Source organism: Acanthaster planci, linkage group LG16, assembly GCF_054643075.1.
Source record: "Acanthaster planci isolate LZ-2023a linkage group LG16, COTS_SCS, whole genome shotgun sequence".
In the NCBI taxonomy this organism is placed as follows: domain Eukaryota; kingdom Metazoa; phylum Echinodermata; class Asteroidea; order Valvatida; family Acanthasteridae; genus Acanthaster; species Acanthaster planci.
In genome coordinates this window covers 11,073,733-11,598,465 of record NC_141792.1, presented here as the reverse complement: position 1 = coordinate 11,598,465, position 524,733 = coordinate 11,073,733, and the positions used below count along the sequence as shown (strand labels likewise).

The 524,733-nt window shown below is 43.2% G+C and overlaps 32 protein-coding genes, 1 long non-coding RNA gene and 7 other non-coding genes across 78 annotated transcripts; 24 read left to right on the top strand and 16 right to left on the bottom strand.

Annotated features, from left to right (window-relative positions):
* Nucleotides 1-702: 702 nt before the first annotated feature.
* Nucleotides 703-11,695, top strand: LOC110979042 (solute carrier family 25 member 36-A-like). The gene is made up of 7 exons (XM_022234504.2): nt 703-935; nt 4,994-5,185; nt 5,791-5,868; nt 6,224-6,324; nt 6,911-6,977; nt 8,123-8,391; nt 8,771-11,695. The coding sequence occupies exons 1-7, from the start codon at nt 844-846 to the stop codon at nt 8,965-8,967; spliced, it is 996 nt and encodes a 331-aa protein (XP_022090196.1). The 5' UTR covers nt 703-843; the 3' UTR covers nt 8,968-11,695.
* Nucleotides 11,696-14,225: 2,530 nt separating this feature from the next.
* LOC110979040 (EF-hand domain-containing protein D2-like) lies at nt 14,226-25,828 on the bottom strand. The gene is made up of 4 exons (XM_022234503.2): nt 25,560-25,828; nt 19,030-19,177; nt 18,392-18,526; nt 14,226-16,698 (listed from the first exon to the last, which is right to left on the bottom strand). The coding sequence occupies exons 1-4, from the start codon at nt 25,721-25,723 to the stop codon at nt 16,561-16,563; spliced, it is 585 nt and encodes a 194-aa protein (XP_022090195.1). The 5' UTR covers nt 25,724-25,828; the 3' UTR covers nt 14,226-16,560.
* Nucleotides 25,829-25,845: 17 nt separating this feature from the next.
* On the bottom strand, nt 25,846-28,984 carry LOC110979039 (EF-hand domain-containing protein D2-like). Its single transcript, XM_022234502.2, has 4 exons — nt 28,617-28,984; nt 27,803-27,950; nt 27,510-27,605; nt 25,846-26,942 (listed from the first exon to the last, which is right to left on the bottom strand). The coding sequence occupies exons 1-4, from the start codon at nt 28,841-28,843 to the stop codon at nt 26,796-26,798; spliced, it is 618 nt and encodes a 205-aa protein (XP_022090194.2). The 5' UTR covers nt 28,844-28,984; the 3' UTR covers nt 25,846-26,795.
* A 1,479-nt stretch (nt 28,985-30,463) lies between these two features.
* LOC110979105 (forkhead-associated domain-containing protein 1-like) lies at nt 30,464-51,812 on the bottom strand. 3 transcript variants are annotated; one of them, XM_022234643.2, is made up of 26 exons: nt 51,454-51,812; nt 49,945-50,151; nt 49,052-49,436; nt 48,697-48,815; nt 47,858-48,121; nt 47,093-47,365; nt 45,950-46,027; nt 42,857-42,961; nt 42,501-42,608; nt 42,002-42,247; nt 40,989-41,187; nt 40,446-40,634; nt 39,972-40,099; nt 39,171-39,260; nt 38,588-38,825; nt 37,453-37,591; nt 36,483-36,749; nt 35,852-35,984; nt 35,317-35,455; nt 34,495-34,736; nt 33,879-34,151; nt 33,609-33,722; nt 33,326-33,412; nt 32,920-32,991; nt 32,434-32,502; nt 30,464-31,873 (listed from the first exon to the last, which is right to left on the bottom strand). In XM_022234643.2, the coding sequence occupies exons 1-26, from the start codon at nt 51,547-51,549 to the stop codon at nt 31,862-31,864; spliced, it is 4,272 nt and encodes a 1,423-aa protein (XP_022090335.2). In that variant the 5' UTR covers nt 51,550-51,812; the 3' UTR covers nt 30,464-31,861. The 3 variants fall into 3 exon arrangements, with proteins under 3 accessions (XP_022090335.2, XP_022090334.2, XP_022090336.2); XM_022234642.2 differs by lacking the exon at nt 45,950-46,027 and adding an exon at nt 45,794-45,874; XM_022234644.2 differs by lacking the exon at nt 45,950-46,027.
* A 338-nt stretch (nt 51,813-52,150) lies between these two features.
* Nucleotides 52,151-59,606, top strand: park7 (Parkinsonism associated deglycase). The gene is made up of 6 exons (XM_022234695.2): nt 52,151-52,443; nt 54,152-54,253; nt 54,396-54,455; nt 54,950-55,019; nt 55,790-55,876; nt 56,390-59,606. Exons 1-6 carry the CDS (start codon nt 52,240-52,242, stop codon nt 56,548-56,550), a joined length of 684 nt encoding a protein of 227 aa, XP_022090387.1. The 5' UTR covers nt 52,151-52,239; the 3' UTR covers nt 56,551-59,606.
* A 9,491-nt stretch (nt 59,607-69,097) lies between these two features.
* Nucleotides 69,098-94,200, bottom strand: LOC110979035 (protein gustavus-like). 3 transcript variants are annotated; one of them, XM_022234494.2, is made up of 3 exons: nt 94,042-94,200; nt 74,585-75,606; nt 69,098-72,614 (listed from the first exon to the last, which is right to left on the bottom strand). In XM_022234494.2, exons 2-3 carry the CDS (start codon nt 75,291-75,293, stop codon nt 72,487-72,489), a joined length of 837 nt encoding a protein of 278 aa, XP_022090186.1. In that variant the 5' UTR covers nt 75,294-75,606; nt 94,042-94,200; the 3' UTR covers nt 69,098-72,486. The 3 variants fall into 3 exon arrangements, with proteins under 3 accessions (XP_022090186.1, XP_022090185.1, XP_022090188.1); XM_022234493.2 differs by lacking the exon at nt 94,042-94,200 and adding an exon at nt 81,096-81,299; XM_022234496.2 differs by lacking the exon at nt 94,042-94,200 and adding an exon at nt 75,969-76,893.
* A 2,213-nt stretch (nt 94,201-96,413) lies between these two features.
* On the top strand, nt 96,414-114,427 carry LOC110979123 (uncharacterized). Its single transcript, XM_022234673.2, has 17 exons — nt 96,414-96,575; nt 97,523-97,674; nt 98,154-98,442; nt 98,597-98,709; nt 99,082-99,249; nt 99,380-99,596; nt 99,719-99,934; nt 100,161-100,270; nt 100,855-100,962; nt 106,649-106,795; nt 107,164-107,449; nt 108,064-108,170; nt 108,772-108,939; nt 109,058-109,274; nt 111,102-111,302; nt 111,686-111,795; nt 112,283-114,427. The coding sequence occupies exons 2-17, from the start codon at nt 97,543-97,545 to the stop codon at nt 112,427-112,429; spliced, it is 2,736 nt and encodes a 911-aa protein (XP_022090365.2). The 5' UTR covers nt 96,414-96,575; nt 97,523-97,542; the 3' UTR covers nt 112,430-114,427.
* Nucleotides 114,428-116,598: 2,171 nt separating this feature from the next.
* Nucleotides 116,599-156,665, top strand: LOC110979052 (polyamine-transporting ATPase 13A3-like). 3 transcript variants are annotated; one of them, XM_087147267.1, is made up of 32 exons: nt 116,599-117,097; nt 129,923-129,980; nt 131,072-131,239; nt 131,627-131,685; nt 131,915-131,981; nt 132,141-132,220; nt 132,476-132,553; nt 133,209-133,278; nt 134,818-134,955; nt 135,614-135,680; nt 137,507-137,638; nt 141,260-141,436; nt 143,388-143,498; nt 143,736-143,782; nt 144,402-144,590; nt 145,167-145,228; nt 145,318-145,459; nt 145,761-145,844; nt 146,094-146,244; nt 146,651-146,771; nt 146,969-147,093; nt 147,351-147,541; nt 148,016-148,144; nt 148,562-148,641; nt 149,038-149,190; nt 149,498-149,594; nt 149,834-149,906; nt 150,349-150,499; nt 151,185-151,336; nt 152,124-152,212; nt 152,334-152,414; nt 153,166-156,665. In XM_087147267.1, the coding sequence occupies exons 1-32, from the start codon at nt 116,991-116,993 to the stop codon at nt 153,370-153,372; spliced, it is 3,636 nt and encodes a 1,211-aa protein (XP_087003393.1). In that variant the 5' UTR covers nt 116,599-116,990; the 3' UTR covers nt 153,373-156,665. The 3 variants fall into 3 exon arrangements, with proteins under 3 accessions (XP_087003393.1, XP_087003394.1, XP_087003395.1); XM_087147268.1 differs by lacking the exon at nt 116,599-117,097 and adding an exon at nt 124,515-125,160; XM_087147269.1 differs by lacking the exon at nt 116,599-117,097 and adding an exon at nt 128,350-128,481.
* Nucleotides 120,130-120,202, bottom strand: Trnak-cuu (transfer RNA lysine (anticodon CUU)). Its single transcript has one exon. It is a non-coding gene; the product is annotated as a tRNA-Lys (tRNA).
* Nucleotides 120,287-120,359, bottom strand: Trnak-cuu (transfer RNA lysine (anticodon CUU)). The gene has a single exon. It is a non-coding gene; the product is annotated as a tRNA-Lys (tRNA).
* On the bottom strand, nt 123,716-123,788 carry Trnak-cuu (transfer RNA lysine (anticodon CUU)). The gene has a single exon. It is a non-coding gene; the product is annotated as a tRNA-Lys (tRNA).
* Trnak-cuu (transfer RNA lysine (anticodon CUU)) lies at nt 123,874-123,946 on the bottom strand. Its single transcript has one exon. It is a non-coding gene; the product is annotated as a tRNA-Lys (tRNA).
* On the bottom strand, nt 141,825-143,314 carry LOC147796495 (uncharacterized). The gene is made up of 2 exons (XR_015427996.1): nt 143,125-143,314; nt 141,825-141,876 (listed from the first exon to the last, which is right to left on the bottom strand). It is a non-coding gene; the product is annotated as an uncharacterized LOC147796495 (long non-coding RNA).
* Nucleotides 156,666-156,981: 316 nt separating the features above from the next.
* On the top strand, nt 156,982-177,744 carry LOC110979151 (cationic amino acid transporter 2-like). Its single transcript, XM_022234713.2, has 4 exons — nt 156,982-157,576; nt 173,225-173,670; nt 174,208-175,342; nt 176,011-177,744. The coding sequence occupies exons 1-4, from the start codon at nt 157,339-157,341 to the stop codon at nt 176,160-176,162; spliced, it is 1,971 nt and encodes a 656-aa protein (XP_022090405.2). The 5' UTR covers nt 156,982-157,338; the 3' UTR covers nt 176,163-177,744.
* Nucleotides 177,745-180,906: 3,162 nt separating this feature from the next.
* On the top strand, nt 180,907-192,059 carry LOC110979133 (uncharacterized). 12 transcript variants are annotated; one of them, XM_022234690.2, is made up of 6 exons: nt 180,908-181,195; nt 184,049-184,350; nt 185,538-185,661; nt 187,966-188,256; nt 188,904-189,188; nt 189,871-190,010. In XM_022234690.2, exons 2-5 carry the CDS (start codon nt 184,348-184,350, stop codon nt 189,143-189,145), a joined length of 660 nt encoding a protein of 219 aa, XP_022090382.2. In that variant the 5' UTR covers nt 180,908-181,195; nt 184,049-184,347; the 3' UTR covers nt 189,146-189,188; nt 189,871-190,010. The 12 variants fall into 12 exon arrangements, with proteins under 12 accessions (XP_087003598.1, XP_022090382.2, XP_087003601.1 ...); XM_087147475.1 differs by having other exon boundaries at nt 180,908-181,199; XM_087147473.1 differs by having other exon boundaries at nt 180,908-181,205.
* On the top strand, nt 190,785-190,867 carry Trnal-cag (transfer RNA leucine (anticodon CAG)). Its single transcript has one exon. It is a non-coding gene; the product is annotated as a tRNA-Leu (tRNA).
* Nucleotides 192,060-192,950: 891 nt separating the features above from the next.
* LOC110979184 (uncharacterized) lies at nt 192,951-204,219 on the top strand. Its single transcript, XM_022234776.2, has 12 exons — nt 192,951-193,466; nt 194,627-197,730; nt 197,932-198,163; nt 198,533-198,828; nt 199,150-199,381; nt 199,556-199,699; nt 199,985-200,158; nt 200,419-200,539; nt 201,041-201,228; nt 201,434-201,570; nt 202,076-202,150; nt 202,547-204,219. The coding sequence occupies exons 1-12, from the start codon at nt 193,358-193,360 to the stop codon at nt 202,571-202,573; spliced, it is 4,839 nt and encodes a 1,612-aa protein (XP_022090468.2). The 5' UTR covers nt 192,951-193,357; the 3' UTR covers nt 202,574-204,219.
* On the top strand, nt 193,673-193,755 carry Trnal-cag (transfer RNA leucine (anticodon CAG)). Its single transcript has one exon. It is a non-coding gene; the product is annotated as a tRNA-Leu (tRNA).
* On the top strand, nt 193,994-194,076 carry Trnal-cag (transfer RNA leucine (anticodon CAG)). The gene has a single exon. It is a non-coding gene; the product is annotated as a tRNA-Leu (tRNA).
* A 525-nt stretch (nt 204,220-204,744) lies between the features above and the next one.
* Nucleotides 204,745-217,082, top strand: LOC110979127 (DIS3-like exonuclease 2). Its single transcript, XM_022234679.2, has 19 exons — nt 204,745-204,894; nt 205,039-205,317; nt 205,761-206,717; nt 207,043-207,162; nt 207,687-207,788; nt 208,261-208,836; nt 209,213-209,379; nt 209,505-209,604; nt 210,144-210,297; nt 210,575-210,687; nt 210,855-210,962; nt 211,435-211,611; nt 211,821-211,957; nt 212,183-212,459; nt 212,934-213,081; nt 213,454-213,584; nt 213,748-213,852; nt 213,975-214,142; nt 214,572-217,082. Exons 2-19 carry the CDS (start codon nt 205,066-205,068, stop codon nt 214,599-214,601), a joined length of 3,822 nt encoding a protein of 1,273 aa, XP_022090371.2. The 5' UTR covers nt 204,745-204,894; nt 205,039-205,065; the 3' UTR covers nt 214,602-217,082.
* A 292-nt stretch (nt 217,083-217,374) lies between these two features.
* Nucleotides 217,375-224,164, top strand: LOC110978941 (uncharacterized). Of its 4 annotated transcripts, none has more exons than XM_022234301.2 (7): nt 217,375-217,763; nt 219,591-219,774; nt 220,351-220,539; nt 220,863-221,054; nt 221,677-222,048; nt 222,312-223,524; nt 223,642-224,164. In XM_022234301.2, exons 2-7 carry the CDS (start codon nt 219,628-219,630, stop codon nt 223,782-223,784), a joined length of 2,256 nt encoding a protein of 751 aa, XP_022089993.2. In that variant the 5' UTR covers nt 217,375-217,763; nt 219,591-219,627; the 3' UTR covers nt 223,785-224,164. The 4 variants fall into 4 exon arrangements, with proteins under 4 accessions (XP_022089993.2, XP_087003695.1, XP_022089992.2 ...); XM_087147569.1 differs by having other exon boundaries at nt 217,375-217,859; XM_022234300.2 differs by having other exon boundaries at nt 217,375-217,882.
* Nucleotides 224,165-225,890: 1,726 nt separating this feature from the next.
* LOC110979015 (uncharacterized) lies at nt 225,891-234,881 on the top strand. Of its 2 annotated transcripts, none has more exons than XM_087147244.1 (7): nt 225,891-225,979; nt 229,426-229,595; nt 229,942-230,127; nt 230,485-230,676; nt 231,220-231,591; nt 232,000-233,212; nt 233,698-234,881. In XM_087147244.1, exons 2-7 carry the CDS (start codon nt 229,434-229,436, stop codon nt 233,817-233,819), a joined length of 2,247 nt encoding a protein of 748 aa, XP_087003370.1. In that variant the 5' UTR covers nt 225,891-225,979; nt 229,426-229,433; the 3' UTR covers nt 233,820-234,881. The 2 variants fall into 2 exon arrangements, with proteins under 2 accessions (XP_087003370.1, XP_087003369.1); XM_087147243.1 differs by having other exon boundaries at nt 225,970-226,109; nt 233,698-234,879.
* Nucleotides 234,882-235,240: 359 nt separating this feature from the next.
* Nucleotides 235,241-250,352, top strand: LOC110979147 (methylenetetrahydrofolate reductase (NADPH)-like). Of its 2 annotated transcripts, none has more exons than XM_022234709.2 (12): nt 235,241-235,482; nt 236,875-237,125; nt 237,602-237,840; nt 239,098-239,217; nt 239,388-239,581; nt 239,941-240,095; nt 241,452-241,652; nt 242,010-242,226; nt 243,007-243,189; nt 243,644-243,742; nt 244,184-244,306; nt 247,999-250,352. In XM_022234709.2, the coding sequence occupies exons 2-12, from the start codon at nt 236,896-236,898 to the stop codon at nt 248,305-248,307; spliced, it is 2,070 nt and encodes a 689-aa protein (XP_022090401.2). In that variant the 5' UTR covers nt 235,241-235,482; nt 236,875-236,895; the 3' UTR covers nt 248,308-250,352. The 2 variants fall into 2 exon arrangements, with proteins under 2 accessions (XP_022090401.2, XP_022090400.2); XM_022234708.2 differs by having other exon boundaries at nt 236,842-237,125.
* sco1 (synthesis of cytochrome C oxidase 1) lies at nt 249,989-255,000 on the bottom strand. Its single transcript, XM_022234732.2, has 7 exons — nt 254,788-255,000; nt 254,099-254,275; nt 253,637-253,727; nt 252,787-252,984; nt 252,179-252,271; nt 251,190-251,305; nt 249,989-250,760 (listed from the first exon to the last, which is right to left on the bottom strand). Exons 1-7 carry the CDS (start codon nt 254,860-254,862, stop codon nt 250,623-250,625), a joined length of 888 nt encoding a protein of 295 aa, XP_022090424.1. The 5' UTR covers nt 254,863-255,000; the 3' UTR covers nt 249,989-250,622.
* Nucleotides 255,001-255,266: 266 nt separating this feature from the next.
* srprb (SRP receptor subunit beta) lies at nt 255,267-260,768 on the top strand. The gene is made up of 5 exons (XM_022234786.2): nt 255,267-255,471; nt 256,201-256,295; nt 256,696-256,856; nt 257,686-257,877; nt 259,000-260,768. Exons 1-5 carry the CDS (start codon nt 255,342-255,344, stop codon nt 259,214-259,216), a joined length of 795 nt encoding a protein of 264 aa, XP_022090478.1. The 5' UTR covers nt 255,267-255,341; the 3' UTR covers nt 259,217-260,768.
* Nucleotides 260,769-262,499: 1,731 nt separating this feature from the next.
* Nucleotides 262,500-270,034, top strand: LOC110978999 (uncharacterized). 3 transcript variants are annotated; one of them, XM_022234428.2, is made up of 8 exons: nt 262,500-262,679; nt 264,122-264,391; nt 264,654-264,724; nt 264,894-265,002; nt 265,935-266,062; nt 266,508-266,731; nt 267,854-268,064; nt 268,453-270,034. In XM_022234428.2, exons 2-8 carry the CDS (start codon nt 264,153-264,155, stop codon nt 268,569-268,571), a joined length of 1,101 nt encoding a protein of 366 aa, XP_022090120.2. In that variant the 5' UTR covers nt 262,500-262,679; nt 264,122-264,152; the 3' UTR covers nt 268,572-270,034. The 3 variants fall into 3 exon arrangements, with proteins under 3 accessions (XP_022090120.2, XP_087003257.1, XP_087003256.1); XM_087147131.1 differs by having other exon boundaries at nt 262,500-262,691; nt 267,854-268,022; XM_087147130.1 differs by having other exon boundaries at nt 262,500-262,691.
* A 517-nt stretch (nt 270,035-270,551) lies between these two features.
* LOC110979000 (uncharacterized) lies at nt 270,552-281,130 on the top strand. The gene is made up of 7 exons (XM_022234430.2): nt 270,552-270,993; nt 275,072-275,142; nt 275,582-275,690; nt 276,009-276,136; nt 277,117-277,340; nt 277,695-277,866; nt 278,411-281,130. The coding sequence occupies exons 1-7, from the start codon at nt 270,749-270,751 to the stop codon at nt 278,527-278,529; spliced, it is 1,068 nt and encodes a 355-aa protein (XP_022090122.1). The 5' UTR covers nt 270,552-270,748; the 3' UTR covers nt 278,530-281,130.
* Nucleotides 281,131-281,530: 400 nt separating this feature from the next.
* Nucleotides 281,531-287,152, top strand: cda (cytidine deaminase). The gene is made up of 5 exons (XM_022234442.2): nt 281,531-281,794; nt 282,214-282,330; nt 284,003-284,114; nt 284,730-284,787; nt 285,298-287,152. Exons 1-5 carry the CDS (start codon nt 281,776-281,778, stop codon nt 285,427-285,429), a joined length of 438 nt encoding a protein of 145 aa, XP_022090134.2. The 5' UTR covers nt 281,531-281,775; the 3' UTR covers nt 285,430-287,152.
* A 699-nt stretch (nt 287,153-287,851) lies between these two features.
* LOC110979004 (cytidine deaminase-like) lies at nt 287,852-292,436 on the top strand. The gene is made up of 5 exons (XM_022234444.2): nt 287,852-288,016; nt 288,838-288,954; nt 291,151-291,262; nt 291,479-291,536; nt 291,902-292,436. Exons 1-5 carry the CDS (start codon nt 287,995-287,997, stop codon nt 292,016-292,018), a joined length of 426 nt encoding a protein of 141 aa, XP_022090136.1. The 5' UTR covers nt 287,852-287,994; the 3' UTR covers nt 292,019-292,436.
* Nucleotides 292,437-294,453: 2,017 nt separating this feature from the next.
* On the bottom strand, nt 294,454-300,695 carry LOC147796494 (15-hydroxyprostaglandin dehydrogenase [NAD(+)]-like). Its single transcript, XM_087147132.1, has 7 exons — nt 300,561-300,695; nt 297,533-297,659; nt 297,185-297,291; nt 296,911-297,007; nt 296,217-296,293; nt 295,588-295,739; nt 294,454-295,188 (listed from the first exon to the last, which is right to left on the bottom strand). The coding sequence occupies exons 1-7, from the start codon at nt 300,693-300,695 to the stop codon at nt 295,086-295,088; spliced, it is 798 nt and encodes a 265-aa protein (XP_087003258.1). The 3' UTR covers nt 294,454-295,085.
* LOC110979001 (15-hydroxyprostaglandin dehydrogenase [NAD(+)]-like) lies at nt 300,568-310,060 on the bottom strand. 5 transcript variants are annotated; one of them, XM_022234441.2, is made up of 8 exons: nt 308,336-310,060; nt 307,836-308,001; nt 307,052-307,178; nt 306,735-306,841; nt 306,447-306,543; nt 305,883-305,959; nt 304,899-305,044; nt 303,823-304,332 (listed from the first exon to the last, which is right to left on the bottom strand). In XM_022234441.2, the coding sequence occupies exons 2-8, from the start codon at nt 307,965-307,967 to the stop codon at nt 304,227-304,229; spliced, it is 792 nt and encodes a 263-aa protein (XP_022090133.2). In that variant the 5' UTR covers nt 307,968-308,001; nt 308,336-310,060; the 3' UTR covers nt 303,823-304,226. The 5 variants fall into 5 exon arrangements, with proteins under 5 accessions (XP_087003260.1, XP_022090133.2, XP_087003259.1 ...); XM_087147133.1 differs by having other exon boundaries at nt 307,836-307,992; XM_022234439.2 differs by having other exon boundaries at nt 309,431-310,060.
* A 153-nt stretch (nt 310,061-310,213) lies between these two features.
* On the bottom strand, nt 310,214-317,130 carry LOC110979102 (phospholipid scramblase 2-like). Its single transcript, XM_022234639.2, has 9 exons — nt 316,680-317,130; nt 314,810-314,978; nt 314,276-314,353; nt 313,742-313,818; nt 313,399-313,529; nt 312,872-312,992; nt 312,259-312,361; nt 311,647-311,705; nt 310,214-311,213 (listed from the first exon to the last, which is right to left on the bottom strand). The coding sequence occupies exons 1-9, from the start codon at nt 316,878-316,880 to the stop codon at nt 311,157-311,159; spliced, it is 996 nt and encodes a 331-aa protein (XP_022090331.1). The 5' UTR covers nt 316,881-317,130; the 3' UTR covers nt 310,214-311,156.
* Nucleotides 317,131-317,821: 691 nt separating this feature from the next.
* LOC110979103 (phospholipid scramblase 2-like) lies at nt 317,822-333,315 on the bottom strand. The gene is made up of 10 exons (XM_022234640.2): nt 333,115-333,315; nt 323,225-323,468; nt 322,818-322,977; nt 322,413-322,490; nt 322,024-322,100; nt 321,409-321,539; nt 320,811-320,931; nt 320,420-320,522; nt 320,008-320,066; nt 317,822-319,531 (listed from the first exon to the last, which is right to left on the bottom strand). Exons 2-10 carry the CDS (start codon nt 323,438-323,440, stop codon nt 319,487-319,489), a joined length of 990 nt encoding a protein of 329 aa, XP_022090332.1. The 5' UTR covers nt 323,441-323,468; nt 333,115-333,315; the 3' UTR covers nt 317,822-319,486.
* Nucleotides 333,316-334,512: 1,197 nt separating this feature from the next.
* Nucleotides 334,513-341,027, top strand: pink1 (PTEN induced kinase 1). The gene is made up of 8 exons (XM_022234638.2): nt 334,513-335,232; nt 335,583-336,020; nt 336,328-336,452; nt 336,752-336,946; nt 337,291-337,457; nt 337,750-337,874; nt 338,840-339,079; nt 339,559-341,027. Exons 1-8 carry the CDS (start codon nt 334,771-334,773, stop codon nt 339,889-339,891), a joined length of 2,085 nt encoding a protein of 694 aa, XP_022090330.2. The 5' UTR covers nt 334,513-334,770; the 3' UTR covers nt 339,892-341,027.
* On the bottom strand, nt 340,362-366,823 carry ube4b (ubiquitination factor E4B). Of its 2 annotated transcripts, none has more exons than XM_022234635.2 (28): nt 366,664-366,823; nt 362,409-362,649; nt 361,440-361,563; nt 358,607-358,697; nt 358,167-358,296; nt 357,673-357,820; nt 355,652-355,793; nt 355,061-355,161; nt 353,949-354,057; nt 353,748-353,831; nt 353,038-353,094; nt 352,405-352,521; nt 351,755-351,853; nt 350,982-351,095; nt 350,404-350,493; nt 350,155-350,260; nt 349,170-349,408; nt 348,257-348,384; nt 347,881-347,982; nt 347,400-347,517; nt 346,708-346,825; nt 346,212-346,338; nt 345,559-345,703; nt 344,949-345,083; nt 344,139-344,330; nt 343,272-343,440; nt 342,913-343,059; nt 340,362-342,186 (listed from the first exon to the last, which is right to left on the bottom strand). In XM_022234635.2, the coding sequence occupies exons 1-28, from the start codon at nt 366,685-366,687 to the stop codon at nt 342,128-342,130; spliced, it is 3,456 nt and encodes a 1,151-aa protein (XP_022090327.2). In that variant the 5' UTR covers nt 366,688-366,823; the 3' UTR covers nt 340,362-342,127. The 2 variants fall into 2 exon arrangements, with proteins under 2 accessions (XP_022090327.2, XP_022090328.2); XM_022234636.2 differs by having other exon boundaries at nt 347,881-347,979.
* A 37-nt stretch (nt 366,824-366,860) lies between these two features.
* On the top strand, nt 366,861-378,249 carry manba (mannosidase beta). 2 transcript variants are annotated; one of them, XM_022234720.2, is made up of 17 exons: nt 366,861-367,015; nt 367,772-367,922; nt 368,530-368,676; nt 368,815-368,963; nt 370,119-370,321; nt 370,818-370,891; nt 371,294-371,472; nt 371,910-372,069; nt 372,581-372,885; nt 373,692-373,771; nt 374,097-374,287; nt 374,830-375,009; nt 375,419-375,516; nt 375,644-375,788; nt 376,173-376,381; nt 376,872-377,063; nt 377,170-378,249. In XM_022234720.2, the coding sequence occupies exons 2-17, from the start codon at nt 367,808-367,810 to the stop codon at nt 377,401-377,403; spliced, it is 2,661 nt and encodes an 886-aa protein (XP_022090412.2). In that variant the 5' UTR covers nt 366,861-367,015; nt 367,772-367,807; the 3' UTR covers nt 377,404-378,249. The 2 variants fall into 2 exon arrangements, with proteins under 2 accessions (XP_022090412.2, XP_022090413.2); XM_022234721.2 differs by having other exon boundaries at nt 366,889-367,246.
* Nucleotides 378,250-379,410: 1,161 nt separating this feature from the next.
* On the top strand, nt 379,411-404,119 carry LOC110979084 (lipoma-preferred partner homolog). Of its 6 annotated transcripts, none has more exons than XM_022234602.2 (10): nt 379,411-379,861; nt 389,633-389,872; nt 393,985-394,032; nt 394,682-394,738; nt 397,763-398,197; nt 398,858-399,027; nt 399,240-399,287; nt 399,507-399,637; nt 400,455-400,575; nt 401,508-404,119. In XM_022234602.2, the coding sequence occupies exons 2-10, from the start codon at nt 389,650-389,652 to the stop codon at nt 401,622-401,624; spliced, it is 1,350 nt and encodes a 449-aa protein (XP_022090294.2). In that variant the 5' UTR covers nt 379,411-379,861; nt 389,633-389,649; the 3' UTR covers nt 401,625-404,119. The 6 variants fall into 6 exon arrangements, with proteins under 6 accessions (XP_022090294.2, XP_022090292.2, XP_022090291.2 ...); XM_022234600.2 differs by lacking the exon at nt 379,411-379,861 and adding an exon at nt 387,869-388,438; XM_022234599.2 differs by lacking the exon at nt 379,411-379,861 and adding an exon at nt 388,511-389,074.
* A 1,531-nt stretch (nt 404,120-405,650) lies between these two features.
* On the top strand, nt 405,651-410,868 carry LOC110979083 (proton-associated sugar transporter A-like). The gene is made up of 7 exons (XM_022234598.2): nt 405,651-406,129; nt 406,686-407,206; nt 407,417-407,569; nt 407,694-408,302; nt 408,934-409,044; nt 409,288-409,496; nt 409,871-410,868. Exons 1-7 carry the CDS (start codon nt 406,125-406,127, stop codon nt 410,129-410,131), a joined length of 1,869 nt encoding a protein of 622 aa, XP_022090290.2. The 5' UTR covers nt 405,651-406,124; the 3' UTR covers nt 410,132-410,868.
* A 1,200-nt stretch (nt 410,869-412,068) lies between these two features.
* LOC110979085 (peroxisome biogenesis factor 10-like) lies at nt 412,069-416,676 on the bottom strand. Its single transcript, XM_022234605.2, has 7 exons — nt 416,424-416,676; nt 415,782-415,862; nt 415,243-415,319; nt 414,857-415,108; nt 414,123-414,292; nt 413,404-413,539; nt 412,069-412,964 (listed from the first exon to the last, which is right to left on the bottom strand). Exons 1-7 carry the CDS (start codon nt 416,533-416,535, stop codon nt 412,890-412,892), a joined length of 903 nt encoding a protein of 300 aa, XP_022090297.2. The 5' UTR covers nt 416,536-416,676; the 3' UTR covers nt 412,069-412,889.
* Nucleotides 416,677-416,996: 320 nt separating this feature from the next.
* Nucleotides 416,997-489,102, top strand: opa1 (OPA1 mitochondrial dynamin like GTPase). 4 transcript variants are annotated; one of them, XM_087147406.1, is made up of 30 exons: nt 416,997-417,233; nt 417,952-418,273; nt 418,991-419,189; nt 420,346-420,420; nt 421,419-421,510; nt 421,865-421,918; nt 422,693-422,797; nt 423,233-423,319; nt 423,415-423,491; nt 423,883-424,000; nt 424,470-424,544; nt 424,692-424,763; nt 425,032-425,131; nt 425,321-425,451; nt 425,717-425,789; nt 426,143-426,215; nt 426,583-426,698; nt 426,868-426,932; nt 427,107-427,183; nt 427,428-427,520; nt 428,023-428,095; nt 428,747-428,902; nt 429,321-429,429; nt 429,727-429,806; nt 430,059-430,112; nt 430,513-430,599; nt 431,199-431,315; nt 431,597-431,690; nt 431,919-432,029; nt 489,008-489,102. In XM_087147406.1, exons 1-30 carry the CDS (start codon nt 417,205-417,207, stop codon nt 489,085-489,087), a joined length of 2,994 nt encoding a protein of 997 aa, XP_087003532.1. In that variant the 5' UTR covers nt 416,997-417,204; the 3' UTR covers nt 489,088-489,102. The 4 variants fall into 4 exon arrangements, with proteins under 4 accessions (XP_087003532.1, XP_087003533.1, XP_087003534.1 ...); XM_087147407.1 differs by lacking the exon at nt 489,008-489,102 and adding an exon at nt 466,000-466,052; XM_022234595.2 differs by lacking the exon at nt 489,008-489,102 and adding an exon at nt 479,916-482,307 and having other exon boundaries at nt 417,000-417,233.
* The last annotated feature ends 35,631 nt before the right edge of the window (nt 489,103-524,733 follow it).

Below are 524,733 nucleotides of genomic sequence, written 5' to 3'. Positions count from 1 at the left end.
TCGTAATTCCTGTGGTCGGTCGACCCATCAGGATACAAAACAGGGATTTCAGCACGCTGCCGGGGAATGGACAACAATGTTTCTTTTTAGAAGTCTTACCGATGTATTCATACAGTTAATTTGAACTGAAAATTGAAAAATGAGAACCGATCACAAGTTTTAGACAACTGAAAACCGATGATTTTTAATCCATAAAACAACTCGAAGTGAATTTTCAGTCTGTAGAAAAATTCTACTTCTTTCCACAAAATGGGCAAAATTTAATAATTTAGGGCAAATTTTTTCAGAAAGCATAAGGCCTAGTAAAGTCTGATTTTGACAGATCTGAAACACCAAGCAAAAGATTTTAATTAAAATGCGTGAAATTCGTGCTCTCTATTGTTCTCATTGCAAATCACATCCTTGCTTACTTAGCTATGAGCTTTGCAAAGAGTTTTGTTCGGTTCTGCACACCATACAGAGGGAAGCCCGCGGTTTCGGGATGATTTATTCAAGACTAATGAATATTCAGTTTCTTAACCCTTGGCCTTATCATGCCATTTCAATAAGAGCTAAAAATAGAGACCAATCAGACGGATCGCTTCACGTGAGGGGTCGTCCATGAACTTTTCGGTCAAATGTCTGACCAATCAGGATCGAATGGAAGGCTGTGTGTAATGTTTTCATCATGTGGTAGACGCGTGACTAAGGTTTGGGGATTCCGTGAACACGGGGACTATGAAAAACTGTTCATGTTCGTAGCGTATGCAATGGAATTACACTTTGGTGGTGTAAACATTATGTGGGGAACGTGTAATCCGTGCGCGTGGTGAATAGATCTGAGTGGGAAAGGAATGGATACGTATGGCAATTTTACGTGCAACTTCTGGATTTGAAGACAGCAAGATGCACAATCAAGTGATTTCAGCTCATATGACCCATGTAATTGCAGGAGGGTAAGTAAAACAATGGAGATAAACTGCGTGATCTAGCGCTTTCTTGACATGAGAAATTTCTCTGAAACGGGCTGGGCATGCTGGCTGTGCATTGCACGCCCGTTACGTCTTCTGTAGGCACGTTGGGGGGAGTGTGGCCTTGTCAACATTGACTTGATGGTTTCGATGATTATGTAACGTTCTCAGCTTCAAAGGAATGGAGGATGTGTTACATAAATACTTCTGAAGGCCAACCAGAGTTTTACATAAGCAATCAATTATTAGGCCTAAATCTCTTTGTGATTCCATGGTTTTGGCTACACTATCACGCTCATATCCACGTGAGCTAAGCCTTAACTCCGAGATGTGTCGTTTTTGTGACCTGAGAAGGCCATCTGGGCCTACGTTTACTAGCTAGATAGTAGCTTCCGTGATTTTAATTTTTTATTCAATATGGACAAACCATAGGCCTAAGCCTACATCATCTGTAACTGAAAGGTTTCGGTGAGATAAATGCAGTATAGGCCCTAGGCCTACGTCAGGAACTCAATTTCATCCCTCCGACATACTCCATGTGACTTTGATCTTAGCTAAGTGGAGGGTTAGTATTCTTTTTTGGATTTTGGACGGGATTGACGTACTAACGCTCCATGCCTGTACATATAGTAAGGTTGAAATGGTTCTCAAAAATTTCAGACTCACTAAAAGTACCTCTATCACCACCTACTGGCGTCTGTCAATGCCAACGTCAAACAGTTGGGGCTTCGGTGATATTTCTGACTTAAAATGAGACCGTGTTTGCTTGACACACGCACAGCACTTGAACTTTGCTGCCTTTACCTTTCAAATGCACGTATCAAGATTTAGAATACGCAATAACTCTATGGGCGAAACATAGTCCTCCCAGAAACACCCATGGGTGGCCTATACATAGGCTGGGCACAAGACTCAAACGTGATGGTTGGGAGTGCTACCAACGACTGTTTCCTGGTCAATACGTGTTGTGCCCCAACTACATTTGGGCCTCTCCTGCGATTTCGTTAGAGGACCATGTTCGCCCATAGAGGAAACAGTTCAGATTTGCGAGACTTAAAAATCCCCCCCCATAGCATTACGACACCATGTAAACCATGTTGGCTCAAAGTCACACAGTGTATGACGGAGTAGTGATTTTGAGTTTTCTAAGTAAATGCAACAGTGCAAAGCCTGTCAAAATGGGAGTATCCATCCATTAGATAGAACTCGTCAAAGGTTCAGCTTACCTGGAACTTTTCTTCTACAACTTTGGTGAATTTTAAACATCCACTTTATTTCAAATTAATAGGCCCTACCCATCATTTTCAAATTTTATTCAGAAATTAGGCCTATAGGCCAACATCAAATTGAAACTTTTTGAATGTGAGAAATGCAGTGGTGGAAACAATGGTGCAGATATTTCCTACTTGAAGTTAGGCCAGTGCGAAGACACCCCTACTTTACCCCATGAAAAAAATGTAAAACAAGCCAGTACTTAGAGTTTCAATACTAATGTACCGGTAGGTTTAGCTAATTGCTAATTCATGTATAATAAAAGCAATGCAAAATACATTAATTAATGAAATGTAAATGTGCTCACTTGCACATCATCTACCATGAACATTTCATAATTTGAATTCCAATTTTTGCATCTAAGATCTAGTTCTGGGCTACTTTTTCCCAGTTGAGCCGGTTCGCCTACTGAACATGCACATTGAATGCATACACATCACACGTGAATTATTTGGCAGTATTAGTGAACTTTATTCTGGTTTCATTGTAAATTACACCATGCGCTGTTGAAGGTTGTTGGCACAAATTGTTTGCACAAATTCTGACAGTATTGTTTTTTTTGGTTTTTTTTGACAGCACTGAACAATGCAGGAAATATCTAAGCCTCCCTCCCCCAGTTGAGCATTCATCAGATTATCAGAATGCCTGCTACTTATATTTGTTATCAGGGACAGCCCTCATTAACATATAAAAGCAAGGGCTGTTTTATCAGGTGAAATGACTGGCTTAAACTGGATTGGCCTGCCGCTGGCACATGTACATGCTGGAATGATGACTCCTGTTCCTGATACATAATTGGGCTTGGCATGACATCTTTTGTGGCTGGTACTAGCAGATTCTCCAAAGTTTGCCAGCTGTGAAATGTATTCCGGACGTGCGCAATGACGTACCCACCCTCTCTCTTTGGAAGTATTAATTCTGCAGATCTGTTAAAAAAAAAAAGGACTGGTCCATGGATTCCCAGAGATCTATTTTCATTACTTGGAGGGTACTGCTCCCTCGCCACCGAGTGTCTTTAACTTAACCTTGGAGCCAATCCTGGAATGTTAACATAAAGGGCAGATATCTGCCTTGCTGTGTCTTTACCTTAATACACATCTCTTGGGGGCAGTGAATTACCGCTGTTGTGACATGAGCATGTGTGAGCCATAAAGTCATGAACAAAAATGTGCATGCTAGTTGTATACTGCTGAGTTTGGCTGGTTGGGGATTGTTAGGGTTGAAGGCCACAAGAGGTTCTCATTCTTATGCTCAGGTGATGCAGGTCAAAATGTTAGTGGGATATTGGCTTTTAGAGCATGGCAGTGCTCTAAATGTATGTATGTAATGTATGATTTGTATGTGAATAGGGTCCAAAGACCCCTTGATGCTATTGTCTGGCTTGTAAGCAGAGATTAACAACTGATAAGACCATAATAATTGATCAACATTTGAAGATAAATTCTGTGCAGGAAATTCTTTGTCTGACAGAAAAGGGAAATAATGTCTTTTAATGGGAAAGGTGTCTGTTCAACGTACTGGGATTGAATTCAGAGGAAACGTACCTAGTTCTTTTGCCTCCTCATGTGCATGTTTCTTCTGTTTATTTTTTCAATCAGTCAAATCTTGAAATTACAAAAAGTCAACCGTTTATTGTGTACCTAGGAAGTTCAGTAGAGAACAAGGCCAAACCAGTTTGCATAAGACACTTCAGGCTCTCCTAAACTCAGTAAGATATGAACAGACAAGTTAGACAACAAAAAAGTTCCAAAGTCACTTTTCTCAAGCCGTGATGTCCATCCTCCCCCAGGAAACCTTGTGGCAAAAGTTGTGTACACGTGTGCTGAATTATTGTGAAGGGGTATTTTTAAAGAACAAGTAAAACCAATTTGAGCAAGGCTTCGTGGTAGTTGTTAATTCAAGGGGGGTTAAGGGAGGTCTGATGAGATATGGAAAATCAACTTCCTAAGTTCTCCACTGTTATTTTGATGTCCACTGCCTCATCTTCAACTTCAAGTTGATTCATTTTGTTCCAGTTTGAAGAAGACTGTATGTACTACATGTGACTGTCAAACAATAGCTGTTACCTGTTTTGTGTGTACTGGCTTCCCATAGCTTCACAGGGTTGAGTGACTCCTTTTTTCACTGGTCTGGCATTGATTTTTTTGCCCAAGAATTTCCACGGTGTGCGTTGTGTGGATTGGGGGGGGAGTCCTCAAACCTTTGTTGTCACTTGTGTCTCATCGATTAGTCTATAGTGAGGGGGGGCTTTTTCCCCAAATATTCCCAGTAATTCTGTGTTGCATCACCTATGTACAATGGGTAGGCATGTTAAAGGATCTGCGTGGGTGATTGCAGGGGGGAAAAAAACCATATTAAGCCATTCAAAGAGAGCTGATATGCAAGGTAGTTGAAAATGTACTTGAGAGTGTGAAAAAAATCCTTTCTTCATTTCCTCTCTGTAAAAAGATGGCCGACAAACTGAAGTAAATCAGTGTGTTCTTGCCACTTCCATTTGGTGGATTATATCCTGAGGTAAACATTTTTTCTTGAAAGCAATACAAAAAAAAAGTGCCCCCATAATGTCCACCGTTGTGAAGTACTTCACCACCTTCAGCGCCGCTGATACTGTTCAGTATGGGAAAACACTTGCTTGACTGTTGAATGACTTTTTATTGGATTTAACTCGATGCCATTAAAATACTTGTAGCAATGTTAGAGTTCGTGCGTAAGACGTATGTTACATGTAGGGTCTACATGTCTGATGGGATTCTGTCTTTTTTCATTTGCAGGGCTGGAGGTACACTTGGTGCAATAATAACATGTCCGCTTGAAGTCGTCAAAACAAGGTTACAGTCGTCCAACACATCACTGCGCAAAGTGTATGTACCCAGTGTGAATGCTGGGTTGTCAACCACGGAAGGAGGGGTCACGCAGGTCAAAGGTTACAGCAGGCAGTCCCTTGGAGTCATCAGATGCCTCAGGTAAATAGATTAGGATGATTTTTTTTTTTTTTTTTTTTGGGGTGGAAGAGCTCAAGGAAGGTGTGCATAGAAAAAGACCAGTTTATTGGGGGTGGGGTTGGGGTAAGGGAGGGGGATGGTCTTCTGTAGAACTTGGGAGTATGCACAATTTTGCACGTTCACATAAAAATCAGTCGAACAATTTTGTTTGCAAACGCATGCCTGATGCATTGATCAATATTACAATCATGCATTGTCTGTGCTGCTCTTGCACTCTGCCGTTGGCTCCAGAACACTGTGGAGAGGCTTTTTCATCTGCAAGTCATTTATATTAAAAACAAAAACCTTTGGTGAAGGCCAAAGCTTGACGTAAAATTTTAAATTGATGCAGTTGTTAAAGTTATTTACATTAATTGCTCAATGTTGGTTGACGGTAGTGGAGGATTGCAACACCATGAAATTGGGTTAAAGCCACATTTACCTTACACACAGTGCTCTTGATTTGATTGAGTTGAAAATGGAATCTTAAGTTGCTGAAATTGGTGCAGATGTTTATAGTGTAAAATAGGGAGAGGACCCCAAATGCTGGAACATCATTGAGATGAAGTCTGTGTTTTTGTTACCAGGTACATCTTGGAGCATGAGGGTCCAAGTGCTCTCTTCCGGGGATTAGGCCCGAATCTCATCGGTGTTGCCCCATCCAGGTAAGGCGCAGCACAAGCCAACTGTCTCTTGGAGCCTCTGATTGAGTGTTGTTTTGGGGAAGATCCCTATTTAATAATGTCAAGGCATTAATAGGAGGAAGTAGAGAAGACAGAGGAGCCTAAAGTTCCACAGGCAAAGGTGTGTGCTGAAGAAATTGTCCCCAAGAAATGTGAACAGTTGGGCATGTTGGTTGGGTTTACTTAGTTACACTGACGTTGGGTTGGGTAACCGTTTGTCACGGTTAATTTACACTGAACGGTTTATTTAGTGCGTAAAACTTGTTTGCAATTCCATTGTGTTAAGCATGCAGCTGAGGCTTTGAGTAAAGTCCGAGTCTGACGGTTTCTCTTGCAGGGCAATCTATTTTGGAGCGTACGCACAGATGAAGAGCTTCCTCAACGACAGAATAGAGCCTGAGTCATCACTAGTCCACTTGCTGTCAGCTGGCTTTGCAGGTGAGGAACTCTTGCCGTTCCCTCCTTCCTGAGGCTTTATTTTATTTTCTTGGAGTACAAATGGGTCATTTATGACACACAAGATACTCAACATGCACTCCGACTTCAAGACGCTACATCGTGGGTTGCATTAAGATGCCTTTTAACATTTCTCCCTAAAAGCCCCTCTAGAGACACGTGCTGTTTGAGGTTTATCAACCCATGGGGGTGATAATCTCCTTACTTGTCCTTTATTATTAAACAGTGGTTAAGTTTGTTAGCCTGACAATGAGGTCGATGCCTAAGAGAGTGTATCTTCAATTAAAACAAAAACCCATGTACTACTTAAAGACTAGAAGGACAGTGGGTTGTTCAAGGAAGAATCAATTTAAGGCAACACTGTTTTTCACCAAAGGAAAGAAAAATTCAACCATTAGACTAGACTGAACCAAACTTTTGTGATTTTAAATTTCCCGATCAGAATCGGAGCTCTCCAGATATTCTGTATGCTACAGTAACCTGTAATACTGATCATTGAGCTTTTGTTGGCCCTCCATATGTCTGGTGAAATACTTACTCTGAGGGTCTCTTGTGTGTTTGAATGCAGGGTTCACAGCGTGTACGCTCACAAATCCCATATGGCTGGTCAAGACCAGACTCCAACTGGAACATGTGTAAGTGAAGTGGATGTCCACATATGCAAACTTGGTGGTAACCCACATCCCGTCTCCTCAGATTTCTGAAATCTGTCACCCTGTTATCAAGGTCACCCTGAAATGTGGAATTCGAATTTCAGCCACAAGTGTAAAATTCAGTGGCAGTGCGGGTTGTGGATTTGTAAACCGTTTATGTGGGTCTTCTTAGGTAACCGCCCATACAACATATTGTTTCGAACTTACGGGTTTGGCTCTGAAAATCAGATAGACTGACCGTGAAATTGAACAGCAAGGAGAGGGGCTCATTCAAAGAATGCCCACAATAACCTACATATTGCACCGCACAGCATGGGCCAACGGCGTGGTAGAGGAAATTGAAGGGAAATGGCAGGCACATTTGTAGAATGCTGCATGTATGGTTTGAGGTTATTGTCCCTTGGCAGAGCAGGAAATGAGTGCCTGAGGCATTCAACTTTCCTTAGGTCAGCTGATTTCTTTTTTTAAGTTCCCCATGCATGCAATTACAAATTGAAAACCAGTATGAAAGCTTGTGAGACTTGTTTCTCCTTTTTTTTTTTTTTTTTTGGAATCACTTATTTATACCTGGGGCCAATTTCATAGAGCTGCTTTAGCACAAAATTTGCTTAAGCGCAAAAAACCCTTGCTTAAAAACAAAGGTTACCTGCTCAAAATTTATGTGATTGTCATGCTAACAGGTGAGTATCATGCCAAAACATTATACATCACATGGAATTTTGGTCGGTAACCTTATTTATCAAGTAAGTTTTTTCCACTTAAGCACATTTTGTGCTTAAGCAGCTCTATGAAATAGGCCCTTGGTTGTAGTGAAACCTCACAAAATTACAAAGCCCACAAACAAAAAAACTGTGTTCAGATGGGCCTAATTACAAAGTCAAATGTAGAGGGAGCCTTGTCGTTAAACTAATAGCTTGTTAATTTTTGTATTTTTACTGGAAATTCTTCAAATGGGAGGATTAATACAAGAATAGAAAAGCTAGCGTTTATTCCTCTGTAGAGTCTGGCATGTTTATGGCAAGCTGTGATCCGATATCATGCAAACTTGTAGTCGAAAGTGGGGACATTTTTGTCTTCATTGCGTGCAAGGGCTCATTTGGTGTTCTGTGTTTCTGACAACTTACCAGCAATGGCAAGAAGCACGCCAACATGTTCCGTTGTGCCCAGTACGTCCATCGCAAGGAGGGACTGCGGGGTTTCTACCGTGGCATCTCGGCCTCCTACATGGGCATCACGGAGACGGCCATCCACTTCGTCCTATACGAGCACATCAAGGCGCTGCTGACGGAGCAGAACGGCCACATCACGGACCAGCGCAGGAAGCTGGACTTTCTGATGTTCATGGGTGCGGCCGCCACGTCCAAGACGATAGCAGCCACACTAGCCTACCCACACGGTCAGTCAGAGCAAAAGAGACGCCACTGGGCTGAGCCAACATAGACAGTCCTGTGAACACACTTGGAACACTATGCCTTTGTGCAGTATTTGCACTGAGTAGGAATGCCCCCTCGAAGAAGAGACAGGCCGATACGAAAGATTTTAATTGGGCACACGTGTGAAGACTCATCATTTCAGTAGAAATATATTCAGTGCGTCCCTTGCCCAACACCCTTGTACCTGTGCGCACATGGCAAGTTGTATTACAAACCTACGTTCTTTTGTTCTCAGTGGGCAAAAGCACTGCTTTGAATTGTAACTCTGCACACGAGCTCAGGCGCTGCACGACGTTGAAGTCTTATTCAGAATATTTCTGTTTTTTCCTAATCCCTCTGCAGAGGTCGCCCGGACGAGGTTACGGGAAGAAGGCAAGAAGTACCGCTCTTTCTTCCAGACGCTGGTCACTGTCGCTCGGGAAGAGGGCTACCGGGGAATGTACGGCGGCCTCACCACGCATCTCGTGCGGCAGATCCCCAACACAGCCATCATGATGTGCACCTACGAGTTCATTGTGTACCTCTTCAATCGGGTGTAGGGTGAGGACTTGCTGAGGGACGTACTGCCGAATTGTTAAGTGTGCTGTGAGGAAGGACTCGCTGCTACTGCTTTCTCTGCCCAAGAATTGGTCGTCCAGGGTTGTGCATCCTGCGAAGAATCTCTAGCACGGTTCCGACTCCCTTCCCCAAGAGCCTCTCTGATCCTATCAGCTGTTTGATCGTGATCCTTCCTTGCCATGCAAATCTGAGAAATATAAACTGGTAGAATAATGAGGTATGGGTGTGTAGCTCCACACGTGTGCTTGTCCGAAGATTAAACAAGCCAACCACTAGGAGGCATCTTGCTGACAAAGATTTCTACCTGCCACTGATGAGTGATCTTCTCTCAGGATTACAAAAATATTCCACTTCATCTCTTGACGTAACCTGTGTTTGCCGATGGCACGGTGGGTCGTTTGCACCAAAATTTGCATCAAAGAGAAGCCACCCAGCTGCACTTATGTCGTGATTTGTGAAAGGGGCAGTCGTGCTTACCAGTGAGACATCGTATGTACGTGGCTGTGTGGCTACAACATTAAGATCCTGACACTTGACAGCGCTGGGGTTATTTACTGCTTTATTGAGGGTTGTTTTTATTTCAATTGGACCAGGCATCAGTGTGCAAGACCACAGAATGAAGTGTGCCACATGGCCACTGCCCGAAGTCTCCCCTGCAGTGGTTTGAGCAGCGTGACAGATATTGTCCATTTGACAGTCCTGGGTCCGAATGCTAGGATACTAGAAAAAAGAACTGGTCAAATGGAGGCTGTCGAAATAAATGAGAGAACTGATTATGCCAAAATTAGTGTGTAAATATGAACAAAGAACTGATTTATTTTGATGCCCATGTGTTGGGTTGATTTTTTTTTTTGTAAATTGTTAAATGTAAAGATACCAAAAACATGTGTATATTAAGAAAAGACTTCGTTTACTCTGCCTATAATGCCCACAGGGGACACAAATGATGGAAGGGGTTTAGAAAACCATCATCTGCATCATACAGATATGGCAACCACAGTAAATGCTTCGGTAGTGCACAGCGGCAAGTTTAACCACTTTGTTCAGGCGTGCAAGTTGCAGGGAAAATAACCATCATGGATTAAAAATACAGCAAGGTAATCATTAAGCACAAATGAATTGACACAGATATCCCACAGTTAGATTACTTTGAGATTTAAAAGATAAACGATGACAATTTAAAAGATAAGCAACCTTTTTGTTTGTTTTTTAAGCAATGCATGTACTTCTCAGCTATGTAATTGTCCAGAATCTGTCATTCTTGCATTTAAACCATCCTTTTTAGAAGTTTTTTGGCTGAGGGACACATTTTCCACAATTTTTGCTGCAATTTTTTAAGAACCTTTTCCACTTTTTTTTTTCTTGGCTGCAGTTAACACAAAACTTTTATTTTTTTTTTAGTTGCTTGCCCATTTTGTAACCTGATCTCTCCAGGCGGAGTGTTCACTTTCAGAAATCCAAGTATGAGAATTTTTGGTTATCCCTAAATGGATCAAAATGACTTGGAACAATATACAACTCGGGTAGTGTCACATGAATACAAGTACAGGTGACTGGAAATCTTGTACATTGTGTGTAATAGCAAAAGCTTCGACATGGCTAACCAGGATGCTTACAAGGAGTACCAGGAGTGTACCTGGTTTAGACACGTCTACTGGTACTAAGTTTTATGATCTAAGGCAGTCATGTTCCCTCTAAAGCTGTTTTGAAATTCTAACAGCACCAAGTCAGTGAATTTCTTCATTGTGCAACACCAGCATTTATTTTATCATTGATTTCAACCATTTGCACTCTCCAAAAAAAAAGGTTTACTGGTTGCAAGAGTAATATGGCCACTTTGTTGTGCTTTACTTTTGCAGCCATCTTCGCTCTGCAGTGCATGTACATGCTGCGTGTTGCCTGTTTAAAAAATGGCAACCTCGCATGTGAAAGAAGCTCTCACCAAAACGAATATCCCCCAAGTTTTTGCCATGGAAGATGTGTATTCTTTAAGAATTTAAGAATGTTTCTGTACGTCCCCTGAATGGTAACATTTCAAGGGTAAGAAATTGGCCAGTATTGAAGGATTTGGTACCAACTTCGTTTAATTGCGTTGCATTGTGTAGCTTTATTGGCGGGTTAAACGGTTGGACTTGGTATGATCTCGTATTTTACAGATTTAAACTCCATAATTTAAAATAAATTTTATATAGTAAAGGTGTTTTGGAAAGAATTGATAACAAAATTAAATGCAGTTACGTCCGCAAATTATTATGATTTTTGTTTATTAATTAACCCTAATACATGTACATGTAATTAAGTCTCAGTGGTCGCATGCTAAGACCATTCATACTACTAGTCTGAAATGAAAGTTCTACATGTACATACATAAAAGTAGGTATTGGACATACTTCTATCCCATACAACCTCAAATTCTCTACTACTCACGTGCTCTCCCCGGTAAGTTATTCTGATCGCTTGCATATAACAGATTGGACTGATGGAAACTCTTTCAGGAACTCTTAAATCGTGCACTAGTATACATGTAAACAGTACATCATATCATACAACTTTTAAGGAGCTTACAATGCAGGAAGATTTTATGCAAGGCATTAACTGTTAACACAGGCTTTGTTAAGGGGTAAACAAAGCTGAAACTGTAGTTGTATATTCAGCGCGGAGGGGTTTTTACACTTCCTTGATGAATAAAGTATAATTATGGTGAAAATACTTTAAAGGGATTGTGTAATTTTTTTTCGTTGTCAGTTATTTACGACTCACGATGACGCGGAATTTTGTCCGGGAAAAATCTGTCAAATATTCGATGTGAATAGTGACGTTAACGGATGAGATTAAGCAAAAATTGGGATGCTAATTGGAACAAAAGAAAAAGCAAACAATGTCTGATATTTCCTCCAGCATGCAATGAGAAGCCAAAGTTTGGCCAATTCGGCGTTAGTTCACTCAGAATGATTCGTAGGATGGTTGATTTTTTTTTCTAAATGTGATGACAAGATGAGGGAGAAAGAAATAATCTTGGAATTTTCTTGGAAAAGCAAAAACCTTACCAAACTGGGCTGTTTTCGACGGATTTATGCAAATGGAACTATTCATGCGTGTATATAAAAGCAAAGAAAAAACTCAAGTAAACATGAACTAAAAACACCCTGGGGCGTTGCACCATAATAACTAACCAGTGACCATTATTGCACGAAATTATATTTTAAAAAAACTGAAGAGGAGGAGAAAAGGAATATAAAACCGATGGCATTGAACGTGGAATAAAATCTACATATATAAAAACCTGCACAATTTCTCTTTTATCGACGATAATCACAGGTTAGTAACTATTCTTACCCGACGAGCTCTAGTGTTGCTTTGAGGCGAGATTGGTTTCGGCCTCCGGCTAAGTGTTTCAACTCCTCAAATTAAATTTCCTTAGGATTTTTTTCTCAGGTTTTCAGTAATTTCCTTAAATTTTTCATTTCCTTATAAATTTCCTTAGGACGTGAAAATTTCCTTAAAAATAAGGAAATTTCCTTAAAAGTGGAAACACTGTTCCGGGTTCAGCTTCGCTTTTTCTGGACCTGTCTTGTCGTATTTTGGCGATCGCTGCCACAGATCCTTTAAAAAAATCGTGGATGACCAACAGAGGGCGCCAGATCGTATAATGCAGGAAAACAACCCATGGTGTAGTCCACTAATTCAACCCCTATTGAAAGCAGTGTAAACTCATTAATGTTCGGGGTCCAATAACATTCGTACCAACATCCCTGAGGTATCTGAAACACGTTGAACTATTGTATGGTACCTAATCTTTCATTTTCTGTGGGTTAACCGATTACATTTTGAGTTATTCCTACACAAAAATTACCCCCCAAAAGTGATTTTTCCGGTCTGCTTGCAGCCATTTTTCAAGTGACAACCCTAAACTTTCTCGGGCACTTAAGACCATTTTCAACCGTATTTTTAGCCATTCTGCTCTCATATGAAAGCTCAAAGACCCAGGGAGTTGATTCTGGCAAAGATTTGATTTATACAATCTCACCATTTTGGGGGCCATATGTTCTCCTTTTTCAAAAGATACAGCGGGGGGGGGGCTGTTAATGCTAATGAGCTGGCCACTGGGAAATTCTCACTTGAATTAGTGGACTGCACCCTACATAACTCCCTCCTGTCACCAATGTTTGGAGCGCACCCCCCCCGAAGTAATTTTTGGCAGATACTACAGTCTGAAGCCCCATTAACGGTCAATGGTTATTTTAGTCAGTGGTCGAAAAGGCGCTAGTGATTTAAAAGGAGCTTGTGATCAGTTACTGGTGGTCTAAAAGAAGTCGCACATGGGAGAGGGTATGCAGAAAAAAAAATCAGTAATCACATCCTTTTAAATTTCATGAGAAAATCGCAAATCAACTCTTTGTAATTCAATGAGAGCGCCATTAAATGAGACCCTATGGTCGAATTTGTACCCAGTTTCCAAATATTGAACTTTTGACTTCACATTTGCTTTTAAATTTTACATACGACATGATCCGACATCTGTGTTTTGTCATCATATCTTTTAAGATAGCAAGCGAAGTATTTAAAGCAAGGAGTTTTACGCTCAACAATAGGAATGTTCGATAAGAAGCTTAAAAAATTCAAAGTGCAAATTCAATTAATTCATCGCCCCCTGTAGTTGGTTTCTATGACAACTGAGGACATCTTCTGGAAGAGACGTTTAGGAACATATAAATCCATTACGGTTTGTTTACGTAATGGTCAACTGATTTTACCCCTCTCCAATCCTGGCGCTAGGATGTACAAATGATTGCATTTCAGGGAGATTTCAAAAAGTGGCCTCCTGAGAGTGCAACACAAAATTTCTTGCCTGTTCGGAGAATGTGAAGTTAAAATATACCACTGCCAATTGGTTCTGGGTGAGGGTGCACTGACACCCCCCCCCACGCCCGCCTGTGCACTGTGAAGGAACGATGCTGAAAAATCAATGTTCAAAGCATTTCATGGACCAAAACCAAAGTTATGGCAGATCACAAGATTAGTTATTAACAATAAAAGGCGAGTCCAGAGAAAAGCCAAAATGTAGACGTATTCCTTGGGTTCAGTAAAATTTGGAGAGGGCATAAACACATTTTACCGAATTTCAGAATATGAGGCATCGATCGGTCCACGTAAGTTATTTTCATGTCTTGAAAATGAAATTATTTGGGGATATGCAAAGGGTCAATGGCAAATCAAATGCCGCCATGAATGAGTCGTCTAAAATAACCATTTTTTTAATGACACATAACCCAGTACACATGTATAAATTGTAAATAAAATTGCAAATTCCAGGATTAAATTCAAAAGCATGTACACAAATGAAAAAAAAACATAGAAATAAAATCATAAAATATAAAAATGCATAGTTAAAAAGTAACAAAATGAATTTTCATTTCAAAGAACTATGAAGCTCTGAACCGACACAATACAAAATGGCATACACATTCCACATTACAAAAGAAATTTAAAAAATATGCAATTTAAAAAATAACAGAGAAACATACCATGTGTTTGGATACATCCACTTGTTCAAGTAAGCATGCATATGTAACTTGATATTAAAAATATGTACACAAGTTCTATTTTATGTAACAATGGTTATGAAATTCATAATGGTTTACATCTTTGTTGGCATTTTATTTGAAATTCCTTTATACCCCTCTCAGCTTTAATGCACTCTAAAATAACGGAAAGTCGACCCCAAGGTATGTCTGTATCGGGAGATTTGGGCAAGACAGTACGGAAGAGGTGAAAATTCAAGAAGTGACCGAGTCTACTGTGTGATCTACACAAAGTAGACAATGTCCAATCGGGCCACTGGTCCAATCTGGCCTTTACCCCTTGCAGCCACTGTCCACTGTAACCACAAACATGACCTTTTGAGGTCACCCTTTTCCTGTGGCTGTCAAACGGTGGCTCCTGCACCACAAATTTACTGTTTACTCTGCCAACTAATCATGCCTCGCAAAGTCCATTAAAGGGTGTAACTAAAAATGCAAGTGCAATATACAAGGTTACTAAAGTATTAGTCCAATCTTATCCTACTTCTGTCAAGGGGCGGCTACAGGCAAGGCGCGCAGGTGAGAGTCCCCTCCACTTTTCTTTTCCCCTTTTTCCTGGACCAACTAATGGCAAGACTTTTACAATAAACTAACAAATCAGAAAGCTACTTCGGCAATACAGCAAGGTGCACTGTTCCGTGTCACAGCAAATACAAATCAAGGTACGTATTCCAGTTTCGGTGAGATAATATAATGCTTTCGGTGAGTATACACTGTAAATTTGGAAACGTGGAACATCGTTGGATGTGAAACTGGATTGCAAGTGGTATAAAAAGTGTGCCTGATTTTGTGTTGTTTTCAAACCCAGCCCTGCATGGAATGTTAGCCACATGTAAGATTAGTAAAACTACCTGCTCCGTTTATTCCCCACTTCGGTGGAACAAGACATAGACGGTTCGTGTACATCTAACCCCCATCGGACGTTTGAGTGGCTGGTCTCGCTGCCCTAGCAAGACAAGGGAGCAATTCTTACATGCCCCGCAATGGAGGCTGCGCGATGACTTGCGAGGGACTGGTGAAGACTCAACTCCAGCCTCGCCGAACGGCTTACTAGCAAGACTTGGAAAAAAGTTTGTTTTTTTTTCAAAAAGATTCGTCTGCTCCAGTGGGAAACGGTGACAAACGTCTGTCTGCAAACTTACTCAAACCTACCTTGATCCGGGTCCTACAATTACACAAACCTTTCTTGATTAACACAATACAAAAGAAAATAAACCATTTGTGTGGTTACCATTTACAAAAAGCCAATGTTCACCATGGATTACACAATAACAGGTGCAATTATTCACTGTGATTACACACCAAGGATAACAACTCTAACTAGTCAGAGTATTTCAACTGAAACTCACTGGCATCAGGTTGTTCTGGAGAGCCCATCAAATCAGAGTCCCGGAATACTGCAGTCTACATTTTAGTCAAGAAATGCTGTCGATAATAAGATACTGTTGGAATAATGCAAGAAAATCTTCGAGAACTTGCAAGTGCTAACATGGCTAATGCTGTGAAATACATGTACACAACGGTTTGCCCAAGCGGAATTTGCTATGGGCTGTGTACCGACAACTGTAGACAGGTGGATTACATGACGGACCTTGAACAATGTGCCCAGCTGCTCATAATCATATCAAATGCTAGATACATGTAGCACCATCACAGTGAGACAAGTGGCTTGGCCAATTTGTTAATGTTGGCGACAGGACTGCAGTCCTTCGACAACGAGACATCTTTTTTTTTAACGTCTATAACGAGCGTCCCTTTTAGTGGTTTACCTCTGAGCTGCTCACTGGAGTTTGCTTGCACTGATGCCTTGACGGGGAATGTTAACACTTTTAGATGCTTCCTTGGGCAAAGCACCATTAATGAGGAAAATTCAAGGATTGGAAGAGTTTAATGCTTTTTGATGAGACCAATGGTAAGTGTGGTTTCGAAGCCTTGGAGGCATACTGGTCACAGTGAATGACTTTCAGGGCCGTTCTCATTCAGCCGGCAAGTCTACGCAACTTTGAACGCCTCCTGCTTGGCTTTAAACTCCGCCCTCCTCTTTTTCTTCTCCTCCTCCTGGATTTTCTTCTCTTCCTGTTCCTGCTTGATCTCTTCTTCAAACTTCTTTAGTTTCGTCTGCTCGTTGATCTGTTCGTTGTAAATATAAAAATGAAGGAGACACAACGGCTAGAACGAGAGGTAACATCAACACAAGTAACCTTCCCCGGTGGCCCGGTCTAGCACAGACATGCAGGTTTTAACAGCAACTGTGTCAGGTTTTGTACTGTGTCGCTGAAACACTGAATCCTTTTGCACCACAGAAAGCTGGCGCCCCGCTTTTGAACTACAACGTCAAATTCAGTCCACAAAACAAGGTTGTGGTAGACATGTAATGTGTATATTGATGCTACTTCCTTCCCACTCAAAATCTTCTACCAGCAAGAAACAGTGTGGTGTAAGTTCATTTCACAACCCCCCCCCCAAGTTTGCGGGATCGGGGTTTGTCGTTGCTTGCTCTTTATTCTAACACCGGTTATACATAATTTGGAATGCAACTTTTAGTAATAAAAGGTGGCATATCATGAAGGCCTAACGGCACACGTACAAGACATTTTTTCCAGTTCCGACAAACCAATAATATTGCCAATGAATAAAACAAAGCCCATATTGGCAACAAATCCACTAATCCATGTTGGTAGCACTGCCAAATCAATTGAAGCCTATTGCCTTCTTTGTTAAAATCAGTTTCGCGAAAATGCAAATTTTCATGAATTTCACCCTCGGGTGCACAACCAGGTTTCTCGTTTAAAAAGTTCAATGCATGTGAAACACACCGGCAATGCACCAGTACTTTGATGAATAATGAATCAAACAACGGCAACTGTTCCATTCATAAACATCTTCTACAGTACACCTAAGTACAAGTCATGGCGGCTGTGGATTAGCTATGGAAGTTATTAATAGCCTCCAAAGTACAGAGGTCATCTGTGATGACACTGTCTTGCCAGGAAGTCAAGTTTGCATGTGTACAGCAGTAGACTGGATTCAAGCCTGATGTTTCCGAGCGGTCTGCAGCTCTCTGACACACAACATTACAAGGTCCCGCTTGGACGTTTGAGGCCATGAAACTGGAAAGTACCACTAGCCTTGTATAAAATTTTTTGACATAGTAGTGGTGGCAATGTGCAGCATATTTGCTCAAGCATGCTCCAACTCAGGGTGAACAATTCCAGCCTTGAATAAAGGCCAGTCTTCTGTTTCCTTCGCTCAACTGGCAGAGGAAGCAGGTGGAAAGCTTAAGAACAGGAAGGTGAGGATTTTAAGGACAAGGGATAAGGGGAGCTATTAGGATAGAGATCATTGGAAAGATGGTCAGGAAAACACAAGGAAAGAAGAAAAAAAACCAGATGACTCTAGGATTCCAAAATACAGGCCAAGCCACTTAAATACTGTACATGTAGATACGGGTGAAAACTGACGAGCACATGTGGCGCCGACTACAAGTAAGCTTTGTGGGGGGGGGATGTTGAGAGCTATATCTAAATTTCTAACTGAACTCCAAATTAATTGCGATTACCTGATGTTTTTCTTAGCAACTTATGAGACTTTTTCCTGCTTCTCTAGTTTGCTTTTAAAAATCTCACTCTTGTCACTTCACGTCTACAGTAATTTCAACCGCATGTACATTCCTCAAAAACTGTCCAAAGGTAAATCAACGGAATTTAACACCCTTCCAAAGACTAGGGGGAAACCAGAAGCACCAAATCCCCCCCAAAAAGAGCCTTTCAATTTCTCACTTTCTGAGATGTACCCTGTACAAACACGAGCGACATATACGTACCTTTGCTTCAAAGAAGTTCTTGGCTCCGCCTACCCCCTCTTTGTCCACATCGATTTCAGTTAGTCTGGCCAAGTCGCTCAGCCCACTGTCCGTTTCCAACTCTCCAGCTGCTGCCTTGCGGAAGATCAGCAGAAACTGAGAAACGGGGAGACGAAACAAAATCTGCAACATCACTGTCAGTGACTTCAACAATTGATATTGACGCCCCCCAAAATTTCAAGGGGCATGAACTCGAGCGGTCTCAAGCTTCAATGTGAAGGCCACCTGCCAAACTTCAAATTCTCCGTTTGTGGCCCTGCGTGCTCTGCATGCTCTGAGTTACACGGTGAAAAGGCTGATTGTTCGGTGGCATGCGGCTCTACTCAACCTTCCACATTCCCGTTGCCTCTTTTCAAAGTAGGGACTATTGTGAAGCTGGTGATTATGATGCAAAGTTGGTCTTTTCATTTCTGGGCTACGCACAAAGACCAATTACCATATATACAAGAGCCAGGGTCTGCCTTCTTTCACCATGTTCGCTCGAGCGTGGGCTGAGAATAATAGCTGAAAAGCGGGCTGAGGATCTCAATTTTTACGGCGGCTCTATCAGCTTCCCGACGCGAAGGGGTTAATGAAGAGGGACAAAACTGAAAACTGACCTCCCGGAATGATATTCTTCCATCGTGGTCCTCATCTACTTCTTTGATCATGTCCTTGAGGGCGCAATGCGTCTGCGGGGCTCCCAACTTTTCCATCATAAACTTCAACTCCAGAAGTTCTATGAAGTGATTCTTGTCGGTATCATAACTGGAACAAAACAAGTAACAAACAGGGAAGGATTGCCAATTTAAGTCTAGCCTACTAACCAAAATCGGGAACAAGGACATTCTTGTTTTGTCTTTACATTTTTTTTTCGCTCTCCTAGCTCATGTCATTAGAAACATGCAGTCTACGATATAACATCGTTTATCTGCACAAAATGAAATCTTAAAGTGTAGCTGCAATGAATTTTTCTTTGACTCAATTTTTCTGCATCTTTGTACTTTTCTTCCCAAGTATGAAAACTCTTACACACTCCTATTTGGTTAAATGCACTGAAAAGTTCACACTTTAAACAATCAAAATTATCAAATTATGTTTTCCAGGACAACTGAGGGCGCTGTTGCTGTGAAGTCATCTAGGGAAGACATGTGTCAGTGCATACATGTACTGTAGGTATTTTTATTCAAACTGTAAACCCAGAATTTACTATTGAAAACATTCCTGAAATAGGGTTTGATGGTTTCTTTTGCAAAAAAACAGCAAAGAACAGAAAACTCAGTCCAGATAATTCCACAAAAATGCAATACTTTTTTGTGCACAACCAATGTAACATTGAGGCTTCTTCCTGAGATGACATCACAGTCTTGCTCACGAATATGGAAATACTCATTAGCATAAAAACCAAAAAGGCACTAAAATACCATTTGAAATAGTGAAACCAAAGTTGAAAATAAGGTTTACTGAGGCACAAAGATGCATTTTACAGGCTTGTAATAAAAAAAATATCGATTGCAGCTACCCTAAATGAGCAAAACTTGTAGGGTTAATACCTGGTATATAGGTAAATTCATCCTTCGCCTCAATTGTAATTTCATTCCTCAATTTTTAACCTCATTTTCTCAGCTGTTACAACAAAACTCTCCAGGAAAGAAACCCTCACAATTTTTCGTTGTCTCTAAGTTCTGTAAAGTACAAAACCTCTCATGTACCGAACATTACAATGCAGGTTTTTCAGGGCTGTTGGGATCCACACTTCCCAGACTGGTGACCACACCGTACACATGCGAAGAAATGTACACCGAAGTAAAACCACAAGATAGCTGTGTTCTGAGTAAGAGGTCTGTGGCTCACCTCCGCAAGAAGATCAATAGGATTGCCCTTTCTCTGGCCCTGAAATATGGAGGTACATGTACATGTAGGGGGTACACTATTGCATGGCGGGAGAGGGGACTCTGAAGGCAACATCCTAAATGACTGATGACTCACTTTGAGCCAGAGACAGAAATATCTGCTCAGCGGGAACCTTTCTCCGTAGATGTAAAACTGCCTTCTAGCGCTACATGTACATGTACGTCATCAGTGAGTGTGGACTACTCTTGTAACGTTGCATTCACTTACAAGCACCGGTACTTGAAAGCACATGTACAATTTTATAAATGTAAATCCTACCCATAAATTGATTCACCTGCCCGTAAATTGGAAAATTATTGGCTCATAATCTCAGGGACACCGACATGTATGGCAAGCATCGGTAATCATGCAAAAATGCCCACCAGACGGCATAGGTAAACTTCTGCAACTTCTTGATTTTTTTTTTAAAGGAAGCTTGTAACATGACACATTCTTTGTTCATGTGTGTTAGGGTCCCGATCCTTCACTTACAATTTCTTGAGAATTACACCCCTGCAGGCCTATCACATGCTACAGGCACTTCAAGTTCGTGTTCATACTGCACATGCACACAAAACAGTATTGCACTGCATTTATTACATATGCAAATGGTTGTTAAAATGCATTAAAAACTGGAAGGTAATCCTTCCACATTTTTATTTTCCACTCTGGTTGATAATTAAAAGCCACTGACCATCTGGGACAAATGACTCATCCATCACTCTTCCCACTGGGCAAGACAGTTCTTAAAGGGGCAGTTATGACGTTTAATTTTCATTCGTCTTAAAGGGCAGGCACAAGGATTACAAGCAAATTTCCCATGGACAGGGTGGAGGTGACTTTCAAGAGAGGAAGCAAAAGGCCTGATTTCATGCAAGTCTTCAAAGTGGAAGAGGAAAAGATAATTTTTTTCACTGAAAGTTCCAAAATACATTTTAACAAAGGAAGAGGAAGTTACCAAGCTTGAAATATTTTCATGGATAACGCGGTGTAAATTTCACATTATCACACCCCATAGGCCCAACAGCTTTGTACAAATAGCTGGATTTTCCTGTCAACATGATCTACTGGAGTGTTGAGTTTCAAAAACTGGTCTCCTGCTATCTGACAGATGGACAGTTTTCCGGGATCATGTGCCAAAGGTCTGTGGCGTATATTTATTCAGGGCATAATAAGCCACTGGATAACAATCGCTTCTCGTTTCCTGCTTGGAGCTTCATACATGTATGTTTATGTCAGATCTGACCAGACAACAATGATCCCCGGCTTCTGAACTAGGGCATTGATAGCAAACAGACAAAGTGTAAGGAATCCATACTGTTAGTTTCTAGAACTGACGATAATCTTGTGTGCACAATATATGTAGAGTCACCTGACTCTAACCAATCAACAACCAAGGTCATCTTACCACTTGCTCTGAGTCCAATTGGCTGGCTAATACATGTACATGGGCCTCATAAAATGTGCATAGTACCAGAATAAATTCATGCAAATTATCCATATCAACATAATTAGTTACGCTAGGGAATATTTCTTTTTCACAATGGGTGCATTCGATTAGCTTCCCTGAATACACCAGTCTTACACGCAAGGGAAGCCTCGAAATGAGGCTTATCGAATGCTGCAGTGTGTTTTCAAAGGCATTCTGGGAAAAAGGTCAAGTCCCCGCCTCATTCCATCATGTACGTCCATACTCGAACAGTCCATCCGTGACGTCATTACACTCGGGCAGCCTCCAGAGACCCGTTCGCCAGCTGGGGTAGTAGTGGCTGACACCAGGGCAGGCACGAGGATCACGCGATGGCCAAACGAACGCTCTCGTGTAAGTTTGACTTACACGTGTAAGCTAATCGAATGCACCCAATGGGTTTTGCCCTAACACCTATGTATACTCATAACATGATATACTCGGTGTTGGTCCGACACTCGACAGCTTATGAAAAAATTTACAAACTTAGTCAGGTGGGACTCGAACCCACAACCTCCTGCTTACCAGTGCAGACATCTTACCCACTCACCCACCAAGCTTACCCAGGGCCCCTGACCGATCAGAGTCACATGCAGCAACGGATACCGAAAAGTATAGTGGACTAGGGAATTGAGGGTAAACCAATACAATGAAACGCTTTTGGGTTAAAAGCCAAGCATGGATGGATACACTGGACACTTCATGTCGGTACCGCACCGAGATAACACTTGCGCCATGGCAACCACCAAAAGGGGGCATTGAAATGGAATGAATTGGGGCTGATCTCACGGAGATGTTGAGTGTACTGACTCACTCAGCAGGTACGGAGTAGCAGTTACCCACTAGTTGGTTCAGAAGTCAAAAGCAAGCTACTTTCCTCTTCTTGGGGACTGATTCTCAGCTAACCTCTGCTTAGTTTAAGTTTTTCATGCAGTTAGCACAAATTTAGAAGTATGTATGTACATGTACGTGTAACAGCAAACAGCTTCTGAAAAGCAGCTTATTTTTTCAGTGCAAATTTGCCCTGAACAAGGCTCAAGAGCCACTCCGGGTACAGAACTTCAAAAGAAAGAAGAGCAGGCGCTCAGACAGACTGAAAGTAGGTGTCAATATCCCACTTGGAAACAGGATAGATTGTCAGTTAAGGGAAAGCAGGAACCAGACAGCTCCACAGAAACTCAAGTTCAGAGTGTACATGTAAATCAATGTAACCATGGTACCAGAGAACATAATTCAGATGCCTTGAATGCACCGAACAAACCACTTTCTCAACAAACGTTTCTAACCAGGTCATAGAAAAATCTCAAGTCTCCTTGTTACTTGATCACTGTTGGTTACGCCACACGCTATGCAAATGGTCAGGTTGAGAACCTTTCCACAGACAAGTTAAAGTCAACGAACTGGTCCTTGTAGCCATTCTACCTTTCAACACCTACACAGGAGTACTGGGGCATGTTTCCTGTGTGGAGTGCATGTACATGTACACTGCAAAGCAAAATAGAGCACACAATATGCCAATGAATGTTCAAAATTGCTCCAACCAGGAAGTGGAAGCATGGAGGTGGTTGAAGAAACGAAATAGTGGCTGTACTTTGTTTGCCGAGATTGGCAGCCCCTTTGATAAGGGTTTTTTGTGATTAAAATTTGGCAACACAGATGCATAAAAAAAAGCTCGGCTGACCTCGACACGATGCACATTTTGACACAGTAACTTCCTCCATAGACTTTGTTATCATTCCATTCAGAGACACAAGGGTGTTGATAAATTATAAAATACTGGCTATTTCCTTGGCAGAGCCTCAAATTCCTCTGAGCAGTCTTGCAGTATGATTTCAGATAACAGACCACTCTCACACTGTTTGTTACTGGCATGGCTGCCCAAACCTTGCAGAAATATCATCCTGCCTTGGAGTCACAGTTAACCCTAACCTTCCCCAACCACACAGAACTAAACAGTAGTAAAGCGTTTAATTCTGTGGGGATAGGTCTGGTAGGCCCACACAGCTGGCTTTTGCATTGGGTTTGGCATACCTCAGAAAAACTAAGTCCAACAGCCTCTGCGCACAAAGTAACTTTGTGTGAATGGGGAAGTTTAGGTCCAGCAACCCTTGGGCAGTTAGGGTTAACCTCAAAACTTTATGTACGTTTGCTGCATTTTCAATACTTTTTATTACAGAGGGTGACACATGGGTATGAATTTGTACAGAAGCAGCGTTTACTATTATTCGGTATTTTGACATCCGAGAGACATCATTAAAACTCTGTGGCTTTTGCTATTGTGATAACAGCCAGCAAGAGTTTTACCACCTCCACTAGGCAATATAACTGCGACACATAAAACAGCAGACCCTATAAGAGAATAATTTACCCTCAGTAGCCATGGTCAGTGTTAAACAAAGGAATGCAGAATTCTGACCACTGACAATTTAAATGAATAAGAGAACAACTTGATTCATGGATAAATTAAATTTCCCATCATCGCTTACAGAACTGCAAGTCACTAATACAGGAACCCCACAACTGCGGGGTTTGTCGTCCACTGTATTCCCATGAATGCAGACAAACCCCAGAGCCATGAGAGTTCTGGGGGCATTCTCCGCAGTCATGGCAATGGTCACTTGGGAAAGAGTTCCATACAACACTAATTACGGACAAGACTAAATTTCCCTAAAAATGTTATACCCATCATAACATGACATCGTAAAAGTGAAATTTAGCTAGGAAAGTTTTGAAGCATGCCAAGCATTTACTAAGAATAGAAAACACCTACATTATGACTTAAGCCATAGAGGAAGGACACAGAAGAAGTTTGAACTGTCCGGGCTGTAACATCTGCCCAATTACCGCTTTCTGGCATGCCTGGTATAGCCAGAGCCCAGCAAACGCTTGCTACGCACCATCTGTTTCACTACCACAAAACCCATCATTCATAAAACTTTGTGCACTGAGGTACAGGAAATTGAATATTCATGCCTATGTTGGTGCTTGGTATGATCTCATGACAACATCAAATTTAAGCTTGCACAGTTGGTTGCATTACGGTCTGCCCTAAATCTATATGTGCAGTCGCTGCCCTTAACGAGCTCTTTCTTCTGGAGTTATTATGGGAATAAACAGCCCGGTTGTTCACAAGATCTTGTTTTTTTAATCATTTTTATTATGACATTTGTACAAAAGCGCATTTTATGAGATTTCACGATCACTCCCTGTGATAAAATAGTGCATTTTGTTCCTAATGAACTAAGCTGTCAAGCAGTAGTGAACATTTTGTTGGCCAGTCTTTACCAAATTCGTACCAAGTCTTTGAACACTGATGTATTGGAGGGAGGAGAATAAAATTACAAACATTGCATGTATAATGGAACAGTGTATCAAAATTTAAAAAGTTTATTTACCATGGAAAAGTAGGTCTAATATCAGAAATTTTTCTCTATTTCTTGGTCACATCGATAATTTGTATTTAATTACAAGCAAAAAACTACTAGTGTTGCTAGGATATTAATGTCTCTATTATTCGTCTGACTCGGCAGCAACCATCATCGAACACTAAAGTGCCCGAGTTGCAAGCCCTGTGTCCTTCCTCTAAATGCTTAGGCCTACTTTTTTTTCAGACAAAACAAGATACGGTGTGTGCACAGGGGCATCAAGTGTTGTCCGTACATGGAACTCTTTCTCAACGCTTAAGAAATTAATCCATATCATGAATTAATTCCTGGTTCAGCCAGACAAGACTACTTGCAATTGCAAAGCCACAGGCCTACACGTCGTGTACAGCCAGACGATACTCACGTTTTAAACATCGTCTCGTACTGTTTGATTTCCTTACGGCTGAATTCCTTGAACTCTGTAAACGGATTGAAAACCAATGTTTTCTTGTCCGTGTTCGGCTCCTCAGTGCCCTCGTTTAATGCTTCTCTTCTCGCCAACTTGGACGCCAACTCGTCGGTAGCCATGATGATTTTTTGGCCAATTTTACCTCACGTCTGCCAAGGGAACCCGAGCTAACTCACCTTGGCCTAGCTCTCCGCACGCGGAATTGGAAAAGGAAATAAAATGTTTTTCACATTTTCGCTGGTTTGCGTAAGAAGAGTATTCCTTTTATTGCTGTCTGTAGAGAGTACCAGTGTCTTAAAGGTCAAAGGTTACAGAGCTCTACTTTATAAAGCACGACGGGGGGGGGGGTTGAGGTAGATTTGTTCCCTGTGTAGTCAATTTTTACTGTACATGTTCATTGAGTACTCTTTCTAGATGATTCTTCCAAAATTGACATTCGATAAAATAGATGAAAATATCTCAACGCAAGAAAGACGTGAAATAGAAGCTTTAGAACATTAAGTTCGAAACTTCCTAGACTACAAGCATCCCAGACGTCTGATATTGACTGGATGCCACGTGCGGCTACTCAACGAAAAAACAAATCACTATTGCCCCCGTTTTTGTCGTAGTTTCTTCCTTTATGATAAAAATAAAATCTATGGTTCACTTATCTTTCTAGCCTGGGGGGTCGATGGGTAAATAAAACACTTGTCCAAATAATATATGGGTGAATTCACATGGCTAAATAAAACTGTGGAAAGTGTTTAGATTGTCTTGTTCTGATGTTTTTAGATAAGCGAAAAGGATAAATCCATAAGGTATAAAAGTTACACGAAATGAACAAGATATGAACCCCGCCTACATCATATAAACGTTAGCTATTCAAATGTGTAACCCAAATAGCCCTGTATTGTCCATTGTTTTACTGGTCAACTTTTACAGCGGCGTCTTTTACCACATAAACTCTTTTTCTGTTGAAACATCTTTGATATTATAGGTCGAATGATAATTTTTACGACATAACCTCATCTGAGCAGGCCACTGTGGACACCACATCACGACGCATTAACACCCATCAGATAGTTTGAGTCGTTTCAATTCACCGAATTATAGCATGTGGATTTGTGTTCATCGTGCTATAAAATCCTAATCAAGTTCAGTCAATTCCAATCAAGTCTTTAACAGTGACGACAGACAATAGAGTTTTATTTATGAGAATTTGGGTGCTTGGGCCTTGAACTTCTCTCTTCTGTTTTTCGCCTCCTCGGCTGCCTTGGCTTTTTGAAGAAGTTGTTCCTGGATTATTTCCTTCTCAAACCCATTACTTGCAGGTCCTTTCTCTTTCGCCTCAAAGAACTGTCGAGTTAAGGGGATGACAAAGCATTGAAAACTGCTTGGGATACAGTCAGAAAAATAATAATTATGTAAAGAACATGCACCAGTACAATCTCAAGGAGAGTTGCTTGGATCAATAATTGGGATGGCCTCTAATAGTGCGGTTCTGATTCGAAATTTGAGATCGTTTGCTGACGAAAATGGGCCCGGGGCCCGCAACATATTAACTCCAAACTTTGAATACGATCGCTCAAAATTACGTCAGATAATAATTTGCACAAAACTCCAGTCACAAAATCTCTTTTTTTTGGGGGGGGGTGTTTAAATTTTGATTACCAGGTTTTGCTTTTGCCACAGTTTAAATCTCTACACATGCAGGAGGGAACTTGAACCCTGTTATTGTATGGTACCGCATGCATTCTCTGTCAGCTACTTGAAGAGTCGGTGGTCAATATAAATACAGTGCCAGTCAGTAGCTAGCACTTGAACTTGGATCTAAAGTTCGAGGAACTACTGTTAGGCCTATGCCTTGAATACGGATTTTGCCAATGTATCGAGCGGGAGGGTGACATCAATTCTTCAACCAACCGAATTGGGCATGTCGATGGTGACAAACCCAGCAATGAACAGCAAGCCCTCGGTCGACAATACCCCCTTCAAAGCTTTCGAGAAGATCAGCATAAACTGAAAAGAAGGCAATAAACAATCGGAAAAACAAAGTTCAAAGATCTACTAAACTTGGTGTTGAAAGCAGTGTATTGCGATTCACAAACAAACAGCCTGTTTACACATTATCGGAAAACGATGAGCTCATCTCAGAATGAAGATTCCACAACACGTTTTAAGAAAAGGCTAACGTCGAACAAAGTGAACATGTTTACCTCCCTAAAGGATATCTGACCGTCGTTGTCTTCGTCCACTTCTTTAATCATAGCCTTGAGGCCCAAATGAGTCTGGGGCATTCCCACTTTCTCCATCATTAGCTTCAATTCCATGTGATCAATGAAATTGCTCCTGTCTACATCGTACCTGCGTAAAACAGCAATTAAGCAAATTGAGCAGTTAAGTAATAACCCGGGACATTTAGTTGATTCAAAGTAGGTAATTGTCGCAAATTCTACGGGACTCTCCCTGAAGCCAACACCCTGAGGTACCACAATTGCGAAGGTGGTGATGCATTCCGATTGCAAATGTATGTAGGCCTGCCTATTCACGTCATGAGTTTTTCTTTCGAATTAACAAGATGTGAAAATGTATCAGTTTCTCACGTTTTCTAAACCGAAATCTGACTACAATCAAATTTGCCTTACTCGAATATTTAAGGATAAAATTTAAACTACTCGGGGAGAAGGTCCTTTGTTGCTTTCAGGCACCCCTCCCAAAAATAAAACGCGTACAGCTTATGCATAGATCACATTATTTATTAATATGCTTTCGGTTCCACCTAGGAAACAAATGTGTGCATCCAAGGGTGCCCCAAAACCCTTTGTAGTCACGCCACTCGGATCGCTCAAAAGCAGGCCTCTAACTCATAAAAGCCATCCTGCATCATTACGTGTATGTTATTTGAAATGAGGTAGATACAATGTACAAGACAAGATGATGTACATGTAGATTCACTGCAGAAACCTGTACATGAATCAAAGGCCAGTAATTTCAGCGAGCGCACTCACGGACTCGGTAGGTTCTACTTACTTTTGGAACATTTTCCGGTATTCCTTGATGTCTTGTATGCTGAACTCTTTGAACTCCGCATAAACACTCTGAGATACCTTGGCGGGCTGTCCTTCGTTGATTCGCTGCTGGCTGTTCAAGTTCAACTTCTGCGCCAGTTCGCTGTCCCGCGCCACCGATTCCGTGGCGCATCGCGACACGCAGACAACCGATGCAAGAAAAAGTAGGAACTTTCCTGGGCACCACATGGTGTTATTTATGCCACAGCTTGACGGGACCGGTGTAATGATACGCCCCTATCCTCTGCGAAAACAAAAATGAAAATGGCGCAGGAAGTCGAGGCAAAGCCGACTCCCGCATTCGCTGCATGGCTCAGATCATTAAAAACCTATTCAAACGAGTTCTAATCCCTGGATCACTGCATCACTGCATAAGAATCAGTCACATGCTGATAATTGTGAATTCCCAGGGCCATTTTAAGCACAATCGGTGCGCCTTTTAAATACCAGCTTTAAAGCTAAGTTCACCACTTGGACATTATTACAAAAGCGGGATAAAAGTTTTTTTTCACGTTCTAACTTGTGCCAGACAGTAGTTCAGACAGCTTCGAAAACTTTTGCCGATATTCAATCTCATGAGATCACAGATGACCGGGTTTTCTTGTCTGACAGCGTGATTGAACAGAACAAGAGCTTCTGCTGTTTTCGTGACCTGAAAAGGTACACTGCATGGCAGTGGTATCCTTACTGCGGGACACGAATTATTGACATGGCCTTCATTTTTCATTTGTGAAACTAATAAAGCCCAGGAAGGAAAGGACACATGCTCCGACTGATCGGCCAATTTTACCGTTTGCTTATCTCGAGAGAAACTCCCGTTCGATATGTTGTGCAGTATGCGCGTCAAACCGTATCTCACATTAGTTTCTATAACGCATAATGCATAATGTATTTCGGGATTAAATGTTAACCTGATAAGTTCAGAACTGGATACATTTCTATTAAAACGAGTTATCCCAAACTTAACAGACAACACATGTTGTTTTAGTATGGGCCAACTTGAGCAAGGCCTTGGCTGTAGGTGGGGCTGAATGGCTGTTGAACCTATACCAACCGGGGGATGTTCCGTTGTCACGGTGCGACCTTTGTAGGGAGGTCGATCGTAGACACGTAAAATTAGGCATCACTTGGTGTCTTTTAACATCTACACCGTTTGGGCATATTTTGATCAGCTTTTGGCCTAAACTGGTGTAAATATCCACTTTGCCAAATAAATTTACCAAACTTCTTTGCCCAACGTCTTTACAGTGTGAACCTTCTCCAGTATTTGTGGATATTGATAGGTCCAAACTTTGGGTTCCAGCTCTGAAATGGACTGTTTGCTTGCAACTCAGATATTTTAATGGGATGAGACCCGATTACAAAAAAAAAGGAACCGTCGAACTCCAAACCCAGATCAATGTCAGCATTTTTATTGACATCGCGAATAGGCGGTGTATACATGTAAACACTAATCTCACATTTTCGTACAAATTGCACTATTTAAAATAGATCTGAAAGCTGATATACAACGACTTTATTTTGTCCAGTCCGGCCTTGGGGAACACGTGCACATTTGCGGCAGCGATAAATCGCTTCAAAAAATTCAAGCCTCGCAGAGTGTCCGTCAGCCTTTACAGTCAATCGTCTGGTCGGGTTGTCGAAGTCGACCCATGATGACGTCCTCAGTAGAACGTTATTTCCATCTATGGGACAGCCAAGTTGCAACACAATGAAAATGAACAATTAATGCCCTCCTACCAAATGCCAAACAGCGAAAATAGCGATGCTTTTTTGTGGAAGGCCACGAGTTTTATGTTTCGGATTACAGATTCTTCATTCCAGGATGCAACGTTGCAGGATGGAATAAAAATCAAAATGAAATTTACTTCCAAATCAAGGTCAGCTACTGCCGTAAGCAACGGCTGGCAAACTACGACATTGGCTTCTGGGCCAAACTTGAAAGAGACCGACACTTTCTGGCTGTTTGGTAATTATGAGGGCATATTTCAAAGCTTTTTAATCATTAAATAACACTATAATAATCATGTTTGCGCCCTGGATCGCCCACGAATTTTTTGGCGAATCCGTAATCCAAAAGAGAAAAATAATACAGCCTAACATTGTTGGTCTATCATAGTTGAATGACTGGACTTTTTCACCGACACTGGCCAAAGGAGGGCCCTACAAAAATTGTGACGGCATAAACAGCTTAGATTTTTGCTCCATAACACAAAGCAATGTGTTAAAAATTCCAACTTCATTAAAATAAACTTTACAATTTGGGGAATTACATCACGTCTCTTAAGGTATTATTTACAAAGGAAAATTCAAGATTATGTTACAACACTTCAGCCTGTCGAAAGAAAACGTCGAAACCAATGGTTGCTATAAAGTATAGCGTATTTCAATGTCTCTACTTATTGCATCAAATCCACGGCTGCACGCCAAATTGATTTCTTTTTAGGTGACAACTTTTCAAGCTCAATGCCAGTTATTCGTTTTAACAGAATTCTACGTTGATTTCTTTGCGTAGGGTTTTGTCCACAAGAGATCACGTCTGTAACCAACATGATTTAGACAGATTCAGACAAAAAAGAAAATTACCTCGGGAACCTTATGAATTCTGATGCAATTATAGGATTTTTACACCTCACATAACTGACATTACTGTCTTTTCAATCAACCAAATACAGTCCAAGGAATACTAGAAATACTTTTTTGGCTTTTTGAAATTTGAGGTTTACATAAAAAATCACATACATCATTAAAATTTGATTTTCTGCACAAATAATTTTACCTATCTGATTCATACTTATTTACATATTTGCGCAAACGCAAGGCATGCAATTATTTATTCTATTAGAATTTCATTCAAAACATTCAGCAACTACTTTAAACACCCCATGCAACTCCTTAGAAAAAACCTTAACATTTCCCCAGGTATCCCAGCCTACGATAATATTGAACTCCAGCATTTGTCACTTCTAATGAACATTCGCAGGACGTAAAAAGAGGTGGCTGATTTTTTAAGACCAGAAAATAACTTTACGACGCAGAACATGTCACACAATTTCTTATATTGCTCACTAAAAATTTGAGATATTTACAAATTATTGAAGCTTTGTGCATTTGCTGATAATACTCGTTAGTCCCTGCTTTGGTATTCCTATCATTTCCCCCTATTTCATGAAGTGGAATGGTCCAAACTTGGTTTAGCCCTATGGCTCAGCTTATGGCCTGCAGAGGAAAGAGAAAAAATTTTTTTTTTTAACATCTAGCTGGCCGGCAGCCTAAAATAGACCTTTTTCCCCAAGGAAGCCATCTAAACAATCTCATTAAATTTTCCCAAGGCAACAAAGTTCCCTGAGGTGCTTTATCAGGTCATAAGCCTCAACTGTGGGCACCAGCAAGACCGGCAATCAATATGAGAAGGCTCCTGAGTGAAGACATCTCTTTCCAAAGTGCCAATCAGATTCTGGACTACTTGGGGAGAGATCATCTTCACAGGAAAAGCTAGCCTCAAAGTCACTGGGTCACTCCAAAATGTGGACAAGGAATGTGGTGAGTGGCAGCCCAAGCCACAATTGGATGTCTGTCTTGTGGATCTTGAAGAATTCTGGGCATTTTCCCTGATTTTCTCAGGCCAGCAAACTGATTTGTGATTACTGCATATGGCAGTTTTGGGGTCTGGGACCAACCAAATAAATAGTCTTGTTGCATGAATATGAGAGGGGTGGGGGCCAGACATGATCTGTTGAATATTCATAAGGGTTTGTAACTCCCCCCACTCCACTCACCACAGCATGCTCCAAATTGATGAGCTTGGCCGTAGTCTCGCACAGCTGCTGGTCCTTCTCGCTCAACTCCTGGCAAACGGAAAAAAAAGTACATGATATTCAGTTTAAGCCCACTCACTGCACTGTTTTGTCAGTTGATGTGAATGGATAATCGCCTTTCCCTGCACAATGACTTACTACATATGAAAAAAGAATCTCTCCAAATGTGCTTATCTTCAGTGGTACAACACAGGGGGAGGGGGTAACCATGGGGGAGGGGCACTCAGCAACCCCCCCCCGGAAATGGAGCTTTCCTCTCGACAGATAAAGCCACTAGGTGAAGAAATGAGGCCCCTTAGATTTTTCCTCTACATTTGATCCTAGCTCTACTTATACATATTAGGAAAAAGTTTGAGATCATGAGATACGCTGCTTTCACATCGTAACAGGTGCATTGGGTAATGAACCAAACTAATGCACTTTAACAAACATAATCTTTAGACTTACAGCTTTGAGACTCTCTAGTTCGTAGTTCTTCCGAAGTATCTTCTCTTTCTGTGTCTTCTTCTTGGCATCTTTCTGGAAATGGAAACAGAAAAAGCCACAGGTGATCCATTTTAATCTGAGAACTTTCAATAGCATCGTAGCAACTTGGGTGCATCTCTCCACAATGCACATGCGGTTTCATTTGTCGGATTTTTAAGCACAAAGCAAAATGGAGGGGGGGCGCAGATCTTTTTGCCAGGCGACAAGAGTGAAGCAGACTGGTTTCCTGCCCAGGCTAATATTTATTGTTAGAAGGAAGCAGGGCAGAACCAGTTTTCGTTACGATTCGCTAGGCAGGTTTTTCTGGTCATTGTAAACGAGCTTATGGACCTCATCGTGGCTTGACTCAGATGTTGAATCCACCTACCTTCATCTTAGCTCCTTCGTCCACGTAGCAATTATGCTTTGGCCATGACTGCTTGTTGTTTTTGTCGTCGTTCTCCAAGTGGAATGTCTGTCAATGAAAAAACATGCTCACCTACATCAACTCCACCTATGCCACTTATAAAGGCGATAATTTCCCTTTGAATTCCAAAAAAGTTGGCACGAGTTTTTAATTTAAGTTAAAAGCCTTCCTGTCTTCTTGCAAAGAATGAATGACAATCCACCCTTTTCTTTTCAGTATTTTGGGCGTTTGGTCTTGGCCTTACCTTTTTGCTCTTGATGGCTCGATTTAGCCTCTTCTCTTGGTCAAGCCCCTCTCTCGTTCGCCGCAATGTCTCTCGGAGGTAGTGCGCCTCTTCTGTTCTGCCCCGAAGATCATTCTGTATCCACAAAAAAATGAACCCAAAATATTCAATTTTCAATTCTTGGGTGAAAATCTTGCCTATTTTGTTGACAAAGTATCCTTAAATTTTCAAATGACACGGGCATACAGACGTCATGAGTAGATACTGGTAGAGGTGAATTTGTCAACTTACAGCGAGTGCTTCCACCTGCGCCGCCTTCTCATTGGCCAGCCGCTCGGCCAATCGCAGCTTCTCCAGGTCCTTCTCGTAGTCGCGCAGCAGCTCGTCCTTGCGTTCCAGCCGCTGGTTGAGCGTACGCAGCCGGCTGGTGATCAACTCCAGGGTGTCGCTTCGCTCATCGGCCAGACGGTCCCGCTCGTCCCTCGGCAGGTGGCCCATGGTGTCCTGGCCAGCCACCTCACCTAGGCTCAGGAGGTTGGCCACCGACTGGGCCAGCTTGAGGTACTGAGTGGGGAGTCAACAAGGGAGGCAGTCACAAGGTTAGCTTGAGACAACAAAATTATTCCATATGAGGCGAACAAAAACTGAACAATGGTTATTCTGGGTCATTCTGGAGTCACAAACATAAAACCCTACAACCCGGTCAAAACTTTTAACAAATGAAATTTTTCCCTTGGTGTTTACTGGCAAGGGTACATCCTGAATATTTATGTATGTCTACTGCACATGGACAAGTGTCAAAAATGGCAACGATGCTTCATTTCTTCGTCGCTCTTCTTTTTCTTCAATTTTTTTCAACATCATCCTATTTCCATCACCAAGCAACTGAGATTGTGCGACAACTCACCGACTGCTCGCTGACCTCCAGGCCCTGCTGCATCTCGATGCGGGCACTCCGCTCGATGGCCGCGTCTGAGGAGGCCGTGGAGATCTGGCCCCGGGCCTTGGCCACCTCCCGCTCCAGCACTGCCTCCGGGTTAGCCCCGGCCCCCTGGCTCTGGTCCATGATCTGGGCCTGCTTGGCTCGCATCTCGGCCAGCTCCTTCTTGAGGAGGATGACCTGCTGCAGGGCCTGGTCCTGGGTGGGCACTGGAGACAAGATCACAGCCAGTCAGGTCAATTCAACATACATCAGCTCATTAGGTAGGTGGATAAAACCAGCACTGGTGATCAAGGCACTATGACACTATTATCCCTGCTCAATGAGATGTAATTAAACAAATCTTCAAGCTGGTAAAATCCGATGAATACGACGTGTTGTCAAGTAACAGACAGGTCGAGGCAATTGGCAAAATATAGACACAGCTTTTAATTTTTGAAAAAAAAAGCATCCTTGGCAATCAATAGAAAATGAAAACAGAGAAATTGCCTGCTCCAGTATTTGGTTGTACATTGTGCTTTGAATAATTTGTCAAGCGCCACAAAACCCTTTGAGACAATGATGGACTGAAATGTTTACAATCCAGTTCCGACATTTCGGGTCACAAAAACAGAAAAAAAAATGAGCATCCGACAGCAAAAAAAAATGTACATTTCATTTGGCATAATCCGAGTTCCAGGCCTTTCCTAAACATTTCTGGATTGGACAGGACAAATTACGACAGGAAATTATTTGTACAACGTCCCCGTTAGTTTCAGCATGTTAAGCACAAAAGGAAACTGAACATACACGGCGGTCGGTTGGACTCCATGCCTTTGATGCGCGATCGTAGTTCTGCCAGTGCCTCTCGCTGCCTTGCGATCACCTGCTCATGTCTCTCACCCCGGCACTGGGCTCCAATGGCCGACATCTCGCTGGTTATCATGCCCTACAAGAGACAGAACAAACACTGACAAAAGTGCCTCGTCGTTATGCAAAAGAGACATTGTATGGCTATCAATTTCCAATCACGGGCTGCGAAAATGGCCCATCGCGCGCTGAACTCTTGGTGGCACACTACATTACAAATTGCTCTTTCCACCTGACCTTGATGCATTCCCTCATCGGCGCAGATGAGACGGACCGGTGGGAGTATTTTCAATCAAGCTCATTCACATGCACGGTGTACATGCGAAGACAGTACATTCCAAAAGAAACTACTCGAGTGTGTTCAGCGCATCCCATGCCAGACGTGAATAAACCTGTGCGCATACCCAGCGATAATTGTTGCTGTGCCAAGCAGATTGAGGCGTCGAGGCCAGCCCCCGAGTCACAGCCCACTCACCTCTTGCTGCACCTGCTCCAGGGCACGCTTACTGTTCTCCTGCTCGTGGCCCAGCTGGACCTGCAGCTTGGCCAGCTCGTCTCCCTTCATCAGAGAGTCCTGCTTGTGTTTGGAGACCAACTCTTTCTGGGCGCTGGAGGATGGGAGACCATACAGTTAGTAGTGAAGACTTAAATAATTCTGTGTTACAAAGGAAAGTTGCTTGAATTGCTGGGGAAAATAAAGCAGAGGTTCCGTCAGATATGATAAACGCTGGCAAAAGTTTGCCTTGAAGACAGAGAAGCAATATTACTCAATGATCTCACTAAAAAGCCTCATGAGACACTTGGTACTTGATACATGAGAAACTTGATTACTCAGACTCTCTGGTGGTCAAGTGTAAGGTACTGGTCACAGAAGCTGTGAGTTGACATCAAGCTTTTGGACGTGGCCACAAATACCTGAGAACTGACTGCGAAGACTTTGAACTGGACCACGGGGAATAGAGACAGGGAAGAAGGGTTTGGAACTTGAGAAACGTTTACTGAGAAGATTTAGAACATGGGGTTTGACCAAAACGATTCAAGACTTTCACCACAAAGACCACAAAACTTAACAACACAATCCCCCGAAAATGGGAAGCCCGACTCACGCCAGGTCCTTGACCAATCGCTCCATCTCGGCCGTCTTCTTGTCCACCAGCTCCGACAGCTTGACCAGCTGCTGGCGCTGGGTGGTCAGCTCCGCCTCCTGCTCTCGCACCTGCAGGCGACTGTCCTCCAGCTCTTCCTTCTGCCGCTCGTTCAGCTCGCCCGTCATGTCCGACAGCCGGGCGGCGGCACCGGCCAGGTCCCGCCGCAGGCCCAGGATCACATCCTGCTGGTCCTGCAGCTCCTTCTTCATATTGGCATTCTCTTTCCTTCAACAGGAACAAAATATAGGAAGAGGACGATGAGGTTGTGTCCACAAGTGGTCTTCCAGAGCTACGGCTTGATTGTCAGCATGTGCTTTATACCGGCAATCGGTGAAGAGCTGTAGGGCTAGGGCCGCGCCTAGCTCTAGACACAGGGTTCGGATGCTGACTAAGATGCTGAATTTGTTTGTTATAATGTCTTTGTTTTCAAAAAGGCAAATATAAACAAAGGTAATTATTTTAGGGACACAATCATCCCTATATAATCCCATATGACAAGACCAACAAGGCGGAGGAAACAAAACTATAACAAACACCAATGAAATTTATTATTTGGCCGACAAACCCCTCATTTTAAAATTACTTTTTTGCTTTATACAATCTTGACCTAAAACAGAACAAATCTGAAGTACTAATATGTTACCAAGGTCTTTTTTACCAACCATTTCATCAATGACACAGTTATTGGCGGGTCTTTCTCTGTGGGTCCACACAGTGACAGTCCTGTATCTAGTCGCACCAGTCTGTTTAATAGCGACATGAATTTCTACATGGGTCCACACAGTGACGGTCCTGGATCTGGTCACACACCCACTACACTGACATACATATCTTTCTGTGTCTTTTGTACCGACCATTTCATTAATGAATAATTATCCACTCGGTTTGAATATTCATGACAAAGGGCAGTGCCTGAGACTTGACCTACTTGAGTAAGGCGATCAGCTGCTCCATGCCCTGGATGTCAGCTGCAGGCTGCTGCACAATGACCGGTTTGGGAGGTAGCTCCGGCTTGCTGGCCTGCTGCTGGTACTTCAACATCATCTCCTGGGCCTTCTTGGTTTGTTCTGGGCAGGGCAGATAAAAAAACTTTGTCAACTTTATACTTGAATGGTTATAAGTCTAGAAATAGTAAGATATGAATAGACACGGCATTAGTCATTCACAATCAAGGAGATTAGAACCATGGACCAGCTCCAAGGGAGCATTCGGTAAATGCAAAGCTGACTGAAGGCACTGTGCTCCCTAGAAGTGACAGCTATCTGCAGGCCCGTACAATACACTCTTAACTTTTCTTGTCACAGATAGAAAAACCTCTTAAGACCATCCCAAGACCAAGACAACACCTCCAATCTCAATTCAAGTCATGAACTATTCAAATCAACTGTGACTATCAACCCATCACCTCGGACTAGGCGCAAATTTCATAGAGCTGCTTCAGCACAAAATTTGCTTAAGCGCGAGAAAACCTTGCTTAATAAATCAGGTAACCAGCCAAAACTCCATATGATGTTTATTGTTTTGGGATTGTATTTAGCTGTTTTTTGGTTTGCATGACAATCAGATAGAGTTTTAGCTGGTACCCTTGTTTACTAAGGAAATTTTTTTCCCCCTTAAGCAAATTTTGCACTTAAGCAGCTCTATGAAATTAGCCCCAGTTTTGTGACAGGTGTTGTGTCTGGTCTTGTGACAGTCTCAACAACAACAACACTAGTCAACATAGTCAAGGACTGAGGGTACACTGGTACACTGCTACTTCTCTTTAACCCTAACCCCCCAAGGGTCGTTGGCCCTAACCTTCCCCATTCACACAAACACCCATATGAGACTTTGTGCACAGAGGCTGTTGGACTTTGCTTTTCTGAGGTATGCCAAACCAAATGCAAAAGCCAGCTGTTATGGGCCTACCAGACCTATCCCCACAGAATTAAACACTTTACTACTGTTTAATTCTGTGTGGTTGGGGAAGGTTAGGGTTAACGTATTTACATTTTTTTAATTCCAACCAATATGCACTACTATATAATTTTCAGAAATTTCCTCCATTTAACTGTATTCCTCACCGGCCAACTTCTGCTGCAGTTCCAGCACCTTGGCCTGTCCCGTGGCCAGGTCCTTGCCTGACCGGACCACCCGCTCCTCCAGGCTGCTGATGGTCAGCGCGTGCTGCTTGACCTGTTCCCGCAAGGCTGCTGTCTCCTTCCTGTGCTGGTCCTCCGAGGCCGCCATCTTGTCACGTAAGGAGCCAACCTCCGATTGGTGCTTATCGCGCAACATGGCCAGGTCTGCCTTGAGCTTCTCCTGTAGGATTAGAGGATTTTTTAAAAGACAGATACAAAAAGCAGCCCTGCCAGGAGTAGAACCCAAGACCAACAGAATGGCTTTATGGCCCTCTATCAACATAGCGATCAAGTCGTGCTTTACTTTCTCCACAGCGAAAAATGATCATGATGCTCTACACTGACTCGTAAAGGATTGTGGATTAAATGCGCATATCAAGCAGCATGCCAGATTTCTTACATTAAAGTCGTGCAATAGTCTCACGTCTTATCAATACAATTGAAAAATGCCCATTATGAACTGTGTAAATGGTTCCATTGTAACAAACCCTTTTGTAAGCTGTGGCTACCAATAGAATTGACTTACTTCTGTCACGGCAAACTCCTTTTCTTTCGTCTGAAGCTGCTTCTGCAGGGTTTGCAACCTTTCTGCGTTGGAATTCTTCTGTGTCAGGGCCTGTCAAATAAAGCATTAATACTACAGCTTCACAGAGATACAACGCGAATGCAGTGAAAGTTCTGGAACAAGAAATGACTCACTGAGCATGCAGTGAAAGTTCTGGAACAAGAAATGACTCACTGAGCATGCAGTGAAAGTTCTGGAACAATGCAGTGAAAGTTCTGGAACAAGAAATGACTCACTGAACATGCAGTGAAAGTTCTGGAACAAGAAATGAGTTGAGGACGTGATGGCTACCTAAAAACCTTTGCCTCAATCTTCGCAAGTAGTTATCACATTTATCAAAGAACTGGAGATGTGTGGGAGGAAACATCATCGAGTAATTCTGGAGAATATACTTGACTTTATTATGTTAGAAAGCCAAGTTCCCCAAACTGTTTTGTTGAAGAAGAAATCCTTATTGTCATTTCAAACAGAGAGGAAAAAAACAACTAAGGTGTTATTTTACTGAAGCCAAAGAAGACATCTGAACTTCATCTGATTTTACCCTGTCTGTTTTTAAAACTCTGCCTTTCCCAATCAGCAACAGACTCCCCAAGCTCATTCCAAGGGTTGGCAGCTTCAGCCCTGTCTCTCTCTAAGGTCATGTACGCATTACTAGGCTGCGGCTAGAAATTACACACAAATCTGAGGTTGTGGCCATAGCTGTTTCCCATTGAGTCTTGTGTTATTTCAAGCTGCAGCTAAGTAATTCGGACGCAGCCCTACCTGTCTGAGCTCTTCTAAGCTGGCCTCCTGCTGTCGGACCCTCTCCTGCTCAGCTTTGACTGCGTTCTCTCTCTTGCCAGCCTCCTCCTGACGGAGCTCCTCCAGGGACGTCTGTAGTTTCTTCTCGGCTGTGGAGTGAAACGAGAAAGAGTTCCAAAGCTCATTCTGTGCCCAGAGAGTAAGGGGCAGAGGTCCTGTCGGACTAAGGAATTTTTTCCCTGAAATTCCCTGCCTGTTGGAGATTCAAAAGGAACAGGGAGCGGTTTGTGGATTTCTTTCAACACCAACGGAATGAGAAAAAAGGTTCAAATTTGTGGAGCTCACAGAGACAAAACAATTTTGCCAACAAGAAGCATTTCTGCCAATAAGTACAAAGATGATCTTGGAGTACGAAGAGTGGAGAGGTTCATCTTAGATTCCGGTCTTTACGATGACCCAGTCCAGCTGCTCGAACACTAGGAATTCCACCCTCACCTTCCAGTCTGGTTATCTCCAATGCATCGGCCAGCTTGGTCTCGTACTCCGTCTTGAGCCGGCTGACCTCCTGCCCAGTCTCGCTCTTCAGCGTCTTCTCCAGCTGGTCAAACTTGGCCTGAATGCTGGCCGCCACCTTCTGTGCACTGTCCTTCTTGGATTTGAGGTCGTCGATGAAAGCTGCCAGGCCTAAAGAGGAGGGAGATGAAATTTGTTTTTCAATCAGTCTTGTCATCAGCACCACACGCAGACATCTTTTATGTTTGTGCGAAAAGGGTTTAAAAGTTTGTGGTTTGTTTCTGTCTGATGTTGGAATTTAAGTGATAGCTACAAATGGGCTTAAGTTCCTTATGCACTGTGTTTGAACTGCTGAGAGCACTGTGCCAGAGCTACATGACTCATGTGCATCAAATGAACTCTTGCTTGCTACTGGCACACAGCCATTTTGCAACTGAATGGGTACAAATTAGCAGATGCAACTTTTTATCGTTTTGGAATACCAACCCCAAATGCTTGAGGTTGAGAATTTACAGTCAACATCACCTTTTCCGGGTGTACCAGTGTCAATGCCGCACTTCTCTAGTGTGCTCTCGTACTCCTGTTGCCATGACAACTCATCCTGCAGCATCATGGCGACTGTATCCTTGATGCCTTGAAGGCTCTCGTCCACGGTGACCGAAGACAGGAGCTTGATTTCATTGCGCAGGTGGGCACAGGTCCGTCCTCCCTCTTGCAAACGTTTCTGACGAGGGAAAAGATTTCACCGTCGTAAACTCTGAGATGACATATGATGGACTTGAGACTAGCCTTACGGCTGACCTGTAATTGACTTATGATGACATGTGACTGACATGCCCTGAATTATGATTATATTATGATTGACGTGCAACTGACTTACAATGACTTGTGATGCCATGTGATTTCCTTGTGACTGACTTGTAATTAACTTGTGACTGACTTGTAATTAACTTGTGAGTGACTTGCGATTAACTTGTGACTGACTTGTAATTAACTTGTGAGTGACTTGTGATTAACTTGTGACTGACTTGTAATTAACTTGTGACTGACTTGTAATTAACTTGTGACTGACTTGTAATTAACTTGTGACTGACTTGTAATTAACTTGCGAGTGACTTGTGATTTCCTTGTGACTGACATGTAATTAACTTGTGACTGACTAGTAATTAACTTGTGACTGACTTGTAATTAACTTGTGAGTGACTTGTGATTAACTTTTGACTGATTTGCAGCGACTTTTGACTGATTTGCAGCGACTTTTGACTGATTTGCAGCGACTTTTGACTGATTTGCAGCGACGTTTGACTGATTTGCAGCGACTTTTGACTGATTTGCAGCGACTTTTGACTGATTTGCAGTGACTTTTGACTGATTTGCAGCGACTTTTGACTGATTTGCAGCGACTTTTGACTGATTTGCAGCGACTTTTGACTGATTTGCAGCGATGTTTGACTGATTTGCAGTGACTTTTGACTGTGATGACGACTTGAGTCGCCTCTTTGTTTACCCCCTTTATTTGTCTCAAATTGTTATCCCACCTCCAAGGCCACCATCTGTTGCTTCAGTGTCTTGGAGTTGGTCTTAGAGTCCTTCTTGAAGACCTCCAGGCTCTTGTTGGTCTCCTTCAGCTCCCGGAGCTTGTTCTTGCCGTCCGTCCGGTCCTCGATCAGCTTCTTCATTGTCTCCACGATGGTGTCGTCGCTGATTTCCGTGTCTGGGTCGGGCATCTTGAAGCCGGGGGCCGAGAAGGTGGTCTGCATGATGCGGGTGCGGAAACGCTCCAGCTGAGGGGAGAGAAGTTCAGAAACCAGACCTCAATTCCAAGTCAAATTGATCCAAGCTCAAAGAGTCGAACAGTTCACTTGATATGTCAACAGCAGGAGACTTTTTGACCGTCAGGTGTTTCTTCAACATTTTGACCGAACCAAAATTTCTAGTCTTCGCCATCCTCGGTCTGCAGCTGCTATTTCTGGGTGTGTCAGTTCATTATCCAAGAGAAGTCGTGACGATTCTACGACCGAATCTCGGGGTTCTTACCCTTTTCTGACTTTGCTCGACGTCAGCCTTGGCTGTCTTCTCCAGACGCTGCATCTCGGCAAACTGGACCTTGGCATGGTCTCGCTCAGACTTGTACTTCTCCTCCATCTACAGGAAGAAATTGTTTTAAAAAATCAAACGTTTATACAACTGCTGACATTATGGGTTAGTTTGTATTGTAAAGTTGCTTTTAGCTCAGTGAATAATGTTCCTTGCTCAGCAAATATACCACTATTACAGTCAACTTCTTTCATGTAACTTCAAAACTGAACGGAAATAATTTGAAAGACTTAACTTTTTTCCAGTTCAAAGCAATAATTTTTTTTTTAGGAGTACATTTTTAAAACACTAGATACCTCTTTTTCTTCCTCGATATGTTTCTTTAACTTCTCAATGTCCTGCTTGTACGATTCCACCTCGTGCGTCAGCTCACCCACTCGAGTTTCAGACGATCGCAGTTTCTGGAAATGAACAGACGAAAAAATAAAATTGAGATAACTGATGCAATATGCTCCCAATCTTAATTGATGACTCGAAAGATACACATTATAAGAGGTCTGTGAAACTCTATGGCACACCACAAAAATGCAAATATTAGCCCCAAGCAACATAATATCAAAGTTGCATCAAAGACATGAGGCCTTTCAAACCAAAGTTTCGACGCCGAAATCTTGAGCAAGAGACTCAGTTATTGAAGTTGTGTTGCTCCTACATGAAACAAGTGAGTTGTGCCACATCACAGACTGCTGTTTTATATGATTAGCTGAGCTCTCTTTGGACCCACACCAACCCGGATCTTGGGAGCGGCACATCGCATCAGGTCGTGCACTTTTGACCTTCAAAGGCACCTGCAAATGTTAACAATGCACCTGTCTGCCCTTGGGTCTTGTAATATGTTACCCCAGCATGTCGGGAGTTATCATCCCAAGTGTGCCCTGTGGCAGGGTTCAGCTGAACCCACAAGTCTTATAGACACCAGAGTAGAACTTGCCATGAGCTCGAGTTACAGAAATGTACATGCATTATGTACAATGAACTGCCAGACAAACTACCCTGAATGCAAAATAGTCTGTGTCAAACTCTGAGTTGCACAGCCCAAATGCACACAGCTTGAATGAGGAATTTCAGTTGAACAATCTTATGCCAACTGAAATTTATTCAACATTCTACAATCTAAACGCTCACATGTGACCACAGGTGTCCATGAGACGGTAAGTTGTATTTTAAATGGATAAACAGATTAAGCGAAAGCGGTCAATCTCAAAAGGCTATCAAATTCCACAATAACATTTACAAATTTATATATCAACCTGAAATAAAGCTAAGCAACAAACACGGCGATTAAAAATGACTGAGAAAGCCACTGGGCAGAAAAACCACATAAACACCAAACACTCTGGTTCTATAGATGAAAACACCAAGAAGCGATTCTGCACATTAAGCCTGGATACATGTATGCCAAAGATGGATCAATGCAACGGAAAATAATACTAAATGACACCCACACGCACATTACTAATGGAACTACGTGTAACCACGGCTAAATGGGGCGGGGGGGAAATCGGGGGGGGGTAGAAATCTGTTCCTTACATTCAAGTCTGTATAACTTGTATTTTTTTAACCCTCTGTTGATTGAACTATGTCATATTTTGAAATACTCGGCAATGCCTATACTTTTGTTGCACTGTAACACTTTCACTGACATACTTACATGTACATACAGAAACCTACCACTGACTATAGCTCCCTTGACATGTGAACAAATACACTTGATTTTTATTTGGATACATGTAGATGTGAATTGGAAACCTTAGTACGTGTAATCTTGTTATCAAAAAGCGCTAGCTCAGTATTTTTAGGGAGCTAGAGGTAAAAACTGCACGGATTTCAAAACTGCACAGAGAATTTCTCAGTGTTTTAGCTTAGGTAAGTTTTTTTATTTCCATATCTTCAATGCAATATTTACATGAATTTAATGTCAAAATAACAGAAATGATATGAGGATTCTAGATAAGCAAATGCTTATACAAGACCTGGAAGCTGTTTCTAATTATAAAAATACTAAAAACAGAATAAATTATCTGTGTTTGCATCAATAATTTCGTGCATATATACTGAAATTGAAGGACAGGGTACTGTTTGGGTGAACCACATCACTCTTGATGCAGAACATCCAAAGCCATGCACAAACTGTTTCAATCGACATGAAACAAGAGAGTATCCCCTCCGCAGGTCATGCATAGAAGCATTAAAAAATATGATCTTCCACTTTCAGCGAGTCTTGTAGCAATGGCTGATGGCTGGATATATAACGCATGGGATGAGATGGGACATAATACAGACCAACAATGCAACAAGCTGTTGTAATGTCAAAATGCTTTCAAGCTTGGTGATTTAATTTGGAAAAAAAAGAAAAGATTTACAGCTGGAGAGTTTTTCAAGTAAATGCCTTCTCTCAGCAGGGATGCACAGAAGCACTCAGCAAATGGTGTTTACATGATGGGGTAGGTGTAAATCACTTGATTGAAAGAAACACAGTGACCATTGGCATATCATTTTCGGTGATTCAGGGACCAACAACCCTCAAACTTATAATGGAGGAAGATGGAATAATGGACTTGAAGTTTCAACCTAGAGGATGGTTTTAAAAAGAGCAATGTCTACTTTTTCACTTGTTTGAAAACCACACAAATTTGGGGACAAGTTCAAGATTGAACTAACTTTGCAGCAAGGTTGAAGAAAATTCTATCTATCCACAACCTTCCATTCTTGAAGTTGCCCAGACTGAATCTGATTTGATTGGACGACTTGGTAAAGCTTACCTTTTGGCAAATGTCACGTCTCCTAAGCAACCGTCACCAGGGAAACGCTTTTTATATTTCAGACTTACTATTTTGTAGTGTCTTCCAAAATGTAGGTCTGAAAGCATCATTTCACAGCATGTTTTGCTCTTGTCATGTGAACTCCACAATGTTTGTTTGTTCTCTTTTGGTTAGTTTATTAATTTCCTGGGTAAAAAGCCTTCTGCCAATGATCCTTTCAACACTTAATTGTAAACTTTCTGAATGTTCCATTGTCTAACACTGCTCAGTGCTTCAGCTCTCTGTTTACCCAACCATTTTTTTTTCCTGAAGAAAGCCAGTGCTTCAATCGAGAATGACAACAGAGTCTGGATTGCAGAGTTGGTCTACAGAGATCTACAGATCTACAGAGCTCTAAGCGTGGTACGTCACAAGACAATGTACTGGGCTGCAGGCTCAGGTCTGGTGACCTTCTACAATGTTCAAACTTACATCCGTGCTCCTAAGAACCTCACGGTCCTTGTGTGAGAGCTCATCTCGGAGTCGACTATTATCAACCTCCGAATCCATCAACTACGTGAACAAGAAAATAATGCGCGTTAATGATAACTCATCACGGTTGGAAACACGGCACTCTGAGAAACTTACGTGCTTGAGGCTCATGAGCTCCTTGTTGCGAACAGCCATTTCTTCCTCATGCTTTTTGTTTTCTCTGAACCTCGAGAACTGGGAAACGGTGATGATAGGGGAAACGTTTAAACTGAGACGAGAAGGACGGGGGGATATTGATGCAGCCCGAGCGAGAGGGATGCCGTCTTGGCAGAACGGTCGATTGTGAGGAAAGGGTTCTGGAGAACCACTGCAGTTGGCAGTGCTGCTGCAGCAGTGAATGCAACAAAAGCAATGGCGCCAGCGGCGTCAACTAGTCGCAGCAGTGAGTGGAACAGCAACAAAAGCAGGAGCAGCGATTATTAACACAGTGCTGGCAGCAGCGAACAGCAGAAGATAGCGGCACCGATGGCAACAGTTGCAACAGCTCTTCCAGTAACAGATGCTGCAGTTTACGGCAATCGCTGCTGCTACCAGCTGAGGCAGCAATGTCGACAGCAACCGCAGAAGCTGCCAAAGATTAGTTGTGGCAACAGCAGCAGTGAATGCAGCACCTTCAGTAACCATGGTAACTGTTAGTAGCACCAGCGGCAGCTGTGGCAGTGGCAACGATGCCAAGCAACAGCAGCAGCAAGATCAACAGAATGAACAGTGACAAGAAAGGTGATTCCGATACCATCGCCAGCATTTATATGACAAACCAATGGTGATAAAAATTACATCAGAAATAAATAACTGACCTTTTAAAATGCATTTTAATTTGAGTTTATTGGTGCATAAAACATTAAATGCTGTTTTGAAGATTACTAAGTAGTTAAAATTGTTGGCTCAGACACTTCAAACCATTTGTTTTTTTATTTCTTTTGCATTTCTGTTCATAATATTTTCAAGCCACCCCTGCAAAATTAAACTTTAAATCCTGGGTTGTTCCCCTTATTTCTGAAGCCTTGGCAAAGATGGAATTGAAAGGCAAGAGGCACACCTGCATGAGGACCATTCTTTCTCTGACTGTAGTGATCATAATGTTAAATCATTTTTATTTGAATTTTTTGTTGTTGTAATTTTGATGTTTGATCTAACCTGGGGACCCTAAGGGAGAATAGCTTCTTGTTAATTGATGAGGCTACCATTGCTAAACTAGACTAAAATAAAATAAGAAAATAACAGATTTCGGAAACTCACCTTGGCCGTCATCGCCGACAGCGACACCTCCTTCTCCCGCAGCTCTCGCTTGACGATCTCCAGCTCCCCCCTCATCCGGCAAATGGTATTGTCCCGATTGGCCATGTCCCGCTGCAGCGTGGTCACCAACCCGTTGGCCGTGGCCTTCTCCTTCTTGACCCGTTCCATTTCCTGCTTGAGGGAGGTTTGCTCCCGTTCCTTCTGGAGCAGTGTGCTCCGCAGGTGGGCCACGTTGTCCATCGGATCAGAGCTCTCTGGGCGCATCTTGGTCATCTTCAAGAAAAATTTACAAGATCTCAATACTTTCTCGTGCAACTGACATATGTGAGACAGGGGAGTTTAAGATTGTCCTCATTTTCATTGTCAAGACTGCGTAGTATCTGGCAATCTTCATTCAGTAACACCTCTTTGTTACGTTTGCATGCATTTGCATAACTTTTAATGAAAAGTGGAAACACAGGTCGACTGTAAGCCTACGTCCTATGTCTGTCTTAATTGCATTTGATGACATCAAGATCACTTCAATGAACTGATGCGAGTTTCTCCCTTCGGAAAGTCACTTTCACCGGTATTTCAACGAGGCAAGGTCATTTGGGATAAAAACACCAGAATTCACATCAGCTCTGACGTGTTTAGAATGTATGTGAGTTGATGTACGAACTTCGCTGAGAGGGCCAATTTGTGCACACGTACTGATTATCCAGATCGACAGATGATGTGCTTCTTTTTGGGCAGCAGCTGTTTTAACTGGCTCTGTCTGCCTACCTGTTCTTTGAGGGCGTTGATCTCCAGCTGTTTCCCGTGGATGTCAGCCTCCAACTCCTTGACCCGGGTCTGCAGGGCTGCCGCGTGGCTGTCGGTATCCCTCCCTCCCGTGGTTACTGCCGCCCGGCTGCGCTGCCGCAGCTCAGACGCCATGGCCTCCATCTCATCCCGCAGCTGGGCGATGACGCCATCCTTGCGCAGGGACTCCGCCTCGAAGACGGCGAGCCGATTGATCTCGTCGCCCATGCGGAGAAGACGTTGCTCCTAACGTGAGGAAAACAAAATACGTATCATTCTAGCCAGAGGTGACTCATCAAATGAAAACAGCAAGCCTGCTTGGAAGAATTTGTAAAACTGACAATCGCTTATAAGGCCAGGCAATGCAAGTATGGAAGGCATTTGAAGCAAGATGTGGGCTGGAGAGAACCCCCCAACCTTTGTGTTGGTCATTGTTTGATTGGAATCTCAGGAATTCTTTACAGACTTCTAGGGGGGATGTGTTAGGTAACAATAGTCTACAGCATGTATGGGGATTGGACAGGTAAGGGGGGGGTACCCCTCCGTCCCATATCTTGCCTGGTATAATGGAAGGTGCAAACCACAGGAAGAAGCCTTTCAAAGAAGGTCAAAGTTGAAATAAATATTAAATTTGTCCTGTGACAATGTTTAATGACAGCTACAGGTTGTATCAAGAATGGAATATGAAGAACTTAATAGGAATCTTCAACACTGTCACAACCGAGGGCGCTATTCTGGACTGTCACACTTGGTAAGTATGTAGAACTTTTTTTTTTAAAACAAGAAAAAGGAATAGACTGGTCATTTCTTCCCCCCCTTACCTTTTCGTGAAGTGCCAACATCTCATTGACTGGGGATCCCCGAGTGACCGGGCTGCCTGGCCCCTGCTGTGAAGTGACCACTGTCCTGGCTCCGGCCGTACTCACCCAGCCACTGGTTACTACACAACGAGCAAAATAAAGAAGGGCATAATAAGTTAAAACTTGTCATCACTTTGAAAAGAAATATGCACTTGTCAACCGAGTTGTCCTGCAATGAAAACTGATCCATTGGAGTTTCCTTGCAAATGACAGTATGTGTGAGTGTAGCCTGAATGTACAACGTATGTGCTATTTTTTTACAAAAAAAGGAAAAACATTGTGTCTGAATAGTTTGAGATTATTTCTGACAACAAACCTCTTCTTGGGGGCAGAGGGCTGTTGGTCGGGCTGCCGCCAATGACTGGACTACCTCCACTGCCCCGCCGTGTCCCCGCACTGCTGGGCCTGGGCCTGGGCGGTCTTGGGACGACCACGTTCGCCGTAGTAGAGGGGGTAGCCACAGAGGGCGTGGCCCACGCTGACTGAGGCAGGGTGGAAGCGGGCGGAGCCGCAGAGATCAAGGGCAGCTGCGATGGGTTGCCGCTGCCTCCAGCCGGGTAGGCGGAGTCAGTGACACTGGCAAGGTGGGGGAGTTGCTGCTGTTGCTGCTGCTGTGTGGGGCCTGAGATGGGAATGTGGGTGTTGATGACCTGCAGTGGTGCACTCCAGGCTGGTCGCTGCTGAACAGGTGGGTAGGTGACCTACAGATGTATTCAGATAATACAGTTTACAGCTGTGTTTATACAGCTGCTTTGGAAATTGTTGTGCTAAGCAAAAACAGGCAAAAACGTACCAAGTAATACAATTTGCATGGCACTTGGCGGATAACCTGTCTTTGCTAAGCAAATATTTCCTGTGCTCAGCAGATTCTTTCCAGAGTACAATAGCACCAGAATACGCATCACATCACACAGCTTAGTGAAATATGAAATTGAATATTCAGTAGGTAACTGACTGGCTTGTTTGTAGCTTGCTTGTAATTAATGGAATAGACATATCCTGGTTGGTCTTAAATGTTCATTAGGAAGGGCTCAGTCCATCTCTCAATTTGTATCTTGTACACTGAGCAGAAGGACACTTGTGATCAACAGTTTCAACTCAGAAAAAATATGGCAAGTGCGAAAAAGAAATATGAGACTTAACTGATAGAGCTAAGGCAAAGGAGACATATAATGGTGTGGTCCCAATGTCAGGGGAAACGGGGTTTACCTGAGGTGCATCCTCAACATCTAGCTCCATCGGCACTCCTGAGTAGGAAAAGCGGACGATGTCCCCCGGAGCCAATCGCACGGCAGCATTCTGTACCCGGCAGTCGTTGACGTACGTCCCGTGTGCCGTGTTTAGGTCTTGCAGTACAAAGCAGGACTCGCTGTCACTGTATTCAACGATGGCATGTTGGACTTCTACGGTGGGTGACTGCATCGAAAAAACACTTTTTGTAACTGCAGTCACCAATACCATTTTTTTTCAAAAGCGGTTTCTAAGAACATGTTTACTTAAGGATGAGAGGTTGGCACTTACACATTGATGCTGCCTGAACTAAATGAATAGATTTAATTTTATGCATTGGAATAAAACCGAATTTCATTTAGAATCCTGCTCCTGTCACATAAAAAGGGTAGTACCAAAGAAATAAACATGAAGATGTTTTTATTAATACAACAATGACGGAAACTTTCATCACTCAAAAATTTCTACATGTATTTAGGAAAATTCTTGTTTTGAAACAATTTCACCCGGGTTTCAGAAAATGTCATCACTGACCACTGTGCAGCTCTGACTCAGGTAGTTACTTGAAAAGTCATCTAGTAATACTATTTTGATGTTCAGTACCTTTAGCACCCTCTTCCTATAAGGAAACAATGTCTACCATTTCAAAACAACTTACCCCAGTACCGAGGTAAGTTGGTGGTGATGTCCCCCTTATATCACAAAGAAAGAGGGCAGGGCTTTGGTTTTTGAGGGAAATTATAGGGTAAAATGACCAAGAGCTGTGAACGAAGACGAATTAGCAAGTGTAGTCTCGTTCCTTGACCTGGATGAAGGTTTTTTAACGAAATTTTGTATATCCACAATGGCTGGGTTGGGTAACCAGACATGAAACAAAATGGCATGATGCAGTTGTCTTTGCCGAAATTGCGTAAGAAAATTCTTGTTTTCTTGCTTAAATATTGTCAAAAGTTACCTGAACTAAAGACACTAGGGAGTAATTACCCTGCCACTCTAAAAAAAGACCCCTGGAATGACTGGTTACGTGGGTACAAGGTGAAAATCCCTTGAGAAGAGTGTGACATTTTGACTTGTACCTGGCTATGAGGTTGATCATGGGGGTGGTGGGGTATACTGCAATTGAGCCATTTAATATGGGGAGTAATTAATTATAGGCACAGGGTGGTAATGGTAATGTCTAATGAACACAGATTTCACATTTTCTGCAAAGTCACGAAAAGTAAAATTTCTAAAATAACGAAAAGCAATAATTAAGCAATTTTAAACAACAGTGGACCATCAAAATTTATAAGGGCCTTTTTGCCTGGCTATTGCCTATCATGAGAACATTAATACATATCGAGATCTGAGCACAAATTGTGATGCTCAGTAAATGAAATTTTGCAATTGAAGTCAAACAGTTTAAAAAGTGATGGCTGGTGCTCAATTTTATCATATTTCACAGTTCAGTCACGTCAGTGACATGAATGAAAACATTGCAAAACTTACCTCAATCACTAAGTCACAGTTTTCTCTTCCGATAACAGTAACACCTGGGGAAAGTTGGAAAATACCCTCGGTACTTTTCAGGAACCCTTTGACCATTTTTGTAGGCAGTCGGCTTTTTTTCACGGAGGAGGAAGAGAGCGCGGAGACAGATTGCACAAAAACCTCAATTCTTCAGCAAAAACCTGACTACCACAAGCACAGTCGACCTTTGAGACGAAAGAATGGAAATATGCAGAGCCAATTATCCATCTGGAACATTCTTTCTTTTCAGAACCCGAGTAAAAACTCTCAATCCGGGAGTGAGAAGTGTAATCCGTTAATTCACATTCACCTGTTCACCAAAATTAATTGATTGGTATTTATTCATTGTAAAAGTGCGCTTGCGCGTGGTTTCTAGGGAACGCAAAAACGAACAACAACAGTCGCGCGCCCTCTGTCGGCAAATGAATTATTAATAACCAAAAATATTGTTGGATGGAAAAAACCAATAAACAGAGGTTTCGGTCTGTTCCTTGGTCCATGTTTCAGAGCACAACCGTCACCCGAATCAGACAGCCAAGAAGTCATCGATTATGTAGCATCTTTTTCTTGGGGGTTAATATGTGCCAATATCAATTAGAAGAATTACAACAACATGAATATTCATACTAATGATGTTTCAAAACAAACATAACCTTTGACCGGAGGAAAAGTGCACGTGTCAAGTGTCAGCCCACCGGAAGTGGGTAATACGTGCATCAATCGTGCAGTAAATCATGTACACGTACTGAAGTGGCAGTCTGTGTCATGAGGGCTGCAGTGGCGTTATCGGGACGATTCCAAAGTGTGACATCGCTTTACGGCAGTCCAAACGCAGGAACCGGCGCTTCAACGACTACAAGGCGAAGATCGGGGTCACTGACGAGCAGAATGTCTGCACTTTTGATTTTGGCGGCGGGGGCAGAGGAAATGGAGACAGTTATTCCCGTTGACGTGTTGCGACGGGCGCAAGTCAGTCTTTGTTTTCTCCCAACTCCCCTGGGGCCCCGCTCAAAGCGCTAAGCAAACGTAAATTTTACTGCCCAACATTCTGAGCATCGCCCGTTATGTCCGTGCAATGGATAACTCGCCCAGGCCAACCCGTCACCAGCCTGTGATGCACACAAACTAATTTCACAATGTATCACTTCAGTCTCGAGTTGAGAAAGAAGCTTTTAAAAAATTTCAGTGCATTGGATTTGGACTATATTGGACCACGGAGGAAGGAACAATCTATTCCTTCCTCCTTGATTGGACAACTTAAGTTGTATCCCACACTATGCCCACCCTATCTGCCAGTGTTGATCCCTTACACAGTATGGCAATGTCCGGCCAGTGCCAAAGGCTCATGTACCATCATGACCATGGAGCTTGAACACAAGCCATAAAAAATGGCAGTTTCCTAGATGTAGTTTGGGCCAGTACCACCTGATCACTTAATGTGTTCCCTTTCTGTCAGGTTCAAGACCTCTTTTCCTTCCTCCACAAGTTAGCACTCTCCAGTTCTGTGGGACAAACATTCATGACTGAAGCAAATACTCTAGCTGAGGTGTACATGTAAATGTGATACAGCTGAACCAGAAAAAAAAAGAAGAGGCAACTCGGGTGATGCACTGCCGGTCAATTTGTCAAGCCTTCTAACATAAATAAACAGGATGGATAGAAAGAGTTCCATGAACAGACAACACTCGATGCCTCTGTGCACAAATCTATGAGACTTGTCTGAAAACAAATTAAGTGTTTTCTAAGTGAATGCTTCAGAATTTCTTTGCTGAATTTCACTTTTTAGAACATGTTAATCACTTTCTAACGGCCGTTATAACATTTGTAAGGGAAAATTAATGCTATCCATATATAGAACTCTTTACAAATTCCAAACTTCCTGGCCCTTTTCCCACGAGTGTACTGTATTTGTTTATAGACTAACATATAAAATATTTACCCATAAATCATATGAAATTGTAAGGTACCGGGTAGTTGAATGCACGCTGTCTTTTATGATAAATGCTTGCGATCCACAAGTGTGCGCCTCCAAGAGCTTACAACATGTTGGCCAATTACAACGCAGGAAGCCTGTCGACCCTTTCTTAATGCACATTGGGTCGACAGATTTTACACACTGTGATTAGCCAACGTGTGCCAAACTCTTGGAGGCGCACTGTTGTGAAACACCCCTGTTGAGGATGATTTCAAGCACTATTCTATATGATAAACTACAGGTTGGAGGTTGCCATGATGATAAAAATGGTATTATGGAAAAAAAGTTGCACTTTTTTTGCATGAAATAAGAAGGGGTGCCATCTTTTAAACCTGTTCTCCTAAGTAACTAAATCCCCTTTCATGTCTCTAGCCACTCCCCCCCCCAAAAAAAACTGTTGCCCCTGTTCTGTTTTCAAATCATTGGGGGTAAAAAAATATCAAAAGAGTGGCCAATGAGTATGGAATTTTTCCTGCCAAGATGCCACTGAACTCTTGTATCTTTGGCTCCAGACTCACATCTGCAAACTGCTGGCAAGCCATTTAACGGTAGTCACGATGGCAGCCTTTTTTCCGTGGAAGCACACTGTTTCTTCCTCTGGCTGTTTCTCAAGTCACAGACCCTCTCAGTTTCTGTAGAGTTCAGGGAAGATTTCTGCTCATTTTCACACGTGGTCCTTTGTTGGACTTTTGTTTCCTGTAGATTTGTGTGACGGTTGCTGGGCTCTCTGGCACGGAGCCAATAAATTGTAGTCGCAACGTTGTCATCGTGCCAGACAAAAGCTTGGAGGAGGCAGCCAAGCAGGTATACAGCACACTGCACTATATGACATCCTTTGTTAGTTGAAAGTAACTTGAGGCTTAACTGCAGGGTGTATAAACTCTCCCAGAAACTTTGTTGTCGGGAACTTTCACGTTGTTCTCTGTTTTGCTCGGTTTGGTTCCAGGGACTCTATGATGTTGTCATCATGCCTGGAGGCAATGGAGGCTCCCAAAATCTTGCTGGAGTAAGAGATTTGTCGTGGATAATTTATAATGTGCCAAATCCATCACAAGTGACGCTTGAAGGGCAAAGCACTTTTACAAAACAGAATACACATCAAATACATTATAACAGTTACTGAAAAGGTCCTGACGAATATAGATACATGTATATGAAAAAATATTTACCGCAGGTCTGAAGTGATTAACCAGGAAGCAAGCATGCTTTCAAGGCTGCTTTAAATTCTAAGAGATTCTAAGATAAATTGGGAATATCAGGAGGGAGTTCATTCCAAAGAAAAGGGCCAGCAAGAGCGAAAGAGTTATGAGTATAAATTAAAAATTGTGTTTGAAGTCATTCTTCAGACAGAGTATGTGTTGGATGTTTACTTAGAAGTTAGGCTCTGTCAGTTAACCCTAACATTTCCTAATAATGTCTCAACTTTTTATATGATGTTACAGTTAGGAAAAAATGCCAAATATCTGACAAGTTGATTGTTTGTAAACACATTTTTTGCAGTCAGACAAAGTTGGCGAAATATTGAAGGCTCATGAAAGTGGAGGGAAAATAGTTGCCGCGATCTGTGCAGGTATGTGGACCTCAAAAACTTGAGATTTCCTGTCTGCTGGGTGGACATGAGGGCCCTGTAATGGGTGGGTGCATTCAGGGGAAAAAAGCACCATCGTCAAGCAATGGCACATAGTGAACTTTGTTCCTTTGCCTCCACTCTGACTGGTTGTAGTCAAAGACTATTCTGAGCAGATGACAGCATTGTGACGGCATCAAACTCACCTGTGGGTCTGAAACTTCAGGTGTGTGCATTTGCACATGCACAGATGACCTTCACTCGAATGTGGCATCACCACAGTAATGTGGGATTGGTCTCTAGTAATGTACAATGTAGGCTTGTTACATTGCGTCTCTGCATTCAGAAGAAACGTCAGAGGCCGTACAGACCTTTTCCCTGTGATGTCACTATTGTGCTGGACCGTGATGTTTAGCCGCGTTCCTGCGTACGCTTGTACGTGGTTGAAGCTGCCCGTAGGAATAGATGCGATCACCTTGGCCAAGGCGGTCCACACCTGGTGGTATTGCTTACATTTAGCGCAATCCAGTCTTGTGGGTGAAAAAGGTCTATATATGACATTGGCTCGTAGCTTGTCTGCACAGGAAAGTTTAGTTAGGCCTTTAGAAGCATTCATCCTCGGTAGACTTGGTCATCTATTTGAAAGTGAGTTTGTCTCATTTCAGTGTCGTAATTCCAAACAAGTATTTCTTAAGCTACCTGTCTCTGAATCCTGGATAAACGTGTCTCTCTGTGATGAACGATTCCTTTCATGCTGTGTTTCCTTCTCTCAGCTCCTATTGCTCTACTTAGCCACGGCATCGCCAAGGGCAAGACACTCACCTCGCATCCGGCAGTCAAAGACAAGATGGTGGCACAGGGTGAGCAGTCCCTTTTTTTTTTTTCAGAAGCCACGTTGGCCGTCTAGGAATCACTCATTGTCATCGGCAAGGTTGGTTCGGATTTCTGAAGTGTATTTTATCGCTTTTTCTGGTGCTTCTCAGTCAAAGTATTCTGCCTTTGTGTCTGGCTGAGATCATAGGTTCACCACTTAATGCCAGAGGACATGTAAACACGATCTGATTAGCTGTATGTGCGTGCAGCTTGCAAGTGTGTAAAACCTCCAAATGATTTGTAATGCGTACACACTAAGTTTGAGAAGTCTGTGAAGGCAGACAGCATGATGAAGTCGGAGGCAGCTGCTGAATACGACCTGCTGTGGCAGTAAATATCACTCTGTAGATGCGCGCCCCTGAATGTTTAACATTTGAGGATGCAGACGTTGGCTGCTGCAGCTTGTTTTTTTTTTTTTGCAAATTAAAATTTTTTTGGTCAGAAGCGACACAGTCTGCAATTTACATACCTGTGAGCACCTTTCGTCAATTCCCTGGCAGGGATCTACAAGTATTCTGAGAACCGCGTCGTCCAGGACGGTAACCTGATTACCAGCCGCGGACCGGGTACCGCTTTTGAATTTGCTCTGGCTCTGGTGGAGGCATTGAAGGGCAAGGAGGTGGCCGACAGCCTCATTCCCCCCATGCTGCTCAAAGTTTAAGGTGAAGTGGCAAAATGTGGGCTGAAGTGATGGGACCTGCTAAGCAGGAGAAAGAAACCTGCGCTCAGCAAATGTACGTTCTCAACCCAAAAAAATGGCAGAGGACCAGTTAATCACAAGTGCAACATGTCATACTTCATCTGGTCATCTGTAGTGTGAAGCAAACTTTGGTGCTTCTTAAATATTAATTTATATTAATATTAATGGAGCTTTGTAAACTTTGGCTTAGAATTCCATTTATTTCGTTAGGTCCGCTTCTCATGGCTCTGTTTTCCGTTTGTAAGCACAGAGTTTTCCTCAAGTACTGGACAGAAATTCGGTGCTGACAGTTAGCAGATTTCATGGTTAAGCAAGGAATTTGGGCTTACAGGCATGCGTTCGTGTGGTTAAGATTATGCGCTTACTAGTGGAGTGCAGAATTAACGGGTAAGTGAGCCCAAAATTGGGTCTCATGCCCAGGCCCGGTCACATTTGGTTCAGTCCTCATAGAACAATGGTTGGTATTCTATTTTTGCTCAGCAAAGATTTCTTGAATTTAAAATCTCTAGGCTTAGCAGCCCTTTTAGTTTTTCTTATTTCAAAGTAATATTTATCAAATTAAAATTATTATATTTAACTCTATGCATAATTCAGCCAGTATCCTACTGTCTGTTGATAAACATCTTCTGGATGTGAAAACATTTTAACACATTGTGATGGGCTAAAATGAAAAACAAAGAAAGTGGAAGGGAAACATTGTGACCCCTTGTTATCAGTTTACAACTGAATGTGTACAATGCATGCTAAAAACCATCACAAAAAATTTCTTTGAGTCTCTGAGTAACTGTTGACACATTCATTTTGTACATGAAGCTGTTGCTCTGTGACAGGAATATGTTTGGTCAGTGATCAGTGAGAGCCATCAGAAATCGATTTAACTTGATATATTTGTTCTAATCTCAGCTTTTAAAATCCATCAGAAACATGGTGCTTTGGATCTCCATGTATCCAGAAGAAAGATATCATTTTATAGATTTTGTTTTGTTTCCCTTTTTTTTCCAAAATAACTTAAAATTGAACTTAAAAGTTTTCAAATTTCTTATTCGTTTTTGGAAGATGGGATGGAAAAATATGGAGTGGACTATGTGATACAAATGAAATGTGACAGCTTTGGTGAAATAATTCTGTCTTCAGTTGAAACCTGTGCATCAGTCCTTTTGCTGTTAAAAGATGTACGCATCCTATTTAATGAACACTGTTTGCTGCCCTCTATAATCTCAAAATTTCTTGGCAGCACAAGCGCAGTTGCATCTGTGAAGTTTACCGTCTGAACAAAATGTCACAACTGTCTTTAAATAGCTCTTTCAATGGCTCTAGAATAAACAGCGCCCTCTGCTGTTGATTGTTAGTGTCTTTCCCTGGCCAGTTCATGTCAGAGTTTTGTACTTGAAAATAATGAAGAGTTTCTTGATCAATTTCTCGTGTTTGAAGACTATTCTTGCAACTTAATCTGTATTGATTCTCGTGAAGACTTAAGATCATGCCAATGGGCATTTGGTTACTAATTTCCAGTATTTTTCCTCTGAAAGCATGGCTCAGTACTAATAATTAATTACAGTTGGAGTTTTATGTACTAAAGAAACTTGTCCAAACTTAATGTAAACTATCGTCTAAAAAGTGTCGGAAATGAGTTTAAATTGTTACACGTGTCACAATATCAATCCTGTACTGTAAGCTGCAGTTTTTCTTTCCAGTTTTAATCACTCAAAGTAGACTGGATTTTTCTCTTTAAAATCATGACAAAGTCTTTTCATTGCTTCTCTAAATCATGGCTTTCTATATGTATATGTCATTCTCTGTATGTAACGATTTGGCCGTTCCTTTCTAGAGGACTTGTACTGTGATGTTTGTAAAGGAGCTTGCACTAATGGAACTGTCCGCTAGAAACTCCAAAAGAGGGTTTGCATGGCTGCCATCTTGCAGGCCAGTGCTTTTGTTCCACTGGGTATGCACAAATGAAGTTTCCTTGTGAACCAAAAGAACTGCCCTGCAAGATGGCTACCACGCAAAGCCTCTATTGCCCTCATCGGGAAAGTCTAGAAATACTGTGCATTGCCATTTAAAACTTTTAGCAGTATTCAAAACAGTGTGTATGTAAGGCTGTGTCAGAATGTTAAGGCTGCGGCTGAAAGTAATACATGCACCTATGGGAGCCACTGGCTAATGGCTACAGCCACTTCCCATTGACGCATGTGTAACTCCAAGCCGCAGCAAGTTGACAGGGTACTTCATCTGATTGGATAGAAATTGTCAGTCCTGCCATACAAACTTTTCCAGAGATGTTCTTGAAGTGAAAGATAAAAGTATAGAGAGGAACTTGGAATCAAGTCTGAGACTTTGGCCACTTTTACCACATGTTTTTCTCTGAAATGGAGATTTCTTGTCTATAATCAGAGGCTCCAGGACTCAGATTGCACCTCTAGTCTGTCGGAGTTATGGATGATTTCTAAAGAACTGGATTTAATAATATTATTATCCAACTCTATGGTGATTTTGACTGTGCCCGAGCAGCAGATCCGAGGCAGGGAGCAACGGGGGCCTTCCCCCACCCCCCCAAGGAGGCAAAATGAAAATGGTCAAATTCAGTTCTCTTCCTTCTAAAAGCACACCCACATTGTAACCCCACACCTTAGAAAGTCCATAAAGGGTTACTTGAAAACATTTCTATTGTTTGTCCAGTCCCTAAGTAGGCTAAAAAAAAATAAGTCGGCCTCCCCCCAAAAATTGAGTTTTGGATCTGCCCTTGACACATTTCAGTACTTTTTGTTTAGATTGGTAAAGGGCCTCGTGCAGTGTATTAATCATGGAGATTGAAGCAGAAAGACTGCTTGTTTGGGCCTAGACCACTCCGTGGTTTTGAATCTGAAATGTTCCTAGTATTCTTTCTAAATGTTCCCCAAACAAAATATTTCTATGATCGTAGATTAGTCTACATAAGAGACAAACAGTTCAATGTTTTTGGATTATAACAATAAAAAGAGACTGTTTGCAGGAAAGCAGTTGCCGAGTGTTCTAAAGTGGAGTCATGTGTAAACCATCCTTATTAACAAGTGAGAATTGAAGTGAGCGCTCCATCTCTGTTTCCTAGGAGAATTTGTGGGTTGAACTTGTGCCCTGTGTGCCGTCTGCATTGTCACAAACCGTGACCCTTGCGAAACCTCTACCGTGGAATGCACGGCTTCATGATTTTGTAGCGCTGTTTATTAATTTTGCCCCCAAAATGCCAGACAGGTGTCAGATGAAGTTAAAATCCTGCCGGCAATTTTTCAAAGTCTCATTTGCCCATGCTGTGCGTAGAGAGTCGCGAAAATTGCAACAGTTCAAAAAAGTAGCCAGCTCATTGTGCATAATTACCAGCGCATCGTCACATGACACAACTTTGTCTTGGCCAAAATTACTGCCTGTGTCAAATCAATGGGATTTTGTTTCATACACGCGTAATGGCCCATTCACCCCCAAAGGTTCAGTGCATATCTGGGGTATCAGCACAGTGTAATGATTCAAATGTGAATCCCTTGTCTTCTCTAGCCACTTGTAACTCATACAAGACCAAGAAGAAGCACAAAAATAGTCGTCACCAAGAAATACTTAATTTACCATTTCTCAGTACACCGCATTGTTACCTTTGCTAAAATGCCCGTTTCGGCAACTTCACAGATTTTAACAATAGAGTACATGTCCACAGTGCCAAGCGAACCCACGGGGTCTTGAATCATCTACTTTGAATACAACAGTTTTTTTTCTACTGTATGTCATCAATTTTTAGCAGAGTGCTGCACACAAGCTTATTTCTTCGTATGGGATGAGTAATACAATATATAAAACCAACCATTGTTCAAGTTCCTTTTTAAAAAAAAAGTCTGATGTGAACATTCCAAAACTAGACATGTACCAGTCCCTTGTTCACTAGAGTACGCCAGCCTTCATTTTTATGTGCAAAAGCTACCCAAGTACTAGGTAAAGCCGCACAGATTAGTGACCACTTTTCTAGTCTGCATTTTTAGGCGATACCTGACGCTGTGGCAGAGATCTTTGGTGTCATAAAGGTTTCAACCGCAGACAGTTCCTCCCCCCCCCGAAAAGGGGTCAGCTCCTACATCACAGAAAGACATGTAGGATTCCAGTTAAGTGATTGATTTGACAAGAATTGGCCCCCAACCACATATCCACCAGTGCAATGGACCCCCAAAGCAAATCAAAGCAAGGCATTGTTGTTGCTTGAACTCAGAAGTCCAAATATAGAACGTCGATCTACCCCCCTGAGTTGCTCATCAAGTCACACTAAGATTCCTTGATGTGAAACCTTAAAAATGGACGCAGAGGCTAGGGATACGGAACAATTCTCTCGAAACATTTCAAATCAGCTGCAAGCGAAGCTGTTAAAAGGACAAATTTAATAAGACAAGTCTCATGGCTTGTCTCTGACGTAGTCAGAATAAAAAGTGATTGAAAAACAGTAGTATTAATGGTTAAGGTTTCTGAAATGCTGACGTTATGAGCGGCCTTGCCTGGCATTGAAATGTTTCCTATATTATTTTCTGTGATTTCCTGGATTGTTGGTTTATATTTACAAATGAACATGTCAAGCAAAACTGAGAGTCTTGCCTTAATGATAGTGCACAGTGAACAGTCATCCAAACTAGAAGTTTCAAAATGACGGAGTATTCTGCAGGTTCCAATGTGGCTACGTGCACCCAGGACGATCTAAATTATGTTAAGATAAGAGGTGTCATGTAGGGCCTACGCGTGCAGTGTCTCTGCGTGACTTTATACAATTTGCAGGCACGACAGAACTCCTGCATCAAAACATGATTAAAGACAACAATTGAAACAGCTGTTTGTGCCAGGAATTACATCCAGAATTTTTTAACTGCTTGGAAAATACTTTCGAGGTCATTATGGTGGCATTTTATAAGGATAAGGAGAGGAATAAAGAGTTTCAAACACTTTAATTTGTATCAGTCGATTTATCCATGGTTAAAACGCTAAACTGTTGAGAATAATTCAAAACATCGAGTTGTGCAGTTCAATCAATTAAAACTAGTTCACTTCAGTAAACAAGCAAACAATTTGAAGGCATGTGCATGTATTGGTCAGTATCTTTCCAAATATTTCTCCATCTTTTCTCTTGCAAGATTTGACCGGAAGACACCTGTTACGTTTGCTGTGGAATAGGGCTTCTGTTTTCACCCCCACGGTGACCAAATTGAGACCGAAAAGTACACCATGCTAACGATGCCGCCACCTGTGTTATGAAAATTAAATTATGACGGCAGGGCCCACCTCTTGACACTTGTATTTTAGCATTATACCCTGACGTCTTTGTAAGAAGGTAGTCTTGTATAAACACGTCGATTTAAAGTTGGACAAAAGTGGACAAAGGACTGTTTGTGGTTGGAGGAAATTTACGTCGATGAAAATCTGGTTTTGTTAGACAGGGCTGGATACTGCTAATTTATAATTGAGAAAGCAGGTTGTAGGCTGTAAATGGGACAATTTTTGTTAGGAGTGCATTTCAACTTAAAAGCGACGGGGGCATATCGGGGAAACTTATCTGGCAGATGGTGTGTTATTGTATTGTTTAGCTGTTAAACTGAACGTTACGGTATTCATTTCATTTTAACCTCGGGGAGAGAAGCTTCCTGGCGCTGTCTCCAAACCCATCCGGCCTCCATGCCGATTCACTATTCGCCAACTTTTCGTTTATTTACTTAATTTCTTTTATTTATTTCTCTCATCCTTCTTTGTGGATTGTTTGGTATACATGCACTTTTTGTGTGTGCTGGGAGAGAAATTGTACACCTGATAATAATTAATTCACTGTACGCAATTTTCAGCAGGAATTTTTCAGTATTTTGAACTGTTGACGCCTTGTCAGGTTTAGCAGGCTTAGGCTGTATTGAAGACAGTTTGGTGCATGATTTTACAAATTCCTACTATAAGTGGAAATTGGAATTCCAACTTAACTAGAAAAGAAATGTGCATAGCGATACTACGGTACTGATGAGTTGAACTGTTTCCACGATCTCAACCAAACGCGCTTTTTGTAGCCGGGCGAGCTGATTTTTGTGTTGAAACTGACCATGTCGTGTGGCATCACGCTCTTCAAGACGCAGAAATTTGGCCTAACTCAATAAGGAAGTATTCCGTTTCACCACCGCAACCTAGTCGCTGTTCTAAATATGTGTATGTCGTCTAATTTGTCTTCCGTCCGGTTCTGTAGCAGGGGTTGGTGGTATAGCTTGCTCCTGGGAAGGAGAGCGCCTTTCAGCATCAGGGACTAAAAAGTTGGGCCGTGCTTTTAACGTGTCATGTTTGAGACATCCTAATTTGAAATATCCCCGTTGTTCTGCACCTGTAATGCATAATATCCTTTCGCAAAGGATTCAGGGCAAGTTCAGGTGCGTGCGATATGAATGCCTCATTTGCTCTTCATGTTTTTTTTTTCAGGAAGAGACATCTGTGAGGCAGTGAAAATATCGGCCAGTGGTCTTCTGAGTTCTTCAAAGACATGATGATTTGGCATTATTAGGACACAAAAACTCTCTTTTTTTTAGAAACATTTCTGCCAAAACAAATCCCGACAATTCTTGCAAGAGTCTTTGGCTGACTTTGCGTAGCTAGCGGTCCCCTCGGTGTTTACTCCTTGTTATGTCCCGTTCCATTCCTTTTTTTGTCATTGCTTCATTAGAGGCTAGAGATACCTTTCTTCGTTCGCCTCGCCTCCACAGGTCTTGTCGTTAGTGTCTTTCACAAAGTGGCGTCTTCTTACAAGGTGAACGTTTGACATATAAACTTACCTTTTCTAAGTTCAATTTGCATCAACAATTGCGAAAGAACTTAGATTAACTTCAAAATGTTCGTGACTTATACCCACAAGAAAAAAAATTAAAAGTACAAAGAGCTTGAAACTCTGGCCACAGTAGATCAATTTCCACGGCGATATTTTATAAACGACTCAGTAAGTTGGTGTGTCAGTTTGCAGTTGAGCTCAGTGAGGGTGTGGCAATCCCTAACATTATCATGATTAAACCGTCACTTATCAAATTATCGCTGTGAAGTGAAATGTTTCGCCGTGATCACACCACTTCCAGAGAGAAATCGTCAGGTTTGGCAAAGGGGGATGTCTTCCATTAGACTTAAGATCGCATGATATTGATAAGGAGGACTGTAATTGATCGGTTGTCGCATAGTCTGCAGGCGACGGAGAGGGCGCGAGATTAGGTTTGATAAGACTTATTTTGGGCGAGTGGAAGTTATACTGGCTTGCAGAAATTATATTTAGAAGGATTTTGGTTGAGATTGAGGGTGTCGACAGGATGGTACTCAACAGCGATTTGCCGAAGGGTAAATCGTTAAGGAGATCAGGCGTTTGTTGTCAGTACATAATGAGAAGCGGCACTGAGATTTTTATGTAACCAATTTGAATGCGTCTACAGGAAATTTCGCTGAGCCTTCTTTAATCCATATTAAAATAATCCTCATTGAAATTGAAACCAAAACGAAGTGAATTCGGGTGTAATTGTTAACCCAGAAGTAAACTGTTCCAGTGTATTACATGTGCATTAGTCGTTTTCCAATTATACTGAATTTTGGACAACAAATGAATGGCTTTCAACACATCGGATTGCTGAGTTTTACGGCCAAGACGGGAAACAATCAGACAGTAAGGTCAGGTAGAATGACCTGAGTTTGTTTTCTCCAGCCAATCACGACCCGGAACGCGCGCTGTAGCGCGATGTTCAGCAAACACATGACCAATCAGAGCAGTGGACTGAATAATTAGCGGTACTGCTTTACACCAAACATTGTAATACTGACATCACGCTTTGTTTAGAGATGTTGGACGCGATCCATCTAGTCCCCAGGAAAGCGCACATGTTACTAGCTAAGCAAGACGTCATCATGTCTCAGGTCTGTTAGGATTGTGACAAAGAATTCCACCTTCTGCACAAACCTCCGTCAGTTCAATACCGGTGTCTGACTTGGCCACCATGAAATGCTGTTAATGTTGTCGCTACTTCTGAAACACTGAACATAAACTGTAAAACATTAAACGAGGACCCTCACACTAAGGCCACGAGGCAATCTTCAACAGTTCCCACCACCGGCACATGGAAATGAAATAAAAACATGACCAGTGAGTCATACCAAATGTTAACTTACTTTTCATGCCACTCGGCACGAATTTACAAAAGGAAGGAAGCAATATTAAAGGTAGTTGGACCGGCTATTTCCTTCATACTTTGATATGCTCGTGATATCGCGCGCCACACTGCGCTTGGAAAACTTCCCCAGTCGACGTAGATCAGTGTTGATTCAACTGAACCAGGATATGCCGGATCTACGACAAACAACCCCGTGTAGTTCTTCCTACTTCCGAGAGTTTTCATGTTGAACATTACACCGCTCACGTCGTTGCTTTTCAAGGAAAGAAAAGGGAAAGAAAATCTGGCATTGGGTTGAGATCATTTGGTATTTTAAGTCCATTAACAAGGGGACTTCAGGATTTTCTTTTGAAGAACGGGGGAGGAAGGAGGGTTATAGAGTGGGGCTTTTGTAAAGAAAATTGCCTTAACTTATTCATCTGTAGTCATAAGGATTAATTTCTAAGGGAAACAGTTTGGGGATATGTTCACATGCATTCTAAGTCAACAAGCCAGCAATAGGACCCAATTTCATCTGTGCCGTTACCGGTGGCGTAGCCCCCGGGGGCCTGGGGAGCATGTGCCCTCCAAATTCCCAGTGCCCCAGGTCCACTGAATGGATATTGAACAAGGCTAACAAAAGCGTGCCCCCCATAAGATGCTGGTGCCCCTCGTGCCCCCCTGGTAAAATCCTAGCTACGCCACTGGCCGTTACTCTGCCGGTTGTTTTGTTGTGTTGACCGGTTTTCTGATACCTGTGGGCATAAATGTATTTATGACTCTAACCATAGAACCAGCCCAATGCCATCCCTCTAGGATTCAACCCGACGAAGCACATTCGAGCAGCTGACGAAACTGGAACGCCAACCGCGACGTAAAATGGTTGGGCTATGCGTCGCTACGTATTATGATACAGTCAAAACTTTCTTTAACATTGCAAAATCAAATGTTTGATTTGCGGGTCACTGTGGTGTTATCCGGTGAAGAAAAAACGCTGTTTGCTAAAGCTTTTTTAGTCCACTTCACGAGGTCACCCAATCACCGTGCAAACTCAAGCCAGTCTTACTAACCTCCTGTGCAGTGATTGTTCAGTAGTTTTTAGGGAGTCATACTTCGCACCTGCGCAACCCTGACCCGAGACCTATGTTTTCATATCCCTGGTTTATTTTTAGCCTATTTGAGACAAAAAAAATATATGGCCTCAGCATGCATAGCAGTGGTGGGTGAAATTGAGGTCAGCAAAAATGGAAGGCAGTAAGCCTGTTGTGTGACATTGACATTTATGGCCCAGTGGTTGGTAAGTTTAACAACGAGAATGTTTATGCCAAAACTTCACATCAGTTGATGTACCAGCAATATGTGAAATACTTGATCAGGATCATTCTTGTAAAAAGAGCTGGAGCATAAATGGAGGAACATTTAAATGTTCTTTCCATTTTTGGGGGTGTTTTTCTCTTGTTTCGGTTAGCTTTTCCACCAATTGCCAGCGATAAAAGATAAAAACATGATTTTTTTTGGGGGGGGGATACGAGTGAATAGTGAACTTCGTCTGTCTGCCAGCCTTACCTAGGGATCCCGGCTACCACTCCCAGTAATTCATATTTCAGGGGCTAGGCAAGTACAGCTCAATTAGTTGGAACAGTCAGCCGGTGTTCTAGCTTGTGGTTTGCATCCATCTCTTGTTCAATCCCACCCACATATTTCCACGTTTACTACTGAGGTTTGGGAAGGGGTGTGTTAATCCTGTATTTATTTAGACTTCAAATGTTGGATTGTCAATAACGAAAGCAATTATGGACAACTCAAAAAATTATGTATAGCCAATTGGAAAACATGCAACATAATACCCATAGTTTGAAACCGAAACTGTGACTAATGAATTACGCCTTTTGAAACCCCACTTCGAAGTTCAATACAAGCAGATGATGAACCTGGTTTTCAAATGAAATAGCAATAGTCTATATGGAGAAGATTATCTGCTGTCATTCCTCTTGATACAAATTTAACCCATAGGCAGTGGACTTCATTTACTCGGGCAGGCAAGGGTCATGGACGCGCTAACATGACATGTCAGGGTCGACCAATGATTGCCAATACTTGACCGTCATTGTTGGCAGTCTCAAACTGACCTCTGCTCCATGGTCATGTAGAGCTGGAGCCAGGGATGAATGCATCCATGTCTGTTTAATATGGCCTGTTGCAAGTCTCAACGGTCATTTGGAGATTGGCGTTAGCCCTATCAGCAGGAGGAGAATATAATTGAGAAGGGCTTATACTCCAGTATGTGACTCAAGATTCAAGACTGAACAGTTGAAAACTCCCTTCCGCACATTCTTTCGATTGCTGAGTTCGAGACCCTTAAAGACCATCACAAGACTGACACAAGACCTCCTGTCTAAATTTAAGGAATGCAAGCTAGTCAAATGAAATAAGTCTTGAAATCTTGAAATGATGTACGACAAAAGCATTCCTCAATCTTTGTTCACCCCACTACGTTCGGCTGGTCTTGTAACTCATCTTGTGGCTGGTCTTTCGATCTACTATGCCTGGTCAGCGATCAACAGAAACTGTCTGGTCTTGTCACGTCACGGGCTGATATTACATATATGCAACACTGAATATTCAAATCTTGTGAACATATTCTGACGCCTGTTCTATGAAGTTCTGATATCTTGCTAAATGCCAAGTTTTAACTGAACACGGGTTTATGTAGACATAAATGTTTTCAATGTTCTGCATGAGTACAAAAGAACAGCCTTCACTTTCTTACTTGTATGAATTGCAAATTGACAGAAGTAACAAAACAGTATGTTTGATGGAAGCGGACTTCCTGAGCACTTGCCAAAAAAAAACTTCCAGTACGCACCTTTGCTTAATTGCAGCAAAAGACAAAGAGCGCATACGGCATGGCGTCGTTTGACCATGAAGAAAGGGCTCCTTTCTCCATGGTTTGACTAACGCCAGCGGCTTTTACGAGACTGAGTAACGGTGACTACATTATCGGGGGCTTTGCATCAGCATTATCGGTTCATAATAGAGTTTGGTTCTCTTTTCCAAGAAATTCATTCTATTTTCCACTGACCTCAGGTTGGCATATCCCTTATCGAAGGAGCAAGTCCACAGATCGCAGGGAATATAATGGCTCCTTTAAGAGTATATATTTTGCCACTCAGCCGTTTGGATGGTTTCAACCTTTTCAAACTATAAAGTGGAATCGCTGAATTCACTACACTTGGATTACTTCGAAAACTAATTTCAAGATCAATTGTTTCCAAGCTTTAGGAAGTGGGTTGGCGGTTTTGGATAGTTTATTATTGGACTTTCACAGAAGCTTAATCTGTGAAAGTGATCAAATTTTCACAGAAGTGATGGAAGTAGCTCTGCACAGGTAATGCCTCAAGTATTAGCTAGAAGGTGATTTGTGTTAGAATCTAAGCTTTCTATTTACAGAATGTTACACAGATTCAAAGATTTGACAAGGTAGAAAGAGTATTTCACATTTTAAAACAAGACAGATTATGGCATTGTGGTGCCAGGAAACAGTCTAAAATTGGGCCTGAAAACTATCAAGCGTGTTCCATAAACGATTTTTTAAAACATTGCAATGAAGTTTGTTTCAAACCAGACTATTTCTAGTGTGTGATCAAAATCACCACCACAGGCTCATTTTTGACGACACTTGTGGATAAAACTTGAGACATAAGATGATCACAGGTTTATTTTGGACATGAAATAAGTGCTACGAATGTTACCCTTGTGACTGCGCTACCCAACGGTATCTTCCCAGGACTGACGAAGCAAAAATTTAACAAATGGGTGCTGCACTTGACTAAAAATGATTTCATCGTTTGCTCACGCGTCCGTAAGGTATAGTGGTAACCTTCTCAAGGTCAAATCTGGCACTCGGAAAGGGGGCCTCTTCAGGGACAAGGAAATTTAAATTTTCATCCTTATTATGAGTGGCATTTTACAGAGGCTGTGGACTGTTTTGTAGAGTAACATCTGACTGGAAACTTTGCCGAGGGGGCAGGCAGCCAGAGCCACGGATGCACGCAATTTTTTTCAAGGACGTGCAGTGAAGGCAAATGAACTGCAGCGTTGACGCGGTTTGGGTGTACGTTTTAACAGAACTTTTCAAAAACGAGGGCACGGGAGGGGGCAATTCCGTTGAAGCAAGTGCTTAATCAGTAAGCTAACGAGTTTTTGCGGGGCAGAGTTTGGAAGTACATATGTAGTCAGTTTGAAGCAGGGAGGAAGGGCTGGATCATTTCAATTCGTAGACGTGGCTGGTTTGCTGGGAAATGGGGAAGCGAAAAAAAAAACCAAACCCAGAAGAAATTCCACAACAAGGAAGCCGCAAATTGAGTCTCAAAAATTTGCAAAAAACGGTGTTTAATATTAAAGTGAGACAAAAAAATGGTTTGGCATACAGTTTGATACAATAACACAATTTTAAACAAATATTTTATCCTTTTTAAAAAAATGGACACAACAGTTGAGCACTTAATTGTCAACACGTAAAAAACAGCAACAATGCAATCTGACAACAGAGACATCCACCGACATGTCGATATGTTGACATGCGTCACATAAATGGTTAACATACTCCTCCAATGTGCCAATGACGAGTTTCAAAATGAAAAACAGAACGTTCTCTACATGTACAACAGTTTTTAGTCTTCCAAACACATGATTTCAAGTTGGTAATGTACAAAATTGAACAGTTCAATGCGATCATTACAATATTGCCTTCAGAAATGTTGATTCAGAAAAATGACAGACCATGTCCAATGTTTTAAAAAATTCGAATTGAAAATAAAATGTTATGCTTGCCAAAATTGCCCCGAAAATTAAAAACAGAGAATGCAATTGCTTACTTCACATTTATAAATAGTCTACTAGAAACTGTCTCGTACATGAAGGCAAATTTTTAAAAACCTGAAATGTCAAGGCTTACTCTGCTTTTGTTGTTACCTGGAAAAAGTGAAGAATGTGACAAATGATACTATGAAAACCAACAGAACATTAAAAAACAGTTTGAAATACGTAATAAAGTACACACTTTTGACCTATGAAAATCTTGTCGACCAAAAATGTGTCAATTACTTTAGCAGAGTTTTGGAGATGTTTATCTCCCAATCTCCATGATTGCACGTTACAGTGTCACACACGATGCATTGGAAATAATACTTGCATCACCAGCAGTTGGCTTCTTTTTTTTTTTGGCTTTCAAAAAGAGCAAGAAGTTTAAAACAAAAAGAGTCTACGATAATTTAGTTCCTTTGATTACACTGACAATATTAATGAGTTGCAGACAAAGACCGTTAGCACCTTGGAAACTGCTGGTTGGAATAAACAGACATTAAAACAGTTTTCTTTTTTTTACTTTTAATTTTTTGTGTGATATGCAGTGCAAATTCTAGTATGTGAATTTCAGGTTTTTTTTCCCTTACTCTCACAATATTTGTGACAGTAAGTTCGGCAGCACTTTCTCCTATTGTGTCCGTTGCTTCTGAGTTCATTTGAATAAATACAGCGAAAAATAAATAGTCATTCATTAATTATTGTTATCATCGTGTACACAGCACTGGCGTGGTCAACTTCTTCCGTTTTTGACCCTCCTTCTGTACAATACCCGAATACAGATTAAATTATTACATAACTCATTCATTTGTACAAAGAATCGTTCCTTTTTTGGACAGAATACGCACGTATATGCCAGGGCTGTACCCATATAATATTACCGACAGGAATGGTGCCCGCCCAGTTCAGTTGGACGCCCCACTTTCCGCCCAACAGCATTGTGTACGGTATAACTTTGATGATAACCATGTCACAAAGGTCTGGTACCCATCTTCAACTTTCACTGGTGCCTGTAGGCACAACTTTTTTCCCCCCCTTTAACTTCAACTTGGGCTATTTCCTTTCACTTTGGTGGGGGCCTTGTTTTTTTTTCTGAGGGGCCTAACTAGTGCTCAAAACTGATTCAGGATGAAACCATTTAAACAGAAAACTACACTAACACAAATTGCATTGATCAATGCTTCAAAAAAAAAAAACCTCATCCCCACGGAAACAGTTCACCCTGACATGCAACTGGTCAGCTAAATGAGTTTTTGTGTTTGACACAGACCAGTAAACGCACATTAAAAAACACATTAAAACACGTCGTGTAAAATAAACAAATAAGCAGTTACAGTATAAGGGAATAGTTTTCTGTGGAAATTAATGGCTGATGGGAAATACTATGTGCAGGTAGACATGGGTGGTTCCCTCTTTGGAAAAAAAACATGCTTAATATGGAGTCACATTACTGTAAGTATTAAAATCATTCCAATGCTGGAGAAACGTAACAGACATCTCGAGGCTACGGTATTTTCCAGTTTTAAATGTACAGATGTTAAGCAGTACTGATCTCATTACATGTATATGGTGGTCTGTAGGTTCTATCCTGCTGTAATATAAAGGGTTTCATGTGATTTTTACGGAAGTCTTTTCACTGTTGCAGTGGATCAAGGGATTTCTTTTTATTGGTTGGGTAAAAGTCGTTAGAAGGCAACGTCTTGGTCTGCAAAAGGATGGCTTGATTCTGGGAAGTGTGGGGCAAATGGTCAAGTTGGTAAAAAAAGTCTTTTTAGTGTGGCTTCTGCAAGTCACCCTCACGCCAATGTTTGTTCACAAAATTAGAAATTGGTCAAAAAATCTCACACCCTGTCTGTCTACAAAGGCAAACGTGTAAAAAACGTACCTCAAGGTTTGACAAATGCACTTTTGGTGGAAGCAGAATGGTTAAGAAATGGGTTTTACATGTATCTCGGCTGTCGTCCCATACATCAGTAAATGTTTAAGTGCCACAAGTCAAATAGCAGCATTTACAGACCCGATCAGGAATCATAGATCAATGGTTCTTGGACCCACCCAGCGGAAAAAAAAAATTCCCCGTCAAATCCCCAATCAGCATTTCCAAATTGCTCATTCTTTAATTTGAACGATGGGAGAAGATCTTCTTTTCATGGGAAACACTGTACTCCCCCCAGATGCAAAAATGCACCTGTCCATTCCCTGAGGAAGGTAGAAGCAAGTGTTCAGGGAAACAGTTTTATTGGCATGATCCATTCTTGGGGGGGGGGGGTTCAGAAAAGGGACGACATCCCACAAGAGGCTGGCTGAGGGCTTCATCCCTCCTGGAGGGACCACATCTCTTGAGGCCCTCACCATGACAATGGTGCCCCAAGAACAGCACTTAATGCAAAAATCTCCTGGACCCACAAGCACTCCCCATGTCCAGGAGGAATCAACTCTCTTCTCAAAAAAGCAGAACTCAAGATTCTCAAGGCTCAAGACCTCAAACCCATCATCCTTTCCTCCCCCGCAACAGAACTGCACTTATTCATGCTTGCAACATGGCCCCTCAGCTTTTTATCAGTTCCTTGCCACGTCCCAAATTATGTTGCTCAGCTGGGAAACTTTCTGGCACGGCAGCATCATTATCATCACTTGCCCATCTCTTTTCGCCGAGTTCATCTTTGAAAAATAAAAACAAATTGACTCCAGCCCGTAGCAGCAGGCTCATTGTTACGCATCTCCAGGCAAGGCAGGCAGGAATCTTCCCTACTCTCGTCTTACTTCTCTTTGTCTCGCCGACGATGAAAAAGAAAAACCTCTCAGTGGGAGCTCAGATGATATGTGACCACGTCGTTCCTCTGTTGGTGGTGGTGTTGGGGGTGGGGGGGCTCTTTGGAAACTGAGTTCATTGGTAGAGGATGTACCGTTTCATCATCGTGGGCAATGGTAGCTGGTAGATGTCTTCTAGATGTTCCTTGCCAACAGAAACGCGGATTCCTCGCCTGCACAGGTCTTGGAGAGGAAGAGGAGAGGCTGGAGAAAAGAACGAGGGAAAACCAAAAATTAGACTGGGGGGTACATTTTTTTCTCCCAACTTTCTTCTAAAACAAATTTGAAAAATAGCCCAACCGATTTGCAATCAACTTTTAAAGGCAGATGGGTCTTGTTGAAAAGCGGGCCTGGCATATTTCTGTGATGTGATTTCCTCCAACGGGCCCCAAGAAGGCATGTCCGTGCCGGGCAGCTACTCGCCAATCTTGGATTGGAGCTGTGAAATTAAAGGTCCGGAATACGAGCCAGCCACGGAGATCCATGACCATGGAAAAATCTATCTGCACGCCGCACGTTTCAAATTTACACGCCACAATTTTCTTTTGCGGCTTCCTTTTGCATTTCACCCCCGGCAGAGGGGCTGCTCTTGAATGTCGGTATATACCGGCTGCCACATACATTTACTGCACACAGGCACTGTTCATGTGGAAATGAGAGCCCTGAACAGGAAATTGGCCGGGGATGATACACAAGCTCAAATCAAGTTCCCTCCCGGGGAGAAAGTTAAGGAAGAACTTGTAGGCCTGCCTTCATGAAAAACAGTTACCAGACTTGGGGAGAATTTCTGCCCCCCACCTATTTCTTGCTGATGAGGCGCTCTTGTTGGCACCAGCTGGGTTCAAAACTGCCCTTAATTAACTGAATCAAATGGGGGGGGAGGGGGAATGGGCACTGTACCCTTATGTTTACATCTAACACTTAGCTGGGGATCTTTTTATTTTCATTTTTTTTTTCAAAAATCACATCCTGCTTTTGCGGTGTTGAGAAAAGGAATATTGAAAGCAAAACACACACACACAAAATGGGTTGACTGCTCTGTTTTTTTAGGCATTGTGAGAACAATAGCATGTCCAGTGCCTTGGAAGGGATGAAAATACATTTTGTCAGGGGACACGGCACTTATTTTTGGACAGAGCCCCGAAGCAGCCAAACTGTAACATTCACCGGAGATTTTGTTCCCTGCGAAAGGGCAGCAAGCTGGCCAAAATTAGGGAAGGGAGGGGTGCCTCCAGACCAGACCGAATCTCAAAGCTGCATTCATATGCAAACATTACTCTTGTTTTGCTCCAACATTTGATATGTACCTGATATGTAGCTGTACATGTACATGATATGTACCTGATATGTACCTGTACATGCAGTGAGGTACTGTACATGTAGGCCCTACAACTTTATTCCCACTGGGCCAGGTTTTTTTTCTTCTTTTCAAAACGGCTTTTGAAAGGATTCCAAGCAGACATCCTGAGCAACTTCCCATCTGTCCCTGTATACAAGGGCTCCCTCTGACAGCCACGAAGGACACTCCCCCAACCATTGCTATGCACACAAAACAGCCTCCTCTTTTCACAGAAAAGCAGACCAGAACCTGGAAGAGTCTGGACATCCTATTGTGTGGATAAGGACAAGGCCAGCGCAGCAGTACTGACAATGCCCCATTATACCAGACAGTGTCAACACAGGCCCTGACGTAATGCTGCCGCGGCTTATAGGATCTCGTGCACGTTCACTCTGATCTATGACAAAGGGCACTGTGAGTGTAACACTGGAGCTGGGTAACTGGGGCGGCTGCTTGATAAATGTGTGTACCATCAGATTTGGTTCTGAGAAATCGCCACTTCAATGCAGAGGCTAATGTCCAATGTACATACGTGTACATGTACATGCATATTCCCAGCAATTTGTGTACTCCAGACACACAATTCCCTCAACACCTCGCTGAAAATCACAATCGAAAGGTCTTCCTTGCGATCAATGGACAGTAATATTTTGACGTGGGCCCATAATGCCTACGAGGCACTGTGTCGGACAATTCTGCACGTGTGCAGTGAGCAAAGGATCACCGTCGTTTCCTGTATCTGTTTGTGTGTGATTCAGAAATTGGTTTCTTTCAAAATGGATCTACACTGTACCAATAGTTTGTGAAGAAAAAAAAAAAAGTTCATGATACTTACGTTCAAGGCCCCCGAGATATTTGACTGAAATTTCACAGTGTCCCCACACGGCACTGACGATGGGAAAAAGTCTCTTGCCTTTGAGGCCGCGGAATGCCACACCGAGAAACTGTCCGTCGGCAATGAAACTTAACGTGCCCTCGTCCATGTCCAATACCATGAGAAACTTGTCCGGGACGGGGTAATTGTCTGCGTTGGGCAGCAGCGGGTAGGGCGTGCCCGATTTGTGCTTGGCGTCGTGGAACGCCTTCTTCCGGCAGATGTCCCAGCCCCACGACTCGGCGTTGCTGCCCACCAGCGACTGGTACCCGACACAGTGGAGCGGGGCGCTGGCTGTGGCAACACCCACCACGGCATGGGTGCCACGCTGCCTTGAGTTCCAGAATACTTCAAAGACGTGGAGTCCCCGGTTGAAACCAACCTTCCCCCGTATACAGTCCGTGCTTTGGGCCACCGGGTGGCGGTGGAAAGTGAAAGGGTCGTCCTCCTTGACAAAGATGTTGAGCGACCGGTCCTCCTCATTCCAAGCGTACTTATACTGCATCTCCTTGTCGGCTGGAGGCATGTCCAGCAGTGTGTCCAGGCGATTGGGCTTGACCAGATCGCCACTGTAGACCAGTTCTCGCTGTGTGATCTTGTGCGAGGGCTCCCGGGCGATCTGCTTCATGCCGCCGGACAGTTTCTGCCCCATGACCAGCGATCGACTCATGCAATTGCCCGCCGTGTTGGCTCTGAGAGAGGCACCGCGACTCCGAAGATCCAGGACGCTCGGCCAATCCGGCGATCCACAAAGAAAACTAGAATCTCCTCCCTCGTGTGTTTCTTTTTTATCTTGGCCACTTATCCAGTGGCATCAGGTTTATTTTCCAAGATCCTCTGCGTTCAACGTCCAACAAGCATATGACAGCTACCAGAAAAGGATGATCCTACTTATCAGCTGTTGGCTTCTGTTGTCTTCCCTCCAGTCCTTGTACTCTGCTGTCCGTGAAGGGCCACTACTGCTGACGTCACTGGTGCGAGGCCTGTACCAAGGATGATTAACAAGAGAACACAGCCTGTCAGTTCACTGGTCATTCAAGCGTTACGAACAGTGCATGGCCATCAGGGCCAGCCCAGGGAATGAGTCAGAAAATCCCCTCATCACCGCAAAACAATGAAATCACTGGCCGGGTCATTGGCTAAAGGCCGCAGGATAAGCCAGTGGTAAACAACTTTGTTAAAGCCCGTGTGTCAATACGCACGGAGCAAACGTGATCAAAAAGAGTGGGGGGGCCTGAAAGGACAAAAAAAAAAGATACAGTAATAAACGGACTAGTTCCTCCCACAGCTGTTTCAAACTGATAATCTGAAATGATCCAAGTGTAAGAAAAGACTTTCAACTGACCTAACGCAACTCACAAAAGGATCTCAAACACAGAGTCAAACTGACGTGATCTGCCAACAAAACAGGGAGAGGATTGGATTCAGCCCAGTAACAAAGACACCCACTCAGTCTCTGATTCCCACCAGACTGCCCAAGCATGTTCTTATCGCCAGCGATCAAGGAAGTGGCACTATTGACTTCATTCCCTTAAAATTCTCTCATTCAGTCACACACCTACTACATCCTGCAGTGCCAGCTGAAGTCATGCTTGAAAAAAAATAGACCGGCAGGGGAAAGAAATGTAGAATGGGGAAGTCCTTCTTTCCGTGAAAAAAAAAACAACAACAACCCTTGGTTGAGTCAGTTTTTGAAAACTAAATTTTACCCCTCCGGACCGCATCCCAAGTTTCTTGCAACAATTTATCAGGTGACAGATTATCTGGAGTGAGAATACATACACAGGCGATTATTATGCCGAGCGCTGGATGGACATTTATGGTCCTGCAAGTCGGGGGGGGGACAGAACTGAGGAAGCGAGGCGGCAGGATTCATTGAATTCTCTTCTGTTCATTTCAAAGGGCAGTTATTATGCATTCGTGTCCCCTAGAGGGTTGGCATGCCGGTGGGATAGTATGAAACAAAAATAAATAAAAATATGGATCCGCCGCTTTGCGAAAGCTGAATAGTTAGTGTACATATAGACATTTTTAAATCAATATCTGTTTCAATGTGGGAATCTTTGGAAGAGTCTTTCTCAGTGGAAGAATTAAAGTGAAAGGTACGTTTGGAATAATTTATCAGCATACAGCAAAAGCTAAACAAGAGGTTTCACAAAATGTTAAATTTAGGACTTCCCTTTCTGTATATTACTACGTAACAATATGTACGTTTCCATAAAATGACTGATCAATGGTCACATGCGATTGAAAAAAACCTCATTGTAATTTGAGTCCTCGTGTTGCTGGGACAGGAATTAGTGGAAAATAAAGTAAAAATATTGACGCACACAGGAAACCCGGCACCTCAGATAACAAGGGAATTCCTGACTGACATCTGAGTTTTACTTCTCTTCCAAAGCTTATGAGAAGTTCGTTCACGCTCCGACTGAATACTCTTTCGGCGCCGCCAGATTATGCAAAGCTGCCCCTTCAGTTCATTAGGGGACTCAACCGTGAGCACACCTCATCTGCTCCCTCACGCAGGCTGACACGTGCCCTTCTCGTTGCCTGACTCTGTACAAGGTTCACCTGCCTGCTGCGCTCGGAAAAAAATTTCCACAAACCAATTGAGCAAACAGTGGAAAAGAACAGGGCAGACATGCGGGCGTTATCAGGAAACACATGATAAAGCCTTAGGTGTGCAACACCGGGCACGTTCCCAATTTCATCACAAATTTGATTTGCTGTAAATGAGGCTTGTCCTTCCGACAGTGGAAATCTGCACGTCTCACAACGTCGCCGTCTGATTCTGAAAACTCAGAAGCATATGACAAATCTACGGCATAAACTGTCCAAAATAAAATCAATGTGCATACTTCCAAGAAAACTGAAGAATTTTCAAGAATTCAATACAAAAAACATTTAAAATAAAAATCAAAGATGTCTTCCCTGTTCACAGACACAGTGTTCATGTATACATTTCAGTGTCATTGAATAAAGTTTTGAAGTGTTCCCTAAAACAAAAAGATCCTTTGGGATTGTACATGTACATAAACTTTTGTTATACAATATTGCAAGTCATTTGTATCAGGAAACCACGATTGCCATCAGGTGTCCTAAATTTAGAATTATTTTGGCATGAGGGATGAATGACTCAAGACAAGACAATGTGTGTCATTCCAAAACACCACCATCTCTATTGTTCTGAGGAATCTGAGCCTACTCGAAAAGGGGGGGGGGGAATCACTGGCCGATGAATCGGCACGCCCCCTTCATCAACAACACACGAAGGTTGAGCACCGCCATCCGAGTCGTGTGGAGAAATGAACGGAACAAATCACCCCCTCACTATGCACACAAAGACCAGCTTCAGTGGCAATTCCAGTAACACTGAACAATGCTCTCTGCTCACTCCAGGTTATCGGTGTGGGGCCACGTACAAGTACATGTCTAAAGCGAAAGGCTGTGAACAGGCATTTTTTTTTCCAAGCCTCCCACCCGCGGCTGCCATGGCAACGGAAGAATAGCATTTTGACGACAAGCACTCCGGTTAGCACGGCATACATGCAGATGGCCCCAGGGGACTGCATCTATTGTCCGCCTTTTTTTTTCCCTTTAGACACACCCAACCTGTGTATGTACGTCACACGTACCCGTTAAAAAGGACAGATGCTGAAATGAATGGTTATGCATCGCTAAACCCATGGGCAAGATTTTCCGATATTTCAAGGCATTGTTCGGGCTCTGTTACAATGGTTACCATGTGAGCCTTCAAAAGAGAAGGAAGTGACAAAGGAAACGTACGTACACAGCTGTGAGGCAAATACTACAAATTCTTAGAGATTTTAGAATTTCTGAAGCACTCTAGAAACTAAATGTACTGGTACCTATAAATAGAATTAAAGTTTACCAGTGAAGGAAACTGGTTTGGTAAGATTATGAACTTGTCCCATGTACATGTATAACCCAGGCAAAAGTTACAATATTACTCTATCAATAATTGAACATGAAAAGTACCCATACATGACAAATCAAGAGTGTTTTACAGTGAACATTTACTGGTTTATAGTCAGTTGATTAAAACAGGTCTGTGTATATAATTTTGTATTCAGGTAATTTCCCCCAAACCTATAAACAAGCTCATGAAAACTTGCACTGGGATCAAGGGATCTAATTATAGTGCAAACATGACAGAGCATCAAAAAGACGGTGATCAATACAGTGAATGAGTCAATCCCAGGAATGGTCATTTAGGCTGGTGATACACCCTATATAATCTGCATATGTCATGTCGGGTTGGTAGGGAATTCCACATGCCAGGTATAGAACAAGCTGCCTGCAGAGGTGAGTCAGAGCCTCTGGTTATGATTCACGGCACAGGTATGACTGGTAGCATTTTCACAGTCACCGAGTGGGGGGTTTCGGGGAACCACACAGATTACATGGGCAGATCTCCTTGTCCCACTGCATGTGATTGTCTTTTGTACCCACAGCTAGGCTCCAGCTCCACCAACACGCCTGCCTGGCATACCATATGGTCGGTGTCTAGCCCAGTTTGTTTTGGCAAGCCGCACGCTAATGGGGTGATTCACAGCACAGATCAAACACAGCTCTGTAATTTTTTTCTTTAATCTTCCTGATAAAAAGGATTTCATTGGGGGGCCTGGTCGACAAGTCTTGGATGAAGAAGATATCTATACGACTGTCATTGATGTCACACCACAAAAATAAACTCCTCATTCTAATTTCTAGTTCTAATATTATATCCTAACAAATACATGTATAATTTCCTTAAAGCATGTTGGCAATTCTATAAAAACACTTTCAAAACATAGCTTGATGCAACGATTCATTCAAATACTGGTCTTTTTCCCTGTCAAATCATAAATCTTGTATTTGCTGGTACACGACCAACTGACAAACTAGCAAAAATAACTGCAGTCTTCTGACAAAAGAAGGCACAGGATGTGTCAGTGTGGTACGCATTAAAAGTGGAGGGGGGGGGCATTTTCATTCATATGTAGATGAAGAGTTTTCTTAAGTACCAGCAAATTTTTGCAGAAAGGCATTTTCCCTCGGAAAAAATTCAGGCTAGACCTGGCCGCATGATGGATCCAGACTTCAATCCACGCCATGCATGTTGTTCCTCCAAAGAACACAGCAAACTGTTTGCATCGTTAAAAGCTGCAGGGTCCTACAGTTATCCCAGTTAGAAATGCAGCCCAAGTGGGTTATTTCAAGCTTACATGTGTCGCTGTACGACAGACCTGGTCCAATGTTAGTTCAGTTCAAATTTCATTGAAACTTCAAATGTCGAGACAAAAACATTTTTTCAAATACAAATTTCTGAAGTTGCAACATATGGCAATCAAATTTGGCTTTCAATATTTGGGATTCGGACAGCTGTTTACGGGATAAGGTTCGTGCACTTATTTGATCAGAAAAACCACAGATCGGTCAACCAACTTTTTGTACTGTCACGGAACTGTTAGTTTTACCACAAGAGAGCAGGGGCCCATGGCCAACCCAGAGAGCGAGTAGCAGCCGTCCGTTATGCGGGTCCCCACTGCCTTGTGAGGGACATACCAAACATGGTCATTCCATGTATTATCAGCACTCAAGGGGGGATGTGAAACCACCCTGGGTGAAACAAAGGGTGGTGGGTGAGCAACAGGCACAGGAAGCGCCATGGGGCAGTCCAGGAAATTTGAGGATGGGGGGAGGTCGATTAATGACATTCTAAATATTCCTGCTGATGGGTTTTCCACTCTTGAAGCTACTCATTTACATGTAGGAACATTTCCTTTTCAATTTCTGAGCCCAAATGTAACTTGTGCCACCAATCCTTTCGGAGGAATTTTCTAAATGTATTTTGACATGTATTTCATAAATACAGTTTATTTCTTTTGTTTCCTTCAAAATGGCATTCATCAAACGCCATCATCAGTGATCATCAAAAAGGGTCATCTTTTCCAAATTCTAAGGAAACCCAATGTTTCAAATCGCCACTTTTCAGCATTCAGTTTAATTAGAATCATAAATAGAGTGGTTCAATTAATGAAAATGGGTTGGGGAAACTTAGTTAAAGACAATCCAAAAAAAACAAGGAAAAAAAATTTACAAAAATATGTCAAGTATGCCAATGTACGGGAAAATTGTAATTACATTCCAAAATATGAACAAAGGAATGGACCAACCCTTTAACAAATTCAGACAAATTCCCAAACATGTGGCATTGTTCCCATAAGCTTTCAATAGTCTACCCACATCCTGCCCGCAACAAATGCTAAAGGTACAGTCACAGGGAACCCACTGTGTAGACACAACCATATGGGGTAAACAAGCAACACAGCGCAATCTATGGTACCGTACACAACCCCATGACAACAAAGGCCTGCCCATAGACTTGTGCAGTGAGCGGGCGGCTATCGCAAGCGGTGGATTTTTCTCGGATTCAGAACAAAGAAAAAAGAATGGAAATTTTACTCACGGCGTTATAAATCCAACCGAAGACGAGGACTTCCCGAAAAACTGGTTAAAATATCCCAGGCAGTTGGTACATGTATCACGACAGCGACGAAGAAGAGAGATTATATGCACAGGCTACCGTGGTGTACCATGTACATGACGGTGGAGCTCTCGGACAAAGACTCAGCGTTTTGATATACTAGGCTAGTGACTCAGACTGAGGGACACCCTCTGAGCACGACCCCTTTTTATGCTACCAACATGGTATGGACCGATGACCTCTACCCACTGGTGAACTCACATCCTGTGGCACACGCATGTGGCCTATTGATTTTCCACTCCATGAGGGTATTGTTCCTCCACCGGACACAGATGTGATGTCATAGACGGCCCAAGGGAACAGAGCTACCCAGTGAAGGACACCTTCCTCCCCCCCCCAAACAGTGGACTGTGATTGGCCAGGCTTTGATCAGACAAAAGCAGTTGGCAGGGCATGCACTCTACTGCAATGTGCTGGTCTATATGCTGGTATGCAATCTCATTCATAAATCCTACTGTTTATGCTCATTGGCATACGGACTGTTCCACTGCTCGCGCCGGCGGGGGTGAGATGATGCTGAGGCATTTTTACGTAGGTGATTCTCATTCTCAGAAATGTGATGTCATAATCTGCTCAGTGGGGTTAGGCATACCAGTACTTCACAGGCCTAGTGAGAAAAACAGAGACTTGTGGGCACGACATCACAGACAAAATTTGTAAGGAATTCAGAGTACATGAGTTTGCCCTCTTTATGAAAGTTCATTCTCCCTCAGGGGCAGTAACTTTACAAGGCTTTTTGAGCCTGAAATGAAAATTGACTAATAGGATGACAAACTATGACCCACTTCATGGGTAAACAGCAGTAAATTTGTACTACTAGAGTAGTCATTCCCATATCAATATGAGATATATTGGTCATGCTGCTAATTAAATACGAGTCGAGTCCTACATGGACTGGTACATGGATGTACATGCGAGTAAAACCCACTTGTTTGAAACTGTGAAAAACTAGTGTTAGTTGCCACATTCGAATTGTAAGTCATTGTCAAAATAACATGTGAACAAGTGACCATTATTTTTCTTGTGAAATAGAAGCGATTCTTGCAACTGCGTGTTCGTGTACAACCAACATGCACATGTATTAAGTACATTTATTTCCACAGTGACAGTCTGCCATTCCTTGCATAATGAGGCCTTCATTTTTCAATTACCACAGAGATCCCTATTCCAAATGTTTCACACAGATGGCCAACAATTTACATGTCAATGTTTCCTGTCACATTTCCAAGACAGGCCTTGACTGTGGTTTGCTAGCAACAGGCTCACCAGTGGGGAACACATCTGCTCGACCCTCTCTAACCTTTCTCAGAAATGGAACAGGCCCACACTGGACAACCCAACATACATGTATCTGCATACAGTGGCTAGAAAACACAGAGAATGAATAAAATCATGACACAAGGCACCGGCACCGGGTAATCAATACTTTGAAGGATACTTCAGAGGTTACTGGTCATGTGGCTGGAGCTCTGTGGCTTGGGTCATCAGGGTATGAACTGTGGACAAAGAACTGTCCTTTGAGAAGAAAAAATTAACAACACACAACTCAAGGACTGGGTTGCAACATGAGGAGGCAGAGATTTGAACCCAAGGACTTTTTCAACTGAACTCTAAACCGGTTCCCACCCGTACCATGGTCTCCCACCCCAGTGTGAAGAATGCTGACAGTACATGTACAAAGTGTTTTAATAGCTCGCTCTGTTGGCAGTGTACCGGTACAATGGTGTACTGTGTTCCACACATGAACACAAGACTGGGAAACAATTTACATTGTAGAGTGTACACCAAGTTTGTTTCTGCATTCAATTGGGGACCCTGAACATTAGAGGACAATAAGGTCCCCGGTTGACAGGGGGTCCCTGATTGACAACTGTGTACAAAACATATGGGTGGTCTTCTGAAAAAGTTAGAGTATAAACAAAAGAGGAACAATAGGGGGTCCCCAGTTACAAGTACAGGCAAATACACACTTGTGTGTGCCTATAAACATTTGTACAAGTACACCACATGTGCATGTAGTAAATTACAACCTTGAGTCTCTTGAGTCTAAGTCTCTTGTATGTTGTAATCACACCCAGTGCCTACAGGTGTACATGCAAGGTACCAATTTACTGTTACATGTACATGTTCCCACACATTCGCTACTACGGCTGGTGTGAACATCCCTGTGTAACAGTACTTGTTCTCTCGCACTGGGGACATACCTTGAAGCTGGAGTTCTGAGGCTGGTTTCATTTTTTTCCCCTCTTCCTTTTGCTACAGATAATCTATCCCCAAAAGGCCTTTACAACTGTTTTCCAGAAAGGGGGGGGTTTAACCCATAATGTGGACCTCTGTTGTTCATTGGCCCCACCCAAGGTACATGTCAATTGGCACAAGTATAGGCCAACATGTTCTGTAACCAAAAGATCCTCACCAACATTCACAAACCCATCGCAATTAGTCATGATTTCTGGAGGAAGTCAGGTAGGACTTTGCGTTCCTTTCCCCACCATCCATCCGAGGATGGATGGTGTACTCGCATCTGAGGTCCTGGGTCGGACCTCAACCTGGCCAGATTGATTTCAGATTCCCAGTTTCCACACCATGCAATATCCAGGTCTGGGGACGAAAAATGTTTTCACTTCCTACTTCTCGGTAAAGTTCTTCCCAGCTTCCAGTTTCACTAACTAGAAAGACTACAATACCCAGCCTATATGATTTCTCTGAGAAAAAAGACCAGTTTAAGGCTCAGAGAGAACTGATCTAACTCTTTCCAATTTCCATTTTTAAACTTCACATGATGTACACAAAATCAATTTGAATAGCTCACAAATGAGTTGAAACAACCACCCTCCAGTGCCATTTCTGACATCAGCACCCTTTTAAAAAGTATTTTATTTCCATTAAAAATAAGCATAATCTGGATCTGCCAATGCCCGTTTAAAGGGTTAAATTACACCATGACGCAGATGCTATAACTATTATGACTATAAACAATGTTACAAAAATAACAACTTTCATTCTTTATGTATGTGTTACACCCCAACTATAGCATCAGTCCCAACTACGGTGCTACAGTTGGGCCGGCCCAACTACAGCAGAGAGGTCCTGTGTGCATGATGTGCCCAGCATGTGCCAAAGTCATGTTGTTTACAAATGTCATGTCACTGGTTATGGGGCGAGATGAACAGATGAAGTGCAACATTTTAGAGGAATTGTGTCAATTTGGACAATGTTGAGGCATTTCCCACAGACATTGGTAAACAATAGTTGGGCCAGCCCAACTGCAGAACTGCATTTGGGACTGTCCCAACTATACAATGTAGTTGGGACTGATGCTATAATTGGGGCGTAACATATGCACTTCCACCTGCCAAATTTCACAGACCAGCAGAAACAAGAAGTTTGTTATTTTCCCCTGAGTACTGAGCGAGTGTGGTGTTAGGAATGCTTAGTGAATGAAACAATTAAAAAAAATGAAAGTATTCCACTTCGGGCTCAGGTCATCGGCTCATTTCAACCTGCCAGAGATGATCTCATCACAAAAGCAGGAAAACAAATATTAAATGCTCGCTACAGGAAGCTTTGTTACAATCAGGGGAAAGAATGCGCCATTAAAAAGAAGTGTAAAGGAAATATCCAACACCGACTGGGGTTAATTTCAAAAGTTCACAGGAAATGTTGGGATCTACCGGTATACTGTTTTCAAACTTCTCTCTCTCGTTAAAGACTCCTCAATAATTTAACCCGAAGCTACTCGAGGTGAAAACAAGAAACTCTCACATGAAGAAATGTCTGATTCTCGCACTCTACAATTTCAGGAAGCCTCAATGTACATGTGCAAGTGAGATTTGGCACTGTATGGTCCAGACGGTTTAAAGAAATACCGGCAAGTGCAGCAAGCTCCAGTACAAATAAACAGTCTCATGAATTCCAGCTTAATCAGTTGCCTGTCTGTGCTCCTAAAATATCCTAGATCAGATGTGTCGGACTATAATGACAGATGGTAAATGAAGTGACAAGAAATCATAGGTCATGTCCAAATTGCCCTACTGGGCTACGACTGGAAATAGCACATAGACCTATGGGGACTATAATTATGAGGCCGTTAGCCAGATTCCATCTGTGTTTATGACACCGAGCCACATGGCCCAATAATTTAGGCATGGCATTACCCTGGCAACAAGAGACAATCATCAAGTGAAATAATCAAATTCTGAGCAATGCAAATTTCAAATTGTCACGAGAGAAAAAAGAAAGTCTCCAATTTTTGACCTCAAATTGAGACAATTTCACCTCTCAGCATGTCCAGTGGGAAGGGGGGATTGAAACACTACAAAGTGCGGGTCTGGCCATGACACCAACTGACTGCACTACCAGGGCAGGATCACTGTGGCAGTAAATCAAAACGGAAGAGATTAGCCTCAGCTCTACACCATCCAAACCATCCATTATCTCAAAAGCGTACAGTGTTTATGACAAGTCCTCAATATGCACACCGGCCTTAGCACCCAGTACACCAGTGTAGTATTCCCGAGTTGAAAAGTTGGAGGCCAACCAATCAATAGTACTGTTGGATCACAGGTGCACATTGGGTACGCTGGTGGACATGGCCGGACAGCCTTGACCAATCGGCAATAACTGGCCTGAGTTAACAAGTCATGACCGGATGCTGACCGTTCACAATGCCACGGACAGATTACATAGGACATTACATGGTATGGACATTGGGGGGGGGAAGGAAACAAATGGGACAATACATCCCGGTTGGTCACTCCTCGGTCAAAGTTTTTTTGTTCAAGGCACAAAAGCACTTGATGAGTTCCGTTGTTGTAATGGTTTCCCAATCACGGGCACAAAAGGGATTTGGAGGATTTTCTCTTGACGGTGGAAACCTCAGTTAAATTTAGACCGATGACAATACTGGGGAAATCAATAGGCTTTTTACATTGTAGGTGGGCCGTAATTTAATTGATGGAGACTTGATTAGGTCAGGGATGGTGCTGAGGCGAGTGATTAACTTTTGGTTTCCGGCATAATTCCTGGTGACACCCAGTTACAAGCACAAATTCATACAATTTACAATAGTTTCTTTTTCTATCTTTTCTGTGTTCTTACCGAAAAACGAGTGACGTAAAAGGAACAGCAGGCTGACGTACTGTATTCTATCGTGCCACTGATAAAGTAAAATTGCACTCTCATTGACTGACGCAGATTTGGGGTTTGTCACACCGGAGTGCCAATTTTTTTGAGAACAAAGAGCAATGGAATGGGGCCGAGGTACTTCAAAGTTAATCCCTGAGGACCATTTTTAAACAATGAATCAAGATTTGCCATGTGTAGCATCATTTCAGGAAAATTTGGGCCTTTTACAGAGGACAACAATCTTCAGTAATATTTCGGTCAGGCAAACCGGGGGAGGGGGGCAACGGCTAGCTGTCTCCTATCCCTAAACACCCCCCAAATACTTCATCCTTTGCCCCACATGACATCACAATGACATCACTGCAAGATGTGCGACGTCAAAGAGGTGATAAGATGAGACCAAGACTAAGAGTCAAGGATGATTTTGAAAAGGCAGAGAGGGGAAATTTATTTTTAGGGCACATGCACATCTCATTTTTGTGAGCTGCAATTCTCATCCGGCTTTAGCAGAGGGTCTTTTCAAGCTGTCATCTTGGAGTTCCGGTGCAGTTGTAGGTAGATCTATTTTAAGTATGCTTCCTTAGAAACAAATGATTAACCCTAACTCCCTAGGTCCTTTCTGCCAGGGACCCTCCTCAATCCTCCAGAATCCTCCAATTTGGGAGGTGAAAAAATTGGATTCTCCCTCAATCCTCCGAAATCCTCAAAAATTTCTTGAAAATGTTACTTGGAGGTGTGGCTACTGTCCCAAACCTTCAAAATCCTCTGGCAATTCCTGTCATTATGTTGAGGCAGTGCGAATGGCATTCTTGAGCAGTGCGGTTGACTCAAAAGAAATATCGGGCTGAATTTATGCATAAGTGGGCAAGAACAACGCAAGGTCTAACCCACGGCCTTCACTCATGGCATCCTTAGCAATCAGCCATGCAGTTTTGCCATTCACTCTCAATCCTCCAATATCCTCCAAAACCGCCCGAAGGATTTTGGAGGATGGAGGAGGGTTAGGGTTAAATGTGGCACCGTACATGTACATACAGACTTTACAGTACATACATGAATGCGCTTACTGGAATAACCATTGTACATGTACCGGTATTTCTGCACATAATTTACAGGTGCATTTACATGTACAATACATGTACTAAAGCTGAACAATGAACATCCCACGGCACATGTGCATGTACACATGCGTACATGTACACATACTGTACATGCTGTTGTTACAGTGTTGTACCCAAAAGAGTTCAACTGAAGTTCAAACGAAAGTCGGAAAATGAGGGAGTGAGTTGTGGGTGAATGACTAAGAATTGGACACAGGATGTTCTCTTTTCTGAACCAATAAGCCAAATCGGCTCAACTTGTGACACACTACCAGGGGGGCTGGATTTTCTTGACAAAAGCCGTTCACTGGGGCAAACCGACAGAGTGGCTGCTTACTTTGTGACTGTGGATGTGAAAGTTGCTTATTTGTACGAAAATATAATTTAGTGTTTAAATTTCAGTCTGCCTAAAAACCTGTGAGAAATAAATCAAAAGTGGATCCAGTCCACAACCACATTTTTAAAATTTTATTTAAACTAAGGGCTCAAAATATTAAAAGGACTGACTCTGTTACAGGCTTTCTCAAGTGTCGGGCTTAATTGTAGAGAGGTTTTTGGCATGCTTACGACAAGTTCAGGGAGGAAGGGTTGATGAGGGTTTTTTGGGGAAGGAGTGGTGCCATTTACCTCCCCCCCCTGGCAGGTTTGCATCACGTGTACAACTACAATCTAATCATGCCAACCAACTACCATGGCAAATGCTGGGCTGATTTCTATGACCTGGACAAATATTGCAATTCCAACTGGGTGACACTGACAGGGAAGCAAACATTCGACTGTGCAGGTTTACTCTTGTGCAGAGAGGCATTCTGGACAAAGTTGTCCTGTCAGTCAAAATCAGTCAAATCACCCCCAGTGTGTACTGTGGCAAATCAAGTGGAAGGATTATTTGACAGTCTGTTGTGACTGTTACAGAAACGTCACAAGAACACACAAAAAACAACCCAGTCCCCCCCCCACCCCAGGTTTACCAGACAAAAGCCCCAGGGCCAATTCAAGCTGACCCAAAATGGCCAAACAAGAACATGTGACCTTCACCCAAGTAAAACACCATGCAGACACGAGCCCCGAACAGGAAGGCGCGATTTTCCTGGCAACAGAGGCTTCCTTGGTGGGAACTTCACTTCGCTGGTTTATGAACGAGTATGACAAATGCACAAGTCACGGTCGCATCGCTACCAACAAGACACACATTCCCCACCACCGAGGCTCTTTTCAACCGGTGAGGGGGTGGTTCTGCTGGAGGCGGATATGAATTTTTATACTCCAGTGCCTACATTGAATTGCATCTTGTACATAATACCACAATATCGCATGCTGCTGTATGGCTGTCTGGATGGGCGACCAGGTCGCACAAAAAGGTCACAAGGATTACTGTGCAATTTGAAATTGCGATATTTCGCAATTCATTATGACTGCACTGAACCTTTGCTATCAGGAGTGCACTGACTTGTAATTAAACCACTAACGGCCATTATAGAGAATCCACCTGTTTACTATATACAACCATGTATGTACTGGTACAACACACCGTCCTTGCATCAACCATTAGAAACTAACTGCATGTAAACGTATGTATAATACATTGTACATTGTACGATTACATATACATGTACAGTTACTGTTAAATCAAAGCTGTGTACATGTACATCCCATGAAATTAATTTCGTTTTAAATTAATTTTTTAAAAATATTTTATTTCTCCCCATTAAACAACTTGAAATCAAAAACAGCTCTGTGGTGGTTGCCGTAACAACCACTACCTCTAGTTTTACTGAAAAGCATACACTGAAGATATCCCTGCCTAAATAGGCTCCGATACCAAAAATAAAAGGACTGTTTCATTAGGAGTTGTGATGTTACTTTTTAAAATAATTTTGCTTTTTTTGTATAAATTCCCTGCCACTAATATTTCCAGACACATCAGGTCTCCATTGGACACCAAATGAAGCTTCATCTTCACTTCCAAAACTCATGAAGATGGAATTCAGCCTGAGAATAAAATCCAAGAAACTGACAAAGACCAGAAAAATCACAAAACCTCAACCACAGGGGCAGGTACGGTACATTGTACATATCCACTCCAGGGCTGAACCCTACATGTACATGTACCTCCATGGCTGAACTCAACTCCTCCAGTGATCTGTTTGTTGATGTCAAGTTGGTCAGCAAGTTGTTTACAAGTATATTGACTGTTTGCTGATTACCCTTGGGATTTTATAATCAACTCTCAAACATCCAATGATTCCATCTAGGGCTAAACAAACAACATAACCCTTCAGGTAAAGAACTCAGCCTCCCTAATCCCGTTATCACTTCAGCAAACTCTCTCAAACAACAGCAGGGGGTGACTCCAACCTGCATCATATTAAACCTGTCTCATCCATCACCTCACAGTCACAGGGGAAGGCACAGGGCCTATTGTTCAAACCAATCCACATGGTACATCATGGACTTTTTCTTATTTGGCAGACTGCCAAGCTGTAAACAAGATGTCACCTGTAAACAAGATGTCACTTGTAAAAAAGATATTCATGTATGAGACCGTCTTCCTCTTCAGCCCAGTTTCTAATTGCGATATATTATTACCTAACACAGGGATGAGCACTGCACTGCTCCAATGTATGCCAGGGGATGTACCATTGGCCTATAGGATAGTACTATACTTACATCGCATGAGTTCCATGCACACAAGCAGACTAAAAATGTAAAAAAAATAAATAAAAAAATTACTGTAGCTCTAAACTTGATCTCTTATAACTTACATATACAAGTAACGAAGTGCAATAAGATATGTGTAGGCCTGCCTACAGGTGCCATAGATCATGCCGTAGCTTTGAGGTTGTGTTCTTGTGCAACAACGGGAACATTTTCAGAGTGTGCACAGCCATTTGGATTGCTGCACTTGAACATTTCCCTCATTACACCGATAAAACAAACATTCAAACCGTGATGTGTCTAGAGTTTCTAGTTCCTCAACCTGCGTGACAACACTTTCGCTGTGTGGTCCTCAGGAGTGTGTAAATCATTCACGAGTCATTGACCACAGCGTTTGACCCTGTTGTGATAACTTATGTCGATAAGGTGACAGTTGATACCAAAACTGGGGGAAAAAAGTTGTTGGACTTCCTGGGTTCGAGGTTTGTCCCATTTTGGTTACTGGTACCTTTAGAGAGTATTATTCCAATGCTGAACTTTCATTCAAAAGAAAACTGTAACTAGATCCGGCTTGTTTGGTTGTGCATTACAACTGCGCCCAGATTCATTGTCTGGGACACACTTTCTTGCATAGCGGTATATGTGCAATGTTGCACATTGAACTGATGTATAGCAACCTCACATGCATCGTGTCAATGGTCAATGCCCGTGCCCACTTTGCCCGACGTGAAAATGAACTACTGATGGCAATTTCCAATGAACTACTGATGGCAACTCGGCGTTGGTTATGACCTTCCTTTGTTGCCTTCTTCCACTGTATGCCTGCACCAAATTAAAGGACAGACACATCATTGGCCCAGAACAACAAATCAGTCCACACACACTACAGGATAACTAAGTGTTCCCATTAACCCTAACAGTCCCAAATCCTCCAATTTTAATAGATTTTACATACACCCTAGGGGGTTAGGGTTAATTATGTGTACAACTGCGCCCACCTGTCAGTGCCTAACAACAGGTACAGTGCTAACATTCATCAAATGTGCATAAGGTACATGTACAGGACCAGCAAAGACTGTAGTCTGCGTCTAGGGGTTGATGACCGGTCAAAGTGGGTCGATGAATCACGGGACACCCCACACATATACATACACACTTGCATTGAACTAGTGAAACAATCTGGTTTAACTGGAACTGGGTGCAGCGGGTTCCTTGGCCTGAGATTAAGGGGGTGGTTGCAGGTGCCAACCTGTTATCATGAAATTCATCAGTGGTTACTAGTGACCCTTGCTGAGTGGAGATTGACAATGTCCCCCTCTGCACACCCCACGTGGGTGTGCGTGCATGTAGGTCTGCTTAAGAACTTGGTCAGTTCTGCCACGGTTCTGAGAACTTGATTTGGTTGCTTACAAAAAAATTAGCTGGAAGGACAACCATTGTGAAACAACTGGTCAAAGTACATTACATGTATATAACCTACATCTACATGTACATGTGTGGTAACTCAATGTACCGGAAGAAAAGTAGAATAACCTTGGCTCTGTCAAGCTACCACAGGTTATTCACACAGTCCTTTGAAAATTGAAGATAATGTACAAATTGGCACACAACAATCTCTCAACGAAACAATAATGTAATAAGTCACAACTTAAAATGTAGAGAATCACATTATTCATAAGAATAAGGACATTGTTTACTGAAGCCTTCTGTTAGACTAAACCCTGAATTAGTATTGTTTTTTTGCAAAGGTCTTTAAAAAAATATGGAAATTAAAATGGAAAGATTTGGAACTACAGTATAGGAAAATGGCATCTTTGCCAACTGATAGTGATATGATTATGCAATAAACACCTATCTTCTGACCCATGCTGACCTCAGACTAGACAAGGTCACACGTCACAAGGTCACCTCGAACCTTCCCAAGGCTGATAATCTCAGGAGCTAAACCAGGGCCAGAGAGGGCCAAGGTAGTGGTCAAACACTGAGGGGTGAGTTTTGTAATGGTGACTTGGTTATGGTTCAAGCATGGAGCCAGTTCATGGCAGCAACCTTGACACCAATGTGGGCTGGACAACTGGAGTGACTGGTCTCCGTGTTGTCACACAGGACTGTATCAGTGACAATGACAGCTGCCCTCACAGGGGTCCATTTTTTGTGTGTCCCTGTTACATCTGACATATGATTTTGAAAGTTCAGAACACATTTTCTAATTTCCAAGAGTGATGAATTAATGCAAATTACCTGCCAAAACAAATAGTAACAGTTTGAAAACAATTCCGGTGATGTTTCCATGTCAAACAACAAAGGTCAGATGTAACAGGGACATAAAAATGTCACCCTTCGGGACCCTAATTTCTGGAGTTACCCTCCTTTCTTTGGGGACAGACAGGCAAAGTGTACCGCCATTTTACCACGAAGGAATAAAAATGTACAAGACATGCAGTGTTCTCCAAGGACACATTCTTTGGCAGGGCGGCCTGAAATTTCACTGGGGCGGCCCACCCTGCCAAATCCGTTAGTGGAGAACACTGACATTCCTTAATAAATGTACAGTTACCCAGTATCTATTTAATCGCATCCTGCTAGGGCTTCCATCATGGCATATAAACTCCTCCAAAGAGGAAATGAAAACAAAATGTTCCATGTTTGTTTTCAACAGAATGTAACCTACATGTATGTAGGTCTCTTCCGCATTTCTGACGTTCTGAGAAAAATGCACATTTCCCATTCATGCGTGTACTACAAAACATGTAAAATGAAAAACGTGTACAAATCAATGGGATTTGGACACAAATGTAACAAAATTTACAAATTCCCAGGATGTCGCTGCAAGGGACGTGGTTTACATCATGGCATAACATGATATTAAGTCTGCGCCGAAGAAGGAACAAAAAATGAAAACCAAGTCTCATTAAATTAAGAGAGCCTTCTATGCGATTGACAGTGTTCCCAAGTGTGTGTTACACAACCATTAACGTTCACATGTGGATGTCAAACAAAGGCATTTAAGCAGCTGTTTACATGGGCCTTTCAAATCTAATGATTTTCGGGGGGGAGGGAGGGAACATCCAAGTGACTGTTTCACTAATAGCTAAATGCGTCAGAGTTGTCGATGCATAAAGCAAAACACTGCAATTAAGACCACAGTCAGCGTGACGTAACCTGCCCGAAGGCCGCGCACACACGCAAGCACCCATCGCAGTGGAGCAGAGACCGATCAATGTCAGACGTGTACAGGAGCAGAGCATGTGTCAAAGCTTAATAAGCAATCTTCCATATGTGCTGTCTGCTTGATTGAGAGGACACTCATCACTTGTGTGGTTAAATGCCCTGGAAGTGTCTGACACATTGGCAATTATAATTGTAAATATTCTGAGCATGAATGAATCATTCTCAATTTTTGTATTTACTTTTTTGAAGATGAATTTTCAAGAATGAGGCTTTGAAGGATAGACAATGATACCCTTGGTCAATAAAAGAGGACAAAAGAGAGTAGAAATTAGTTTTAAGTAAATGGAAAAATATTTTGAAGAGGGGCCTACAACCATGACAACTGACATCTTAAAAATGTGTATGTCATATCACTTTAAGATGAATACGTGCAAATGCATACAATGCCAGCAATGTATGAATCCACAACCACGATAATATTGTTAATTAGAGACAGCGTTTGATACATTGAAAAAAAATGTTTTGCTGTGAATTCCAACCTGTCCAACAGGGCAGGCTATTGCTTTGGGCTTAAAACTGCAAGGGTAACATGTACATGAAAATCTTCAACTATCACTGAGCTTCATGTTTTGTTCACGTACAGAGGAGAAAATGAAACAACCAACTCAGAACTTTGGTAGTGATGATGTAGGCCAACATTTCAGCAGCCTACAGCAAATAAATAGAACTTGGAGTCGACAATTTCGTCGGGCACAAAGACGGAATCTTGGCTTGTATGAAACGAAAAATAAAGAGAAACTCGCCACTCTTACCTGCAAAATACGCACAACAAGCTCAGTCGTCTCCATAAGAACTCGTCTCTCTGCTTTACGGGGCCTGCTGAGGTCAAAAATGGGCAGAAATGTCCTCTGAAAATGACTCAGCCCTGGTGGCAAAGCGTGACTCACTGCACAGTTCAAAGCCACAAGAATTCCCTCGTGAGAGAGTGAACTGGTTCTCGTCATGTCGAGACACGAGCTTGTAATGTCTGGAGCATGCATGGATACCAACCAACTAAATTGTTGACAGGGAAGGGGCGAGGCATCATGAGGGCTGGGGTGGGTGTACCGGGTGAAGGGTGGGCGTGGCCTGATTCGACCCTTGCACCGCCTCGCATGCGAAGCAGCTGGAAACAGTGGGATTTTGGGTGGGTGTAGAGAATTTTTTTTGGGGGGGGGGAAGTCACCACTGCTTATTACATTTGGCATGTTGCTCTTGGATGGAGATTTGATGGTTAAATAATGTTAATGTTCATGCGAATTTGGCACGGCTATCCCCTTATAAAAAATGCCACTGACAGATTCTATTGAGATTGTAGCCTGGTTGTATAGTGTTCGTGCCAAATTGTGGAGGTATTCGGGGGTTGACGGACATCCTGCTTCAGCTGTGAGCTTTAAATTTGAAAAAAAAAAAACCTGGCAAAAGTTCTACAAACTACTGTCGTCTCAAGCTTCAAGATGATTAGGAAAACAGGCTATGTCGTTTTCCAATGATTTTCTCTCTCGGAAAAAATTACTCACTTGGAAAATGTTTATCGTGGCATTTAGCAAATGGTCTTGAAAACCGTAAGCACTGTTTCGTTGTTTGATCGATGTCCGAAAATGGGGGCGCTCTTCTTGTTGCCAAACATTGATCTCCATTGACTGGATAGGACATCGGGTCCAAAACGCGTCCCGCGTATGGGTATTTTCAGGAGGGTAAATAACAAGCGTTGCGAATTTCAAATGGAGTTTTTCAAAAACCAGTTGAGGTTTTTGTGCTTCAATCGTCAGATTTCGAAGAAACACTGAATTCTTCACTTGGAATGGATAAATTTGGAAAGAATAATGGCTGAGGTGTACGCAGCAGTGAATTACCGGAGACCAACGTCAAGTTTGGAAGAAGGAACAGAAGGAATCATGATGAGAGTCGCACTTTTTTAGTTTCAGAAAGTTTCTCAATTTGTACTTTATAATGCTTAACTTTAAGCCTATATAGGCCTAGGTCTAGTAAGAAATTTATGACAGTCTATCTAGCCCATCAGGCTTTGTATATGAAACTTCACTATCTGGAAGTCTGACCGTCTGAAATGTTACTTATTGGCAAAAGCGGTTTCAAAAACTGAATGACTGATTTGTCGTTTAGTTTTCCCAGATTTCACCGGAAAAATCTCCAAGACAACTATGATTTGTGTTTGTCGGATCTAAAGACGCACTGAACCCAAATTGTGTGACGGACAGAATTCTTCTTCGGGGCAGAGATGAAACCAAAGTGAGAAGCAGAGTGTTGACGTTTCTGTTGAATGAAGTTACAAACAAAGGAATTCAACCATTGACAATAGGTATTAAAAATGAATTAAAAACGAACACACACAAAAACAGGTTAATACTATTGCTTTCGAGTGGGTTAGTTAATAAGAAAATTGTTTTCGGGAAGGAGACCGAGGGCTCAGCCATCTTCCCATGAGAAAAAGGTTATGTTGACCAGAAATGCATGGCATACAGCATCACTTAACCTTCCTGAAGCGCCGCTATCCAGTCTATGTAATATAATGGAGATCAATGTTGTCAACCGGCGCACCTATACACAAAAAATCATGACAGTCAACTCTTTCACGCACTGCTGCAACATAAAAAAACACCTTGATATCCAACTACATTTTACACAACTGCCTTCCGAAAAAAGCTGGGCTCTTACATTTATTGACCATGCGGCCACTAGGCCCGTCTGCTCTCAAGAGAGATATCATAGTTGATCATTATAATTTAAAGGACCATTTTTCAGAAGGCTTAGAATGTTTATCGTCATTAATTTAACCAGATTGATCGGAAAGATCGGAAATAGCCTCATACTGCAATCTTTATCTTTATTTCCCCCCTCCTTTTTATAAAAAAATACTTGATATCTGTATCATTTGGAGACTGTGAGTATGCCTGTTTCTATCACACTCGCAGACAATGAAGCAAGCATTTTTCCCCTGTGGTCAACGCGTAAACGTACTTAAGTTTGCGCAGGGCGCGGGTAGAAATTAATCCCCACTAAGTTGAAATAGCGCCACCAAACGAGAGCAAATATCAAGGCGTGTTCTTTTGTAGTGTGGTACCTTCCCTCTATACCAAATTATAACATACATTTTCCTGTACACAAGTCAGGGTACAAAACGCGTCACCTCCACTGATGGGAACTGCGCCGCAATCACTGTCATTCTGTGCACGTAACGATAGACTTCGGAAGTTTGGGGAATTCCAGACAATTTGTGTGTAGGCCTACATGACTGAGACTGTGAACTTACATTGAAAGGTTTGGTATCCGTCGCAACTATTTTGAGGTAGGCCTAATCCAATGTATTTTATTGTTCAGTTTGCTGAGAAGGTTTGGATCGGAGTTAAACCTAACCTGTAAAAATCAGACGTCGACCAAATGCAATAGGGCCGGGGCCTAGAATGCGCCTTCATGTTTTGTCTCTTTCGAAAACAAAATTACCTAGGCCTGAGGCTTTTAAAGCCTGCCATGATTATCTTCTGACTTAATACCAAGGGAAGCATTCGCTGCTGGGTTAGATGTCTTGGCTGCCCTTCACAACCGAGATATTTGGAGAATAATTTCCCTGCCCTGTCTTTTACGTCAGTTGATATGGTTGACCATTGATTGTCTAATATTTCAGAACTTCAGCCACACCTTCATGTGGCTGCTTTCCTCTGTTTATCATCAGGATCATGTTTATATCTTAATGTGTTATGTTTTGTATTATTTATTTGTAATGTATATTTGGGGTTGGTGCTTGTTTTCTTTTTGATTGTATTGTGTCTTTCACGTTTTTACCATTCATGCCACTCATTGTGTATGCTGTATTTGGGTCCTTTCATGAGTTTGGGGCACAATTTGTGATGGTGTCCTTGTTACATCAAAAACTTTTACCACCTATCGTGACCTGTAGAGTAGGTCATTTGCTCTATAAAAATAACACATACTTCTGTATTCATCCTTGCAAGATGGGGAAATAGCTATTCATTTTTATACAAACCCATGTAACATTTGACATCGTCACAAATTGTGGCCCAACCTCAGGGAATGACCAATTTACATATAGGGCACTTATTTTGCACTTTACAAATAGGCCTAAAAAAGTTAATTGTGGCTGGAAATAACATGTAAGCCTATGGAAGTCACTGCCCAGCGGCTGCACTTGCATGCCATAGAATGGTGTGTTGCCCCCAGCCAAGGCCCTTCAATTTGGATGCAGCCTGCAGCTGAGCTTACTTTTGCTTTCTGTAGTATCAGATTTGGGAGTTGCCATGGAGAAGCATCATAAGGAAGCGCTTCGTAAAAACCGCGTGGCCCTGGTGCAGGATATGAATTTGACTTATGTCTTCGATGCACTTGTTGAGAGGAACATCTTTGAACCTGCTGACTATGAAGACTTCAAGGTAGATGTCACAGTTTTTTCCATTTTTGAACTTTGGCTGATTTTTAGACTTAACACTGAGTATTTGGCTAGAGGTGGAAATTCTCCAAGAAAGATTTTGGGGAAATCACCAAATTATTGCAGTTTCCCAAGACGTCATTAATCTGAATGAGGCTCTCTAGTCAGGGGTGTGAGAATTCAGCCTTTTAGCTGATTACAGCTTTTTTTGGTTCAGATGTTGACCCTGAATTTCAGCTTTTTGTACACCTGGTCCGTACAAACGCACGGGAACCTATCACATTTTAGCTTTTTGCTAGCTGGCCACTCACACCCCTGAGTGACTCACTCAAAATGTATGCAGCCATTTGGACTATTCTATTTGTTTTGTGGTGGTAGTGACCTGAGCATTTTGACCGTTGCCTGTAAGACTGTGCACCAACTACTCAGTATGCAAAATGGCATGAGCTCTGCTCAGCTCTGGTTTGATTTGACACTCACTAGGAGGAGGGAAAGACGAGTCGCAAGATCAACCAGGTTTTCCTAAATGCCTTGGAGAGGCGCGGACCCCGTGCCTTCGACGCTTTTGTGGATTCGCTAAGGGAACACAAGCAAGGTATTCTGGCTGACATACTGGACCCAGCCTCGGCGCCCAAGTATCCGGCCCAGATGAAGTCCAGGCCGGGGAGGGTGGTGGACAACCCCACGGACTCCCTCACGGGACCCCAGGGGGACTCCAAGCTCGAGCCCATGGATACTCAACCTGCCAAATCAATCATCACTTCTCCGACAGGTGAGCTCCTGCTTCTAAGCAGAGAAAGTCTTCGATCTTTCCACTCTTCACTCTGCGAATCTCCAAATCCCTTTGCTGTTACCCTCATAAAATTTCTTTCTCGGACTTGTAAATGGATGTGGTTTCCTGTCTTCTTGTTTGCTTCTCTGAGCAGACGATCAACCGAAGGTCATTTGGCCAGGCAACAGCCCTGCATTAGTAACCGGTATGGAGATGCCAGCATCCCCTATACCCCCTGCCAATCAAGATGCCTCCGATATCGACAACGTAAGTCTTTCATCAGCCGGCAGGATTTTCAAATTAATATGTTGGTGCATTCCTCTCAGTCTGTAAAGTAGTGTAACTTGTTTAGAAGGGGAAACAGAGACCGAAAGGGACATGTGCCCCCAACCCTCCCCGGAACTTTCACCCCAGCCATCAAATCTCTGTCCAAGATTTTATGAGCTATCAGGTTCCAGTAGACACTCTGATCGTCCTTGTTGATGTAAATTGAACATATCACAGCCCCATGGCGACACCGTACTCAGGACAAACCATTAACGTACCACAATACGCAGAAAAAGAACAAGAAAATGACAAGCGAAATTGATGTTACTTTTTGAATATCCATAGCAAATGCGGATATTTATTGATATTTAGGTCTATCAGATGAAGTCGAAACCACGAGGGATTGCTATCATCATCAACAACAAACACTTCAGGACGATGAACACCAGGAAGGGAACTGACATTGACGGCAAGAACCTGAACTACGTGTTTGAAAAGCTTGGATTCACAACTCTTGTCAAGAATGACCAAACTGGGGAGGTAAGATGTGAAATTTGACCCCCCCCCACCCTCACTCCTCTCGGCCTCCTTCGTTGATATTAAACAAGTCCGTAGAGGCGTCATTATCGAGTTCATTTTTTGGGTTTCTTTTTAAACTGCCTTTTCTCAGCAAATGCAACAGATCTTTCGGGATACTGCCTCCCACAACCACTCCACCTTTGACTGCTTCATCCTAGCCATCTTGACCCACGGTGTAGAGGGTGCTATATACGGCACTGACGAGCGAATCGTCAAGATCGAGCACATCACGTCGTACTTTGAAGGTGGCCGGTGCCCCACGTTGGCGGGAAAACCCAAGCTTTTCTTCCTTCAGGCTTGCAGAGGGGGTAAGCTTAGTTTTTTTGACAGCTGAAAAGAAAGTGCTTATTTTTTGAAATTCCTAGTACCCTTGTCAACTAAGCGTAATTTCTGGAGCCAAGATTCGACATGCGATTTTTCTTTTGTGCAGAACGATTTGATAGTGGCCATGAAGCCACAGATTCCAAGGCGGTTGCCCCGAGTGACGCCGATGCCACGCAAGACTCCATAGCGCCCTTGAGTGACGAGGAACTGGCCCAGAGGATGCTGCAGCGCGAGTTAGAAGATGACACAGATGCATCCAACGCCATCCGATCCAAGCTGCCCAGCCAGAGCGACATGCTGCTGGCCTACGCAACGGTGCCAGGTAAACAGGGCCACGCTCACAGTACCGCAAACTTGCAGCGTATCAGTGGAAGTTTGTACTGCATTATGGGAAAAAATCACGCCATCTGTCTTTGTTGCTTAACAATGACTCGTAGCGTTCCATCATCATACCTCATTCGTCCTTTCACAGCCACATCCTAGGTCAGTTCTTACCACTTTACCACGAAGTGAAGCGATAAATAATGGGACGATCTTTTATTTGGCAGGGTTTGTGTCATGGCGTAACTCAGAGCGCGGGAGTTGGTTTGTGCAAGCTATGTCGGAAGTCTTTATGGAGCATGCTCCCAAAGAGGACCTGCTGTCGATGATGACGATAGTGAGTTGACCGGAATCAGTAGAGGAGACAGTATCGTGGCATGGTTCTGTTTTTCAAAAGCCAAGATCGTTATCATGAGGAAGCTTTTTTGATCTTATTCCCACAATCTGTCTTTTACATTGTAAACCATTGATTTTGATAGAAGCAGACAGTTTTATGTGATTTCGTCCCTTTCAAAATCTGGCTTTAAACACTGAGATATGTTTGATCACAAATTTGAAATACTTCATCAGAGGGGATGGGTCCTAATTTTTCATGAAATTTCACCGTTTTTCTTTCTCTCATTCGTACTCTCAATTTCCAAGAATGAAAAGTTAACCTTGCTTTCAATTTCATTGGGACTGATCCATGAATGAAGTCTGTTGCCCACGAAGTAATCAAAGGCTACGTCTGAAGTACTTGGCTGCGGCTTCTCATAGAGTCGTGCAGTTTCAAGCTGCAGCCGAGTAATTTCGACACAGTCTGAGCCGCTTTCGGTGGCTTTGCAGTCAGAATTGGAGGTGACATGATTCACTCTCTCTGGCCTGAGAAGTTGTCTAAGCAGAGATCGAAATATGTCTCTCTCGTTTTCTTGAAAATCACAGGTTAATAACAAAGTTGCTCTGGCCTTTGAGTCGTCTTCCGGACGCAACAAGCAAATCCCAGCTCCCGTGACGATGCTGCGGAAGAAGCTCTACTTCAACCCGGGACATTAAGGGCAGTACAACACCACACTAAAAACACAATAAAAAGTCCAAGTTTTTTCTGGGGTGAAACTTAAGTTGTTCCCACATTTTGCCATGACCTTACAACCTCGGGCCAATTTGAAGAAGACACTGTGGAATTTGCTAAGCCTTGAAAATATTTACTTAGCCAAAATGGGTTACCAATCACAATGACGCAGGATTTATATTGTCCGTGACTGGTTCCCAGCGCAGTGTTTTTCAGTTGAGCAGCTTCCTCATATTGGGCCCAGGTGGTAAGTCCTACCAGAGGGTGAAGCTTACAATTAACTGGGGAGGGGGGTGTCAATGCAAAAAAGTCTGCACTTTCAAAAGTATCCAACAGAATGTGAGTATGTTTATTAAGCTTTCACGTCTAACCAGTAGTCTATTCCTATGGCTGTTCCGGTTCCAAAGTTATAAAATTTAGGAGATTGATGACTGCCTACCCTCGTCTCCCGAAGACCCTCAACACTAACCTCTGTAGTTTGGCCATTGCCAGGTTATTTCAAGTGTGTCATCACAATCATATTTGTTTTCTGATTAGCGACTCTGGTTTTTTTCAGACGAAATAAGAGAATTGTTCCCATGACAACTAAAAAATACTCCCTGGCCTGGCCATTGTTATTATTTGTCAGGAATTGCATGACCAAAAGATCCTGAGTGACACAAGAATTTCACATAACGACAGAAGTTTGTGTTTAGGATCTCGTCTCCTTAGAGCGAGAATGCTGTTTTTTCTTTGTTTAACAGTAGCACAATTAACCTGAGTGAGCAGATACATACACGTAGTGTCAGTATCTTGTATATTGTAGAGTTGAAGCGTTATTCAGCAATGTTATTGCATTTATCTGTGACCCAGGTTTGCAAGAGCATGAGATGCAGGCTTAAGCAGTTGAAACATTTCTCTCTTGGGTTATCACTGGGGGAAAGGCAATATGAACCAATGCTAGATCTGTCTAAAAAAGTCTAGCCTAGCAAGTTTTTTTTTCTTTTGCTCAAACGGAGGACTGCCGCTTGAAGGCGTGGCTGAGGATTTGAAACTGAACATCTCATCTCCTGCTCTCTTTAGTTTACTGCACAGATTTAGGGAAAGTTATTTTCGTCAAGAATGGACCTCCCCATACCCCACAACTGGTTAGTTTTGCCTGTAACAATGCAGAATAATGAGGGGCACGGACGATTTGAATAGCAAACTTTTTCGAGGCAAACTCCAACCGTTCACAGTCCCCTTCACGTCCAGTTTATAGTTTGGAAGGTATTTTCAGGTCATTCAAAGGTGACCGTTTGGTTATTTGCTGAATAAAAGTGAGACTTCAGAAACTGATTTATGGTTTTTTTAACTGTTGCATATTTGCTTTGCAAACTTTGGACTGACGAACAGTTGCAGAGGTTGAAAAACACAATTTTGTGAAATTTTGGTGATGTTGAAATTATTTAATTTTAAACAGTGGGAAAAGATTTCCTAAAATTGCCATATCACAACTGAAGTTAGAGGCCTTCACACAACCCTACGACATTGATTTTAAATTGTGGAGAAAGAAACAGTTTTGTGATGTTTTCAGCCTCGAATCTGAGCTCTGGCGGAAAGCGTAGGGCCGAGTGTTCGGTCTCATTTTTCATGTCTGGGAGAATTTGTTTGTTTGGCTTGGAAAGGCTCTTGGCTCCTTGTTACTGCAGAAACGCACGTATGCCATAACCAGTAATTTACAGCCACGGTTGCCACTCTGACAGGTTCGTTGTCTTCCGGTTAGCCCGACCTGTAACTCAAGTGCAGGTCAAGTAAAGGTCACAGGTAAAAGGTCACATGTATGTCGACGTGTTCGGCTGAGGGTACCTGCGGGTGGGACATGTTGAACCCTCGTTCTGTTATAGCAGGTCATTAATTTAAATGCAAATGTTAAAGTGTCATGGAAGTGGAAGCAGAGAAAGAGATGAAAACTGTACATTAGTAAAAGTGCAAGGAAGTAAGTTTTGAGAGTGGCGACAGTGACAAAGACAAGATTATTTCTGTTATTTACTTCAGAAGGAAAGCAATTCTGGTGTGTGGGAGAAGGATGGTTTATGAATTCATGTGTGTCAGATCGAGGCAAAAGAATGTTCCACCATCGACCGAATTTCCTTTCATTTTATCAGCGAACAAAAGATTCATTATATATGTGAAATGTAATCTAAATCTAATAATTATATACATGTTATTTCCACGTGAAGTGTTTTGGTTGTCTGAAGTATTGTAAAAACCTGAGACCGAGATCTGACGGTGGAGGTCGAGACCAAGTCCTTAGGGTCCAAAGGTGGGACTTGGACCTCATGGGGGCGAGAACCGAGACCATGGCCCCAGACAAATCGGACAGTGGTGAAAAATAAAACATTGCAAAAACAATGTAAACAGACTCGTTGATAACTTGTCATCAAAAGGGAACAGACCGTATATTCCTGTACATTTATAACTTCTCCGGCTGCAGCCACCTTCAGGTACATGTAACTCACGGCCTAGACATTATTACGAATAGTGCCATCCAAATATTCACATCACCGTCATATAATTACAAAGCACCATTTGGTGGTTGTCAAATTGTGTGGTGCTCGAAAGACAGTGAGTGGCGGGGGCTGGACAAGAAACTATATATCAGACTCGTAAAATAATGTAGTCTCGGGCCGTGTCCGAAACGGGCTTCCAGAGCTACGGCTAGGTCTATTATCTATGCGTCTCCACGCATTTCCAATGGAGCGAAGACCTAGACCTAGCTCTAGACAACAGATTCGGATGCAGCCTCAGCTTGAGTCTTGTCGAGCAGTGGCGTAATACAATGAGGGGGATTCCCCCGTTTGAAGTGTTGGAACGTGTACATGTACAAACGTAGAAGTCTCCTCAGAACTAGCCACAGTTAATTTGCGTTCAGTGCTCCTTGAAAATGGGAGCACCCTGTGGTTACACCACTGATGCATGGTTATACTTTATGTATCCAGGGGAGGTGTGCAAGTTTATTAAAACCCTCCTATGCAAAGACACATTTTTGACACAGTTGTCCTGTCAGTCAAAACCAGTCAAATTTCCCGTATGCGTCTGTGTACTGGGGGAAATCAAGTGGAAGCAATTTTGACTGTTTTTGACAGTTACAGCAAAAGGAGGGTTTTAAAGAACTGGGATTTTCAAAACGTAAAGTAATTAATATTGTACTGTAAGTGATCAAGAGGCAGAAAAAAAACCCCGCATGGATTATTTAAGTTCAGTTCTTTTTCTGTCTGGCATTTTTTCAAATTGACCGTAAGCAGATCAGGCTTTAATTTAAAGTTTCAAAGAAAGGATTCGTCCACTCACTGGCTAGCGTAGGTGCATTTTGGTGGTCATTAAAATTGCCAAAGAAAGGATTCGTCCACTCACTGGCTAGCGTAGGTGCATTTTGGTGGTCATTAAAATTGCCAAAGAAAATGTCGGACGAATTACAACCGTGGAGGAATGAATACCGAAATAATGTCTTGGATGTGACCACCAAAAAGGACTCTTGCTTCAATGGCCCAATACTTAATTACTTCAGTCAGAAGTTGAGGTACTGCCTGGTAGCCGGTCCCATTTTCGCGGTTGTCTCCGAGTCTTGGATCAGAGAACGCGAATCGTAACCACTTACAGAAGCCACAAAGAAAGAAAGAACACAGCGTAATTAATCCTTTTATATATACTTCAAAAACTCAGCTAAAATGTTTATTCCATTCACATTCGCGAAATGCAACATCTTCCCGTAAGACTATTTTTTGCGGGGAAGTGAACAGCCCTTTGTAATCGGTACCGCTTGCTGGCCTGTACCTCTATCGTTTTGTTAAAAATAAAACGCGCATGCGTGTAGGTAGCTGGGAATTTCCCCGAAGATTCCCTGAATAAAGCGTCCATAGTGAACAGTACTCATGCATGCAAGGCGATGTCGGGGTACATGAATGTACCCCAGCTAGCGGTTGGATCACCGGCATCACCTCAGGGTAACATTAATGGTCACCGGGCTTCCACGTAGGCCTACGGTGTACATTTACGTATATCGACGTAGGTGAAGTTGATCGCAGATTAAACTACCTTTAAGTGATTCGTACGGAAGCGTGTATAGGACTTTCAGTCTTGTCCTATACATTTGCTATGACGAGTACGATTCCAGAAGTCATTCGAATGGTTACAAATTAATGAAATCACCGAACAGAAGGACGAATTTGCCGAGTGGAATGATTGCAAACTGTTGAAGGTAATAATGTACGAAGTTCCTGGCATGTTTGTCTTTTGAAATTTGTCAGGGGCAAGACATCTCGTAACCGGGACAATTTGTATCCAGCGGTGGGACAACTGCATGGTACCCGGGACGAGTACTCGGGACAACCCGTAACCCAAGAGAAAATTGCATATTATCATAGCTTGTGGCAACGTTACATTAGACCAGCTCTCGCAGGTGTATGTTTCAGTGGTTGCAGTGTGGGCGTGGGGCGGATAGGATAAAAGGGGGTGCAGCATCTTTAGAACCACTGGTCAGCAGGCACTCAAAAGGGCTTTACTGGGCTTGATCGTGATTGACACACCTGTCTAAAAAATAAACGCTTCAGGCTAAACCCTCTGATTAGCAAGCATTGTTTGGGTAAATATGGTTCCAGTTTACACTTGTTTTATGTCTCCCTATTATTTCTACCCTCCCGAGGCTCAACTACAGTCTCCAGGTAGAGATAAATCACGCAGAAACACACCCTCGAAAGCACCCAAAGTTTGTTCATAAAATCAGTCTATAAAGAGGTACCATCTCTGAATGGGAAAGAGCCATCACTTCTCGTCCATTATCTGGAACTAAGAAGCATTTTTTCCGGGTACGAAGTGTCCGGGTTATGATATGTCTCGGGTAGGAATTGTCCCAGGTACGAGTTGTCCCACGTGTGAAATTTTGGGTACAAGTTGTGCTCGGTATGAGTTGTCCTGATACTGAGAAAATATACTTCAGAAATGACACATGCCTTCTAGTTCTAGAAGATGGATATCATAGGCCTGCATATATGCAGGGAAAATGAGTGTTGGGTTGGTAAAGATAGGGTTGGTTTTTGTCCATCTCTTAGGGAGGAGGTTACCCAAGTAGACTGTATTTATGGATCGGCATGAACTGAAAGTGCAGCAAACTCTTTGTTTTTGAAATTTTAGTGTAGAATTGAAAGCAATAAAATGACATTTTATGACAAATTAGAATACCTCTAGTCTGATGAATAATTTCAAATTTGGACTTGATGTTTTAAGCCTAATTAGGAACAATATTGAAAAGGTGTCCTGGAATGCATGTCAGTCATAAACAGTCTGGTACCATCCCAATCAACAGTTCACAATTTATAAAACAGTTTCAAGGGAAAAAATCAAAAATGGCGTCCAAGTGAATAGTGTCTGTTCTTTCTCATGTGGACTATTTCTGGACACTTTTGTCAGTGCTTTTGTGTCTAACGTAACAGCTTTCAACCCATCTAGTAGGTTTAAACTTAGGTCTGCATCTAGTTATACTGTCTTATGTCCTTTTTTCATGTTAGAAACAAGTCAAAATAGCATTAAAAAATTGAAAAAAATAAAAATTAAGCAACTTGACTGAGGCCGAGAAACTATTTTTTTTACTTGGTGATAAAGTTAGCGTTAGCATGTTAATTGTTTCATTCATCTTATTATTTCCTGCAGTTACGAGTTTCTGTCATGGAGAAGCATCACAAAGAAGCGCTTCGTAAAAACCGTGTGGCCCTGGTGCAGGATATGGATCTGACGTACGTCTTTGATGGACTCGTGAAGAGGAACATCTTTGAACCTGCTGCCTACGAAGACTTTAAGGTAGATGCCTCGGCTTTCAACAGCTGTCTTCTAATTTTTAGACTCGCATGCTGAGCATTTGACAAGATATAGATGGAAAGGTAGATGTGTGGCAAAATGTAACAAAAATTATTCATGTGAGCGCTGTAAGAAATGAGAATTCTGGGGAGGGGATCACCAAAATGTTGCAGTTTGTTGTTACTTCATCGTTCATCAGTCTCAGGGGACCCTTGAGTCATTTGAACTACTCCATTTTTGCAGTAGTGGTGACCAGAATGTCATTGACTGCAATTACCTGTAATGCTGTGTTACGTAATATGCTGCATATTGTAGGTAATGAGCTTAAAGCATTCGAAATGGCTTGAATTCTCTCGCAATTTCAAACTCAGGCAGAGGGAAAAACGAGACGCAAGATCAACCAGCTTTTCCTCAATGCCTTGGAGAGGCGCGGACCCCGTGCCTTTGGTGCCTTTGTAGAATCGCTGAGGGAACACAAGCACGGCATCCTGGCCAACAAGCTGGACCCTGCCTCGGCGCCCAGGTACCCGGCAGAGATGGAGCCCAGGCCGGGAAGGGAGGTTAACAACCCCATGGACTCCCTCTTGGTACCCCAGGTGGATGCCAAGCCTGAGCCCATGAATACTTACCCCACCCAACCCTTCAATTCACCTCCAGGTGAGTTCCGGATTGTAATCGAAGAAAAGCGGCATAACTTTTGTACACCACTTCACTTGCAAAAACACCTCCTCACTTCAGTCTTTGCCGCGATCAGTTCAGGCACTGAATTTCCTGAGGTTCTGCTGATATATTTTTGAACAAGTAATCCGGCTGTGAAGTGGTTTAGACAGTGCCGTACATGTATGCTTCGTAGCACAACCGGGGTCTCAGTTTGCATGGGGGTCACTTTTTTGGGTGCAGCTCCATCATTTGAATTTTTAGTCTAATTTTAGAGGTAGGGAAGAGTAGAGGGGTGGGGCTTGGGCCATTCAAGGGGAAGAGGCAAACAAGATTGGGGCCGCATTAGACCCATCTTTTGGAAATTGTCAATTTTATGTTTATTTTAAAGCAGAAACCGACATGGAAGTAATGTGGTCATATGTACGCAATATTCATTGTCCCACAAATTGTTGCTTGTAGAAAAGTTTTCCTGGTTGACAAATCAGTCCTTTTTTCTGGAAGTGCCCTTCAGAAAAATCATCAGATTCCAATTTGGGCTACATCAATAGATGGATTTTGTTCTTTTTTGTTTGTTAATTTGTTATGGGGGGGCTTTTTATATCTCTAAGCAGAGGATCTGCAAGAACCCCTTTGGCCAGGAAGCGGCCCAGCAGCAGTACCCATTACTGGGATGACCGCACCGACCCCTACTGGTCAAGATGACTCTGATGTAGAAAATGTAAATCAGTCAGTCTGTCTAAATTGTCTTTCTATATGTGGGTATATATTTCTTTCATTCCCTTCCACAGATTTCACGAACTAGCCTTGAGGATTTTGTCGGCCGGTGAATTTGTCATTTATAGATGGCACAGATTTGACCACACCTTGCAGCTTTGCACCAAGGGGATAAATCCCAACCCATAATGTTCTTTAACACAGGATGTCCAAAAACACAAAAACAAAACCCAAGAACAGAAGATTTTGGCGTGAATTGCTCAGTAATTAATGAACATGCGTTTCAATTAACCTGGAAATGCTCAGCACCATTGTTGGCATCGATTCCCTTTCCTGAACAGAGCCAGCTTTGATATCCCCATTTCAAATTTGATATCATGAATGAATGACAGAGCATCCTCCTTTTTCACCAGATGAAAAAGGGGTCAAAAGAAGCAAGCACTCAGGGAAAATGCTTTCTATAAGTTACTGAGCAATTCAACCTAAAACTCTGGTTTTCTTTGGTTTCACACCCTGAAAGTAGAAAAACGTGCCCCAAAACTCTAAACAGGTCGTCATTACTGAGAAATTTTTAAAAATGTACTGACTTTTTACAAAAATTTCAGATATATCAGATGAATTCAGCACCACGAGGGATTGCCATTATCATCAACAACAAAATTTTTGTGGATTTGGAGCCAAGGGAAGGATCTGACATTGATCGTAATGAACTGAGGAATCTGTTTGAAATGCTAGGTTTCAGAACAGTGGTCAAAGATAATCAAACTAAACAGGTGAGATGTAAAATCCTGCTCTCATCATTCCACTGTCTTCTTAAAAACTATAAGGTTCAAGATTGTGCTTTGCAGTTGAGCTCTATGTCGATTTCTTTCTCAAATATTCTGTTCTCAGGAAATGCAGGCAACTTTTTATGAGTTTTCAAAGCATGACCACGGGACCCTGGACTGCTTTGTCCTGGCCATCCTGAGTCATGGCAAGGAGGGCGCTATATACGGTGTAGACGGCGACACCATCCAAACTGAGCACATCATGGGATACTTTGAAGGTGGCAGGTGCCCAACATTGGCGGGCAAGCCTAAGCTCTTCTTCCTCCAAGCTTGCAGAGGAAGTGAGTGCCGTTTAAAATCACGCTGAACCAATTATAGGTGTAGAAATGAATTGATTCCTCTCACCCGTATTTTTGGGGCCTCTCCTGGAACCCTAGCTGTTGGTATCAGCAGGCCAACTTTGTCCTCAAGCTATCCTTGGCCACTGTCACAGAGCTGGTCACTGACTGGACGAGGACACTGGTGTTTTCCAACCCGTCAGGGGTACTAGCACCATGGGTGGTGGATGTGACACAATGCACCAAGTCTAGACCTGTTAGTCCATTTGAAGTATGGCAGACACAATGGGAAGATGCTATTTCGTGCGGATAAAATCTTTGCGTTTTCTCCAAATTTCTCACTTTAAATAGTGCCCCCCTATTGCGCTCACCTCAGGTGGAACTTCAGTGGTTTATTCATGTATACCTGGCTCAGTTTTTCTGTTCCTGTTGGATGAAATACATCATGTGACCGTGTATTAACATTTGATAATGCCCGCTGAGAAGTGATAATGCCCGCTGCGTAAATCACGCGCTGGCACCTGGATATGACACAGTTTAATCGGGTCTGATTGATCAGGAGTCTGTGTGCGTTCAACAAACATGCCAAGTTCATTGAAGGGGATTCTGTTGGACAGCTTTCAATAGGAATATAGGCCTACCATAAAATGGACGCGGGTGTTTGGGGAAATGAAAGTAAAACTTTTGAAGAATATTATTATTATTATTATTATCTTTATTTTACCAGGGATACCCATTCACATTTCTGTGGTCTTCCATGGGGCCCTGGGGAAATATCATTGGAAATCCATGATATGACGACTTCTTTTGACTTGCTGAACATTTATGAATGGGAATAAATATGTGCTCGGCCAGTCTTAAATGTGCGTTTAAGACTGGCTTAGGAGAATGGAGGCCATTAATGCGTGAGCCTGCGGCTCGGGCATTTATCAGTGCTCATTCTTCTGAGCAAGGTCTTAAACATTTGCTAGTTATTGATTCAGTGTGTTCCGTGCAAATACATGTACCGGTGTTCAGTGTTATAGTTGAGACCAACACAAGGCGAGTCACAAGGCCAGATACAAGACGAGTCACAAGGCCAGATACAAGACGAGTCACAAGTCCAGATACAAGACGAGTTACAAGGCCAGATACAAGACGAGTCACAAGGCCAGATACAAGACTAGTCACAAGGCCAGATACAAGACGAGTCACAAGGCCAGATACAAGGCCAGACACAAGGCCAGATACAAGACGAGTCACAAGGCCAGATACAAGACGAGTCACAAGGCCAGATACAAGGCGAGTCACAAGGCCAGATACAAGGCGAGTCACAAGGCCAGATACAAGACGAGTCACAAGGCCATATACAAGACGAGTCACAAGGCCAGATACAAGACCAGTCACAAGGCTAGATACATGACCAGATACAAGGCCAGATACAAGACAAGTCACAAGGCCAGATACAAGATGAGTCACAAGGCCAGATACAAGACGAGTCACAAGGCCAGATACAAGACCAGTCACAAGGCCAGATACAAGGCCAGACACAAGGCCAGATACAAGATGAGTCACAAGGCCAGATACAAGACGAGTCACAAGGCCAGATACAAGACGAGTCACAAGGCCAGATACAAGACCAGACACAAAACAGCTCACAAGATCAGTCACAAGTAACAGGGTGAACAATGACAAATGACTGGCATTGTAGCAATTCCTTTGAATAGCTTGTAACTTGAATTCAGACTGTAAATCTTGCGCTGGTCTTGTGGGGTCTTGTGAGGGTTTTTCTAGGTCCCAACTACAACACTGGCTACTGTTGACTCTGTTTTTAATACTATTGTTATGCAGGACGATATGATTACGGCTTTGACGCACCAGATGCCAATGCAGTTGCCCCAAGTAGTGCCTCAGGTTCCACAGCACCCACAAGCCACTGTGAAAGATCCCAGAGGATGTTGGAGCATGAGGACAGAACAGACATCCTCAGTGCCATCCGATCCAAGCTGCCCTGTCAAAGTGACATGCTGCTGGCCTACTCAACAGTACCTGGTAATTTAAGTTGTGCTTTCCGTTGCACTGTAAAGAAATCCAGTTCCTGATAGGGACCATACGGGCTCCTTGGGGTGACTGATCTTTCAAGACTTTAAACTCCACAGTGGTTGAGGTCTGGCCAATGGGAGTTTACAGGCTTGTGGCGTATGCCTGGGGTGAGGATTACATTTGAAAAAAAGTTATGACCATATTTGGTGGTATGTGTCAGTCTCAATCACCGCGTCGTTGACACCAGGGTGTTAAATCCCCTGCACGTGAAATGTTGAGTTTAATTGTTTGAGTTGTACTGCACCTCTCTGTTACTCAGCTGCCATTGCCATAATGTTGCATTCTGGAGTACTAACAATTAACTTTACATGCACTGATTTTTATTTTTATAGACTTTGTGTCATGGCGTACGCCAGGGCAGGGAAGCTGGTTTGTGCAGTCTCTGTGTGAGGTCTTTAGAAAGTATTACCAAAAAGAAGATCTAGTCTCCATGCTGGTGAAGGTGAGTTGATAGGACTCGGCAGCGGTGGCCGAATCCAATACTGGCTTCTTTTTTAAGACCAAAGTGACTACGAAGAAATGGAAAGAACTTCTGTACCTGGGAAGTCATTGGGACTATCCAATGCAGTGGCTTAATTACTTTATACTTGTCTGCAAGGGATGTCACTTTGGCTGTTCACAGTGGCTCACCATCCGCATTTAAAGTCACTAGGGCTTAATCAGTGGCTTACCCTCTGCTGGGAAGTCACTGAGGCTTATTACTATGGCTTACCTTTTTGCATGGAAGTCACTTGAAGTGCTGCTAGTGGCTTATCAACTTTCTCCATGGGAAGCCATTTGAGCTAGTTACAGTGGCTTAATTTCCTTCTGCATGAGAAGTCACACTGACTTCTCCCAGTGGCTTACTGTCTAGAATCGAATTCACTTCGGCCGAAAACAGGCCGAAAAATCCCAAAATCTCTCAAGCGAAAACCATCCTCTCTTCACAGGTCAATAAAAAAGTTGCCCGGGCTTATGAGTCTTCTTGTGGACGCCGGTGCAAGCAAATGCCAGCCCCTGTGGTGATGCTCTGCAAAAAGCTCTTCTTCCCCCCAGTTCGTGCCGAGCGAGGCCAAGAGAGGGTGCAATTTTCCTAGCAATGGCCAGAGGCTGCTTTGGCAAGAACTGCACTTCGCTGGTTTAAGAACAGCTATGAAAAGCAAAATAAAAAAGCTATGAAAAAGTAAGCAGTGCAGTTGCGACGCTACCGACAAAATGAACGCTCCCGGCTAGCGTGGCATTTTTCAACCAATCACTTCTGCTCAAGGCAAATACATTAAAGTGAAAATAATTCCATGAAACACAATTGTTTTCCTTTAATGAACCTTGTGTTGTTCCTGCACTCCCCAAAGATCGTCTTTGTACTTTTCTCGTGGTAGCAATTGCATCGCAGGGGCACCAATATGAATCACAAGCCACATAGGGAAGATCGTTAAGCCTAGAAATAGGTTACCAGTCATAAAGGTGTCACATCAGTTATATAGCCATTGACTGGTTCCCTGCAGCTGGATAAATATTGTTTTGTAAATGCTAAAACATGTACTAGTTCTGTTCTCGAAGTAAAATGTGTTATATTTACAATATACTTTGTGCATGCCACTATGGGTGTCACAAGGGGTGGGGCTGGGGCATTTTCCCCCCACCACTCACACACAAAATGTGAGAAAAAAAGAACAGAAAGTGAAAAGGAAAAACAAAACAAATGGAAAAAAAGCACCAAATATGAATGTGCTTGAAAACACTTCGGAATCGACCCTTTCCACCTCTAATGGCTTGTCAGTGTGCCGCTGCTAAGTACTCCCGCCCCCCACAACGAAAAATCGTGGCGACGCCCGCGCATGCAGCTTGTCTATGGTACTGCTTTGGGACTGTAATAAGCTTAAGATTATAACCAGATTAAGAAGTGTACAAAAAGCAGCTTTGAGCCGTCAGACCCTCTATACTAAAGTTATCAAAACGTTGAATGGAACGTGCACAAGCGTTTGGTCTTTCGTTGAAATTATCATGCCCTGGACGGACTTTTTTACCACTGAATCATCAAACTTTTCTTAATTGCTTTTCAGTGGCCTGGCTCTTATATCTGATCTTCCCTCTTTATTTGCAGAGCATTTCTGAAATTATGCCACTCCCAACACATGGCACTCTTAGAAAAGCACCCTAGTTCCTGTCTTTTTGGAACTAGCCACGTGAGAAAGTTTTTCATTCAGTGGAATATATAAATAATGTAATATTCAGTGGAGAATAACAGAATGCTGCATATCTTTTTGTAAGCCGTTTTGTTGTTACGCTATAGGCAATCACTGAGGTCTTCAGGGATGAATATTTTCAGTTTGGATCTTTTGTAAATTTGTAGCGATGTTGAATGACTTTTCACTTCACAGTCGGAGACATTGTAACTCTTAACTTGGGATACCTCATGCTATGCCCCAACCATATTGGCAAATGAGATCGAGAATTTTCCTCAGTTCAGCCCACAACCTGAGCTCAGCAATTGTGGAATACATGTACAGGGTATGTCGTTGGTGCAGAAGATCTGACAAGTTCTGCTGCAATCGTCATTTGGTTGGCCCGACCTGTAACTCGAGCAGAGGCCCTCACGTGTGACAGGTCACATGTCTGTTGATGTATGTGGCGGGAAATTAAATAGGGTTGACAAACTTTCTTTAAATGGGCGTAGTCGTAGTTCCCATGCAGAGATACATGTAGGTTTACGTGCTTCCAGGAGAGTACGAAGATGCAATTGGCTCTCGTTAATCGGAAGAGCTTTTAATATGTTGAAGCAAACATTCTCTGAATGCAATATCATGTTTAACATGCATACCACATGTATCTCATTACACGTGTATCCCACATGATTTTTAAAGAATTTATAACTATTTTTGTACGCACAGCAGGTCTATGTCACAGATGCAGTTCATTATTTTAATGAATCGATATTTTTAAAAACAGACTGCAATCTGAGTTTGGCTCAGCTTGTGACCTGGAGCAGGGTTAAATTGATGTCTTTTGTCAGAAACCAGCCTTGGCCGAAGGTAAACGTGGATGTGGGATGAATAAATAGACTTGCGTTTAGCTTGGTTTTTATTTTGAGAACAGATCTAGACTCCCCGGTCCTTCATTCCCTTGAGTTTCAGTGGTGTCCACGAGCGAAATAAGTTGAAATAACAAGTCTGTAAACAGAATTCTGGTCTACGGTGCCACATTTGGATTGGCAAGCCGCCCCATCGCCTGTGTACCGTATGCATCAATTTTAAGGCATTTCTACTCAGCCTGCAGTGAGAAACTATTCAATCTGACGTTAAGGTTAAGACGTATGACCCAATCTTCAAAATGCCTCAGAAGAAAGAGGGGAAAAAAATCAGAAAGCTGAGGGGCTACGGAATACCCACAAAAACGTGTGCCGACCTCATACATCCAGGCTGTTACCACAATTACCGTTGGTTTTGTGTTGGTTGGTGCTACATTTCTGGTATTTCCATCAGTTAGGTAGAACCAAAGTTATCAGGTCATTTTGACCTAAAACCAATTTAACAACCCAATTAGCGGCTGTAAAGAGGAAATGTTTGCATACCGTTGACCTACCAGCCCCGCAGGAAAAACTACTGCTCCAATGAGGCCCTGTATCAATCATCTCAACCTCTTGGATGAACCCCGATTGAGAAATTGAAAGTAAGTTTTAACCTGTTGATAGCCTGGAGCGTGTATCAACGCATTAATCTTCTGCGACACTGGCAGCGACCCGAGGCATACGACTCTTCTGCTGGGGTTGGCGAGTGATATATCGATGGCCTCTTTGGCTCCTCGCCCGCCGAGTAAACGGTTTAAGAAGGTAAACAGGCGACGATGTTCCCCGCGTCCCAAGAAGTTAAGAAACACCTCGGATAGTTTGAGCGCCTACAACAACAGCGGAGAATCCTTCAATCTAGCGGGCTTAGTACAGAGATCATTGGCAGTTACGGTCTTACAACGGTCAGAAAACGCCTTGAACACTGACCTTTGGATTAGCCCTTGACCAATGAATATTATAATTGATTTGATACTTTGTGAAGACAAAAATACCCCCCTCGTACCCGCTGTCCCACCACCTAATGTTTCCTTGTGTCGCTGTCTTGACAACCGAGCTTGCAGAAAGCAGATGGCAGGTTGGAAACTTCGAATCTCACCGTGTCTCTTGTTTGGTGATTCGGTAACGATGCGCTGTCTAAAACCAATTTGAAATTATACGCGAACTTTTCTGCCCGACAGCTCTGCATGATTTGCCCTTGCTGCAACCACACCAAGCTTCATTCCTTGAAGATTGACATAAATTGCTTTGACATTCGATGAGTTTTCCCATTTTACCCCGACTTGCTCTCGACTAAGCTGTGCCCCATTTTCTGCCGTCTTCGAGTTTGAATTAATGATGCCCTCACCTATCTTTCATTTGCCATTGCCTGTATTTTCCGCAGGTTTAGAAAACGACAGAGAGAAAATGTTATTATAAGAATACGTAAATTTGGCAGAAATACATGTATATTTCAGCTGAGGTGAAAATTTTCGAGGAGTTCATAATTATTTAGGAGATTGTCACCGGTGGCACGCCGTAATTTCCAAATATGATTTTCCTCTCTGATACATTTTATACAAACGAATGCATTGATCCCAGCTCTCGCATATTCCGTTTCGACAGTTAATTTCATTGTTATTTATGCGACGTTTTTGTTCACACCTTGACTTTGATAACAATTCCTTGACATAATGGACGATCCCAAAAGTTTACTCTAAGAAATTTGCATATGAATAAGGAGAGCACCTGTTGAAACTGGGCCACAAAGACAAGAAGAATTTTGGTGAGCAGTGCTGACGACGCAGACGACGTGAGGATGCTTGCCAACGGTTCAAAATGGCGGACCTGTGCAGAGTGGTGGTCCAGTACAGAATTCGCGGTATTTGAGTGAGTGGCCTTTCATTTCCAATTTGATGAAGTTGCGTTGATTTCTCATTAGGCTTTTGTTTATGGCAGCTTGTACATGTACTTTGCCGTGGCGAGATGAGGCATTGACTCTGGATGATAACGCAGAAGTCGAGGCCTGGCCCTGTGCGCGTCACAACATGAGCAAAAAAAATTGACTGAATCCTGGCCTTATGCGCCGAAAAATATTCATTATTTTTTATTCGAAAGGCCCAGACGCGGCTGAGTTCAACGTGTGGGGTTGGACAATAGAAACACTCACGTGACAGCTTCAGTATGTTTACCCTAGATAAATCCGCAAACTGCTGACGCAGTCGGGGGTCAGACCCGAACTTGTTGGTTGCTTGGAATTAAGCAAATCGTCTGCGTGTGGTACATTCATTCTCTGCCTCACTGAAAAGATTGGAAGTTGAGGAAATTGGTTGTGGAAATTGACCGCTTTGATTTTGGTGCTGTCCTTGCATGAGCGCAAAAAATCTCCAGCCTTGGAGAAGGCTGTTTCTCTCACTCACAGACTGCTTAACTATGTACATGTACTTAACGACAAGGCTGACTTCAGAAGTCTGAGGAAGATTTGTTCAGCTGTGAGAGCAGGGAGCCCAGGTGTTGCCAACTTTCCAAAGTGAAAGAAGGAGTGAATGGAACAGGAGAAAGCTGAAGCTGTTTATTAACCATTGAGCGGGTTGTGGAGTTGAATTCCGTTCGCCATGGCCAAGCTGTTGCTATTCAGGTCGGTGGACCAGGAAGCCCTTGCACCGGGACCATCGACGGTAGACACCGCAGCTCAGGAGGGGGACAAGCCGGAAATCTCTGGGTAAGGATTAGTGCATGGTTGGCAGTCCTTTGTACTTCTAGGACATTCAACTTCGTTGTTTGTCTCATTTTTAGAAGAACGACTAACAGGTAATTAATGCATCAGTCCGAAAATATCTTTGAAGCGTGGTTATCCATCGTTTCTCGTCGGCACTGGTTTTAATCAATTTGTGGAGGACATGGAAATAAATTTTGACCTGCGGTTCAGAGTCTAGTTGTGCCAAATGAATGGTTTTGTAGTAGCGACTTCAGTCGATCCACTAAAATATAGATTTGGGATTTAGCATGCACCTTAGCACTAAAGAAAACAGAGAAATCAGCCTTAATTCGTTATGAGAGGGGCATTTCCTAAAATAGTCGCACACCAGGCTGAAGCCATTTATTGTGATACACTAAACAATGCCAAAGAATGGAATGGTATGGCCGCTAGACTAGGAAAATTGAGATTAGAGACGGTTGATATTTCTCATCTGGAGTTTTATGAGTTTCTATGAGTATGCCATTTACAAAAGACGAGGAAATTTTGCAGGTCATTCAACAATGGAGTTTACTTTTTGATGCATCGCGATGGCAGTGCATTACTTGATGGCCTGACGTTGCCAGTAGCTATTACGTGCCAGTTTTTCCTCGCCGTGAACCGAACATTTAACTGGCTGTCAGCAACCTTCAACATGTACATTGCCATCGGCGCGCAAATACACCAGGGCCCCAAAACGTTGGGGATAAAATAAACACCCGTACAGTAATAGCCCGTCGTTTTATGCAGGCGAGTTCGACGGTCACAGTGTTTACTTGCTTCTGTCTAGCACTACAGTCTAGAATTCGAACTTCATGAAATAATTTGCCTCGTGTACTTGGCAGAACGTAGTATTTCAGTAACGAGCATAAATTATCTGATTAAACTGTCCTTGCTGAGGTTTAAGTAAGGAAGTAGGCCTACTTTTTATCGAATCACCTAGGGTGCAGTGGTTGCAACTTAATTGTCAGAAGGTGACAAGAAGGGCAGGTCTGAAGTTTGAAGAACATTTGGTTTTGACATTGGAATTTCTTTTCTCATGGGAATTTCTCTTTTGAGCGAAATCTCCCCAGTTGGCCGTGTGAAGACTTTATGAAGTTGTAATCGGTGGTGGTGATGGCGGAGGAGCCGGCGTTTTTGTGCAGAAACAAGTGGTAGGCCCACCTCAAACCACAGCTTTCTGCACAGGCAATTAACTTGACACACCTTACAACAAAAGCAGATTGCAAGTTTGCGTCTATGTAAACATAAACTCTAACCATCATTTAATTACTTTGTGTACGTTCCCTGGAGGTGCGAATTGAGCTGTCAGGTCAGTAGAGGGCGCTATATCGTGTGTGCAAGAAACCAACGGAAGGATGAATTACGGGTCCGCGCGCACACGGCCCGGCGAAAGCGGCCGAAGTTTTATGTCGAGAAACGTTTCGCTGGGCACAAAATGTGATATAGCGAGGGTTGCTGCTTGAAATGCGACTGGACAGGAGGTCCTTTAAAAAGGTTTTAGAGGTGTTTCAGTTTGAGTATATCAGGTTAAAGGGTAGAAGTGACCTCAAAGAAGGATAAAATCGTTACTGTCGAACCCTCCATGGTCAAACAGATAACCAAGAAGTTTAATAACCCTCATAATTTCACCCTCTAGTACTTCTCCTTCAATCTGTCCCTATACTGACAGATCTCCCCTTCGTGGTGGGTGACTTGACCTGAATTTTTTATAACCAAAGCAGAGGTAAAGTATCCCATTTTTATTGGTACATGTATATATAGGGCCAATGTACAGTATACTGGACAAAAATGTCGAGAGCACTGCACTTAAACCTGAGGCGGTTAAAGAGTTTAGCAATCATCACCAGTTAACAAGCAGGTGGGTTGAAAAAAAAAGAGAAACTGTGACAGGATTTGATCTCTTTCTCAGCTGTGGTGTAATTGTAGCCTATTAAAGCAATTTGCCTCCCCTGGGGTCGAATGAGGTCAGAGGTCGGGACGAAGCTCCCGGAGATCGGCTGAGCGGAGAGGGAAATCTTGAGTGTTCTTGTGAATCTTGTTGGCTTGGGTGAAGGTATTTTGGGGCGGGTCCACTGGGACAGACCCGGACTGTAAGTGGTAGACGTGCAAGTGTGTAAGCTGTGTTTCAAACAAATTGTTGTTGAACGAGCTGATTTTATTTCGAAGATGTAATCTTTTCCACCTTCGGGGGTGCCCGTGAGAGCCGAGGGTGGATCCGGAAGGGGGGGGGGACGGGGCCACGTCCCCAGGGACAGGTGTGCTTTCAGTTTGTGACACGTGATGAGAGCTAGAGAAAGGTGATTTGGGGTCATTTCATTTTAGTTTTTCCCAAATGCGTGTAGAAAGCCCCGACAATCATGTAGCCTCATCCCTCAGAAAGTTCATAGAGGGTTAGATAGGCATTCCCACATTTTGGGGGCCCTCCTAAAAAAAGCTGGTACCCCCAAAAATCAGTTCCGGGATCTACCAATGCTGAGGGCGTGAACGTGCTTTCTGGGCAGGCTAATATTCCCATCCAAGCATATGCAGCAAGGTATGAGACGGAGAGAATTCCTTTCAGATATCTTGGGGGGATGTGTTAAGTAACAATAGTCTGGAATGTGTATAGGGATTGGACATGTTGGGGGGTACCCCTCGGTCTCATTTCTTGCTGGGTATACGTCCAAGTGAAATACAGACTTCAGCTCGGTTCGAGATCAAGCGACTTATCTGAAGGTCTGCACCCTTCGTCCCGCTACTTTTTGCAGTTTTACGCAAATAGTCACTCAGGCCTAATACTTAATTTTGAACATCGCGCCACCAATGCCGAATATCTGTATTATAGATTTCGTCAATATTTAAATTTTCATTATTTTATTTGGGCCGCGATGTCAGACCGTTGAATAAAGAGATCTTACCCATACTTTGCTTTGATATTTAATTAAAAAAAACAACGAATTTGATTTTGTAGGAGGCCACAATCAGCTAAAAGCAAATTAAAAACCGTATCCTATGAAGATATTAATTATAACAGTCGCCCGATGTGGGGCTCGAACCCACGACCCTGGGATTAAGAGTCCCATGCTCTACCGACTGAGCTAACCGGGCAGATATTTTCTGAAAAGTAGATGAACAAATTTGTTTTAACATTATTGAAGACGCAAAAAACTGTTGCATAAAAATACTTGCGGTCGCCCAATGTGGGGCTCGAACCCACGACCCTGGGATTAAGAGTCCCATGCTCTACCGTCTGAGCTAACCGGGCTGGCGTTGTTTTGTTTAATCGATGAACCAAACTGTTCCTGTCGAAAATTGTGTTTGCTGAAGAAAAAAATCCCGCAACATGCCCATCGCCTGATTGTTTGAGAAGCACTGTGTAATACAATTCTCGCAAAATTGTTACAGCTGGTGCTGGCAGGTATTAATTTAACTTGCTGTATCCTTTGTAGGGTTGGAAAAGTATACGTAGTGTGCAAGAGTCGTACAGAATGAGTGTCTTCCCCTTTTTTCGAGACGACAAAATCAGACGTGGTTTACACAACCTCACACTGAGCTTCCGTCTCGTCTTCGACGCGTAGAAGGGAAAAACTTTCTCATGTTCCTCCCGTCTGAGACGGACCCCCAATTGCAACTCGTGATCGAAACTCAGGAAATGAATATGTCCCGCGCACGGGCCCGCCGGCGGGAGCTTCGGGCATACGCGGTTGGGGGCACGAGCTCCGTAGTCCCCCCCCCCTACCTCTCCCAGCGTGCGCGCCCCTGTAAATAAGTCGCTATACCGTTGCGCGGGCCCACTCTATCGCTTTACCCCTTGTGCTTCTCTTGCTTGGCGCGCTCCCTGTCTCCTGGGCTCGTCAATAAGTGAATTTCCGGTGCCTCGGCGAGGACCACCTGCCGTCTCCCGCTCATCCTTACCCTCATCCTGATCGTCTCGTCTTCATTATCTCCATCAGCCGAACCGGTTCGTCTCTCCAGCCCCGTGTCTATTCTTCACTGCGTCATCGCGTCTTTGTCGGGAACATTGTATCCAGCTAAATAATTCACATCCAAAACATCACCAGCGTTTCCTTCGTAACACTTGGCTACCCGTCTGAACAAAATCCTTGTGGTGACTAGGGTCAACATTGGGGCAGTATAAGATATTTTGCTGTTTAAAATATTCTTTTATTGTCGTCATTGGGCCAGAAATTCTTCAATTGAAAATACTTATTTTCAAATGATTTATTTGCCTAAAACCTCAACGATTGAAATAAAAAAATCTCCAAATAATTTCCGTCAGTGGACTACTTGTTATTATTAAAAGAAATTGTGTGGTGAAGATTATATTTACAAATAGGTTATTTGGGAGACATTTTGTACTAAATTTTTCAGCATTAGGGAGACATTGGCTTTTAGGGAGACATTTCAATGTCTCCCTGTTTCCAAACTACCAGGAGGCTGAATTTCACTATCCAAATTTTGAGAGATGATAGATTAGGGTCTAAAATGAAAACAGACAAAGTTTGGTTCGGATCAGGGAATATTGAATTATGGGACAGTAAAGTTGGAAAAATTTTGTGCACGTTCCTATGGGAATGTCTCCTAATAATTAGTACATGTGTTATCATTATTATTTATTCGACCTCAACACAAAACAACAAAATGTATGACAAGCACGTACAGTACAAAAGAAGTAAAATATTACAAATAGCAATTAGGGACCTACAGCAAAAAACAAAATGAAAACGACAAGAGAGTGAAAAACCAAGCGGGGGACACCATATACCCGTCTATAAACACGACAACGGAGGGGTGACTAGGCGAACATAGGCCGTGTCCGAAACGGGCTTCCAGTGCTACGGCTAGGTCTATTGTCTTCGCGTCTCCACGTACTTTCAATGGAGTGAAGACCAAGACCTAGCTCTAGACATCAGATTCGGATGCAGCCATAGACTACCAAATGTATGCAAGGGAGATGCATTTGGGTGTGTCGGGACCGAGAGCATGTGAACAGAGGTTAATCATAAAAAGGAATACACAGGCCGTGTCCGAAACGGGCTTCTAGATAGAACTACGTCTAGGTCTTTTGTTTGCGCGTTTCCACGCATTTCCAATGGAGCGAAGTCCTAGACCTAGCACTAGACAAGATATTCGGATGCAGCCACACATAACAAGAAAATACCACGGACGTACATAAAAAACATGGACTTGCAACGCCTTTGTATGAAGAAGAAGCCACCAGCGGCCATATTACCGAGCCGAATACAAATGCGTGGGTTGGCTCCCCTCTATTGACGTCAGGAAGAACAAAGGCGGGCATTGCCAGGAAAGCTTTGTATTCGGTTCGGTAAAATGGCAGCGAGTGGATTCAATGATGTCTATAAGCTGATTAAGGACATTGCGAGTCCAGATTTTATTATACACGTCCGTGGAAAATACCCACAAGAGAGTGGGAAAACCAAATCAAAACAAGACAATACTAGTGGATCGGGGACAACAAAAGTAAACTAAACTACTGTTGCTCGGAAGCATGTTGTCCCACACGTAGCAGGCAAGAAGACAACAAAAACATTCACGATACAAATGCAAGGGGAGAGGGAACTGATCAAGTTCCCTTATTCGCCTGCTCCAAGATCAGTAAAGGAATTTATGTCTTTAAGTTGCCGGAGAAATGTTGACAGAAGACAAACAGGGGCAGCATCCCAAAACCTTGAGAATCGTCGGGAAGGACAGTGGAATAACATGAACAGGTCTGTACGGGTGGGGAAGTGACGAACTGTAAGGCAAACTGGATAACGCGGGTTGACAGTGTGCGATGCCGTATAAGACCATGACCACAGACGAAAAGAAATGTTTTGGTCAAGCGCATAGTGTGTTTAAGAAGGAGTAACTTAACCTTAAAACATGCCAGCCGGAGGTGGAATTCGCACCCCCCCTCCCCAATTTTTAAACAAAATGGAAGAGTATATCGCACTCCGATTTTGCCTGAACCTATTTTCATGAAATCCCTGTTCTGTTGAAAATTAAGCAACCCATCCCTCTGATTTGACACGCGTTGACAATTTATGTCCACAAAAAACACGAAAAAGGGGCCACTTGTCAACAGACCTTATCGACAAAATTTGAAGTTGAAGTAATAACGGTCATACGTGTGATATTTTCACCTGTTCGGACTGAAATCAAAATGAGGTCTTGTGCTTCACAGAATGCGCTTGGATGGATACGAGATATTGACGACAATCTCGATCTCACCATGCGCACTTCTAGTTCCTTGAATTCACAGCAGCGGTGTTGTGTTAGTATTAGGAAGGTGCGAAACAGATGCATTTGTGCCGGTATTAATAACAATGTAGGCTCTTGCGTATGATGCAAGATATGCGGCAAAGGGGTACCCCCCTCTATTGTGTCTTCTTTTGTGTGGATGGAATCTTTTGAATTCCTTTCAGATTTCGGGGGGGGGGGTGCAGTAGGCACAATGGCCTTAGGGTATACAGCCTGTGCGTCACATTAGGGGGTCCCCCTGTACCCCAAGTTGCTTCCAGGCTTCCGAGCTTGGAGACTTGGGCTATTTCTTCTGAGAAAGGGACGTCCCTTGGTAAAAAAAGGAAGACTGAGTGAGAAGAACAAGAAATAAAATAAAGTCGCCCGATGTGGGGCTCGAACCCACGACCCTGGGATTAAGAGTCCCATGCTCTACCGACTGAGCTAACCGGGCAGATGTTTTCTAAAAAATAGATGAGCAAATTTGTTTTAACATTATTGAAGACGCAAAAAACTGTTGCATAAAAAATACTCGCGGTCGCCCGATGTGGGGCTCGAACCCACGACCCTGGGATTAAGAGTCCCATGCTCTACCGACTGAGCTAACCGGGCGGTTGTCTTCGGGAAATTTGATGAAAAACTCTTTTCCAAATTTATTGAATTTGCAAAATTGAGAAGACATCGGGATAACGGCTTCTCAGTTTAAATGAGACATTAGAGTTCTTGATGAGCCCAGCCATCGAGGGCGCATCGAGAACACATATTTGCTCTTAGGAAGGGGCGGGGGAAAAACTGTGAAACTGTTTCCATGTATTTCTTTTATGTCCGACGTCAGGGGTGCAGCTCCATTTCGGGTCCTTTGACACACTTTTGGAAGGAAGATAAATGAAATGAACCCAAAAATTTTCTATAGCTCATTATTAAAAAAAATAGATCCTTTCTGGGGAGGGGGTGGCCCCCGTTGCCCCTCCCGATCCCACTCTTTGCTCGCAATTAGTAAATTGCAAGGAGTGGGTATAAGCGATTTCAGGGAGTATGCACTTGGACTTGCCTTTTTTATTACTTGCGCCCACCCCTTCGCACTGCAGTAGAATCACCCATATGCAGGATGAATCTGTGACGGTGTATGACATCACAGCGCTCAAAACATCACCGGCTTTGATTACAAATTGTGGGTTGATAGTTGTTACCCTGACAGTCACCGACAAGCAACGCCGGCTTCCTTTTGACTCTCCCAGAAACAACACCGGCACAAAAGGAGGTCCCAAACGCCAACGAAGCGGAGAGGCACTCTTCTCTTGTTCCGGACGGATTGGGCGAATCGTCCCACGGCCTCTCCTCTAGACGCTAAGCTAGCTGGAGCGGCTCGTCCGTGTAACTCCTCCGGCAGTTGCCTATCTGACGCCCGTTGGCGAGGGCTTGGTGTTGTCAGGTAGTTACCGCCGCACATCTACTCGTCACTTCATGTTCCTCTCCGTTATGAGATACTTGCAGTGCAATCAAGGAGGATCGACCCTTCCAGACTTCGAGACATAAGCAGTGCGAATCCGACGTCACCCCACCTCCGGTTGGCCCTCCACTCATTGGCAAATTAAGCCCCTGTTCAAACAGTGCGGAACGAAACAATTTCTGCATCTGAGTACCAGACTTTGCAGATAGCACACGTCTTTGAATACAGGACAATAAGCCACTGGAGAGAGGCATTTCTGAGAGGTTTCCCTTGGGTGAACTGGAAAAGTTGGTCTCTGCCTCTAAGTCAACGTCACGTGCTGTACTGAAAAACGGGGTTTATTTCAGGTCTGAGGTCTGAAGCCTTTTAGCTACAGGTAGGATTATAAACTTTCTCTGTTTCGCTTGCAACCGTGAAGTTTCTTTCTATTCTGCGATTTTATACACGGGCTATTACCAATATCTGTACAACTTGTTCTAGAATGTGCTTTTAATATAAAAATGCCGTTAGCAGTAAAGAGCATAAATATTATATTTAGAACAAATTCTTAAATACGTGTTTTGTAGGTTTATTGTGGACGTGTCATAATTTGATTGATTCATTGCCACTGTCCCGTTGGTTCACGCGCGGGTTCACGCGCTAATGCCTTTTACAAACTAATTGTGCGCGTGACGTATTCACGTCGGTACTCAGCTTAATAGAGTACCGAAGTGTGACGTCACTGTGAACCAGAAAGTGCAGTGCAAACGAATGGAGTACGCGCGCGTGTTGGTTCACGCGCTAGTTCTCGCGCTAATGCCTTTTACACACTAATTCTGCGCGTGATGTATTCACTTCGGTACTCTATGCAGTCATGCGCGTTCGGATTTGAATATAATGTGTGGTGCAAAACGGAATTGTTCCAAATGTCAGACTGAAAATTCCAGCTTAACACCCCGAAATACGAATGCGACAAAATTCACTTAAAAATCCAAAACTCACGGGCGCCTCCCCATAAACCTTGGTCAGTGCTACTAAAACCATATTTAAACTTGCTGGTGAACACAGTGTATAATGAATGTGCAGCTCAAGTGTGTTTGGTGTTTTGGGGCGGTTTATATCAGCCCTGCATTTTCAGGCAGCCATTTCATTAATAAGTTCAACGATTCTATCTGCTTAGATTTCGTTGTCGTTAAAAGGTCAATAGTTTGAACTGGAGCATGCTGACATGCTGGAAATAAGTGACACAGTGAGTTGACAGCAAAGTGGCGTCTTGCCAAAAAAATTTATCCACGGAATGTTTGTAGTAACAATGAAGCTTCGTTGAATTTGGCTAAATTAATGAGGACAGACGACGAGTCACAGACACGCAGAGTTATCTCTGGGAAAAAGTATAAAAGTTGAGGATCAAATCATAGTTATGGGCTGACTTCACGTCATGCCCTGTCCTGCATGTTTTTATCATTTAACTGACAATTTTGAGTCTCAAGCGTGATATACATGGATCTTTAAAATTCTGCTGAGGACTGCTGGGCGTGTTTCTGTTTTAACCCTTGCATGACGTGACACGCTTGACCGACTTTTTAAATGTGACCTCTTTCCACACACCAGTGAGTGTAAACTTAACACTGAGTACAGTTAAACTTAGGGGTACAAAGCCAGTGGCCAGAGACCTTGCCCAAACGAGCAAAACTTAGAAATAATAACAAAGTCATACAGGATGATTAATGTGAAATTCCAGGTTCCACACCAAAAGTTCTTTTGCTTCTCCTTGCTTTCCCTATTTACACCTCAAATCGACCTCCGGTTTCCTCCTTTTTTCAGTGGTAGCCTTTGTCCTTCGGCTGTGAGGAAACCCTGTTTTCTACCCGCCAACCCGCAGTCAACGATATTTGTTCCATTTTGTCAAAATCGTTGTTCCCCAAGCGATGCTCACATCAACAAAACCCCCAGTAATATCCAGCAGATGCTACAACATTTCATTAATTTCCACGTATACGACCCACAAGACATTGCAACTGCATCTATTTGGGGCATCTCTCTAGCCTGTCATCCCCCAAGTCGATGTTTCGACACCTCTGGCAGGCAAGCCTTCGGTTGTCCTCCCCTCGCTTAACAATGTCGGCTCGCGTCAATTCCAGATATTAATTACAAACCTCCCTCCCTCCTCATTCACCGATGCATTCCAAGGGTGCTGTCACTCGCGCGAGGGACAGCTGATTTCTCCTGCGCGTCCCTGTTTTCTTGCCGAGTGGCGTATTCTTCCGTTGACCCCGTTTATACAGGGAGTGCTGTAGTGTTTTTTTTACAGGGCCGTTCGTCCGTCGAGCTCGTCTTCACTGGCTGTAGTTGGCCGGTCAATGAACACTCCGAAACTCTACAGGATCCTCTCGGTGCAGGTGTTGATGAGATTTTTTTTTTACCCTGCCAGTTCACCAGTTACAACTAGTGTAAGCGAATCGAAACGTTGTTAAAACCTTTTTGAATCCCCGTGGATCTGTAAGTCTTCTTAGTTGCATGGTCCATACACTGCAAACTGGTAGCTATACTTCCATGGGCACAGGAATTTGGTGACTGTAAAAATCCACTCTGATTCTCGGTTTGGCTTTGAGAATGTGTTTGGCGCAGTTCATGCTTGACGTCCCTAGTGTCGTCCTTGATCGACGTGTTTTGATAATTTGTGGATTTGTTCGTGTTTCACCACATGGTATCTGGGCATTCTACGTTTGACAATGTACGTTTTCCCTTCTCATCGTTCCATTGCTGTCCCTGTTTAAAAGTCTGTAAAAACTTTTCGAAATCCTATGTACAACAATAATTTCGGTAGTAGCAAAGTGTGGGATTCATTTCAAGAAGGGAGACAGATAATAAACTACTGAATCTTCTTTTTCAGTGTAAGTTTCTAACTTGGTGTATTTTTCCAGTGTTCTAATCGATTACTTTGCGTATCTATTTGTAGATGCATTTTGTGAAGCTGTGACTATTGAATTGATCAATGATCGATTAATTTGTACGAATGTGCGTAGTTGGTTTTTGAGGAGTTAGCGTGTTTTTAAGTGGGGTGAAAGGTCAGACTTGGGTGACCTCGCAGTGGGTCTGGCATTTAGACTGGTTAATTTTGTTGAAGTTGCTGGTCACTTTTCAAGTTGCAATTTCGATCGATGTCGAGCGGTTAAAAAACCCAGCCGTACCGTCAACAACACAGTGCTTCAGTGGAGTTGACACATGGAACAGAACATTGCAGCTGGTGACGTCAAAGGGTCAGTAGTCTTGCAAGCATCGACGGCTGCTGCGTGTCGCTACTGACATAAACATACATGTACATCCACCCACCCACCCACACTCTAATTTCCTACATGAAATTGATTGGACTGAGTCTGTGCAGTCATTCAGTTTTAGTCCGTAAATACATTGCCCGTTCTTCAACGAATCCATAACATCAATTGCACAATGCATACGGCAGTTTCAATGAACTTTGACTCTGCCAACTCGAAAAAATAACAAATACAGCCATTGATAATATTGTTTGCCCTCTGTCCTAAGTTGTTCGAGCATATCTGCTGTTTAAAGAAATATATAAGTGTAGGCTACACAGTAGGACAAATAGACCCCTCTTTAGAAACGTGTACTTGGAGGTGTACCACCTGGAAATCGTGTTCTGCACTGTAATTCTATCAGTTACAACTTTTCTCTTCTGTGTGGGCCCATCGTATGGGAAGTAAGTAAATATTATACAAAAGTTGATTCGTCAACTTTGCACGTCAACAATCAAATAACAAATCTTGAGAATCTCGTCGAAGGCTTCATGAAGGGGGGGGGGTAGCATGTATTTTGTTCATATATCCGAACCATACACTTTTGTAGCGCCCGGTGTCACATTGGCTACTCAAAGGGACTGAAACAAAATAGCGACAACTTCAGTGCTTGCGAAGGTTTGTTGGTGCGTTCTATAATGCCTGGACAGGCATTCAGTCGCTCTTTTGATCCGATCCGTGGATATAAGCCCTGTTAAATCCACATACTAGATCAGCTTCTCGTCCGTAAGTTGTGACGATTCGTGATCCATTAGAGCTTCTAGAGTGTGTTTAGGGATTGGACATATGGGGGGAGGGTACCCATCAGCCCCGTACCGTGCACGGTATCCCTTTCAATGGCACTAAGAACGCGTATTCCTAGTGCAGTTGAAAATGATACCGTGCACGATATGGGGCTGATGTGCCCCCATGTCCTATCTCTATACAAACTCTAGACTATTGTTACCTAACACCCCCCCCCGAAGTCTGTAAAGAATTCCTGAGATTCCGATCAAATAATGACCAACACAAAGGCGGGGGGGGGTTCTCTCCGCCCCATATCTGGCATCCCATGTTGAAAGGGACTGTTGTACCCCAAAGCCCCACATGGGGCAAACTATTCTCTGTTATCTAACGGAAAAGCGTCGAAGCTTGGGCATTAATTAAAAGGAGGCTTGCGTTCATAGGTCCCTAAGAAGGTGAAGAACGCCACCATTTTCAGCATAAGTAGTGTCGTAAGGAATGTCGAGCCATTTTCAATTTGAAAAAAAAACACAAACATGCAAATTCCCTCCGATCACACGGCAGACATATTTCACCTGTTTCAACCCCATTCCCGTTTCTACAAGTCTAATTTAGAGCAAACCTAAAGAAGGCAGTATTGTCGCATTGCCGGCGTTGTTTCATTGAAATGCACAATACTATAACCTCGAGGAAGGTTGGAGTACCTTGCCAAACGCGCTACAAGGGCAGAGGGCCGGCCAGGTTCTTGAAATTCAGACGTTTTTTGATCGATTCAATTCGGTGGGTTTTGAGGTCATCAAAGTTGGTAGCACCTATTGAACTCAGTGACAGAAAGCTTCTTTCTCTAACAACAAACGGTTACAGTGGCCCGTGGTATCGGACAACTCACTGAAGGCAGACTGAATTTCGTTGGCAAAAGTTGTCTTTGTGTAGAAAGTTTTTCGACTGTAAACTGATTGGGGTTCACTACGCTTGATAAAAACGAGAGCTCCATTAGTCTTTAGCGTGCCAGATTCACAATTAAAACCAGCCATTCAAATATCATTGAAGATTTTATGAAATCTTTAATTAAAGACACTCTGATTCCAATTCTGACCTAATTTTCTTTTCCTTTTTTTACAGCATGCATACTCCGTTACCAGAGCGAACTATTCTCAACGAGGGGAGCGAGGATGAAGTGGTAAGTGTGGGACTAAAAACGACCAGAACAAAGTTTCCCAAAATATGGTTACCAGTTTGGTGGAGAAGCTCACGATAGTTTCCCAATCCCAGAAATATAATCAGCTGCTTTAAAAAGGGTTCCCAGGATATTCGACTCCGCATTCTCCTTCTTTGGCCCACTTCTCTTTAATTTTTCGCATTCTTGAGGATGGGAAAACAGTTTAATGAATCCCAGATTGAGACGTCAATGATGGTAGAAACTTTTGCTGTAGGTGCAGGGCTTTGAATTCAGTAACCGTGGCCTAGGCAATCTTAATTTGCGGTCTATACGGAGACAATCCGAAATGATCATTTGATGTGACCTTCTGATAATAATGGCGTGGCCTTCTGATAATAATGGCCTCTGGATCCGTGGCAAAGGATCGCGGTCCCATCTGGGCCCACATCGTTACCCTGTTATTAGGCCTTTTGACCGTTCGCATATGAAGGTGTAAGAACCATAATTACTCTCATTGGAATCTCACCTCTGAATGGCGTGTCCACGTGCCAAACAATGCAAATATAATGGCTTATTAAAGAAGACTGGCTATCATGAACAAGTGGGAGTTGAACCGTTAATTATCCTCACGTACCCGGTTAGCGTGAATTTCTTTCTGATTAATTACTTAAGTGTGAATTTCCCCCAGGTGTCTCTACTTTTCCAATAAGCATGATTTTCAAGTCAAACAACCAAATATGAAAAACCGCTAGCCAGTCTGATGGAAGCAAACTATGTTAAAACGCAATTAGCCTACCACCCTTCAACTGCTTCATTTTACTTGGAAATGATTTTACACCTACAAATATCAGTATTGTTGAAAGGTATTACATTTTACAGTTTGTAATAGCTGCTTTAGACTTCCAAATCCGTGAATTTATTTAATACGACTGTTATTCCTAGCTGTACACCTATGCACTTTGGACACGGTCTGATACTTTGCACGACAGCCATCTTGAGGGTTTGCATTCGATCCCTTCAGGCCATGTGCATCCGTCGTCACGTAAAGCACCAACAGTGTGCAGAGCGCTCAACTGACCACTTGCTTGTATCCTTCTGTCCCCGGACTGTAGGAGTGTTACGGTCTCAGGCGAGACACGCCGCGGACTGTCCTCTGCTACATCCTGGGGGTCTTCACCGCTGGTCTGTTCTTGGCAGCCATGTATTGGAAGCCCAACTGGGCGGCCAGATTCATGTACCGGCAGTCGCGATTGGACCATGCGGATACGGTTCTCCTCAAAGTAAGCGCGTCTTGGATTGGTAGGAAGTCGGCTGACGTCAGCGTAGAAATGTTTAGGTGCATGTAGTGGCCGGCATGATTGGTTACTCGCTTTTTCACCCCTACTCCCAAATACTAAATGTTGTCCTCGTCATATTAAAGCAAAGGAGAGACTGATGAGGTGCACGCATTCAACCATTAGAAATTATGGCCAGCTAATCACAAAACAATTATAAAAAGGGGCCAATAACCCAACAATGCCAAAATTTAAACCTGAAATTTACTTTTCATGCCATTACAATTATAGGGAGAAAAATTACAACTAAGCCCCCCAATTAATTCCAAATCCTTCTCGCCATCTGAAAGTCGACATATTTTCGGTGATTTCCTGACTCTGTATGTTTTTCAGGACATGTACAAGCAGTGGTTTCTTGTTCGAGTGAGGTTTTCAAAGGACAGGCTTCCAAAGTAAGTCTGCCACTTTGTAACTTAAATTATTGATTTCACATTGCATTGATCTCTGCTAAGGCAAGTTATTTTCTTTCAGTAATTTTGGAAATTAAATTCAAATTTTAGGAAGACGACCACACGTCTTAACACAAAGCACAACAAGAACTTTCTACAACCTGACAAGCTATCCATTTATGAATAAATGAAACAGTTTAAAGTATTTCCGTGGAGTTCGCTTTTTCTCCAGGGAAAAAAGAAAGAAGAAAGGCCACCGAAATCAAAAGGAGGACTTGAACGGAAGCATGACGAACGAGGTAAAACTTGAATGCAAACAACTTCAGCGTTCATCCTTTTCCTCTCATCTGAGAATCTGCTATAGTAGCAACCTTTTGAAACATCTCAAAGGAGATCTATTGCGATTTGCAGTTTGAGTAGTTTTCGCCTAATAAAATTCAACTTTTCTACCTGTGCAGACCCCTGGAATGCGATACATACGATTTCAGAAGTTGAAGTACATTTGGGATACAGAAGGATTCAACTTTTATAAACTAAGGTAATATTACAGTCTCGTTTCCACTGACCTTTTCTTTTTTGCTTAGAAGTATTGTCATCGATTACGTGATTTCGTCAGCCTCCTTCTCCTTTGTTTTCATGTTGTCTTAATGTAGTTGTCAACTCTGCCGTTATCTAAAATGGTTTGCGATGTGTACGAGAAGTCATGCTTAATTATTGGCTGCATGGAATAAATGGATTCTCCACTGTTGTAATGCAGAAGTGTAATTGTTTTTTTTCTGATGTTGCCATCCAGGGGTCTTGAATCTGGTGTGACCTGCAATGAAATCTTTGAGACATTCAAGGGATTCACGGCCGACGAACAGAAATCCCGGTGTGTATTTCAAAGTTCCCCTGATATCGAGCAAAGTTGCTGTCGTAACATCTGACATCAAAGTCTCCATTATTTTTTTTTTGGAGGTTGAAATTTGGTTGTTAAAGTTGTCAGAAGAATTGTGTTTATCTGAAGTTGTATGGAGTATACATAAGAATTCTATTGTCTAAAAATCAAAGTATGCACCAGGTGAACCAGACCTCGGTGGTGGCGGTGCAAGTGTGCTTGGGGCAGGGCAGAATTGCGTGCATGCAAATGATCCTTTATTTTTCCTGGGTTATGGTCCGGGTCTTAACACGAAAAGGTTGGTCGCCCTGTCGTAATATGGGACAAAATTTACGCGGGTGCCAGCGGCTTTTCAGTTGGTGCATTTACGCCCACATGGCACCATCTAGCGCCGCCACTGCTGATGGGCATTGGTAGAAAGAAGAATAACCCAGGCACAATATTGATAGATATCAATAGATATTACAGATACATTTTGGTAACTGCACAAATCTAGTTCAAATACATGTATATTTATTCTGTCATATTACTGTAAAAACGTACCTTGTCGAATTGTACAACAATTGTAAATGTGTACCAGAGAAAAGCCGCTGCGAGGGTAAGATGATACCTTCCGATGAACTTCAGGAAGTTTTTGTTTTTCCGTCAGGAGGGACATTTACGGTGCCAACGAGATCGACATAGCGCTAAGGCCGCTGATTGTTCTGTTTTTCCAGGAGGTAAGCTGAAGAACAAGGCTTCATTGAGGAGCTGATCAGAGGCAAATATTGCTGAAACTCGGAGCCACTTAGGTATTCCATGATATAAATGAGGTCATTCGGACGCGCGTGTGGAGGTCTGCCCATTCAGCGCGGCCCTTCGCGGACTCGCACGCGCGTGCCTTTTTAAAAAAATAAGGAATTGGTTCATTCGAGTTCAAAAATGAGCTGGGAACCACTTACAAATCCACATAATCTGCAAAATCAGTTCTGCTGCATGTTACCCAGTTTTTCTGCGTAAAAATTTCCGCGCTCGACAAATTGTGTTGTCGTAGAATTTCTTTTGCTTCCAATTTATCGATTTTATGTTGAGCTAAAGCTGCAGGAATCGTTCTAGGATATGTTAATGTTTCAAAAGTGATTTTAAGTTCACATCTGAAAGATTAGACATACCATTGCCAGGTGCTGATCCAGGAATTCGTGTTAAAAGATGGGGCATTTAAAAAAATATTTATTTGGACAAAAATTGTAATGAGTGAGGGGGGTTGACCCCCCCTACCCCCGGATCCGCGCCTGATTGCCCTCCTTGGAGGAATTCTGGTATTGAAGGGGAAATCTATTATGATTACCGAGTGTGTAGTGGTCACAGACCTCTCTTAGCTCAGCTCTGACTTGAAGTTACCTCAATGAACTCGCGGAGTCCCTTTCTAACACTTCCGCTTAATTACACACGGCGAAAGCAGCGTGCCCCGAGCGCTCCATTTCAGGATCGATTTGAGATTGTTCATTTTTTTCGGCTTCTGCCCAGGAGTATGATGGGGATCCCTGGGTTGGTCTTCAAGTAGGCTGAAACGGGGTCTGTCCAGGGAGGGGTAAAGAGGCAGAAATGATACGAGTCGGAACCTCGGTAGGCGGACTACCCTGGGATGTGAAACCAATGCAAGACCTAGCTAAACTTGATGTCACAACTGTATATCGCGCCATCTGTTGATAACTGAATGCGACCCTACGAAATGACTTTCAGGGCGTATAACATAATTGTAACTATTACTGGCATTTGAGACTTTGCTCATGACGTCACTATCTTACCCTTGTTTCTGATATATCGACGTGTTAACAAATTTTCTTTTAGTGTTGGTTGGTATGGGCCGAAAAAAGAAAACGACTTCTTTGAGCCAATCATAAAAAAGGAAAACGAGGCCTGAGTTTCATGGTAGCACATACAACATATAAGTCAGGCGTCTGTACATTATGTGACGTCATGTCGTCCACTCAAAGTCAAAACGGGCAAGGGATGTGGTTAGTAGGTTCGGCTGTTTTGAACACAGCACACGCTCGTCTTTGTGGATTCAAGTGTAGCTTTAGAATTGAGCATAATCTTGATGGAACCCACCGTTCAACGGGGGAAAAAATGAACGTACAATGAAGAAGATTGCAAGGAAACCCATACCCTTTGGTGGACTAAGAGGTGCGCCATATCGATTTTTTAAAATTAAAATTCGATGTACAAGTATGCATTATATGTGATGGACTATTTCTGGGTTGTCCTTTCTTTTTCAGGCTTTGAACCCGTTCTACGTATTCCAAATCTACAGCGTGTGCCTCTGGATCTTTGGGTACCACTATGTGTACTTCTCCCTGGCCATAGTGCTGATGTCTCTCATCTCCATCGCGCTGACGGTGTACAGTACCCGTCAGGTAAGAGGGACACTACAGAGTGGTGCTGTGGCCCTAGAAAGAAACTTATATCAACCTTTTCCTGCTTTCCACGTGGGAGCTTTTTTCTGCTATCGCTCCCAAGTTATGGGAACAAACTTGATGTGTGCCTGAGGGAGACGGGGAGTATTGATGTTTTTAAATCTGGGCTCAAAACGTTTTTATTCCGAGAGGTATTTTTATGATTTGTAATGTGATTATCATTATAAGTGTTTGAGTGGGTTTTGTGATTTTAATTTTTGAATTGGTATTTTTATTGTATAAATATTTAATTAGGTTCTGAGATTCTAATAATCCTAGTTAATATTTGTTTTAACTGTGTATTGTAAGCGCCCAGGAGCATCGATCTTAGATGGAAGGGGCGCTACATAAATGCATCAATGTTATTAATATTTTTCCGTCAAACTTAACAAGGAAATTCCTGCTCTTGCAAAAGAGTTCCACATCCAGTTTGTTCGTCTGCATTATACCAGTTCTTGCATCGAGATTTAATTGATTGACTTTTGCCTGCCTTGGAAAGGTGGTTTGATGAGAGGACCTTTACAGACCACCATCTTAAGAGGTCCCCGATAGCGAAACACTGCATCTCTGCATCTGCCTCTTCACCTCAGCACTGCACTGTTAATTGTTTTGTTTTCAGCAAAGCGTGACCCTGCGGCGTATGGTCAAAACCACAGGTACAGTCACCATTTGGAGGGGAAACCAACGTAAGTACAAGTTAAAAAGAAATAATGCTTACTTTTCAGAGAACTGTCGTTCACCTGGGAAAAATCGTAAACAGCATAATGGCATCAATATGATTTCCTCGAAGCAGCCTCGATAGTGAAATAGATTTTCCATACATTCATTGCATCTGACCGAAATGTTATGTAACTCATCAGCTTATTTTATCAATTCTAAGAAATTACTAGCAGCAGAGGTGTATTTTGCATCCATTGTTCAGATCCCCGAAATGACACCAATTATACCCTTCAAACGTGGCATGCGTAAGTCAGCCGCCGGCGCAGATTCATAAGGCAGATTTCCTGAAATCACACAATGATCTGCTCCAAATCCTCCCCATCCATGTCTTGGCACCCTCCCTAATCTTTGCATCAACCCGATACCCGAGGCAAGAGAAATCATGAGGCACGGTGTGTGCGGTGACACCATGACATACTTCAAGAGATCAAGGTGTTACCTTTTTCAACGAGCGAAAGCGAATTCGCCGAAGCAATATATTAAAATCCTACATGAGTCATAAGATAATGCAGTCACCTTGTATATTTATCCAGCTCTTAATAATTTTAGGTGGTGACAGAGTTTTACAGTGAAATATGATACCAATGGGTCGTGCTTCGGAGAACCAATCTCTTTTAAACATCTTTTTCATGCTTTGTAATAAGTCTCCATTTGGCCATTTTTGGATAGGCAGAGTATTTAAGTGACCAAATTATGTCTTGCGTGAATTGGTGTACTGAGCAGTAAAACATGTAAGGAGGAACGTTGCAGGCACTTGCGACTTAACTTTCCTGTCGCGCAGGGAAGGTGTGCTGTGCAGGCGTGAGTGATCAAAGTAGTCTACTTTAAAGATCGTAGAGCGCCGCGTAGCGTCGCTGTACAGTCTTAGGTCTACGTATACTGTGCCGCGCATACTGGAGTCCTGCGCATGTGCACTACGGTCAAAATTTAAATGACCATGCACTCTCAATCTTTCCATAACATTAATTCTCCAACCATTCATGATTTTTTTCGCTCCCTCTTGTTTACACCATAGCAGAGTGATTTGCATGCAAATTCCAGAGGTTTTGCCGTCTGGTGAAACTGCAGGTGTGAATTCTGGCTGCGGTTATAATGAATTTCCTGCTCGGGGTGGAGCTTTGCCCGCGGAGGCCTCGTTTTTAATATCCCCGCGATCATAGAATTTATCTACTTTGTTCCAACAGACATCCGTAACTTATTAATACAGCGAGTTAATTGCATCTTCCCAATTTGAAGTGTATTAATACTATACTACACTGATTTAAAACACACAATGCACCTGTTTTGGCATTCCTTAACTTTGCAGATAAGAAGATCTTTGGATATTCCTGTTATCCGCCAATGGGTCCATTTTGTGTTATTTGGTGGATCAGTTCGATAAAGTTTACTTTGAAAAAAAAAAATTAAAAATAAGGCTATCGTCTCAAAGGTCTTTAAAAAAAACTGCAAACAAAGCTGCGATGGCACGGCTTCTTCCGAATTTGGGGGGGGTCCAGGGTTTTGGGCTTGTATGGGGCTTGCACCTGTTTCGAGGTTGTCTTAGTGCAAGTTTTCCCCGGATGTTGCCTATTTCGTTTCAGTCTGAAACTCCGAAACATTCAAGCTAAATACTGAAACTACTAAAAGTATTGAAAAATTAAAAAAAAAACTCTTTCCTTATTTTCCTTGACTTGTCCTGTCATAATGACCCCCAGCAGGGTTTCATACCGAGTTAGTATCACCCAATACACTCACAAATAATACGTTTAGATTTGATATGCACAGGTGATTGTGTGCGCAATTCTTTCTCCAGAGTTGGAGGAGATCTCTATTAAGGATCTGGTTCCAGGCGATTTGATCGAGCTCCCGACTCGAGGATGTATGATGAGCTGCGATGCCGTTCTCATCAGCGGAAACTGCATTGTCAACGAGAGCATGTTGACCGGTGGGTGCTGTATTTTACTGTATTTATTCAATTTATTTTATTACACTTTCCACTTGTCGATATAGACAGAACATAATTATAAACGGTGTCCAAAAATTCTAAATACACTTAAGATTACAACCTGTAAGATAAGACACTACAAACAGAATCGCCATCTCTTAGGTGCCCTCGTATCCTGCTATTTCCTCATGAAAAGCATTCCGGGTCAGGCTGTCTGGCTAGCACAGAGTGAAATCTAGTTGGTAAAGTCCTCTTAGCTTTCCTGAGAACATCTGTACTGCGAATTCCTAGGAAGCTGTTCTTGCAATATTCTTGGATCTGCCTCATGCTGGTGAAAGTGGGTCATAAGTTCGCACTTCATTTCGCGCCGTCACATTGGCGGCAGTCTACTCGTCCGCTGCACTTCATTTCCAAAAATATCTCCCATCACCCTTTCATAAAAATCTGCTCAATATTCCTGCAACTTTTTTTCTTATAATGAAAAACCGATCCGGACTGACGATTCCGTGTAAGGTCTTGAATCAAAGCCGCATCAAATCCACCGTCGTTGGTCGATGGTGTTCGCACCTTTGAAGCCACGTGCTGGTCGATTCCTCATAAATTGCGCAGCCGATGTAGGGGCGACTGACCTTCCCTGACGTCATCAGCGCCCTGCCAGCGTTTAGGACTATACCAACGGCAATTGCTCAGAGGAACGGGACGTAAAGTGATGTGGGAACCAGCAAGAATGGCGGGAAATGATGAATGGAGGTGCTGCACCCCAAGGTCAGATTTCGCAACCGTCCAAGCAGCACTTTCTGGGACTGAAACTGATGGCGGCAGCAAGGCTTTTTGGAAAATCTGTTAAGACTCGTCTGGGTCTCTCTGTGACATAGATTCACTGCCTTGTGCGTCATGATCCCATCATTACTAGGCTCTTGTAAGTTTTTAAAGGAACGGGCATATTTGTTCTCACAACTGTTCCAAAGCAACGTGAATTCAAAGAAACAAAAAGGAACTTCCAAGTTTTAGGCCATCTTTTGCTGTACCTGTACCAAGACTTATGCGTCTGACATACAAATCCGTGCTCTGGAAAATAAAATATAAATTATAAAAAAAAAAAACTCTTGTGAAAAGATTCTTTGTATGCAGCCACCGGCTGGTGCACGTGTCTGGTTTTGTTTCCCCGGAGATTTTGGAAATCATTGACGGGAATGCGGTCCGTCGTAACGTTGGGAGAACGGCGCGTCATAGCGTGGACCAGGTATCAGCACTGGAAGCAACGTCATTTCTACTCCGGTCCCCTCCTGCCTGACACGGCGCGCTGGCTTACTGGCTCGCCGTTCCCGTAAACCGCACGCTTGACTAGGCCGTTACTATACCGCCGGGGGGAGGCGTGAGTAGGATTTTTGTCGTCCTCCAAGGTTGCAAACCAAGGGGGATATCAGAGGAGCAGGGGGCAGGTGTTTTTCGGATCAAGAGTAGAAAACCTTCATCACCAGTACAGCAAAGAAAACCGGTGATTACTATCAAGGGAGATCGATACGGGAGTCCGATGCCTCTTTGTAGGACCCGTGAGCCTCCCAGAGCTGCCCCGTTGGCTTTGCAATCACGACATGCCGGGGCTTTAGAATGGGAGTGAGAGAAGGGGGGGGGTAATTCGGGTCGAACTAAGTACAGTCGAATGTAATTATTCCTCCCCTTTTGGCAGCAATGGAAGCTTTATTTCTGTCGGCATTGCGTCTTTATTTAACAGTATCGATCTTCGATGGGATCTCAGCACGTTACGAGAGCTACTGTAATAGATGTGGTTTTTCGATCCAGAAGTCTCTTAGCGTTTTGTTTTTGGAGCAGTTGCATTGCCGATATGTATCAACGTCAAGTAGGACGGAGGGTCTCAGTATGTTGGCTGTCTGGCCCGCTGCCAAGCCGGAATTAGATTGGCAGAGTGCCTGATATCTGAGGCTGGTTTGAAACAACGACCATTTACATTCATCCTGCCTCTGTATGCACTGTAAAAATTTTGGGAAATGCTACCTTGACGGTCAGTCGGTATGAATTACCCACAGTTTCTAAAATGTTGATCACTTCGGGCAGAATTTGACCAACGTTTTGGAGGAACAAATTCTGATATTTTGATATTTTTTTTATCAACTCAGGGAACAGTGTCAACTTGCAACCCATCTCCGTCTGTACAGAGTGCATGGCAACTGACATAATTGCTTCTCCCCTTACGGAGAAGGCCCATTATCAAAATTACGCCAAAAATATCGTCCTCGGTGCTTAGTCGGCCAACGCCCTTGTCATGGCTGCCTTGTTTCTCACGAATGTCACGTGCTTCGCTGACGATCTTCGAAAAAACAAAGTCATCGCATCACTCTTTGTGCTGTCTCAATTACAAAATCTGCAAGAGTTTGTTGGACTCTAATGGCCCAATAAACGCATCAGGCCCCAAAAAGTGCAGCTCCGATCACGCGAGCCAGTCCCTGAAGGCCAGGACATCACTCCGCACTGATTATTCAGCCGTTGCATAATTAGTTTCGCGCCATTTTTTTCATCGAAGGCGGGAAAAGTTCGTGGGTATTTAAAGTGCAAAAGGATATTAGGGCATTCTCTTGGCACCTTGAAACAGACGCAAGCAATTTCCGAAACCGTTTTCCCTGTTCCCCCGCCCCCGAGCGAGCGAATGCAGAGATCACGGAGTATTCAGCGCGAAATCGACAAAATGTCTTTTCACCGGAAAGACCTTCAGGCATCGAAATAATTACTACAGAGCAATATATAGCATTCATTTACATGCGAGGGAAATCGGGGGTACCTATGCCATGCATAGCACCCGTGGAGTGAATAGCCTTTCCATAAGACCTCGCCTTCCCTTTTTGTCTCCGATTGAATGACACTCAAAAGCTTCACCGTTTTACCACCTGTCAAAGCAAAAAATCCTTCTAAGAAATCAGGAAAGTTCTTGTAAACTCCAAAACTGACAATAGGCATAACGGAATTGTAACTTGTATTACTGAAATCCTTTGACTAAAATTCGGTGTCAACGCATATTTTTGCACAATGCTATATAGCAGGTATGTCCATCCAAGAGCTACACGCAAGGTTTACTCTACCTCCATCTGTAACAGTGCTTTATTTTTTACATCTTCAGTATTCGTGCTGAAAAGATTTCATGTAGGTCTGATCTCATTTGAGTTATGTCCTGGTTGTTAATCTCGGCTATAGATTGCAAAAACTACTCGGACTTTCTGGCATTTACAGTGAACTCTGTGTGTTAAAAGTGGTTCAAAATTGAACAATTTGTTGCTCATCATTTTGGTACTTTAATCTATAACTTTGGCCAAACACTACTGCCCGTATACTCGTTGGCAAATTTACACTCCCCGAATTGGCCGAAGTTTACCACAATTTTACCAACGGTTTAGACAATTGCTGAGATAATTTAACACCACACGAAGTTGGAGTACTCTGCAACAATTTCCACAGTGTTACAAGACTACCTGTAGTTTTGCATGCATTGATTAGACAACTGAGAATAGTCAATGTAATGGAATTTGATGATCTTGTTTACCATTCTGCCCAACCACACATGTTTCTGAAATGAAAGGCCACTTTTTTGTTCATGTGGTTTTACTGCAGGTGAGTCAGTGCCAATCACCAAGACACCGCTGCCGTGTCCTCCGCTGGGAGAGGACGAGCAGTCCCCTATGTACTCACCAGACACCCACAAGAGACATACGCTGTTCTGCGGTACTGAAATACTGCAAGGGCGGTCGGCTGAGAATCAGCCTATACTGGCGGTGGTTGTCAGAACAGGTAGGGCTTGTCGCTCCGGATGGGCAGGTCTGTCACCATGTTTTGGCCTCGCTTTGCCCGTTTTGCCGTCTTCTTTAAAGCCACAAAAATTGTATCGAAATAATATGCCCAATAACTCTCAAGTTAGTATTATGAGTAACCGCAGTGAAATACGTCTATTGCTGAGTGGTATTTCCATCCTGTGAAATATTTGCCGTACGGATAATTTTCTTTCAAATTTCGCCACTAGTCTTGTTACAAGTCTACACTGCAAAACAACGATGTACAGATACCACACTGCGTCCTTTAACATAATGCATAGTAAACATATCATTAACTTAATGTGGTTGGAATTTTACGATTGACGAATCACTAGTGTGACACAAGAAAATGCACGACAAGGATGGTGTACATTTACTGGTTCTTTTAATGGTGTTGCTGCATTGCAGGAAAAGAAGACCCTGAAAGATATAAAACAAAAGAAATTAAAAATGTGCCCTGAAATAACAACGCACAATATGGAGAAACTAGCAGTTCACATAATTATGTCAAAGCAAACTGCTTGGGCAAATTGTGCTTAAACATAAATACAAATATAAACTCTGGCAAAACTGCAACATAAATCTGGTCTGCTTTCTGTACACCTCTGCATTGGAATTTACCCATTTACAGCAAGAAGCTTACATTAAAAGACACAAGATATCAATTCCTATTACACAACTATTATACACAAGGGAAAGCAAGGCACATGAGTGTCTAAACTTGCTAGCCCAGGCAGTCATCTACTTAATCTAAAAGGTAAACAACACTCAGCACTGGCCTGTGGGCTAAGAGATGCAATACATAGACTTGACCTAGTCCATCAACTATTACATTCCAAAGATTTTACATGAAATTACCAACTATAGAATGCTATCAGTAACCAAAAACAAATACACACAAGGAATAAGCCAATCTTAAACTAATAAGAAACTGATACAGCTAAAAGTAATAGTGGTAACTAGAATTAGAGGCCTCTACATGTAATAATAGTAGTGGGGCTGGTGCAAGTCTAATGTTAACATGTGTCCAATAAACAATGGGCATACTTAAAGGGCAATGAACTATTCACTCCAGCCCTTCTAGCAGTGTGACCAGTAGGCTCAGTTCCTGGAATGTGGCTCTCATTAGTTATGCACCTACTAGCCTATATAACACACCAGTACAGTGTACATGTACATGCATGGAAGAGAGCTGCCCTAGACCTCAAAGCAAAGAGACACATGTCTAGAGAAAATAAGACACTCCAACTTCATATAAAACCTAACAAAATGAGATACATGTACACTCTAATCACTACATAAAGCACAAAGAGAAGGAAAAGGGTAAAGTTGTACTAGAAACAAGCTAAAATAATCTTAATTTAAATCCTCAATAAAAGGGGAACTTAACTCCACAATCAAATCAAAATAATGAATAAAATAAATGATTGAATGGGATGATATTTAATTGACACAAGCACGATTAGAGTCTGAATAGTATGTGCAAGAGGAATCTCAACAATTCAGTCAAACCTGGAAGTTATCTCCAGTGGGTATAGTTGGTCTACACCGCACACAACCCAAGAATTGATACATTTATAAGGTCAACCTACTGAAGAAAAGTACATTCCTTAAATAGCTCTTCCTCCAATGACAAATCTTTATACATGTACAATATAATAAACTTACCCCAGCCTTGGCTATCCCAAACTTCTGAAGAACTTGATGATTGATGTAGTTTTTAGCAGGGTGAGCTCTTAGTGTTTACTGGCTGAAGACTCAGTGTGCAAATGAAACAAAGGACAATGTGCTACACAGGTTAACAGCTGACTTGGCACAGCCAACTGAGGGCGCTAGGCAAATAACATAAAAAGTGACCTGTCACACTAGGAAACCTTTATCCTCATGTTCCATTTGCATTAGAGGCATTGTATATGGTTATTTTGGTGCAGGTTTTTCCACAGCAAAGGGTTCGTTGGTCAGGTCGATTCTCTTCCCCAAACCAATCGACTTCAAACTGCACAGAGACGCCATCAGGTTCATCTGCATTCTGGCCAGCATTGGTAAGATAGCGTTCAACTCGTTTCCATAAGCCTCTTTCATATTTTGGTCGATGAGTGATGACCAAACTTTATCTTGCATTAGGATGCGTATTCCTTAGGGTGCATAAGGGCAGGCATGCCCTCTTCCGACAAACACCATGCTCGAAACCCTCTCGAAAGTCATAGCGTATCAAGGTTACTTAAAAATGGAGCCGTTTCGTGAAACTATTTCATGTAATCCTTTCCTCCATCTTTTAGCGTTCATTGGGGCGACCTACGTTATCACAATCAAGATTCTCCACCATGTGAGTTATTGCTTCAGTTGTCTTTGTTATCGCGAGCAGTGGAGCATCATGGGAAGTGGTCAGCTGCGCTTGGAACGTAGAGCCTTTGCGTGGTAGCCATCTTGCAGGGCAGTTCTTTTGTTCCATAGGGATCCTTTGTGCATACCCTGTGGAACAAAAGCACTGGCCTGCAAGATGGCAACCATGCAAACTCTCTATACTAGAAAATTTAACCCTGCATTTGGTTTCTGACCTGTCAAGTTGCGAAGACACAGATTATATATCAAGTGGCATCTAGAAAATGATGTTTGTTGCAGTCGATATGAAATATACTGCGAATGAAAGTGGTCACTTGCATAATCGGACTTCATGTTTTCAGGTATTTTCCTTCACGCGGCAGAAGGGTTTCGTTAATGACGTATGCCCAAACCAAGGTACTTCTTAAGCCACCGTTGCTGGAATCATGCATCCTGTCAATGGTTTTTTTCTAAACAGAGAGCGAACATTAACACTCAGTCCTTAAGTCCGATGCTTCGCAAACCTCACCGATTAAGGCTTGAACCGTTTACGGAGGAAAATAAGTTTAGAGTTGCCGGAGAAACGTGGCGATGAACTGTGATTTGTTTCCACCACCCGCCAGGCCAAGACGCATGACATTATTCTGAAAGCTTTAGACGTCTTCACGATTGCCGTGCCCCCAGCCTTGCCAGCAGCGTTGACCATCGGTATGGTTTACGCCCAGAGGCGGTTGAAGAACCTCAGGATTTTCTGCATCAGCCCCCAGAGGATTAATTTAGCAGGCATGCTCGACGTCATCTGTTTCGATAAGGTAATTTCCTCATCCCTGCAGCAAACAATAACTGCCATGGTCGAAAAGACAGTCTATTACATGGACTTGAGGTGTAGCATTAAATTTGTATTAGCGAGAGAGGTGTCTGATGTCCAAACCACAGAATTTTTGCTATTTGCACTCCCTTTCGAGTCTTCACCTGCACTCTCACCGCGGGGTTAAACATTTTCCCCGACTTTATTAGACTGGAAACTACTCTTGACCCAAGGCTCTGTACTCGATCCATTCACCTTTACAAAATCAACTTTGTGAGTCAAGACATAATTATCTGCTGAAACAGCGGCCTTACTGAGATTTTTCACTTGTTCTTCTTCTATGTGTTTACGACGCTGCTTTGAATACTGCAGATAACGTTTGCACAGTGTCGTTTAAATTTCCAATTTACAAATTGTGCAACATAACACTGTGAAACACACTTTTTTCATAAAATATTGAGAATTGAAACCTGAATGTTGAGATAAAACCTTCAGAGAGACTCTGATTGAAATGAAAAGTACTTTCACATGCCTCTCAGTAAAAGTGATCATATCTTTTGTTGTTTCTCTTTTTTTCCAGACAGGTACCCTGACTGAAGATCACCTTGAACTGCTGGCCGTGTCGCATGTCAAGAAGGATAGGTACAATTTCAAGATTGGTACGAGGGACGTAAGGCTTGGCTTGTAAATTGCAAACCCGTTTTTGAACTCGTTTTTGATTTGTCCCACAGTTTCGTCATGGTGTCGGATCCTTCCAAACTTCCCTTTGGGCCGTTTGTGGCCGCCATGGCAACCTGTCATTCCTTGACAATGATTGATGGAGAACTTAAAGGTGATCCGCTGGACCTGCAGATGTTCCAGTCCATCAAGTGGGTGAGCAAAATTGTTCAGATGGAAGAGAAGATGATTTACATGGAGTTCCAGCTTTCTGTGAACCTGCCTCCTGTTGGTAAAGTTCAATCAGCCATTAGATAAGTACACCACTTAGCAATACGTATACCTCCGAGATGCAGTGATTCAGTGCACGTGTGTGTGCGCGGCCTGACACAGAAAGACGCCACACTTGCGAACTGCACACAATGTTTAGCAGTTGTCTTTTGGGGACTGAGAGATTATCAGGTACTTCACGGCAACGAACAAATCCTTTGACCCATGGATTTTTGTCTACTCACAGAACTTAATCGAACCGAAGGAAGGAGAACTGGGAAACTTCGATTACTACATGCCAACCGTTGTCCACTCGTCTGAAGGCGAAGAGGTATTGAGCCCAAAATATAAAGTGCGTTTACTGGATTTGTTTTTACAAGCCGGCATTTTGTTGGCGTAACAATTTTCAAATAGGGCACAGTTCCAATTCTGTGCAACCATGCTTGAATACCTGGTACGGAAATGTTACTACGAAATCAAATATTATTTTCTTTTTGTGCCTTACTTGCCGTGGTGCTCAGAGTCATTTGTCTCTCTTTTTCAACCTTTAATGTGCATATATTTCATCTTTTTATTTCAGAAAGTGGAGATTGGAATAGTTAAGCAGTTTCCTTTCTCGTCAGGCCTCCAACGAATGAGCGTCATCACCAAGACGGCCAATGCACTCAACTACAGTATTTTTGTCAAGGGCGCTCCTGAGACGGTGGCCCTGATGTGTGACCCTTCGTCAGGTAGTTCATCCAGTACTCGCTGCTATCTGGTATAGCTTTAGAATGCGAGCCATTTAAATTGCAGCTTAGAATAAATTGGAAGAGGGTATATTTTGGAAAGTTTGTTGGATTTCCAACTTTAGATGTCTTGATAGGTCATGACTTTAAAGCGCCGAGCGATGAATGACGGATTTGGTAAATTTTGGAATCAGTTTACCTCAGTAATATAAAATTTTCAACAAGTGGAAACTTAGAACAAGCTCACTTTTACTTTTTCCAATTACAAGACAGCAATCTTTGAATAACCTGATTGGTTTTACACCCTTCTCTTCATACACCCATTTTCGTCCTTATGCTGTCAACTGCGGAAACTTCTAAAGTTTTTTTCACCAGGAAATGACACCTTAATTCATTTTGCCTGCCACAGTTCCTCCAGACTTTGAAGAAGTTTTGAGGGATTACACTCAGCAAGGATTGCGGGTTCTTGCTATCGCAAATCGCGAACTGGGCAAAAAACTCAGCTACAAAGCAGTTCAACAGTTGCAGAGGTACAGTTTGTTATTTAGTCACAAAATTTGGTACATTTTCAGACTGGATAGCATGTTTACCTATCGGTGTCGAATTTTAGTTAACCCGCGACAGTTGACCCGCGGCATGTAGCTATAATCTGTGCACTTGCAAATGTGAAATAGAATTTCACCTTGTGGTTGTCGATCCAGTAACTTTTGACCTTTGACTCGCACAGGCACGAGGTCGAGTGCGACCTCCAGATGCTTGGACTGATAATATTGCAGAACACGCTGAAGCCTCAGACAGCTCCCGTTATCGCTCAGCTCAAAAAGGCCGACCTCAGAGTTGTCATGGTAACAGGTGAAGTATTGCCTGAGTATAAAATTGTATTGTTTGTAATGTAACTCTCAAAAATTAAGGTTGTTCGCTATGAACAGGAACTTTATGAGCATTGGGAGCAGAAGAATTAAAACTTGCTTCCCTGATCGAAGTACCGCGTGGTAAATATGTAACCCACTTTTGTGGACACTCATACATCTGTATGTTTGGTTTAAGGGGGCTCTGTTGAAATGCTAATGACGTAAGAGGAAATTTAATACGCATTTTTACGTTATGAGGTGACAACAAACTTACCGCCATTCACATGGCGCGAAAGTGTGGCATGATCGGGCCAACGGAGGCCGTTATCGAAGTGGAGGCTACGCCCCCTGTCGGCAACCAGCAGCCAACCGTGAAGTGGACGCCGGTTGAAGCTCATATGCACTACGGTAACAACAGCATTAAGAACTGTCGGCGGGAGAATGGACAGGTAAACCCGTATTTCAATGGAGCCCTGACCTTTTCGCTCTACAAGGTCAAAAACTCTTTGGGGTAATTTCGTTGTAGTGTGTTTTCTATGTTGGGGGGTGTCACAAGAATATGATGTCTTCGTGTTCTCGTTATGTTGTATATGTTTTTGGCTTTTCACAATTATATGAAATTATTGTTCATAATTTGTTTCATATTTACTTGTGAGGCAGGGTGAATACAAATTTCGCAGCTAGAGTTAGGTTTAGTCTGATAAAATGGAACTTAAAACGGTCACAATCTGAAATTGGTGTCCTTCGGTTGCGTGGACTTGCGTAGATCTGCCGTGCAAAAGCTGCAGGTATCGGTAGAACAATTTCGACATGTGATGGAGCTGTCCGGGCGGCATAACATACTTACTTGTGATTTTTTTGCCTATTTTTTTGAGACCGATAAGTATTATTGGCAGTCGTGCTCAAAAATCTCTCTGCTCCAGATACCGGACGAAGTTCAGTTGACGTTTTCAGGTGCCGAGGCAGCCATTGACATTAACTCATACCACTTTGCCATGGACGGCAAGACGTACGCTGTCATGGTTGAACACTTTCCGGAACTCATGCCCAAGGTCAGTCAGCTTGATCTAGAAATGATGGTTTCGTCAAGAGTATCAAGTGGCCTGGAAACAGGTATTTGACAACGTGAAAACAAATACTTTTGTCTTATTTTTGGTGGATGATTTAGAATTTCTCGCCGCAAAAACAACTGTTAATGACACCTTTCCTGTTTCAGTTTTACTGTTCGTCATGAATACATGAAAAGTGTTTTTCTAACTTTAAAGCATCTACATACAGATATGACAAAAATCCATTTAAAATCACACTAAAACAAATTAAGTAAATATTGAGACAACAGTTACATTTAAAAGGAGCAAACAAGTTTTTGGACAGGTAAGATTTCTGGCAACAATCCAGAACGACATCCCAGATTTTAGAAGTACATTAACACAGTAAAGCTGTGTAGTGGCTTCCTGATAATATTTCAGATAGCAGCTAGGGGGACAGTGTTCGCCCGCATGTCTCCAGACCAGAAGGCTCAGCTCATCGAAGCAATTCAAGATCTTGAGTAAGTTTTTGAGAGAGTGGAACTTCTCAAGATTTCCAGTTTGAACCGAAGTGACTACGTCACGCGCACAATTAGTGTGTAAAAGGCATTAGCGCGAGAACCAGCGCGTGAACCAACACGTGCGCGTACTCCATTCGTTTGCATTGCATTTTCTGGTTCACAGTGACGTCACACTTCGGTACTCTATTGTTGATAGACATGAGCTTTTCAATAAGACATTCGGGATTATTTTACTGGAAATATAGTTTTGATGTTTGGCACAACGAGCCTCATTAAACGCACACGAGGAACAAGGGTTCAATATCTGGATTGTACTGTTGGGTAACTATATTTCTGGATTACACTTGTCAACTTTTCACGGTTGGTGAGGTGTTTTTGCCGCTTTCTGTTCACCAGCCTACATGTTGGTATGTGCGGCGACGGGGCAAATGACTGCGGCGCTCTCAAGACGGCTCACACCGGCATTTCACTGTCCGAGGCCGAGGCGTCTGTGGCCTCGCCGTTCACCTCTCAGATTCAGAACATCGAATGCGTACCCATCCTCATCAAGTAAGTCAGGGAACAAGTCTGGCGGCTCACGCGTAAGTTGGATCGTAACGTGTATTCTCTAATTTGCGACTGAACGCTAATGACCAAACGCTACTCAGTTTTCTAGATGAAAAGGTCCTTCGGAGATGAACGAAAAGAATATGCTGGTTTGTATTGTTTATGTGCCTGTCCCGCTTGAAAATGCTGACGAATCATCCGCTTTGTAGGCAATCGCTTATCTCTTTTATGTAAGTTCTTATCGTCATACACCTGTTAGTAACACTGTCTAGAAATATTTCTTCTTTCACCAATCTATTCTTTCCGTCAGGGAGGGGCGTGCCGCTCTTGTGACGTCATTCGGTGTCTTCAAGTACATGGCCATCTACAGTATGATCCAGTTCACTTCCGTCATCATTTTGAATTCCGTTAGTTCTTTTCAATAATTGTTAAAGAATGTGCTTTCTTCTGATGTAGTTTCTCTAGTGCTTTGTCAGGCGCTGAACATCGTTCGAAGCAGTGTGGGCAGCCGCACAGACGCTCAGAACTGTTCACGATGCAAAATATATGTGGTTTTCATTTATATTTACATGTAGTTATCTCCCAGGGTTCATTTGAATATCAAAATTTGTCTCATTTGTTTCCTTCGGAAAATATATTGACACAGGTGGATGGTTTTCCTAGCGATGCCATGTTCATGTATTGGGATATCGCCATCACTACGACAGTTGCACTGTTGAGTGAGTTGCTTCCGTTTGTTCCTTTGACTTGGATAGGGTCCCGTTAATTTATCTCACCTTACCCGTTGATTGCAAACATGTTTCGAAAAACCAGTGTCTTTGATAATCATCGATGTATAGTCGGTTGAAACCATGAAGCGAGTGTGTTTCTTATAATATAAGAAACATTTTTTTATCCTAACAAAGGAGACGTCTTTTACTGATGATTTTGAATTTGGACGAGATGGTGTCAGTTACGACGTTTAGAGGTTGGTAAAGCTGGATCCACCTCGGCGGTCGCGGTTGGTTCACACGCCAACATACAAGGGAACGGAGATTAGATGAAGTGACTGCCTTACAAAAATATTTGACCAGTACTCTAAAGCTCCCAAACGACCCGCATTAAGTCTGCTTAAGTTCTGTAAAAAATTGGTTCCCTTTTTTCCATTCTGTCCTTCGACAGTCGCACGCAACGAGGCGTACCACACCATCGTCAAGCGCAAGCCGCAGGCCAACCTGACCGATCCCTCCATCCTCTTCTCTGTCTTCGGTCACATTCTGTTGCAGCTCCTCGTCCAGGTCGTGGCGTACATCATGCTCACCGTTCAACCCTGGTAAGCAGGGTAAAAGGAATCACGGCCCCAGTTTTAGGTCACGGCGCTGCTGAGCACAGTAAATATAATTGCTAAGCAAGACCAGGTCTCCAGCCAAAGATTTATGCATGTTCCTTTTGGTGAGTTTTTGGTTGATTCGAATAATGATCAGTGCATAAATTTACCATTAAGCAATAATATGACCCTTGAGCCAAATTGTTTTGGATTGAAAAAGTGATACAAAACAGAGGAAATGGGGCTAGTCACGTTAGAAGTATTTTTCTTTGTCTATAAATTTTTGCAAGTGTCTCAGCGCCCAAAGACATTTGATACTTGTGGATAGGCACGCGGGCCGCAGTTCAGTGGAGCATTTTACGTTTTTACAACGTTGTTATTCCCTCATTTCAAAACGGAATTTACCCTTTGGCCTCAATCCAGCTACAACCTCCATCCTGATGCACATGAAGAAAAGGGTTTTGAAATACTCAAGGCATGGCAAAATGTCATACCATTAGGGAAACATGACTAAAGGTGACTATTACTCACTAGCCTCCTCATTGTGTTTTGTGTGAAGTGTAGCACATTTCTCGACAAAAACAGCTTACTGGCTAAAAACGTCACGCAACGTTTTGAACCCTTTCCTGGACACTAGTCATTGTACCGTTTGGGTGAACGTCTGTCGCATCGTTGAATGTTTCCTTCTTAGGTTTACACCGCTAGTTCCTGACAAGTCCGGCATCGTCAATGCCTTCAACTTCGAGGCTACCACAATGTTCTTCATCTCATCATTCCTATACATTGTGGTCTCCTTCCTTTTCTCAAGGGGACCGCCCTACCGAAAACCGATTTACACCAACAGTAAGTTTTAAAAAAGACGTCGGTGACGGAAGTGGTTGTAAGGGCGGACTTTAAGGTCAGTGCATGGAGATGGAAGTCGTCAGGTGGTGGACTCAAAGGTGGTGATGTGATGATTCAAAGATATTGCGATAAGGATAATGATGATGGTAACCTGGTACGTGATGTTAGTTATGGATGTGGACATGGTGTCGTTCAAGACAGTGATCGAGGTTATAGTGGTGATAAGATAGCTATAGATTGTCAAGGTCGCGATGGTGATAACAGCACAGCTGGTTAATATGATATGAGAAAACTGCACTGAGGTGAAGTTTGACGTTTAACGAGATAAGAACTGTATTGATGGTGACGACGGTTGTGCAAGAGTAAATTGAAACCATAGTGATTGTGATTGCCACGACAAATTTTGAAGTTGATGGTGAAAACAAAAAAGCTAAGCTCAGGTTAATCCGGTTCGTAGGTGACTTCGTCACAAAGGCGGGCGCGCCACGATTTGCAGGTTCCCATTGGACGATCACTGAAGTAGCGCGTTAACTTCCGGTTCCATTGTTCCAAGTAAAAGGCGATAAACGCATGTCACTCTATGTGCAGTGCAAGTGCAGTGGGCGTGGTTTAAACTGAAGTGACGTCACACTTACGAACCGGATTGGGAGAAAACTACCCACTGCTTGTTAATTGTTTACAAACTCTAATGTCTTTCGAGTGAATACTTAACAATGTATCGATTATTAATAATATTTTAAAATTTTGATCAAGTGAAAACGATTATTTTCTTCGGATTTTTTTCCAGTTTTGTTTACCATCGATCTGATCGTGCTGCTTTTGTTCACCACTTTCGTGCTTATGGTGTATGTTCGACCAATATACGACTTCATTTTGGTGAGTATTTTTTGGTATAAAAATTGAGACCTGTGGTAGGTGGCAATGCTATGCAACAATCGAATTATTTTGTAGTTTGATTCAATTTCATGTCGATGTTTATTTGATCTTTTGTCGACAGTTGAAGAATGTCCCTCTTAATTTTCGATGTATGATCCTTGGGCTGGCCGTAGCCTATCTCGTAGCCGCCTTTCTGCTCGAAGTAAGTTACCTGAGTTCAGATAGACTTAAGTTTTTCACGTGGTGTAATTCGACAACCGTAATTAAAAGCCGTTACTGAGGTGGCACAACGCGTGTGGGCAGTTGTTACGCGCGCGTTACATTCCTCTTTGACCAATCCGGTTCGTAAGTGTGACGTCATTCAGTTTAAACCACGCACACTGCACATTTGCACTGCACATAGGGTTACATGCGTTGATCGCCGTTTACATGGAACCGGAAGTTAACGCGCACCTTCAGAGATTGGCCAATGAGAGCCTGCAAATCGTGGCACGTTTGCCTTTGTGACGAAGTCACTCACGAACCGGATAGGGTGTCAGGATTTGCCAAATGCACGCGCGCGTCAAGCTGGAGAGTGTGCATTATTTTGAGTGCGGTGCCACCGCAGTTATGGCATCTCCTCGGATTAGTCTGTATGAAGCCCATGGCACTTGGTTCCTCCTTCATCAATGCGCTGTGTATTGCTTTCCACTGTGTGTTGTATTGTCCTGCTGTTGGCTCGTTCTGCTTAAAACAGAAACAGCTGTCGTTTCTGAAATAGTTGCGAGGGACAGTAACTGAGAAAACCTTTAATATAGTAAAAATAGTTAAATGTTCCAATATTTTTGGATGTGTGCACTTAAAATGTGTGGGGCCCAGATGGTACTGATCCGAATTTATACCGTTGTACCGTATAGATGCCATTCTATCTCTTGGTTCCTTGACCAAGCCTACCTTTTTCATCCACTTGGTAGAATTTCATCGCTGAGAGCGGCTGGCTGAAGCGTCTAATCACTTGCCGCAGGTGCCGAGGTGAAACCTTGACCAAGCACGACCAGGTCGAGCGGGAGCTGCTTGCCGACCCTTCTTGGCCTCCTCTCTCCAGCCGTCTCCCGGCCGCAGTGGCTTCACGGTCTGCCGGAAAGACGGCTGATGAAGAGAGTATGGAGACCCCAGTCTGATAGAGGCCCACGTGGTCTTCTAACGACATCAGTTTGGCGGTTGGGGCAAATCGCTATGCGACTAGCCTTATTTGCAGCCGCGACTTTATACCAAGAGTCCGTGTGAACCAGCCTTCGTACGTTTTGTTACTTTTGTACTAAACTCCCGTCCGCAACACAACGCTGGGAGACTTGCACATTGTACCGTGTACGACTGCAGGATATTGTTTTGTTTGTTTTAAGAAGTTGAATTAGCACAGTTTCGCAGGTTTTAAAAACAAATCACAGTATTTCAACACGGGTTGTTCAAAACTTCAGTTCTGTCCATTGAAACATACCCCAAGCTAGCAGGGTTCATAGATACCTTTCAAATGTTTAGGTATCGCAAAGTCTGGAGACGAAGATGGTGACGCAGAACGCTGCCCGAAATTATTTGAAGCAACCTGAACCACATTGACACGTCACTATATTATCCCACTATGGCATAATAATTTCGTCTCTTGGAGCCAGCTAGCAGCCTTTCCGTCTTTCAGTTAAGTTGGAACGAGGCAGAAAATAATGTGATTTAGAACTTCCCCGATCACCCAATGATTGACTTAAAAGAGATGAGTTGTTTTTCGTCAGTATTTGGGCATCTGTTTGTTATGTAAGACTGCTTAATACCCAAGTTGTGAATAAGCTGAAAGTCAACTACTGTCACCCAACGGGCTAAACGATTTTCACGTGAAAGATATAAAGCCTTTCGAAGTCTTCGGTGATTCAAACTGAAAAGAGAATAAAAAGCAAGCAAATGGAAAAATTATGTATTTTCTGGCATCCTGCCAAGAAAGCCCAACATTGAAACTAGCCAGTGACTCTATGGTGTTAGTTTTGGGCGGACTAATGCTTCGTCTTGATTGGATGAATTGATCTTTGTTACGATACTAGTTTAAAAGCGTCTTTTAAAAGTGGTTTTGTCTTCTTTTCATTTTTTGCTTTACTGCAAACAATTAAATATCTGTAGTGTTTGATTAATCTTTGTGATGTTATCGTTGTTGGCAGTAGTAACACCTAGACTAATTGTCCAGTTCGGTATGCAGATTATTGCAGTTATGAAACGAAGTTAGCAGGAGCGTCGGTCGGATTGAACTACACCTTGGTTTAAGATATCATGCCTTCCATTTATGGTATGTGCTGAAATGAGATCGTAGGCCTACATGTTCCTTTTCAAATAAGGAAGTAGTTGATTTCACAGGGTCAGAACATTTTGCTTAGCCTAGTTTCTTCCATGATTACAGTACCCACATACCACTGTAAAGGTGATATTATAAATGGAGTAGCAAAATGTATAAAATACGTAACCCGCTTTGAATGATTGTCAAGGCATTTCCTGATCGCATTCCGTCTTTAAGAAAGTATGTAGGATATCACAATAATAGTGAACTGCAACGCTGGCTTACAAAGTTTTGGGGAAATTGGATGGCTTAAATTTGTCAGGATTGCTTGATATTGGAGTCCGTTTCATCAAATTTGCCTAGCTTTACTGACTTAATTAAACTTGGAAAAGTTTAGTTCCCTGCGACTTTTGCAGATACATCCAGAATAAGTAATCTTTGTTGGCACAGTACTCTCATCCCACAACAGTTTACTGCGAAATGCGTTCTGCACAACACGAACTCCTTAACTGCACAGAGCGTGCGCTAGAACGGTATTTGTCACACACATGCTACATGAGCGACGCCAGGATTCTACACAGGTCTCAATTGTAAATGGCATCGACCACGCCTTTTTAAAAAGTTTCGTTTTGGTCCCAACAAAAAGAAGAAAAAGGGTTATGACTGCCTTTGTATACTGAACTTGCGTACGTCCTACGCACCTTGCGCTTCAAAACAAATATAGATATGTGTATATTAAAGTAACATAGTCTTTTTACTTTATAAATATAAAGAAAACAATTTGTCATCCATTCTTTACAACTCAGTGTAGATTTGTCACCGTTAATAGCACTTCCATAAAATTCATGTTATGAATAAGTGTAAAATCAGGATCATGTATAGAGGTGTGCGAATGTATCGTGGTGTGTGATATCCATGGTTCAGGGCCAACAGATAGTAATAATCGTTTATCATATAACTATAGATTCCTGTAAATAACTATAAATGTGTGATAATATATAGCCTATGTACTATGCAATTTATATAGCATAGCTCAAGTATAATGTAATTTTTATGTAAAATGTATCTCAATATGCTGTCATGACTATATTCAGTCGCAATTGTGTGACAATGTGTGAACCTTTTGTAATTTTGGTACCTCCATCTACACGTCGTAAATGTACTTCAGTGGGTGATATCGTCATAGCAATAATTTGAGGTTGGAAAGTGATAAAACTAAAACCTGTCAAAGAGGGGACGGCCAAATATAACGGAACCCATAACGTACACGTGTGCTTCATTTCAGTAAGGAGTCAAACTGAAAAATAGAAAGCAGCCAGAGAAAATGTACCTCCTAGAAGATTTCTCAGAGTTTATGACCAGAGCTGGCGCGGTTATTCAACATAAGTTTAAGCGCACCCTGCCATGGGCACACACCATTGCTACGTTGTATTTTACCACCATCATTTTGGGTTCACACTGATAAATGACACAATATTCGACCAGAAACCCACAAAGAAGAGCCAGACTAATATTGTTCAGCGGGAGACTTTGAGACGCTAGGTGGCGGCAAACACTTCATTCCTCTTCAGTTCTGAGCATGCGCGCGTTGTTCTGATATAACTTCTGTTAGCACACAAACGAGTTCCAATTCCTGACCATGCATATCTTATATAAAACACACAGGCACAACCGTCTGCATATTTTGCGAAATAGCTTGAGTTAAAATGAAATGAAAACAGGATTGCAGAGGTGCATTTGATTTCGCGCAACAAATGAAGGTCGACAAACTAAACTAGTGCACTATCGGGAAATTCAATGCTGACTTAATACGACTGAACACACCTTCATTGGAATAGAATTTGTATTTGTTAAAAAGAAACGGGGATTTAAATGTTCTTTCTATTTCGCTCGAAAACGAATGCAGCTATTACAAATTCATACACACATTTTCTGAAATTGGCAGGGAAAGCCTATGGTGGAAAGGGACCAGTTTTTCAGCCGCCATCAGCGTGTCAAAGTCTCTTATATCCTTTTGTATTTGTAAGAAAGCAGAAGTAGGACGTTGGTAGTTCAGGTGAGCAAACGTTGTGAATTGATGTTGGGTTATTTGTGTTTATGCAGCCTGGACTGATAATGGCCTTTTACGCACCGAATAAAACGGGAGTTGTCAAAGAAAAACACTTGTTTGTCATTATCCTTTTTAGCCACTTTTATCACAGCGTGTTTCAATTTAATCTTTTTGAAGCAGTGGCACATCCAGAGAAGAGGGGGGGTAAGCGAGCAACTTGACGTCATTTTAATTATGGACATCAATCCTTATTACGCGGGGGATATTTTGTCATTGGTTTATACGCCCAGTCTGGCGCATCACCGTCAATTAGTCCGTTTTTCGTAGAATGAAAAGTTCACGCCGCACCAACCAAACCCATCAATGATTTAGTATCTTCTGCTGTAGCATAGCGCCCTCGCTGAATTTGAGAGGCTCATTGACGATGGCGGAAGTTGCAGGCAGCATGCAGGCACCGTCTACACAACTTCCCGTGTTCAAACGTCGAGCACACTCTTTGCAATGAAGGGGGAGATATGCTTCAATGCGCAGCATCCGGGATGAAAGCTGGCACAAGTGAGATGGATGACCCACATCTCAGGCGTGCACATGCTCTTATGCTTTCATTCTTGTAGAGTGCAGACAGCACCATCACCACAGACACTGATTCACATACGAGGTCTCTGCGCCGCGAGTCAACAGGCCTGTACGACGAGGCGTGGAACGTACGACGCACCGTGCTCGCACTCCCGGCACTTACAGGAAATTCGACGCTTTCGACGGGGTTGACTACGAGGGGCCGCGATGCGGCTGCCGCTGAAGTGGTTGCGAGGCCTCGCCCGCACCAAGACTCTAGACCACGAGGGCCTGGTGACAACGGAGCTGTCGAGGTGCCTAGGCGTGGCCGACCTAACGGCGATCGGTGTAGGTGGCACCTTGGGGGCGGGTATCTACGTGCTGGCTGGGGAAGTGGCGAGAGAGGAGGCGGGACCAGCCATTGTGCTATCGTTTCTGATAGCAGCAGTGGTGTCAATGCTGTCAGGTAAATATTCATCACATTTTTGCCTTTCATAAAAGGGAAATAGTAGATATTATTGACAAACAATTGAAACCGATAAGATATGGTAGGATTTGAAGGTCATATGGATATACTGCATTGTCCATATATTTTCTACTCTGTACTTCTCGGGTGGCATTCCCGAGCAAAAGGTGTGGGTGGTGTTCCCCAACTCCCATATTTTCTCCACTACGATTAAAAGATTTCTATGGGCTATGCATATTAAAAAAAATCGCGGCAACAGCAAAACCACGTTTCCATCTGCTAAATGTATTCTGGGGGGCCTTGGGCTACATTGAAAGTAAATTACATGTAGCCGTGGATGGTACTTTGGTCTGTACAGTGACCACCTTTGCAACCGATCCGACTACCCGTCGCTGTTATACTGAACGAGGCTTTGAAAGCAAAATACCATACTCGAAGGATGCTAGTTACATATTATAATAGGCACATGGATTACGTAATAGCTTCAGCATCTTTATGTGGGGTTATAGGCACAAAAAGAAGGAAGAAGGGATTTCGGTCGAGCTGGCTTGCATGGTGTAGTGGCAAAGGAAAAGGATAAAGATGCTCGTTGTTCAAATCACAGAGGGGACTTTCTTGAAAAGGTTATTGAACCAATGCTCAAAGTTTTAGCCTTAAAGTTTGTCTTACCGGGGGAAAATGCTCCCTTCAAAGCTTTATCGATTTGAGCCTCATTCATTAGTATGGCAGCCATATCACATTATACAATTATATATTACCGACATGATTCGAACGTGGTGTTTTTCTTACAGAAGCCTCGTTTGATAACAGACAGAGGTGGGCAGTCGGATCGGGTGGCGTTTGGAAAATACAATTTGCAAAGACTTCTGGCTTCGGGGCATGGCCATTGCGATATCGGTTGTGGCTAGGGTGGCCTTTGTGGCTTCTGATGCGAGCTTCAGACAGCCATTTATTGCTTTCAAATTCTGAAGAAAATTTTTTTCTGGATGATTCTATGGTCAGTAGGCTAAGTTTAGTGCTGCACGTACAGTTTGGTAGAAGCACATCGTTCAGATATCAGCGCTAGCACAGAATAATCAACAAGCGTGAAACCACGACTGAAGACAAATTATCCAGACGTGTGGGGAAAATGCAAGTAGGCATGGAAATCGGTAGATGGTGTAATAAGTAATAAATTATACCTTCATTTTACCACTAAAACTTTTAAAATATTCTTTTCCCCAATTGATTAGTGGATGTTTCTAAGATACAGCAGCGAAGCTTTCTCGACACCGCTACTGTTAAACATTACTTTAAAGCACGTGAGAAGTCAGGATGCATTCGGAAAATAATACTACATGTAATGCCTTTTCAAAAGCGCTTTACATTGTTAAAAAATCTCAAGGCCCCTTACCATTGGATAAAAAAGAAGTCACCCACTTACAAAGCGGTCTCGATAACAGAGTTACTCAAGAAGCCCATATTTAAATACATGTATGGTTAGCAGAAGCGGAAATGGCAAAAGAAGGCAGCACACGCCCACCCACACACGAAATATTTCACAGAGTGTGTTACGATGACGGAACATTATTGTTTTACACCAGAGAATTGTTCTTTACTTTCTCATGTGAATTGCCTCTGCCGGGTTTTGGGATACGAGTCGTTGTAATCGAACTGGCAAAACACTGCGGTACCTGCTTTTGAGACGGATCAAGTTGCTTCATATGAGAGTCACGGTTGAGGAGGTCACCCAGGGCTTCTGACCTCACGATGTAAGACACTTCATTGGTGGTCGTAAGTTGGGAAACTCAATGATGAATAGCCTTGTTTAGTCACGGTTTTTTTTTTACCATAATAGAGTGTCATAGGGCATCAGTTAATGGTTAGGAAACAGAGACGGTTGACGATCAAATCAGTCAGATCTCCAGACGGTCGCGACTCATACTTAACAGTTCGGTTCTCCATTATTATAAAAAGCTGTGTTTTAGATTTTGTTTCCCTTGCAAGTTCTTCAGACTTCATGCATGGTTTGTACTTTGTATCGTTTTCGTGTCCTTGGTTTTACTTATGCGCCATTCATGTAGTTTTAAAAAACATTACCAGCTGGCTCTGCCCTGTCTAGCCTAAGTTTCATCGTGCAGCTCCTATTCTTTACTCAGTTCCAATTTTTGTCGGTCATTCTAGCCTTGATTTCTTTTCCTTACTGGTCTGTACTTCAACAAAAGTGTCGTGGCAGTTGCTAAAATGTAGCAATTTCACCAAGGAAGCCTGCTTTCAGTGCATGCCGCCGTTTTCCTGGACTTTTTTTTCATAGGCACCTAATTGGGCCAGAGGCCGCCCTAAGTTTTTTGCTTGACAACTCCGGAAGTTGCCCCTCGACTCAAGACGCGTCGGCGACTGAGCTCTTCATAGGAAGTCTGTGTGATTGGCCATATTTGATTACCCCGTGGCGGAAAAACAAAATGACAAGGTGTTTTTAAGAGAGTCGCGGCTTCCTTTCGAGAAACTGTTGACAGGTGAAAATTGGAGAGATCTCTGAGGCTATAACTGCTTGAGATCGAATATTTTCACGAGGCACTGGTTTGGGAATAAATAATGATCATTTAATCCATCCACTGCTCCTGAGAAAAGAGAATGATAATATGTTCGTTTAAATAACATGCCATTAGTATACTAAAATTGTAATAGGAAATTGAAACGCATATAAAAGGGACATGATTTTTTTCACTCTTATTTTGTATCTCAGATTTATGTTCTTGATATTTTTTAAATGATTGGTAAAGTCTTTCTGAAGTTTTGACACTGTTTTAGCGCTTACTTCCTCGAGATTTGTTCGACTGTCATCTGTTCTGAAAAAAAATGCCATTGTCGCCCAACTTGCTTTCTTTCTGTCACCTTCCAAAGCCTCTGTATAAACCATTATGTCATCAATTCGTACCCTGTATGAATATACGCATGAATGTTGCAATGGCGTCCACCGGGTAAACCGTATACACAAAATTTTCAACGGTCTTAAGCGCTCAGTAATTGATAATCTCTCGGCTACTGGTAAAGGCAAGCCGGCAACCCCCCCCCCTCAAAAAAATCTGATATTAATCTCGTCACATGCACTGTAATGCATTCCGCACCACCTGAACCTCTCCGGTTGCAGTTATTATATTCCGTCCAGGACCAGGGGACAGTCCCCCCCTCTCTCTCTGAGTAGAAGCCTCCAGTCCCCCGCGGTCAGGAATCCAATCTAGCCTTCCCCAGCGGCTAATCTCTGCATAATACCCCGTCCGTCGCTCGAGTTCTCGTCCCTCTTCTAATCAACCCTGAGATGTTAGATGACACGCGGAAAGGCAACGCATTTCTCCGGATAAAAAAAATAAGAATTACCTGTCATTCCCCCGGAAAAAAACACGCGGAGGGAATAAACACGGGCGTTTCTCAACAGTGCATTTCGTGCATTGTGATTGGCCAACGCGTTGCAAACTCTTGGAGGCGCACTTCTGTGAATCGCCCGTATCGTTGAATGGAAAAACTAAGATTGGCTCTAATGTAACAAAACTGGACCTATGTGAAACATGATACAATTATTGTGATAATTTGTGACAATTAAATCATAGAAACGGGCAGACGGAGATAGGCATTATACAGTTAGCAGCTCGGACAAAAGACCACCAACATAGTTACGCTTGTTTGTGGCTCAGCGGCGGAAACAGTGTATCCATGGGCGTTGCCGGAAGGGGTTACCCTAAGGGTAAAAAAACAAGAAAAAAATGCAATCCAAAAACTGAAGACATTTTTGACCATTCAAATGAAATCTTTTTTTCCATTTAAAAAAAAACACAAGTTCATACACAAAGAAATATGAACAAAAACTATTTACAAAATTAAAATAAAGGATTTGTAAACTGAAATAAACGAGAGTGAATGAATTGAATCTATTAAACTTAATTAAAAAAATCGAGTGGAAAATATACATGCAATCGATTAAATCGAAACAAGAAGGTAAATTCTAATTAAGAAAAGTGGATTTGGAATCTCAACCGGAAGCAATGGTTAAATGCCGATCTTCCACTGAGTGAGCGTCGACCCAAGGGGAAGACCATAATAATGATAATCATTCAGAAATACAAATAAGTATAATGCAACAAGGTTGAAAAAAAACCCAAGAAATCAAGTGTAAAAAATGTCAGAAACACCTACACAAAAATAGGTGTGATGAAAATCATCAATTCGCATGATTCGAAAAAAAAAACTCAACCCCCCTTCACCGTCAACCGTTTGCAGCTGATAAGTGCTCTGACCTCCCCCCGCCCGGAAATAATTCTGGCGACGCCCATGAGTCCATCACTGATATCACCTCCTCTTGCTTCCCGCCACGGCAGGAAAAGCTGAAAGCACAGATTGTGCAGTGTGTGCGTGAGTCTGAATGATGTAGGCTGGTGTTCTGTTTATTCCATATTTGCAATTTTCATGAGGCTGTGTTAAATCAGGGCTGGACAAAAATACGATGAACTCCAATATGGATAGGATAAAGCGATGCATTTTAATGTATAACATATTACGCTGTTGATAATTAGGATTTCGCTACCATACACGCCCCTGTTTTTAAAACCTTACAAACTGACGGCGCTAGTAAATCCAGTTTTTAGGGTGTACTCTTGTTAAATATTCAGTCCAGATTTTTCCCCAAAGCCTTCAGAAGCAAACTGAAATGAGTAGCTTAAGAACCCATTTCTTGAAATACAGTACATTAAAACCTTTTTTAGAAAATTCTGTTGTGCATAAAAAAGTACAATTATTTTTTAATAAACAGGATCAATTCAAAGCGAATTATCATAAATATCTGCTATGTACGTACTGGAGACATGCCATAACATTACTGTGATACGGTTTAATCGACACGTTCTTTTGATAAAATGCAGGTATATCAAATTTCTGGCGATGCGAGTTTAATCGTAGAATATTGCGCTGTGGACAAAAGAAATACCATAATGCGGCAGAATTTCTTGGCCGAGACTATCCCCGTATCCCCGGGTCGAATATTTTGACATTTGGAACCAAATTTGGGAATGCAAGATACCTTTTAAACGCTTCATTTTCCTCTAGATCTCCTGAAACACCCGTGTGTGTATAAGAAATGCCAACCTTGAAATTGTAAAGGTTTGATGCTTAAAGCACAGCGCGATACACTGTAAAATACCGACATAACATGAAATTTGCAAAACGTCTGGTCGTGACGGATGAGTAATGTCTGGATGATGTGTCTCACTGCTTTGACTTGTAATGGGAAAAGATTAATTGACCTCGGGATATTATTGGGAAGATGACAAGGATAGAATGTTCCATTTTATTATTTTTGACTGCATTGTGCTTGGGTGTGTGTAATTGGATTTCCTACTCGAGCGTCAATATAGATGTCACGGTCAGTCGCAATTGAGGGTCTTCATCTTTTCAGTCGTGAGGGAATTTTGCTTTTCTCAGTAAAATCTGCTCGTAATAAACAAACGCTAAATGACGTAACTTGACAAAAAATGGTAATATGCTATTTTGAAGCGGTTTCCTAGCGTTGGGAAAAAGTGCCTCAGGGAAATACAAGAATGAATGAGGAAAAGTTGTTCTTGCAAAGGCAGAAAAAAAAAACATGGAGGACATTTTAGCGGTCACTTCGCAAATACGCAGCAGCAACGAGTGTTTTTCCAGCTTTGAGTTTAAGGAAGAGGGTATAATTGTCTGTTTCCCGCCAGAGCGCTATTATACGGCCTCGCCTGGCAAATACGTCTTGAATTTCCTGCGGAGAGCATCGTGCGGGACCTCCAAGGCTCAGGTGCAATCGTCTCGAGGTGGTAATAGCTCAAATTACCGGCTGATTCTGAGTGGCTTGATGGCATCGCGTGACATTTCACGAGATCCTGCGGGATTTGGCGACCGGGAGACGGAAACGAGCACACTGCGCTTGCGTTTAAGTTGCGCTAAAAGAGTATATTGATCGGAATCTAAGCTGATTTATAATGTTGGGTTTCAACTTTCAACTGTGTTTATTTTTATTATTAACATCTCCCCGAAGCATCCAGATGGTTCATACCCAGTGTTACCCATTTCGTCCCATTCTGTGGTGGAGAGGGGCTGTATGTCGGAGCAATCGACATCCTATTTCTGCGGCAGAGCCCGAAACTTGGAAAATAAAGAGGAAATAAATTTGAGTGTTGGATTAAAAGAATTAAAAATGAAATCACCCGAGTGCAAGTTCAGTCTGTTCAGTGAACACTTTCCTCTGAGTCTGCAAGTCTTGCATTTCTGACAGATTTTTTAGCGAAATTTTTACTCCATATGCGCTGCTTATTTTGTAAGTTTTACCAAGCGCGCTTCGCCAGCCAAGCTTTCAAGCCGTATTTGCCAATCAAGGCCCTGCCGTCTGCACCGACATTAATTACATTTTCGGTGCATGCCGATCCCTGCAGCGCATCTATAAGACCCGTGTGAGTGCTTTGCCCATTAACTAATGTCGTCCGTGAGGAATGGACTTTACACTGACTGACGAATTGGTCGGAAGACTTGAACATATGGTTACCTTTCCTTCCATTAGAGTCTGAGAAGCATCATTTTGTCCAGTCACAAATTTTACTGCCGTTTCTGGTTCCACACTGGCGTGACTCGAGTAGGCCTATGCAAGAAATGTAGCTAATATTGAAATAAGTGAGGCGTGCTTTTTACTTACAAGTATGACTGAAAGATATCTTAAGATGCAAAGAGCTACATGTATGGGCCTTACATGAAAAAAATACTTTTGGTAAATCAGTTACGTTATTTTTGTACCTGTGAGCTTTTACAGAGTTTATTAAGAATTAGATGGACAAAATCAACGACGTCAAGTCTTAATCTGGAAGGTTTTTATTATCATGCGTGAATTATCGTTAATTATGCGTTTGTTTAAATTTTCTACGCAAAGATGTCCCACAAAGGTAATCCATATGGGCCCATTTCGTGGCTGTCGATGCATAGGCCTACCGTAAATTGTGTTCCCTTGACCGGACGCTATGCTAAGTAGGATACCCTGTGATGGCTTGATTAGTCGACTGAGAATATCTGGTGACATAGCGAGTCCGTGCACAGCGTTGTATCTTCAGCGTCTGCGAGTGTTGTTTTTGTCGAGGAGTCGTTATAAAGACTCCTTTGCGGCTCAATCTTGCCTATAACCCACCAGCTTTAGTGTGGTGGAGACAGGTGTAGAGCACTCAAGAGTGTTTGCCTTGCATGTCAGGCTTGATTTGTATACCAGCCGGAGAGCACTAGAAGCACTATAGACATTGGTCTTTTCGCCATTTTGTTCTTCGATTTCCACTCCAAGATCTGTGCGACTCAGGATACGAAACTTGAACGGCGTTTACACCATCGTCGTTTCCGACTCCACGTAACTTCCTTTCAATTGAGCTGCCTGGGTAGGCTCCCGAATTTATATCTGTGTCAAATGTCACACTGTAGATTCAACGTGATTGTCGATCAACACCCTGATTATACTCCAGTCCACACCACCCTCAACATATTAATCACTTATCCACGCATCAAATTCCACTGATCCACAGACGGATCGCCCTTGTCTACATGCAGGAGTCACATTGATCGATATATAATTTAGACTGATCATCAACTGATCCACATACGGGTCACTCTGATCCATAAATGCCTGATCCACATGTTGGTCCTTCCCTCTCTGAAGAGGGGGCCACTCTTGCCATCGAGTAACCCTGACTCGCAGTTGATTAAGCGTGAGGTTGAGTGGCTGCAGTCACTCACCAATTAAAGTGACCTATGAAGATAAGCTTATGTACACACCTATGAGCGCGGAGCTGGACCAAGAGAGGGCGCAATTTTCATAGCAACGGAGGATCCTTTGGTCAGAACTGCACTTCGCTGGTTCACAAACGACTTATGAGATACACGCGTTACGGTCGCACCGCTAGTCTACAAGCAAAAATGAACCCTCCCGACCAGCATGGCTCTTCTTAACCGATGAGGTTGTACCTCTGCTCAAGAATGTCACAACTGTAACGTCCCAGGCATAAAAGGGGTCCGATTTGGGCATCCTTTATTTGTTTGCACGGACTTCATGGAAGTCAGTTTAGAGTCAACTTCAGACAAGAACGTCAGAAACCGCAATGCATATTCTTCGTAATCCGCGCAAATTCGATACAGTTTCATCTCATTGCTTGCTTTCCTTTCACCATTCCCATTTTCATCCGCTCACCTGTTTGTTCATCTTACTCGTTGATTTTCATTCGCCAGTCTTGGGCTCTGAATGTGCACAGCGTGTGAATCGACAAACTTGTTAGATATTCCTGCCCATTCCTCTTGTGTGTTCAATCTAGGCCAGGTCTGTTTTGACGGCGCAAACCCCGGCCGGAACTCATCCAAACCTCCCTCGATTCTCGGTTCCGATCGGAAAGGCGTTTTTGCTGGCGCCGAATCTTGTCCAAGGTTGTTTGCATTACTGCGTCTTTCCCTCAGCAACGGCAGACGTTCGAGAGCAACTTTCGCGTCGTGTTCTTTGTTTTTTTTTTGGAGGCATCATTTCGCCGTCGTTTATTTCACGGCTTTGTCAGGTTTTCTAACTGTCCATGCGTGCAGTCCGCGTCTGCCCAACACTCTTGTGGGCTTCAGGATATTATTGACGAATTGTGTGATTTAAATGACAAATTAGGCAGACCAAATTGACGTCAATCGAATTTAGTACGTGCTGCCATAGACAATCTTCAAACAAGATTGTCTGAAAGCAGCTTGTTTTCGGTGAATTTAATTTTGGCAACTTCGGTTCGTAGGTTCGAAAGGTTCGAAACCTTTATTTTTGTGAACCGACAGTTTGTGCGTTTTCCTTATTAAATAGGAGTATTTTTTTATTATGCAATTTTGGTTCGTGTTTATTACAACTACTTTTAAACCTTAGGAGTTTTGCAACTGTATTAAACCTTTAACCTAAAATGTTATATTTTTATATCTACCCCTTCTGTGTGTGAAAACCGTTCTCATATGCCTAATCCATTAATAGATTCACATAATTAAGTGTCTAAACGTGATTCAGCTGACGCACAAATCATATCTTCCATGAATCGACAAGACACAGGACAGAGCTTGCGCACAGCAAAGGACTGAATCACGTGTACACTGTAGTCCAATCAGAATCGCTTATGAAAAACCTTTAAGGTTAATGCAGTCTGGCGCGGTCGTGACTGTGCCCCGACGCCCCCGCGAAGAGGTATTCGTGGATTTCACTGTGACAGGAAAACTAACGCTGTAGCATGGCATCTTCGTATATTGACACAGGTCTAACGATTGAAAGGGGACCTTTGCACCCGGTAGGCCTATATTAAGCTGGATTTGCCGTTTGATGTCCCACCAGCGTGCCCAACACCATCCCATTTTGTCTGTTTCCTATTGCCTTTTCTCTCACGAGTGGATGCATTTTCGACCGGGCTCATTAATTTGCAAGCACGTTCTGCGGATATCTGAAAGAGAGGCATTGACGTCATATTGACGGCATATGCATCCAATTTCTTTCAGATGTGGTCAATTTTTAAGCAAATAACTGATATATTCATGACTGTTTCTTGGGAGATAATCTGTTTTTTATGTTTCCTTGGCACAGTATAGGTTGATGCATGCTATGAATTTAGCGGGATTTTAAAAAGTTGTACGGTCTAATAAAGAATTCAGCCAAAAAGACATATTACTGTTGAAACAATGAATTAATTTTCTTCCTTAACTTGGGCCCTCTTGCCAGATTGGGAATTATTCCAGTCACTCGCTGATAACATCTTACCTCGATCGGAACCAAATTATCTCCACCGTGTCCCTCCTCAGTCACTTGTGCAGGAGTTCCTGAGGAACAGCGTGTCTTGACGGGTCCTTCACCAGAATCCCCGAAGGGGATGACGATTCAGACGGGTCTCTCGAGGCAGACGAGGCATCAGCCCCGCCGATTAAGACACAACGTGCATTCTGCACCTCCACAATTCCAACCTGCTGCTTCGCCCATCTGAATAGGCCTACTATTCCGGAGATTTGGGCATTTCCTGTCGAAGCAGCAGGTTGGAATTGTGGAGGTGCAAAATCTGCCAAAAGAGAGAGAGAGAAAAAAAAAACCACCGATCGTTAGGGAGAAACACCTTCAAGCCACTTTGCTGTCTGGTTTTTGGAGGCTCAACCACCCAAGAGCATGATTTCAAAAGACAGAAGCAAAGTAAATAGTAAATAGGATGCAAAGAGGGGGCTGGCTTCTATTATTGTGCATCTTCTAATGAGACATAGAGCACCGGTATATTTAGATCCACAACTATAGCACCAACCTTTGAAGATTGCCAACCAAACAATCCCTAAAAATGTGACTGTAGTATAGGAATTATAGGCGTGACGTGTGCAGGGCAGCCAAAGGCTGGTAGGCACGTCATTGGAAATCAGCAAATGATGCCCGAAGCATACTTTCCTTTTAAAGATGCATTAGACTTCTAGCTGTTTTTGCCTCATTTTATTCTTCAAAGTATGTACCTCTTCAGTTTAACCGCCTAGTGCAAGACAGGGTCGCTTGTCTTCAGGTTTTTCAGTGATGGAGTCTTAACCAGCGCTTTGGAGAGCATTCATGAGGTCAGGTATAGCCATATTTCATCACAGCTCGAAGTCATGTTGATTGTCAGTTATGATAATTATTGACTGAAACTCAACTGTTTCAAAACATGCTGTAATAAGCAGCTATGGCTATTGCTGGCATGTGTCTACCTCATGTCAACTAACGAAGACATAGACCTAGCTCTAGTCTCATGGTTTGGAGGGAGCTGAGTTCTTCAGTTGAAAACAACACAGTCTTACCATTCTGAAGAAAATAAGGTGTTCTTGTTCCTTCGCGGTCTCACGCAAGGATGAAGCATCATATTTTGGTCGGTGAACGCATTTTTGTACGGGTCGACACTTGCGTTGCGTGTACGTGACTTCTGTTATTGTATTCCGCCTGAAGGTTCATCTTAAAGAAGATGAACAAATAGATAGTTGGCAACACTCATTGCGTTTGTGCTATCCATTATCCTGTTTGGGTAGATGAGTCCTGGCCCTGGCCTTTCAGTTTCAAAAGAATACATCAAAAACCTTACATTCCTTTTCTTTTAATTAATTTTGTTAGGATAAAATGCGTATTGCTATGGTTACCTGTCCTCCTTACTGTTTTACGTATTTTGATCATATTCTGACGCATGTCACGCGGACTCGTGGAAAGCGGAGTATGGTTCTTTTCCATTTTTTGGATCCGTAGGCGCCAAGTTGGCAATAAAGTGAATGCTAGTCGCTGGTTAGGGTAAATATTTTCACTCATAAGGAACGGTTTTTATACTGTGAACATTTTGACAGGATGGAGAATATCTTGCGGCAAACAGAATGAGATTCATTGAAATGGAAACGTGTTTGTCTCCAGTAAAACGCAAAAACAATAAATTCACGTGGTGCACTTTAGAGTGGAAAACATTCTTGACATTTAAAGATCGTGTCGGGCTTTTGAGTGCTTCTTTTATTTCTTTTGTTCTGCAATTTTAGATTGCAACTATTAAATACGGGCGATTCACAAAAGTGCCCCTCCAAGAGTTTGCAGCGCGTCGACCAATTACAATACGCGAAAACTGTCGACCCAATGTGCTTGAGCCCCAAGGATGATGCAGTGCCAGCAAGCTTAATTTGTCTCATAGAACAGCCAGCAGTAAATGCGCTCTTTTGGTAGTCGACTGGTGCCAGTCTACGATCGAACGATCGCACTGACCATATGGTTGCATATTTTTGTAGCGGACGACTGCAGTGCGCGAGGCATGAATGTATGAGGGTAATCTCCACCACGTACAAAACTGATTACAATTCGGCATCCGTCGTCGCTTGATGATGACCTTGATGTTTCCTCTAATTACTGTTCATTTTATTCGATTAGTAGTGCGGTAATGGAGCAAAAACATTGTGTATACTGTATAGTCTAGTCGGTATTTTCCTCTAGAATTTTTTCAAATTTGATATTATATTCGAATTCAGATTACAGTGGTGTGACCAACGGGGCATGGAGACACGGCTCAAGGTTTTTGTTTTTAGGCCTATGCCCCCTGTATGCCCCTCCCCTCCCGCAGAAATTATATCATAGGGTAAAATCTGTCGATGGGCCACCCTAGCCAGTGTTTACACTGTGGTCGAACCTACTGTGTTGCCCCTTGCAGACACTGAGGGCTCCCAAAACCCCCTGCAAAATGATGCCCGGGTTCGCCACTATCATTTTCCGATTTGATGTCTATAAACAGTGAAAATTGCATTGCCAAGCTGTAGTTTTCCATTTTATATGGCTATATGGTTCATTAGTCATGTTTATCCCTATCCGGAATGCTAGCGTGTTTCCTGACAGAAGCAGGAAATTCAGCCAACTTGGTCCACTATAGCATGGAAGAATAAGAACACGTAGGCCTACTCTATGATGTTTTTTATAGCAAGCGGCAGCAGGTAAAACATTCCCTTCACCCGTACCCTTATTTGATTTTCAACAGCGTGTTTGCGTTTACGCAGATGAGTACATTGGCAAACATATACATGTACATGCAAATGTAATTGCTGCTTACACTGAAAGGGGCTAGTGTGGGTTGTGGTCAACGAGCGTAACTAATTCCGCGAGATGTTTAGAGGTATACCAACACCTGATGGTGGAAACAACAGCGCATAGACGGTATATAGGTACGGTGCTGACGAGGGCTCCAAAGATTTACAGCACACCGGCGCATTCTCCTTTGATCACAGACTGGCCTTTCCTCGTTTATTTTAAGCGCCTTTCTTTTCACACTGAGGCAGCAGAGTCATTACCCAGAAGTGGACAAATAAACATTCCATTAAAAATAACCGTGTCCGAATCAAATGGCTCCGGCTTAGCTTAATACACGAGTCTATACAGAACATGACCTCAGCCGCTCAACAGCGACTTCCATAGGGTGCGTGTGTTATTTCCAGCCGAATCGGTTCCTTTGGGACAATCGCCAAAGACGTTTGTATGCCAATTACCTGAAAATCAAGTTCCACTGGGAATGCAAGCTCCGCCCCCAATATCACTCTAAGCAAAACAATGCGAAAGATATGTTATAATAAGGTGAAAAACAGCGTTGATGCACCTCTACATGTACTGCAAGTATCAATCTTTTTCTCTGATGGAATACCGGTGCATTTTACAGCCCGCTTAGGTTTTCACCCGATGGCTAATATGTCAGAAAATGATTTATAATCGGACTGTTGTGAGACGCACCGATATAATGAATAGGTTCCAGGTCAATACGGAAAATAACTCGCGTGGAAATTGAGAAAATGCCCGGGTAATATTTGTCACCGACTTATATTCCTCTCCAGAGGTAATGATGGCATTTCTTTCATTCAGAAAGATTTATGTACATCACCAATGGGAGCTGCATGAATTATGAATGAGAACCAGATGAATGAGTTAAATGTATCAGACAGTGAAGACTTTTCCAATAATGTGCAAACTCTAAATTTGGGCTATGCTTGAACTTAACCCTCGCGCTACATCTGCATATACAGGTCACGTTGGGGCACCATTGTTATTTTCAGCACTGTACGAAGGACCGATATAAATAGAAAGTTTCTTCAGGGAGTTGTGCCCGATTTTGGGTCGATGAAATGATGTCCTGTGCCGAAGCAGACGTGGGAAAGCATTTCGTTTGCCAACTGTGAGGGGTAAATTCTGTCTGTGCTGCCTTTTTGGCGCGTTTTTCTTTCATCTCAAGAACTGACGGCATGTCGTCTGCGCTCTGACGCAGTTGTCGCACTGTCAGACTGCGTAATTTTATTACTCACCCCTGGACGGTGCTGTAAATGAAATTATCTTGTCGTTTGGGACCCAGCCACAATTTTAGTAATCACTGTACTGCCTTTGTGTTTGGTAATGGAACGGAACCCCCGCCAATTCGCATTTGTGCGGAGATAAAAGCGAGCGGTAGGAATTCGTGATGTTTGTGCCGTCCATGTTTGGAGCCAAATTACGTCAACATGCTACACTGCAAAAACTGGGGTGTTAAATGTAACAACCCCACTGTTATCAGAGGACTACACCAACACTTTTCACTGGTGTTAAAAATTTTTGTGTCATTCAGTGTTACTTTCAACACCCTCCAGTGCACTGTAACACTTATAGGTGTGCAAAGTAACACCAGCGGTGTTAAAATAACACCGTTCTTCAAGGTCACCTTAACCTGCGTTTGGTTTGAACATTCAGAAGAGGAGTATTTTCAGTCTAATTTGAATAAAGTTGACAGTTGGGCCAGTGTTGGGATGTTGATAACGAATACTGTTCTCTGGGGGAAAAATCTGCTATATGATCTAGGCGTTGAATAGTCCAACTTTCTGGTGGACTCAGAAAATTTGTTTGCAACTTTTTCTCTAAATGTTGTTTCCCAGTTTTGATGTGAAACTGACATGTAAAGGAAACGTAGTTTTGCTGTGAAGAGCGTAGGATGACTGCTTTTGTTCAGGGTCATTTTTCTTTCAATTAATATGCTTTTGTGGGAATATATCACAAGTGGCTCATGATGGGTGACAAACCAACAGGGGAAAAAATTGCCCACCGACGATCGAATCGATACAAGTCCACATTTCTTCAGTGATTACAGAGTTTGCATAAAAGCCTTTTTAGTGGTGTATGCTGGAGAGTAAAGTAGTCCGCGCGGAAAAACCAACGATAAGGCCGTAGATTACTGTAGAAGACAGTCGGATGACCTCGTTTTTGGCGGGAATAACCGTCTGCCCTGGTTTGGCTCAAAATACACTTCCATACGCCGCAGCTCAATTACTAGCCAAACATGGTCCTTCCGGACAGCTTTCTACCGTTAATATTACCCTGGTGCCTCATCATGATTCCTTGGAGCCGAGCTGTAGAAGTACTTAAAGCTCGAAGTATCGGTTTTGGCGTGTAAAGGGTAGTTGACATGGATGGCATGTCGACCCATTGACGTACAAGAGTGTCACGGTTGACGTACTGTAAACGTCACAGTGTCGCAAATGGCCTGTGCGGGTACGAAGGAAATGGTTAGGTTGACTTTGCAGGCTTTCGCCAAAACTACTACTTGTCAGTTTGCTCAAGACGAATTTATTTTCGTTGGCCAAATTGGTGTGTGTCTTTAGCACCGTTGAGAATTCAATTTTTACTTTTCAAATGCGGCAACAAAATGTTCAATTAGACCCGCTGTTGTTGCAGCTTGTTGACTGAATCTATTAGCACAGACACTGGCCTCTCTGGAGGGCGCTGTGCGGTTTTTGATTAAATTCCTGGAGCAGTCAGAGCATTGTCTGCTTCGCAGTCATAGACCCCCTCCATTACGTCATTAATTTCATGACATCTTATCGGAATACCGGGTTGGTTTGGTGTGATTGGGTACTTATTAGGAAAGAAATTAAAAGAGTAGATATTAACGGAAACTCCCTCAGACAATGGCAAAGAGAAAAAAGAGGCTCTTTGTTATGTAACACACCATCACTGAACCTGTGTAGTGCCCACCCTCCACGAAAATGAGCCCCGTTCGTCTCCTTCAAATACGGCCCCATTCAGTTTCGTATACAGATACAGCCTGTTCGCGTTAGAGGTAGCCGAAGTGTTGACTATTCTTTTTGTCCTTCTTCCAGGTTTGTGTTATGCTGAGTTTGGGGCCCGCGTACCCAAGGCAGGCTCCGCCTACATCTACTCCTACGTCACCGTCGGGGAGTTCCTGGCCTTCGTAATTGGCTGGAGCATGATCATGGATAACATCATCGCCGCGGCAACGGTCGGTAAGGCGTGGTCTCAGTACCTGGACTCCATAGTCAACGGGACCATCAGCACCTCCATCAAGACGCACATGGGCAGCTTCGACTCCCCCTGGTTCGGAGACTACCCAGACGTCCTGGCCTTCGCGCTGCTGATCGTGTTGACCTTCATCGTGGCCGTGGGCGCCAAAATGTCCACCGTGGTCATGATGGCGTTGACGGGAGTCAATCTCCTGGTCATCTTGTTCGTCATCGTGGCTGGCGCCTTCTACGTGGAGGGAGAGAATTGGACCGGCAAGGGCTTCTTCCCCTACGGTGCCTCAGGGGTGGGTACTGTCCGGAGAACTTTGGGCTTTACATCACTTATAAAACCTGTTAATATCACTTGGCGAAAACACAGAAGTTATCGTGAGTTTCGCCTCTCGGGTTTCCAATCGTAATATTGGCGTTCGCGTTTGCTGTACAATGAGCATGAATCTGCCAGTACAAGAGACCAAGCACGTGTGTATTAAAGCGCATCGTGCCAATCGTTTACTGTATTATACACAATAGTGACTATTTTTAAAGGTAGCTTCCTTAGTGTGACACCACCTATATAGTCAAAAATTCGGCGTCCCTTGAATGTGTTATGATCAGGATTCATATCTGTGTGCAGGGGTCGCATCTTATGTTGGAACCCATAACATCAAGTGGGTGATTTTGTTAACAGATCTTTTATAATCGTGTTGGGGGTACGTCTTCAGGTTTATGCATGGAGGAAGGAACACATGTTTCTATGTAGTGATTCTAACATGTACTGATGTGGACAGCGTGGATACCGTTTGAGTTCGATAAACATTTTGTTTTGATATCCTTTTGGACAGGTGTTTGCTGGAGCCGCCACCTGTTTCTACGCCTATGTTGGGTTTGACGCCATCGCGACGTCTGGAGAGGAGGCCAAGAATCCCAGCCGTGCCATTCCCATAGCGATCACACTCACACTCCTGATCTGCATGGTGTGCTATATCAGCGTGTCTGCCATCTTGACCCTGATGATGCCCTATGATCTCCTGTCCCCTTTCGCTCCATTGGCCGAGGTGTTCCAGCAACGAGGAATGCCAGCCGGTCGGTACATTGTGGCGATTGGGTCCCTGCTTGGCCTGTCCTCCGCCATGCTGGGCTCCATCTTCCCGCTACCGAGGATTATCTACGCCATGGCCAAGGACGGCCTGCTATTCAGGTTCCTGGCCCGCGTCAACGCCAAGACGGACGTGCCCGTTCTCGCTGCGATAGTGTCTGGTATCGTGACCTCCGTCATGGCCCTGATATTCAACCTGGAGCAGCTCGTGGAGATGATGTCCATAGGTACCTTGCTATCCTACAGTCTGGTAGCCGCCAGCGTGCTGCTGCTGAGGTACCACCCGAAGACGGTTGGTCTGAGCAAAGACGAGGTGAAGGAGATTACCAAGTTGTCGAAGAAGGGCGCGACCGAGGAGTCTATATCACTTGTGGAGAAATCCGTGGGAAAGTACATCAAATACACAGATGCTGCTGCTCCTGACGACAGCGTAATCGCCCCAGACGACCCTACAGCCGGTAAGCCCGACGAACCCTCAACCAGATCGGGATACAACGTACTCCAAAATGAGGCCAGGGATCTGGGCGAGGCCGAGAAGAGAAAGTCCAAGGCGCCTCCAACGCTCAAGACTTATATGGTTGTGGCGATAGCCTTCGCCATCTTGGTGGTCCTGTTTTGTAGCCTGAGCGCCCTCTTGGCCTTCGGTCTGGACAGTATATCCCGCATTGAGTGGTGGTCGATCACCCTCCTCTGCCTGTTCCTTGCCGCCATTGTGTGCCTGGCCGTTGTTATAGAAACCCAGCCTCAGAATCAAATGGAGCTCTACTTCAAGACGCCCTTCGTGCCCTTCCTTCCATTGGTAGCTCTTTTGTGCAACACCTACCTGATGTTTAAGCTGTCTGGTGCAACGTGGGTTCGTCTAGTCGTGTGGCTTGTTGTAGGTAGGTACAAGTTGGCTGGGTATCCTCCCCGAGTTGAAGTGCACCCCCAAGCGGCAAAAGAAAGACAGATTGTAGTAAGTTTTCCAAGCGGGTTCTTGCACGCATTCTGCGTGTACGCAGAGACCATACATTAAGGAATAAATTCGTTATGCGTACTCAGCGTATTCCGCGTCTAACGCACCATTGATCTCCATTATAAACGCGCGCCTGTGCGATGAGTACCAAGGAAACCCGCCCTCTTCTGTTACGCTCGGAGCGGATACTACATCTCCAAAAGACGCCGACTTGGATGCTCTATGTAATAAGCATGCACAGTGTCCTCTGTTGGCAATCCAAAACTCATGTTTAATTAAATATAAAGTAACAATTACAAGTGTATCCGAATTGCATGAGTACTGATAACAGTAATTTCTGACTGCATAATACATGTATGTATTTTTCTCTTATGACTACTTCTAAGCTTATTTTTTAGTGTTACTTCGTAGGCAGATTTGCTGAGGAGTATTTTCTCAGGTTACTCACATCGTTGCAGAAGGTGTCATTGTGGATACAAACAAAACAAAATGTCCATTAATGTAAACTATGGTTAGCGTCTACGTAAAGACTGACTTTCATCAACATACTGTTCAAAACGTTAACTCTGGATTTTTTTTCAAATTTTCCATCAGGACTCAGCATTTACTTTGCATACGGAATACGCCACAGCGTTGAGAATGAGAAAAGGAAAGAAGAAGCGCCCTCTACGACCATGTCCGAAGACGCAAATGATGAGGGCGCCGTTGTCGACAGTCAGGCAGATGAACCGGCCAAAGAACAGTAGTGTAGTTTAATTAACATTATTGGTGTAGGCGTGAAAATATCTATAACTTACAGGCTCATTGCAAATTTAACCTTTGTTTCAATAACAGACTAGCTGCAAGCTTTCAAACAGAAAAAAATTGTTATTAGCAAAAATTAGGACAGAAAAACTACTCCAGCTGTTAGAAGAAATCCGCTGAATTCGTTTGCTTGACTGTGTTTTAAGACGTGAACCATTTCCAATCTCTGTGTGACGCTACTATAGTTTGCATGATATTAACACTCTCGTGAATTATGACCTGGAATTTACAACAGAGGAAAAATGTAAAGACGGGATATTGTTTTTGTCCGAAAAAATCTTATCACACTTAAAACTGTATCTCTCTCTTGAAAAAAAATTGCAGATAGCAAAAAATAATGCCAAGTGGAAAATGACTTTGAATGTCCTGTTTAATTCGAGACTAAACAGTGCGCTCTAGAACATTGAAAGTTTGAGCCCAGTACAAAAATCAACATGCGGGTGACTCTAGAGGACATGCTGCTTTTAGCCCATGACTAGTGTCACGAGGACTGCCTTCAATAGGGAATGACTTTATCAGTAATCCCTTCAAAATTAAGCATTTAGTATGCCGTACCACACGCAACTCCTCAAATGTCAAGTTGAGTAGGGTGGGTGCAGGAGTCAGTGGATCAATAACAGACCATTAGTGGATGTCTGCGTCTCGTCTGATTATGCGTAAAGGTATTGATGTGATATTTTTGTCTCTTGCTGTGGTTAGGCCTACATGTCGTACTTTGGTAGCTTACAGTGTGCAAAGATTGTACCGGTGCGATCTTTGTCTGATCACGGTACTGCTCACGCGTCGAGCCACGCACCGGGTGTTGCTGATTGTGAGCAGAATGAGCACGCTGAAAGTAAAGATTCCATCAGCCTTCCAGACGCCAGTAAATTCTCATGCCGGATTTGGCTGTTGTTTGTCGTTTGGAATGAAATATCCTTCAGTGTGCAACAGTGTGTTACTATAAAGACATGCTGATAAAGTATTGTCGTGATTCGAGTTAAAAGGAGTTTGCTTCTAATTCGAACGATTCAAACGACAGCACGTTACCAAGAGTTATTAGGGAGGCCTGGCTGCACGTTCTACGTGCTCTTTTCAAGCAAACGTGAGTAAATGATTCGATTTTTTTAGGTGTAGTTTTGTGGCATTACAGAATGTTTACGGTATGAAAACTCTTGGTGGCGCAGTGTGTTAAAAATTCTAGTGTGGTTTTAGCTTGTAGAAAAATCTGTTCTTCGTTCTGAGAATATCAGCGTTTAATCGTACTTATAGTGGCTGTACATAAAGGTATAAATGGTGACATCAGAAGATGGGATATATTTATGTAAGTATTACTGTGTTTCATTGAGAAAGTGATATATTTTTATTGTTTGAAACCTGTGTGTGTGTGTGTGTAACGGCTTTTCTGTCAACATGTTACTTTAGTCCAAAACGGGAAGGATAAAAAAATATGTCAAGTGTTACATTGAGCTCGTACGTTTTAAGAATGTATAACTACTACCAGTCATTCATTTAAAGAAATAAAACAGTCGTTGTACGTGGGAATGAGTTGCAGTCTTGTGAACCGATAGGCCTGAAACGGCGACGAGGATCCCCGAGGGCGCCCTTCATTAAAACAGTTGGACCCCATGCCATACATTACCGCCTCTTTCTTTCCCAGAGGAGCTCCTGCCCGATAGTGATTCCCGGGGCTTTTCTTACGGTTCACATTTCTGATTTGCAAGTTCCTGCTCCCCAGGGGTCATGTGCAGATTCGCCACTCGGAAAGGCACAGTCCACTCGGTGTCCCGGGCCGCCGAGGCAGGCTAGCTTCCCGGAGGATGTTGCGGGAGCACGAGGCTCGTATGATAAGAAGCCGGTTCCGGGGCTCGTAGAACCTTAGTTTTGATTTATTCATGCAGCAAGTTCGATTTAATCAAACAGTGTGAGGATCATGAACAAATTTTTGATTCTCGGTCGAGATTCGTGGAGAATGTACGGAGACCTCTTGTATGGTCTCGGGAAAGCCGTGGTCATTTCCTGAGGTGATTAATCTGTTATTAGCAGAGTAGGGGGCGTAAATTGACCTTCGTTTTTGGAGGAAGATCAAGATCAAACGGGGATTACATTTAGGATTAGATTGATGATATCAGAGGACAATCTACGGGGTGACGTCACAGGTCAAGGGTCGAAAGATAAATCGAGGATGAGGCCCCGGCTATCCTCTTTATTTAAGTTCTGTAACCTGCTGTCATTTTGGTCAACAGCTCATGCGGTAGCCCATCTTGTCCCAAGAAGTGTAACTCAAAAAAGGGAGATCTGTTGTTCATATCTGCCAATGCCCGTCTCTTGCAAGATTTTTTTTCCCATAGAACAGCTTCTCCAAACTAGAACAGCGCCCTCTATTTTTTCCATTTCCGAACGAGGGATGGGCCTTCCTTTCTTTTATGAGCTCGCTGGAACGAACTGAAACATAATTTAGACAATCTGCCTGCTTTTAAAACGTGGTGCATTTAAAGCCTCTATTATTTACGATTTTAGAGCAATTATAAGAACCTGCCACTCCTCAGTGAAAATGGCGGAATGGTGCTGCCTCCAACAGCTCTGTGAACAAATACATATCACACTTTTCTACATTCTTTGATGAGTAGGTTCCACTGTTTATTGTTTCTGGTGTTATGAAGCTCGTTTGGACATCAACAGTAGTAATGGACACCATTTCTTCAAAACTTTGTTACGGGTAATTGTGTGAGGGGCGAAATTTTCCCTTTACTGATTTCTTGTTCTTTTTTTGGTCACAATGAAGTAGTGCCTTGCAGGACAAAATTGTCTTGACGAAAGGATTTTCTAAGAATAGAAAAAAATTTCGACTTGTCACTTTTAACGAAAAAAAAGTACTTATCTTATTTGGATTGAACATAATAATACATATTAATATGAATGAAAACAAGCTGAGCTTAATGTTCACGGTACGTCGGAAACTGCATTTGGTAATACGCAATTTGCATTGAAATGAGTACATTATACCTCAGCAGGGTCGAACCAACCAAACTGCAGAGTCATAAACATAAAAGCTTGGACCAGACTCGGCAGACAGAGCATTTTACCGCGCGCGTGGCACAATGCATAATCACAACCTTAACCGGCGTTTTCATTTGTGCCCGACTAATGGCTCTACAGGCCGGGTTGAGCCGCAGTCTCCAGGGAGCAGACGTAGGAGGCGCGCTCGATGAGCCGTAGCCTCGACGAGGCCGTACTTGATCGCTTGGAACCTGCGCAAGTCACAGTCAACTCGTCCCTATCACTCACTTGACCTCCCGTTGATGCGTGCCTGGGCAAAAGATTCACCAATTTTGTGACTGTCGGCTCGAGAAAACTAAAGCCCCAAATGGCGATCCACTTTCCAATATGAACGGGAAATAGAGGCATACTACGGGCGAATTCGAAAGCGTAGCGAATATGACGTCACGAAAGATTTTGTGGCGAAATTCCGCTCGAGTTGAAATAATTATGTACAACTTTTGCGAAATCGCAATGCGAATATTTGATCTGCAAATTCACGTTCGTGTTCTTTCGCACCAATATATGAACCAGCCTAAACTCAGATGATTCTTAGGGTCACTAGGTGAAGGACGTACACGGACAGAGTACTTAATGAGTTTAGCCTTTAAAGCCTCCGTAAATGCCTCACTTAACCAGGCTGTGCATTAGCAAAGAGCATTTTTACTGATCCCTTAAATTAAAGGCACAGCCTCGACGTCAGACTGTTTATGCTAATTAAGGAAGAACGCCCTCTATTTAAAGTACGAGTCATCTTCTTTTCCTATGTACGAGCGACAACAAACAGGACATTCACATCTCCAATGACGGCAACAATCAGACCTCGTCTAGATCGAAAAGCTATTTCCTGTGTATCAGATAGCGGTTTAACACACAGTAAAAAAGTAAACTCTTAAGTGACAATTTTTTTAAGCTAAGGCGACTTAAAATATACAACAGCGACCGTGTACTTAATCTTTTGAAAGCATGATCCTTCCGGGGGGGGGTGGCTGTCATGATTGAAGTAATCCTAGGATATTGTTTTCACGCTTGGGGAATTCCTTTGGAGTTCTGACCCGAATCCTGTCTGCACGCCACAGGTCATCTCTGCCTACTATTTCGGGATTCTCAACGGTACACGGAACGCCAAAATGTCAAGCCGACGTGAACACCGCGGCGTGCTCCCTCAGCTAATTAGGGCTTGGTATTTGAATGTCAAACAGACTTGAATGTGTTTGAATGATTCAAGCCTATGGAGCATTTTTGTTCTAAAGAATGCGTTCGTACCAGACATGGTTGCGTGGGGAGGGGATCGGTGAAGCAGTAATGATGCAAATTAAAGGAATTAAATTAAATTTCTGGAAGGTAAAGAGTACGTTTTTAAACAGCCTCGAGATAACGGTAGTCAAAACATATCCATATCCTTCGAGAAAATGTTATGGTGAGTGATATATGACTGTATTAAATTCATCACATGGTGTGATGTTCTGAGGAAGGGGAAATTTAGATAGGCCTACACCTCTGCGTACGCATTTATTCAACAAAACAGTGCGTGTGAGAATGCCATGCAAATTAAAACGGAGCAGACTAACATTCAAAATGTCTCCGCCATACATCCTTTCACGATTCACTGACAGCAAGCGACTGTTACAAGTTTAATTGCCCAGTCAACTCGAAAGTCATTTTCATTTTTATTACAAGGCACACCATCGAGTCCCAAGCCCCGCGCAGTGCTCAGAATGCCAACCGGTAACATGCTGGCGCGGAGCGCACACGCAATCTACGATTACACATCGCGGTCTGACGGGTTGACTGACAAAAGGCCTCGATTTCCACTGCGGGTCTCGCTAAATAAGATTCAGGTCTTGAAGAACACCGACAACTGAACGGGCTTATGGTTTGTAGGCATCGGCGTTCCCTTGCCGTCTACTCTCTGCAAACCCTTGCCGCCGTTGTCAAACGAACTGGGCCGACTGCGGTGCGTAAGTGTACGGTAAATACCAACGTATTTGTGTAGTGGCAAGATAGTGTACCGAGATGCAACAATGTGTGTTTGATGTTGTGCCCAGGAACGTAGGGAGGTTGCTTTACATTTTTTCGTTCAGATGTTTGTTTTAGAGTCTGGAGAAGACGTAATTACAATTACAATAGGTAAACCCGGTCCATTGTTCTTTGTTTCTTGCCGAGCATGTGTATTAAAATACAGATGAGTGATAGACAACATTTTCTCTTTTTTTAAATTTCTTCAGCTGGTATACCATAGACAATAACACCGGGTGGATGATTATTGGAAAGCAAGGGAGTTGTATCAGATGTTTATTCAAAATAAGTACTTGTAATGGCTACCTGCAGCGACAACAGAAGTGCTGCTGTAAATTTAGATAAAGATGTTGAAAGCAAATATTGGCGGAATTGGCGTGGACGTTCTGCGTCTCACAGAACCGACGATTTCGCCAACCTTGGTTGCAAGAAGTAAAACGTGTACATATTATGAAGATAACAAAACCCTGGCATGTGACACAGAACGGTTGTCATAGCTGCGGGGCACTATTATCATAGAGGGAGGGATGCTCGTGTCTGATGTCATCTGCAGCCGCGCCATTTACATACCTGGCGACGCGTGCCATTTTGTATCGTATAAAATACTGATTCAGTTCACGTTTGTTGGAGATTTATGCGGGGAAAGGTTGCTCAGTTAAACGCTCTCCGTGCCCATGGTATACATGTATACAGTCCTCCTACCAGTACAAAAACAGACTGGGTGGTAACATGTATCAGTCATCCTTGAATAGACAAGGTTTGGTTATGGTCATACATAATTGGAGGAGTGCAATATTCAGTCTGGTGAATAGTATTCAGAATTTATGGTTGATTGGGTTCCTGGTATTGTCATTATAGATAAACAGGGATCTCTTTCGTGTGTGACTGAAGACTCGGAGGTCTGCTTCGTCTCATTAATGAAGAATGAGGATAAATTAGCACTGAATTCGATCATTCCTGTAGCCGAACAATGACGTTGGGTAATTTCGTGATTTAACCAATTTCGCTTGGGGGGCGAAAGACTACTTCCCACCATGGAGCTTACAAGACACGTCACGAGGCGAGCTTCCGGAACAATCACACGGCCCGCCATGTGCACATTTTGCGTGGGGCCACCCTTTCACGTTTTATAAAAAAAAAAGTTTTCGTTGCTTTGTATCTATTTCGGAGTAAATCGAATTGCACTGGTTATTGTTTATTTTAAATTTCCAGAAGTGAGAGGTCAGAGTTTGGCACAATATTTCTCTTTTAGGTCAGGCAGTTTTTCAGTTGCTAGAAATTACTATGCTTATTACCAAAAGCCTCTCTCGGAGTAGATTTGTTGAAGAAGTATTTAAAATGGACGGGGAAAGGCAAATTCTGGAACTTTTTCACGTTTATTTTTCTATTCAAGTGTTCTTGGAGCGTGTCATCAGGGGTCAATTTTCAGCCTCTGTTGTAGGTTGTTTTTTAAGACGAATCAGGTAAACGTGAAGAAACATGTGGTCTCTGGCTTAAAGCCCAGTGTGTGGGCCATCGGTGTGCTTGGTGTCTCCATTTTGTCCATTATGAATGATTTGAGTTCGACGACCTACAACCAATCGTTTTTTCTTGCACAGCTGAGAAAGAAAGAGTCAAATCGGAATGGCCTTTACATGAGCAACTAAATGCATTTAAAGGTGAGATGGATTGGAGAGCGTGTCGTCGGTGAAACCCTTCGTCAGAGTCTTATTTGGTGTTTCCTTCATTCACCGTGATCTGCATTTACGTGCGCCCTGTAGAAAATCCGTAAAAGGGTGTTTACACACTCTGTCAAAATGACATACGAGCGAAGATCTCGCACAACAGCACTGCGTAAAACCAGCTTGGTAACAATATTTTGAACCTCTTTGCAGCTGACCTACTTCTGCATGACTACTGCGTCAGTACCATACCGGCTGGCTGTCTCATCAATTAAATTAGTGGTTTTTTTTCTCTCGTGTGGCTTCGACTGCGAGAGTTTCTAATCTAATTGATTTCGATTGGGGGTTGATTTTTGTGGCAAAGACCTCCTCCATGAATTTAATATCACATCTTGCGATGAAAACTGAGAGGATGAGGGTTCCGGTAGACTGACAAGCATCAAAATCATTCAGAGCAATACATGAACTATTCACATCGAACTAACTGATTGAAACAGGGAACAGTGATCATAATCGTGGAGTATGCAATCATGGTGGCATGTTTATTTCCAAATTGCAGTCATGGAGACTCAAATATGTTGAAACAAGTCAACGTAAGAGCGTGTCAGGAGGTTACCATGGAAACAGCTGAATGTGACTTACAAGAAGGTAGTATATTTTGCCGACTGAGGGAATTGTCGTCTTTGGCATTTTCATGGAATGATCGTCGTCTTTAACCTGTACGTGTAGTTGCTATCAGCGCAGGGAGGCGTCGTCTGTGACCAAACCAAGTGACCAGGTCAAAAGGTCCGACGTGGACATCGGACTGTACGGTGGTTGCACGGTTCCCATCAACCAGTCTCTTGATCGACGAGCATTTGCCCTCTCTCCATCGGCCGTGTAGGAGGCTTTTCACTAGGGCGGGTCTACACCGTCTAAGGTGATGCAGCACTTTAGCATCCATCATCACACACAGACATTCTATACTCTTTGCGCTTGTCAAGGGGGTTGAAACCAAAGCTTGAAATATCGAAACGCAACCCCCCCCCCAAATTGAAATCTGACACTGAGGAACACACGTCTTGTATTTTTCTTGTATTTTTAAAATATTTTATAACTATTATTTATTTATTTCTGGTAATGACACTCAGGATTCCTCAGGAGCTTTTTAAGCACTGTAGTCGCAAGCCTGAAGAAACCTGTACATAGAGAGGAGACAGTGAGAAGCAGTTACAGTTTAGAGGTGGGCGGAAAAATCCAGAAGAATATTCCGGGTAAAACCCACCAAATCAGGTATAGGGACTGAAAACCCAATCCACTTAGACCAAGCCAGGAATCGAACTCGGACCGCAGAGGTGGAAGGCCAGGAAAGTAGAAACTGCACCAACCTGACTCCCTGGTTGTCCATCTTATTGAGAACCCACGAAACCCAGGTTTGTCAAGGTTTTATATGGTACGTTGGATTTATTACCGGTGTGGCCTATAGCTATCAGAACTAAGCCAAGCTATATGTAAATAAGGGAAAATATTGAAACGGGCGTTGTAAAGAGTGACAGTAATTACTGAACGCAATAATATTATTTCAGATTACAAGTTACAGTTGACAAATTAATTTCCCTTTTCGGAGGAGCCTGTGCGTCCCTTGTTTGATTACTGGCGGCTGACGGTATTTCATCACCGTTCTCACCCTACTGACCTCTTTATACAGTCCTTTTATAACTGGTACATGTATCGATCGTTTGATTTTCCCCGTAAAATTGCTTGTAATGGTATTGTGGTGTGTGTTGATGGAAATATGGCCGGCCGTTTAAAAGCCACTTTTTCCAATGAGTATTTTTTTTTTAGATTCGGCTTATGCAAATAATCCTACCTCCAGGGATTGACTCGGAGATGCGCCCTTCCAAACTGCGCACCTACATCGAAAATAGCTACGGCGCACAAAAATGCGTGTCGACATCTGCGCTGCGTTCAGTTCTGTCTCCATCCAGGGATGACGGACTTTTTGACTCGAACTTGTTTATATCTAGGGGTAGAAGCTTTATCCTGGAAATAGAATCGCTGGGAGTATATAAACCGCTACTCTGGCTAATTAGATATTCTATTTTGCGTGAGTGGTTGCACCGCAATAACCGCAGTGACAGTGTGCTTGTAATTTTCTGTAATAGCAGTACTACATTCCGCATCTCTGGTCTTGTACGTTGAACAATTTAGGGATAACGTGGGATACTGCATTGAATATTGCCAGAAAAATGGACGAAATGAAGTTGCATTATTTGTATCCAGTATGATATAATATGCACCCTAGTATATATTTTGATACATGTATAATTATGGAAATTATAATTAGCTAAAATGGGTCACTTGGAAGACATTCCCATAGGAGCGTGCACAAAATATTTCAAACTTTACCGTCCCATACTTCAATATTCCCTAATCCGATCTTAACCAAACTTTGCATGTTTTCCTTTTAGATCCTAATCTATCATCTCTCAAAATTTGGACGGTAAATATTTTCCTCCTTTTGGTAGCTGGAGCATTAGGGAGACATTGAAATGTCTATCTAATGACCGATGTCTCCTAATGTTGAAAAATTACCATAAAATGTCTCCCAAGTGACCTATTTGGAAATATTGTTTGCAGGTAATCATGTGTTCTACTCTTGCATCCGTTTGCGGACTGCTCTCACAAGTCACCCGACAATTTTCTAACACACTGATGCTGGTGTTTACGCTAGTGCTCTGCCTCGCTAGTGTAATAGAAGGAGGTGAGTTTTCCTTGAAAAGTTCAGTTATCAAGGGTCAGACAGGAGGAAACGTTACCTGCCGTGCACCTTTTACTTTGGGATTTTTTACCCAGCAGAAATCATCTAGCTTTAATTGATTACATTGTCTGTGATGACCCCTTCTGGCTCTGCGTTTCAGTTGATTTTTTGAGTGACATACAGGTTTGGGACTCACGATTTTACATGCGTCCAGTTTATTAAGTGAATTGTCTAGCCTGGAGGGGAGTGAGGCTCGGCAATGCGTATCCGAGAGATGATCTTGGCTTCAGAAGAGAAAAATATGACCTCTTCAGAATGAAAGCCATTTTGGTTACAAGGTCTGCCGCAATAGCATACCTCGTGGGCATTTCAGAGTCTATTTAGGGATATAGCCTGCCCCATGAACATAATTATGATTACGATACAATTTCTCTACCCTCGGTTAGGAAGTCGTTTTCATGTTAACAAAAAGAGCACTTCCCTAAATATTTATTGACGTATCACCAAGAGAAACTAATGACGTCAAGACTCTGAAATAAAGACAGCATGTGACATGCGCGCGGGTCTTGGGTCAAGCTCACTTTAACGTCATTAATTTTGAGAGCATTACGCGATGCTGGTTCAGCTCCTTCGGCTGACATTTGCTTGCGGCTGTTTCGGCGAATTTAATGCCAACACGAGGGGCATAAAATAGGTTACGGATGGTGTAATGCTGTAATATAAGCGTCCGTATAATTAGGTCTGCAAATGGAAAATGAAACAATCGATTTCTGAAAAAAAAATCTTATCATAATTATCAGTCTCCAGAATCTCCAGAACTATTTTGTCCTCATGACTATGATGAGCAATTATGTCGACATGCCAACGCGCATTGACGGGCAGCGATGTCACCTCAGCGAATGGCTTAATAATAATAAATATTCCAACCAAATGAATGTTTCGCGCATACATTGAAAATAAACACAGGAGCAGATGTGGGTCTTGAGTCAACAGCTGCGACACTCAAAGCATATGTTGAGCGGCCACAGCGGGCCCACGATGAAAGGGTTTTTTTTCACCAACGATTCACAGTACACGATGGTGGAATATTGTCCCTTATGTAGACATAGACGACGGATCGTGCTCGAACGCGGAGCCGGTTGAGGGCTTCAGCGCTTGAGTGGCACTCTTGCACTACATTGTATAACTGCGTGCATTTTTATGGCGCCAATTTCGTGCCGCGGGGTGAATGTGACCATTATGTTCTGCCTCCAGTATGTGATGTTTATGATGTATTATACTCTAAATGGAGTAGGGGCTTACACCGTATGTTTGTTGTTTACAGTAACTCTACAGCAAATGACACGGAGTGGCCGAAGTTCATTACGCACTGCGATTTTTTTTATCAAGTTTTGACACCCAGTTTTATCGAAATTGTTCTTGCGGAATACCAAATTTTCAAACACACGGACAATGTTTATTTCTGTAACCCGTGTGCTCTTTGAAAATAGTGCGCTTACAGGAAATGTAGTATCCTTACGCTCCGACTGTGAAAATAAAGAAAAAAGTTACCTTTGAAACATGCTATCCCGCAACCATTAATTCTGCGTGGACTTTGTAGGCGTGTTTCCGACTAACAATTTACGATAACATGCATGTTACCGCAACTGCACGGTTACCTGCAGTTGGCCAGGTCACAACGATGCAATCAAACTGATGCATTTTGTTAATTACGTACGTTGGCAATGGGAAATTGAAACTCGCCACCTGCGCTCGCCGTTTGGCTACGTGACTGGCTTCTCTATACGACATCTGTAGGCTATCAATTAACGGAAATTGTAAAACTAATTGGAACTGAATAAAGAAGTTCATTACGTGTTCTACACGTTTCGTTACATGTTCTTTACGTTGACCATTTTCCATTTACACTTATTTGCTGAAGTTTTTTATTCGACTGCGTACGTTTTTCGTGTTTTTGTTTTGATGCTTTATTTATAGCTTATTACCTAAGCTGAAAAAATGGCTTCTCATCAATTCTTACCATGCTCCATCGTCTTGAAATAACTGTTGTTTGTACTATAGCGAAAAGTTGGTTATAGCGCCCTCTTGTGGTCGTGCATAAGCGCAGTTCAAACCTATTGTTGATAGAATCGTTTGTAATTGTGGCGGCCAAGCCAAGTTCACCTGTTTCGTATTACCACTCACTGGTTTTGACTTCAGCACATTGCCATTACTTTACTTTTAGTTTAATGGTTGAATTTATTTGATGAACTTAAACACGATTGAGGCAATTCAAAATCCTTCCTCCCGCTGATTTGGTCTTTGCAGGGATGCCCGCAGCGCCCAGAAACCTGACCCTGGTTGGGCAGGTTTTGTCCAAGCAGGTAAAGATCAGCTGGGTCCCTGGCAACCCGCGAGACAACCTGACGGACTACGTCATCGTCAACCGGGCACAAGGGAGCGACACCATGACAGTCTCCCGCATCGACCCGGAGTACACTTTCTATACGCTAAAAGATCTGAAAGAAGAAACTTCGTATATCGTGTACGTGAAAGCCGCAGTAGGCAACGTGCGTAGCTTGAGCAGCGTCACGCTGGAATTTCGAACACCTAGAACAGGTATTTAAATCAACTTTACCTTCCACCAACTTTATATGATCCATAATAAGTTTCATTTTTTTAATAAAATAAGGCAAGGTCATTTGGGACAAAACTTCTGACGTCACACGTCTTCAAACACGTTCAGTCCGTGTGAAGTCGATGCTTGACGCGCTCCGCGTTTTGATTATGCTGACTGACAAACGGCCCATTTCAAAGTTCTTGTGCGAGAAAAACAATTGCAAGCTTGCTCTAGTGAGGGGAAAAGACTCAGTTCTCTGGAGTTCTGCTTTCACAGAATTGAATTTAGTTTTTGCTACTGTAGGAATCTTCTTTAAACGGTGTTCCATTTTATGATTGCTGCAAGACAGTTTTCAGCACTTTGTCTTGATCTTTTTTTTAAATTTTGACAGCATACTATACATTACGTCTGGGACTTCAACACTCGAAACATTCTTTTGGTGTGGGTTATGAGTCGGTAACACTTTTTTATCACCGTTGATTTCATCAGTTTTGAAAAAGTTCATTTGCAGACTTGTACACCTTTGTTTGTCTGGTTGACAGGTTGTCTCTTTTTAGTTCAATCTTAACACTCTCATGGGTACACATTTTTTCTCTCTGAATGCACGCTTTTGTCTCTTTCCTTCAACACCAATTTGCACCGCTAGAGGGCCTGCATCGCACTTTCACCACCAGCGCAGCCGACCTCGTCATCGTTGTCATGGTATTGGCTCTCTGGCTTGCCGCCCTCTCTCTATTCGTTCGCACCTGGCGGAAAAAGATGAGCGGTGCCGCAACCTCAACCGGCGGCACTGGCACGCCCTTAGCCATGCGCCTGCGCAGCCGGTACCGAAAGCCCTGGATGTGGTCCCAGAAGTACCGGCCGGGCCGTGCCTACCCAGCCACGTGACCTGATGACTAAAGCAACCATTTACTTCTTGAGATTAGGCAAGGTAGATGTAGGAGTCCGGCATATAGGAGTTACGCAATGGACCTCATTCACAAGTCGGCCATATTAAATTGAAAGCGAGGTTAACGTTTTCATTTTGGGAATCAAAGAATGAAAATGAAAGCAATGAAATAAAAGTTCATCACAGGTTAAATTCAGTTACAATGACAACTAATTAAAAATCTGTGATTTACTTTATCCCAGGTTTAAAACGAGGTTGAAAAAACTGTGAGTGAGGCGAGCACCCCAAATGGTCTGGCACCACCCCGTTTGACAGATTGCATTGAATTCAGGAACATGATAAAAACGGCCTTCTTGTGAAAAAGCTCTATTGATTGGTAAATTTTTATTGGGCCAAAAAAGATCAACATAATCAGTTTCCTCGCATATTTTTGTCTATTCATTTTACCCAATCACTACTATGTCATCACAGATGGTACATATCATGGTGGCACACCATTGTCAGCACTTCTGATTTCGTAACCATTTAGACCAGAAGGGGGCGTTTTTTTTTTATTGAGCTGCTGCTTTATTCTCTCTGTAATTTTCTAGACGTTTATGAATCGTGTAAGCATTGGAAGAGTTGAAGAAACACTCCTTATCTTTCCTGCTATGTTGAAAATTTAATACTTGTTCAATGAGTTTTGTTTTGCGCTCTTATTTGATATAATTGATGCTTGTTACAGACGACCAGGGTCTGCTGGACGTTGAAGACATCGCGCAGTTGGACGCTCGGAAACGCGTCTATTCGCTGGTCACTGTCCTTGTCCTGTGGGTGTTCTTGGTGGCACTGTGTGTGAAATACGGGGGCTTGGTGAGACAGCTTAGGGTGCACGTCTTCAGGGGGCAGGTCACTCCGATGGAGGTCGACAGTGAAGGCTCCCTTGTCGAGAAAGAACTATGACTCAGCGATCGAAGGAAACAACAGCTTTGGTGTGTTATCGGTGGCTCCTCAACCCTTTTGTAGCTTCTATTCTGAACTAAATCGAACAACTGTCCGGCTTCCCCCATTTTACCCTTTGTCAACTTACAACCTCCTTAAAGTTGCAATGCCGAAGTGCATGTGAAAGCAGGCAACCTTTGTGAATACAGTAGATCTATGAATAAGGACGTCACGCTTTGTTTACACATGCTTTTTCCTATGGCATTGACTTGGGACGCAATCCGTCGAGTCCCCATAGGAAAACGTCACATGCAAACAAAGCGTGACGTCGTTATATTTAAGGTATAATTTTTTTACGGCTACTTTCTCTCTTGCTTCTTTAAATAATTCAGACAATCCAACATATTAGATATTTTCTGTATCGAAACGTATTTCATCACTCTTTGAAAGGTGAACCATCACGATGTAGTCAAAGTATGTACTCTTCAGCCTTTCCACTGTGAGGAAAACCCTCCATTTTCAACAAATTTAACTGAAATTCTGAAATTCCTGTTCATGCGCCATTAAGGATTTGTAACGAATATTTCCTACCGTTTACACGCTTTTATTACTGGTCATTATGGTTGCGTTGTACTCGGTAGACACCCGTCTGTGGTTTGAAACTGTCGAAGGGCGCATAAATGTGTCCTGAGTATTGAATTTTGGAGACAGGTGCAAGTCAGGATGGCCGAGCGGTCTAAGGCGCTACGTTCAGGTCGTAGTCTACTCTGTAGGCGTGGGTTCGAATCCCACTCCTGACAAGTTGTTTTTGAAAATCTTTTGAACAACGCAAGACCACACTTTAGTGGCTTGGTGTGGGAGCCGTCTAACAGGGTAGTTCATTTGTTCACAGTGAACCTCCTTTGGGCATACCATTTTGGATGAAAGAAATGTCCTGTAAGATGGCTGCTGGGCAAGGGCCCCGATGCTTACATGAAAAAAAAATGGACTTGTATCGTATTCGTTAATTGTCAGAACAAGTGAAAATGTCGTATACATTCTTAAGGATATTTGTCCGCCCACGCATCTTTTGCAATTGTTACAAGCCTTGAAAGTGTTTTCCTTACTTCAAAATCGTCGTCGAAGAAAGCAAAACTTTGAAATCTGCCGCTGACAGTTGTGCTTGAAGTCAACACCGTGTTTTTACATTCAGTTGTGGTAAATTGATGGACAGAGTTTGCTGGCTCAAAGCACAAATGCAAAGTCCATTTTTAAGGTCTGTTATATTTTACATTTTGATTGTATTTTATTTTTTTTAAATGTTGTACAATGAAAAGTTAGGTTGCCTTGAGATATACCTTCATTTAGCGTTTAGAATTGTTTGATGTAGAACCAAATATTTGGTATTTGATAGCAATGTCAATACGTCACTACGCCGAAGCACTATTGCACCGCTGATGGTGCTATGATGAAAGGCCGTATACCCCGATTATGAATAGTAAGTACCTATTAACTTGATCCTTATTCGTGTTGCCTGGATGGCTGAGCGGTCTAAGGCCCTACGCTCAGGTGGGCGTGGGCTCGAACCCCACTTTCGACAAAACATTAATTTTTATGTCATTAGAAAATTGTCCATTAAATGAACTATCGTCTTGTACTGATTATTTAGTTAGATTAGTTATCATTTCTGATATCTCGCTGTTGCAATTTTGTAATTGCGGAATGTATTGACATTATTGTTACTAAATTTCTTTATTTCGATGGAATTAACCAACTTCCCCTTTTATAAAATGTTGTGACATCAACAAATGCCAATTATGTATGGAATGCAATCAAAAAACGCTGTGATTATTTCTTTGTGGTACTTTTGTAAAAGTTAACTCTAGAACATCGGAATTTAGTATCGAACATTAGTTTGGGGGTCATGATGGTTTTGGTACAGGTTTTGCCTCCAGGCATTTCTCTTTGAACTCTGTTGATGATTAAAAACAGTGACTGATACATTTAAATTTACAGCTATCGTCAAAGAGCATTTGTCTAGTCAGGATGGCCGAGTGGTCTAAGGTGCTACGTTCAGGTCGTAGTCTGTGGACGCGGGTTTGAATCCCAATCCTGACAAAAGATTGGAATCGGACTTTCTATTTTTTAATCTGAGTGAAATCATGCTGTTTGTGAATATTAGTCTGAGTGAAACAGTTCAGGCGTAATCATTCTCAAGACATTAGTCTGATCGTTTCTGATGATCATTTCAAGTTGCTAAGCCTTGAAATTAGCATATTGCTGAACCATCTTCTTCGTGAGTAACAATAAAAATACTTTTGCATCTCAAAGACATAATAATATATAAACTGTCTTAAGACTGTTGGTTCGCCATTTTATTCTCTTGAGGTCTAAGATGCTGCGTCCAGGTCATAGTCTGCTCTTTGGGTGTGGGTTCCACTTTGACGCATCAATTCATGAGGCTTCGTCCAAATATCCTCTCTGTGATTTTATTCAACATCTGTGGCTCATCATTTGCCCTTTGTTTTCAAACACAGATATTCAATCATTCCTTTGGTTTTCATTTCTTGATTAGTTTGTGTGCGATTGTCTCCACTTTTATCGACCAACGTCAAATCATTTTAATACGAACATAAAATAACAACAACTAAGAAAACAGTTCTATAAATCATCGGTTAAAACAATGTCATGATACAAATTAATCAATGTGACGCATTTGAACCGATTTTCTGGTCTTTTTCACATCTGTTAATCCAAAGAATAAAAATGGGTGGAAAATCCATCAGCCTATTGTTCGTAGCCCAAATATCAAGCCAGGTGCATCGGTCAGGATAAATGACATGCATCGATTATCTTCAATGCCGTTTACGCATGTATCATTTCAAAGAAGGGTAGATGCGAATGTTTGAATGACACGAATAGACGCGTGGTCGGGGATCGAACATAAAATATAGCGACTGGTGATAATTACACAATCGCCTTGTGATGCACGACATGGATTATTGAGAAGTTGGTCTAAGAGCTCAGTGGAGCAGGTATTTTCAAAATTGCTCAACGACAAGCGAGGAATTCGCAGCACCTGGGTCGAATTCGCTGCTCTACGGACACCACCATGTACGTGTGCCATCTTTAACTCTGTATGATTGGGAGAAGTGGGCAGTTTTAGGCGTTCAGGAACAAGAGCTGTAGGCACAGGGCCCTAGCCCCCCGCGTGTGACAGGATACGATGGACCACGGCTGCAGTGGAGCTTTGCCGTCCTCTCCAGCTGACCCTCCCAATAGCTGCCCATCTGAGAACAGTCGCGGTCATCATGGCGCTGGGTGCTGAAGACTGGCCGGAATCTGCCATCATGAAGGCCCACTTTCTGCTCATGGCCATGCTGGTGATGGCCTCCACTTCCCCGTTTGCTACACAGACAGGTAAGTAAGCACTGAGGACCATTTGGCAAAGTTTACATCAAAGTCCAGATGAGCATAAAGTGACAAGTTGACGCAAATGGCTTCCCCTGCATAAACTGTTGTGAAACTCCTGTATATACTTGCAGAGATCCATTAGGTCATTTCAGTAAACTTTTGACTATTTTGTAGTGGAAGGATAAAATTCAGCTTTTCAATTCTCTATCCAAGTCAGGATGGCCGAGCGGTCTAAGGCGCTACGTTCAGGTCGTAGTCTACTCTGTAGGCGTGGGTTCGAATCCCACTCCTGACAAAACTTTTATTATTAGAAAAATTGACCTTTGAGTAAACTATGGTCCTGTAGTGATTATTCAGCTAGGCCAGTATGATATGTCGCTTTTGTTATTGCTGAATATATTGTCTTCACTGTTACTAAATTTCTTTATGGAATACGTCGCTCTAATTAATGAGTACTGTTGTGCCATTGTGATTTAAGGCCGCATACCCCGAGTACGAATATTAAGCAATAACTAATGGGGATTTCGCAAGTAGTCAGGATGGCCGAGCGGTCTAAGGCGCTACGTTCAGGTCGTAGTCTACTCTGTAGGCGTGGGTTCGAATCCCACTCCTGACAAAATATTTTATATTATGCGATATTGAATTGAATAAATCATTGTCTTGTAGTGATTATACAGTTAGGTTAATTAAAATCTCTGATATCTCGCTGTTGCAATTTTGTCACCATTATTTACTAATTTTCCTTATTTTGATAAAAAATTAACCAACCGTCCCTTTTATTAAATGTTGTGATATAAAAAAATGCCAAATATGTATGAAATCCGATTTTAAAAAGAGATCCCATTATTTCTTTGTGGTACTGTTTGTAAAAATTAACTCAAAAACTTCGGGATTTGGTATCGAAAAATAATTTTACGGGCCACAATGGTTTTGTAGCAGGTTTTGCTTCAGAGCGTTTCTCTCTGAGCTCTGGAATAACATCAACAGAGTTCATATCATTTCAGTAAACTTTAAAATTAAATTTGTAGTTGAAGAATAAAATTCCGCTTGGGTTCGAACTCCTGACAAAAAAGCAATGTTCGTTTTTTATATTGAAAGAGATTACATTGAATAGCAGTTTTTATGTATGTAACAACCTGAGACGAAAATATATCCTTTTGTTACAGATTCTTCTACAAAGGATACAACTCTGGAAGTTGGAAAATTAACATCTATGCCATCCCTAGCAACAGTCAACACATCCACACCAAATTACCCTAATCGACAAACACAAAATGATGATCCGACAAGTCCATCAAAGTCCACCACTAATGTTTTAAAGAACCAAACTACAACATTTTCAACTCCCACGGCAGAGGACGTGAACGGAACTCAAATACAGTCAACTTGGAAAACATCTGCTGTCGATGATCAGCTGACGCAATCAGATTCTCTGACAAATATACCATCTGATCAAAACGTGACAGCTTCGGCGTCCTCGACAGAAAACACCCTCACTTCAACTTCATTTTCGACACCTATGAGTGGTCAGACGACAGTGGGCTCAAACCTGACGAATTTGGTGCCGACTAGGACACAGAGTCAAATGCCGAGTACTCCATATCACGTCACAGATGATGTGAATGCAACGTCCTCCCAGTCCAGTCCAACATCCATCGGTCCAACTCCGGCTGAAGAAACAGTAAGCCAACAAGACTCAACTTTGTTCCACGTTGCTGGAAACATCATAGAAGAGAACTCGACAGTTCCATCGACAAACGTTCTAGAAAGGAATTTGACGTCAACCTCTTTTGTGTCATCGCCACATGTTGACAGTCAGATGCGGGCCGAGTCAAACTCGACCATTTCTGTGGGAGTCATTTCAGCAAACCAACCTGTTACTTCTCTGTCTCCTCACACGGATGAGACACCAAACGCAACGCTGCCCCGTTCCACTATAGCAACAGTGAAAGAAGGAAGCACGTTATCTTTCGGAATAGAGAGTGATATTCTCACTTCAGATGTTCCAACTTCAAAGTCATTGCTTGCTGACGTTCAGATGACAACGGACACAAACATGACAGCTTTGTCTGGAGCTCCTTCAGAAATCGAAAATGTGACAACGATCAACTCCCCTTCACCTTTCCTTTCAACCCTTGCCAATGCTCGGACGTCATTGGATACAAACCCCACAGTGTCGATCCCAAACAATTCAAACGGACCTCACACATTCGTTTCTCAACCCTCCACTCCAGAAAATAACTCGACGCCACCCTCATCCACTAAGCTTCCTACCAATAGTCAATCAGTAATCGTCATAAAACCGACAACCTTGGGGCCAAATGTGTCGGAGAGTCAGACTGTAACTACGTTGTTATTTTCGACAGCGGGAAGCAACACAACCTCATCCCTGTCGACTTCACAATCTCCCCTCATCAACACTCAAACAACAAGAAAGATCACATTGTCCCTTTCGACGCCAGACACTTCTCCTGGGCAAAATGTAACCGCTTCATCATTCCAAACAGCAGCAAATATTTCGGCATCGGCTTTGCCGGTATCAAATTCAACACCTAGCAACATCAGTCTGACCACAGCTGAGACCAACTTGGTGACTTCGGCGTCAAATGTAAGTGCTTCCACACTCTTCAAAACTGACAGCAAGTCCTCGTCATCCCAACCAACTTCATTCTCTCCAGTCAAAAGTCAGCCGACAGACGACAAAAAGCCGCCCACTTTGGTGCCAAACGAAAACAGGACTGCCCAAATCAATTTGACAACATCACTCTCTCAACTCAGTAATGGTCAGTCGACAGTTGCTACCGTATCAACATTTTCGGTTACGGTTGAGGAAAACATCTCAGCACCATCCCCGTCCATGTCGTCCACTCAACCAATCTACAATCAGTCAACAGTTGAGACGACATCAACAATTTCGGGGTGGAATGATACTTCTAATTCGCCACACACGACATCAGAAAACAGCTCCATTTCAAATCAGCCTCTCTCAAAACTCAGTAGCAGTCAGACGACGCTAATTTCAAAATCAACATTTTGGGGCAATGTTTCAACGCCACGCTCACAACCAACCACAGAGAGCGACAGTAGTCAGCAGCTGACAACAGAGGGAATGGTTTTGAAACGTACCACACCCATGGCCAATATTTCTGACATGACATTACCACCTTCAAATTTCAATACTTCAACAACCGTGTGGACATCGACAAATGACTCTGGTTCGACATCACCTTTTCTCGGATTCAGTGCATCAACACCCGTGTGGACATCGACTAGCAATCCTGATCTGACGTCGCCAGTCTCGAGATTTAATGAATCGACACCAACATTGGAAAAGACCGACAACTCGGCATCGACACCACCAGTCACTGAAGTCAGTGCATCAACTCACCTGGGGTCATCTACTAACAATCTCGGTCTGACGTCGTCAGTCTCAAGATCCATTCAATCAACACCGATAGAGGCATCGACTGACAATTCTGACTTGACATCCCCTGTTCCATTCCAAAATGCATCAACACCTGTTCGGCCATCAAATAATTATTCTCATTTCACTTCACCAGTTCCGGACTACAATGAATCAACGCCCGTTTGGACGTTAACCGACAGCTCTAACGTGACTTCACCAATCCAAAAAGAGACAGAATCGACACCTAATGGGAAACCCTTGTCATCAGTAATTCCAGGACACAATGCGTCAACATCTCCATGGGTATCATCTTATAACGCCAACAACAGTCAGCAATATCTTTCTGATCCAACGATGAACAGCACTTCAACCATTCAAACAATGTCATCTAACCTCCCGGCGTACGATTCAACAACAATGTCGACGCAAAGTAGTAGCCATGGCAGTCTGCATCAAACAACGATAGACATGCCAGTTACGGCAGGGGATATGACGAACTTAACATCGCTTACAACCACACCAACGTCAGCACAGGAGAACAACGCCACAGTGAGCGTGTTTACAAGTACTTTCGACAATACTTCACTAAAAGTAACAAGGGATACATTAACCACTGTCACCTACACCACTCTGAACGATTCTTTATCGACAGTACGAGGAGACAATGAATCGGCCGCAATGTCCACACAAGTCACTACATCCGCTACAATCGACACCAACACCACAATCTTGCTGCAGGAAAGATCATTTGAGGGGGTCCTCCGGGTAGTCTCGTTTAAAGGCGTGAGCGCCATTTACAACTCATCCTTGGAGGATCCAACCAGTTTCTTCTACCAGGAGCTTAAAAGCAGCGTCGAAAAGTTTGTAAGTTTTCGATCTTCGAACTCTTACCACATGAGTTTAGCCTCATCACTGTAGCTTTCTATCTTGGGACAAAGTTATATTAATGTTGAAGATCTAAATGCGTCATCCAATTTGGATGTTTCTCCTTTAGCTTTTGGTAAACAATCACTACATATTTTGAGACACGGTAAACAGTGCAGTATGTTTTTACTGCGTCAATAGGTTAACAGCATTTTTACAAGATCTAGTCTGACGAGGGATGACTACCTCGAGTGCATAGTGCGCAATTTCAGCAACGGGAGCGTCGTTGTCAATTTTGGCGCTCTTTTGCGACCCACGTCGACGGTCACAGAAGGTGATCTGGAGGCTGTGGCGACAACCATATTGGATGTTACTCAAGGAACTTTTCCTGGAAGCGATATCACCGTTGACCCAGCGGCAACTTCTTTCAGAAGTAAGTTCTTGATTCAATGTTTCCAGAATCTCTGTGCCTTTCCAAAAATTCTTTGCATGTGGTATGGATACACAACCTAAGTTGTTGTAACCCAGAGCGTATCATTTACTGTCACTTTTCTTCTTATGTTAACCCCCCCCCAAAAAAAAAATTAATATGTTAGGCCCCTTGCAAGACCTTCATGTGGGGGTTAAGGTAAAATTTGACAAACGCTTGAGAAGACTTTGTTCAAAATTGTTCGCATACAGTTGACATTTCACACAATAGCGGGTAAAAAGTATGAGCTCGTGTGGATTTTGCCTACCTTAAGGTACCTTCATATTAAACTTATAGACTAATTTTATCTGTAAAACCTTTTTCCCGTGACAGCGACAACAGGCACCCCACAGGCCGGGCCGACTCCCACCATCTCACAATCAGCCTTTTCAGTGACTCCACCGACTACCGAAGACACAAAGTACGACAATTCTTCGGATGCAGTGTCGACACTGGCAGTTGCTCCTGCAACCAACATATCTGGCCCCACACTCCAGCTGGAAGAAAGGTCTTTTGAGGGCATGTTCCGCATCGTCTCTTGGAGGGGCGCGGACGCAGTTTACAACTCTTCTTTGGCTGATCCAAACAGTTTGTTCTACAAGCAGCTTGAAGGCAGTATCGAGAAGCTTGTAAGGGTCTTTCTCAATTCTCTTGAGAAGGAACCAGTTGTTGCTGTCGCTCCTCAGATAATGGGGACCATGAAAATTTCTTATAAAACCCTTTAGATTGTCGTATAAAAATGGTATTCCGTTTAGGAAATCGCAGCTTTTAACGATTAATTAACCAACTTTTGTATTACATTTTGACAGCAATATGTTTATTTTTCTGACGTCATTTTCAAAAAGACTCAACTCCGAGTATTCAAATACTCAAAATGAGAGCCAAACAATGGACCAATAAAGTGCCTTTATAAAAATGTGTAATTCTGCTCGTCTGGCGATTTGGCACAGGTCGATGGCATCTACAAATTATCCTTGGTGACGAGGGACGACTACCTAGGCTCCACCGTGCGCCGTTTTAACAATGGGAGTGTCCTGGTGAATTTCGGTCTGCTGTTTCGACCCACGTCGACAGTAACGATAGCTAACTTAAAGTCTCTGGCAACGACTATTTTGGAGGCTACCCAAGGCACTCTGCCGGGTACAGACATTACTGTTGATCCAGCGGTAACCACTTTCACTCGTAAGTTTTAGCTGGCTTGTGACATCACGTTTAATTTAAAGTGTTGATAGGGCCTAAAGGTAACTGTAGTGACCGCTTTCGGGAGAGGGTTTTTTTTTCTTTAAAAAGTGACCAAAATGATTTCATCAAGAACTGAAAAATGTGACCCAGTGATAAACTTTTTGATGCGTTTAGTCACAAACGAGTGTGAACTGGAAATCGACGACTGTTCCATGTACGCCCTGTGCCGGGATCTAGGTGCGGACGGCTTCACTTGTCAGTGCTTGCCAGGAACAGTGGACACAATGGCGGACCGACCAGGAAGACTCTGCCTTTATCGTAAGTACAAAAATGAAAGGATGAGAATGGACATAGTAGCGAAAGCTGCGAAAACATATTGCCCGACAATATTTGGTTCAAGAATGCTTAGATTTTCTCCTTCCAAACTAGAAAACTTTACAATCTCAGCCCTGGACTCTGTCAAGCCCCCTCAAGGGGTCTTAAGTTAAAAGACATTCCTGCATAACATTTATCACTTAGGAACAGGCCTGGAAACCCTCAGGGGAAAAATAAGTAACCTTTGCCGAAATAACATTCATAGCTCAATCTCTCTTCATTTGAAAGCGACAACATTGGGGCCAGGTGAACAAATAACGACTGCGGGGCTGGCAGTACCGACAGAGGGGATGCAACCAACGACACCGGGGGTACTATCAACAGGTTCATCTTCTCCCGTGCCAAAGTCATCTGTTACCATGACTACGGAGAGTGCCACAGCGGGGAAGAAAGATGAATGGGGTGAGTACAGCAACATGGCAAATAGCTTCAAAAACACCAATCAACACGGTTTTAATATTTTTTCAGCATCTAAAAATTGTTTTTGAAATGGAGAAAGTAAAGCTAGCTGCTGCCCGAAAAATGCCAGCTTTGGACGTGGCTTCAGAAAGTTGACGAGCATGCCACCAGGCTAGTATCGGGACGGCTCCTCTTTGCAAAAGCCACTCTTGTTATGAAATTTTCACCTTGAAGTCATTAAGACACCCTTTCTCCATCCACAGAGGGTTGGCAGATCGGGCTCTTTGTCCTGGGAGTCACCGTTGGGATCCTGCTATTGGCCGCCGTCATCTATCGCCTGGCCGTGCTGCGCCGACACTGCCGGTACGCGGTGGACCCAGAGAGGTGCGCACGTCACTCTTATCAATCAAGGACTCGAACTGGATTGTTTGATTTAGGGAGGGAACTCGAATGATTGACTTTAATGTATGTGTGATGAGCGAGCCGTCACCAGCACATGAAACACGATTTGTCTGTGCTTGCGTACTTGTTTTCACGCGTATTTTTACACCGTCTGTTTATAACTGCATTTGTTAAAAGCTAGATTAAAGCATTCTGCACTCTCCTGTTATACTGATCACAAACTCAACACTCATATCGATAAAACGTGTGTGTCCCGTTTCCGTTCAACTCTTTGTTCAGGCACTAAGATAGATCAAGACAGATTGATTAGCTGTTTGAAAATTGATTTCCAGTAGCTTATCACACTCCCTTTGTTAGTTCATGTCTTTTTTAAGGTCAAGGAACGTCAGAAATCAAACTGAAACGGACAAATGTAAAGTGAGATTTTTGATTATACATGCATACGGATCAAATCTTTCACCCCCCTCGTTTCGATCGAATCAGACGTGACGAACAAGCCCGTGCGGAGCGGGCGGCACGCCGCGACCGCAGTTGGAGCTTCATGTACCGGCGTCCAGATGGCGATGGGACCCCTGACCCGGCCGAGTACACCGACGGTGGGTTTGGCGGGAGTCTCCTTCCCGCGGACGGCCGAGCGGTGACCCCGACAGCTCCCCCTCTGGAAACAGCCGGTGAGCATTTCGTGAATTTCTTGACACTATAGCGGCCATATGGTGTTGAACCCTGGACGATGGCCGTCGATTAATCGACCATGATTATACGGTATGTTAATCAGAGGTTGAGGGTCATAATAATCGCATTTTGCCAACACTGGGAATTTCTTGTTTAAAATGCTGCCAACAACTGTTTTCTGTGTTCGTTGGTGTTCATTTGCAGTAAACGAAATGAACGAAACAGGGGTGCAGACGGACCCTGTCCCAGGGGAAAGCTCGTCGCACAGGGTCGGGGGAGATGGCATGGACCGAGAGGATGATGAATCGGTGGCTCACGGTCAGCCGACATCCACAGCGCAGGTGGATTGAAAACCATTTTTTTTTTACTTTACAAAATGATATCTCTTCATATGCACGACATTTTTCTTCTGATTCTGCTCCAATACTGAACTTATTCCTCCATCGTAAAAAGAAAATCCTGACCACTTCCATTCAAAACTCCCTGTGGGCCCGGGCTGGACTGAGAGAGGGCCGATTTTCCTAGCAACTGTCCTTCCGTAGTAACTGCGCATCGTTGGTTCACGAACGACTATGAAACACAAACGTTGCAGTCGCATCGCTACCAACAAAATGAGCACTCCCGACCAACATGGCCCTGTTTAATCGATGAGGGGGTGCTAATTCGTCATTCAAGAGCTGCCACAAATCTGATTTGTTCAGAGGGAAAAATCTTTGGAAAGATAATGAAATTGTAATCTCAGCTGACCAGTACCCTCATGAGGTATGATTTTATTTTTCAAGTATTTTCATCTTCACATTTCAAAGAGTATTAAAACATTATGTAAAGATCTGTTATATCTTGCAGCAACTTGAAGAGTCGACATCAGTCAATATAGAAGGAAATGGCGATCAAGAGAAGACGAAGGATGAGGGTGAATCGGTCAGTGTCCATCAGATCTTGTCCATCGACAAAGACAACATGAAAATCTCATGTAATAAGAGTTAACAGCATCTAAAAGGAGACGATTAATCCTCGAGATAAGGCTTACACTTCACCAAAAGAACAAAAATTATTCTGATGGCGTCAGGCATGCGTTGCACTACCAATACGGCCGTTTCACAATAGTGCGCCACCAAGAGTTTGCAAAATTTGTCGACCCAATGCGCGTTTGGAAAGGGTCAACAACTTTTCGCGCGTTATGATTGGCCAATGTGTTGGAAACTCTTGGTGGCGCACTATTGTGAATCGCCCGTATTAAAAGTCGCTCTCGCTGGAAAATTTCCCTTTTCAGTCAATGTTTTCCTTATTCAAAGTCATTTTCTCTTTTCTCTCCAGACGTCAGATGGCTGCATTGTGATGTAGCAGCAAACAAGAGGAATCGCAGCGGCGGATGTTTGAAGTATGACGAACAAGAACAATCATGCACATTCTCACTGTCCGACCTGCAGGTCATTTTGGTCGCGCTACACGGAAAAAATTGATGCCAAAATGTATGTGCATAAAAGTAGTAGAACAACACGCAACATACAGCTTCCTATATTCTGATTATATTTTACGGATAGGAACAAGGAATTTTTTTCACACAATATAAAAATATGCGTACTAGTTTTAAGGCTTTGTATAATATTTTGAAGTACTAACAAATAGGGGCAATTCACAACAGTGCGCCACCATGAGTTTGCAACGCGTTGGCCAATCACAGTGCGCGAAATTTGTCAACCCTTTCCGAACGCACATTGGGTCGACAAATTTCATGCATCGTGATGGGTGCAATCTCTTGGTGGCGCACTATTGTGAAACGGCGTATTGAGAAGTGTAGTCAAACATGCATTTCAAAACAGCTTTGTATTTTAAATATACATTTTACTTTAAGAATAGGGTGAAATTCTGTAGGGGTGTGACCAGGCCATCGGTGACGGTGCAAAATGAAAATTTCAGACGGTACTCTACTTTGAAAGTGTCTGTGTTGCCAGGTTTTAAAAAAATGCGGTTTGAACGGGCATGAGTTTTACATGCCGCTTGCTGCATCGGCTACAAGACTGTTCGATAAGAATGAACCAGTACGGTATGAGAACAGCGCACTACTCCGGAGGTAATTCGGGAGCGGCGACACGCGCGCGCAACGGTGTGTCCTATAACGATTGTCCCAATTATATAGTATAATATATTATAATATAATATATAATATATATATAATTTAAAAGCATTTGCATACGAATAGAATGCCTAAATACTGTGATATTATATTATATCATGTTGATATGTTATAAATGTGTATGTAAAGCGAAAATGAAGAATTTCCGATGCTTTTCTTGTCAATAAAGATTTCAATTGAATTGAACTAAAGCGCTACTTGTACGCCAACTCTGCGCGTTCTCTTTATTCCCGAATGACCGTACATTTTTGAAATACCGAACGGGCTCATTCTCGGAACAATCTTCTAATGTAAGCACCGTCAGACAAAAATGGTTCGCCCCAGAATTATGCAAGTCACTGTTCATCACCCAAATTAGTTTGTTTTTAATTTTTTTTTTATAAAACGACCAAATTTTTCAATCATCTTGTCATGATGTGAGTTTCACTTAGCATTATGCTTCAGTGCATGCCATCTGTGCTTATGTTTCCACTTAATAGACGGTATTCGTAGGGGACCCAATTTCAGTCGGATTCCTCAACGTAGTGTATTCATTTGAAAAGTTCAAATTAAAAAAAAACAGCCTTTATTCTTTCATTAATCCTCCCTCAAATTAAACCTGGTACCATCTCATTAATGGTTTCAAATGTAAACAATACGTTCAGGAATACGACTGAAATTGGGTTTCCCGCGAATACGGTCTATTGTTCCATTTCAAAGTTGCCTCTTTCGATTTATTTAAAATTGAATAGCTTGTTTATTTCTTGTAGAGTTAGGTAAATTAAGTCCGCAGTGTAGCATTTTAGATACATAATTTCATTTGATTTGTCTGTACTAAAAATAAATTGGTTGAAAAAAATTTCCAGCTGTTAAAGGTGCATTTAAATTTTGATTCTAATTTGATGGTTGTGATTTATGTGAAAATAAAAAACATTACCACTAGGTCTCCCTTCTTTGGAAAGAGCCACTGAAAACTCAAAGTTTCTCCTCACTTTGTTAATTAATTGGCACCGATGACATCAAACTAAGGGCAAATCTAGAAGGGCAATTCCAGAAATTAGGGATCCATTTTTTTTTTCGTGTCCCTGTCACATCTGACATAAGTTCAGAACACATTTTCTAATTTCTAAGAGTGATGAATTAATGCAAATTACCTGCCAAACAAATAGTAACACTTTGAAATCATTTTCGGTGATATTTCCATGTCGAATAACAAAGGTCAGGTGTAACAGGGACACAGACATGTCACACTTTTGGACCCTTAATTTCTGGAATTACCCAGAACCAAATTTTCTGGTCGGGGTAACTTTATTTGGGGGGGGGGCAAATTGGCCTGGCAGCCAACTGATCGAAAAGCAATTCACTTGGAGCTTTACGGACCCTTGAGGGCGCTGTCTCAAGATTGCACAACGCATCATCATTCTGCACAAACATATTGCCCACTCAAGCAAGAACGAACAACAACGACACCCACAATACCGTCGGTTTCAAGCTGATACACGTGCACGCCGGTCGATTGGAGAGAAAATTATCACCGAGGTTGTTTCAGGTTGGTGTAGATTAATTCATGCCTGGACTTGCTCAACGTGCTCTTGTTTTCATAAGTCATGGTTCTTCAGTTCTAGCCGTCCAATGTCATGCGTTTTAATTTGAGCAGATTACAAGTTCAACCTTATTCAATTATGATCCGCAGACGGGCATATTGTAACCCCAGAGCAAGATGGGAGATACGGCAGAAGCAAATCCAACAACAACATCAACAAATGACAGTCGTCCTCCAGCCCTAGACATGCCAGACATGAACTGCGAGGCAGTGATGGTGATGCAGACATGCATGAGTGATAATATTAAAGAGAGTGGAAGTTTACAGCAAGAAGAGAATAATAAAGCTGAACTTGTAGATGAAGAGGGATCAGGGACAGGAGAGGATGAAGAAATCATGGAAAATGAGGAAAACAGAAAAAAGACAAAGGTTAGCATTCGCTTAATGTTGTTTTTTTTTTTTCAGCCCGTGTCAAAACTTAATGTTATTCATGTTATGTAGTTGTGTTAACATGGTTAAAATTAAGTGTTTTCACCAAAAGTTTTAAAAAGTGGTGCCTCGTTAATTTGGGGGAGTGTTTAGAGAGAAAATGAGGTTCTGTAGCTAGGGCTAGGACCAAATTTAAAAAGTAGGGTAAACTTGGTCACATATGTGTCACCAAAATATGGAATTCTTCCCATTGTGAGTATTGTGGATACAGGTGAGATGTACATGAGCTCATAAATCTCTTGAAATATGTTATCTGCAAGCTTTAAGAAGAAACATGGGCTTTGTATATCAGGAATTTTGAATTCTTCCTGAATCGTGTTAAGGTAGTCTAGATGCTTATATAGTTAGTTAAAAACAAAAATCCTTGCGTGCTCTTTACTTAGCGGAAAAGAAGACGTAGACATAGACATAGGCACTCGTCAAAGGGAAGTGCGGCCAGCCAGCCTGAGGTTTTAGATGCATTCGCAGGACTTCTTGATGAATCTCAGTACTTCTCTGATGAGCCAGCAGCATCTCAGCAGGAAGATCCAGTGCCTCAGCAGCAGACTAAAAGAGAACGGCCCCAGTCGGCCAAGGGCAGGACCCAGACGCAGTACCTGTGTGGACAGCAAACTGGCGACAGAGAAGGGAGGCAGAAAACAGGGGGGAGGCCACCTCGTGACAACCAGCCTACGTCGTCCAAGGGGCAGGGTCATGAGGCACAGCAGATGGGACCACAGAACCCCGGCCGCACACCCAAGGGCAAACCCACACCCCACACTCCAGATAACGGACCTAAGCAAGAAAGACCAAACTCAGCCAAGGGCAGGGTCCAGACGCAGTCCCCACGTAGACAGCAGACGGAAGGGGGATCGCTTGGTGAAATCCAGTCTGTGCCATCCAAGAGGCTCGGTCACAAGGCAGAGCAGAAAGGACCACAAAACCCTGTCCAGACATCTAAGGGCAAACCCACAGCCCAGACCCTGAATAGTGGCCCCAGACGGGAAAGACCGAACTCAGCTAAAGGGAGGCTAAACAGCCATTCGAGTCCGCCAGTCCAACGAGAAACTCCTCAAACGCCCACAGACAATAAGTCCAAAGGTTTTGGTTCTCCAAGTTCCTCCAAGAGGAACAAAAAACAAACTGAGTCTCCCAGGAACCAGAACTTCTCACATGGTAAAAACAGGGCTGAACCTCAAACACCCCAAAATGTGCCGAACGGAAATGTCCAAACGCCCACCAAGGCTCACCTTGGGGGTCAAAGCACACCAGGGTCCGGGGTGGGAGGGAAGAAACCCAAGACTCCCAGATCAAAAAAGAAGAATGCCGCTGGAACTCCGACTGGAAAGAAGGACTTCAAGGTGAGCCTTCATCTGAACTTTTTAAAACAAAACCAACTTCTTCATCGTCGTCAGTTTTTGTAGTATGCTTATTGTAGAGTTTATTTTAGTAAGCCAAGACATTGTTTCAGAGTGAAGTTGAATCCAACATTCTTTCCGTCTTGAAACTTTTGTCCAAGTTGCATATCCTAAAACATACCCGACCAGTTTGAGCAAATTCATTTCCAGTAAAGAGCCTGCACCAACGTGCTTGCTAAGTACTCATCCCCGTGGCAGCCTCAAGATTTAAGCAATCACTCATTTTTGTTTGGTACATTCTGGTTTGGAATGTATTTTATCTTCCCAGCCATTTGAGGACTATCTCTCACCGGAGGAGGTCTCTGCCGGGCTGAAGAGGAAGCATCTTCTGCAGGGAACCCTACGGATCAACCCCAAGAACTTTGAGGAAAGCTACATCGATTCCGAGGTAGGTATCTTACGATTTTTCTGAATGAGCTACGATGAGCCAAGGGACGTTTCGTTAGCTGATTGTTTATTATATATTTAAAAAAAAAAAAAAAATACATCTTGAAAATGATTGTTTATTCTTTGGTAGGAAAGACTTCCGCTTCAGGTCAAAACCAAGGACCCAGACATTGGACTTCAATTTTCTCAAATTTTTTTTCTGTTATTTATCTCAAATAACATTTTCCATTTTAAATGCAAAGTGGAGGGTTTCTAACCCTGAGCGCAACGCAGTGTTCCCATGTTTCCCATAAATACAGGGCAGTAATTCCCCCATCCGATTTGCTTTAAACATTCCCACCTGACATGCAACAAAAATTTGCCAGCATTTCTAAAACACCTGCAAGTTCCCAAGTCAGTATCCCAATCTGTTGAACCCTCAATGTGAATGCCAACCATCCATCGTGCAACATGCGACTCTTTCCCTTGGTACATTTTTGTAGTGCAACGTGTGACTTTTTCCCTTGTTGCATTTTCTTCTCCCAGGATGGTGGGGCAGATATCATGATATGTGGCATATCAGCCCGCAACAGAGCCCTGGAGGGAGATGTGGTCGCAGTGGAGTTACTAGAGAAGTCAACTTGGAAGGTGAGCGAAGCAGCTCTTATCCCGTACCAGAAACAGTGGAAAAGAAGACCCGAAATTAATGTCTACCCAACCCAGCCCCACCTAATTTTGGTCAGAGACCTGGCTCAGTGCAGGCAAATTCTGTTCAACGGTTGTCAGAGTGAGAAACCTGCTCGGTGCACAAGAGATCAAGTAAAGACCCAACTTGCCAGCCACTGCGGGATCCAACAATGGCATGTATTCAAAGGGACTCTTTCCCCTTGTCTCAGAATTGCTACATGTACAGTTGTAGCTCATGTTGCTTCCACGCACCTGTACAGCATTATACACCTGTGCACATATTCACTTTCTGCCAAATGACGGATAAATTCATAACCCAAAGTACGTTTTAATTTTAGACTTGCCCTGTAGTGATTGTGAGAGTAGAATTTTAAGATCTGAACGTTATCCACATTGTTAGATTAATTTGCATTAATCTGTGTCGTGCTTTCAGCTTCTGGAAGAAGATTATGCCTCACACAGGAGGAAACAGCGACAGAAGGCCCAACTTGCCGCGGCTTCAAAAGCGGAGACAGGAATTGCCAACACGACCACGGAAGCTGAAAAGGGGCTAGTGGATCAATTCCAAACCCTCGGCATCAGTGAGAGGTCGGGTAGTAGGCCTTCCGACGGTGCAATAGACCGAGATGCTGCTGACACCACCACCACAGCTGCAAAATCTGGCCACGACAATGCAATCTTTCGCGTGAGGGGCAAACCCAGGCCCTCGGCTGCCCCCGACACGACTAGCAGTGTCTCCGACCACACCATCGTCATCAACAATTCCAGTCTCCAAGACCCCGAGCCTGGTTGCCTGGGGGAGGAGATAGACCAAGTCGTGAAGAGACTCTTCCCAGACGGCAGCGACGAGGATCGTGCAGGCGAAGCGAGCAGCGAAAATAAAGAGACGGAAAAAGGGAGAGAGGCGATACCCCGGAAGTTCTTCCAGAAGCACGGCAAGGTCGTCTACATTCTCGAGAGGCGGCACTCAAGGGCTTGTAGTGGTGTTCTGAAACCACGCAGCCACAGCGTGAGTCCAGAGACACCGGCAATAAACTTGACCCTTCCCCTATCAGAACATTTGATTAACAGGGTCTGAGGAGTACAAGTAAACTTGATAATCTTAATCGACATGTAGTGCCTAGGTCATTGGATTTTGTACTCGGAGAATGACCCATCAGACACTGAACGAAACCTCACTTAAAGACTACTCCAGTTTGTGAAATCAATTGTCTGGAAATGTCATGTGGCAATCAGATTTTCAACAAATGTCACTGTTAAATTTGTGGTGTTTGTTCTGAAGGTAAACTTGCTCTAATTCCAGATTTTTAGAAAGCAATCCCACACTCTGGCATGCATGCTTTGCACGTTACAAATTCATTAACCTTTTTTTTTTCAAATTTCAGAATGCAACGGATACCCTCTTTTCTCCCACTGACCATCGGATGCCCAGGATCTACATACCTCTGGCCGAATGCCCCCAGGGTTTTCTGGAGCGGCCGGGCGACTTCCGGACGACTCTGTTTATCGCAAGGCTCGAGGAGTGGCCCAAGACATCAGCCATTGCCAGAGGGTACGATGAAGTCATTCAGTGTTCAAACCACGTTAAACATCTGCACTTTTCCGTTGAAATAGTGATGTACTCATGTTTACACTTGTTCACATCATCATTGTCCCCCCCCCCCACTGTCTTTACAGTCACCTCTACCGCAGTCTAGGTGAGGCGGGGGAGATCGAACCAGAGACAGAAGGCATGCTGATAGAGCATGGGGTGGACTACTCGGACTTCTCCTATGAGGTAAAGGCACCCTGTCGGCTTCGACAAAGGACTAGAGCAAGGCTGGTCTTTCAAACCCTTGCCCGACGTTTTCGGAAAATCAAGCCAAAAAAATCTGGAAAATGGGGCTTAAAATCATAGCGCTGCTTAACCGTCAGGATGGAAGGTTTGACAGCTCTTGCAGACAATGTTGGTGCCGCTTCGGCAGCCTTGTCTCTCTATTTGTGTGCTAACAAGTTGTGTGCGCATAAAGTGGTTTTTTTATGTTGCTGTAAACTTCAGCAACTTTTTTTGTCTGAGGTTAAACATGTTGAGGACCTCAGTGAGACAGAGGCACGCTCTGTTATCACGGAATTGGCTGTTAAGTAGTGATCCAAAAATTTAGGCTGAGATTTATGAACCGAGGGCCACACATTTTCTTTGAACTTGTACCCTGGTGATGAGTATTTAGAGGCTACAAGATTTCTTGGAGACTAGAGTGATCACAATTGAATGTGCCGGATGCTAGGAAGAAGGAAAATACCTCGAAATCTTTGAACTTTATGTATGGACTTTCTCAGGTTATCAAATGCCTTCCCAAGAGCCTGCCCTGGACAATTCCCCAGGAGGAAATAGAACAACGCAGGGACTTCCGCCCCAAGTGTGTCTTCACCATCGACCCTGCCACGGCGCGAGACCTCGACGATGCCCTGTCATGCGAACCCCTCGGAGATGGTAAAAAAACACCTGTTGCCCAATGTTACTCCAGCCATTTGAAATTTGTAGTTCTTGTATCAGTGGCAAAGAAATTTTGCTTATTGGAAACAAGTTGAAACCGTGAGCAGTTTCCCTAAGTCGTGTTAGCCAAACTGAAATATATATGTTTGTGCCAAAATGAAGGGATTGGAATGTTCTTTCTGTGATCTTTCCAAATCAAAATCGAGAGGAAAAATCAACTGATGTCTTGGGATCCGATAATTGATTTTTTTTTTCTTACTGTTGAACGTTTCAGGGTTGTATGAAGTGGGCGTGCACATAGCCGATGTCAGCTTCTTTGTGGACGAAGGCAATGCACTCGACGAAGTCGCCGGTTTGCGGGCTACTAGTGTTTACTTGGTGCAAAAGGTGAACATTACAAGCAAGCACTGATTGCCAAACAAATTGGTCACAGACGCTTGACAGTTATTTTTAAAAATTTCGAAGAATGTCTTGATTACAACCATATTTTATGACAAGTCTAAATTGGCGTTCATTTATGGAAACTTATTGTGTCCATCATTGCAAAATTGAAGGTGATTCCAATGTTGCCACGGTTACTGTGTGAGCACCTGTGCAGCCTGAACCCAAACGAGGACAAGTTGACCTTTTCGTTTCTATGGAGACTCACTGAGCAGGGAGAGGTGAGGAACAGATGTCAATTCTAATTTTTTCAACCATCCTTCCTTGAGTATGGGATGTTTTCAGTGCGTTTAAGTCTTGGATCTCTCATCGCACAGAGCAAAGGGAGATCCAGCTTAATAACACTTTAGCCACGGTGAAACTAGGATGCATGTGGGCAAAGCGCCCTCGCTGACCTCTTGTGGGCAAGCCAAACAGCGCCCCCTATAGTGTGTGGACACACCCAACTCATGCTTTCATTGCATTTTTTCTTACTGGATTTGTACTTACGAAATTTTAAAAACTTTGCGTTCAGCACTTTTGAAATCTACAAGTCCATAAATTTCACATTTCCAGGATGGAGTAATTCTGGTCTGGTCATCCCCAATCCCCCGCCTCACTTGTTGACGTACATTTTCTGCTTGACGTCACACCTTTTGATATGCCCAGATGACTGATGTCTATCCAAACATTTCCTCTGTCCTCTCCTTGCAGATTCTGGATGAGTGGTGCGGCCGTTCTGTCATCCGCTCCTGCGTCAAGATGAGTTACGACCACGCCCAGGGCATCATCGCCGAGCCGGAGCAAGAGAGGGGGGAGGAGGAGATGCCGCCCATCGCCAACGGCTTCAGCATCTCAGACGTTGCCCAAGGAGTCCTCCGCTTGAATAAGGTACTCTTTAGAATTGGAAACACATTTGGTTAGCGGGTACTGTTTTGCGGGCCATCTGTTTTTGAGGTCGAAGCACACGATCAGAGGTGTAGTGGTTATCATTTGTTCCAGACAGGGGAAGTCGTTCAGTCCTTGTTACTCTCCGTTAGGCTAAGCCTTTCACAACCTCTGCCACAAATCTGTCAGTATGTCCCTGAAATTGCCCATAGATTGCACAGAATTTGCGTCAGAAGCGATTAGATGACGGCGCCCTGCGACTGGACCAGGTGAAACTCCAGTTTGCCCTAGACAAGGAGTCGGGATTGCCATCTGGCTACTCCGTCTACGAACGGCGAGATAGCAACAAGTACGTAGTGGAATTTTTTTTCTGCACATTTCTTCCGTGTGTCCAGCCTCGTAGGCTGGTCCCAAACAGTCAACTACCACTAATCCAGAGACTAATAGTTGAAACTGTGGTCTATGAAAGTTCTTTGTCAAAGGTGGGTTCCTAGTTACTCTTGTAAATAATGCACAGGCTTATTGAAGCTGTCAGACTTGTGGGGTAACACTCAAACTTGTCAAATCCCAACAGACTGGTAGAAGAGTTCATGCTCCTGGCCAACATGGCGGCTGCCCACCGCGTCCACGACTACTGCAAGGACACCGCCCTCTTGAGGCGTCACCCGCCGCCCAAGGCCAAGATGATGGATGACCTGGCCGACACGTGCTCGGCGCTGGGGCTGGAGGTGGACGGCAGCAACTCCAAGACCATACAGGAGTCGCTGGGCCGCTATCTGGGACCTCGGGAGGACAAGCGGGCCTGGGGGATGGGGCAGATCCTGACGGTGCTCTACTCCAAGCCAATGCAGGTGGGTGGGGTCGGTAGTGAGCCAGCTGGGTATTCCAACAGGTCATGCCCATAGTGAAGCGCGTCAGAGGTCTGTCCTATCAGCGCGGCCCTTTGCAGGCTCAAACACGCGCTTTGATAGTGCCTTTTCGAAATACGGAATTGGCTTGTTACAAAAATTTCCCCCTTAAGAATGGTTCAACCTTGCTCAGTATCAGGGCAGTCTGTGAATTACGTCCCATTACACTGCCGACATTGGCCCTGCTTTGTTTGGTGGAACACAGTCTTCATGTATGTGTACTTGGAGATTTATTGTTGAGCAAATTGTGCTACACCGTTTCTCCATTCTCTATCACCCCTTCCCCCACCCTGTCTCTTGCCATCCTGTCCCTCACCCTGTCCCTAATTGATATCAATCTCTTCCAGTGATTCCTCCTTACCAATCAAACTCTGTCACCAAGCAGGTGATCTAAGGTCTCCCTCTCTTCTTCCGCAGAGAGCCAAATATTTCTGCGCAGGCACCTTGGAAGATGAGACCTTGTATCGCCACTATGCCCTCAATGTACCGTTGTATACCCATTTCACGTCTCCGATCAGACGATACGCTGACATCTTGGTCCACAGGCAACTTGCTGCGTCTCTCAGTGAGTCGATCTTGGCTAGCGTGTGTACAGTATTACTTAACAAGTTTTTAAGGGTTTAGCAGATTTTGGGCATAAAATCGATTATGTAGTAAGTGCCATTATGATACTCCTTTTGGTCTGAGGTGACAACTTTGCATTGTTAAAATGATTCACTAACGTTTAGGTTCAGGCTGAATTATGTGGATATCTTGGCATTTTTGTATCCCACCGCTGCCACCATTAAATACCAAGACTTCTGGATGTGAGGTTCCCTCTCATGTCTCAGTCTCAAACTGGATTGTACAAGGCTCCTTCAGATAAGAGTCGGACAGTAATCCTGATAGTGTGCTCTGCATTTACTCCTACCTCGTCCTGTTTTTGTTTCGTCCCAAGACATTGGCCCCGTCTCTGAGAGGACCACGAGGGCCATCCAGGACCAGGCGATGATATGCAACAAGCGCAAGGATGCAGCCAAGAGAGTGTCGGACTTGAGCAGCGACATGTTCTTCGCCATATTTGTCCGGGTAAATCGAAATTGTCTCGAAATGCATCTTGCCGTAATTTTCTCTGGAGCTTGTTAGATACTCAGAGGTGGTCACTATTAGATGTCATCTGAACAGATTTTGGCGCAAAATTTCTGCATGAAGATGCTTTTTATGGTATCATTGACCCCCCCTTTTTTTGCAGGAGTGTGGCCCCCTGGAAGAGGATGCCATGGTGATGCAAGTTATGGACAGAGCTTTTGATGTCCTGGTGATAAATTTAGGAGTGACAAAGAGAGTGTACTGCAATGTAAGTCATTTTTTTTCTGAGTCACGCACATTTCCGTCAAACTGCGGGGCTATTTGGTCTTGATAGTATTATTTTGTTGAAAAAGTGGCAAAATGGTAAAGGAAAAGGCTCTTCTCTTTCAGGCACTACCCCTCAAAAGTTTCAAATGTCAGAAACAAGGGAAGACAGGCAAGTTGACTATCACTTGGGAAGCAGATGAGCATCACCCCACCGAACAGACACAGATCTTAGAGCTCTTCTCATTGGTCAGAGTGGAGCTCAAGGCAGGCAATGAGCCACTCAAGTTCACTGTAAGTGAATATACGTTCTTGGATTTTGCACCGTCGAAGATATTATTACTGTGTTCTGATGTTCCTTTAAATTGTCAGGACTCCGGCGAAAGTATTGTTTTCATCTTCTCAGTTTGTACACAGTTATTTTACTTGCATTAAAGTAATTTGAAGTAAGATTTGATTTGCTGAAATCTCAAACCACAGATCCGTTAGCAAACATTTAGGGGCTCGATCAATTCCAAACTTTCACTGTGCATAAATTGGACTTTACCAGGATTTCAATGTATTACATTTGGCTTGTCATCAAATTATTTCTCATCACCAACTTCAGTCTGTCATGACTCGACATTTTTAAAGAGTAAAGAATATCGATCTCCCAGGGATTTGAACCAGTTGGGTGTCTGTCCTGAGAGAGTAATGCTGCTCCTTCTTTTCTCGTTGCCGCAGGCCACAGTGAAACGACCGGAGGTGGACTGATGCACATCTAATCTTTCCTTAAGATGTGCAGTCTGGTACCTTCAGGCCAACCAGTTGGTCTACCTAGCTAGAGACACGCATCTCGCTCATACAGGCCTTAAGCCTTGAGCCCATAGCCTGAATATAAAACAAAAGCCTCAGGAGCTGAAGAGGACTCGTCACTGTGTGGCGCCTCCGTACAATTACACTTCAGCCATTTGCCCCGTTCTCGCCCCACCCATCCCTGTCACCCAAATGTACCCTCACTGAAGCTTTTGGCATAAGTCAACTCTTACGTCATGTCAGGTACGCCTTTTAAAATCCCAAAGACAATCAGTTTGGTTTTTTTTAATCAGTACCTGTCACCAAGTGCAACACCTTTGTTTAAAACTATTCAGTATTACCTGATCAGCAGCCAGGTTTCTGAGTCAATGCAAGATATGTTTACCTAAGATGGGTTATTACTTTTTTCATCTTGCCTGATATTTTACTGGGGTTGTGTATAAAACTTATTTGTTTGTCATATTTGAAAGGATAAAGTTAGTTAAGGAATGCAGCTACAGCAGTGTTTCAAAGAATGTAATCCCCCCGTCAAAAAATGAAAGTCCCAGTTTATGTCACACTATGTTTCGATTTCTAATGCTCACAGAAAGTTGTGGTTTTAAGGAATTTTTTATGGAGAATAGGAGAATTTTTTTTCTCACTTCTGCTGTGCAGAGGGTTTTTAAGATATTTTAGAAATAGATTGGAAATATGTACATTTTGATTTGTTTCATAAGATTCTGTTTCGAAATTGGGGCTCTGAGAAATGACAGGGCTTTTAAGGCATGTCCTTGTTTATGTGGGGAAGGTTGGGGTTTTTTTTACCCCGGAGTCTGGAAATGTTGATTCGATGCAAGTGTCTCAATTCAGAAACTGTGGCGAACTCCAGATTCTTCGATTCAAGTAGGGGGAAAATATCTGGCGCACCAGAAAATTCCTCCTGCAATCAGTGAGATATCCAGGTTTTGGATCTGGACGGGGAAGAGGTGGGGGGAAGTGGATTTTTGGAAAATGGTAGTCCACTTTTTCCTCATTCTGGAAAGGATCCTTACCCCCACCCTTAAAACAAAAATTTGGTTGTACGGTTTCAAAAGTTTAAGCACTTTGAATTCCTTTTGAAAACATTTAATGCCAGCGTGTTGAGGTGGGGACAATATTGCCCCGCCCCCCCCCCTCCACGCGATACCCCACTGCCTGCAGTTTATGAAGCTAAAAAGGTCAGCGAGAAAGTTTAGCAAGGTGTATGAATTCGGGTTGAGCATTCAGAGAACCATTTTCACGACAGAACCGGACGATCTAGATCAGTGGTTGTATGGTCAAAATTTCCTAGTTCGGAAATGTGAACCTGTCTTTGTAGTGTTAATGGTATAAAGGAACTCGATGAATGCGGATGACAGGTTTGGTTTTAGTTTTTCCTCGTTTTTAATTGATAACAGTAAGTAAAAAAAAATCAGACACATTGATGGTCTAAACTGAACTTTGATTTGTTAGTTGATCACTGTCGAACCGAATGAATTTTCTTATGAAGTTCTGCCACATGTACACAAATAACGCTTTGTTAAAAATATATTATATGGTCAAGATGTTTTAAACATGGTTTTAGCAATGAATGACTGACATTCTATCCAAGCGTAATTCCGACTTATCCGACCGAAGGCCTTGCTGTTATGTTAATTACATGATGTTTCATTGGGTTTTTTTTAGTCGTGGCGAAAGACATGTTATTTCCAATGAATTGAAACTTCAATATTTTTTAGGCTTTCCACGGAGAAGAGAAAGCGGCTGACATTCGAATGAAATTCTGATCAGCTCTTCACAGATGTCAGTTCAAAGACCATGTCCGACTAACCAATTGGGAGTCAATTTCATGAAGCTGATTAGCGCAGGAACTTCCGCGTTTGTAAGCAAAGACATTTTTGCTTATCCGAAGCAGGCAATTCAGAATTTCCTGTGACTTGATTTTACAGCTCCTTGAAATGAACCAATTCGGTATTCCAAAAACGTATGCGCCGCCTCGCATGAGTGTGTTGTTCTCGAGTGACTTTGCCTATTTGTGGAAATACCGAACTGGCTGATTTGGCCCAAGATTTTGAGCTTGACAAAAATGTCGTTTATAGACCCTCAAAAACTATCAGGGTGCGGTTTTCACCGAAGTTTTTTTGTGCGACGAGAATTTTCCCCCATGAGCTTAATTCACCAAATCATGTCCACTCTGTATTAAAAGGGATATTCAGGGATATTCTGTACACTAGCGACATTTAAACTTGGTCCTTTTTTCTCGAAATAAACTCCCCCAGTCTTGAAACTTATCTGTGAGCCGCCCTGAATGTTTTCTTTATTTGGAAAAAAAATTGGTAAGGACAACCATTCTTGACATCACATGCACATTAGGCCTACTGTGGCAAAATAATATTAATTTACTGGAATAATAAAAGCATACTGCTGTAGATCTACCCCGAATCTCGAAATGTGAGAATGTTTCATGTGTAGAGATTTATGAGGACGTGCAGGGAAGATTGGTTGAAGCAGAACCACAAAAATAAAACTTGACACAGTTACGCCCGAATTATAGCATCACTGAGTCCAAACTATTGTTGGCTGGCGCTGTATGTTACGTAACCCCTACACTCAATACATGTAGACCTTTTTCCCTGCGATGTCTGGACCACCGTGTGTTGTGATGGTAAACTACTTATTCAAAATAGTCAGCAGGCAGCGTTCGCACGTATATAATTATGTACAAATGTAACGTACATACATGTACATGTAAATGTACGTGCGCTAGCGCTTGGACGTGGTTGAAGCTGCCTGTAGGAATATATGCGATCACCGTGGCGACGGCGGTTCACAAGTGGTGGTATTGTTTACATTTAGCGCAATCCAGTCACGTGGCTGCCAGATCAGGTGGACGGTACTCTGCCACTCCTTTGCCGTTCACATGCAGGGCTACGAGGTATCGATTGGACATACATGTAGTACATGTACAGCGGTCTTCGTCAGCCGTCAAACATGTTGTGTTACAGGACTATGACCAGGCGCGAGGATAGGAGCTCACAAGGCAGTGCGTGACTTTTCCCGTCGTCGAAGGGCATATGTACATTACCGGGAAGACAGCTTGCGCGGACTCTGTTGTTATCAGTGGTAATACAATCCAAACCTCTTGAGCCTTCGGTCCACAATCGGTTACCTCCGTGTACATATTAACGCTACGGAGGACTGCTACTACCGCATCGTTGTGTGAGCATAAGTCATGCAGCAAGGTATGAGACGGAGGGAACCCCCCTGCTTTGTGTTGGTCATTGTCTCGCAGGAATCTGGGGAATTCCTTTCAGACATCTTGGAGGGGATCTGTTAAGTAACAATAGTATGGAATGTTACAGGGATTGGACATGTTGGGAGGTACCCCTCGGTCTCGTTTCTTGCTGGGTATAGCATTAGTGCTTACCACATACACAGTCTATTCACCATGCAGCTGCTGGTTCAATGGGGCCTGCTGCTGGACAAAGCCCTTCATTCAGGGCATACCACAGCCCAGCAGTCGCGGTCAAAAGAATCCCGCTGTGAAGGGGTTGACAGTTACAAACTTGGGGTGATCGGGCGATTTGTGGATTTGATGACATCACAGAATTCTGATACTTGTCATCGGAAAATCTGGTTGGTCTCGTCATCTTGTTCACGATAACATCTCCGGAGCATGTGCATCGAATTTCGACCCTCATTCTGGGATGATGGCGTCATTGTTTTGAAAATTCACAAAGTAATTTGTTGGTGTCTAACGAATGGTTTTCACCGGCTTTCGTGCAACTACAGTGTATGACAAACACTCTCAAATGTGAACAGGTTTACTATCTGTGCCTCTTGCCCATAGCTAATGCTATGACGTCAGCTCTCTGTGTATGCCCCAAGATGTCATGAAAAAAACTGGCAAATTTATAGTGAAGGTGGACGAAAACCACTTGCTTGAAAAATTAGAAGTTTCAATTGATGACGTTCTCCTGCATGGAAACCATTGAAGGCACCGTTCAAGATGGTCAATTTCTGCTTTGACTTTAACATTTAATATACAAGTACTTCAGGGATGAGATCAAGTAAATGACGCGATGACATGCATCGAAATTCATGTGACTTTAAACAAAAATCTATATCGCCCAATCACCTTGTATTTTTCAGCTAAAACACGTTTCGTTTTGATTTTGTTTTTTGAATCATCTTCTGACCAACTTCCTTACCACATGAACATACCCACATTTTATTATAAGTAGGTTGGGAAGTTTTGCTTTTAATATATGCTTTTCCCAGCTATACTTTTTTTTCAATTAAATTCACAGATTTGTATTTTCAAATTGGTGCAGGGAAATCGAATCAGTTCACTTGCAATGTCTAATCATTTTCGTTAATGTCATCAGTTCAAATATTGGTCAATTGAATTCATACCACGAGCGTACTTCTGTTGGCAAGGAGTATTCGGTTTCATTTCGTTTACGCCAACCAATGTTATTCAGATAAATGAATTCTTTTGCCACACATTTTTCAAGGACATCTTTATTCAATTTCGTCGGACTTCAGTGTGACATGTAGAAGAAGTTGATAGTCCCATATAACTCTGCACTGTGTCTCATTTTAATTCTCCTTGTGGTTCAAGAGTATTTTCTTTGTTTTGAAATTGATTTCCTCGAGAACATACCCGACTTGTTCAGGATATAAAGAAACAGGAAGAAAATAAGGGTCATCAATATACATTGATATGTTTTCACTCGATCTTTCGTTTCTTCTTAAACTTGAAGGACGTTACAAGGGGAGGTCTTGTTGATTTTTCAACTTTGTTGTTAATTTACCACGGAAACGAGTGAGGGCCACACTTGCAAAAAAGGTTCCGCGGTGAGAAGCCGAGAAAACACTTATTTTTGCTAGTGGCCTTTATAGGCCTCTGTACATTTTGATCGTCCTTTTTTTGTTATTTCATTATAGCCATTTCGAGGACGAACATTTCTCTCATGCCGTAGCTATGAAGCCGGGTAGCACTGTGGGGACTTGTTTGGCTCTGGTCACTGCGATGCTCTGCTTCTCCAGGAAGGGAGTCCAAGGAAAGTTCAGCTTCCAGCTGGACGTTCATGGTGCGGGCAGTTTGGGGGTGTACGTGGACGGAGTGGAGGTATGGCGCAACATATATCATGCATGTACCAATATATTATTACTGAGTAGACTGAGAGCTGGGTAACTTTTCATTAACAATTTAAGCACCAAAGCTTTGATGGTGCCATGTCATTGCTTGCTGTGGGGTTGTGCTAGAATGGCCATTCATAAGTTCCCCTGGGTTGGATGTGGCTCACATATTTTGAGCATCCAGGGGTCAATCATGAAACTTTTATCCTAAAAATGCACTTGTGCATCAGATATTTTGAATTTTTGACGAGGTCATGTGACCCACACATAATTTTGGAACTGGGCTGAATTCTGTTCTATTCAAAAAGGAATATTTATTTTTGTATTAGGTTAAATTATTAATGTTACTTTTGCAAAACTTCCCAAAGAACATGTGTCAGATGGACGCACTGATGCCAATTAATGGCATACACCTGTACAGTACAAAGTCAAATGTCATGGTCCTGAATTCTCGTTTGGCTTGTGATTGGTTTATGCATATCCAGCTCAGAATATTTTTCCCTTAATTTTGTCAGCTCCTTGAAATTATTGGACTTTGTGCTTCCGTTGTGTTCTTTAACAATAGGTCATCAGACATACACCGGGATCGCCGTTTGTGTTTGTTGGGAACGGGCTATTCTCGTTCCAGGGGAACCTTGGTAACTTCGTCATCGAAGACTACATCCAGGAGCGCATTGCGCTGCGGGATTTCATTGTCGCAGAGGAGTCGGACGAACTAACTCGAATTATCTTCCATCGAGATGGACTCATGAAGGTAATAATCCAAGGGTCCCTGAGATGAATTCAACACTGAAATATGATGTGTGCCAATATACATTTCTGAGAGTTGTACGTCTGAAGAAAGTTTTGGGTACTAGAGAAAGCTTTTTAACGCTAAAGCCGTGGTTTTTGGTTTTTGTTTCATGTTTGGTTTTTCCTTCTCATTAACTGGCAGCAGATTCTGCGAGCGAAGTCTGGAAATAAGTCAACAGAAATGCCAAAGAAATACCTCGTCACTGATGTAGTATTATGACTATTAAGTGGCATACTTGATTATCATAAATTGTATATATGTATTATACTGATCTGGTTTACCAGACAACAGTAACTTTTACCACGGAGGACTACAGCCTAGGTGACGTCATTACTTTTGAGGCTCTTCCTGCTGACGTTAATCACGTCTGGGCTCGGCTCTTCGCCGAGGCCTGTGAGCACGTGTACGGAGGCGGGGAACAGTTCTCTTACTTTGACCTCCGAGGTCACACCTTCCCGCTGTGGATCCAGGAACAGGTGGGAGGATCTATCTTTTCACGCGAGGGCGCTGTATCAACTTCCATTACCACTATAGGAGTGTAGTCCACTAATTCAGGCCCCATTGAAAACAGTGTAAAAACAACATTGTTTGGGGCTCAATAATATGCGTACCAACATCCCTGAGGCATTTCCGCCAGCCATGGGAAATTCGAAAGACGTTGGGGCCTATTGAAGCAAGCAAAAACAATGCTCGTTATGTGCTCTTGTGTAAAGAGTGGCGTTTAAAAATCTCCACTTGTTCCTACTTTCTCCTGACATTTGCATTGATGTTTACTTTCTGGTCTTGGATTCCATGTTCCTCTCTATTTGTCCCTTCTCATTTCGGAGGGTACTTTGAATCAACAAACCCCACGCCACTGCCTCTCGAATTAAGTGTATATTGTGTAAATTCTGGTTATTGATATGTCTAATACAGCATTTTAAATTAGCTACATTTGAAACACTGACAGTTTTACCGATCTGTTCAGATCTCCTCGTTGTATTAGAAATAAGATAGGAAGTAGCATGTTGCTCTCTAAAGGTGAAGTTCTGCTACCTCACTCTATCCGAAAGCAGTTTTAGATCTTGACTCTGAAATTTCCCTTTGAAAAATCTAAAGGGCGTCGGTCGAAACAAAAGTACTGAAGTGACGTTCAAGGCAGACCGGAGGAATGGAGGGGGCGGGGACTACTACACCACCTACTGGGCCCAGCCCACCTTCACGTCTTCGCGCAAGTACAGCTGCCACTTTGACACCACCAGCTACTCCGAGTTCGATTTCCGCCACCCGGACTTCCACGAGGTGCAGATCTGGAACAATCGGCCCGGCAAGATCTACTTCGGCGTCGACGACACTTTCATCGGGCTGGTGGGCAAAGTGACGGCTTTCTTGGGGCGACAACCGCTGATGCCGCTGTGGACGCAGGGCGGCGCCATTTTGGGCGTTCAAGGAGGGACGACTGCTATGCTGGAGTACCTTAAAGGGGCGCAGGTATAAGCTATGCTATTATCCACCCTTTTACCAACCGTTGGAAACTCTAGATTATTAAGAATTCTGACTAGCAAAATGAGGCCCATGCTCGCTGACTGGTTTGACATTCAAAATTATGTATTTTCAGTGTTTTTATTTTAAAAGTCCATTGGCCTCGGAGGATGACCGAATTTGCTCTGTCACAAATACTGGCGTACTAAACAGAATAATGTTGTAGTCTCCAAACCTTGTCAACCTTGGGCTCTTTTCATCTTCTCTGTTAGGGAAATTCAACGCTCGTTAGCGGTCTTTGGATTCAAGACTGGGTGGGTCGAATCAAGACTTCGTTCGGTCGAAGGCTGTTCTGGAACTGGGAATGGAACCGGGAACAATATCCCAACTTGGACACTGAAATCGTGCGCCTCCGGGAGCAAGGGGTGCGAGTCTTCGCCTACATCAATCCAAACCTCAACCGTGAGGGAAGTTTGTTTAAGGAAGCTGAGGAACAGAACCTCCTGGTCAAGAACTCGTCCGGACAGACCTATTTGGTGGACTTTGGCGAGTTCTTCTGCGGCATTGTGGACATGACCAATCCCGCGGCCTTTGCGTGGTATAAGGGAATCATCCGGAAGAACATGATCGACTTGGGCTTTGCAGGATGGATGGCTGATTTCGGTGAATACCTGCCCACTGACGCCGTGTTCCACAGCGGGCAGCCCGGTGAAGAGCTACACAATCACTGGCCTGTACTGTGGGCCAAATTGAACCGGGAGGCTGCAGAAGATGCCGGCTTGGTGGAAGAGTTGCTGATCTGGATGCGTGCAGGGTTTAGCGGCTCACAGCGGTACTGCACCATGTCCTGGGCCGGGGATCAGTTCGTAGACTTCAGCCTGGCGGACGGCTTGGCCTCGGTCATACCCGCTGCGCTCTCGCTCGGCATGTCAGGGTTCGGGCTGAGCCACTTCGACATCGGTGGGTACACTTCGATGTTTGGCATCGGCCGGACCAAAGAGCTGTTGCTTCGGTATGCCGAGTTTGCAGCCTTCACTCCGGTCATGAGGACGCACGAGGGCAACCGACCTTCTGCCAACTGGCAGTTCTACTCCAGCACGGACACGAATCTCGCTTTTGCACGTCACACCAAGATCTTCAACGCTCTCGCCAACTACACCCAAGCTGTGGTCCGCGAAAATACGGAGAGTGGAATCCCGGTACAGCGCCCTCTGTTCATGCATTATGAAAATGACCAGAAGTCGTACAACATTAAGTATGAATATTTATACGGCAGGGATCTCTTGGTGGCCCCCGTGTACAACGAAGGGGTGGACACGTGGTCGGTCTACTTACCCCCTGATAACTGGGTCTTCTTGTGGGATGGCCAGGAGTATGACGGTGGAAGTACAGTTACTGTTCCGGCACCCTTGGGGAAGATTCCGGTTTTCTACAGAAAGGGCTCCCCCTGGACGACGGTCTTTATAAAATTACGCAAGAGTGCAGGTAATTAATCTTCTGATATTTCGATAATCCATGCTGCGTACCTCCTCCCCTTGTACAGGACGCTGGTGCGACCGTAACATACTGTCTCATTTCTAAATTTCTGACCCGAACTTTCAGTGCCAAGTGTCTCACCTGCGACCAGCACCAAGGAACCGACGAGGAGTGGGCCAGCAGAGGGCGGGCTTCTCCATACTCTTGCCTTGGCAGTGATGATGGCGCTGTTGCTTGCGTTGACAAGATGGTACTGTGGAAGACGCTGAACTGACATAAAAAGTCTAATGTCCCTAAACATTGCTTACTTTGGTAACGACTTGATTACAATGTGCATTGTATTAGACCTTTCAAATCTTAGAGTCTAATACGTGCGTTAAGCTATGACAACTTGGATTCAGGATAGAACTATTTGAAGTAATAGTTTAAAAAGGACTTGGAGTTTTGTAAACAAGAAAACTTACATTTTTATCAATATATATCATCGTTGCAAATATATTGCTACCATGCATTAAGTGCCTAAATTGCAATATAGATTGTAATTGGAATCGCTTGGACCAAGAATCTGTTTTAATTTTTTAAGTAATCTGTATTTGACAGATGATGTGACCTTTAAGATGATGGAATAAAACGGGTTAACTGTTTGGAAGTTCTCAGTCTTCTCTGTTAAACTATTTTGATTGCTAAAAATAGTTGCTCCCTTTATAATATACGCAATTTAGGTCAACTCAGGTTTGGCCCATCTGTGCTTGTGGTTCAACACGCTTGCCTATTTTATGGAAGTCGCTGTGGCAGCCGCTAGCCCATTGGCTTGCCAAGGTTCACCTGTTAAAAGCCGGTGCAGTGTGGAATTTGTACTGGTTTAAAAACGGGTCCGTCGACTGTACTGCGCCGTCGCTTGCCTCAACGGACAAACGACTAGACTTTACTGGAGTACAAATTTCGTATCACACCGATAGCAATCAAAGACTCAACCCATTTGCCAAGGTTTACTTTAAAGAACTTCATATCTACTCACATAATTCTACAAATAATATCTCTCCAGGGTTTTGAAGTGCCAGCACGTTCCGCAGTCGATGTCGTAAAGTAAGGCTTCTCTATAAGACGATTACTTCCGCCAAATCCTCCAAAGCTATGCCGCCCTGGGTTTGGAACAAAGCTTGGTTTAGGTCGAAAAAGATGTAACGACGAATCGCACAGTTTGTGTCATAACAGACCTGTCTATATCAATTCCTTGGCGCTCATTTTCAACGCGCCGCTGACTGAACCACGTAGCTTGTCCACACACGGTGAAAAATCGGTGCTCACCGTGACTACTACCATAGCCTAGAAACGCGTCAAACATTTGCTTCCTCAATTGAGTATTATGAACTTCAGATACAATCCTTTTGAAAAATCTTTATAAGTTGGTAAAATTCATCAATTTAACTCCGACATTTTTTGGTTCAGCATTGGAGTTTCGTCTTGTTTTGGTGTAATTTTGCGTGTAAATTCACCGTTTACGCTCTCTTTCAGCTCAACTTCAACCTGCCGTAACTCAGGCTAGCGCCACCCTTTGACCTCCACAATCGCTAGGTAGTTTCTTCTTCTATTCATTAGCTAACTGACCATGTTAAAATTATTTTGATTGGCCACTATTTCACCCCGTCTTTAAAGGAACAAAGAAATAACAGTTAAGATTGCGCATTCAGCCACCGGCTTCAACGTGTACGACGCACGGTGTACGAATGCCGCTTGTGCGTGCATGTGGTGGCGCTGGCCACGTTGCGTCGCGGGACAGTTAGAATTTCGCAGGTGCATGGGAAAAACTGTCTTAGTAAGTCCTCTTTTTATATGATTGAAATCATTGTGCTTTTTCAACTACCATATATTCCCAAGGGTCACTGCTTTTACAGCGAAGTTGACGTAAAATGAACATGGGGTTCGAAGTCTTGTACCTGTTGTTGCATGTAAAACATTGCACAAAACTGTATGTGCCTGCCCTATATAATAATTAAGTGGTATCGTCCGTTTTGCCCAAACTGGGTTTGGGCAGTTCTGTTTACACAAGGCTCAAGGCCGAAGATCAAAAGATAGGCATGTGTGCACAGTAGTTTTTGGAGGAGCGCTTTATCTCGGTATTGGCAGGAATTGATATGATAAACGGTTTACGCTTTTACACGTTGTACGAATATCCTAATGGGCAGTGACTGTCTAAACCACCTATATTTGAGCCCTTCTTCACAGTTTTAACAGTTAATGAATAAACATTCTAAACAGCCTTATTTATTTATGATTGGGTGTGTACTGATTAATAAGTCCAACCTAACTCGGACGACCAGCAGGCGTAATAAAAGTGACTCTTCCTAACCAAGATCAGTAATCTCGGAAAACCAACAGCAGACGGACTTTGGTATAAATCAGTGCCTGTTGGTTTAAGGCTATCTGTGCTTGTCATGTCTTATTGATTCAACTTTTCGCTAAGGTCAGTCCTAATAATCTCTTAGTTTTAAAATAAGTAAGCATTCGCCCTCCCGGAATTCTCACAGTGGGAACAGTGTTCGTAATACTTAATAGAGAGTGGATTTGCATGACCTGAAGGACCGTACTTACAGGTGAGACCATACCATATAGAATATGAACTTCAATATTCGTTAAACCGAATCTTTGAGATGATATAGGTTTTCCCGGCCGATTTCGGAAAATGTGTACTTGAATTTGTAATAGCAGCATTCGTTTTCGGGCGAAATATAATGAAAATTCAAAGGGTGCATTCAGTCGTATAAAGTCAGCTTTCAACTTCCTGATATTGCACTGGTTGAGGCCTAGTATGTTTACATTCATTTTTTTTTTCGAATGCACATCTGTAATATCCTGTATACATCTTAATTCGAACTCGTAGAATATCTAGGCGATTTCGCACGAAGTGTTAATTAACATATGCCTGGTAACGAACTGGAATTCGTTTGTGTGCTAACAAAAGTTACATTCCTAGAAGTGTTTATAGTTCAGTGGTTAATGTTTGAATATTCATGACTAAAACAAACCATTCATGTTGCCTTTGGAAACATAGGCCTACCGACTATTGTAAGAATCTTATATAAACACCGCTCGACGCTGAGGGACCCTTCCTTCCTCTGCCTCAATCGCATCATCATACAGCGAAGTAAGAGGTTGCAATGCTTTCTTGGAATGGCTGAACTAAGGAGATACAGACAAACCTTAGAACTTGACCGGAATCGCCTTATTGATGCCTTTGAGGATGTCGACGCTGACTATCCCCAGGTAGCAGAGACGTTGGTCATCAAACACTCAACAGCCAGATCAGTTTTTGCTGTATATCTTAGAGATGGTCGTCGTAATAAGCTGCCAAAAGGAGGACCCCAAAACGAGAAGATTGACGAAGGCACGAAAGATGCCCTTCTGCGTTATGTAGATGATAACCCCCTCCTAACTGTACGACAACTCAATGATCACCTGCGAACCAATCTTCCCGATAAGCCAGTTCGCGACCACCATGCAGTACCATCGCTGGAACTCCAGAGGGTATGTTTGTAACTCGTAAGCTAAGGGAAGATGTTCCCGAACAGAGAAATTCACCGCGGGTATTAGATGAACGGGTTAGATTTGCAAACTGGTTTCTAGAGGTCGGTGTGCTTGGACACAGTGTGTTCATAGATGAGACTGGGTATAGTATATGGACCCGTCGGTCTCATGGCCGTGCTCCTCGTGGAGAGCCAGCAAGACAAGTCGTTCATGCCCAGAGAGGCAAGCAAGTCAATATCACGTTTGCTATTTTTGGTGAATTTGGACTTGTGGCTCACAGACTATCATTAGATACTGTGACGAGAGAAACGTTTGAGGAGTTCCAAGCGACAAGAATGCGATATGCTATTCCCTGCTGGTGAACAGATATGATAACACTCGGCCTCATATCCGAGCCGAACTACCCCCTCACGCCGACAACTTCACCATCAAGCTAGCTGTTACCCCCATATTCACCATTTTTGGATCCGACAGAAATGGCACACTCAGCTTTCAAGGCGGGAATGAAGCGCACACTGGGCCTACCTGAATGGCACGACAGATTTGGAGACGAAGCCGCCAGAGTCCAAACTGGTGTAAACTTGCAAGTATGGAGATCTCTCATCCGTCTCAAGGAAGAGGCTGCACTCAACATTGGAGAGGTGACACCTGGAAAGTGCACAGCGTGGTACAACCAGGCTCAGACGTATCTCGATGCCTTGCCAGACAGATCATTGATGAATGAAGAGGATGAAATGAGAGACGACTTCATAAGAAATAAAAAAGAACCCCAAAAGTCCCAATCTCCCTTTGCAAGAACCACGACAAGTTACATTTCCCTAACATCCTCCAAAAATCTCTTCAATTTGATTAGATTTTTTGTAACATTTCATTTGTGAACACTGTAATAAGACCTTGGTTTATATGCAGTTTGATAACAAACACTCTACAATCCTTCATGAGTAACATTACATTCATTATCAAAGTGGTGTCTTGATTTGTTTAACCCTGTAAATTCTAATCAAATCGGACACATAGTTTGCGAATTTGAATTACGGCAAATGAAAATAAATACTCAATACCGACTGTTTACGGTAAAAGACAGATTTTCGGTGAATAAGATTGCACATTGGTTACAATTGACAACAAATACGTCAAATCGAGATCTCAAAAACTTATTTGTAACCTCCTAAATGAAACGTAATGCAAATTTCATTTTCAACTTTTGTTTTACTTTCCGAAGGGTGTTTTACTGTTTTTTGTTTTTTTTTTTATACTAATGAGATTTCCACATTCGCGAGCAAAACTGTGAGCCATCCCAAGGAGAAAGCCCAACTGTTACATTGGTTTGTGCACAGACATAAAGTCATGCATATTAACCTATTTTGCTGGACTTATTTTTCTCATACTGACTCAGTGTTGCTTATGTGCATACCAATAAGCAAGCGTCAATCCCTTTCTCATAAATGTTTTCACTAAATGAATTCTGGGTTCACAATTTTAACAGAAAAACCTATATATATATGCAGTGGAATACCTCCCTGCATGACGTCACAGCAACCCAGCGTCCCGAGTTGTCCAGGAAAGCATAGATAATTTTAGGAGTTAAAATTTTAAGTTTTAAGTGTTTAAATTTCAATGTATTCAACCACATAGGAATGTAAAAGATTTGTCATACCTTGAAGAAGAGTACAAAATTGCCGAAAATTGTGTCTAAGAAAATGCATTATGGCTACACTTTAAAGCTATAAGCTCGCGTCTCCATCAGTCCTGTTCTTTTTTGAGGGTACGTAAACAAATATTGACCGGTGCAAGCGGTAAAGAAAAACTGCTGGGAGCGTTATCTTTGGAAGTCTCAACGGGTCCTTGGGAGATAAAGAAGTCAATAATTATTGAAGATATCACTGTTCGAATTCAGCACAGATTTAAAGGCACGATGCTTTTTTCTTTTAGCAAACCTGCTATTGGTATGACTGATCCATGACAACAGACCTAGCGCTAGCGAGTGTCTCTGCAGTGTGGTGATATCTGTAATCTGATATGATATGACAAATCATATACATGTGGAATGGTTGGTCCATAGGTATTTGCATAAATTATTCTCACCACTAAATTATCCAGCGTGCATTCTCCGAACACGAGTTAGTAAAGGTGTTCGCAGTTGCCAGTCTCTTTTCAAGTATATAGTGCGGCTGTTGCCTCTCGATGTGATGGCCTTGACTGAAGGCTACTTCGGCCACTCAGCCTGTATGTCTCGCAGTAAAGTTTTGGTAATCAGGTCAATTGCTATAATCGTGTAGCAATGTTGTGAAAATCCTGCTGCGAAGAAATAGTTGACTCTTTTTCTTTGGTTGTAACCCATTTCACTCTAATTAGTTTTGTTTTGTTTCGGTTTTTTTTTGGAAGACATAACAATGGCCGCATTTTCAGGCCTGGAAGCGAAATGGAGTGGCCTTCGGAGGACGAGCCTCGTCTTACCTCTGCTGATACTGTCCTTCACGCTAGGAATTCAAGGAGAATTCATTTTCCAGCAGGATGGTGCGGGGAATTTGAGAGTGACTGTTGACGGGGTGGAGGTATGGCAAAATGTACTTTTCTGACTCTGTCACTAAATCAGTTGTGCTTATGGTGAGGTCGATCTCACTGGCGTAGGCGGGGGTGGAGGGGCGCCCCCGAAGAACTCCCTCCCCTAAGAGCCTGCTACCCCACTGGTAGGCCTACGCCAGGATCACCGGCTTAGCTTTAGTACAAACGCAATCAAGAAATTATTTGGGGTAGTTAAATAGCCGAAAGTGCGACGACGACATTTCCACAGCATCTACCAGTTTCAAAAAAGTGAAGCGTTTTTTGAGTGGTCTAAATCGCTTCACGCAAAAGTCGACTGATGGTGTTTTACTGGATGCTTCCTTTGTGTCTTTACAGGTTATCAGGCATTCTCCGGAGTCGCCATTTCTTTTCGTGGGGAACGGAATTTTCTCGTTCCAGGGGGAGTTTGGTAACTTCGAAGTTCAAGACTACGTCCAGGAGCGTGTCGCCCTCCGGGATTTCATTCTCACAGAGGCGGGAAATGAGACTCAAATCGTGTTCCACCGAGATGGACTCATGAAGGTAATAAATGAAGGTTGCATCCTGGATCGTTGCACATGTAAAATGTACTTTACGGTAAATTGAAGCTTTGCATGGCAGCCACCTTGGAGGTCAGTTAACTTGTTCCAGCGAGGATATGCACGAATAGGCTGTGTGTGCATGTTTGTGTGGAACAAAAGTACTGACTGACCGGCAAGATGACTGCCACACCAAGATGGCTGCCATGCAAAGCCTCGTCCAATCAGTGATAGTACGAATATTAAGTGTAAAGGGGGAAAAAAGGGAACACAGGGTAAATTGCAAAGGTTTGTAACTTTTAAAGGACATTTTCCCCATCACGAAATCGTGCAAATGCATCAGAATTATTCTTCTTTTCAGACCAACGTAACTTTCTCCAAGGAGGACCACAGCTTGGATGACGTCATCTCTTTTGAGGCTCTTCCTGCTGGCGTCAACCACGTCTGGGTTCGGCTCTTCGCCGAGGCCAGCGAGCACGTGTACGGAGGCGGGGAGCAGTTCTCGTACTTTGACCTCCGAGGTCACACCTTCCCGCTGTGGATCCAGGAACAGGTATAAAAGTCTGGTTTTTGCATGGGGGAGGGGCTTCTCTTGACGGTATCCGTTATTTTTATCTATTTTGTTCGTTTTTTTTCCTAATGAAAATTTGTGGTTTTATACGACGGCACTGGTAACGCTTAATTTTTCTTTTCCCGATTTCGACACTTTTTCGAGTCCTCATTGGACAAAATAATTTTGAAGAATGACACACATCATCATTAACCCTAACCCTCCTCAATCCTCCAACAGGTGAAGGATTCAGGAGGGTTAGGGTTAAGCAGAGAGGGCCACGGCGATAAAGGTACCCACAATGCTTTGCGACGCCGGCACTTCATTAAGATTAGTCCTGTTGTCAGCGCCCTCCTCAGAAATAAGACGCTGGCACCACAAAAATTCTCCTTTTTAACGGGTTACTTTTTGCCCACGCTTTCATGTTTTTCCATCTCTACCTCAGTTCTAAAACAGCTCAAAGATTGCATTTATCCGGATCCTGCCACTCTGAGCTATGGAAGCAATGTTTTGTCAGATCTTAGACTGTCTTTAAATGTCATACAGGGCGTTGGTCGCAACAAAAGTACAGAGGTGACCTTTAAAGCCGACCAGAGGGACGGAGGGGGGCGGGACTACTTCAACACCTATTGGGCACAGCCCACCTTCACTTCCTCGCGCAAGTACAGCTGCCACTTTGACACCACCAGCTACTCTGAGTTCGATTTCCGCCACCCGGACTTCCACGAGGTGCAGATCTGGAACAATCGGCCCGGCAAGATCTACTTCGGCGTCGACGACACTTTCATCGGGCTGGTGGGCAAAGTGACGGCTTTCTTGGGGCGGCAACCGCTGATGCCGCTGTGGACTCAGGATGGCGCCATTTTGGGCATTCAAGGAGGGACGACTGCTATGCTGGAGTACCTTAAAGGGGCACAGGTATATGAGCTTTTAGACGATGGTGTCATATGAAATTTGGACCGGTCTACCTTGAGTACGTGGCCGCTTGTCCTCACGATGGACAGGTTTTCTGAACTTACAGCCATCTCCTCAGTTCGAACCGTCTGAGGCATTCGTGGTTCATCAAACGATGACAAATTTTACAGATTTCAAATTTCACACTTTACCAAAGCTCTAGAAGTTTAAAGGTGTATAAATTGATAACCTGGTAATATTTTCGGAGCATTGTTACTATGGGTGATACCACTAAATGCTACTTGACGCTCTATCCGCGAAAAAAGAAACTTGCTCAAGGAGCCGGTTTCAAGGAAGTATAACATAAGCATGGTGAAATTGGCGTGGTAAACTATATCAGCATCGTTAAGTTTTGTTCGTTGTTTGTATTAGGGAAATTCGACTCTCGTTAGCGGTCTTTGGATTCAAGATTGGGTGGGCCGAATCACAACCTCGTTTGGTCGAAGGCTGTTCTGGAACTGGGAATGGAACCAGGAACAATATCCAAACTTGGACACGGAAATCGTGCGCCTCCGGGAGCAAGGGGTGCGAGTCTTCGCCTACATCAATCCAAACCTCAACCGTGAGGGGACTTTGTACAAGGAGGCTGAGGGTCAGAACTTCCTGGTCAAGAACTCGTCCGGTCAGACCTATGTGGTGGACTATGGCGAGTTTTTCTGCGGCATCGTGGACATGACCAATCCCGCGGCCTTTGCGTGGTATAAGGGGATCATCCGGAAGAACATGATTGACTTGGGCTTTGCAGGATGGATGGCTGATTTCGGTGAATACCTGCCCACGGACGCCGTATTCCACAGCGGGCAGCCCGGTGAAGAGCTGCACAATCACTGGCCTGTACTGTGGGCCAAATTGAACCGGGAGGCTGCAGAAGATGCCGGCTTGGTGGAAGACTTGCTGATCTGGATGCGTGCAGGGTTTAGCGGCTCACAGCGGTACTGCACCATGTCCTGGGCCGGGGATCAGTTCGTAGACTTCAGCCTGGCGGACGGCTTGGCCTCAGTCATACCCGCTGCGCTCTCGCTCGGCATGTCAGGATACGGGTTGAGCCACTTCGACATCGGTGGCTACACGTCGCTGTTTGACATCGGCCGGACCAAGGAGCTGTTGCTTCGGTATGCCGAGTTTGCAGCCTTCACTCCGGTCATGAGGACGCACGAGGGCAACCGGCCTTCCGCCAACTGGCAGTTCTACTCCGGCACGGACACGAATCTCGCTTTTGCACGTCACACCATGATCTTCAATACTCTCGCCAACTACACCCAAGCTGTGGTCCGCGAAAATACGGAGAGCGGAATCCCGGTACAGCGCCCTCTGTTCATGCATTATGAAAATGACCAGAAGTCGTACAACATTAAGTACGAATATTTATACGGCAGGGATCTCTTGGTTGCCCCCGTGTACAACGAAGGCGTGGACACGTGGTCGGTCTACTTACCCCCGGATAACTGGGTCTTCTTGTGGGATGGCCAGGAGTATGACGGTGGAAGTACAGTTACTGTTCCGGCGCCCTTGGGAAAGATTCCAGTATTCTACAGAAAGGGCTCCACCTGGACAGCAGTATTTGAAAAACTGCCCAAGATTGAAGGTAAAGTTGTGCTTAGATTTTAAATCAGTCAAAAAGTAGCAACCTGTCCAAAAAGTATCTGCTTGTCAAAAAGTAATTGCCTGAGTGTCAAAAAGTAGCTGTCTGTCAAAAAAGTTTCTGCCTGTCAAAAAGTAACTGCCTGTCAAAAAGACGCCTTCTGTCAAAAAGCAGCTGCCGGTTTCAGACTGAGCATAAAGCAGCTATGGACCGAGCAGCTGTTGGCCTGAGACTGATTAGCATGATATCGGTTTAAAAGTGCCTTTCTCACCATGAGTAGCCGCACGGTCTCAGGCGTTGCTATAGTGCTGGTCAAAATCTAGCTGCTGAACTATTGGTCACTGAGCGTAACTGCAGTGTCTTTGCTCTTTGCAATGATATAACACCCACCCACCAGCAGACAGAACAGAGAAAATGATTTCGACTCGCGCACTGTTTGTATGCAGTTTCCACTTACATGTATTTTCCCTATACTCTGATTTTGGCAGTTCCTGAGGACACGTCGGGTGGAGGCCTAGGGCTGAGAGAGGGCGGGCTCCTCCACACTTCCCTCGGCATTGCTGTGATGCTGGCAATTCCATTTCTGTTTACAAAATGCTTTTCCATGTAATTATATTAGGCTTTGACACATAGGTACCACCCAAATTGAACAACAGACGAAAGCAATTACTATATTACCGGTACGTTTGTGGCCCCATTTAGATGTCAAGCACTGGACTTGGAGTTTGGCTTTTCCAGCTATGTACTTTAGCAATATGTATTACACATCACCCCAACCGTTATAATTTTACGAATAACTGTGACTGTCTGTCTACGCTGCAAAACACAAAATATATAAATAGTCCACAAACTCGCAAATAGGCACCACTGTAAAGGCTCTTGCAGGAACAAATCATTCAGAAGGTTTAACTTTTGATCCAAAACATCATAGGAATTTTCAGTTCGTTTTCACTGTAATATTGTCAAACATCAATTTGGGAAATGTAGGCAAAAGTCTTTTGTACCCATTTCATTTTCTATTCAACGATTATTATGATTACAATTGCAGTTTTGTATCTTTACTTTCTCGTGGAATAATTGCCCAGTGGCATTGCCCAATATATTACATCAAGTGAAAGTATCAATTTAAATTGTATCAAATTTTAATTTTGCAATAACTTGCACCTGTTAAATATCTAAACTGGGACCAAAAGACTGAACTCAGTATTTTTCTTAATATATAAAATTGTAAGAACTTCGTGCCCTGTAAATATTTAATTTGTAATCAAAGACTGAAACTTGATTTTTATCAAATAATACAAATTATAACTCAGCACCTGCATATATTCAGATTAAGTTTGTATTTCTAGTCAGTAATAAAAGGACCTTTTGAAAGGTTTTTATTCTTGGATATTTCTCTTGATTTTTCAAAAATATTGGCTGATAACTTTGCCACCGCGTTGTCAAGTTAAGTTAGCAGTATGATGGCCATTGATGTTGACGTAATCAACAATATCGTGATGGAAACAGAAGCGTCCCTCAGATAACTTTGACTTGGAGAGGCAGTTCAAGAAGCGACTGAACTGCATCACTTATAATGTTTGCATATCCAAGCAATTGATATTATAATAGTTCGGCAAACGTCTCACACACATTAGCCCAAGAAACTTGATCTTTTCCCCAAATCAGGCCAAAATCTGATCCCCAATGTCTCTCAAAGCTACATCCAGCCGGCCCAGGTACAAGTAATTGCAAACTGGGCTTTATTTGAATTCACCCTGATCTGGACTACATGTATGTACATGTACATGTACAGTACATGTACATGTACATGTACATGATCGGTCATTGACACGGCCGGCAGGCACCGCGCTAGCCGCTCGTTGTTTACAACCGAGTCATAAAGCCCCGCCCTATTTCCCCCCAGCATGCATTGATTGGCTTCAAATCAAGTAATCGCATATTCATTTCTCGCGTCCCACAGTCTGCGTTCTGCCATTGGTCACTTACTTATAAATATTCATCATTTAAAAGCTACTAATGCAGCCAGCACCCTTTCCCGAGCCTCTTTCGTTGATAAACCGCCATGCGGAGCGGACGAAGCAGACGAATTCACGCGTGAATGCTGTAAACATGGCACTTGGTCTTTACACATTCTGCTGACTACGGACATAGTGACAGCGCTGTGGCCGTTGTTTAGTGCCGGCAGCCAACACTGTTGTGTACGTTAGCAGACGATATTTCTGGAGCTTTTGTGTCAGCCTTGACTGTGAATTTCATCGATTATCTGCAGTGTAAGTCAATAAAATCTGTGGGATAAAAATGCTCAAAATAGAAGGCTCTGTTATTAATACATGTACATTATGTAGGCGGAGCAGGCTGTTTGAATTTGTTGACGTGATTGACATAGTTTGAGCATGAAAGTGTAGGAATTGCTACGAATTTTCACTTCTTCAGAAATTCGGAAGCAGCTTTCTTTTTGGTTAAAAAAAAAATCGGCCTACATGTAGTTATTTATCAAAAAATTATCCTAGAAATACAATCAGAACACGAGCCTCAGTCGTTTAGCTAAAGGCGTGTTGAACAAACGCACTTGTCATGCTTGTGTCATTAACTGTCAATAACTACTTCAACTATTGCCTTTTCTCATTTAGTAGTGGTTACGTAACTAGTATTATTAGGGGAAACATGGAAAAGGATTTAATTTCTGATCAGCAGTGTGACTACTGCACACCTGCATGTCTAGAAAAAAAGGTGTAAAACTTGGAAGTTGGGCTGATGCAAGAAATCGAATGAGAAGCTGTGAAAAGTTCTTTTGTGCTGTAAGAAACACATTTTGCACAAAATGCTTAACAAAAAAATTGAATCATTTTAAATAGATATGATAACTGGCAATCATTCTGAGTGGAAGATTACATGCACATAGTATGAATGGCGCACAAGAATATTTCACCTTTTTTGTGTCAAAACGTGTGGAAAAAATGTGCCCATTTGGTATCCTTTTTTCCCCCGACACATGTCAGCCCTTTTTTCTGGCCTTCAAACTAAAGTTTTTGAAAAACAACAAGATTATTTGAAGTTTACTCTGTCGATATTGATAACCAAAAGTCTTTGGAGACTTGTGCCAGCCCTGTTCTTTTATTATTAACATCACACTTGTGGGAAAATTGTATGGAATGTGTCCAGCCTGGAATTGTTTTGGAAATACATATAGATGGCTGCATTGTTGCAATAGTTCTCCTAGCAAACAAGTCGCCGGAATTAAATGTCAAATGGTGAGGTCTGTTCTCCACAATTCATTTGATGAAGGCTTGTATTTTCCTGCTCAAAGAAGTTGCTTTTTTCGCATTGTTGTAATTGAGACCTCGAAAAACCATCGCAAGACCCTAACAAGAATAACACCAGACCTCCACTTTGAATTCAAGTCGCAAGCTATTCAGATAAACTGGAGCAAAAGCATTCCTTTGTCAGGTTCGTTACAGTTACCAGTGACTGGTCCCAAGAATGGTGGTGGGCGTGGCTTTGTGTTTGGTCTTGAAAATGGTGTTGTGATGATCTCACTACGGTTTTGGCCAAATACATACATAAGCATGATAAGTATTGGATTCAGCACTGTAACACCTGGATTGATCTTGTAAGCTGTATCCTTACAGATTCATTACCTGTTTCCGCCCACCACGAATCAGTCACACCCACCCACCGGCACAATGAGCTCTGCAGTGAACGGGTCGGCCAGGCCCAAGAAGAGACACTCGGACAGCAGCAGCAGTGGGAGCGAGTCGTCCACCACCCCCCTGTCTGTGTCCAGGAGCCCCTCCCCCAGTAACACCCCGCTCATCGACCGGATCGCCCAGCGGATCGCCTGCAAGGACAAATGGTTCTCGCTGGAGTTTTTTCCACCGAGGACAGCTAATGGAGCTGTGAACTTGCTGGCAAGGTAGGTTACATAACCTCTTACCTGAAGCACCTGTTTGGAAACACTGCAGACATATCATATGATTCTCAGCAGTGTGGTATGGTATAGATATACCGACTAATGTATACTTGACTCAATGGATATTTTTGTATACTTGTAATAAGGGATGCTGTTGTTCTTTTGTGCTTCAGTTGAAAAAGTGGGATAATTTCTCTTTCAGCAACCAACGTAATTGTAATTTAGCAGCATTTTCAAACTTTCCTAAATTTTTATTTGTACCCAGAAAAAAAACACTACATTTTCCAGAGACATAAATAACAAAAGTCGTGAAAGTTATGTCTTCATACATAAATGAGTTCCAAGACTTCTGGAGGCCCCCTTACAGTCTGTTCCTTGTCCACTTTTCCATAATTTCGTTGATAGCGGGTATTTTCAAGTGAAATGTTTGAAATGCGTGAAGCATCTTGTTGGTAATGTGCTGCGGATTGTATCGCCAGATTGGAACGCATGCACGTGGGCGGTCCCCTCTTCTGCGACATCACCTGGCACCCAGCCGGCAACCCGGGGGGCGAGACGGAGACCAGCTCCATCACCATAGCGACCAGCGCCATCAACTACTGTGGCATCGAGACCATGCTGCACATGACCTGCGTCAACCAGACCCGAATCGACATCACCAAATACCTGAACCGTGCCAAGGACTGCGGAATCCGGAATATTCTGGCACTCCGTGGAGGTACTTTTGTCATGTATCAAAAACGTCAGGCCAACTTAGACGCAGATATTTGAATGAAATAAGACATGCAACCATAACGTTCTAATAGACTTTTCACCTGTCCCATTGTGCTCTACACGTGAGTGCTCAAAATAGCCCAGTCATTTTTTGTTTCAGTTGTCAAGTTCAAGCCTTTTATGTCGTGTCAAAATATTGCCAGAATTCACAATATTTGAAATGTCCGTCCGCTCTGATTTCAAAACACATCCAGACCAGTTTTTTGTACTGAATTTTGAGCCGATTCAATGCCATCTTTTATCTGTGCTTGAGTGTTAGAGATAAGTTTTGACCCATAAAGTCCTCTGAAGTTTGAATGCCAATGGCACTGTTGTTGCCACATGTGCCAGATTTTGTGTGATATTCCATACTATTTTACCCTTTGAGGTGATGTTTGTCGATACTTTGTCAAATATTTACCTCTGGTGGCCAATTTGTGACCTTCAGAGACAAAAACCAAGTCTAGTAGCGTGAAAACAACCTCCAGTGTGTTTGTGTACATGGTCCATTGTCCAAAGGTATTTTGTAGCCCGTCAGGAAAGATATGGTTCCCCCTTGATGTGAATCCAAATGCCCCATTTGTTGGTTCAAGGAGACATAGGCCTAGATAACAAAATATTGTAAAAAGTAAATATCATGACCAGCAGTGCCAGGCATGATGGAATTTTTATCGACAATTGTTATAAACATTAAATGCTAATTATGAATAAACTGTCGTGACAGACTAGAATCTTTTGACAAAAACTACAAAGGGAGTCTTTTAGGCATTGTTTTAATACTCTGGGAAGTCATGTAAGTGAGGGAAATTTTTCCCCAGGGGACAAATAACAGGTTTGGGGAATGTAGGAAAGTGTGTATATTACTTGATTGCAGCAAAATCACAGGACAATTCATTTGCAGAAGCGCAGACAATTGGCTGACAAAAGTTTCGAGAAAGTTTCCTGTGGGCCACGAAAATCACTGCGCAAATTGGAGTTTATTATCAAGTTGTGATATTGTGTGCCAGTTTTTTGCCTGATTTCTCATTGGAAAACTCACAACAAATACAAATCCTAGAAAATTATCAACTTCATTGAAAAAGCCATTCTTGGAGGAGCCCCATCCAAAACCACAGATAATACTTACATGGAGTTAAAATTAATTGAAATTTAAATAAGTTAATAAAAAAAAGGAACAAGAAAAGGTAAACCGCGATGGTACTTGCTCATTCTCAATTCACAGATGTTCCTGGAGATTTGGAATGGCAGAAGTCGGATTCAGAGGACACCTTCAACTATGCCTTGGATCTAGTCCGATACATCAAGAAGATGTTTGGCGACCACTTCTCCATCTGTGTGGCTGGTACGTGCTCTTTGCAACAGCGGACAACAGCACAGTTGTACTTATAAACCAAAGAGTCACACGTCTTGACTCACTGTGGCCATGGTAACCCTTTCGTTTTCAAAGAGTAAAAGATAAGCTCTTGTTAAAACATTGTGTGCTTCTGCTTCTTTTCTGGTTGGTGTTGCTAGGTTATCCCGGAGGCCATCCTGAGGCGGAGAGCTACGAGGAGGACCTGAAATACCTCAAGAGGAAGGTTGACGCGGGGGCTGACTTCATCATCACCCAGCTGTTCTTCAAGGCCAAGGAGTTCCTCCAGTTTTACAAGGACTGCCGAGCCATCGGGATCACAGTGCCCATCATTCCCGGGGTCATGCCCATCCAGGTAAGGGTTGGGCCCAGTCTCTCTGGTGAAATATACCTTGTCATTCAAATCGTGACAATCCTTTTCTGACAGCACTTTCCCTCTGTGGTCCTGTATAGAAGAATTTGTCTTTGAAGCCGACACCAGCAAGCTGGGTAATACATCTGCACTTGTAAAGTAGTAGGTCATGGGTTCGAATCCCACTGGAGTAAGCATTTGCAGTATTTTCAAGCCCCTCCAGTACTGAGTGTCTAGTGTTTCAAAAGAGACATTGGTGAAGGGTGATACACCTTCCTCCCCAAAAAGCCGAGTGCTGTGTTGTAAATACTCGCCCAAAGCCAATGTGATGGAGTTATTTGTCTTCGTTTCACGGGCCACAGGGGTACAGCTCCCTGCGCAACCTGGTCAAGCTGTCCAAGCTGGACATACCCGAGGACATCCTGAAGGTGATCGAGCCCATCAAGGACAACGACGCAGCCATCAGGAACTACGGCATCCACCAGGCGGTCACCATGTGCAAGGAGATGTTTGACAGGTGGGTCCCAATGAGCGTTGTGCCCAGATACCGGTTCTTAGGTCGGACGGGTTGTAAATACATGCGGGCGCACTTGTTGAAAATTGATGCAGCCGTAGCTCCGAATGTTGGTTCCAGACACAGCTTAATCTGATCAACAGTAGCAGATGCCTCCCACTGGCCAGTACAGTCGAACCTCATTTATATGAGGTCCTCCAGAATTTGCAGATTACTTTGTTCTAACAGGAACCTTGTATTTCCAAGAAAGCGAAAGGATGAAGAGCAAAGGGTTAGAATGTCCTTGTTGTAAGCAGAATGTTGTGTATGTATTAACCACTTGCCGCCGGGGTTTCCGGTACCGGACACGGAGGCTTTATACATGTGGCCGGGGTCTCCGAAATTGGACAAAGAGAACTGCGCCTTGTAACAAAAGACCGTACTCGGAACAAAAGACCAGGGTCCTGGGCATTACCAACATTTTTTCACTCTCAATAGTGGAGATAATCGAGCCTTGTTTTGAAACAGTATACCACAGTTTTGGCCATTACCACCGGGGACAAAAGCGCTCCACCACCGCAGTGATGAGCCACACAGCACCGCTGCATGCTAATCTGGCCCCTATTGCAAAGAGGTCAGCAGCGCACTGTGCCAGGTTCGTGAACAAAAGAAAGTTACATAACACCGCACAATCTGGTCTCTTTTTACAAGGCTGCAGGCCTGGCTGGAATACGCGGGCATCAATAGATTTGCCTGTCAGACTAGAGTAGCCACCAGACAGTCATTCGTGTGGGTGTAACCGTCCATTTATTGAAATGATGAATTTTTGAAAAATTTTGAAAACTGAAAATCTTGAAAATGTCCCAATGATGTGCACTGCATTTTTCAAATCACCCAGCAGCAAGTGGTTAATAGTGCTCTTGTGATTTGCTTACACATGAGTGGCCACTTTATAGCAAGGAAAGTAACAGTATTGCCTTAATGTTTGGAGCTTCCTGACAAATTGAACAAATTTTTACGTCACTTGCTTCATGTACCAGAGCTCAGCTGCCTTTGATCTTAGAATTACACTACAATTTTATAGAATCAATTTGTTTGTGTTTCACATCAGTCGATTCCTTGATCTTTGCTAGGTTTTTCTTAATGAAGCAATTCAGTGGTTCTGTGAGGCAAGGTTATTTGGGATAAGCAGCTAATGTCGTACCAGCTCGGACAAAAATGAATATGGCCGCCTTGATGGGTCCGGTCTTGAGCATTTATACTGATTATCCGGAATTAACCACACCTTGCTTCATTTTCGGTATTGGCTGTCGGAATACCAAACGGGTTCACTGGCTGGGTAAGTTCACAGTTGGTAGCCTTGTCTGTTATCGTTTTCAGCGGTGATGTTCACGGCCTGCACATCTACACGCTTAACCGTGAGGTGGCCACCATTGAGATCTTGAAGCGGCTTGGCCTGTGGAATGAGGACCCCATACGGCCTCGCCCTCTACCCTGGAAGACCACCGCCAACCACATGAGAACCAAAGAGGATGTGAGACCAATTTTCTGGGCCGCCCGACCCAAGAGTTATATTCACAGGTGTGTGGCCACAACCTCCAACCCCCCCATAAAGATTTTGATGTATTGAAATGCTATGGTTGCAGTGATAATTTTGTAATATTTGCCCAATTTTTTAAACCTTCCAAGTAAAACAGATCAAGGAAACTTTTGTGTTGAGCAAAAGGGAGCAGAGAACCAGCCTGGAGTAATATACTTCACATGGCACTTTAGCCGGTAACCTCCTTTACTAACCATGTATGATTTTACACTTAGCAAACTGACACATCCACAGCTCTGATCCTACATGTACTGCACGCGGTAGGCCCAGTACTGTGACTTATGATTATGAATAAGCTCCGACAAAAGTTGACCATTTTTTTCCCGGCCCCAATCCAGAACCAAGGATTGGGACGACTTCCCCAACGGTCGCTGGGGCGACTCCTCCTCCCCGGCCTTCGGCGACCTCAAGGACTACCATCTGTTCTACCTCAAGAGCAAGTCCTCCAAGGAGGAGCTGCAGCAGATGTGGGGGGAGGAGCTGGCGTGCGAAGAGGACGTCTTTGAGGTCTTCAAGTGCTACCTGGACGGGGAGCCCAATCGCTATGGCCACAAGGTAGAATGTTGGGCAGATGAAAACTCTTTGACTTCTGTAGAAAAGTGCCAAGTTCTTTGTAATGTGTATGGTTTGTTAGAACATGATACAGAATCTTAAACCTCAAAGATTTAGGTCTCTGTCGTTCAAAGCTAGCCAGTAAGAACAGGTGAATTTGGGGACACAACTCCATTTATTACACAGATTTTCAACACTGGTGAAGGAATCTCAAGATTACCCACTTCGTGCCGGGGAGCTCGGTTTCCAGCACAGAGGCTTTATACACGAAACCGGGGAGCCCGAAACCGAAACCGAACGAAAGAGCTGGGCCTTGTAACAAAAGACTGTACTCGGAGCAAAAGACCAAGCTACTGGGAATTGCTAACATTTTTTCAGTTGTCAATAGCAGAGGAAATCCATCATTGTTTTGAGAGATTATATCACTGTTTGTGGCATTCAGCATGAGTGGATTACCGCCAGGGACAAAAGTGCTCCAGTGATGAGCGATACAATACCGCTGCGCGCTAATCTGGCCCCAGACAGTCATCCGTGTGGGTGTAAACATCCAGTAAATGAAGCTATGATTTTTTAAGAATTTTGAAAATGGAAAATCTTGAAAACCCCCCGGGTTTTACGTCATGCTACACCGGGCAGCAAGTGGTTACCACTCAGAGCACTGGGTGCGTTTCTCGGATAGTACCAAGGGGAATCAGTGATCAATTTGTCTGAGAGTAGACTGGACGTTTTTAACCCTGGTTCGTCTCGTGTCCAATATCTTTTCTCTCCATCACACACTTGTAGGTGAAGCGCATGCCCTGGAACGACGACGAACTTGCCTCCGAGACCTCCCGTCTGCGCGACAGGCTGATCAGCATCAACAAGCGGGGCATACTGACCATCAACTCACAGCCTGCGGTCAACGGGGCTCCGTCCACGGACCCGGTGGTGGGATGGGGAGCCCCCAACGGCTACGTTTACCAGAAGGTACTTTGACCCCAGTTGTCTTAGATTTGAAAAAAAAAACCTGGCCCGAACGTCTTAGCTCAGAGATAACTCTGGTCATTGGTCAGTGCAAATCTAGCAAAAAGGAGACGACTGGGGTGGTTTGGTCATGTGACCCGGTCCGCAGCAACCTGTGCCAGCATAATCCTTCAGGGTTCAGTGGTGGGTTCACAGGAGCTGTGACTCTGTGAGGTCTACCTCAGCTGTGGTGGTTGAGTGATGCTTAAAGAGTGGAGAGGCCCTACCACCGTGCAGCTTATTTGGGCTGTAGACGCTAGGGTAAAATGGAGAGGTATAGTCATAGATGCCAGGCTGCCCCCACGGCCATCCGGCCGTTGGACATGCTGATATTTTCTATGGTAGTAATTAGAACCTTTAGCAAGCTGCGTGACAGGCAATCTGAGACTGTGGAATCTTTGGAATCGCTTCTTGACAGGCCTACCTGGAGTTCTTCACGTCTCGAGAGAACGCAGCGGCCCTACTGGACGTGCTCAGGGACTATCCCAGCGTGACGTACCACGTGGTGAATCATAACGTAAGTCGGCCCTCACTCCCGAGCTTCAAAACAGTCCCATACATTGAATGTCTAGATGGCTACATCAGGTAGACTCTGACCTGAAAATCTGTCATTTTGACAGCAAATCTAACGAGGTCGTAGCGAGTATAGTCCTTGTCTATCTTTTACAAAAAGAGCAGTCATCTGCTGCACCAATAACGTGTTGACTGAAAAACGGCACGAAGCACACAGAGGCACAGCGAAGGTCACCACAGTTTCTCATTTGAATAGTAACCATCGTGCAGTCCAGAATTCGGTTGAAATAGATGGACCTGTGAAGCAGAAAAATACACCTGCTTTCACCGGTTAATGCAGACAAGTACAATTTTTTATTTAATGCTGATCCCTGATGTGAGTTTGGCCGCAGAACTAATCTTTTCACCAACTTTCAAAATACAAAACCAAACCAACTTTGCACAGGGCAAGGAGGATATCACCAACACCGACAGACAGCAGCCGATTGCCGTCACCTGGGGCGCGTTCCCCGGAGCGGAGATTATCCAGCCGACCGTCGTCGATCCCATCAGCTTCATGGTGTGGAAGGTGGGTTCTTACGAACAAACAAAACTACCTTTGCTTTTAATTAGGTGATTAAGCCAGGCCTTATGTCAACCTCCCTTCCTCCAGCATGCACTTCACACTCTGTGGCCAGAATGTTTCTTCAGTTGCAACTGTTTTCTGTAACCCGGGGGGGGGAACATTGTTTTCTGACATTCCAGAAACTGGAACAAACGTTTTTGGTTTAGTCCGCATGTTTGCATGGCATGCGTTACACAAGCTTTCACTTTTTAGGTTTTGCCGCTTTTTTCTTGACTTGACTTTCTTGTGTTCTTTTATATTTTTGTGTAATTGAGCTAACCATGAAAAGGGACATTTTTATTTCGGTAATGAAAATAATTGATCAGAAATTTGGATCAGCAGGACAAAAGGCGGGTGGTGGTTTTGCGCCAAGACGCTCAACTTTTGTTTTTTGTGGACATTAGCCGCGATGCCACGAACTGGCATTTTGATTTGCAGTTGCTCCTATCATTTACTGACCTTTTAGGGTTAGGGGGCTTGTCCGTTCACATGGCAAATGGGAAAGAGTGACGTTGACCTTGATTCCCCTGCTTTGGAGTGGTTTTTATGAATTAACGTGGATAAACTTGATATTTGGCAGCTGTTAAATAATGCAGCGTATAAAATAGATGATTCGGTTTTAGAATCATTTTATTTTAATATTTCCAAGGCAGGTTTTGCTTACATTTTTCTGTCGCTTGATTTTTAGGGACTTGTATCTAATTTTTGCATGTTCTCAAGGGATTTTCTCCACCAAAGCAATGTAGTTGGGATATTTAAGTGGCATGTTAAAATCACGGGGGAAAAGCCCTTTTATTATAAAAATTGGCTTGGATGGCAAAAACAGTTTGGTTTATTTTGGTGTGTAAAAATGACAATTTTTGTACTTCAGTAATACAGGCATTTCACAATAGAGCGCTACCAAGAGTTTGCAACACGTTGGCCAATGACATTGTGCAAAATCTGTCGACCCAGTGCACGTTTGGAAAGGGTGGATAGATTTTGCATGTTGTGATTGGCCAAAGAGTTGCAAACTCTTGGTGGCGCACTATCGTGAATCGCCGTATTGCTGGATTAAGACTGTATTGCATGGCTGTTTAATGTATACTTTCACATCAGCACTGACCCTTACAATCTTCAGCCTCGATTGTACATCAACATGAAGGTGGTGCAGGGAGATACAAGAGGCTGGCTATTACCTTTCCAGAGGAGGGGGTGAGACTTGGGCGGTAGTTGGTAGTTACTGCCCACTGGCAAATGAACAGCCAAACTAGTTTTTCTCACAGCAGGTTCCATTTTTAGCTTCCTTTGCCCTGTAGTTTGTATTCATGGTCTTGTATCGTGGGTTGTAAAGTTCTATGAACTTCATTGAAATTGCTTTATTTTAGTCACGGTAATGGGTGTAGCGTTTCATGGATGATGACATTTCCCCAACCTTTTTTACTCAGTTCCCCTGAATCTTCATTCAAACAAGCATCCACTTATGTGAGAATGCACAGTTCTCCTCTTCGTCTGCCCATCTCGTCTCATTCCAACCCCAAGCAAATGTGGCATTGTCTGGGTTTCACATCGCAAAATGTCATCAAATGATCTAATTGTCTCATAAATGAAGTGCTGTGCATTCTTCTTTTGTTGAAGTTGTCACCAAAGGTGCCTTGACGCAGATTTTCGCCCAAACCAGGTCTTAATTTTTTGCAAGTTGCACAGACAGGATGAACATTTCAGTTCCATTTGTGTGGAAACAAAGGCTTGAAAATTCAATGTCTTGGAATTAGGCTTGGCCTGCAACTTCAAGATTCCTGGGTTGTGAAAAAACGATAAAAATGCCATTTGTCAGATTATATGGACACCTGAAGGTCCTTAAGAGCCTGAGCGACTTTATTCTTCTCGCACCTGTTTTTCAATGCTCACAAGTTTATTTTCCTATTTGGCATTTCCTTTTCCGTCTACATATGGCTCCTTATTTCCTCTGTATACATGTCATTTTCCCCCCACTATGTGGACCTCCCAACCCTCACCTTTCCGATCCGTTCACCCACCTCAACTTCTGACTCATGTACACCCCTGACCACAGACACTGTCCTCTTTTCTGCAACTCACTAACCTCTCTCCCGCCAATCTGATCCCGGTTGCATATGGTAGAAGGGACATTAGCTCAGCTTGGTCAGAGCGTGCGTTCCCCAGAGTTCGCACAGGCCGTGGGTTCGAATCCCGCATGCCCCTCTATAGCCATATCAAGATGGGATCATCTGCCACCCTTCCTGATAACTGCCTCTGCTTCATTCCTCCAACTCCTTTTCATCTCTTACCCTTATTTCCCATTGTCCAATACGTATCTGATGTAACATCGATGTGATTAGTGTTTCATTGTTCATTACGCACTGGCTTGGATTTCAATCCTTAGAAGTCTTTGATGTTGGGAGTCACAAAAGAGACGACTGATCAAAACTATTTAGTCAGGGACAAGTACATGTATGTTACTGTCTTTCAGCTGAAGAAAATTCTTGCTATATGTGAATAATCATAGTCAAATTTGGACTGGTGTGCAACATCGGTCTGTGTTTGTATAATTACCCTGGTGGCTTATTTCTTAATTTCATTTTCTGTGCAGAAAGTGTATTTAAGAATGATCACCGTTTAGCGGAATTTCAGCGATGAAAACTTACCCAAGTCACTCTGATATTTATTGGAGGAACCTAGGTATAGTTTCAAAGACCAGAAATAATTTTGAGCATGTTCATGACTTATAATTTGTGGGGATTATTTGTGACGTGATCTGCAAAAACCCTTCACATGGTGAGCTTTGTCATTTTGTTGTATATCAACTTCAAATTTATCTGGAAACTGTCCAGTTTTTTTTAAACTGTTTAATTAGTGATTCCAGAAAACTTAGATTCGTGTTGTAGACAACCTGGAGTCACAAATGTACTCTGTCTGAAAACAAGAGCATGTCAATATTAATTGGAAGTTTATATGCACCCAAATGACAAAGCTCACCATGTGAAAGGGTTTTGCAGATCGCATCATGATTGGGTGAGACCTGAAATTAATTTTTTTTCTTTCCGTATTCCGTATTAAGGGATTTTGACCTGTTTACAAGTGTGCTTTTACAAGTGTGCTTAGGTATCGCAATGCTTAAGTGACGCAGTTTCCATTGTATGGAGGAAAATTGTACACGTTGAGGTAAAACCTGACACCAACAGAGGGCGATATTTCTGCAAAATTTGGAATTGATTGTTGCATCCACATGTTTTTTCCACTTAGAAATTCAGCACACAGGACCAGTGCGTAAAGGAACCCCTTTCCAAGGCTAAATAAATCGGGTTATTTCGGAACAATCTGTGTTGTTCTCTTGTGACGGTGCAAATTCACTTAGTATGTAGAATTCTCACACAGCTGTCAAAATACCAAAATACCGAATGAAAATGTGACCCTCTTTGTTAAGTATTTAGGCAAATTGTACAAGTTGAGATAAAATCTGTCACCAACAGAGGGCGATGTTTCTGCAGAATTTGGAATTCCATTGGAATAGTATGTAAGGTGCCAGGGGTCTGTTAAGCTGCTTGGAATTATTTTTCCCCTTTGTTCCCAGTTTTTGATTGCATGCCTCTTCAAGCTTGGCTCCCCAGTTTTGAGAAAGTTCCCCACTCCTTTTTTTCACTTCCCTGCCCCACCAGGACGAAGCCTTTGGGCTCTGGAAGCACCAGTGGGGCCACATCTATTCCGAGGGCTCGCCCTCCCGCCAGATCATCAACCACATCCACGACACCTTCTACCTGGTCAACCTGGTCAACAATGACTACGTCCAGGATGACTACCGCCTCTTCGAGGTCTTGGAGAAGATGCTGGCTCGCAAGGAGGAGCGGCGGCGGGAGGAGATTGAAGGGCCGGACCTGGATGAGGAGATCTGCTCCAAGAAGCTCAAGATTGACTCCCAGGGTGCCGCCTCGACAGAAGGCATCCCATCCTCTGTGGTCATTCCGTAGGATGGATCGTTCTCCCTCATCTGCACGGAAAATTCCGGAAATCTCCCACTCGCCCGTGACTTGTACAGATAAAATGACCCTGAAATTTTGTTGTTCCTTGTTTAAAGCCTAGCTTTGGTCATTCTTGGGAAGGATCAGGTATTGCATGGATCTAGTTTATGCTGTTTAATGTTGTAAATGTTGCAAGTGTGCGAAAACCCTGCAAGGTGAAAGCTCCCATTTCTAAACTGGTTCCCCACCATCCTTTCCATCAAAATACAGGAGTGTAACAGTGACGGCCCAACTGCCACAGAATCACAGAGCCTTACCAGTGGTGTATTCAAGTCCATCCCGAGTCGTTTCGCAAGTTCAGTCACAAGGCCAGTCGTAAGTAAGAGGGTGAACAATGATTGATGACTGCATTGTATCTCAGTTCATTTGAATAGCTTGTGAATTGGCTTAAGACTGAATGACTTGTGATGGACTTACAGGGACTTGTGATGGACTCAAATACGGAAGCGACTTAATACTAGCCCGTGAAACCTGGTGCGCTACTTTTTTCAGTAGCTGGGGTGACCAATGATTCATGAAGAGGGGACAATGCAATACACCATTTAAGACATTTCAAAAACGCGAACCATTACGTCGCTTCGGTAGCTTAGTTGGTAGTGATTTGAACTACAGATCTATAGACCCTGGTTCGAATCCGACCCATTTATGCTATTCATTTACCAATTTTATCATTGTGTTTGGGATTTCCTTTTTCAATTGATGCAGAAACAGAGTCCAAGCATGAACCCTCTAAGAGTCTTGAGAAAAAATAGCAGACCAGGTTTCACGGGTTAGTATCTAGTCACTTCCCTCAAATACAACACTAAAAGCGAACAGTATTTTTTGTTTTGTTTCATGTTTTGTTAGTTGTTTTTTTTCTGTTGTTAATGCTCAGAAGCGATGCTAAATGTAACCTTCCCTCCTTCCCCATCAAGCAGTTGTCTGCTCTTGGCACCACTGAAATCATCCCATTCCCCCCCCCCAAATTATACTTTGGAGTTCAGAGGTCAAACCCCAATCGTGGCTCTTGTCAACCCTTTATGAATACCACATTTGATGTTTTTACTTCTTAAAACTTATTACTATGCCCACCCCTTTTAAGTTCAGCTATGTATTCCTGTAGATTTGAAGGAGTTTGATAACACGTTGTGCATGTGATGCCTTATATTTTTAAAGTAATCTATCACGCAGAGTGGGGCATTGGTAAACTGAAATATCAGTACACGTCAGAACATTATAACCAGACTTCTGTTTCTCTTTGATTAGTTAAAGCCCCACAGTTAATTAAAGGGCATTAACTTTAAATGGTTATTAAAGTTGCAGCAGTATGCATGTGATAGTTGATATCTGGTGGGGGGCGGCGGGAAGATAACCGATCGTTTGCTGTGGCAAAATTTGCTAGTGTCTAAAGTGTGTTCAACTTTTGCGAATCCGCAGCGCGATTATTTGGTCTTACATCACACATTCGTGTTCGCTTTTACACCAAGTAATAAAATCTGTACGATTTTAACCTTGAAAGAATTTTGTGTATAACTTCGTAAGCACCTACTGCACATTAATTGATCTATTAATTGATTCATATTAATGAAATATTGAGGAGGTTTAATGATTTTGCATATCTTGTACATTCACTGTAATATGACACCTGATGCTTACTCCAACATCCTTTTTTTTATTTTTCTTGGAAAACAGACTAACAGTGGTGGACATGATTCCTGGTTAAATTTAAAGAGAGAAAAAAAAGGCCACATTGAAGGAACTTACATGAATTTGAGAAAAAATAAGACATGTAAATGAAATTTCACATTTTTGCTTTGTACATGAACTTGCCTGAAAAGAACTAACAGTTCAATCTTTTTTTTATTTGTGAATCCTTTAATTTGATTGTTCCTTTTAGGGTTGATACTTTATTTGGGCACAACAGATATAATGTAGTACTTATTATTTCCAAATGCATGTGTTGTCAATAAATATTACCCTTGCCTTGTAAACAAAAGCAAGAAGTTATACCATCATTCGATTTGTGGATGTTAAAAAAATATTTCTTGGAATGTTGTAACAAAACCCCTGAACAATTTCTTGACGTTCACTTCCTTAAGAAAACAAAAATTCCCATCAGCAGTGCAGCCATACATGTCTATTATTTAAAACACACGTTCAAACTATTCAATATTGGAAAGGAAATCAGGGCATCTCTAAACATGCATTTTTAGAATTGCATCTTCCTAACAATGACCGTTGCACACTCGCTTGGAGCCCAGTGTGCATTGACGGAGCAGGGCAGTTTATCCCTGTAGTTGCTGGTATTTCCTCATGTGGTGAGCGATCCCGCCGGCCACTTGCTCGTCCGTCTTGTTTTGGCCAAAGTAATCCACAAACTGACCATCGGGATTCAGCAGGTACATGATAATTGAGTGGTCGACCTGAAAAAGACCCAAATCAAAAATTCATCTGGAGCACTGCCTCCTTTGAAAGACACCAGGTTTGTTTGTAGTGCGCGAGTACACAAGGGATCTTGTGATAGCAGTCGACTAAAAACCTGCTCCGTTTGCTAAGGCAACAATATTTGGAGCTGTGTCTCTAGTCGTCGGTACAAATTTTTGAAAAATTACCAGCTCAATGTACATTGCACCAACTCAGCTACAGAGGGTTTGCATGGCTGCCATCTTGCTGGGCATGCACAAAGGAGGTTTCCCTGTGGAACAAAAGAACTGCCCTATAAGATGGCTACCACGCAAAGCCCCTATTCAGCTGAGGTGTCACAATTAATCAGATATCCTACTGAAAAACAAAACGATTTAAATCACAAGGCTTGGGTGTGCCGATTCGAGGTCAATCAGCCATCAACTTACAATGTAATCATTATCCTCATCCTTGGGTCCTTGGCTGAAATAAATGCGGAAGTTTCTGGCTATTTCTTCCACCTGTTCCTTTGTTCCCGTCAGGCCAATCAAACCTGGATAGAATTCTGTGGTTAAAAAAAACCTTAAATTTGTCAACCCTGCCCTGAATATTCATGCCAGGCATCTGTCCAAATGCTCCAAAATCTTTCACTGTGTCGGAAACCAACAGAACACATTCTCTTAAACTTCTAAGCTCAACAATCTAAAAAGACCCCTAGGTACAGCAGCGATGACTGGGCTCTACCCTCCTCAATCCTTCAAATTCTCCAAACTTCCAAATGGATTCTGAGGGATCTAGGTGCATATTGCCATTCATACATGAGTGTCACGGGGCTGCTTTCCCCCAACCCCAAAGGAAACAAATTAAATTTTAAAAAAAAGAAATCAAGAAAAGGAGATGAAAGAGATGCAAATAACCAATTGATGTTTTATCAGTTCACACCTGACAAGTGCTCTCCTGTCCTTGGATATCCTCCTATTGAAAACAATAGTCCCCTCCCCCCCTAAAAAATCCTGGCGACACCAATGCCATCGTAAACCAGGGGTGTGAGTGGCCACTCAAGATTTAAGCTGAAAACAGCTAGCAAAAAGCTGAAATGTAAAAAGTCCCCATACTTTTGTACAGACCAGGTGTACAAACAAGCTGAAATTCAGGGTCAACATCTACACACAAAAAAACCGAAATCACCTAAAAAGCTGAATTCTCACAACCCTGATAAACTGTGGCTCAAACACAATTCGAGAACCACGTGTAATTTGTTTAGATATAGGACCTAATTCAAAGGAGCTTTATTTCCACGCTAGACCTGAAACAGCAGAGAACCAGTCAACGGCAGTAATACACATGTACATTAATCATTAGCTGGTAATCATTTTCTTTTCAACAATCAGATATGTTCCCTGCTTTAGATTCATGAAATCAGCTTCCTGGTCCTCACCTTTGACGTAAGCCCCCATGACTTCAACCGTGTCTCTCTCGGGATCGATGGAGATAAAAAGTGGCGTGATGTTTGGGAGGTTGGGACTGTTATCTAGCAGAGACCAGAAAAACCAGAAAATTTCACTGCATCATCGAACGGAAACGTTTTTTTAGATGGGCTGGCACCTTGTGCCGATTTCACATGGCAGACGAGTTATCCCCGGCATTTGTTAGCAATTTTACTCATCTGTCCCACGGTTTTTATTACATGTTAGAGGCTTTCATTGTAGCTTCTCATCATTGCATAAAAATCCAACAAACTTCACTGATGCCGACTGTGCTGAATCAATCAATTTCCAACAGAAAGAATATAAAGGGTATTTTCTTTTCTGCACAAAGCCTCATATTAAAGAACTTGACGCTGCCTTTGTGGGTATACGCTCAAAGTTATGTTTATTTTCTCTGTATTTTATTGATTGGCAAAAGCAATATACAATGGATAAGCAAAACAGAAATCACAAACTATGAAGGTACTTTAACTGGGGAATGAAGTTACGCTTATTTGCTGGATACAGTCAACAATTCAAAGGACAAAATCTGGCAAGTATCTTTTTCAAAGTAACTCACTTATTTTCTCCACTGCCGACACCATCTTTTCCAGCTCGTCCGGGCAGATGTCTGGACAGTGTGTGAACCCAAAGTACAGCAGCAGCCATTGGCCCAGGTAATCTTTGTTTGTTTTGGGCTTGCCATTGTGGTCGACCAATGAAAACGGGCCTCCGATGGCAGCTTTGCCCAGGGCCTTACTCCTCTCCTTTTCGATTTCTGAAAAGACCAAAGAAGGAGATATCCACGTAGGTTTATCTTGACTGAATATGTTGCACCCCAATTATAGCATAAGTCCAGTCCCAACTGCAGTTGGGCTGGCCCAACTATTGTTAACCAACGTCTGTGAGGAATGTCTCAACATTATCCAAGTCAATGTGTCTCACACTTGACACAATTCATCTAAAATGTGGCACTTCATCTGTTCATCTAGCCCTATGACCGATGACATGACATTTGTAAACAACATGACTTTGGCACATGCTGGGCACACCACGCACACAGGACTTCTCTGCTGTAGTTGGGTAGGCCCAAGTGTACCACTCTAGTTGGGACGGCCCAACTATAATCGAGACTGATGCTAAAGCTGGGGCGTAACAATGACACCAAAACCCAAAAGCAAATCCCTACTTTTGCATGTATGACTGGCCGGCATTACATTCGTAAAAATTGGGGTCTTTCTTGTCCAATGCATATTACTGGGGTGCAACTATGCCAAACGCAGTGTACACTCATGCATGTGCCATTCTCAGCGGTAACCACATGCATGCACATTGCAATGTGGACGTAGCCATTCACTACCATGCCACAACATGCAGCAATGACTGAACCCAACGACGTAATCGCTTCACAGTCGGTTGCACACTCTTACCAAGTCTCTTCTTGCGCTGGGCGATCTTGAACCCGACCAGCAAGGAGCCGCCCAGCACGAACGTCACCAAGACTGTCTTCCAGGTAACAGGCTGGAAGGAGTGATAACCAGAAACGTTCCTTAGCCATAAACCAGCGGCAAGTTTAAGGTCTTCTGTCATGATTAATTTACCACAGTATATCCATGAAGGTTCAGATAAACGACTGTAGCCTAAAAGCCATGTTCTTGTAAACATTGCTTCTTGAAATGCAGAAGTGGGACATGCTTTTTTTCACACATAAAAGAGATGCAAATATGACGCAGCATTTTTTGACTTTTCACTGATGTCATAATAAAGCCCTTGTTCAGGGCACTTAGCCCTTCTGTGCTTCACGTGTCAGAGATGAAGTTTTGTAAAATATCACACAGCCACAGTTACTTAAATGAGAAAATCCCCCGGGCCCCAAGAGTGGTTCCACTCACCGATTTTCTGTCACCTCCTTTATTGGCACTTTCCGCCCCTTGTGAAGCAAAGGGTCGCCGAGTGAGGACCACTCCCTGAGTACTTCTGGTGGTTGGGAGTTGCATGAGTCTCTGTGACTCACTGTTGCAGAGGTGATGTCCATTGCCAATGCAGCTCAGGTGACGGCATAGGTAACACTATACAGAAGCGGAAGAGTGCAGGAGAGACAGGCAATTATGAGTACCAAGTAGACTTCCATGAAATTTTAAAAAACAAATTATAAATGCAAATCTAAAACACATCAAGGAGTGTCAGAAAGATAGCTCTGGGGAACTTGTGCTAGGCTACTGTAACAATCTGTGCCTTTGAATTTTGAACTTCATCAAACATGTCAAATTAAGCAGCGGACTGGAAGTTGAACAGTGTTTGCCTCCCTTCACCATCACGATCATGTCCATGTCCTTGACATGATGCTTGAATCATCAGGTGATAGGTGGGTCTACTCATTTATTAGGCTCACTTCCAAAAAGCCTAAATGGGATGTCATGCAAAAGCTTGAAAATTAAATGACTCTGTGATTATTGTTTGAACAATAAAAAAAAATCTACAAGTACAACTACAAGTAAGTATGCCTGACATGTCCGACGTTAAAGTTTCCGTCATCATGGTCATCAACAATTACATGTAAGTGGTACGACTGACGACGAACCTTTTCGCAATTAGCTGAACTCCTCGAAAATGCACCGCCCGCCAGACGCAAGCAGAGTCTTGATGTAGGAAGCATAATTACCGATGCAATATAAACAGAAAACTGGTGAACGTTTTTGTCAGACTGATTAATTTTAAAAATGAAGAGGGTAAAAAAATGCTCGCGTTACTCAATTTATGTAAGTCGCCATTGTGGACTGCGCAGGTTATTTAAAATAAAGGTAAACTTAAAGGTCGATCTCACACGAATTTTATGCATTTATTTTCAATTAAATCTTAATTTTATGAGACAAAATATATCTGTTAACTTTTAAACTTTTTTTCAGATTATTATGAAGTATTTATGAGATAATATAAGAGAAATAATTGGCCTACATTTTGTCGGATTATAATAATTTTAATACTAAGCTAGAGGGTTCATGCATAGAGCTCTGTGGTTCATGTAATAGGGGGCGCTACTTTCATGATATGCTGATACAACGAAATAGCGCGGCATTGCGCTACGTACGTACTCTGCACATGCTCTAGCTCTGCCAAATACCTGTAACTGTTAAAATGGAAGTCGAACGGAGACGTGTAGACACTTTCGAGGGCACATTTCAAGCCCTAAAAAATGAAATTGCAAAGCAAGATCCGACGGTGCTTGGTGTTGTGGTAGCTGTTGTGGTTGTTTTGATAACTGTTGGTAAGAATTTGACAGTTGTGCAATCGAAAACGTCGGTGCATGTTTACAACAACCATATGTTAACATGGTTGATTGGTTGACTGGTTAACGGTTTTCCTTCTTCAACAATTAACCAGTCATGTCACTTTCCATGACTAACTTCGAGACAGTTACTTAGGCCTAGCGCTAGCGCTCTTTCGACTGCAATCTGCAAAGCTTACTATGCTGGCATGGTTTGGCATGTCGGGGTGGGAGTGACATGTTAGAGACCTGTCAAAAAGCATGTAACCACTTCCCAGCCTGGTTGGGAAAGATTGCATTGTGCTGTGCTATTTAATTTGTTGAACAAGCATCAGACATCACAACAGAATAACACAGCTGTATAGCAACATTAATTTAACTAGTACTTTTAGGAGTAGGTCATAGTTTGCCTAATGAGTATTTTTCTATTAAACGTACTCGCATTTGTTTACTAGCATAGGCCTTTTGAAATTAATTGTAGCTTTGGTTTCAATCAAATTTTGCATGCTGAAGACATTTGTATTGGGATTCATGGCTCTAGATGCTCGAAATACATGTAATGTGTGAGAAGTTAAGAACAATTCATCGGCATTAGAGCTTGTACAGTGATCAGTGTTAATTGACAGTAACTTGTTACTCCGTTATTGTAGTCAGGGCTGTTAGCTTGTGATCAACACTTGTGCAGTTTAACACTTTTGTTTTAGGAAGTCAACTTCTTTGTTTACACAGCTTTCCTTTACCTCCTGGCGAGACGGAAAAACAACAAGCGCTCTGTACTCCTCATGGGCATCTGTGACGCTGGCAAGACATTGCTCTTTAGCAGGGTAAGGCCCCAGTTGAAATGATAGCTTAATTTCAGATAGATTAGAACCCTCCTTTTGCTGTAACCGTCAAAAACAGTCAAAAATTCCTTCCACTTGATTTCCCCCAGTACACAGACCCATATGGGAAATTTGACTGATTTTGACTGATATGACAACTGTATCAAGAATGCGTCTTTGCATAGGTGGGTTCTAATTAGTTGAAAAAGGCAAGCCATTGTGAAAGTGAAGGTTACCTTTCTCAGGGTGTAGCCATATTTATATACGAACAAAAAATTCTCTGTCAAAACAACGCCAAAATTCCATGACAGAGAGACTTTCAACAAGAAGTTGGTGCAAAAGTTTAGAATTGGGAAATGACAAGTTTGATAATCATACTGTGGAATTTGGCTGTTTTTTTCAGTTGGTTCACAACAAGTTCATCAACAGCTTCACCTCCATTAAGGAAAACTCCGGTGTCTACCAGCTGACGGGGAGGAAATCGGGAACCCTTGAGGTCGTCGATCTTCCTGGGAATGACCGGCAACGTATGATATTCTGGGAGCGTTTTAAAAACCAAGCAAGGTACGCATGTGCACGTGTTGGGATACTCAACCTGCCAGTAGTAATGTTGCTTTTAAACTAATGAGAGCTGGATCGTTTTTATCCCAGGAAATGTGCCTTGTGCACAAATCATGCCACAAGTGAAACAGCGGTTCCCTATCGCACTGAGGCTGCGTCACACTTGCTTGGGCACTGCTTTGCAATATCCTTCAGGTCTACGGAAAACGGCTGCAGCCACTGGTTAGTGGCCATCATCCAAGTATAAGGGATGTCACACGTGTCTGTAAGTAGACCGGTGTGTGGCAACAGCGCCACCATGTGTCAGAGTGGGCATTCCTCTTGTTGCTGTCGCCTCCGCTGTTGGACTATTTGCTTCGCACAACTCTTCAGCTATAATAACACCAATAGAGATCAGAGCCGTGGTGTTTCTGTGTCCTTATTTTGAAATCAGGCGCACCCCCACCGAAATAGGGCCCCTGCCACATAAGCATGCGTTACAGTCGAACCTCCTTAATAAGAGCGCTGACGATACATCATTCTACTTATACCAAGGATATTCTTGGGTCCCAATCCTTTCTTCTTCATTGTTTCATTCCTGATAATGCAAGGTTTCTGTTGTAACAAGGTGATCCGTGAAGTCTGAGCGACCTCTCGTTAATGAGGTTTGACTGTATTTCCAACCTCAGCGAAGTTATTCACACAAGGCTTGTCATTTGGAAGTGGCAGACAGGTGCCCCCGGTAGCGTGCGGGCAGAGCGTATGATTGTGTGGACTGGCGGTGCGATGCCTAGACCATTTCTCATATAAAAGGTTGGATGTTGTTTTTTTTTCACACCCTGAAAATCTCCAGGGGGCTGATTTTCGTCGTGGACAGTGCCGCCTTTCAGAACGAGTTGAAAGAGGTGGCGGAGTTTCTCTACACCCTGCTGAGCGACTGCATGGCCAGCCGCACCAAGCTGTCTGTGCTCATCACCTGCAACAAACAGGATGCGGCCATGGCTAAATCCAGCAAGGTCATCCGGGACAAGCTGGAGAAGGAAATGTAGGGCTCTTATTCCAGTAGGACACATCTTATTTTTGTCCAGAGAGGACAGTTCTGAAGGTTGCATTTTAACAAGTGTTGACGGTAGCAGGAATGTTGTATGCAGTCCTAATGCTTTGCAGCAAAAAGTCCCTTGAACTAAAGCTTTCCGTTAGCTGGGGAAAAAATCTTATGTCAGCAGGGCCATAATCTAGTAAGTCTTTAGTCAATCGCAAATCAGGTTACACGCAGGTGTAAGTATTGAAGCAACAGGGAATGGACGATGACAAATAGAAGCCTGTGTTTCAGTTCCCTGCTTGAATGGTTTGTGAGTTCGCTTGTTATAGTTGAGCTCTGAAAACAAACGACTGTGCGTTGGATTTGGATGTGTCCAATTTATTTGAACAGATAAAAATCAGAGAAAACAAGTTTTCCTTAGAGTTGCTCTTTAATTTACGTTGGATAACGTGCAATGACTTGCAGTGTGGTAATCGAGCCCAGAACAAGTCCTCACTCAAGTCCAGTCACAAGGCTAGTCACACGGCCATTCCCCATTCGCAAATAACGGGGTGAGCAGCGACTGAGGAATGCTTTTGTGACAGTTCATCGGAATAGCAATTTGACATGTGATGGACTTGAGGGGACTTCTTGATGTTGGTTGGTGGCACCTTTGGTTTGGGTAGTCCAGAGCTGTTTGTGGAGAGGGCTGTGACATGAGTGTCTGAATTGTTGGAAATAAAATGGTGGATTATGCATCGGTGCACATGGACAATTAGCACACAATATAGCTGTATGCTGTACGGCACATATAATGAAGAGCCATTTTGGTTCCAAAGTTGGCATGACTCTGTATACAGCGCCGGGAAATTTAGGGTGTCCTACCTGCCAGTCGCTGCAAAACTAGGCGTCTTGCAACTACGTAGATTGGCTAATTCAGTGGTCAGTGAATATGGGAGGCCATTGGGGCAAAAAAGACAAACAAAAATTATAAAGAAATGCAAGAAATATACATATACATACAAAAATATAATACAAACGGAAAATATAAACCACGAACGAAAAATTGTAGCGCTTATGATAAATATAAATACAAGTGAATCGTATAAATACGACAGACAATTCTTAGTTCTATTTATTTACCAGCAACACCCTACGGGTGACCAGATCAGCATCCCTGGGCAGCACTGACGGTTCGGCCGGCTCCGAGGCCTTCCTAGGAGCCCGGGGGAAGGACTTCGGCTTCGCTCAGCTCTCCCCGGTCAGCGTGGAGTTCGCCGAGTGCAGTGCCAAGGGCAATAACGAAGAGGATGGACAGGCGGACCTCAACGCAGTGGAGGAGTGGATACACAGTATTGCATGAGTGGATTCACCATGTGGATCCACCTAATTGATTAGGTCAACAGGTGTTTAGAGATGGATGGATGCACCTCTTGCGATAACTGGCCTACTACAGTCCACACGAACATTCGGAGAGGATGTCTGCTTGGTGTATTTGTACAAGGTTTCTGTGCCTGTCAGGTCTATGAAACCAGCCCTCCCAGAAATGCACATTGCTCATGATGTTTTTAGTGACGGACACCTTTCCATAAGCACATTCTCAGTCTGGTCTGCGTCTGGTTACGTGTTCTGCTCTTTTCTTCTGCAGTGTCTCCCTAAATTTATGAAGACGGACATAAGGCTCACTGCTTCACTGGAAAGGTGTCCTTATTGTGAATGTGTACAGGATTCTTGACTCATTGTCCCTGTTTTGGAAAAAATAATCCTTGTGATGTACTCCTCAGAATGGGATTAGCCACTGAAAAACTTGTACAGTATGCTAACTTCATCTAGCTAAATACATGGAGGACGATTTGTTTAAAGAGCCCTCGTTATCTGTATTTATGTAAAGCGCGACAGTTTTAATTGGCTGATATCTACCATAGCAGCCCCAGAAGCTCACATCCCTTTTACGTTATCTGAGGTTACACAATGTTTAATTGTCCAAGTTTGCTAAGAATTAAAAAACTTGCCAGTACAGGAAGCACTTTCTGATGGGTGGAGTTCCCCATTTCATTCTTGCCAAGATTGACCTTTGACACGAACCAACATGTTCTCCCTCACACCTCCATCTTGTCCAGATGCGTAGGGTCCCTAGCCATATGTGTTCTTAAGCCTGTGTTAATAAGGCTTGGCTACGGCTGGCAATGACATATGCACCAATAAGCCACTTGCAAGTTAAATTTGAATAAAATGTGGTATACTGTGTTTTCTGATTGCACAGAAATGTAACAATTTGAATTCCCCAGACTAAAGACACTGTTGCTATACCTCGTGATTAGGGGCAAGCTTTTGCATAGCGACCACCGTCTCTGGAATGAACTGGCTCCTTTGTGCCGTTCTTATCCATTGAGAACAGTGTATTGTTGCAAGGCGTCTCTTAAGTAACTAAGCAAAAGCTTGCCCCGAATCACGAGGCATAGTAACAGTGTTTTTAGTATGGAGAATTCAAGTTGTTATGTACACGTGAATTTAAAGAACTCAGAGATTTTATTCAAACTTAACTCACAAATGGCTTATTGAAGGCACTGGCCAGCGGCTTCATCCGTTTTCCATGATTGCATGCGCTATGGCTAGCCGCAGTAGAGACGCTCAGATAGAGACCAGCTCATTACAGTCAGGACCCAGTGCAGACTTTACACTCTCCTAAATATGCCATGCTGTGGAACACCCAGTCAGTCGCGAGACCTGTGGAGGACGTGATAGATGGCCGGACAACCATGAGCCCTTTATTATAAAAGATTGACCGAATGCCAGTTTTGTTAAGCAGGGGGTTTGTTTCTAGCACACTTATACGCTCAGCAGCAATTAATGGCATAACCGGGGAGGCATGTCCCCAGTTTGAAATCTTGAAATGAATAAAACTTTAAATGCAAGCCCCAGTTTTGTACGTTTCAGTGTCTGTCTTATAAAAAAGTGCGCCCCAGATGCCCCCCTCTGTAAAGAGATTCACTTCAAGTTAGGCTACTCCTGTCCAGCCTCACACCTGTTGTGCGGGATTAACTGCACTGGCACGAAAAAGACACGCCCACCGGTGAAATCTGCCGACGGTTAGTTTCATGTGAGTGTAATGGTTGTCTGATTTCCCGACCTGACACGTGACCTTCCCCTTCCTTTTTCCATTCCCCCAACCTGACTTATTGGGGGACGACACCCCCATTAGCAACGGTCGTGCGCACGGTGCTGAACAGAATTGCAAAATTCTATGGTTGCAGAGCTACGGGATAGGCCCCCCCCACATCACGTTCCCCTTATAAGTAAGCCCCGCCCACTGCGCAAGAGGCGCTTGGGACGTGCTCTTCTCCAATGATGTGTTCCAGCCGCGCGTATCATACGCGCGTGTATTCATGTCAGACTTTAGTGAGCACATGTTGGACATAAATCACGGCTGTGATTGGTCGGAAAACAATAGGGCGGGGCTTAATGGGATCCGTCTGTTCCGTGCTTCCTTGCCAAAGCTCTACATCACACAGGCTTTGCCGCGGTCACGCGCAGTGAGCATCATCAGGATACTGAAAATCTCGTTCTTGTAGATGAGTCTCGGGACGGGTGGTTGTTTGATATTCCTAAGGGTGAGGATTACCTTTAAGCCCCCCGCCCCCGTCGGTGCGGCAATAGTTCTGTGCCGACAACATTATGTAAGAATATGCGGAAACTACAAGTTGCAGATACATGTTCGACCTGCGCTGCTGTAACCCCCTTTTTCTTCTGAGTAAGGTCCATCCCTGAACTGACTTGCTCATGTCCCGCCGTATTCAGACATCTTTTTGTAATTTGTTAAGCACTGGCTTTTCCAAGGTAATAACGTACGCATGCACATGGTATCGACAGTGAGAAAACGAAGCTACAAAAAAGGTTGACAAAAATTCATAATGTCAGAAAGTTTACTCAATTATAGTCACATGTACACTGACAGTGCGACATCCATGCTTCAAGAAATACCTATGATCAGCGGCTGAATACTAGCAGTTGGGATATATACATGTACATATGTACAAACACACACGCGTGTGCGAGGTGAAGCTTATATGGTGCCCGCTTCTCATTTTTCAACAGGCGTCGCACTTGATTTTTCAACCCGGTGTTGCATTTTTCAACCGGTGTCGCATTTTGATGTGAATAAACCGCGCAGCCATTACATATGTTTAACACGTACACCTGTTTAAAGATTATGAAATTGGCTACATTAATGAACTCGGTCAAGTTCCTATGATTGTCATGTTGATGCAAACAACATACAATCATTTGTGGAAGTTTACATCGCTCAGTTTGATTTCTCACTTCTGCAAGCTTGTTGAGTAAAAAATGCCCCCGTATTCATGATTGCTATAATTATTTGTTGCTGTGGCTGTTTTGGGTTGTAACTGCTGCCATTACGCTAAGTTACGTTAAAACCCAAACCAGTTTGGTTGCGACGCCTGTTGAAGAAAAATGCGACGTCAAACCAAAAATGCGACTCCGGCTGAAAAATTTGACCGGAGGCACACATGGAACACCATAAATTTGACCCGACACGGAGCTAGCTGATTTGGCCTAGAATGATTCCCCGCACACGTGGCAATTTAACTTCGAACTGTGGTGTTATTTTGATCACCATAAAAGGTGCAGTGATGACCTGTGTTCTGTCGGGTCGAAGGCCAAGGGCATTAGTCGGTCAAACAGGCTTCTACAAACGGATTCTATGGTCGTAGGGTCGACGTGAAGGCTAGGAGAACACGAAAAAGCGTTATTAATGTGGACGCAGTGGCAAGCTTTGACGGGACCATAAGTATCACCTAAATTCCAAGGTTAAAATTAAGGTACATGTAGGCCTAGGCGTAATACTATTACTAATAGTAAATGTGTCTGCTCTTGACTTGTTTGAATTCCCCAAAGTTGTCTCTACCTCTAACATGTGTGAATAGGCGGTTGTGTGCTTCACTCAGGCTGGTCTTGGTCCGGTAACTCGTACGGGTAAGCACTCCCAGGAAGAAGGAGGGACGTGCGACGTGCTCCGCCCTAGCGACCGCGTACAGGACCAGCCACCTTGAAATTTTATTTTCTAAGTACGCAATTGCACGCAAGCAGTCTGCAAACGCAGTAGCCTACATGTATATGTACATGTATGTTCTTGCTCATGCATTCGTGGTGCTCAGCTTTGCAAATCAGGGTAAGAAAAACTATCACAAATTTCCCCTTGCATTAGTTTGTTAGCCATCAGAAAGTGATATAACATGCCCTAGCCTATAGGGTCAAACTTAGCTGTGAAAATATTGAAGCACTTACTTTTTTCAGACTAGTGCCCAGACCAGGGTCTAGGGTGTCAAGCGATGTCCGGATATCTTCCAAATTGTGATCGACGATCAAAGTAGATAATTTCAGTCAGGTCAACTCGTGCAACCTTTGTAGGCGTATTATGAGGTCTCACTGACTCGGGCTGAATTTTGTCCACTGAATAAAAAAATTCAGATTGTGTAAATTGTTGTCTGGGTAGGAGTCAGGAGGATATTAATCCTAACCCCCAAGCGTGTGACAGTTTTAGCATTTCTGGACAACTGGGAGTTATTGCTGTAATGCAATCAGGGAAGACACGGTTCCGTTTACAGTCACGTTTCCATGCCATCACATTTTGATTTTGATCCCCGTGTTTTGAAACATTTCTGAGAAATGTTTGCTTGTTGGTCTAGGCCTATTGCCACATCACTTGGTTTTGTGACCAAAATGGAAATTTAAGAGAGCAAAATACATGTAGTTTTAAAAATGCAGCATTATTTTTCTGCACAAATCAATGCATTACTGGGGTTTAGTGCTGGGGAAAACACCACAGTGAGTTTTGCTCATTAGCATGAAACCAAGAGGTCTGTCTCTCTGCCTGTCCCAGGGACAGGCAAAAATAAATTTGGACAGGCGTTTCTGCTTGTTCGAAATTTACGAGCCCCTATTAATTTATCCATTTTAAAAAAAAACATAAATCAAGTCCTTACATTTCTTTCCCAAATACTGAATGCAGTGGAAATACTGCCTTAGAACACAAGAGGTGTCAGTTTCACACACCCCCGAGAAGACAGGTAGTTTTAACGCCATGACCGGGAAGGGACAGAAAGATACATCAGTCTCAGACAGAATCTATGTAAAAAATTAGAACGACTACACCTGAAGAAACATTCTGATTTCAAAGAGTCAAGTGGGGATTTTACAAGCAGCCATCCAAAATCCAGTAAAAGTGGGCATTCTTCCCGTCATGATCTAGGTATCCGCGGACTTGACGCGTAGATGGACACATGGCTATGGACGGTTTCCTACCCCAGCCCTTGAGGCGCGCTCCCGTGGCCATATACGGCCTGGGCCGGGCTGGCTCGATCCACTTCGGCAACCTGGTCCGCAACCCCAGGGCCGAGATCCGGTACATCGTGGAAGAGTGTCGGGAGAAAGCTGAGCAGGCAATCCGGGACTGGAGCCTGGAGAAAACCTGCGAAGCGATCGGTGCGGAGGATGAGCAGACTGTGTATGCCGATCCGAGGTAGGTGATTACGTGCTATATTGCATAGGAAACTAAGGTTGACGCCTTTACCATTCGCCCCAAAAGGCGATGGAAAGAAGTTTAATAGGGCTGCTTGCAACCTCTGTCGAAAAAGACATCCGTTTCAACCCCGTAAGGCCAAGGCAGACTTGAACCCCTTCATATTCCCTGGTAACTGGGTATTCTCCATCGGGGGGGGGGTTAAGTTATTTAATAATAATTTGTCCACTAACAGGTTGTTTTTTTTTTACTCGTGGAGCAGTATTTTGGCAATTATTGTTTGCACTCCCACCGACGCCCACGAGAGGATTGTCAGAGCATCTCTGAAGGCAGGTATGTCTCTGTTTTGGGAACTTTTGGTATGCCGTTTTAATTCACTTTTGCCACATTTTCCGCAGCATTATAATTTTTTTGCTATGCACGTTTTTTCATTCTCATTCTGTTGAGGCTGGAGCTTGCCTTGCAGTTTGATTTTCTTCTTTGTTTTGATCGCCCATTGAAGCAAAATCCGTATTTTGTGAAAAACCGGTTGCCACCAGCATCGCAGCCGTCAACTCGTGCTATGAAGAAGCCGAGAAAAACGGATGTTTCCTCTTCTGTGCCTTCAACAGGTAAAACAATACTTACAATACAACACCTACGTGAACGTGTGTTTTGTCAATGCACCTTTGTCTTAAATTTTCCTTCACTTTCAGTCTTGTAATGAAATTCCTTAGGTTGTTTTGGTCCATTTCTGTTCCTATGCAAATACATGTTTCCATATTCATAAGGAATATAGAGATTTCATGTTGGGTTGATCAGATCCCATGCCAGGCTGATTTCGTTTCTTCTTTGGTCATTTTGTTTTTGCTTGTGTGTTTTGGAATGGTTGGACAAATTTTATGTGTATATACCATAGAGATTGTAGATGATAATTCAAACAATAAATCAGCTAGAAGTCTGTGAAGTGGGTGGCTTCAGTGGTCAGAGCACATATTGGGATGGATGACATCGATTTCATTGGCTCCTTACAGGATTATAACTTTTGAAAATCAGCCCCATACATGTCAGCTTCTGCACGTATTGCACATTTCGTTTCTACAGATGGCGGGTTAATTTCTGCTTTCAAAAGGCCAAAACACTCATTTTCATTTTACTCATGACATGAGCACTGAGTATTTTGGCGTTTCCTTCGATTTCCTCCATGTACGTGAGTTGGAAGTACACGAACTGAATCTTGAATGACTCATCTGTCGCGATACTTGGTCAGTGTTGAAATATATGCAATGGTTACTCCTGAGCTTTCTTACCATTAAGGTGACGCACGTAGATATGATCTGTTCTTTGTATAATTTTCATGCAGTTTCCTTTTTATGCAATAAAAGTTGGTATTGCTGTTGGGGAAACCTTGCTGAAATTAAAGAATTCGCTTGTGGCAACGAGGTAATTTCATCAAATTTCGGAAAGAGGGAAAGGTTTGCGCTAGCCATTCCCAAAGGAATAATGCTGTGGCCATACTTTTCTTCTGTTAAACGTTTTAGCACTTTCTGAATTACTTTCCCAGGCGACATGACCCTTCTATACGTTTATTACGGCAACGAGTGCAAGAGGGCACCCTCGGCCAGGTGCACTGTATTAAGACGTGCTCCCGCGACTTCCAGATGGCAACGGTCGAGTATCTCAGTATATCAGGTAAACCGTCTTTTTAAACTATTACGTGGAGCTGGTTTCATGGTATAATGCATTTTGGTGCATGGTTGCACAACAAACTATCACGTGGTTTAAATATTACGTCGGTGATACTACTGCGCATGTTTCCAGTTTTGGCGTCCGAGAAGTTATCCGATGTCACGTGCGAGATTTGAAAGTTTGCAGGATGGATCGAGGCTTGACTGAAAGTGGTTTGAGCATTGATCCTTTCTAGAAACGATGTGTTTATGAGAACTGGCGATACACTTGGTTACAGGGAGAGAAATGTCTGCTAGGTGACAGTGTACCATTCTGTTTGTAAGTGCCCGAATTGTAAAGTTTTCGACCGGTACGTTCGTTAACGTACCTTGGTGAAACGTGACAACAGTCAAATAGTGTCTTCTATATGCATAAAGCAAGGCCTAATCACACTCTGTACAAACCCCAGGTGGGATTTTTCACGACACCGCGGTCCATGACATCGACGTGATCTGCTGGATCCTGGGTGAGTTTCCGGACGAGGTATTCGCCCTCGGCCACGCCTTCCACAACGAGGTGGCGGACTGCGGGGACGTGGACCAGGTGGCCATCACCATGAAGTTCCCCAGTGGAACCATTGCCACCATCGACCTGAACCGCGAGGCCTGCTACGGATACGACCAGCGCATTGAGGTACCATCGGGTGCCCAGTGTTCTCTCAAGAAGAAGAACCATTGAGTTGTGATGGGCTCTTCTTCCAAGGCCACTAGAATTGTAGATTTGCGTCCACCGCCGCCAAAAATCACCGTTTACAAAAATTTCATTATTTGCAAGAAAACGACACAAAAATCACCAAAATCAGAGTTCTGAATCGTCTTGCAGCTGTATAAAACACCAAAGCGTTTCCTCTATTCATAGCTCAGTTTAGATGGCTTTCGTACGTCCAGAAGTCCACTTGAGCTATATTGGCCGACCCACATGCGTCAGATCGGCTTGCACGTTTTGTGTATAGGTTTTACTGTGGGTCTTGTTTTTCGTGATGATTCCTATTTGACCTGATCCATGAACTGATGTAGAGCTTACATCTAGCTCAACCCTCAGCAAGGATTTTGGTTGTGGTTTGGCCATATTATACTTGACAAATGTCTGTACTTGGAGGTTGAACTAAAATAATGAGTAATGAAAACCTTTGCAAAAATTGTTAGGACACAAATACTTTTATTCTCATGGCCTAAAGGGGACACTGCATTTAAGCCGGTTCCACGTCCTGGCAGAATTCTGAGCCATTTGCCAGTGGTTTGGCTTAAGTCTAACTACCTGCCCAAGGTCAGGCCAACATAAGACGGCTCTTAAGCTGCCTTTCATTTATGTACAATTTTGGATGCGTTGCGTGCACAATGCGTTCATGCGTTTCATTTTCGTGGACACAAAAATCGACCTCCTTAACATAACATTCGTGTTCGTCAACATCGCCCCGGGAGTGATTTTGACAGATACGCAACACTTGGCGCAAGTGTTGATGCGCATGGAAAGGCGTCTTTATTCTGTAAAAGTAACCGCTCACAAGTTGAGTCATTAGTCCGATGTGTGCCATATCGTCGTGTTAAAGATTTTCAGCCATTTTGGCATCAACTTTGACATGTCAAAGCATCACAATTCTGGCAGATTCACCCGTGTAAGTGGCTGCATGTCCACGGGGTAAAGGGCCAGGTTGCTGTCACGGGAAAAAAGGATTTCTGTGAACTTGAAAATGCTTTGCCGATTTGATCCTTCTGTGAAATAACTGAAACAATCTTGGCACAAACTTTTGGACAGGTTTTTGGAACCAAGGGGATGTTGGAGACCAAAAACACCAGCTCGACTACCGTGACAAGCCACAAAGACACCGAAGGTTGCACCCAGTCACCCATCGAGACCCTTTTTGCTAGGCGATATGCCCAATCCTACACGTCTGAAATGGAGTACTTCATCAAGCATATCTTAGGTCCGTTGAATCAGATGGCTGCAGGTCCAGGAAAGTCAGATTGTAAGAATCTTGTTTGAACTGAGCCTGGCCCACATGAAGTTCCCAAGTTTTAGAGGAATTTTGGATGCAGCATTAGTACCGCAAAGTCAAGAGCCTCATAGTCGAAGAAATCAAAATTGAAAATCCAGCTTAAAAGTGGGCTCACTGCTGCGAGAAAAATGAATTCTTTTAATTGTACGAAAAAAACAGATTCCACATGAGGTGTAACATGCGGCTTTGGGGTTTTTTTTCTACACTTTTTATGATCACCATGCCTTTTTAATGGGACAGATGTTAAATATATCCCTTTGCTATGCTCCTGACCCTTTTCATTTGGGGGTGGGGGGTGGGGCAGGGTAGGGGGTGGCAATTTTTATTCTGTGCGCTTCCCATTTTCCCCCTCATGCAGGTCTTGATGTGAACGTGGAAGTAACCAGAAAGGAAGCAGTCATGGCGTCTGTGATTGCCGAAGCCTGCCACCAATCATGCAAGCGAGGGATACCGATTCAGGTCAACAAAGATCTGTGACCAGCGCAGGGCCTGGCATGCGCTGGACGTTGGGCTAAGTGTTCCCGTGATGCCAACAAGAAATCGTGATATTGCGAGGTTCTCTCTCCATTTAATTTAATATTCATAAACTACTTTAATATGATACTTGAAATACTTCAATTAAATATCTTCTCAAAATGATTGTTCGTGGAAAAATATTATATGAGTTTTGTTATTTTCCGTTGCATATAGCCAGCTATATGTTAGTGCAGGACAATTTAGTAATGGCGAATGGAGGCAGCGAAGTGACAAGAGTCTCGCGGGTCAAGGCCAGGGGTCCAGGGGTCCGCTTAATTAAGGGAACTCTATATCTTTGTTCAGTGAGATTTTGTTTCAAAATTGATCAAGAGTTAAAATTGGTTAAATTCTTCTGGGTAAAAATATGAAAGCTTCATAGTGACTCATGTTTTTCTGGAATTTTTAAGGACTATTGTGCAAGTCTTTGGCATCAAGCTCAGTGCCGGACGGTAGAACGCTATGGTGGCCCGAGATCCCCAACCGGCATAGCTAGGCCTATATTTGAATTCAGATGACATCGCCCCACTCAAGGATCAACCCCAGAATTTTGCTTAAAAACAAAAGAAAAAGAAAAATCAGCTCTGAAGTTCTCAGCAAAGTCTCTTTGTATATGAGCGGTAATTTGCAACAATATACCACTGATGTCAAAAGTCTGCAGCATTCATCACAACTCCAACACTCGATTTCCTGATTAAGCCTTAGGAAATGAAGAATATCTCCGGCCATATCACAGGCTCGTGTCAGCAAAAAATGTCTTGATTATAGCTTGTGGCCTCCTATTTTATACATGATCATCCGTTAAGCTTGTCTGGACTTTACATAATGCACGCTTTTGATAATCTTCATGACCAAACATTGCAACTAATGAAAAATTGCAGAAAGATTTCATTCTGATGGCGGCTGAATTTTCAAAGAAAATGGGATGATTCGAGTTGATATGTCATCTGGAGAAAAGGCATGCCTACTTTCGACCAAGGGCCCAATAAAAGGCTTCGGTTATTGTGATTAATTAACTATAGCCCGAGTGAAACTGAAGAAAACGTAAGTCTTGTAGGAAAACAGTTATTTCCAAAACAAAATACCTAAACTAAAAAAACGAATCCAACAATTTAGCCATAAAATGAAAAGCAGCGAAGCCAAAGAACTTAAACCAAGAAAAATTAAAGCCACAGTTAAAGTGTTTGAATCGTCGAACAAATTGTACTGTCCGGCCCAAACAGTCTATCTAAAATGTTGGCCCACAAACTGACTCGGCGAGCCAATGGGGAGGCATTATAGTCTCCCAGTCACTGCTGATTGGCCAACCACGAGTGACTTAAAGGAACTTTGGCTGGTATGGGGGGGGTTATGCATGTACAGCTTATTTCTCTGGAAGTAAAAACAGCAGCTCAGATGCTGAAAAATGCTGATGAGGGGAAATACAGGGAGCTAACTGGAATGAATAAGAAGTAATGAAAAAACTTATAAATACAATAAGCTGAAATATTTTCTGCTCTTACCTGCGGTAGAAATTTCTTGTGCACTGTTGATTCCTCACCTTGTTATCTCTACAGGATTATCTATTAGGCAAGCCTACTTTATTGCGCCACGGGTCTTCGAAAAAATCGGGTCGTATAAAATTTGCAATGTAAATACTTGTGTCACTTGCGATAAACAATCACCGACAAGTAGCTTCAATTTTATTCCAGGGGAATTTTTTTTGCGGCTTTGAGCGTGAGGAACATACACTGTGGGTTACAGCTCCGTGGGTATACCAATTTCGTCATATATATGAACTCTCCGAAATTGAGTAAAAGGTCAACAGCTGTTTAACAAAACATTGAAATTGGTGCCTGTTCCTGTGATGGACTGGTGTCGCGCTTTTATCCAGCCCGCGGCACGCCCCCGCCCCATGCCTCCCCCATTAACAGGTGCACAATTACCTGCCGTGTACACAGACAGTCACACACGTACGGACATGCATATGTATGTTAGGCAGGCCTACATATAAATAGTGTGTTTACTTCATACTGAGGCTTGGCATGACTTTTCAAACTTCCAGTTCTACCAAAGTGAAGCCAAACTGAGCGTGCATGTCCTTGGACCGATCTAAAGCCACGTTGGTACGCACATGTAACTAGCTCTATAAAACTAAAGATATGGCCTCCCAGACTGACGTGAAGAAGAACAAACTGTCGTTTGCCATCTTCGGCTTGGGCCGCGCCGGTACCATCCACATCGGCAACCTGGCCCTGAATCCCCGCGCCGTGATCCGGTACGTGGTCGAGGAGAGCCGAGAGCGGGCCGAGCAGGTCTTGAGCCAGGGACACCTGCAAGTGGCCATCGACGAGTGCTGCGAGGTGATCACCGCCGCCGAATCCGAGAGGGTCTACCAGGACAAGAGGTGAAAAGTACCCCCAGTAGATTTACGTTACCCCTAGAACTGTGTCATTTTCACTGAGGTTAGACCCGAAATTCTTGCCAATTACAAGAGTTCCGTATCCAGTCAACATACCACTATGAGTACCAAGTAGACTCTCAGTACGTGTAATTCCAGATCTGTTAAGTTTATCGTGGAATCATACATTTACATGTACATACATGTATGGAGGCCACAGTCCTTGTTTGCTGAAAAAAAAAATAAGTTGTACTTCGCCTTGCATTTCATTGGAGTACTGTAAAGTCCATTCAGCTTGTAACAGACTGTCCCAGTGACATGAGGACAAGTTTTTAAGTTTAGATTTTTAAAACTTGTTAGTTTTTTATGTACCAATATATGTGTATAACTAAAGTACAGTCAAACCTTGTTAACTGAGACATTCTTCAGACTTTGCAGATAACTTTGTTGTAATAGGAACCGTGTATTTTCCGGAATGAGAACACTGAAGGACAAAGAATGGGGACCTAAAAATGTCCTTGTTATAAGCAGAATGTGGTTTTAATTAAGCTGTTCAACTTTATCAGTTTAAAACAATTTTGACCCACTCTGAAAATGAGTCTCAAGTTGCCACAGCCACTTTGGAGCAAAAAGTCCTTTAGAATAATTGTGGACAGTGTAAAACAATAGGAACCCACAGCATTTTTCACCATGGAGCAGTGGTGTAGCTAGGATTTTACTAGTGGGGGGCGGGGCACAACTTGGGGGCACCAGCATCTTGGGGGGGACACCAGCTTTTACTCAAGTTTTAGTGGTATGGTGTGGGAGTAAGTTTTTGTTAGCTTTTTTCAATATCAATTTATCCATTTTGTTTTAGTGGTGGGGGGGGACTTGCCGGGGCACAAGAAATTTGTGGAGGGGGCACGTGTCCCCCAGGCCACCTGTCGCTACGCCACTGCCATGGAGTATCCACTTCCATCAGGATGCCAAACTGAGTGATACATTAAAACAAAAAACTCAACTTGATCTTTCCAATCAAATGAAAACTCAAAAAGTGGCTCTGGTGACTTGTGACTCATTTTCACTGAGCGGGTCACAGTTGGAGTCAGTGGCGGAAGGGAAAACTCCACGATTGGATAACTTAGGTGATTTATAAAGTCCCACCTAGTCTGATGCATAGAGATTGTGGTTATTGTTAACTTACGTGTATGTATGTACACGTAAAACGTGTAAAGTTACAAGATCTGACACAGAAGACTGGCCAAGCATCTCGTTTATACTCATTGTACCTGCACCTGCTCTCTTCCCAGACCGACGAACATGATAGTGAGTTATAATGGATCCCATGAGGAATTGGAAACTTTTTCAATAATTTTGGCCATCATCAGCCAAGATAAAGAGGTTTGCTGCACATTTTGGGGAATGGAATCAGTTGGGACCCATTTAGTTCTTATTACAAACCAGAAACAAAAATATAAATGTGTATACCTCTATCTGAGTATCACGATGCCAAATCTGAGTGTAAACATCAAGCCACCATTGTGCGACCTTGCCATCCTTCCTTCAATAATTGTCAACTGGACGTGAGCGGATCAAAGTACACAGTTCTGGTTTTATCCTACCCAAATCCGACAGCACAGTTTCACCTGGCGCTTCGAATTCTTTCATCAGTCTATTGCCCTTGTTATGTGCACAGTAACTGTATAGATCAACCTAACAACAGCACAGTCTGACTTTTGTTCTTTGGGGTGGTGCATTTGTGAGGGGACAGGTAGGGGTGCGGCAGAAGGGGTATGAGTGTACCTGACCAACACCTTCCGAGCGTGGTCCACATTTTGAAAAGAGGTGTCTCAAAATCTGTGTTACAAGCTCAAGTTTTGTCAGGTCTGTTCATGCAAGCCAGTCTAGTTTTATATGTATTCCTGATGTTGATATCAGATGCTGATCCAGCGTGAATGTTGAAATGAGGAATTTGCTTCATGGTGTTGCCCAATCATGTGCTTAGTGTAGCTCTTCTTCATTGAAACCCCTGGAAAAGACTGGCACAGAGAACTGTCTTGTGGGTGTCCTCGTAGCCAAAGCACGGTACACGTACATTCCAACTGATAAAGTTTCACTGGGTATCCCCAGCCCGTCAAAGTCTCCCACCGACCATCAGTTGACAATATCTCTCCACTTTTGGTGGTAAGCTTAAAAGTGAAAACTGCTGTCTGATTTCAAGCATTCTGAATCTGTTGAATCTCAACCGATTTTATGCTTTCTTGTTAAAAAAAAGGCACCACTGGTGATGCAAAATTCAACCCCATTCCATCACTTGGGCTCTTGTCAGTCCCACCATTAAGCACTGCACCCAAGCTTCAGATTTAGGGTTGAAATTTACATGCTGTACTGAGGTTCCAGGCTACAATTAGGTCAAAATTTAACAAGACACAAAATTATTTCTACTGGAGCCGAGCCGAATGAAGTAATGAAAAGTGTGTGTATCTGTAGTTTAACAGTGGAAATATGTTTGCTCATTTGAAAAACTCAAAGTGGAGTGGTATAGCACGAATGTCGTTTATCGTTTTCCTTAACCACAAAGCAGGAAAAAATACAATAGAGATAAACTCGTCGTTACGATGTTCATTGTACACTCAAATAAAGAAACCCCATTTTGTTTTTCAAATTACAGGAAAGCACTATAGGCTGATCATTAAATCACCTGAGCTGAATCTAATTCTTTGAGCCCCGGGCTTAGGATATGATCACAACCAGAATTTTCAGTCGGCATTATGTTAAGCCCACGGGGTAATAAGTGTGCAAATCAATCTCATTTTGCATTTATGCATTCAAGCTTTTAATATCTTACAGAAAATTGTTAATTAAAAAAATAACTACATGTACATACATGTACATGTGTACTATACAGTGTACCTGTGTTAACCTTACACAGCTAGCACGGACCTGTGAACAAAATAGGTCAACATGTATGCGATGCAGGTTGTGTGGACTAAACCAAGTCCACACAAGGTTATCTGCATTCAGGAAAATCATTTTAGAGGCATTTGAGAATTAAAGTTATGCAAAAGGAAGAGGAGCAGTCAAGGAAACCGTCAACAAAAGGCTGGCCTAAGATAATGTTCACAGCACAAGAAAAACAAGTATTTAAGTTCACCAAGTTTTCTGAACTGCTAGTACATGTACATACACGTAAGAAGAATAAATACATGTACACATACGTAAACCTATTTGCACATGTGTACAATATGTTCTAGCCTCATCAACATGTACATACACGTAAGAAGAATAAATACATGTACACATACGTAAACCTATTTGCACATGTGTACAATATGTTCTAGCCTCATCAACATGTACATACACGTAAGAAGAATAAATACATGTACAAATACGTAAACCTATTTGCACATGTGTACAATATGTTCTAGCCTCATCAACATGTACATACACGTAAGAAGAATAAATACATGTACACATACGTAAACCTATTTGCACATGTGTACAATATGTTCTAGCCTCATCAACATGTACATACACGTAAGAAGAATAAATACATGTACACATACGTAAACCTATTTGCACATGTGTACAATATGTTCTAGCCTCATCAAAATTCAACCCACAATTTCGTGAACTTCTTGTTTTTTTTAATAACACAGGAAAGTCACAGGTTCTTGTTTAACCTTCCTGTGGTTGAAAAACAATTGGGCAAAATGCTCCTTCTCCCCACTAGGATAACTCCTTCGAGCTGGATTTTTGACGATGATTTCTTGAACTGTTTCCACCGGAAACCCTGCATGACCCCTCTGAAGCTGTCTTTCGGAGAGGGGAAAACTCTTTGTGGACGTGGTGTGCAAGCCCCCACAACGTCTTCCAACCCCTAGGTACTTCTTTTCTTCAGAGGTCCACACTGTGCCTGGCACGCTTGTGCATACATCCCAGCTTGAGCGCGAGTCATCATCTGAAGTTGAAAACATTTGCAGGGTACTAAGATCAAACGCATGCTCCTGCTTGCACCGAATGACCTCGGGTGATTTGTTTGGGGTTTTCAAAGTTGATTGTTATTTCTGATCACCCCTCTATTCTTTTTGGCTTTAAATACCAGTGTCGATGCCGTCATCGTATGCACCTTCACACACACGCATGAAGACATTGTCAAGAAAGCGCTGTTGGCAGGTAAAAAGTCATGTTGCCAAGGCAACTTTACCACATCAGACCCAAAGTTCATCAGTTTAGTGCTTTATTTACAAACTTTTCATCCGGTCATCATTTTAGTTTATCTCATTTTAAATTGCAATTTGCAAGAGAGTTTGTTTCATTTTATTACCACCGGCAAAATCCCTGATTAGGTATTTAATTATTATGCCATATCATTTTCAATATTATCAGAATATAGATCTAACCATTATTTAATCTACCCATATTTTATACATCTGTATCTTTTATGCTAATGATTTTATTTATCATACGTATAATTTTATGTGTCTTTTATTTATGCATTTATTCATTGGCTGCAGCAGTGAAATGCAAATAAATTAACTATTCTTAATTGACTACTTCCTGATTTGCAATGGTTGTTTATCTATTGCAACAACACCCCTACCCCCTACCCCAGGTAAATCTGTGTTTTGTGAGAAGCCCATCGCAAGAGAGCTCAGTGCCACCAAGTCATGCTATGATCTAGCCGAGGAACGTGGCAAGATGCTCTACTGTGCTTTCAACAGGTGAGTGTTTGCAGTTTTTTGTTTAGCTTTGAATGGCAAGAAATCAGCTAGCAATGCACGTCATTTGTTACCTTTTTTTGTCGATTGCGCTGTAAACTTGGACCTCACATGGGTAACATACGTGGCTAGCTGAGCGTTCACCTCTCACGCTAAGTTTAGACACCGTTGTCTCCACGCATTTCCAATGGAGCGAAGACCTAGACCTAGCTCTAGACAAGAGATTCGGATGCCTCCTCAGCTCAGTTGTCAGTCATAAATAGGTCATTGTTTTGCCATCTTAGACGTCAAGCTTCTCTCTCTTTTGCCCATTTTCAACAGGCGCTACGATCCTTCAATTCGACACTTGCAGCAGCGCATCCGAAATGGTGAAGTAGGGCAAGTCCAGTGCATCAAGACGTGCTCGAGAGACAGTCCATTCCCAAGTCTAGCCTACTTTAAGATGTCAGGTAAAATGAAGCAGACAGATACGGTTCCCGGTGCAGAGTGTTGTGGGGATGAACCTCCCAGCCAAGTGGCCACATGCAAAGCTGTTTATAGAGAGTTGCGACATGACTGTCACCTTTGTTGGAACCAAATGCACCAGAGCGCTTGGACAGATACATTAGCCATGTGCCCTGCAGTATGATGAACAGCCATTTTGTTTCCAAAATCTGAAGCCAGCATACGTGATTCTCTCCATAGAAAGCTGTGGCTACATGTTGTATGATATATCTGTCCGTTTGTCTTGTCTTCTGGATCGCAGGGTATACCTTGAAGGATGAAGCAGGGGCATAGCCATGGGAGGGGGGGTGGGGCGGCAGACGTTTGCCCCACAAATTCCCAATGGCCCCTCCCCCCTTAAACGGATGAATAGATATTGAACAAGGCTAACAAAAACTTGCCCCCAAAAAAACAAACCCTACTGAAAGCTGGTGCCCCCCATAAGATGCTAGTGCCACCCCCCCTTGTGCCCCCTGCCACTTGTAAAATCCTAGCTTCATCACCGGGATAAAGTGATGTTCATAAATGCCACATACGGGGGTTGCTATGGTGAGAAGCAAAGAATAAGGAACAGTGCATTGTGTTCCAGCTTAACTGTTGAAGCCTGTTCTGGATGCAATCTAATTGACCTACAGGGAAGCCATGTTTTATCATTTTTCCCCAAATCTATTGTATCCAATGTAAAATCCTGTTAAATGGAGCGCCAGACTTTTTTGGGTTCCAAACCACACTTTCATTTGTGTTTCAATGTGGCTTAAAACATTTACATGCCGATATAATTGTCACAGATTTCAAATTATTCTAATTGAAAGCTGGTGTGAATTTGTATGGAACGTTTATTTTGTTCCTGTTATTTCAACTCTGGGGTTCCCAAAATCAAACTTTTACCTCACTTTCAATTCAAGAGTCTATTCTACATCTCCCCTCCCTCTCTTCCTTCCACCAGGTGGTATTTTCCACGATTGCGGCGTTCACGACATTGATGTTGTCTGCTGGATCCTGGGCCAGTACCCAGACGTGGTGTACACCCAGGCACATCTTTTCCACCAAGAGCTGGCCGAGATGGACGACGTGGATCAGGTGGCCATCACCATGAAGTTCCCCAGCGGAACCATCGCCACCATCGACCTGAACCGGGAATCCAGCTATGGATACGACCAACGCATTGAGGTACCTCGGTTCCCGCTTCCACTGCCTTGTAATGTGTTTCACTAGAAAACAGAGGGGACGTTATTTTATCAAAGACTATCAAGAATTCAATCCACTTCCACTGTATGTAGACTGCGGAGAAACGACACACATGTGATTTTGAAAGGACAGCTTTATCCAGGATGTACGTTTGATTGTAGAAGGCTTAAGCTAGTTCTCTTGTTAAGAAAATAAGAATTCAGAATTGACCTTTTGTTGGCACATTATCTCTACTCCATACAGCTCCCATTGCCGTATCAGATTCAAAGTAGCCAGTGCTGGGATGCAGCTTGTTATCATTCCGTCCTTCATCGTTTATCCTTTCCTTTCTTGAAGGTTTTTGGTTCCGCTGGAATGTTGCAGACTCGCAACGTCAGCCATCAATTCAACTTAGTTGGCCATCTTGGCAAACAGGGCTCCTCTACGGAGCCAATCGCTCACTCCTTCCCCCAGCGCTACGCTGAGGCCTACGCCAACGAGCTGGACTACTTCATCGATTATGAACTAGGTATTGAATCTGTTGTCACTTTGTAGGTGAATGAGAGCACTAGATATCCCAACTTACCTGTACCTTAGCACCTCGAAATATGAATAATAGTCTCCTGAGAAAAATTTTTCCACCTAAAGTCAACTTCCAATTTGTCAAAGTTGCTGGGACTAAGCCAAATAAACTCATTATAACACAGAACCCTGGTATTAACAGACTGACAAAAAAACAAACAAACAAACAAACAAAAAGAGCAGAAGAGTTATTAGAAAAGACTTAAGATCCAAGAATTTGCTTTTCATAGCAGCATTTTGTTGTAGATCTATTGCCATTTGAAGTGAGAGTGGACTTGTCTAGTAATTGGACAAACAAGTGTGCAAACGATACCAGTAAGTTGGAGTTGGAGTTCAGTAACTGTTATTAGTTTGATATATGGATATAAACTTAACTCCAACTCCAGTCAGAGACCGTGGTTAACCACTGCCCTTAATCAGACTTGCTCGTACTGATCAGTGCATGTCGGTGCTATAGCAATCCACCACTTTGTTCTCCCTTCCCTTTTCAGGTCTGGACACCCATGTCGAAGTCTCTCGGACAGAAACCGTCATGGCAACGATCATTGCTGAGGCCTGCGAACAGTCCTACCGCAAGGGGGTCCCTATTCATATAAAAGACGTGATGTAAATAGCCTTGGTGTACTCAGACGTTGTGTCCGAGATGCTAGCGAGTGCACAGCTGACCTGTCTCAAATTTGTCATGTCTCTTCATGAAAACGAGAACATTCAGATAGGTGTTGCAGTCAGTATAGCTTCACAGCAACTGAACCAGGTTGTAAAAACCAACTACATATTTCCTATGTAAAATTGGATGATTTTTCACTTGAGAACGAACATAGCAGATATATGTACGTGAACCGCAGCAGTACAAGGGTGATTTGAATCAAACTTGCAATGTCAATATTTGTTTGCAGACAGAAATAAGATAAGGTTTTAGAACTTAAGTACGTGGTACTTGGGAATTTGTACTGGTTCGCAGAGGGTTGGTGCTGGCAAATTTTAAAAAGTAGGCAGAGTTTTTACTAAACTACTGTGCATTTTTCCCGGCACTTGCCTTTTGTTATGCAGTGCCAAATACAACTATTGTCTATTACTCAGGGTTATGACCGAGGTTTGTAAATATTCACCATTGTGGTGACAAATGGCTGGAACCTTGTTCCTGGTTTTGGGAATTTTAATGCTCACTTGACATCAAACCAAGAGCATCTCTTCTGTTTGTTTGGTCAATCTGTGACTTTTTTGCACTTAATTGTGCCTTAACCAATGGGAGACTTTGAGACGCTTGGTGGCGACAAACAGACCGGTCTTTATTACTAGTTCCGAGGATGCGTGCGTAGTTCTGAGCATGTGCAGTACCTTGAAAAAGGACCAGTGTGTTGGCTGCTGCCATCATCTCAAAAGTCTCCCGTTGGTAGACTGGTTTAGCAAGCAGTAACAAGTGCACTGTTCTTCAATACCAGAAAGCTCATTTCAGGAATTTTATGCCTTCGTGCAATGGAACTTTGGGCACTCTTCAGTTTAACAGAATTTTAATGAAGTTTTTAAAAATCTGGATTACCTCTAGTCTGGGGTAATGAGTGTGTGATATCAGTATTTTATGTGGCGTTGCACTGCAAACCTCGGGGCTATTGGTGTGCTAACTGCAGAGACTAGTCATCCGTAACTATTCAGGAGAAAATTCAAGTTGACTCCCATTAAATCCCATTGGATTTTTCAATGGGACCCAATAGGACTCAACTGGATACAATAGGACCGAATGGGATCCCATTGGTTTCAATGGGGCATATTATAAGTTTCATTTAAATATATATTTGATTGTTTAAAAATGTAGTATTGAAATAAGCATTTTTTGCATGTAATGCATAATGCTTAGAAGATAATTATAAAAAAGGAATTCACCATTAATTTTCTAATAGCTGATATTACCTAATTATGTGGACATAATTACATCCATTTTGAACAGAAACCATATTTACATATGTTTATTGTACGCTGACTCAATATAACATTAGGAGTTTTCGTATATATTTACTAGATGGACATGAGCTAAATGTTTCTTACTTGTTCCAGAGAGGTATACAATAGTTAAATAAATACACGCATTATATGTCAATTGTTGTTCTTGAGAGAAGGAAAGAAATTCATGTAGATTTTGATCATATCTTTTAACCCTATCCCCTAGGGTGTGTATGTAAAATCGGAGGATTTGAAACTGTTAGTGCTATCGAAGGGTCAATTACATTTTGGTAAATGTTAAAATTCATTTCTTGGCAAATATTTCCCAGTCATTGTTGCAACCTCTTATTAATGGCAAGTTGGTGTGATGTTTCCTGATTGAAGCTTTGCCGACTATCTGATTCAGCATGTCCTTCAAGATCAATTTTTCCCCAAACTTTGCCATTCTCGCTTCACAGATTAGGTTATTTTCTAACTGCTCTCCAGCTTTCAAATTGGGGACATTATTTTGGTGGTGTTTTTATTAAATTTTGGTAACATTCTGAACATCCCGATATTCTCAAGCTGTTAAATGCATTTGTAGATAATGGCAAGCAGAATGCATGAGAAAGTCTGGTTTTGTAATTAAGAATGCTGTGAATTAGTTACAAATCCACACTTGAACTGACTTGAACCATTGCGTCAAAGAAAGGAACTGCGTCGATTCCTCCATGCTTGAATGGAGATGGAAGGCATGAACTTTCTAAGGGGTGTCTTTAATTTGTGGAGCTGAGTTTATAAGATGAATCACCGTGGATTCATTGTTGTTTCTGTAAGGATGTACGCGTGTCGCACCCATTTCAGTTCCCCCGCACTGCCATTTCGTGCAGACAAAATGACTTCAACATGGATAGTTTAGACGATTTTTTCCCTTAATCGGACTAGTTTCCGCAGCATCAAAGGAGAATTGTAAACAAATTTTCGTTTTAAATAACTCTCTGAAGAAAGTTGAGTCCCAATAAGACACACCCATGAATGTTCCTTACTAGTACTACGGAGTGCAGTTCTCCAGACAAATCGATATCACCTGTGCCATGGCAGCATAAAATATGTCAACATATAACTTGTTAAACTACATTTAAAGTGCAGATTCCTAATTCCCAAACTTTATTAAAGATTCATAGTTCCAAAGCAACACATTTCATCAGGCTTACGAATACGATCTTTCTCTGCACTTTCTTACACTAAGTGCGACCTCAATAAAGACAAGTGGCCCCGTTGTTAATATCTTTAATCTCGCCTCCAATACACAAATTTGCCATTGCTTTATTTCCATGTTTTAACTTTGTACCAGTTATTTTTTATACCATGTGAAATAGCAAGAACCTAACAGGATTTCCAGACGTGCGCCTTTATCGGTAAACTTATCGTCTGCACTGTTTAGTGGAAAGAGACAGCTACAGGTAGTTCACGTGTCGCATGGAAGCGAGCAAAGTTGGCAAATGTGGCATACAATGCTGCAGTTTGGTACTGTAAACACGACTTTATTTTAAAGCAGCCCATCTAAACCAATCAGAGGCCGGATCGTGGAAAACGCCCCCCGTCTACCCCTGGTACCCCGCGCTTGGGTTTGAAATCCGCGAGGCTTTTCCCTGGTTGCGTGCCTTAATTTTAAGCACAGTCAGCGGATAATGGTCGGGATGGTCTACATGTGCTCATGTAAAGCGTAAATAAACACTGCCTGACCAGAGGTACGCTGTACTTCGGATGCTACGTGGCGTGGGAATAGTAATTAATCAATACATTTTCATTGTGTTAAGGATTGGACTCGGCGGTTGACGGGATTTATGTGGAAACTTAACTTGGCCTATTTACATGGGATGATCGATCATTTGCAGACGGAATAGTTTAGGCCGTCTTTCTAGAATTTCTTTTTACAATGGCGGACACATTGCCAGGTAGGTAGGCCTACATGTTTCCCTTTGAATTTGATCAGAACACGGTACATTAGCAGATCTTATGATCGGGAAATCGTATGGAGCTTAAAACACAGCTAGGAATGAAAGTGACTCAGTTAATTCACGTATAAACTCACAGACATGACGGAGAAAGCTTAGGGTTTACTGTTTACTAGTCGCCAGCATTGTAATGTTGAAACTGAAATTTGCTGTACATACATACATCATTATTGCTGATTTCCTGGACATACAATACATGCGTGACGAGTTTAGCCCTGCCAGCAGATGGTACCTTGATTCAGTGTTGTAGTCGAGACCATCACAAGACCAGACCCAAGACCAGACCCAAGACCATGGAAATTTTAATCACGATGTTTTTTGGTTGAAAATGTTTTTTGAGCATCTCTCTGTCTCTGTAGCCGAGATCCAGAACCTCATTGAACTGTGCCAGACTGCGAAGAAGAATGCGCACTGCCCATACAGCAAGTTCAGAGTGGGGGCTTCGCTGCTCACAAAGGACGGCAAAGTTTTCAGCGGTAAGATACGCACACATTCGCGCAGTCGTGTTAGTCTACCACTGAGGAGAAGGGTCTGTTTTTTCTCTCGTTCCCACATGTATGACATGGAGGTAACACTCCTCCGTAGACTAACTTCTAGCATGTACTACCAAGGACGATAGACTTACCACTGAGGACAGGGAAACACCCTATGTTCCTTTCTGTCCTCCAACAAACAACCCTTACATAAACAACCCTTAACACCAACAAACACACCCTTACATATGTATACTTGTGGGGTATTTCCTTTGTTCTCGTATACAAAACTTCCACACAACACAGAAAAAATTTCAAATCAGTGACTGCCATTTCAACCAAATTCAGTTTCGTGGGTTGAAATTTGGACCGTATGTCCCTTATATAAAACACTTCAATTTGCGATGGATGAATGGCACTTGAAAATTCCTCCTTTTTGAGTAAATTTGAAATATCTATTTCGTGAAATTCTTGTGGGGTACCACTTTAGTACCCCACAAGGATCAAAACTGGCCTTGTGGGGGTACCTTCCATTGTTCCGGTACCCCACAAGGCACCATGTACAAGCGCAGAGTACCATACTCGGTGTTTATCGTTTCTGCCTACAGATCAGGTGACCTTGTAAAAGCCACGAATATATCCATTTTTCCTTGCTTTGGAACAAGTATGTGTCTCTTCCTCTTGTCCTTAGTCATACAGTGTCAACCGACATGGCAATATTTCAGTTTCTATCAAAAGCACAGAATTTTGATGTTAACGAGAGTCCTTTTAAAAGATTGTTGCTTATTTTGTCTGAGAATCAACCAAGATGGATGATGACTTTTTTCCTGGAGTTTTCTTATTTGCTGTATATCCTATTGATGTACACGTGTAGTGATGTGTACATGTACACGTGTAAGTGTGTTCTTGTAAATGCAGACAGTTTTCTCAGCAAATCAAGCATATTGAGCTAGTGGAAATAAGTTTTGAAAATCACATTTATAATTGTGGAATGATAATTGAAAATTGAGATAAATGATTACATGGATTGTTGGGGAAATTCTCTAAGATTTTCCATCCTGCATCTGCACACAGAAACTTTACAAGATGCGCAGCCTCAAACATTCCTTTATTTGTCAAAGTGTCGTTGACATAAGGAAGGCACCCTGTTGAAATGCCCTTTGACCCGCCGACAGCAAAATATTGCAGGCAACATCGGCTAAAAACACTTCCCCAACAGAAAAAGAAAATTCAAGGTCCCGACAAACATCTGAAATATTGTATTAGATTTAAGGTTTGACTTCCGGTAGCCAGCAAAATAAAAAAGTGTTGTTGCCTTCTTGATGTAAAATTTATGCATTGTGGGCATGTTTTTGAGGGGGGGGGTGTGGCTGGACAGATATGCAAGTTATCTAAGCAATACAAAGAGACACACTGAACTCTTAATTATCACAATGTCCTTTTGAAGCTGGTTAAAAATGAAAAGAAAAATAATAATGTATGCTGCCAACAGCTGACTGACAGTGTCTCACAGAATGTGCCTGTCTGTCTCTCCTGGTCCACTGAAAGGGAAAAGATTACATTTCCCCACAACGAAGACGAATTGGGGACCTAGGTTTTGCTGAACTGATGTCAACAGTGATCTTGTATTGCCATCAAACTGTTTTGTACATGTTTGCATGGACTTGTCTGTCAGGTTGCAATGTCGAAAATGCATCATACACCCTAGGACTATGTGCTGAAAGATGTGCAATCTTCAAGGCTGTGTCAGAAGGCTATAAAGAATTCCGGGCCATGGCTGTCGGCAGGTGAGCACAAAATGTTCATTTAACTTCTTTTTTTCCTTAACATCCAGGGCCAGCGGTATTTATCCCCACACCCTTTTTGACCCTACAGTTTTGGCCATAGAATCCTAACCCCTGCCCCCCAGAAGTTTGTACCAAAACAAGCGAAAATGCTAATTAAACAATTTTGTTCACTTCACCAATATTGCTCGTGACACGTAATACATGCCTGCTATTGACTGTGACTGTGACTTTTTTGACAATCAACTTAGCTATTCCTTCATTGCCTCTGGAGACCCAGGTCTACTCATGTGCCCAATGAGACAAAAATGACATGTAGAAATTGTCACACCTTCTCTTGCCCACTTCCTATTTAGTCTTTGGGGTTGTTTATAACCTTAGTTTTCAGAATGGCTTTAATGACTCTAAGACATGGTGAGAAGCCAAACTTCAATCCTTGCATAAATGTACTTCCGAAAGTGCAGAGCTGATTTATTTTCTGGCTTTCCCGACATAAAGAGAACCCTGCTTTCCTTAAAAAAAATCTTCCCAACTATTCTGTAACTGGAAAAAAAAGTCCAACAAGATAATGCAACTTGTTCTTCCCTTCTTTTTCCAATCTGGCATTATTGCATTCAGCGATGTAAAAGACCATTTCCTTGCACCATGCGGAGCCTGCCGACAAGTCATGTATGAGGTAAAGTTGGCTTTGGTTATTTCATGTGTTTCACTCTTCCCTTGTCGAGTTCCCATTACACAGGTATTACCCCGTAGTGTTCTGATTTTCCTTTCAAAAGTTGGCTTTCCAAGGCCTAACCTTTTTTTTTTGGAGTGTGGACGTCGACTTACGTTTCATGCAATGCATGGTATACAGTGGTCCTACAATGTACACTGTATCCAGATCGGTCCCGAGATTTCTATTGGTACAGGTCCTCGCATAACAATAATTTCACGAGATACCATTTGCCTGATAAAGAAATGGAACTAGACTCAAGATCTTCAACTTGACATCTGTCGTATTGTTCTATATATTCAGGGCGAGAGCCAGAATGGGCATTGTTATCTATGACGTAGCCCCAGACAAGCCACACATAAAATAGAACACCCGGATATTAGTCCCCGCATTCAGTGGGAAAAGTTACAAACACAGCCTAGTGTCTGTAAGGCTTTGCTATGAAGGTCTCCACCTTGACTTCTTTTGGTGTAGTTCGGAGGGAAGAACCTGGAGGTGTACATGACAAAGCCGGATCTCTCCTTCCAGCGGATTGCCATGCATGAACTATTGCCTTATGGTTTCGACGCCGAAGCCTTGTCGCACAAGAGGATTGAGGCAGAATAAGGCAGTGTGGTTTCCATGCAAACTGAACAGTGCCTACAGATCATCCATTGAGCCTCCCTGTTAGTTTCACCTTTCCATGCTGGAACTTTTGTAAAAAAAATTGTTATTTTTTTAAGCGTCTGTGCGGTGGAATTATAGGTCATACGAACGAATTACTTCCCGTATGCCTTCCAAAATGTCACTCCTATACACCACTTATATATAAACAGCACTTTGGATTTACCTTTAACCCAGAAATGAGTGAAAAAAGATTCATCTTGTCCATAATTCATGTTTGCAACATCAAATAAGACCTGCTAGGAGTTTTTAAAGATGAGGTGGGTGTTGGAGGTGCTGTTGGTGTTGCATGTTCTGCATCTTTATAGCTGTGCCAACTACCTACCTACCTGCGTAGCTCAGACTAACACTAACACTGGGCATTGTTATCTATGGCACACCTAGACAGACAACTTTCCACTGCACAAGATCATATCGCTACAGCGGTTTCGACTGAAGACTTCACCAAGATCAAGAGATCAAAAGAGATACGTCCATGGTGCTACCGCAAACCTACTTTCTATCAGACTAACACTGTGTTATTCTGCACAGTGTAAAGTGTAATCGTTGTCTAATAAACCTCTTTGCATCAACCATGGCGCGGTCTCTATTTCAAGCATGGAAGTGCTCTTACCACTTTTGCTGTGTTTTTGACGGACGTGTATCTCTCTTTATCAAAAGCTACCATTCCAGCTAGATGTGTATTAAAGGCCAAGTCTCCGTTGATATTTATTTACGAAATCTCATTCCAGAATGACGCATATTGTAATATGTATTTAAAAATACATGCGCCCAAAGGGAATGCGTGTGTTGGAGTATACGCGCAGTTGGCCATATCGAAAAAAATATATATCATTGGATTATAACTGTGCCAAAGGCGTCAGTAATGCCCCTAGCAGGGGATGACTTTTTGTATTCGCCATGGCATTGTCAATCACTATATAGCGGCCTTGACTAGTCTTGTATATCGCTACAGAAAATGTCAGTCCATCGCACTGTATGCCCCAATTACAACCATGATGGACTTTTGTAGATACAAAAAATCACTTCACTCTGGTGGCAGCGTACCGTAGCCGTTTGCCCTTTCCAGATTTCCTGCCCTAAATATTCATGCACCAAAGCTATATCACGTTGACGACGCGATCATACTGCCGTAATATCTGATGTGTGTTGTATATTAAGCCAGATAGGGTCGGACCACATGGGACGACCTTTTAAGGTAATCTATTACCAGTTCATAGAGTAACATTTATTTTTGCTACGTAATGTAGGTTTCAACATTGAAACATTAACATTTACAACGTTGAAAGAACTATCGGCAAGGCACTTTCTCGCATGTTAATACTAAAATGATTTCAAACGTAACCAGTCGACGAGTCTTAAAGGCTCTATTTTCTTTGTTATTCCAAGGATATCTTCCAAAACATTTTTCCATTTCGGTACAACGTTAAAATAGTTCGTTTATCCATTGCGGAAAAAAGAGCAACAAAAATATGAAACGTGTCTTTCTTAAACGGCCTCGAAAAATCAAGATTTTATGGTGTTAAATTTAGGACGGGATTATAGGTGGACCATTTCAATGAACTTGCTCTGAAAATCATACCCTGTAAAGTGAAAATTATAACGAAATAAAATTAGAAAGTATGTGACCAAAAGCTGGCGAAAATAAAATGTACGTCTCCCACAATCTCAAGCTGTAATCGTCGGCGTAACTATCCAGTGCGTGTTGTGGTGGTGTCACTGCGGCGAATCGAGTCAGATTGGATCGGGCGCCATTTGTGGCTCAGACAGGCCCGTAGTGAACACGTTGCACACCATGGCCGTTTTCCAATACCGGTATTCAACTTCGTCTCCGTCTCAGTCATCGTCCCCGAAACCAATCCCCGATTGTGGGCCTGAAGCATTTAAATCAAATTGGATTACTGTACGTTTTTGCTCTCTTGCATCTTATTTGATGTTTTGTGGCACTATTAGACTAATTAGTGCACTTACAGCTTCAAAGTCAGGTAGTAAAAAAAACCAGTTGAAGCCTGAGACGGAGCCGAAGTTGATTATTGGAAAACGGCCCAGGCTACACTTCTTCTACCGACTCAGCCTTGGACCATTTTGCAGCAAATCATCTGTAGCAGTGAACACAACCGCCAGATACATAAAACAAAACAATACGCATCTACTCGAGGTGAACGTAGCGACCAATTTTAATATACCAGACCTTCTGTGCTTATAGATAAAAGCTTAGGATGGGCATGGTGGACAACGCGTTGGTCGTCGACCTGCGAAGGTCATACACAAATTGTACTATTTGCCTTATGCAAACTTGTTTGCCAACTCACCAGGAACGGCGGCGGACAATATACATGTACCGCTACCACGACAATAGTCACACAGGCCAGGTTTGACCAGGGGAAGTACCATTCGAAAGCAGAAAAAAACGGGGTGACAAGGGCTTTCTTCTACGGTCGCTCTACAAGCAGACCTCCTCTAAACCGTAAGGGGGCGGAAGCATCTTCCTTGCATCAAGTTGAAATCATGGATTGCTCGTCATTACCAGGTGGGTTGACGACACACGGCACTAAAGATTGACCACAGGTTCAGTAAACTCAGGGCCAGAGTCGGTAGATGAGATTATTATGAGATAACCGGGTCCACATTTGCCATGTATAGACATACACTGCAAAGTATTCAGGGGTGACAATTTTTTGGTGTTATTCAGTGTTACCTTTAACAACCTCCAGTGTATTGTAACACAGGTGCGCAAAGAGACACCGGTGGTGTTAAAGTAACACCATATGGTGTGGTCATCTGATAACACCAAATAAGTGTTGATTTTTAACACCTCGGTTTTGCAGTCTGCTATAGGCCCTGCAAAGCATGAAAAGGGGGTGGCGCCTGAAGTTGTTTCAGATGGGCACCCATGTGAATAATTCTTAAATGGCCAATGGATACTGATTTTGAGTATATTTATATACCAGTATGTTTTAAAGTTACTTTAGATTTCCATTTGAACATCTTCACAAAATAATGAGTAGCTGGATCAATATGAAGGCATATTATTATTAAAGGTAATGTGCACACTGTGACCTCTCCAGATTTCATCAGGAAGTCGTGCCAAACTTGTCTTGGCGAGCATCCAATCCATGTTACGAAGCCTACTGGAACATCCCCCCCCCCTTTGTGCCTAGCCTGTGAGAAATGTTGTCATGTGAACGGTGAGGGGCCGTGGGTCATGGTGTTAAGCCAGAAAAAGCCACATCCACGGTGTTCTGTGCGCTCAGGCATACGTTTAATGTCCGACACTGACACAAGTCCAGGGATTTAAGAGTATCTAAATTTCATACAGCTACGGTCCTCTTTCCCTCGGTATATGGACAGCTGAGATTTGGGAACTGATCAAGCAGAGCCAACAAGCCAAGAAACATTCGCACTGTCCCCAAAGCAAGTTCCGAGTAGGCGCCTCCCTGCTGACGAAAGATGGCAAGGTTTTCAATGGTAAGACACCTTAAAGGATCCAGGAAATGATTTTTTCTTAGAATCACCTTCATATGTATCTCTGTACTCTTCTTCCACGTATGAAGACTGTTTGACATCTTTTTTGAGTTACGTGAACTGAAACATTAGAGATTGGTCAAGCATTTCTGGACAAGTGGGGGCGCTTTTGCTTGATGTAAATCTAGGAAGACATGGTTCAGGTTGCATGTTTTCGTGTTCGAATTGCGAACCCCAAATCTGCTATTTCGGAACATTTCTGTGAAACGGATTTTTGCTGGATTATTGCCATATTATTACACGGCAATAAATTGCCCCCAAAAATGAGCAGTGGTTAAAAAAGTCTAGAAATTTTCTGTGCACAAATCAGTGCAACATCGAGATTCAGTGCCTTGGATGACATCATCGTTCTGCTTGTGAATATACAAATAGGGATTAGCATAAAAAAATTAAAATATGGGTTAAAATTGCAACACAAAAATTTAAAATCAGGTTAACTGAAACCCAAAAGTGCAATTTCAAGGGTTTTTAGTAAAATTTATAAAAATATTTCTATTTCCTGGTTCCTTTAATTTTCCTACCCTCATGACACACAACGCTGTGATAGTCACGACTGTCTGTTGTCAACATTTGTTTAGAGCAATGATATTTTTGACAAGCGGGCTGCTTAATGCACCTTGACCCCAGGGTCTACAAAAGTAACGCATACAGACTGTATAGGCTGATAAGTCCCTGAAAGAACCTGGGTTAGAAGATTTGGGGAAATTAACCTTTGCATGGTGTTGGCATCAGCTCAGAAATAGAAAACAAAACAAACCTGACAAAACAGAACCTGGAGCTAAAATTGGCGTTTAATCCAACACTGAAATGAATGATAAAAAGGAAGCATATTTGTTCACAGAGATGAAGGGCTGATAAAATGAATGCGTTAGGTTTAAAACTGTCTTGGTGCAAAATGTTTGTTCTTCAGGTAGTCACTTTAAAGTTTTCTCCCAATCCTTGCCTAATAACCTCTCGCTGAAAGATTTATGCACGTGACTATATAAGGGTGGACACGTTTAAAATGTTTGGACGACAAAGTTCCAAATCCGTTTACAGATTTTCCCAAAGTTTAAACGGAACCGCCCCTTTGAGAGGTTTGACATTATTGTAAACGATGCTTGGTACGTGCTGTTTTTTCCCTTCGGCATCCATGTACTTTTTGAGAAAAAAGTGGATTCTTTAACAATAAACACTGCCTGTTTAAATGCTCTAACATCAATCTACATTGTTGCATTGATCGGCTGGACCATGTGATTGTTGAATTGTATAATTATGCATATACAGTATATGAAAACATCGAGGTAGGCTCGGCAGCCTCTGTGAAGTGTTCGCTAAACTTTTAAACGGTATGGGAATGCTTTGTAAACGTTTTTCAAATACGGCCGTTTCACAATAGGGCGCCTCCAAGAGTTTGCAACGCGTTGGCCAATCACAATGCTTGAAATTTGTCGACCCTTCCTAAACGCGCTTTGGGTCTTGGTGGCGCACTATAGTGAAACAGCCGTATTAAACGTAAATTCCCACCCTTCGTAGTAACATGTAACCCTGATTGAACGTAATTGTTAGTCGTTCTACATATGAAGCAAGATATGGGACGGAGAGCACCCCCCCAACATACACCTTTGTGTTGCGGGTCATTGTTTGATCGGAATCTCAGGAATTCTTTACAGACATCTAAGGGGGGTGTTAGGTAACAATAGCCTAGAGTGTATATAGGAATTAGACATGTAGGGGGTACCCCTCCGTTCCAGATCTTGCTGGGTATATCGTTCTGACAGGTTCGTTGTGTCAGTAGTCGTGCGCATGCTCAGATCTCTACAAATGCCTTCTGTTACCACGTTAACTATGCCCTTATAGGCCTTTCTTAGTATTTATGAAAAAATACTGGCCTCTCACCTCGTTTGATCTTAACAATCAACTTTTTCCGCCGGATCTTGTTTGTAATTGCTGCAACACGGCACTGACCAATGCTTCGCCGTGTTCGCCGACAGCGCGGAGCCCTATACAGCCTCGTTTTCAGATCCAGTGCATAAAACGTTTCTCAAAATATTGAGAAAGGCCAAAACTGTGCGCTGCATAGGACAAACTGTATTAGCTTGGAATTTCTTCAAATCGGCGATATTTAGCACACAGTAATTTCTTATTGGTTTTCTACAGGTTGCAATATCGAAAATGTTTCATTTTCGCTAACGGTTTGCGCTGAGAGATGCGCCATATTCAAAGCTATATCCGAGGGCTATAAAGAATTCAAAGCCATTGCTGTGGCCAGGCAAGTACAACTGTTTGTTTCAGCAATACATTTATTGCCTTGATTAAAAATTTAGTCCAACAAATTTTGTGATTGCCGTCTATGAGTCATTTAATCTCGCAAGAGCCTGAGTATTTTCTGCCAATAAACCACGTCCCGTTTTACAATTACGGTCTCGACTTTCAACAATCCATAGTGAATGTGCAGTGTCTAATTGCAAATTTGTTTTTAATCTAGTGACCAGAAAGACAAGTTTATTTCACCATGTGGCGCTTGCCGACAAGTCATGCATGAGGTCAGTTAATATTGATATCAACCCCTGACTTTTCATCACACTTCAAAAAAAGTTGAATATCTCTTCTCAAGCTCTGATTTGATTAAATTCTTTGAGGAGAGTTTTCGGAGTTGCGTCGTTTGTTTTCCAGACACACTAGAAAGACAACGTACTGCGGCAGGAATCTTGATTTCATGAGTGCGTGGGCCTCACATCCAGAACCCCAATGAAAATTCGTTAGATGGCATCTGAATCCATAGGTGTTACTTTGTCTGACCAGTCGGAGACTCAAGATAGATTATTGTACTGTGATTTCTAATATTGTATTATGTTTTTTCAATAAGGAGTGATCTTATTCTCGTCAAGTCAGTTTCTTTTTGTCACAGTTCGGCGGGAAGGACATGGAGGTGTACCTTACTAAGCCAGACCTAACTTGGAAGCGGACATCCAATGAGGAGCTACTACCCTTTGCCTTCGATGATATCAGAATATCGGTTGAATGAGACCCTGCCATGGAAACAGCCAGTACCCTAAGGAGCATGGACCTTCGAAAACTGCAATGATTTAAAGTGATGTAGAGCAATACTCCAGACAGTGTTTACCTAATGCGCCTTTGGTGTTCCGAGATAACTGCCTATACATAGCCCAAGTTTCATACAGACACAGATTACTACCACCGAGACTGCACAAAGAGGGCGGGGTTAAAGGTTAAAACAAGTCACAATACTCGCATTAACGCAGCGTCTCTAGTGATGAGTCCCCTTGCATGCGGTTATGCGGTCATTTTGTTTCATGCGCTCCTTCCATTTGAGTTTTATTTCATCATTTTTTTCTTATTCAGATTTATTAGTTAATCGCACCGTATAAGTTTTTCTTTATTTGACTTATTTTGAATGTTAATTATAACGTTTATATTAGGTACTTGTTATTTTTCTTCGTGTTTTTCTTTTTAGCTTCGCATTTAATCAATAAACCGCAATTTTACTCTTCCTCTGTTATTAAGCAATTTTTAAAAATGGCCTTGACGATAATTCATGTGTACATTCCAGAACAGATTAATCGTTTAGAAACTTACCTGTGTATTTTCCAAACGAAATAATCTCCAACGGTGACCGAGGGATTTCCGATGAGTAAGGATGCATTTCCAAGACTGTAAACGTGGTCTTCATCTGAAGAGACAGTGAACTGTGGATCCCAAAGTAACCGCTCCTCTCGATAAACTTGCTTGTTGGTGTTGTGGAAGGCTCTAACTCCGCACAGTCATATCGATAGCATGATAATATGAATTTAGCACATTTCAGCAGCTGACCTAAACATAGAACACATCTATTTGGACTCGTGAGGAAAGGACGGCCGTGTGTGCACCCTATACGGTCCACTGATGGTGCCAACTGCATGTCTCAGTGTGTGATTTCGTAGGTAGGCACTGTGCATGCATGTGAATAAAAATAGAAATGCACCCAGCCGATAAGTTACTCAATTGACGGCCTGGACTGGGGCTAAAGCTCTTATGTACATGCAAAGGTGCATATATATCCAGATGTCCAGCCAACGCTGGACAAATAATGGAATCAATCCCATGGCTCTAATCACTGGCAAAGATGTTTTGTTCTCTTGTGCAATATGGACAATAGTGGAGGAAGGGACTGGTTTCAGTCGGAGACACAACTCAATAGGTGAGATTCGAGTCAAAGAATCTCCACTTTCTTGTCGTTTCTCCTTGACCTTAATACCCGTGACTGAAGCATAGTCCCAGTTTAACCATTCTTAAATGTTAAGCCTATTTGTAGCCGTAATTCCTTAGGGGGATATGATAGGTTCGCTGGTTCAGGAGTCGTGCGCATGCCCAGGTTTCCTTGCCTTCTGCTAGCAAGTATCGAAATGACCCTGTGTGCAATTGGAGAAAGCCAAAAATCGCATTTCGCATGGTATTATCTCGGAATTTCTTCTCATGCCACATGCCTTAGTTACTTGCACTCAGCAATATTCAAAATGCATATTTCGAATCTTTAGGCACCAATGATTGCACAGTGTTAGATAAGCACCTAAGGTTCTTGCAGTGTAGTGTAAATTTTACACTTACTTCATCATGCCGTATTTTGCCTCCTGATCCTGTGACTCTTCTGATCTTCCTCCATATATCGGAGACCTCATTTGTCATCGAGTCTGGTATCCACAAAACCTGGGCACAAAAGTTATCCCCTTCCCCTTCAAACGTGGACCAGCCTGATACGAAAGGTAGTTGCCAGACACAGGCATTTTTTTTTTACAATGAATCGACGAAACACTGCTACTGTGTTCGTGTCACGTGACAATACTTACTGTCCGGCATCAGCGGTATTGGGCCGCTCCGTTTATCTGGTTTTTAAATGTAACAACTGCTTTGTTCAAGTTTATGCAAAGGCAACTTTTAACCACGAGGGCCCTCTAATTTGAAGCCACAGGAATGCAATAATATCAATCTTTTGGAACCCAAATGGTGCAATGACCCTTGAGTATAAAGGCTATTCCGCACAGGTGTATGTAAATATACCTGTGCCCGTAAATGACAAGTGCGCAGGCTCGATACACGCATCCTACCCGTATTAATTTAAGAGGAGACACCGTGCGAAGGCACCCTAAATGAGATTTGAGTAGTTCGTAAGAAAACTATGAGCTATGGCAGACGCCATGATGTCATCTCTCCTCCTTTGCCGCCATCCTGTGATTAAGATGATTCACGGGCGTGTACGGGTTTGAGTCTTGTCCCGTTTTCAGTGGCGTAAATCCGTGCTAGCGATCCTTTTCTAGGGATGGGAGCCTTACCAAAGTCTTGGAATTGCCAAGTCTTGCAAATTCAATCCGATGGTTTACACCACATTACATTGGGGGCTTCATTACGTAAGCATTTTCCACGGTAGTTTTATCATTATCTAATTCACTAGGTATGAATTCCCAATTGCAATGTTCTTGTAAGTTTTATTTTCGACTTGTTTCTATAATACTCAAAGTTTGGGTTTGGACTGCAAAGAAACCTTTGAACCATAAAAAATAAGACATTAACCACACTATAAAACGAACCAATTCTAAAACTCTACAAATGATGAATGCTTTACAATTGCAGTGTTAATATTGCGCATTATGACGGATAGAATGTTCTATTCTGTGAGGTAGAGCCGTATGGAGTGGATAACTTCGTACGCATGAATGTGTCATAATCATTATTCGTTTTATGCAATTCTTGTAAACGTTTACAGTAAAATTGTCACAGTGTAGACTGAAGTTACTAACGACGGGTTTGAGCAAGAGGTAACTTGTTCCTTTACTCTGTATGTGAACTAAACATTAAACTCTTCATACGTCAATCTTCAGATATCTGATATCTAGACCTACTGGGCATACAAAAAATAATTGCTTAGCAGAAACAGCTAGGTTATTAGTCAAAGTGCCATACAAAGTGTACTGCTTGAGACTAAGCTATTACTTGGGACACACGAAAATTGTTACGAATTGTTCTGCGCTCGAGGAGACTGACCAACTGATATTCGTAGGCTGTTTGTGGGCTCGATGCCTACTCCCTTCGGACTATTACTAGACACTTTTTATACCCTCCCGTTTGGTGGCAAGCATGGCTTTTCCAGACCACGAGTCGTCCAGAAGCAGTCGCAAGAAGGCGTCCTGCACCTCACTGATCCTACGAAAAAGATACAATATATGGAAATAATCACTAGGGCATATTCCAAATTTCAAAAGTTGAAATGTTCAAGGTGTGGTAACCTCTAACATACTAGAACCCCGCAGGTTGTATATTGTTTACGGTCAACAATTGCAGTCTCATGAGGACGAGGTAGACCATTGGTCTGACCATTGGTCTTGTATATCATGGCAAAGGTGCAAGGGGTATTTTGGGCGCCACGCCTTCTGGAGAGGGATAATCATTAGGTTAGGCCATCGCTTCCAAATCATACGACGTTTCTTTGTTGTCTTTTCCAACTTTTGGGTAAGTGGTGGGGTGGGTTACAGACGGCCGCACTCTTGAGAACAGTCAAAGACATCCGCTACGGGTTCAGTTTCTCTGTGACAAGATACTCACTCCATGACGCCAAATGTCGCCTTGAGCTCTCTCGCCTGCTTCACGCCTGACTCTTGGTCGCGATACAGGGCTTTCTCTAGGATATGCGTGTTGGCAAGGCCGGGGCACAAGACGCCAAAAGTTATGCCTTGCTCAGCGAATTGAGGATCGGCCTGCGAGTAACAAAAGTACGTGGAACTGTCTAAGAAGCATTTTTTTTGGTAGTGCATTGAGTGTACACGCTAGATTCGAACCTAATTGCCACTGCGCATGATACGGAACCAGCCGGATACCCGACCAAAGTAACTGGCCATGTTCGATCAGCGACCAGTCGTACACCACCGATGGATTTTATCTGGCACCCACGATGCATTTCATGCATGGGTTACCAACCAAAATCGAGCAGTGTCAAGAAAATGGTCACTGATCGAAGTAATAATATTGCTGGTTGAATGGTAGACGGCTTTAACTGTTGAGGTCCGGAATCTTCCCATTTCCTCTGAATTTCTCACTCTGCTAAGGGGTTTACTGTTAAATAAAACAACTCTACCTGTACTCCGTAGCCATTTCTATAGCACTTCAAGTAGTTCTTTAAAAGGACGTTACATTTCCATGAGGAGTACCATGTTGGGTATTCCAATTTGACTTACTGCTAGGGACTTGGTGAATCCCACGACGGCTAATTTTGAAGCGCAATAAACTGGTATATGAGAAATGGGCATCAGACCTAACGAGGGAGAAAACAAGAACGAAACCTATAAAGCAGAAAGGCAGAAACATCAGCAGAGGCCTTCTCTTGTAGTCAGTGGTACTTCTTGCGTGTCGCTATACAGATGACAGAAAGGTCAAACACAAATCAATTCCAGGGTCAAGTTGACAGGTCTGTGCGTTCGGATCTACGGGTCTCAATACGAGCCGTCATGAACCCGGACCCTAAACTGGAAACGAAGAAAGGGTAGGTGGTGTCTATCATTCGGATGGGCTAGTTCTGTAAGATGCATTACCTAGCTGCTTTAAGACTTCACTGGATAGAATTTGATGGGGGTGACCACGAGGTGACCACGTGCAGACTGAACTGTGTACCTGCGTTGATCAAGCAACCCACCATGCTTATAGCCACGCCCTCATAACTGCCCCACAAAATTACGTGAACTTGGAAATCAGTCTGTCCCGCTATACTTAAGAACAACGGGGATGAACGAACCGGAGTGGAGACGCTCTTACAGAGGCCAGATTGGTTTGGTTTTGCGTTTTGTGCAAATACAGTATATAGTCACGAGAGTGACACATCATGGCGACGCGCGAGGGATAAGAGCAGGCGAGAGAGGGCGTTTCATCACTGACCTGCCTCAGACGCTATGTTGATGATTTTGCCTCCGTTCCCGCCGTTTGCTGGGTTCATGTACTTGATGGCCGTGTAGGTGCCTCTTGTTGATCCCACCTATATAGAAAGAGAATATTTAAAAGACATTCACTAAACTGGCCATCAAAACACATTCGATGAAAGTAACGGCATCTGGACACACATTAGGCGATTCGCAAGATTGGAACTGCACAGAATACACGAAATACACGCATCCTTCAATACTGGGGCATACCCGAAGTCAAACATACTCACAGTATTGACACTGTAGCAAATTTCCGGCTGTCTTTCATTGACCAGGCCAGCATTATTCACCATCACATTGACGTGGCCGAATTTCTCGATCGTCTTGGAGAATGCAGCTGCAAAGGAATAAATTAAACTTAATGCTCTAAAGGGAAATAATGGAAGCTGTGGTAAGTCCAATGCTGTGAGCATGCATACCCAGTCAGGGATAAGAAACTGATTTCCTTAGGGAAGGCGTGACCTTAGAATGGTAACCTAGCGTTACCTTTCTAGCATAATGAACATTATGCGCAATTATATTCGAATTAAAGTACAAAATAGACCCATATGCGGTTTAACACCTGAATTCCATTGTACCTTCCACGTCAGAGTCCGAGGTGACGTCACCTTTAACGAACATGACCCGATCTTCTCCGAACTTGGCCGCCAATTCCCGAAGCGTCTCCTCTCCTTTGCGGTCATTGATATCCACCAAGCAAACACCCTTCAAAGATAAACACCTTCGAGTTAAGGCAATCTTTAATAGTATTCTTTGATGTTTTCACTTGTAACCCCCCTTACCCCTTCGTGTACGTTGTATGTTACTGTTTGGAAACTTTAAAAAACCTATTGGATTGATGTAGATTATTAGCCAATTCAACAAAGGGCTTGTGGAAACTCGAGACCAGAACTGAAGTAAGTTTCGATAGTATAAATATTGTATACGAAGTGTAAAGTTAGGCACCAGTACGTGGTACGTTCCTGACCTACTCCATGGCCACAGGCTACTTTCGTAGGTGTAAGCCTATTTGAAAGGGGTACACAGAACTGCAAACATTAAAGCAAACCACGAAAGGAGACTCCTATCATCTCAATCATGTTAACTTTCTGTATCCTGTAGATGCGTTTACCGGCGACACCAGTCCTGCCATTGCAAATCGCACTGTGCACGGAAGTTTTGGTGCGGCGCGTGTGACGGATCTGTATGCCAATATCTTCCTATAGAGGGCGCTAATCATCATATAGGTTCTCGGAATAACCGTTTTAAACAAATTATTTCGAGGGCAAGCAATTTTGGGTCAAGGCTGGGCCTTTCATGTTTCGAGTAAAACAATACTTGCAGACAGTCTTCTAGGTCGACTGGTTTTACCTTCGAAGCTGGGGGCGGGAAGCCCCCACCCCCGACTTTTTTTTTCTGATATCGCTGCAGCGTAGGCCTGTATTTTCAGGAGCTGAGCCTTCAGGAGTTTTTAGAATAGCTCCTCGGAGGCACTTTGACACCATTTTTGTGACAATCAACAAACGTACCGTTCTTGAGCAATGCGCATTTTCCCCAGGCTGTTAAGTTTTTTTCACGGTGGTGCTTAATGTACGCGGGTTACGTTTGTACACGTCACGTAACCTTGAACTTCAAATGCGACTGGCTCTGCAACAGTGGCCCTTGCGCTTATGTGTGACGAATTGATTTGGAGTGATGCCCACAGCATTTTAATAAGGATTAAATTTGTGCAATTTTGATCTCCGCTGTACAATCTATTCCTGAGATACTGTAAAATTTAGAATTGATCTCTGGCAGATGTTTGGAATGGTCGGTTACATACAGAGGCGGCGTAGCATGACTTAAGGGCCTTCTTTGCAGCGGGTCACAATAACCGTAACAAAACCGTTTGCGGAGTTCGGGGGGGGGGCGGAATCCGCCCACCGGCTGTAATTGGATGGGCCAAAATAACCCGGCTCTTCAAGGGTAATAGGTAATCATGGTAGATAAGCAAATCTATTCCTGCTGTCATGTCAAGGCAAGATCGTATAGTACAAGTCTATACCTTTTGTCAAAGCCTGAGTTAGACAAGTCGTCGCGTTTTCTCACACCAAGGCAAGGTCTGGTCATGGTCTGGTTAAACGGCCAGTCTATATCCCTGTCATCAATGCACGGTCGGGTTCAACAAGTCTGTCTCTGTCACCAATTAGGCACAGTCGGGCTAAGTAAGTCTATATCCCTGCCATCAAGGTGTGATTGGGATTTTCATGTCTATCCCTAAGCCCTGCCCAGTGACGGTCATGGTTCAACAAGTTAACCCGATTTATGTCACAAGGTCGGGTTAAACAAATCTCTCCCGTGGACCGTTGCTCGTCTCCCTGTCTCTGGGTAAACTTGTACATGTATGTACATGCCAAGCCCTGGTGTCAGCAGGGTGAATTTAATTATTATTTCCCTGCCAGATATGCATTTGCAGATGTATTCAAATTATTTAATGGTTTGGGTACGAGGGGGAACAAACTTAGAAAGCAAGAATGTAAAATTCTTGGTAATGTGACCTAACACGTCTCTTTTTCGAATCGTTGCTGTTGTGCGTTTCATTTTTGAAAACCTGTGTTGACGAGGAAGAACAGCTATTTGGAGGTGCGAATAAAATCAATTTTTATTGAGAAATTCTGTGACTGTCTCGCCATTGTAGTTGTAGTTGGGGGAAAAATAAATATGTATCTGAATTTTTAAAAAGTCAACGGAAGAGAAAAATCCAAGCTAATATATAACGCATCTTCGAATAATTTCAAAATTGAATTTAATCAAGCAGCATCAAACCAGCATATTTTCTGACATTTTAGGAATGGGGGTTTGAATTATAATTTACGTGTAGTTCGTTTTAAACTTTTCGTACTTTTAAAGATAAATTTGTATGTTTAAGTATTAATTCGACAGAAAATCAAGATCAGAAAAATTAAATCAAATGTGAAGATGTTAATGACTAAAAATCCCAAAATTCTGTACTCAGTGTGCTAAAAACAGTGATAGAAACCTTCAAAATCCACGATATAAAAAGGTTGAGAAAGAAGGACAAAAAGAAAGCAAAAGAAAATTAATCACTAACAACTTCCAATCACAGAAACAGAAATCACAGAAAGACTGTGAACACAGCCTTGATCAATTGTATATATCGTTGAATTCTTGAATTAAAATGAAAGGGTTGGACCAGAATTTAATGGTCGGACAAACCTCCGTCTATCTGCAAGTATGAATTCACAAATGTTTGCAAATTTATATCAGGTGATTTAATTGGATGAGTGGAGACCTGCAGGATAACTATAGGTTTTTCTGTACTTTCCCCCCATCAAAGGTACAGCGAAAACCTCTTATAATCACACCGTCATAACTCTCTTCGTCAGCTATACCATACAGAAATACAAATGTAGTCATGCTCTGGTACAACTCAGGTGACTTTTTTGAGTATATCAAATTATTTGAACTTTTGGCCGCCGATTTACTTCTATTAATGACTAATTTTAGAGTTTTCATTCCTCTTTCGGTATTTACATTACAAACTGAAATCTTGACACATGGAATTAAAACAGGATATTTTACTTGAAAAGAAAAGCAGGAAATTCGTTACAAAGTTAACATCTTCACCTTTGCGCCTTTCTTGAGTAGGCATTCCACGAATCCCTTGCCAAGTCCTTCGGCAGCGCCAGTGACGATCGCTACCGTGCCAGGCCCCAACTGCGCCTCGGAGAGCTGGAAGTTTTCCCCTGGTACCGACGACATGACCGATCAGGAACTTTGAAACAAATACACAGTGCGTAAATATTGAAGATCTGACCAAAAGAAAGCGTGATCAAAGGCTCAATCGAATGAGATACCAAGCCCTAGGTTTGTAGTTTTTAAATGAGTCAAATGTGAAGACAGGTTGTTCGTTCAACATGTACGTACAAGGGCTGATGGTTATGTTATGGACGCGGTAAAAGTGGGTAAAAGGGTAAAAGGGGCGCAGTCTGCCGCACAAACTGTCGATAGCGACTGTTTGATTTCACTTCAGTCGACATTTGCATAATGTACTTTGCCCTTGAACATAAGACTTGCCAGCCAAGTAATCTATACACCATCGCCTGCGGTGTTCTAGCCACAAAGAGGAACTCGGGTTACGATCATAAAGGCTTCAGGTGCTGCCATTGTAAGCAAAGTGCGTCCCAATTCTTCATCTCAGCGTTCACTGAAGCGGGAACAACAGATTGTTCCACGGTCAATTGCGAACGGCGAGAGCGTGTTGAGCGCGCTGTGTTGGTGCAAAGTCACACGGGTTTCAAACTATCGCAACTTTCCATATTCACGAGCAAAATTGTGAAGTCACTCCTGGGAGACAGTCTCAAGGTTTATATTAATTTATACCCAAAACGTGTTGGTATTTTTGACATTTGCTGCCCAGAATGTTTTTTCATTTGTCATTCATTCTTAAACATCCTTTTCTTGAAAATGTTTTTAGTTTTCAGTTTGAAAACATAAATACCTCAACAGAACAGTGTCATTCCTGATTGGCGTTACACCAACAGCGCCCTCAGTTGTCCAGAAAACCGAGGACAATATGAAGGCACCCTTTCAGTACATTGAACCTAAAAGGGGTGTCAAATATTTTCTCACATTGATGAAGAATATAAAGTTGTGCAGCAAGTTCGTGTAAGAGAAATTCATTGCAGGGACCCTTTAAATAAATCAGTCAACGAAATCCACAAAGAGCAAAACTCTCTGTGAAAAAAAGTTAGATTAAGTGTGTGTAGCCCAAAAATGCCGACGTTAAAGATTAAGTATGTGCTTAACGTCAACTTTTGTAAAATACCCAATGAAGTGGTATTACATTTAACACAATTCTAAAGGCGCCAACAGTTCTATAGAAAGCTTTAAAAGCTGCTTATACAACAATACCCTCCAGGAAGCCAAGACTATCGTTCCATTATGCACTAAATATGCCACGGTTAGTTTCAGTAAGCAGACCGATACATGAAGCCCAGCGCGACTGATTCGACCAATCACAATCATGGTTAGGGCCTAATGTCCGACATGCGTGCATGCGCGTATGATGCTTACGCCAGGCTGAAACGCGGTGTGGGACTGCAAAAGAACACGTGTTAAGTGCCAACATGCGCAGTGGGCAGGGATTACCAGACCGGTCTATTAGCAACTATTTAATGGCAATGAGAGATTCCATTCAATACCTTAGCCAATATTTTACAACAAAATGCTCATACATCCTAGAAGCACGTGAGATATAGCATTTTATTTGAATCAATTCATGAATATGAACGTAGCCTTCTCTCAATTTGAGAGGTGCCAGCGAGTTGCCAGATGCGTGCAGATCTATCTGAGACAAATTCTCTACAGCCTCATGACCAACGCATCGAATATGCCTCTGCTCTTGTCGACTCCCGTGACTTTGCCGCGCCAGAACTCATCGAGGACGAGCTGCAGGAAGGCTTCACGTACCCCAGAGACGCTGTGAACCGAGTGATCAATAAAATAAAGGCATTGGGAGGGAAGGGAGCCAGACTAGGAGTGCAATGGGCATAAAGTGAATTAAATAACTTAGATATAACTAAGCAAAACCTAATACGTGTACACATATTTTGAAAATTTAGGCACCAACGATTGCACAGTGTAAGCTTAGCACCTAAGGTTCTTGCAGTGTAGTGTAAATTTTACACTTACTCCATCATGCCGTATTTTGCTGCGTGCTCTTGTGACTCATAGAGTCTGGTATCCACAAAGCCCGGGTATAAGGCGCCAAAAGTTATCCCCTTAGCCTCCGTACGCGGATCAGGCTAATGGTAATCGCCATGAACGAAAATTAAGATGAGTCGACGGAACACGGTCATACAGCTGTGTTTGTGTCGCATGACATCGCCTCCTACCCGGCCACGAACGAAAATTAAGATGAGTCGACGGAACACGGTCATACAGCTGTGTTCGTGTCGCATGACATCGCCTCCTACCCGGCCATTTTATCGGTGTCATTAGACCCCTATGTTTTAAACATGTAAGAAACACTTCGTTCAAGTCTGGTGCCAGTGACTTACCACGAGGGATCTGGTGAGCCCTAGGACGGCACATTTGGTAGCCGAGTAGACAGGCATGATTGCATAAGGGTAAATACCTGCACGGTTTCAAATTGAAGGAGAGCAAATTGGGGGTACCAGAACACACTGGGGTGCTCTTGTGAGTATTTGACACTCATCAGGATTTCCCTCTATGCTTCTGCAACGGTTAAATATCACAATATTAATGATCTCCAATTACTTAATGCTCTTAAAAGTTTGATTCTTGATTAGCTTCTTTCATAAATCTTTAAACTTCGGATTTTGACTGAATAGGAATTTTCGACCGACAAAGAAAAAACATCAACAGTACTTAACAAAAAAGATTCTGTGTATAAAATGTTTATAAGTACAATATTTATAATTGCATGATTGATGGATATAATGTTTCATTTCACTGGGGGTGAAGTGGAATAGAATCGATCACTTTATTTTGAAATTTTAACATCCGGTTGAAATTGTGAAGGCCTTTGGTTCAAACGAAACCGATTTAAACATTGCACTCTACACACTAATTTGCAGTGCGTGAAAACAAAGGAAATATGGGCATGTTCTGTTGGGATCGAGGCTGGGGTGCTTGTTCGTTTTCGCGAGTGTTTTTGTTTTGCGCAGTTGTAAACAATGTTATGCATCAATTTATCAAGTATCTTCCAACCCTTTGCAGAAATTTACATATGTACTTTGCCGAAGCCTAAGACAGTGGAGATAAAGTTCAAAAGTTTCACCAATTTTCACATTAGCAACCATCAGAAATTATGGTCCGATGAATTTACAATATTCCACATACAATGGAAACGAAGAAACTAGTATTGAATTCCGAAAACGAGACAAGGTCATTCCCGGTCAATGTTTATTCTTTTCCAAGTATTCAAAATGACAACAGCTACTTACATATCTGGCACCCAGTAATAATGTCATCATGAGGTCAGGGCGAGAGAAACTCGAAATCTTTGATGGGCGACATTTTAAGATTACATCTCACACAGTGATTTCCAGTTTTTTTATACATAAAAAGCACCAAGTATAATTGCTCAGCAAAACAGCTAAGCTCCCAACCAATGTCCCGTGCAAAGTATACTTTTGAGACTTTATTACTATCTAATTATTGCTCAGAACACATAATACCTTAAGCAATGTTTTCGCTAAAGCCAGGAGACTGGCCAATCGAAATTCGTAGACTCATTGTAGGTTTGCTGTACGTGTCTGCGGACTATCACAAGGCACTTTTTATGCCATCCTGTTTAGAGACGAGCATGACTTTCCCAGACCACGATTCGTCCAGAAGGAGTTGCAAAAAGGCATCCTGAACCTGACTGATCCTGCGAAGTACATAATTTGTGGAAATAAATCACGCATTGGTACTCAATTCCAAGGATCGACGTGTTTACGGTGGGGTGATTTTTAATATTAAAAACCCCGTAGATTGTGCATTGTCTTTAACTGGTCAACAACAGTAGTAGTCTCATAAGGACGAAATTGTCATGTACCGGTATAGCCCGACTGAGGTGCAAGGTGTACGGGCCCCACGCTTGACCAAGAGAGGGCGCAATATTCCTAGCAACGGAGGTTTTTTTTATAGTAACTGCGCATCGCTGGTTCACGAACAAAATGACGCAAGCATTGCAGTCGCATCGCTACCAACGAAATGTACACTCCCAACCAGCATGGCTCTTTTCAACCGATGAGGAGGTGCCTCTACTCAGGGCGGAAAACGGAACCACACCTTCTTGAGGGAAGCATTGCTGGGTTTAGCCATCAATTCAAAAACTACCGATTTTTTTTATTCCCAGCATTGAGGAAGGGGTGTAAAGAGGTTGCACAAATGCCTTTTGAAAAGACCAATACAGCCGCAACGAGTTTGGTTCCTTTTTGGAAATATACTCACTCTATTACGCCAAGTCTCGCTTGGAGCTTCATCATCTTCCTTAAGTCCGACTCTTGGGGGCGTGCTTTCTCCTGGATACGCGTGTTAACGAAGCCGGGGCACAAGATGCTAAAGGTTATGCCTTTTGAGGCGAATTGAGGATCGGCCTGCAGGTTCCAATTAAACACACACATAGGACTTCAAAAGATCAGAAAGGCACCATGATAGTATGAACCCTACCAGGGTGGGGGCGGAGTCCACCCCCGACATTTTTCTCCAATGTGGCACAGTTTCAGGCGCCGAACCTTCTGGGTTTTTTTAAGTGACATCTTCCGGTCATTTTGACACTAACTTTGTGAAAATCGGACATTATATTCTTACACAGCGGTCAGGTTTTTTTTTACAGAGCCAAGCCGGTGAAAATGGTTACACATCCGTAATAGCCTGCAGGCTTATTCAATTTTCATTGATTAAGAACCGACCACGTGATAATTTTGTCAAAAACAAACGACACAATTTGATAGCAGTGTCAAGACGGAAGATGGCATCTCCCCGCCAATCATTTAAGTAAGCTGAATTTGCTCCACTAACCATTTCGACAGTAAAGATATCTGCTGTTAAATGCATTGGGAGCCAGTAACATGTACTTCTTGCCAGTGTTCGTAAAAGTCCATGACCACGGTGTAACAAAACAATTGTTGCCCCTCGGGTGTACAATCATCACATATCCCTACACAGCAGGCAACAAATTTGCATGATGCATGTACTTTTTTATCTGACTTGCTTGACGCGCGTGGGCCAACACGCGTGTGGCCATGAACTTCAAATCACAACAAAACCACGGGTGCGGGCTCCACCCTCTTCCGGTCGTGAAATGGTGCGAAAAAACTGGCTCTTTTCGGGTTTTACACAGCAAGGGATTATTAGCAAAAAATCAACAGCTTGCAGTCATTTTCTAGCTTCAGAAACACGATATTGTATAATGTACATTTTAACTTGGCTTACCGCAAGAGATTTGGTGAATCCTATGACGGCGTGTTTCGATGCGGAATAAACCGGCATAAAATAAGCGGGCCAAAGACCTACCGGTGAATGAAACAAACACAGGGCAAAAACAAATCAGGTGGGAACACCAACAAAAGTCTATTCCCCAAGTCAGTGATAGGGTTCAAGTGTAGCTGTACGCGCAAATGTAGGCACCAAACCAATTAAAACTGCACCACCACCTTTACCAACTGCCACCAAAACCTGCCATAGCATGTGCCTCTGACGTTGAATTTTTTCTCAGTGATTATACGAAAACTAACCGCCAAATTAAAAACAGATTAGAGCGAGGGTATTTAGAATACATCCTAACAGGGAAGGTGGTGTTTAGCGCTGGGCTGATTTCTTTGCGACGCGAATCTTACTTTCTTTGAGCTCTCATTGTGAAAGGGAACTAATTAACCTCTCTCAGTGCCCTTAAGAACGGCAGACCGACGCGCAGGAGCTCTGTAGGACATGCACACTTGCGCGCATAGCAACAACATGGGAGTGACCAGAGCAAGAGAGAGAGGGCGTTTTACTGACCTGCCATAGACGCAATGTTGATGATCTTGCCTCCGTTCCCGCCATTATCGGGGCTCATGTATTTAATGGCAGTGAAGGTGCCTCTTGTTAAGCCCATCTACGTAGAATGAAATGGAAAACATGATAAGGCATGACAACGCCAAGCAGTCAGCCGGAACACTCTCAAAACACACATGGATCGGTTTGGGACACACAGCGTATATACTAGGTGCGTATGATTTCACAGAACAGGCCTGCACAAATACACGCACTCTTCCATACTCCGGCATATCTCCAGCCAATACTCACAATATTGACATTGTAGCAAATTTCCGGCTCTCTTTCATTGGCCAGGCCAGCATTATTCACCATTACATTGACGCGGCCGAATTTCTCGATCGTCTTGGAGAATGTAGCTGTAAGGAGCAAGTTACACTTTATGCGTTTAAAAGAAAGCATGGAAATGGTGGCATTTATAGAGCTCCAAGCAGGTACAAGCAGCCTTCAAGGTAAGATTAGACGTCCCAGGCGATTTGGGCGTCACCTTTCTAATAATGAGCACGGCTGCCAAGTTCAAACATTAGTAGGCTTATGTGTAGATTATACCAAAAGAAGAATATAAATACCTTCCATGTCCGAGTCCGAGGTGACGTCACATTTGACGAACATAACCCGATCTTGTCCGAACTCAGCAACCAGTTGCCGAAGTGTCTCCTTTCCTTTGGGTTCATTGATATCCGACAGGCAGACACCCTTCAAAACCCAGAAGAATGACCCACAGCTGGTAATTTGTGCCTGCTTCGAGTCAAAGGCAACCTCAGTGTTGTTTGATTTTTTTCACATAACCCTTCCCTCATCTTTGCGTATACGTCCAGGTCATTCGTTTGAAAAAATGTACCTGTCAACTAAATGTTTAATAGTTGGATCAATATCAGAATTCAAAAAGGGCTCATGAAAACCTGGACTAAATTGAAAGCTAATCAGTGAGCGAAAATAGTGTCTGCGCAACCTTAAAGAACTAGAAATTCATGTCGGGTGGGAGTATTATATATGTGGTACTTTTCCCCGACTCCTAAATCCGGGTTCTAATAAATTCTATGTAACCAGGTCGACATGTGGATTAATTTTTCAGTCCCTACCTGACGTATGTTGGGCTTCCCGACAGTTTCAGGCTTAATAATAATTTCCTCATAGACCAATGTAATGTGAAAGTTTCTAGCGGTAGCCACGACTACGGGCCTACTTCGAAAGAGGCCAAAATCCGTTCCGTGTCGATACATAGAGCATCCTGAGCTACAAAACGAGTGTCGACACCGATTCCGACACTTCCACTCGGATCTCGACAGACATCAGTAAGATTGATACTTGTAATTACAGCGGGAAATCCGTTACAAAGTTTGCCCTTTTCACCTTTGCGCCTTTCTTGAGTAGGCATTCCGCGAATCCCTTGCCAAGTCCTTCTGCAGCGCCAGTGACGATCGCCACCGTGTCAGGTCCCAACTGCGCAGTGGGCAGCCTGAAGCTTTTCCCTACTGATGACATGAGTCTCCACACAGGTCGTCAATATCTGGAAAAGCTTTGATAACACTAAAACAACTCTAAAATTAAATAGAATGAGATACCAAGCCCGAAGTTGGTTGTTTCCACGTTTTAAAGTCAACTACCAGTATGTCACTGGTAACCTATATCAATCATGCACAAGGGCGGTTAACATTTACATGTATTTGAAAGGCAACGATTGTGACGTCGTCAGCTGCAGGTGTGGGCTTCCCGATCAGCAATACCCATACCCATGGAGGAATGGTACACCTTACTACGCTTCAAGTTCACGCATGGTGGACTTAGAACCCAGCCGTGTGCACGATTTGGAGGCACGCACGACGAGTACACAGCGATATTTGCCTACTTACCACGACTCCCAGAAACGGCCTCGCTTCATGAAATGACCTGCCAAACTAGTATGCACAAGTATCAAACACGTCAGCTGACAATTTATGGCAGACTGGCCAAAAGTATCGCCTGCAATCTGAAATAGGCTATCAAGAGGAAGGCATTCTGCCGTGGGTGCGAAACTTCCAGCATTATTTGAACAAGCGAGGCACAGCTACTCCCGGCATTTAGGCCGGCGAGATAAGGGCCGCTGCACTAGTTTCGCGTTGCTGGTCAGCCTGCAGATCCAACCGCATACAGGCTGTTCCATTGTTTGGGTTACACCCCCTCTTTGAATTACAACAAAATCAGTTCTTTCAACTAATTTTGACGGCAAAGCTTACAAATAACAAGAAATAAATTGTCACACTTTTTTCTGTCACATATCCCTGTACCCTAAGCACGGAAGCGTGACAAACGGATAACTGCCGAGGGGCTCTGAGCCTGGATCAGCTGGGGATCGTGACTTCATCAAAAGTGCCTCGTCATCCGTCACTTGTAACAAGACTTCCGTTCGCAAAACCCAGCGCCACACTTCCATGCCTGCACTCACTCTCACTGAAGTACATATCAGCAAGTCACTGACGTAACCTTCCCAAGGAAAACACGGTCGGTTGACGCACATTCAACTGCAATACGTTACCGACGGCAAGGTTCTCAGTAACACTCAGCGATTATGCCCGCTTCAACACGATACCCGGGAACTGCAGGAAAACAGTCCCAAAACCCTTCATTCTGGAACAAGGGAATACGATCATAGTTCTTTATACGTTATTGTTAACACTTTACGGGGTCTATATGAAGCACGTTTTTCAATACAACCATTGGATGTACATGGTAAATGCGCCAAAGAGTATCCCTCCAAAATGTTTCATCAGAGCAACTGTTTGGTTTTCAGTTTGTAAAATGAACAGCGTCTTCCCCTATTGGCATCACAGCCACCTTCGATGGCCAAGCAATACGGGCGATTCAGCCGATAGTTTTGATATCTGCGTTCGGTACTGCATTTTGTGAAAGAAAACAAAGAAAGATTGCATATGTACCTCCGAGGACAAAGTGGTGAGTGTATTACCAACCTTAATTCACTTGCCATCACTCCACGTGTCACCTAACGGTCTTTTCTTCCAGGGCGAAGTCAAGCGGCCAAAAAAGGACCCAGAGCCTTGGAGAATCGGCTGGTTCTATTCTAATTGGATGTAACACGTTGATGATATAATTTACGCCCAATGAGTAATGGTCGTCAGTGTCTCTGAACAGCAAACCAAATCACCATGGCTGTCTCACGCCATGTCGAGGTGCAATGTCCAAATGATTAAGGGATCGTGGGTGTGGCTAAAAATTCTACCGCTGTCCAGAATCTGTTGTTACGTAACAGCACTGCACACCTGAGAAGTTCTCGACTATAACATTTGCACCAAGGAATGGCCTTATAGCGAAAGCCTTGCATTCCTCACAAAACAAAGAGCTCTATCAGTGCAGAATAATGGAGCGGTGGAAATAGGGGTAATTAGCATATAGTCCCTGGTGGTGAAGTCGTTAGCCCCGAGCTGAACCAAGAGAGGGCGCACGTTTCCTCGCAATGGAGGCTCCTTTGGTCGGAATTGCACTTCCCGAGTTCAAGCAGTATGAAGTACACGTTTTACGGTTGCGTCGCTTCTTCCAACAAAATGAAACTCCCTACCAACATGTCTCTTTTCAACTGGTGAGGGGGTGCTTCTACTCAAGGCGAATCGTAATAAGACTTTTGTGGGTAAGAATGGGGCCCTCGAGGCTTCTCCCTCGGGCGAAGATTCTTACCCATGAATGACACGTACCTCGGGCATTAACCATTAGGTACTCTAAAAATCTGACACTGAAGATAAACTTATTCCTTTTATATATAATCTTTCTAGAAGTGGGATACTATTTAACACAATTCTGGGGGAAAAAAGGCTTCCAAAACCTAAAATTCAAGAAACTTAAGCTGCCCATATTCAAATACAGCACCCTTCAACTGCAAAGGAGAGTGGAATACCATCCGAGGCACGCTAAATGTGCAACTGTAGTTTCAATGATTTATAGGCAACTGACATATTAATACGGGCGATCCACAATAGCGCGCCCCCAAGAGTTTGCAACGCGTCGACCAATCACAAGGCGCGAAATCTGTCAACCCTTTCCAAAATGTGCATTGGGTCGACAGATTTTGCGCACTGTGACCGGTCAACGCGTTGCAAACTCTTGGAGGCGCACTCTTGTGAAAGGCCCGTAGTGCAGATTTCATCCATCATTGTTTTAGGAAGCAGTTACAGCGGAATGTTTTACAATCAAACACATAAGATGTAGTACCTGAGGTATGACGTCATGTATATCAATATAGCTTTCCCTTTTAGGGTATCTGGGATACTAGACGTACATTGCGCAGACAAAAATTGTGATTACATTAACAGTTCTCTGTGTTTGCATCATCAGACCCATTCGTCGATGTTTCACCGTTTGCAACTCGAAATGTAGACTGCCGACTGAATTATATACACAACAAAATGGTGATGCAATACATTTCATCAGGCGCATGCGTCTGCAGTTCTTACTATCACCATTGTCTGCTTTCTCATGGCGCATTAAGTTTAGCACATTTACGAGGTCTTTTTCTTGACATTTATCGCAAACTTTTTTATCTAGTTGAAAGCACTAAATGTAACGACTAATTCAAATCCTAATAAAAGCAAAACATAAGATCGTCGGGCGCTGATTAGCAGTAATCAGCGTTGGGCAGCACCTCCTCCGGCCCAGGTCTTGGGGGCGCCCTTTAGGGCTCACTTTTTAAAGGTGATGATGATCGTCGTCCTGTTGCTGCCGCTGCTCAAAAAACATGAAGTCCTGTGGAAAGAAACACTGCAACTTTACACATTGACAGCGTAAAATGGTAATCCAAGAAATGCGAGAGCTCGACTGGTTTGATGATTTAAAAAAATATCTTCATCCAGAGGTGAGCATCTATAAGGTAGGTCTACATTTACAGGTATGATTTGCTTGTAGTGATCGGATCTGCGCGATCAGTCGAACAGGTTCTTCGCTGTTGGTCGATCATTGGAACCCGGGACTTTACTTTACATTTTCAAAACAGTCATCCACAGCCGTCAACTACAAAGAAAAGAGGATCGGCTGATTGCAGAAAGATAATCATGCCACAACTGAGTCAATAGATTGCTCAGAACGATCAATCACGTCCAACATCGATAGAATAATATAGGCTTTTACAGATATAAGAATAGCAACACCAGTAATCTAATGACTGATAAATACAACTTACAATGAGGAAGACAGCTCCAAGCATCGTTGCTTTCATCCCAATGTCAAGATCCATGGGAACTGAAATTGGAGATGTGCCAGTTCGAGTAAGTTCATCTTCATTTGCAATTCCCTAAAACTAAAATATACTAAATATTTTTTTCTATTTTATACCTCCTTTGCAAAAAATGTATTGTGGCTTCCATGGTTTGATTTGGTGGTCATTACCATCCAATCAGCTGTGGGTGTTTACTGACAAATTCTTCCTCTTACTCAGCCAAATTAGCATGTAATCCTCATAAGGGTCATTCTAGAAATCAGGGGTCCTGTTTTTTCGTGTCCCTGTCATATCTGACAGGTAAGTTTGTAAGTTCAGAACACATTTTTTTATCTCCAAGAGTGATGAATTAATGCAAATCACCTGCCAAACAAATACAAATAGTTTGACGTCAATTTAGGTGATATTTCCATGTCAAATTACACAGGTCAGGTGAAACAGGTACACAAAATGTCACACTTTTGGACCCCGAATTTATAGCATTAGTATACTGCGGAATAACGGTTAATCTGGAGGTTGTATGTTCAGACGCAGCTTGGACCGATTAACCACCTCTTAATGCTAAAGCCTACTCACACGAAATGCCAAAGTTGTCTGCCTTTGTGAAGTACTCCTTGACGAGTCCTGACCATTGCTTACTGATTTTCCCCACCTCCTGCGTTTCATCTCTGTTCATGATCTGATATGGAGAAAAACGAACCTGACAGCATTTGAACATGATGGAATTTCGGTCTCCGTAGTAAGACAGATGTATAGATAACTGGAAATTTGTATGGGGGGGGGCTTTAAGACAAGGGAAAAGGTCTATTTCACAAAATCGGGATAAAATACCTCGGATGGTGTAGGCCTATACTGACGCACGTACCTGGTGTAAAATGCAACGGGAGACGTTAAGACGCTTAGTGGAGGAAAACAATTCCTTCAGAAAGGTCCACAATTGCTTACGTCACGTTTGAGCAATGTGCGCATGCTCAAAATAATGGAAATAATAGTGGACCGGTCACGTGGGGACTGCATGAGAAATGCAAAACATTTCGAAAGCTACCTGTCAATACATGCCAACCTCCTCATTTGAAATCCTAAACTACCGGGTTGAAAACCCATGGTCGGAGCTAGATGAACAATCGGTGGGCACGTTTAAACCGAGTAAAAGATTAACTCCGACAGAGGGGGAAATTCTTGGGTGTACCTTGAATTCCTGATCTCCGGTACAGAGAGCACCCTGGCAGATACACACGGGTCCCCGGATCAACAGGACGCATTCCTCTTTCTCATTCAGGATGTCGAACTCTGGCGCCATAAAGCTTGCCCTACGGAAATGTAGCGATCAACATCACATAAACTGAACCCAGTCGAAACCAATACGTGATATTTAGGTATTCTTCATTATATTGCCATCAGTGGATTAAACCGACCAATTAAGTCCCGCCCCATTGTTTTCTGACCAATTCAGGTCATTACTTCTTCCCGACATGTTTACACAAAGGTTTGACATGCGTACATGCGCTTATTATATGCGCGTTTGAAACACCTGGCATCGGAAAAATCAGGTGTATTAATAATAAATAAAAATATCGAACATGGTACTCATATAATCTGCAATTTCAAGATTTATTTTTTATACCCCAACCCAGAAAAATACTCCAGTAGACTCCACTCTTTGAGTCATATGGGAAATACCACTAATTGACAACATTCCTAGCAATTAAAACTCACGTCTGTTTGACATGGCCGACCACGTGGCCTACGGGCGCTTCTACGGTGATCTCCATCGAGCAAGGGCCTGCGCTTGCGCACCAGCAACACCCGCCACAGTACTTAAATTCCCGGATGACACGCATCACCTCCTGTACAATCCAGGTAAAAATATGAATTTTATGGGTAGTTACGCCGAGAACACACTTGCTTGGCCGAGTAAGCCAACCTAGCATCTCCTCCAGTTCCAATGGTCCCATTTTCTTACCGTAAAGTGGGCGTAGTTTACATTGCAATTACGTCATCTTACCGCAGTGGAAATACCCTGTCATTGCAGTGGCTGACTAAGTTGTGGGTGGCTTACCGTGTTGTTGTTGTCAGTGATGTGCATTGTGAAACCGCGCTTTGCTCCGCAACACTGTCTCTGAAACTCGTCCGACTCTGGGTTGTAGAATTAATTTTAAAAAATACACGACGAAGACACGTTCGTGACATCATGTGGGAAATACTGCTGCTAATGTAAATTTTAATGTAGCAGAAAAGACACTACTGTAAAAAGTCTCTTCCAAATAATGTGTCTGATAATAGACAGTTTGAAAATGCAGAGTGCTCTGTTAACGTGCGACTAAAAGAGGATTCAGAATCAAGGAAGAACGAGCTGGAACAAACTAACAAAGGAAATATTTGACCCCATGATACACTAGCTGACCCAAGAATACAGAAAGAAAGTTTACCCGGACGATGTGCAAATACCTAGTTAGTGAGGGTTCCCATAACGATTGACAGAGAAATAAGTTCATGGCCTACTTCATGAAGACACCTGCTCAGTTATCCCTGATTGATTGCGGATTCATCATTTTAGCTGTTTGTGTTGCAAGACGAGGTTGTTGGTTCTTACCTTCATGGGCAAAGTACACCTGCTGGCCCAGGCTGTTCTTGACTTGGTAACGGTTGGCAGTTTCCCAGTTGACCATAACTGAGGTTTCAAAGGAAAGCGTATGTTTTCCGTTTAGTATCCCAAAAGTAGCTAAGAGCGGGCCTTGGGAAGCAGAGCTTGATTGTCTCAGCCATCAGCTTTTACTCAGGGCTGTTATAGAGAGTATGGGGCCAGCTTCAGACTTTGGAACCAAAATGGCTGATTGGTATGTGTCCGGTACAGCATGCAGCTATTCTGTGCTAATTGTCCACCACGTGCACAAACACATAATCCACCATTTTGTTTCCAACAATTGAAACCCTCATGCCACAACTCTCTGTATATACGGGTCAGCTTTTACCAACACTACAACGCCACGAGCAGAGCACATAACTGCACCAGCGCCGTTGAAGTTTTTTCAGTATGATCTCAACGGGGCGTGCAACAGCAGCAAGAGCAAACCAGCGAAAATGTTAATCGGATGCGGTGAACAATTAGTGTGGATTCTTCACCTACCTTCAAACAATTCCACTTGCTGATGCACCAGTAGCTGGTCGATCTGCGACAGGTACTCCAGACCCGGCGGGCAGTTGCTAACAGGCGGGGGAGCCGGCATCCACTGGGCCGGAGCCGGTTGGCCCATCCCGGCCGGTTGCTGGCCATACCCTGGCTGCACGCTCACCATCTGAAAGAGGGATCCAAGACTGACCGTCCATGAACATGAGTACATCTTACACACTGTGTACCTTAAATATAGGTGTAAGCAAACGCTACCCATTTTCGACATAAAAGGTCAACTTGTGTACCTGCTGACAAGTTTCTCAGTTTATAGCCATTTATTTCAATAAGGTCTATTGATCAGACTGGATAGAATACGTTAATGGAAGTATTTTCCTTGGAATTGAAAAGGTACCTCCCTCTTTTCACTTCCAATGAATACAAATATTAGATTTTTCCCTTGTTGTGACACGCAGAATAAAATCATGCATTAAAAACCAGTTGCACTGAATATTCACTGCATGTTTCCTTAAGATTGATTTCTGTAATCGTGATCCATGTCTCTACTCCGACGCAGTCAGTGTAACCCAATAACAACTCAATGTCGCATTAAAATTAAGACAACCTGAGAAAGGTTTTGAAGAGTCTTTCATTTGAAATCGATGGCGCCTGAAAATCCGAGATGCACAGCGATGCAAGTATATGATGCTAACGGACAGCTCATCAATGTATAGGAAACCACCCTTGCTATTACTTGTGGACTTATCTTATTTTGATGGAAAATATGTTTTGGATATAATAGTCTGTGTCTATCACTTGGAATTCACACTGTGAACAAACCTATATCGCCCTATTCTCATCGGCAGTTTGACAAGTTTTGTAAAAACACAGACACGCAAAATCACTTATTTGTAGCTTATTTTGTTTAATTTCCTCCACTGTTTCCAATCTCTGCTTTTGTTTTTAAACTGATATTTCAATAATGTGATTTTATTTGTAACGTATGAATTAATTGTCATACTTCCTTCCAAAAGGGAAAAACACAGCTGAAATTATTAATCGATAGCCTCCTCCATAATGGAGCACAACCGCCACTTTGTAGAGTGATTTCATTTTTCTGTTCAGAGGAAGAAGTCCATCTGTCGTCCTATGACCTCATGCGCGCAGGTGGTATACAAATTTTGGGAAACAGCGCTCAGGCTACGAACGTGGAAGGAGGACCCTTAAGTTAGACGCCCGGAGAATTTTTCGAATCACAATGTACTGCATCCATGGCAAAATGCTAGTGAGCAGGTCTACGTGTGCAGCTGTGTCAGTCACTTCGCATAATGACGAGCTTCAAACATATGCATCGCGTCCAAAATTCGGTTTCGTTGGATACGTCCGTGCCCTGTCTGAATACATTCGAATGGCGTACGCTTTAATCGAACCCTGACACGGCACGATTGTTTGATTGATAAAACAACATCTACTCCTCTACGCCCATCTTGGTTGGCGAACTCGGCGCGTATCTGTGAACCTGAAAAGGGCATAACGCGCGTGTGGAGGTCATAAGGATACGACTGTGCATGTCTGCGCCTGCGTGTTTGGATGCCGAATGGGGGGGGGGCGAATAATCTATTCTACTTGTTTATTAGACTTTGAATCTAAGATATCCGGAGCGCGCTGTCGTGAATATTTTACATTGGTTCTACCATTTCCTTGCCAAGAAACTGCGGGCATTTTAAGCATCAAACTGCACAAGGGCTGCAGGGTATTGAATAGGAGCAAACCGTATGATCTCTAATTTCAGCTGCCCACGTCGTGAAGTATTTCAGCAACGCCTTGATAACAATAAAGACATCACAAACGAGGAGAAATGGTGAGAAATAAGAAGGGAGAGATTTACCGGCATTTGCTGTTGCACTTGTCCAGCTGGATAGCCCGCTGCCGGTGGATAGCCCTTCCAACCAGGAGCAGGTGGTGGGTATCCTGCCCCGGTACCGGGTGGTGGTGGGTAGCCTGCTCCGGCAGCCGGTGGTGGGTAGCCGCCTGGCTGGCCGTACGCTCCCGGCTGCTCAGGCGGTTGAGGCGGTGGGCCTTGCTCCATGCCGAATATCCACCCACGACACACAAACACAAGATTAAACGGAGGGAAGGGTTTCCTGGAGGGAACAAATCTATGTCTGCTAGAAACGAAAATCGAGCTTGTTTTCGCTCAGTGATCGGCTGTGTCGCGTGATACCGTGAGTCACACTAACCGGGAAAATATCGCTGCGTGCATTAACATTTAATAGGCTAGCGTCGCTCTCACAGCGGTCACGACCAATGGCAACCCGGGCTCACGACTACGTCATTTTGCTATGTGCATGAGCGTCCTGCAAGGGAGTACATGAACTAGAAATCGTTTGCCATCGAATTATTAAGCAAGAGTATGGATCAAACACTGATAAGTATGCTCCAAAGTCCACACAGGTCGGCCTTTCTGGGCCAACCTTACTGTCGAATTTTAAATTAAGTAGAAAGCAAAACTTGTTTGATGTCGCGGACACAAAGAACCAAAAAAAAAAAGATAGATATTATACAAATATGTACCCCTGGGACTATTACAGTTCTCTGTAAACTGTACAATAGCTATCGAACTGACTGGAGCAAAATATAGCAGCGCGAGGGACAGACTGAGCCGTGTGGAGAAATCTCCGGCAGATGCGAGCAAACCTTAGAACTGTAAAATTCACTTTCTTCCGACTGTAAGCGAAAATGTACTCACGTGAATCGATGGATGGTGTCACTCCTGTTTTTGTTATTATAGAAAGGGTTCCTTTCAATCTATTTCATTCTAAAATTCGAGTGATTTTTACCCAGAATCGTTTAACACCCAGTGTGACTCTTAGGATAAAAGCGAGTTAATATGCATTCGATACAATCACGTACGCGCCACTCCAAAAAATACATTTTGACGGCCACGTACGTTTGATCCCCTTTCATTCAGTCAAATAAATTCCTTCTCCTTGTGAGAAATAGAATAAAATTCGAATGACATGTACACAATTCAGGTTATTGTGCTATTTTATTGCAGAATCAGATTAACCACTACAGATTTTGCTTATTTTAAAACGGGAACACAGTTGAGCTGCAAAGAATAGTTATGTACAGATCGATTGCGAAAAACGAAGTTCTTATAAAAAGCATTAAAAGCCAAAGTATCTGTCATGGTAGATTAATTTATACCAAAGCAGCCAATCGATCAATCTACAACCCATTTACTATGTACAAAGTCCTAAATAAAATCATGGATCGTCGATTTAAATTTAGAATTTGGAGTAACTCTCACTCAAAAACATATCACTTTGGCTTGACAAAGTTGCACAGACTCATATGAAACATGGAAGGAAAAATGTTCAAACTTACAAACGTTTCTACAACTGAAATCGTAAAGGCAATGAAAAGTACAATCAAAAGATAGACTTTCACGATCAGTTCTCGGAAATACTATACTTTGGGGTATTTTGCAGACCCCGTAAAAAATACAACTTGACTGGACCACGATATACGGCAATTCCAACACGTTTTTCTTTATATATGATACAATAGTACTTGGCTTTTACATTATGGCGCTGTCTCTCAATCAACATATGGCGTTGTATACAAAGCAAAAACACAAGGCGTTTTGTCAGGGTCTGATAGGTTGGATTATTCGTTCGTTTCAAAATTGAACGAAAATCGCGGCACAGTCGGTTCTTTCTAGGATTGATACTATAGTAGGTTTTAAAGTACTTTTATAAGTACTTTTTCTAGGATTGATACTATAGTAAGTTTTAAAGTACTTTTATAAGTACTTTTTCCTAGGATTGATACTATAGTCAGTTTTAAAGTACTTTTATAAATGAAAACAAAGAGTCTAGAGTAGCGATTTGGTAATTACGAAATGATTTTATGGAGTAAAACATCGTCCATTCATAAAACGTACAACATGAAAAGGATTAGAATTGGCAAACATGAAACCACCATACATTGTAAAGATAGCAGAAAATACTTGATACTATGGTACATTGGTTGATATACATACAACACGATGTGAGCTTGTATCGTCCCAAACTAGGGGAAATGGAACTATTTCCCTCGATATCAAAGTCAGGATAATAAAGGTATCATCCTGATATTCCGAATAATTATGTTGTAGCTTTACGTGATAACTATTCAGATCCCTCGAGCCACAAACCATTCCGTTTTAAGATACATGTAACAGGTCTGGTCCCCCAACACTACGAAGCTTCTTGGTATACATGGGACAGCCTTGGATAAAGCCCCCCACTAATTATGAAAGACCCTAGACGCCCACCAAACTGTTTTTACACTACATTTACACTGAAACTGAGAAAAAAAAGGTTGGTTCTGATAAATGTTAACCTTAATACAAAACGAAATGAGCTCTGAAGTCGCCCTTCACGAAAAGTTCTATCAAATAATGTACCGGTAAGTACGTTTTCATATTCAATACGGGACAACCATAACCAAACGATTTTCTGACGATCTGAAATGTAGATATCCACCACCTGAGCCGTATGGGCAAAAGTAAAAACTTGATTCACATATTTTTATCTGGAAATTATTACAAGTTGATCAAAATGGACACAAAATAACATACATAGTTACGGAAATTTCAGCCTGACGCAGACCTGTGACCTCCGTTCCAGCCGTCCCTGGCGGGAACGCTTAGTGATTGTTGTTGTTCTTTGGTTGCTCGAAGAACATGAAGTCCTGTAAAGTGCATGTGCAGATAGAATATCAATGAATCAGGTAGAAAAGCGGATGGGGGAATTAAACTCTTTAAAGCAGCAGTAAAACGAACTCCTTTCAATGGAACTTGATGGCTAGAAATATGCCTGAATTCTGCAGGCCTTTAGGCTAATATTTTAGAAAAAAATATTGTAGTAAAACGGGCCTTTATTGAGTCAATATAATTCATCATTCAACCGTAATCTCTGGTTGTTTGACATGAATAGACCGAGGATATTTTTGCATGACTGGGATGAGATACCAGTCCACCGCAAGGTTGCTGCCAAGGTAATACAGGGTACCAGTTTCTGCTCGTTAACTAGAATGGGTGACGTGACTCGCCTGAGGCCACAACCACGGAACCTTAAAGAAACGAACCCGAATGGCACTTTCCTGTAGCTCTGGTCAACTCATACAAATTCAGGAAGATACAATTCAACAAATGCGCGTATACTTACAATCAAGAAGACCGCCCCAAGCAGAGTGGCCTTAACCTTGACGTCCAAGTCAGCCGGAACTGAAAATACCCAAAATAAAATCCACGTGGAAAGGGTTTGTGAACGAAAGTGACTTCCCCTTTTCATTGATCACAGAGTTCTGAGCGGCTGTGAGCAACGCCAAGCAACGGCAAAAGAGAGCACCATTGTCCATTTAAATTTCTCTCAGCCAATAGACAACTTACACTGTGTTACAGACAACTTACACTGATTTCACAGTTTTCTTTTTTAAATTTTCAATCTCATTCTTCTCGGGCGTACAACAAATTGGAGGCCCAATCTGTTGTACTTTTCAGTCTTGAAAATAGAGGAGAGCGCATCAAGTCACAAAACGGGTGCCGTCTGTTTGAATAACAACAGCTTGTGAACTTACAGGACACGCCAAAGTTGTCCGCGTTGGTGTAGATTTCCTTGACGAATCCGCTCCATTGCTTGCTGACTTTCCCAACTTCGTTGGCCAAATCAAGACTCATGACCTGAGTAAGTTTTCAAAAAAAATAAATCAATCACGACAGTCAAGATGAGTATGTTCACTCAATTTCAAAGGTAGCTGAAATAGCGCCTTCACGGTTCAGCATGTACAGTCCAGAAATACCTAGCCTTATTGACCAATCGAATCTTTTGTTATATCGCATTTAAAATTGAACCAATGAAAAGCATCATCCAGGGACATAAGCATCGGGTGCTCTCCAAATTACACGTATCCGATGAGCGCAAGGTATCAGCAGGAATCCACTAAATAGTTCTCAGAGGAAAACTCTTACATTGAAGTTTTGGTCCCACGTGCAGCAGGCACCTTGGCAGATGCAGCAGGGGCCGCGGATCTTCAACACGGGCTCCCGGCTAGCGTTGAGGATGTCGTAATGGGGTGACCAACCACTCTGACTTTAAGACAAAATAATTATGCCACTTTAATTGGTGAGGGTATGATCTTCGTGAGCCCACTTAAATAGTAAAGTGAAATGGTGACAGTTTTCACAAGTCTTCGTATAAATCAATCATTAGTCAAAATGCAAAATCGTCTAGTCTCAAGTCAAGTCGGAAGCATGTTGACCGTGAATAAAGACAACTGTTCGTGTCTTCCAGCACTGTCGATTTATCCTGTTGACTTGCTATATGTTGCTAACGGATGGACTTGCGATTATGCACCTACTTCACGGTGTGTCTGCATCCAGCTACAACGTAAAAGCAGTTCCACATAGACAACGCGTGTTCTTTACCTCACGGTGCAATTATCCAGCCCTGCTATTCACCGTCCTTGAATCTTAGTCTGTATCCGTATTCATCACGTCTACATGAAACTCCCTGAAAGGTAGGCTTACAACACGTTCATAAGACTTTGGATACAGGGTCAAGACTTACGCCTGTCTTACGTATCCCACGACCTGTCCCACGGGCGCCTCCACAGCAACCTCGTAACCACAGCAATCCACGTTGGCACACCAGCAGCAGCCGGCACAGCATTTGAACTCACGGGTGACCCGGATGACTTCCTGAAGATGACACCCGAAACAATTGTCCGTAAGTACCTTCGTGAGTTGATGACACGTGATCGGCTCAAAATTATTCATGTGGGCCTATTTGCCGCCCTAACAGGCGGATTTTTTACGACGCCACCTATTACTTTTTGAAGAGTGAGGGAATAAAAGTGTGCAGGCATGCCTTAGGGTCAATCAAAATGACACAACCAATTCTATCTGAAATAGAGACTCCTGGCTAATCCGGTGCCAGCGTATAAGGGCGTTCCGGATCGAACAATCCGAAATGGTAATTTTGTCCACCATTTAAGCACTTTCTATGACCTATAAACTACCAAAACAATGAAGCCGTAGCCGCAGCCGCTACGTCATCACTTGCACTTTAATGTGTCAACCGGTACATAACCAATGCCATCTGCCATCCAAGAGGCTTAACCGTTACGCACTTCTTTCCCGTGAGGGCGCAGTGCAAAGCATGCCTCATCATGGACCTAATTACCTGCTGCATGTTGTCCGTGATATGCATTGTGAAGCCACGCTGTGGCCCACAGCACTGTCTCTGGCAAACATCCGACTCTGAGCGCGAGAAAAAAAAACCAAACAAACCAGCATGTTTCAACTAAGCCTGCATGTGAAATATACATTCATACCATTCTAGGTTACTAGGGTCAAATCCGGTTCCTCTTGACAACCAAGATTTGAACCAATATTGAAAGGTAGAAAAGTTTGAAAGCCGTTCCAAAATAAGACCTTGCTCATGCATTTGCAATAAATTTTGCTTATGAAATATGACTTCTAAGAGATAAAAGTCCACAGACGCCTACCCCCACACACAAAAAGAAGAATGCTGTAACTATGATAAACTATATTTGTGTATGCAAATTTTACCTTCATGAGCGAAGTAGATCTGCTGACCCACACTGTTCTTGACCTGATATCGGTTAGATGTTTCCCAGTTGGTGAAAACTGAAAATACAACCACACATACGCAATGGTGAAGAAAAAAACTTTACCAAACTGTTCAAGTTTCAAAATACATGTACTTCCGAGTTTCGTTGGCCACAACAGGAAGGCTTTTTAGATTGAAGTCCACATCGACGAGTGTCTAACGGTGAATAGGCAATTTTCGGTTTCGGTGCGGGTTCAATTTTCCGTGTCAAAATCCACAAGATTCTAGCACCGTGACTGAAAACGTTCGAAACCCCGAACCGAGAGCGCATGGCCGGGAAGACCTAAATTTAAATGATTACGACATTCAATACAAAACAGGCCATGCAAGATGGTAGAGCGAACCTTCAAACAGCTCAACCTGCTGGTGAACTAGGAGCTGGTCAATCTGTGTCAGGTACTCAAGGCCGGGCGGACATCCGGGGATCCTCTCTGGTGCGGGCATCCACTGCGTCGGCGCTGGTTGCCCTGGCAACGCGCCAGGAACGCCCGGCTGGGCCATGACCTGTGGTTGTGAAGAAAAAAAACGAACGTGGCAAATTAGACGAATGATTATGGTTACCTCTCGAGAAAAAAATCAACCATTTGGAACTTCAAAGGCATTTCGGAAAGTGTTTTTATACCGGTCATTGTCAACTTCGGAAACAACGAAATATTTCTGACTGGAAATGTAGTACAAGCAAAATTGGTTGTCAATTGCTCATTTAAAATTGTTCCATGTGCCCGTGACATTACATTGCCCTTGTACTCACTGGCTGACCGCCAGGATAGCCTGCCGGTGGAGGCGGTTGACCGTAGCCCGGCTGGGGTTGCCCGTAGGCCTGAGGTGGTTGGCCAGCGTATCCTGCCTGCGGTTGACCGTACCCAGGTTGAGGCTGGCCGTACCCTGGTTGAGGCTGGCCGTACCCTGGTTGAGGCTGGCCGTAGCTCGGTTGACCCTGCATTGGTACTCCCGTCGAGCCATCCATCGTTGGAGCTTGTGAAGTCGTCTTCAATCTGCGGAAGAGGAGTCGTTTAAGAAACATCTTTGTAATGAAACCAATACTAAAAGGTACAGGGAACACTCGACACTAAAGGAGTGTTTGTTTCGTGCTAATCCGGATTGCGATCAGTGATCCGCCGTTGGTTCATTGACACCAGAACCAGCCTAAAAGATGGAGCGAACCAGCTTTGGGACCACTGCAGATCGAAATCCACTTATCCGAGTGAAACAAACAGGCCCAAGGCCAAGGCTTTATCTGTATAGTTGAGCGAGCAAAGAAATGTCCGTCAGGACACACCACACCAGCCTGCGCATTCCGTGCGTCGTCATTCTTGATTCTTTGTCTCAGCGTGTCCACAAACCTAAGATGTACTTCAGCCATTGTTGGACGCATTTGGGGGCTATAAAGTCTTCAAAAATCAGGGGCGTATCCCATCTGAGCCTTGAGACTTTGATGGGTTGATTTTCAGAAGTTGGTCTGCGACTCCTTTGTTTCCTGAGTAAACACACTTTCGAGCTGATCATTCAGAATCTCGGCTTTTTGCTTGTCATCACTGATGACATTCCCGTTGATATCGCCAATCCCTTGGTTGTCCTGAAGCAGTCTTGAAGTGAAATTCCAGAAAGCTTTACGTTTGTCGGTAATTGCTGGATTCAAGAATTCTCCGATGTCACCTAGGCGTGCTGATTTTAAACACTTGTGAACTTACTTCCGGGTATCACGAAATTGCAGCCAGTCTAAGTGTAATCTGGATTTGTTTTGCTTTTTGTGTATTGCCGTTTTTTCCCTTCGCAGAGTTTTTCCAGCTCTTGTGTAAACCAAGGTAAGCTTCTGGATGAAGTTAGACGAGTAGGAATGAATTTGTTCTTAATGTCAGTAATCTCGGTACTGGTCAAGTTCCATTTTTTATCGACTGACTGACCATTGGTTGCATTTATATATTCCTCTCTGAAATCCTGAAGCGATACTTGAATCCCCGTCTTGTTGGCCTATTGAGAATACAAACTTTCCGTTTTATGGCGATGTTTTAATCTGGGTGAGATGTTTACATTTACAACTGTACTATGACGTGCAATGCCATCGACGCCTGATAAGTTTTTTAATCAAGTGAGTTGCCTTGGATTCTGGTGGATTGCTACACGTGCTGGAACAGTCGATGTTCTTCAACATGGGATACTAATTTACCAGCTGCGATTGAACTAAAACCACTTTTTGACACAATTTGATGATTGTCTCAGTTTATTGTTGGAAGATTAAAATCGCCAGTAACGATAACATCATGCGTGTTGATTTTGTCGTCAAGCTTTGATAATGCCATGTTTAATTCATCAATCTTTTCTCCCTGCTGATCATCGCAAACTCGGTAAAAAATTTTCCCATAATTACAGGTTTTCTCCCTTTGATCCGAGTTTCAGTCCAGATGCATTCGAAGTCGGTTTCAGGATTTGTCATTTTGCGTTGTTATAAGATTACCGTTGGTAGTTTGGAGAACCCCTACCCCAGAAGTGAGTCTCACACCATCTTTTCGCACTAAAACGTGGAGGGAAGATCTCGTTGCAACTGATGGATCAAGCCGCAGATTACATTTGGCTTGTGAATTTCATCCAGAACTTGGACATCTGTTGCCTTTCCTTTAACGCTTTGGCAATTGATGAGGACGCATTTGAAATTCTCTCTTTTCTTTGCTCGCGAAGTAATTGACATGGGTTTTTTCTTTATATTCTGGCGAGTTTCAGTATAATATACCATTTGGAAAAGTTCCCTTTGAGCGTGCATCACACGGATGAAATGAATTTGATGTTGGAAGGCCTGAGTTGTTGAAGAATGAGTCCGAGAAGTTGAAATAATCACACTCAGGACAAGCCCATGCACGAACATGACGAGTTTATCAATAAATCATAACTAAGATCATCAATGTCGAATCAGTTGGTATGTATCCAAAGGTCATAGCAATCACACTGCACAGATTTATGGTCCTTCAAAACACTGCCGTGGCAGATTCCACTAGGCGAACAGCGTTTACGACAAAGCCACGAGCGTGGTGAAGAGGGTTTGGTGTTCCTGCACACTTGATGTGTGCGAATGAGTTGCATTCCTCACATGGAAGTTTTAGTCCGTTTGATTTGTCTTGAAACCTTCTCCACAACTTCATATTGGGTTTTGTCATGATCTTGGATCCTGGGTTCATTTCCACGTCTCAAGATAAAGCAAGGCTCAAACAAAGTACAGAAGGTGGTTTATAATGTCTCAACGATTTTGATATTAATGATCCTGATGAATATGCATGTCTCATGCCTCTCACCCTTCCGATGAGTTCCCAGCTGGGATCATAAATGTATACACGAAAGCATTAAGATGTAAAGTAGGCCTACATGAACGGTTGCCATGGTTGCTGGAGATCCACTGGAATGACAAGAATCTAGTGGGTGTACTTACAGTGTATCTGTGATTGGTTTTTTCGCTGGTAATTCGGTGAAAGGAATTAAAAATAATCTGGAGCAACATAAACAGTAAAATGGTACCATCGACGTTCAGCCTTTGCCGGGTGCAATAAATACACGCCGCCATGACACTTCACAGTCACTCTGTGTGTAAAAAACCCCACTGCGTCACATTAAAAAGGTCCGCCACAGATCCATAAAAACCCGCAGGATTCTCTGAAACACAGAAGTCCAAGAAGTCGACGATAATCATTAAAAGCAAGTAGATCCTTAGAGGTAAAATTTCATCTAAAACGACACATTTAAAACGAAAAAACCCGTGTCCAGTTCTAGAGTGAATTAATGTCAACGTGTTACCTCCGTGCGATCACTCCTCATGTTATACCCGATTTGGAATTATCATATAAAACTACACGTTGCCAGCACTGACGACCTATTATTTGGTTCAGTTTGTTTCAGATTGTGTCAAAGGTTAAAGACATTCCACCGGATGTCACCTCGCCCACTCGGTAGACTAAGCATACATTTTAGTCGCGGTACAATAACAGTTATCTCTCTTTCCCCAAATCAGTGATGTAGATGTTGTCCCTTGTAATCAGCGAAAAAAAGACGAGATAAAGAAGAAAGCCTCCGCAAATAGCCAAGGTTTAAGGCAGTCCATTAAGGCCCCGTATAGCTGCTGGATCAATTAACGCCCATTACTGGTATGGGGCCTCTACATAATTATTAACTCGAAACTGCTGGTAAAATGGTGCTTTATGGAGTATCGTCAACGTCGTTTGTGCTGAAGGATTTGAGCACTGATGCATGAATATGCCATTTTGACTTTTTAAAAAAATATGCTAAAACTCAGAAGATTCAACCAATAAAAATGGAACATAATGTCTGGTATATGTGCATGCAGTTTATTTCACAAAGACTTGAAAATGTTGGTTAGTTTGGCATCGGGCAAAATTCCTCGATCACAGCTCAGCGACTTGAATGGAGACTCTTGTCGAGGCCATGAACTTTGTTGATCAAAGGTCAGTGAATTGAATGGAGACTTTTGTCGAGGTCATGCTATAACTAAAATCAATAATATAGGCCTACGTGCGTGATTCATTTTAATGAGGTAAAATTTCGTCAATCATTTTTGCTCGATTGTGTGATGACTTCGATTAATTCCAGGATTGTGGGTATTCCCCATTGCAAATTGAGACCCTTTGTGGGGTATTTTGAACATTACTCCCATAAGGTATCACAAAAGCAAAGTAGGGTAATATTCCATGAACAGTTCAAGCAAAATATACCGCGGCAGTTGGCAAAATATGGCATGATCACGACCCGCAGCATGTCAAATAAACGTGTGTACATAATACACAAGTGCAAACCCCCAAACATCTAACAAAAGAAGCACAGTGCACCAACAATGGACGTCCATTGTTAGTGCACGGCTAGCTCTTCCCTTGCTATATGTTCATAGTGATAGCCTCCAAACGGACACAAAATGCTTTTTATCTTCAAATTTGATTTTGATGCGTACAGTTGCGTAACCTCATATTGCATATCGTTGGCCCAGCTACACCTCAATCCATTATGTCAATAGTGACCACTTGGAGACAGGCCTAACAAAATATCGTATAATGAGCGATGGGACACTGCTTCCCAAATTAGAGTGCCAACATTACTACAACGAGACACTGACTGTGCTTTAGACTTCAAACAAAGCTTGACATCAGTGCATGGATCTAATAAATCACAGAAACCATGGTAATAAGGTTTATTATGTAAGCAACAATTAAAGCGAATTTCCAAGTGGTTATGTTTTCAGAAAAATAAATCTTCTTTGGCCGAGGTTATCAAACAGAGCAAGAATCTATAATTGTCTTTAAAAAAATCCACACTTCAAAATCCCTCCACATGTAGGATTTTGAGTGACTAAGATGACGAAAAAAAGCAAGGAAAAGTTCCAGATGTTTAACATCGGGCAATGAGTTTCCGATGAGACCCGGAGCAGTCATTGAAGAGTAACTACATGCTTCAGATGTTGGTAACAAAATGGCCTTTTATTGTATTTACAGTCGAGTGTGCGGGTATCGTATAAAAGCCGCCTGTGTGCAATTATACGCATAATGCACTTGCCAGTTTTTTCCCAACAATGGTGACACTGTAATATTTCTCTCGATACGTCATGTGCATGTACACGGCTCTGATAGTATGACCCAAACAGAATGTTCCAAAAGCCTTCCCACATTCCCGATAGCTAATTGTCGCGTACCCTTTACAACTTTGGGCAACTTCCCGGACAGGCGGATATTCATACTATCAATCGCCGAATTCTTATTTTTTTTTCGCTCGTGTACGTCATCCCGTTGTTTTGTTCAGTTTTTGTGGACGGGACTCTGATCGGGCAACGCCCAACCGAAACATGGATCAGTACAGTAAACCGGCTTACAAAGTGAATACCGGCAGGGCTGAAAGTGTAGTTTACAGCACAGACCGTCAAAAATGATGTTTCCAATTCCTGGTCGTCGACCTCCATAGTTTTGATGATAAACATAATTAATCTCGCACCAGACATTGCACAGAAAATGGCAGTAGCACTGACGTTTCTGTTGGGGGGCGGGGCGGCTAGCGGTGCCACTTTGCAGGAAAACACATGGTTTTGTCGGCAAAAAATAAGACTACCATTACACTCAGGACGTTTGCTGACTGTCCGACTAAGATTCGCGATGCCCCCTCCGGCCCCTTCGTTATTTGGTCTAGTGAATTCCCTGGGGAACGGGTAGCCTACTATAATAGCACGGCTTATTAATCACCAGATGGAAGTTAATTAATTCTGTAAACCTCCTTTCAAGAGGGTTGGAATACTCATGCGGGGTGCGTGAAGGACAGCACCCCTTAATTCGTTCAGACATGAGCTTTCCGTACATACACAGCAGGTGCAAAAACTACATCAAACTGCCACCACTTGAAATCCGTCGAAAAGTACAGTCCCGGTCAGTGTTTTTGTTCCATAGGAATACACACGAGTAGACCTTTTGTGCATATGCCCCACTGACCGGGATGATGGCTGCCGTGCATAATTGTGTGATTTTCTGCATGAGTCTCCGATCTAGTCGTTCTGATAAATATTACACCTACACGACTAGCGTCCCCGTCTCCAATTTTCAGGAGATGCAAAAGAGAGAGAGTATAGAGATTATTAATCTTACCAGAAAATGGCGCATTTCCGGACTAAAGTTTGCAATAACATTTCCGATTTCTTAAGTTTTTTTTAAGGACAAGACATTACATTAAATACACGTTCGTGTTTTTACTATCTTTCCTTCATTCTGTTTGCAATTGCAGCTCTAATTTTAATGGCAGACTACCGCTCAAATTAAGTTCAATGTTCACCCCAGTTTGAGTGAGATGGTGCGTGGATAATAGATTTCGGACTCAAATAGAAAAAATTGTTCCTATTTAAACAGTGAAGAGATAAAAGCCCACTTTATTTGACCGTTCCATGTTAAGGCTGTGGGTCGGTTTTTTTTACAATGTTTTATATGACTTACTCTCCTGCTTGCATGAGGCTTATCCAGCATGCATTGCGTCCATGTTGTTTCCCCCAAAACTTTGGCATAGTGCTACCATAGAGCTACAAACCCTCTGTGGTGCTACTTGGTGTGAAGCTTTAGGGGACGCTTATTTCGGTGATATGTGGAATTTTGCAAGAAGAAAGTCTGTCACTCGGATTTAGGACAACCCAAATCAATTCTGGCTGACATGTAGGCTACTGTACGCCTATTGTCTGTTCCCTGATTTAAGTGTATCGATCTAGCCGAGAATCAATCATGCAAATCTTCGTTACGTAACACTTCTTCGACGACAGAAACAACTTATGCAAAGTCAGTTTCGTCAACAATCCTGTTAGGTCAATATCTGCGATGTCACAAAACGCTAGCCTTTTCAAAACCAGGGCATGTGCTTTCCTTTAATATAACGTTCAAATCAAAATGGAGGTCCCATTCAATTAAAAAAAAATCTCTCGCCTGTACATGGCCCCTGGGGCAAAACGAAATCCACCAATCACAAACAAACCACAGCCACAATCCATTCCTCGCGATGACATCGAATCATGTTCGCGTTCGTTTGGCTGTGTCTTTCCTGAAATGGAGTGTAATATGATGTTTTCACGGAACCCGGCTCAATAAGGCAAGGAGTTCGGAAGTCTGCGTTGCGTCGTCCTCCATCGACACCCCGAAAAAAACTGAATCAAGGTCATGTTCCGCATCGAAGTAAAATTAAACACCACACAAGTCTAACGACAAAAGACTTAAAGACTAACGAGACAGTCCAATCAAAGTTTGTCATGTGATCACCAACAAAACTGAAAGAGCACAAATTCTTGCCATGCAACAGGATAAACATGGAGGGGGACGTGAGCCACTGTCAAACAGGCGACTCGAATGAAGTCTTGCATGTGCCGTACGTGTTGCCGCGTCAGCAGACGGAACAATGAATCATGTGCAGAATGGAAAATTCCACAGTTTTGGAAAATACTGGTTTTTTGTCCCCGCATGCAGAGTGCGTCATGCGACGAAACAAAAAAAGGGAACAACGAGGAGAAACGTCTGCTTGGCTATGCCCATTCGTTAGTGTCTATCTCCACAATAAAAAAAGAATTCCCTAGATCAAAGTCAATGCAATAATGGCGCACACAAAGGTTAGCACAGAAATGAAAGGCCAAAATTAACAAACTATACACAATTTAGCACCTGTGAAACAAGCAGTTGCGTAAAATCAATTTTGTATACATCAAATGTCGAACCTATATGAGGGCGTGCAATACATGGAAACCCACGATACTGGGGTGCCAATATGGAGCAAAGGGTGATTACATTAAGTGAGGAAATTGACAAAAAGGACAGACTAAAACTTGTTGGAGATGATATACAAAATCTGCACGAAAGGGTGTGAAGTTTTCTCCTAATTAAACTGAACAGTAAAAACAAAACACATTTTGATTACACACTGAAAGATTGCCTGGGTTAAATTTAGCCCAAGAAAGGGTGAAAACTGCAATTACCCAAATATGGGCTGTGTTAACCCAATTTTGGGATGAGAATTAATTTCTGTTTCATTTTTCACCCACAAAATGAGTGGATGTTAACCATTGTTTGGTTAAAACAAACCAGAAATTAATTTCAATCACCCAAATTGGGTTGAAACAACCTAAACTATTGGGTAGTTGCAGTTTCAAATTCCACCCTCCCTTGGGTTAAAATTTAACCGGGGCAATTTTTCGTTGTACACGCAACAAAATGTTGCGAACTTTTTTCAGTTGAAACTGGCTCTCAGTTATTATCTGGGAACTTAACATCTGAAAGAAATCAGCCTTATCTCACGCAAAATAGTAAACGGAGTTTATGATGATTAACCCTAACAGTCCCAAATCCTCCGATTTCAAGATGATTTTACATACCCCATAGGGGGTTAGGATTACGAATGATGAAACCATCTCGTACTCTGTATTTCCTTCTCTGAAGGATTATTCTCACTAAGTTTCCAAATTGTTCTCGGTCGGCAAGACCCTGAAATTGTGAACAAAACGGCTATGCTTCGAGCCAAGATGGTGTCGTGCTTAAAATGTATTACAGTGCTATGGACAAGAATTTTACGCGCCAGTAAACTTCCTCTATGGTGATCATGTCATCGTCAGAAAAAAACAAAAACCATTTCCGTGCACGACGGCGATCTCTCAACAACAACCTTGTTTGCAGGCAGCCATGTTAATGATATGGTGGCATTAAACGATGGTAGTGCCTAGAATGTCGGCAAGGTAACAACAGGAGACAACAAGGAGATTTGGTCATAGTCGGCACTTCCGTTTGTTCAGGAAATCCGTTTTGATGTGCATAATTAACATCCAAACAAAACTAACCGCTCAAACAAACGTCTTAATTTCGCGTATGTGATCCATACACACTATGCCCAAGAAACTACTTTTAAAAGCCTAGTTTCAAAATGACTTATTCTTCAAATGAAAACTTTCATTTCAAATCTCAAAATTTTTATCGCTTGATTTCGACTATTATGCATGCACACATACCCTTTTTATTACTGTCATAAAATATGGACCAACAGATTAACAAAAATGGCAGCGAATGACGAGTCTCCATTCAAGTCGAAGCCTCCTACAATCATGTAGTAAGTCACGCGCAACATGAACCCACAGAATGCATTGTCTGCATGCTGTGGATTCCTCTTGATTATTAAAGACGTTGTGAATTCAGAGGCACTCCTCATGCCCGAGCTGGGGGCAAGTCTTCAGCATGCTGACACGGCCCATGCCCAGAATGCCTCAACATGGTTTCACTGTTATGCAGAGGCATGGTTTGGTTTCCCCGAAGGGAAAAGAATTTCCACGTTCCATGTAGGCAGGAGCACAGGTCATGTTACTTGACACCGCGTGTGCCACAAACCTTCTGAGACTTGTCTGAATAATTCTTGGTCTTTTCTTAGCCAACTCTTCAATCTTCTGATATGATTTTCGGGACAAGTTATGGCTTTCTGATAGCCTGATGTATCACTACATGAAAAAAACTAGCTATGTCCGTGAAAAGAAATCTTTCCCCGTATGATGTATGTCTCTCCATGATCTCTCCCAGGACATTTCACCATCGCTTGGATGGTAAACTACATTGTACATGTACGAGTTACATATAATTATGTCGGTCACGTTCCACACAGAGCTATTATAACTTCCTAACTTAATACTCCTCGTAAGCGCGGCGTATGGAGACTGACAAGCACTCACAAGCCTGCCGTGACTGTCATGAATGCATGCATGGGGGTGCCAGTGTTAAGCGCAATCTCCGAGTCGAACCTTGCACAAATTCATTGTACTCGATCCCTCCTTAAGTTATGGTTGATTATTCCATGAATGGGTGTTATCTAAAGGCAAATCAACTCGGGATGGAGTTTTGCGCAAGGTCACAAGACTGACCTTAACAGCGCATTCTAAACTCACGACAGACGGGTGCTTACTGCTTCTTGTTCATCGATGCTCAGGCTGTCGAACTTCAGCTTCGTATCATCGTGGTATCAGTGCCTCGCCCATCCTAGCGCCGGCCCACTCCAAGTTACAACCCCATTCAAACCATACATCTCTCTATTACGAATTCCGACAGATGTACATGTGTACGTGTCTGACCAATATCTCCACAGTTTGACAAAATAAATGGGTAGACTTACCTGAGCCCAAACAGTAACGAGATGATTTCCAAAACTTAGGTTATGTCGTTTATGTCCACAGGCTAAGTACAGAACTTGATACTGTTACAAAATCGGTACTTATGAGCATCCCCGCCAACACACGAAGCTATACGTTTATTGAACAGCGCAACAGCAAGGTCTTTCACCTAATAATAGCGTTCTAGCAGTGTGGATATTTACATTAAGGATTTCTTTGAGCGCTGGACCTGACGTCACACTTTGTAGCTATAGCAACGCACCTGGCTGGGCGAACTCGTCCCCACGTGATCACAAAAGGACGTACTGTCGCACAAAGAACAAAAGGTGTGCGCTGTGAAAGTGGAATGGGTTGCGCTTGTAAGGCGTCGGACAGCCTGAGCCCAGCTTGTATTTTTCTTCCAACGTTGTTATTTTTTGTTGTTTTAAGGCTAGCCTTGCAACAAGTCGTTCATTTCACGGTACTCCTGAGCCGATTTTCTGGAACAGACTAATGTTAAAAAAAAAAAGCTTGAGCGAGTGTCCAGGAGAGGCGGGAGGCATATAGTGACGTTCACGTCCGGTATTTCAGATCCTAGAGTCACTCAATTAAAAAAAAATGACTCATATGTACATACAATGTAATGTAGGGAAAAATAAGGGGAAAAAACAGTGCTCACCGGTATGTTCCGGTGCTGTGTTCTGTACACATATGTACTCGGATTGTCATGTAATCATATTCAACATGAGATTTATCCACCTTAAATCCATCCAATATTTAGCTGGCCGTTTCCACGGAGCATTTCTTTGACTTTTGTGAGTTTTCCTTTACTTCTAACAACCTGAGTGTAACCAAAAGTATTCGTGGAAGCTTGTAACTCTCTTCCACAGCATTTGAAATGCCGAATGTTCAGTGATGTCCCTTCACATTCGTTCTTTTTGGTGTTTCAAATTAACTTTTTCCCTTTTGACTTAACAGATGAAAACAAATCTTATTAAAAAAAAAACCTCTGCAAATACGACTTGGCAAGTCACCCCAAGATATACAGTGCATGAACTTGAGCGGGAATGTAGGCACACGATCATTGCACGACGTTGGTAAAGGACCCTATCCTGTATAAAGAACACTTGCAAAAAAGGGCACTTCTGAAAAAAAAGCACTTCGTATTGGAGGAATGAATAATTCCTTAGCCACTCTCCTTCCACATCTGTGTTGAAACCCCACGGCGGTCTTGCACAAGCTCAGTTAGTTATGTCAATATTTGTCAATTTCGCTTTTTCCCGAACCAACCCGTGACCGGATGGACGACGTTAGACTTGCGGATAAGTTAACTGGCGAGTACAAGTACGCCATCCATTGCCAGCGCAGCCAAAGCACAAGAGGGCGGGCTTGAGTGACATCATCGTTAAAAATAACCATTACACACGACATAGCCCGAGCCGGCCCTGCGTATCATAATTTTCAGCTTAAGCTTGTTGGCTTGGAATTGATGCTGATGTGACATTAGTCAGAGCATTAATTTGTCCCTTTTATGGGCCCATTGGGGCCCAAACAAATGTATACGGTCTGGTTCTAAATTGTGACAATTTTGCATAGCTTTCAGAAGGTTATCAACGTTAAATTCACCGTCAACTTTTTAGCCAACATCAACAGAGTCGAAGTTTTGAAATTGCATCATCATGTCGCTTCGTTCTGCCTTCGTTCGAGTGAAGCAGCTCCTCAGCGGGCATGGCGGATTTTTGCTTCCACGTCGGGTTCTTCTTATCCCCGGCAAAGCTCACCCGCAGGAAGGGGCACAAAAAGCCAAAGCCTTTGCAAGACACGCTGTTCCGAGGGTGGGTGGGGAAACCCCCTCCAACCGTCTGCAGCGAGTCTTTGCTGGTCGCGCGGGGGCCAACCATTCCACCTTGGCTGCCCAGCTCCGGCGGAACGCCGCCCTGCGGTTGATCCAGTACCACTTCCGGAGGGGAGGGGCAGGGCGTGGCTCGCGATGTGGAGGCACTGGAACCCACCTGCCCATTTATGCCTTCCTGGGGCTGACGTTGGCAGCAGGAGAGAGGGGCGTGCTGGAGGAAAGTGACACCAAAAAGAATGAAAAGATGCAATGGTTGCCACTGGAAACATGTTGCGAGATTGTTAGGGTAAGCCTTTCAAAAACAAAGAAAAACAATGCTATCTTAGCTTCAGAATTCTTGCAACCATGTCATTTCTTCAAGTCTTTTCACTTCAAATATAAATTGAAAATGTTTGAAACATACTGGCATGACCAGATGACTGGCTGTTTTCATTCTATTTTCTGTGCAGTGTCATGCTCAATGCTTCTGTTAATTTTTGTGTGTGTACATTTACTCTACCTTGTCATGATGGCATAACATGATTATGAAATTGTGTGTGATTGGTCAACCCACATTTCTGACATAACGGTGCTCTTTACTGCAGTTTTCCAGTTTCGATTGTCAGAAAAGTTTTGATAACATTGATTTCATTTCAGGGTGTCTTCCAAAGCGATTCGCCATATTGCAGAGACCCTCAGCTTCCAATCAATTCGGACTTCCCATCGGATACGGCATCCTACATCATCTCCAATAGACACCTTGGGAAGGGCACCAACGCGATCATCTATGCTGCACGGCAGAGACCGCTTCCCTCAGCAGAGGGCAGCGTCGCTGATGGAGCAAGAGAGGGCGAGCACGTCGGAGAAGATGATGCGATCATCTCCCAGGTGGATGATGACGACGAAGCAGATTGGGAGATGGTGTCCGGTGAGACCAACTCAGTCGATCTGATGGAGATATCAGATGTAGAGAGTCTTGATGATGCCAATGATGTGGATGGTGATGGCGAGACACAAGAGAAGGAAACCAATGATGCCTCAGGAGGTCATCTCATGAAAGAAGATACTGGAGATGGTTATGACTTGGCACTCAAGGTAAGATTCAGCATCCATAATCAACCTGCACAGTCTTGAATCATCCAACTTTCTTTGGTTTGTCTTTCAGCCACTATTCGATTCCTTTGTGACATTGTACATGAAAGATTAAAACAGGCAGTTTAACAGTCATTGATACATAGCATGGTTCAGTGAAGGGTTGTTAGTCTCAAGCTCATTTATATTGCCGACAACCCCCTCAGGGTTAAACGATTGAGAGCCGAGTTAGGATTCAAGATGGACTTTGTTAGGATTCCAGATGGATTTCAGGAGTGCTCTCGCATCTTTCGTGCTCCCTCTCTCCCAGATGATGTTCAACTACGACATTGCCTCCAATGCGACCGCCATATCCCAGGCCTTTGAGAGGGAATGCCTTCCTCTGTGGTCGAGCCTCGCAAAGGGCTCCTTTGGTGACTTCCGCTGGGAGAATGGGTGAGATAAGACCTTCCTCCTATAAATATGTTTTTGTTTGTTCAGAGTGTTGGAAAACGATGCTGAAAGGGTATTGACAGGGTTGTCAGTATAAGAGAACATTTTGGATCAGAGTTCTAATAGTGCAAGGTGCACATGAGTGTCAGGCATGTAAGATCTCAAAAGTATGCTAGGATGCCTTACTCTGTGTAATAGACCCTTTTCACCAATGACAAAAGAGCGCAACTCCAAAAGGGCTCGATGCTCAATAATGCTCAGCTAAATTGACTCGTAACTGGCTTTGGAATTGTCGTCATCAGGCACAGAGCCAAGATGAAAGCTCAGCGATTCTTGCCGCGCCATCCCAACATTGTGGAAATGTACCACGCCTTTGTCACCCACACTGTGGCCCACGACCTGGACGAGGCACGGACCCTCTTCCCTGCGGCCCTGCCAGCGAGGCTGCACACTGACGGGATGGGACGGAACCAGACGATGTACCTGGTGATGAAAAGGTAGGGTCGGGTGGGGCCATTTTTCAAACTTCAGCGTCAACCGTTGTTCTACATCAAGGCTCTTATCTCTTGCAGTATTCATTTCTGCACTTCCAAAACTCTGATTCGTGAATGGATTCCTTTTTCCACAAGAATTTGAGATTCTGCCGTGCAAGCAATGGTTCCAGTCTTATCACTGAGTTGGAGCGGTCGCTAGCCAACAAGTGATGTTCACGTTAAACTCAATGCTAGTGATAAAAATCGAGGGATGAAAAACATAGCAATGGTTCAGTTATATGTCAAAACTAAATTGGACGTCGGTTGTCTTGTAAGTGATCATTGCCAAGTGTCATTTCTGATTTCAGGTACGACATGACGCTCGCTGAGTACAACCAGAATATTGGCTGCCCCTCCCAGCATGTTGCCATGGTGATCATTGCTCAGCTCCTGGAGGGTGTGGCCCATCTGGTGCACCATGGGATAGCTCACCGAGACCTGAAAAGTAATAACGTCCTGGTCGAGTTGACAGCAGGTAAGCCGTGAGCTGTTTCATAGTCCGTGGAAATGCCAAGGTGAACGAAGTTCTCTGAAGGACACTGTACATATTTTTGACCCATATTGAGTTGTAGTTTTTCAAGTATGGAGCCTCGTTAGAGCCCAGCAATGGAGACAAAGGTATTGTCTGTGAGGTGGCTGTTGTGGATAATTTTCACGACTGTGATGTCCTGTCTGGGTCACCATACAAAGGTCCGTCTATTTTGACATATCTCAACCTAAACTTGACTGGCTTAGTTGAATTGTCTTGACCCTTTTTTTTGATGAAGGGAGCCCTCATGTGGTGATAGCGGACTTTGGATGCTGTCTGGCCGACGAAACCATAGGTCTCCAGCTTCCATACCCATCAAAACACACTGAGATTGGTGGAAACAGCGCCCTCATGGCCCCGGAGGTAGGTCCTCACATACGTTCACCCAGCACTGCCGGTGTATCAATTTAGTTAATACACGGGATTGTATGGGGCGGCGTAATCCAGTTCTGTCTCCTGCGAGAGGGCTTTGAATTATGATCAAAAGAGGCAGCGGTGGAGAGCCGTAGCCAGTGTTCAATTCTTGTGCATGCCGTAGTCTCACGTGGAGATGCCACACCGGGTGTTGCCAACATAGAGTACATTAACCGTTGAATGTATTTCTTGTAGGGGTTTTCCTGGAGAAATACCCCACATGTATATTTGTAATGGACATTTAATGACACACATGATAAAGCCTTAAGTGCAAAAGTTTTTTTAAAGAGATATTGAACCATTGATTTGTTTTGCACAAAGAGAGGAAATAAACGAATTTTCACTGCTCAAAAAAAGGCTACTGCATATTTGATTACATAAGATCAAACGTCTCGTTTCCATCACAAAAGCTCACTGGAGTTCCAGTGTACGACCCTGAACAATCAGCAAAACTAAGTTGAGGAAGGAGACTTACGTGTCCTGGGAAATTGCCATTTGCAGCAGGTGTATTTTGAGTTGGGTTGTAGATACAAGAGAAAGCAATGGCAGATGTTGTAAATAACTGTCTAAATTCTAACCTCCCTCTAACAAAGCCTGATACAAACCTTTCATTGAATTTGGGAAAGTAGATCTATCATCTTTGTTTGCAGATTTAAGTTCTGACTTGATGTATGTAAAAATGCCTGGGGTGTGATTTTTAAAAAAAACTGCTTTGCCTTGTGTGTTTTGTGAGGGGTGAATGCATTCCTGAAAAGGACTGTTGTTTTTTTCTTTACATTGGAAAATCCCCATTTTGATTTCAACTGCGTTGGTATCAAATTTGGCCCGTTTTCTGTAATGGTTGGACAAATACCTAATTACCAAAGTGCCATTTCCATGCCATGTTGGTCGAAAAACTCCAATTAAATTTCCAGGTCAAGTTGGCGGTACCAGGACGGGACGCTAAAATCGACTACACCAAGTCCGACACATGGGCGGTAGGGCCCATGAGCTACGAAATTCTCGGGCTGCCCAATCCGTTCTACTGTCGCAACGGGAATCCGGGGTTGGACAGTGCTCAGTATGAGGCCACCGATCTGGCTGCCTTGCCAGACGATACCCATCCAGGTCTGGCCAAAGTCGTCAGCCTCCTACTGCGGAAAGACCCTGCAGAGGTAGGACACTATTCAAATCTCATTGGAAACCATTTGTGGTCGAGTCCATTTGCGAGCACAGTCACAAGTGAGGGTGTCAACAGTGACAAGGCAATTATTTTGTCACCGCCGAGTTGGGTAGTGTGAGACTTGGCTTGAAACAGGACTTGATTTTGGACTTGATGACAGCCCTGTTTGTAGATCTCGGAGACACCTGTTCCAAAATTTCCATCTGACCTGTGTTTTCCCCCAAAATGACTGAGCAAACTTAAAGTGATATCAAATTCTAAAATAGTCACGTTTCAAGAAAGAAAGGCCAGCACAAGGATTGTACAGTTCAGGGTGTCATTGTAATGGATTTGAAGTTTGAAAAGGCAGAGAAAATGCCCACTTGCCTGGTGTTGCAAAGCCGAAACAAAGCTACATGTCGTTTCAAGCTTTCTTAAAATTTAATGAAGTATCTAAATGCTGTTCGATGCAAAATTCTGTTTTCTTGACAGCGGCCATCAGCTACAGTAGCGGCCAACATGCTCCATATGTTGCTATGGCAACTGCCACTTCTCACCTTTGCATCGTGGGAAGGATCCACGCCGGTTTCCGCCATCGCCTCACCACAGCAGCACCTGGCCGCTTGGCTGCTGCGGTTGTCAGCCGGCCAGCTGTGTCAGAGGTCGCCGAGAGGTCAAACAGTTGAGGTGGAAGGCCAGAGGTCATGGCAAGACGACATCGAGTACCAGCTGTGTTGGACCTTTCTGTCTCGCGTGACCCCTGATGAGGTTATGAGTGCATATAATGCCATAGTGCGTTTGTGCACTACCAATTACCACATCTGAGAGATCTGCTGCTCCTTTCCTCGGTATTATTATTCAGATGTTAGAAAGTTTTTTCCCACGACAAGCTTTATTCTCCCGAGGCGAACCTGTAGAACAAAGCCAGGTTGACCCTTCAGACTATCGTTTCAATGATTACCTGAACTTTTGCAGGCTACTTTCAAGACCTGGAGTAAGTGGACTCAGTAGGTCGTTTCCCACCTTGTGATTGCCCGAGGAAAAAGCATGACATTATTACGTTACTCGTCTATTGTTTTGTGTAACTCACAGGCCTGGGCTGGTGTCCTGACTTCACAAATGATATCAGGCATGAGTCTCAGTGTAAGCGGTAAGCTCCAACGGCCAGCAGGTGAATTCAGATATGATTAATTGAATGCATGAGAAAAGCCAGACTTTGAGAGGAAATAACTTCTAAAATATCAATGTAGAAATCTGTCAATTTTGTGAGCTGTTGCAACGACAGACGCAAACTGTTCAAGTTTCATTCTCCACTGACCACTCTTTTTAATATCAACATTAATTTGCACGCGACACATCGTCTTTTAACCACTACTGGAGTACAAAAAAGACTTCTCAATACCTTCGTTTTATCAAGTATCTTTGGAATTCAATAATTTAAATAATGGTTTTTGTAAATGGTTTTTGCCCAACGTTACCCATCAGTTTAGATTTGTGAATACGAAGACGTAGGCATTACACAAGTCATGGAAAATAGATCAACTAGTTGAATAACCGTAGATACAAGGATCATTTATGTTAGGCTGTAAAATGTGCCGGACCGTTTGAAGAATGCATGTAAAAGGGGACCTGTTTTGCGTTCGATGCTATCAAGCGCCAAAAATGAAGAGTTTAACCTCGCTTTCAAATTCAATATGGCTGACTCATAACTAAGGTCTTTTGAATAGAGGGCCGACCAGCCAATGACAGGGAAAATTTTTCAGTATCCTTGTGTGTCTGCCCCCCGTGACAAAGTAAAACATGTACGGGGGAAGTGGTCTCTTGAACGGGGGTGTTCTGTGCTGGTGCGGTCAAGTGGGTGATGCAAATGCGTCACTTGTAAGGGCGACGGCAGAAGGGATAAGTGTGTTTAAAAGAAAGGTTTGCTTGTGAATAAACTCAGATAGTTTGGAATTATGAAACCAGTGTTTGTCACCGATCTTAGTAATCTGGGGCAGCGGTGTCGAGGAAAATAGAAAGGGGTTGGAGAAATTCAGAACAGTTTAGTTTGACAATTGAGCAAAATGTGGATGTGATGTTTCAGAATTGTACTGGAAGCGTCACGGTTATTAATGACGTTTGCTAGTTTTGGATGCACACACTAGCCGAAGGACCCTGTCGTCTAGGAATTTGTGCTCGGCGTTCGCAGAAAGCTTTTTCCATACCACAATTCCCGGATGACCTTTCGGTAATGGCAAAAGTGCAATGTATCGTATTTTGCTGGGTTACTGTCACTTTTGACACCGCTCTTGATCCAGATCTGGTCAAGATAAAAAGCTGACCTCTGACCTTTGTGGGTTCACCTGTTCCACACCATTAACAGCCAAGTATTCTTGGCAAGACCCCGTTGTAGGATTTATCTTGTTCCTTTTTCCCATCCTCAACTTTAAGCCCCCGAATGGTCAAATTTTCAAAGAAACATCATACTTTCAATTCTCAGTCATAGCCTTTCAAACTAGTTTTTTAACTGTGACTTAAGTCATAAATAACTCAAAAAGATAAGACTGGCCTTCAGTTTCTGCAAAATGAAGCCACCCGCTCGCCATCATAAAGGATTGTTAAGAGTCGGGTATTTAAAAGGGAGAAGTTGACTGGGACATTCCACGCAGACAAAATGCCACTGCGACGCATTCCCCTCGCATGAGTGCTTCTGGCCTCCAACTGTGCTCAGGAAATGTGCTGTCGAGAACGTTCACTGCTCCGAGTTCTTCACTGGCCTTCTCGTGATCAGGAATAGTTTGCCAGGTCCCGGTCTTCTTTTTCTCAAAAGCATGACTGGTCCCCATCAAGCGAGTCTCCAGTCTTGGCAGGCAAGCCTCACCGGTTCTCCTGCCTGTCGTGCCTTTTTAAAACGGCGCACTGTAAGTGTCAGACGGGAGCTACTTCAGGAGAAACGAAAGTGTCAAGGCTCTGCCTTGCAGTTTCACGTTTAAAGCCGAATCATTGAGGAAAAACGAAAAGGGAATGACGACTCGGAGAGTTGAGAGTTTGCGGGGATGGAGTTATCAAAAGGTAAGCCTCGTCACAATTTTGTCTTCTTGGATTGGATCCATTCTGTGATTCTCTTCTTGAGGTCAGTTGCTGTGAAAGAAAAGAGGAAATCAACAACTTAATGGGAACGTAAACACTATCCATTTCGTCAGTTAGTGCCACGGTCAACAACCACAGAATTCTCTTGTTTGTGTCTAAAGAGAAATCCATTTCTCTCTGAATCTAGTCATTTTGGGCATTTGCAACTTGGAGAACAGGCTGAATCATGGTTGACCACTTCTTGCCGGGTGGAATTTGTATGTACGGGATGAATTTCCGTGGGATTTTCAAGATGTTCCGTTTTCAAAATTCTTCAGAAATTCATAACTTCATTTACTTGATGTCGACACCTACATGAATGACCTGACAGGCAACCTCCATTGATGCCCGAGTATTTCAGCCAGGCCTGCTGCCTTGTAAAGAGAGCCCAGATTGTGCAAAGGTCCAGCTCTTTTGTCCGATTTTGGTCACCCTAACTATGCATACAAACCCAAGAGGCAAATGGTTAAGGCAACATCTCCCAGGTTTGGTCTGATTTCTAACCCCTGCTTTCGAAGTCCAGACAATAATGAAAAGATGGGGAACCGGTCTCACTTCACTTTATTTGGTTGAATTCTGCATTCTCCAATCAGCCAGAATTCCCAAATTCAAAAATGGATGCACGGCCTGATTGGAGCTGCAGCATACCCTGCGCTCAACCACGTGCTGTAAAACAAGAGCGCCCTCTTCTGTTCATGCACAGAGCCCACAGCGGGACCTGGTTTTCTGCAAACCCACCTGGCTGCAGCATGTCGCTGGTCAGCTCCTGCCGATTGAAGGGGTCCGTCTGCGAGTTGAGCAGGTGACGCTCAATGATCTTACGCTCCATGACGTGGCCCGAGGGCAGGATGACCGGGTCGTGCATGAGGGTGTTCATCAGAGGGTCTGGCGGCAGGCACAGACAAAGAAAAGAAGCCATTAGTGACTCCCACTGACAAAGTTTAGGGCAAGTTCCAAGGACGGCTATTCGTGGACCAAGGAATGGCGCCACTGCCTGATTGGAATGGGGCAAGGTGAAATGTTGGAGGCATTCGGGAAACAGGGAGGTTAGGCTCTGGGAGGTTAAGCTTCAGATCACCATTCTCCTGCGAACTGACCTTTGAACTCATCGGGCGCGTCGTCATAGTCCACCTCTAACTGCTGGTTGTGGGAGGTGATCTCCTGAGCCCGTGACATCAGACGGGAGAACTGATTAATCTCTGACTGTGTCTTCAGTCGGGCTAGGAAGTGGAGGGCATCACTCACTAGCTCCGGGCGGAACGATCGCTGTAATGTTTTTTCAAAGAAACACACAGCCATTGCAACATTTGTAACAATTCAAGTCTCCTGACCTCTGACACTGACAACTGCTTTAGTTGATGAAAGTGAAAAAGACACCTGTACCATAGTATAAGCACAGTACGGGGGACATATGGCCTAGCGGTAAGGGTTTGTAGGTCAGGGGGCCCTGTGAGGGCAGATTTGGTTATGTTAGCCGCGTGCGCCTGATAGGGCAGCATCAGGCTAGTATACTCCCCAGGGAGCTGAGATGGTTTCAGGAATGTTCAGTTATTGCGAGCCTAATGTGCAGGGATGATGATAGTACAGCACCTTGAGCATCATTTGTGATGGATATGTGCGCTGTATAAGAACCAGCTATTATTATTGTTATTATTAGTGAGCGCGCAGGCCATGCGATGATTCCCCACCCATGTCTTGCTGGAAATGTTCCGGACGTCACCTGCGCTACCCACGCCCATTCACGTGGGGTACAAGATGGCCAAATCCACTCTGACTGGAAGTGTCCCCCCCCCAAGCAGATATTGGTCACACCCCCTCACTGCCTTTCCCAACAAACTTGCGAGAACCTGTGCGCGCACACGCGGTTCGCAGGTTCTTTTTTTTTTTCCATTCTAAGTGAGGACACGCCATCCCTTTGTTTCCCCTCCGCGCTGAGCGGACCGAGTAGCGCACCCATCCCTTACCTCATCGTTGGCCAACGCCGTAGCAAGCTCCTCGCTGTCCAGGTGCAAATAGATGGTGGCCAGTTGGTCCAGCATGCGGCGCGGCTGGAAGCCGTACTTGTCCCGGTTCTCAACCTTCAGGTCGTTGCACTTGGGCCCGCACAGCTGCTGCAGGTTGAAGTTGAGCATGGCCGCCAGCCTGTCGCACAGCTCCTACGGCACGCACACCAAAAAAAAAAGGATACTAGACGTCAGGGATAGCCAAGGCTTGTCGCCGGAGTTCACCATCCGAATGGTGACTGGTTTTTAATTCAAATCAAGATTAATGTGAGCCAAGGCGAGAAGAACTTGCAATAAGTCAAAATCAAAGAGACAACACTCACAGCACGACTTCAAACATAAGAAATCGCTCAGCCTTTTATGAAATGTACACTCAGACTGAACACTCAGGCAAAATTTTAATTACTCGTTTATAATGTGAACACTTTTTTATTATATTTCAAACTGAACACATATGGAACTCCCACTCAATACCAATCGACTCTACCCGCCAGAAACATAAAATCCTACATCAACAATGCCACGTCTTTGAGCATTTCCATCAGTTGAGGACAACATTTCAAGAGGCAGTTATGAAGCCAAAAGTCGAAGACAATTCTCAGATTTGAAAAACGGGCTCGAGTAAATTAGTCAACAGAAGCAGTGCGATGATCACCTTTCCTTCGAAGAGCCCAGGCCCCACCACTCTAAGTCTGTGCCTCCAAAACAACAGCATCAATCCAGTTGCAACAATTCTCCACAAAAACTTGGGCTGCATTGCAAGCCACTCACCGGCCTAAGGAATGGCTGTTTGATCTCCTTGGTGAGGTAATTGAACATCTCCAGCGTCTCGTTGGCCAGCGTTAGGTAGGACCGGCACTGCTTCTCGTCTGTGGACAGCTGGCGGATTTTACCCTGTCTCTCCTCCTGTGAAAGACAAAAAAAAAACATCGAGCATACAGCTCATTAGGAAGCCAGAGGACCCCCCAATCCACCAAAATCTACGGAAAAGGTCTGCAAGATTTTGATGGATTTCGATGGAGCTGGATTGATGTCACATGCTCTTATCCTGAATGTGTTTCCTTTATACATCAAATCGTAATAATCTGTGTAAACAGACGGCTACAGAGGTGTTTAAAGCTATGGAGAATTATCTTTCTCTACCAAATTCCTAATTTGATCCCTAGGCCAAACTCACAGAGTATAGAAATTGCTAACCACATACACCATATGCTTAGCAGAGAAAGGTTACCAGCCCAAAAGGCAATGCATTCTGTACTTCATTTGACTGCTGTCCGCTCGGTGTTGCTCAACATAGAAATCTGCTGAGCCATAGAATTTGCTAAGCAGCTCTCTCAAATTTTACACCCCCTGGGTTTTCCAGACAAAAAGCTCGCCTCACCTGATCCAAGGCACTCCAAGCCTCCTTGTTCTTCATGGCCTCCTGGACTTCGTGGATTCTCTTGAGGCAAGCCAGGCTCTCGTCCAGCAGGAAGGTGGTGTCGTTCATCAGCATGTTGATGAAGCGCACGAACTCGGACTGCGACCTGGCAGGGAGAGGGGAGAGGTATTAATGCACGAGAAGACGGGGTACCCTTCAATTCTGACTTAGAAACTGAACTCCCTGGTGAGGTTTCTCCGATCAGGGTCTGGACCTTTGAATATTTCGCAAACAGCCATCTATGGGCCTCGAGCTGGACCAAGAGAGGGCGCTTTTCCTCAGCAACGGAGGCTCCTTTGGTACTAACTGCACATCGCTGTTTTGCGAATGACAAGGAAACTCAAGCACTGCAGTTGTGTCACTACCAACAAAATTAACACTCCCAACCAACGCGGCTCTTTCCAACCGATGAGGGGGGTGCTTCTACTCGAGATGGCTAACCAATGAAACCCTTTGATGACAACTTGTTAAACTGACGAATAGCAAAGGGAAAACCGTCATTTCCTTTTAATTAGCGCACAAATACCAGACAGTTGGACATTTCACAACTCTTGCTGTTTCTCAAACTGACAAAAACAGAGCAGGGTGTCCGAGAGAGAAGGGATTGCGCTCACCCGCTGAATTTGATCATAGCATTACGGTGCATGGGTAGCCGCCACAGGGACTTGAAGATGATACTGATGTGGTAGCGGATGCTGAACTTGTCGTAAAACTCGCTGCTGGCTCCTGTCTGTTCCACATCTGGATATCCCACCAAAAAAAGGGAGAGAAAAAGAAAAATGACTGATTCGCTGCGGAAACATTGCTCGGTTGCTGTGAGCAATTACTGAGTCGCCCCTCAAACCCACAGTTCTCGGCAGGTTCATCTCTGACTTTGGCTTTGATCCTACATGTAACTCCAGAATCAATTGAAGTCTTTAATGTCTTCTAGAACCTGACTCCAAATTAAGACTTGGTACAGGAGGACCTGATGTTCCTAAAGCAGAAAATAACCCGAACCCGAGCCCGGCACTTTAACATCAGGGTCCAAACTTGTAAAGACGGAGGTCGAGGCCCAAGCTGTGGCCAGCGGTGACTTCTGACAGACCCACTGTGGTCCTGTCGGCTTACCGGTGTAGAAGGTCATGAGGGCTGGCACCAGGTGGTTGATGGCCAACGGATGGATCTGGATGGCTTCGTAGATCTTGGCCGTTCTGGTCTGGACGGCTGGACTCAGAACAAATATCACCTGAACAGGTGTTCCATTGAAAGAGATAAAGAGATTACTGCTTTGATCCTAACCCTCCTACACAGTTTAAAAGCATGGCTGTCTACTGTCACCATGTGGCAACGTATTTGCAATATAGGCAATTCACAAGACAGCGGTCGCCTAGAGTTTGCCGCAGACAGGCTACTTTTCAAGTTTACGGTTGCCATGCTGTCACAATTAAGCCCACTTCATAGATAATTTGGGGATATTTGATTGATTGAGGTGTCCCCTGCATCACACAACACCATCATTTTGCACACTTGACACCCCTTCGCAATAAGCAATATCGAAGTTTTAAACAAAATAAACTTTTCGGGAAAAAATTCAAGCTTTCCGTGCACAGAGCAGTTAGTGAATGAGACTGTCGACTTTTTAGCCCATGATGCATTGCAAAAAAGCCCCTCCATGACAACCTCTTTGTGGCGTACTGCACTGTGAATCGCACGTATTGGCAGGGACCACGATCTAGCTCTTAACATCAGAGATGGGCATGGCCTAAACAAAACATAAAACACAGTGACTGAGGATGATATTTGGCTTTCCCAATTCTTACCTCGACGAGCTTGGCCACCAGGTAGGGATTACGGATGCAGTGCGCTGAGCAGACAATGACAACTATAAATAGCACCATGTCCTGCTGAGCTGTGTCTTCTAGGGCTTGTGGGCAGTGTCTGGTGGGCGGAGAAATAAACAAGGGGGAGGCACATGAAGACAAACAAGCAGCCCACCAAAAATATGACCCAACCTAGCAAAATCGGTCAAAATCACCGGAACCACTTTTGAGTTATAAACCTTTTGGATCTCACAGAACAAACTTTTTCCATCCACATCAAGCCATAAGCAAACTCCAGAGAGAGCTAAGTTTTCCTCTTTCATATGCAAAATAAAGCAATATTCCTGAACATAAAAAAACCATAAGATTCAGACTTTGTGCAATGCAAGTCCACTGGACTTGAGCTTCACTCTGTATTTACCGGCACGAAAACACCGTACAAGAACAAAACACGACTGGAGTTATTTTCCTTCCGACTTACTGTACGATGAATAAGATGAACTCAGCAATGTCTTCGATGTAGTGTTCGGGTAACGCCGCAAATTCCATGGGCACTTCCTTGGGTAGAGGTAGACGGATTCTACTGCAGGTAAACGAAGAACAGTCTGTGAACATATGTAAACTTGAGACAACATCCAAGCGAGGTGTTGAACAAAATCCAAATTCTCTTCATCTCTTGTTACCGGGAGCCCCAGAACTGCTTAGCCCAAAAAGTGACTGCTTGGTGAAAAGAGGTTACCAGCCAAACATGCACGTATTTGTATGGCTCCTGGATGGTTTCCAGCTGATGTTTGCCTAGCGCATAAATCCGCTCAGCAATAATTTGAAATGAAGCCCAATTGGTCGGTGTCCCTTACTCTTGGTCCTTGGGCGTGAGCAGCTTGAGGAGCAGGAACATGACCGTGCCGTAGAATTGGAAGCAGTTCCTGAGGAGGTTCTCATCCAGCAGGCCCGCATCGCCGCAAAGCTTGGCCTTGTCTAGCTTCTGCCGGGCAAAAAATCAAAGCGGGGCACAGTGAGACTATGGAACGAATAAATCTACCTTATCACTCAGGAATACAACTCCATGCTAAGAAGGCAGAAATCGCCCCTTTTCTTGTCCCGTTAGAGTCGCAAAAGCTGACGCAGGCAGACAAAAGTTGGTCATTTTACTAAGAAGCGTTCTGGCTCCTGCATCCAAGTTGAATCTCTCTAGAGCAGGACACTAGTTGTGTATTTTACAGGTTAGCAAGCTTGGTTTGAGGTTTGTGTGCGACCCATAACAACAGATTACACGCCTGCACGGCTAGGACAGAATTTTCTGCAGGATTCTCGAGTTTGCATGGGATTCTCCGAAGAGCCAACACAGCATGACTGTCTAAATATGTTGAGATGACACAGTCGACGTTTCTCTTTCAGAGCAACTCTTCTGAGTTTGAGACTAATACTGCCGTTGTGTCGTCCACAGATCTCAATGATTTAGTACAGAGGCTCTGCACTTCAGCCATCTTTCCGCTAACTTGCTTGTTGTGTTACGGAGGACAGTACAAAAGGTCTACTCGTGTATGCCTGTGGAACAAAGGCTCTTACCGGAAAAATGGCTGTTATGCAGAACCTCAATTAGTTGCTGATGCGGTAAGCACACGACGTTGACCATAAGCTTTGAATTTCATAGCTAATGCAACCATAAATTCATCCCTTCGGTAACATTAGTTCTATCATGCCGACAGAAGCAGCTCACTGGACATCTCTGATCTAACGAATGAGAGGCGAGATCTACAGAAGCCCAACCTTGATTTGCAACTTCCACTTCTCCAGGAGCTGTCGGTTGCGTCGCTCGTTGGGCGTTCCCTTCCACTGCTCCTCCTGTCCCTGCAACTCCTCCACCATGCGGGCCAGCTCCCGCAGCCCCCGGATGCGGCGGGTGTAGTGACGGCAGGCCGGCATGAGCGCCAGGTGCTGGCAGTGGAGGGTGAGGAAGTAGCACTGGGTGGGGAACTTGGGCTCCAACCAGGCGGCTGGCCGTTTATCTGGAGAGTGTGTGTGGGGGGAGGGGAAAGGAAGATGAGAGAGATCGGGTTAAGTCTGACCGATAGTCAAGAGACTTCGAGAGGAGATTTGGCAGAGTGTGTGCTGGGTGTTGGCAACGGAGGGGCAGAAGGTGGCATTTGGAGCTTTGGATTTCACCTGGCGACCGACCGCTTATCTGACGAGCGTGGGAGAGAAGATGAGGGAGATCAGGGTGAATCCGAACAAGTTTTCCAGGACCTGAAGAAGTGATAAGGCCGAATAAGTATTCAGTGTTGGCAGTTGATGGTTTGAGAGGATGGAAAAATTATCCAGACCTTGGGGTCCAACCAGTTGGCTGGCCGCTTGTCTAGAGAGTGGCGAAGACAAACTGGAGATGAAATGGGGCAAATTGAAGAGGTATTCCTGGGGATAGAGTGATAAGCTGGCATGAGTGCTAGACGATGGCAGTGGAAAGGTGGAAAGAAACACCAGGTCGGAAACTTACGCATCAACCAGTTAGCCAGATGCTTATCTAAGGCTGTGGGAGAAAATGCTAGGGTCCAGTGATCGCGTCAGAGCTGGATTCTTCCAGTCGCAAATGACAGGCTGGTGTGAGAGATTGGATGATGAGGTTCTTGCCAGTTGGCCAAGTACTTCTTGAGACAATACAGTGGAAAAGCGATTCACCGATTGAGCTGATCAGACACTGGAGAACTGAGGTGACAGAAATCAGAACAAACTGCAAAGATGTAGGTGAGTGACTTACTGCATTCTTCCACCCAATCGGCGGCCTCCTGCGACGAGGCTTTCAGCCGGGTGTCCTGAGAGATGTCAATGAGGGACTTGGGGTGGTGTGGGTACATCACGTCCACCTGTGGGGGAAACGAAAAGGAGACAAGTCTTCAGTCACGCGCAGTACTTAATTTCGCCGTCGCGCCATCATGTCAAAATGATTCCTTTTGACACAGATCACTTGTTTCGCTCATCGAGGCACAAAAAAGATGAAGAGCCCTACCATGTCGAGTTTTATCTTGACGCTCAATCTCTGCAACACCACAAGGAGATTCAGCATAAATCCGTCCCCGGCAACCAGACTCTCATCAACCTGAGCAGTAGCAAATAACCAATAATCACTAACGAAACTCAATCATCATTCCAACAACTCCAAAAAGAGAAAGCTAGGCACTGAAGTGAAAGCTATAAGCGTAAACGCATCTATTACAGAAAATTTTTCCAACAGTGTACAAATACAACTCTTTCATTACGAAGCATTTGCACAGAAGCTGTCGACGGGGCCTTGATTAAGACAACCTCGTGGCTATTGCAGAATGGCTAACACAGTCAGCCAAAATGAGTTTTGCCGTGAAAGGATCTCACTCTGAACTTTAGCCCAAACAACGTTTTGCTGGACTGCTGGTTTTCAAAGTTGCCTTGCGCAAAGAAAACAAAAAATGCGGTCAAGGGCAAAAAAAAAAAGTTATTGTTTCTTTCTCAACAAAGCAGTCTCGGCAGAGCAAAGAAGGTACACTCTACCACCTCCAAACCATTCTGGGAGGGGCTTCTTCCCAGCATCTGGTCTGATGTCTGTCCTACCTGCATCTGGGCTCGTTTGTGGTTCCGTTTGATGACCGCCGCAAAGTATTTGACCATGGCCTCCCTGCTCTCGCTGTTGACTAATATGCTGTGGATAATCTCGTGTAACTCATTCTGGAGGGGAAAAAAAGGGAAAGAAAATCTCAACTTACAAATGCCTATTTAATCCTGGGGTCCAGAAATGGCAGCTTAAAAACGGAAAAACAAAAGCAATACTAAAATCTGAAGTCTTGCTTGTTTCTGTACAATGCAGAGGTGCAGATGACTCCACAAAATCATCTGCGATTAGAAAGAGGCCAAATCTCATCTTCTTCAAGATTTTAGCTACAGAGGAGTTGCCGTCACATGATTTCTGACGGTCAGCGTTCAATTTACACAGATGTGCGCGGAAACCTGCAGGCCATCAAAGCCTCTCAACGTTCTGGTGTACAGGAAATTGTAAAATAGAAATACACAGATTAAAAATGCGTGCGCCTCCGTGGACAGGGTACGTTTCCTGAAATGCCTTTGCCCGTCGTGTTTAATGTGAAAAACCTCTATTAATCAAAAAAGAGGGGTGTTGGATGGTGATTCGCCCCCCCAATACCTTTGAGGTTGTGGCCAACCTCCATGTCTATGCTGGTATGATTCAGAGCATGTTTCGGTATCAATGTGCAAGGAGGGGGGGGCAGCAAAGTCCGTCCAATCCCATCAGTGAGTAGGTAACAAAAAGGATGACTCTTCCAGGCCGAGATATTCTTAAAAGACAACCGCTCAACAGAAAGTCTGCTCACCCTAATGAAGTGCAGGTGATGTTGTAAGCTGTCGTTGAGGATGCGGATACTGTCCTGCGTCAGCATGGGTCCTGAGAAATACTTTTCCACCACTTTGGTCTGCAACGAAACCGCGAACAAATCATCCGTTTAATCAACTCCCTAGAAACCAAAATTCCATCATAATCTAACACATGGTGTTACATATAATTGACTTTGTTGGAAACAGCACTGTAAAGGGTATAAATGTGGCTACCTGACGCAGTGCTAGGAGTCTCGCTTCTTGGAAGTTCTTATTGTAGCATTGTGAATGATACCAGTGATTAAATGGATCTGGGATGATTCTAAATCACATGACAAACGTGCCAAAAGTGACCAGTGTCTAAAGTACCCGGGGTGTCTCCATGACAACCATACACACATCTCCATGGCAACATACCAATGAGCCACCTAGACTCCCTCAGCATATTAACTAATCCTAAGTGGATCGCAATTTGGACGAGTTGGTTGGCAGCAAGTTGCTACTGTCAAACCTGATGAGAAACATCAGTTCAGATGTGATACTGTGGCTGGCACTCTGTTGCTGCTAAGCAAGCATTACCTACGCTTAGCAAGTTCTCCCACGTTTCAGAAACCCCCCCCTCCTTCCCACTGTCCCTCATTGTACTCACATTGTCTTCTGCAAAGACGGACAGGGACAAGAACGCCCCTAAAAGAGAGACTTTCTCCACCTCGCGACCCAGGGCCCCTGTGATAGGATCGGGTAACCACTGCGGCAGAGAGCTCACCTAAAACAAGAATCAAAGGGCATTGGAGAAATCTAATCAAGATCACTTGAGATCAAATGTAATCAACTACTGACGCACTGCAGTGGGGGAGAATACCATTAGTGTACCAACGTCTGGTTTGTACTCTATGCCAAAGAACTTCCTCAACTGTAACAGAGAGATACAGCAGACATTTAACATGACACCACAGCCGTGTGTGGGGGGTTTTTGTGCACATTCAGTTGAAAATCAGTAGTCAATACTTCATGCAACATTACTCAAAATGTGCACGCACGTCCCACACACATGTTACAAATCCAAGTGCCTAAAACAGAATGCACCATGTACAGAACTGACTCAACAGACCAACTAGAATTGCCCAACCCTTCGCTCTACGAGGCTTGCACTGAAAGGACGACCAAGTTTTAGAAAGCCATCCCAATTAAAGAAGAGACCACATCCGTCTACAGACTTCAGCATAAACGCAGAGAGTTTCACTCTCAGTGAACACCAACATTATGAATCCTATCGACTTACCAGTCTGCATATCGGTCGGGAATTTCCAAGTTTTATTTTACACAGCTCATTCATGGCCTGTACAAGGAAAAATAAGTCAGTTATGTCAACCAAGACTGATACAACTACAGAGAGATAACAGCAAGCAGTGTAGCATTCCAGTCCATCACAAGTCCAATCACAAGTCCCTTCACAAGGCCAGTCACAAGTCCCTTCACAAGGCCAGTCACAAGTCCCTTCACAAGGCCAGTCACAAGTCCCTTCACAAGTCCAGTCACAAGTCCCTTCACAAGGCAAGTCACAAGTCCCTTCACAAGTCCAGTCACAAGTCCCTTCACAAATCTAGTCACAAGTCCCTTCACAAGTCCAGTCACAAGTCCCTTCACAAGGCCAGTCACAAGTCCAGTCCAAAGTCCCTTCACAAGGCCAGTCACAAGTCCCTTCACAAGGCCAGTCACAAGTCCCTTTACAAGACCAGTCACAAGTCCCTTCACAAGGCCAGTCACAAGTCCCTTCACAAATCCAGTCACAAGTCCAGTCACAAGTCCCTTCACAAGGCCAGTCACAAGTAACACGGTGAACAATGACAAAAGAATGCTTTTGTCACAGCTCATTTGAAGAGCTTTTGAACGAGTTTAATACAACACTGAAAAAAAGTCAAAGGACTGTAAGAATGACCACAAACAAACAAATGCACACATGAAGGAGAGAGGAAGGGTTTTCGAACTCACAGATAAGGGAGCTTTGTAGCTGTCACTGTCCAATGAACATCTCTGGATAGCTTGTACGAGCGCAATTATTACTGGAGTAAATATCTATGGGAGGAGCACGCAATTTACAGGGTGAATTGAATTGTTAGGATAACATTGGATTTGGCAGCCTGAAATTCAAAGCATTTAAAGGAACAGAAGGCAACGAAAAGGGCTACCTACCATCTGGAAGCTTGCGTTGTCCGCCCTGGTTGCTGAGACCAGCTCCTGGAGGAACCCCCGTGGGAGTGAATGACTCAAAAGAAGGGGGGCTAATAACAAAGTTGAAGACCTGATGGACAAGCCCAAAAAAAATCCGGTGCCATTCAAGGTGTAAGGAGACGAACGACAGACCATTTGAAAATGACCATGCAATACAATTATTTTACCGCATCAATTGAAACTGCATCTTTGGCATTTCAATTAACCTCGTTTTTGGACTTTTGTTTTGCTATTTTAATCTGCATTGTGGAGCCATTTTGGTTTTAATGCTGGTGCAAATGTCCATGTTCATGAGCTAAGTTGTGATGTCATGCCAAGCACTGAAGATCAACACCGCATTAATTTGCGCGCAAAAACGTGCGAAAACTTTGTATATTTTCCTGTCATGACTTTTCATTTCTTTGGCGTTATACTGTCATAAGGTATACGGCAGTAAGCCAGCGGGCAACCATTTTCTCGGATCTCTTTTCAAAGAGCCAAATTGGGGTTCCAAATTTAATGCGACAACGTGAACACGGAAAAAGTGTCATTCTTGATTTACTTCATATAACAGCACCCTCACTTATCCAGAAAAGCTTGGAAAAACAAATAGAGAAGTCCACTTTTCAGTACGCTAATTCCGAAAAGGATTTCAATTTTTTTTTCGTATATTTAAGAAAGGTATAAAGGTGCACACAAATGCAATGGATAAGGAACCCGATAACAGAACGAGTTGGCTGGTGCAAGAACTAGTTATGGTTATTTCTTGACAGTGTATGCAGATCTTTTCCCCATGAACTATCCCCAGCAGAACTATTTGCCAGACGTCAACAGAATGTCATAGCACAGCTTCAAGATATGAACAGTACTGCATTTGCATATGGGAAATTTACAAATATAGCGCTGTCTGTTGGTATTTTCCCAAATGTTTTGAGTTTCAAAATCGTTCATGATGTAGGAAACCAGTGACATGTGTTTTGAATACATAATTTGGGGAATCAAGCCTAATGTGACTACATGATAGCCCATCGTCACTGAACTCCGTTCGCAGCAGGCAAATCACTGGCAAGAAAAGGAGAGATTGACCAACTGACCCTGGTTGTGTGAAGGCCCCTTGTAGGACCAGCCCAGCGTGGTGCACGCACTGTAGCCTGGCTGCAGAGGCCAGATTGCTGAACGGTGGCTGGCTGTAACGCTGCGTTCAACAAAAACAATCATGCTCTCAAAAACACTGGTTTGCACGGGATAGGCTCGAGAAATGGAGTCTGTTTTGGATGCTGAAAATTAGATTTTGAATCAGAATTTGGAATTGGGGAAAAATGAATGAACAATACGATGACCTGATTAGATTAATCGCAGTGTTCTGATAACTGAAACTGAAAATTACAGGTCCATTAATTCGGCTAAACAAAAACTAAAAGGAATATGCATTACAAGACAGCTCAGAAGCCAATTTCATGGAAAAATTTGTTCAGAACAGAAAAAATATGCCAATCTAAAACAGTCCACAGGGCAAAATGTCATGTATACCTATTGACTTGTAGAAGGTCCTAAGCAAAGTTTAGTTTAGCCTACAAAAGTGCTAAGCAACATTTTCAACTCGGCGGCACGGATAACATGGACCCTGCTGGCGCCATTATTTCTTTGCTGTGCAAGTCTGCAGTTTGGACTTGACGCTTCTTTACCTTGGGGGCGGTGCGCTCCTCGTTGCGGATGCGTTGGTAGCACTGCAAGAGGTAGGACAGCATTTCTGGCTCGGGGTTCTCCGGTTTGCTGCTACACTGGTCCCCCGCACTACTGGGAGCCACTGATGTCTGCTGGGACGAACTGCAGCAATGAGTGTAAAATTCGCACTCGTAAGTTTAAAAAGATCAACCTTTTTAACCATTAACATGTTGGCATTTGTGCTAAAAATTGTCCTGAGTGGGCCATTGTAGTCCACTGGGGCATACAAGTACTTATCAAGGAAATGATAGGGAGACATCAAGCCTGATGTAAACCAAATAGGTGGTTGAGCAGTTAAGAACCACACCAGCTCTTCACTTGGACCAAGAGAGGGCGCTATAGCAACAGAGGCTCCTTTGGTACTTATTGTGCATCACTGGTTCACAAACAACTAGGAAACGCATGCGCTGCAGTCGCATCGCTACAAAATGAACACTCCCGACCAATGCGGTTCTTTTCGACCAACGAGGAGGTGCTTCTATCTGAAGGCGAATTACACTTGCTCACTGGTTTCACAAACATTACTAAAATCATCTCAGCTACCTGGAAAACATATCCATCTTGATATTGCCATTTCAGGAATGAATGGCTGATCAAACATGGCTATCATTGGTCGACTTGAATAATTCATTGCCTCTTGTCAAATTTAGAGCAGTAAATATGTCATTGGCTCCCTCTAGGGCAGATCCAAAGTCATACATAGGCCAATTACTGAGAACAGTGACTGACCAAATTTGAAACTTGTGACGTCTCATGCCCAAACCGGTCAACTTTCAGTTAAAGAGAAACGTTTGTTGCGATTTCAGGAACGGCATGGCAGTGCCACAGGTGTCAAATTCGGTCAGCACAAACCGAGTAAATCAAGCACACTTTCCAGGTAAACATGCACAGGTGAGAGTATTGAACTATGATGTTGAATATTTCATGTTAAGATATTCAATTTCAATTTCTGGAATCGGACAATTACACAGAATTGATGCTGCGGGCTTTGAAACGAACACCCATACAGAGTGATTTCCTGTGTAATTTGATCTCCAGCAAAATTCTCCGTGGCCTGACTGATAAAAAAAAAAGACACAAGGAGATGTTATCTATCTGGAAACATGACACTCTTTTTGCTACAAGTATAACCGTCACAGACAGTTAATCATTCAGTCCCACTACTTCTGCTTAGACTTTATACATGCCGGTCACCAACACTCGCATCATAATTCTGGTTGGTACTGCGATCAGTCAAATTCAATCAACGGACAGAGGCAAGGGACTGGTAGACAAAGCTGGCTTATCGATCATGGACAGTCAAGACGCAGACGTGTCAAGTGAAAACATTAACAGTCACTTCTGCTTCGTGGAGGCAGGCGGATTCACAGTCAAGTGACTGATTTTTGACCGACAGGACAAGTTTTTCCCTGAATGGGCATTTACTGCAACGACCTCCAGGATTTCCTTCACCACACGAACCACACAGTTCCACACAGCAAATTGCAGGTGTTAAAGGTACACCTGACTGATTGCGCCAGGACTTTAATTGAATGTTTATATGCTCTGTCTACCGAGTAGGACATGAGGTGACTGCGTATGTAAACGAGATCTGCAACTGACAGGTGTAAGTCAGGTGGAGATTGGAGGAGAGTGGAGTATTCACAGAAAAGTCACCAGAGGTTTTGAGGGCATCGAGGCAGCACGGAGCCCATGGTTCGCATACCAGTAACTGTGTTGGCCTGTGGGCTCCCTTAAAATCAACTTTTTTAGTGTTCCACATCCACTTCTGTGCATAAAAACGCCTTAATTGTAAACGTTAATTGTAAACTCAGAATTTTTTCCAGAGTTTAAAAGACAGGTTAGAAAACTCCTGAAATCCAGACAAATCAACAGATGTAATGCATCCCTGGTAAAAGAGCGCTAGATTCAGTCTCCCAAGATGGCCAACAAGGCTGCCCTGACATCACCTGAAATCCCTCAATGGAGCCCCACTCCTTACCTCTGTGGTGAATGGCCACCCGCGCCGGCCGTGGCGACCGCCGGTGATGTGGTAGCAGACAGGTTGGCAAACGGGTTACCGGTGCAGGCGTGCTGGGTGAGCACCTCCATCAGAACCTGGCTGATGAGGTCCTCCGTGTTGGGAAACACTGCCATCAAGAATAACAAACATACATCCAGGACTGTGTTGGAATGAACTGGCTACAGCTAGGAGCAAAGCACATGTCTATGAGATGTGGCTGTAGCCACTTGGCAGTGGTTACCAAAGGCTCAGTGTACATGTAGTTAACACCATCATAAGACTACATACAAGACTGGCAACAATACCAGACGCAAGACCAGATGCCAGACTACAAACAAGACAGGCAACAACACCAGACACATGACCAGATACAAGACCAGACATGTGAAACTACGCATGTAGATAAAAGGCCAGTTTCTAACAATAAAGCAAAAAAAAAAATAAAAATTTCAACGAAAAGAACATAAATGTACCTTGCTCTGGCTCTTCTGCAAATTCTGTGGCCAAGCCGGCCAGATACACAACGTCCTTGCCTTGTTCCTTCCAGGACACATGGAAAACACGGGACACAACCTGCAACAGTTCTGCCTCGCTGGGACATTTCTGGACACGAGGCCAAAGTGGATCGAGAGAGATACAAACCAAATCTGTGTAGGTCTGTTATATTAACACGCCAGACATCAGGTTCAGACTAACATATGTCTCTCTAAAAGTGCAGTGCTAATTAATCTTCCTTTTCTTTCCCTACACAAAATTTGAACTTGAGAGATTCCATTATTTGGAAAGAATTCCATATACAGACATCATTCATTTTTCTCTGTTAGGGGACCTACATGTATTAGGTAATTTAAGAGTGAAAGCATTGACCCATCTTCTCCCCTTTTCGGGCCCAAGTGCAACCTTTAAGCTTTACCTTCTCTGCTGATGGCTTCTTGCCTTTCTTGACTGTCTCCTCCAATTCGGGGTTCTCGATTCCCGAGTCCACATCCATCTGAGACAGACTCCTTTTGGGGAAGAGGCAGGAGAAGATAGCATTGAGCACCATCGTGTACACTCTCGTCCCTTCAAATGCAGAGATGCCTCACTTCACTTTGCCGGTCGAAAGGTGAAAAAAACCCGCTTCAAACTAACATCCAGACCTGGAGAGCTTTTGTTTGACGGTGCTCACCACATATAGCAGCATTTGAATAAATGAAGCTATCAGAGTACCACAGTAGCAATTACAATTCTAGAGGGCACCCCGCTCATTCAAGAAAAGTTAAATAAACTAAGTGAGGTTGAGATGTATATAGTGCGTCCTCAATTCCGTGAAAAGACACAGCGGTCAACAGCGGACACGTACACATGCCAAATGAGAGGAAATGCACTAAAACAAGCCAAAAAAAAAATCCTTTTGTGGCCGAGAGTTTCCGAGAATGGATACGGCACAGGCAGAGATGAGAAACTGATAGTGCAGGCCCAAACCGCCCACAACAGTTGCTTTCCTGTGGGGTGTTTTTTTTTTTTATTTCGAAAGAATGACAGGAAGTATTCAAGGATGTTCACATATATACACAAGGACCATCGGCAGCACATCCTTCAGGTGGTCAGCTGATTTTGCAAGCCGACTGACACTTGTGAACGTACATTGCATGTACATGTACTGTACATGCAATGCAGCAGATGTGAGACATATCAAGAGTTTAAAAGTTTAGATTTGTACTCAAAACCAAAACTGGAACCCAAGCAGGCAAGATTCAAGGTCAACAGTTTCTGGAAGGGCTCTTTCATATGTAGTATAAAAATAGGTAAAGTCAAGTAGGTCACCCATTTTCCGGGATTCAAATGTTTGACATGTCTCGGTTTTCTCGAAATTGTCTGGAAAAAACACAAAATGCAACAGTTTCTGGAAGGGCTCTTTCATATGTAGCAGAAAAATAGGTAAAGTAAAGTAGGTCACCCATTTTCCAGGATTCAAATGTTTGACATGTCTCGGTTTTCTCTAAATTGTCTGAAAAAAACACAAAATGCTGAGAGGAATTTAGTGACAGTTTGTCACAAAATTGATGACACTTTGGAACACAAAACAGAACAAAGAAGAGGCTCTTCAAGTCTGGAAGGGTATGTTGTAGGAATATTTCAAAAAGAAAACAACTTTGAAAATTAAAAGCACTGTATATTCAAAATGTATATTTAAAAAAAAATTGAAATACTTTCAACAATTTCTAGAATATAAACATACCCTTTTTTATAAATCAAATATTTTGAGATTTGAGAATCAAGGGGAATTTTAGATACCTTTCAAAAAAGTATGGAAGTTTGTTCACTTTTCTGAGTGCCCCACCCCATCCTCTTTTTAGAAGGTGAGAAGGAAGCAAGACAGTCATTCTAAACATGTAATCTTTGAAGATAAATACAAGTTGGCATTAGTATGTTGAAAACAAGTTCTAAGAAAAAAGTCCCCTCGTTGGAAAAGCCATCTGGTGACATCCTGCAAGATAATTTCCCTGAGGGTTTGCTGCAAGACTGAGATTTCATGAACATTTTATTCATATATATGTTTGTACAAGGTAGTATGCATGCACGTATTGCTCCAGGCAGTCCTGGTGAATTTTTGGAAGTGAACAAACTTTCCTGGCATTTACGGCCTGTGAAAATCTACATGTACTATATTTACGCTTTGGTGGGGGGGGGCCACCCCTTTTGTGTAACACACAAACAACACACATAGAGCAATTTCATGACATCTGCATCCAGGTGCAGATCTGCCATCTGTTCACTGCACACTCATTTCGGGCAGCTAGAGATCACTGAAAAACAAAGATTTTCACAAAGCTCAATATTTTTCATGTTGACATATTTCTGTGACATAATTTTTCTGGAATTTCCCACTGTTTAAAGAAATTCACTTTGAATAATTATTTAAACGAAAACCCTGCAAAACCATTTATACACCTACATGTATAAATATATAAATACATGTATAAATACATGTATAAATATATATATAAATATATCCGGTTCGTAAGTGTGACGTCACTTCAAGTTAAACCCTGCACATGCACTGCACACAGTCTTACATGCATTGATCGCCATTTACATGGAACCGGAAGTTAACGCGCAACTTCAGCGATCGTCCAATGGGAGCCTGCAAATCGTGGCGCGTCGACCTTTGTGAGGACGTCACTTATGAACCAGATAGGCTCATTTTAATATTTTTGATATAGAGATGTGGTCCTTGAAAGTGTAATTTTAAGCTTCCTAGACAATCATATGTCTACACTTGCAAAGTTTGTAATAGAAGCCGGGTTGTACAGCCCTAAATTCATCTAAATATGCTAACTCCAAAACCTTACAGGGGTTTTCTTTGTTTAATTTTACTCGGTAGCACAACAGGCAGTTAAGTTCACAGAATGGACGAAATACGTTGTGGTAAACCAGTGTCTAGTTCAATTAAAATGCATAAAAAATAACTGCATCAGTGTGTCATTTGATTGCCAGTTAAGGATTTGGAAAAGAACAGTGTTTTGCACATAAATGTTAAACGTTCCATTATTTTGTACATTGTACATTGACCCTGATTAAATTTGCAAGGCAGAGTTCGCTATCTCACATCAACAAACATCAGGAAACTGAGGATCATCTTTTGTTTACAGCAGGGGAAACGCGTATGTAAGCCAGACGAGAGAATGATGGAAACAGGCTGCTCGCTTTCTGCGAAGTCACGGCACAGCTAAGAGAGAAGCGGAAAACACAGGATCGCTTACCCTTGGTCGCACGTTTCTGAGTCCATCTCCATGCTCGCCGGGAAGCCAGAATCTAAGCTGTCGTGGACGTCGGGGGCGCTCTCCATGGTTTCCGTTGGCTGACTCAGCGAGCTGGCTGACTCGTCTGTATTGTGATGAAACAATACACCGGCTGACAGTTCCGTTTGATAAGATGTAAAAAAGTAAGGTGTTTCTGTGGCCTTTTTTACCCTGACTGTAAAATCCCTTTTTTTTTCGGGGTGCTTCCTAGATGCATCAAATTCACAAATAGTCTGAAAGACCTTCCACCTTTTAAGTCATGTACTTTTACCTCACCTCTCATTAATTGCAACGGTGCACTGAAGACGCACAGGACCGTGGCACAGTCATCGGGCTCTTTTAAGCCACATCCAAAATGTTGTGGCTGCGGCCGGAAATCACATGTGCACCTATAAGAAGTGGCTGCCTGGTGGCTGCAGCCATCTGCCATAGCCAGGAGTGATACCCCAAGCCACAGCCACTGGATTAGGATTCTGCCAATGTGAATCGCTACTCTCTCATTTGAAACAGCGCAGCATAAGCCGTGCACGGAGTTGCTACATGTGTCATTTTCACAGTCATCTGACGGCTACATGTACAAAATAGTACATTTAATATCAATTGACACCTGCTTGAGGACTAATGTAACACCCAGAGCTGTTCAGTAAATGTGCAAGGTCAGTGCACTTGAGAAGAAAGTACTGGGAGAAAGTAAAAAAGCATAGCAGGGGGGGGCAGGGTTGGCCCCAACTTTTCAGGAAATTTTGGATTTCAACTTTCCTGAAGAGACATCACGTTCCTAGTGCCAAGATGTGGCGGCCGAGTTCTACTCCTCTTGAATTTTGGGAGGTCTTCCAGACCCTCCAGGTAGATTTAGAGGGATCTGGGAAGGTTAGGGTTGAAAATTTGAAGCTGGGAACCTCTAGTGAGCCAACCATACACGTTACCAACCTGTTTCCATCCCGGGCTGGCTGGAAGCCTCCAAGGCACCCGAGGCTGCCTGCAGTCCCTCACTGGGTGCCTCACTGGGCGACGCGGGGGTCACCTCAGGTGCCCCTTGTCCCTCGCCTTCATCCTCTGATGTAACAGATGAGGCCCCGAGTTTATTGGGTGTCTCCTCAGTGGCTGGCGTCGCCTTCGCTGCACCCGCCAGTGGGCTTTTGTCGAGTCGTGCTAATCGCCTCCTGCGTATCTGGGTGACAAATGAGGGGAATATTTTTGAAACTAAATCAAGTGATTTGTGACTGGATCTTGCCGAAGTGGTCTTCCGGCCATTTTCCCCAGTAATTTTGTCTCAGTTTGCTTTAGAGAGAACAAACTGGAGGTCTTTGCTTTGATACATGTTCAGTATCTCTCAGTCAGGCATCGTAGTGAAAAAGTACGTCAGACTGCCGGGAAAATGATGAGGGTTTCTATGGATTCACAATCATGCAGGACCCTTTTAATAGCCTTCACCTCAAGACGTCACGAAAGGGTCTCTGGCAAATTGCACCTTATTTTGTTAATTTGAGTCGCATTTGTGCTTGGCCAACCATCAGAAAACATCCGCAAAATCGTGGAAAGTTTAGTCCTTTCCAACATGAAACACATCCTTTCTCTGTGGAAACAGTCTGGCCACACTGTAGGCTGGAGACGCATGCTTTCCTTCTTTTGGTAATACTAATCTATGAACTTCTCTCAGCCGACAGCATCTGGAGGGAATTTTGCTACCTTTATATCTAATGACTACATTACTGGTCTCCCATCTTTTCAGAATGGAATGCTGAGAAATGCTCGTCTCTTCCTGCTAAATTGCTGGCTAAAATTTCCCATCAACAACAGATACTGCACAGCCACGTATTTGATCTTGCTCCAAACGATGAGATTTTTATTGGTTTTTAACACTGTTTATTGCAACATCCTACTACAATGTAAACACAAAACATTTCCACTGTTCCCTACACATTTCAAAAAGTGCCTGGACATTCCTTGATGATCAACAATAAAACCTTTCGCAGTCCATTTTATCTCAAACAACTTACAAGTACGAGCTATCTGGCGATGGCACCAGAACAGGAAGTTGATTACAATGCACATATCTTATTTGCCAAGCTGGTGAAGATTTATGAGCAAGCCTCAAGTTTTCATGTGCTGGTTTATAAACAAAAGAGGAAGCTTGTTGGTCATTGCATATACATGAACAGTACAGTATGTAAACTCATCAAATAACCTTTCCTCGGTTGATTAGTGCGTATCCCTCAAAAGGACAAGGGTACACGTGTAAATTTCCTACCCTCTGAAACTATGTCTCCAGTCTACATTGCAAACCTGTATATAAATCACATGTGACAAAAGGCTGTATACACATACACATGTAACATGGCACACATGTACATGTACAGTCGAACCTCGTTAACAAGAGGCCCTTCGGACTTGGCAGATTACCTTGTTATAACAGGAACCTTGTATTATCAGGAATGAAAGCAATGAAAAACAAAAGACCGAGACCCAACCATTCCGCTGTTATGAGCAGAATCTTGCCTTTACAGTGCTCTTATTAACGAGGTTCGACTGTATGTAACGTGTGTACATGTGCATGTACAAATATTTTCATGTCTTCCAGCTTTCAGTTGATTCGTGACTCACAGTGTGAGACGTCATGAAGCATGCGGTTGCAGATGTACGGTTCCCTTGACAGAGAGTAAGGTCACCCAAACCTAACATAGCAATGACTCAGAATCGTCGGTTTGAAAACCACACAGACTCTAGACCATGTAGACATGACTTTATATGTACTGTACATTTCAAGAGAGAGGTTTCTAAATAGGTAGAACCCATTCACAGCAGTGACAGCGAGACACAAATGACAAACACTGCACGTGAGCCTACTCACACTACTTACGCTACATTTTTGGTCAGTTACCAGATTATCTACCAACCAACCCACTCTTGATATGACTGAAGGCAGTACAGGTATATATACGCAACTGGTATGGACAACTTCACGTTGGTAAAGGATTATGATTTGAAACAGCCATCAGCCCACACATTGTAAAGATACTTAGAATAATGTGAGTAATGACCTGCAGAGGTCAACTATTTTTAGGTGTACCCCTCAAAAATTCTGTTCATTAGACACTTTCTGGAAAACAGGCACACACCACACCTCATTTCTTACAAGTACCGGTATCTCATGAGCAATTAACGAGATGAATTTCATGAACATCACGAAATGTTAACACGCCCATAAGGCATTTGTTAGTTTCGTGGAAGCTACATAAACTTGACAGTCAAATCTGTAGCTCCACATTTCCTGGAGACTCACAGGGTGTGAGCTGTTGATCAATATGATCTCATGATCAGGTTGCATGATTGCGTGATCGCATTGTGCCGTCCGTCAATCTTGTTTATAATAGAATATCAGATGTTACTTCCCTTTCTTGAAACAATCCCACACTTCTAAGAATTACATGTACAAAGAAAACACGATTGGCTGATGCCACAATTTTCGGCAAATTGTGCAGCAAAATCAATAAATCATAAAATGATTGAGCAATCATACAGATCACCTAATCACATCCAACAATGTCACGTTATAAATCAAAACTTCAAGACATACATTCACTTACTTTTAAGGTGACAATGTAAAATTGTCTTTAAATGTAAAACAGAATCTCATAATGTAAGAATTTTGTGCAGCTGCACAATAACAACAGTAAAACACAGGATTAATCTCATTTAGATGTTCAATCAATGTTCTAAGTTTTCATAAATTGAAAAGCAGGCAATGAACAAATTTCTGAAAGGGGAATGAATGGCATGAACAGGCTAGAAAATGTACAATCATGGTTGAACAGTTTTTTAAATAAAAGGAAATTAAATCACAATGGAACTTATCTCTACTTTCATATTAGAATGTTTACTTTTGATACTTGCTCTAATCTAAATTTTGTCATGAGAGTGACCACGGTCACTAGTTCAATGTCATTCAATAGGAATGTTATTTGTTAACACGACTGATCCACATACATGATTTATAATGTTGGGCTTCAATGCTTGTACTTATGTCATGAATTAGGGCTGAGTCAATTCGAATAATTTACTTTTTGAATATTTGACCTTCAATTCGAGTGAATAGCCGAATATTTCGTCTTACCAACAGGCAGATTGTCAATGAACAAAGCATATACGAAATCAGTTGCAATAACGCAAACAATTGTACATTCTATTCACTACAGTCTCACGTCTAGGAGTATCTCCAGTCATGATTTAGCAAGATTTAAGAGATGAACAATACTTCTTTTTCTGATGAAAATTTCTATTCCTTTTAAATTGTTTAATAAATAATTTAATTTGTGAATCGTGAGATTTCTGTCACTTTTCAATTGCATCTGCTTGAAACAAGCCTCCATAGTCCAATTTTTCTCATTTAAAACAAACCAAAATTTTCCCTTCTTTTTCATGAATTCTGCATTCTTATATTCAAATTCAGGAAATACTATTTGAATATTCGATAATCGATGGGATATTCGGCACAGCCTTATCATGAACTGATTTTATGGTACAATTGCGTTGACAAGAAATGTCGTCCAATTAGGCCTAGCGTTACACAAAAAAGTGGGTGCAGGGCATAAAACAATTCTGAGGTAAAGAAAACTCAACTAGGGCGTCTGTCAATGTTTGAACAAATTTCATTGGGTTGTTAAAAGGGTGTGGCTAACTTACAAATGGTGAAAGGTCGGAAAGAGTTCCATATACGGACAGACATGACAGAATTTATTTTTCATTAGCCGTCTGAAACCCAATAATATGTCCTAAAAATTCTAATTTAGCAGGAAAACATACAAAAAAGTTTTAAGACCAGTCTCATACATCCCCAGAACTGTAGGGTTTGAGGTCCCTAGAGCGGCAGATGTCGAAGCCCAAAACTAGCACAGTTCACGGGGTTTTATAAATCATAAAACTTAGCCTAGGCAGTCATTCTCATACTTGGCTTATGCGGTTTGTGAGTGTCCGTATATGGAACTCTTTCTGGAACTCCAATATGATTGTGCACAGAACATGAGCGATAAAGCCAATGACAATGCCCCGTGCCGCTGCTGGATAATTACAATGACAAATCATCGTGATGATGATCATGCATGATCACCGCACAAAAAAGTGTGAGTTGCCATCTTCTTAAAAAAGTTTGTTACTTATCAAACACCAACTCATTTTTGGTTCATACCTCGTCAGGGGTTAACTCACTCATGATCGGATCTATGGCTATGCAAAATGTGAGGGAAACGGTCAAAGTATTCGGGAGAAAAAGAATAAGTTCCGCAGAAAGATGTTTTTCCTACTGGGCAGCCATTGATTGTGACGTTTTATTGGTTCGGTTGCGCTGCGCTTGCGCACTTGCGCTAACCTGTGCGCTGTTACTCTATTTTTGGAAAATTGAGTGGTTCGATCACATGACTACGCGGTGTGGCTATCTTTTGGATGGAGAGGGCGGTCGTCGCATCTACTTTAACAGTTGTTTTTTTTCTCCTCTAGATCTCTGGTTACACAAAATTCTATGATCTGACACCAAACATCAGGTGGGGGCCTATGACTACGACTGGGAAAGAGTTTCATATACGGACAACACTAATTTTCCCTTTTTAACAACCATCCAAAAGTGATAATAAGTCCTAAAAAAATTGAAAATTTAATAGCTGAGAAAATTCTGAAGCATTTTCTTAGACATGTTAGAAAACACTTTTTGAGACAACTCTCTGACACTCACAGAGGCATCAAGTGTTGTCCGTATACTGTGTTTTACCAAGGAGGTAGGAAGAGATTTTTTACTTTAATAGAAATTTTAAAAAAATGCGAAAACTCACCTCTGTGGCTAAGTACATGGAGTAGAAGATCCACGAGCCATTGCTAGGTTTTCCAACCACTGAAGCTAGTTGAAATGGAAGTGTGTTACACAAACTTTAGGCCTGATTTTACTGCTGGCCCTGTTGGTCAATCCTGTGGGAAATGTTTGACATTATATCCCCTTTTGAAAACAATCTTTGAGAACCGTGAATTAGAAAAGGTGATGGGCGACTTATGATACAGTGACGGTCCTATTATTAAATAACAAATATTGGGATTAATAAATCCTGGCGGATGAGGTTAAACCCTGTGTCAACTTGTAGAAGCTATGGTCATCAAATGCACCTTATTGAGAGTTTGTTGACCATACTGAGCATTTGGCTTACTTTTCTCCATGAAAAATAAAGCTATTCAGGGTATTTGGCAAGATTACAGTGGATGAAAGCAACTGAAAACACACATGGTCAATGTAATGGATAATGTCTCCCCAGTGCTGCAGGATTTTGACAGTCAGCTGGGACGTTGCAATGGAAGTCCACATTTCCTTACTGGCGTTAACCTTGGCGGTTTGCTTCCAGTGGACCGGAGCAGAAACCAGGATCGACCTGGGTGGGACATGGTCACTCACCAATGCAAATAAAAGTAAGCCATTAGATAAACACTTGATCGATGTACATTTTTTGTACATTGGGAAAGCCTGTTATTTACATGTAGAAGAAGGTGTCGTCCCTTTTCTCTGCATTTTAGCTGGCATTAAGCTTGCAGTAACTGCACCATCACTAAAAGTCTTCCTGATTTTGCAGTCGGCATGTGCCATGCTTAATCTCTAGCGATGCATGCGGAATACATGGTCAAACTCGGAGGCCCACAAGCTCAATCCACCCCCCTTTTCATTCCCTCCCCCACGAAAGGAAAATTGATTCAAGGTTTAATATTCAAAGAAATGATCGGGAAACTTACGGGGTAGCCTTTTCCCACCCCTCTATTGTTGTACCATCAGTCAGGCTTCCAACATTTACTACCTTTTGCAAATCAACTTTAGGAGTGCTTTGTGCTTGGAGCTTTCGAAGAGTACATTAGAAAAAAAATTCACAAGTTTAACCATGTGGGACCGAAACCTACCACCGCCTGGTTACAGGCGGTGATATCTTGCTTTTGTCTGGTGTTTGGAGTCTGGTATATCATTGCCTGTTAAATTCCATGGGCGATATTTTTTACAATGTAACTGTGATTTGTATTGTTTATGGAGGTATCACGGTGCCTGCCACTGTGCCTGGGGGTGTGTACACAGCCTTGATGGCGGCCAAGAAGATCGACGAACCGTACATGGAAAGTAACGATGTCAATTATCGTTGGGTGGCAAACAACAACTGGACCTTCTCGAGGAAGTTCAACCGTAAGCAGTCAAGGATCATGAGTGTTTTTTAACCGCACTTCCTACTTTTTTTTCCTCATTTTTGACATATTCAATGTTTTTTATGCTCAGTGCTTTCTTAAGCCATTACGTGACGGCCAAGTTTTCCTCTTGTTTTAGTAACAAAGGAGCAACTGGCTCTCAAAAATGTTTTGCTCATCTGCGAGGGCCTGGACACCATTTCAACGGTCACAATCAATGGCAAGTCAGTTGGGAAGTCTGAAAATATGTTCATCCGCTACGAGTTTAACGTGAAAAATGTCCTCAAAGTGAGTATGTAGAACGTGTATGTTGCAGGATTTGTTGCTAATGCTTACAGTTTGACTTTGAAACCCGTGGAATGACTTCACACGAAATACCAGTTCTCATTACACATTCTAAGTGGCCTCATGAGATTTAACAAAGTCCTCCCCTGATATCTGTGGAGCCCCGTCTCCCATTCTCTACGCTTTGGGAGACTGTTAATAAATAATTTGCAATAATATTATCTGAGTATTGCCTCCCATTTCTGTACAACTTCCATCATTGGCCTGTTTCTTTCACAGTAATCCGTCGTTGGTTCCCTGACACCAGAGTAGGGCTGAGTCAATTTGAATTATTCACTATTCGAATATTCCACCTTCAATTCGATCGAATATCTGAACATTCGGTCTTACCGACTGGCAGATTATTGATGAACAAACCATATACAAAATCAGTTGCAAGAATGCAAACAATTGTACATTTTAATCACTGTAATAGCTTCTCACATCTGGACGTCTCTTCAGCCATCATTTAGCAAGATTTAGATACTTCTTATCCTTTAAAATTTTGTAATGAATAATTTAATTTTTGAATTGTTGTAAGGTTTCTGTGGCTTTCCATTTGATCTACTTGAAACAAGCCTCCAAAGTGCAGTTTTTCTCATTTGAAAAAGAAAAATTCTCCCTTCCTTTTCATGAACTTTGCATTTGAATATTCAAATTTGGAAAATAATATTTGAATATTCAGTACTCGATCAAATACACAGATATTTGGATATTCAGCACAGCCCTACACCAGAGCTCTTTTAATAGATGGAACAAACCGCCATTGGGATCACCGATCAAGATCCAAATCCACGTGAAACAAACAGGCCCTTCATCTCTAATAATGTTCAACCTTTGCTAAAAATTTTGAACCATCCCATGGCCTTAAAATATTTCCCGGCTTTCAGCCTAATATCTACCCTAGTGTCATGATGAAGATGCTGAACCCTCCCAAGACCCCCCCTGTCCATCAACTAACAAGGTCTACAGTCCAAATTCCCATGCAGTTTGATGTCTCGGGTGGACTAGTTGTAATTGAGTGTGCAAAACTTCTGGAGGGATGTCCAACCTCCACCCCCTAAGTTTGTGCCGTCAGAATTGGTACTTGACACATTGGAACTTTTGACCCGTATGTAGGAGGGGACCAACACAATTTCTGTGGCCTTCAGCTCAGCTGTGAAGTACGCGCAGAGCCAGTGGAAAGCCCACACGGCCTACGACGTCCCCCCGGACTGCCCCCCTGATGTCCAGCACGGCATATGCCACCCCAACTTCATCCGCAAGGAGCAGTCTTCCTTTGGATGGGACTGGGGGCCCGCATTTGCCCCTCAAGCCATTTGGTAGACACCAGCAATTTTACTCTGTTGTTTGTATCGAGTTCATATTGAAATTGCATTTCGAGAATTTGAACTGGCAATGAAATTAGGGGAGTCAGGTTGGCGTATAGGTTTTTTTCCTTGCCTTCAACCTCTGCGGTCCGGGTTTGAATCCCGGCTCGGCCCACATGTGAATCGGGTTTTCAGTCCCTACCTGAGTCCGTGAGGTTTTACCCAGAATATTCCTCGGGGGTTTTCTTTCCATCTCTAAAACTGTAACTGCTTCTCATTGTCTCCTCTCCACAGGTTTCTTCAGGCTTAGGAGGTACATTGCCAGGGGCACTTTTAAGGAATCCTTGGTGTTATTACCAGAACTGATTAATAATGATTTTATAACCAATTGGTAACAGCGCTGTGCTCAATACAGTTTGATTCATATGAAGTAAAAAAAATCACTTTTGACAAAGTTCGCAGTGTAAAGGTGCTTCTCGTAAAAAGTATTCCATTATTTTTTTGACAGGAAGAACATTCGTATTGAGACTTTTGACTGTGCTGTCATAAGAGATGTTGTCGCCACAGCTGTTCCGTGGAACAGTACGTATTTGTATTTCTGTCAGAATTTTAATCATCTTTTTCTCATTTTCCCTCCTATCCTTCAAACTCAATTTTTCAACTGTCAAAGGATGTATATATTTTGTTAATTTTTGGAAATTTCAAGAAGCGATAAATTTGTAGCATGCTTGGGACCTCAGGATTTAATTATTTGCCGTCACTCATTACATTTATTGCATTGAGGAAATTGTATGAAAAAATTGGTGTATACAGTGTTGACTTTTTGGAAATAAACTTTCAGATGTTTTCATCCTCGGAATGCAGATTTTAATCAATGCACATCTTTTTAGCCAATGTTACTCCTACATGTGTTGAAAAACGAAGATTTTGGACAAGTTTGTTTGTTATTGGAGCATTTTGTCTTTTTTTTTTTTTTCTCCCCAGAGAAATTCTATGTTCGGCCGTGGTCCATCAACATCACCATTCATTTTGAACTCGGTTCAAATGCTGCATGCAAGGGCACCCTTACGGCCGGTTTCCCACAGCTCAGTGTCTCAAAGACGACACCTGTTGCTCTAACAAAACAACAGACAACCGCATCCATGCAGTTTCAAGTACAGAATGTGAGTCAGAAATCCGTAATTTTCCTGCGCCTGAAAAACTGTTAATTAAGCACATTGTGAAACACCATTGCCGAACGACGGAAATAAGTTTTAACAGATCATATGTGAGCTTGGAGAATACTGTAACCTTGGCTGCATCAGAAAGAACTGGCTACAAAGAATTACACATTTGTCAATGAAAGCCATTAGGCGGCGGCTGCTGCCATTTCCCATTGACACGCGTGTCTCTGCTAGCCGTAGCCAGGTAATTCAGGCATGGAATTACAGCATAAAAACTAACAAGCAGGCCAACAAAGCAATACATGGGTTGTCTGAAGAAACCAGGCAGTGTGATATTACACATGTTGGCCAATGGCAGATTTTGATGGGGGCACCTGCTGTGGGCTGTCATCATGGTGTCTCCTCGGATAAGTCTATCACAGACCTTTTTTTGGCAGGCAGAGACATGGTGGCCGGCAGGGTTTGGAACTCAGCCCCTCTACGATCTCAACATCCGATTTGAAAGCAGCGACAAGGCTACAGAAAACTCTGCCAAGTCACTCAAGTTTGGCTTCCGTTACGTTGAGCTGGTGCAAACAGAGGTCCCAAATTCAAAAGGTAAATGGAAAGAGTCTTAGGAAACAGCTTCATCATGAGGAAATTGAATGGGTAGGCGGTATTTGTGACAGGTGGCCTACCTTCTCAAAATGTTTGTGTAGTCATGGAGAAGAAAATTGAATATCGGATGGATGAGTGATTCAAGCGTGAAACAAACGCAGACCTGGATCTTGAGCACTGATCCCAAAGCCGGTTTGCTGTCTCCATTCGGTGGGTTCTGGTGTCCGTGAACCAACTTTGAATCACTGATCCTGATCCAGATCCCTGTGAAACAAACAGGCCCCATATTTGGTTTGGATAGATTGGGACAATGTCTTGTGGCTATCAAGGCCCTTATCAGTTACAGAGTTGGGGGGTGCATAGGTATTCACTATTGCCCCTATTGCCAGTCAGTATATGTATATTGTTACAGTCCATATATTTTGACAGTTATATTGTGACAGTCCATATACATGTATTGTGACAATCAATGTATGTATTTTGTGGCATTCTCCCTTGTTGTCTCATGCAGGCCTGTCCTTCTACTTCAAGATCAACACTCTCCCCGTCTTCATCAAGGGGGCCAACTGGATCCCTGCGGACGCCTTCCAGGAGCGCGTCGGACGTGACCACCTTGCCAACTTGCTGCAGTCCCTGGTGGATGCCAACATGCACGCCACCAGGGTCTGGGGCGGCGGGGTGTACGAGCAGGACGCGTTCTATGAGATCTGCGACCAGCTTGGCATCCTGGTGTGGCAGGACCTCCAGTTTGCCTGTGCCATGTACCCAGTCGGTGCGGCCTTTCTGAGCAGTGTGACAGAGGAAGTCGTCCAACAGGTACCAGGGCCTAACGTCACGGCACTTACCACTAAGCAATTGTTTTGTTAACCACAGCACAAAAATTTGCTTAGCAGTAAAGCATATTTCACGATGAACAGTTCATGATTGTTTTGCTCATCACCAAAAATTGCATGGGCGTGCATAGAGATTTTCATTATTACGTCACTAAGTTAAGCAAATCTTTCCTCCAAGTTTAGCGTGCCTTTTGCTGTGTTTACTCCTTAGGGTCTCTCCGAAATGCTCAGAGCTTGAAATTGTGTGCCTAGCACCGGCATTAAATTGGGCCCATAGCTGTAGTTGAGTACTTCACAAACACTCTAAGAGTATTTTCCACGAGTTATCACTGGTGCTTTTATAAGTGCTCTTACTCTGTACAGAGGATGAGCAAATGAGATATTTCACTTTATCCCAAAACCCAAGTTGATTCGAGAAGAACCCACACGTGAGTCAGTGTATGGCTGCACTGATTGGGCAGACCTCTCGATTGCGTACTGCTGTCCCCAAATGACCTCAGATGCACTTCATTTTGAGCATGCGCTTTTGAAATACTGGACTGGTAAATAGCTCATGGCTTAAATGGTGACTGGGTACCAGCAAAGACTTGTTGAACAATTACAAGTACTTCTATGGTACTTGACTGAAACACTGACAGGTAACTGCAAGCATCAGTTCACACTTGCTGTGAAAGCAAGGACAAATTAGAAAGTGTGATATCAATTCTGTGATGACAAATTTGTTGCGCTTCTCCATTTGCCTGATGTATCAGCCATCCTTAATCTTGGGCTCAATCTTATATGTTACAGGTGAGACGTTTATCAAGCCATCCATCGGTCATTGCCTGGAGTGCAAACAACGAAAACGAAGTTGCCCTGAGACAGAACTGGTAAGTCCTGTGTTCCATCTTTGAAAAAGTCCTGTGTGTGTTGTTATCACAAGAGCTATTTTGATTTTTATATTCAAGAGTTATACATACAGTTATAAATGAGAAGAAAATGGTGTTACCTTGCTGGTGACATCTGAGATTCCTTGAGAGCACTGCTCTTTTAAATCTACCTTTGCGATTTTTAGAAGTTGTTCTGATTACATTGATGGAAAGCAGTCAAAGAGATTTGGCATTCAAAAGATTCCAATTATCCTGCAAAGTGTTGTTTCCAAACGTTTCTGTACATCACTTAATTCTAGTCTGTGATTTACACAAATGTTTGTAGGTATGGAACAGCAAAGAATTTCAGCCTTTACCAGAAGGACTATGTCACCCTGTATGTCAACACCATCCTGAAGGCGCTGAACGAAGAAAACACCATCTTGCCGTCTGTCAGCTCCAGTCCTTCCAATGGCCCCGAGTCACAGAAAGAAGGATGGGTTGCCAAGGACCCAACTGATCCTCACTACGGCGACGGTGAGGCGCTAGACAAGAAACCCACCAGTTGTACATTCTATCTAGAACTGTGGAGGTCCCAGTGGCTTTCCTGAGGAGAGCCAAATGAGGCCAGGCCCTGGCCAAATATTCATTTTGTGCCTTTGGCTTTTTGTTTTTTTGCCATTTGTATTCCACAGCAAATAGCCATAGCCAGAGACAACACCACCAATTTTCAGACATGGCATCACAGAGCAACTTATGAATACAAAGGGAAGGTCTGGGAGTTAGTAGGAATCATAAGTGTGATAAAACTGACCAATTACAAAGATTCAATTTTTTGGGGGGTTTCTTATAGCACTGCATCATGATATGTGTATTAACAGTGCTTTTGCTCCATGTGATCTACCTCACAAAAATCTTCCTGATTCTCTGAGTCTCTCACACCAGCTCTTTTCCAAAACGTCACTCACCCCTAAAAGAGATGTTCACATAAATGCTGACTGAAACTTTGTCGCATTGCCATGTCCTTACTTCAAACCTTCTAATCATATTTCCTTAATATTCCATTGTTTTTATTACAGTTCATTACTACAATTATGCTGCTGACTGCTGGGATGTCTCAGTGTACCCCAAGCCCCGGTTTGCCTCAGAGTACGGCTTCCAGTCCTGGCCCTCATTTGACACACTGAGGCCAGTTTCCAAGGAGGGAGACTGGTCACTCAACAGCAGCTTCAGTGAGCACCGCCAACATCATGCAAATGGTAGGTGACCATGCAGTCTCATGTCAACCTCAAGGGGATAAATCCCCTCTGACAACACTGAGCTTTGATAATGCTTTATCTTCATTCGCCTTTAAAACTTCACTAGCCTGTGTCTTTGCCCCAAAAGTCATCTTCACCTGTTTTTACTAAGTGCTTTCTCATTCATTCAAGAAGATATTGGTGTGAAACTGCACAGCATGGAGCCAGGGATCAGTGGTTGTGCCCTTGAGCAAGATATTATGCCACAATGTGTTCTTTCCATGCAGGAACAAATGCTTTCAAAGTGGGGCTATTGTATGAGTCTTGTGAAAGCAGGCCAGCTGACCAAAAATGCTTCCATTGTTCTATGCCCATGTGGAATAAAATTTGTCTGTGCTTTTCTTAATGTCTTTTCTTGTGTCGATGATAGGAAACAAGCAGATGATGATGCAGATCCAGCGGCATTTTAAAGACAGTACCTCCGCAAACGCAACCCAGAAATTCATCGACAGGATATATCTGACCCAGGTAAACCATAATTTCCGAACAGTATTAATTGTCCAGAATAATAACCATTATCTGAACCCCCATCCCTTGGTTTTGGTCTTGAACTGTTAAAAGGAGATACAAAATCCTTGCGGCTTTTTACACGTAGATATCACAAGCTCTGTGCTACAAGTTTGAGACGGAACACTACCGCCGTCTGCAGTCGACCATTGTGGCCGGGGAAGGGATGACGATGGGAGCTGTGTACTGGCAGCTGAATGACATATGGCAGGCTCCATCCTGGGCATCTATCGGTGAGAGATTTCAAGGCTAGATGACTCAGATCTGTTGATATTTTCGAACCATTTTGACACTTTTTAAAAGTACCCTTCTGGAAGTGAAACCAGTAAGTCCTCAACTAGTTTTTGTTTGCACCAAAGCTCTCAAGCAAGAGACCTCTATCATGAGGTAGCCATCTTGCTTTTCTACAGTTCAAAGCAATGTAACCAAACTGAGGCTGGAAGGAAAAGTCTGTTCCCTTTAGTCAATACATGAAGTTGTATTACTGTTGCTAATGGGTCTACCAGGAACAAGACAAACATGGCAGCATCATGATAAATGTCTATACGTATGCCATTCCAACATGAATGTCCCCCCTGTGTTTGCCAACTGTTACCATGGCAACCTTGTGTCCTCAGAGTATGGCGGCAAATGGAAGATGCTCCATTACTACGCCAAGGACTTCTTTGCGCCCTTCCTCGCCTCCGGCGTGGAAGATGACAAGGGGGTGCTGTCGGTGTACGTCATCACTGATTCAGAGAGGATCCTCCAGGGCTTGTTGAATGTCACCGTCTGGTCCTGGGCTAGCCAGACGCCCCTGCGGTCAGTCACCAAACAATTCCAGCAGGTGAGAAAAAGAGAAGGAAAAACAGTCAGCAGTTCAGGACTGTGTTGCTCTGGTTCTCGTATTTGGACTCATTTTTCCCAGAAGCCTGGAAATGAGTTCAAGACTTCATTGTAACCTAATCTAGGACTCAATTTTTGCAGTCTCAACTGAAAATGTAGAATATCCCCTAACCAGTACTCTGAAGTGAATTTAGTAATCATAATCATAAGATTATATATCATGAGCAGCCTGCCAGAGGGTTAGATACAGTCTGGTATAGTAAAATGCCCGATATGATTTTCTATTTTCAAAGGACAGCAGGTTTCAGAGAGCAAGATTTAAAATAAGTCTACTCCATTGCCCAAATGAGGATTAATTTATTAAATCATGCAGGCCACATCATATAGCACATTTTTGGCCATGACTTTGAAGGTCAAGCTGGATAATCAACATGTTATTGCACTCGGTTATAGAGGTATGACCGTTTGTTCTCACATTGCTATTTGCATAGTTTGCCCAGAGTGCAAAACCTGTCTTGGTGCAGAAAACAACGGAGATACTGTCCCCGCACTGCCCCAAGCGGGAGGCTTGTTACCTCACTTTCCAAGTCACCGGTATCCAGCCTCGTCTGACGTCACCAGTCAACCCCTTCTTCTTGTCGTCATTCAAGGATGCGGAGGGGATCAAGCAAGCACACATCAAGGTGGGTTCTGAGTGGCGTTATTTCAGTCACGTGTTGTCGTTTTGAGATTTCCCAAAATATTTATGATGGTTTAAATGAGTCATTTTGGGGCCTTTTGTCTTTGCAGTTTGAAGTCTCCAAAGGTGCCAATGACACGTTCAACATCCGGCTGATGAGCGACACCACTGCTCCCTTTGTCTGGTTAGATGCCCACAGCATCCGCGGGCGCTTCTCCAACAACGGTTTCCTCATGAACCAGAAGCAGCGCATGGAGGTGTTTCACAGCTGGGAACCGACGACGTTGGACGCTTTGACGAAAGTGCTGACCGTATCTTCTCTAATGGATATTTACTTAGACTAGAAAGACTTCACTCAGACATAGCTAAAACAAAGCTAAGCTAAGAGAACTAAATTAAAGTGGACATTATTAAATGAGAAACTTATCTTGGCTGTACAATTTTAGTGATAAATTTTAGCAAGCGAGCCCAGTAAAAACAATTAGTTTGACTACTGGACTTTAAAAAACAAGTCTTTGGGACTGTAAATCAGTATTGTGAGCAGCAGCTGATCAAGTTGATGCATTATTTTTGAAAATAATCCTTTCATTTTGATGTATTTGGCAATGAGCTGATGTAAAGGGCTTGGGGTTTTTTCCCCTGTAATTTCTAAACAAACTTGAACAAAAAGCCTCAGTTACAACAGGAAGTTGTGGAACCAGCACGTCTCTGAAATTCGTCCCTCGTCACTGAATCCCTTTTCTGCAGGGTGTCAGGAAATGTTGATGGTGTCAGTTAGGATATCTTGCGGACATGATGTTTTTACCTGCTGGGAATTTCACGTGGATGCGTGCTTTCATCACAGACACTTTTTTTTACCAGTGTTCAAGTTTCTAATGATGTGCCTTTAGTAATTTTTTCAGATTTTTAGATTTGGAAACTCTTTTTTCTGCATTCAGACTTCTCCCTTACCTGAGGAGAGTTGTAATAACAGAGCAGAAATAACAGAGCAGAAATCTTGTATATATATATACACCAGGGCCAGTCCGCGGGGTGCATGCAGTCATCACTGACTGCTGGCAATTTCTGCTAATAATTAAACTTGATGCACGTTGCAGCAACCTGGTTAAGTTAAATCACTGATACGTTGAAAGTATTTAAAAGTGAAATAGGAATTGTAATACATGTATTAAATTTTTATTGAAATGCAATATAGTCTCAGCTTAAAGTTTATTTCAATGCTTTTTCTCCATTTTTTCTTTTACCTTTTTGAAGTAAGTCCAAAAATCCCTTAAAATGTCCAAAAATATATTCCTTTGAATAAAGTTATAAATAAATAAAATATTCCCCCAAAACTTTTAGCTTCCCCAGCACTTGTAAAATGGACTTAAAGATGCATCTGGCAAGGACTACGAACACTTATAGTACAATTCTGGACATATCACCCCTTCCACTGTTGAAGCACCGCCCTCGATTTCCATTGGCGACCGCACCATGTGCCCTTCTCGCGCTCGTTACATGTCTTTTTATCTGCATGCCCCACCCCATCTCGTTTATTGAAAATTAAAGGGAAATCAACTCTTACAAAACTTCTTTAATCCAATTCCGCACTTTGGTTCAAGTTCTCTCGTTTCAATCGGGAAAAGGTGCTTTAGTCCTGGAGAATCAACAGAATCAACTTTTTCGCATTTTACTTAAAAACAAGAAAATTAGAAGAAAAAAATCGACCATTTAAGTGTTCTGTCTAGCCTTTAATTAAAGCACGTTACGATCAAGACAGGTAGTCGGTATGGCCCATAAGCGTGTCGAGTACACAGCGATATTTTCCTTCGCGACGTGAGGGTACCAGACTGCAGTTTCCAAAGGTCGATCGTATGGTGTACTATTTACGACAAGCATTTCTCTGTCTTTAGCCTCCATCCAAGCGACGCAACTACACGACACGACAGCTCCCTTAATTTCTCATCAGATCCGCCTGTTACATTTTTGTAAAAAGTAATAATGTTTGATTAATTGTATCTTAGAATGGATTTACACTAATTATTAGAAAAATCAGAATTAGATCAGGAAAAGGTAAAACATTGTTGTGGCTGACGTTAATGTTATATATTTCCTGAAGACAATGTCGAGTAGTCGCGAAGCTCTTCTGATTACATTTGATTTAAAAAAAGGAAACGAGTTTTTTCAACAATTCACCTTCAATGAAAACACAAAGTTTGAAAGAATCCACGAAGAAGAGCAACAGAATCAAGGCCTCGTACCTATGGCATGTACTGTGCAAGCACGGGCAGGGGGAAGGAAATGAAAGAAAACAGTAAAGGCGCCCTCTATAAACTGAAACCATGAAGTAAAGGGCGACAGCACACGACGCGTCGCGCGTCATGTCGTGCGTCGCGTCATGCTTCAGGCGACGCAATGTACGACACGACGCGACTGACGCACGACAGCACGACGCGACAGGCGACGGAAGGGGCGACGTTTAGGTAGAAAAAAATGCAACATGGAAAGGATCTAAGACAGCACGAGCCGTCGTGCCGTCGCGTCGTCTGGTTACGTCGCCTGGAGCAGGGAGGCAAGAGAGAGAGAGAGAAATGTTTGTCGTAAATAGTACACCATACGATCGTGTTTAATAAAGTTGGCAGACCAGTTGCATAGCGGACATTCTTCGGTGACTCGTCACGTCTTAGCTACACCGCTAGACTGACGAGAAATTCATCTCTGCTCGTCTGGGAATACTTGCGATATTATTAGCCTTTGTTCGCGTTAGGGATACCCGTCTGCACTTCGATTCCTGCTTTCCACTATAGTGTGACGGCAGTAAACGTAAGTAAGCCTCCGCCTGTTTCATTGACACTGTCGATCGTGATTGGATGTCCATGTGTACATTTAAATTTTAGGCCTACAAAGTACAATTGTCGTATTAATGCTAGGGCTGCAGTAACTTGAGTAACGAAGTTTTTTTTAGCATCCTAATTTTACAAGTCATTCGGCATGTTAGGCCTATTGCTCGTATGTTATGCTATTGATTTTTGTATCAATAGAAAAAGATCGCACAATGATACCCCATTAACAAGAATGCCCAGTTCCATACAGACATCACGCCAATAGCCCTCCCAAATCCTCTGATTTCAATATAATTTTACACACACCCTAGGGGTTTGGGTTAATGAGTGTTAAATGTTCCCTTGCACGTTATAGTACCAGTAGTAGCCTAACGTTAGTTTAGCCATCAGACTGAGTGATAACATGTCCTTAAAAATAAAACTAATGTTCTAAAAAATCAAATTAAATTTATTACTGAAAATATTGGACCATGTACTTAGAAAACACAAATTCGCAGACCAACTTACAATGAATTATGCCCGGATATGGAACTCTTTCCTCCGAGTTTTTGTAGTTTGTGGGAAATATACATCATCAAGTATAATTACTTGAAATTTAAGTTGAAATGCTGGTTGAACGTAGTGGTAGTTACATGTACTTGATGAATTGGGGACCAAAACTTTTCTTTATGTAGAGCCTAATACGTGTACATTATGTGGGAACATTGGAATACCCACTAAGCCTACCCATCATAATTCTATGTTCGGACATCACAGATTTTTTCCAGCAGTGGTAAATCAGCCATCAGAAAAAAATAGTGTCCTAAAAAAAAATCAAATTTAACAGGGAAACTATCAAACCATTTACATGTACATAGAAAATATTTAGAATATTTCAGACCCGTCCCCTAGGGTTTGTGAATGGGTTGTCAAGTGATGTCCCTGTATGCAACTCTTTCCTCAATATTTCAAAGATGCCCTCAAGGTAAACAAACAGCATTTCATTTCTTCTGAAAAATATATGTACATTGTAAATATTGGCAAGGCTCAAGGCACATAACTTTTCCTGATGTTATAAACTACTGTGTTCATGTGTGAGCAAAGAACTGACCAATTTGCTCATAGTCACAAACTCAGTCCAGAGAAAGTGTTCATTCTTTTCCTGTATGATTTGGAGTTGAGAGGCAAGATGGAGTGATATCATGTTGATGGAAACAAGACATAAAATGCGCATATACACTGTATAGAAAGAGTTCTCAAGAGTACTGACCTTGGCTGGTTGGCTGATCTGACAAAAAGACGTGTACTGTACTTGAAAGTGAAACCACATCTTTTTTTGGAATTCATTTGTGAGTAGTGTATAAGGTGCAATTACCGTAATGCTCTAAAAAGTGTGAACCTCATTAAAATGACTAACAACAACAGCAACATTATAGCCCCATGATTGAAAAGTGGTCTACACTTAACTTAACTTGGGAAATCCCACCTAGAGGATCGGGGTTTTTCTTGATATTCAGAGAAATTTACAAGTAGAGTTTTCCTTTGTCTTTCTGATTGGAATTTTAAATAATGAAAGTTGTTCGTCTGTGATACATGTATGTAAATGTACAGCATAGTGTATGCTGCTTACTTTCCTAGTGCTTTTTCCACTTGCTAAAGTTTGTAAACTTAGTTACTGGCTTTCCTGCTGCAGAATGCTTCTTCTAAGTTGGGTGTTTTTGGTCTCGAATATTTCTCGGCCACAGAAGAAAAGTTTGCTACATGAACTGGGTACTAACGCATGAATGTCTACAGCCAGGGCATTGGGTTATTACATGTACATGTACATGTAGGTAGACACTCACAGTCACACAACATGACCTCCTGCCTTAGAGGATTTGGGAAGCTTAGGGCGAAAGACTTTTGTGTTGACATGCATAGCATGCATGTACCAATCAACCAGCAGGCCTGCTATGTTCATACCAAGTCCATCGTCAGTTCACATTCAGTACATGTACTTGTGTGCATCAAGTATGTACGCTGCAAAATATTTACACGTGCATTCTCCACTGTCAAAGTAAACACCATCGGACAGAGGAGGAAACCCTGTCCTGATAAAGAGGCCTTGGCCATATTGATTAATTGCTTTTCAGATAATAATACATGGAGCTTGTCCTTCAGTCATTGCTCCCTGCACTGCATGGGTTCTGCGTGGGCGAGGCCTGACTGCTCGAGAATAAAGATGACTCTGATTACAAGAATTGATGACTAAGCCATCAACACTACATTCATTTACCATGTGCAAAGTCAAGGCATTTCATACATGTGCCAGCCCTGCCTTTTATGGTGATGGAGGAAGCGTGTTTACTTCTTTTCTTCTCAAAATATAGAGGGCCTGACGTTTTAATCCTAACAGAATCTTTCTGAAATATGGAGGGCCTGTTTTGATCCTAGCAGAATCTTTCTGAAATATGGAGGGCCTGACGTTTCGATCCTAGCAAAATCTTTCTCAACCTTTGAGAAAGATAAAGATGACATTTTGATCTTAGCAGAATCTTTCTCAACCTAAGATTCTGCTAGGATCGATATGTGAGGCCCTGCATATTTTGAGATTTGTAGGCCTGTTTTAGGTCATTGCAGTCAGCAAGCAGTTTGCAGCAGTTGTGTTTTACATACTTCTTTTCACGTTAAGTTTTCATTTTTCTGTGCATGTATCACATGCATTACAGGCAGTTTATGTGTAAAAGCATTGCCGTGGGGTCTGGAATACAGTGTACATGGACTAAGAGTGTTTTCAAAATTGTATTTTAAGGTGTGATGCTTGTACATGTACATGGTGACCTATGCAGTTCACGACAAGCAATACCTACAGGTAAAATTGGGTCCAAAAGCTTACCGATACTGTACATGTACATGCACATGCACCTGTTACACCGACCTGTAATTTGGTCTGGAAATTTACTTACATGCACCGTACATATATTTAGTCCTATCACTGAAATTGACTCAAACCATTTTTTATTCATTTGCCAGGTACATGTAATTTGCGTAGCAAAATCATATCATGTGACAGGGGTGCAAACAATTGGACCCCATGCATGCACAAATCTGCATGGAAGGTCAGTGTATACGTGTGTACATGTACATGTGCCTGTCCTGGTACATGTATCTAAGGCCCCACCCCCCCATTGTACCAGTAATTTGCTTCCTGTTTCCGGACCTACACGTACAAATGTACTGACATGTACTCTATTTTGACAGTGCGCCGAACAGTTTTTGGATGTGAAATAAGAAATAAAGGAAATACATTGTACAGAAGTATGTCATCTTTTGTACATAGTTTGAATGTGGTGTAACAGTCAGTTACTGTGGACTTACGTACATGTACAGGCATACAGTACATGTACTGTACCATGTAGCAGTGCATTTTATTAGGCATGGAGCTGCCATTACATCAGTATCCTTTAACCCTATACTAACAGTTCTTCATAAAATTTGGCTTGCAGTACTCACTTACTACAAAATACTAAGCAGTAGTCTGAGCCTGAAGGACCTAGCGCTACAAATTAGGCGTATCACTTCTGGCTAGGACACCCTCAATTGTTACTCGTACAGAGAACAATAAAGTTATGCTTTCATAATGCCAGAGCACTGTGGTTACATTGTCTTACATGTATGTATCTATTGTATTTTGTGGCTTCAGAGAACAATAAGGTTATGTCCTCTTACAAGCGGCAGCACAGTACTTTGTAGTATTCAGGGCTGTTAGGATTCATTCCATTTGGAGCAAATGCTAACCGACCTCTCTTGCTGTTGTTACTTTTCATGCTTTTGTAACCTGTCGATGCGCTCGTGCAAAAGTGAAAATGAATTCCTAACCTACGTGTACATGTATATGCACGCATGACCTACGGTTAATGAACCCTATATTAAGTGTTTTCAGATGCCATGCACAAGAAGCAGAACTTGTGGGGGGGGCGTGCAATGTAAGTTCATTTAAAATGGAAACTTTTTAGGGATGGCCATGCACTCTATTCAGTGCACAAATGATACAATAGACCGATTCGGTGACAAGAGTCAGGAGTCATTATTGCGGGGTCCCTAATGCTTCCTCAGCCAATGGGAGTGCACTGCTAACCAAAATCACATGCGCATCAAGTATAAGAATGCGTGCCTTGAGTGACGGGGGGAGACACTGCAGTAATGGCGTCCGGGGGGGGCTGAAAGCTTTCAGGAAAGTACAATGTATGCGTACGCATCTAGAGTGTCATTGCTGCGGATGTGTGAAAATGGCCGGTACTTGAATTGAAGTGTTATATTTAGACATGTGATCCTCACTTTAAAACTGGATCCAGGAAGTTACTGGCTGAAACCTGTTTCAGAATTACAGTTGAATGTTCCGATTTCGCTTGATGATCAGCGGCAACAAGAATTCCCAGAACAACATCCCTGCTCTAATTTCATTACATTGTAGTCTCAGAGCTTTCCTGTCCAAATATGTAGAACATACAAGTTTCTGTGTGGTTCAGTAGTCTCGGAGCTAATTTCCTTTCCATAATGCGACCCTTAGGTGATAACTTGCAGGACAGATACTGAAAGTGACACCAACAAATTGCCAAAGGTACACTTTGGGAAATCCCTGTAAAACATCCGCAAAGGTCACAAGAAATCAGTGTGGACACCTTTGAGGTACAAGCGGTTTGCACTGGTGTACGTGCCACATACAGTTGTTTCAAATGTGCTTTTCACTGTTTGTAGACTACGTGTACGGTACCTTCATTAATTTAAGGAGTGCACACATAGATATGTAATTCCATAACTGAGGGCTATGTCTGCATGTACATGTACTTCGTACAGCGTACATGTATACCAGTGTGCGGACTACATACATGCATTTCTTTGGATACAATGCCCATACATTTTGTTCACGCTTGTTTTTAGTGTTCACCGTCTGGTATTAGTGAAATGTTCATAAACATGCGTACATACATGTATGTGCATACATGTAAATGTATGTCTTTTTGGGCGTCAGACCTATGAGGCGTCGGACTTACATGTACATGGATGTGCATAATGCAGTTCTCTTTCCATTTTCAGATTTTTGTGCATTCTCCAGCACTTAGTGAACTTACGTATCCACCCTCATGGAATACAAAAGCCTCCCTAAAGTCCTGCTTCTCATTAATCACAAAAAACCACAGGCGACTCCCAATAAGTTCTTACTTCTTTAAGTGTTTTCTTTTTTCAACTTTGGAGGTCCTTGGAAGTCCTTGCCCTGGCTTGAAATTTGCCCCATGACAGTTTGAGCGTCTGATCAAAGTGTCCCTGAGCCAGGGAAATTCCTTTCCCTCCAACCTAATGGAAACAGTGCTGTGTGGAGAATTAATCACCATTACATCACTTCACCCTCTAGTCTGCTTGTGAATTTGGGAATGCTCAAGCTGTCTAAAATTCTCTGTTGTTTTGTCAGGCGTTTGGAAAGAAAGTCGAAATTGCCAAATTCATTCGTGCGCTGGAGGCTTTCAATATTCTGTGTTCTGCCCATACAGAGCTACATGTACCTGCATATAGAGTGCTGACTCGTTCAAAATGATGCCTGTTGGGCGCATCCATGTTTTTACACAAACCTATTGGAAATTGTGTACAGCTTTTGTACGGCTGTTTGCATCTGTGTCTGTATTCTAAAACAAACTGATCATTTCATTTTGCTCTGCGTAAACAGTGCAAACGCCTGCGTACATGCGCCGCCGATAATTTTGCTATGACTGTTTCTAATCAGATTTTTTCAGTAGCCGATACACGTTATGTTCAGAGTACATAATTCGATTTCTATCTGATTTTGAATGTTCTACAAGCACGCACATGGAATCAAAATGTCTGTGCCCAGGACGGCGTCAAATTTCCGCCGGGCGGAGGATGAAAAGTTCGCACTCTAGTAACTTAATAGAGCTCTATGGTTCAGGCCTTCGCTCACACATTATTGTCAGCACTTCTGAAGACTTTGTGAGTGAAATTTCTCCATCTTCTCAGAAGGGACTTGAACTCACGGCCTTCTGCCAGGCAGCACCCTTGCCGTTGAACCCCCAATTTAAAGATTTGTATCACCCCAACACTAAATTCCTCCAAATATCAAAGACAGGCTTCAAAAACAATTACCAGATTGATTCCTGTTGAATTCAAAAGTCACAATAATTGGATGTCGGTCTGGGAGCTGGAATGGGCAGATTCTCCCAGACAGTCGATGAACTCAACCTTCAGTAAAGAATCCAGTGGTATGGCAGCTGTCTCCCCTCGGGGCACTTTGTGAAGTCGTGGCCCTTGGTAAACTGTCTAGGCCCAAAGCAAGCCCATACCCATTGCTCACTCAGACCATAAAAGTTACATTATTATCCCATGAATGATTGGATTTACGTGTACTAGTGCACAGATTGGATGCCGTGGAATAACCGTGACACATTCTCATGATAAATTGGACAGCCTGAGAAATTGCTGCTCTGAGGATTATAGAGTACAAACAGCTAGGAGAAAAGTTGCTTTCTGCATTTATACAGCGTGGGTCCGTCACCAAGGGGGGAGAGGGGGATGAGGGAGCTACCCCCTCCCCTCCAGGAAGCTGGCCCTCCATCAGTAAAAAGCATCAAGTATAAAAACTATGTTCAGACATCCTCTAAATGAGCCGTTAACATCACATTCTGAATGTGAATAATCACATGCGTGTTGGCCTGCGGTAGGCCTACGGTAGGCCAACAAGTAGAAACTTATTCATTCAATTAATTAATTTAAAAAAAAGTTTACCACACTGTGATTTATTTTTCCCACAACCCCAGGGTTCTGTATGCTATATGGTTTGTTCCTGTGTTGTGGCTCCCCTAGCTGATACTGTGGGGGCCCTCCATAGCCGAAGCTGGTGACGGGGGTTGATACAGAGGCTTCACTTTGTCAGTGCTTCAAAATTAGACTGCAAGTATTTTCCTGAATTGTTTTTACATACCTGCATTTTCTTCTTGAACAAGCAGGACAGCACATCTGGATGCCTATTAATTGAATGACTGTCCTAGCCCAATTACTGTTCAAGTCGGATATTATTAGTAACTACTTAGGGCTCTCCAATTCAATCCATCTGTTGTCTTCCATCATCCACCGTTGGCAAGCGAGACAGGGTCCCATGTCCATCATTGGAATGGACAGGGCGCATGTGCTTCATGTAAAGCCGAGGTTGCCTCAAGGCATTTTCAGGTTGCGAATTTCCAACAATTCCAGCGTGGCAATGGAAAAACAAGGGGATGGCGTCACAAAATATTTCAGCATGAATATGGGTTCAAGCAGATTGAGGTTGCCGAAAAATGTTGACATCGTTTCATCTCATAGCGCTATGTACATGTACATGTTCTTTACATGTTGGCCTACATGTGTGTACATGTACATCGCACCGGTATGACCATGCTGATAAATGCACATTTCAGAAAAAAAAAATAATGCTGCAAAACCTCTTTTATTGCCCAAGACTGGCAAATGAATTTTGAATGTTGTGAAAGAGATCCATAACAGTGTACTGTCTCTTCTGCACTTTTGTTTATAAGCGTGTGCGCATGCAAAGTGTATGTTTATGCTGAATAGTTAGCATGAGAACCCTCAGTGCACTTGATAGTGCGCATATGTCTTGTGTAAACAACGTTGTAAAATAGAATAACATGTTGGAGGCTTCTGAATATTACTTTCATGACATGAGTACCGATCAGTAGAGAAACACACGTTGTGATTTGTTTTATTGGCCTTGTAATATTTCAATAAGCACCGATCACTCTCAATCACGTGCTCAAAGATTTTTTGCATTCCCACTGTGGAGTCTGCAGTGTGTGTCGTGGCTGCCTGACCAGTGAGTAATGACCCACCCCCGCTAATAGAGGTGGTAGATCCCAGGAAACATCAGACCAATCATTAGTCTCCTCTGTAATCAGGTTGTGCTGACTAATTGGCTAACACCAGCCAGGAGAGCCCGCATCCCTCCATTTGCGGCACGGTTTATGTGAAATCGGAAAATGGGTGAGGTGGAACTACAGGCCAGACCATTTCTAACACGGGGGATGACCCGAGTCGATGCGGCATGTGATAGTCATTCCACACAGGCATTCCGCCGGGGAATATTTTCTTCCAACCAAGGATGCGCCGGCTGTCCGGTCCTCTGAAGGGGAACGGTTCATCTGCCTTCACTGGGCAGATGCTTTGATCAAATTTGGAAGAGGCCTCACTGGATTTGATGAAGCCGTGGACATTGCTATCAAGAAACACAGCTTTTCCCTGGAATTATAAAAATCAATCTTTCAGGACTTGCCGGAAACGGTTCTGATTTCAGGCTTGCTGTTTCTGAGGAATTGACACTGATACAATGGTACAGTGCTCCAACATTTTTCGGTGAATGTTTGTGGAGACGATTTCTTTGGAGGAGTACCGGTTCATACCGGTACCTGGCTTCCAGCTGGGATCTGTACCCTTGATGTGTTCTTCATTTCCTTGAAGCAGGAATCATTTGGAAATAATTGCGTGGTACTCTCATCAAACGAGATTCTCAGAAATTCCAGAATGGGCACACAGAATACAGGTATATATGCATAAATGTGTCACTGTCTGAGTGTGGACTTGTGGTTGAACTGTTCACTGCAATTGCCTATACTGTATTTGGTCTGGCCCTTTGCTGACATCATGGGATCGTACCACACATGAGTACTGTTCAATGCTTTTTCCTGGGAAAAGAAGTTTTTTCTGGGAAAAGAAGTTTGCCTACATGTACATGCACTGTACATCTTGAAGTTCCATACATACATGTATGTACATGTACAGGCCATGTGTACATGTACATTTGGTTTATGTTAGGATATTACTAAAACTGCTTTCTTACATAGTGCATTGCCAAGTTGCAAAAGTGATTGGCATTTAGCCTCGGAGGGCATTGCCTGCAACCTTCCTCTGTGATTGGTTGCTGAATCCGGTTGCCAGGGTTACCAGTGGAAGGGAGCAAGAATAGGCAACCAGTCATGGCCACTTCCAAGGCGGGGACTTTAACACTCACAAAGTCAAAGGGTCTGACCCTGTTATGACTTACTTAGCAAAACAGTGCTGTTGTGACCTGGTCCATGGCTGCTGGTTAAGGTGTAAGTTGTTTTGTGAGCTACATGTACATGTTTGTAAATCTGTGGACTCATGGAATGCTTGGATAAAGTTTCCATCGGCGTTGAAGGTATGTTGCATAAACTTGGTAATCATTCCAACTTTGTTTGTGCTTTTGTGGGTGGGTTAGTATGTGGCGACGGTAGGTTCTCAAGTCGGACTAGTTTTGCATATTCATCTTGCTAGCTATGTCGCTTTTCATCACAATCAGGCAGATGCCGGATGAATATGCAGTGTCCATGTACAGTACATGCACTGCGAGTACCAGAATAGTGAAATTAATTTACAACCTGTGTACTCCTGGAAAAGTTGTCATACATGTACATGTTTCTGCTCTTGCTTTCAGCTAGAAAGCTCTTGTCCCTGTTTTCATGGTACATGTTATAATAAACGTACAGTTCATGTACAAGTACCGGTACATGTTTCCAGATACACGTAGGAAGGAGAAACTTTTATAGCCTGTAAATGCATTGCACTGTGGAGAGGTTACATGTACATACACTGTATGTAATAAACCTTAAGATGTTGATGTATATTGCTGGATTTTAAAATTGTGTAGTTGGTACTTTTAGGAGTTTTTTAACATTTCATGTCCTGTCCCGGTTACGATTTCGCAATTTGTCTCCAGACCCCATTGAGGACATCATGACGACCATGGACCGCCTCCAGCAGGAGCTGGACAACCTGGACAAGGCCCGGGATGAGCTGACCACCAACCCCAAGGGCTACTCCACCCAGACCGTGTCCTCCGCCCGCATCTACTCCACCCAGCCCAAGAAGTATGCCCCCGTCACCGCCCCCAAGCCCGTCCGGCCCAAGCCGGCCGGGAACGGGAGTGCCCTTCCCCCGCCTGGCCCCCACAGCAAAGGTGAGGACGATGTTGGGAGGGGTCTTGTTTAGAGTTGTGCAAATTGGCAATGCAGCACCTGATTTGAACTAACCAGTATAATGTGCTCAGTTGTTGTCAAGTTCGATCAATGGCATTTTGTCAGACAGTGTCAGTTGAGTTTTCATTGGTAACCTGATGCCCAACATACAGTACATCCCGCTTACCAGTAAATGTCCACCAATGATTGACTAACACTCATTGATCAAACTTGACTTGTGGTGCACACCAAGGATAGGAAACAAAGGAATCAAGTTAGAGGACGCATTGGTCCTCAGTTATTACCTGTTAGTCCTCGGTTGGACATTGCACAAATCAAATTAGATTAGTTGGAAAAAAGGCAAAAATAGAAACACAAGCAGAACACCAAGACTCCCATAGTCCTCGTTTCGGTGTGTGCCATATTAAAGCATGTGTCTGGATACGCTCATGTTATGTGTTCCACTCATTGCATGGTTGACTTCTTGTTTGTTCTTCCCATTTCATTCATCTTGAAATGAATACATGTACATGTCCATCACACCCTGACATCATCATTGCAGTCACACCATTAGCTTCCCTTTAACCCAAATGCTACTCCAGGGGACATTTTCCCCCCGTTTTTCCCAGCAAGACCATTCACGTTGTAAGATGTGAATTTGAAGGATGAAATTCTGGTATTTGGTAAAGGTATAGGATCTAGTCGTCGGGCTCACCACAAAGTGGCATATCGTGGATAGTTGCCACGCCAAGAAGTGTCATATCGTGTGTACAAAGTCTATGGACGGTATGTCACTGTAGGTACATGTGCATGTACGTATGCATGTAAATTGTCATGTACATGTGTCTAGTAAGTGTCCTTTTTTCATGCTTTAATTAGACGTTCACATTTTTACACCTTGCAAATTTTGAAATATTCAAAGGTTCCTTGTCCAAACTATCAACTGCTCGTCCATGTACTGGTAACCTTGAAAGGCTTTGACGTGGTTAATTCAAGTGTTGCAGTCATTTCAAACACGGTCAACTGCTATCAACTGCTCGTCCATGTACTGGTAACCTTGAAAGGCTTTGACGTGGTTAATTCAAGTGTTGCAGTCATTTCAAACACGGTGCGTGTGAGGGCTGAACTCCACAGGAACCTACATGTACGTGTACTGTATGACACTATGTCTGGGGGGCATGGAATTTCCACCAGGAAAGCAAAAAATCAGGGCAGAATTTTTTTCCTGTTTATTGCAGAAGTGCTCAGTCACAAACTGTTCATGCCTTGCAGCGGTCAGTGCATTCACTGTGCATCTTGTGTTACTTTAAGAATTTTTGCAGCAAGTCTGCATTTTTCAGAGGGCTGCCGGTACATGTACAATGTACAAAATATCATACTGATGTGAGGAACGGAGATAAAGCTTCAGGTTTCAGCAAGATCTGGTTTTACCACCAGAACTGGTTTGGTAACCAGATAAACTGTCGTTCTGAAACCACTTTGAGATTGGAATTCACCTCAGGAAGAATCAGTTTGGAAATCGTCCGATTCAAATGATACTTGTTTCTTCCCGGAGTGATTTCCTGGTTACAGCAATTGTGGTCCTGGCAATACTTTCGAAATTCAGCAAAAGTGCCATCTACATGTACATGTACACATACCCAATAGTCTGACATGGCTCACTGCGTTAGCAAGCTGATGTAAAATGCACATCATGTGCTCATTAGTACAACTTACAGGTGTACCGGTAGTTTTAAATTTACAAGAATGTTAGGAAAATGCAGAGATCACCATCAGCAGTTCGGTACATGCAGTTCAATGTGCACTGTACATGAATGCTTACATGTACATGTAGGTACATCATTGTTTATACTGGTATACTGTAATGTTTACCAGTTGCAGCTACACATTTGTAGTACTTGTACATGGACACAGTGCACATAGAAATGCCCAGCATGACATTGCCCTTGACATTTGGAAGAAGAAAGTGTAACAGCTCGAAAGCTAATGAAATTATGGACTGTCTCTGCAAATTAAAGTACCGGTACCTAAATCTTAGTGCCTCCTTCCTACTTCACAGACACTCTGTAGGAATTTGCGTTCTGAATTTCACAGTACAGTAATATTGAGCGTGAAGAGTGACCTGCTTAGAATGTAATGTACATGTAGAGAAAGCTACCCGTGCAGTGAACATACTTGTGTACATGTACCATAGGCTGAAGGTCGCACACAACTGAATTAAGTCTGGAAGCTACCCATGCAGTGAACATACATGTGTACATGTACATCACTAGCTTGATTAAGGAGCATTTGAAATGTTTAAGCTGACTCGGGCAAACCTGATATATGTACCTGGATACGTGTACCGGTATTTACAATAACCCTTAACTGTGGTGTTTTTTGCTCTATTTTTACCAGCACCTGTAGGTCATTGACTCCTGTTGATCCAGATAAAAAATTCCCATACAGGTTAACAAAAAAAGAAGGTCGTAGAAAATTAGGTCTAAAGTCTTTTTTTTTATAAACGTTCATGTCAAACCATATGCTCAGACTTCTCAAATCTCACCCTCATCTGTCCCCGCTGGCCTGCCCAGCGGGACACATCCAAATACAGTCTGGTATCACGCTGCTAGGGACAGCCTTACAAGTCTGAACGAGGAGCCTGCCCGCCGTGCGGAGGAATTCTTGCCCCGGTAACGTGAACTGCGGTTGGCATTTGGGAGGCATGCGTTGGAAGAAGCAATCACCAGATGACACTGCTGGAAAGCTGACGAGCTTTTAATAAACAGAAATTATATTTCTTTCATGTGTTCTGATCATCTAGAATTTACAATGTACACAATTTGTGCAGTTTTGAAGATAATTGTACGTACATGTGCAATGTATGTATTTACATGCATATAAGGTGTACATGTGTGAGCCACATTTTATAATTTCATCAAGCAAAACATGACACGCGCTTAGTTTCTGACCAACATACAGTAACGTGTTGGTCGGTTGATTTGTCAATTATACCCAGTGGGTAAATTTGTTCTTTTTTTTCATTTGTCGGTTTGTTACATATTATCTATTCACATTTGTCCCTCTGCACATATATACCCCATCTTCAATCCATTGCTTTCGTGGTTTTGTGATCACTTAACCTACACTTCATGATGTCAGTCAAGTGTCAGTTATTACATAATACATGTATATGCACCATCTGAGAAAAGCGACTTCATGTATGTGACCATATTGAAATCATCCCTTTGTTGGTGTATGCCCGTGCACATTAAACATGTTAAATAAATGTATGGAGATGTATTGATCAGTGGAAAGGTGCCACTTTCTACTGGCAGACCTAAACCCGTTTCACTTTCTTTTCATCCAAGTCCAAATCTTGGGGATGGGGGTGTTGGGGTTCTTGACATGTACCGCACTGGTACATGGTTCATGTGTGTATTTTGGATGCTCCTGTGGAATTACGGTGAGTTTTGGAAGGTGAAAAAAAAACTCCTTATAAAAGAGATTGAAGGTGAAGAAGCTGCTTCATTAGACATGTAGAATCTTCGGAATGTGTATAACTTCTGATCCATCCAGTGCAGCTCCAGATTTTAATAACGGGAAGGTTCAATTTTCCTTTTCTGTTGTAATGCGAGCATGCTGGTACATGTACATGCAGTTTTTAATTAGGGTTGTAATGGAGCCCATCACAAGTCAATCATCAGTCTCATGTGGAATCAAAACCTAATGAGAGGAACAGTGGCTACGTTGTAAGTCACGCCTTGGTCAGTGTATCAGCCTTTCACATGTACCCCGCACTAGTCATTGTGATCTAGGACGTACATGTACATGTATGAATTGACTCGTGACTGGGCTTTTGATGGTATCAAGTGTTTTCTCATTGCTTGGTGGCTGCTCATTCTGCCATGTACCGGTGAACTAACCCCTGCAAGTTTCCTGTTCCACATTTTCTCAACTGTATAAAACTTTGGATCCTCTTTTCTCTCTTTTTCTACATTTTGCCCGGTGCCCTTTTGCGATTGCTTGATTGCAAACCATTGTATGGTTCTGCCGTGTGTCTTTTACACTTTTGCCTGGTCCCCCGTGTGCGTGTGTGTGCCCGTGCATTCTGGGATGGCTTTGCTCGTTGTAGCCCCGCCCCCGGCGACGATGCCCAAACCAAATCGGGCCACGATTAAGGGTAAGCTTGAGTAATGTCTTCTCAAACCAACCGGACGATTCAAGGGAGAAAACTACGTGTAGTTTCCTTTTCCCCGTGCCAAACATTTTCTTTGCTCATTAATTACAATGCAAGCTGTGCTTGTTTAATCCACTTTTGAGATCTGTAGTTGTAGTTTGTAACATGCTTTTTTTTTACCAACGCCGCAGAAAATGCACCGTAGAGTACCGAAGTGTGACGTCACTGTGAACCAGAAAATGCAATGCAAACGAATGGAGTACGCGCGCGTGTTGGTTCACACGCTGGTTCTCGCGCTAATGCCTTTTACACCCTAATTGTGCGCGTGACGTAGCCACTTCGGTACTCTGTAGAAAAATGAAATATAGCTTGCTGTGTGAATTGTTTTTGCTATTATGCAGGTGTGTTTGACTTCCTAACCTGAACTGATTAGAATTATTAACTGCCATTTGATTGAATCTTAATTGTAGTATTTTTGATGCTTTTGTTGTCTGTCAGTTCCTTGTTATTGCAGCTGATTGCCGTTTATATAATGACAACTGACTAATATGAGCCTATTAAAATTCCAAGTTTTCTTTGTTTATTTTTCTCTCCTCTTTGCATCTCTTTTTTTCTTTTGCTGACGATTTTTTTTTTCCTTCCTCGGCAACAGTCCCGCCGGCTCCGCCACCCAAAACATCTCCACGTCATCAGCAGTTTAGTACGGCAGGTAGCTGATTACTTGCTTCTCTTAAGCTTCCAAAGCATTTCATTGCACTCTAACCTACCCAAGTCTTCCAAAATCCAACACCTTGATTTTTTGTAGGATTTTGATGGGTTTGGGACTGTAGAGCTCAATAATTGTCTGCTCTGTGCACTCCCTCACCTGTGACAAATGGGATTATTAATGTATCTTGCTGGCTGACATAATGAATTTTTTTCGGGGGGGGGAGAGTGGGACTCCTTTTTTACGTGCTTTCATCTTAAAATCACATCAAATTTTCACGCGCAGTCCTACGGTACTTATGTACATGTACCTGTACTTTTTCCATAGTTGTGGGGACAATCAGTTGTCATTACACTAATTTTGTGGGGACAAAAAACATTGTGGGACAGGGGGAAATATCCCACAACTCAGTCGTAATTTGGCTTATATAAAAAACTTCCCGTAACTGGATGGGTACCTACACTTTACGTCAGAAATGTTGAAGTTTCATTTCATTCCATTGCGTTTGAGATAATGCACCAAATATTCATACATGTATACAGCTTGTTCTACTAACCAAAATACCCGGTACGCGTAAACCTAGACAAGAATATTCCACCTTTAGAAATTTTTACGACCGCTACATAGGTCATTCTATAAATAAAGGGTGCAATTTTTTTTCGGGTCCCTGTCACACCTGACCTGTGATTTGGTAAGTTCAGAACACATTGTCTAATTTGTAAGAGAGCTGAATTAATGCAAATTACCAGCCAAACAAATAGAAACAGTAAATTAAAATCAATTTCAGTGACAGTAACAGGGACGCAAAAATGTGTTTTGGTCCCCGAATTTGTAGAATGACCCACATTGATTTTTGTGTGCTTCCACTCAGTTCATTTACATGTAGCTTGCTGTAGTTGCATGACCCTTTTTTTTCCTCAGTGAAGCTTTTAGGATTTCCATTTCTTACAGCTTTTTTTTAACACAGCGGCCAGCTTCCATTCTCACTAGAGCCAATTTCATAGAGCTGCTTAAGCAGAGAATTTGCTTAAGCGCAAAAAACCTTGCTTGAAAAACAAAGGTTACCAGCTCAAAATGTATGTGATTGTCATGCTAACCAAAAGACAGGTGAATACCATTCCCAAACAATATACATCACATGGAGTCTCGGCTGGTAACCTGATTTGTCAAGCAAGGTATTTCACGCTTAAGCAAATTTTGTGCTTAAGCAGCTCCATGAAATTGGCCCCAGCTGATCAGTTTACAAAGTATTTCTTGGAATGGGCCACTTTTTAAATCATCTCAGTGAAACGCACTGCCATTGCACTCTGTGTTTATTACTTTAAGTTTACTGCTGAAATGCCATGATCGCCTGTTGCTCGTTCTGTTAATTTTTTATCCTTTACGTTGCCTCATTGTAAGGAAACACTTGTAGACATAACAGTTGTACGTTTTATAGTTATCACTGTTGCATTATTTGACATGTTTCACTGCTGACATGCCTGAGTTTTGCCTGGTAAATAAGGATGTCATCTACACTATCTCATACCACAGCAGTCAACAACTACTGGTATTAACATTGTTGTTTTGGCATGATATTTCCCTCCTGACATGCCTGAGTTTTTGCCCGGTAAATAAGGATGTCATGTACACTATCCAATACCACAGCAGTCAATAACTCTTGTTTTAACATTGTTGTTTTGACATGATACCCCATTTCACACCTAACATGCCTGACGTTTGCCTGGTAAATAAGGATGCTGTCCAAACTATCCTGCCCCGCAGCAGTCAACATTTCCTTTTAACATCGTAGGGTTCCAGATGGCAAATTCTAAATGTAAACACCCCACATTTCAGCTGCATATTTTTGCAGCTCGGTAAATGTCTTTCTTTTCTCGTTGCTTTCTGAGGATTGTTGGCCAATGCATTTGCCATCTAGGAACAATGTTGACTCACAACTGGAACCCTGCATTGTAAATCCACATACATTTGTACCATGCACGTACCAGTACTGTGTACATGCACCGTACATGTATGTTCAACAGTCCTATTTAAAAAACAAAATTTCTGAGCATGCACAAGAGGTGAAGACCTTGAGTGAGCCAGTTACATATAGAGGGATTTCACATTAGCGCCGTCTGCGCATGTCTGCATCGAAACCGAGGCTCTCTGTGTTGAACTTCGTCGCGTGCGCCCGCAGAGTCTACACAGTACATGCAGTATCCGGTTCGTAAGTGTGGCGCCACTTCAGTTTAAACCACGGCCACTGCACAAGATACACGACCATCGCAGGTACGTTAGTTGGCGGTCAATTGTCGTTATTTTTCTTTGGATTTTACGTGTCGAGACTCTTCCACAAAACTTTTCAGCCTGAAAAGTCTGAATTTAACATACCTTTATGTATTTTGTGTCTTGACTCCTTACTTTCAATCGTCTGATCGTATTAAGAATTGAAGCTGACACATACAGCCTCGTTTTCAAACATGGAAGTGCGCAGATCGACGCTAAAAGCGCCGTATTGGGATCCCTCTATATGCAGCAGCTGTCCCATACTAGCAATTCCATTCCCTCTGTCACCAAGAGCAGCACTCTGTCAACTGTCTGCATTGATTGCTCTTAAAACCCTCCCATGCAAAGATGCGTTCTCAACAAAGTTGTTCTATCAGTCAAAAGACTCCAATGTGTCTGTGCACTGGGGCAAACTACAATGTGAGTGGAAGGCATTTTTGACTGTCTGTGACTTACAGCAAAAGGAGGGTTAAGTTATAAACAAATGTGCCATTTGTGTCTTGCGTCCATCTGGAGTTGCCACGACCATCATTGACATGAAAGCAATGTTGAATTCACTCCTGCATGAATAGCAGTCATATTTAGCCACTATCTCAAAGTTCTGTACGCAAATACACAGGCGTACTGCATACGTGTAGTGTTGTAGTAAATTGAAGCATGCAGGCAGTTTTGAAACATGCACTTGTATATTGATATTGTTGTACTGTTATCAACGTTGTTGTCGTCGCTAATATTAAAGAAATCCTTTCTCCTTCATAGCTCTGCCTACTCAGGAGGATTTCCTCCCCCCACCCCCGCCTGCTTCCAAGCCCGCCTACTCTTCCCCGGGCGACGACTTCCTCCCACCGCCTCCCCCAGAGCTCATGGGAGGGGGCGGGACCCAGCAGGACACACCCTTGCCCCCGCCCCCACCCCCTGCGGCCCCCGTGACAATGCAGACATACAATGAGCCACGCCCCCCTCCCCAGCCCCAACCTAGCTACAACAAGCCGGCGTACCAGCGCGCGCCGCCGCAGCAGCAGAACGTCCCGCCCGAACCGCCCAAGAGCTATGCCGGGCAGTCGGCCGTGCCCAAGCCCACCGACCAACCCATCACGGCGCCGGCTCAGAAGGGAACAGAGGCAGAGATAGATGCACTGACCAACCTGCTGATGCAGAATATGGAAGTGGCGCCTGACGAGGGCGAATTCTTCGGTAAGCTGTCATTTAGTCCTAATTGTTAGTAGTGAAATTTTCGACATTTGAAATTTGTACTCGTAGTTTGTGGACAAACCTTGAATGTGAAATTGCATCCTAGAGTTACATTCTGGTTCCTTGAAATCTTGAATTCCATCTCTCTTCAGTGCAACAAAATTGTATGTAACTGTAATTTTACCTTGAAGGCTAGGTGTGAGGCTAAGTGTACAAGTATAACTGTGAAATTTTACTTTTCCTGTGGGATGTTTTTGTGCTGCACGTGGCTACAGCAGTACATCAACCTTTCAGCTTTTAGAACAGAGCCCTATTTTGTGGAGATTCTCAGCAGAAAGCATTGCTGTGCACATTTCTGTGCCAAGCAAGAAAAGAGGACCAGTCTCCTGTAATGTATACTTTGCATGGCTCTTTTGCCGGTAACCTGTTTACTGTATATTTTCTGCGCTTAAAGGCTCTGTGAAAATTGCTCTCTGTGGAAGTTTGCACAACGACCATTTGTCAGCCATCAGTGGATTTCGTCAGGTGCCCAGTGTGTTTTTATGCCCAGGATACCAGGGAAAAATCAACCAGCAGTTGACATCATCGCTCAAACTAGCCCTCTGGCCATAGTCTCATTCTTCTGACTTTTGACCTTTGACCTGTTGATGCAAATTTTTCCAGGCATCTGCGCCAAGTGCGGCCAGAAGGTGGTAGGGGACAACAACGGCTGCACGGCCATGGACCAGGTCTACCACATTGACTGCTTCACTTGCGACACCTGCCACACCAAGCTGCGGGGGTTCCCCTTCTACGCCCTGGAGGGCAAGGCTTTCTGCGAGACCTGCTACATGGTGAGCATGCGGCTGGCTCCAAATTAGTTGGCTATGGCTTGAAATCGCATACAAAGCTGTGGAAGCGCCAGCCGGTGGCTCAGAAGTTTGGCAACATCGTATATTAACCAATAGCCTCATTTGTGTCGCAGTTTTAACGTTTTGCTCCATGTTCTACAGCAGCGAGTGTACAGAATCAATTTAATTTTTTTTCTCTGCTTTTCCTTATGCAGGACTCACTGGAGAAGTGTTCAACCTGTTCCAAACCAATTACTGAGAGGGTAGGTGTAAGTTTTGGAATTATATTTCTAGTAACATGTAACAGTTGTTCATGGGCTTTATGGTGATAGCCACTGGCTATTTCGTCCATTGATCACCACAGCTGCAATGCATTGGAGTGAACAAGCTTGATAGAGTTAAGCTTTCCCAGTGTTCCGTTGTGTGGAGGCATTTGCCTGTCCCACTCAACCAAATTTCTCCTGGCACTCTCTGTACTCCAGATCTTGAGAGCCACCGGTAAGCCCTACCATCCCCACTGCTTCACCTGCGTGGTCTGTGGCAAGAGCCTGGACGGCATACCGTTCACCGTGGACGCAACCAACCAAATTCACTGTATCGAGGACTTCCACAAGTGAGTATAGCTTGGAATAGACCTTTGCTGTGATGCTGCCATGTTTGTTTCATTTCCTGTAGACCTATTGGCAATAGTAACACGACTTCACATATTGATAAAAGGGAAGATGATTTTCCCTTCCAGCCTCAGTCTGGTTGCATTGGTTGGAGTGGTAGAAAAGCAAGATGGCTGCCCACGATAGTGGTCTATGAAAAGGTTCTTCAGCACTCTGATCCACTCCTATCGTTCAGTTGTTGTTGCTGGGCAGCTGTGGATCTTTTTAGACCCTCAACTCCAACTATTGAACTGTGTTTGGAGGGACATTCCAGCACCTTCCCCAGTCCATCAGTAAAGGAAACAATATTGTTACTTTCAACGGGCGTCAAACCCCATGCATGTCATTGTGACAATTGCTGCTTCCTTCAATCCTGGTGGATTTTGAAGGATTCTGGTGTATGTTAGGGACCTGTAGAGTAACAGGAATTTCTATGGTCTTTATACATTCTGTAAACTTTTGGCTTGAGAGGTTAAGCTGATTTAGAATATTTAAAGTTGAACAATTGCTTGTATGAAGGGAAAGTTTTAAGTCGGTGACTTTCTGCTTTTGTGTAAAATGGAAGAATCATAGAGAATGGCTCCGACTAAAGTTGGCTTTTTAAGTACATCTTGAGTTATAAGTGCTATTAACGATGCAAAGACCGATTTAGTCAATCCGTTTTGAGAAAGTGGGGTTGAACATTCTCTGGATTGCTCTCAGCCTCTTCAAATATTTCACAGTGAATGATTCATTGAAGGCACTGTCTAAATTGATTTTATTTTGTTTCCCCCAAAACAGGAAGTTTGCACCACGATGCAGCGTCTGCCTGCAGCCCATCATGCCCGAGCCGGGTCAGGAGGAGACCGTCCGCATCGTGGCCTTGGATCGCAGCTTCCACGTCAATTGCTACAGGTGTGAGGTAAGATGTGGGGGAGGTGGGGCAGGACACGGAGGGGAAAAAGGAGGGGGGCAAGACAATTGCAGAAGAAGGTATAGAGAGTTTGCATGGCTGCCATTTTGTGGGTCAGTGCTTTTGTTCCACAGAGTATGCACAAAGGAAGTCTCCCTGTTGAACAAAAGAACTGCCCTTCAAGATGGCTACCATGCAAAGCTTCTATTGACTCCTTCAATAGAGATTACATCAATAGTAACCATAGAGCTAAATTACATTACTAAAATGCTGTCTCCACATTTCCTATGCAAAGAAGCTTTGACGTCTTCGTTGCTCAGACATTTCAAATTCATGGGTGTATTTATAGAACGTAATGAAATAAGATGGAAAGAATTCCCAATTATGTACTCTGGGTGCAAGGTTGAGGAACAACATTCACAAAGAACATGGCGTGTTTTCTGTCTTTCAGTTCTATGGCATCTGCAGTGTATTATACGTATGCATTGTTTATACCAAGCTAAACTGAATGCCCATTAACTGATCGTGCATTCAGGCTTTTGGCGCATGGACCGTTTTGATGTGCATTGTTTTAAAATAAAGATGCAGGTACACAGATAGCCGTACAAAAGCTCTACCAAATTTCGAGGTTTTTTTTTTTTGGATGCACCCAGCAGGCATCACTTTTTACAGCAAGTCAACGCTTTAGTAATTACACCAAGCTCTATTTCGGATGTATTCCTTTGTGAACATTGAGAGGAAAGTCACTGTATGCTCATTAATGTCTGAGAGCTTGTTGGGAAAAAAATCACAAGCTTGCTGGGGTCAGAGTTAACCCACAACCTCCGGCTAACTAGTACAGCATGTATATCCTCCAGATCCATGGCGATGTTAAAAATGTCAGCTTTTCACCGATCGTTATCTGTCCTCCCCTCTTTTCTTTCCTTCCGCCCCAACCTTAGGATTGCAACGTCCTGTTGTCCTCGGAGGCGGATGGTCGCGGTTGTTTCCCCTTGGACGATCACATCCTGTGCCGAGATTGCAACACTAAACGCGTCCAGGCCCTCACCGCACCGTAGATACAGAAACATGTTGCCATGGAGATCAAGTAACACAAGTTTTCTGAAAACAATTGTTCAACTTTCATAGTCTGTTTACCCCATCACATTACCTGGTCTACATTTCAGAGTTTGGGAAAAATGTAAACACTTTTTACCTGAAAATTCCATTTTGCATTGTATAACAGCTGTGCTCCTAACCCTCTGAGGGCACTTTTGACATTAGGCATCAAGATAAATGCAAGGACTGGTAAGCTTTTACAAAGGGCCATCTTGTCCTGAGGGCGCTGTGAAAGCAGTCATTATTGTCACCTTAGCACTTTCAAATGCCCGATTCTTAACACTTGTCAACTCCCTCATGGAGCAAGGTGCCTCATTCTGTGCCCAAAACTCTTTGACGGTAGCCTCCAGTAGCATGCTGTGGGACACTGTTTCAAGTGTTAGCCAGTGGCTTTCATAGCCACACGATTAGTAAGCAGCCATGGTCAAGACTTCCATAGCCACACATGTTTTAAGCAGCCATAGCCTAGACTTTTGGCGACTAACATTTACTCGGGCTCACAGCCGAGTAGAGGTTGTGAATGTCTGATGAGGCAGATGATAGTTTTTCCAGTGCAACCATGCATGTCTTTGAAGAAGTGTGGTCCTGAAAAGGACCGAGTCTGGATCACTTGTCTACGGCTGGAAATTACGCACGAGTCTATGGCTTTGGCCGCCGCCAGTTCCCATGAAGTCGTGTGTAATTTCCAGCCGTAGCCAAGTGATTCGGACATGGCCTAATAGTATCCTTGACGACAGCTTACTCTGCTTGGCTTCAGAGACAAAAAGAGAACACAATTTGTAAGGTCAAGAATACTCCCATTTTCCACCTCAGTGCCACACCACGCAACACCGCAAATCATACTTAATATCTGTCGTGTTTGATCTTTAGCAAGGGCTGATCATTTCCCACACGCTGAGTAGCTCAGTGTTCATGCTTTCCACTCATTAAATGACGGCGTTATATTAAGTTCACCAGCAGTTAGGAAGTTGGAACTCTGAAACTTCAGCGAAGGATTGTGTCTTCTGTGTAAGTGCTGTCGTTACTCTAGAATAGCCATGGTCTTTGAATAATGAAGACTGCATAGTTGAGATTGACCTAGACTTAGCTTTGTCTAATCTATGCAATGTAGAATTAACAGATTTTTAAGAAATCATATATTTTATGCATCACGGTGGTCTGTAAAGTTTGATATGTTGAGGAATTGATTGAGAATTCTAGAAAGCCTGATTGGGCTACAACTTGGGCTTCTTCAGGTTTCAGGTTTCTTTTTTTTATTTCAGGATTATTTGACTGGTATTGTTGCAAGCTAGCATGCTAAACCAGTAAATTTTGCTACTAGAAAATGTCCTCGTTGAAAGCTGCAGATATTCAGATAATTTCCATTTCTCCATTAGGTTCTAAAAATAAAATAAGTTAAGCGATACGTAATCTGGACTCGAATTTGTAAGAGTCTTAGGCAGTTGTGAGAGAAAGCAACCCCTCACATGATCGTGCAAGTGATTTTTCACACTTTTGCGACTGAATTCTATGAAGAACTGGTGCCTAGAAAATATGAAAAAAGATGGCTTGAACAGTACAAAAGCAGAATTAATGTAATTATACCCTTATCGCATTGGGAATGCATAAACCTTGTTGCATGCTGGTTATTTGTCTTTAGCTTTGATGCATCATTGGAGCAATACATACATGCCGTTTGTCATTTAAAGTACAGTGTATTTAGCAATACTTTGAAGTTGATTGTTTTGTTTTGGTAGATCAGTTTATGAGTGGATTCTTTTATTTTTTTTACTGAAAAAAGTAGAGAGCTCTTTGACTGTGTACTCGGGCATTTATACAGTAGACGTGATGGGAGAAGCTTGTTGGATCCACACAGCAGCTGTGGTTAACAATTTATATACCAAACAAGTTAGGCAAAATTAGCTGTGCTAGTTTGGTTTTTTTCTGTTGGTATAGACTGGTACCTTTTGCTTCATTTAGCAAGACGAGGTTTTTTTTCACTCTGTGCAAGTGTCTACCAGAGAGACTTCATGATTGCATGAGTCCATGAAGTTCTCACACATCACCCAACCAGCTGCACATTCAGGAGTACAATATGTAAGCCAGTACTGGGATACCCTTTTTACTAGCTAGTTCTGTAAGTGCTATACACACAGACACAAAGTATTGTCTAACTGAACACAGCCCAGTTATAATTGACACTGAAAGCGAACATAGCTCAGCATCGTAACAGAAAAAGTAGACAGTTGTACAGTTTTGATTTGTAGTGTGATTTCATCGTTGAATTGACTTACGTTCTGTTCTGTACAAGTTATATTTAGGTTAGATTTTCCCCTGTCATTTAAATAGTGTCAGTCAAATATTCATATGCAACTTATTCAACATTTTGGTTTTAAAAAAGTAAACATGTGTGCTTAAAGCTCGGTCTTATATTTTCTCAAAGAATATATCATTCGCCTATAAACATTTGTATTATTTTTGTGTGATTCCCTTTGCACAAGTCATTAGTTTTCTCCTGTTTGTTCAAGCTGTACTACTTTGAAAACTGCTGATTGGAAAAGTCTGACAAGGTAAACATCGTCACTTCCTTGTACCGGCTTTGCCAGTCAAATCACAGATATTTAATACCTTTTCTAAATCCCATATTATTGTTTTCCTTTCCAACCAAAGATGGGCATTTAGTATTAAAAACAGTATCTCTTAGTATCTCAAGATTTAGTTGAATATCTCCAGATATTTAGCATTTGCCTTTACCTTTGTCCATTTGTTTTCCAAAAGGAGGGTGGCAAATTAAAGTTTGTAGAAGAAAAAAAGCAAACTAAAACCTGTATTAACGCCTGTTGACCAGACTTCATGCAAATAATGTTTGTGTAAGTAAATGAATGCCAAAAATGAACTAGTATTTTTTTGGATAGTTTTAGGCTTATTAGATAACCCAAAGTGAAACTAATACTTTTCGTCAGTACCTGATAATGTACCTTTTGTTTCATAATTATGCTGAAATATGCCATATTTATTAATCCGTCAATAAAAAAGACTAATAAGATTTGGTTGTGACTGTTCATTTGTTCCGTTGACACCCCAGAGCGTTGTAAAAATTTGCTTCTTTTTGTATTAGAAAAATTCACTCTTCCATTCTTTCCCCATCCATTCTTACGTGTTTAGTTCTTTCTGCCACTTCAAATGTTTGGCCTTATGAATTTCAGCTTCTTAGATTCAACTTTTGGTGAAGCAATTTATTGCCGTCGTGATTTGGTCTGATGGATGGAACCCTATTGCAAGACGCCAAATGAATACGAAAAAAGCCATTCTCAACCATTGGAATTCAATTTGATGTTTCTTTGCCGTTCCGATTTTTTGTCATTGAAGGACTTGCGGCACGAAAAAGAATTTACGTTTGCTCGTTGTCGAAAGCTGTGAAAAGTCTTCTTGCAAAGTTGGTTACAGGGTGACGGTTTCACTCCCAAGAATCCCGGCATGACGATCTCGGACGCAAGACCAAGATGGATACCAAGAATCGTGTCACCGCTGGGCCGAGATGCTTCAGCCGATGGACGGCCGTCACTTCTGGAGGAGGAAGACATAATTTTCGATGGAAGTTGGGGTCAAGAACGTGAACAATTACAATTGATCAAAATTATAGCATAAAACATCTTCAAATGGGAGTTACCGCATAGAACTTCTTGTCATTTTTTTACACGAACTTTACTCAGTGGTCAATTGACCATGCGCCTAAAAGATGTTGGCTTCAAGTTGGCAGGGGTGTACAAAATCTAGAAACATTCCCGTTTTATAATGCAATTTCTGAAGTTTTTTCCATAACCCTTTTTGACAGAAAAACTTCCTGAGGAAGAGGGTCTTCCCTGATCTACTACATATCTGCGCCATCGTGACTGACCGCTCGGTAAAATAAATACGGTGCAGTGAATGACTCACGACCAATAACCAATGAAGTGCATGTATGTTGTGACTCATGATAATGCTGAATAGCGGTGTTTGCTCCCGTCAACTGCAGGAAAACCGATTAAAGTCATTCCCTGATCTGGATGCCCTGGAGGCTAAAATTGCCCAGTCGTGTCTCAGGTTACACGGCTGACCCAGACTTGTGAGAGTGCACCACGTAGCAGCGGCGTGCTCCCATGTCCCGTGCCCAGGATGCACCTGACTGGGCAGCTGAATTGGATCATGCATGCATACAGCGGTACGCCGTTCAATTAAAATTAGCTCACTGGTTGCGTAATATCTGTTGACCAAAGTCTTGGGACAACAACGATAATCCCTTGTAAACCCAAATCAAAGCCCACACGGCAAACATAACAGCAGCACACGGCAGCCAAGACTTGTAACTTGCAGTTGAGCAAGTTACAAGTCTGCACCGCGCTGTTGTGATTGTGGCACATTTGTGGCGAAACCATCCCAGTAGCTGACGACCTTGGCTTTCGTGCGGTGCTGCTGCGTGCTTGAAATTTTCAACAGACGAGATGAGGTGAGGAACGACTTCACTTTGGTGGTCTCTTAGGTCTGTAGCATGCTCGTGAGTTGGTCCTTGTACTATGTACTCCAACGGCACCGTCATGACCGTGGAACTGAAAAAAATCCTGCAGCATCTGAGCAAGGTTGTTTGAATTTGGAGTGTGTTAAACCCTACAAGCATTGATAGGACTGGTGAGAAAATGTTTTGCAAGCACCTAAATTTGACTTGTTGGAGCATTTTATTGCTTGTGGGTGGGTAATACTGTAGGTCACTGCAGGGAAGAATTAGTGGTATCATCATATCAGCAAAAATTCCAGAATACAGGCCTGTTGGCACTACTTAACCTGTTGACCCGCATGTGCACATACCCCTATGAGACTGGTCTGAAATCTTGTTTTATGGTCAGTAGAAGTCATTCTTCTGAATGCTTGAGAATCCTTGAGCCCTACAGTGCTTGTGACATTGGGAAACAATAATTTCCTGGTGTCGCCAGTAAGCATTATTTGGGGCGGGAGTTACTCAAGCTACCCCGTCCTGTAGCCAGTATGATGTATATGCTTCCTTGCAGGACCAGAACTTGCTCACGCTCAAGGACGCTCAGCATTTCGTCCGAGTCATCCTACATTGATGTACCGTCTCAAGTTGGGCACAGGATCCGTAACGATTCCATCCAGAGCCGTTGCTCTATCCCTGACCTCGCTATTCTCCATGCTGGCGAGATCCTTCAGCTTCCGGCTGTAGATTCAGTTGACTTTGAGCAGCCCCCAAGACGGCCGCTGTGGCAGCTGGTACTACTCAACATGGTGGTCCTGGGGATCGAGTTTTGCTATGCCGTTGAGACTGCACTCGTCACCCCGCTCTTGCTTCAGATGGGCCTGCCCCAGTCTCTGTACAGCCTGACCTGGATTGTCAGCCCCACCCTGGGGTTTTTCCTCAACCCAGTGGTGGGGTCGCTCAGTGACCGCTGTTCTTGTGCCTGGGGGAGGCGCCGGCCGTTCATTCTCATCCTCTGTATTGGTATGGCCGTGGGATTCACCGTGTTTCTGAATGGTGAAGATATTGGGCTACTTACCGGGGATACTACAACCAGTGAGTTTAATGACCACTGTATATCTTCCTAACCTCAGCCCTTCTTATTAAAGGTAGCACTTATTGAAAAGATATAAGCAAGCAGAATCCCAGCTTCGATATAAACAAGTTTCTTTGTTTGGTTTATGGACCAAAGAGAAATCTTCATTGACTGCTGTTCAGCACGTGTTTTGAATTTTAACAGAAAATTTCTTTTGTTTCGTCATATAGACCATGCTATCGGATTGATTTTGACTGTCACTGGTGTTGTCATTCTTGATTTCTGCGCCGATTCCTGTGACAGCCCATCAAAGGCATACATCATAGATGTCTGCAATCTCCAAGATGTAGACAGGGGGTTGAACATCAGAGCTGTCCTGGGGGGTAAGTAAACCCTCCAAGGGTTAGTTTCAAAGATTTCTTTTTAGATTGGAGATGCAAATTGCGAAATTAAATACACATGCAAAAGGCAAAAAGTCAACTTTTAGGAATTATAACTTTTCCTTAGGTCTCGGATCTGGTATTGGCTACATTTTCAACAGCATTGATTGGGAATCCAACGCACTAGGGCAGATCCTTGGAAATCAATCTCGAGTCGTCTTTGTCTTCACATTTGTCATCTGCACCGTGTGCTTCACACTGACGCTCTTCAGTGTGAGGGAGAAACCACTGGTTCCCCGTGAGGTCAGTAGCACATCCAAGCTGTCGCAGTCCGGGAGCAGCTACCAGGGATTAGAAAGTGGGGTACCAAAGCCAAGCCCCCGGAAGGAGCTGAGCTACGACTCACTGATTCATACAGACAACTCAAATCCAGCCATAATGAGCCCCTTGCCAGATGGTGCGCTGGTGTCTAAGGATGCAGTGAGCTGCTCTGGATCTAGCAGCCTTACATCCAGCAATCCCTCGCAGTCCTCCTCCAGCACTCAAACCCAGGTCCTGGGGAACAAGGATGAGCAACCCAAGGAGGAGAAAGTCTCCGTGGCGAAGCTTTTGGTCTCCGTGGTGAAGATGCCCCGGGAGCTGAGATGGCTCTGTCTGAATCACTTCCTTGGCTGGTCAGGTTTGCTGGCCATCTTCCTCTTCTACACAGACTACATTGGAGAAGTAGTTTATAAAGGTACATGAATGGTAACTCACTTTAAACTACAAGTACTTTCACCCTAACCCTAACAACCTGAATAGCTCCATTTAATGAGACTTGGATTACAGTCACAAAACCTCAGTTGACCATAATGGGATATTTTATCGCTCTTGATATTATTAAGTAGTTTCTATCACATCATGAAACAAGACCTTTAGAAAGCTGAAATAGATATCCGCATTCTCTTGGTTTATGATGGCAAGTTTACACAAGTGCCATAAACCTAAATGTATCTGCAGACTTTGTAGAGTGTTATGTCAATTTCTTGTGCTGTGTTTTATGGGGACCCCAATTATGCCACTGTATCAATGGTATTTATTTTTTCCCCAACCACAAGCAAATGCACAACCTCTGAACAGAGTTTATGGGGGAAGTGAAGCAACCAGACGGGTTTTGATCAATGTGCTCCCCTTCTTGATTTTAAGGGCTTAACATTTTGCATTGTGATCTCGGTAACCTGAACTTTCAGTCACAGCATAATTTTCTGTAAGCTTCATTAACCCTAACAGTCCTCAGTCCTCCAACAGGTGAAGGATTGAGGACTGTCGGGTTTAATGTTTGTTGATGTCTACAGTCCACTTTTGGATGGTAATTTATTCTCGCTCAGGTGACCCCACTGCTCCCGTGGGATCAGAGAGTCGCAACCTGTTTGAAGCTGGCATCAAGATGGGGTCTTGGGGAATGGTAATCTTTGCAGCATCCGTCATCGTCTCTGCAGGTATTAAACTTGCAGTGTTCAAGTCCAGTCCGTGGTAGGATTAACTTGACATGGATTGGCAGCCTGTCCATTTATTACATTACAACAAGCTTGGCCAGAGGAATTTGACTTTACTTTATATTGAACATTTTTCAGTCTCTGGGAACTCGATAACAAATTATGGAACACAAATGACTGTATTTGACTTGATCTCTGGGAAAACTGTTTGAAACTTTTGAGTAATGAGTGTCGCTCTCTCTCTAGTTATCCTTGACAAGCTGTCTGCCCACATCTCAACTCGTACTGCCTATGTCTGGGGCCAGACGGCATTTGGAGTGGGTACCGGCTGCATGGCTATCTCCAGCGACAGCATCTACGTGACCCTTGCCCTCAACGCAACCTCAGGGATTATGTTTGCCACCGTTACGACACTGCCGTTCGGTATCGTGGCCGACTACCATGCGAACTACCAGGTAGTGTAAGAAACCACTGAAGGAATCTTGGGACATGCTGAAAATCGTCAGTGAGGTGATGCATTGTAAAGAGCAGGACCTCTTGCACCTGGTTAATACAGTGTACATAAACTATCATCCTGAAGTGGAAGCAATGGTGTCTGTTTCAGAGATGCTAATTATACTTGGCTACACTACTCCAACAGTCACCGATTAACAGGGAGGATTCAGAGAGAACTTTTTGATGGGCAAATGAACACATTTTCTGTCTGGTTTTGACTTCTTATTTGACATACCATACAAGACGGCTGACATCTAGGATGCAAAGAAGACTGTGATGAAAGGCAAGTTAGTGCATTCTTATTTGGTTTTTTTTTTCACATCTTGTCTGACAGACCATGCGGGACAGCCAGCGATCCCAGCGCGGTCTGGGCACCGACGTAGCCTGTCTCAGCAGTGTCAACTTCCTGGCTCAGATTGTCGTGTCGGCCATCCTGGGATTCATCATCTCGGCCGTGGGCTCTAAGCTGGCAATTGTTGCCTTTGCCAGCAGCCTTGCTTTCCTCGCAGCACTAAACTCAGCCATATTCGTCGTGTATGACTTGAAGAAACGGGAACAAGGCTCAACCAATGAACACCAACCATTGATAACCTAAACCAGCATAAAGCATTTGCAATTGCCTGAACTACCAATTACAGTCATTAACGAAAGTATAAGACCACCTGGAATTTTGTTGCCATTTCTGTTTTGGGGCTTGCAGTACATGGTCTCACTAAAATGTGGCAGTCGAGAATTCAGTGTTGGTTAGCTGCAGGCCATTTCCCAATCAGCTGGCTGTGGCTTAGAGTAATACAGATGTCTATGGGGCGTGGCTGCAGCCACTAGGCAGTGGCTTCCATAGGTGCATCCATCCATTATTTCTAGCCACAGCCACAACTTTTGGACACAGCCATGAGTCAATCACAAATCATCCAGTCTCAAATCACAAGCTATTATGCCACTGCTTATCCAGTTTGGGGGAACCAGATATGTGATCGACTTGATAACTCTCAGGTAGTTTATGGTGAATGGGTTAGAGTAAAAGGCACATTTTTCAAGATCTGAAATTCTGCATGTTATTTTACTGAATTTGCTGCTGCAAGACAGAGTGGATTTGGTGATGGACAAACAAACCATGAGGAGTTAGAAAATAAATCATTTAAAACTGTGTGCGGCAAAATGACTCTACTTATCAAAATAAAATCCACACCGATTTAAGTATTTAATTTCAACAGCATAATTAAGTAAATGGCAGGTTTAAAACAATGTCCCTTCCACTCTGCAGGTATACACTGTCAGTCACACTGTCGGTAACAACTTCGTATTCAGATTAAATGTAAAGATCATGGAAAAGAGTCGGACCCACGGCTCCTTTTTTTCTGATTGTCTTTATGTGTTTATTAACCAGTCTAATTTGACAGGGTCTTTGTTTTCAAGGGTCCTAGCAACGGATCTTTCTTACATTTTTGGTTCAACGTAATAGTCTTCTGCCCCGTGCAATGGAACGTTCCATCTGTGGTCCCGTGAAATTTTTCATTCTTATAGTACTGCACCGATAAAACATTCATAATACTTTAATTCACAGTGTCAAGGTGCTTACCGCATTTTCCGCGTTGATAGGGGCTTATGCCAGGATCGATCTTCAAAACACTGTGGATGCAATCAGTTGGCTGATCTCAAATACATGCAGTTGATTATTCCAGTCTCAGCAACTAGCAAGTAGGATACAAGGACTCTGTAAGGCAAATTATCACATTCTCAGCTGGCTTTGTTTCATGTCTTGGCCCGACAGACATGTCCGGCGCTCCCAGCGTGGTCTGGGCACCGATGTGGCCTGTCTCACCAGCGTCACCGTCCTGGCTCAGGTTGTGGTGTCAGCCGTCATGGGCCTCATCACCATGGCTGCAGGCACCAAGCTGGCCATTGTCGTCTTGGCGAGTGGTGCCTCCTTCCTCCTCAGCCACATTCGTCATTTACAACGTGACAAAGACGGAACGAGAGTTGGATGATGAACGCCAACCACTGATAAAGTGAATCAGTCTTTGCATTGGTCTTGACCTCGGCTACTCCAAGTCTATTGAAGAGTGTTGTATTCGAGTCCATGACAATGCTTTTCTCACAGCTCATTGGATTGGCTTGAGAATTCGCTTAAGACTGAATGACTTGTGATGGGCTTACAGGGACTTGTGGTGGACTCAAATACAACACTGCTATTGAAATCCAACACCTGTGGGTTAGCGGGCTTAGCGGATGGGATGCTGCAGAGCCCAACCACTGTTACTATACAGAGGATGTCTTTCTTTTGTCTTTGTGCGAAGATATGCCGTTTTGGTACAGCACAGGTGAGGACACTGGTGTTGTCCTGTAATCAGAACAAGTCCTCACAAGTCGGCCAGTCTCAAGGTGAGTCACAATGCCAGTCAAGTGTCCCTCATCCATCGTTACCTACAAATAGGCTTCTGATGGTCTCAACAATTTGTCAAAGCCATTTTTTGACAAATACAGTACCCAGGGTAAGAGGACAATTTTATAAAAGACACAATTTCAACATGCTATAGTAAGTAAGGCAACAGGCCAAACTGGAGTCTAATTTTAATAGACTCATTTCAAGCCACTTTATGCAACTTCAACTTATTGTTTTATTCAAACAATTATTATAAACGTATTACAAAATATTAACAGGGAGCATGAAACGGGGAAAGTCAAGACACCAGACGAATGTCTTCATTTTAACCACTCCCTGCCGCGGATTCCAGGTATGCTTTTAAGTTGTAATAATCACTCCACCTCTTCACACTTTACACTGAACCAGTTGAGTTATACAGGCATGCAACGTGGACTTTGACAAAAGCCAATGAAAATCTAATCTTTACAAGACTGTGTACGGGGTTTTTCAATTGTCAATGGCATAAGTGTGAAGTGAAAAATAAGGAATCGGCTGATCTGAGAAAAAGTTGCATGCCTGTTTATATTGTCTGTAAGACAGGTTAGAAAAAGCATTACTTCATTCAAACATATTTAGGGGTGTTACCCCTTCTGATGTATACAAATGTATTACCAACAAACTTCCATCTCCCATGATATATGCACAGCAGTGGATTACTTGTTTGAAAATCTGAGAGTCTGAAATACAAGTATGGTTTTGCATTTAAGAAATAATTTTACTGTATTTGCTGGGGTAAGGGTGAAAGTAATTGGTGAAGGGACAAAAAGTCTGAATTGCCTGCCACCCAGAAATAGTTGGAAAATTAATCCAGTTTGATTTATATGCAGCTAACTCGTTTTTCCCATAGATCTGTTTTCGTGGAAAAACGGTATGTCTGTCTGGGATTATCTGTTTCCATACTTTTCTTTACGGCGTGCTCTAATAACTGTTACCTTCCGTCAAAGTTCTGCAGGTAGATGAGTCTCGAAAGTAGGAACTTCTCTCGACACAGTGGGCACTCGGCCTGCGGGGAAAAAAAAGTTTGGTTTATGTTTCTACGGAACACAGAAAATTAAAGTGAATTTAAACCAACATCCTCAGGAATATCATGCCAACTGAGCTGTTTTAGTCGTATATAGTTGAAGTGGAAACCTTGCCAACAGCATTTTCTTCAAGTTCAGTTCTAGGAAGTTATATGTAATGACCTGCTAACCTTTTGTTCATGCTTGGCAACTTAACAATTCCCAGGGGTAATTTCATGGTAGTGCTACGTACAGGAAGTTGCTGAATACAAAAAATAGCCAAAACAGAAAACCAGTCCCAATGTCACACAATTGATATCACTGATGATTGGTTCCAAGAGTTTTGTTGCTTGGCCGAGCAGTATTCCACTGAGGAGGCTCTTTGACATTGGGTTCCTGACAGGCAGATCTGACCACTGCTGTGGTCGGTATTTAACTGACCTTTGTGGAGCACCACTCGGTGATGCACTCCCAGCAGAAGAGATGGCCACAGGGTGTGGCTGTGGAGTTTCGCCGCCTCTCGAGGCACAGTGCACAGCGTAGGTGTGGCTCTGTCACAACACCTTCTTCAGTGACTCTTAAGAAAAAAAAGTATGAGAATAGTTTTCTGTTACTCAACTGTGAAATAGGGCACTATTCACTGGAGGTATATTGCCTGCTTCATTGCCAGCCACACAATGCTGTGCAGGGCATGTGCCTAAGAGTTACTCACCATAATGAACACTATACGTGTCTCTCTCTCAGGCATGCAACTTAGACAAAACAAAAACGAGGAAACTCCAATATTTCCAACATTTTGTACAGTGTTTTTCAATTCCTAATGGGACCAGTGTGAAGTGAAAAACGAGGAAATCAGCCGATCCGAGGAAAAGTTGCATGCCTGCTCTTTACATCTCTCAAAGTTACAGCTTGGAAACAACAGACATGTTTGTGGTGTTAAAGTGCACATTTTGTGTCTACTCCTGTCAGTTTATTATGCACAACATACCATTGGATTTAAAAGCATGGCTTTCCGTGCCCAATTTTCTTTTTTTCTCTTCTCATCCGGTTCATCTTATTCTTCTTTTGTAATTCTTTTCTGGGTTGACTCTGTGGATTTATAGAAACTTTCGCCTTCCCTTCCTTAACTACATGCTTCGTCCACTCAACTTGTTCGTTACCTCTGCTCTCCTGCCTCTGATGCAGGAGTGTCTTCTGAATGCACTCCTCCCCGCTGCATCTTGTAGAGGGAATGCAGCAGGCTGACGACCAGCTGGGTGACGGATAGCCAGCCCAGTAGATGGAAGCTGGGTCGCATGCTGCCCGAGCCCAGGCTGCTACGTACCATTAACTTCATCCGCAGTTCACATGCAGAGAAAAGTAACAAACTTGTAATCCAATTCTGCCTAATTTTAAGGGAAGAGAGATGGTATTCAGATTACCAAATTAAATAACCATCTCACCTGTACAACCTAAGTCGGCAGCATCAGTGGATCTGGGGGTGGGACCGACTGACCAGTTCCCCTCTCCCAACCAATCAATGCCCCTCTAACCCCCTCCCCCAAAAAGAACACTTTTTTTTTACATAACAATACCAACGGGAATTTGTTTCCTTATTTCGTTTCTCTTCCTGAAATCCTCAAAGCATATAAAGAGGCCCAAACTCGCGCCTCAATCCTCAGAAAGGCCGTAAAGGAAACACCAAAAAATCCTCAACTTTTTTAGTCCTCCCCCTAAAGAATTTCTCCCCTCCCCCCACCCAAAGAAATTTGTTCTGGATCCATCCTTAGTCAGCAGTCACCAAAGAAACATTCGAGTGACAGGTCCTTCGACAAATCTTACAAAAGGCAGAGAACAAATCCTTAGAAATGCAGCACAGTCCACCTCATTTCTGTGCTCCTATTGTCACACTCACATACTGAATACCAGTCAAGCGTTTGGCCACATGGTAGAACACTCCCCTGAGGTAGAACACGGCAATGTGGGCCCGCTGTATGATCATGACGGCTTGCCTCAGCACGGGGATGCACTGGGAGATTCGCTGCCGGACCTCCTGGCTCAGCCCTGCTCTGGCCTGGTCTGATTCTAAAAGTCTGGGGATGTAGGCAAGCAGCCTGTCCAGCAGATAAGGTGAGCAGGCATAGAGAAGTACAAGTGCTAGACGTCTCTAGATATCAAAATGTAGAAATGCGATCAACAAGGCAAAAGCCAATACTTTTTAATACGCCAACAGTTAAACATGACCGTTGTGCCGTTTATTACAATTAGAAATTCTTATTTTTCAAACATAACAAGTGAAACCTTTGGCGATGGAACTGCCCTGCGTGTATGATCCACTTGGAGGATATTAACGTATTCCTCACCGAGTGTCTGATAACCTGTAAGAAAGAGCATGCAAAAAATGTACACTTTCTTAATTTGTATTCAGAGAAATCCTACAAAACTTCTCCTTCTGGAGCTTTCTTTTATTCTAGTCCCCCCCCAAAAAAAAAACACCCAAAAGACACTGGACACCTTCATTAATAGAGCGCTGGTTCTGTATTCTGGGGGCTGCAGGTTCAAAATGCTAATTTAGTTGATTTTGGGCCTACAATGAGGAAACCTTTGAAAATAGACAGGTTCCCTTTATTCTGTGTTGCATTATCTTCCTCTTCTAAGAAACTGTCACTGCAATGCATCTAGCTCAGGAACACCGATACCACAATTCCGTGCTAGGTTTGATTGGGGAAGACCCCTCCCTTATGCCTCATTATGGCAGGGACACCAGTCTACCGTCTATGCTTCACGAGATTGTTTACTCTCCTATTTATAAAGTGCACGAGAGTGAGTATAACTTATACCTGCTACAGTGGTGAGGCCAAAGTACAAAATTTCTCCCAAGACATCCAGTTCCTTTCTCCATCGGGCCCATACTCTTGGTCCTGGCAAGGAAAAGATTATGCCGGCATTGTGTACATGTATGTTATAAAGTGCACAGAGGCCAGTATGCCACAGTCTTTACTGTCAACACACTGCCAACACACTGTCAACACACTGTCAACATGCACAGTACCATCAACACATGATCAAGTTGTTGAGGAGTGTTGATGTTACTATCATGTGTTAAAGGTGATAAGCAGATAAGACCCCGTTATGCCATGCCTGGTGACATGGCCAACAGTGAAACTCAGCTGAGGAACTCAACAAGCTAAGGCCTCTTGCTGGGTCCCTCAGATCTTTTGTAGCTCCAATTTCTGCCCTTTTAAAAATTTCAGCAACCTGTCTCAAACAAAAGGGCTGTTAATAATTTTGATAAGAAAAAATCTTAAACCCAACAACACAGCTTTAATTTAATGACCTAACCTACGAATGTATTGGCTGATTACACAGTCAAAATAGTGTAGGTAGTCTGTCAATTTATTTGTTTCTCAGCTAGGTGAAGGTGAGTAAAGTGAGTTTCCACCTGTTTGTTAACATGAATAACATATAGTAAACAGTCCTACCTACAAATGACTGGCAAATGTCGGCAAGAGAATTCCGCAGGAAATCCACATAGAACTGGTCTTTTTGGTTACTGCGGATGATCTCAGGTTGGCTTGCGGGTTGAAAAAACATGGCAATACAGGATCACAAGTTGAAGTAAGACAGAGTTTTTGTCCCTGTCAGAAGGTCCAGAAACCATGTACACCTCGAATCAGTATCGGCGAACGTTCATCAAGGGCGCAGCCATCTTTAAATGTTTTGCACGACGAACGAGGTAATAAAGAAAACTTAGGGTATACACGGTAAAAAAATTAATTTCAATGATATAGCAAACAAAAATAATATGTTAAATTTTGATTGAACTTTTAAAATTTACTACACACGTTAGCCTGGTTTTAATTACTTGTAGGAATTGTTTTGTTTTGTTGTTATTGTAGGCTCAGTCATGTCAGTTGGAAGCCAAGCCGTTGCGCTATCGGTCAGTTTCTTACGGCTCATGTTTTGCCTGCATTTTAGAGCGTCAAGGCATAGCCGTAGATAACATTGACCGGTGACTCGGCTTTAGTCGGTTAGTGCTCACAGCTAAAGTGCACGGAAAATTAAGGGAATAAGTTGGGTACACGACCGTCCGGTGGAAGCTTTATTTTCCTGCGAAAATTTCGTCATTTGGCTCTACCATTTGCGTCATTTTTCAGAAGTTCCTGAAATGTTTTGGTCATTTTCCTGGACACAGCAGTCTAGATAAAAGGAAAAGTAAAGGCAGAAGGCTATTCACACCATCTGACTGAGTATCTGAGCAAGATGATAAGAGTTTTGTCGGGGAAGTTTGGGTGCGGTTTTAACATGTTTAACTTTTTATAGACACAAATGTTTGATGGCTTGGGAAATCCCCAACTTTGCTCTCATTAAAGCAGTATCATGCCCATTCAGTACTTTTTGCTAGGCGCAATTGACGTATCTGCACAAGTAATCATTGTACAAAATCTATCGATCTCACTTGTGTCATTCAATCAACTTTTTTTCTTTCTAATAATGGCCTATTATTAATTAATTACAACCATGGCATGATGAACATAATGAAAAAAGACATTAGATTAGACATGGTTAGCTGATGGGAGACAGGTACTGACATGACTAAGCCATATGAGTTAAAGTTAGACATGCACATATTAACATCAATAGCAATGCTTGTCTTAGTCAATGCACACATTCACCAATATTACTTAATGACTTGTGCCCTAATGTCCAAAGCTTTTATTGTGATATAATATATTAAAAGTTTCACATCAAGAACAATGAACGAAGCTACATGTAGGCTTGTCATGAGCTTGTTAAAAAGCGAAAGGTACTGTAAGGTCCTCCTGTTTACTTGTGCTAGTTTATTAATGGAAGGATGGATGGATGGAATTGAAAGTGGAGGTGTCCATTCATGCCTGTGGTACTAGTAGAGCCAGGAAAATCATATTTTGCTTATAAATCTTTATTACTTATAAAACGATCAGTCATACCAATCAATTATTTATTTTCTGTTGCCGTTCATCTTTGTAGCCAACACTGCGGCCACCAACTGAGGCAAACCGTCCGTAAGAGGGCATCAAACTCCCGTTTTGTCGATGTACCGCCCTCCAGCAGCGGCTCCACGCCCACCTTCCAACTTCTCCCTTGTTCCAGGCACCTCATCGCCACTCAGGCCGCGGGCTACTCTGGCTTCTCCAAGATGTACCAGTGCGTCCGGCCCTGTGTGCCCATCAACGATGCCAACGCCAGGGCGGCCTCGACTCTGAACTCGGTGAGGTCCCTGCTGAAGGTGTTCCGGATCAGGTATCTGGTGATCGGAGGAGCCGTGGCCGGTGGAGTGAGTCTCAAAATGGTAAGATATTTTTCCCCAACCCTAACTGTTGTCACATTTCATAAGCATTTGTAGAGCCCTGAGGTGGTCCCTCATCTTTTTTCTGCTTTTGTTTCAACCCCTTTTCTGGACAGGGATAGCTAGGTGATGTTTGGTTTGTACTTTCCTAAACTTGCGAAACCTTCTAAAATCTGACGGATTTTGAAGCAAATGGGAGGCCAAGGTTCGATGATGTACATACCAACTATGGAATTACCAAAACTTTGGACTTTTTACTTACAAAGCGTACATTAAACAGGGTACATGTTTAAATTTCCAGCTCTCATGAAGGTCAGGAAATCAGCTACTGTTGCTTCAGTCTCCTGACGACGGGCAGAGCATCCTGTTCAAAACATAGAGTACCCTCCAGTTCTTGTCAGAAACATCCTTACTCACAAAAGAGATGGTGCTACCTCAAACCGATTACCTTTGCTTACCTGTTTCACCGTGAAAAACTTCAAATCTCAGCTTTTGAATCAAATAATTTTTTTTCAGTTTTCGTTTTCAAAAACAGATTTAATCAAAATCATTTTTGTATCGATCTCTTCACCATTTGTGGTCCAAGGTTAGTAACTCCTGCCATTTGAAGTTTGTAATGTGCACTGTTTTCTTGGTTTGTATAATTCAGAACGTCATGTGCTGTTTCCTTTATCAGGCCCAAGCAAAAGACCTATTGAAGTCGCCTTTTTTTCATTCCAGACTTATAATTCTTGGATTGATAAGCTGCCGGACATGTCCTGGATTGACCGCTACACCCCAGACAGTAGTACCTTCAGGCACACCTTGGCCGAAATGAAGAAACTGGCCAGCCACATCCACCTGCCGGAGAAAGGCTGGCTGAAAGGCACGCTGCCCACCAGGGAGTCCTTCCAAGGGTGGATACCGGAAGCCAGGGAAGGTGGGTACCGGGTAACCTCATTGTGAGGCAGTGCTGTAGCTGGGAGGGGGGGTGCCTGGGAGTATTTGGCTGGCCAGTTTGTTCGGCTGCTGTTGATGCCCCAGTGCATCAAAATGCATCCAACTTTTTCATCCGATGCACTGTGTTGCATCTGGCAGGGTCACAGATAAGCTAAAGAATTGGTCAAAGTTTTCAAGGCAGGTTTATCCGACGAGGAAATCAAATCGAAGTAACTCACCCCTAAGCCAACGCACCTTATCAGTACTTATCTTACTCTGAAACGATCTTGTCTATTTTACCAGTTAAATTTCAGGTCTTTTTTTTTTATATTTGTCTGTTTTGATTTCTCTGGCCGTGCATGCAGTTTCCCAATTTTATTTTACACACAAAAAAAACCCAAAAAGAATGAGAGGTTTTTCTCTGCCTTCAAAGGTGTGCATGTCAATTTTGCCACTGTCCATGTGAAAAGCTTAAGTTGCACAAAGCTTCCTCTGTCAGTTGTGATGTTGCTTGCTGGTGTCATTTTTTTTTTCGTGCATATTTTTCTCGAAAGAAAAAAAAATGAAACATTTGTTCTCTTAATGTACACTATGCGGAGTGTTTGTGCCCATTAATTTTCATTCCAGTTTAATGATTAATTCAGAACAGCTCTGTTCAAAGCCTGCCCAAACTTTTGTCACATCACGCTTTTATTGTTACATGCTTTCTAATATTTTCCCAGCCAATTCCCATTTTCGTTGTTATCCTAGATGTCGATTTTCAACAGAAAGATTCAAATAAAAACATTCTTATAATAAAAAAATAAGCACGCAACCGAGTTACTGTCAGAATCAAGACTGCTTACATTTCGAGCAGAAGTTTCTCTTCAGCTTTCAATTTACCACATGTTTGCAGTTTCATTGAAAATACTAGCCCTTTGCTAAATATTTCCTTGCGCAGTTTGCCCATGCCAGCCTCCTTGAAATATTCTGCATGTAGGATCAGACTGTTCCATTCTTCCAAAATCAATCCCCCATCTCCAAACCCTAAGCATGCGGCAACCCACTAAGCATTCCTTTCCCCAAACTCACGCACCCTCTCCATTTAAAAGCCCCTACTTTTGCTTTCATAGTTTTGTTCTACATCTTCTTTCTTTGTTTTCATCCTTCTACGTCAGATGCACTGTTGTTTGAGCATCAGGGGTCCCTAGATGAAGGCAGAGAAAATATCTCAAAGACTTTACAGTGGGCAGGTGTGTACATTTACCTCAACAGTTTCAGTGGATCTTGAAATTTTAGTGAATCGGATCTAGCTTAAATGGAATGAATGGGACATGAACCAGGGACCATCAGACTGCAGGTCTAGTGCTCTACCTTCTTTGGTATCAACTGTTGAGCCTTGCATTCTGTCTGTCTGCTCAGAATGAGAGAACAGGTTTGAATGTTAGACAGTAAAATACTGGACATGCAGTCCGCAGGTCTCTGGTTCACCTCCCCATTTTGCCAATTTTTTTTTGCTTGCATAATTTTCAATGAAAGCTACTCCCATTCATTTCCCCTTTATAATTATTTCATCAATCCAGTTTGGTTTTCATAATAAACATGGTCTGTTTTATTTAATACTTGTACCATCATAAAATGAAATTTTGTAGTTTTTTTTGTTGTTAGCAATGCGTGGAATCCAGATAGTTAGCCCTGGATCATTTTGGTCTAATGTGTTTTCTGTGCCATAGATGTTCCTAGAGAAACTGTTTCACTTTGTCCTTGGCTGTGTTTTTATTCCTTTGAGAAATGTCCCTCAAGTCCGTTACTCAAAGCACCATTTCAGAATTTTCAAAAAGCCTTTCCTTAAAAAACAAACAAAACCTAACGATAACAGGCCGTACCAGCTATACATTTCCACCAGTCACAACAGTTCCCAGCAATTTGCATATTTCAAGAAAAAAAAACAAGCACCACCTCCAACATCGAATCCTGTGCACTTTCAAGTTATTCCACTTCACCTGCAGCTGTTCCCTTTGCATGGCTGTATTGCTGCTCTACTGTTCCATTCATTAATTGGTGTAAGCACAGCAAGTGCATCCATTGTGCCTGATTAGAATTAGACGCAGGATTACTTGAACAAATCTACAAATACAAAGGTATGTGTCCAGAAACGGGGCAGAAAGAAAGGTAATGTAGATTTGTAGATTTTCATTAGGAAGGATTTATTTATTTATTTTTTTTTTGTTCTCGTTTGTTTCCGTCTCAGGAAAAGAAGGAAAAAGCTTCTTCACTTCATTTCAAGCTGACTCATCGGAAACAGATGAAAAGTCCACAGATCTGCCCGCTACACCACCCGGGGTAAGAGCCAATCACTCATCTTTGTAAAATGCAGTGCGGTGCCACTTGGTAGCAAACTGGAGACTTTCTCCCGCAAAATTTAAAGCCTACCAAATCTGAATTTCTTTCATATATGTAGTTTCTCTATATCTTGGACCGTTTGCCCTTTTAACCTGTTCACCGAGACATTCAAAATGAATTCTCTTTTTTAGCAGGATATAGTTGAGTGATGCATGTACACGTAGCTTCTCTACGTAACACCTTGCCGCAAAAATTCTAAGTGGCATCTTGCATTTACATCCCTATCTTTTGATGCAACAATCGACTCAGGGTTTGGCATTCTCTCTTTTTATCTTGTGTCTCCAACAATTTCAGCCAAGTGACAAAGAAAAGTTGGAGCAGGCCAAAGAAGAATTTCTAGAAACCCAGGTGAGACTTAAAATGAAGTGTACCCAGTGGGGAGAGTACTTCCAAACTCAAATATTTGTTGGGTTCACTTTGGATGGGTCAGCGTTCGACTTGAAACCACTGATAACCAGTGCACAAAGGGATACCAGCACCTTCAATGAAACCACGCTATTGCCCTAATTGCACATTTTGTGTTAAGGGCAGTAACGAGGCTGTTATTTTCCCTGGCACTGCATTTTGTTTGTAGTGCATCAACTTACCATTTGCGAGGCATTTCCACACATGATTGCACTTGATTCAGAGACGTAGTCTCCGCTCTGCTCTTAAATTGTGTTCAGGGATCATCTTGTGCTATACCTTCTGACACTGCTCTTGGAAAAAGATTGAAGGCTCTTACCGAAGACGGGTTAAAAAATCATTCGTCCGTAGTTATCAATGAAATGCCAAGGCTTTGCTTCGTCACTCAGTCCAGGTTTAATATTTCACACGGAAAGTTTGCTGTAAAAGGAGAAAAAAAACTGACCGGAAAGATGAACACCAGACTGCAGAAATTGCTTTATAAAATCCGACAGGAAAGCCCGGTGAGTTTGCACAGAGCAGATACTTGTAGGACACAATCATTTTAAAAGTTGATCCGGGTGAAACAGTTCGTGTAACCTCTGGACAGTAATGCACAACACTGGGCAGCCAAGCTTTGGGGTTTTACCCATCCTGATCCCTGTACATTTATAAATTATTGCTTTGATCTGACTGACTTAATACCTCGAAAGTTGGCGTCTTCTGTTTGCTCTAAAGTTGAGATACCAGCGTGAGATAGAGCGACTCGAGAGGGACAACAGACGCCTGAAGAAATCGCTCCTACTCAGGGGAGATAAACACGCCATGACACCTAAAGAAAAGGTTAGAAACATCGCTTACGGTTTCCTCAAACTCTGCCTAATGACAGCTACGTAAGAATGGTCAAGGGTGAAATGGCAGAGCTCAGTGTGTGGTTTCCTGAACGGTTGAGTCGTAGTGAAAAAAAAATGATAATGATAATTTCCAAAGTGATCATTTCAAGCAGTACTGCTGCTGGAGATGTAATTGTTACCCCTGTTTATCAAGCCATGAAACCGACTGAGGCAGCCAGTGACAGAGCACGCTTAACCTGCGACCCTCAGAGGTGTCCATTTGCACTCCTAGGTTAAGAGATGCAGGTGGGGTAAAGGACTTGCCCGTGGTCACAGCAGCTAACCAGCTGCTGGATTTGAACCTCCGACCCTATGATCGGGAGTGACAAACCTTCACCACAAGGCCACACATGCACCTCCTGATATCTTGTCTTTGCTCTCTCAGAAATCTTTGATCGACATGTACTCCGAAGTCCTAGATGAGCTGGCTGGAGCTGACGAGTCATACCAGATGCAGGACCATCTACCAAGGGTAAGTTTGTATTCAAATGATTGGGATCTGGAAGGAAGGTTCATCTTCATTTCTTAGTTCCATTGATTCTGATTTGGGTGTCCTGCTCTTTGCAGGTTGTGGTCGTCGGTGATCAGAGTGCTGGTAAGACCAGTGTGCTGGAGATGATCGCCCAAGCCAGGATATTTCCAAGGTATGATCACAACTGATATTTTTGTTTCTCCAACAACTCTCTCTCTAGTGAAGAGACTTCTACTCATAATTTCTCAGTACATAAAGTTTATTTTCAATACCCCCAATCCATAAGATATTTCTGAAACATTTAACCATAAAACTGCCCATGATACCCCAGAACCCATCAAGGAAGAGTTGAAGGAAGAGAAAACCTTGCCACTATTTCTTCACAAGTGAGTGAATGCCCCTTGAAAGTTAGCAAAGTCCTGTTAGATTCTTGGACAGTTTGTTTGGAGGACTCCTTACAAAAATGACTGATGTGGCAAAAGATTTTTCAGTTGGGGACGAATAGTTCTTGTGGAAGACCGTAGATGGTGGACAGTGTTCGAAGTATTTTGGTTTGTATGCAGGGGCTCCGGTGAGATGATGACGAGGTCACCCGTCAAGGTCACGCTCAGCGAGGGTCCCCAACACGTAGCGCAGTTCAAGGACAGCAACAGGGAGTTTGACCTTTCCAAGGAGGCGGAGGTAGATGATGCTCCATCTGCTTTGAGCAAAAGCCGCTGCTCATTGGTTGACAAGATCCGCACCTGTCGGAAGTGTTCATTTTGTTGGTAGCCACGCACATGCAACGCATGCACCTTTGTGAACCAGCAAAGTGAAGTTCCTACCAAAGGAGCCTCTGTTGCTAGGAAAATTGCGCCCTCTCTTGGTCCAGCTCAGGGCCCGTAGAAATAAAAATCATCAAAAACGTTTGTCAGAAAACTGTTCTAAAAACTTTGTACATATGAATCAGTTACTTATTTTTGCGCTGTAAAGAACAGAGTGCAAGATTGACACAAATCATAGCCATTTGGGAGAGAATTCGTACATTTTTTTACCCATAAACAACCTTGGAAAGTCACGTTGTCGTTGTTACAAGCCCTCTTCTAGATGTGTGGGTTTTTCTTTAATCTCTAGTCTCACCCCCTGATTTTTCGTCTTTGACCTCAAACAGCTGAAGGCGTTGAGACAAGAAATTGAGCTTCGTATGAAGAACAGTGTGCAACAGGGGCAGACCATCAGCACCGATGTAAGAACCAGTTTTTAGATGTCAAGAACTTGTCTGTGCCAGCTTCATAGCTGTAGTGTGCAAGTGGTTGGTGCGATGTCACAGACACGGTGCTATTTCACGTGATAGCGTGGATATTTTAAAAAGTGGAACTTCTTTTGCAAACAGGTGATTTCGCTGAGCGTGCGAGGGCCTGGCATCCAACGAATGGTCCTGGTGGACCTTCCTGGCATCATCAGTGTAAGTAGAAAGAGTTGAGAAGGGTAGGCGGGGCCAAGAGAAGGGGGGGAAAACAGAAACTCTCCCACACTGGCTATTTCAAGCAAAGCCCGTGCCCTGAGGAAGACTGTGCAAGAATCGTAAACATCAGGCCCTCCGTCTTTAAAGATTCGTACGATTTCAGGTCACATAAGTCAGTAAGCAGTTTCTTAATACACCCTGTTACTCGCTAGATTGTGAGTAAACCATTTAACTGATTTTTGCCTTTTTTGTTCCTTTTTGCCGGCAGACTGTAACCACCGGAATGGCAGCTGACACTAAGGACAGCATCCAGAGACTGAGCAAGATGTACATGAACAACCCCAATGCTATCATACTCTGTATACAAGGCAAGGACTTACAGTGCGTTTTCAAATGGTCTCAAATTTCTGGCTTTGCGGCGGAAATGCTGAGCTTTAGTCCATCGAGAGCTAGGGCAACTGCAGAAGATTTCCATATCTGACAGACGTTGCATAATGTTTACGTTGCGGTGGGCTTGAGCCACGGGTTAACAATGTAATCCCCTCCCACAATGACAGATGGTGCAATAGATGCCGAGAGGAGTATAGTGACCGACCTGGTCAGTGACGTGGACCCCCAGGGCAAGCGGACCATCTTTGTCCTGACCAAAGTGGACCTCGCTGAGAGGAACGCCGCCAACCCCAGCAGGGTGAGCGGAAATGAGTTCTCTTCTTCATTGGCTTGTTGTCATTTTGCAGCTGCATAGCACGATGCAAATATGTACATTTATGAAAGGGTGTCATTAAACTGTCGGCTCGTCTCAAAGTGCCCAAGAATCTTGAGTACATTTCTGCTTCTGTTCTGAAAGAAAAGTCGTAGAGATGAACTATCAGTCCGTTTCTGTGAACCTAGCATGTGACAATTTTCCAATGTGACTTCTTCACAGATGGTTTTTTTTATTTGTTCATCCACAGATAAAGCAAATTCTTGAAGGAAATCTCTTCCCAATGAAGGCCCTGGGATATTTTGCCGTGGTTACCGGAAAAGGTATGATGCCGTACGGGACAGCAGAGAAAGAAGACGCCGGCGTATGCGTCTCTTCAACTTGAAGGGAAAACTTCAAACTGAAAAAATTCCCAGCAAAGATTTTGTAGCTGCAAGTATAACAAATGGAAACAGAATTTACGCAGATTAAAGCGATGGAGATGGATCGGATTGCAGTGTTGATTTTAAACCACATTTTGAATGGAAATCACTTCTTATTTTAAGTTGGGATTCCTTTTTAGAATTTTTTTGTGTGGAGAGAATAAGATGGAAAATCTCTGCTTTGTTGATGAGTTTGTTTACTTCTTTATTTTAATTATTTATTTTTTATTTATTATTTTTTCTTTATTTCTCAGGCAATACAAGTGACAGTATAGAAACAATCCGTAAATATGAGGAACAGTTCTTCAGGGGATCAGCACTCTTCAAGTAAGATGGACCCCCAATTTACTCAACTTTTTTGACGTATATTTTGCATTTCCGTCTACCGACTTGCCAAATCTAGGAGAACTTTCCACTGGCCCTTCAAAATAAACCAGCATGGCTTCAGACACATCAGTAATTATGGTAACCAAAGAAGCCGATTCTGGCGTGAAAACGACCATCCAATGAATCATGTGGTCCCAACTTTCCAAGCCTTTGCATTCTTTTCTCACATACTCTCAGTTAGCTCTGAAATACCCGACGTGCATTTAGAGTAAGACCGTGTCGTGTGATTCCTAAAGATTGCCGCGAAGCTGCTGTAGGTTTGGAAATTCCGAGAGACAGGTTGACACCTCTTTTGCGTTTACTTCAGGTCTGGTACCCTGAAGCCCAGTCAGATGACCACACAGAACCTGAGCTTTGCCGTGTCCGACTGTTTCTGGAAGATGGTGCAGGAGTCGGTCACGCAACAGGCTGACATCTACAAAGGTATGTACGCTCTTGGACATCAAAACCTTTTGAGGATTGCTTCTTTCTTTAGTCTATGTTTTGTTGACAGTTTATCTTTTCCTGGCAATGCATCACTTGAAAGTGTGAAGTGTTGCGTCTTTGTTGAACTCTTTCTCAGTGACAGTCATTTCTCCCTTCTTGTCAACAGCCACGAGGTTTAACTTGGAGACAGAATGGAAGAACAATTTTACAAGGCTCCGAGAACTTGACAGAGTAAGCCCTTTCGTATTCTCCCCCATTCTGTTGCTGCTTGCGGCAGTATGGCACCTCCTGTGATTCCCAAGGCCCAAAAATCATGGACGCTGATTTAAGACGGCTTCCTTGCTCGAGTGCCATTCAAATTTGAGAAGCTGAAAGCTCAATCCCTGTCTTTTTTTTTCTGTGAAGGACGAGTTGTTTGAGAAAGCCAAAAGCGAGATACTGGATGAGGTGCTTTGTCTGAGCGAGATTCAACCCAAAGTCTGGTGAGTCCTAGATACTGATAGCTTCAACTGCGACTCGTTTGCCAACAAACTGAAGTTCTGGTCATATCTGTCGGGAGATTAAAAATGTTTCTTGGTGTTGTTAGTATTTGACCTGTTTTGCAGCAGTCCCATCTTTACTTCAACTTAATTTGTTTCTACAATTCTGGAGGCCTTTGTTCTGTTCGTATGGTTGCTAGTGATCCATTTAGACTGCCTATTTTTTTCATTTCTGTTGGTTTTGCAGGGAAGACGCTTTGTCCAAGGTTCTGTGGGAGAGGATGTCAGGCTACGTCTTTGAGAACATCTACCTCCCAGCTGCCCAGTCACCGGATGCCGGGTAAGGAATAGATCCGATGCACGACCTCAGGATACCGAGGATAGAACAAACAGCTCAGCCAATGTTAATTTACATAAAAAAGCCTTGATCACCCAAGGTTGCCATAAGTCCAAAAAATTATAAAAAAGGAGAGTTGTGGAAGATAGCTCCCAGAAGGAGAGAAATTCAGTTCAGTGAACATCTGTAAGAAACTCTTCTTCATGACAAGTTGTCAATGTTGTGCACGATATAGAGGTTTTCACATGACATAACATGACGGGCAAAGACTTTTCAGGAAGCGCACCATGTCCATGGAGGCACTTGCATTTTTGAATCTGTGTATTTCTATTGGTAGTTTCATGTACGCCAAAATGTTGAGAGACTTCGAAGGTGAACGCGTTTCCAAGCACATCCGTGTACATTGAATGCTTACCATCAAAACTGACATGACTGAAAATCCTCTCTACCGATGCTCTTGACAGACAGCTTGTTTTTTTTTTTTGGCTTTACTGTCACGTCACAGGACTTTCAACACCACAGTTGACATCAAACTCAAACAGTGGGCAGATCAACAGCTCCCCAAGAAAAGTGTCGATGTGAGTAAAGCAACATTCCTAGCAGGATGCTGCAAAGATAGGTCCATGCATTAGGCACTGCGCACGAGTGCACCGTCTCTGGTGACAAGGAGAGATGCTTGGCGGACACTCCAGCGATGTTGTTAGGTCGAGCACCTGTGCAAAGACATTAGAGTTTGTGTCCATTTAGATGAAAATACTCATGCATGCTCCGTACCATTCACATGCAAACTAGTGCACACTCATTGTTCGTCAGCGAAGCGGGACATCATTGCTAGGTCGCAAGGTGCCCAGTCTCAGTTCTGCCTAAAATCTGTAGGCGTAGGTTGGACATTTACATTCCAGAGAGCCAAAAGTGATAAACGTTCCACGTCCACATTGTGCCTGCTAACCTGTCGAAGTTTTGCGTCCACACCATACAAAAGTGATCTCAGTGATCTCACAAGCCAGTCACAAGTAAGCCAGTCACAAGTCACCCAGTCCTTGAGACAGGTCCGGCGGCTACTCAGATGAACTCTGACAGAAGCATTCTTTCTTTCGCTGCTTATTCCCTGCCGCTCACAATCGATTGGTGGTTGAATGGTGAGTCCACTCGTCACAGATTCGTCTACAGTTGTGCGCATTTTATGTTTTGAGTTTCAAACCAGTTGCATCATCTCCCCCTTGTCTCAGGTTGCCCTGGAAACGCTGGTGGAGGAGTTCTCCAAACTGATCGACGCGGACAAGGTCAAGGCCATTCACGACCCACTCTTCAACGACGTGAAGTCTGCTGTCAAGCAGGAAGGCATCAACAGGCACAAATGGCAGGAACAGGCAGCCGACAGTCTGGTAAGCAGAGTCCGGCGCCGCTTAGCAGGAAATGCCGCTAAGCGAATTCTCTGTCTTAGCAGAAATCGGTGCGGCGCCAGTTACATGTAGTGCATATCATTTGCCATTTGGGCGAGTGGTCTGTTGTTGTGGGGCTGAATTTATAAGTACATAAGCAAAATATGCCAGATGTCGAAAAATTTTCTGACGTTTTCCTTCGTTTCCAATTTTATTTCCGATAGTCGCCCAAAACATCATTACATTATAAATCCGTCTGTTCAGAAATTCTTAGTCACATTCTGAACAATAAACATCAAAAACAAAAACGTTCCAGAGCATCGCATGCAAATTTAAGTCATCCCCAAAGAACTTGTCGTTGATTTTCCCTTCAGGTGATTCCCGACTGACTTTTTTCTCCATTCCTGTCTTTTCTTTGTAGAGGGTGATGCAAGTCAATGCCTTGGAGGATCGGTCGGTCCACGACAAACAGCAGTGGGACGCAGCCATCAAGTTCATGGACAGCGTGCTGAAGAACAGACTGCAAGAAAGTGAGCGATGATTTTGGTTTGAAACCGTTTTCGCTTTATTGTGACATTTCTACCCCTGTTGCTTGAAAGTAAATTAATTTCCAGGAAATAAAAGTGCAGGTGTACTTCTCGAGGGTTGCTTCCAAAAAATTCAGCATGAAAATGCAGTGAGATTAAAAACTGGTTTTAGAAGAATTTTATTATTCGCAAGCTTTATTCCATGGATATGCATGCATTTCTGCCGTATTTTATGAAATAACCATCCTTCCAAAATGTTTCCTCCCCAAAAAAGGATGTTTGTGTTTTCTTACTCCTTAGCCGACAGTCTCATTCAAGAGCTGATGGGCCCGGGTACCAGTGAGCGATGGCTCTACTGGAAATCACTCACAACCGAACAGGTTGGAAGACCCTTATTTCCTTTGTAGACCCAATCTAGATTAGCATTGCTTGCCAAGCTGTCTTTTCGGCATATCAGTTTGACCTAGTCTACTCTATTTGGGACTTCCCAATTCTGTTCAGTTTGCAACTTCCGACCATTGATTACGTATTCTACAACATCCAATATCACATTCACGTCAGCGAAATTAACTGCAGTTTCCAAATCTTAAGAGGCAAACCTGCAGTCAACAAATTTTGTTTTACTTTCGCAGAGCAACAGGAGGCATGCTAAGGAAGAACTCGAGAAACTTCTACAAGCTTCAGAGGTAGGTACCAGTGCGCTCTACCCCAAAATTAATCTAGTGGACTCAGCAGTGCATGACATAACAGCCGTTACATTGCCTGATCGCAACTCATCTCAAATGCAAAGAGTGCCCTACCGGTTTGCATGGCTTTACTGCACTCGCGTCAGATTTTCAACAATACAGCTTCTTTGTTTTTTTAAAAGTAGACTTTTTTTTTTTACCCGAGTAAGCTTGTGAGGTTTTTTTTTCGCAAGCTCTCGGACAAGCACTGAGCATACAGTGTTTATTAATATACGTTGGGTAAGGGCAAACCCGTTATATATAATTAACATCTCCCCAATGCAAAAAACAAAAATACATCTTGTAAACAGCTTCTTTGCTGATTGGTGTTGACATTTTGAACTCTCACCTTGAATCGTAGAAGCACCAACCGGTGCTGTCCAGTGACGAGGTGACAGCCGTGAAGAAGAACCTTGAAACCAAGGCTGTGTCCGTGGACAGTGAGTTTGTAAGTATTGTGCTTGAATGGGAATAAACATTTTTGCTTGACTTCTCAAGCCAGATGCTAGATCGTATCAACTCGTGTTATTGGGTGCACGCACATGTATGTATGGTTGATTAAACATGTAATAAATTTAGTATTTAAAAATGGGCTGTTTTACTCTGTGTCCCTTTTACATAAAAAGGCAAAAATCTCCTCAGGTTCCATCTTCTTTAATGTGTGAGGTCAAGAAAGTACCAACTTCACTGTTTTGACTAGCATGAGCTCAACCCTGTATGGTGTTCTTAACACATAGGCCTCTTCATTAAAAAAGGCAAAGGCAAGTTTGGGACTGCGACTAGTCTCTTCTCAAGTCTTTGTTAACCAACGACACTAGGAAGAAATTGCCAGCCCCAACCACACAAAACTCTCTTCAACACACGAACTTTGGCCCTCCTCTCGCCATCAAAATAATCACTTTACCCACCTGATAAAATGTAACATTTAAAAACTGATGAAATAAATGTAGAGCAGTTTTTTTTTTTTTGCTACAACCTGGACTGAAATTTCCTCAAAGCCCAGCACTTTTCTGATTGCTTTTTCCTTCTTTTTTTTGTCCACATCAGATACGAGAGACTTGGCACCCACTCTATCGGAAATATTTCCTTCAGAAGGCCATCAACAAAGCTCAGGAGTGCCGCAAAGGGTTCTTCCATTACCAGCGGGGATTCAGCGATTCTGGGGTGAGCGGTCAGGAAACAATACCATCTCAAATTTAGGAAGCCTTTGAAAACTCAAAAGATCATTAGCCGTCGCCGAGCCAATAGCCCTGGACTCGCGTGAACTTTTGTTGTTTTGCTGCAAAAAACCTCACAGTTTTGCCTTAGCGTCTGGGACCCAGATTTGACTTATTTCACTCCCCTCCCCCGCCCCACCATTACCGTTGCCCCTACCAATTTTGTCTCGGCCTCCAAATGAAGTCCAGTTCAGACATTTGATTTCACCTTTGCTGTTTTTGCCCCAGATGGAATGCCACGACATTGTCCTGTTTTGGAGGATACAGAAGATGCTTCAACTCACCAGTAACGTCCTACGACAGCAAATCATGAACACTGAAGGTAGGTCAGAGAATAAGCTATACGCCCTCTTGTGTTTACAGTGGCGATGTCGATGGTTTGGCACGATAAGATTGGTATTGCAGTGGTCTTCACAAGAAACTAGTGAGGGCCTGATGTGGTCCGCACAAAAGCCAAGGAGAAAGCATCGTGGGTGCTTTGAAGTGAGGCACCAGTTCATCATTTTCAGTGCTGACGTTTTTTTTTTTTTATTCAATTTCAAAATAATAGCAAGGCGGCTGGAGATGGAGGTTAAGCAAATCCTGGAAGACTTTGGCGACGACTCAGATCTCAAGACTCGACTTCTCAAAGGCAGGAGGGTGGAGCTCGCCGAGGAACTCAGTAAGTCCATTTTTTTTTTCTCAGCCCATGACCCCTCTTGTGCCTGTCTGCTCAGCTGTTGTTAACGTCACGCCTTAGGCTCTTGATATGTAAAAGGTTATTGAAGAATCCGGTAACCATGGTTACAGTATCACCAGTTCCCATTCAAGTACTGTATTTCTTGTGCGCTTTGGTATTGGAGAGTCAGACCAACTAACAGTCCGACCACAGTTCATATGCAGCGTACCATTTGCCTTGAGAAGTATTACATGCACAGGTCTGCTCCTGCAGTCCGCAGCGTTTGACAAACATACAAGTATATGGGCAGGTTTTTACTATGTAACGGTTGTAATCTTATAGAGCAGACCTGCAGGTGTAGTTGGACACCTGTGCAAATTGAAGCTACAGCCTGCCTGCATGAGATTGTATTCTTTGTCCATACACCAACAGTGGCATAGTTAATTGTTACAGTCCAATTATCTGTTGGAACTAAGGATTGAAGTAGATGGACAGCCATTGCGTGGATGTGCGTACAGAAATATGGCGCTTGGAAAATTGCCGATATTGTGGGTGTTGATTTGGCGGCCAGTAGCGGTGGGTTGCTGGTCTTACTGGCAGGAAAACAGCTTTTGTTACGGGTATTTTGACTTGAGGTTTAAATCTGCAACTGATGAGAACCTCTATTGTTTGCTCTAACCATAACCCAGTCAGCCAGTCTGATGTTTGCAGTCTTTCAGTATGTCATTCTGTGTTCATTGAGTGTTAGTCTGAAGTTGTGTAAGTGCGTCCGCGACATGCGGCGAGGGATCCCACCCGAGCCAAAATGCCGTTAACATCACCGATGTCGCAAACCTGGAACAATGGCAGATGAGAATCACTCAGAGAAGATATAGATGTTTTAGCCAAAAAGCATTGTATGATGCATCGCTGTGAGAGCTGATAAAATTTTCAGTGAAATTTTGGTTCAGCATAGAAGATTAAAGGTTCAAACCCTTGGCCGCCACATAACTGTACCAGTGTTCAGCTGACAAAGAATTTTTGCAGAGCTGAAAGGTTAATAGTGTAATGACCTGTGTTATGAACCAGGAAAAAAAACCACCTGATACAAAACCCAGGCTTATCGGACCGATTGCACGCAACAATTTTATTCACTGCTGCAAAGAGATTTCTCTATTACGACGAAAAATTGAATTGAAATATTTCTGCCCATTTTAATCTCCCACACCCAATCTGATCTGATTTTATCTGTCCACGACCTGGCTGAGAAGAAAGTCTTCTGCAACTGTAGCCAAGTCATCCACAAACTTGTCTGTGTCAATTCACAAATAATCCTTCTTTTTTTTTTCCCGGCCTCTGGGTTTTTTTTTTGGTTGTGTCGGCCAGGTCCCAAGTGTAGAATAGTGAAGAAAATTAGTGCCAATTGACCTACTTCAAATTTGTATTTGGGAAAGTGGAGAAAGCGAGATAAACATCTTCCCGACCTGAAGGCACTGTTATGTGCATTTCGGTGTTCCACTCCCCCCCCCCCCTATTGTGCCTTGGTTTCGTCCAGCCCTTTATTGCGGTTTCACCTTAAATGGGATCGGTTCACTAGTGTGACCTGTTTCCTGTGTGTGTAATAAAACAGCTTCAGAGTGCTTTTTTTTTTTTTCAAACAGCTGTTGTTAATTTTTGGGTGGGTTGGGCTGGGCTTGGCTTGGTTTGGCTTGGCTGGGGTGGGTTCAGTTGGGTTGGGCTGGGCTGGGCTTGATGGGAGTTTTAGTTTGGTTTGGTCAGGTTTTTGTAAGCATTTTTTTTTTTACCGTGAACTCTGCATGAACTGTAGGTGGCGCTGTTTGGATTTCTCCCGAGAACTGTGGAAGGACACATCACTTGCATGTGCTCCTCACATTCAAGTAGACACGCGACCATTTTGCAGCTGAATGTGCATTTCTTGCAATGAGAGGGAAACAGTTGAGTTCTGGGCGCACAACAAGGGTCAGTAGCATAGGGCGGCCGAGCATAGAAATTACTAAGAGTGCTCAAAACACCTGCTGAGCAAAAATCAACGGTTTCCCACCCAAGCTGCCATGCAGTCCCTTGCTGTTTTGTCACTGGTACCAAGCTGATTTGGCTAGGCAGGTACATTTTTTCAGAGATGTTGTCTCCGGAGCTCCGTGAGATTTTACTCCTTGGAAGTGTTCATGTAGCAACTATAGTAATGCTCCGCATTTGTAGAGCTTCAGAAATAGTAGTGTATTCGATGGACTGTATTCGCGGGAGACCCAATTTCAGTCGTAATCCTGGACATATTTGTATACATTTGAAACCATTAATGGGATGGTACCAGGTAATTTGGGGGGTCAGATTGAAATGGTGAAATAGAGTCTGGTTCTTTAGATTAACCCCTTTCAAATGAACACACTACCTTGAGGAATCCGACTGAAATTGGGTCCCCCACGAATACCGTTCATTGGCAAACACATGCAAGGGCCCGCCGGGGCGTTACTCAAGGGGGCAAATATTTACAAATATTTCCCATTTGGACAATTCCTCCCCTCCTTAATCAAGTTGATGCCTCATATATAGCTGCCATGTCTTGACAAAATATACTCCTATCTAAGTAGGACTGGTGTGAGAAAGTGTTTTGTTGAATTAAAAGAAAACTGCCCCTTTTGGTTGTGGTATTTTCATTACCTCCAATCAGTGATAAATCTGTTGAGTGATAAATCAGGCAGCTGGGACAATGACGGGCCATGGGTATTGAGAAAAGAAGCTAATATTTGAAATGAAAATCCAATCTAGCCAGGGGTCACACGCTTTTGTGAGCCCCTGCCGACAATTGAAAAGGAAAAAAATAACTCGCATATGTGGATGATTAGTTGAATGACGTGGAAATTTCCTGTATACCTGCTGTCGTGTATAGTTACTCTCATCTTCGTGTGCCTTGTAAACGAGAAGAAAAATTGAGCGCTGCTTAACATTTTTGATTAAAAAAGATCAAAACCTGGCAGAATTGGATTGATTCTCAACTGAGCTCAAAAGTGCTGCATTGCAAATGAAATCAGACATCTCCTCATTGAAACAAACTTTTGAACTAGCATATGTGACTTTTACCATTTGGCCCATATTTGTGAATTCAGAGAAGCTGGCCATAAAAACTGATCGGGTCTAAACCTCATTTATAACTCTTAGACCATCCTTTTCTCGCGGGTGCAGCTGAGGCCTAGAAGTACTTCAGGGTCTCCGAAGTACGGTACCGTACTTCACTCTTCAAACAAAGAAGTCTGGGGAATGAAGGCATAGTCATATTCTCAAAACAACTTGTTACCCACAGAGGCATCTTAAGAAGTTTCGCCGAATTTGAACGCGATCACCTGACATTCGCAAGATGATCTCGAAAACTGTCCTGATTAAAATGGCCCTCATATTTCAATATTAGGATTTCGCTTTCTTGTTGTTCCACTGTCTAGAAAAATATTTCTTTATGTAGGTCATACTTCAAAGAAACGTTGGACCATGTCGTCTGAGCTTGTTTGGCTAGTCAGTTGAGCCGACATGCACCGGTACCATGTATCTGTAGTTTCGATTTGCAGAAATTCCCCGCCGGATCAGGTGCCGACTTAATGTTCTCCCCGTAGCATCTACTGGAGAATGTTGACATTTTTCACTCGTATCTGTGACTGATTTCGAAGAATCTGGTCTAATTCCAGCAAATTCAGGCCCACCCTGACCCACAAAACTGTGCGTGGTAATGAGGAAACGCTCTGAATTATTTCATGGTGATATTTGGCACCGGTCAAATACGCAGGCACCACTGAAGAAAAACGTTAGGCATAATTTGCAAAATCCAGAAAGATCCCAGAGTGCCCATAATTAATGAGAACAGTTTATCAAGAACAGTTCTAAATGAGGAATGAGTTAAATTCTCAGCTTTGGAATGAGCCACCTGCCCAATTTTTCTTTTGTCTTGCATTTTGTATTGACGGGAGGCTTTATTCTCCTCTTACCGTTTTGTGAAAAGGCGGGGTTGATTTTCTGTGCGTGCTGGTATTTAGTAATTTGAAAACTGCAGCTTTAATGAACACTTTTAGAGTGAAATCAGCATGAACTGTTGATGTACCGGATTTGGACAGTTTCCGAGAACTGCTTGATAACATGCATGCGTGTCCCAAAGGAGTATGCTGTGTTATCCCCCCAAAAAATTATGATACGCTTTGGGCCAGCATCGGCTTGTCAGACTGCTGTCGCGGATTCCATTAGGGAATTTATTTTGATTTCCAAGAGAGGGGGACCTTCCTGCATTAGCCTTTTTCTTTTTTCCCAAACTTGTTGTCGGCTGGAGTTGGTAGAATATCCAGGCCAGCCCTCGAGGCCCCACTGTGATAGCTCTTCCAGTGGACCCAAAACGGGATTCCCAATTTCGGACGGGGTTTGCTGGCTCCATCTTTATATCTTTGTGTCAGTGCCCAAGTTGTCGGTCTGAATTAAGGAATGTCTGCTTGAAGCAAGGAAGGTGGGCTGTTTTCGGCAGCCTTAAAAGTTCCCTTTTCGGGAGTTATTTGAGTTTTGGGGTTTTTTTTTCTGTATACTTTAGTAGGCTGGTGTGAAATCCGGTCTCTCATTTTACATTTAAATGGCTTTCCAACTTAATGATGAACGGTCAACTCCCCTACAGATTCAAAAGTTTTCAGAAAAGTACTAGTTGGAGCACAGTGTACATACAGCCTAGCTTGACAGCATCGTTAAAATCACCACATTAACCCTTCAGGGGCAACTTCAGGCTTATCATTTGAGGTTGTAACTTTTCTTTGGTTTTTCTATTGCCAATGGGATTATTTGGCAGGTTGTCTCATAATTTGAGAGACTGCTGAAAGAGTTGTTGTGGCATTCCTATTTGATACCAACAAATCCTGGTGAGCAGGGTTTGTGTCCATATCCCTACATTCAAATAACTGGAAAAAGGTATCCCTTGTAAACAGGTGATTCCATAAATATGGAGCCCGATGTGTGACATTATTGGTGTCCCCCTTACACATGAAACAATTTTTGAAGATCGGTTGACACTACAACAGAAAGACACTTGGAAAAAGGAAAGTGGTAAAAAAGACAAGCTTGTATGCTGCCTAATAAACTGTTAAATGGACGAAATATTTTATTGAGTTGTTGCAGTATAAGGTGCCAACAAACCGATTGGTTTCACGCGTGAGGAGGACACCAAAAATGTCACAAGTTGGGTCCCAAATTTAGGGAATTACCCATATCCAATATACCACCCTCTAGATGCTGATGCTGTAAGTTTCCTTCACAAACCACTGTCAGTGTGCATTGAGCAGATGTACATGTACCTCTGAAAGAAAGTTTTTCATGGTGTCCGGACATTCAAGCATTAACTTCAAGCTCTTTTAAATTGTTGAAAGATAGATTTTGTGTTTGGCATCTGTGACACCCTTTTAGGTCGCACTAGACTTTTCGGGCCTGGCCTTAATCAGAAAACAGAAGTCAGGGCTACATGACACGAGAGAAAAATCGGAGTACCAGTCTGTTCTCCTCCATGGCTTTGTTACACCGCATCTTTTCACCGTCTCAAGCTGCAGGTTTTGCATTGCATTGCATTGCACAAGTGCATTAGACAGAGGACTTGTATTTCATCCTGTTGCACTTCCGCTGCAGATTCTTAAGAATGCTTAAAAGAATGTACCCATTGTGAAGAATTAAGGCAACATATAGGCCTACAATGCAAGCAGGATATAAAAAAGCACCGAAGCTGACCAGCAATGAATCCTGCGGTCTTCAACCTCCTCACCAAGATCTGTGTCAGACCGCATTCCCTAAGTTCAACGTCCGTGGGTGCCTAATCTCAGTGGATGCTATCAGTGGGTTCCATCTCCCCCCTTCTCCCCCTCCCCCCCCCTCTACAAATCAAAACTCTTGTTGCCCTTGGCCGAGTGTCAGGTGGGTCAGGGGAAATTAGGCGGTGGCCACAATGGCCCACAATGGGGGACTTTCAGGATTAGCAAGGCTAAGGAGCTTTGGACAGCCAAAGGGTCGGATAGTGTAACTTTTTTCTTTTGGAGTGTTGTTATAGTTTGGAGGTAGGTTTTGCGGTAGGCGTGAGTTGGGATCTTTAAAGGGTCTTAAAATAAAGTTATCTTGACTTGCTCAACAGTTCCATGTCACCTCTTCTCTTAATTGTCATCTTGTGCAGCAGCTACTACACTCCAGTTTCCCAAAGGTGAAAATCAATAGTGCGCCACCAAGAGTTTGCAACTCGCTGGCCAATCACAGTGTGCGAAATGTGTCGGCCCATTGCGCGGTTGGAAAGGGTCGACAAATTTTGCGCGTTATGATTGGCCAACGCATTGCAAACTCTTGGTGGCGCATTATTGTGAATCGCCAGTATTGAAAACAAATTGGGTTTGGGCAAAATCAGTGTGGGACCAGACACAAACGGCATGCTTTACGCTCTGTCTGCTAACCTGCTGCTCTAAAGCAATATTGTCCTTTTCCTCCGACACTGTACATGTAGTTCAGTTGATTTGTTTCTCCTCTGCATATTTATTGCTTTTTGTCCTTGAAATGGATGGGGGAAATTAAGACTTCTCCGACTTGTGTCTTCTCCTTCAAGTGTTGGCAGAGTATGGACAGCATTGCAAATGATTAATTACAACCTGTGAACCAAGGTAAACTGTACAGGTGATAAACATTTTCCAGGGGGCTCTGAGATTTTAACAGGAGGCTGTGCTGTGTCTTGCTTTTAAAGGTCTCGCAGTTCTGTCACCATCTTTAGCATACCTGCCTTGCATCCAATCTGCATCTTGACACTGACCAGTTTTGCTCGACAACTTTGCCCCCCCCCCAGCCTCACTCCCCAGCTGACACCAACCGACAAATGCGGGATGCCTTTAAACTTCCATCGTGTCACCAGCACAGCACGCTTTCCGAGCACCGTGAGAAACCGCCTCAAGACAGGCACCCGAAAGAATACAAAAATTAGGAGCAAGCTTCAGAGTTGCAGGGTTCAATGTCTTACCCCCTTGGAAGCTAGCCGGGTTGATGTTTTTCGGCCAAAATGCCACTTTTTTTCTTTCTCTCTTTTTCTTTTTTTTTTTTTTTTGGTGGTGGTGGTATTTTTTAACCTCACAATTAGGTTCCACTGTTGTTTGGTTCCCCCTCTCTCTCTCTCCCATGGGATATCACCAGGGTGGCGTCCTGAGGGGTCGTACTGAGAATGATGACAGCGTGAGAGGGCATTGTGCGAAGAGGGAAAAACTTCCCGAGGTGTGAAAAACAAGAGATTGCGAGGGGTGATAAACAGCGACGCTTTTGTGTTCCCTCGTCCCACACGTGCGTGGGAAATCTTTGGCAACAGTTGCCTTCTTCCGTCTCAAATGTCCACCCTAGACTTCCAGTTTCACAAAGTCAGTACTGAGATTAAAAATTGAAAACCAAACTGCATTTGCCTGGGTGTTTCTTGGACTGACAACTTTGGGCAGGGATTGTCAGGATTTTTTTTTTCTTCAACTTGGATGTCAGACGCTGCTGAAAAGTTGTCTGACTGTGCTGCAGACTGCTCGCTAGTTTGTCAACAGTAAATTGAAGCTGCCTGGAATCCACAACTTTGGAACTTGATATCTACAAAAAGTATGGCACGTTGTTCAACCGAATCATTACCGGGCCTCCCAGCGATCACTGGTACCCAACCTCAAGGTATTCCCCATTCATTCCCCCCTCACCAACATTCCCAAGATGGCATGCCATCGACCGAAACTTTTGCCACGGGCCCCAAATTCCAAAGTTAATCAGGATTTGAAGAGCTTTATGGAGGATTATCGTGATGCCTGCGAGGATTTGGCCCCGGGGATCTTTGAAATCCGCTAGGGTTTCCTGTGCACATTATTACATATATCAAGTTACTCTGGGCTATTTCTGGTTTCATTTTTGGGGGGCTTGTCAGGAAATTGGGGGGGGGGGATTGTGCAGACGTTTCTCCCCCATCGATGTGGAATTGTTTCGGTAGAGTCTGAAAACTTGGAATTTGCTGAAAGGTCTGGTTGATTGCACTGCTTGTTTCAATTAAGAATGGTCGCCGCTCTCTCTGGGAAACTGTCTGGAATGCCAGGTTTTTCCCATATGACAAAAACTGTGGTCAGTATTAGTTACCGGCACCTGCACGTATGCAGTGTCTCCCCCAATGCTTGTATAGATATATTTTCCCCTAGTAATGGGAGCTGTTTGGTAAACTTGGCATGCATGATGCAGACAACAACTGAAAAGAAGCTGGAGATTCTCCTTTGTGAACGGCCAATCGGTGCTGTTTTTAGTGGACGGTGTTTCTCTTCCGAATCATTTTCATTGATCATTTTTCAGGGAATGAACGTGAAGAAAAAAACTCAGATCCCTCTAGATTTTACCCCATAGCTTGACAGCCTTATCTAGTCACTTCATACTTGCTACATATGGAGGGGTTAAAAATAAGAATATTCAATCTTCAGTGCCACTCGCTCAGTGCAACTGTCCTTAGTTATGGTGGCCCTGGAGGGACATCAGACATTGCAAATATCTTTGCAAATATTTGCAAAGATATTTGCGATGTTTGATGTCCCTCCACGGCCACCATCCCTAGTTGATCCTGTTTTGTTTCTCCATTCATGCAGGCAAACTGAACATTCCAAGTATCACTGAAAAAGTTCCAAAAATAATTTTTTGGTGAGTTAAATTTGAATAAAATCTGGTACACTGCATTCTTCGAATTCACATGAACATAACAATTTGAATTCTCCATACTAAGCACACTGTTGCCATGCCTCCTGATTTGAAGCAAGCTTTTGCGTAGTTACATAAAGAGACACCTTGAACCAATACGCTGTTTTCAGTGGAGACGAAGGGCATAAAAGAACCAGTCCATTCCGGTGATGGTGGTCAGGTAAATCAGTGTACCAGATTTGATTCAAATTTAACTTGCAAAAGGCTTATTGCGATGATCTCACTTTTGTATGTGTGAGTTTTTATTAATCCCTGGTATCCCCACTTTTTTTCCCACCTAGGATTCTCTTCAGCATTTCAGTGTTCTTGTTTCCCACTCCATTTTTTTTTCTGTTACAGAGAACTATCCAGCGGCAATTCTGGTTTTATTTGTTGATTTAAAAATGAAAACGGATCATGACAATTTGGGCCAAAATAGAAATGGGAAATGGCCAGTTAATTTAATATGGATCAAACTTCACAGCTGCCTCAATAACAGCGGAAAGCCAACCTGCACAAATGCCCCGAAGCACAGCAGTAATCCAAAACTCACCTAATAAAAAAAAAGAGCTTGTGGGGGCAATGGAATTTTTTTTCTTGCCTTGGCTGAATATATCCAATATGTTTTCTCAGGATTATATTTCTACTTAAGGAAAAGTGAACTGTGTAGAAAGAGGAACAGTGGTTGAGCTGGGGGACCAACATTGAAGCATGCTCTGTGAGTGCTTTGTACCTGTGAAAACCAGCGTAAAAAATTGGATTTTCGAGCATAATTTGTCCGCGTTCAACCCCCCCCCTTTTTTTTTCTTAGTTATTGTTGCAGCCCTAAACAGGTGGAAGAAATTTTTTTTTTCTTTTCAAATCGGAAGTCTGGGGTTATGAACACATTAAAAACGGTAGCTTGGGGAGGTTGAGTTACCAGGAAGGTGTACAGATGTTTTCCATCGGTGAAAACAGTATCGGCCAGTGACCAGACAGAAGAATATTTCTGAGCTGAAGAGAATCTGCCACTGGCTGGGCTGGGCTTGGTAGCAACAGCATTTTTGATACCGTAACTCCTGTGGAACTTGGTGTGAAGTTCTGTGTTGATATTTGGGTTTACTAAACGTGCAGATGTCATAAGTTTTTAATTAAAAGTTTCGGAGTCTAGATGCGCCTTACGAAGCATGTCCTTCCTTGGACACTGTTCGTCATAAAAGCGTTTTAATCTGTTTACATTCAGTACATTGCATGCATGATGAAATATGCAATGTTACAAATAGTCTTGGGTCCAAGACGCCTTTTGCGGTGCTGTGATGTGATATGTGTGTAGTGTGTGGTGTATAATGCGATTCACTGTGACAGCAGAATAAAAGGAAGGTCTTGAAACCAAGACTAAGGTTTTATCTGTAGGTGATGATAGACATTCTTGCTTTTGTTATGGGGCAAGACTTTGGAAACTGTAGCTTTGTCCTAGAGACAGTGATGACTATTACAATCGATTCACAGAATGTGTCCCCCCCTTGGACTTTGCTCCACCAATCAGGAATGGCATTCCAGTGCACAGAAGGACCTAGGAGAAAATGTGTCCTTACCCAAAAAGTAATTTCTTCTTTTGGATCAAGGGCTCTGCCAATTTTGAGAGGTCATTTGGGGTCATTCAAGGTCACATGAGATCAAGCAGTCCCTTTTTCCAAGGCAGATGATGACTTCACGTCAATTTTAACTTAAAGGCACAGTTTTAGACCTGTTCCCCAGCCAGAAAAAAAAAATCTCTGAAGATCCATTGATCCTTCGGGCATATTAGCCAATCACTCAACACTCTCAGGGGTCAACGGAGGTCAAGCTTGATCATTCACTGCCATTGTTTTGTTTGGACCCTTTTTGATCCTTTTCAGTCTGTAAGTTTTCTAATTTGATAATGATGGGTTCGGGAGTGGTCTGAGTAATTTTGTTAGATGGGGGTTTAATGGGGTTAACCGTGTGTCACTGGCAATGCATTTCACCAAAGAAGGGCACACTGATCTGTAGAATTCTCTGTGGAGTATTTTGAAGCTGGTGCCCTGCAGCTCTTACGATTTTAGCCTTGGTGTAAGGTCTAGTAGGTCTTGTATCCTGAGGACAAAGTAGCCATCATTCCGTATTCCGTAGCTCCTTGTCAGGAGCTGACTTGAGCTGAAGGCACTTCGCATTGAAGCTAGTATCTGAAAGTTTGTGGATGTGGCTGTAATTACATAGGACCCTATGGGGACACTGGCTTGTGGCTACTGCTCACTTGCCATAGATACTGTAGGTGTATTAGCCAGAGCCAGATGATGGAGACACTGCCCAACAGTTGAACCACAGCTGGTGCTGAATTTCTCAGGCGAACTGTGTCTTCAACAAACCAATTGTCTGTGATGTATTCAAAGTTGGAATTCTCACCGCCAGTCAACAAAGACACCAAAAATTGTCAAGTGAACAACAATTTCTTCTTGAGTTTTTAAATATTCTTAAAGAACTTCCCTCCATTTTTGAAAAACCTTGAGAAACAAAGTGGTGGAGCAGTTGCCTTAAACCTTGTGAAATCAAGACTATAGAGCAGTCTTTCTGGTTTCAATATGCAGCAGTTTTCCAAACACACAGCATGTAATGTATTGGTTGTGTCTGAAGTGCCAATGAAAGACGCCCCAAGTGGGAGTCCTGCTGTAGATTTCACCAATGTGAAGCATGCCAGATATGCATTGAGGAATGTGTTAGGGATTGATTGATGACGTGGGCTGAGAAGGCGATTCCACACCTATGTCACGAGAAACATGTTGGAGATGATTTACAGCATCAACTGGGCAGAGGAGTCAGGAGTATCGGTCCCTGTCCTATGTACTGCTGGAGTCCAGGAGATGAAGAGGGACACGTGTGGTTTGAGGTTACTTGGGAGCTGGGAGTCCGGGAATCAGGCTCTGTAGAGTATTGGCAAAGAACACCTGCAGCAGCACCTGGTTGTGTTGCGGCTGTGAGACCTCGGGTCGCTGGGGACCATGTGCAGAAACGACTGAAATGACTTATTTTTGTCAAATTTCTCGATGAGGCCTACTGTATTTTGTATTTTGGGGCTTTCGGCTTTCTTAACAGTGGAATAAGGGAAACGAGCAGTAAGGGAAGGGAATGTGCGTTATGTGGAGTATAAAGTCCCCCTCCCCAACAAAGGAGTACATTGTTTAAAAGATTATTACGTCATGGTTCAAAAAACCACAGTCCTTTGTACTGTAAGAGTGAACAGTCATTAGCGTGTGCTGCTTATTGAGTGCTTTCGTTGCCACCTTACAGACAAGAAGCAGATTTTAGCAGCATGTTAAGGGTTAAATCCAATCTCTGTCTTTAAGAACTGTCTGAAGGACTGTAGCCTAGTGTCGGCTTTTGGGCCATTCTCAAGAAACAATTCATGCTCGGTGATTTCCTTGGGATGGCATCTCTTCTAATTGCTTGCAGGGGGATTTTGCTGTCCCTCATCTGTGGTGTTTGCTCAGTGAGCCCAAACACAACCCTTGCTCTTACAAACCCCGAAAATTCCAGCGTCGGAACCTTGCCAGCTTTGACCTACTTGCTCATGACCGCCTCAGTAGCTGCAGGTCACAGAGACGCCTGTTTGTGGTTCCAGACAGAAATTGTTTCAGACAACGGCTAACATTCACTGTGAGAGCTAGATAATCAGAAAGATCTCGCAATCGCTGGCCAGTGGAAATAAATTGCAGAGGAAAAAAAAATTGGGGAGGAAAGATATTAAGGGCATATATTTGGAAAGTTTTAGACAAAAACTGGAAAGGTTTGCCCTTGCTCATAACTTTCCTTTGGTTATGTTACGTGCATCTGTTTAATGAAGAGGAGATTTGGAGAAGTTTGAAGAGAATAAATCGGCCCTTACAGAAGAAAATCCTTTGATCTTGTACATTAAACGATCCCATCTCCCTCTCCCCTTTACCTCATGAATCACAGAAGACATCTTGTCTCAACATCCTTCATTCCTCCTCATGGATGGAAGCAAGAGGAATTTCAATGTTGTAACCTCGCCAGTCCCTGCAGACGACCAATGTCTCGAATTCCAGGCTTCGGGGATTCAATAAAAACCACCTGAGGAAGGCCATTTCGATTTAGATCTTGTCCTCGATTGGGGTCCTTGCTGATGCCAATGTCAATGAGCAAGGATATCTTCAGCATCACTGAGTCTGTCAATAGTCTGTTCTTGGGTCCTGCTGCCTTTTAATTTCTCGACTCAAGACTTGAATTTTAATACCATTAGGATTGTACTCCATTTCCAGGTACTGGTAATGCATGCTTGTCTGAAGGTGAAATCCCGGACCAAGGATCTACCTCCATCTCCATGGCAACATTACATTCCAACAGTAGATATTTTATCTTGTTTGGACCAAAATTGATGTGCTTATTTAGATGAGCAAAAGACACCCAAATGTTGAACATTTTACCAACAACTGCTCCTGTTTCCTATTTACAACAATGCTAGTATTTGCCTAGTTTGGTTGTGCACAGCTACAAAGATGGCGTTGAGACTTGAAAGGTTTGGAAAGCTTCTCCGCCAGATAAGATTTGAGTTTTGATTTTGTGATTGAGTAATAAATTTTCTGCAGCTAAATTGGAAGCTACTTTTGAAGTCAGAAGGTGGGAAGAGTTCCAAGGCATTCCTCCTCATCTGTCCTCTTCTGTTTTTGTTTCCTTTGTTCTGTCTGTCAATCTCTCTTGTGGTTTTGTGTGTCGTCTGAAGCTGCAGGTGCCTTCAAACAAAGCACATTTTAAGCTTTTTCAGCTCCTCAGCTTTGCCAGCCTTTTCAACTTTTCTCAACCGTTCCGTAGCGATACCACTTGAAATTTCTTCCGATTAAGCCGGGTGCTCCTTGTCGCCCTTTAATCTGTGCTTCAAAAACCACTTGATACACTTTCAGCTGTTTATGTTGAATAGGTATCTTAATTTTGGTGGAGATCTATTATTTGAATAGATGACCACATCTCTGTGTTCCTGTATTTTGGAGTTTTTGAATTAAAATCCTTTGATATTTAGGCTTATTGATGATTATCCTTTCTGTCCTTTCTCCGCTTGATCATCGCTGTCACAGGTCTAGGATTTATTAGAAATGCCCGAACTGTTTGAATAAGTTGCGATAATGGTGCACCTTTTGTAGAATTTGTCCAGATGAGGGATTGTGCCGGCACGGCCCAGATATTCATAGATTTAGACTTTCTCCTCAGCGAGCCTGGCTTAACTTGTGCAAGTGGGGGAACAACAAAAGTACCATTTTAGATAATCCGGCTGATCCCGCCTAACAAAATTGAGGATTTTCATGTTAAACGGCCTTCCCACTCTTAAAAATGACATTTACAGAATGGCATATCAAGTACGGCAAGATCCCTGACAGCTACCAATTAAATTCTCACTCCAAAAGCTTCAAATTGACCAAATAATCGACCAAAACATGTATGGTCTCATTCTAAGGTCATCTTTTCATCTGACCCTTGAAAGGTAAATAGGACTTTATCAAATTTTGTGTATTTATGTTTGAAGTGGACGATTAGCTCATACCAAAGCTTTAAGCCGATTTAACCACATCCAGGGAAGGCCATTGACAAACACTGCATTTGGAAGTTCTGTTATTGCTTTTATACTAGCCACTACTGAGTTGACTGAAAAGGTAAAGCTCTGTGAGTTACTTGTAGAAAGCCTGACATTTCAGATCCAAACAGAGATTTACCCAAATGCCCTAGAGATTCTGTGAGGATTGACCAATGACAGTGAGTTATATTTGAAATGACAGAAGGGACATTAGGCAAGGTTTTTCCGGCTCTCTCAGGCCTGCAAAATCATCAAGAAAAGATCCCTCTCCGATGTTGAGTAACTTCAGGCCTGTTGAAACCGCTCGATTTCTTAAAATATATTTTCTTCGGTATTTTCTTCCCAATTTGAATATTGTACACTCTTGCTGCCCCGACACTGAGCCCTGTGTAAAAGACACAGTGGGTAGGTGTCGGATTTTGGCAAATTGTTGGTTAGTTGGAGTAGACCAAGAAAAAGATCTGCTCGTTTTTGTCTTGGATGTTTAAACAGTAATTGTAAAATGTATTTTTCTTTTCGTTCAGTTATTTTTGAAGCAAAGTGTCTCTTTCCCAGCATGCATTGACTCTATATACATGTACAGTGTAAACATGTATCTCCCCCAGGGTGCTGACCACCATCCTTCCCTTCAGACTGGTCACAATGCCAGACCTTAGGAGCCTTTTCTCAAGCACCTGGAGGATTTGACAAGAAGCCCGCCAACCCAAATGTCATTTTTTACCCTCTGATGAAACACCTACTAACAATCAAGTAATGCCCTTTAATTTCACCTGTATCCCCCTCCCCCCTCAAGTGGTCAACAGTAGCTTGCCTCAATTTCCCTTCCCTCCCCTCCAAGCAAACAAATATTGGCACTATTCCAAATTTCTGCCATGAAAAGCAAGTGGCACGTGTTGCATTTATTAGTGTCCATCGTGGATGCCAAGCGCACGCATTTTGTGTGGCCTGTATCTGTCAGATTATGAATGGTGTTGTCCCAGTCATAATCTGATTGCCTTGCTTAATTGTGCATACCAACGCTTCTATTCAAAACCTTGTCATTGTTCAGTTTGCTTTTTTTTTTCCTTCAGTGCACCTTTCAAGTATTTGATCCTCGGTCAGTGACATTCAAACGACTTCCAAAATCTTGGCAACTGCGGGCCAGCAAACCAGGAAGTTACTGACAAGGCCCACAATGCATTATGTGTTACATAATCGCATCGCTGCACTCACTTTTCAAACTTGTGTAGAATAGAGGGTTTACGTGGCTGCCATATTGCAGGCCTGTGTGTTTGCTCCAAAGGGTTTCCACAAAGGAGGTTTCCCTGTGGAACAAGCAAATTCCCTGCAAGATGGCTACCATGCAAAGGCTCTGTAGAGGAAAATAATCAGGACATCTCTAGATGGGGAGTCAGGTTGGCATAGTGGTTCTTTTCTTGCCTTCCACCTCTGCAGTCTGGGTTCAAATCCTGACCCAGTCCACCCATGGATTGGGTTTTAAGTCCCTACCTGATTTTGTGGGTTTTACCCAGAATATTCCTCCGGGTTTTCCTCCCACCTCTAAAACTGTAACTGCTTCTCATTGTCTCCTTGCTACAGGTTTGTTCAGGCTAGCGAGCTACAGTGCCTAGGGCACTTTTGAGGAATCTTTGGTGTCATTATCAGAAGTAATCAATAATAATAATAATAATAAAGATCATGTATTGCCAAATTATTCATTTCTTTTTAGGGGAAGAATTCTTGTTTTAATGCAGTGAAATTATTTCTTTTCAGTGTCTTTTGTTAGTGTGTGGTCATTTTCAGTTTTGAATGCAATTTCTGGAGGAAACGTGTGTTTTGGTACAAGTTCTATAGTATCTTCCTGTCCATGTAGATTTTGCCGAGTATTTCTTTGCCCAGTTCCAGGTAGATGCTGGTCATTGCCGAGCACTTTTTTTGTTACAAGAATAGAAGATTCTTGTCTTGCTGATGGAAAATGGCTCCATTTTTTGTGTGTGTTTAGAGTAAAGATAGTTGTGCTTAAGTAGACTGGTTTGTTCAAAGCACTTGTCTTAAACTGCAGCTGTTTCCAGAATAATCTCTAATCCTCAGATTCAATCGGACCCCAGCTCAGCTAGTTTAACAATCGGCGATTAGAATTGTTCTAGTAAACTGTTGATTTCCCTGTCTGTATTTCCAAGCTTTTTTTGCTGCTCAGAATACAATTTTTAGAATTTCAGCCTTAAACAGAGCTGACAGGAAGTGCTTTACTGAGCATGCAAGCTACCACTAAGAAGCGTTTAAGAATCACAGGTTTTATCACCGCCGGGGCGTGAAATCCTTGATAAGCTCTTCTACAGTTTTATAAGATTTACCTCACCGTGAGCCTTTGCCCTATTACAGACACACTGCAGGAGGCACAAATGCAAGCAGATCCCACCCCTGTGAGGGAGAGGAGAGCTTCTCCGCCCATCCAATCCTCAGATAATTGGCCGTTTTTAATTAGACACCGGGCTGGTGATGGTCCAATTCAGATTGCACCTGGGATGGCTGTCATTGTGCCCAGGCACGAAAGGGGTCCACATGTTTTTCACAAGGAAATGAGGCAAATTTCTCAGGGGTTCTCGTACTCTTGAAAGACAAACTGAAAATCTAAGGAAGACCTTTTCCCTAAGTTGAAAGTGGAAAGAAAAAGAAACTTGAATAATAGTCTTACTGGATGCTCAGTATGACCTGAGCTCTGGAAAGAGGCAACCAAGATGGTTCATGAGAGGCAATCAAGACGGATTTTAATTTGAAAGGAAACTCATGACTGTTGTCTGTTCAATGTAAAAGTAAGGCACTGCAGAACAGGTGATCACAAGTGACCGTTATTAGCATTGAAGAGGAAAGTAAGGCACTGCAGAACAGGTGATCACAAGTGACCGTTTGTTATAAGCATTTAAGAGGAAAGTTTTTTGATAAGTAATTGGCAGAAAAACTGCGTGGAGAAGTAAACTTTTGTACATTACATAACCTTTGCATCAATTGCAACCTAAACCATGGCCTATTGTGTGAGCTGCTTCACAACCCTTCATTTCATTTGAATATTAACGTTTTGCAGGTAAAAATCATTACAATCAAACCGAACAAAACACACATATACAAAGATTGACAAGACAGAGAGTTAAGCAATAGCCTTGCATCATTGCAAACCAACAAACTTAATTTCTATGAAGTTGCTCTCCTCGGGTGCCACTCAAACCACACCAAAGAACAAATTTATGCTAGTATATTGCACATGAAAAACAGGAACAGAAAGAAATGTATTACCCAGTGCAAGGACATGGACATTGTAAGCAATCAAGTTTTAAAACTCAATCAGTTAGTAATAAATGGAAAAGGAAATTATCATGGATTAATTTACCAAGTCATGGACACGCCCGGATGCATGCCAGATCCTTCAAAATTCATCATGAGATTTGGAGGATTTTGTAGGATTGACAAAGGCAGAAAACCCAGCTACTGTCACTTCTACGGGGGTCGGAAACGCCCCTTACAATATGAAGCACCGAATCTTTCATTTGCTTTCTTTCATGATGTAAGGTTTGGATAAATTCAAATTTCAAAATGCCCCCCATGAAAAGAATTCACCCAGATGTTGATGCGGCCAGCCTAATGGAAAAAAGGAAAAAGATATCTTTTGAGTAGGCCATTAAATTCCCATTTTTTTTTTTGTCCTCCGAAGTGATCTGTTGGCTTCAGTTGGCAAACCACAAAAAACCCCTAAGCATTATTATAGGGCATGTAGGAATAGCTGGGCTGCATTCCTTATCGCCATTGAGCTGTTAGGGACACGGTTTGTCATTTCAGCTCCCCCCCCACACCTGGCCCATCCCGACCCCGAAATTCTTCATCGGGCAGAATCAGCAATTTTTCTCTTTTACACACTCGCTCTATGTCCCCTTGTTCAAAGACGATACTCTGTCCACGTGTCCCACAAGTAAGGCCCAAGAATGTCACCAACAAATTGGATGCCCCGATCTCTGACCCGTGTCGGAATCGCGGGGGAGTAATTGATTCGCCAAGATTGTTCCCAGAAGTTTAATTTTCTTTTATTTGCTGGCACGGTGCTGCTCTAGCTCTGTCTTGTACTTTCACTGTCTCTTCTTTCTTGTCCTCTGCTCTAAAAAAAAATTCCAGTTTTATGGCAGATTCAGCCAGACACTTCAAGGCATTAACCACATTCTCTGTAATTTGACAATTTCAACTTCTTGGGGGGACGGTGCATCCTTGGAATTGGTGGTGGGATTAAGGTACTCCAGACTCGAATTAGAAGCAGAATGGATTGGGGAATTTCTGCTCCCTCTTCGCAGGGAACTCCAAGTGGCGACAGCGTAATGCTAAAACTAACCTCCATAAATGTCACAGGAGCTCGGGTTCTCAAAACCCCAGGACTACACGTGCGCGCTGCCATCTGCCCACTGAGCAAGATGGAGGCGGTACATGATTCGCCGTGACACCGCTAAGCCCCTTGCATTTTTATTCCTGTGCCCCGCTGGCTGGCTTTTCTCTGTCTTTTTTTTTTCTTTGACATTTCAACTATCAAGAGGAATGCAACCTCTTTGGCAACATTCAATCAGGGAGCCCCAAATCAAAACAACTTCCCCTCATCACTCTCCAGATGTATTTCTGGTAGAAACAATGTCACACCTTCCCTCTTTTTTCATCTGTGTAAGCTGAGTGACATGAGTCATTTTCGCAGCTTAAAAAGAAAAAAGAAATTGATTGCACATTTTTTAAAACCTGCAGTTTTTATTCAACCTTTGAATCAAAAATCAATTTCCCTTCAAATTCAGAGGTGATTTCCTCTATTTTGGCACATGATCTGAACATCAAGAGCAAAGTAAACCAAGTTATCACCTCCCCCCTGCTCAAAATTGTGACTCCACCCATAGAGTGTAGCCTCATGGCTCTTTTCACAGCATTTTTTAATCAACTGAACTTGAGGAAAGAAGGTACCACCAAATGTTATGGAAAGTATTCAAGGCTACGGTTTGACTGGCTGAGACTGTGTGGAAAGTGGCATGTAGAACATACTGTACATGTGTGAGGCTGCATCAAAATTTATTTGGCTACGGCTTAAACCTTACACATGGGTCTATGGCAGTGGCTGCAGACACTTCCCATAGAGTTGTGAATAATTGCAAGCCACAGCCGAGTGCATGTAATTGTGATCCTGCTTAGCCTTTAGGGTAACCAGATGGAGAGAAATATCTTCCAAAGTCAAGACCTAAGTCACAGAAAATTGAATGGACAATGAAAGATGAGGAAGTGAGCTTTCGTTTGATTGTGTCTTGAACACCTGAGAAACTTGTGAGCAGTTCTCCTGATTTTCCAAAGTGGGAGTATTTATCACCGTTGCCTATGGCAGCATATTTACTGGTCTATACCCTTAGGGAGGAAGGGCGCCCTCTGTGTTCCATCCTGAAGCTCCACTTGCAAATGGGCTTTAAATAGAATTGCACATGTACTGCATTGCATCACAAGGTACATATGTACATTGCATGCGTGTAATTGGTCTGTGTGTTTACTTGAACATGTACACGTGAACATGTACATGTATACAAATGCGTTGGCCACAGGTGCATCGTATTGGCATCTAGCCTATTGATCAAGGGTGTTGCCCAGGATAATAGTTATCAAGGCTTGACGCCGAGAACTTCACAGAAACAGAAAGCACATGTACATGAACAGTGTGCGTTACCATTCCCCCCCCCCAAAAAAAAAAGAACACAGTAATGTTGTCTCTACCACCTGAGCAAGCCTTGGGGGTTTTGAAACCAAACTGAGCTTGTACATGTTCCCAGTAAACCGAGCTTCCCATGTTCCCCAAATTAGTGCTAACCAGGAAGCTCTAATCAGCCCGTGTGGTTTTCCAAAAATGGTCTTCTTTTTTTAAAATTTTGAATACTTTTGTTAGGAGTTGGACCAGCTTGATCTCAGTAGTGCATCCAATTTTAGTCCGAGGGAGGGGGAGGAAATGGAGATTTTTTTCCTGAGTTGTCCAATTTTATTCATAAAGGAAGACCCCCCCCCCGAAGGTGCTATAACTATTTCTGCAATGTTGTCACTTTTGATTCCCCCCCCCAAAAAAAGTTGCTTCTGATTAACCAAAGTCCACTTCAAATGAGAGGGTGATTCTTTAAATTCTGTAACTAGTGGTTGGCACACCTTTTACTGTACCAACTTGGTGCCTTCTCTAGAAAATGCAAAAGATGTCTCAATAGGAAATTGTGCTGTTAATATCCAACACTATTAAAGATTTGGTTCGAAGGGGCGGCACTTTCAGTCGGTGAATCACGCATGCAACATACACTGAACTTTGCCACTGGCTTTTTGTGCTAGCTCACTCGTCTGCCTGCTTCAAAGAAAACATACGCGATTTTCGAGAAACTGTGACTATAGTTTTCATTTTTTGGAATCATGCAAAATTAGTACTAACCAGGAAGCTCTAATCAGCCCTTGTGGTTTTTCCAAAAATAGTCTTTTTTTTTTAATTTTGAATACTTTTTTAGGAGTTGGACCAGCTGGTCCCCTGTCATAAATCCCCCTGGGCATTCAAGCTGTCTGGCAGATAAATCAATTCTTGGAGAACGTTTGTACTGGACAGATTGCAAAAGGGAACTTGGCAGCCGTCCACCACAATTCTTTGACAACTCAGGCCCCTCCCCCACTAAAACTTCTCAAGTCAGAAATGACCTTCCCGTCCACTGTCCCCATTGCTCGTGATTAATGAATCAAATTGTCCACTACTCCCCAGTCATCGGTAGATGATAAAATGCATCAGTGAAATGGATTCAATTTGAAGAAGATCATTCCAAATGACCCTATTTTCAGGCCCGGGAATGAGGTCATTTTTCTTTACGACCAATTTCATGGAGGTAAGTCTCGTAATGAGCAGCCGGTGCCTATACAGCTCTCACAATTGTTGGTGCCCAACTAATTCTTTTGAGTGGGAAGTAATAACGCTCTGGTTGGTTGAATCCTTCAATGGTTGAGGGGGGGGGACTCAATACTGTTTAGGATCGAGACATAGCTCTGTAGATTGAGGGGTTGATAATGCAGTTTCTGATTCGGGAATGTGGCACATGTAACGATACAGTTCGTTTTCTTTAGAGTCTCCCGCGTTTCACACCCTAATCTCCCTAGGGTGTAGGCCTACATAAAATATTGAAATCGCAGGATTGAGGACTGTTAGGGTTAGGCCTAAGCTTTGGTTCTCTCAATAAACGCTCTGTAGATTCCTTCCAGCTAACGAATGCACTTTGGATGGAAAAAGAAACTGGTCATCTGTCTGTGACCTTGAACAAATGAAAAGGCATTTTGCCATCACAAAACACCTGAAGCTTTGAATAAGGCGTAAACAGCATCAGAGGAAGTGGGCTTCCGTCCCTTCAATTCGGTTCAAAACTGAAAGGAGAATTTGAAGCTGAGGGGCGTTCACCACGCGTTTGCTGGAAGAAGCTGCCCTCCCCTACTTCACAGCGGAATTTTGTAGATATGCTATCCTTCCATATTTCATCTAAAACAGTGCCAGCATTTCCTCATCAGATTCTAGGCTTTGTTCCAAGTTATTGATGTTAGCAGTCAAGGATAGTCAAGTGCAGGTTTCATTTATGCAGATCACGCGACACTCTGTGAGGAATTTTGATAGCCTCCAGTGCGCCTGGTTTTGTATCACTGATTTGCAGATCGTACCATTGCGTGCAAAATTTGGTGCTGTCACAGGTGGGCACGATGTTTTCCCATCTGCAGCACTAAAATTTCCAGTTGGAACATGTTCCTGGCCATATGTACAAATCGTTTGGTAGGTATTACAACACTCCTTTTTGGGGGGTTTGTTGAGAGCCAAGTTTTTCCCCATTCTGGTTGGGGCAGATGCATTTAATGCATGCATTTCATCAGCTGGTAACCTGCTGGTGTCGGTTTCCACGTTGTTTGCCACCTGTGCATTGTCAAACCATGAAGCTCTCCTCGCAGTTACGTGAAAAAAGCCTGATCCCTCACTGTTAAACAATTTCGTGGCCAATGTCCACGTTTGCCGGATGTTGATGTGCATTCCGTATGATTATGTGTTCCTTGTCACGTATACAGTTTTGATTGGTCCACAAATGCCCTGTATTTCACCGTACACAATCGTTGTTAACGAACCTAGGCAACTTTTTGCCTCCAACTTTCCTAGCCTGCATATTCCCCGGAGTGTTTCAATCTGTCGCCCACACTTTTGCGTGCCATAAATCTCGCGATGAAAGTACTGGCTCAGCCAAAGGGGGGATATACCCCAGAGTGTCTGGCAGGGTGAAAGCCATACTTTAATTACACCACATTTCAGAAGTTAGGGCTTGCAGCTCATGTGGACGCGGTTGAGATGCATTTGAAAAAGGCACTGCTGTGTGAAATAGAAGAAGTGCGTTCCATACCAGTGTCTGCGTCGTCCGTCCCGAGGCGTCACGGTCACTTTGACAGGGCAAATAAAGCCTTAGGATTGAAGAACACAATTTCAAGGTGTGAAGACCAACTGAAGGGCATAAGTGGGATGGAATTTCTGGAGAGGCATCAGGAGACCTTTTTTTTCCCCCAGTTATAAGCAAGAACGGAAATCAACTGTAGCTGAGGTTGTGATCGTTTTAAGATTTCAAATGAAGGGGGGGGCACATCTGCTTGGAGGATACGTGTCTCTTCCTAGTCATGCCACTGAGAGTGAGACCATCGTGTTTGGTCTGTGGAATAAAGAGGGTTACACTGTAATAACGGGTTATTCTAGTGTATCATGTAAATCTTTTGATGCACAAATGTTTTGTTTTGCTTTGTTTGTCCTTAGTGCAGTGCTAGGACTTGGCAGCTGTTGCTATTTCAGTTTTGTGTCGAGGGAGGGGAGGGAACGGCACGGGGCTACAGACGTCAGAAGTCAAGAATGACATGTATGTTGTGTACCTGGCGCGAAGTTGAAGTTTTCAATCCCACGCATGTCATGGAGATCAGTAGGAGAAAATAGCCACACCCTTCCCCCCCTGTTGCCTAGAAATCTCTTGACCTGTAAATCAGTGATCCATCTGATTGTGTTGCTGTCTGGTCACATCAGCCCCACCATCCAAAATCTCCCACGCAGCCGCCTCAAGAAAAATGATCCAGAATTCCTTCTACATGCATGGGCCCATAAATCTGTTAGCTGAGGCTCCTGTTCTGCACTAACAAGCCGAGAGATCCAGGCATGAAGTTGAGGTATGCCCATTGAAATTTGGCCAACGGGTGTTCAATTAGGGGGCTGTTAGTCTTTGAAACAGTGTTTGTTGATAGCCTCGCACAGGCACTGCCAAGGGCGTGGGCCACCTGGAATTCTAGTTCATTGGCGGACTGCCAGTTCAAGTACTTGTCTGAATTTAAAATTCTGGTCCGCACAAATCCAGCAGGCAATCCAACCTCCCAATGGAAATGATGCTTAAGCATACACTGATCAGTTCAGCTTAAACTTGGTGGCGAAGAATAACCGTAAACATTCAGCCCCTCGCCAACTGCAGATGAGGTATGGCCGGGGGGGGGTCAGGTTGGCTACTGGTTCTTTCCTCGCCTTTCACTTTTGAGGGACCGGGTTCAATTCCTGGTCGGGTCTGCACCTGGATTAGGTTTTCAGTCCGAACCGACAGCAGAGAAATTTACCCCAGATCATTTTTCTGGGGTTTTCCTCCCACCTCTGGAACTGTGTAACTGCTTCTCATTGTCACTTCTCGACAGGTTTCTTCAGGCTAGCGAGCGACAGTACATTCCATTACAAGAAATTCTCAGTAATCTATAAACACTGCAGTCAATTTAAAATACCTGGTATGCATGCACATGCACAGGTATATACCACCACGGAAGTTGTACAAGGAGCATCCCCCATTATATGTAAAAAGAGAAAAACTGGCATATCAGATAGAAAGTGGAGCAGTATTTGGAAACTGTCCAGGGATGTGAATGTATCCACCTGTCTGAATGACCCCCTTGGGTGCTGGAGGTTTTCACAGACATTCACTGCTCTGCAGGGAGATATTATCTGTCTGAATAAAAAGAATTTGTGGAAGTCCACTCACTCCCAGTGCACACTCCCCAAAGTCAAGTAAAAGATTTGCTGTTTTGGCATATTTCTTGGAAGTGAGGTTTTTCCAGTACCAGGGGCATGTTACGGAAAATGGATTTGTCATCTAAATCAATTTTTTTGGTCAAGCTGAATATTTTTAGAACTTTTATTAGCCTGACAAGTGCATGTACTCAAGAGGGGATTTTAATGCAGGATGTGTTTTCAGTATGTTTTCGTCCATTTGTGAGACTTAAAGGGTTGTTTATTTGTCCTAAGATCCTCGGGTTTTCCAGCATATACAATGTATGTACCCCCCCTTCCCTTAAAAGAAGTCTTGACTAAATATTCTACATTCCTTAATTCCATTAAAAATCCCCCTGTAGTACATCCTACCTAGGCAATGACAAATATAGTAGAGGATCACATCCATTACCGGTATCCATGCATCAGCAGGATATCCCATCAGCCCTTAAATCCCCTTCCCTCTCAGCAGATTTCCACAGAGTCAGAGCTGTTTTCTCTTTCTTGGAAGATTGTAATGATCAGGGGTGAAATTTGTCTGCATTTTTTGGATCTCAGGATTTGTTCATCATGATATTCCCGATTTCAGGATTTTCCAAAACCTATTTTTAAATGTGGAAATCCCCAGAGAGAACTCATGGTCTTTCTGTGCATAACAGGTGATATCCTGGCAGAACATAAGAAATGGAGACTTTATCAGGGTTGCCGTTAAGCAAACATAGACCCTTTACTGCTGTTGGATCATGATCAAACCCTTTTGTGGTGATTTTTGCAGAGATTTCACTTCCTCCAGTCTCACCCCCGAATCACAAAGTTGCCCATTCTCGGATAATCCCGTGTCTGAATTTTCTGGCAAATGGAAATGCCTCGCCCTCTCATTCTCTTATTGGTCAATTTTGATTTCTTTTCTGGTGTACTTAGGGTACATTAGTTTGGATGTCAAGGTATGACTGCCTCTGGCATGCTCTTCATCAGGTCAATCTCCTCAAAAGAAGTCCACCTGCTCTCACCACTTGTCCTCCCCTTGAAGTCCTCCAACTGCAAAGACTCCCCCTTCCATGTTAGGATTGTCCTCAGGTTTGTGTCACTTTCCCATTGCTTCTTCACTGTCTAAACTTTCGGTCATCCAAGAATCAGCCTGTATGAAGAAGGAGTTTGGGGTATTTTCCCCACTTTTTTTTTCTCTCAAAATCGTGCTGACCATCATTTGTTGAGGTCGAAATCTCTTGCATGCACTTTTTTTCCTCTGTGCTTCAGATATTTCTCTTCAAATAGATGACAATACCTCCTCTTGTACTCCTAGCAACTCTCCTCTTGGTTTGACCGTCTCTTTCCTTTCCTTCTAAGGCCTGTCTCCAACCCCTGCGGTGGTGGTCCGCCCCGGACATATGGAATTTCCATGTGTACAAATACAATCGTAATCCCCATCTGTCACCGAACACTAATAGACCCTTGCGTGCTCTCCCAGGACAAAATGGCCAACCCAACCGGCAAGCTCTCATCTTCTTTGCTTTTTCTTTGTGGTCCGGGCTCCCGACAGCCATCAGACCCTCGCTCCATGCATATGCAGGCAAGCATCTGGGCACGTGCGGACGGACAAGAGAATTAGAAGCAGAAAGAGTCCCCGGATTGTGAAAAGCCATGAAAGTCTGGCCTCATTATGTTAGGGATCCGGGATAATGTCCAAAAAATAGGTCCCCCCAATCCATATGATTTGGCCTTGTTTTTGTTCTTGAATTTTCCCCTCCACCCCTTCCTTCTCTTTTGTCATCAGAGGTCGGGAAGTCACTAGCCATGGGTCAAGGGTCAGGATCACAAGTTTCATTGAGCCCATTTTTTTTGTCATGGTGACCAGAAGCCAAAGTTTACTTCAGGTCAAATCTCTACTCCACCTTGTAAAAATTGAACACAAAATGTCCATTGTTAACCTATTTCCCTGGCGTACAATAAATCTGCAGTTTTAGTTTCTCACCTGTCTGACAGCCCAAAATCCCGCCGTTCCCAATTATCCTTTTTCAGATTACTGTGCTTTAGTTAGAAACAGATGTTGGCCAGTTTGGGTTTTTCACATCCAACTGTTGTCGTAAGTTTGCACAATTGTACCTGGAAATTCAACATCCACATGCAATGTTTTCAGAAAACCTGAGAAATTCCCCTCAAGAGCAAAATCCTCAACAAAACTTTACGTCAACCTGTCTAGCCTTAGAACCACATGTGCCAGTTTAGTCAAGTCACTGAGATACTTGGACAGCTGTTAACTGCCTATTGGTCAGATTTAAATTAGTCAACTTGCCAATCAGTAATAATCAGTCATTATCCTTTGTGTCTCTACACAGACCTTCCTGTGTGGCCTTTTTTTCACTGGTTACAGATCATCAAAGAGAACTAAGATAATTAATTAATAACAGCCAACTGGGCAGTTTTTTAAACCAAAGCAGATAGACTGTGGGAAGCAACAATGCATTAATGAAATTATTGGGAATGGTCAGCTCTGGCTTGACATCAGTTGTAAATTTCCGTCAATGAAGAAGAAATAACTTTAATGCCAAGGACATGTACGCGCAATAACTCTTTTTAATGAGAAACGGACGCTTATTTCTGTTGACAGCTTGCAATACAGTGCAGGAACTAGGATTTTTTGGGCCACTGTTTCTCAGAACAAACCCCCCAAAATAGTCTTTACTGCAAATATGACAGTTTTCATTTATCCTCCTGACTGAGATGGAGGGGAGTCGGTGTATGCAACAGCAGCCATTTCCTGGACTTCTGTCTCTGATGACACAGTTCGAATCCCAGCCAGTGCATCAAATTCCTGATCAGTGAGCACCAAAATTTCCAACTCCGCCACCAGCTTGAAGATTCCTGGAGATCACCACAGTACAGGGATCGAAACGTTGGCCGTTTACGTACCACATCGATTCTACTCAGAACCGTTTTTATCACCGCACAAAGAGAGACGTCCCCGGCAGTTTACCTCCAGCCTTCCACGGTTAACTTTTTCATCTCTTAGGTCTAACAATCCCACTCTGATGAGGCTTTGTTAATTATTTCTCCCCAAACTAGTCTTCCGCATGAGCGCCCTCCCTCCACTCCCCCAGTGGAACCGTAATAACCAAGAAGATTCCCATTAACCAATTGAATCTGCCATTTCAATTGAATTCCTTTCTCAGTTCGGCTGACTGAAAACATACAAATGTAGACCAATTTTTTTCTTTCTTTTTTTTTTTTCATGCCCAGTAACTTTGGAGCCTTTTTTTTTTCTGGGCCAATTGATGGGATCTCTAATTGGAATTCCTGCTGTGTCATCCCATAGCAGTGAAATTAATGGGAAGCCCTGGAAGAAAATGAAAGTGTCCCATCCATGGATAAAAAAGCAGTTTCTCGTCTCCACTTGCCTCATCGTTCTCAACTACTTTTGAGTTTTTAATGGGGGGCTCAATTCACAGACATATTGCCAGATTTTTCTTTGTTTGTATTAAAACATTTGGCTAGAAATGATACAAGTTTAGAACCCGTAAACTTCTTTAGATAAAAAGAATCAGGCAGATGGTCATAAAAATCCATCCAAGTTTTTGGAAAAGCCCATCATGTTTACAAAAAGCCCCAGCCCGTCAAACTAGAAGACAAGAAACTTGTTTGAGTTTTACTTGGCTCGCATTGTTCTCCCTGGCCATGGCTGTCAGCCACCATAGTCGGCCCTATTAGGGAGTCTTTACCAACCAGGCTGGCAAAAAAAGTCTCTGTTTGTGAGCCAAGGATTTCTTATTATGAATCTCAGTTTGATGGTTTCTTCAATAGAAGACTGAGGGTTTTTTGGAGGGGGGTCCAAGAGAAGTCCCAGATAGTTTTAGTTGAAAAGGCCTTGGAGAGTCAACCTTTTCTCAATTTGGAGATTGCTGCCTGGCAGCTCAAGCCTTGTTTTAATTTCTGCCAGGAGTCTGTTGAGATGGGTTTGATTTGGCCTTCATTTGATATGTCGAGACCACCCCGGTGAAGGAGACATCTTTGCTGGAGTCTGTTGTGGGACTTATGGACAGTTTCGGAATCCCAGGTTCATCATTTAACTCCTTTCTTTAGAAATGTGGCCATATTAAGATATATCATACACCGTGATCACACACAATGCAGTCTTACGTCACAATGTCACAAGTGCGGGAGGCTTTGTGTCACAAATGAAAACATTTATTTTTTCTCTTTAATGCTAGGTTTCAGTTTGGCTCAATGCTTAGACTATAGGGCTGTGCAGTGGAGCCCATTTGAGTACCCCAAGAACTGTGAAGTACCATCTGAGTACTTAACTGATGATGGGAAGGACCAGTTCTGTATTTTGGAACCAGGAACCTGTGATCCACTCATTCAAGGGATTTTTTATACAAGGAGAAAGGTGGTCGCGGGTAAATTTTTGAAAAAGTGAAAACTAGGCCACACGGCATGCAATCAATCAAATTTCATGATAAAGTTCAAACGTTGTCGATGAGCTGATAGGGTAATTGGCAATTTGAATGCATTTTTCACATTAACTCTCTCTTTTCACCTTTGAATTTTGGGGTTACCAGTTTCTTCAATAGGGGACCCGGCTCCCATAGGGCCAAGTAGCACTCGGCACTACTCCTTCTGCCTCATGCATTTCTTGGAATGAAACAACATATGTATCAAGGAGGTTATAAATTACAGGGCACCAGACTTTGCAGAGGTTCATATTTAAGGAAATCGTGAACAAAATCCCGTTTTGCTTTTGCAAGCTTTGTTATTACCCTAGGCTCAAGACCTCTTGTTGATATTACTTGTATGTACACCCATACCTAATCACAAACGACAATCAATTTGTTACCTGCCTGTCAGAAAACAATCATACCCTGATTACTGATCCAGGTATCCCAGCAACAGCAGTGAAGTCAGGTAATGAAGGGGTGTTTTGCCCGTTTGCCAAGAGAGTCATAAAGTGTCCCGATTAGCAGGTTGGGAAGATGATTTTAAAGATAGCCAGATGGGTCGTCAGGGAGCAGGTGCTAATTAGTTTCACGCAGGTGTGGCAAGCCGTAAAAGTGTGACTTTTGTTGGATTACAGGAAATGATGGGTCAAATGAGGGGCCCCCCCCAAAAAAGGCTGTGAGCTAATCCTGATACAAATAGACAGCAGTTAGTGGCAAGCTTGAAGCTCGCAAATGTGCCCCCCCCGGCCATTGTACGGGTACTAGTGTAGATTCTTATATGCATCCGATGCTGCTATGCCAGTTTAGAAGTATTGACCTATTGCTCTAGAATTGCATCAACACAGTTTGTGAAATGTCGTCCAGTTACATGACATGCAAAATGGAACCAGGACATGCAAAATCTCAGACAAACAAACTTACAAGAGGCACAGCTACATGTAACTCATAAGTGACAAAAGGTCAGTTACTTTGCCTCAGTTTGAAATGGTGCATAACTCTATTGGAAGTGGCTGAAGCCATAAACATAGACTTGTGTGTAATTTCCAGCCATAGCCAAGTAAATTAAACAGGGCTAAGCACTGACTGTGGTGGGTGTGGAAGGGCCACAATTGTATTGATACAAGTGGGATTTGTTACTTCCAAAGGGATATTGTCAGATGTGACTGGCGCCCTCTTGGGCTCAAGAGTACCAGTTTCCACTGACTTTTTTTTAATGTTTAATACCTTGTGGTTAGTTTGTTGGCTGTCTTCCACTGTTAAGTTTTCTGACTCATAGCACAAAATAGCAATGATCTCAGTCACTCTCAACGTTAGTCAGAGTTGGACTGATAAGTACATGTACAATAGATCTTTGACAAAGGATGTGGTAAAGGCCTGAAGAATTCAGGGTATTTGTGGAGTTTGGTTCTGAACTTTAAATTTTGTCCCCAAAATTGCCACAAACAACAGCATCTAATTAACTATCTTTGGAATTAGAAACTTTGTATAAGTCATCTCCTTATATAAGTTGAAAGGTCGTTAGAAACCCCTGCTCTATTTTTTTTTGGGGGGTGCGGTCCCACCTCTGCACCCAAGTACCTAGTGCATAGTAATGTTCATATTAACCAGAGGCCCTGCCAACACGTACTTCAAGCTTGTTGCCAAATTGGCAGGGCACCGGTGACCGAAACGCAACCCTCGTTTGCGGACTGGGCCAAGTGGCCACCACATGTTAGAAGCATTGCCCTCCTCTGGCTCAGGAACTGATCTGGCCTGCCGTATCAGCAGCGGTTGTTCGTGATTTGCAAGGCATCGGCTTATCTTGTTTTACCTGTATCTGCCCACCCACTCCGTTGTGTGAACTTTGCTTGCCCTCAGGACTGCATTCCCCTCGTTGAGAGCCCCGACGAACTGATAATTACTGGCCATTTATAAAATTTGAAGCCAAAAACACTAGAAGTCCATGGGCTATTATCATGGATAAGGTATTCCGATTGTATTTCATTTCCAATCTTTCCCTAATAAATACCAACATTTGGAGTGTGTTTCCTGCTCAAACCTCATCCAGACAAGAACCCCCCAAAACTCTGCACAATTTGTCACATTCATAGCCCTGTACAATGGCACCGCCATGTCATTCATCATTGGTACACTGGGTACGTTTGCCTGCACACTACCACAGGTCAAATAGATTGCGTCCTGTTGTGAGGTTGAGTTTGTGGTAGGGAGATGAGATGTGTGGTGGCATCGAACATGCTCAGTCAGAGAGACCGAAATTATTCAGATTGGTCCTAAATTGTCTTTATCTGAAGTGACTCTTTTTTTATTTTTACAACGCTACCCATGGTTTGTTTGTGGTTTGTTTTGTAAATCAGGCATTTGGTACAATCAACAGAAGTCGCATTGGAAGTTAGAACCAGAGTTAATTGAATACGAGATCAGTGTATCCAAATGTGGACCAGTCTCCAGGTCATTCGTTTCTCCTTCAAAGTCTATTTAATGAGGCTACTGGCCTACTGCCAGCATGCACTTCTGCATCCCTTTCAACAAGTTAAAATGTTGCCAAATATTTGTGCTGAAAGTGTCAACATCCGCGCTCAATTCCTCAGCCCACTCTCCTTCAGTGGGCTTCTTTTGTTCTCCCTGCTGTTGGCTATTGTTCCGGGATTGCCCAGACGCGTGAAGTACCCCCCCAAAAATAACGCATCCCCATTAAGTGCCCTGGCCTGCTAAAAGGGGTGCAGGGCAGGTGATGGTTGGGTTTAGTACCTTTTCACAAGATCCCATCTGTACACTGCTGGATCCAACCCTCCCTTTGTGCCAAAATCACTTAGAATTTTCTGGCCTCATCCTAAGTCCGAAATCTTGAAAGAAGCAGTGTTAAGCAAACAGGTTAATATGCAGAAGGCACTGTGTGCTTGAGGCCTAAATGTCTCCTGCAATCTGTATTATTCGCAGTTTCAAGACAGAAGGTGTCAGTCTTAACCAGTTTTGCAATTGCTTCTCAGTCACAAGATTGTCCCTGATTGTCGTTCTTACAGAGAATCAACCGGTAATATGGGCGAATCACAGTAGTTTGCCACCAAGAGTTTGCAACGCATTGGCCAATCATAACGCGCAAAATTTGTCGACCCTTTCCAAACGCGCATTGGGTTGACAAATTTCGAGCATTGTGATTGGCCAAGGCGTTGCAAACTATTGATGGGGCACTATTGTGAAACGGCCGTATTGAATCAAACAGTTGTCAGCACAGATCATTACTCAATGCAGCTTGTGACATGAGAAAGTGTGAATATCGAGGTACATACCGATATGTGCTCATTGATCAAGACCATCAACTTTCCATTTCAGGGGAAATATTGTTGCGATTGTTGATGTAAATCGACCTCAGCATTGCTAAGAAACCTAACGTCATCACAAAGAGGGGTAGAGGTTAAGGAAGTGATTCCAGTGAATTCAGTGAAGAATTCAGTGAATTCAGTGGAGAGCTTGATCTCGATCTCGTTGCGCAGGAGATTCCCCCAAGGAATAGTTTGAACTTTTTTTACGAACTACCAGCTGGTCTCAACATTCTATGTTGTACTGGGCCCACATTGCTCCTACAGAGTTGGCAGGATGGAGGTTTCTTTTTACCACTCACACAGGCCAAATAATACGAAATTTCTCAAGTGGAGAAAATGGACACAGTTTGCGTATAAGGTCACTCCCCTCCCTTCCACTCACAAGCCCCTCCCTCCAACAGGTGCACAATTTGTCACTCACAGGAGGCAATGCACCTCGCACCATTTTATAATCTCAAATATCAACATGTTAGTTTTGGCCACGCAGCGATTCAGCCCGACTCTCACTCAACCAGCAAAGAGGACTTGAAGTCAAGAGCGCTGTTTCCATTCTAGGACCCCACTCTACTGTTGACTCGTTTCCATGGTGTAGTCTGGAAAACAGACTACTTGAAAATAAGAACAGTCAGTCAAGGGCCCTCTCTGTCCCTGAGGAGGGAGGAGGAATTACTATAACTTAGCAGAGTGAGCTTTTGCATCGGAACTGAAACCTGTTGGCTTTTCTAATCATCACTGCCCGTGACAATTCCATTACTAGTATTGTTTATCAATGTCAGTAGCTTGTGAATTTACTGGAAATGAAATTTGTGAAGGCAGAAAGTCTCCAAAGAAATACCCTCTTTCCTCTGTTGGTGTTTCCTGGGGGGGCCCCACCAGTATTTGTTGTTTGAATTGTAATCAAGTCACTCATAGCGGCATCGCAGGCCGTTCCAACGAAATGCAACAAGGGCATTGGTTTGTGATGGTTTGTCAGCCTGTCACTCGTGACCCAACATGTGGACCCGACTTACGAGTCGAAAAGTACCTGATTTCTGATTGAATCGATCCAGTGAGCACTCTCTGTGCCAGGTCTACAGCTCTGCACCAGTTCAATCTTAATTTTCTTCCCTGAGTTCACAGACTAAGGCTGCATCCGAATCTCTTGTCTAGAGCTAGGCCTAGGTCTTCACTCCATTGGAAATGCGCGGAGACGATAGACCTAGCCGTAGCTCTGGAAGCCCGTTTCGGACACGGCCTCAGATGGTTTCAGCAGGTCTTTGAGCAATTGAACCAGCCCACAAGCTTTATGAAAGCATATATATGAAAGTGCCTCTTACCATCATTTGTTCAAGCAAGCGCTCAAATTTGGTTTAAATTTGTTCACAGCTCATGGCATGGGACTCACACGCTCGTCTGTCATGCTTGTTATCAGGTGCTGAGGTTACATGTTTCACCAGTCTTTCCAGTAGATAAAATTTTATATAAAGTCGTCTACTGACACACACTCCGGTGCAAATGGCAGCAAGTCGGCCATGTTTTTGCAAACCGCAAACTTGAAAAATGGTCTCTTTTTGTCAGCCTCTTGGTGGCGCACTGTGTTGTGAATCATCCATATTGTAGAATTGACAGAAAACAGAAAGAGCAGAATGTGTTGTGTTTTGGGGGTTTTTACTTATGCGGAATTTTTATTTTCATCTCCAACATGCCAGTGCTTAGCGTTGTTGATGAAATGCAGAGTAACGTATGTCAGCCAGGAGTCAGCATCTGTGTGGGTGACAGTGTTTTTCCGCCCTGGGATATTTTAACAGTCAAAGAAAAAAAGTTGTAGCCCATTCATTGCCCCATCAATAAACTTCACCCCCCATCTTTCATTATCCAGACAAGATTGACAGAAGCTTGACGGAAATCTCAAGGTAAGGAAAAAAACTGGACAAAGGGCAAAATGTGGAATCTTGGAATGCGTGCTTGAAGGGGAAAGAAAAAAAACGGAAGAAAAACAGTATCAGAAAGAAAGCCATTCTTAAAGACATGTAAGGTTGACGTCGGGAGGCAGAAGTCAACGGCGTTCATCCCCCCGGGCGAGTAGAGAGTGGTAAATGGCTGGGGCTAATTCTGCCTGCTAATTGTCGGAGTGGGCAGCGTTTTATTTTCCCCTTCTATTTTCTCAAGGTATTAACTCTAAGAGTGGAGGCGCGCAGGAAAGCTGAGAGTTTGGGTGGCTCCTGTGGATTGCATTGTAGTAGTGTCTAATGGTTTGACATTTTTTATTTTGCCTGTTGTTGCACTGGTAAACTGACAGGAGCTGGCTTTGATGATTGCGGTCAAAATTGAGGTTTCAGTGTGGAGAGTTGGATCGCCTCCCAGTAAGATGCCCATGCTGTTGAACATTGTGATGTTTGGTTCTGTGCTCTGTACACTTACCAAGTTTGATTAGCGAGTGTGTCCGATCAGTAAATCGCTAAGTCACCACACCATGCAGTCACCACACCGACAGGCAGTGGTGCACTTGGGAACTTTGTCTGGAGGGTGGCATGACACAGTGACGGGCCATCTCAGTGTAGGAACTTCACGGCGGCGGCATCGGAGGCAATTGCCTTGATGTGTTGGTCTTTTGAAATGTCCCCATAGACACGTTGATTTTGCTACTACAAGTGCCCTTTACAAATGACAAATTGCCTTGCCCTTTCAAGAACGAAGGTCCGCCCTGCATCTTCCAATGTTACTTTGATAGATACCGATAACTATAAGAGCCAAATCTTTGGGTACAGTAACTGGGCCCCAGGTTGAAAGGCTGATGCATCGAGATTGCACAGTAAGGAGACAAGCCGCATCAGCATTTTCGCAAAGGCGGCAAAGAAGTTTAAAAGCTCTGTGGATGAAGGGCATGATTTTTCCCTGAGTGCCCCCCTCTCACCTTGAGCAGGTGTACCTCACAGACTCCTTCAGTTATGTTCATACTCAGTGACTCGTCAGTACAGTTCCTAATGATTGAGTCTGAAGTCAATGTACATGAACTGTTTAAGAGAGTAAAAAATCCACCGTTTAGCTTTAAGTTGTTGTACGATCATCGTGAATTCTGCTGCCATTAATTTTCCTCAGCCTCTGCTGTCGATATCAGCTGCCATGGTTTAATTGGAATTGAAAAAAGTCTGACCGTTTCAGCCTGCACAAACCCGATTTGTGCTTAAAGAGTGAGCATGACGATCTCCGAAACCAGACAAATGTCTCGTTCCCTTGTTTTTTTTTCTGCCTGCCTTGTTCAAAAGAGACAACCCAGTTGGAAGCAGCATCCAGAAGCCCTGGTAATCAATCACAAACCTTTTTTACAAAATAGGAGACTTTTTCTTTAAAGAAATAGCTCTGTACAGAGGCTCCAAGTTACTGGTCGCCTTGGGGCAGAGGAGCAAGGCTGGTTTAAAAGGGGAGGGAACATTGATTACTGAGTTGTTCAAGTTATGGGTCGAAGACCCTTCCTGCCAGCAACAAGGGGTCCATGGCCGAGCGTTTGCCAGTGAAGCCCAGCTTTTTTTTTTTTTTTCTTTTTCTTTTGGGCATGATCTGTTTTTGGATTTATCTAAAGCTCTTGAAAGCTTGCTCAGAGTGCTAAATCTGGCCCAGAGGCAAAAGTGAAAATCAATAGGGATATGTGTGTGTTGCAGGGCAGCGTGCTTGATGGTTTCATTGATTTCCAATTCCTATCTTTTTATTGTTTTTGTGTTGTGAGGTTTTTTTTTTTTTAACTGCTCATAGCTTTGGAATTCATCCGCTTCTGTGGTTGATCATCTGTCTTTTTCTTAAGCTCTCTGTTTGTCTGATTCCTGCATTCCTGTGTGCATCACGGAGGGACCTCAAGTTTTACACGCCAAAAAAGATGCATTCACAAATCTGTCTTCGTATGGAAAACAAAAACCTGTATCGTCCTTTCGGCTGTAAGCTTCAGGGGGAGAAAAAAAATGTTCTTTCAATTTTCAAAGAGCCTAATTTAACTTGTTCAGAGGTTTGAGGTGATTGACAGTCAGTGAGATTAAGGAATTGAGTTCTGAGTTGCAATGAGGAGGGTTTGTTCAAGGGAGGTCAGTGTCCAAACAATGATCCTTTGTATGCAAAATCTTGGAGGAGTTGCCACACAGATCATAGAATTGTATGGTATGTATCTTCTCCGTATGAGTCGAATCAAGGGGTAAACTTGTTTTGCTGTATCAACCGGGCCATGCACCTCATGCCTCGCTTAGATTGTCAGTTATTGTCTGCTTGTCCTTTTGTTGGTGTTTCTCATAGTAGTTACTGTACCCTCTGGAGATTGCTAATTATAGCCTAATACGTACTCAGGGTGAAAACTTTTACTTTACGCTCTCCCCACAGCTAACGGTTTTTCTCCAAATGCCTGTTAGCCCCACTTCATTTTCTGTTAAATCAGCTTCAGAGAAGGTAGCTCACTCAGTGAGAGCGGATCATTTGTGGCCCTTGCAAAGCGCATGTAACTGCTTTCTTGTCACTCAAATTACCTCCACTACCAAGTTTGGTTTGAAGTTGGATTTTGTCATACCCTAAATCCAGTGGATTTTAGAAATTGCGTTTTCATTCATAAGGTGGAGTCTTTCTCTGTCCACAGAAAGCTTTTCCAGCCATGCTTAAATCAGTTGCCAAACTGTGAGCTGTAATTCCACCAACAGTTGTTCCTACACAGTAAGAGGTTTTCCTGCTAAAGCGGGGCTTGAGTTTGAAATGTATGATGTTCTCTCCGAAGAGTACTTTTACTGGAACCAGGAACATATTTGAGTAAAGATTACATTTCTGTTCGGCTGGAATAGCTGAAAAGGATATTGCATAAGTGGACACTCAATCTATTTGACTGAGCAACTGATATTTTAAAGTTCACTCATTTCTGCTGAATCTTCACTGTACTTAAAAGTAAGAAGGGTTCTCATTTCTCCTCGCGAAAGAGAAACTTGGATCATTGATTATTGGAGTAAGACTCATTGACCGGATCAATCTCGAGCCCACACAGCAAATAAATCTGCCTGCTGGCAACAGGGTCTGTTCACTTTGTCCTCTAGGGCTTTACAAGAAGGTGGCTCAGGTGGCCCTCGCATCCCCCCTCCCCCCTTTGTCTTTTTCTGAGCATCTTTTGAGAGGCCGCACGCACTGCCACGCGTGAAAGGGGGGGCCTTCTCACTGAGTTCTCGTGGGAAAACGCAAGGTGGGGGCCCAGTAATCTCCCTTGGCATGCCAAGCCCCCTCCTCGTCAGGAGTGGACAAACAAGAGGTTGGCTGCTCGGCGACGGCATGCAGGCCGAGTCGCCCCAGCCCCAACGGACAGCCACGTGCTTTGATTTGTTGAGAGCTAAGTCTTATTCTTGCATGCTCGCTCTCACTAGGGACTGTCTACCCCCCCCTCCCCAAGTGGGGGCTTTCTGTAGGATATTTTCAATGTCGTCTCTCTGTTATTTCCTCTTTTTTTTAAAAGAAACCCTCTGTCTTGCTATCCAGCGACGTGAATGATGCGCTTAGCTGCAGCCTGCCACTTCAACCCGGCATCCCCCCCACCATCAAGAAAAAGTGCCTCCTACAATGGGGGGGGCCTTGTCTTTTCCCCTGTCCCAGAGGCTGAAAAGTTAATGAAAAGGGCTCTGGTCCACAAAGCACAGTTGGGGGCAGTCAGCACACAGAGCTGGAGGGTGGAGAAGTCAAAGAAAATCCACTGACCTGGTTGGAGTCGTGTAGCTGGGGGGGCATTTGTCATGGGTGCCGGCTCTGCTACAATCTCTTTGCCTCTGGCTTTAATCTTTTTTCTTTTTCACATTTTAGCCACTCCCCGGTGTGGTGCAAAGAGCCACATCTATTGGAAGTGGGCAAACGCTTAATGTTCTCTTTTGCAAAGGCCAGTAACCCCATCTTCCTTCGAGATCGGAAAAAAGGTTCTTCATTTTGAGATTCAGTTTATCATCTTTTTGGAGTAATGCTGTTCGTTTCAGTACCCAGCCCCTTGTCTAGAATTCCAGAGTGTTCACAGCTCACTTTACCAAATACCTTCTCAATCTGTGGCACAAAGAAAAGTACCTCCTAAGGTTGTGGAAGGTCTGCAAGAATTCAGGAACCAGCAAATTATAACTTGATGGTTCAGTGTTAAGGCACCTTTCCATATGCACTTGGGCCAAGCATTGCGTATCCGTCAAAAATCGCTCCCGGGGCGATTTTGACAGCCGAACGCAACGCACACATGTGTCATGTTAATGTAGTCAATTTTTGTGTCCGTGAAAGTCAAATGCATGGAAGCATCGTGTACGCAACGCACCCCAAAAACGTACGTATGGAAAGCCACCCTTAGACTTCCATCACTGTCTATCGCAGTGGCCAAAGCATGAACTAAATATAATACAGTCATTCTTTTTACACTGCAGCCTCTCAACCCAGGTTCAACTCAACCCTGGTCGAGCCCATGGCTGCCGTGGGTTGAAAACTGGATTTTTCAACCGTGCATTCAATCCAGCATTGTTTCACACTTGTTTCGTGTGAATTAGGCTTATCTGGGTGAGTTCAACTCAGAAGTGAACACAAACAATTTTCAACCCGGGTTGAAAATCTCAGCCCTGGTCCTGAGCAGGGTCGAGTTCAACCCGGGTTGAAGTCAATCTCAGGGTTGACGCAGGGTTGAAATGTTTGAAGTGTGAATTTCCACCCGTTTTCAACCCAGATTCAACCCTGCGTCAACCCCGAGACTTGTCTAGTGTGAAAAGGCCTAATTATATTAACTGTGTGGCTGAGTAAAAGGTGTGCATCTTGATGACTAATCAAGGGATGGAAGAATGCTTCATCACCCTCGTTTTGTCTGAAGAGACGCAGGTTACAGTGAAAAGTTGGAAGCTGATTTTCCGATTTATTACCTCAACATCTTTATCTTGCTCTCCATTTTCACATGTTTGATTCATCAAGAAGCTCCTTGCGTCTTCATTTATTTCAAGTTGGAATCCCTGTTTGGTGTTCTCCATCACCTGTTCCAAGCACCTCTCTGGCAAAATTGCCATTCATGAAATTGAACCACCCAGTGAGAGACCAGTCTCCTCACCAATGCACCAATGAGAGCAGAGGGCACTTGCGTATCAGCCAATAGCAAACCAGCTCCCCTAAGTAAACAATAACAGCACCCCTAGTGTGCCTATCAAGGACACTGTTGTGCATTTGGACTTTTTACCAGTTCTCCCAAAATCCCCTCATCCTTTCGCAAAAGAGAAGACCAGTTCCTTTAAATTCTTTCACTTTTGACCCCACGTAATCTCCATAGTTGTCCATGGCTTAGGTTCGTTAATCTCCATCTTATCTGTCCTTTAATCACTTCATGCATGGCTGTTTACAGAGATTTAATCCCCAATTCAGAAGACTCCACCACTGGGACTGAGGCATCATCTGTTTTTGTCCCTGGGTAGGAGAGCACTATCTATATCTTCCCTGAGGGGGTTTGCCAATATTAAAACGCTTCCTCTGTGTGTGATGACATCTCTTTCAGCCCAGAGCTAAAAAGAAAATCCTCACCAAATTCTTGTTTGCGATGCTGTTTTATGTCCACAAAAGAAGACTTCTTTGTTGAAGAGGATTTTTGGGGGGTGAAAAAATTCCCCTCCAGTTTCTGTCCATGCCTTCTGGTTTTTTTTTCAGTTGAGCTCCTTGCCTGAGATGAGAATGACAAAACACCGGGATTTGGCCGGACTTAGCAACCAGCTTTGTCGGCAAAATGTTGTTTTGCAACAATTTTTACAGCTGCTTGGAGCTAGGGCTAAGCCCCGAAATGCTGCAAAACTGTTGCACACTGTTTGCGTAAACAGCAGATTACTTAAGGTTCTTTTTTTACCGCAAAAGTTTAAAACTCATCGTGAAACATCCAGGTATAATAAACATCCTGGTTCACAGTTTGTCTAACATCAGCCCTGAGTCAGCCCGTGCTGCATATGTTTACCGTGTCTTCAAGTTCAAGATGATCTCTTTACTGATTTCAATTCCAAGGATTAAGCAAAGCATATCCGAATCAAGGTACGGCCTGTCATCGTTATGAATCTCCTTGAAACTGCACCGCCAAAATGAGTTTCATACCTTTTATTAACTCACTTGCTATCCAGCCCTAAAGCTTCATTCTGTTACCCGAAACTTGATGTCCAGAACCAGTGACACCCGAGACAGACTTTTTTCTCTGTGTGTCTAGTCTTGTCCTCCAGGGCCAAGTCTACCAGTATAGTCTCCATCCAAAGCTGGAATCCAGCTTTCTCGTGCAGTTCCTCCTGAAGAGTTGCTCCACTCAGGCATGTAACTTTTCCTCGGATCAGCCGGTTTCCTCGTGTTTCATTCCACGCGCGTGCCGTTGAAAAATTGAAGAAAACATTGTACAAAGTCTTGATGAGATTGGAATCTCCTCCTTTTCGTCCAAGTCAAAATTGATAATGGGGTTGGTTAAAGCTTCAGTAGACGGCTTGACGAGAGTTTGGATTATGAGCGTGAGCCAAGCCTGCCAAGGCAAGTTGTTGGGTGTTTTGCGCCCCCTCTCTTCACTTTTTTTTTCTCAGCAAGTAGCGGGGATTTGGAGCCAGCATCTATACGTCTTTTTTTATCACCAAGTGGTGTACCAAATTTCTCTCTGATAGTGCATTGAGAACAGGAAACTTGCATCTCGTTGTGCACACAAGTATCATTGTTGTGCACAGTCCTATGGGCTTCCAAATCAGCAGCAGGCCTGAGTCAATTCGAATAAATCACAATTTGAATATTCAACCTTCAATTCGATCGAATGTCTGAATATTCGGTCTTACCGACCGGCAGATTATTGAACAAACCATATACAAAAATCAGTTGCAACAACACACACAATTGTACAATGTAATCACTATAATAGCTTCTCACATCTAGGAGTGTCTCCAGCCACGATTTAGCAAGATTTAAGAGATAAACAGTACTTCTTGCCCTTTTGCAAATTTCTATTTCTTTTAAATTTTTAAATGAATAATTTCCTTTTTGAATCGTTGTAAGATTTCTGTCGCTTTTCATTTGAATCTGCTTGAAACAAGCCTCATGAGAGTGCAATTGTTCTCATTTAAAAGGAAGAAAATTCTCCCTTCCTTTCATGAAGTTTGCATTCAAATATTCAAATTCGGAAAATGATATTCAAATATTTCAAAGCCCTATCCAGCTGTTCACCAGATGCCTCAGGCGGTAGAGTAACTCTTCATTGAGAGATCATGCTCAGCACGCAGTTACTGTGAAACATCCCCTCGACTAACAAGATGCATGCAACATTTTGCCAACAATGTCATGCAGGGTAGAAATTAGGTCTAAACTGATGAGCACCGCTAATCATCTCTCACAACCACAAGGACCTGAGGGAAAAGTGCTTGGTAGAAGGTAGTAACATAATTGGGAGATTACATATAGTAATTGGAATACCTTTAACCTCCATCCTAAGTTGGTCTTTTGTCCGAGCTGCTGTATCTTGATTGGTCATTGTGTCCAAGTGAAGTAGCCTCCATGTTCCCTCTCTTTCCTTCTTGGGGAAAACAATAGAAGCACCGTGTACTAAGTGGGTAGACCAGGTCCCCATAATCCCTCAAGCGGGGTACAAAGTTGTTTTTTGTTTTGGGCGGTTTGGCAGCAGTTTATCCCCCTCTGCGAGACTGGTCACCTTTTTTTTTTAGCCCAATGTTATTGATTGATTACAAATGGTTCCATTCATCTGCTGATCAATAAATTAACCTCCTCTCACTAGAGCGAAACTGTCCCAGTTTTTGTGGTGAACTTGTCCAGGAAGGGGGAAAAAAAGATTGTCGTGGTTCCTTGGCGCAGACTTATCCTGTGTGGTTACAGCAAGGGGGATGCAATTACACTGCCGGCTTTTGTAAAAATGGTGTAGGTTTTTGTGGTTGTGGTTTATTGGGGGCCCTGCTCATTGTGATGCCAAGGGTACGCCGGCGAAAAAGGTTTGATTGGAAGCTCTTCTGTAACCACCTGCTGCTGAAATGGCCCGCTTATTGAAATGTGTGAAGTTGAACGATGCCGTGATGAGCTTAATTAGTTTGTTGTCAACGTTTTTGATTGAGCTTGGCTACCTGCTGGTTTGCTATATGTAGCCATTTTAAAGAAACTATATAAAAGTAATTCCAGAAATTAGGGGTCCATTTTTTTGTGCGTGTCCCTGTCACATCTGACATACGATTTTGTCAGTTCAGAACACATTTTCTAATTTCCAAGAGTGATGAATTAATGCAATTTACCTGCCAAACAAATAGTAATAGTTTGAAATCAATTTCAGTGATGTTTCCATATCAGTAACAAAGGTCAGGTGTATCAGGGACACAAAAATGTCATACTTTCGTACCTCTAATTTCTGAAATTACCTATAAGCTAGACACTGTGGTTTTTAGGTCCTTGGAAGCTTAATTTTGCCACCGTAACCAAGAGAAAGGAATATGGGAATAGAACAGTAAACTGTATGTCTTCAGATAAATCAAGAGGGTAAATAAAACTGTGGTTTAGGAGTCACAAATTCAACCACGCTACTCATGTGACCAAAGTTGACTGATGTTGGACAAAGAATTGTTAACATTTGCCCCATTTTTTGGAATGCCGTTTTGCCATTTCTTATTTCCTGAAGTAATTTTGTTCTGTTTTCTGACAAGTTGCTCCGCTAGGGATGGGGTTTTGGGGAGGGACTTGGGCAACACAAAGGGAGAATTTGACAGCTTTGCGGTTGTCAAATCTTCCTTCCACGTTCATGTATTGGCCAGTTTCCTAGAGCTTCTGGGTAATTGCTTCATCTGAATCGCTTCGCAATTACTCATAAGTCTATATACTAGTGGGACTAGTGGCTGCAGCCACTCCCAATGGAACTCTGTGTAAATGTCAAGCCGCAGCCAAGTAATTCGGACATGGCTTACAGTCATTTCCAAATCAGTGGAGATGCGTACTCTACAAAAATTGGTCACCAGCCAGATTGTCACAGAATCTGTATACTTTTTTGTAACTGGTTCACAGAGAGTTTCTTTAAACACAAAAGTTGCTAACCAACTGCAGATGACAGTGTATTAGATTGGGCCCAGCTGCATTGTACCCAGAGATGCATACTGTTAGACAGACTGATCGCACAAGACAAGTTTGCATTACAGTCCCTGGACCCCTACTGTAGAGCCTACCATGAGCCTACCAGCATACTTCTTGTAAACCCCTTTCCAAAGCTTTAATCTGCCTAACTGGGTACAGTTGCCTGGATGTAATGATACAGATAATCCCTGCCTTGTTCTCCTTAATTTGGTCAAGGGCTGCTTGGTTCTTGCCTGTAATTACTGGGCTTGTTTCAATCAATGCTTTTTTGTTAATGGATGAGCAGACTACCAGAATTGCCCATGTCCAGATGTGGCTGGCTGGCAGACAGCAATCATCCAGACCTGGGCCTAGTTTCCGGCAGCAGCTAAGCACAGACTTCACCCAGCTAAGACAGTATTGATTCAGCAAAAACAAAACGGTTACCAGCCAAAACTGTCACATGATACATATCTCGATCACAACTGGTTGTCAGCTGAAGTTTTGCTTGCCACAGAAATATGCTTAACTGTTTGATGGCATGGGGCCAAGGCTTTTTCCGTTTCCAACTCAAATTCTAGCACAGAGATTTTTTCCTTCACGTTTTGTGTTGATTTTAAATTTTCCAAGGCCAATTTCACAACTCAAAACTTACTCAAACAACAGTAATGCCGTTTTAACACCCAGTGTTCACCTTGCAGAAGATGGGCCACCTGTGTTGATAAAGCCAAACCCCTGTAGTAATTATTGCGACCAGGTTAATTATGCTGGGTGTCCTAATGCATCATAATCCCCGCGGTTTAGCTGTTTTAGAACCTTCCTGTGAGTGAGTCAACTCTGTTCTTTGTTACAACTGGCCCACAGTCTTCTCCTGTTAGTTCATGGAGTTATAATCATTCTGCTGCTCATAGTAAGGAGTTCTTTTATGGTCTACCCAGCTAGGAAAAGCCCACATGTCTGCAGCACGTGGTCCCTTTTGTTTCCCCAATTTGCCAACAGAACATTTGCTGGTGACTGCATAAGAGCTCAAACATGAATGATGGGGGATGTGGCACGCCTGAGTACATGGACACACATCTCTTTAATCTCCTTAAGTGTGCTTTCCTACCTTAATTCAGGTTGGCATTTGTCCCTGATTGTGGAAATAACGACTTCCGATATTTGTCCACAGGTTTGGAAATCTCTAAACTTTCCAGAGTATCCTTGCAAAACTCACTGTCATACCTCGTAACAACATAACCTTACACCAGTCATATGAAAAAGGAGTTATTCACAGTGAAGCCTTGTTGATCTGAATCCAGACAAGTTAGTGTGGCAAGTTTAAAAATAACAAATACAGTTCCTGCTGAAAGAAAGTGTGCTTCATCAGGCAGCATGATTTATTCCGGACCAAACTACGCGCTGCAGTTTTACAATTATGCCCTGCTTCTTGTCTTGTTGTTGTTATATCATGCTCTCGCTCTTCAAATTTGTGTGTGTGTGGTATGCTTTACATATCATATAAATGTGTCAGTACCCACAGTACTGTAGCTTGCATGGGACCCTTGATAAATGTAGGCCCATTATGTCAGATAGCAAGAGCTGAACCAGCAATGCCACAAGATAAAATACCTCTTCCCTTGTCAAGTGGCATTCCAGACAGATAGTTGGAATGACTGGAGTGGAAGACTTTTTTTTTTATCTTTCAGTAATTAAGGGGGGGGGAATTGCCAGGGGGGAGGGGAGGTACCAGACAAGGCGTTTAAAATCCAATAAAAGTCTCACCTTAGGTGTTGTGTGTTGTGCCCAGGGTTGTGATTAGTCCCCTGGGGGTCTAATTTGTCGCATCTGGTTCCCATATACCAGTACTTGCTATGGGCGGATGCTTCAAAGAGGTGATATCTTTGTTTTTTTCGTGCGCTTTCCCTCAAATTTCAGTAATCTTGAAGAACAAGGCCAGAAGATTTTGTTTGTCCATCCACCTCAGTAAGGCCAAGGCTTGGAACTGGGGGGTGGGCGGCAACCAATTCAGATGGCTTGATGGGTGTTGGGTTAACTCTGGAGTCCCATGAGGTGGTTTGGCCAGGCAGCGCTGCTTTGGATGCCTCAATGGGCCTCCATGTTGCCTTGAAGCTGAGATCCACACATGTACCTACGTTATGAAAAAAGTTGGTTTCAAAGTAGCCTTCTTGAACCTTGCTGAGCTGAAGTACAATCGAAGGAGGCTCCATGTTTTCCTTCGTGGCTTTTATACAGCTCCGTAGAACTCCAGTTTTACTTCCATAACTTGGTCTGAGAGTTCTCTTCCTTAACTTTCTTGGGGAGGGCACCCACAGAGAGTCCAGCTGTGTAATTTCAACAGGTGTCTTGTCGGAGGGGGTCAATTAAGGCCCATGAAGAGGGAGGGAAGACTGCTTAATGGGTGCACATGTTGCATCACATCTCCTCTCAACTTCACCAAAGCGTAGACACTTCTCCTGGTGATTTTATTGCTAAGCATTGGACCATTGCTAGTCTTTAGACTGGATGCCCTAGCTTTGCACTTTTTTTTTTCTGTTTTCTGTCATTAAATTTTGATGTGCGGTTTTAGTGAAATGTCAAATGTTCAACTGTTGATTTTTTTATTGACTATTAGAAACAAAATCCTTTATTTTATGGAATGCACACGCAACACCAATTGCTGGCAAGACAGAGAACAAAATCCTTTGTCCAGCTAAGTTGTAAATGAAACTTGCATCTTCTGGGCCCTGTGTACACATCAGGTAGCACTCCGAAGCTTCCTTAAAGCTGGCAAAGACAAATTCTCTCAGGGTTACATGTAAGCTTTATTTTGCAAAGGTCAGATTTATACCCTTTTTACATACTGTGGCTGGTCTTAACAAAGGAAAGGTGCTTTGGATAGTGGGATTCGAAGTTGACCTTAAGCATCAAGAGGAATTTTTTCTTCCTTTTCTACTTATTTTTCTCAAGCAGTTCTCAATTTATGCACCCTGCCAGTTTCCAAAAAGGACTTGATGCTTGAGTTTTCCATCGTAAATGCTCAGTCTTATACCCACTGCTGGGTCTCAACTTCCTGTGTGTCTGCTTGCTTTGTATTCGTAATTCATTTATTTTTGAAGTTGGCTCCAAATTTCAAACCTGACCAGTGTATGTGTGGGAAGGTTGAATGACGGACCGGAGATGTTCACGGCCTGCTATACAAATTACAATGTTAATCTTTTGTCCCTGGGATTGGATCGTAACCCTCAAAGTATCAAAGTTTTGTGGGTCTTTTCACAGTGTGGTCTTTCATCCATGAAGCAACTCACTGAGTCGGGATACACGCCCTACCAATTTTGACAATCAGCTGTCATAAATTTGTTGCCTGGGGTGCTAGCCAAAAAGAGAAAACCTGTGTTGAATAGGCGCTAGCCTTGGGTCCCCTAATAACCCACTGTTGTCCTTGTTGGTCTAGGCAGCTACTACAATCAGCTAGCATAATGGATGGAAAATGAATTTGACAATTGTCAGTATGATTGATAAATAGGCCTGTCCTCAAAATGATTTCAAAAAGATGGTGTTCTAGCCTTTAATAAGTTTGTTTCAGAAACCTTTCTGCTGTTTAATTTCAAAGACTATATTTTATAGATCAAAGTAAAAAAAACCTGAGGCCTTTGAACAAAAATGTCACTGCTTACCCTCAATTACATTAATTGATATTTAAAGTGCATTAATAGCTAACGTATATAGTCTTGGGTCCTGCAATAATTTTTTAAAAATTTCAGCTTTTGGAAACATTTAGTAATAGTATGGGCTGGTTACAAACAGAAAGTATTTCTGAGTGGCCTCTGTATGACCATGATATTTGTGCATTAGCTCTTGAGTTCTGAATTACTTCCGAGAAGATTAATCTTAATACCCCTTGGAATCTTGACCTTTCCATCTTGCTGCAATCACCCCCCCCAAAAAAAACCGTGGCAAAAGTTAGCGCGTTGTTTTGTGTTTTGGCAAGAGTACCCTTTTGTCCTGACGACCTTCCAAGTCTGGAAAAAAATGACAGAAATTTTTAGGAGAAAATGACAGCTTTATTGTACCAGGTCACCAGTGGAATGTTTAGACCAGCACTCCCTCGATGTGTGACAATGCATTTTTTTTTCTCGCCCCTTTGTCCGGAAAAGCAAATCTTGTGCGTGTTTGATCAATTTCTCTAATTCCATGTCTGTCTGATTCTTGATATTTTTTTTCCAGGACTGTCTGGCCTTTTGGGGGTAAAGTGTGCGAAAGATCTTTTGAGAGTACCAACTGTTGTACATGTAGTAATCTTTTGCAAGCGGCAGACTGGGACCCAACTTCGTTGAGCCAAAAAAAATCACTCAAAAAGCTCCTCCTGTCAATGAATTTCCAAAGAAAGAAATGTGGGGTTCAGAATGAAAATCTGTCAAAAATTAACCAAACAAGTGCTGAGTCCTCCGAGTGGAAGGTGGAGGGCTGTCAGGGTCAGCGAATCTTCAGGAGAATTAACAAGTTACAATGAAACTCTGTCGGTTGGTTCCATTGCAAACACATCACTGTTTAGGATGTAGTGGAGAATTTCAAAAGATCTAGACGGATTTGCAGACTTGTGGGTAAGCTTGCCAGTAAAACGGCTACATGGAGAGCCCGGGACTCTCACTCCCAAGAATATCAACTCAAGGGATGGACAATTGAAAAGGTCTCCGGTTCGAATCCCTAACATGACAAATTGATTCATTTGTCTCATTCCGGTTCTTCTTTTCTCCGCAGAGAGAGTCAGACGGATTCAAGAGAAGCTGGAAGACTTCATCGCTGCCCTCAACAAGGAGAAATCCAGATGACCACAGCCCTCTGTCCTTCTTATCTCTTGGGACCCCCCTACACTGTGTTTCTGTAAAAATCACAATGACTCCCCGCTCAACATTATTTAAAAACTTGTAGAAAACAAAGTACTCAAGTGAGCTGACGAAACTTGTGGTTGCTGGCTGTCTCATGTTGTATTTGATAAACCTGTTGGGAAGCATGGATGAATGCGCTTGAGTAGGCAAGCACGTTTACAGGTGATGTATCTCTTGGGTCGAAGTAGGAGTCAGTCTGCCGGGGAGGGGTCACCAAAAGACCTCATACGCTTGAGGGAGGCACTATCAGTGGGTGTGGTCATAGTTGCAGTTGTATCCACCAGGGGTAATAGGGGACAGACATCAAGCTCCCCATGCCCCATGGTTCACTCCTCGTACCCCACCCCCTTGGACACATCACTGCCCCAGGGTGATGTAGACTGAAGTTGAACACTGCACTGCAGTTTGGTAGAATGGAAATTCGGGATGTGATAATGCAGAAGCTGCTTGCTAAAGGGTTAGTTCTTGATGAAATAATAAGAATGTTTAGAGGTTTGCATGATGTCAAAGTTGCCATGTACATAGACGTGTTAAACTTTGGTGGTCATTATACACTGAGAAATTCCCATTGATGATTATTTTTACGAGGCACACACTGAACCTCAACTAAATGCAAAACTCTCCTATCTGTGGTCATTCTTATCATATCGTTCCCCTCCATCATATGCATTTTGACAGGTAAATTGACCATTAGGAAAAACTCCAAGCCATGAATGAAATTTGGTCATTTTTTCTCTTCAGACGCACACACCCTCACACGCAAGTGAAAATTGCGTGGTGGAATTTCGGTGTCTGGTTTGTGACTCAACGCAAGATGTCTTTTGGGGTCCCACTAAGAAATCTTGTGAATTTCTTGTGTTGGCCGCCTGTGCATTAGAAAATGGGCTACTTACTTGTCTTCGAATGGAGAACATTTTTCCTCTGGACAAGCAAAAGGACAAGATTTCGGCCTTCTTTTTTATGGTCGACAGAGTTTTTGCCATCGTACTCAAAAATAGTCCATCTCCTTTATCTGCCTTGAGTGGACTTAACGTTTGGCCCACTGACTCCGGGCCATTCCTTCCCTTTTCTGTTGAATAAGTTGAAATAAAAATTTGAGACTGTACACGTTTTTGCTTCTGCAAATCGTGAATATTTATGATAATAAATATGCATCGTTAAAAAAAAGTGCACAGGTGATTGAAATATGAGCCCTGAGCAGATGTGTTGTTGATCAACAGCAGCCGGTGAACATAGTGAAATATACGTTCCCATCCAAATAAACCTACTTACAAAGGTTTGCGAATGTTGAACAAGCTTCAGTGTCTCCATTGAATATGATCTGAGACCTGGATCGTAAACAGAAGGATGAATGAATTAGTTCAAAATATGAAACCATTCTAGTTTTTATTTGCTCTTGTTGAGTGATATGCATTGACAAGCTTCATTTTTTCCCTCTCGATCAATTTAATCTAGGGTGGGATCCCACTCATGAGTTGTAGCATTTTCAAGTTGGGGGCAAATTGTTCATTTTATATCTATAACAGGACACTTGTGTTTAAGTGTCCCGTTGTTTGGACCGTATCAGATTGAGATGAATTTATTTAATGTGGCCATTTTTTCTATACACGTTTTGTTTATATTTTGACTTTCGAAGTTATACGGCCATTTATTTGATGTTTTAACGGTAGGTTTTGATTTTGGGTGGAAATTTGACCAGAAGTATCCAGTGGCGTAGCCACGGGGGGGCACGCTCCCCCCCTTTCCCGGTGACCCCCCCCTAAAAATATTGAACAAGGCTAACAAAAGCTTCCCCCCCAAAACAAAACCACCCCACTGAAAGCTGGTACCCCCCCATAAGATGCTGGTGCCCCCCTAGTAACATCCTAGCTTCGCCACTGGAGGTATCGTGGTCGGGTGTAATTTAGAGGCACTTGGTTCAAATCATGAATAAATGGAGATACCCTGCAATATCTTATCAAGTTTGTCAACCTTCCAGTATGGAGGGTTGGAGCTTTGTTAATGGTTTTGCGTTTGGCGCTCGCTAGCTCTCTGATTGGTTGGCGTCTCAACTTTTGGAGAAGGCCAACTGTCCAATCAGTGATTCTGTGCGTTCGCCAATCAGTCTGTTGGTTAGTCAGTTCTGTTTAATATAGTCCATTGGTTTGCAAAACGGCCACATGGTGCGTTGCTTTTGGCCTTTGGCCAGCCGTGTCCGTCACATTCACAAAATAACAGTTGCAGCCATGTTGTTGATGTAAATAAACCCAAGTTACAAATTCCAAGCGCCCGACTTGTTTATAAACATCCCATGCAATTAACACCTGCGGGTCGATCTGCCCCCGCCAAGACAAGCGGGCCGAAGTGACATTTCCCCACCGTTTTCCACTGCACTTTGGGTCGGGACCAAGTCTTGTGCCCAACCTCCGCGCAGCGCGTCGTTGGCGTGCGTTTCCGCAGGCCATCAGTCCGAGAATCACCTTGGCCAACCCCCTGGAGCATACGATGGTGCTGTAGTGGAAAATATACAGACAATTAAAAACCCTTTTAAGAATATAAACAAATAGGAGATCTCGGTTGGTGGGCATGTGACGCTGGTACTCGTCCTTGTCTGTGGGCCGAAATGTAGTGAAGCATTTCCGCAAACTATAACACCAGCCCGATGTATGGATTTAACAAAAAAATAAAAATAAACACACGGGTGAGTGACGTTCATCCATCGACCCGTGGTGTGTTTTTTTCCTGGCACAACTAGTGCCTGTCACATATACTGACAAACTTGAGTTAGCAGACGCTTCACTGAGCACTCGTCAACTTTCCCTCCATCATGTGGACAATAGCCATCCCTAACAGTCCCAAGTCCCTCGATTTCAATATGATTTTACATACACCCTCGGGGGTTGGGGTCAAGTACGCATATAGTGTACATGGCATATGTACATGTCCTGTGTAATGTTTCCTTCATTTGCACTGGGCATCAACGGTCGAGTTAACCATGCGTTTGTGTTTCGACATTACCCCCCTGCACCCAGTTTCATAAAGCTGCTAGTGGAGGGTTTGCATGGCCTCCATCTTGCAGGGCAGATCCTTTTTTCCACAGGGTATGCAAAAAGGAGGTTTCTCTTGGAACAAAAGAACTGTCCTTCAAGATGGCTACCACGCAAAGCGTCTATAGTAGCAAAATTGTGGTTGTGAGTGAGCCCTTGACTGTCAGGCCCGCCCCCTACATCAGCCCCTATTTGGATATTTAGACAGGTGTTCAAGTTATTTTATTTTATTTTTATTTCTTCACCTAAATTTCACAGAGCACCCAACACTTAGAAATTGATAGATAATCCGTGTACTGCCCTACGCAGTGTGAAGAGCGATATTCGCTAATATCCTCGCGGTATGTTCAGATAACGATTATCAAATATTCAAAGTATTTTAAAGCTGCCACTCTGTTTTGATTAAAATACAGATTATGACAGACTTGGTAAAAACAGAAAGAGAGCGCGCTCTTTCAGATCTCTATGCCGGCAGAGAGTCATCGGAATGCAGCGAGTTTCGACAATCGCCCCGAAAATTTCGTCATTTATAGTTCCGGTTTCTCGGAATTCATGGGAGAAGATGCACCTGCTTGGCATTACAAAATGACAATTTGATGAGCCTCATTCCACAACAGCTTATTCATCCGTCGTTTGGGGTTAATGGTAATATGTAACCATTCGTGCAAATAGTCGCTAAATACCATACATTTGTTTGGAATGACGGTCGCTTCCTGTCGACCTTTTGACAGGTCAAATTTGACAAAGTACATTGTCAAATTTGTAAACTGTGTCTTTTTAAAAAAGAGTTTGTTTAGTGCGCTTTAAAAAAAACACTTTCTATTTTGTTATATATTCTTGGTTTGTTTTCGTAGCCTGTTATTATTTCTGTGTTAAAGAATCTTCACCGCCAAAATCTTAAAAATCGACATTAGTGTACACTGTAAGATTTTTACAATTCAGTGAAATTCTACGGGAATTAATCTGGAACTTTGTGTTGACATCATGCGATGCCACCTCCTGGAACCGATCCCCTCACGTTAAGCAAAGCGCCGAAACAAAATTATGTTCAAACATGTTTTCGAACAAGCATTCGAAACTGATTTCAGGCCACGGGGCGCTGGTTTCAAATCAACACCTAGCACCAATACCCAGTCTTGTCTCTAACTAAAATTCTTTCTAAAACATTTACATAACACGGAAATCCTCTGCGCGCCTAACATGCTAAAGACGTTTGCTTGGGTTAGTTATACGGTGGGTTTATTTTCAAAATAGGGCTCCAACCAAGAAAATAATAAGTGTGTTTGTAAAATATTGAAAAATATCGCAGAATTTTGTCGCTGTCAATAAACACCTTCAAGTGCACACTTCGCCGCTGCCAGTGTTCGTGTCATTGGAATTTTTTTCGAAGAAAGAGAGACTTGCAAAGTTTCGACGATGTCATTAGTTTGGTATTCACCGGCAGCTGCCTTTTTTTAAAGGCTACGGGCAGAATTTGTTTGGCCTTGTGACGGATCGAGAGTGACGTCATAGATGGCGATTTACTCAGCAGTCCATTCACAGTGGACGGTTGTTCATTGTCATATTTTTTTCGTTACAGCTGGAATTTTTGTTTCCTTTCATTGCATTTCCCCCATCTGCAAACTCGAACAACAAAACAGTTCACTTCTTGCGAAATACCCCACGCCTGTCCAAGGGGGAAAAAATAATCCTGTTTTGTTTACACACAGTTAAAATACTTCCACGGTGACGTCTTCTCGGAATTTGTGTTTCGAAATTCAAACAATGGAACTGGACACGTGCGCGTTGCCAGCCGGACTAAAAGGTGGCATTGTCGCTTGTTTTGTGGAGCGTGCGCGGGCAGTGTGTACAAGAATGTGGTTCCCCCCCCCCCCGCCGGCCGGTCAAGTTTCAGAGCGGAGCGTGCGCTTGTGCCCGTCCAGAAATGCGCCACCCGCCGCTCAGGGGGAGGGAGTTATTGTTCGCGAGAACTAAGGGGCACGCGACCGGACAGTGCAGCCGTGGCACATGTACCACAAGGCGCAAGGTGCGTCCGTCAGCGGGACACGTGGCGGAAAGGACCCGCTTGAATCATGAATGCTGACCGGTCGGATTTGACGGGGCCGCGCAGCGCTCGTTGCATCGCCCCGGTACTGGTGTGCCGCCAACCGCGGACTTTGAATGTTTCAAACATAACCTTGCAGCTGCTGGTGTGTTGTATGGCCGAGCGCTGGCCACTTTGTTGAATGACCAGCTTTCATTTTCGTTTGATTACTTGTGTTTTACTGCCGCTACTATTGATTCGTTGACGCTTTGCTGAGAGGCCCTGATTGTTTGTCGAAGATTTAATAACACAAGTGCCACGGCTGTTTGAAAAAAGGCGGGAACTTGAAGTCTGATCTTCAAGTCATTTGAACCGTTCGAGCGAATGAGGATATAGCGTGCAACATTGCAGTCCCTCAGGCTTACATGTTGCCATGGCGATTTAAGTTCCATTAGCAATCATAACCCCTTACTGCATCAAAATATTCAGTGGTTGCTAACTTCGTTAAAGTTAAGGCAAAGTTTCTATCGCCACATACATGACCTTTTGTTCAGATGTGGATGTTCATAATTCACTCTCCAAACTCCACCCCTTCAGGTAAATGATATACAGCGGCCATGATTGTTTTACATTGTTCGATGTTGTTTTTGTTTTTTCCTACAAACAACCAAGGCCGCATGCTGGATTGTACCCAACGTGGGTCGTTTTAGGGTGAATACAGTGCATCTATGAGCACCTTGCCGATTCACATGACTTATTTTTCAATATTCCGGTAGACTAGGCACTGTTAATGGTGTTTGTAAGATTCAAGCCTTTTATCAATTAACAGTAATGCGAGAACCAGGGTCCTACTTTCGGATTGCCCCGAAAAGGGGGGGTTTCCCACGCCGGGCAGGCAGCAACCCGGCGACTGTTTTCAGTCCAGCCCTCCCACGGGACTGCTCACTCTCCCGTTCCCACGGTCCGTGGCGACCGGCGGAAAACATCAGCCCGTCAGGACGGATTAGGGGCGCCTGAAGTGACAACTCCGAACGTGGCCGGCTGGAACCGGCTGAGATGTGGGTGTTTCCACCTTTGACCCCTCAATTTGAACCTCATCGGGTGCAGCAGGAGCCGCTAATGCATTTTAAGGGGGAATTACGTCCGACGGCAGTTCCATTTCTTTCCCCCTAGCGTTCCTCTCCCGTGTGAAGGTGGCGTTTTCGCTGGCTCCCGCAGACTTGTTATCATTGTGAAGTGTGTGTGCGTGGATCTTCCTATCGGCACCGATCTCGAAAGTTACTCTATGTAGACGCCGCGTCTTGAAACGCAAGAAGTCGGCCTATGCTGGAAAGATGATTTGCTTTAAGAAAACTTTGCTTGACATCATCACCTTACAACACCTTCTTCTGCCAACATTCGAGTTTCGAAAAAACAGAGGGTGAAGCTTGTGAAGACAAAAGCCCGTCCGAAATCGTGTGAGAGAGAGAGAGAGAGAGAGAGAGAGAGAGAGAGAGAGAGAGAGAGAGAGAGAGAGAGAGAGAGAGAGAGAGAGAGAGAGAGAGAGAGAGAGGAGAGAGACTTTCCCTCCCACCTGGGTTGGGAGAGAGGCTGAACTGGCAAGTCTGGGCACCTCGAATTTATTCTCAACATCTAATGATGTAACTTCTTAGCAACCTATAAATGCTGCAATTGCAAGTTAGATAATTGGGTTGGCAAGTGTATTCTCGCCAGGTTGAAAAAGCGACTCCACGCGATCGAAGACTGGATAAGCTGGTATCTTTTTGGTGTGCATGCATACGATTTTGTAGCACAATATAGTTACTTTTTCATTTCCTTTTTTTCGCTGTTTCCGTGTATGCTGGATGTGTGAAATGACGACTAAAATCTTTGGATCCAGATGATAGTCCCCATGGTAATTCAAGCGCTTGAATGTTATTTCGCTTTGTTGAGATGCAAAACAGTCGTCGGTGAACCACCTTCTTGAGAACCGTTGTTGCCTTCAATCGGCGCAGCTGCAACATCTATCCAGACCAAAGCAGATCAATGTAAAAACAATTCGGGAGATAAGTCTGACACGTGTCACCCTTCGTGCTATGATTAGCCCGGCATCTTCCTCTGATGGAAAGTGACTTCTTTCCTTCTCCCCTGTGAGACACCTTTAGAAAACTTCCCAGGGATCGAAAGACGTCCCCAGGCCAGCTGGGCGGTAGCCAAATCACATGAGCGATTTAACCACCGTCACATGAAGCTCGGTAGTGCACGCAGTAGGAACCATGTTGGCAGATATTTGGACGGTTTATTTTAGGGGTGTTTTCGAATTTCTCTGTGGGACCTTCGTCCTTGATCTCACATGAAACGAAAGTGCTGTAATCGCTATCATGCACTAATTCATACGCATCAACAAAATAAGAAAAGGAGCCAACTTGGACTTAAATTGTGCACTAGCACGATTTTGACCACAGCCCAATTGTCTTTATTAACCTGTACTGGAATTTTTTTCAAGTTCATTTTATTTTCCATCAACAAAAATGTCGCAAGAGCTGCTTTGCCGAAGCGTTACAAAGCTACCTCTCAGCGGTCAAAGCTGTCGCTGTGTAGGCCTAATGATTTATGACGAGGAAACTGTTCTTATGTATAAACGCCAAATTGCTGAAATCTCAAACTAAGTTTTATTATGCTCACTCGAGTATATGTTCTTGACAAAGAAAAGGAGCAATTTAAACGTGATTTAAGACATTTCAATATGTTCTGTATGTTAGATTTGTTTTTAAAACGTAACCTTATAAACACTTGTAACTAATTTAAATCGCAGTTAAATTGCACAAGTCTGCAGTAGGTAATCTGTTAAGGGTTTGACGGGGAGTGAAAGTTTCTTTGCAGTTTTTAGTTTGAAGAATGGAAGTATGATGCGTCCCATGAGAGCGTCCACGGTAAAAAGTGCAGGGCAAACACGAGCAGTTTTCCCACGGTCTGGCACGCTGTCACCGGGCCGCGGATTTCCCAGCGTGAACTCGGCTGGATGGACGGATGGTTTTGCCATCCTCCTTCTTGATCTTCGACTGGGGACTCCTGGGACCAGACTCCGTCTGCTGGTGGGTGCATACGTGAGGCTGTTCATATACAGGACAGAGGAGGCCGTAGACAAGTCTATACGAGCCCAGATGTAATCTTGATCACATTATATAGGGAAGTAGAAGGGTTGTCCAAAAACTGGGGCAGGTCTTTGGTGATGATCTGAAACGCAGATCCATGACCCGCTGTGTGGGTCAGCGGGGGCGCTTTCTCCCCTCGCTTTCCCCACCCAAGGCCGCACCTCTTACGGTGAATCTCTACCGCATAATCGTGTTCAGTCTGTATCGTTGTTCAACGCTGCCGCTGCTAAAACAAAGTGTCTTCAGCTTTCCAACATCCTGGGTTTCTCCAGTTTCGTCGCCAGGAATAGGCCTATGGACTTAAAACGCCTCACTTCATACACATGTATTACTATTCATACTGCATAATTGTTGCACTGGGAAGAGTATAGTTTTCTTTTGGCATAACGGCCGCATTCAGTGAGAAAGTTAAGAGGACAGTTTGGGGACAAAATTTGTCCTTTTTCGAGTCTGGGCATTTTAGGCCGTTGCCTCGTTCATATTGACGCTTTCTTTTTCTCCAACGAGGTGACGGTCGCCTTTTTTTCTGCGGCAACAAAAAACAAAGACTGTAAGTAGGGTGTCGCTATTTCGACGGATGGAATTGACGAGGAGTTACATTCATTGCTGTTGGTTAACTTGGATGAAGTTCTACCAACGCTGGGAAAGCACTTTTCCCACGAGAGAAGGTCATACTTTAAATTTAACTCAACCAAAGTATAAGGCATAATATCTCCTAGTTGAACATTAATATTGGAAGTTATTTGTCAGATGTGTTTCTGTTGTTTTTTATCTGCTGTAGGATGTCGACTTTGTGTAAGTTTAGGCGGTGTGCCGGACGGTCACCCATCTGCTCAAGGTCGCCTGGAAGTGAATGCATAAAACTCTCTAAGTTTTGTAAGTCCACTGATGATATTCAGACAACTCAATATTATGCAGACTCCAAAAAGACCAATATTAGCCATGTTTGATTCGATATTTCGTTCTTTATTCGGAACATCATGTTATATAGACAACTCAATATTATGCAGACTCCAAAAAGGCCAATATTAGCCATGTTTGATTCGATATTTCGTTCTTTATTCGGAACATCATATTATATTAGTCTGTTTGGAGTCTGCATGATATTGAGTTGGTAAGTCTTGTTTAGATTCAGTCGTTTTGATCGATCACGTCTCGACTGCACGGACATACCATACCGGTACATCGCAGGCTATGATTTGACATTGCCAACCCTAGACCCGCTGCAAAAACAAACATATTTACACAGTGTGATCATCTAATAAAACTGTCCAAATTCCTGCTTGTGGAAAAAATTCAAAAAAGTCAAACTTCCCAAATTCCTAGCCCGCCAAAATGTGTACATTTCCTCAGCTAGCATAACAGAATCCCCCGGCAACAGCGACCCATACCGACGGGGTGTGGATACATTTTCAGCACGAAGTCTTTTCAGACTGTGATGCCCGCCAATTTCCACGGTAAATATTTTTGACAAGGTGGCGGTTGTTTTTTGATTAGGCCTAATGCCTCGTGCAAACACCAACTGGGTCGGATACACCCTCGCGATCACGCTGCCCGCCGGTTCGTATGGCCGGCGGGGGCGTGTGGGGTCCGTGCAGCCGTGAATTCCCGCCTCTCTGCCCAGCGTGTCGTTGAGTGCTTGCTAAGGGTTTTCTTATCTTGAGAGTGGCAAAGGGATGGAGAACTGAAAAGGCGCGAAAAAGCAGACGATACAAGACATAAATCACCTGCTGTTAAAGATGTCAAAATGGAACTGGCAGGGGAAACTCCTTCAGGTCAACGCCACTTACCAACTGTTCATTATAGAGTGGTTCTTACCACGTGGGTTTTGTGCCAAATTAAAAATCAAAGGAAGAAATGTTGTTTTCTGCGTTTCTAGTATTTCATGCTCATCAAATAGTGAAAAAAAAACAACTTTCTGCGACATTGAATATCAGCCAATTGAGGTATATACCATGACGGTAAGACGGGGTGATCTGGTATGGTGTCGGCAGTGTATACATAGTTATCAAATCGGCAAAAAAGCATGGTAGAGTGTCGAGAGCGTGTACCCGAGTAGCAAGACCAAGGATATACATTTTCATACATGATGTTTCCTGTCACCTACAATCGCATGAAGGTGGCCGTCCCTTTAATGGACCAAAGAACCTGAAACTTTCCCAGCATTGTCCCCCGTTTTGCTTTACCGGAGTCCCGTATTTTCGGTTGAGGATTGACGTCCCGTATAGGAAATCAACCCCCAAGTTTTTAAGCTCATTTTTGGCTAAGTTTCTGTTCAACTTAACTTGATTCGTTTCGTTTCTCTACCCTGTATGACTGACAGTTTGGGTTGGATGATGGCGTTGCGTCACGTCTAACGTTTTATCAGCTTTTCCTGACAGTCTACTGCATGGTGAGTACCCCAAGCAAGTGTATGCGTGGAATGTGGCGTTAGGTAAAACATGATCTTTTAATGAGGCTTCATGTATCATTTTGGACATTAACAAGGGTGGGCCCCCCGCGTCGAACTGACTAGATGAAAGGCAGACGACGCGTCCAACTTGATGGAGACACCAGACAATGACGGGCCATCGTCGTGTTTAGAGTGTTTAATTCAAGGATGAAACGGTTTTTATGATTGTACCATAACAGGGAGGCCAAATGTTAAAACGTACCGTAGCATTTACTGTTGATAATCCTTAGATTAAACAAAGGTGCAGATGACGCAAACATCCAGATTTGCTCACTCTACTGACTGGTGCGTTTCGAAAAAGGACGTGGATCGACTTTTTGTCTGTTCTCGTCATACGCAATGCCTAAAGATGTAGGCCGGCCCTCTCGCTATTTGTCTAATGATAAAAGCACTTTCCCGTAAATGCTTGGTTTCCTTTGAAAGCTTGAAAACATAACCACACAGGATCATTGGTAAATATCTCCAAGTCCTGTCAGGAATGTCACCTTGGGTCCAACGAAAACACCGCGGTAAACGCTCCCTATAGCGCGTGCTGCCCGGGCACACCGCCCCGCGCGGGCAAAAACAATACCTCGCCCGGCCGCTGAAAACCTCTCATGCCTCGCCGGTCACGGCTCTTTGTTTCGTGTAAACACGCTGACATTATACAAGAAGTTGGTGAAGTAAAAGCGTGAGGTAAAATGCGGCCTCGGGACTGATGAGGTGGCGAAAAAAATTCACACCAGGAAGCGAAATATGCGAACTCACCGAGGTAGCAACGCTAGAAGTCTGGCTACCTATCAATCATTGATTTGGCGGGTCAGCCAGAGCTGGTCTTGATTCAAGCAGACTCTGCTTCGTTTGCTCATGGTATGCTGGTCTGCAACACTTTCACACAGTCTCCAGGCTTGGATTTAAGAAAAAACACGCGGATGCCTTGTATTACATCCTAAAGGCGCCTTTCCATATGCGGGTCAACCCATACGCGCGTCAACCCATACGGGCGTCATCCCATATGCGCGTTGGCCCATACGCGCGTCAGGCCATACGCACATCGACCCAAGTGCGCGTCAACACTTGCGCCAAGCGTTGCGTATCCGACGGGAGCGATTTTGAGGGCAGAAAGCGACGCACCACTGATTTCTATTATACTGACAATAGAGATCAGTGCAACACACGTGTCTTTTGTTAATGCAGTCGATTTTTGTGATCGTGAAGGTGAAACGCATGAACGCATCGCCTACGCAACGCGGCCCCCAAAAAACGTACAGCTCAGAAGACCATGGACCAAAAGTAAGGAATGCCTGGAGAGGTATACAGTCGGGTTCCTAAAGGCCTAATGTCCGCAGCGACCTTTTTGGGTGCGTTTGCTAGGTTACTCCTGTCAACACGAGTAGGATGCGTACGCATTACACTCGGGTGCAGGAGTATACTTCCCCTTTAGCAAGAGTATACTCTCGCTGACCCGCGGGTCGTGTTCCAGCCGTTTGAGCGCTCAGGAGTGTACTTGGGTTGACACCAGTAGTTCGCTCGAATGCACCCTTTAACTTGGGAAAAATTCATAAAGCCAGTTTGACATTTCATGCCCATTCCGAGGCTATTCGGGAACAGCTGTCCCCGTGCGCGCGACAGTCTGTAAACCATAAGGCGCTTTTCCTTATGTACGTTTTTGGGGTGCGTTGCGTACGCGATGCGTTCATGCGTTTCACTTTCGCAGACACAAAAATCGACTCCATTAACATAACACGCGTGTGCGTTACGCGCATGGAAAGGCACCTGTACGCTGATCCACGCGCGCGCTTCGCTCCCAAAAGACCTTAGGTTTTTGAAATACCAAACTGGCCCATTGCATGTTAAGGTCGTGCCGTCAACCTCAGACTTCAGCCAAGTTTCCTTCAAATGAAAAAGAAGAATCCATAAAAGACAGTTTCAACACTTCCAAAATAATTGGAAAAGGGAAGAACCTGAGCTCTGCAGTTACACTTTACTGAAGTGAAATTGAAGTTCTCACCAAATTAAGATCCCGGCAAAAGAGTAAACAAACTAAAGAAAATAAACAACTAATTCCATTGTATGCATGCTGTCTGTAACATTCAGACGACAACATTCCGACTTGATTTGGTTTGGTCTATTTCCATACATCACAATTAGAACATAAAGATAACAATGTTATCACAGAATGAAATAAAAGATGATTAAAGGCGGATACCAGACAGAAAGCAAACGCTTGTTCATGGCCTGGCTCCTGATTTGTTATAATAATATCCATATGAGGCTATAATTACGAGATAGAGAAGAGAGTACAGAAATTAAAATGACTAAAGGTAAAGGTACAGCTGATCGTTAGAATTAAGCAAAGATTTTCTTCTGTTGCTAATGCTCCTGCGTACTGGGTAAATCATTGTCCCGGAAGAGTTATGCAACCGACCGGAAGGAACCGTCGAAATCACAAAAGACTAATTACTCTTTTTCGAAGGGTTGAGAAAAGTTCTGAGAGGCCGCGAAAAGGCACTTCATATCTCCCGGGGAAAAACACACCCGCGGTTTGAAGAACAGAATCAAATAAGAAGAGCGGCGAAGAAACATTGTTGAGAGCGTCCTTCATGCAAATTTGCGGTGGGGCGGCGTGTCCTTTGAGTGGCCGGGATTTTGAGGCTGTTGTGCGTCCCTGCCTAGCGAGGATGTGTGAAGCAGTTTGTAATCCGGTTTGGCAAACACTGAGGCGGACATGTGGACAAGACTGGTACAACAAGAAAAACACCGCACAAGAGGCCAGTTGTTTCCCCTTGGTCCGCGAAATTTCATAACAAGCTAAAGTACATGTTGTGAGGTTGTTTAATTAACTGTTTGTTACTTTCTCTGGGGATGACTGTCTTGAAGTTGCATGTGACTTATTCCTTAATTATTCATGTCATTAAAAAATTCCTTCATCGTATGCGCCAAAAAAGGATGGACTAACTATGAATTTACACATAAATACACCTTGAAACAAAATTTGGACTTTAAAATTTGCACGTTAAAACAAAATGTAGATGTGAGAGAAGTCCACGCAACGAGATTACTCTTTTGCATTTATGTAGGATTTTTAACCGCAGGCTCACCAAAGGTTTTTGTAATCTTCCCTCGAAGTAATGACAAGACTGGTTTGAGTATGAAGTTTAATCCATCTCTTAATTTTTTTTTATTTACAAACAAAATAGTTTTCGGGGGTAGTTAAGCACATTGAAGCTGGCCCCAAACTCGGCGTCCAATTAAATGTTACAACCCGTGAGCGAATGATGAATCCGATCTGAAGTTAGTATACTGAGTGGGGATAGCTTTCGGGATTCTCTCAACTTATGACTTTCGACTTGGGTTCTAGTTCAAAACGGGCTACCAGAGCTACGGGCTGCGCTTACGCCTTGTTCAAGACTAGTTCAAGACAACATTAATTGTACATTATATCGATGATACAGGTATGCATTGCAGAAAAATGAATTGGACTCGAACATCAGAAGTTTCAGAATAATGTCGTACACTTGCACCATACTACCAATTAGGCTTCGCTCCCATGAAGTTGAAGGCTTCACCTCTACACTTCGATCAGTTGCTACGGTTCTACGACCTCGACTCGTGGTCCATAAGGTAACGTGTCTCCTGTTTGCTTTTAGGTCGCGACGTGCTCGGCCAAAATTTGAAGCCGTGCTGGACTTCAAGTGCGAGCCGACACACGTTAAGTGCGACGTGGCAGCGATGCCGCCTCGCGACCAGCGATTTAGAGGGGAAAAAATCAAGAGAAAATTTTTTGCGACAGCAAACAGTTTGGTAATTGCCCAGGCGCAGCGAGCACCGCACAAAGAGAATCCTTGATAAGTGTATCAAAGTTTGTACAAGGATTAACTTGTAATAAGCCACTGATTGAATGTTGACTAGTCTTTAAAGAAGCTTAATGTTATCTGACACCATCGGCAAACGACCCGTCTAATGAGAACATTAAGATCGACCAATTGATAAAATTCAACGTCCACACTCTTCCGTCAACTGCTGTCTTTAACATGTAAAATTTGTTTTCAAACCAAGGGATAAGGAATTTGCGTGGACATGGATCAGCAATTTATCACATAATCAAACTGGTTTGGTTTCGCCTATACTTTTGTCTTCAACGAAACACGACCTGTACAAGGCAATTTTCAGCAAAAATCCAACATTTTCGGGGGAGATGCTCTTTAATGGATGAAGCCCTTTCTCGTTGGGCTGAGCCTGCATATAATGGATGTCTGAGTCCACAGTTTCAGGGGTCAAGCTGACAGGAAAATGGCCTAGCGACACAATTTGATACGTCAGTCAACGAATCTCGTGTTTTTTCCTATTCTGCATTATTTTGTACGCTAACATGACACGTCTTGGGTCAATCCATGGCGGTTAAAATTAAAAACAGACGCCGCGCACGAAGTGTTTCAGATAAGCCGAGACCCTAACAAAAAAGTGCATCCATCCTGGATTCTATGATAACTATATGTAAAATGATACAAAGACTTCAGACAAGAATAAATAAAGCAGGTAACGAAACTAACCGCGACGTGAAAACTTGGGAAGCGGGTATATAACATAATACCGCCATGGGAGTATACACCGTACCGCCCAACCGCCGAGGGCACGCACGCGAGCCAGACCAGCAGGGCATCGGCATAATTAAGCCCACTTTGTTGCCGCTGGTCATTTGTCACTTTTAAAGATATGTCTCTTCGTGGAGACTCATTTACTCTTCCTCCCCCCCCCCAAAAAAAAAATCTAAGCCCAGGGGCGAAGCTCGTTCTCGGTCGTCTGTCTTAAATCTCGTCAAATTGTCCGCAGGATCGATTTAGATTTCTCTCCTCGAATTTCGGGGTCCGGTCCTCAACGTTGTCCTCATAGTTTAGGCCACGTTTCATGCGGGCCCTCTGGCGTGTGTCGCCGGCAGAAGGAATCCTCAGCAAGGTCGAGTAGGAGTCGGTGGGATATTTCTCCTGGCGGTTTTTTGGCGTGGTTTTCGTCCAGAAAGTCATTTATTCAGAGAAATGGCGCCAAAAGATGGCTGCCCAGTCAATTTGTGTTGAAATCAATCAGGGTACATTGAACAGAAAGGCCTTGTGGGACCATTTAAACCCAGCTGGTTGTACTAGCCTATAAGATGGACATCACATGACAGTGATAATGATGTGATCAAAATGACACATTGGACACGAAAGAAATTGGGTGGGATTAACGTCAATTTTGGGACGTTCGGCAAAATATGAATAATAATATTACCACAGTTTTTGTTACCTGCGCGGGTCTTTGGGACAAAATTGTGCCAAGTTCAGAAATATTGGTCACACTAAGTTCCCAGTTGGGCTACTGTAACCTCGCAATCACATTTTTCACTGCGCCGTTCCTCCTTGACAAGTTTGCGTCAACTCTCTCGCGGAGGATTCGGGAGGGTGTTTTTGGTCTGGTCTGCCTTGCATCACGAAATCAGGGGGGGAAATTGAAATTGGAAAAGAGAAGGGATTACCGGACAAGGAGCCGAGGGACTGACCAATACATCCTCACCCACTTGGCAGTTGTCATTAAAATAGTTGAGGGATTACGCGGCCGGCCTTCAGCCTTCAGGGTGAATTTTACCGGAGGGAAAGAACTTGGCCAAAATCTGCGAATCGAAAACAACACGGTGATTGGAACGGCGTTAATATCGCACAGGTGTCGATGGCGCAGAATCGCTATTCCTTTTCCGGAGGTCAAGGAGGCGATCGAAATACTGAATTGGGTCGATAGTGTGTTTTCTCGTTTAGTGGCAAAATGCATGGGTCTTATTCACCAGCCGGCATGCTTCGGAATTTCTTATATCCCGTACATTCATGGCAGAGTTGAGAGCATTCGGCAAAATGTTGTCCGTTTAGACGAGAGAGATTTGGGCGTGGGAAGGGATTGGGATAGGGCAAGAAAGCCGACGTAAACGTTTGCATCTTCATGAAAAAGCCTGCCTTGATTCAATCTCAAGACCCCGCGCGCGCAGCGCTCACGCCGAGCGCAACTCAGTGGGGGTTTACGGACGGTCGGCTTTGTGGACAAATAGCCAGGAGATAAGTAGAACCCGCCCCGAACTCATATTTCACTTTTTTTTTCCCTTTGTTTTTCCTATCTCTCTTCCATTTGTTTGCCGTGGGGGACAGGCAGAGGCTAGGCCGGGCCGGCACAGTTCATGGCAATGTTTGCAGGCAATGTGGCCTTTGGATTTGTCAAACATTCCGTTAAATGCCTCAAAGTAAGGCCGTGACATTGCGGTAATTGAAGAACCACAAACCATCTCCACAACACTTCGATTTTCTTGGCAGCTCCACGGTTTGATGGGGGTTAAAACGGGCCAAACTGGCCAAATTCCTGAAAGCTCACACACAAGACATTTATTTTTCGAATTTGTTTGGACACGCTGACAATGGTTTCGGCCTGCGTAGCCTTTCTAAGTCTAAATTTTACATTGGTTTTAAAAAGAAGCGTGCAAGGACTGAAAACGTAGTCGTCTCAGAATTTGATTGGTCTCAGAATAGATAGGTTCGAATTCAGTTCGGCTTCGTTTATGACCAAAACAGGTTGACGTAAGCAGGGTAATTGGTGTTTCAACTTCACTACGGATAACATTAACCCCGAAAACCCCTTGTATAGGCCTATAGAAACGATCCTGAATCTCCATATGAAAACTGCATTATCAGCATTTACAAAATTCACCAACGCAATTAGTGCAGAAAAATCAATGGCCTGTCCCAGTTGGCAAACCGTAAACTCAACATTATCCCGGAAGAGACACTCGGGGTGTGTCAGTTCATGCAACTGTGTGATTTTTTTTCTCTTTCAGACTCTCCAAATTGTGTACAAACCCTAGCTCGTTGTTGGCACTCAGGAAGCAAAGTCTCAGAAAGGATTGTCAACGGCCATTGTTCATCAAACCCAATTATACCCAGCAAGAAATGAGACCGAGGGCTACCCCCCCCCCAAAATGTCCAATCCCTATACACATTTCAGACTGTTGTTACTTAACACATCCCCCAAGATGTCTGAAAGGAATTCCCCAGATTCCTGCGAGACAATGACCAACACAAAGCAAGGGGGGTTCTCTCCGTCTCATACCTTGCCGCATATGAACTCAATTCGACTCGTTGGTACGCACAGGCGGACAGTAGTGGCCTTTCAAACGGTAAAAAGCGCCACTTCGTTTCAGTTTGCACGCCATTCAGAAGAATTGCTGGCTGCTGTCCGCTACTTATTATGCATGTAAAAGAAGCTGGTAAACGGATCGTTTTCTTCTCAGGCTTAAAGTTTGGGACCTGTTTTTCGACTGAGCCATCAAGGGCCTATTGTTCTGGCCCTAAACCTCTCCGAAAAAAGCCAGTTTTCCTCAATTACCAGGGCTAATAGGTTTGCCCACCCCTCAATAGCTCGGGAAAAGCAACAAGGAGGACTTTGTCCGTGGCGGTGTGAAACGCTAATAGCTCCCGGCACGCCCCCTCCGTTTTCACTCGGGGGATTACGCGCCGTTCCACGGCGGGCCCGGTGAGGCGACTGCGGTAGCCCAGTAATTAACGCAGATGTAATCGTGGCACGTGGAATCCGTACGCATGCCATTGGAATGTGCCTCTCCCTCCTTCAGAATTAGAGTGACTGCATCTCCAAGGAATTTGCCGAGGGCTTGTTTTTCGTCCAAAGACGACAACTCCCGAAGATATTTGTTTTACAAAGGATCTGGTAAGGCTCGAAATGTTGACCCCATGCATTTGACTTTTGAGCAGTGTTGTATTGATAGCTACTGTAGTTTTAAAATGGTGCATTTTTTGTACAAGGAGCAAGAAATTGTGCACTGGTTAAAGTCCACTCGATGGGCCCTCAATCGACAGAGCAAAATGAAGCAACACCCACCTTTTCGTATTCAGTGAACATGTGTACGTTAACATAAGACGCGCACATGTGATCATGGGTAGAAACAAAATAAAAGATTCTAGAATCCCGTTGAAGCGTGTAAAGAATGACGCCTTAATAATTTGGGACAAAAGAGCGAACATTAAAATGCAAGTGTTTCCAAAGTTTGGCCGACCATACTCGACTCGGAAGATCACGTGCACAGGAGACGCATCCCAAAAATCTGATATTACAATACGTTTGACAAATTTAATCATGAAATGGGCTTGGGACAAAACAACAGACAGCAAATCTTTTATCAAGTGATATGAGGATATAACCGGCTTTGCCGCGCGCAATACACACTGACATAGATCGATCGGCTCTCAAGTTCTGCCCTTTGATCCATGATTCTACATGCATTGTTACGGATGAATACCAGTATACGCATGCGCTTATTAACTCTACGAGCATGACTCATCCGTGGCCTGTATATACTGGGAACTAGGCTGAAGGAATTGCCTCTCGTGGTCGGATGCCGAAATAGCTCAGTTGGGAGAGCGTTAGACTGAAGATCTAAAGGTCCCTGGTTCAAATCCCGGAGAACTCGCATGAGTTCTGAATTGTCCCGGGTTTCGGCAAACTCTTTTTTTATACCTTTTTCATGAGATACAAAACTGGGCAGGTGGATTATACCTTTGACACGTTCATATCAAAACAACTTCTTTTCTTCTTTTCCCTTATATCAATGTTGCTGATTCTGTTTTTTGTAGATAGGTTTCCAAGAAAACAAGAATGTTCACGCCCAAATCTCTCCGGGCCCCTGCAGGAGAGAACAAAATACCGACTTTTGTCACAAGTACATTAATCAATTTCCTGTGTTTGGTGGCAGTTTGCACCGCTGACATTTTACTGTTATCAAACAGGTTCTCTGGGAATAATTTTCAGGAAAAAAATGGAACCTTTGAGATTGTAATTTACAGGGGTGTGAGAATTCAGCTTCTTGCTGATTTCAGCTTTTTTGTGTAAATGTTGACCCTGTGTTTCAGCTTTTGTGTACACCTTGTCTGTACAAAAGTATTTAGACTTTTTACATTTAAGCTTTTTGCTAGGTTTGTTTCATATTGAATTTTAAGTGACCACTCACACCCCGGAATTTAGCATATATATATGTTTTGACCTAAATGGATTTTTTCCTGGTATAGGCCTATTGAAAGGAATCATTTGGAGGTTGTATATACGAGTTAAAAATTCGGTTATCTGACAATGACAATGAGGGAACTGTTCTTGAAACTCCGGAGGCAGTCGAGTGGGTCCCTCCCGATAATTTATGCCATTCAGGGGCACGAAATGAATAGAAATTCCCAAACTGTGACACACCAGCTGGTATACGGGCCGTCCACACCCCTAGGTGCTGAGTATTAAAAATGGCTGGACAATTTCCTGTCGCAAAAACCACGGGAATTCGTGCAGAGACAAAAGGGCCATTCATCCGAGACCGGCCCGACCCCAGTCCCACACGTGGCGAGCCCCGCATGCCCAACCCCGGCCCCCCGGGGGCCCCCTGCCCCGAACGGCTGGCGCGATCATTTGCCGTCCGTGCGCGCTAGCGCCCTACACAGCATACGGTGGTCGGCTCCTGTCGGCCACACTCGCGACACGTGGTGCGCACGTGGGCGTGATTTTCGCGCGGCTTTTTGAACCCCGCGCGGTCCCGTCGAGTTGTCGGCGGTCGCAGTCACCACGTTTTCCGGGAGTGGCCCCACCACGCACCGCGTGAGACCGGATCACATTTTGTTTCTATCACTGGCCGGACAACGATTCTTTTCTTTACAACTCCCTTCCCTAAGGCCTATTTCAAGCGGGACTCTTTTTTTAACCAAAGCTACCCTCACCATAACACTATGGTTGTCTGAATACTGGTTTTTCCTCCCCTAGCTCTTGCAATACTGAGTGTGCGAATGTTGACCAAACACTCGCCAGGTCTTAGCCTTGATTTTTAATTGAGGTTAATTATGATTTTTCAACTGTACTGCCTGAAAGGTGAAAAAATACATTCCTTAAATTTGTCCCGATTTGCCGCCCAGTACAATAATAGGCACTACAATATCGCTTGTCGACAGGTCCATTCCAACCTGTAGTCTTTCTTTGTCAATGACGCCGAAGCGTTGATACAATACTGCGTTCATAGAAAACGTGAGTTTATTGTCGGCTTATATCACGACCCAGTTCACACGAGCTATGATTGGCAGGCTGCATTTTGAAACGCCAGAAAGGTCGTTTTTGGTGTTGCTAAAGGCCACAAGAAATAGGTCACAGCTTATGAAACGTATAAGACTTTTATTTGCTGACTTAGCGGCCTCCTGTCGACTTAGCGAAGATAACGATAAAGCAAAAATATCATATATAATTGATTTCATTTCCGTTTGATCAGAAATTGCTTCAGTGTCATAAATATCCTTGCTCAACGCGGTCCAAACAGATAACCTGGGTAACAAATGTAGGAACAATTTTGGTTTCCGTTGTTTGAAATGAGGTTTTCACCTTTCCCGCTGTAGTTGTCAAAGGATATCAGATAGGATATATTCCGGTTAGGTTCAAGCTTAGTCGACAGCTCCTGCATAAATTTACCACAGATACCGTTTGTCAAAAAGAAATATCTAGATTGGGGCGTATAAATAAATAGTGTCAAAAAAGTACTCGTGGCGTACTTATTTTCGTAACTGAATACTTCGAAAGTATTCGTTATAGACGCCCACGAAATAACGGCCTGCACTAGAAACATAACCGCATAATATCAGATTCTGTTGATACGAGTTTGAATGTCTCCATTTCAAGGTTCATTGCCTAGTTGGACAACACCTGGACGTTCCAGCTGTAATCCAATTTGTCCGTTTCGATGTTGACCTTGCCAGACTACTAATAGGGACAGGTGCAACGGGCTTTTTGACACCGTCCTGATCGGGATTGTCCGCGGCGGTTGGGGATTTATTGTCATCTAGGTCGGCAAGGTTGACCGGTGATGCGCCGATCTTTGAACATTATTTATGTTTGTTGTGTAATCCTCTGGGCCTAGCAAGCCGATTGACTCCACGCATCAAGGCTAATACATGCACCATCACCATTCGGTTGCGACAGGGCCACATAATTTTTTTTCCCCGATTTTGGCACATTTCAACTGCGAAATATCCGGATTCGGCGGCTTTGTGGCTATTGACAAAGAACTTAAAATGTGGAATCTTAAGATGGAAGAGAGTCATTGGCAACAGAGCGCCTAGCCAGTAGACATACCACGTGCGGCAAAATTACAATTCATTCTGTTGGGTTGGAACCCAAGACCTGTCGAATTCAACTCGAGGTCTCGGGCCCCAAAGTACTGGCTATGGCGTGCCAAGTTAACATTTTAATCCGCGTATACAGATATGTCTATTCTTAATAGAGATATCTCTATTAGGAAAAGAGGTATCTCTATTCCGTGAATAAATATTAACTTGGCACGTCTAGGAATAGAGATATATTTGTTAATAATAGAGATATCTCTATTCCGGGATTAAATGTTAACTTTGCACGCCATAACCGGCACTTGACAACTGATGCAGCAGTAGGTTTCCAACCTCCGATGATCGGACAAACAAGGATAGATTCACGAATATAAGTAGGGGGCCGCTTTTTGATAGAAGTGTTTCTAGGGTGTGTAATGACCAAATTTTGGGATGCAGTCAAACCCGGAAATGCAATGCAAAAGTGGAGGTTGCTTTTATAAGTGCGAAGCATTTGGGTACCATTCAGGGACGCCTGCCAGAGTTCGTGAAAAAGACATGAGAAAATAAATAGGCGGGGAAACACCCGATTTTTCAGACGGGACGAACGGAGGACAAGCCCTCAAGGCCCGGTGACCCCTGATGTGATTCTGGCAACATTCGTGCTCCGCAGAAGGTTCGATGATTTCGAGTCGTGATAGGTTGCCTCATTAATTTGACTTGAAATAATATGGAAGAGATTCAATCGAAGAAATGCGCACGCCGTGCAGAGGGAGGGAGGGGAAATTATTGTCCCAATATTTACCTTTCCGCTCAGTCGAGCCTCGAGAGCGTGCTCATCAAGGCTGGCCTCCCTGCTCGATTCGCGGTGGGGCAGGTGCGACCCGTCACGGGGGCTCGCCGGTGTCCGCACGGACGGAGCAGTCCTTGGCGAGCATTGAAAACCTAATCACCGGCCCATTAACCGCCAGTCCCTCGACAGTCACTGCGCCTTGTATAGAGTGAGTCCAGCTTAGTGGACTTTCCCACGGTTTGCCAAGGTCTGGCAATGGCATTGACTCGCCTGTCTTCTTCTTTGGCATAAATTTACCACCTTCTTAGAGGAACCTGTTTGAATCATTGTGGTTTCCTTTACAGCTTCGTAGGGCCATATTTCAAGGTCCGTTTTTAACCTTTAAAAAGAGATTCTCTCAACTGACGGTCAACCTTTGTGAGAAGTCCTGATTTGGTCAATGTAATGAGTTACCATCTTATGAAATTGACACTGAATTGCACTCCCCCAACACTACTTATATCTGGCAAAATTAATTGACGATTGCAATAATCTGTTAACCTATATTAAACAATCACCACCAGCTTTAAAGGGTGGGGGAGAGTCGGAGTAGTTGGTAGAATTCTGCAGGTGTTTAACAGTAACACTGGTCACTGTGAAGATTGAATCACGGACACTGAGTGAACCGTTGGCGACACCCGGTAACAGCGGGCGAAAATCAAAGAATCTGGCAGATGCTCTCGACATATTTACGGCCCATGCCATGCGTTTCACGCTCCGGTCTGCGGTCCGGCGGTGATTTACGGGGCTCTTACGCCGTTTCACAGGTGATAAATTCGGCCCCGGGAGAGCGAGCCCACACCTCGGACGCGATCCGTGGGAACGAACGCTCGCACTCGCTCCACGGTCTCTCACTCCGCTGTCAATTTTGTCTGTCCGTAAGGTCATCAGGATGTCCTGAAAATCTCAGAAATTCCAAATGGGCGGTTGTCCCCCCCCAAAAAAAAACCAATAAAAATAATCGCAGATGGCGTACTGAGAGGAATTGAAATTTCAGCCGATCAGTTACACCATTACTCGTCAGCCTGGGCAACGTTTCCGGGCAGGCAAAGAAGCTGACAATATTGCGGATGTTTGCATCCTCGCTCCGCACGTTTATTGCAGAATTGGATGAACGAGGATGCCAACATCCAGGCATTAAAATGCTCGGTTGCTTAGTTTCCTCTCCTCGATTAGTGGAAATCGAAATTCAGCGCACTGGACGCGCCAAGAAGGGGTCCGTTGTGCGGTAATGCTTGGCAAATGTCTTCCTTCCTCCGTGCTTGAGTAATGTGTATGCCAATGCAATGCCTACTTCATGCCAATCTCAATTCAATGTTCTGGGGGTCCCATTAACTCTTTAAAGATAAGTCAAATTGGTTCAGTGCTGCATTTAAAAGCCCATGCTCGGTGCATGCTGACATGTCTCGGAGGTGCATATGTTGTCAAAAAAACGTTTTTCAATAAGTAAATGATCGATCCGTCATGGGTTACCTTCGAAGGACTAAAAATGCCTAGAGAACGCAAAACCTCGAGATCAACATCTTTCAGATATTTAATATTTTGTCCAAGTAGTTTTTGGCTCGCATTGTTAAGAATTAATCTCAACCTACATGGTAGCACAAGCCACATCTGCTTGTGGCAGCGAACAGCAGCTGAAAATTGCAAACTGTCGCGAATTTAGCCCCCCCCCCAAAAGGAAAAGGACCAAGACTTGACCTCGGTTCCATTTTCCTGTCAGCGCGTCATTAAGCCACCGTGCACTTCATTCACCTCCCTGGCCAAAACGAGTCTTTGGTCCAAAGGGGGGAAAAACGAACTGGAATTCTCTCGAAAAACCGCAAAGTTCGCGTCAAAAAGTTGGGGGGGGGTTGTGAAGCAAATAAGTCACAGCTCTTGACTTGGGTTGGCCGACTGTGGTCACAAGGTCAACTCAAATGGACGGCTGTCCAGAGTGTGGTCAACCGGCTTTCGATTTTTTTCGTTATTCACTCGCTTGTCTATTGTAAACACAACACGAGATTAAAACGTGCCGGTCACGTTCCACGGACGGTGCCTTGGAAACGGTACGTACTCCCTGCAGTGTGGTCTAGTTCCACGCATCTGCTCCGTTGCAAGAACTGCAGTTCGTCAAGTTCTCCATTCGAGTGGGATATTGTTCACGCTTATGATCAATGATCGATATGTGGTTCACGGCAGGTTGGGCATTAATTTAAAAACTTGTGTGGCTGAGGGCAAGGGTGTGCCTTTACCACGACAGGGAAAGAAAACTCGGCAGTAATTAGACTTTCCAGCGATTGGTTTACCCTCTCATAATGCCCTACGCCAATTCCTAGCGAAATGTACTAACTGTATGCGCTTTCAACAACTTTATGTTCGACCAAAGTGTAGACTTGAAAAGAGGCTACACACGATTGTCCTCCTCTGAAAACCTTCACAAACAGATAAAACGAGAGGGGAAAAGGTTAAGGTCGTTGTGTTGTGCACGGCGTATTATTTGGGGGTGTCAGTAAGCGAAGACGGAGGTTAACTTGGATCACGGCTGGAGAAGTTCCACCTGTCGTGCTGCGTGGTTGTTGGATGACAACAGATAAGACCGGATTAGCGGCTTCGAGTTGAGTGCTGGCCATCGCCGTGCATACAGCCCGCCACAGACCTCGAGCTTGCCACGCGCTAGTACGGGGAGGCCACCAGCCCTCATGGGTGGACGAGCGAAGGGCCCGCTAATCCTTGGACTGAGGATTATTACTGCCTCATCGATATCTAATGGAGCACTCTTCATGATCCTCCTGATGTGCGTCCTTGCAGCTTTTTTCTGCCCGGGTCTGCCTTCGCTTGGATTTCGACCGGTGGCTCAAAGATTCTGAGAGCACAGAATAGCCGCATCTTCCCCTTTTTGGAGAACAGGTCTCCGTCTTCCCGATAAAAAAGAAAGAAAGAAAAGGAACCAGGGCCCCTGAAAATCTTCAATCGTGCATGTGTGATATCCACAAGTTTATTGGAGTAGTTAGATGTCATCATGACAAATGTCTTTGAATCAGGCGTATTTCCTTTCAAATCGTTCTGAGAGTTTAATGACCAATATGATGCCGAACAAGTCACCACAGGCAATGACCATAAACCGGCCAGAATATGTACTGAGAGGAAACATCTCCCCTCTTGAACTTCAAGCAGTTTGTGTCGCTGAATTTATTGGCTTAGCGGGCTGGCTGTGTCCGTTTCAATCAGATGGGCAGAAATTAAGTTCTAACGGTTAAACATTGGCGAAGCCAAAATCCCCGAACCCCAAAACATCGATCAAGGGACCCTGGAACGGCTTAGGGCCTTGGAGGGCCTCGGGTGCCCGGGGGTCACGTCACGTCAGTCGGTATACCGCCCGGCTTTGATCACGGTACCCGTTTCGTTATGATTGATCAGATAGGGTCGCCAACAATCGTTTAATCTCTTTTTAATTCGACATCTTGGGTCACATTTGGGTTGGCACGAACGGGTGCTCATTGTAGTTGGCTGAGCCATGGGGTAATAAATGCGGCCCCAAGGACGGGCCGAATGCCCCGGGAATTTTAGAGATAGCCTCCAACGATTGTCTCTAAAACGGGAAAGAGTGAAATACCGCGAGTATGTGAAAAGAACGATCATTGTGTAAGTCAACTAAATGCCGATTACAGAAGGAAGCAATACCGTGGTATTAATTAAAACTATGACGTGAAAAGGAAATCGCAAGGTTAGGGGAAAACGTTTTATCAGGAAAGAAAACGAGCACGCATCGTGAGCGACAGCATAAGCAGAGCAAAAACAGAATGAATAGAGCGGTGACGGGGACAAGGAATTTTTATTAAAAAAAGATCGATCGTATCGAATGCGGAATTTTCTCGCGATGCTGAAGATTGTGGACAACTATGAGAGCAAAGCAAATAGTAAAGGCAGTGCGCCTCTGGCATATCACAATGTACATAAACTGGAGGGGGAAAAGATATGATTAGACATTTTGGTGGGCCGTCCTGTCATTTTGATTTCTAATCAAATTATCACCGAGAAACGGGAACGTGCCTGAGATGCAATTGGAGCCTGGACCGCTGAGTCGAGATGCAGCGAGTTCCCTTTGGGTATAGCTGGCTACCGCAGACAAGTTCTTACCACTGCCTGGGGCGGTCCCTCGAAAGCTGGGGTAGGCCTATAGGGACCCGATCTTCGCGATTCCTCGGTTCAACCACGTACAGACTCGTTGGAAGAAATGATAATTTCTTGTCAGTATGTTCTCTTAGGTTTCCTCAGATTCTGGCAAACACTGCCGTGCCGCCGATCGGGCCGAGCCGCCGATCGGGCCGAGCCGACTCATCACTAAACACCCTGCGCACTGTTTTCATGTTTGTCCGTCCTCTTCTGTTTTTTAATCCATTATTCCTGCCTGATATCATCCATTGGAAGCATTTCAATCAGCCTAAATTTTCCACTGACGGTTGGTGGCAGAAGATTAAGTTTCTAAACAGTTAGATCTGCTCTTTAACTTCAAATATTGTGAGTGGATGTACTCGCTTGGGGTTAGGCCTATCCTATTATTAACGTTTTATCAGCAGCCGGTACAATATCAGCTAATGTGGCCAGAAATGAAGGCTGTCAAAGTGGTTCAGCTCCAACACTGGACGTTCGTAGCTGTGACCCAAGCGGGCCTCTAGAGCTACGGCTACGTCTCTTTTCAGCGTGTCCATGCACATTTTCAGTGGGCAAAGACCTGGACCTAGCTTGTAGACAACAGGTTTAGACGCAACCCAAGATTCACGTTTCAACAGTTTCTGTTTAATTAGGCCTAACACCTTGTTTTATTTACATCTCGCAGTACACATGGTTTTGTTTTGTTCAAAGGGACTACAGGCCTACGGCCAGATGAATCGCCTCGGAGCTGACGGACCAACCACTTTGCCAGGGATAACGCGGCGGTTTCACGACAGATAGTAGATAGTGTACCCAGTGAACTTTACCATTTTCGAGAGCTTTTTAAGACTCTGATCTCAAGGCTAACGCCCCTTCCTCAAGTTGTTTGAAAACACTTCAACAAAACAGAAAAAATGAGGGGCGGCGTTGCCATAAACAGCCGAAATCCTCTCGAAGGATTTTCCTTTTCTAAACCCTTTTCCATCCATGATATGCTCTTGGGCATCCCCCGCACGCATCTCAGCCGGTCAATTGCCAAAGCGTGGTTTTGTGGCCTTTCTCCACCGGGGAAACGAGTCGATCGCCCGGGGGCGGGATCGCCGAAATGACACGCTCTGCAAGGAGTTTTTTGTTCGCCAATAGGGGATTATCCCCGGACCTCACACACAAGAATAGCCGCTGGAGCCATTTTTCAAAACAAGCCTTTCTTTTTGTCCCATCCAGGTTTGCTCCTAAATGCTTTTAGAGTACGGTCGCATCATTTCGATGGAACAACGGGCATTTTGACGAGCCGAGCCCATGGCATCATGGGGGTCTTAAAGCAAGAAAGAAGGGACTAGTGTTTTCCCAACGTTTGCATTTCTGCTTTTACAATAGGCTATTCAGAGCTAAACAAGAGTAACTCCCTGGACAGCCTTAATTTTCAGTCTTTTTTCTCCGGTTGGCGTCTCTTCCTTACTTTGTTGTCACTCAAGGCAAACCCATGAACGGGTGAAATATTGCCCACTTTCAGCCAGGTGTCGCTGTCGGAGGAGTGCCCCAAACGACTGATCGGACTCGAATACCCCACCCCCGCCCCAATGTAGGCCACGTTTCACCATGTACCTCTCGGTTCTTTTTTTGTAACTCCATGGTTGAATGACCTCTTGGACCACGGTCCGACCCCAAAACCAGGCCGCGGACATCTCGGGCCATGCACCCTGCAGCCGTTCCGAGATGGGCTTGGTCAAACCTTTTAAAACAACCGTGAATCGAAGAAACCTGATCCTTGCGTCTTGGAAAACAAGGCCCGCTCTTTCCAGAAATATTTTGGTATAATGTGGCCGATCGCTCATAAAAATACACAGGGCCTGATTGAAGAGTTAATTGGTTTCAGATATGGCTGAATTCCAATGTAAATGCCAAAATAAATCAACGCGAGCAAAAAAGCTGCACGGTGGAGGTTGGATTGCTTGCAGCACATGGTCCTTGACTTTTGCCCTCTTTTAATCAAATTCCATCCTCCGGGTCTCAGAACTCCTGCACTTTAACAACACTACGATGTCTGGATTCGAAGAGCGCCCTCTCTAAAGTGCAACTAGTGGAGCTTCACTCTGTTCTGAGAGAGAGAGAAAAAAATCTTTTTAAATTAATGTCACTGAAGTTAGGTGATTGCGTCACCCAGTAGAAAGATTTATGAGTAACCATTGTCGAAGCCTCTCTGTCCCTGGGCCCTTGTTCTGTGCCATTGACTGTCTCTGGTATTCGTAGGAGACAGAGACCACACTGTCCCCTCTCGTTGTCTTTCGCATCTTTCCCGCGTTTGAGATGAAGTTGAGGCATAAGGTACCAGTTATCACCACGTAGCATGGCACCACACAGCGAGGCACAAATGTGAATATTTCCTTAGTAAAATTGGACGAAACCTTATCATTTCCCCGTTATAAATTTGAATAAACTGTGCACAAAAAAACACACAAAAGCCGGCTGTCCTGGTGGATCTTCTCATGAAAAAGCTCCTTCCTGTGCTCGAAATGTAGGCCTAGATGAAAAATTACATGTACAGCACTATAGACCCTTGTGGTAGAAAATGGAGTCTCGTTTTAACGGCAAAGAGCGCCGAGTTCATTTCGTGTGCACGCGACTGGTTTTCTCACCACATCATCTTGAAGCTATTCAGCCGTTTCTGGAGGGGTGTAAGTTGCGCCGGTGCCGGCCAGGTATCGGTTAACGGAGGTCAATTCCGAGGTCACCCTGGTCTTGTCGTGGGAGGTACTGAGGGATGTCGTGGAATTTGGAGCCAATAAATTACCCGCCTCCTCCGCCTGGCTTTGTGGCCGTTCACCGGCTTTGAAATATCACTGGCGAAATTGCGACTGATGTGCCCCCCCCCGCTCCGAGTCCTAGCCTGCGCATTCTCATACTGAACAATCGAGTAAGACACGCCCCTTCTTGCTGGAACTTGCCAAATAGCTAAGTACTTGTCTATAGAGCCCAATGCTACTACATGAAAAGTCTACCCGTACTGACTAGTCGAGTCAGCAAACCGGAATTGACTGGTGAAATAACTAGAAAGAACTCTGTCTTCGAAAGCCGCCGACTGTATCCTCACATAGGGCACTGGACATCGATATCTCGTGAAAAGCTTGCAAAATTTGCCTTTTCGCTTATCACCGGCAGCTTTTGAGCAGGTTTGAAGTAGGCTCTTAGATAATTTCTATTATCATCAATCTCACCTCGAATAAGATTGCTGAGTTCGAATTCCCTTCAATATATTTTTGGTACGATAGGCCTATCTGCACAAAATATTTGTGAAATCCTTACTGTCACAGTGTCAGACAATTGGTTCTGTTCAGCTTATTTCCAAAGCAGTTTCTAGGATGAAGCGACAAGGCCTAACTGAATAGCCTTCAATCAAGTCTGGGTCACCGTCTGATTTTGAAGGGTGTCCGTCGAGAATAATTTACACGAAGTTTACCGATACCGTAAATTATTAGCGATTTTTTTCCTCAAGGAGGTCTCAAACCCCAAGACCGCCCGCAAGAATTGTTTTCCAAACCTTCTCTGCTTATGTCCATACGTGCCTGGCCAAATAAATATACAAGTGGTAGGCGAAGCCTTGACGCGCAGTAATACATCATGGGCACCATGACCTGCCCAGAAAAATGCGTCATCCCGGGGCCTCTTTAGCCTCGGCCCAAGACTGTTTTTTTAATTGGTTGTTCCCTCCCGAGGTCGGGCGCGTGCGAGCTTGGAGAGCAAGGTCCGCATCCGGTCTTGAGACAAGACTAAGGCCTCAAGGGGTCTCCAGCATATCCATGGTGTCAAAGTGTGTACACGAATAGGTTCCACCCTTTTAAAAAAGAATAACTGGAAAGATGATTGTTAGGCCTTTGCTGAAAACCTGAAGGGAGAAGAAGGGAGCTAACAGCCGACGCATTTGGAAATCACTCCAGCCAAGATTTTCCTTTTTGGTAACAGCGATGACGTTGGCGCCCACAAAATGCTTTTATGTTTTTTTTTTGAAAATGACTCGGTCTCGTCAGCTTTCTTATTTTGCTAGAACAACCACGCTAAACGTGCTTAATTCTGGCTAATGCGCGTGTTTTTGAAGGCTATGACGGTGAGGTTTGTCCAAACTTTGCGCGGGAAATCTCGGTAAATAATGCGCTCGTACCGAAAGACATTGAATGCTTGGGGGCATAGACGATCTTTTCCCACCTAACGTAAAAACAGCGATAAAAAAAGGAGGTCTCGAATGGAAAGTTACCCTTGACTTCTTGAGGTGTTTATCAAGATCCGTGGAAGGTATTTGTCCTCCGAGTGAAATCTGATGGGTCATTAATGTTAGTCGCATGCTCGCCATTTTGCAGAAGTGACGAGCCTACGTAGTCGCTGTCTTTGAAGCTGAGAACGTGTGCTCCTAAAATGTTTCGCGTACGGTTTTTTTCAAATCCTGGCATCGCGATCCAAGGTATCAAACTGGCCAAATCCTAGCTCCTCTGCTTGGTTGGGAAATGGTCGTTGCCACACACCTGTTGCAATTTATTCAGACTTTCCCACTTTTCCATGCTTGATGAGACTGAATCACAAGTGTTTCCAGGGCAACGTGCACGTGTTTGTATGTCGGTTTTTATGTGTTTTATTCCTCCATGGTTTAATACAGGTGGGTTTCCAACTTCGCACGCCCTTTCCGAATTCTGTTCTGTTTTTTCGCAATGTAATGACTGCATTAGGGTCACTTGAGTTTCACAACAAACTGTGATATGGCCATTTCATATTACGGTGGAAACTTTCACATCTGTATTCGTTTTTGTACTAAGGGCGGTAACCTTTTTCTTAAGTTGTTCCGACAGCATGAACGGTATTAGTTGCGAAAGAAACCTTGTTAATACTTGTCCTAATGAACATATATAAAGTTTTATGTGAAGCTAAATAACCTGATCAATTTCACAGACCCTCTCTTCTGTGACTTTCTTTTGCAGTCACTTTCATCCGTGTCCTTCAGTACCGAATCCAGATTTTCCCCCAATCTGAAGGAAAAAAAACACCGACCTTCAGGACTGAAGTTTGCCGACCTGTGCCACCGCCCAATACAAGGTAAATATTGAGTCTGCATCGTGTCACATCTATGCCAACTTGTCCCCCAAGTCTATTTTCATTGCGTTAAAACAGATCACCAGCCGTTTTAAGCTCCCTCGTGGAATTTTCCGAATTCCTCTTTTTTTTTTCTGCTGCGCCTTCGCACATCTTTATTTCAGAACCGTGAGTGTCGGCCGTAGACACTCGGGGCCAAATTCCCGGCTGTTCGGCAGGGGAATAATGATCCGACTCGCCTCGAGATTATTCGGAGCTAACAAAATCAGTTACCTCTGCAGTATTTTTTCCCACTTGACGTCACTGAAATTACTAACCTCTCGTTGGACATCTTGATCGAAAATAAAAAAATAACCGCGAGAGGCGACAGGGCTTGTCCATGGAGAATTTTGGCTGGCAAGTTTAATCACATAATGCGGACATTGTGTCGAGACAATCGAAACTGCAATGATGACAAAATAGGAAACCCTCGGTACGCGTTTTCGGAACCAGACTGAATACCTCGATACAAGATCGTCACGACGGGGATTGAACTGAACTTGATATGAGCTGCTTCAATGCCACCTGATATATAAACGGATGGCGAGGCCTCTCAGTTATCAAGATAGACATTTTTTTTATCGTGGCACTTAATTTTCACAGCGGCATAGTTTTTTTAAATTAAAAATATTTACTTAAAGAGTACTGGCCAATTTTCTACGTTAAATAAAATTCATTTTGATGTCCTCAGGACGTGGCGCAAACGGAAATTGAAATGCTGTTGAACTTATAAGTAGGCCCAAATCCAGTGAACAAAACAATATTTATCTCGGGTTGATTTTTTTTTAGTCTTAAATCTGAGTGAAACTCGGATAGGCCTAGTTGTATGTTAAAATGTCAGTAAATTTAAACGGCGGTCGAGATGCGAGTATTGTTTAATTAACCTACAATAAAGATGCCTAGTAACATTACTTATATAAAAAATTACACAGTAATTCATTGCAGACTATTTTGATTCCCGGAACTGAAATTAACCAGCGGACAATGTCGGACCACGCACCGTGCACGCCAGCCGTAACCGCCTTATTGGAGGAACTGCGCATTGCGAGGCCGTGCGCCCGCTGCCAGGCCAGAACGGTTAGACTAATCACCCTGCGGCTGCTGTCCTCAGAAAAAATAGAAGAGGTCCGATCCTTGACTACGCCTTTGGACTTCAACCGAAAGACCAAAGATTACATGGATTATGCTTCCTTTCATCGTTAATGCGTGGGGGGACTGTTATGGCAGAAAGTTTGGCCACGGTCACCAGCTTCTGGTTTTTTTGCAGACCACGAACGGAAGAGAAGTTACCCCAGGATATTTTGCCGATCAGTGATGGTCATTCACTATGACTATCACTGATCCTTCTCCATCAAAGTGGGCGGCTCAGCTCAATGGGCATTCTATAGGGGTTCTTTTAGCCCCAAAAATGAAATCATAAGTGTAGTCGACTTGAGAGCTGTTGACACAGTTTTTTTTCGGTGATATTTACGAAGAGCGGGCCCAGGTTGGTTGAGGACTGTTCATCTGTTGTCCGTGGGACCGCAGCTTGACACGTAGTAAGCTCTGGGTGGTGTCCCAAACAACTGGCCGCGGCTAGCCAGTGACTTTCATTAGCGCACATGTTGCCTCTAGCAGCAGCCGTAACCTTTAGACTTGGCTTTTCAGTGGAACCACGGAGCTACAAGTTGTGACAGAGGCTATCGCAAGATGCATTCTATTGTCAACCATTTTCCCCTCTGGGACCAACCCAAGTTCCACCCCCTTGGCGACACACCCTATAAAGGGTGCCTACCTCTAAACCTCGAAAGTGCCTCATTGTCATGAGATGTGATTCCCTTTCCGAGAAGTTTGCATTCTTCGTGCCAACAACAACGTCAATAGTCTTAAGATGTTGACTCTTCAGCTATTCCAAGAAAATGACGAACCAAGTATTATTGTAAGGATGTCGTCCTTATAATGTCAGCCATGTTTCCCAGTTGCCCAGTACACTGTGTAATAGAGTATGGCCATCGGCTGGGTGTCAGTTTCTCTGTGTGCTCGACATTTAACATGACACCGCCTTTGACCTATCAACGAGACACCGCCCAATAACTATTCGTCCTATGTTTGAGCGGTAGTGTAACTTCTGCGAACGCAGCAGAGAGTCGTGGGTTTACATTACTTCGGCGAAAGAAGCCTGTTTTGTAGGCTCGAGGGAGGTATTCAGCATGTGTTATGTACAAAATACGCTGCAGTTGTGAATATCCATGTTTAGTGAAATTCATCAAAACTACAAGAGTGCTGAATAATGGTTTTGAAATGTTGCACCTTTTCGGCATTTTAAGGTTCATAGACACCCCAGTAGCACCAATACAACATCGCAGCTTTTCAGTTTGTCTTGCTCCTTAAACAGGTCAATTTATACTCGATATTTATGGGTAATCTCCCACTTGTTTTAACCCTACAAAGAAGGTCAGCATCGGACCGGAGCGGGAAGATGTTGTCGGCCATGGGACGCATGTAAATCATCCCGGAGTCTTGTCCAAGTTGTCCGACCGACCCTTGTCGGCGTGTATATCATGTCAGACGACAAGGTTTCGCTAATACCGGTCGTTAGTCATCCCTGGGTTCATGACTGACCACACAGCACCAGACTGACCTCACGGATGGAAGGTCAGACCGGCAGACCCTGTGGTCAGACAGTAATGCTTCAAATCGCCTGTTTCAGTGTTACCCTAAAACGGCATCTCAAGCAGTTCTGCTTACCAACAATTACCATCATCTATAGCAATAGCGGAAAATCTTTCAAACATCATTTTGAAAGAGTTGGCGATCTTTTTTCTGAAGAATGAGAGACCAGTTTTACTGAGAAATTTGCCGTCGCCCACATAATCAGGCCACATACAATCTTTTCCCGGAACAGATTTGTAATAAACTAAATATTATCCATAAGTCGCTACATGCATAAGTAAAACAAGTTCCTATGTAATTTTTTCAATGTCCTTACGTCTATCCAATTTCGTAAAATATTAGCGCCCTCTCTTGGCTGCCAAGCTCACCAAAACTTTACCCGGATTGGCATTAAAACAGAAAATGAATCCGTGGGATTGCAGTGAGTGGAAGGAAGTGAAGTGCACGTGTATTATGGACCTCTTGGCTCCGACTCGGAGAGGATCAGCTTCAACACGGCTGCAACGTATACCCGGATGAATTATGATCACTGGATTTTCGATTTCATTTGTTATCGGAAAATGAAACCAAACTATTATCGCAGGCCACGTGTAAGAGATTAAATCTTTAAGCAGAAAATGTCATTATTAGATGTAAGAGTAGACTAATAACTCGTCATGTCCGGGAAGGAGGAAGTTTACGAGGCTTAGTTTTCGGAGTTTATTAAATCCATATTTTCAACCGGCGTGTGGTCAAATAATTATATTTTGGGCTGTTTCCACGAGACAGTTTCCAGCGGTCTCACTAGTGTAGCGAGCGGGGAACCGCAGGGGAAAGGTACACCAGTGGACAGCAGACTTGGTCTGTTGGTGGGTGACGCAAAATGACCAGTTTCGCATGAAATGACCGAAAGCAAAGTTGTTCAACTCGGCGAACAGGGTAATTTGGATCACGAAGTGGATAATGTTTCAGGTATCACGGAAATATGCGGGCCGATTTGAAATTGGTCAAGTCTCTCGGTAACGTGGCTGTCTCTCACATAAAGGTGTGCGTATACCAAGAAACTTTCATTCGCATAAATACTGGCCTAATTAACAACAGACATCTCGAAAACTAATTTCAAGTTTTCTAGAAAAAGGACGCCAGTCCAGGAAAAGAACAACAGAATTACTGATCAGTGAAAATTGTTCTGAAAGAAGAAATCTTCCTGCTAAAACACGAATAGGCGTGTGTGCAATAAAACCTGTACAACCAACGACTTCTTGTGCATCCAGCGGACCGGGTGTTCTGAATACTCATGCCCCTAGGGTAACCCCCACTCTCCCCCACCCCACTCTCGCCACGCCTAGGGTCGTCAGCTGCCCCTCTTTCCTCTCAGCTCACCACCCGAAACACAATGGCACCGGAAACACAATCCTGCAGGCCTGTTGTTGTTCCCCGATGATATTTACCACCGGCCCCGCCAGTTTTGCGCTGATTTCCCGCCCGGAACGCCGATTCAATTCGTGAAAAAGTTGAAATTCCACACCGGAAAGGGGAGCCGCCGGCGCAGGAACCCAAACAGAGTCGCGTGTCGCCGGGGTATTCTCATACTAATTAGCTGGAGGAGGGAGGCGATCGGGTCCGGCCGGCCCCGGGGGTTAGGGTTACGGCACCCAGGCCTCATGCTCGCGTTCCCACGCTCCTTAACTGACGGAATTCGAGAGGCAAGTTTGTGGTGTGCGTTATCGCACGCTCGACCTCCTTCAGAAGTCACGGAACTCGGCATAACGGTCTAACTGTTTCCTGGAGATTTCGAGAAAAACACAGTTTGCACCCCCTTCTCTCTACATGTTGTAGCTGTTATACGGACGGGCCGATCTTCATGTAGTCTTGTTACAAGTCTGGTATTATACCTTTGCAGAACTTTCAGCTCATATCAATAAGCCACATACTCCATGGCCTAAAAGTAGCTTGAGGTAGGGTTGAGAGCTGACGCTGTCCTGGTATCAATCACTCTGTGAACGGACCACCAAATGGCACTGAGAACCAACCGACTGTGACTGGTTTTGTGAAGAGTGAGAAAAGTACTTCTGTTATCAATTCTCTCACTGATGAACAAGAAAGCAAAACACGTCCGTCCAAAATATCATCCAATCATCTCTCTCCATTCCAAATGTAGGCCAACCGTTATTGCCAAAATGATAAATCATACCGAATAGGGTCCCAGAGGAAGGCAACTTTTTTGAAAAACATCATTTTTGTGTGGTTAACAACACGCCACAAATTTGATTGAAGCCGTCCTTAAATGCTGAGGTTATCAGGGTCGATTTCGTGGCCCGGTGGTAACGCATTGGCGCAAATGTGTGTAGACGGGTGGGGGGGTGGGCTGACGGGGTTGAACGGAGAGGATTGGGGTAGGGGACAGGAAACACGGGACACTGTTATTGGTTACCTCAGACCTCACCCCAACATTGGTGTTTCATAGGATTTGTGCATTTTTCCCCTAGTATTATCGTCATGTACCTGTTTATCGATGTATGTATTTTTTTTCACTTTCCTCTTTTTTTCCCCGCGATTATGAGTCTAATTTGGGATGCAAGAATGTATAGTTGGCTCTTTAAATCAATATTTACTGGAACGCTAGGAAGTAATTTGGGTGGTTGGAAAGTCATCCAAACTATGGAAAGCATCTTAGTAAAAGCACGTTATCATATTCTGTCATCTGAGCGTCTATATCCTATGAAATCAACACTAAATCTTGCCGTCAGTGAGGTATTGTCGAACTGCCGTTTTAGCCTACTACCTGTCTCCTCGTAATTGACTCCATACAGATGACAGAGCGGGTTAGCGTAGCGGTTCTTTCCTCGCTTTTCACCAGTGAGGCCCGGGTTCGAGTCCCGGCTTGGCCCAGGCATTAATTGCATTTGATTTCCAGTCCATACTCGCTCTCGCAGGTTTTCTCCGGGTACTGCGGTTTCCTCCTGCCTCTAAAATTGGACCTTCTTCCGAACTCCGTAATGTGATGTTGATTAATAAAGTGTATGAATACACGTTTAGTTATTGGCGCAAATGGTCTGAGAAGCTGAAAGCGCCATTAAAACAAAACAACAACAACAACTGCACTGGGGAAAAATGACTCAGTGCCTGGACGAAGATAGAGGGCGTCTTGTAACCAAGCAACAACGTTCTGTGTTGCTGACGCTGCGACTGCCCGTGTGCTTGTGTGTGTGCATATGACTCGATTTTGGCGGTTGGTACCAATCTTTCCAATCGAAATCGGTTCTTGTCAGACACTGATTCGCCGTATTGGCGGTTCGACGTTTTCGCAAGCCTTGGTGCTTTACGCAGCCATGATGTCAGAAACGGCAGTTGTCTCATCACTTTAGTGCCAAAACGCACATCGTCCAAAACTTTTTGACCCTGTCTGGGTCGTTGACAAACATCACACTTTGTCATGGATGAAAGGATCCGTCACAAACTGCGGATAGCTTGCATTAATGATTGACTATCACACCACTCATATGAGCGGCCCTATAATCGATCGAATGTCAGCACTATCGCAACAATTTTGCGACTAATAATACGACACCTTCGAGCTTTCTGACAGTGTTTGCAGCCTGGCCTATGTTTAATATTTCTAAGAATTCGAATAAAGCGTTCGGTGTCACGATTAACAGTCATTCAATATGTCTCCATTATTCTTTCCAGCTCCGGTGATATTGGTTGCCACGGCTGTTTGTGCAGTGTGACCGCACCTGCACAGCGTCTGGGGCGTTCGGTTGTGGAAATTGGACGAGGAGCGTATCTCCTCCGGTATTTCTGTATGACGCTTTGTTGTTTACACCCTGTAGGGAATTTGCATCAGGAAGCTTAGCAGTCGGGCGAAGTTAAGAAGCGCGAATCGGGTCGAATAAAGTTCATTATGGCCGTCCGTGGCGTGGCAGTGTGCAGGATTTCTTTTTTAATGGGAGGGGGAAAACACCTGTCTGGTGTAACCTATCAAAGTCAGGCAAGCCATTAACGGTGGAAGAAGGTCAAGTTCGAGGTATTTTCGACGAAATGGGTGATTTTTCATCTCTCTCCATATTTTTCATTTCATTCGCTTTCTCTTTTCTTTTTTCCCCCTTTGTCATTTCTCAAGAATTTCCCGTCGGCCGCAGTCCCCACGCGACGCATAAATGGGTGGACCCGCTTGCACATTTCCCCTCGAATTTGAGGGAGGCTTCGTTTTTTCAAAGAAAAAATAATCTGCAGGCAGACCATAGAGCAAGGACCTTCCTCTATGGGCAAAGTAAAGGTGATCACATAATCCATGATCACGTTTCTGCGAATCACATTTTACAGTCTTGCCCTCCTGATCTGTCCCGAGATATTGTACAAATAAGCAGCATGACGTGTTTCCGGTGTATGAAATTTCCCGTCGTCTGACATCCCCTGATCTCACCAGGATTCTTGGGTTATGCACTCGTGGTCCACGTTGTCGCCTGCCCTGGATGGACCTGTCGGATCTGCAACGTGCTAATCGCTAGTTACCAAGTGTCTAATTACTGGTCATTGATTTTGTTATGCCCTAACTACCGCATCAGTCCCAATTATAGTTGGGACCGTCCCAACTAGAGTGCTACAGTTGGGCCGGCCCAACTATATTATACAGCACAGAGGTCAGTGTGCATGTGCCCAGCATGTGCCGAAGTCATATTGTTTACAATGTCATGTCATAGATGAAGTGCCATATTTTAGATGAATTGTGTCAAGTGTGAGATGTATAACTTGGACTAGGATGAGAAATTTTCTACAATAATTGGTCAACAATAGTTGGGCCAGCCCGACCGCCGCACTGCAGTTGGGACTGTCCCAGACATAGTTGGGACAGACGCTATTGTTTGGGCGTAACATTTGCCTGCCTGTTGACACCTCGACCGAGAAGAGATCGATGTCAGTTCGTGTAATGTGTCAAGTTTCCCACAGCTATTAACCAGTGCGGACTTCCGTCACGGAAGTAATACTATTTGCAACAGTTTTTCGTTCCCCGAATGAAAACTTTAAACCGTTCAGCTGAAAAGCAAAATATAGGCCTACCGTACTCAGTTTACACATTTCTGGGATATAATTTTTAAAATACACATAGGAGGCTTATCTTGAATCATGAGTTCTTTCGAAGTGAAAACGATGCCTTTTTCGCAAGATTGGCTTTTAACATTTCATTTTTTTTCAGCGATTTGATGAAGGTTGCAATAATGAGTTTAACGAGGTTGTAAAATGTCAAGTAGTCAAGTCCAGAATATTGGCTATTGTCATCCGGGAAATCGATTTGACATTCGGAATCTGACTCTCCAAACAGTGGGTTAAAGGACATGTACTATGACTGGTTTTGGTGCGAGTGCTTGGAAAGTTAGGGTCTAGGTTCCCTCGTTGGCCAAACAACCGCCCCCAACCACCCCAGTCCCGGCAGTTGACGGTTGCAGGCCAGCAAATGGGCCCAGAATTGCCCGCGTGGACTGGATCACAATTGCGGGCTGGTTAAATTCTCTGTTATTTATTAGAGCATTTCATGGTACGTGGACTGCATGGGTGGTTTGTAAAGGAGCCTGAAATCTGCCAGCAGGACTCCCAGCTGGCCAGTGTTTCTTGTAAGTGTGGAATAAAACGGGACCCTCCTTATACCGGTATTTTGTGACGGAGTGTCGGCAGTAAGTTTCGAAATAGCGGTCGGTCTCGTGACTGTTTTGAGAAGTGATCATCTCTGGTGAGACATATCTTCAAAAGTCATCGGTTTAGCCACTAAAAATTGAAAGGAAAATGAAAAGTGAGGAAGTGAGCTTTCATTTGATATGTGTTCTGAACACTCGAGAAACTTGTGAATATTTTCCCCTTATTTTTTGAAGTGGGGTTATTTATTACTATTGTCTATGGAAGCTTATTTACTGGTCTGCAACCTGACGCTTGCCAGAAAGCCCTCTAGACCAACTCCACCCGTGGGAACGGCAAACATTTCACGTGAACGTTGACCAAGGATCATCCGGTTTGATCATCTGCCGGGCGTGAAATTTCAGGGTGGCCCGGGAGACAGGAGACCACGCGAGCCGCAAATCCCCAACAACATCCGTTTCGGAAACCTATACACAAGGGGCTCGGCAAAGAGGGATATATCCCCCATACGCAGCCTATTCTTGGTACTGACCGCGATGGCCCGTGGGAACTCACCTGAACGGGCGGGGGCTGGTCATGCACAAAACTGTGTGGGGCCAGGCAGTGCCAGACAAAGATTGCTACCAAATTGTGGGCTTTTTCATAACGATGACGTCAGAATGTTTATTCTGCGAATGACAAATCATTCTTCTTCCTTTTTTTTGAATAGAGTGACCCCAAAACTTCGACCCCTTTTTCAGGTGAGGTGCTATGGTAGCAGTTGCACCTGTTTAAACATGTAATTATGTCCAGTTGGACCCGCCTGATGGTTTTAGAAATTCTATACAACACATGTGACATTTTCTGATTCGAATTTTCATACAATTTGGAACTAAACACACCCTCTCCCGCATTTATTGATTCAACTTCTAAGTTCTAGGTGTCTATTTTGGCTCTAACTGCGATTTATTAAGTTGTACACCAGTTTCCAAATATTCGTTCGGTGTGTAATTACATTTAGTCCGCTCTCTGACATTGTGTTGGAAAAGGAATTGAAGTCGAGATTATGTCTTTCACGGAAGTGACTTATTTTCCGCTACTAGATTCGCAGAGCCCGCAAGGCTTCTGGAACTAATTTATGTATATTAAACATGGAAATTAAATTTAGAAAATAACGAATGTGGATACCAATTCAGGATACATGTGGGCACTTTGAAAGCGGTGTAAATTTAGACGGCTTTGGCGGGTCTTAAAAGCGCCGAAGCAGCACGAAATTTTGCAAGTGAGAGCAAAAGTCATAATGCATTTGCTAAGCGATTTCGATTCAGCCCAACTTCATGAATATATAAAGGATCTTTTGGTGTGCCATCGATAATCAACCACTTTGCGGGTTACCCATTGTTCTGCAAACAATTGGTTATTATTCTCCCATGGCCAACCTTTCCCCATTGGCTCCATTGTCCCTTATAATTGCACTGTAGAAAGAATGGATCGATACATGTCACGTGCCATTTTGATGCTGGTGGCTTCGTTGTATTTCTGTAAACAGTTCAGCCCTTTTTAGATTGATCGCCCGATAATGTGAACAGATGGCAGTAAAGAGCATTTCAAACGTAGTAAGCTCGTGTGACTGTCGCTGCACCCACAGGTATGCTTTTAAACTCACTACACCCCATTAACAATGCACAAGAGAACGTGGATTATTTCTCCGTGGTTAGAAAGTACAGCCGAATGTTTTCAGTGTGGGTGGTTTTCACGAAAAAAAAATGGTTTAAAAACGCAGAATAGGCCTTAATTAATTTGGCTACTGACGGTATATCCATATGGAGATATCGGAGTCCAAGTAAACTCAACAACTCCGAGGAATTCAGACCTCTGCAACACATATCGCAATGTTCGTCCTTGGGGAAGATCCGTGCACTGCTATATAACTTTATCTTTCAACATGGGGTGATTTTCCTTCCTTTAAATCGAAAAACCAGTTGCTTTTTCCCAATGGAATATTTGGGGATTTTTGTCTGACACCTAGTCTTCCGTTATGAAGATTATCAACGCCACTAACTTCGTTGTAGATCATCAGTGGAGAAAGTGACAAACAGCAAATTTGACTTCAGCTTGTCACGCACATGTTTTTTTTCTTTTCGAAGTTGGAAAAGAAAGGGACCAGACAATTACCTTAACACGTGCGCGTCCACACACGTCGCTTGGATTCGGCGGCCATTTTGAAAGAAACAAAGGCAACACACGGTACAAATGCGCATGCGCAAGCTCTGCATGTGCCTCGTCAAAATAAATTATTGAGACAAGACAATTTCACGTCTGAGACCTGTTTTCCTGTTTCTTAAGCCGGTGCATTTTCAGGGGCATACATGTGCCATGTACATATACTCTGCAAGTAAAAATCTTCTAAACTTCGTCCTCAGAAGTGCACAGCCCATTAACTGCATAAAGATGTAAAGACCGACATGGACAAAGACCGACAAGAAATATAAAGCATGCCAACATCCAAAAGTTTTAATTTCTGTCACATAAATTGGAAACTTGTCTCCCATAAATTGGAAAAAACAGGCAGATTGTTCAGGCCAGAAGCGTCATCTACACGCTATAAAAGAAAAACACCTCTGCTTAAGAGGGCGCCCTCTGCTGCTTCATAGCGTTTCGCGGGTTTGGTTGGAACGTCGACTCGCAGTGGAGATTTGGGCGCACGCGTGATGGTCACCCACCATCATTGTAGACGCAACTAATGAAGCGGTAAACGGAACATAAACAACAGCGTCCTTCGGTATTATTAATTTAAACAAAAGCTGGAAAATATTTTCGACCACTTTTTTTTTCTGAAGCTCATTAGCGCGATAGTAACGGAAGCACGCTTTATGAGTGACTGCGTAACCGCTGTTCCGAGAAATACTTGTGCCTGTTTGTAATATTGTGTGCGGTTTTACGACCTTAAATTGTCATTTAATTTCCTTATCCGCTCGTAAGAGTCATCGCAAAAACAATTTTGCTAATTTTTTTTCGAATGACGATCGTCGCCTCTCTTGGCATGCGATCTGTGGATAAGAAACTCCTTTCTTGTGTACCCTGACGAAACGGAATCAACGAACCCTAGTTCAGGGTGGGGTGTTGTTTTTTTTTTTTTTGGTCTTGCATTCTTGGAGGGTCACGTCATCAAACCAGCAAATCCACTCGGCATTTTGCAGCCTCATAAATATCCAGCCCACGAGCAATTAAGAAAAGTGACTCTGTTGTGTGGGAGGTTTGAAGGGCCATGTGCATCCGGCTTCCGTTAAAAAAAAATTATAAAACTAGTGTTCAATAACATTAGGCCTGCACCGCGAAACCTGTGGTGTAAATTCAACACTTGACTGGTGCTGTTCTCTGTTCACTGAACACCAAAGTTGTGCCGTGTTTGACTGGATAGCACTGGTACCGACAAGCACGTCATATTTCGAATGTCGTCGGTGCAAAACCCGTCGCGATCTTTTCTTCGATCTAATACAGATTTGAAAGTCACCATGCAGTAAGTTTCCCACTGAGGTTTTTTCGGTATACGTATAGAAATAAAATATACACATATTATTTGAACTTTGCTTTGACATTGTTGGAACCGTGGCACTTGCACGTACCCCCCTCCCACACACACACAACTTTCAAGCACACGTACAATGTACAGTACACGTACATGCACAGTACAGGTACGTGGATGCTACAGAGCGACTAACTTTAAAGATAGGCCTAAAAGTTAAACTTGAGGAAGACACCTGTTCGACGTTTTGGTAATTACACTCTGGTCGTCCTCAACAGAATGCTCGTACAATTTCCCAGATGCATACTTTCCTTATAAGTTAATACAAGGCCTCTCGCATTAAGACAGAAAGCGCAACCGGACTGCTATCTTTAAGATGAACAATCGGTGATTTAGCCTTCTCTAAAAGAGTGACTCTTACAATTTGGTGGGAACTCGGCAATCTTTACACACAAAAAGTTTAGGGGCAAAACCGCAGCCCAGACTACCCGTTTTCAAAATACGACCCGTCGTAAATTCCCCGTTCTTCGCGCCGTAAACTCCCCCGGTGGTGTCTCGGAGTCTGAGCCCGGCGTGGTCATTGACATTGCTGGCCTGGTCATTACCGGGTATTTTCAAGGGTGCTGACGACGCGAAACCGTGGGAACGCGCTTTTGGCGGGGGCTGCGCTGGCTTGCATGCAATCCCCAGCTCCGATCCCTTTGACGGGAGAGATGATGTCCGATCACTCCGTGTTGACGCCAGGCCGTCGCCCCACGCGCCTCGCCGTTTGTTGATAGACACCATTGTGCTGCTTATAGGTTATTATACACCCCTGTACAGGCGGGAAAATATAGCCTGCAAGAATGGGGGGGGGGCAGAAGTAGTATTTGTCCAGCTTAAATCTGAAACTTAACTGATTAATCATTATGTAATCCTTGAGTTGTAATCATATAACCCCCTTAATCTGAGTTGGCATGTCAACTGTCATCACCGAATCATATGCACTGTACACACATGTATAATTGGGTACTGTATGATGTACTTCGTGTTGTCGATTGCGCACTGTACCGTGAAGGAATAGGTCCTCAGGTGACCGCACTTT

Excerpts from the sequence above, each read along its gene's own strand:
- LOC110979042 (XM_022234504.2), top strand. The coding sequence starts at position 844 with ATGGCAATTTTACGTGCAACTTCTGGATTTGAAGACAGCAAGATGCAC. Across the intron at positions 6,325-6,910 it reads GCTGTCAGCTGGCTTTGCAG|GGTTCACAGCGTGTACGCTC; the intron begins GTGAGGAACTCT and ends GTTTGAATGCAG. Across the intron at positions 8,392-8,770 it reads CACACTAGCCTACCCACACG|AGGTCGCCCGGACGAGGTTA; the intron begins GTCAGTCAGAGC and ends ATCCCTCTGCAG.
- LOC110979040 (XM_022234503.2), bottom strand. The coding sequence starts at position 25,723 with ATGGCTACCGACGAGTTGGCGTCCAAGTTGGCGAGAAGAGAAGCATTA. Across the intron at positions 19,178-25,559 it reads TACGAGACGATGTTTAAAAC|TTATGATACCGACAAGAATC; the intron begins GTGAGTATCGTC and ends GTTTTGTTCCAG. Across the intron at positions 16,699-18,391 it reads AGAACTTCTTTGAAGCAAAG|ATCAACGAGCAGACGAAACT; the intron begins GTACGTATATGT and ends TACAACGAACAG.
- LOC110979039 (XM_022234502.2), bottom strand. The coding sequence starts at position 28,843 with ATGTGGTGCCCAGGAAAGTTCCTACTTTTTCTTGCATCGGTTGTCTGC. Across the intron at positions 27,606-27,802 it reads GTCAGATATCCTTTAGGGAG|TTTATGCTGATCTTCTCGAA; the intron begins GTAAACATGTTC and ends CCTTCTTTTCAG. Across the intron at positions 26,943-27,509 it reads CCATCGACATGCCCAATTCG|TTCTTTGAGGCGAAAGAGAA; the intron begins GTTGGTTGAAGA and ends TTAACTCGACAG.
- LOC110979105 (XM_022234642.2), bottom strand. The coding sequence starts at position 51,549 with ATGGTCAAAGGGTTCCTGAAAAGTACCGAGGGTATTTTCCAACTTTCC. Across the intron at positions 49,437-49,944 it reads ATGTTGAGGATGCACCTCAG|GTCACCTACCCACCTGTTCA; the intron begins GTAAACCCCGTT and ends ATACATCTGTAG. Across the intron at positions 40,100-40,445 it reads GGAGATAACCAGACTGGAAG|CCGAGAAGAAACTACAGACG; the intron begins GTGAGGGTGGAA and ends TTCACTCCACAG.
- park7 (XM_022234695.2), top strand. The coding sequence starts at position 52,240 with ATGAGGGCTGCAGTGGCGTTATCGGGACGATTCCAAAGTGTGACATCG. Across the intron at positions 54,254-54,395 it reads TGGAGGAGGCAGCCAAGCAG|GGACTCTATGATGTTGTCAT; the intron begins GTATACAGCACA and ends GTTTGGTTCCAG. Across the intron at positions 54,456-54,949 it reads GCTCCCAAAATCTTGCTGGA|TCAGACAAAGTTGGCGAAAT; the intron begins GTAAGAGATTTG and ends CATTTTTTGCAG.
- LOC110979035 (XM_022234494.2), bottom strand. The coding sequence starts at position 75,293 with ATGAGTCGATCGCTGGTCATGGGGCAGAAACTGTCCGGCGGCATGAAG. Across the intron at positions 72,615-74,584 it reads ATATCTCGGGGGCCTTGAAC|CCTCTCCTCTTCCTCTCCAA; the intron begins GTAAGTATCATG and ends TCTTTTCTCCAG.
- LOC110979123 (XM_022234673.2), top strand. The coding sequence starts at position 97,543 with ATGGAGAAGCATCATAAGGAAGCGCTTCGTAAAAACCGCGTGGCCCTG. Across the intron at positions 107,450-108,063 it reads ACCCTTCAATTCACCTCCAG|AGGATCTGCAAGAACCCCTT; the intron begins GTGAGTTCCGGA and ends ATCTCTAAGCAG. Across the intron at positions 109,275-111,101 it reads CCTCCAAGCTTGCAGAGGAA|GACGATATGATTACGGCTTT; the intron begins GTGAGTGCCGTT and ends ATTGTTATGCAG.
- LOC110979052 (XM_087147267.1), top strand. The coding sequence starts at position 116,991 with ATGGCCAAGCTGTTGCTATTCAGGTCGGTGGACCAGGAAGCCCTTGCA. Across the intron at positions 132,554-133,208 it reads GCCGACGAACAGAAATCCCG|GAGGGACATTTACGGTGCCA; the intron begins GTGTGTATTTCA and ends TTTTTCCGTCAG. Across the intron at positions 149,907-150,348 it reads TACGACAGTTGCACTGTTGA|TCGCACGCAACGAGGCGTAC; the intron begins GTGAGTTGCTTC and ends GTCCTTCGACAG.
- LOC110979151 (XM_022234713.2), top strand. The coding sequence starts at position 157,339 with ATGCGGCTGCCGCTGAAGTGGTTGCGAGGCCTCGCCCGCACCAAGACT. Across the intron at positions 157,577-173,224 it reads AGTGGTGTCAATGCTGTCAG|GTTTGTGTTATGCTGAGTTT; the intron begins GTAAATATTCAT and ends TCCTTCTTCCAG. Across the intron at positions 173,671-174,207 it reads TCCCCTACGGTGCCTCAGGG|GTGTTTGCTGGAGCCGCCAC; the intron begins GTGGGTACTGTC and ends CCTTTTGGACAG.
- LOC110979133 (XM_022234686.2), top strand. The coding sequence starts at position 181,112 with ATGGTTTGTAGGCATCGGCGTTCCCTTGCCGTCTACTCTCTGCAAACC. Across the intron at positions 185,662-187,965 it reads CGCTAGTGTAATAGAAGGAG|GGATGCCCGCAGCGCCCAGA; the intron begins GTGAGTTTTCCT and ends TGGTCTTTGCAG. Across the intron at positions 188,257-188,903 it reads ATTTCGAACACCTAGAACAG|AGGGCCTGCATCGCACTTTC; the intron begins GTATTTAAATCA and ends TTGCACCGCTAG.
- LOC110979184 (XM_022234776.2), top strand. The coding sequence starts at position 193,358 with ATGGCGCTGGGTGCTGAAGACTGGCCGGAATCTGCCATCATGAAGGCC. Across the intron at positions 193,467-194,626 it reads CCCGTTTGCTACACAGACAG|ATTCTTCTACAAAGGATACA; the intron begins GTAAGTAAGCAC and ends CTTTTGTTACAG. Across the intron at positions 199,700-199,984 it reads AGGAAGACTCTGCCTTTATC|CGACAACATTGGGGCCAGGT; the intron begins GTAAGTACAAAA and ends TTCATTTGAAAG.
- LOC110979127 (XM_022234679.2), top strand. The coding sequence starts at position 205,066 with ATGGGAGATACGGCAGAAGCAAATCCAACAACAACATCAACAAATGAC. Across the intron at positions 206,718-207,042 it reads CTGGAAAGAAGGACTTCAAG|CCATTTGAGGACTATCTCTC; the intron begins GTGAGCCTTCAT and ends TTATCTTCCCAG. Across the intron at positions 210,963-211,434 it reads GACTCACTGAGCAGGGAGAG|ATTCTGGATGAGTGGTGCGG; the intron begins GTGAGGAACAGA and ends CTCTCCTTGCAG.
- LOC110978941 (XM_022234301.2), top strand. The coding sequence starts at position 219,628 with ATGAAGCCGGGTAGCACTGTGGGGACTTGTTTGGCTCTGGTCACTGCG. Across the intron at positions 221,055-221,676 it reads CGCTGTGGATCCAGGAACAG|GGCGTCGGTCGAAACAAAAG; the intron begins GTGGGAGGATCT and ends AAAAATCTAAAG. Across the intron at positions 223,525-223,641 it reads AAAATTACGCAAGAGTGCAG|TGCCAAGTGTCTCACCTGCG; the intron begins GTAATTAATCTT and ends CCGAACTTTCAG.
- LOC110979015 (XM_087147244.1), top strand. The coding sequence starts at position 229,434 with ATGGCCGCATTTTCAGGCCTGGAAGCGAAATGGAGTGGCCTTCGGAGG. Across the intron at positions 229,596-229,941 it reads TGACTGTTGACGGGGTGGAG|GTTATCAGGCATTCTCCGGA; the intron begins GTATGGCAAAAT and ends GTGTCTTTACAG. Across the intron at positions 230,128-230,484 it reads ACCGAGATGGACTCATGAAG|ACCAACGTAACTTTCTCCAA; the intron begins GTAATAAATGAA and ends TCTTCTTTTCAG.
- LOC110979147 (XM_022234709.2), top strand. The coding sequence starts at position 236,896 with ATGAGCTCTGCAGTGAACGGGTCGGCCAGGCCCAAGAAGAGACACTCG. Across the intron at positions 237,126-237,601 it reads GCTGTGAACTTGCTGGCAAG|ATTGGAACGCATGCACGTGG; the intron begins GTAGGTTACATA and ends TTGTATCGCCAG. Across the intron at positions 241,653-242,009 it reads CCCAAGAGTTATATTCACAG|AACCAAGGATTGGGACGACT; the intron begins GTGTGTGGCCAC and ends GCCCCAATCCAG.
- sco1 (XM_022234732.2), bottom strand. The coding sequence starts at position 254,862 with ATGCTTCCTACATCAAGACTCTGCTTGCGTCTGGCGGGCGGTGCATTT. Across the intron at positions 254,276-254,787 it reads GTTCAGCTAATTGCGAAAAG|TGTTACCTATGCCGTCACCT; the intron begins GTTCGTCGTCAG and ends GCTTCTGTATAG. Across the intron at positions 252,985-253,636 it reads CCAGCGCAAGAAGAGACTTG|AAATCGAAAAGGAGAGGAGT; the intron begins GTAAGAGTGTGC and ends TGGTCTTTTCAG.
- srprb (XM_022234786.2), top strand. The coding sequence starts at position 255,342 with ATGGAAGTCGAACGGAGACGTGTAGACACTTTCGAGGGCACATTTCAA. Across the intron at positions 255,472-256,200 it reads GGTTGTTTTGATAACTGTTG|CTTTCCTTTACCTCCTGGCG; the intron begins GTAAGAATTTGA and ends TTGTTTACACAG. Across the intron at positions 256,296-256,695 it reads AGACATTGCTCTTTAGCAGG|TTGGTTCACAACAAGTTCAT; the intron begins GTAAGGCCCCAG and ends TGTTTTTTTCAG.
- LOC110978999 (XM_022234428.2), top strand. The coding sequence starts at position 264,153 with ATGGCTATGGACGGTTTCCTACCCCAGCCCTTGAGGCGCGCTCCCGTG. Across the intron at positions 265,003-265,934 it reads CTCTTCTGTGCCTTCAACAG|GCGACATGACCCTTCTATAC; the intron begins GTAAAACAATAC and ends TTACTTTCCCAG. Across the intron at positions 266,732-267,853 it reads GATACGACCAGCGCATTGAG|GTTTTTGGAACCAAGGGGAT; the intron begins GTACCATCGGGT and ends ACTTTTGGACAG.
- LOC110979000 (XM_022234430.2), top strand. The coding sequence starts at position 270,749 with ATGGCCTCCCAGACTGACGTGAAGAAGAACAAACTGTCGTTTGCCATC. Across the intron at positions 275,691-276,008 it reads CTCTACTGTGCTTTCAACAG|GCGCTACGATCCTTCAATTC; the intron begins GTGAGTGTTTGC and ends CATTTTCAACAG. Across the intron at positions 276,137-277,116 it reads AGCCTACTTTAAGATGTCAG|GTGGTATTTTCCACGATTGC; the intron begins GTAAAATGAAGC and ends TCCTTCCACCAG.
- cda (XM_022234442.2), top strand. Across the intron at positions 284,115-284,729 it reads CGGGCCATGGCTGTCGGCAG|CGATGTAAAAGACCATTTCC; the intron begins GTGAGCACAAAA and ends TATTGCATTCAG. Across the intron at positions 284,788-285,297 it reads GCCGACAAGTCATGTATGAG|TTCGGAGGGAAGAACCTGGA; the intron begins GTAAAGTTGGCT and ends CTTTTGGTGTAG.
- LOC110979004 (XM_022234444.2), top strand. The coding sequence starts at position 287,995 with ATGGATTGCTCGTCATTACCAG. Across the intron at positions 288,955-291,150 it reads AGATGGCAAGGTTTTCAATG|GTTGCAATATCGAAAATGTT; the intron begins GTAAGACACCTT and ends GGTTTTCTACAG. Across the intron at positions 291,537-291,901 it reads GCCGACAAGTCATGCATGAG|TTCGGCGGGAAGGACATGGA; the intron begins GTCAGTTAATAT and ends TTTTTGTCACAG.
- LOC147796494 (XM_087147132.1), bottom strand. The coding sequence starts at position 300,695 with ATGTCGTCGGTACCAGGGGAAAACTTCCAGCTCTCCGAGGCGCAGTTG. Across the intron at positions 297,660-300,560 it reads TACTCAAGAAAGGCGCAAAG|GGTGTTTGCTTGGTGGATAT; the intron begins GTGAAGATGTTA and ends TTATCTTTGAAG. Across the intron at positions 296,294-296,910 it reads CAACATAGCGTCTGAGGCAG|GTCTGATGCCCATTTCTCAT; the intron begins GTCAGTGATGAA and ends CTCCCTCGTTAG.
- LOC110979001 (XM_022234441.2), bottom strand. The coding sequence starts at position 307,967 with ATGTCATCAGTAGGGAAAAGCTTCAGGCTGCCCACTGCGCAGTTGGGA. Across the intron at positions 305,960-306,446 it reads CAACATTGCGTCTATGGCAG|GTCTTTGGCCCGCTTATTTT; the intron begins GTCAGTAAAACG and ends ATTCACCGGTAG. Across the intron at positions 304,333-304,898 it reads GCGAGACTTGGCGTAATAGA|GATCAGTCAGGTTCAGGATG; the intron begins GTGAGTATATTT and ends TGTACTTCGCAG.
- LOC110979102 (XM_022234639.2), bottom strand. The coding sequence starts at position 316,880 with ATGGAGCAAGGCCCACCGCCTCAACCGCCTGAGCAGCCGGGAGCGTAC. Across the intron at positions 314,354-314,809 it reads GCAAGTGGAATTGTTTGAAG|TTATGGTCAACTGGGAAACT; the intron begins GTAGGTGAAGAA and ends TTGAAACCTCAG. Across the intron at positions 312,993-313,398 it reads GTCGGCCATGTCAAACAGAC|GGCAAGCTTTATGGCGCCAG; the intron begins GTGAGTTTTAAT and ends ACATTTCCGTAG.
- LOC110979103 (XM_022234640.2), bottom strand. The coding sequence starts at position 323,440 with ATGGATGGCTCGACGGGAGTACCAATGCAGGGTCAACCGAGCTACGGC. Across the intron at positions 322,978-323,224 it reads GCTATCCTGGCGGTCAGCCA|GTCATGGCCCAGCCGGGCGT; the intron begins GTGAGTACAAGG and ends TCACAACCACAG. Across the intron at positions 320,067-320,419 it reads GGACAACTTTGGCGTGTCCT|TTCCGGCTGACTTGGACGTC; the intron begins GTAAGTTCACAA and ends GGGTATTTTCAG.
- pink1 (XM_022234638.2), top strand. The coding sequence starts at position 334,771 with ATGTCGCTTCGTTCTGCCTTCGTTCGAGTGAAGCAGCTCCTCAGCGGG. Across the intron at positions 337,458-337,749 it reads CCTGGTCGAGTTGACAGCAG|GGAGCCCTCATGTGGTGATA; the intron begins GTAAGCCGTGAG and ends TTTTTGATGAAG. Across the intron at positions 337,875-338,839 it reads GCGCCCTCATGGCCCCGGAG|GTCAAGTTGGCGGTACCAGG; the intron begins GTAGGTCCTCAC and ends TTAAATTTCCAG.
- ube4b (XM_022234635.2), bottom strand. The coding sequence starts at position 366,687 with ATGAGTGAGTTAACCCCTGACGAG. Across the intron at positions 347,983-348,256 it reads CTCACGCCCAAGGACCAAGA|TAGAATCCGTCTACCTCTAC; the intron begins GTAAGGGACACC and ends GTTTACCTGCAG. Across the intron at positions 344,331-344,948 it reads AACAGCCATTCCTTAGGCCG|GAGCTGTGCGACAGGCTGGC; the intron begins GTGAGTGGCTTG and ends TGCGTGCCGTAG.
- manba (XM_022234720.2), top strand. The coding sequence starts at position 367,808 with ATGGAAGTCCACATTTCCTTACTGGCGTTAACCTTGGCGGTTTGCTTC. Across the intron at positions 370,892-371,293 it reads CACAGCTGTTCCGTGGAACA|AGAAATTCTATGTTCGGCCG; the intron begins GTACGTATTTGT and ends TTTTCTCCCCAG. Across the intron at positions 376,382-376,871 it reads TCACCAAACAATTCCAGCAG|TTTGCCCAGAGTGCAAAACC; the intron begins GTGAGAAAAAGA and ends CTATTTGCATAG.
- LOC110979084 (XM_022234599.2), top strand. The coding sequence starts at position 389,038 with ATGGAATGCTTGGATAAAGTTTCCATCGGCGTTGAAG. Across the intron at positions 389,873-393,984 it reads GCCTGGCCCCCACAGCAAAG|CCCCGCCCCCGGCGACGATG; the intron begins GTGAGGACGATG and ends TGCTCGTTGTAG. Across the intron at positions 399,028-399,239 it reads TCTGCGAGACCTGCTACATG|GACTCACTGGAGAAGTGTTC; the intron begins GTGAGCATGCGG and ends TTCCTTATGCAG.
- LOC110979083 (XM_022234598.2), top strand. Across the intron at positions 407,207-407,416 it reads TACCGGGGATACTACAACCA|ACCATGCTATCGGATTGATT; the intron begins GTGAGTTTAATG and ends TTCGTCATATAG. Across the intron at positions 408,303-408,933 it reads TGGAGAAGTAGTTTATAAAG|GTGACCCCACTGCTCCCGTG; the intron begins GTACATGAATGG and ends ATTCTCGCTCAG.
- LOC110979085 (XM_022234605.2), bottom strand. The coding sequence starts at position 416,535 with ATGTTTTTTCAACCCGCAAGCCAACCTGAGATCATCCGCAGTAACCAA. Across the intron at positions 415,320-415,781 it reads TGGCCTCACCACTGTAGCAG|GTTATCAGACACTCGGTGAG; the intron begins GTATAAGTTATA and ends TCTTTCTTACAG. Across the intron at positions 414,293-414,856 it reads GCTTGACTGGTATTCAGTAT|TTAATGGTACGTAGCAGCCT; the intron begins GTGAGTGTGACA and ends CTGCGGATGAAG.
- opa1 (XM_087147406.1), top strand. The coding sequence starts at position 417,205 with ATGATAAGAGTTTTGTCGGGGAAGTTTGG. Across the intron at positions 421,511-421,864 it reads TGCCCGCTACACCACCCGGG|CCAAGTGACAAAGAAAAGTT; the intron begins GTAAGAGCCAAT and ends CAACAATTTCAG. Across the intron at positions 427,184-427,427 it reads GAGATTCAACCCAAAGTCTG|GGAAGACGCTTTGTCCAAGG; the intron begins GTGAGTCCTAGA and ends TTGGTTTTGCAG.